The following is a 576716-nucleotide window of genomic DNA, read 5'->3' on the forward strand; positions in this document are numbered from 1 at the left end:
ATGAAGACCCGGTTGAAAGTGTAACACAGACAACGTCTGGAATACATGTATAACCGGTTATGTTATGAAGACCCGGTTGAAAGTGTAACACAGACAACGTCTGGAATACATGTATAACCGGTTATGTTATGAAGACCCGGTTGAAAGTGTAACACAGACAACGTCTGGAATACATGTATAACCGGTTATGTTATGAAGACCCGGTTGAAAGTGTAACACAGACAACGTCTGGAATACATGTATAACCGGTTATGTTATGAAGACCCGGTTGAAAGTGTAACACAGATAACGTCTGGAATACATGTTTAACCGGTTATGTTATGAAGACCCGGTTGAAAGTGTAACACAGATAACGTCTGGAATACATGTTTAACCGGTTATGTTATGAAGACCCGGGTGAAAGTGTAACACAGACAACGTCTGGAATACATGTATAACCGGTTATGTTATAAAGACCCGGGTGAAAGTGTAACACAGATAACGTCTGGAATACATGTATAACCGGTTATGTTATAAAGAGGCGGGTGAAAGTGTTACACAGATAACGTCTGGAATACATGTATAACCGGTTATGTTATAAAGAGGCGGGTGAAAGTGTAACACAGACAACGTCTGGAATACATGTATAACCGGTTATGTTATAAAGAGGCGGGTGAAAGTGTAACACGGACTATGTCTGGAATACATGTATAACCGGTTATGTTATAGAGATCCGGGTGAAAGTGTTACACAGACAACGTCTGGAATACATGTATAACCGGTTATGTTATAAAGAGGCGGGTGAAAGTGTAACACGGACAATGTCTGGAATACATGTATAACCGGTTATGTTATAAAGAGGCGGGTGAAAGTGTAACACGGACAATGTCTGGAATACATGTATAACCGGTTATGTTATAAAGAGGCGGGTGAAAGTGTAACACAGATAACGTCTGGAATACATGTATAACCGGTTATGTTATAAAGAGGCGGGTGAAAGTGTAACACAGATAACGTCTGGAATACATGTATAACCGGTTATGTTATAAAGAGGCGGGTGAAAGTGTAACACAGATAACGTCTGGAATACATGTATAACCGGTTATGTTATAAAGACCCGGTTGAAAGTTGAATACATGACATGGCAAGAAAAACACAGGCAAGAAAAAACAAAATTATTTTTTTCAAGAATGGCCTGGGACAGCCCCCGATCCCAACAATTTTCAATATCCAAAGGTCGGTCCCTTAGTTTTCTTATTGAAGACGAACTTATTGCGTTGTCAGTAGTATAGGTAATGATGGTTCTGCCGCAACTCATTTTACCCATTTTCGTACCCTCAAAATCGTTATGTCAAAACGCTGATGTGATTCAACGATAGTCATGACTCATGTTAAAAGAAACATCAATATTAATTAATAATGAATAAAATTTACTATAGCCCACGAGGATATTGGAAAGGTATAGGAGCAATAAAAAAATAGCCACCGTGGCTAAGGTATCTAAAGATGTGGCCAAGGGATTGGTTAAAGAAACAAGCGATGTGGCAAATATATTTACCGGCACCGCGTTATATAGCGAGGAAGAAGTTTGATATTTTTATAACGAATGAAGTTCATCAGGCTGACCTCTTGTTTCTTCCCCACGATAAGGTAGTCAAGCTATCGTCGAAAGATTTAACCGGACATTAGCTGAACGTTTGTTTGGCTATCAATATGGGATCGAAATGAAATCCGAGCTATTGAGATCAACCGAATAGGTGACACGATTATCAGCTGTTGTATCAGCACTGAATAATGAAGTAACGAGATTAATCGGGAAGAAACCATCCGATGTGATTAAAATGAAACCTGTGACTTCCGAATCTTCAGCACCGAGGAGACATAAAGAACAAAAACTTCCGGATAGAGTAAGCGTAAGATATTTATACCAGCCCGGTGAACTCGAAGGGGGCCTACGTCGCGCAACCGATCCGATTTGGTCTCTTAAGATATATAACCATAGTCGATTGGTTATGAAAGAAGGAGAGCCTATTCTTTATTATCTTAAAGATGGACCGGGCAGGGCATTTGTACGAGAAGAGTTGCTCATAGTTCCAGACGATACAGTATTACCACCATAACCATAAGCATAGGTAGTTACACCATCTTTATCAATCCATCCCTTTGTATCTAAGAGGGATAATGATGTCTTGTTCATTCTTAATCCATATATCCTATGATTGTAACTTCTTAAAGAGTTCATCTCGTGTTTGAACCTTCTACCTTTGAATAATGCTTCTTTATACTGTTCGTGTTTGATATGCTTTTTCACAACATACTTCTTAACATCCTTAGCTTTTCTTATCTCTCCATTATCGGACTTCTTTATAGAATACATCTTAGGTCTTAATCCTACATACTCCGCTATAGGGGTCCCAGCACATTCATCCTTCATCTTACCTAACACCTTTTTATTTACTATGCTGTGCAGTGGATTATCTTTAGGGTAATCACTCGTGTCGTATATAACCATTTTTTTATGCCATATCTTTATACACATCCTCGGTTTGTATTTCCATCAACAAAGAATCTGTGTCGGTATATAACACCTCGCATCTATCGCTGTATTGCTTCTTAAGTTCGTTGTAATAAAAGTCATACATTAAGTGTTTTGACAAGTCGAGAATACTCAAACCGACGTACACCGGTCTGTTGAATTTTATATTACTCTTCTGCATATGCAACGCGGCTAAGTCGTTATGGAATATCTTGCTTCTGTTAAAAGCCGGACTGTCTATAAGTTTCCTAAGTCTTTCTTGCTCATTAGATCTGACTAATTTAACATCAACACGCTTCCTTAGATTCTCCATAGTTTTACCAAATACTGAGTTATTCATGAGCTTATATAGATTCTTTTCAAAATTGAGGGGGTACAAATTATTAAGAGTGACAGCATTTCTCTTACTAAGATATTCTTGCCGTATAATATACATTTGATAAGGTTGATGTATACTCTCAAAACATTTAAGTAAGATCAATTAAAGACTATTATATGACCGTAATATACACTATGAATTTATATCCGGAGTTTATATCCGGAAATAGCGGCTGGAGTCTCAGGACTGGCAGGAATAACGATAAAATTCATTTCTCGTAAGTTGCAAAAGAAAGCATTAAAACACGATAATATTCGGATACTCGCCGAAGCAAAGTTTGAACAGCATTGAGGATCATATTTCAACGGCAATGGCTGATTGTAAGATATCCGAAGATGAGTTTCGTTTAGTGCTGTCGGAACTCACCAAATACAACGCAATGAAGCAGGAGATTCGATCAAAATCTCGTAAGACCAGTGGTATTAGCGAAGACGAGAAAAAAAAGTTCAGAGAACAGGGGAGGCAACAAGCGCGTCAATTATTCCGTGCCAAAACCAAAGAACTGGTTGGAGATTAAAAATAGTTTGCTTACTATCGTTAGATCACATTTAGAAGAATGCTTACATAAGCATATAATAATGGAAAATTACAAACCAACAAAGGAAGAACTCGAAAAAGCTATCGAAACATTTATGCTCAGGGACAAAATTATCAAATGGAGAGAATTACCACAAGGTATATATTATATTTGTGATGTCAAACCAAACAATTACGGTCATCAATTGTTTCTTTCCAATTACCAAGAAGAGTATATAGTCTGGTCTCCTAGTAAAATGAACGAAGAACTTAGTAAAAATGTTGAATATCACTTTGTTAAAAATAATGGTATACGTACTAGTAAAAATAATAGAGAATATTTTCATTACTATTTAGTTTAGTCTCATCAATGTTTTTATACTAATGGTATCATTGATTGACTCCAGGTGGTGGTGAGCTAGAGTCAATTTAGTTTAATCTCATGACGATCGTTGAATCGCATTGTCGTTTACACATAAAAAATGCCACCTGTAGTAGCGGTATAGGTATATACATCTGGCTCCAGTGGAGTTGCGGCAGAACCATCATTACCTATACTACTTTGTCAGATCATGAACATGGAAAATGAACACCATACAGGAACACACTATATCCAGTCTTCCCCGCACAAGCTACAACGCAACGATTTGAAAGTATTTATGAATTGTAAAAATCACTTACCACACAAAATAACAACTCCAGAAACGACCCCATTGGCCACGTTCATTTTATGGTTCCCGTCCATGGTGTTACAGTCCCACGAAACAATGGCTCTAGCGCCCCAATTGTCGTCACAAACAACTTTGACACTTAAGCTGTCGACTTGCTTATTTCGTTACACATGACTGAATGCGTACCACGAGGTGAATACGTTACCTGTAATAGGTGCGCCGCCGGTGACATGGTTTTGCAAAATCTTTAATACCATCTTGTTAACACCGTGAACAGGAACACTATACATACTATAGTAAAATACGTTTATAACGAACACACTTATGACGAACTGACAGATTCAACGAAATGTGTTTTGATCCCATCTTATTGCTGTATATTTGCTGTATATATGGTTATAACGAACTACGATTATAACGAACAAAAAATAGTGGTCCCTTTGAGTTCGTTATAACCCTAATTTGTTGTACATGTATATCGCATCATTGAGACGACTCACATGTATGTTTGTTTGTTTGTTTGATTGTTGTTTCAAGCTATATGAAGGCGGTCTGTAAATAACCGAGTCTGGGCTAGAAAATTCAGCGATTGACACCATAAGCATCAGTCCACGCAAGCGAGCCTGACCATCCGATCCCCTTAGTTGCTTCTGACGACAAGCATGGGTTGCTGAAGACCTATTCTACCCCAGCCGAGTCTTCACAAGGACAGCAACAAACAACGAATAACAATTTATTGTTCGAGCTAGCGATTGTAAACTAAATTATGAATACCCAATACTATTGCACACTGTAAGAGTCTTTCTCCTTTCCCTTTCATGGCATTTATTACAAAGGAGGGTGTTGGGTTTAACCATGCTTTGATTTTATTCTCTTGACATTGATCACCGCAGTTTTGTACCCAGATCCAATATCCAACAACTATCTGGCACCAAATAATGGAATACGGAATGTAGCCTCACCAACATGGGATGCTGCATGCCAATCCAACCTGGATCCAGACGGAGTTTGTGTGAATGTAGCACTAAATGACTTCTTAAATGTTGGGTCATTTAGTGTGTGCGTGTGTGTGTGTGTCTATGTGTGTGTGCTCTTTTAACCCCGCTCTCAATAATATTCCTGCTATATAACGGCGGCCTGTATGTTATCGAGTCTGAACCAGACAATCCAGTGATCGATATTGTGAGCAACGATCGACGCCGACGCGGTACGAAGAAACGCAATCAACCAGGTCACCAAATCACCAAATTAGTTGCTCGGGATCTATTCTAACCCGCAATCCCCACTGGGATGCCCAGATTGTGTAGAACTACGTGAAAACAGTTCACTTTATACGATTTCCCCAGGGTTGAACCTTTCGTGGTATGTCATTTTCGAACTTCAAATCGTCGACTTCCAATTGGAAATGGCAGATGGAACAAAATATCATCAACAAATAGACTACGTCCATTATGTGATACCAGAGGTATTGGTGATGAGATCCATTACCTATTAATCTGCCCGTGTCTTAAAGAACGGGGAAATATTTGTATCCCATTATATTATCGTAAATATCACAACATTCCGAATATTGTCTTGCTATTTTCCACTTAAAAACAATAAGTAATTTTTGTAAAGTTATTGTGCAAAACATTAGATAGCATTCTACCACATATCTTGTATGAACTATTATTTGATATGTTGGAACACTGCCTGTCCTCTGAATGCCATCGCATGTCGTGGACCTGAAAGTAATAAAGTTCAGTTCAGGTCTGTGGCATGGAGCATGATTGTGAAGACCATGGTGTGGAATCCCACGAGGATAGCCCACAGGTGGCTTATAACAGGCCTTAGATTTAGCTGAATCTCAAAAGGAGAGAACAATTCCTGCACTTGAATTCCCTCGAGATGAACCACGAATGGCATGTACCAAGATTGAATCGGACCACGATTGGGAAAGAACAGATGTTGTTTTAGGGTAAGTTTTATTCCATGCTGAAAGGCCTCAGGCCCATAGTACAATTCTGTTTTCGGGAGTGGTTACAGATCCGTTTAACAGGTCATATTCTAATTAACATAGCATGATAAATGAATATTGATAGATTTTTAGAGCATCTGTATCAGTTCTTGACATGATCTATATAAATGTTTGTTGAGTGGGATGTACATAACAAGGCGGATTCCATGTTTTTCATACAATATCATCATATTGTAACATTTTCTAGGTAATCTATCAACAGGCATTTTAAGAATCTTGAACCAATACTTCTAATATGTTGAAATATGTAAAGTGGTACACGTCCACATTCACCATATACCATAACACTCGATGTACAGTTTTGTACGCCAAGGAATCGTTTACAAGCATATAGATGGACCAGTTCAATAGTTCTCTATTCAGTATGCCCCCAGACCTCTGCTCCATATAAAAGAATTGGAGTAATTTCTGTATCAAATATTTTAAAAAAGGTTTGATATGAAAGATCAGTGAAAGTTTTTAAACTGTGTAAGATTCCCATTAGTATCTTCTTTGCCTGCATTGCTGCATTACTGGTGTGGTAATTCCACGATAATCTGCCTGTGAAGGTTACCCCCAGAGATTTATAAGAAGTGACAATTTGTAACGGTTGTGAGTTGAAGGACCATTTTTCCCTACTTGATAGTTTATTTCCCTTTTTAAAAACTAACACTTTCCTTTTCTCAGTGTTCACTTGGAGTTGACCAAAAAGTGAGTCTTTTATTTATAATAGAAACAAATATTTTGCTAAAAACACTCAGAAGGGTAATTCCTCGATAATTGTTTGTATCGGAACGTGATCCTGATTTATGTAGTGGAACAATCACACCGATAGTCCACTCTTTTGGGAAATAAGACGTTTCTAAAATCATATGAAACAGTAATTCAAGGTATGGGAGTAGAATATTAACAGACTGTTTAACATTTTTTACCATCTATGCCGAAACTCTTGCTGTTTTTCAAATCGTAGATATCTTTTAGAAATTTCCTCTCTTGTGATTGGCTAGTCAATAATTGTAGCAGTTATGTCATTGTCACATGTTTCCTGGTCTGATAATTCAAAGATGGTATCATCCCCAACACCATTACCACTGAACATATTTTTGAAATAAATCATACCATTTATCAATTTCAATATTATTTTTAAACTCATAATGTGGATTTAGCTTTCGGAGGGTTGTCCAAAATTCTTCCGACGACTTAATGTTATCTTTCAAATATTTTTTTTTTCTTTTCAAGAAATATAGTCTTCTTAAATATTTTTAATTCTTGTATATTCCCTTAACGACTGTACATCTTTATCTCTTCTGAATTTGTTGAGGCATGTACATCTCTCTTTTTTTAGTAACTGACATTCCCAATCAAACCACTGTTGTGTTTTCTTGTCCACGTGAACCACTTTCTTCATTTCGTTCCCAGCATAGGAGAGTGCCTCTCTCACAAACTCGATACTTTCATCAATATTTGTGAATACGGCATCAACTGCTTTTTCAACAAGTGATACAAACTTGTCTGAAGCTAAGTTACAAAGAAATATTTCTTCTTTATCAATTCTCCACTTAAATCTAAATGTACTTGATATCATCTTAACCTCGATGACTGAGTGAAGCGTACACGCACGTAAAGCCATTGTTAATGGAAAATGTTGCGACTCGTAGCGTGTGTCTGTGTCAAATGTTTTACAGATATTTACGGTGGAGATCATACATTCATTTACGCTTGCCCCTGTACTACTAATGAATGTATAGTCCCCAATACCAGCGTCACTGCCACAACGGCCATTCTTAATATGAATATTTAAGACAGAGCATAGGTTCAAAAAACATTTACCAAACTTATTCAAAATAGTATCAGAAAAGTATCTCTGCAAATCAAAATGGTCTATCAAGAAATCCCAAGACGAGTTATCACGCCCTTCAAGATAATCCAAAATGTCGTCTTCCACAAAGTCGGGTTCTGTCCCTGTTCTGGAGTTAAAATCTCCCCCCAAAATACATGAAACGTCATCGATCTGATAAAAAATATCCAGGAGCTCGTCTTGAAACATCAGTACACCATTTCTAGAAGTAGCATATTTATCATAATAGGTTGAGCCTTCTGGGTGTATATATGCACAACAGCATAGCACATCTGTTACAGTACCAAACAGTAATTTATCTAATAGAATGTAAATACCACTTTCTTTCACCCAAGTCCGCTTACTATATTTTTTCAGCTGTTTTCTAACCATAACTATGATACCACCAGAGAGTCCCTGCTTTTGCTAACTTATCACCTGGTCTATTATAATATAAATAATCAGCCAACTTGTTCTGGAAGTCTAACTTCTGAATCCACGTCTCTGTGAGGCCTACAATGTCAAATGAATATAAATATGAAACAAAGTCACAGTCATCTAATTTAGATTTCAATCCAGATATATTCCAATATAAGAGTTTTATTATAGGAGAGTCATCACTTTAAATCCTCTGAGTCTTGGTATGGGCCCCGGCAACACCCCTAGGTAGTGCGGTCCTGCTGGCTACCCCTAGAGCTGGTAGCCTGACTGCGGGTGGTGAGGCGTGAACTCCCCTCATTCCTGGGTGGACTGTTGATTCTGTCAGAGACCCCACCTCTTCTCCCATCCGAGACATTGATTGAAGCATCCGTAACCTGTTTGGGTGCTGACACCATTTTACCACCTTTATAAATATAATGTCTTCATCTTAAGATTTCTTTAATTCTTGCCTCTGTTTTAAAGTTAAATCATTGGAAATGCCATATCCCTTTGACCTAAGGGAATCTCTCAATCTTAGAGGCTTCATCTTATCCTCCCAGTGTACAAGTTTAGCGATCACATGGCGTGGTCTATCGATGTTACGTTGTCCTATTCTATGTGCCCGCTCAATGTCTCTTGGAACAAGCAGATCTATATCATAGCCTCCCTGGCATTGTTCAACACTTCCAAAGTTTTGTTTTTGCGGATTGCATGGGATTCGCTTGGTCCCTCTGGAGTACCAGTTCGGTGAATTACCTGGTGATAGACCATGGCCATAGTTTATATTGACAGTCAGTTTACAGTATAACAGGTCCCTACCCATGACAAACAGTAGTTGGTGTGGTCAAATCCTGGATGTTTACAGGTCCAAATGAATAATTGTGGATTAAAGTAGCACTATCTCACTTCTAATGTATAAATGTTCCTCCTCATGAGAACCTTCGCGGTTTGTTCACAGATGTTCCCTTGATGGGAGTCTTCCAATCTTCAATTTAGTGCCACACTGGTACCCTTTAACCTTCAGTTTGAAGAACATCCAGGCCATCATAGAAAACAGGACACTTGATCAGCGGTATATAGCATTTGTTTATTCTACAAAAATTATAAAGGGTGCACATTCAACCAATTTAAAAGACATATGCGTGTATACATACACATACATACACATGCTATCCTTCTGAGAAAGAGACAGTTAGCATAAATACAACAGACATACAAGCATAGTTTCTGGGTGATGGAAGCTCTGAATGCTTGTCCTAATCTCTGAAAATAGGGTAAATGTTCAGTTTTCGTAAAGCTAAACTTTATCACAAAGAATAGGAATTTAATCTTATTTCAGTTCAAACTATAACATCTCAAACGTTTCTAATAATTTCAAACATTACACTTAATAATGTAATATATATCTATCACTGAAGACACAGCTGGTGATTGTCTATTTTATAAAGTCTCATTAACTATACTTCCACCAAAGCAGGGGGCACACCAGGGTGGCCATCACAGTGCCCTTTGTAAAATTCAAACCCCTCCGAAGCACAACAAGTGATTTTATGAACCACTAGCCTACTCAGTTCCCCCTGATGAGGAAGTAAAACATGTATATCTGTTGTGTATATGATAACCACTCATGCCCATCTAGGTCATGCAAAAGTACCCAATAGATTTGTCACCCTCAATATTTAGAAGGCTGTGAGGAAAGGGAAGACAATATTATCATACTATTTAGCGATATAGAGAAAAAAGTATCAGTTTGGTACAAGATAAAATTTGAAAATATTATGTAAATAAACATTTATTCAAACTACATCTGTAAAGTTCTATTTTTATAAATCTTTCTATCACGTCAAAAAACACCTAATTACATTCTGAAAAATATATCAAGAATAGCTATCAGTATCTCACTGATCTGGAAAAGGCGTAAAAATAATTGGGAGTATATGCTAGGGGACGGTTAGAGGAGGACAATGATGGGTACATACTACAATCAACATTGTCTACAAGCAAAACCTACACGATTGCTGCACAGAGGACACAAGGAGGTAACACAACTGAAAGGCTGCAGGCTCTGTATGGTTATGGGCTTGTCGTCACACCTGAACAACCAACACACATACACAAGCTGGATCCGCTGGGTTACAGTGACCTGCAGCTTGATAGAGAAGTGTGGGAAATGCATCTCTGAAGAAAATTAACAAGATAAATAATAAGATTTGTTTGTTTGTTTGTTTGTTGTGTAACGCCGCACTCAGCAATATTCCAGCTATATGATGGCAAACTGTAAATAATCGAGTCTGGACCAGACAATCCAGTGATTGACGTTATGAGCATCAATCCATGCAATTTAGACACGATGACATGCATCAACCATGTCAGCGAGCCTGACCACCTGATCCCGTAAATAATAAGAATGTTTCCACCCAATAACAAGCAGGTCCAACACTGTTCCACTGGATACTACTCCGCTCTTGATAGGGATATTTCTATCTCTCCATGACACAAACTGATTCTCATGTCAAGAGTATATTGGAATAGAATGACATATCTGATTATTCCTATCAAAAGTTGATACTGATTGTAATGATTTTGAGGATGTTTTCTTGGATAGGCTGCAGGCCTACCTGCATACCAACTGGCGTATAACTCAAAGAGTTTGGTGGGAAATGTCTTGAATTTATACAAATATATAAGGGCAAATAAACATCAATATACTGTTATTAAAGGTTCTAACAAACCCACTGAGCATGACAAGTTATTCATTGATTCACCATCCCTGATATGTTTGTGTTGTTAACCCTTCCTCCAGATTTGTGACCAAATATTAAATGGAGGCCCTCAGGGCACACGTATTGCTTACAGTAGGATGCCAGCTTCTGGAGAGGGGCCTGTGTAGTGGATGAGGAGCAGTACCAGAGTTGGCAAACTGATACAGCGTAACCTCCTTGTGTCCTCCCAGTGTGCAGGAGAAGAATACCTTTACATGACCTGAGTAAAATCTGCATAATATTGAGCAAACATGCAGCTAGGATGTCCCATGAAGTGGAATTATGCATACTGTCAAATGTGTGTATATGAACTACATGAATAACACGCAAGACCAGTCTGAGATGCTGAACACTACAGTGTCACTGTGACACCATCACTGTCATTTCATTTTATTTACAGTGTAATTGTACTGTCAATATCCATTCAAAATATTTTTCAAACTGTATATCAAAACTTAATAGTCAAGACTTTCAGTGATTCAGTGTAATTTTCACAATGTTTTACGCCAAATGGAATCTGTTTCGGCAGATAATCAAGACTGTTTATTTATTATCAGGCATTGACATTTATATTTGCTTGAGGTTGTGAAATATTTTACAGGAAATGTTAATACAAGGTATGTAGAAACCGTCGGTTAAAAATATGAAAGGAGTCAAATGTGATAGACTAAAATATTTAAAAAAAATACCATTTAACAGATTTAGATAAAATTACAAGAAAAGATATCCATTTTGGGGGTGAAACAATGATTCATACATTCAATCAAGATTTGGAATTATTTACATGATACGCTTCCATGGCTTTGGAAAATACTAGATTCAAATTGGTCAATATGACAGTTTAAAGTACAATTATATCCTAACTGGTCAATACCGGAACACTGATATGTTTCACTTTCAAAGTACATGTATATCATATGGGTTTGAATCTACAGGAACTTCAGTGTGGGATGGCTCTGTGTCCAACACGGCCAGGTTCTATCACATGTTCAGTGTGTTTCACACGGATTCTCCACAGTGATGTTCTGCCTATCAGACTGGTCTGTTATGGAATGAGGTAACACAAAAGTGTAATCAATAAACATGGGTTGTGTTGAGGATGACAAGAGATCATATTGTTGGCCAACATATGTGTTTGATTAATCTCAGTCACAAACCAAGGATCCTGGTCAGAAAAAACTTTGAAGACAGAAAATATGAATTTGTTTTGGAACTGACTAAACACAAGTTATTCAATGTTTATCACTCTCTTGAAACATAAGTGCTGTCTTATATTTAGATACACTACAAATTTACCTAAGACTTGAGTTATTTATTTGAACGTAGGACTTGAGTTATATATTTGAATATTGCAAAGCATTTTCTTTCCTTAACCATAGTGACATATAACATCCCAGATATCACATGACAGATGCACTTGTTCAACAGAAATTATTAAAAATATAAAAAATTGAGTCTTTTATGATTCATTGTGAAAATAATGGCATTATGGCCTTGTATGGTTTTCTCTTCTTAAGCAAGGCACACAGACAAATGAATAATGCTGCTGATATGTGCTTTCAGTACACCATTCCCAAATCTGGATGAGAATGATTTGACAAACTGGGTGAAAAAATAACTTGGGCAGAAGTGAGAAACATGTTTTTTTATAATTATAATATCATCCTCACAGCAGCAAATGAAACAGATTTTCTTAAAATAACATTTATCAGCAAAAATACATATGGCGCGTAACTGCTCATGATGCTTTGACTTGGCAGAAATTTGTATAATTTTTAAAAATTCTCTTTTCATGTAAATTTGTATAATGATACTAATCCAATATCTTGTCTCCACAGTTGAAATATTCTGACCTGGATCCCAATATTTGTGATTCATAATGACTGGGGAATAAGTTTTGGGAACAGTGCTTGATCAGGTCCATACTGTCTACCACTGAACAATTACTTATAGCTTATCACTTAGCAGACAGCCAGCAACTCCCTGCTTATTGCATTGAAGGAGGTTAATAACAAATTAAAATCAACAGGATTCACAACAAAGTCAATACCTAGTAAATATCAATAACTGTAACATTTGTAACAAAGGGAGATAATCATATCATAAAAGTTATGATCAAGGGCTTATTGTGACTGACCAGGTAAAATCATAGCTGAAGCATCCAAATCTAAAAAAACCCTAGATTTTCGCCCATATTTTGTTTTATACGAAAAAACCCAGATCCTCGCATATAAAATGCTGATGCATATAAGTTGTGATTGATATGCATGATGAAAGTATTGCAACTGACTATGTTGCTGGAACATATGTCATTAAAAATCCTTTAAACCTCAACAAGTATACACTTATATTGATAAAATACATACCGTATGCTTATAACCATAAATACCCAAGCCCAAAAGCCCAATTTATAAATGTATCACTAGGAACCGAAATACCTACAAACCTGTTTTTCTCTATTTAAACATTAAATGTACTCACAAGGAGGCTCACCAACCACAGCCAATTCTAAACCTCACAATATTAAGTGTACAGTATGTCCAGTTCTATATGGTTCAGCACCTGAATCCTACCCACAAATAAGCTCACTTCGAATCACATCTTCTCTCTAACTGGTGTGCTTTAGCTTCTTAAACTCCAAGCCTAGCGGCAAAACTGTAACACTGGTCATTTTTTAGGATTACTTAACATTTTTACGATTACATCTAATTTACAGACACCAATAGCATGCTTAAGAAACTGTTGAGACAATGCTTGTAGCGTGTTGATTCCACTTCTGTTGGTTCCTACTAGGGGTGTAACCATAAACATGAGAAACGGTCGGATTCCTATGACAATACTGACTTTACCATACAATATGTAGTACCATACAGATTTCACAGACTTTAAACTACATACTGATGCTAATTTCTTCTACCATTCAGTTCATGTTGTCATAAACCTTACAACTGTCTACTATGTATTGTATGTCCAAGATCTGATGCTAAATCAAAGGATTTTTACTATGAATACCATACAGAAAGCATACTTCTATTTGGATGGATAATGTCACCTATCAATGGTAGGAAGAATACCATATTTGCCGTAATAAGCACTAAAGGGACTTATATAATTAGCATTGGGGACAGTTATTAAAACCATACAAAAGTGTTTAATGTCAGTGAATTATACATAATTAATCTTAGTACAAACATCGAGGAAGAAATTGATAAAAATTACTAAGCAATTATATCCCCTTTAATGCTGCTTTTTTCTGTGAAAGAATATCTATAATATACACAAGAGCATACAGACTGTCATGTACATTTTCAGCCCTTGCTGTTCAGTACATGTTGTCTGTCATCAAAATTACTTACAAGTTGGTCAGGGGGTACTTACAGGAGTAGGGCACTTAAAACAGCAAATACAATATAGAAAACACCTGAGGTGACATCTAGCACGATAAACTACACAAGAATTTTCAAATGACAAATACAGAAAAATATAGTCCTTGTACTGTGTATATTCCATGGGTATCATATAGACCATTACACCCCTAGCTCTTACATGAAACATTTCGGCAACGACACAGGCGATCATAATCTAAGGGAGCTAACTCCGGGTACAGATAATCAGAAGAAAAGTGTAAACAGTCACTGTTATTAAGTTACATCCATATTTCAAATCTATGTGCTCTGAAAAGGTTAGAAGACTGCACATTTCACTAGGTACAACTGCAAATGTTAACTGTTACAATATTTAAGTTGTGTACGGTAATACTTGAATGACAGTGTATAATGTTCACTCACTCCAATCGTGTTGCTAAGAGATAAGGTAGGAGACACCCTCTTGTAGAGAGAAAATTACTCACGGATCTGTGCAAAACATTATCAGGGACTTTCACAATACAAATCACTGATCAATATAGATATTTCTCATAAGAAAACAAACATTGATGAAATGCAACAGCTCAAATGTCATTTTCACTTAACTCTCCTTTTCAAATCAATGTCTAACAGGATTAATTCCCAAAAAATACATCTAAGCTGAAATTATTTCAAATGCCATGTTATTATGATTAAATAACCTGAACGTGATCAATAGAAATGACATTACTGAGAAAAACATCAAGAGGATTAAACATGGCCTAATTTGATAGTGAAAAAATTGTAGTGACAAGCAGATTTATTCAAGAACTGATCCAAAACAATTGTGGGATTTCACACATGGCATTACCCTGCACGGTATGAAAAATATCAACATATCTGACAGTGAATTTCTTGGTTAATAATTGTTATCTAAACCGGTTCCTGAGTCCCACATCCGTGTCACATGTGACATACAATACAAACCACTCTTACTAGAAAGCCAGCACACCATAGTAGATCTTGTATATCATAACATGCACAGGAGCAAATAGGTCAGCACTAGGTAAATATCACAAAAATAAAGGATCATTGGTTCTACTTTATAACATCACAAGTAGATATAACATATGTCATAGTAATAAATAGCTATACCTACCAGGCTTATATAAGAAAATGGTTATAGGGTAGGTGAACAGGCAATGGAATATATGTGCTTAATATTGTGAATCATCTCATATTAATCATATACAAGCATTGATAAACAGTGCTTCTGTATAGTGACTAGGTTCCATGCTTATGGTGGTTAAGCATGTGTATAGTGGAAAGTTTGAATTACAGCTACTGTCATTTGAGAGTATATATTTGACCACATTTTGGGTGAAATTTATATAACTATGGTGTCGTTCACTGTGTATGGCTACTTATACCACAGGTTCAGTAATTGAGACATTCCACATTACGAGTACATCACACATTAACCATTCCACTGTTTTTCACTAACATATCATCTTGAAGTGACAACTATTCTTCAAATGATCACTGATTTTTCCAAATAGTCAATACTAAAACTCAGATAATACAAGAAAATTGACACAAATATTGATGTAATTCAAATAACATGCGTTTATCTAAAATTATAGCAATTATGAATTCCATGAGAAAAGGCCAAAGTAGAACACCATCTTCCAGAGATAAAATATGTAACAATAAACAATTGTAATCTAAAATCTTGGCCCAATGCAGGTTAATATTTAGATGACCAAATATAGCGATGGCTAAATACCGAAAACCACAAGTTCCTCAAAACTCAAAATCTTCCTTGAAGAATCTGAAACGTGTATTCAAAACACATAGGTAATACTGACTGACTCAAAGAGCTCCCCCAAAACAGGCCTTGTCCAACACACATATATATATATAAACCTAAAACGATGACCCCCTTGGACACGCGACCTCTTGTCTATGTTGACACCATACACTGTCAGAATAAAGCTCCTAATGAGTCAACAGTGTTGAATAAATGAAATATAACCATTTCCATTGCACTCAAAGAAACATTAGATAAAAGTTGGTAGGTAAAATAATTTTATAGATATATATGAATAATATATATTTTAATTGATTATACAACAAGGTATCACAATCATATACGAGGTATAGAATAAGAATTGAATCGAAAGACATACTGATTATATATAAAACACTTTCTAACACTGTATAAGCTAGAAGATTCTTGGTTTCTTAGGAAACATGGGACACCATACTTTAATTTCACTGGGATTATGAAATATGTCCATAAGCAGAATATTGTTTATTGAATGTTTACTCCAAGATATTTGATTACACAAACTTTTAAGGAATATGTTAAGTTTACTTAAGATTTAAATCTTATTTATTTCAACATAGGTAACAGAAATTACGAGTTTCTTAAAATCGGCTAACACAGATTATTATGTTTGCATGCTTACTCCAAGATATCTGATATACAAGGACTGCATGTGAAGTGTAATTTTAGATTACAAACCTGTTTTTTCAACATGGGTAATAAACAAATAAATTGAGGTGATAAATAAAACAAATTCAAGATTGTTTGAGTTTGATTTTTTCTTTGCAAATCTGGCTTTGTAGCTTCAAAACCTGTATAATATAATGAGCAAACATTCTTTGTAGCATCCCTGCAGATGTATATATTAATGCAGATAACATTACACTATGATATATAATTCATTATATTAAACCCTAGTGTTATTCCATATTAGGCATGATTTATGAAATTAAGATGGCCCCAAAATTAAACACACATAATTTGTTATTTATACTGGAAACACAAGATACACATTGCGTTTCTTCACTCTGATTTCTAGTTTCCCGAAAAAACTAGTTTTGTAAATAGTGGCATTTTAAGTAGAATGAACAAGAACTGTCTAAAATACCTCCACCAAACACCAACATAGCAAAGTTATGGGCGCCAAGGTATGCTCAAAGCAGAAGAAAATTAACCATACTGTATGGACTATCCTAGGATCCAACGTGCTTACAGAGTCCTTCAGCTTCAGAATATTGTGTTTTAAATCATGTTCTGAAAAGAAATTTATTTGTGAACAATTTCACCAGGACTAACTGTTTCATAAGAAGTCTGAACTTTCCCAATTTCTGCTGCTCACTCCAACCTGAATGTGTAAACTTTGGCAGTGTCATGTGTTCATTGCATTGCTGCTATAGGATGAATCTGATATCTTTGGCTGTCAAGACATAGATTTGTGATGTCAAACCAGTGTGATTTCTGGTGTAAGCATTTGGATTGTATTGAGAAGGCAAGATGGAATAGTTAGAGAAATTTCTCTATTTGCTGCACTAAGCCATGCAGCTGGTAATAAACAGCTTCATTCCGCAGTTCCTTCAGGACCTGTCGACTCCTTGGCAAGGAGTCAACCGTCACTCCACCATCTCGCAAATAGTTGAGGATGTGGCGAAAATGTGTGCCGTCACGGTCAATAAACACTGTTCCATCCTGTTCCACTCGTATCTCATGGCGTCCACTGAACATGGCCGCCAGCATGGACTCAGCATCACGGGTCAAGGTCAGCAAGGATGTAGTGTAAACATGGCCGCCTACATCAAGCTTCACACGTCCCTGAAAATAAGACCGAATCATATTAGTCAAGCGCATATCATGCATCCCAATTTCAATATTCATATCTGCATAGAAAAAAAGGCACATTTGCTGTATATTATCAAACATTACCATTGTTCTACGTCTACGTCTACTGAAATTCAGACAAAATTAAGACATGCTGACATCAGCATAAAACTGAACAAAAACATTTCTACCAGAAAGTCAAAGCATGCGAGACATGTACGGACATGATTGAAAATAAGATCTGACTTTCACTTTAATCAAAAAGTAGCAAATGAAAACATACTGTTTTAACAAATTACTGTTACACCTAATTAAATTGCTGCAATATCAATCCAATAAACTCTGATGTATATTCAGTTGACAACCATATGGCATAAGGACCAGTTAATAATAAATATTCAGAGCTCAATATCCCATTGCATTCTTGCTGAGCAAAATCAATGCCTTAGAGCAGTCACAGCTGTTGAGCAGACATTGCATGTATTATTGTGCCAACACTTGTGGTTGAATGGGTACTGCATGGTAAATACTGGTACCTTTTTTACTATAAAACTTTGAAAACTTATGATTTGCTGAATTTTTTTTATTTTTTCCTTATCATATTTCAAATGTTTGAGTTGTCATGAAGTGTTTTTTTAACTAACAACAAAAATAATCATAAAATTATCTGCACTTAGCATTTCGTAACCATCACCAAGATCATGACAAAGAATCATAGTGAAGATAGATCTAGTTACTTGTAAATAAATATCTAATAAACATCACTCCAAGAATAATCTTTCCCATCAAAGGTAATATTCATCAGATGCCAAACTTAATACTTGACATATATCAACTAATAAGAAAGGTTTATTTTCATAATGACTGATATAGATATACTGCACTTATAATGTCCCTTGAAACACAGCTTTATAGTTAGCCCTCATATGTCATGATATTTAATAGTTTTCAAACAAGCAGTACATTTGTTATTTCAAAATGATTGACACATTTAAATATCAGTTTGGATATATATTAACAGGACAAAGTATGAGTAGTCTTAAAAAGACAGAAAGTAGAAGGAAATAGCAGTGATAAGTACTCATGAAACATGCTGAACTGGAAGTCAACACATTTGAATATGTATACTGGTATGAGCAGGGTCTTGTCCCAACCTACATTACACTATTCTAAACAAGACAAATTAGAATCCCATGTTTTCTTTATTAAAATATTTTCAAATGATCCATATTTCAAAAATATTATTAATGCATGAACATTTACTCCATTTCAAATGCTGAAAATTAAGACCAATGATCAATTTGTGAATTACTCATCCTTCATGCAGGATGGGTTCAAATGCCAAATGTGCCCTGAATATGTGTCTAGTTTTGTGAGCACCACACTCATACTTGTGGGTTTCACCAAAGTGGTATACATTTGAACGAAACATTCCACTAAAGTGATCAAGGTTGGTTTAACAGTATCTCAGCTACATCACTTTGCATCAGCTTGGTGTGGTAGGAAAGCAGGGATTAGACCTCTACCCCTTTGAAGAGGTATGGTGCTGTCAAAACTAGAAACACAATTAAGGTGTTCAAACCCATGATCATACTTTTCTGGCAAGCCTACGGGACACAACCCTGCACAGACAACTTGGCAAGCTATGCCCCACTTCATGACAAAGTGTATATATTTTCGGGTATTAATAGGCTACCGTGTTGACTGTGCAACAGATATTGTCACAAGATGGATTGGTTATAAGTGAAATTGTGATATATTCTAAGACAGATGTTTAAATATTTAATATTAAATTAACTTGAAAACATTCAACAAAATCGTATCTGCCCCGCCTACATTAAACATGAGCTTTAAACCTTCTGTCATAGTTTAATGGTACTGCCAAGGGATGCAACAAGGGATTGCAGCCCCTTAGACAACTTCGTCACATGTGTCTCTTTCATTAAAGAATCAACATATAACGACTGGCAATAGACAATAAACAACAGATCACGGCACATGCTGACTTGAACCTTTGGTCCAGGTGAGCTAATGACTGCTCCTAGAGTGCAAAGCAGTATTCACTCTCTCAAATAATGACTTGCCAAACAGGTCAAATCGATAAATCATCTGAATCCTTATGCCCATATTGCGTACATCAGTGGATTTGTTTGGCTGACAATGACAACTTACTTGACCTATACATAGTGAACGAACAGTTGCACAATCGGAAACATCCTATACTGGAAAAGATCGACGAATCGCTGTGCAGTGTGAACAACAAAATGGGAATAACACTATATATGTGTATCACCAATGTACTGTCCACTGTTGACGGTGGCTGAAAAATATACATCATTAACAGCATGGTATCTGAAGAAACATGAATGTGTTTAAAGTTGAAAGTTGACATTGATGTTGTCTGAAGCTGTGCAAGCATCAGTCCAAAACTGTATCTGAATGATACACACACAAATGCGATAGTCCTCTTATTATTACACAGACAAATAATAGGTGTTGTGAGGGGAAGTGGCGTCTAGTTTGAGAACAGTATTGAGCTCAACATCGTAAACATGTTTCCAACACATTACATCAACAATGATGTCTGTATTACGACAACAGCGATGTCTGCATTAAACAGACAATGCTGTAAGGTGCATAAGATCATTATTACAATGCTTCGTGGGGATTTTTATTAACCCGTTAATCTTGACTCAAAAGGATATTGAAATGTCTCTTATTAGCACATCATGTCTCATGTTCAAATCAAACTTCAGGAAATATTCAAAATGCGAGGAAGAAAATATCTAACAAAGACTACATCCTGACATGTAACCATGGTAACATGTCTTGCCAACTATGAGGACCGGAAAAGGAAATCTGTTTCCTTGTAGCAATATTTGACACTTTGTGTATTGTGTTCATATTTATATTTGTGAAACAAATAAACATGACTGACATTTGATGTGTGAAAATATTGATCATATGTTATGAATTTAGCAGTTTCATATAATAAACTTTACTAAATATTTGAAGTTGAAAATTCTTTTGACTACAGTAGTAACGGTAATGCAAGAGTTTTATATTGTAGTGGACTCAGTAACCATGGAAACTACTAACCTCTCAATACAAGAACTTACCTTAACAATTTTGCTCTTACATAATTGTTGATAGCTGATGTTCATTCCTATATACAAAAAAACATTAAGCAACTATCATAACACATGATACCACAAAGGAATATTTTCATTATTTATATTCACCAAGTTTTGGAACAGTTCAGCACAACATGTAAAATACTATGCCAAAGATATTTTCCTTTCTTATAATGGCTATTGAATTGATGACTTAACATGCTGATGTATAGGACTTTATTCTTGTTCCACACATCAGATTTACCCCAAAAATATTACTTCCGTTCTCTGCTATTGCAACAGCCATAATGATTGTACCATAAGTAAATTGTATATATTTCTACAAATTTAATTAATGTATTTTATCATTGTCTATCAAATGATTTTCAGAAAATTACCTTACCCAAGGATAACCCTGGAGTGTTCAGCAATGAGGGCTGCGAGGCAACCAGATCGTCGCCTTATGACTTGGATTCTGGGAGTGACAACCAAGATACAGGGACTCTTCCTTAGATTAGACTGATAAGGTTTTGGAATTCTTTTCTGTCAAGCACTCAACTGAGTTCTTTGTGCAACTTAGCGTGTTGGGCAGTGTGATCTGATTCCACACCTCATATCAAAAGGTAAGTTGTTAAATCCACAACAAGAAGACCATCTTCACAACAGGGGACACACTGACAGAAATTCACAAAATCAGCACATGACGATGGTTTGTTTCCTGGGGCACCACACAGGCTCCTCTTCGTCCTCGATCCTCGGGTCCTCCTAACTTCTTGAAGTTTTATCTCATTCATTGCCTCACAGTTATTAGTGGTGTAATAAAACCATTATCACATCTTTGGTATGTTTGGTATTACTCCATATATCTCAAAAAGAGATACATTCCTGGAATATTTGATTACATGTAAAGTTGCCTGGAAGCTGATATTCCGAAACATATATAATCCCTGGGATGAATGTGTAAGGCACGCAAAGGACTGATGACTGATGCAGTGAAGCTCTCCACAGAAACTATAAAACACCATTTGCACACCCATACAGCTAAATCAGTCAGGAACCCATCCTTGTCTTACCAATTTCATCTCTGTATTGTCCAATTGTTATAATCAAAACTACAAGTGTGTCAGACACTCTGCTTGTGAAATCTGTGAGGTATTTTGATACTAAGCAGTGCAAAATCCTGTAAAACCTGAAACATTAGGTTAGGTCAGAGATATTGTTGAAAAAAAAACACACAGAAGAGAATATATTCCTGTGTCACTGCGACCCACACACTGAAACATATTCATACCTTGTCCGGCATAAAGGGACATAGATAACCAGCATGTGCTTTTTCAATAATCATGATAATAACGGTACATGTGTATGTAGGTCTGCTGTAACACTTTTTATCGCACAGCTTGATATTGTGCAGCTTATGTAACACTTGGTGCTACTGTTAACAAATTGTACATGTAGTGGTTTAAGGTTAGTCATGCTATCTGTGCAGAATATTTGCATCTAAATTTAAATTTTCTGGTTGACAAGCTCTAGTTTGTCTGACTATCTGTGCTTGAAATATTCAGAATAAACTATTCAGATGTTTCTTAAGTAATGGTTATGTCAATGTTTAAATGTGCTCTATGTATTTTGTAAGATCTACTGATGTGCAAAAAAAAACTGATTTTCTTTTTGTTTCTGGATGGCATATATATATTCTTGATCACAAGGTAAACAATGAAACAATTGAAACTTAGACATGCAATACTTACACTATAAGGAAAATGAAAATGTGTCAGTGAGTGTACAGTGAGTTTGCTGAAACAATAGAGCCAAAAGGTTCTGGAGCTCACCTGAACTTGCTCTAACTTTTGCAACAATATCAATCAAACCATCTTTGAAATCAAGGTTATGCACATCACCATGATCACGGTAAGTCCAACAAACCATGTGACATGTGTCGCTACACAATAAGCATATTCACTTGGTATCAAATTACTCATTGAACCATGCCTGAGCAGCTGAGCAGCCACGTTAGATACCAGATCAAACATCTGTTGCTACAAGCTGGGAATTAGTCTCAATTTCTCCTGCATCTCTCCGGTATGAGAGAAGTGGAAATGCAATACAACTAGATTAATATTGATCGTAGATTTATCATACATACTTGCAAATACCCCATCATAAATACTGAATAACTAATTTCAAATGATACTTCAAAAGGGTTTGAGTATACACCAAAATATCTTTTTAATATCTGCAATGGCAATCATTTTTTAAATCAGATAGAAAATCTAAGAGACGATATTTTCACTAGGATCATACACACAAAATTCCACTTCCTAAATTTGAAAATGTCAGAGTGTTTGACTGCATGCTCATTATCAAATATTCTTGCTACAACTGGTTGTATTGAACAAAATGCACACTAAAAACTACACACGCAATGACAGTCAACAAAATTGTGCAACAATCGACTAAATTACTTCAGAACCTATTCCAATTTCTACACATGATCGGCCAATTGATCACTGATGACAAATTGCGGATATTTCTCACGTCATGTTGACCATATCAGCCATTTTGCCATCTTGAAGTCAATGTATTCTGATGCAATGTCACTGTGACTGACTCATACAGAGGTAGTCTTAACAGACATTGTTCATCTAATGTTGAATAATATTCAAATTCATTTGTTGTAACTACAAAGGATGTTAGTCCTGTCCATTTTGAGCATACATCCGCCCATACCATGTCTTGAGGAACCATTTTGTCGCAGTACAGTTTTTGTCTGGCAGTCAGTACAAACATGAGAGCATACACAATTTCTAAAATTGTGTACACAAACATCTTTCAGAGGACCAAATAGGGATAGAAAATATTACAAGAAATGTTTGTATCAATGTTCATGCTGTCTGGCTCTGAGTTCTAGTAAGGATCATACTCCCATGAACTCACACAAAGTAAAAGTGAATTCTTAAATATAACCAAAATTAGTAAATATCAAAACAGACACATATCTTTGTGCATACCACAATCTAACTGTACATCAATTTCAAAATGATACGTACCAATGTGGCATAGTTATTTCTAATATGGCTGCAGTGGAAGCCATCTGTCACTTCAGATCAAAATGCTTGGGCCAAAGCTTGGAACATGTAGAGAAAATTACTACACAGTGGTTTCAGAGGAGATGTACAAAATGCAGTGGTTAATGATGGTTTGTGAAGGTCACCAAGGTCAAAGGTCATAGCGGGGTAAATTCATTTGGTTTAAAATGAACATATAATTGCCTGATTTCCACACAACATATTTGCTGCACAAAATTCACAAGGATAATTGCAGAAATGTTGAGGGCAAATAATGGGCCAATATTACACTTTTGACCATGGATAAAATTGTACAGGCACTGTGTGCATTTCTAAGAGACACATTTTTCTGGAATCACAAAAGTTTTAACAGTGTAGACCTTATGAAAACAGGTCATGTCAAAAATGTAAAAAAAACATAACTGACAATGTGCCATAACATAAGCTCACATGAACCTTCAGTTCAAGTGAGCTAAACATACACTCATCTAATTACATAGTAAGGTCCTGTTTTACAATTTTCATCATAACTAAAGTTTCACAAGAACAACACTTGCTCAAAACATGTAAACTGACACATATTGTCCACCATATTTGATTGTGTTCCTTTCACAACTACACTGAAATGAAATGTTTACCTGCAAACCATAGACAATTGATCAATGGTCAATCCTCAGTGCACTCTCAGGGCTGACAATTATTCCTTCCTTTACAAAAATGAGTATAAGAATTGCTTGAATGAAAGTGCTTGGCATGCAGATGCTTACAATGGTACCAATCCAAAATAAGAAAAAAAACATTAAAAGGTGATATGAACTGTTGCAACCCACTGAGACAGACTTACCTTTCACTTGTTTACCAGCATCCTGTGGTTTTTAATGTGACCTGGTTTTACATCTTATTATTTCATATGTTTTAGCCCGGCAGATTACTGTCATGCATGTATTTATTACAGCAGCTCAAATCAGCACAACTACTAGATTCAAACTTGACACCAAGCATTGGGTTCACACATTGGACCCATGTGGAGACTTGAACCAGTTATTTGAGTGACAAGCAAACACTTTAACCTCTAGGCTACCTAGCAGCCCCTCATGTTCGTAATCTGCATTAGGTATACACTTGTGTTGAGTCGTGGATTACAAACCTTACCTGTGTCTACTACACCATGCATGGTCATAATATCTCAGAGACACGAAGGATCTAAATCAGAAATCAGGACGACTAAGTGACCTGTGGCATGGTCACTGCCATGGAGGTATAACAGCATTCAAACTTTGAAAAGATTCATTATTTTCCAGAATTTTTCACAACTCCAGAGACAAATTAACAGATGCCATTGTTTGATATCAGCTTTAAATTCCCAGCAATCTAGTATAAGTTCATCCTAAACAACTTACCTTTTTCCTATGAAAAGATGTCACTATCTTGGTCCTTGAGAATATATTCTAATATATGTTATTTACATAGAAAGCACAAATAAATATGGTGACATTAACAATGAATAAGCTGGTACAAGGAGTTAGTACATCTATCCTACTGCTGTGTATTAAATCTCAGGATGGAAGGATAAACCTTGCAGAATATACATTTTTAAAAGAAAGGTTTTGTAAGCCATGGATACCAGTGACAAAGATAACTTGCAAAACCATTAAACAGAGCCAAGGGATTCTTTAATTTAATTTTTGTTTCTCTATTATTTTATTTTCTCACCAATTACAGTCAAACTGTGATTAATAAAAAAAAAGAATTAAAACGCAAAATACTGTACTAGAACCCCATCTGAAGCTCTTTTTAAAGGTTCAACTAACATCCTACCCTGCATAGCAGATAAAACAACCAAAACTTGCACCAAAACAGACAGATCATGACAAGGAGGAGGATGACTCACTTTCTGTACATCATGCAGCTCTTCCATGCGTGTGATCTCATCCTTCAGCTGTTGCCACTGGCGAGCAATTTCCATCCTCTCCTTCTCGCTGTCCTCCACCCACCGTTGCCTTTCCTTGGTGAACTGGCTTTGGGACTCCACCAGCTTCTTCTCCTTCACTTCCAGGTCCTTGGTCCTGGCTTCCAGTTCCTGTTGTAGCTTGGTCAAAGCCTCTCTCCGGGAGCTCACCTCTCTGTGTATCGTGCTAATCTCACTGATGCGATCCGCGAGGTACTTTTCAAGTGCTTCTGATACTGTTTTGTAGTCATTTTTCAAACTGTCTTGAACATTTTGAAGAACAGTTTCTGAAGGTAAAGAGGAGGATGTTTTGAGCAAAATGTTTGGATATCGGCTTCAAACCTGTAGATTAGGGGTTTAAGACAGCTAATAGGATTGCTTTTTTCAAACTAGGTCCAGTAGTGTTCTAAGTATCAAAGAATACAGTTTCAAAAGAAAAGAAGGTGCTTGAAGTATTTAATTGTGTAGGTATCAAAGATTGGCTTCTCTCCCTTAATGTTTAATATGGATGGTTTCTGAACTTCATTAGAGGATTCAATTAATGCTTCTGAAGTTTACAAGCACAGTGATCAACCAAAGTATGACAATGACAAACATAGGACCATAATCAATCATAATCTTGGATTCAAATCCTTGATTATATGATCCGAGCACAATTCTGAACTGCAAATTCTAGTGCCTTAGACAACTGAGCCATCTTAATGCCCCCTACTCTGTCATACAGACCCTGAAACAAATATATCCAATACAGCCGTATCAAGTCTATAATATTTTTCAAGTCTAGTCTCAGGGCACTTTTTTATTATATTTGTATAACTATAATTTAACATCTGTTTTTTCTGTAAAATATGTTCATTTCAGAGACTTGATGCCAGTCTAAATGCCCCCTTTCAGGCTTTCATGTCACCTATACAAAGATATAACACTAGTTCACCCATATAACAAGTCACCTGTACAAAGACATTAAAGGTGTTCACCTGTATTACAAGTATAGTAAGAATATAGGTCTCAGCAACCTATGCTTGTCATATGGGGCAACTAACTAGATAGGGCAGTCTGGCTCGGTGACTTGGTTCATATCAGGTCATCGTATCTCAATTTCCAGGATTGTTGCTCATGATTTCCATCACTGGATTGTCTGGTCTAAACCCTGGGATCAAATAATGGTGCCTACCTCAGGTCAAAACCTAATTTCACCTACCTTACATGAAAACCAAATTTTGCCTACCAAACATCCAAACCTTAAATGGAGACTACAAATATTCTTTGATGGATTGACTTGATACCATTGATATTTAGCATGACATGGATGAATCTCAGGACTTGTTACATCATCAATCAGCGGCAGAAAGTTAGAAACCAACATTTTAGTCCACTAGCCCTTACAATGATACAAATAGCTTAACCCTTAAAAATGGCCAATTTCTTATACCACAACTATTAGGCAGTTTGGCAAGGACTAGGACTACTGCCATTTTCTATAGCTGTCAGTTTTCTAGTACATAGAATCTCCATTCTTACATGATTTAGGGGATAAACATACTGTGTTTTCAACGTGGAGCCATGTTACCTGTAGCTTTAACAGAGCTAAATTGAATTTGGAACCGAAAGAAGTGTGAGGTTTCAATGTTAAATTTAGCGTGGTGGCTACCAAGGAAAAACAAGGTTGGGGGCTATTATTTCTTTTGATATGTGAAAACTGTATTCTCTTTTTTAATAATAACTGTAGGACCTCATCAGTGTTATCAACCCATATCATGGGCAGAAATAGTATAAGCTGAACTATTTCCTCAAATCCAATTTAACTCACTGAACAGTGATTTATTGATCAAAGTTCAAAAACTAAAGGGCTTATGTGTCATGGTTTGGGTCTTAGAATTAGAAATCAAAATCACCACTCCTCTCTCTTTAGAAATTCAACATGTCCAATACCATTATCATGAGTACCCTTAAGAAGAGGAGATAGGGAGAGTTGTGTACAAGTAGTGTTCCAATTAGTTCTACACCACACTGTTCACTCACATGTTATTATTTACATTGGGTACTTAATCATTTTCTTTGGGTATTCGATATATTTTAACTCCCTTAGAATGAGTCATCTTGGTACTTTTAAATCAAGGGTAGGCATTTGTTAAAATAATTTTGCTTAAAATGTCTTTTCAGGTAATTTTTAATATGCTGCCTCAATGCCACATGTGCACAGAATAGTGACATATATGCCACAAGTAGGATGTATCCCTTTTTATGCATCGTTCACTGAAGTAGAGTTTATGAATAGGTGATGCCTCCATTTGATCAGTAAATGCAGATGTGCATTTGGGTATGCAAGCTGAAATTACGCTCAGTTCTGTCATACTAACAGTTTTTCTAAATCTTTCATGCGTGCAAGGAACCCAAAATTAAGTGGGTTATGGTGATATATTTTGCATATTTTACACAAAAATGCAGCTTCTAGTGCTCTGCCACAGGAACACTCGGAGTTTTTGTCTTTTTATCTAGGACTGGTACATACCGTAGTAGAAGGTTGTCTGTAACAGGGACCAGCTGTTGATCTTACGTGAGGTGAGGTGAGGTGAGGTGAGGTGAGGTGAGGTGAGGTGAGGTGAGGTGAAATGGGGTTTACTGCCACGTCCAAGACAAGTAATGCCGATTTCATAGTGCTAGCCCACTGAGATACCATGACACAGCTTAACATGAATACCCCACTCAGACACAGTATACTGACTCCGAGCCGAACCAGTTCTTGTTTTAGCCGCTTAATGCCGAGTGCCAGTCATCATAACAACAAGTACCATCTCTTTACGTCTTTTGGTAGGACGCGTCCATGGATCGAATACCGGACCTTATGCTCTCCGGGAGGACATTCTACCACTAGACCACAGAGGGGGTTGTTGATCTTAGGACTGATGGAACAGTTTCATAATGACATAACATGAGATGTCCATATGATGTGATCCTTGTGTATATTTTGTACTCACTCATTTATCAAGTTTAACTGATTTAATGGGACAAAACATGCTTAATGTAACCCAAGTCATTCACTGTTCGGGTATTGACAATGGACACTGATCACCATCACCGCTACTCCATTCAGTCATATATAATGAGTTACACATGTCACTAGATGTGTGTACGGGGTTTATTACCTGTATGGACGCACAAAACATTACACCATATGGTGGAGGGTGTACATTAATGTTCAACTGATACAATCCTGTCCACCTGCTAGTGACACACGTAACATATGTATCATTACAAGTAACAAGGCTTAATTGCTGTTGAATATTTGTGTGACAATTAGATCTATCTTGTGCCTGTCATCAGACTTTGAATGTGGTAACAGGAAGTGCAAATAGGGTCAGTTGTGACTGACAAGCATTGCGACGTCACATAGAACATTACATTATGACATCATGATAGTCGTACAAGCCTGCCAGCTATCTGTATGAAATATTTTAAAACCATGACAGGCTATTCAGGGAGCTAGATTCCTTAACAGTGAGTGAGTGAGTGAGTATAGTTTTATGCAGGTTTTAGCCAGCAACATAACAGCAGGAGACCCCGGAAACGTGCTTCACACATTGTACCCATGTGGTGAATGAAACCTGGGTCTTTGGCATGACGAGTGAGCACTTAAACCACGATGCTACCCTACCTAAGAAAGGATAATTGTCCATACTGGGAGTGATATACATATATGAGTGTATGGCTCTGCATTGAAGCCATTCTTACAGACTGGTTTTTGATAGTGTAGAGGCTGAAAAAATAAGCCTGTAAATATTCAAGAATGCACCAGACAATCCAGTGAAAATATGAGCAACAACAGAGAACAATGACAGACAATCAAAGTAAGGAGTCTGACCACACGACCGAACTAGTCACCTCTTACCACATACATAAGATGATAGGGACCTCTTCTGACAAGAAATCCTCAAAGAGATGAAACTTGTCATGATCTATGCTGATGAATTTATTTCCACCAAACAAATGTATTGGGATTTCCCCTTTCTTGTCTGTATATTGGGGATTTGTTTTCTCCAGTTCTAAATAGCCATTGGTGTCTTTCAAATGAATTCTCAGGCTATTTTCGAACCAGTCTGTCCCAAACACATTTTAGTCTCCACTAGCATGAGTAATTTTTTTGGTCATCATATAGCATTTATGGCAATGTCTAGGGAGCCCCTAAAACTTTGAATTTTTAATATGACAAGGAGCACTTGAAACACTGTATCGACAATTATCAGCTTAGCTTAACATTCTAGACTTATATTAATTAGTTAGCTTAAAATTCTTGACTCTGCTTTCAGACTAATGGCTAAAGTCACAGACTGTTATATTCTATATTTAATTCCAGGTGGGTTTATTCCATCCAAAAGAATGCATCTAAACTGTCTGGTTTCATGCACATGTCATATCAACAAAAAAGTGTTGATCACAAGCATATAGCAGTCTGTGCCAAAATCATTTGAGACTGCAAGCCCCAATTTGGCTCTCGGCATTATTTCAGTAGAATTTAGTGTTATTGTGTGAGCTGCATATAGGCTGTTTATCTGTAGCTCTGGATGAGCTTACTAGACTGAACAGAAGTATACTAGACTGGGGCTTCATACTAGTTGCCAAAATCGGAGACTGATATAGGCCTGTTTTCAATTATGTCAGTGAATTTGCTGAGTAAAGACAATTGACATTAGAACATTTTCATGAAATCATCAACGTTTGACATCCTTCCATATCTTTACCAAATTTGAAATATATCTTCAGGATATTGTAGATGACAACCAGTCAATGTCCTAGAAAATGATCTGAAACCCTGTCATGATACATAATTCATGTTTTTCATGATGGCATGGTTATGAAAGATTTTTATGAGGGATGCTATGTCCGCTGGCTCAAGTCAATTTGTCTGATGTTAAAGTTTTATGGAGGTCTAGTAGAATTTCAGGATTATATGGGGTATCATTAATCCTAAACAACTATCCTTATATGTATGCAAGATTGTAAATGTTTCCTAGCAATTTATAGCGATTTACCTTGACCTACAAAACTAGGGGTCCCAGGGACACCTTATAATTGATTTCAAGGGTCCTGTACAGTAATGAAATGGTGTAGTGTATCGTACTACTGTAAGATTTGAAAACTACTTCAATTACAGGACCATTTCACTTCTTGTCAAGAAATTGGTACAGTGAATATTATTGTGCATACCTCGTTTTTTCTCTGCATGTTCTATGTATTATGTGTCGTACAAACCCTAACTTACATCCCTGTTTTGATGCACAAGATTTTTAGAGTCAGTGTCCGAAATAAGCCTGCATGTAGACTCATGGGAGGTAGATTTCGTTTCGGGCCTGTAGTTTCAAATTTATATGGGTCCTTATGGTCTTCAGTAAACTTTCATGTCAATTGTTTTGTCAAAATAAGCAGCCTGAAGAGTTAAGTCAGGAACTGGAGCTTCTAAAGTCTGTGGGACCTGATGGCCGCCTGGCATTTTTTTATATTTTAAACACTGTTAAAACTAGCTATTAGTTATTAGTATATGGTCTTTGTTTGAGTTGAGTGATTAGTGAAATCTGTTTCACAGTCAACCTGTACTGCCTGCAACATTAGACACGGGTCTGGTAAAATTGCTTTCTGTCCATTAAGCTCAATGATCAACAGTCCACATATCAACACCAAAATCTATTAATAAATAATGTCATGGAAGTCAATTCAGCCCTACCGTCTCAGTCTGCAACTTTAGCCACTTGTCCGAAGCCTGAGTCTAGTAAAACTCTGTTTGGTCTGGTAAGCTCAACCAGTAATAGTCTACATAAAATGACTCACATACCCGGGTTCACGCCAGCAGACTCAAACGGGTTTTGGCACAGACTGTACTCCGTAGGAGAATTTTGAGTGAACCCTTGCATTGCATGATATTGAAGCAACGTTTTGAGCCGATAGCCAAAAGGCTCTGGCACAGGTTGCATGAGCAATATTGCTATTTGTGCACTGCAATCTGTGCACTCATTGGTCAGAAGACACGGTGGTGTCCCTGTCACGTGAAGCAGGCTATGACTTGATCCCTTGGTGAAACATAGCAACTACACCACGTATCGGCCACCACTCATATTCACAGGTGATTGAGGCATTGGGTGGTCAGACTCACTGACTTGGTTTATGCATGTCATTGTATCCCAGTTGTGTAGATTGATGCTAATGATGTCAATCACTGGATTGTCTTGTCCAGATTCGATTATTTACAGACCACCGACATATAGCTGGAATTTTGCTGAGTGTGGCATTAAACAACAAACAAACAGTAACAAGTTCTGGCAAACCACTTGAACATTATGTTTGTTGCACTCAGCAATATTCCAGCTTTATGGCAGTGGTCTGTGAATTATCTCGTCTGGGACAGACAAGCCAGTGAATGAGTTTATGAGCAATGATCCATGCAGTTGGTACACAAAGTCACTAAACCTCACCTCCTGATCTAATAACTAGCCTTTACGAAGGTTGCTGGGGACCTACTTTAACTCAGAATCCCCACAAGCTGAAACCAGTGACTGAAATAATGAGCATATTGGCTCCTATGACATGCATGAGGTACTGATCACTTATTGCTTACAAAACTTCATTTAGAATCCTGAGTATAAACATATTCATCAAACACAAGCAACACATATAATGCACATGATGATGATGATGATGATGATGATGATGATGAGGGGGAGGAGGAGGAGGAGAACAATATGTTTATCTCATTCTCACCTAACTTTGTCTTGATATTATTGTCTTTGTTAATTTCTGCCTGCCTTTGGTCTGCATCAGATGAATGTCTTGCATTTTGATTACACCTGGAAGAACTGTCCCGGTCCCGACCCCCATCACACATGTGTACACCAGGCTCATTACAGTTCTGGAGATAGTCACCACAAATAAAACACAACTCAGTGTCCTCGTCAACCCCCAGCATTGGCTGGGGAGCCTGTCTTCCACCAATCATATTTGTTCTGTAGTGAACACGATTGACAAAGTTCCTGCCAAAATGTATATTCAGATTGTTGTGAAAGGGACCGTTAAGAGGACCGTTCCATGAAATATTCACACGAAAATTCTGGAATGGAGGAGAGTTCTGTGGGCCAGCTGGTACTACTGGGCCCCGAAACCACTGTCCCTGAAATTGTCCAGTTCCAATTGCAACTTGATGATTGATACGTCTATGATCATAAAAGATGGGCCCTCCCTGGGACCAGTGAGTGCGTCCGTGGTTGTAAAGAAACACTTGACGTGGTCCCTGATTGTGTATATTCATAATGTCTGCAAAAAAAACAACACAAGAGATTGTTACTTAGGAATCAAATTTCAGAGTATCTTAAGTATTACATGAAAGATATTAACATACATATCATGCTATAACAATAAAATTGGAGACATTTCTTGACTGCCATGTATGTTACAATATATTACAACAATGTTAAGCATTAATGAGACTAAAAATGTGATTCATAAATGAAGAAATGCACATTTTGCATATTTTCAAACAAAAACAAGAAAAACGGTACAAATTATTTCTCAGGTAATAATTATAAAATGTTATTCCTTTAAAAATTTATATCTGATTTTAACTCTCATTACTTAACTGATTCACTTGGCGGATTACCATGATCACTGGCATATGATATTTTTGAAACATACACTTTGCCATTTTGGTCTCTTCAGAGACCTTTTAGAATGCTTAATGTTAAGATTCCTAAGCTCTTGATGATTGGAAAAGCAATAAAAGGATTTTCCCCAACATAAACATCATAAGCCCCAGATAATTCATAACCCTCTTTATAAAAACTCTAAAATTCAATACAAATGTCAAAGGCAACAATATCTGGTAAGACAGAACATGCACAGCTTACTCCAGGGTCCCAGCTGAAACCCAACTGCCACTGGAAGCATGCAGTGTGTGATCTAGAGGAACACTGCACTTCTATAGAAAGCAACACCTATCCCCCAAAGTCGTTTCACAAACTTAAACAATATCACTACATGAGTATGAGAATAGTTTGGCCAAGAAATTCACTTAGCTAGTAAAGATAATTTTGGTTTGTTTTGCTTCCATTGAAAAGAAATGATACAGCGAATGGGGGAGGGGTCACCAAACACTTATCACTACGATTTGGGGGTGTGTGGAACAACGACACAGGGGCAGCACAATATGACACGGTCCTAAGACCAATCCCACCGGAAGTAAGAACAAACATTGCTTTCATTAACATGATTTATGCTCTTTTAGTTTCACATGTTTAGATTAGGCCTAGTTTTGGACTATAAATAAAGTAAACATACTTCTAATGACGACCCAATATCTTACACAGACAACTACAAGATGCTGAAATCATTAACCCTGATGTTCCCAATTGGAAATATTTTTTTGTTCAAATTTTGGATTTTCTTTAAGATCACATTTTCCTAAATTCATAGGCATCTTAATCATGTATTTTAACATCTTATTCAGTGTTTTATAATGTAAACCTAAGAATAAAAGCCATGCCCTCTTTAATAATCCTGTTACCAGTGAAATATAAGTCACATGTTCGATGTCACAACATAAATCATGAATTGGGAAATGTTTACTGATATTTCCTGCAGGGTTGGGGCCAAATAGCAACCTCTTAGCACATCTAGATAAATCCCTGTGATGTGCCCAAAGAACATAACAATTTGGTTAATGCCATTGAGAAAAGACAACTTTATCCTTTACGAAGTCTCCATCTATTTCAATGCTTTGATGTTGTACCTTATTGCTAATGCTACACTGTTTGAACGAAACCTAGAATTTTAGACAAATGACTCAGCTACGATTACCAGTAATCTTCACTGAGCGAATTTATTAAATCACAAAGAAGAAAAGTGTCAATTTGGTGTCATCTGTTTTGAATCAAGTAAGATTTATTCGTCAGAACTCATGACAGGTGAATTCACAACAAAGCAGCCTTGGACAAAGGATATGAATAATCAGTTACTCATCATGGCCATGTTGGCACAACACTGCTAGCAGGCCTCTCTATTGTCAACATTATATCTTGACATTGATGTTAACTTATCAATAAATAAATTGATAACAGGTTCAAAGATCACTCACTCATGTATATACACAGGAAAAGGGTTCAATTTACTGTCAGAAACTGGTATTAATTTATATCCCCAAAAGAAATGTCAGGGCGAGTTGATTCTACTTACGGAATCAATAGATTCGACTTAAACCTTGTGTGTTATGGTTGATATATAATTTCTCTATGATTTTGCATAATCGCCGATAGTTGTGACGGTTTCACTTGTTAAAATGCAAATTCAGAATGGGTAGTGAATTCCTGGCTCCGAATCAACTTCAAGAACAATAGTGCATCATCATAATGGTTTCAAAATGGTAAATATATCCATTGAACAAGTAGAAACATGAAACTGGTTGGATTTTCAACATTATTCTCAGAAATTAAGGGGTCCTGGGGTGTTTGAAGTTTGCCTCTGTAGTATCTGAATCTCTCGTCCCCCTTCCCTGAAACATACTACCAGGAAATCTATCATTTTGACATCAATGTCATGACAAGGACCGCTTGACTTTCATGCTTAATTGCAAATATTTACAACAAACAAGGACTTGTTACCAAAATGAGTTTGTTTCTACCATTGCAATGATTTTAGGGAGCCCATATGGAATATGCAAGTTCTGTTGTACTCTGTCCCACCCCTGTCATGGAATGAAAAGTTAATATTTCAACGGGTTAGATGGGTAACTCTATGTCTCTAATATGTGATCCAAATGAGAAGATATTGCTAATTTTCAAGTAATAGGTGAAGTAATATATGACAGAAACGTGTTAATGCAGACAAATACATATGAATACACCATGGAAAAGCATCTAGAACTACAGGAGAGATTTTGTGCAAGATTTAAGATGACATGAAATTGTTTTGTAGGAATAAACCCAAGGCACTACACAGTGAAGGAGGGCAAATCCTTGAAATGACTAAATATGTTATTTGAAGGTATATGGATGTTATCTAAGTATCTTAGCAGTTTTCTGTTCACTACAAATTGCATACACAACTGCTATTTAGGTCTAAACTTTGAATTTTTCAATTATCAATCAATTTCTTGGTTATGTCTAAAAGAAATTATTATAAATCTATAAAAGCCAATGGCAGCTGAAAAACAAATTTTGACCATTAGAATGTACCTCAAATAAACCGAATTGAGTAAAAATAATACAATTTATGCATCAACATATTCCCTTAACACATCTACAACAGAACAAAAATTTAATTCAAATATTGTATTTAACACTTAATTTGGGTCAAGACATACAATTGAGGACCATATTTTTCAAGTTTATCAACATTTTACGGTGTAGCATTGCATATGTACAATCTCAGAATTAATGAAACAGCTAACTGCCAATATAAAACACAAACTGGGAGTGTGATAAACTACTAAATCATATGGCATATTTAAGCAAGATTAATAATTAAGCATTTTAGGCTAGGCCTATATCTGCAATAAATAAGTACATGCAGATTGCAGACAGACAATGGAATTTGCACCAGATTCATCTCCAAGCATGTTCACAACAGAATGATGACTGCACAACAAAATATCATACTTGCCTTCGGAAATCTATATCTATGCTTATTTCCTGGATTAATGGTGGCCTACTTATGAAAACACAGGAAATGGTCCTATCTCGGCTCGCAACAGTTAGCCATCTTGACAAACGGTTCCATATTGTGGCAACAAATGCAGTCAACTACAATCATAACAATGGCAAGCATGTCAAATCGTGTGCACTACTACCACCTGTAATCAATGCCTTTTTGTTGGCCTGTAAACCGATATGTTCACACAAAGGAAAATTTCCTACCAAATGGAGACGCATCGCTCGCACTCAATCAGCTGTTTGCTTGTTTGACAGTAAAAAATCGTCTGCTTAGTTTACAACTAAGCTGACCTTGACAATGAGATTCTACAAAGGGCTGGTGCATTTACAGATTCTTCAACAGCCTTGTAGGAATAATTATATCCAGAAATAACCGATTATAACAACAAGCAGCTGCGTAGCCCGTACACCGTCCAATCAAATGAAAACATCAACACAGCCATGCTACGGCTGGGAGCTCGCTATGACCTCTGTTCAGATGTAAACAAACCATTTTGATAGTAAATTCTAGCATTTGCGGAATATGGGCAACACTTACGAATGACCAAAAACGTAAATGATTGCCCAGGGAAGAGCAATCGTTGGTAAACGAAGCAATCCCGTGCCCGTTTTGCTGAGTTTCAGCCAAATAATGAGCGGAGGCAGGCAATGTTGACACCACAGGCATAGCTCACTACGTCACTTGATTGTGGGAATAATCAATGTTCGGCCAACATCGGTAGTTTTCGGAATCAATAAATTCAACGAAGGTAGATAACTCTATGGAAACCTGACTCGCATACTGCTAATAAAAAATGAATTGTTGAGGGATTTAACCTATTTCTGGTTGAAAGTAAAATAAAACGCATGTAGGTATTCAGTGGGAGCTAAATGTTTGTCAATTTGACAAATACATGCCATAAAATCGTGGATGCTTGTACTGTTCCTGGCAAAGTATGATATTAACAATATATACATGTCACCATGTAGCTAGGCAGTGAAAGAGTAACTCCAACATAGTGAATTTATATTTCCGAACATTCAGAACGTTTAAAATAAATTTAACTGATATTATTACAAATTCTGTATTTTGGTTTCTCATGATTACACGAGTCAATGGAAGAAACGATATGCATGAATAAGACTGACGACACCTAGTATTGTTGAGATATATACAATGTGATGATATATATGACGTCTGAGGTTGATGGTGGAAAAGATAAACAGCAAAATGGACAATTTTCTTCCTGTTAATAATACTTTATCAGCAAAAACTGACAATAACATAGAGACATTTACCAAGACAACATTGGACCAATACTCATAACGGCAGTTTATTATTGCTGTTGCTGTTGTTGTTGTTGTAGTTGTTGTTGACAGCAGGGAGACACACAGACATAAGCTAAATAGACAGCAGATCGGTGCCAGACATACTTATATACAACTGACAGATACTGCACAGACGTACCATAAACAAATAAACTAGAAGGAAACACGGACATGCTTGATACTAATCTGGCATATATCAGACATATCCACCAGACAGGCAACAGACAAACATGCGGACAGATAACAGAGAAACAAACATATATCCACCAGACAGACAACAGACAGACACGCGGACAGATAACATAACAAACACACGTATATCTACTAGACAGACAACAGACAAACATGCGGACAGATAACAGAGAGACAAACATATATCCACCAGACAGGCAACAGACAAACATGCGGACAGATAACAGAGAGACAAACATATATCCACCAGACAGACAACAGACAAACAGGCGGACAGATAACAGAACAAACACACGTATATCTACTAGACAGACAACAGACAAACATGCGGACAGATAACAGAGAGACAAACATATATCCACCAGACAGACAACAGACAAACACGCGGACAGATAACAGAACAAACACACGTATATCTACTAGACAGACAACAGACAAACATGCGGACAGATAGCAGAGAGACAAACATATATCCACCAGACAGACAACAAACACGCGGACAGATAACAGAGAGACAAACATATATCAACCATACAGACAACAGACAAACATGCGGACAGATAACAGAGAGACAAACATATATCCACCAGACAGACAACAGACAACCATGCAGACACATAACAGAGAGACAAACATATATCTACAGGACAGACAACAGACAAACACGCGGACAGATAACAGAGAGACAAACATACATCAACCATACAGACAACAGACAAACATGCGGACAGATAACAGAGAGACAAAAATATATCCACCGGACAGACAACAGACAAACACGTGGAAAGATAACAGAAAAAACACACGTATATCTACTAGACAGACGACAGACAACCCGCGGACAGATAACAGAGATAGACGGACATCCACGAGACACGCGATAGACACACAGACATCCACCAGACACACAAGAGACACAATTGCATCCACGAGACACACAACAGACACACGGACAGCTACAATATATAGACAATATATAGACAATATATAGACAACAGACAGGGTACAGTCTATATCTCTAACCCAAAATCTCTTTCGTTTCCGGTGTCAGTTGCCTGTCAATATCAGTGTGACAAGTATGACATATCAATCTTAACATACTAAAGGTAGTTTTCTATCTCTGGACTTTTCTATTTCTAATGTTCCCTATCCAGTATACAAACAGTACTCACCTGCTTTATGATTATGAAGATTACTCACACAATACATCGCGCATGTCCCGACCACAATCATTTTGTGTCATTGTAAATTTATTTTCTTCCATTTTTTCTGGAACAACTGCTTTCAAAATGTCGAATTGTCTTACCTTAAACTTTTAATAATAACTTCAACAGACGTCTTTAAATAAACACGGAATGAATTAATCCAAACCAACACTTCATCATTAAAACATTTGTTCTTTGAACTATTGCCCTTTTCGTAAAAGGGTTCCCGGATATAAAAATCTGAAAAGATAAATAATATTAATGAGAGATTGCTAAACAAGCATCTGTAGCCAGTCCCGGCGCTATACTAACAACGGGAGCCTATTGTTCGAATTCCCTGTTCTCCGCGTGAATGGGCTGTTCCCACTGAGCACGACAAGCTGTGTCGGTCAGTTCCGGCGTCAGACGTTAATATTGACTTTTTCAATTCAAACATTATACTATCATAGAAACGAATGTGGGTGGCCAAGTTATTGCGAAAATGCACCTTGAAAAAAGAGGCGATGGGTAGTATTTTATGTTTGCAGAATCATTTCAAATTGTTAGAAGTAATGTATTGATGAATTGTTGATGAATCTATATAAAATATAATTTCGTAGTTGAACACCCCCATAATGAAAGCATTGACTTGACATTCGCAGATCACATTTTAGTTGTAAAATAGTCAAATGTAAACATGGAAATAATAAGAACGTTTAGTTAAATATATTGTCAAATATGAGGGACACACCCGACCCTGACATCCTATATCATAACTTTATGTGCATTTCATAACGGAAAGTGACAGCTCAACCTTGTTGAAGAGAAATATTCATTTGCAAAGAACTCCCGGTAAATATTTCGAAGAAGCGCTTAGTTTCATGTTGACGCCTTCTACCCATGTTTGTTTCATGGTAAACTGGAATGTTAATATCTTATTCTGATGTTGATGCGATCTATTCATGCTTGTTTCATGCAATTCTAGAATGTTAATATCTTAGTTTCGTGTAATCGCCTTCTTCCCATGCTTTTTTCATGGTATACTGAAGTGTTAATGTCTTAGTTTCGCGTAGACGCATTCTTCCTATGCTTGTGTCATGGTATACTGGAGTGTTAATATCTTAGTTTAGTTTCGCGTAGACGCCTTCTTCCCATGCTTGTGTCATGGTATACTGGAGTGTTAATATCTTAGTTTCGCGTAGACGCATTCTTCCTATGCTTGTGTGATGGTATACTGGAGTGTTAATATCTTAGTTTCATGTAGACGCCTTCTTCCCATGCTTGTGTCATGGTATACTGGAGTGTTAATATCTTAGTTTCTCGTTAGACGCCTTCTACCCGCGTGTGTTATACATGATATACAAAAATCTTAATATCATACTTTCGTGTAGACGCCGACGTTTTCTATACATGTTACGTACAAATGCAAGACTAAAATTATTCTACAGTTTCTAATAAGTTATCCTCATACCATGTATCTCCTATAGCTTCGCGTTTACGCTTTCTATACGTGTACGTTATATCAAAAGCTCATGACAGCATTTATTCTAACCTTTTAGTAAAAAATAAATTTTAGTTTCCGAGCACAGCATCGTGTACAGCTGCAATGACGTCCCTCCGTCTCCATCGTCACCATGAACGTGGTGTTACACCTTAAATATCCTGATTGCAGACCCACCGAACGCCAGCCTGTTACCTTAATTGCAGCTAGGAGAGGGGTCGTATACAAAACTGAAAGTCGATTTTAAAAACTTGAACGACATGGGACCCTTAACACAAACGTGGCAAAATGTGCTGAAATATGTTGCATATACTTGAAGACAATTACAGGTTGTCGAGTCAGACTGAGTAAAAGTTGCCTTGTATTTATAATAAATTATTCAGAATAATTTGTCTGGTAACGCACGACCGACAGCTGTTGCTTGTATTTGATGTGTCAATCTGTTGCATTGCTACCGGATACAAATGCACGTGCGTTGGGGGAAATGTGTTAGCGCAGTGAATAAACACGACAGGGTGAAGTAAAAACCAATATAAAGCCCATTTCCTCCTCGCGTTCTTTTTCTGCCAACAATGAAACCCAGTTCATCACACAAGGCATCACGGGGACGGAGTAATGTCCCTTTAATTATTTATAAATAAGATGAAAGTGATCCTGTGGTATTCGACTAGCTAACCAAGCAAAACAATTAGGTCCCCATAAATAAATTGATGGAGATTCCGCGGCATTTGATTGGCTAACCGATTTATTTTACTTTAATTTTTCCAAAATTACTTAACGCCCACTAATTAACAGAGTACTGTTAAGTGATTGACAGATATGGGCGGGGCTTGTGTTGCATAGTTGTCAAGTTACACAGTGTGCACATCGCTTTTTACTTAATGCATCCATATTAGAGTTGATAAAGCGCAAAATGTAGATGAATTGTTCAAATCATGATGCACACATGAGACAGTTCACAACTATTCCCATTGATGTGTATATATTATGAAAAAAACGAGATTCTGAAAATCTAAAACGACTGCCTTTTTTAAGATGCCCGGTAATTCTGTGTTTTGGAAATAAAGAAATTCATAGAATGGTCCGATTCCGGTGATAAATAGAATCTCACCTGTAATGATATATTTGATATCAAAAGACATTCTATTTTTATGGCCCCAAACTGGATTCCACAGGCGATATCGCTCGGGTGATATGTAGCATATATTGTTCATTCATGATTACAATAGTATGTTGTTTAAAAAAATGATATTGCCCGAATTGTGGTCAATAATTGTTTTATTACATAATTTTAAAAAAACAAAACAAGAATATTTCGAGTTCAACAATAATGTAATCAGATGTCACATGACATGATGCACAACAAGCTTTGTGTTACGCTGTCTCTGATTGGCCGAACATATTTCTCTTCTTTGAGTCTACTGGCTTAATCACGCAGTGCATTACCACTTTTGTTCGCTTCACGGCAGGGTGGGTTTCGTGTTTTAAAGAAGGTCATGTGGCCCTTTCTTAAACAATGAAAATACAGCTATAATGAATAAATGTAAATGTAATAACAAACGATATCACCATGGGGATATGGCTGCAATAACATTGAATCATATTGTATTGCAGGCAATTGTTACGTCATCGGTAACCATGACGTCACAATCAAATGACATCGCTAAACTCTGCAAATAAAGCTGGTTAGCTGTACTTTTTACACTCAAGACACTTGTTACTAGTGTTTACAAATACTGAAAAGGTTGGATGAAGTTGAGCTAAATAGAATTCACCTTCGTGTCTTTTTATGTGACTTAAGTTTCATTTTGAGCCCAGAACCCCAGACATGTCGTCACGTAACGTGTTTTGTGTGTGACTTTGTTTTATTCCAAACGACTAACCAGTCTCTTCAGTGATATCATCAGCATAATTATACTCAATATTAATTTAATATCTATTAATGTGTGTGATCACAATTTTTGTTAGGTAGAATATACAGTTTAGGGGATGGTCGAACATGTCATATAATTGCGAAGGAGTCGACGATACATTTACCTTGTTACAAAGAATCTTTCCCCCATGGCTGTATGTAAATGCTGCATGGCCAAAGAATGTAATTCGAACCTTTGCCCGCAACCTGAATCCAACGTACATGACCTGATGATATGCTTACGTTATTTTTGTATAATGTGGTGGTATGCAATCGAGAGTTGCCTCCCCTGGTTGTAGCAGACGACAGGCGCGATTTCATCATACATTCCTGTGAGTATTTTTCTGTTTACCCTGTGACAACTATAAATGTACAGAATATTTATTTCCCCATTACACCTTCTGTATTACAATGTATTTATGACGTCCGGACGTAGTGTACATTCTCAATCCCGGCATTGACGTTCATGTCGGACTTTATCACCCGCGCATGTATGCTGTGAACACCACAGAGGGGGCCTCACTTTCGTCTACGGTGTTATCAAAACAATGTTTTGCACCAGCGATGGATAATAGGCTGTCTCCTTCAGAAACACAGCAGCCAAGCCCCTGTAGGATAAGATAAAGACAAATAAGAGAGTTGAATATATTTATTATACAATGATCAAAGATAAAGACGAATAAGAGAGTTGAATATATTTATTATACTATGATCAAACACAACATATAACATGATCAGTGGTTGGGAGACATACATTTCTGGCTTTGGATAATAAAGCAAACGGGGCATTTAAAGATTGCTCTCTTAACCTTTTGATGGCTTGTGTAAATGATCTGTTTTTATTGAAAGCAATTCCTAAGTATGTATAACAGTCTGTTATTTCGTTATTTCATTTCCAAATTTAAAGTCTAGTTTACCTTTTTGTGCCAGAACCAAAGATTACTGTTTAGATTAACCTTCAGTTTCCATTCTTCACAGTATTTTACGAAGACGTTTAGACTATTTTGTAAGTCAACAGAGTTTTCCGAAAATATTACAGTATCGTCTGCTACAATAACTCAAAAGAAGTTACAAGGGACGCACCTTTACAGGTGTGGGCTCTCGAAAAGGTTTCAACATCATTTGAATACATTGCAAACAGTAATGGTGACAAATTTTCACCCTGCCGAACTCCCTTTTTACAAGAAAATATCCTGATATGTCTTCATCATGAACAAGACAAGGATTTATATTTGAATACATATTGTGAACAAGATTAATATTCGTCCAGAGATACCATATGATAAGAGCTTTTGCCATAATCCGATCCGCCAAATGTTGTCAAAGGCCTTTTAGAAATCCACAAATGCACAGTACAATTTATTTTTACAAGCCCTTAATAAATCTATTACAATATAGACTACAAAAATGTGGTCAACAGTACTGTAACCTTTTCTGAAGCCAGCTTGTATTTCTGAAGTAATATAATTATCATTTGTAAAAGATGTGAAGCGATTGTTCAGTTTACCAAGACAAGATAATAAGGTAATTGGGCGATAATTTTCAGGTTTGGAGGGGTCACCTTGCTTTTTATAAATAGGTCTGATCATACCAACCAGCCATGATTTCGGGAATCTTCCACTTTCAAGAATTAAATTAAACAGTTCGTGATAAACGTTAATCATTACGTCTTTACTCGATATCAGATACTCGTTTCTATCTTATCAGTTCCAACACTTTTTCTCTTTTTAAGTGAATTGATTTCCAATAATATTTCTGCAACAGTGAATTGCCCGTTAAGTTCTTCATTATCACATTTGAAATCTGTAATTGGTGTTCACTCATTTCATTTTTAAAAACCACATAAAGTTGGTCAATTGATATATTTTTGTCAAACTCTTGATATCTCCAAAATTGTCTTGGATCTTCTTTCGCCATTTGTTTGAATTTGTATTTAGTCTTTCTCACGTAATTGTTAAATCATTTTTATAAAGCATGTGCGGCGTTAAACAACAAACAAACACACATCATATCGCATGGCTACATTCTGTAACCCTCATTCTTGCTGTCCCTGCTGTGATATTTCTACACGGCAAAAGCGGCGTCAAACCGCGTCCATTCAAAACCACGATTTCGTTGCAATCAGCATGATCAGTATACCACGCACACGTAACGCTAATCGTTCCTTATATAATCATACACTTCTACTATTGATTAATTCCTGCTAACAGCTCCCGCTCTGTTCTGTACGTTATATATCTCCATCAGAGCGTGAAAGTAGATTACAATGTCTGCCAGATCTAGAGGGTGGGTGCGACCAAATTTGGAAAAAACACACGGTAAACTGTGGCCAAAGCTTAACTACATATAGTTTGGTGTTGCCTTGTTTACTGGTCTTAGGCTCCATTGTGATGAGACAACATAGATGGGTTGGGGCGAACGAAACAATTATTCTTATTTCAACCGCTACATTACTTCTGTGTAAAAAAACTGCGTTTTCTGAAGTTGAGAAAAGTGATATTTTCATTGCACAGAACATAACTCTTGATATTTCACTGCAGTGAGCATGACACTTGATATCACTGGTGTGAACATGACACTTTGACGGAACTATTGCCATGCAAGAGCTACCTCCCCGCAAATTGTCTCCCTTTATCATAGGTTTCTGGGCCGTATAGAACCGTTGACTATTTCCTTTTCATGTTAGTTAGACACTGGCAAGGCAAAATAGTTGCCACTTATGGAGCTAATATCCCGCCTGTCTGTTTGTTATTCTTTTGAAAATATTTTGTTATAAACTGTAAATTTCTCATTTAACACTACAATCGAGACTCTCCGTTTCGCAAAGCCCCATTTCTGTTACTTGACCAGCGAGTATTCATTCGCTGCCAACAGCGTTCTCGTAGCATTCAAGAATATCTTTGACATATCACAATGTAATATTAAGAATTTTAGTGACCTCAAATAATTTTTAATATGCGTTTTCTGAAGTTGAGAAAAGTGATATTTTCATTGCACAGAACATAACTCTTGATACTGCATGGCTGCTGCGTAAAACAAATTCATTCATTCATTCATTCATTCATTTATCTCGCCTTGCGCTGATTACATCAATTCGCAATTGGTAACCAGGTCACGATTCACATTCAGAAGTTTATTGGCATAATCACAAGCGTGGTTCAGAAATATCACATGACAGCAACTTGACATAACAAATCATAGCTTACTGATGGAGCACACACAATTTTGTAATATTGGACAGTTTCACCAACAGTGACATTTTTTGAAAATTGTTTTAGATCGGAGAAACATTAACAGTCGGATATCGTTGTATATTAAGCCGGAAGAGTCTGGTTTCTTGAACTATTAGGCGTCGGACAAAGCAATAGGCTATGCATTTCGGCGCCTAATGAAACATTATAGAGAATGCATATTTAATATGTTTATTATTTTCTATAGTTAATCGATTATCAGTGGTTCTAAATTGTATTATCCACTTATTACAAACTGTCAGTGGAAGGACAAATTACGCTCTTGTTTAGGGAAGTTTTACATTTTGTAACAGAATACTTTTAAGAATGATCTAAGGACTCCAGATTTTCCTCTCATTTTTTGTGCAATAATCTTTAACGCGACGTTAAACCCCACTTCACCTCACTTTCAGCAGTCACTTTTGAGATCTATATACATCTGGGTTGATCGTACACACACCCCACACTATCGTCAGTCTCCGTGTCGTTCTCGAACACAATCCCCTCTGTCCTGGCTGCATCAGTCACGGCAGAGTGGTTCACATACGTCGCCGCGCCTTCGAAATCTCCGTCACAACTTGAGCCTACTCTCACGCTTGATCTCGGGAACAGGATCATGTCGTAAACGTTTTCTCCCTTCCCAGTGACACAGCGACACTGTCTTTTTCGGTATCTGTCGATGATACCAAAATATTGTAAACAGAAATATTATCGTTCACTGCATTATTGTTCTCACAATGCTTGACAATATAACCCAAGTTTGTGCATCGTGAAACCGCGAAAAGATAATTATAAAGACACCTATAAGTAAGGAGCTGTATTTACTACTCAATAGAAGTTGAGAACCACCCGATTCTTTCATATTATTATTGTTAAGAATAGTAATGCTCCACGGAATGACAGATTAACAAAAGTAATGTGAAAGTATCAGTTGGTCCTTAACTTTTTTTGGCTAGTATATAATAAAATACGTAAAGGCAGAGAATATAAATTCCACAAAACGCTTCCGTTTGAAATAGTTAAGGACTTATTACTATTGTAAGGCAAACATTTATAGCAAGCGTTCATATCACATCTCTACGTTTGCAAATGTTGAATACAGTTAAAACCACGTAAGTACGAACACTATTTTGAAAGCCTACATATGTCCACAGTGCGCCGGGCCTACTCAGAGGCTCTATATCCATAATTTGAAAATCCGGAAATTTGTTAATCAGAAGATCTCAATGGAAATCCTGAGTATAACTGGTTATATACGTCAGGTGTAACGTTGTCCCTGTATATATGATCCTTACCGAAAGCCAATCAGGAGAGCAGCAGAGGTAATGCAGCAGGTCAACAACACTGCCAAGATGAGCGACCATGTTGGCACTGACGATCGTGACTGCGTGGGGTTCCCCATACCTGGATATACACATGTGTAATAACGACCATTGGATATTCTGATGTTTTCTGTGATTTTTATTTTTTCTTAAAATTTGGCTCCAGAAAATGCTTGTAAAATATTTTGGGCTCAGCTTTTAAAAACAACAAAAAATTCTCAATGGACATGCATTATCGTGTTATGAAGTAGTGGCAGAAAAAAAATATTTCAACCGACTCCCATTGAATACATGAAGCACTAAGCAATACTATGAAAAAGGGTTCACATACAATATTTCAGTCTCCATTGCAAAACTCACCATTAGAGAGGGTCATATGAAATGTATAGCAGGCCATCTGGCTATAGAGGTCTCCGCTCTTGGCCGTCACACAGAGAATCTGCCTTGAGGTTGTATTTGGCCGGAGGAACATATAGCTTGTGTATGGCGTGGTGAATCTCTCTGTGGAGGATCTGGACCACAGTGACCCATTGAAGGAGTCAGTGTGTCCCTGAACGGACCAATAGACGAACAAGAACGCCAACTCCGCGTCATGGCGTAAATTGGTTGGCACTGAAGGCACTGGAGAAAAGATAGAGTACAGATTAATGACGTCAAACAACACGTGCACTTCTTAGTTCTTTGTGACAAATATGCTCCTTCTTGGGTATAAATTCCTATCCATCACATGATTATCTGGTTTGTCTGGTTTGTTTGGCGGCCGCCGATGCATGACAGGTGTACTTCTGTGCGGCGTCAGGCATGAAACAAATACTTACCTTTTTATGCAAATTGCGTGAGTGGCTGATGTTCCGGTAGCACAGGATATGCTTACCCTTTTCGGTTTCATCACTGGTTTTCAGTGATCCATTCATATGATTTTCATCGCTGGAATCTGCTTCGTAGGATAATCGAGACTGGGTATTCTCTGGTTTTGATATTTTAGGTTTACTTTCCCAATGACAGATGTGAGGTATTTCAACTCACTCACTATACATATGGCTGAAATATTGCTGATGTGACTTTGTGTTTCCTCTCAGTTACTTGCGCCAGCAAAGTCAGACAAATGGGTATTTTGAATGGCCGACTTTATTCCGCTTCAAGCGTCTAGTGTTACGCAAAGTCTTATCTCAGGTGGATGTGAATGAGTGAGTTGGATTTAACGCCGCTTTGAACAATATTTTAGTTCAGTTTATTTTAGTATACGGCGTGTCAGCTTAATGTGGCAGGAGAGCTCGAAGTGATGAGGGTCTCAGACGTTTAGCACTTTGGTGAAATCCATGAGCAGGGATATGGTGGTGACAAACCTAGAAACACAATCGGGGCAAACCGTGATTCGAACCAACGCCCATAGGTTTCTGGAGTGCCCAAGGGACGCAACTCTGCACAACGAATTGTGGCTCCCTAGACGACTGGGTCACCAGTGCCCCTTGTGTGGATGTGAAGTGAGTCGCTTCACCACAGAATGCTTCATAGTCGGTATCCTCATGCAAATATCCAAGTAGGTTTAAAGCTTTTGATCGTCAAGTCTGCCAATTCAGTGGCACAATTTGGAAGGCAAACTCCTTGGTGTCGAGTGTTCTGGTGTTCTGAGTTGCGTGCCTTTGGCGTACCAGAAACGTATGGATATGAGTTTGAATCCCCGTTCGGCTCGGTTATGTTTCTAGGCTTGCAGCACCATACCCATATTCGTGGCTTTAACCAAACTGGTAAACGTATAGGACCTGCGTCACTCGTGCGTACCTCACACATCAAGCTGACACGCTCTGATACAACTGAAATATACATACTTCTCAAAGCGGCGGTAAGCCAAACGCTCATAGTGTACCTCGCCCTGACTTTGTCTCTTGACATCACGGTGATAGATAAGCAGTTAAATAATATTGATAAGACATTTAAGTTGATGGTAATTATTTATTACAGACTCATATCAAAATACCACAAATTAATGGAAATGGAAATTACTTCTTACGTGTTCGCATGGTGGCTGTTTTTGATGGTGCTATCTTAATCATGTTGTACTCATCTACGGCGACACTGACAGTGACGTTGAAAGCCGTTCCAGGTGTCAAATCTGTCAAGTTGAGGACTTGGAGCGATTTGATAAACACTCTCTTCTTGCCGTTATACGAGACGTAATACTTCAGAGTGGATGACACAGGCCGTAGCTCTGGGGCGTTCCAAGCTACCGTAGCCGTTGTCGAGGTAGTCTTCTCCGTCCGTATGCTTCGGGGGAACAGTTGACTCACTGTAAGGGATATCCTCGAGTGTCCAGTGTTTATATCTCCATTAAATCATGGTAAATGCCCTGACCCATTCTCTTACCTAGCTTTGTTTAGGATGTGAAGCCATCATCTTAGACTGTCTTTTTTGTCGTTTCACACACTCTCTTGTTCGTGGTTGAGGTGACAGTTACATTTAGAGTTGAATGTTTCGAACCCGACTCAAAATGACCCTGTTATGACGAATGGGACCAGGATATTTATCACAATAGAAAGGAGATCAATATGACACTGGGGTAATCGAGAATATTCACCATATGAGGATATTACCCATAACATTGACAAATAAAGTTGACTATTAACGATATTTAACTATTGCGATTTTATTGCGATAGTGATACTACTATTGCAATATAAGTGAAAGTTTACCATCCGTCATTAGTGATTCCCTGGATCTATAATTGGCAGTACGGCATGTCTTAACAGGCCCTCCATTTCTTAGTTTTCATGGGAGTTTAGTGGATTCTCATTCAAACGCATGTAAGTAGGGTGTGTTTTACTTCGCTCTCCAATAAACCTAGCACATATTCTGAATGCTACACATGTACACATGTTAGTTCAAACGGACTTATAAGTAAAACTGTATAATTATATTGTTGCTTTTTGTTATCGCTATCGTCGATAGTCAGACGTGATATCACTGTCGAATATTTAATTTCGATATATGTAATTTCGTCACGGACAAGTATAAATCATGGATAGTTTGATCGGAAGTTTCCCCGCACAAAAAAAATAGCTTGACTAACGCACTGAGGGACATCAGAAAGCATATATCGAGTTTGATTTAATGTAATCGAAAATTCAAAGAACTGTTGTTAAATGGATTGTGTATTTAACCATCACTCATTCCTGCACCAGTTTGTAAAGGTAATTTTGTGTATAAATAAATTGGTTCAATGAAGACACGGAAAAGCAATGCATTTACAACCACATGACCCTTTCCATGTTTGAAATGGAAATACATGTGCCGAAAAAAACAATTGTAGTGATGTTCAAAGATAAGATGTCTAAGATACTCATTGGTTGTTTTATGCTATTTTTATTATTTTTTTAAAGTCAATACATGTTTTCAAAATTAAAACCCTGTCGAAATATTCCTTTAGTCATATATAATATCGCTAACTTTATGATATTTTCAATTGAACATCAAACAAATGATAAGATCAGCCGAGAGGTATAGATTCCCTTGCCCCTTAGTTTATAATATATGCTTGTATTGATAATAGGGGCAGGTAATCTATGCTGATGATCATACATGTTACATATGTTACGACATAAATCAACAGTTATATGAAACAACATTATTTCGTGTATGTTCTGTGTTTCCCTGTATGGCTTGGCCTACAGTTTCGTTTGCTCGCCAGTTTATATATAGTATGTGACGGTAGTTATAATAGACTTGAGGTGGGTGTTACAGAAGTACTCACGCGCCATGCAACGCTTGTTGTATGTATTGGCGTGGTAGTGGGTGTCGTCGCACTGGCAGTAGTTGGTGCGGCAGATGGCGCCGTCCACGCACTCCATATCGCTGGAACACGGCATGCTGGGGCGGTGACCTGAAACATCTCGAAATTACACGCTGAAATGTAATTCTTTCATACAAACGTACACAGTACTTTTCAGGATCGACTTTTTCGAATTCACATGTTTTGTTTTTGGTTCTGCACTTACGTCTTTGGTTGGGGGGTGGGGGGTGGGGGGGGGGGGTAGGGGTAGGGGGTAGTCTAGTGGTTAAAGCGTTCGCACGTCACGCCGAAGACCCGGGTTCGATTCACGACATGGTTACAATGTATGAAGCCCATTTCTGGTGTCCCCCGCCGTGATATTGCTGGAATATTGCTAAAAAGCGGCGTAAAACCAAACTCAGATCAGAGTTGCGTCCCTTGGACACGCAAGAAACCTTTGATCGTGGGTACGAATCCCGGTTCGCCTCGATTATGTTTCTAGGTTTGCCAGAACCATATACCCGTGCTCAAGAGTTTCACCAAACGTCCTTGACCTACATCATTTCGGGCTTCCATCCCACATCAAGTTGACACGTTGTGATAAAACTGAATATAAAGTCTGGGCCAAGCAAATCAGTTGTCAAAAGTACGATCGACGTTCCACGCCCTTCGGTCAACTATTGTATTAATAGGGGGCACGGGTGGTCCAGTCGTCTAAGGCGCCGCTGTTCGCTGTGCAGAGTTGCGTCCCTTGGGGACGCCAGAAACCTTTGATTGTGGGCTCGAATCCCGGTTCGCACCAATTATGTTTCTAGGTTTGTCAGCACCACACCCGTGCTCGTGGGTTTCACCGAAGTGGTAAACGTCTGAGATCTGCATCACTTCGGGCTTTCCTCCCACATGAAGCTGACATGCCGCGATATAACTGGAATACTGTTAAAAGCGGCGTTAACCCCAACTCTCTCACTATTGTATTAATAACCACATGATCCTTAGTTTAGACGACTTTGTGGGCTGTCCACATTATTGTGTATGGTCGTGATCCCCATGCTGTGATCAGAGAAGCTATAGCTAGGAAGAAAAATATGACAGTAAAATAAATCCCTTTGGTTGCGAATACAGAATATTTCAAAGTTATTTCCCTTTTATAAATATCCTACAGTTCAACTTCGACGAGAAATTTCCTTACGAAACTGGAAATTCGTTCACTTTCCTATCCAGAGTGGGGTGATATATATTTACGCGGGCGAATTGGTATTATTAAAACTTCATGAATCTTATAGATAGCAAATTCTTTATTATATGAAACGACGGTACTTTTGGGTTTTGCCCCCTTCATTGAGTAAAACACTTAAATTCATTTAGTATAATTAATATAGGATATCGGTTACAGATGAGAAAACACGCAAAGTACTGGCTGCCTTAACACAACCATGAGGTGCTGTGACCTATTGGCCCCGGAAACTAATGCCGTCTGAGAGATGTGTTTGGCTATAAAATGAGTCTTCTCCACCTGCATGGTAGGGCAGTGTTTGTATGAGCAAGGTCATCGTGTCGGTTTAATGACGATGCAGATGGGTATGAAGAACAACAACTGTGAAATTGTAAAAAAAAACAACTTGAAAAAGCAAATAATGTCACTTTTAGTGGGCCGCCGTCCCACACACTAACTTCCCAAGGACATCGAAACTGACATCTCCCACAAATTATTTAAGCGGCAGACTTGTCACCGCACTTGTTTGAATCCTTTATCAATTATTGATGAGCACGTAAACGAAAGGAAAGTTTCAATACTATATGAATACAAGCTCTGCTTATTAATAAATACGGGAAAAAGTTTTTACAAAACGACAACTGCGACCTACTGCTGGGAGGGTGGTTAAGCAGGGTGGTTAAAGCGTTCGATCGATCGTCACACAAAAGAACCATGTTCGATTCCCCACAGAAGTCAGTTGTTTAATGTCACCATGATAATATACCTTAGAGCGGTGTAAAACCATATTCATATATTTCCTTTAACATAGAACGGGACTTATGTATACGTGTAGCGCCTTGATTGTACTGACTGGAGAATGCGTGTATGTGTACTTACGTTGTTCACACTGTCCTTTCCAGGGGTAGTACTTAATGTTGCACTGACAGACGTTGACCCAACACTCGGCATGGCTAACACACTCCGATGTTTGTCGACACTCCTGTCCTTGTCCTTTACCTAGCATATACACACAGTGTAATAAGAAATATATAATACCAGTCAACAACAACAACAACAACAACAATAATAATAATCATAATCATCATCATCATCATCATAATGATAATTCATCATCATCACTTCAAATAACTGTGGTGAATAATGCTGATAATAACAATAATAATAATTATTCATCATCATCATCATCATCATCTATTTCTGATTACTGTGGTAAATAATTGATGATTCTCGGTGACAGGACCTTTCCTGTGACTACTCACCAGTGACGTTCAAACTTGCCATGGGGGGTATGAGCAGTACGAGCACCTGTTGACGGAGTGTAGCAGTGAGTATGTAAGTGAATGTTGTTTTACGGCAGCAATACACATGTATATCAGGACAGCCTCGGCCTCGGCCGGGGGGGGGGTGGGGTGGGGGGTGGGGTGGGGGGGTGGGGGGGGAGGGGCTGGTTGTAAATATTTAGAGCAATGATCCACATCGTCGGGATGATAAAAAAAACCCAGCTAGATCATACATTGGGACCTCCCGATGCTCATTTCTGTCTACTAAACAAGTAAAGGCAGCACACGCCCCGTCTTCTCGGAATCCAACCAGGTTTGGATTATTAGAAGCCTTATGAGAAGAAACATAATTCTGCGCTTCTCTATATACAAAGGAAGGGACGTTAGGGAAGCGGAACGGTTAAAGCGTTCGCTCGTCACGCTAGAAGTATGGTTTGGTTCCCATAATGTGTTCAAGGCGTGAAGCCCATTCTTTGCGTGCGCCACCGTGAAATGGGTGGAATAATACTAAAGGCAACGTAAAATCATGCTTGCTCGCTCACTCAATCACCCACGCGCTCACTCACTCATCCACCCACCCACTCGCTCACTCACACTTTTACCCGCCCGCTCACTCACTTACCAACCCACACATTCTCTCTCACTCACACATTTACCCACCCTCTCAGCCAACTTATTCACTCAGCCACCCACCCGCTCGCTCACTCACTCACCCACTCTCTCACTCACCCATCCACTCTCTCTCTGTATCACTCTCACATTCAACATCTCGCTCACTCACTCGCTCATCAACCCACCCACTCACTCACTCACTAACCGATCCACTCTCTTTTTCTCTCTCACTCACACATTCAACCGCCTGCCCACTCACTCACTCTCGCTCTCACTCTGTAGTAAGAAGACTCTCGCTCGTCTGACCTATATGACACAATCGGATGTATGTCATTATATAAAATATAATTCATCTATCCATTTGCAAATACTTCAAAGGCATTGTCATGTTGCAGACATCGCCTCACTACACTACTTTTAACCGTTTTTAATTTTATATCAAATTTCATTTCAAATTGTGCAAAGACCACGCAGTTATATTAGAGAAGTACACAATACTAGTGTCCGCACCTGCTGACTGACGCTGGGTATTCCCCACCAAACAGGAAGTGACTCATCCCAACCCGGTACAGACACCCGCACTGAAGTGTCACATATCTTCATTAAAATTTATGTTTTTTAGTCTTGTGTATTCTTGCTTTCCTCAATCGGAGACATTTCAGAACTATACTCTGATAAAACTATAAATCTGTGCAATGTTTGCCCATCTATATATTAATTGAAACGCTATTTTGAAAACGTGGAGAAGCTTCGACGGAGATCTTGTTTTTGACTATTGCCGGCCCTTGTGCTTATCAAGCGCAAGGCTTGAACTTTATCACTGCATATAAAAACATATAAGAAGGAAGAAACTGACGAAAACCATGTTATCTAAGGTGAAAGGTTCCATAGTATAAAAATATATTTCACAATGAGAAAATAACTCGCCTCACAAACAGTATGTATACTGTATGTGTCAGACGCGAAAACAGTTTTTACCAGTTCTTATACACTGAATCCAAACGTCTCATAGTTTTACGTAAAAATAAAATAATATTAATAGCCTATATATTTGCTTTTGTCGAAGAAAATAGTTATAATGAGAACTCTTATTCAATGCGTGAAAGTCAATATTAAGTGAATGTATACTTACCAGAATATAGTCGTCAATCATTCTTTATCTCTTCTATGTCTAAATCTACTTAATAATGGCATACAGTCATGGAAACGTTCAATGTCATGTGCATCTCAAATGAAACGACCGAACGTGAAATATTTCCGTGTGTGGAACATTATCTGGGAGTGTGTTATATTCAATTTGTTTTATTGTTAGCTAGTGTCGAAATAGCACATAAGGTAACTTGTTGCCACGTGTTAGACCTGTCCGCATAGACATGTATTACCTATACTTGTTTTTACCTCTTCAGTGCTGTGTTCAAAACGAAAACATTCTGCTGATATATGAACAGGTGCTATCGTTTTTATAATATATTCGTTCGTCGGGTAATACGGAACATCGGATGTTACGAAGGAGGAGTCTCGTGAGTGAGTGAGTGAGTATGGTTTTACGCCGCTTTTAGCAATATTGCAGCAATATCAGGGCGGGGGAACACCAGAAATGGGCTTCACACATTGTACCCATGTCGGGAATCGAACCCGGGTCTTCGGCGAAAGCTTTAACCACCAGGCTACCCGACCGCCCCAGGAGTCTCGTGAAGAAACCGGGCTAGAATAGGTTTTCACCGACCCATGCTTGCCGTAAGAGGCGATTATGTTTGTCGTAAGAGGCGACTAACGGGATTGGGTGGTCAGGCTTGCCGACGTGGTTGCTGCATGTCATCGTATCCCAAATGCGTAGATCGATGCTCATGATTTCATGCTCACTGGATTGTCTGGTTCAGACTCGATTATTTTCAGACCGCCTTCATATAGGTTGAATGTTGCTGAGTGCTGGTTGCTGAAGACCAATTCTAAGCCGGATCTTCACGGGTCCCCAGGGTAGGTAATCAACGTTATTATATTTTGGTGTTTTAAGGTACACTTGGGACATAACGACTATGAGGTTCCTTTAGTTCAGTTAACTATGCTCCAGTCGTCTGAGGCGTCTGAATTCGCCGTCAAGTGTAGGGTCCCTTCAATGTGCCTTGAACCTATGATTGTGAGTTCGAATATCAGTTTGCCCTGATTATGTTTCTAGGTTTGTCAGCATCATACCCGTGCGCAAGGGTTTCACCAAAGTGGTAAACGTCTGTGACCTGCGTTCCTCCCATGTTCAACTCGCGCGCAGTGACAGAGAGATACTGTTCAATATGGAGTTCAATCCAACTCACTCACTCCTCACCATACTGAGTAGAAGTGATATACATAATACAATAAACTTCGTTTATAACGAACACGCTTATAACGAACTGACGGATATATAACGAACTGTTTTGGTCCCGTCCGTTTGCTATATAGATGCTGTAAATGTGCATATAACGAACTACGGTTATAACGAACAAAATATAGTGGTTCGATATAACCGTAGTGTACTGTATCATAGTTCAGGTGGGAAGAAAACAACCTGACCTGGGCCCCGTTCCACAAAGCAATCTTAGCGCCAAGGTGATCGTTACTCCCATACTTTACACTGGCTTATGACAGTCGTAGCGCTAAGATCGCTTTGTGGAACGATGCCCTGAACTGTAGACGCCTTGTCAAGCCGACTTGACAGTAGTGTAACTCGTACTGATAACCTTGAATAAAGACGTTGGTATTCTACACTGTTGTCAGGCCACACTCAGTCCAGCCAGGCATCCCTATAATAAATCCCCATCTGACAGGGATGTGTAAATGCACTGCACCGAGTTTTCCTGTGTGAGTCACATTGTAAATATCCCCGTGTGGCAACTAAGGGGCCAGTCATGCACACGCTGATGAATAGAAATTTCAGCGAAGGGGAAAAGAAAGAACAACAAACAATTTCAAACCTTATCAAATCATTAAAAGACTGAAAAGTCGCCGAAACACTGTAACTTAAGGTTCAAACCACAATTGTATATGATACCCGTGTCAATTACACCACAACCGAAAATTAAGCCACTTCTTATTTGTTTCATGTTTAGCCATTGTCAAACATGGGTGTATATTTTCTTTTCGGGTGTCCGAGACCTGACGAGGCCAACGAGTGTAGTTTTCTGACTTAGCGACATGGAAAACGTTATGTGGATTTGACGATGCCATATTTTTCAACATTATACGTTGAACGTACGTATGATTCGGTAGTTTTTCGTTACATTTGAACTTTTCCTAATCAGGACTTTCTTTGCTCATAATAGGCCCATCAACATTCGCAAGAAATATTCAGGTGTTTATAAATGTGGTTGACCCAGTGTTTTCAGGCGCAGATCTAGAGTTGCGTCGCCGGTGCCCTTATCTATAAACATGGGTTCGAATCCGTGATTGGACCTGATAATGATCATTGGTTGATCAATGCCATACCCAGTTCGTGACTTTCACCAAAGTGACATCACTTCGACCTTTCCCCCTACATTAAGTTGAAATTCGACTCAACCCGTGAAGACCCGGGGTAGAACAGATCTCAGCAACCCATGCTTGCCCTGAAAGGCGACTGTGCTTGTCCGTAAGAGGCGACTAATGGAATCGGGTGGTCAGACTGGCTGACTTGGTTGATATTATGTCAAATTGCGTGGATATATGCTCGTGACATCAATCATTGGATTGTCTGGTCCAGACTCGATTATCTACAGACCGCCGTCATATAGGTGGAATATTGGTGAGTGCGGCGTTAAACAACAAACAAACAAACAATCACCCATTCAGAAATACCTACAGAAGGTGCCCAAATCGTTTATTTGGATATTATTAGTATACTCTTCATCATTGGGTAAGGGGGCAGTCGGGTAGCCTGGTGGTTAAAGCGTTCGCTCGTCACGCCGAAGACCCGGGTTCGATTCCCCAAAAGGGTACAATGTGTGAAGCCCATTTCTGGTGTCCCCCGCCGTGATATTGCTGGAATATTGCTAAAAGCTCACTCACTCATTGTGTAAGTATGCATGGTTAGAACTTGGGGGATTGTGGAGTTCCTGGTTCGTTGAAGTTCAATTTGTAGTGTCCGGCGTCTGGATGATATAGCCAAAGCTCAAGAACACCACTCATAGCCGTTTCTGAAAGTGGGTTTTAGATGGAATTAATTATATATTAATAATAACTTAGCCTACGAAGAAATAACTTCTCTTCCTGATGGGTATCACTTCTAAATGCCTTTCAAAGACTTAATAACTTAGCAGTAAAGCTACCAACCACCTTATAAAATTACGTCCATATAAATATGTGGCAGGTTCGAATTCTCCACCCGAGGACCAAGTCTTTTCTATATTCCACGAGAACCAATAGTTTTATTTGACTGTTTTTGTTTTCAGAATACCAAAAATAACGTTTACGTTCATCTGTACCGTGTTTTGTTTTGTTTGGTTGATGTTTAACACCGCACCCAGCAATATTCCAGCTATATGACGGTGGTCTGTAAATAACCCAAGTCTGGACCAGACAATCCAGTGAATGCATGATGAGCATCGATCCACGCAATGGGATACGATGACATGCATCAACCAAGTCAGCAAGCCTGACCACCCGATGTCGTTAGTCGCTTCTTACCTGTACTTTCAACGTTTTTAACATACGAGGGCCGGTCGGGTAGCCTTGGGGTTAGAGCGTTCGCTCGTCACGCCGAAAACCCGGTTTCGATTCCCGACATGGGTACAATGTGTGAAGCCCATTTCTGGTGTCCCCCGCCGTGATATTACTGGAATATTGCTAAAACCGGCGTTAAGCCACACTCACTCACTCACTCACGTTAACATACGATCTGGTGTTGCATGATCTACCTTTATATATTTCGTTCAGATTTGGAAACGATGCTAAGTTTGATAAAGTGAGTGAGTGAGTGAATTAACGCCACATCGGCAATATCATGAATATTCAGCTATTCCCGGGGAGAATTAGATCAAAGAGAGAAATTAGTGTGTTGCGTGTCAATGTTAATGTACGCCGGTTTCGATAACAAAGAAAAACATCATTATTCGGTGTGATGGTTCTTTTATTTCTTTTGCACTTAATCTTCCCTTTCATTCAGAAAATAAGGACGTTGAACACGATAGCATCTAGACAGCTAACTTGTAGAACATTCCTGCACAATTATACATCCCAAACTTTTTTGTGCAACAAGTGAAAAAGAAAAGCGTGAGTGAGTATGGTTTTACGCCGCTTTTAGCAATATTCCAGTAATATCACAGCGGGAGACACCAGAAATGGGCTTCACACATTGTACCCATGTCGGGAATCGAACCCGGATTTTAGGTGTGACGAGCGAACGCTTTAACCATGCACTAGGCTACCCGACCGCCCGAAAAAGAAAAGAACGATATGGTCATCAATTCAGTTGTTTTTCATAATTATGATCTGATAGACCAATCAAATTGCGTATGTTTTAAGACGATAGCTTTTCTTGGATATTTATATGTTCGTCCCTTTGGCACATCATATGACATCGACAACAACAAGAAGAAACAACAACAACAACAACGTCTTACATGTAAACTCATTAAACGTTATCTGAACGATAGGCAAAAATTATCGGGAATCCACGTAGGATACTGCGACGGAACTTTGTTTGTTGTTTAACGCCTCACTTAGCAACATTTCAGCTATATGACAGCGGTCTGTAAATAATCGAGTCTCAACCAGACAATCCAGTGGTTGACATCATGAGCACCGATCTACGCAATTGGGATATGATGACATGCATCTACCATGTCAGCGAGCCTGACCACTCGATCCCGTTATTCGCCTTTTACGACAAGCATGGGTTGCTGAAGACCTATTCTACCCTGGATCTACATGGGTATATTTGAATCATACATAAACGCATGATAATCAATGATCAAGGTTTTATTTGTTCTATACTGTTGTTAGTAATTATGCTTTTGTGATTATGTTACGTTAGAATGTGGGTTGGGTTGGGTTGGGTTGGTTTGTTGTTTAACGCCGCACTCAGCAATATTCCAGCTATATGACGGCGGTCTGTAAATAATCGAGTCTGGACCAGACAATCCAGTCTTTGACATCATGAGCATCGATCCATGCAATATGATACGATGGCATGCATCAACCAAGTCAGCGAGCCTGACCACCCGATCCCGTTAGTCGCCTTTTACAACACGCATAGTCACCTATCAGGGCAAGTACTGGTTGCTGAAGACCTATTCTACCCCGGAAGCTTCACGTTAGAATGTAAATTACAACAATAATATAAGTATTTATGTAGGAATGCAAATTGATTCATGTACAGTATTGTTCATCTAGTGAGTGAGTATGGTTTTACACCACTTTTAGCAATATTCCAGCAATATCACGGCGGGGATCACCAGAAATGGGCTTCACACATTGTACCCTTTGGGGGAATCGAACCCGGGTCTTCGGCGTGACGAGCGATCGCTTTAACCACTAGGCTACCTGACCGCCCCCATTGTTCATCTAACAGAAAGGGATTCGCTTCAATTAGCGGGAATACTAAGTAGACCGAACAGAACCACCTTATGCCATGACAGATAACTATATATATTAATATGAAAAACCGGGTGTTCTTTAATTCTTTTGAGTAGTATACTATATATATAATTGGAAATTACATGAACGTTTTAAACTGTTGAAGTGAAAGTCAATTATCTTTTTCTTGAACATTATCTATATCAACGTTTACTTTTATTGATATATACCCTACCAATACTTAACCATCAAAGGTAAATCACCTATATTCCTATAATATATAATTCCTATATAATTCCGTTTCATATTCTTGTCAGCACACGCCACCACACATAACGTCAGTTTGCTGACCATGCCACAGTAAAGTATCCTTCTACTGCAGATTTATGTCACTGATGTAGACACTTTTGACTGGTCTCTCACACGTGCGTGCTCGGTCGGAGTCGCGATTCGGGGTAATCTTCAACACCTCCATGGACAAGTAACCTCTGCATGGCTCGGCCTCCTTTTTGCTTGGTCGCCTTGTGGTGACGTCTTCATACACGTGGTCGTCATCAATGTCAGTATTGCCACAAGTTGTAGTCGCCCGAGAGAATCTGTTTTTCCCACTTTTCCTCCTTTTCTCACTTTTCCAAGCTTTCGGAGGATTAATATTTTTCCCAGCGTTCGAAGGATTAATATTCACGTAATCGTTTGCGACGGGGATCCTGCTCTCGTCGGAGGGTGTGTCAATGTTCTCTTGGCAGCACCAACTATTCGTACACAGTCTGGAGAAGATAATTGGTAAATAAAACGTAACAGACACATTGTAAAATATTTAAAGGTGAAATACTAAGACGTGTCTAATAAAATACAACCAATGTGAGTGAGTGTATTAGAGTTTTTTCCAGGGATATCACGGCATGTCAGCTTAAAGTGGGAGGAAAGCCTTGAGTGATGCAGGTCTCTGATGTTTACCACTTGGTGAAAACCATGAGCATAGGTATGGTGCTGACAAACCTAGAAACGTAATCGGGGTGAACCGGGATTCGAGCCCTCGCTCATACGCGTACCCAAGGGACGCAACTCTGCACCGCGAGTTGCGGCGCCTTAGACGACTTTGAGCATTTGATTTTTCTTGCCGGTGATAAAATATCAATTTTAGCACGTCACTAGATGGCCTGCGAGTGGTATTAACATTATACACCAAATAATAATCAAAACCTGGTTATGAAATACCAACATCATTCAGCGGAATAATTTTCACCGTAGAATAGTATAGCAGAAGAAATTGGACTTGCAGATTGTACCGATGTCACGTGTGGAATAGAACCCGAATCTCTATATTACTGGAATAGCCGGATATTTTCTTGACACCACTCTAGATTAGGCTTGTAAAGCCAACCGCTCGTTCGACAGTACAATCGTCAAACATATAAGCAAAATGTTACGATTTGGTTGGTTGGTTGGTTTGTTGTTTAACGCCGCACTCAGCAATATTCCAGCTATATGACGGCGGTCTGTAAATAATCGAGTCTGGACCAGACAATCCAGTGATTGAGATCATGAGCATCGATCCACGCAATTGGGATCGATGACATGTATCAACCAAGTCAGCGAGCCTGAACACCCGATCGCCTTTTACGACAAGCATAGTCACCGGAATCTTCACGGGTCCAAAATGTTACGAATGGAGAGAACTAATTGACGTACCCAGCGACGATGACGAGAACCACTCCCGTGAGGACGATGACGCTGACTACAACAGCTGCAACGTCGAAGACCTGCGTTCAACACAACTCAAATGATAAACACACGCATTGATACAAAAACTCGCTGCCGACAAATACTTATTCCAATAATAAAAAAACATAATAAAAAACGTTCTCATAACATCTGAATCAAGAGTGAGAGAGTGAGCGAAAGTTGCTGAAGTCCGCAGACAGCAATATCCTATCAGAATAACGACGGCTTAAATAACGAGGACTGGACCAGACATACAAGTGACAGAGCAAGAACATCTACCACGCCATCGAGGCACAATGACCCTCAAGAAACCGCGTGTGACCTTCCAGTATCTGTTTCAGTTGAGGTGAGGTGAGGTAAAGTGGAGTTTAGCGTCGCGTCCAAGACTATTGCAATTATATAGCCAAATGCGTGCGTGCGTGCGTATTACTCCGGACTAATGCCATCGAGGCACAATGACCCTCAAGAAACCGCGTGTGACCTTCCAACATCTGTTTCAGTTGAGGTGAGGTAAAGTGGAATTTAGCGTCGCGTCCAAGACTATTTCAATTATATAGTCGCGTGCGTGCGTGCGTGCGTGCGTGCGTGCGTGCGTGCGTATTACTCCGGACTAATGCCGTGTTTATAGTGCTTGCCCACTGAGATCCCATTTATATATGGGAGTTTATTTGTATATAGTAATAATTAAATAAGTGGAGTAAGATTGAACACAGTTTTAATTGGCTAGCACTAATTGTTAACAAAATTCGGAACAGGCTAGAATGTCAAGATTTTACACAGATCACGAACATAGTGTCGATAATGTTTGATGGGGTTTTCAAATTAGGGCAAAGCCATAAACGCCGTATGCCCACAAGCGTTAATGAGGGCGACACATCTTCAGTGCATTGAGTGCACCAGGCGGTTGATGAAGGCAATGGAGATCAGGGCCCATATGCGTAGAAAAGTTGCTCTCAGTTCCGCTGTGGTTGTCGGCACTGGTTGGAGGTCATCAACACGTCTTTGTATCTCACAAACAAGTTTGCTATAGGATTCAAATCATGGTGATCAAGGCATGGTGATGATGGTGATGATGTTATGCTGCTGTAGGATGTATCTAGTGGCTCTAGCTGTATGGGGACGAGCGTTGCCACATAGCGCTGGATATTTCACTGCAGTAAACATAACACTTTGACGGAACTATTGAACCACAAGAGTTACCTCCCCGCAAATTGCCTCCCTTTTAGTGTCGAGCTCGTACACAAACTGTTGACTTCAACTTTACGTGAGTAACACATTGACATGGCAAAGTAATGACATGTGGTCATTTATGGAGTAAATGTCACTTCTTGTAGTTTGTTTCGTTACATTTCAGTAAATTTCTTATTTAACTCGTCAATCTAGACGTCAATCTAAATTGTTTAACATCTCAGAAGCTACTGGCATGATTTAGAGACTTGTGGTAGTGTAGTCCACAAAGGCTACTGATATTACCCATCCTCTCTCAGTTGGTGTGGAAAGGTCTGTATCCGCCTCCAGACTTCGACTCCAACAGTGGCCAGCTTTAAATGCAACTCTTTTGACATGTTGGTACAAATCAGCTGATGTTGGAGGCACGGAATCAATTGTTCAAGCATCCCCAGTGAATGAGTCTTTGCGTGCCTCGTCAACTCTTCTAGAGATGCTGGCCCGATTATACATTAAACCCTCAAAACGCTGAATGACTGGCATCATGTTCATCAAAACCTGCTTGATCGGTACACCGCCAATGAGATTGAAAGCCTCTGTGGCCGTGTCATACACATGCCGTGCTTCTAACTCTGATTGAATCTTTTGCCTTTTCGCGCAAAAAGACGGATGTCTGGCCACTGCCTGTAATTGCAAGAAAAGCGGGAAGTGAATAGACTTTCCCCTGGCCCATGGAGTCTAGCAAGGACATGAACAGCCAAACATCTAAATAGTTTGCATGTTCCGAAAGCTATCCAGAAGTAAGACACATCTATTCTGGCTTCCAATGCAATGGCCAGAACATTGACATCTGTATCAACTGATTGAATCAAAATCCTGCCATGACTCTGTCTAGCAACATTAAATAAAAGAAAAAGAGTCTTGTGTCATCTTCTTCATCTGAACATGGAAGCAAATCATTGACAAAATCTGACCAATTGTTTCACATCTGACTTCTTTTCCTCTTGTGGGGGCACGGGTGGTCCAGTCGTCTAAGGCGCCGCGATTCGCTGTGCAGAATTGCGTCCCTTGGGCACGCCAGAACCCTATGATTGTGGGTTCGAATCCCGGTTCGCCCCGATTATGTTTCTAGGTTTGTCAGCACCATACCCGTGCTCGTGGGTTTCACAGAAGTGGTAAACGTCTGAGACCTGCATCACTTCGGGCTTTCCACCCACATTAAGCTGACACGCCGCGATATGACTGGAATACTGTTAAAAGCGGCGTTAAACCCAACTCACTCACTCACTCACTTTTCCTCTTGTGCTTCTTGCTGTGGATTGAGACTGTCAGAGATGTACTCATCCCAAACAATGTCAACTCTGGACGTACTCTCAATCTGTATATGTACAAATGGAACGAAAACGTCTTCTGAATTTTCGTCACAAATCATGCCTCTTCAACAAGGCCTTAGCATGATCGCCGCGACATCTATGAGTAGTATATCAAACTCTGGGCGAGTATTTGTACTACACAACGTCCTAAGCCAAACCAAGACCTTCTAAGATGTAGTTGTAACTCCGAGGGTTGGTGTGACTGTGGTGTGCCCAGTTTGATTAGCACACCACTTAGCAAATGTAATTACATTTAATTGTCACTAGACAACTAAAACATTAGCCATGTACCAGCATATTTCAATAAATACAATCTTTGGATTAAATATTCTGTTATCTATCTCATGAGTATGCAATATTGGTATAGTTTATTGGCTTTAATTATGCATGTCTTAAAGATATCCTTAAGAAGAAAGAAATACAAATTTCTTTTTACTTTTTCTCACTTGTGATTTACTTGACAGATGTAGTTTTGGGTAAGTACATTCCAAACTGTTCAATTTTCCTGATATATTTAGATTGTGGGTCATGTCCAAATAAGATATTCCAGAAGTTCGTTCCTCTACGACGGCCATTTTGGATGTTTTTGAGTGGCCCCAATATCTGAAAATATTTGGAATGTCGTAACCTACAACAAGTTTCTTGCTTTTATCACAAAGTGCACAACTGACCCTTTATCTGTCACGAAACGGTTGCACTATTTTCCCCGTCACTCAATGAGAGAAAGGTGATTTTTCACTCGGCACATAAAATAATATCTTTTTATGTAAAATACAGACATCCACGTGCAAAACAAGTACCGGGCTACAGTCAACCAAGGTTTTACGTTCGAATGGTAGCTCAGGGTGGAGACGGAAGACAAGACTCAGGGGTGAAGTTTGAGACGACAGCAGCCATGTTTATTGATGATGGGTGGAATTGGTCGAAAGGGTACTGATTGATAATAGCGTGGCAGAACGCATCCCGGGACAGAGTGGCCAATGGGTGCGGGGACCTGCTCTGTGACATACACAAAACCAGGAAGTCGGCCGGCGATTCCTTATTGTAGACGTGGTCGCTGGTGGGGCGCCGGCATTGACCGACGCCACGACAAGCCGTCCGCTTCTGTCGACGATTAGGGGCTGTCTCCCTGATTGATCATGTCAATCAGGTTTTGTAGACAGAGGAAATAAATAACGTGGTGCAAGGTCGTCACGCCGAAGACCCGGGTTCTATTGCCCTCATGGGTACAATGTGTGAAGCCCATTTGTGGTGCCTCCCCCCCCCCCCCCCCCCCCCATCCTCAGTATCGCTTTAAAAATGTAGAGTGAGTGAGTGAGGTTTTACGCTGCTTATAATAACATTTCAGCAACATCACGGCAGGGGACACCGGAAAATTGACAACGGAATGAGGATCGATACCGGAACGTCGCTCTTATAGTACATCAAAGAAGTCGTTATCCATAAATTGTCTACTTTGTATTTGTTTGGTCTGTGAAGACTGTATTGTGGTCATCATCACGTGACTATGTCCCTTCGTGTTACCCCTCAAGGTGACTATCAAGCATGACCTGCGCATGACATATCTATAGACCGCAATGACTTCAAACACCTCACTCAAGGTCAAAGTTAATGTGCGAAACCCAGTTTTATAGCAGTTTGAAATTAAGTTATGTGTACTTTCATCTCTATATGAGTTGATTGTGCTGGCTATAAACCCTTAAAGACGGCTAGATTATTTCAAGGTGAGATCTAGACGCTTTAATAATAGTGCCCTGTGCGAAATTGAGATATTATCTATCTGTAAGAAGGGTTACAATGTATATGCAGACTATTTATAGACTAAACGGGATCATTAAACCATGTTAGCAGACAGGTAAACTGTTAGTTTCATTACTTGGTGCAAATTTTCAGGACAATAGCCATTTGCAATGATTACCAAGTGACCTTAGGTCTCCCTGATATTGACAAATCTAAACCGGTTGTGGAACATGACCTGTGATTAATGATGCCACTTTTGTCTATACGTTGAATTTTGTCAAAATTCATCACTGTTTTATATCATATGGAATATAGCAGCTGAAGGATATGTGAACTATTACTTGATTTTACTGTCGGTATAAAGTAATGTTTATATATACCAGTTATTGCCAATCGATCAACCAATGGCGTTATATGATCTTAACCTACTTTCTATTCACAGATTGATTTCCTTTCGAACTTAACTTGTCTTCCTATAAAAGATCGCCACCAAGCCAATTCAGTTGTGTTAGCAGCTTGTGAGAAAGCACACATAGAAATATTTGGAAATTAGACTTAAACCTGGAAAAAAAGTTTGGATCTTCGGAAGCGGGCCGTCCAAAAACTGCCGGTTATCCTTTTTGGTTTTATATTCAGTAGAAATAGAAATTACAAGTCAATAATTACATGTTTATCATAGCGTGCATCTAAAGCCATGATCTGTCTTCTCTAAAAATGTAGAAATTATTATATTCTTTTGGACTTTTTACTTAAGGAAGAGAAGTTATGGATGTCAACTTCTTTATTATGAGGAACAACGTTTCGGAGTATATTACTCCTTCATCACTTCTGAATGCCTTACAAAAACGTGTTTACTTAAGGCTTTTGATGTAGTGATATTACCAATATTATTATAGGGCTGTGAAATGTGGTCATACGGAAATACATAATTGAAAATATTCAGTAAACATCCTTAAACTAGCCAGGGGTCTTAGAAATGCAACCCCACATGTTATGGTTGATGGAGATCTGGGTGGAATACCCTTATGGATTAACGCAGCTAAACGGGTAGTCAGTTTCTGGCATGCACTTTGTACAACCGAAATTATCGCAACTTATAAGTTTATTTGCAATTTGTATCTACCCATGAACAAAATGCCTGGATAAGAGTGAGTATGGTTTTACGCCGCTTTTAGCAAAATCCAGCAATATCACGGCGGGGGACACCAGAAATGGGATTCACACATTGTACCCATTTTGGGAATCGAACCCGGGTCTTCGGCGTGACGATCGAACGCTTTAACCACTAGGCTACCCGACCGCCCCTCCTGGATAAGAAATATTTAATTACTGTGGTCTCTCTTAAGTATATACTTAATGACCCACATAGCGTTTTAAGCCAGTGGCCAACTGTTCAGATAGAGAAGTTTTTAAAATATTAGTTCTATCAAAATTGGAGATCTGACGTCAAGAAAAGTTCAAAAGGGTGTTATCATAAATATTTCGTTTGAAAACGTCTTCGTCTTCTCCTATCTAAACAAGTTTATTATTCTATTCTTAAACAGAGAACCTGTAACCCAAATCTACCTGTCAAAGTGGGCCGCTGATTTGGTATAGGTAGAGAATTAAGGACATGTAAACTGTGAATGTCGCCGGCTAGAGAAGATGAATTCCACTATCTGTTTAAATGTGAAGCTTTCTGTGTACCCAGATCCAAATTTATCTCAAATAAATATACCGGGTACGCAGTTTTCTGATATCCTAAAATACAAATGTTAAATATGTATTATTATCACGTTATGAAACATTTGCTACTGTACCACCGTGGGTGGATCACTTTAAGAAATAAAATGATGGAAAAGATTTACGATTTAAGGGCTAAGTGAGTTGGGTGTAGGCCGTTTTGAAGCGTATTCTAGTTGTATGAAGGCGTGTCAGCGTAATGAGGGAGGAGTGTCGGAAATGATGCAGGTCGACTGTTTACCACTTTTGAGAAACTCACGCGACACAAACCGAGGAGTCGTTTGTGTATGAACAAAATATGCAAATCTCTCACACGCAAATGTTCCATGTATTCTCTGTAAATCAGATTTATTGGGATACCAGCGTGGGCAGTGTGGTGTAGATTAGGCCCCCAGTTCCCATTCCTGTCATAAGAGCGTGCTAATGAGGATCGGATGGTTACAATGCAGGTTTCGGTTTTGTAAAACGACGATGTCGATATATTGACAATAGAATGAAAATAGACTTCCCCTGTGAATACACGGGTACCGAAACGTATTCCCCACACGAGTACGGAAACGTATTTGATGTATGACGAACAGTTTGACAAGTCTTGATTGTTTGAAACACTGAACCGAACACGCCAGACCGGCATCTGGATAAAACAGAAGTGACAGAGTGAATGACAACCGTTATTTTGTGATGTGCTAGTGAAGTGTCCTCAGATTGAATATTTTTATTCGACTTACATAGGATGATAGAACTCTTTCTATGGACTGTGAAACGGGAAATCCACTTGTTCCTTTTCAGCAGGAAGTAATTAATTTGATTGAAATAGGTCATAATTAGATGTGAGTCAGTTCAAGAGGACAAGTGTATCCCGTGACTTTCTCGCCTTATTTCCTTACACATTTCTAAAAAAAGTATATCAACATATATAATATTGAGTCACGTAAGATTTTGTTTTGTCAGGGTGTTAGTGAGAAGGAGTCATTAACGTGGGAAGAATGAGTGAGGAGGTCAGATGGGGTTACCGCCAAGTGGATCAGATTGTGTACATTTAGTGTCGCTTATTAACAATAACTCAGTCACATGAGGCAAAGCATGCAGCTTAATGTGGACATAGGTCCAGGGGAGGAGCAAGAAGTCAACGTTGATCACATTGATGTCCCACAGTGTGATCAGAATGATCAAACCCAATGTGATCAGTGTGATCAACCCCAGTGTGATCAACGTCGACCCCCTGCTCCACTTCAGGATCTACTCCCACATTAAGGTGCCTGGCATGACGTGGTATGACAGAATATTCTTTATGTTGACAAACGAGCTCCTAGTGGAGGCTTGCAGATCTACACAACCCCGAAAATTTTTTTCAAGAGATTAATTTTTATTCAACTACGGATTATACGAAATCGGGTATTACAAATAAACGGATAGTACGAACCAACATAATTAAGTTTTTTTTTGTTTTGGTTTTATTATTAATGAATATATTTCAACCACCATTAATGTCTGTATAGATATTTATATAAAACTGTTTAACATGGTTCTTGATATTGGTACATTCCCAGAAAAATGGTCAGACTATGTGTTATCAAACCCCTTTATAAGGGTAAAGGTGGCCCACAAAACCCCGAAAATTACAGTCAGAATGTTAAGGTTAGTACTGTTGTAAACAACGAACTTCGTATATTGCACATTGGTCAGTGACCTTCCTTTTTGTTGTTTCTTTGTTGTTTAACGCCGTACTAAGCAAACTTCCTGCTATTTGACGATAATGAGTCAATCAGTGATTGGTATTTTTAGCAACGACTCTAACCTTGGGGTAGAGTGATATGTAATCAACCAAGTCACCGAGCCCTACCACCCATCCATAAGGCCGCCTCGTTTGACAAGCATGGGGGCTGAAATTCACTTCTAACAAAATACTGTATGACATATATGTGGCTAACTCCATATCTACTCTAACCCTGACTCCCTATGTACATATAGTAAACTGCTATTAAACACACACGCACACCTTACCCCACCCCATAACCTCACCACACCCACACCCACACAAAAACACCCCCATATCACCCCACCCCTACACCCCACCCAACCCCCCACCCCACACACTTGCGTTTGGAACAAACGGCTTTGACTGCCTCAACATGTTTACTAGCTATACGCGAGCTGAGTGTACGCTTTTACACATACCATTATGCGTAGATCCCTCGCCTAAAGATGTTACGCCATTCACGTTCCTATGTAACCCTGACGAACACGTAAAGAACACTGTTAATAGAAAAAATATAAATATATTGTATCATACATTTCAAGCATTCTTAGATTAACATTAATGATAGCAGATCTTTTCAAAAGAACATATTTCCCAAATTAAATTAGCTTGTGAGATTCAGTGTTAGTGTCTTTCAGTTAAAAAACCAATTTGTTATTTACTGTTAGAAATGCACGGATTCTCAGAATATCCTGTAAATATCCTGTAACTGGTAGCTCTGACATAGATTCATAAAAAAACGCATGGTGAAACTATCTGTCACATTTTCGATTTCCGAAATAAGTGGGTTGCCATGCGAAACCTGTAAGTGTTATACGACTGAAAGCTATTACGATTGCGAAAACAAACATAGATTCCCAGTTCCATTGACCTACCTCAATACTGGCCAGATCCCACTGTGTGGTGTATCCTGCAAGATTGCATGTGGGTTTATAGTTCAACTGTTGTCGTAGTGTTCTTTCGTCATATTCAAGACTTATCGCTGATGACAGCGCCAACGTAACTTCCCGTTATTATTTCCTTGGCAAAGTTGTGTTTGAGACAGCTGATCTGTGTATATGTCATACAACTATTTAGACCAATCAGCGTGGGGCATGTAATAAGGGTTGAACACTGATCAAAGCACTTGTGCAGACCAATCAGTGAATTGCAAGTTGTAGCACTGAAACACTTGTTAAACATGACACATGCACGTCCTAGTTTTATTCATCAAATATACTATTTGTTTGTTTGTTTGTTTAATGCCACACTCGGTAATACCCCAGCTATACGACATGTTAAGTCAGCATGTAAAGCCTGGTCGAGTCTGGAAAAAAAAATCCAGCGATTGATGCTTGCTATCAACTAAGTCACCGAGCCTGTCCATCCGATCCGTTTGGAGTGAGCCAGTGATAGTCATGGTGAGGGCTGGGATTTTGTATCGAGATTATTTTCAGCTACAGCTAGAAAACCAGATATTTCCTAATCAACTATGAGCCTATATGGCGGCGGTCTGTCCAGTGATTGATATCATGAGCATCGATTCACGCAAATGGGATACGGTGTCATGCTTCAACCAATTCAGCGTGCCTGACCACCGGACTCCGGTAGCCGCACCTCGCCTCTTACGACAAGCATAGTCGCCTCTTACGACAACCGTGGGTCTCTGAAGACTTGTTCTAACCCGGATCTTAATAATAGTAACAAACGACTAAGACCCGTAACTCTTGGAGATTTCATCCAACAGTTAGCAGTGGTGTAACTGAAATACTGTTCAATGCGGCGTTAAAACCAACTCACTCACTCTAAAAGAGAATGCCAACGAGCAGAGAACACAGGACGCTTTAAACCGAAACAACATCAGGATAAATATATCCGACTTATTTATAGAAATGACAAATAATAGATACAGCAATGATGACAAGGTAGACACAATTTATGGATAACAACTTCTTAAATACTGTAAAGGCAACGTTTCGGTATAGATCCGTATACCGTTGTCAAGCAAGACAACGATAATGAATAGGACCAAAACATGACCTGTGTTCAAAACATGACATGAGCATTGATCCAAGCATATGATTACATGCATCAATCAAGTCGGCGCGCCTGACCACCCGATCCGGTTTGTCGCCTCTTACGACAAGCATAGTCGCCTCTAACGGCAAGCATTGGTTGCTGAATACCTATTCTACCCTGTATGGCTCGATGCTCATGATGTCAATCACTGGATTGTCTGGTCCAGACTCGATTATTTACAGACCGCCGTCATATATTGTATACATTGTACCCATGTCGGGAATTTCAAATTGCACAGATATGTCTAGCCATGAACTAGTCTCATTGCTATTTATTTATTTTTTAAATGTCTATTTTCTGTGACAACAAATTGGACAAATTTGGTTTGTTTCAGGAGATACCCCAAAAACGGTCCAATAGATGTCTCGACTAAATCATCTGCACAGTCTCCCATTTTGGTGTTTAAGAATGTATAATTTTTTTCTAGTACAGATTAGGTATTTTGGAAAATGTTATTTTTCGTGTTTCTGTGACATTCTGGTTAAATGCAGGAGGAATCTGTTTTCTGAAACCGAAACTTATATGATGCAAACCGTACCTCGAACCATTACACTTTCTGGTTTTAACAACTTATAAGTAAGCGCGTGTTTTCCGAAACCGGACCTTATAAAACAAGACATAGACGTAAGAATGCTTTGTCAGCTAAAGCCATGAAGAATTTCAGTTCAGTGCTTTTGTTTTCCGTATAATCAATGATAGACCATTCAAATGGACCCTCATGTATGGAATCCTAGAAGGAACATTGTCGCGTTGTCGCAGTGTCACATTGTCGCCCTTACGAAAGCAAGCAAAATGTGTCAAAATTAACCAAAGCGCGAAAACGCAACATATGTTGACCTTGACAAATATCGCGTTGTCGCCCTTTGGTAAAATAAAAGATATTATTCAAAGCTCGACAGTGCGACAACGTGACAATGTGAGAAATGGCCAAAATGTCACGCTTGGTTAATTTTGATACTTTTTGCTTGCTTTCGTAAGGGCGACAATGTGACACTGTGACAACGCGGCAACGTCTCTTCTATAGGATTCCATATTCATGTGCGTCAAACTGCATAATCAAAGACGGAGACGTATCACATGAATCCCATTGTGGGTGCTTGTTGTTGTTGTTATTGTCAATAATGTATAATTAATGTATTCGATAGACATTTACAAGTTGGAAGAACGTGAATGCATGACACTATTTATGGGTGGCATCTGCTTTTATTCTTTATGAAACAACGTTTCCGTGCTACTTCCGACTCCTTTACATTATAATATGTTGGAAAAGGTGTCGTGTATTCATAATATATATGACCGCCTCCGTGGACAAGTGGTGGAGCACCTGTACTGAGAGCGGGAGGTCCGGTGTTCCATGCCCAGCCGCGTCATACCAAAAGACGTTAAAAGATGGTACTTGTTGTTACTCTGCCATGAGCTCGGCACTTAGGGGAGAAAACAAGGACACACACACACACACACACACACACACACACACACACACACACACACACACACACACACAATTGCATGCACGTCGCAATAATCTTGAACGCGACGTTAAACACCCATATCACCTCACCTCATAATATATATGATGAGTAATAATATTAACAGTTTAACAGACTATCATTAAAATAGTAATGGTCCAGCATTAAAACCAATAAAAATATAGACATATAACACTGCAAACACGAAAACGTCGTTTTTTTCCGTATATGGTCATTGGACGGAAAAACGACGTTATTTGGACGTTTTCAAACCATCGTTTTTCCGTCCAAATAACGTCGTTATTTGACATCGGAATTTACTGGGAGAGAACGATAGCGTTAAGCTCCTCCCTTTCTTGATTGACATTGTCAATCAAGCAACAGCGTCTACCGGTATTTCTACTTCTCAGATTTCATTGGTCAGTCCCCGCGTGTTAGATTACAGGCCCGCGTTTGACGCTGCACTCGAAGCGCTTAGCGGAAGTACTGAAATCAATCGTTCTGCGCATGCGGATTACTTAATGTCTTGACCAAATTTTCCGTTCTGTGCATGCGCGATTTCGCGTATTGTTTCCTAGATTTAATGTCACCACTATTTGACAATGGTTCATAAACACAGTCACGTGAAGGTTCGGAATCGTAACGAGTAACTCCATTTAAATTGAAGAGGATTCCCAGTGATATGGGAGATTCCAAGATGAAACTATTCTTTGGCTGTCTAGGCTGCCACCCAAACCGATCTAAACGGGACCCGATAGCTTATTGTATGCCATATAGTCATATGGAAGTGGACAAGAACTATACATTGTATTCCGGCCGATTGTTCTTGCATTTACTTATAAGTCAGGAAAATGGACTTAAAAGGGGAGTTGTTGAATGTAATTATTTTAATTATTAAATGTTGCCTATACACTAATCTGGACGAACTTCTCATTGCTCTGTTTATGTCATCCTATATACTATTAGTATGTTACCGTTCTAAAGTCAACCTCTCACATAACATTATATTGTTCATAGTATCAAAGTTTAATCAACAATATCAAGAGTAGCGATTTAAACCACTGAAACGCCCAAACACAAGGCTGTTATCGCTAGTGCAGACGTGATGCATCGTAAAAACTGTATCGTGATGTCTTCAGAAATTCAATTATACTACGAGATAGTACGGCTAACGCTGACTCACCGGTGGAACAAAGACAATATCGCTAATACAGATATAACGTATTTGAATGTTAATACTAAAGACAAACAATCATTATTTTTGCAGTGACGATATAACACGTATACACGTTTATTGTTAACTTTCATCAGTTTTGCTCTTCATTTTAATAACTTTGTTTTCACATATATATGTAGCAATACCCGACAAGCATGTCATACATAATTATGGGGCAGTTTTCAATCTTTTACTGACTTACCCTGGTGTTAATGAGCGAAGTTTATTGGCTTGTGTGTAAAACCCCGTTTTTCTGGTAATCCTATTATTACTTAGTTTATTTCTATCTAATGACACCCTGTACTCTGGATCATGGCTCCGTGACTATCCATAGCAATTAAGATGAACATTCAGTTCAAGTAAATGAATGAGTTTGTTTTGACGCTACAGTCAGTCAAAAAACCAATGCTGTGAGGTTTGATAACACACTTCTACCAGGTCGAACATCGTGGATCCTCATTTTCTACCTAAAGAGAATCATAGTTCATATGCTAATCCATCTGCAATTCCCTCCCACTCAAGATGACCTTACTTGTTGCTAAATCTGTCATCTATCCCCCTAATCTCACCCGCCCCCACCCCCCACACGCACGCACGCACACACGCACACACACACGCGCACACACACGCACGCACACGCACACACACACACACACACACACACACACACACACACACACACACACACACACACACACACACACACACACACACACACACACACACAAACAACTGACCTAAATAACCTGGACAGGAAATACTGCTGATAGCCTCTGGTCAACTCAGCCGCGCCACCGCTGAATGTTCGTCAAACTCTGCAGGGGGCATTCTCAGTGGCTTCAAACGCGCTGAAATGTTTTCGCCTTGCATCCAAGATGGTGGACAAGTGAAATCGTATGAAATTTGGCTATTTTAGGTCCTATCTCTTTTTTGATTACCCAATAAAGTCAATTCATAGTTACACGGTTGTGAAGAAGCTTACAACTTTATAAGACTTATTCATCTCATTCCAAAAAAGCTACTCGCGCTCACATAAAGTTGTAGTTATTATGTCACTCTTTTATTTCTTTAAAAATATATTACATGTTCAACAATAACAATTAAGATGAACATTCAATTTCCGATATAAGTAAATGAATAAGTGTGTTTTACGCCACAATCAGTCAAAGACCAACGTTGTCCGGTCTGATGACACACAATCTACCAGGTAGCACATTGTGTACACCCTATCCCCATTGAAGTCTCCACTGTGGGTATTCCTGGGGACGAAAAGGCCCCATGTACCTAGGAATTTCATCAATACATTCATGCGCGGCATTCTCTGCCTAAAGAAGATCATATAGTTAACATGCTAATCCAACTCGAACTACCATCCCGCTCAAGATGAATGTTTTATGTAACATCCAACAGGCCAAGCATTTACGCACGCACGCACGCACGCGCACACACATATTTGGATTTACCAATCCCTGAATTGAGAAGACGTGCGTTACGAAGCTCCTCCAAGTCATCATCAATATCCGTATATGTCTGTGATATCATTACCCATCCAAAGCCGAATATACATTTATTGTGTTTTCTTGACAACAAATGTTATAATTGGGATAACACTTTCTGAGTAAAGTACAGATTCTCGTACTTTCTTGGGTTGAGCCCTGTCCGGGATTTGAACCCACACTGTGAGTGAGGCACCCAATTGCCAGAACACAAAGTTGGCGATCTAACCCAGCCACCGAACCAAAAATGTTAGTCCAGATGACGTATACTTTCTGTACTCCTCTGACAAGAGAAAAATGGCACGGCTTCTATGACCGAAAGCTTTGAACCAACAATGCCTTTAAGTGGTCAACAGTAACACACATTATATTTGGATACCACCTTCTCAGTAAACTACATATTTTTAGGGTGGAGATAATAGACGTTGATGGTTGATTATCAATGGACAAATTAAAGCCAAAACTTAACTTATGAATGATTGGTAATGGGAAATGGACAATGGGCAAACGGGAGGCGGGGTAATCAGCGCCATGCCAGTTATCTGTTGGCTTCCCTTGTTGCGTTCCCTTCTTTGCTATCTTTTTACTTTTGTTGTTCTTACAGGTACAAATATATGTTCTCTGCCTCATAGCATTTAATAATATGCACCTGATGAAGGAGAAAGTATATATTCCGAAACGCAGTGTTCCTCCGTTGACATCCATAAATATTTTTTCATTGTGTGTATCAGTTCTTAATGCCCTTCAAAGACTCAATCTAGCTTTGTTTTTAAATGTCGTGATATTTGCGTAGAATATAATATGGTCATGCCTATATACATTTGGGTCTTTGTCTACATAAGCATTTAGACATACAATTTAGAGCTAAGGACATTGCTAATTCTGCAGGCATGAAGTACGTCATAGCAAGCTGTGATCTTTATTCATACTTTAGATATTCGTAATGGAGATCTGTAACTGAAGTTTACCGTAATCTTCGGCAACTCTCACCTCCTGACCAGTTGAACGTCTTAGTGCATTCAGATGCCATTGTAAAATTCCAGGCTGCCCCTCTTTCTGTGATGTTTTGACGGATGAAATCTATTGCGTTATAATAATCTCTGTTTGCTGATATATAATATGTACATGTAAAATATTTACGATATTTTAAACGGGTAATTCGATGCATATGCAATGCAATGTGAACATAAGTGCGGATGCACGAAGGCGGTTATAGTCATAGTTATACTGCGATGGATGTAGGGGAATGGTAGGGGGGTGTATGTATGTATGAAAGCACGAATACCGATACATGAGGGCGGATATAGTTATAGTTCGATGGATGTTGGGGAATGGTGGGAGGATGGAATATGTATGAAAGCATGCGCATGGATTCATGATGGCTGACGTAGACATAATGGTGGGGAAAGAAGAATGTGATGTGTGAGTGTGTGTGTGTGTGTGTGTGTGCGTGCGTGCATGCGTGCATGCGTTGTGATACGAGGGTTGGCGAACATGTTGTCAGATGATTGTGTGAGTAAGTTAAGTGGTTGAGGATGTGGCAGGTATGAGTATTGATACATGCAGACTTGGGGTTGGGGGACTGGGTGTGCCTGTACTGAGGTCTTTTGTTTCACTCACTTATAGTGTTTTCTTTCACTCAAATACTGTTTTAATGACTGCAACTGTAGTGACTCAAAGGTCATACTGGCCGGGCATTCAACATATCTACCCCAACTACATACATAGCCATTTTTATGGTGTACAACTCTTCTTCTGCCTCACACACACACACACACACACACACACACACACACACACACACACACACACACACACACACACACACACACACACACACACACACACATTAATTGTTTTATTAAATGTATCTTCGAGAGTCAGTAAGAAACTAGAAATAACTGCCTTTGTTCTGTAAACCTCACCAAGTTTCAGCTTTCGCCTCTTCCTTTGTGGACTGAGGTTTCACATTTGTAAAATGATCTCTCTTATCTGTCTGTACCATCAACTTAACTGCCCTCACCCCCTGCAGTTTTCCTGTCCCATATTGCCAAGCAGGTGACCCACAAGGAGGAATACCGCCCTCCCTCAGTCCAGTGATACTGTGCCTAGCACAATATGTTGGGGATACGTAGCCTTGCTGTCTATTATATGGTCTCTGCTGTGGGCAAACATTTTGTAACAATTTGGCAAACTTTGATATGTAAACAGCAAATATTATTCAGTTTTATTTCAACAAAAACGGAAAAAATCGGATCCTACTTATTTTGTGGATACCATAACAATAAATCAAGCCAATAGATCGTTTGAGCTGGCATGAATATAAAAAATAATTAGCAAGTCGATAGTCATAATTCCCTCTGTTGGTCCCACGTGAAATGTTCTTCATGAATAGAATAGATGGCTGATAGACGTTCGACCGAATAATATCATTTGCTAACTTCAACTGTTCATCTAATTTCCATGAATGTATGTTACATAGTTCATATGTTCATGGGCTTCTTCACTAAATGTATAGTGTGGAGGACTACTTCATTTGAGGATAAGTAACATAAATAATGATGATAATTATGATAGTATTGCCATTATTATTCCTTCAGATTATTAAAAAAAAGTTATTATGTTTTCATAGAGAGAAAGAGGTATGGAGATTGTGAGATTATTTTTAGCATCGGAATTGTTAACATAATTCTTAAAGATATTATGTTTTGTTTGTTTATTGTTAAATGCTGCACTCAGCAACGTAAGGATATTAAAACATTACATTTAGGTTCGGTTGTATTTTTATATTTGTATCATTTTGCAAATGTTACAGAGACCTGATAAGGGATATATAATAATGTATAGTCGCTATTCTTAAAGTAAGAATATGTTAGATTTATCAACCAGAAATATTGCACACAAGAGGATAATCATATTTCATGACACAATTTTTTAACGTCGAAGTCAACGATATTTGTGTATGCTACATGACACGGATACGTCATGATAAAGCAATTAGAAATTGGCATTTGATGATATAAGATAGCTACGCGATAAATCACAAAGAACAAAGAAGGAAGCGATATTTATTTCACGATAAAACATTGTTCTATCATGACGTCATTTATTGAGATTCGAACATGCACTCGCAACTTGAAAAGTAAAATTTGTAAATTTGACCTTATTTTTGAGAGGTATGTGTCTAGTGAGTTGTTCCCAATAAATTTTACTGGAGAATCCGAAAATGAGAGTTATATGACAATCGGTATTGGGAGAAAAAGTACAGATGATTGACGAGAAAATTGTGAGAATATGCGGGACCAAACTCAAATCCTAAAATGGATTTATCTAGCATAGCCGCTGTCGGATTCTATTCAAGGAATCATCATTATTTAAGTACGGGTAAATATTGTAAAGCGTGTATTTTTTCCTAATTTAACACCCTATAAGAGGCTGTACGTAATGTTGATATCTCATATAGAAATAAACGAGTCTCGGTCGTTGTTTATCGTACAATAAACAACTCCCACTCGTCGTTTGTTTCTTAATAACATGACCATATACACTAACATTATATCTTTTCATGTTTATCGGTCAACAAAAGCGACATAAGCATTTCCATTATCATGAGAAACCCTTGCCAAAATTAAAGTAGCGCCAACTGCACCATTGCGACAACATCAGGAGCATGTTTCATGATTCATCATAATAAATGATGACATTGGATGCTCGCAAAAACGCGAGCTCATTCCGATCCACTAGTTGCACCCGCCACAAACACATCCAAAGGCAAGCCAATCTTTCACCCGAAAAGGCAGAGAATTGCATCTGATATCATTTTTGTCATTGATACGTCAAACCTGGAAATGCCGTCTACACGTCCAACACAAAGCCCAAGCCAGGACACAAATCCTTCAAACCCGGCCAAAGTTCTGTTAATTACATACATTTCCCCCTAACCTTAAATAATCTATACTAGTTCTGAAGTAAATCGTATTTACCCGTATGAATCGTCTTATGTTATTTATTGCCGATAAACAGAATATGCACACTTTCTGAAAGTACTGTGTGATAAGTCACGCACCAAACCTATACTCTCGATATACATGCTGCTCTTACTTAAAAAAGAATATTGGGTTAACAAGATACGTATATTAAAGTACCATGCTTTCCTGGTGTGCTCTCATTCTAATTTGAAATAATGGCATAAATAGTTACCACTCATCTTTCAATATTTTTCAAATTTGGGTTAATCACGAACATATTTGAATATGTACAACATCTTTACTTACTTATCTTTATACTTAAAGGCATCAGGTTTGTCTGTCATAAGACCCCGAAACAAATATGTCCAACACAGCCCAATATTTGGCTCTTGGCTCCTTGTTCTTATATTTTATAAGTATTGTTTAAACAACTGTTTTTTTCTGTAAAATATGTTCATTTCAGAAATTAGATGTTATTCTAGCATTAGGTCTGTGGTACGTTTACTGCATCAGCATTACATTAAAACGATATTACATTATATAAATCCATACAGAGGAAATGCTTAACATTTATCTTTTAAGGAAGAGTGCAGGACGACTTGCTTTATACATGTAAATGTGGACATATATGTATGGACATTTGGATGATACAGATATACCTCCTTAAAGATAGTGTTCGTAGATGACTGTAGAAAATGGAATAATTATGTGAGTAATCGGGTTAATACCACGTTCAGCAATATTTAGCCATATTGCGATATTGGTTTCCAACATACAAGACGGACCATGAAATTATGACTTGAATTTGGACCTGACTTTCTGGTGTGATGTAACACCCCAGAATCTCCGGTAGAAAAAGGGCTCAAAGCACGAATTAAGATCACGAGATGATACTGATGTATGCATCTGGACATATATTTGCGTAGTATTACTACCTTAATTCATCAGTATATATGTATTTTGCAAAAAAAGATATTATAGGATCGACGCTGACATGCGCATATAACCTTTTCACCAGTGCTGTAATATTTCATTTCTTCTGACACATATCGACACGAGAAATTATATTTAAATTTAAAAGGAGCCCAAGTGGGATAGAATTTTGAATCTGAACCTGTTGAACAAGGCTAGTTTCAATTTGGGCTATAGCATTGCCGCAAGGCCTGGGCGGAAGGGAACACCTGTTTGCACCCATCAGATACCAATCACAACTTCTCTCTCCAAACGAAAACAAAATACGATAATACGGAAGTGTATCCTTCTAATTTTCTATTTAGATACATGTTTTAACTTTAAAGTAATTATATGTATCTCATGTATTATTGGTATCTGTGATGCTGGTACCGTTTTGTTGCCATTGTGTAGCTTTTGTGGAGTTATTATGAATATCAAATACATGCCTTGAAATATGGACTTGTGAAAGAACTCATCATTGAATCATTTGCATTTAAATTAATGCATATACCATTTACTTGGCGTGTATGGACATATTATCCATCTACTTATACACACTTATTATGGATAAAAAAAAGAATTTCATTGTACTTTATTATTTAAAAAAATACCCGTGAAGATCCGGGTCAGAATAGGCATTCAACAACCCATGCTTCTACGAAGGCGACTTGGCTCGCTGACTTGGTTGATGCATGTCATCGTATCCCAAATGCGTAGATCGGTGCTCTTGATGATAATGACTAAATGTTTGGTCCAGACTGGATTATTTACGAACCACCGTCATAGAGCTGGTATATTGCTGAGTGCGGCGTTAAACAACAAACAATCAAACAAAATCTATATAATTATTAAACACCTTCCAACAATGAGAAATTAAACTTATATTTTCTAAATATTCTGTTATTTTTATAACATAATTTGATTCATAATTAAATTATTGCGTTGCTTTCTTCCCTGTCATTCAATGTGCATGTTCAAACCCCTAAACTTTTAATATTTCATTTTTCATAAATGGCTACGTTAGTGCGTTGCCTAGATCTCTCGTTACCTACTCACAAGAATAGATTAAAATAATTTGTTTTACTATCATATTTCTGTTTATCTAATTCATAATACGAAAATGATAATTCATTTATAATAGTATAGATTATATTCGTGTATATCACTATCTGATGCTAAGGTTTTATGTCAGAAAATATAATTAATTCAAAATGTAGAAAGATACACAATTTGCCATTATTTGACTTTTAAACTGTACAAAGTATGATATAATGATCAGAATACCTGTAACGGGTAGTATTTAAGAAAGAAATATTTGTCGAGAAGTCCCATTTTTCAGATATGCCCTTCAGTAGTATTATTGCATATCTCCAGAGAGAGGTTTACATTGTAGTTCTCATTATTTGTGGATAATTCAAAAAGCAACATAGAAAATATATATGCTACCATGACGAAAGAATACAGAGTATACATAACTCGCAATTCTATATATTCAGCAAACAGCCCAAAACCGAAACTCCACAACATATCCGATTACACTGATTAAGGCTGTCCCAGTTCTCCATGCGATACTGGCGCCCGTTCGTCTCCCAGACCATACAGATTAAATTTAAAAGGAATCCAGCTCAAGTCTAGAACGATTTGGCAAGCCTAGATTGCCTTAATTCTATCCATGAAAGTAAGCATTAATATAAAAAAAATATTGTTCTTGTCTGCTTCAGATTATATTTTGTAGATACTTATTTTAACAAGGAAAATTGTACTGACACCGGCGCTGTCCCTATTGAAGCTATCCATAAGAATTTCGAATTGCCGTCCATTGTTCGATGTCAATACATCGATGACAAGTGAGGATATCATAAAGTAATCGTTGATGCCGCGCTACACTTTGATAAAAATTATAATCAAGTTGACTGGTGTGTACATTACTACAGTGAACATGTACATGATCATGCCCTAATAATCAAATGCCGTAATGTCAAATACTAATGTATTATTGTGTGATGAATTTAACTGGATCAGTGGTAACATGTGATATTAATATTCCATCAATTTCTTTCCTGGTTGGTCCATCCATGTCTACAAAATGAAAATAATACAATTAAAATGGAGCATAGAATAATTCTTAATTTCAGGCTAGAGCTGTGGAAATCTAGACTTTCCCAATCATTATAGACTTGAGTTGGTCTCTTGTTTTACATTATTCTCTTGGGTCAACGTCACAGCTCATACCATACTCTAACAAGACCAGCTTGCCCCCCGCCGGAGCGCCTGGATTTTGGTTATATCATCTAACATGGCAAACTCTGCTCTTAAGTAAACAAGAACCTAATCAGCGAGGGGTCCTTTGTCATCCCTATGTGGCTGCTTATAAAAATTTGATATCTTTTCCCAAAGACCTGGTTAATAATATATTTTCTGCTGAATATTCGAAACAAATAGAGTGAGTTGGTACTACATGTACATATGTATACGGTTCTATTTTAAATGACTGCAGCGCTCCATTATGAAAACAATTTGTTTTAACGCCGCTCTCAGCAGTATTCCAGTGATATATGACGGCGGTCTGTTGTATATGAAATATATGCAAATTGAATCTTGAATCTTGAAAGTTGTAACATGTCCGCAAATAAGTATCACATGCAGTATACAGTATATCAACTGCAATATACTGTATACATCAGTATACAGTGTGTCGCGAGGTCTGCGCTGGGCTGGAGCACACATTTCCTACACCTCTCCCTTCGGCAAACACATCACGAGGGTTGCAACGAGGTCACAGGTCAGGCGTGCACTCGTCAGTTGTCTAATACGGTCAAGAGTAAGATCTTCCGGAAGACCACTGCACTGGAGGTATGTGGATTATTGAGGAGGTACTACGTGTTTGGAACTGGGAGTTGAACACTAAGCACTTTTAGAGAAGAGCTCACAATAAAACGTTATGGACTCGCGGACGGACTTGTGTTTTCATTTCAAGACGTACATTTATCAGGTTGAACTTCCTAACTGTAACAATAACTGAACTTTACGCCTTTTATACACATTTGTGATGGGGCGACAATGCGACAACGAGATATATTTTGACCTTGAAAATGTCGCGTTACGGCATCGTCGCCCTTTTGTAAAATAAAGAAAAGGATTATCAAAGAGCGACGATGCGAACACGCGACAATGCGACAAATGGCCAATAGTCGCGCTTTTGTTAATTTTGATACGTTTTGCTTGTTTTTGTAAAGGCGTCAATGCGACAATGCGACAACGAGACAATGTCCCTTCCATAGTAATCCGTGCAAATAAAACTGAGTAATGAAATAGAAGTCTGACATGCCAGTTAAAATATAGAGTGTTGCAGCTTCTGATTTCATAGATCTGCAAGAAGGGTTATCAATAATGGGATGGGTGATGAGTTCAACTGCATACGCTGTGATTAACAATAATGCTCCGAGTCAATACATTTTGTCAAATGTATGACATGTATTACGTGAATGAACATATTGTTTATACTCGTCCATGTTTTTGACGGACAAAATAATTTACATGCTCGGTAAAACTGAGGACGGGCATCATTGTGTGTTTCCGTGCTTTGTTCAGGTGAACAATTGACTTGTCCTTGCATGTTTTGTGACGGGTGCCACTTGTGTGGCAGGATACGCTCACCTTTTCCCGAACACCCATTGGATGACCTGAACCACTTCGGATTTTTATCCCACATCAGTCTGATACACCATGATATAACTGAAATACTGAAATACTGTACAGTTGAAAATGATGTTTAATGCGATTACCGCAGTGTGTTACTGCAACTGTTCATATTTTGTGCAGTGATGTTATGTAATATGTAAAAGAAAGCATATTCAATTATCCAACTGATTTGAATAGAATATACTTGCGTCAGTGTATTTTATTAACGCCCCAAATCGTAATTTAAACACATAAAATAACAGATCACGCATGGTGCCTTGACCTACTACTAGATTTAATGGGCCACCCCGGAATAAAATAGTTCCCCCCCAAAGCGAGGAACATATGTTTTAGTAGGTTTACAAGAAATATATTCCAAACAATATCCTCATTAGATGAGAAGATCTTTTGCAGAATTACCTCAGTAAGTCAATTACAATGACAGAGCGTCGTAATACATTTACATCAAGTACAATACGTCAAAATGGCCGACACAATAAACGGGACGGGAGATATTTTCGAAGTTGTTAATCAACCTGTGGCTATTTCAAGCCTTTGGCATCACTGATCAATTGGCCGATCATTGAAAGGTGATTGTGAAGATGTGTCAAATAGATACTAAGGTAAATTCATAGATTTCTGTAAATTGTCACTGCGACAGTTTGGATTTATTTTCGTGTTTTTTCTCTCTGGGATGGGTTGCAGCGAGGGTATCCTTAAATGGGCTTGCAACCACGCTTCTGTTTGAATTCGTACCAGGGAATTCCAAGGATTTTCCCCAGGAATGTGGAAGTAGTCAGTGTTTACGCCTTTTCAAGAATACAGTCACGTGAAGAACGTCATGTGACCGACCTCGCGCCCAAGTCGTATATCTTGTAAACTTCACATTAAAAAATTAGTTATTGTTATAACCAAATGAAACACAACCCATTATCCGATAGGGGTAAATGTACATAGCCGTTACCACAATAAACTTAGTAACATTGTTTGGTTTGACTTCTTTGCGCGTGTCTGAATTCCATTAACATGTAACATATCCTAAAACTAGCTTATCAGCAAATCTCGCTGCACTGCGCGCGACAGATACTAGAGCAAGGCATGCCAGAAATACGAAACCTAAAGCTTCGGAAAGGAAGCCTTGGACATCACGTGCGTCGGGGGACCAGCGCCATCTGATTGGCCGTTAACAGTTGTACAAGGCGGAGCAAAAAGCATCGTTTTTCCGTCCATTTTACGCTTGAAAAACTCGACCCTTTTCTGGACACTTTCTAGACGCTGACCAATTAATCAATTTTAATGAATTTTTAGTCGTTTTTCCGTCCAATGACCATATACGGGGAAAAACGACGTTTTCGTGTTTGCAGTGTAAACAGGGATTACTTAGTAGTTGATTATTTCAGATTTACATATTTGAATGAAAGAAGCTGTTTCACTTCGTTTCATTCACTAGGAGGCTATATTTCGTGTTTACGAAGATTGGGTTGGTTTTAGCAGTTTTTCATGTGTTACATCTCTCTCTCTCTCTCTCTCTCTCTCTCTCTCTCTCTCTCTCTCTCTCTCTCTCTCTCTCTCCTCTCTCTCTCTCTCTCTCTCTCTCTCTCTCTCTCTCTCTCTGTGTGATAAAACAATCAGATTTGTACCCACCAACCCATATGCTCACACCGAAAACAGGGTAATGTTTACTTAAAGAAATAAAGCGTGTCATATCATTTATTTTTCCTGGTGCAACAGATACCACATTATCGCAGGGAAATCAATGAGAAGTTTTTCTTCTAATGTGTGTTAATTTATCAAAGACTTTATATCTCTGTACGTCTATGATGTGCCTAATTCGTGTACACTCGAGTCATTCCGTGAAAAGCCGAATGGACACGATGCGGAAGCAAACGAGTCATGCCGAAGCATATTTAATGTCTCTTTATTAATTAGCACATTTTTCGGATATCATTGCTCTTATAAAAAAACACATGTTACAATATCGCTATGTTAGTCAGTGTCTATATTTATTTTTATAAATGTCTTTTTTTCTAACAGATTTTGTGCGGATGCTAAATTGTGTGCGGAACTGTGTCATGGTAGCCCACACGTGAGTGGAAGAGAACCTGCAGTGATGAATTTACAACGACTTCGTTTACCGCATTTAAAATTATTGTTAGAATGTTCAAGGTACACGTAACAGAACTTCCCTCTTTACACCCTAGATTTAAATTTGTTGTTGTGATCACAATTCCCTCAGACTCTGCAGTGGCATGGTCGTTTGACATTGAACATTTTGACAGCTAAACACTGTTTACCCTGCTTGCGATGAAAGATTTGACGGAAGTATTTCTGAGGGCTTCGTTGTTGCGATTCATCAGACAAGGTTACTGTTTAAGCAGGGTCCCCACGCAGGTTTGCTTCGTGTGATTGCCTGTTATACAGGCTACACATTACTTGGAGAAACTGATAGACTGATTGAGTTGCACCCGACTCGCCTAAAAAAATCTGACCCGACTCGCCTAAAAAATATATATAATATTTTGGTATGCGTTTGGCAAATATAACTTAGGTTAGGCCTAATGATCACAATTACTAGTATATTCATACACAAGTGTGGAAATAATAAAACAAACAAACAACGTATCATCCATAGAATTTGTCTTCTGTCATATTTACACATACATTAAAAGATCACTTAAGTCTTTACATACCTCATGGGTTCGTTATATCCATCAAATAATAAATCCATAATTCATATCCTGAAGATAACACAACGTACGTTGCAGTTGCACCACCACATGTTCACTAAACTGGCATTTGTATTTTTTCCCGGAGTTTCGATGAATTCTCGCCTTTGATTGGTCAACGCAGCTATAATGATAAAGTGACAACTATTTGTTATCATAGCACAGTAATCCCGTTATGAACTCTGTTGAGTTTTCTCAGGTAATCCGCTCAACATGAAACAACAACGTTAATTGATTGGTATTTATTTTCTGTCGCCCAAACTAATCAATCAGTGATGTGATGTCACCGAGAGTGACACAGATTGTATCAAAACATCGTTCACTCAATCTAGAAATGTTCCCAAAGCAATATAAAAACGATAAAATGCATTACTTTGTATTTCTGATAGTTACATACTAATTCTAAAATACAAAAACCGACCAAATTCGCTCAAATTTTTTTAGGCGAGACGGATTTTAGGCGAGTCAGGTGTATCCCGACTGTTTCTGCCCGCTGACGCTGTGATTGACATTGCGATGCTAATCTACCACCAACAGGCTTACCAGCCCAATACAAGACGTCATGTTGCATAGATTGTAGTTATAAATACCATAGGTCTAATAAGAAATATACTGCTCGCCATACAATGCCACATTAAAAATACTTTTTATTTTTACATATTGTCTTCAGTAACTCGTGCTTGCCGTAAAAGGCGATTAATGGTATCGTGTTGTCCGACTCGCTGACTTGGTTGATGCATGTCATCGATCCCAATTGCGTGGATTGATGTTCATGATTTAACTGAAATACTGTTCAAAGATGCGTTGAACCCAACTCTGTCCCACACTCATTTGTTCATTTTCATCAATTCATGTTTGCTTCTTTTTATTCACCTTTCAAGTCTTAGATGAAACAACATTAACTGCTGACATGATTTGATTTGCAAATGCATGTTTCAGTCTGCAAATTCTGTTTGGTCTAGTACAGGTAGTAAGCTCATCTTAGATGTCTAATAATAGTCCATATTAGAAAAAATAAATCTACTGCAACAGTTGAAGAGCCAAGTTTGGGCTAGTGGACTCAAAAGTTTTGGGCATATGTGCACAGACTGATGTGTTATTCTTTCCCATGAAATGGTGGGTCTTTAGATACTGATAATATTCGGGGCGGTCGGGTAGCCTAGAGGTTAAAACGTTCGTTTGTCATGCCGAAGTCCCCGGGTTCGATTCCCGACATGGGTACAATGTGTGAAGCCAATTTCTGGTGTCCCCGCCGTGATATTGCTGGAGTATTGCTAAAAGCGGCTTTAAATCAAACTCACTCACTCACTCACTGATAATATTCATCAGTGCTTCAGATAATTTTAAGCATTTTCAGCATTTGTTCAGTGTGTGAAATAAGTGCCTGCCCAATATCACATGGCTACTTTCTTTTCTTTTTTTGTCTAGAAAAAATAAAATCTGGGTAGCCCCTTAACTTTATTTTCTATCATGTGAGCAATTATACATATACTTTCCTCAATATAAATATTGACCATATCCTGTCAAGCGTGTAACCTTCTCGCCACCTGGACTATCCCAAACAATCTCAGTCTACATATCTTTTGTCTAGTCTAGTGGTAGAGCAGTAGCTTGTCAGACTAGGTTCTTGACTTCTGGGCTTGACTGTTTGACGAACAGTCCATCCCCCTAGGTGTATTACCAAATGCTCTAAATGTGAAAAAAGAAACCTTTCATGTTGATATTGAGGTAATCATGTTGCACACTATTTAAATCATATTGACAGTAAATTTTATTATACATTTATATATATCCAAAGTCCTACCTTAAGAATTCAGGGGTCTATTCCACAAAGCTAACGTAGCGCTAAGGTTATCGTAACTCCCATACTATAACATAGACTATAGACTCGTGAATAGTTCTGGTATCTGATGAGCGGAAGTTTCATAAAATTGTTATTACACAGAAGCTTGTTCAGTATTCTATACATCATGTACTTGTGCTTTTAATGTTATTGATCCTCCTCCAAATCTTTTACTCTTGACTAATATGTTAACATCATTTTTATTCCCCCTACAAAATGTCGTGGGTATATAGTTATACCAAGATTCCGTCCGTCCGAAAACTTTGTCCGCACAATTTCTCTTAAACTATTCAGTGGATTCATCTCAAACTTAGTACATATAATCTGTGTCATATGGAAGGGTGCAGTCAAAAGAAAAGAATTGTTTTTATTAATTTTCCATTTTTTTATGAATTTTTCAAACCCTAATGTCCATCTGAAGACTTTGTCCGCGCGGTTTCTCTTAAACTATTCAGTGGATTCATCTCAAACTTAGTACCTATAATCTGTGTCATATGGAGGGGTGCAGTCAAAAGGAAAAAAATGTTTTTATTAATTTTCCATTTTTTAATGAATTTTTCAAACCCTAACGTCCGTCCGAAAACTTTGTCCTCGTGATTTCTCTTAAACTTTTCAGTGGATTCATCTCAAACTTAGTACATGTAATCTGTGTCATATGCAGGGGTGCAGTCAAAAGAAAAAAATGTTTTTATTAATTTTCCATTTTTTTATGAATTTTTCAAACCCTAAGGCTAACCCTATCCTAGCTATATAATTTGTAACTACTGACACACTAGGCGGGTCGGGGGTATTAGTGAGCCACGCTCACTTTTGCACTTGTTTTAATTGTTTTCAAGGTAAATGAACATACTCTGAATAGTCTTCTGTAACCTAACCTGAAATCAGTGAATGACCACACATGATCAATGAATAATTAACAAATTATAATTAAAACCACAGTTTAAGGTTTAGGATCATGAAAGGCGCTACAATGGGCAACAAGTAACAGGCCCTATAGAATGTATCAGTGCAGACAAGAATGTCCCAAAGTTTTCACTGTCAAATGTCTGGAAATAAGCCTGTGTCTGTTTTTGAATCTAGGATGGTAGAAGCTGGCAGACATTTAAGATAGGTATCCTGTCCACACATGGCAAGTCATCTTCCCGATGCAAGAGAGTTTACTGACTTTGAAAGTCCAGTTTCCACCCTTGCCGAAGTATGCTGGAATTCCTGGGCTCAATCGTAGCGCGACCAGTGGCTATTACGAGTTATGTCCTTTCTATGCCTCTCCTATTGACCAATCAGATTCAACCTCTCGTATCACTTGCATTTGTTTCAAACAAAACAGTCAAGACAATCTGATCGATAATCAAGATCTATATTATGATAAAACGAGTCTTACATCGCGAAGTGCATCAAACCACGTGAGCACCTTGATTAAGAACATGAAAAGATTTAGAAAATATCCGTTGACAACGAGTTAGCGGTGCACATGCTTTGCAAATCCTGCAGACCGAAATCTGCATGACACTCTACGAACCGGATTTCGATTTCGGTGCGCGATTTTGATTGGACTATGCATAGACTCGTTAGTCCAGCCAAAATCTAACTCCATAATACCAGCCTAGTTCGGCATGGGTGGAAACTAGACTTTTATAGTCAGTTAACTCACTTGCCTCGGGAAGATGGTGGCAAGTAGACAGAATACAAGTCAAGCCATGAAAGGCCTCGAATTGTCCTCGTGTTGCTCATATTTAGGCACAGCCCACCTGCCAGCAACTGTTCCTTCCCAAAACTTCGTCAAACAATCAATTAGATTATGTTTGTCAACAACCAAGGGACATAACTCTAAATCACACTTCCTTATACAATCTGGCCACTACACAATGCTACAACACACAACGTTTCACAAGCATTTCAGACCCATGAAGACCCGGCTTAGAATCGTTTTTCCGCAACCCATGCTTGTTGAGAGAGGCGACTGTGTGTCGTAACAGGCGACTAACGGGATGGGGCTTATCAGGCTTGCTGACTTTGTTGATGCATGTCATCATGTCCCAGTTGTGTAGATCGATGCTCATGATGTCAATCACTGGATTGTCTGGTCCAGACTCGATTATTTACAGACCGCCATTGTATAGCTGGAATATTGCTGAGTGCGGCGTTAAGCAAGAAAGCTACGTATAAAGTTTTTCAGTCATTTACTGCCACTGACAATCACTACAAACAAACTTACAACAGTCTCTACTGCCACATGGCAGCAAGCATGTTGACATCAGCAGCTTCAGATCATTTGTAATCATGTCTAGGTGTGAGACACTGTTGTCACTCAAGTTGTAAAATATGCATCATTTTTAAGTGCATGTTGTCAATTGGTTCTGTACGTCATGTAGACCAACTATCATAATCGTTTCTTTGTATGTTATTCATCTATTTGTTAATAATAGGTTTTTGATATCATTTTAAACTGTTGAACATTTGTTGACCACACATCCAGGGGAGCTACAGTGTCATTTCCTTATTTTTGTTTAATTATTTTTAATTCTATTTTTGTTCCCATAGGGTACAAATAAATACATAAATATACACAGTAAAGCTTTCGGCCTCCTGGCCTTCATCAGGCACACTCTGTTGATTCGTACTACATCATTCGAGATCCTTTTAACTGGATTTGTTTCCCACCTACTGTCCAGAATGTAATACAAATAATCCCATGAAAGAAAGAATATGTGGCCTTAAAGAGACTGATAAATGGATTCCCAGACTTCCTTTTCAGAGTGCTGAGTCAACAAAGTCCCTGGTTGTTGTACTGATGTTTGCCATATGTTTTCAGACAATGGATGACCAATGTCCCGGCAGGGGTTGTGGCAGGTGAGCGGCTGGGGGCAGCCCGACACATCTCCTGCACACACCAACTCACCAGGAAGAAGAAGTTTCCAGAGGAGGACACAGACATCAGGTGCCACAACACACACAGTGACACAACACACAGTGACACAACACTCGCAGTGACACAACATACAGTGACACAACACACACGGTGACACAACACACACAGTGACACAACACACAGTGACACAACACTCGCAGTGACACAACATACAGTGACACAACACACACGGTGACACAACACACACTGACACAACACACAGTGACACAGCACACAGTGACACAGCACTCATAGTGACACAAGACTCACAGTGACACAGCACACACAGTGATACAACACACACGGTGACACAACACACAGTGACACAGCACACAGTGACACAACACGCAGTGACACAACACTCACAGTGACACAGCACTCATAGTGACACAACACTCATAGTGACACAGCACTCATAGTGATACAACACACAGTGACACAACACACGGTGACACAGCACAAGGTGACACAACACTCACAGTGACACAACACTCACAGTGACACAACACTCACAGTGACACAACACAGTGACACAACACACAGTGACACAACACACAGTGACACAACACTCACAGTGACACAACACAGTGACACAACACATAGTGGCACAACACTCACAGTGACACAACACACAGTGACACAACACATAGTGACACAACACTCACAGTGACACAACACACAGTGACACAACACACAGTGACACACAACACACAGTGACACAACACTGTGACACAACACACAGTGACACAACACACAGTGACACACAACACACAGTGACACAACACACAGTGACACACAACACACACAGTGACACAACACACAGTGACACACAACACACACAGTGACACAACACTGTGACACAACACACAGTGACACAACACACAGTGACACACAACACACAGTGACACAACACACACAGTGACACACAACACACAGTGACACAACACACAGTGACACAACACACAGTGACAACACAAAGTGACACAACACACAGTGACACACAACACACAGTGACACACAACACACAGTGATACAACACACAAAGTGACACAACACACAGTGACACAACACACAGTGACACAACACACAGTGACACAACACACAGTGACACACAACACACAGTGACACAACACACAGTGACACAACACACACAGTGACAAAACACACAGTGACACAACACACAGTGACACAACACACGGTGATACACAACACACCGTGACACAACACACAGTGACACAGCACTAACAGTGACACAACACACAGTGACACAACACACAGTGACACAACACACGGTGATACAGAACACACAGTGACACAACACACAGTGACACAACACACCGTGACACAACACACCGTGACACAGCACTAACAGTGACACAACACACAGTGACACAACACACAGTGACACAACACACGGTGATACAGAACACACCGTGACACAACACACAGTGACACAGCACTAACAGTGACACACAACACACACAGTGACACAACACACAGTGACACAACACACGGTGATACAGAACACACCGTGACACAACACACCCTGACACAACACACCGTGACACAGCACTAACAGTGACACACAACACACACAGTGACACAGTGTTCAAACTAGAATGTAACCAAATAAACAGTTGTGCATAATCATCCTTTGAAAGGGCCTCCCTACACAACTCTATACCTTGATCATGTTGAGGCCTAAGATACTGGAATACAGTATTGGACTCCCGTTTGACTACCAGTGTGTGCATAATACACCTGCATACAGTTTTTATTTTACGACGCGAAGACGTTATCGTGAGCACACAACACCGGGAGTAGCATGTCAACAAGTCTGTGCGGAAGTTAGTCCTATAACTACACTCTCTGCCTATAAAAGTGTTCATCTGTGTATCTGGACTTATGTTTGCACTCCATTATTTTACTTTTATCCAAGATTTTATTCCATTTTGTTTACATTAATTTCGGCGAAGTCGTGTATGAAATGATTGTCAAATTACATCAACTCACAATGAATTTGCCTTGAAATGAACATTAGTTGTAAGAGATACTTCGAAGTCTTCGGTCTTCCTATCACTGTAATGAAATTTCTTTTCAATAATGATATTGGCCATGACAAGTATTTTTAAAACTCAACCACCCATAGATTGGGGAGAAAATGTGTGAACAGCTGGCTGCTATTTCTTATGTTATGAAACGAATAACTATGTAATCTTAATTTCTGCCTTTGAAACATTGTTCGCCATACAGTACACAAAGAAAATTGAATTTATCATTGTGTCTAGTGATGTTTTATCGTAAATTTCATTATTTCACTGATCAAATTTTCAAATGGCAAAACAACCACGCAAACCCCTCTTGCTGCCATGAGGAGATGTGCACTGTAACATAAAAGTATGTATGTTCTCTGATCTGATTCTAATTTTGATTATTTGTATTTTATAGATACGCTGTTCTGAAGACATGTCTGTTCATTAAAAATGTGCTCCAAAACGCACCCGGAGCCTATAGATCGCGCTTCACGTGCACTCGTGTTAGTTTTAAATAAAGAATATGTTCTTCAAAACACACCCGATGCATAACGATCGCATCGCCTGAACACACCAAAGTATGGCTGTGACTGCACGTGAAATGTGAGGGTTGTGAGCAAATATAAGGCGGTAGCGCGCATCAGTTAGTTAGTTGGTCATAGTTCGCTAGAGAGTTGGTCAGAGCTGGTTAGAGAGTTCGGTAGATGGTTAGTAAGATGGTTAGATGGTTAGAGAGATGGGGAGAGTTCGTTAGAATGTTCATTAGAGAGCGGATGAGTTAGATGGTGTTAGACATGGCGTTAGACAGTGTTTGACAGTGTTAAGACTTCCTTAGGAGTAGCTGTTAAGAATAAGCATTTAGTTTCTATCATTTGAGGTTTATTCATCTTTTCTTCATATTATAACAGGTAATCACGTTTAGTTCCATATAGATCTTCATAGTTTTATAACAGGTAATCACGTTTAGTTCCTTATAGATCTTCATAGTTTTATAACAGGTTATCACGTTTAGTTCCTTGTTTCATTAAAAAAAGGTAAGTCATACAAATTTTAGATTAGTTTTCATTTAAGTTAAACCACGCTCAAATATTCAGTTCCACTGCGCAACATACGCATAACTACAAATTAGAAGTAAGATGAGGAACTGTGATAAAGAATTGAATTTGTGATATTTCCTGTTGTTTGTTTATTTTCTGAGAAATGGGCTTGAACATGTGGCCACCCCTTTCGTAAAATGAACCATCATTATTGGAGTACCTCGAAACCATTGATCGGTTTCGCGGCACCCCATATCATGCATCCTTTCAAAGGTGAGCACGAGGAGACGTATTGCTAACGACAGTTTTGTTGTGTCATGCGCTCAGTAAATTAGTTCCTCCTAAATATCGATTTAATTATCGTTCATGTTACAATGTCGATAAATATTTCGTTTTGTAAGATTTGCGTGATGTTATGCTGAATGGATGTACGGAAATTTTTCATTTGGACGCTCCGCCTTATGGTAAAGCAGAGCGTATGTAAAGGGAAGTAACTGCACGCTATATTTGATCACACTGTTTTTAAGTTGTGAAACATTTCACTGACGTGTGTTCGAGATGCGGAATATTAAGAATGTCATCTTTTTTTTTTTAGAGGAAATTAAAATGAATGATGATGAAGACGTTGTGATGATGCAGCGGTGCCTAACCACCAAGAATTTTCTTTTTTTTCGCTTAAGACTTGCAACACCCAGGGCTTTTCTTCCAAATCAAGCTTAGACACTGAAATAAATTAAACTGTTCAAAGCATCAGCGTTAACAGTTTTAGTCCTCTAGTCCTTATAATAATAACAAAAAGCTAAACCCTAAAAAGGGCAAATTTCTACTAGTCCTTGTGTCACCTTAACTACTGGGCAGTTTGGCAAGGACTATGGGACTAGTGCCATTTTCTAACGCTGAAGCATGGTAACTCACTCACTCATATGCTCTTTGAAAGATATTTTTTATTGTCATTCATTTGATTTTGATTGTATAACAAATGATAATTTAAAAACAACACATGTACAATTGGAAATGCCTGTTTCTTTACTATTGCCATGGTTACAGGGAGACAGATGGATTGGACGGTGTTTTGAAGGAAGCAGCAAAAAATGTAGCCAATTCTCTACCTGGCGATGCCAAACAGACCGAATCTGACCTTCTCCAACAGCTCCACAACCAAGCCAAACTGTCTCAGGCGCGCAGGGAAGGAAGGGAGGTAACTCCAACAGGAGCTCCTCCTCAGCCAAGGTAATCTTGTTGATAGTCTGTCTCTGAAACACGAGAGAATATATTATAAAATGAGTCTAACTCAAGTCTAGAATAATTAGTTAGGATGGCCAAATAACTGGCACATTGACGATTTACAGTTTGTCAAATATGGTGCAATGAATGAAAATATTTACATTTTCACTGCTAATAAGTGTTTGTTGTAACAGTTTAAGCAAACATGTAAAACAGGAATCAATATGTTTAAATAGTGTGCGACTGTGGTTGATACGTGTAACGAGAGGGGAAAACATCACAAATTACTGGTACATTGGTTATCATCCCATTACTTATGTACAGTGATCCAGGGTAGATGTGGTCTTCAGCAACAGATGCTTGTCGTAAAAGGCGACTAATGGGATCGGGTGGTCTTCAGCAACCGATGCTTGTCGTAAAAGGCGACTAACGGGATCGGGTGGTCTTCAGCAACCCATGCTTGTCGTAAAAGGCGACTAACGGGATCGGGTGGTCTTCAGCAACCCATGCTTGTCGTAAAAGGCGACTAACGGGATCGGGTGGTCTTCAGCAACCCATGCTTGTCGTAAAAGGCGACTAACGGGATCGGGTGGTCTTCAGCAACCCATGCTTGTCGTAAAAGGCGACTAACGGGATCGGGTGGTCTTCAGCAACCCATGCTTGTCGTAAAAGGCGACTAACGGGATCGGGTGGTCTTCAGCAACCCATGCTTGTCGTAAAAGGCGACTAACGGGATCGGGTGGTCTTCAGCAACCCATGCTTGTCGTAAAAGGCGACTAACGGGATCGGGTGGTCTTCAGCAACCCATGCTTGTCGTAAAAGGCGACTAACGGGATCGGGTGGTCTTCAGCAACCCATGCTTGTCGTAAAAGGCGACTAACGGGATCGGGTGGTCTTCAGCAACCCATGCTTGTCGTAAAAGGCGACTAACGGGATCGGGTGGTCTTCAGCAACCAATGCTTGTCGTAAAAGGCGACTAATGGGATCGAGTGGTCAGGCTTGCTGACTTGGTTGGTGCATGTCGTCGTATCCCAAGATGCGCATGATGTCAATCACTGGATTGTCTGGTCGAGACTTGATGATTTACAGACTGTCATCATATATTGGAATATTTCTGAGTCTGGCGTTAAACAACAAACAAACAAACAAACAAACTAATGTCCAGTGATATCATCACAGCTTTTACTGCCCTTTTGGATGGAAACCTTTAGTAGCTCTGAGGAATGTGAACAAGATATTATGTTACTCACATGGTTGGTTGGTTGGTTGGTTGGTTGGTTGGTTGGTTTTTGTTTAACGCCGCACTCAGCAATATTCGAGCTCTATGACGGTGGTCTGTAAAATAATCGAGTCTGGACCAGACAATCCAGTGATTGTCATCATGAGCATCGATCCATTGGGATCGATGACATGTATCAACCAAGTCAGTGAGCCTGACCACCTGATCCCGTTAGTCGCCTTTTACGACAAGCATAGTCACCTTTTACGGCAGGTATGGTTTGCTGAAGACCTATTCTACCCCGGAATCTTCACGGGTCTTACTCACATGTATTACCGGTAGTTATTGGCTAGGTGAAAGCTGGAAAAGAACACTTTCTGATTTGACTTGTGACAATTTGTGTTTTTGGTTGCTTCCATGTGAACTGGTCATAAACACTGACCAGTGACAGACGATGAAAATGCCAGCATTTCATATAGCTGCAATAGTGCTGAGTGGGGCGTTAAGAACATTTAAACAAATACTCAGACCCAATATCTGTTTTCGAAAATTACTTAAATCTTGTTAATGGAATTGTCATACTCATAAACGCTGAAAATGATACATGTAACATATATTAACAGAGGTGTGGTGGGCACAAGACAGCTTCCCAGTTGAGCTTGAAAAGACTTTCAGTTTTTTTTCTTTTTGTTTTCTAGACAAAAGTCCCAGGGTGGTCGCAGACCAGAGGCAGCGTCAAAAAGTGGTGAGTGTAGCTGAAAACTAGCTTCCAGGTCATCTACTGTGGCACATACCATCTGACACTGAAAATAGTTCTAGGTTTGTCAGCAGATACCTCAGCTCGTGTGGTTCACCAAGGGGTATGAGTGACCTGAGGCCTGCATCACTTCACACTTTCATCCCACATGAAGCCGACACGCTGCTTTACATAAGGGAAATACTTAAACCAAACTCACTCACTCACTTCATCTTCTTGTGAGAGGCAATCAAAGCAGAAATAGTGTGTCCATAATCACATTTTCCAACGCATAATAATAATAATAATAATAATAATAATAATAATAATAATGATAATAATAATAATTAAAAAAAAAGATAGAATTTATTGTTACCCTGTCTGGCGCTAAGCATTAAGAGGATAAAACAAATACTGGTTGGCTATGAGTGAGTGTCTGAGTGGGGTATCCATGTTAAACTGCGGCATGGTATATCTCGTGCACTAGCACATAAAACCAGCATTAGTCGGGACTAGTACAAGAAGCCACACACACATGTGCATGCACATCACTACAAAAGTGCAGTAATCTTGAACATGACGTTTAACCCAATTTCACCTTCCCTAATTTAATATGATGTTTTTTTTCGAGGCTCGAACACTCGACACACGGGATCCAAACCTCTGGATTATTATTTCCGTGAAGAAGAAAGCAGAGTTAAAGTTGCTGCCCCCAAAGACGATTCCCCCTATGAAGAAGGCTCAGTAATTAGGGAGCTGATGGAGAGGAAGAAATCTTTATCACAAGCCAGAAGAAAGGACTCCATGCCGGGTAGAGATGCCCTGCATCGAGACAAGCCTAGGAGCAGGGATACAGGGCCCAGGCAGGAGTCTTTGCTGCGAGGTAAAGTTGCACACAGAAGCCCCACTCTGAGAGATGAGGCAAGGGGTCGAGGTGAAACAAGGGGTCAAGGTGAAGCAAGGGGTCAAGGTGAAGCAAGGGGTCGAGGTGAAGCAAGAGGTCAAGGTGAAGCAAGGGGTCGAGGTGAAGCAAGGAGTCCAGATTTGGCTGCATGGCAGGACTCTATCCTTCCAGACAGGCCTGGACAGAGAGTTCCCAGTGCCCAGGTTTCCTCAGCTAAAAAGAAGTAAGGAGAATTTGTGAACATGTGTTGTGTTTGACAAAATAGCCAAAGTACTTCAGGCGTCAATACCAGGTGTACTCCCACACTTGAACTTACGACAGTGGTAGCTAAGATTGTTTTGTGAACCCTTCTCCCTGTTAACCATAGCACTACAGGCGTCATGACACATTTTCTTGTGGATTGCACAAAGTATTAAGGGTGTTGTTGAGAGTGTGATCAGGATGATCTCTAAGGGTGTTGTTGAGAGTGTGATCAGGGTGATCTCTAAGGGTGTTGTTGTTGAGAGTGTGACAAGGATGATCTCTAAGGGTGTTGTTGTTGAGAGTGTGATCAGGATGATCTCTAAGGGTGTTGTTGAGAGTGTGATCAGGATGATCTCTAAGGGTGTTGTTGTTGAGAGTGTGATCAGGATGATCTCTAAGGGTGTTGTTGTTGAGAGTGTGATCAGGATGACCTCTAAGGGTGTTGTTGAGTGTATGATCAGGATGATCTCTAAGGGTGTTGTTGTTGAGAGTGTGACAAGGATGATCTCTAAGGGTGTTGTTGTTGAGAGTGTGATGAGGATGATCTCTAAGGGTGTTGTTGAGTGTGTGATGAGGATGATCTCTAAGGGTGTTGTTGTTGAGAGTGTGATGAGGATGATCTCTAAGGGTGTTGTTGTTGAGAGTGTGATCAGGATGATCTCTAAGGGTGTTGTTGAGAGTGTGATCAGGATGATCTCTAAGGGTGTTGTTGTTGAGAGTGTGATCAGGATGATCTTTAAGGGTGTTGTTGTTGAGAGTCTGATCAGGATGATCTCTAAGGGTGTTGTTGAGAGTGTGATCAGGATGATCTCTAAGGGTGTTGTTGTTGAGAGTGTGATCAGGATGATCTCTAAGGGTGTTGTTGTTGAGAGTGTGATCAGGATGATCTCTAAGGGTGTTGTTGTTGAGTGTGTGATCAGGATGATCTCTAAGGGTGTTGTTGTTGAGTGTGTGATCAGGATGATCTCTAAGGGTGTTGTTGTTGAGAGTGTGATCAGGATGATCTGTAAGGGTGTTGTTGAGAGTGTGATCAGGATGATCTCTAAGGGTGTTGTTGTTGAGAGTGTGATCAGGATGATCTCTAAGGGTGTTGTTGAGAGTGTGATCAGGATGATCTCTAAGGGTGTTGTTGTTGAGAGTATGATCAGGATGATCTCTAAGGGTGTTGTTGTTGAGAGTATGATCAGGATGATCTCTAAGGGTGTTGTTGAGAGTGTGATCAGGATGACCTCTAAGGGTGTTGTTGTTGAGAGTGTGATCAGGATGATCTCTAAGGGTGTTGTTGTTGAGAGTGTGATCAGGATGATCTCTAAGGGTGTTGTTGAGAGTGTGATCAGGATGATCTCTAAGGGTGTTGTTGAGAGTGTGATCAGGATGATCTCTAAGGGTGTTGTTGTTGAGAGTGTGATCAGGGTGATCTCTAAGGGTGTTGTTGAGAGTGTGATCACGATGATCTCTAAGGGTGTTGTTGTTGAGAGTGTGATGAGGATGATCTCTAAGGGTGTTGTTGTTGAGAGTGTGATCAGGATGATCTCTAAGGGTGTTGTTGAGAGTGTGATCAGGATGATCTCTAAGGGTGTTGTTGTTGAGAGTGTGATCAGGATGATCTTTAAGGGTGTTGTTGTTGAGAGTCTGATCAGGATGATCTCTAAGGGTGTTGTTGAGAGTGTGATCAGGATGATCTCTAAGGGTGTTGTTGTTGAGAGTGTGATCAGGATGATCTCTAAGGGTGTTGTTGTTGAGAGTGTGATCAGGATGATCTCTAAGGGTGTTGTTGTTGAGTGTGTGATCACGATGATCTCTAAGGGTGTTGTTGTTGAGTGTGTGATCAGGATGATCTCTAAGGGTGTTGTTGTTGAGAGTGTGATCAGGATGATCTCTAAGGGTGTTGTTGAGAGTGTGATTGTGATGATCTCTAAGGGTGTTGTTGTTGAGAGTGTGATCAGGATGATCTCTAAGGGTGTTGTTGAGAGTGTGATCAGGATGATCTCTAAGGGTGTTGTTGTTGAGAGTATGATCAGGATGATCTCTAAGGGTGTTGTTGTTGAGAGTATGATCAGGATGATCTCTAAGGGTGTTGTTGAGAGTGTGATCAGGATGACCTCTAAGGGTGTTGTTGTTGAGAGTGTGATCAGGATGATCTCTAAGGGTGTTGTTGTTGAGAGTGTGATCAGGATGATCTCTAAGGGTGTTGTTGAGAGTGTGATCAGGATGATCTCTAAGGGTGTTGTTGAGAGTGTGATCAGGATGATCTCTAAGGGTGTTGTTGTTGAGAGTGTGATCAGGGTGATCTCTAAGGGTGTTGTTGAGAGTGTGATCACGATGATCTCTAAGGGTGTTGTTGTTGAGAGTGTGATGAGGATGATCTCTAAGGGTGTTGTTGTTGAGAGTGTGATCAGGATGATCTCCAAGGGTGTTGTTGAGAGTGTGATCAGGATGATCTCTAAGGGTGTTGTTGAGAGTGTGATCACGATGATCTCTAAGGGTGTTGTTGTTGAGAGTGTGATCAGGATGATCTCTAAGGGTGTTGTTGAGAGTGTGATTGTGATGATCTCTAAGTGTGTTGTTGTTGAGAGTGTGATCAGGATGATCTCTAAGGGTGTTGTTGTTGAGAGTGTGATCAGGGTGATCTCTAAGGGTGTTGTTGTTGAGAGTGTGATCAGGATGATCTCTAAGGGTGTTGTTGAGAGTGTGATCAGGATGATCTCTATGGGTGTTGTTGAGAGTGTGATCACGATGATCTCTAAGGGTGTTGTTGTTGAGAGTGTGATCAGGATGATCTCTAAGGGTGTTGTTGAGAGTGTGATTGTGATGATCTCTAAGTGTGTTGTTGTTGAGAGTGTGATTGTGATGATCTCTAAGGGTGTTGCTGAGAGTGTGATCAGGATGATCTCTAAGGGTGTTGTTGAGAGTGTGATCACGGTGATCTCTAAGGGTGTTGTTGAGAGTGTGATCAGGATGATCTCTAAGTGTGTTGTTGAGAGTGTGATCAGGATGATCTCTAAGGGTGTTGTTGTTGAGAGTGTGAGCAGGATGATCTCTAGGGGTGTTGTTGTTGAGAGTGTGATCACGATGATCTCTAAGGGTGTTGTTGTTGAGAGTGTGATCAGGATGATCTCTAAGGGTGTTGTTGAGAGTGTGATCAGGATGATCTCTAAGGGTGTTGTTGAGTGTGATCAGGATGATCTCTAAGGGTGTTGTTGAGAGTGTGATCAGGATGATCTCTAAGGGTGTTGTTGTTGAGGGTGTGATCAGGATGATCACTAAGGGTGTTGTTGTTGAGAGTGTGATGAGGATGATCTCTAAGGGTGTTGTTGAGAGTGTGATCACGATGATCTCTAAGGGTGTTGTTGTTGAGAGTGTGATCAGGATGATCTCTAAGGGTGTTGTTGAGAGTGTGATTGTGATGATCTCTAAGTGTGTTGTTGTTGAGAGTGTGATCAGGATGATCTCTAAGGGTGTTGTTGTTGAGAGTGTGATCAGGGTGATCTCTAAGGGTGTTGTTGTTGAGAGTGTGATCAGGATGATCTCTAAGGGTGTTGTTGAGAGTGTGATCAGGATGATCTCTATGGGTGTTGTTGAGAGTGTGATCACGATGATCTCTAAGGGTGTTGTTGTTGAGAGTGTGATCAGGATGATCTCTAAGGGTGTTGTTGAGAGTGTGATTGTGATGATCTCTAAGTGTGTTGTTGTTGAGAGTGTGATTGTGATGATCTCTAAGGGTGTTGCTGAGAGTGTGATCAGGATGATCTCTAAGGGTGTTGTTGAGAGTGTGATCACGGTGATCTCTAAGGGTGTTGTTGAGAGTGTGATCAGGATGATCTCTAAGTGTGTTGTTGAGAGTGTGATCAGGATGATCTCTAAGGGTGTTGTTGTTGAGAGTGTGAGCAGGATGATCTCTAGGGGTGTTGTTGTTGAGAGTGTGATCACGATGATCTCTAAGGGTGTTGTTGTTGAGAGTGTGATCAGGATGATCTCTAAGGGTGTTGTTGAGAGTGTGATCAGGATGATCTCTAAGGGTGTTGTTGAGTGTGATCAGGATGATCTCTAAGGGTGTTGTTGAGAGTGTGATCAGGATGATCTCTAAGGGTGTTGTTGTTGAGGGTGTGATCAGGATGATCACTAAGGGTGTTGTTGAGTGTATGATCAGGATGATCTCTAAGGGTGTTGTTGAGTGTATGATCAGGATGATCTCTAAGGGTGTTGTTGTTGAGAGTGTGATCAGGATGATCTCTAAGGGTGTTGTTGAGTGTATGATCAGGATGATCTCTAGGGGTGTTGTTGAGAGTGTGATCAGGATGATCTCTAAGGGTGTTGTTGAGAGTGTGATCAGGATGATCTCTAAGGGTGTTGTTGAGTGTATGATCAGGATGATCTCTAAGGGTGTTGTTGAGAGTGTGATCAGGATGATCTCTAAGGGTGTTGTTGAGAGTGTGATCAGGATGATCTCTAAGGGTGTTGTTGAGTGTATGATCAGGATGATCTCTAAGGGTGTTGTTGTTGAGAGTGTGATCAGGATGATCTCTAAGGGTGTTGTTGTTGAGAGTGTGATCAGGATGATCTCTAAGGGTGTTGTTGAGAGTGTGATCAGGATAATCTCTAAGGGTGTTGTTGTTGAGAGTGTGACAAGGATGATCTCTAAGGGTGTTGTTGTTGAGAGTGTGATCAGGATGATCTCTAAGGGTGTTGTTGAGAGTGTGATCAGGATGATCTCTAAGGGTGTTGTTGAGTGTATGATCAGGATGATCTCTAAGGGTGTTGTTGTTGAGAGTGTGATCAGGATGATCTCTAAGGGTGTTGTTGTTGAGAGTGTGATCAGGATGATCTCTAAGGGTGTTGTTGAGAGTGTGATCAGGATAATCTCTAAGGGTGTTGTTGAGAGTGTGATTGTGATGATCTCTAAGGGTGTTGTTGTTGAGAGTGTGATCAGGATGATCTCTAAGGGTGTTGTTGAGAGTGTGATCACGATGATCTCTAAGTATGCCCCTTGGATGCACCAGAACTTGTGTTACATGCCATCATGATTTTAACAACACTGAAATACAGAGAATTTCTAACCCTGTCTTCTATCTTGTTTGTTTTGTGTAGATTTCCAAATTATTGTACGTAACCATTGATGACATAGATAAGATTAGTGTTTTGTGACTGCAATTCCTGTTTAGTCTGAGTTGAGATTATCTTGTGTGTGTATCCCAGGTCACATGTGACTGATTCCTCGTTACAGACAGATTCGAAACTTCAAGCTGTTTTCTGGAGAAGGACTTGGTCTGTTTGACAGTTTAGCCAAAGATAAATCAGGTACAGTTCATCACAGAGTAGATCTGAACCAGTATGTCTGGGTGTTGTCACACAATCAGTATTTTACATGGCTACATTTTGTTTTTATTTCCATTTTTTAAAAAATTATAAAAATCCTTATAAATGTACTTAAAAACAATGTGATCCAATATTGCACACAGTTACTTCCCTTTACATGACACTGCCTTACTGCACATCTCATTTTATGGTCATGGCGGCAATAAGAGTGTGTATGCTTGTTTATGTAGGGAGGCCCTTTCCCAGGTTGATGGTACACGACTGTTTATCTAGTTACATACTAGGTTGAACAAGGCAACAACAAAAAAACACCGCACGCCCGCCCGCCCGGACTATATTTTCAAAAGTCATTGCCTGAGAACCAATTCTTTTATTTTTTTTAACAACAAAATTTTATGTTGTCATCAGGGCTTGCTCCTTTTATAGTTCCTCACCCTTCTCCAAACTAACTGTCCAACCGTGGAACTGCCAAGTGGCCGCACTTGAGGTCATGTATCCATCCACTTTGTGGGGCTCTGAACAGTTTAGAACTCCTCATCCCTGAAACGTTTTTTCCTGCACTCTGAGATTAAATCTTGGCGACGTTGTAAGACACATTCACTCACCTAACAGTTGTTGTGTTGTTCCTGCATAGCTGCCCTGGAGACGACTGCACGGAGATCCCTGTGGGATGAAGTACAGGAAGAGACAATGGCTGCCCTCAAACAGACTCCCACCAATGCATTTGAGGAGATGATTGAATGGACCAGAGAGGGCAAACTGTGGACATTTCCTATAGACAATGAAGCTGGTTAGTACCTCTTGAAGCCAATATTCTGTCAGGATTCTAGGGACGCAGATGGCCCAGCTGAGTTACCCGTTTCTGGGAGTTGCGTACCGAGGTGTGCCTGAATCCAATGACCTTGTATTACAAATGCCAGTTTACCCGAAAATGATTCTTTGCATTTCATCCCCCCCCCGTGCTTGTGGTTTCTCCAAAGTATTAAACATTCATGCTCCCACGCCAGGATATAACAGTAAATCTGTTTAAAAAGACATTACATCCAACTCACTCTCTTATTCCTATTTTCCTGAGGCAAGGGAGCTAACTGACTGTAAAAAATCCAGTTTCCTCCCTTGCCAGACTAGGCCGCAATTTTGTTGTTCAATCATAGCACCACCAAATGGCGATTACGGGTTTTATCATCCAAAACTGGCTCCCACAGGAGATATCGCTTTGCTGACCATTGTGTCATCATTGGTTACCATCACATCACAATCAAATGACATCACTAATAGCTCGGCTTCTGAAGCTGTTAGCAGTACTTTTTACACTTAGGAAACTGCTTATAAATGTCTACAAACTGAAAAAGTCGGAAGAATTATGTTGGATGATAAATAAAATTTTTTAAAATCTTCGCTAAAAGTGGAACAACTCCTTGGCAAGCCACAGAGTTTTGCCACTTTTATCAACTCGTGTTGATATATTTGATATCAAAAGACACTCTGGTGAGATTCTCTATATATCCCTTCTTTGTCCCCCTACTGGCTAGGGGGCACGGGTGGCCCAGTCGTCTAATGCACCGCGATTCGCTGTGCAGAGTTGCATCCCTTGGGCACGCCAGAAACCTATGTTAATGTATGGACTATTATTAGCAGAGATTACTATACCAGAATGTTACTCATCTTTCCGATACAAAAGAGTCAACTTGCCTATATTGTGGGCACGGGTGGCCCAGTCATCTAAGGCGCCACGATTATCTGTGCAGAGTTGCGTCCCTTTGGCACGCCAGAAACCTATGATTGTGGGTTTGAATTCCGGTTCGCCCCGATTATGTTTCTAGGTTTGTCAGCACCATACCCGTGCTCGTTGGTTTCACCAAAGAGGTAAAAGTCTAACACCTGCATAACTGTAGGCTTTCCTCCCAAATTTCACACTCAAGACAATTCTTATTACAGTTTCAAAGAGTTTTTTCAACTTTTATCTACAAGTGTTCATTTATTTGATACATAAAGACACCCTAAAGGGGCGGTCGGGTAGCCTAGTAGTTAAAGCGTTTGTTCGTCACACTGAAGACCCGGGTTCGAATCCTGACATGGGTACAATGTGTGAAGCCCATTTCTGGTGTCCCCCGGTGTGATATTGCTGGAAAGGGGTGTTAAGACCTTTACTCACTCACTCACTCACTCACCCACCATTCCAACTCACTCACTCACTCACTCACTCACTCACCCACTAACTCACCCACCCACTCACTCACTCCAACCCACTCGCTCACTCACTCACTCACTCACTCACTCACTCACTCACCCACCCACCATTCCAACTCACTCACTCACTCACTCACGTCAATTCCTGGTATAGGTTACATTTATTTACTTGTACATTTTCAGGAATGGTTAGGGAGCAGAATGTCAACTTTAGCGAACACGTCTTCCTCGACCGACATCTAGAGGGCTTCCCAAGGCGGGGCCCTGTCCGGCATTTCATGGACCTTGTGACCACTGGCCTGTCCAAGAACCCCCACCTGACTGTGGAACAGAAGAAGGACCACATCGAGTGGTTCCGTCGGTACTTCACCGAGAAGCATGCTGTGTTGGAGGAGAATCTTGGCCCTGATGGAGTCATGAAGTCAGTTGCAGACAAGCAGCTTCAGTCCCAGCAGTAAATGTGGAGACACAATGATTGTGTGTGACATGATAAACTGTTCATGTTTGTAAATTGTTTGAGTTTGTTCAAAGAGTAAATACATATTACATTTATTCAAGCATTCTTGTTGGTGCTTTCTGTGCAGTATAACAGTTACCAATTATGATTATTGACATGCTAATAGTGTAATTTTCAACCCAGAAATGGTACCCTCTCTAACTAGCCAGGATTATCAAATTTGGTGAAGTGCTACAAACAGCCACAAAGGGGATTCAGGGTAGGAATAGGTGCCCAGCAACTATGCTGGTCATAAATGGTGATGGATTGGATGGTCAGGCCAGGTGACTTGGTTGTCACATGGTGCCCTGGCAGCGTGGATCTTTGCTCCCAATACCCTGATGGTGTATACTGTTTAGCTTAGAACAGCTAAAATGACCTATTTTAAACATAAGATGAGTCAAATCTTTATTATGAAAGATCAATGTAAAAGATTCATTAAAAAATGCTTAGCGTGAATCAAAACTTGACTTTATCGTTATGGGATAACACAAATTACAGGAATGAGACAACAGCAGAACCATCTTTCCCCATGTAGCCCTCACAGACCTGAATGATCTGCATTCACATAAACATGATTTCGCAGTATAGATTTCGGTTTGTGACTATTTTACTGATTAAATAAATATGATGTGATTGGTGCTGGCATCAAGACCCTCCTGATCAAGTCCTATTGTAGAGGGCATGGGTGGCCCTTGGGCATGTCAGAAACCTATGATTGTGGGTTCGAATCCCGGTCCGCCCTGATTATGTTTCTGGGTTTGTCAGCACCATACCCATGCTTGTGGGTTTCACCGAAGTGGTGAACATCTGAGACCTTCATCACTTCGGGCTTTCCTCCCACATTGAGCTGACATGATGCGATATAAATGGAATACTGTTAATAGCGGCATTAAACCCAACTCACTCACTCACTCATTCCACGTCAGGCACGTCTAGTTTTATGTAGACAGCTTTTGAGGTTCAGAAGACAAGACTATGACGGTCGTCACACCCGATACCTTGTTAGTTCAGTTGTTTCACCTTCTCCCTCTTTTGAGGCATGTCGTATGGGTTTTGTCAGTGGATTTGTTATGATAAAACACTGATTAGTAAAATGACCAAATATTCGGTTCTTTTCAGTTACATAACATTTACACCACATTATATGAAGCGCAGTTACTTTTTTCCGCTAGTATATATACTACTCAAAAGAAGTTAAAGAACACCCGATTCTTTCGTGTCACTATACATGTAGTCAATCTGTCATGGCTTGGAAGAATCAGGTGTCCTTTAACTTCTTTTGAGTAGTATACACACATACTTATAAGGACATCTAGTATTGATCACGCGTCTGTGCGTGCATAAGTGCAAGCTTCTGATATTACTGTTAAGAACGGCTAAAGAACCCAACATGTACCGGGCTGAATGAGCAAATCAGAGTTGATACAATATTTAATCTAATGTTGAGAGAATGACAAAATATTACTCACTCACTCACTCAACTTGGGGGGGGCACGGGTGGCCCAGTCGTCTAAGGCGCCGCGATTCGCTGTGCAGAGTTGCGTCCCTTGAACACGCCAGAAACCTATGATTGTGGGTTCGAATACCGGTTCGCCCCGATTATGTTTCTAGGTTTGTCAGCACCATACCCGTGCTCGTGGGTTTCACCGAAGTGGTAAACGTCGGAGACCTGCATCACTTCGGGCTTTCCTCCCACATTAAGCTGACACGCCGTGATATAACTGTAATACTGTTAAAAGCGGCGTTAAGCCCAACTCACTCACTCACTCACTCAACTTGGGCATATCAGAAGAAGATAGGGATTTCAATGTACCAGACGGGTTGTTTAAATTGATTGCTTAATCGATTTGGCATCCAGTATACATTGCTTCACATTGCTTGGGATACATGTTGCATTTCACATTTGTCATCAGAGTTCATTTTATAGTGAGTGAGTGAGTTAGGTTTAACGCTGCTTTTAACAGTATTCCAGTTATATCGCGGGGTGTCAGCTTAATGTGGGAGGAGAGCCCGAAGTGATGCAGGTCTCAGACGTTCACCACTTCTGTGAAACCCACGAGCACGGGTATGGTGCTGACAAACCTAGAAACATAATCGGGGTGAACCGGGATTAGAACCCACAAACAGGTTTCTGGCATGCCCAAGGGACGCAACTCTTCACAGCGAATCGCGGCGCCTTAGACGACTGGGTCACCCGTGCCCCCGTTCATTTTATGAATACACTAGAGTTGTTAACATGTTTCCTGACATGGTCATTGGCTGATATACACATCTACTGTCACTTCTGCTGTAAGGCCACACTTTAGTATTTCCTTTACTGGATTTTTTATTGGAAAATAAGTACCTGGTGGTAGGTGGGGAAACAATCATTTTTTTTAGTTTTCTGCTTGACTACAGGTCGGCTGGTATAAAAAAATATAATTGGTTTATGTGGGAGGAGAGCCTCCGACACATGTTGCTTTAAGCAATTCAGACCAGACGAACCAAGCGGGAATCCTGTTGTGCATCTGTGCATCCTGTCATTCCAGAAACAACTTACTTTATTTTGAGCGCCATTTTGGAGATATGTCAACTTCACTGGGTCATTGTTTAGAAAAGATACACAACAATCAACCCAAGTAGTAAGATTCTTGTAGGAGCGCCAATAAGCACTAGGGCTAACTCTTCCACTGTTAAACGTTAGGCAGCTATATTTAAGGCTGGGAAATCAAGCCTCGATGATGACCCTCAAATTCCATCAATGAAGATTCAATCAAGGAGATAGGAAACCTTATACTGTCAGATAGACGTTTCACCGTTGCTGAACATGAGTAAGACACAGGTCTATGCCGTGGATCCATTGAAACTATCATTTATGAACATTTACAGGGAAATAAGATATCTGCTCGTTGGGTGCAAAGTTTCTAAATTTTGATCTTAAGAAAAAAAGAACTGACATTGCCAGAGACAAATTTGAGATAAATGAGGAGAATTTCTCCAAGGTGATGAAATATGGGATGCAAAAGGTGTGACGCTTGTTGATTATTTAGAAAGTCAAAAGACGATTACCGGTGTCCTCTATGCTGATTTGCTTTATCGCCTGATATTCTATCAAAGAAAAACGTCAAGAAATGCTGACTGCAGGAGTTATACCACTTCATGACAATGCTTCTTCTCACACCCCTGGACTTGCAAAGGCTGATGTGCGACAATGTGGGTTCGAAGAGCTTCCTCACCCTCCATACTCGCCGGACCTGGCACCAACTGATTTCCACCTGTTTCCTAAACTGACAAAACACCTTCGTGGAAAGCGCTATGACGACAACGATGACCTTAAAGCTGCCGTGAATGTTTGGTTTTTTTGTGGTCTAAGAAAACGTCTACCCGACTGGAATTGAAAAGCTTCACTATCGATATGAGAAGTGTATTGAAAAGCGGCGGGATTATGTTGAATAATAAGATTTAAAACACTTTCACAATTACTGGTTTTGCTTTTAAGGCTTTGAACTTTTTTTACCAGCCCTCGTAGCAACGACAATGTAAACTAGTAATTTGTATTTTGGAATCAGAATAATAAATTTATCGTTCACACAACAATATGTACTCTTCATTCTCATATCATGTTCTAACATCACCAAATAACATATTGTTACACAATCGCTATTAATAAGAATTCACTTCATGCGTCCTTGAATGTTAAAAGATGACAGTTTTGTTATTTGTAACATCGTTAGTTTGTAAGTGAGTTAGTAGTATGGATGGTTGCCAGCTGTGACAAATACATCTGGAATGTGATCAGGGTAAGAAGTTACACTTCACTTTTGTAGTTTGAGTTTGCTTTGACAGTGATCGGATAAACTCGTTTTGAATTTCACACTAGCTTTTCATTTGCACATTCTAAAAAGATAATCGTAAAAAATTGTTTTGTTCACAAACAACCAGTAATATTACTCGATATTTTTCTTTTCACTTCAAACGTGATCCACCTTGCACTTTGTTATTTGATATTTAAACAATAAATAAATGTGCAAGTGTAGTGTTACACGTATACATGCCTGAATTCCTATAATTATCGGTATAATCTATCGTATAACGATATATTCATATCATGTAACCATTTCTACATGAACTGCATTTGGGGTAATTTTTCATTTTATTTCACATTGAAAAATGTAAAATTTAATCAGTTTGAAATCTAATGGGGTAAAAGACAATTTTCCCCACAAATAGATCTTAAAATTACCCTTTTCTTCCTGTTTATCTAGACCAGTGACGTTGTTTGTTTGCTTGTTTGTTTCTTTGTTTGTTGTTAAACGCCGCACTCAGCAATTTTCCAGCTACATTGACGGCGGTCTGTAAATAATTGAGTCTGTACCAGACAATGCAATGATTGACATGAGCATCGATCCACACAATTTGGATACGATGACATGCATCAACCAAGTCAGCGAGCCAGACCACCCGATCCCGTAAGTCGCATCTTACGGCAAGCATGGGTTGCGGAAGACCTATTCTAACCCGGATCTTCACGGTTTATCTATTATCTGAGAGCCTCGTGTCATTCTTACACACCAGAACCATCCTTCTAGAAAATGTGACACCACAAAACTTCTCGAAGGATCAAATCTGTTCTGTTTGTCAGAACTCTACATCTCACTTCCTGTTACAATCTCGCCACCAAAGCAATAAGCATTTTACGAGCGTTGCAGTCATTTACTCCCACTGGCAATCACTACAAATAATCTCACAACAATTTCTACTCCCACATAACAATATCAATACGTTCTCGTGAAAGTATGTTTGATTTTCAGTTAAGAGATATTTATAAAATAACACATTATGCAGCTTGGAATTCTACACATTTGTTTCTTTATAACTTACTATTATTGCGTTTGTTGTTGCGAGTTTGTTTTTCTGTTTTGTTGTTTGTTTGTTGTTTAACGCCGCGCTCTGCAATATTCAAGCTATTAAAGGCGTCTGGACATGACGATACAGTGATTAACATGAGCATCGATCTACGGCAATGACATTCACCAAACAAGTGTTCGGGCCTGACCACCCGTTCCCGTTAGTCGCTTTCTTACACAGTCATGGGTTGCTGAGCTACAGATGAATGGCAGTTTGATTTACATATGCATCCTTTCAAGGATTGCCTTGTTTAGCCCCTTAATGCCGAGCGCCAGGCAGGGTAACAAGAAGTACGATCGTCTCTCGTCTTTTGGTATGACTCGGTTGGGGATCTATTATAAATAAACCGAGGCTAATTTGAGGCAGGGAAACAAGTTAGGCGACATCAGGTTAAATCAGAGATGTGATTACTCCCCATAAGGCCGTGTTCAGCGGTTGTTTGATCCGGGTTACAACATTCATATTCACCAGACCGCTCACCGATAGAACATCTCTGGGATCAACTGCGTGCGTTATTGGAGGAGTGGGACCGCATACCCAATGACGTCATCAAGAGGCGTACGTCATCGATGAGGCAACGTGTACAGGTCTGTCGCCCGAGGTCACACACGACATCCATGACATTTTTTTTATGAAACGTGACATTTAGGATCCCAGATGTGTTTGAGGGCTTTTTTGTTAAGTCATCCTAAGTGCCATGAACTTGTCGTTTGGTTTGTTGTTCATAAATGACTTCCAAAGTCGAAATATACTTTCGTTTAATCAGTAGTTTGTTTGTTTGTTTGCTTGTTTATTATGTAACGCGACACTCGGCACTATTTCAGCTATATGATGGTGGTCTGTAAATAATCGAGTCTGGACCAGACAATCTAGTGACTGACATCATGAACATCGATCCACGCAATTGGGATACGATGACATGCATCATCCAAGTCAGCGAGCCTGACCACCCGATCCCGTTAGTCGCCTCTTACGACAAGCATAGTCGCATTTTACGGCAAGCATGGGTTGTTGAAGACCTATTTTATGCCGGACATTCACGGGTCGATCAGTAGTTTAATATAAGAAAGTCTAGACCTCAGAATTACATCATACGTAGAATGCTTAACGCATCTCAAGAACAACTAAAGCAAGATTGTATGACCACCAAGATAATAAACTACCAAATTGGTCCATCGCCGGCGATTATTAACGAAACTCATATTAGTTGAACCTTTATGCTCTTCAAATCCCGAGCGAAAGATCACGTGATCACCTTCAAATTGTGTTATATCAAGGGTGGCGAAAATCCTGGGCACTATTTAAAATGCCATGGCTAGATCCACGTCGTTATTCTTGCATTGGGACACACACAGCAGCCTCTTCTGTATGCCCGAATATAGCAGAAACCCTGCCCACTTCTAAATATATAAAGTAATCATTCAGGCGCGTGGACGTACACACAGTCTAACACATACGGTTTCGTGCGGCCCAGGTCCAGCAATAGAGGAAACAGGAACTGACATTTAGATAGGGCAGCACTGAAGTTCGGTGTTCAACAGTGAGTGGGAGATTGTATGTTTTGTTAAGCTGCCGTCAATAATGATAAAGTTGTATCATTGTCGCATGTAAATAATCACGCTTGGCGCAGTAAAACCAGTACGTACTGGGAGAAATAATGTAGTCACGTGACCAGCTTCGTGCCCTTAGAGTGTCATACTGTGTCTCAACTTTAGCTGTGTTTGTTTCCATATGCATCAATGTGATGTTTAGACTTCAGGAATATACATTACGACTGGCTAGGAATGGTGAGTGTATAAAGAATCATGAAAATACAGAGAGATGCGTCAATTAATTCATCAACGTCCCAGGGAGAGAACTGAAACAAAATATTTCTGAACACACACACAAACACACGCACGCACGCACGCACGCACGCACGCACGCACGCACGCACACACACACACACACACACACACACTTCCCTTCGGAGATGGTAGGTGACGACCTGTCAGGCATTGTCTTCTTGCGGTTCAGAGTTTCTGCCGATAATTCAATGAGTGGAAAAACGACTAGACGCAAAATTTCGTCAACATATCCATGGTTAAACAGATTCACAAGAACCAAATCACTTAGCCTGTCGTATGTGATATGGCCCAACACCATGACACTACCGCTCCCATACCGATCGCTGCTACGTCGCCAAGAACGTTTTCTGCCATCTGTGAATCCTTGATTCGTCTGTAAACATGGTATAACGCCATTGGCGCACACCCCGTATATGGTGTTGCTAGCCCACCCCAATCTTTGCCGCCTATTCTAAGCTGTAGGGGACGCACCCTTCACTGGATGCCTTGCTTTCAAGAGGGCTGCATTAGGCACGGTAGATGTTGAACTTCACCTTACCGAATTCCCTATGAACAACAGGAGCAGATTTGAATCTATAGTGTAGTGCTATTAAAATACTGAGACCATCTTGTCTAGGTGTTGGGCCCCGTTCCACAAAGCGAACGTAGCGCTACGACAGTTGTAAGCTAATGTTAAAGTATGGGAGTTAGGATCACCTTAGCACTACGATCGCTTTGTGGAACGGGGCCCAGGTCTCATTGCAACTCCACCCGTCTGACAGCAGTTGTCTCACAGTCGAGAAAGTACACTTTTTGATTTGCCAAACATTCGGGCAACTTGGGATATTGACGTCCGACTCCCGCTATCGTAGCCAATGAAGTGTGTACTTAGGTCAACTGCATACTTGATTGTGAGTTTCTGTCTAGGCGCGCACACTTCTCTGATTGCGAGCATGAGGTGCTGTTCATCCAAATTTCACACATCAAAATGATGTCCCAAGCAATTCCCTATTTTGACTTGTATCATGTGTTCCCTATTTTCAAGTGAAGAATTGACTTGCCTTTGGAAAAAATATTTTGACATTTTGGTCATAATACTACAGCTGTGCTGGGGACCAATTGCACGTTTAGAAAGTCACGTGCCCAAGAAGACACCACCTCTGTTGTATGTCCTTCAGTGTAGGGCAGGATCGAAGACCTAGAAACTCTAGCTGGTGTCATGCTAAGCTGTATAACGGATCGGATATAGCTACATTGACAGTACACATCGAGCAACTGTAAACCCCTTGTGGTTTATCGATGTTGTTGCAAACGACGTGGCAATTGTGGATTTACAATTGTGTGTAAGATACGATTACAATACGCCACGTGTACACTGAACTTATATTCTGCACAAAAAAAAGAAATTGTAAATATCTGACAGAGTGTTGCCGACATCAATGCACGTGCATGTCATGCTGGTGTGTTTCGGCACCAGGCTCTCACGTGGTTGTGTTTTTGCGATGTTTCGATCTTTTCACCAAATTTCTGCAGTAACTCATTTTTTCCACACGAATCAATCCCAATCCATGCAGAAATTACCAACTCAGTTTTGGTAGTTATTTAGTATGCACGTTGGCAACACTTTCAGGTTTACTACTTTTGCGTTTCTTTTTTGCAGAGTATATATGACAGTGGTCTGTAAATAATCGAATCTTGACCAGACAATCCCGTGATTGACATCATGATCATAGATCTACGAAAGCGAGTCACCGCGCCTGACCACCCGATCCCGTTAGTAGCCTCTTGAGACAAGTATGGGTTGCTGAAGATCAATTCTAACCCTGGTCTTCACGGGTTGTTGTGCTTGAAAGTCCTTGAACACAGAGAAGCCAACTCTTATCACGTTCAAACTCAAGTGCCAACACTCTTTCATCTCCTGTTGACTGTGACTAAAGATCCGATTAACATGCTGATAAATTTCAATAATGTTCCACGTCAAGAAGACATACATGGGTCGCTTAATTGATTTCGATCATGAATTATGAGCTTGAAGAGCCAGTTTTACCTCTCTGCGTATTTCTGCATTCATGTAAGCATGCTTGTGGGGAACAGTAAAGCATTCGAATGTGACTCCAAAGTTGTTCATTTAAGCCACAGTCCAGGGTTTTTTTTAAATAATTGTTTTATCAGGGTTACAACTCAGTGAAACTTTCAAAAAAAAATTCAGGTAGACACGTTGAGGTAATTTTAGCGATTCCCTTTTTGGCCGCATGAGAGACGCATTAATGTTATTGAATGTAAAACTGACCTGGACAAATATTGTATTATGTAATAAGTGTTTCGAGTTTCTTATATTTTCATATGTGATCAGTGACTACGTCTCGAGAAAACACTGTAAATATTAAACATCAGCGTCTCGATTATCCACCCAAACAGGCCAGAAGGCAAACTAAAATACTGTGTAACCAGGGTAATAAATCTCTTATACCCCGCCACGAGCAATACTGGCTAGACGTGGATTTCTGATAAGCAGAATAAATCCCTTTTACCCTGGTTCAAAACAAAACCCGCACGCTTTTTTTAGTTAAAAAGTCACGTGACATAGCACAAGGTTACCTCCGTTCAATCGAACAGCTGTTTTCAATTTGGAATGTGTCTTTATTCTATTACAATGTCACATTAAAACATGTCGGTAAGACAAATTCGTTGAAGCAGAATCACTGGGGTACATAAAACCCCATATACCCCTCGTGATCCTGCTGTAACTTATAATGTAGCTCAGATGGTTCATGGTGCCTCCCACTACCACCCCCACCCTCACTCCCAACCCCTCCCCCACCCCCACAAGTGAAGCAGATGCAAACCTAAGAAATTCAAGACAACTAAGCTTAAAGGTTTGAAGAATTGTGTGCATAATTATCAAAATGTAGTTCCTGAATTTACAAAAAAATACCGCAGTATCTTGATATTTTGGCTTCAGATATGCAACAACGACTGATAACATGTATCTACATTTTTAAATTGTGACGATAACTTAATAGCATGAACTATGATAATTTGAAATGTTGTTGCGAAGGTTTTATCTCAAAGGGTGACAGAAATAAAATAAAATAATGATATATGCTAATGTGTTTCATTTGCGTAGGCATTTGGTTCACAACAACACTATTCTTGCAGACGGTGAGAATTTGAATATCAAGAAGCCAAATTTTAATTCACAACTGCTGATATTAATCTGTAACCTGACCAAGGCTGTTAATGAGGTTGTGGTACTGGGGACAGGCGGAATTGGTCTCCCTGACAGAAGGGTCGCGAGACCTAGGAGTCAAAGGCCAAGGCCAAGACTGCCGTCAAAGGGAACCACCGTTGTCAAGAACAGCTGCTACTTTGATAAGCCGGAATGGGCAAGATGAACGACAATTGGCAACCGCTTCATGTGCAGACGCCACATGTGCATTACTGTGTCAAGGTCAAAATTATAAGGCCGCCCCGTGTAATTTTTATTGCTTATGTGCGATAAATGCTTAATTCCCTCTGGTTTTAGTTACCTTTCAGGCGATAGCTAAAAAAGAACTTGGGCCTTTACGTATATATAACATGTTAAAGTGCAAACACTGATACTAACTACCTCGTAGCATCTGATTAAAGTTCGTTGACAAACACATTTTGAAAAGACAAAATGCTTAATGCTATTGAATCACACCTCACCCACTCCTCACTCAAGTGCATAACAGGACTTCAGCTTGACTATCAGCTTGAAAAAGACAAACGTGATGGTCCAGGGAGTCCAGCGTTCTCCGTCAACAACTACGAGCTGAAGGTTCTGAACCAGTTCGTCAACCTCGGCTCAACCATCCCAACCTGACCATGGATACTGAGATCAGGCGGATTGGCAAGGCGCCTACCACCCTCGCCAGACTGACGGAGAGAGTTGGGGAGAACAGCAAGCGGACATCCCATAATAACGTTGCTGTCTACAAAGCCTCTGTCCTTGTTGTAATACGGCGATTATTGGACACTCTCCTACAGACAAGAAAGGAGATTTAACGCCTTCCACATGCACAGCCTGAAGCGGAATCAATTGGGGTGACCGAATCACAAACATTGAAGACCTCACCCGCTATCCTGAGTTGATTCACCCTTCTCCGTGAGCGTTGACTTCGCCAGCTCGTCCAATAGAGGACGGGAGGATCCTGAAGGGCCGCTTATAGGGCGAGCTTGCCTAATGCACAAGGGTACTGTATGTCTTCGCCTCAAAGGTTTCTGGAAGCGAGACTTGAGGGGGCTGAACATGGACGTTGAGCGGTGGGAGGAACTCGCTACCAAGCAAGGGCGATGGAGGCGGGCGCTGAAGAACAGCCAGAGTACGACTCCAGCAAACACCATCAGCACTGCACCAGGGACTGCCATTCCCGAGTTGGCCCATAGCACCACAACAGGCGCTGCTCTGCCAGTGCCAACCAACTTTACTTCAACGGGGGCGCAGATACATGATCTTCCGAGATTGTGGGATGCCTAAAAAATTAAAAAAACAAAAACAAATGACGCCCCCACCCTCACGATGCAGAAAACTGTATAAAGTGTCCAAAGAATACTGTTCGTTATTTAAATTGATTTCAAAATACAATGAGCACCTGGTTATGTTGGAAAGAAATAATTGAGCTACTAAACATTACGACAAAAATGCTAAACTCGAACCATAACAGACTGTGCAATAGTTTATTTATATTAATAACGAGTGTTGATATAATTGATATCAAAAGACACGAGGTGAGATTTTATTTATCATCCAACATCATTCTTCCAACTTTTTCAGTTTGTAGACGAAACAGAATCCACAGGACCAAAAAAGGCAAAATAGTAACTAGTGATGCAAATTACTATGTTATGGACGGTTCACAGAAATTTAGCGTGACACCAGGTGTTCGCGAATAGGATCAGTGTGTCTAGCTCTACTGGTAGTACCCACCACGTATACACTTTAATTTTAATAACGTAGGTGCCAGTAAGTAAGGAGACGTGAAAACTCCCTGTAAAAGTCAGAGCATTGGATAGCATCGCGCATCGTGTTGACAAGCGGCTCGTCAGATTCAGTAAATAGCTCTTACTGTCGACCATACTTAACCAGTCCTTTGATGGTTTAGTTGTACGCCACATGTGTCTTTCCGTCCAATTAGAATAAATGTACCTGCTTTATAGAACATAGGCAATGCATTGAGACATGACAACGCCATAAGCTGGAGCAGATGGGGGAACTGCGGAAAGGGAAAATCGAAATAATTCTCTTGTCGCGGTTTTGTGGATTGCTATGACCAGATCCAAATTAGACATTGAATACTTCTTTCTCATTTGTTTCCTTGGTTATAGATGACGTGAACATATTCATGTATTTTGGTAAAGAAATCTCGAAAGCTGAAACTAAGGTTGACAGTTTTGGCAACGTGTAGTTTTCACAAAAGTAGATTTTTTTATTCGTATGCAAAGAGAAACAAATGGCGAAAAGAGGGGCACAGTTAGTACTCATGGAACACCTACCTACTACAGGCCACAGATTGAAACTAGATAAACATTTTACAAATGTTTTGGAGCTACGTGTAGCCCAGTCATCTAAGGCAACGTAATTCGCTGTACCCATGATTGTGTGGCAAATACCTACCCATGCATTGTTTAGGGCTTCATTATACAATAGTGGCCCCGTGCTGCTTGTGTCTGATCAAGCAATATCTCCTTGGAATATTTGTTACGTGTCGATTCCCAAATTGAAACAATATGTTAACCCAGAAATCTGTACGTAAAAGAACATAGTGTCAAACCAACAAACCAACAACAAATTGTATACTATTAACAATGGTATTACAAAATTAACTTGGTTTACAAATCAACACAAATTACTGCTCAGCAATTACAGTCGCAGTACACAATAGAGTGGTCGTACAATGGAGATCCGTAAACACGCTATTGTTCCCTTGTAAAGTCTAACCAGATGCTGGAAAGTTCCACATAGTGCTCTCACAGCACAGAGTATTCTCCATGTTTCTATAACATACTATCACCGTCCGCGGCATACAAGACCGGACGTTTACATCCCACACTGTCCAAACACAATGGCATGGACGTCTACAGAATCCCAACAGAAACAATGTAACACAGTTACAATCATTGTTAAACACTGTCCAAACACAATGGAATGGACGTCTACAGAATCCCAACAGAAACAATGTAACACAGTTACAATCATTGTCAAACAATAAAATACACCGCCATGTAACATATTTGTAATGTTATTTGATTAGACGCTGTTGTTTCTTTTCGTACGTAAATGAGCGGTATCGTTTTTTAATCAATTAATCAAACTAGGTCAAATTTTCAGGTCGTATTGATTCAAAACGTACGTATTTGCCTCGATATATAATATCCTACTTAAGTATGACCTTCAATGATCTCCATTTGACAAGGTTAATCACCAGTTTATATCTCCTGAAATAGAATACCGTTGTACTGAAAGTGAGACCCCCTCTAGGCTTGTGTGAAAGTTGATACACTGAGACTAACTGAAAGATTTACATGTAATGTTGACTACAGTTCCCATCCTACGTATACAAGGAAGCGGCTTGGGGGATTCAGAAAGTAACTGAATACGACTGTGCACTCTATCGGGGATGTGATGCTCCTAAATTGCGGTACGACGTTTCCAGATAATGTGACGCATTCAGGATATACAACCCGATACAGTAAACTTGACACCTGTCACGTTAAAGATTCCGTCATCTAAGAGGATAGTATTTCGGAGCTCAGTCAAGTTTGCTTTGAAAATGATACAGGCGTCTACTAATTAAACTACTCTTATATACCAATATTTGAAATATGAAATAACATTTTGCAGTTCATCTTCATACACACATACGTACGTACGCACGTACAGGCAGGCAGAGAGCGAGACATTGTCAGCACCCTACCCGTGCTACTGGGTTTCATCAAAAGTGGTACACGTCTGATGCCTGCATCACTTCGCGCTTTCCTCCCACATAAAGCTGACACGCCGTGATGTAACCGGAATGCGGTTGAAAGCGGTGAAAAACCAAACTCACTCACACTGACCTACAGATATATGCATTGTCTCTCTATTGATTGTTTGTACTTCTCCTAACAACCTCCCTGTCTCAAGATTTGGCTTCATATAACTCCACCCTTATTCGGAATGTATCTGGTGAGCGAAGAGATATATCATCATTGATATTTCCATTTGTAGCTTTACGTAGAAGTTATGACCGTTTCATGTGGAAAAGAATGATTTTGCAAACGCGAAGAAAAACTAAATAGGAAAAGTCCTAAGAGAAACAGGATTCAGAAATGTGTTCGGAGGTGTTGGTTAAATGCGTGAAAAAGGCATATAAAAAAAAACAGGATTTCACACAAAAATTCGTAGGTATGGGTTAAATGCGGGAAAAATGCATATCAGAGAAACAGGATTTCAGAAATGTTTTCGGAGGTGTTGGTTAAATGCGTGAAAAATGCATATCAGAAAAAACAGGATTTCACAAAAAAATTCGTAGGTATGGGTTAAATGCGGGAAAAAGGCATATCAGAAAAACAGGATTTCAGAAATGTATTCGGTCATTCGTCAAAGGCGACACAATTCCCTTAAGCGTGCAAAGGCGTGCCAGAAACCTTTGATCAGTCTGGTTATGACTGTTCACGTCCTCGTCGTTGTCACCGACGTGGTATACGACTGAGACCTGCCTTACTACGAATGTCCGTTCCACGTCAAGTTGACAATAATAACTGTCAAAGGGGCACATACGATAGCCACAGTGTGAAGCTTATGCAACGGCAATGACATATCCGTTACAGAAAACTGACAAGATGTCAATAGTCTTCAGATTCCACACAGCCGGTTGTCCCGCTTATACAGGTGCATTTCGACACAGTTCCTGACAACGGAAAACAGTGAGATTGATCACATCGTAGTCACATATCGAGGTAATGATTTTGTTAACTTCCGATATTAACCAACAGCATCCGCCAGACGTGTAGCCAATGGTCTTTGAGAAGAAAGGTGGTTGTCTTGTCATTAGGCTCTTGGAAGCCACCAAGAGCGGAGGGTTGCAGTGATCGCTATGAACACTGGTTACACGGCACTGGCACCGGAGAGTGCTGGTGAGCTCAAGCTGCCGCTGTCTGACAATGAGACAGACATGGACTATTGGCATGAACTAATTAGAGCATACAACATAAGGCCACTGAGCAAAGAAGGATACTTCTGGACCGGCATTTATTTAGTTATTGTTGGTAAGTAGATTTGTCAAAGTAGCATTATTTACTTACGTTTGGCTTTATTCGATGGATATGAGGCTGAGGAAGGTGAGAAGAGTATAATTGTTGCAATAACCGTGTCACGGCGGGAAAATAACATGTTTCGCATCATATGTCGGACATTTGTTTTCTGTCTATATCATGTGTCAAACATGGGGTGTCTGGTCATGGCATATGTCTAACATGTGGTGTCTGGTCATAGCATGTGTCTGACATGTGGTGTCTGGTCATGGCATATGTCTAACATGTGGTGTCTGGTCATGACATATGTCTGACATGTGGTGTCTGGTCATGGCATGTGTCTAACATGTGGTGTCTGGTCATGGCATATGTCTAACATGAGGTGTCTGATCATGACATATGTCTAACATGAGGTGTCTGGTCATGGCATGTGTCTAACATGAGGTGTCTGGTCATGACATATGTCTAACATGTGGTGTCTGGTCATGACATATGTCTGACATGTGGTGTCCGATCATGGCATATGTCTAACATGTGGTGTCTGGTCATGACATATGTCTAACATGTGGTGTCTGGTCATGACATATGTCTGACATGTGGTGTCTGGTCATGACATATGTCTGACATGTGGTGTCTGGTCATGGCATATGTCTAACATGTGGTGTCCGATCATGGCATATGTCTAACATGTGGTGTCCGATCATGGCATATGTCTAACATGTGGTGTCCGATCATGGCATATGTCTAACATGTGGTGTCCGATCATGGCATATGTCTAACATGTGGTGTCCGATCATGGCATATGTCTAACATGTGGTGTCCGATCATGGCATATGTCTAATATGGGGTGTCCGATCATGCTATATGTCTAAAATGTGGTGTCCGATCATGACATATGTCTAACATGTCGTGTCCGACCATGGCATGTGTCTAACATGGGGTGTCCGATCATAGCACTGTCCAGCATAAGGTGTCCTGCTCATTGCATGTTTCTAGCACAAATTCCTATCTAGATCTCGGTGCATCAGTCAATGTCAGAGATAGCTAATTGTAGTATGTCCATTGATGTACTGATATCAACCGAGGAGAACTTGGGCCTTTGTTATCTCTGTTTGCACTTGTATAATCTTTGTCGAGCAAATCAATTTTTTGACGAGAATGATGTATAAAGCTCCTCCCGGGTGGTTCGATATGGGAGATTTGTTTTAAAACCCGATTCTGAGCAAACATTACGTCGGAATATAAACAGAATCTCACCCAAGTGTCTTTTGATATCAAATATTTCAACGATATATTTGATATCAGAAAAAACGAGGGTGAGATTTTATTTATCATTCCACATCATTCTTCAAACCTTTTCAGTTTGTATACAGTAATAAGCAGTGTTTTAAGTGTAAAAGGTACTGCTAACAGCTTAAGTAGCAGTCATTAGTGGTGTCATTTGATCGTGACGTCATGGTAACAATGACGTCACAATGGTCTGCAAATCATTGTGATGCAATTTCACCCAAGCGATATCTCGTGTGGGAGCCAGTTTTGAATGATAAATTGTTTACACAGAATCGGGTGGTAAACCAAATCTCCGATATCGAATCACTGTGAGCATCGGACATTTTACCAACCTTATTCAGGTGCTAGTACTTAGATGTTCAGGATTTAGATTTCTCTTCCTCGAGTCGTTATTTCAAGAAACTATTTTATCAAAGATATATCATAACGAGGTTTGCATGTCCTCTTTGCGCAAAACTCCCTTATGGCATCAAAATTTACAACACCCTTAATGTGCAGTGGCTTAGTCGTCTCCTGCTTTTACTGTCTGTGTATCAAAGAGTTAATCTACCCCAAGAGACTTGCCACCCTTTGTGGATGCTGTCCACACATTTCTTAAGCGGGAGCTATTTATAGCGATTTATTTCTAGGGTCAACTCCAGGTTGGCCATGACCGTCACAGTTAGCGCTTGACGTTACAATTTTACAATGGCAAGGACGTATGACAATAGATGACTTCGGATGGCTGTATGTTCACAATCATCATGTTATTTGCATCATTATAGGATTATAATGTTTGTAAGTAAGGAACTGTTTTACCTGAAAGGAAAATATATGACGTTAACGCCAGAGAATATCCGGCCTCGATTATCCGCCGAAACGGTGAGAAGTATATGAATGGATCACTGAAAACCATTGATGACACCAGGCGGTCACGATAGATAAAGGCTCTTTTGGACCACTAGAAAGGTCAACATTTACAGATGCGGATACTTTGAAATATTTATGGAAAATGTGGAAGTTATCATAATAGCTGTCAGAAGCATTCTAAATTTGCAAGTTTGGGACTTCTGACGTGATCAAATACACAAGTATATCTACAATAAGTGACAAAAGCAGTCCTTGGCCCTAAATGAATATTTAGCATGTTTGGAAAGCGTGTTCTACGTCTCCCGTGATACACAGCTTGGGTCAAAGACTTGCCCGTGTTGAAATATTAGACAAGTCTTTCATGACAAAACACTAAAATCAGATTTTTTTACACATTTTATATTTAAATATTCACTTGTCATAACACTGAAATGAAATTAACAATGTTTACATCTCATTCATATGAACTAGAAGAAGGACTTGCTGTAAAAGGCGACTGTGCTTGTCGTAAGAAGCGACAAACAGGATCGGGTGGTCAGGCTCGCTGACTCGGTTGATGCATGTCATCGTATCCAAATTGCGTGGATCGATCCTCATGATGTCAATCACTAGTCCAGACTTGATTATTTACAGATCGCCGTCATAAAGCTGGGATATTGATGAGTGCGGTGTTAAACAACAAACAAACATTCACATGTACATAGCTTACAACCCTCGGGCCAATTTCTAAACGTTTTAATAATTTCTTAAAATATGAAGATGTTGTGCGCCGAAAGTGCCCCTCGTTATATCTTATCCTATTAAACTGTGACGCTTCCATCTTACGCCATCGGTTTCAATTGAACTTTCGGGCCTTCAAAATACTCAATAACACCCTAGATCTAAAACACATGTTTATCTCCTATTTGAAACAGGTTATTGTGAGGCAGTTTAGATGATTGACGATGTCACAGCAATCAGTTCATTAAAACAATACAGAAAGGCATCACCTCATAAATATATGTATTTGCAGGGCCAAGACCCACAAATCACATGCCATACGCCACGTCTATATTCCTGCACCCAGTTTACTCAGTGATGATCGATACTTCATCACTATCAAAGTATTCAATCGACAATTGACTGTGCAAACTAGTTGTAATTTTGGCTAATGTGATAGACGTACATGACAGTGTGGGGCATTAGGAACATTTGCGCTAATTCCGTGGGAGTGGTTAGTAAACTTCGATCTTGTCAGTGCCACGCTATTATTGATATACATGCTGGTGTTGCCTTGGCAGCACGAGTGCAATCGGGGAACTGGAGCGGATAAATCAGTGACACTATACATTAAATTATACATTGTATTACCTTTCTGCGGTATAGTACGATGAGTGTTGCACAGTTTAGCCACTCTATGGCGACGCCGGGTTGTGTTTGAACCACAGTCACCTATGCAGATCTTAAGAGGCCATTTAAAGACTGATCTCTGTGACTAGGATATTACAATATGCGGCGTTAAACTGTAAACAAAGACAGATATCATGGCATCAGTCACTGGCTCGTCTATAAGGGTCACGATCACTGAGTCTTTCGAAATGACCAAAGTATTTGTAGTTGTTGAGTGGGTTGTTTAGTGGGTGGTTGAGTGAGTGGATGGATGGTTGAGTGAGTGGATGGGTGGGTGGTTGAGTGAGTGGTTGAGTGAGTGGATGAGTGGGTGGTTGAGTGAGTGGTTGAGTTAGTGGATGAGAGGGTGGTTGAGTGGATGGATGAGTGGGTGGTTGAGTGAGTGGATGAGAGGGTTGTTGAGTGAGTGGTTGAGTGGTTGGTTGAGTGGATGGTTGAGTGGGTGGTTGAGTGGATGGTTGAGTGAGTGGATGGGTGGGTGGTTGAGTGAATGGTTGAGTGAGTGGTTGAGTGGATGGTTGAGTGGATGGTTGAGTGGGTGGTTGAGTGAGTGGATGAGTGGGTGGTTGAGTGAATGGTTGAGTGAGTGGTTGAGTGGATGGTTGAGTGGATGGTTGAGTGGGTGGTTGAGTGAGTGGACGGGTGGGTGGTTGAGTGAGTAGTTGAGTGAGTGGATGAGAGGGTGGTTGAGTGGATGGTTGAGTGGGTGGTTGAGTGTGTGGTTGAGTGAGTGGATGGGTGGGTGGTTGAGTGAGTGGTTGAGTGAGTGTTTGAGTGAGTGGTTGGGTGGGTGGTTGAGTGAGTGGTTGAGTGAGTGGATGGTTGAGTGGATGGTTGAGTGGATGGTTGAGTGGGTGGTTGAGTGAGTGGACGGGTGGGTGGTTGAGTGAGTAGTTGAGTGAGTGGATGAGAGGGTGGTTGAGTGGATGGATGAGTGGGTGGTTGAGTGAGTGGTTGAGTGAGTGGATGAGAGGGTGGTTGAGTGAGTGGTTGAGTGGGTGGTTGAGTGTGTGGTTGAGTGAGTGGATGGGTGGGTGGTTGAGTGAGTGGTTGAGTGAGTGTTTGAGTGAGTGGTTGGGTGGGTGGTTGAGTGAGTGGTTGAGTGAGTGTTTGAGTGTGTGGTTGGGTGGGTGGTTGAGTGTGTGGTTGAGTGAGTGTTTGAGTGAGTGGATGAGAGGGTGGTTGAGTGAGTGGTTGAGTGAGTGTTTGAGTGAGTGGATGAGAGGGTGGTTGAGTGAGTGGTTGAGTGTGTGGTTGAGTGAGTGGATGGGTGGGTGGTTGAGTTAGTGGTTGAGTGAGTGGATGGGTGGGTGGTTGAGTGAGTGGATGAGAGGGTGGTTGAGTGAGTGGTTGAGTGAGTGGATGAGTGAGTGGTTGAGTGAGTGGTTGAGTGTGTGGTTGAGTGAGTGGATGGGTGGGTGGTTGAGTGGATGGTTGAGTGAGTGGATGAGTGAGTGGATGAGAGGGTGGTTGAGTGAGTGGTTGAGTGAGTGTTTGAGTGAGTGGTTGGGTGGGTGGTTGAGTGAGTGGTTGAGTGGGTGGTTGAGTGAGTGGATGGATGGTTTAGTATGTGGTTGAGAGAGTGAATTGGTGGTTGAATGAGTGGTTGAGTGAGTGGATAAGTGGTTGGTTTAGAGAGTGGTTGTATGAGTGGTTAAGTGCGCGGTTGAGAGAGTGAATTGGTGGTTGAGTGAGTGGTTGAGTGAGTGGATAAGTGGGTGGTTTAGAGAGTGGTTGTATGAGTGGTTAAGTGAGCGGTTGAGAGAGTGAATTGGTGGTTGAGTGAGTGATTTATTGGTTGAGTGAGTGGTTGAGAGTGGTAGAATGAATGGATGAGTGAGTGATTGAGTGAGTGGTTTAGAGAGTGGTTGAGTGAATGGATGAGAGAGTGAGTGGTTGAGAGAGTGGGCGGTTGGGTGGATGAATGGTTGAGTATGTGGTTGAGAGAGTGAATTGGTGGTTGAGGGGGTGTATGAGAGTTGAGTGAGTCGTGGAGTGAGTGTGAGTGGCTGAATTCATGGTTGAGAGAGTGAATGAGTGTTGAGTTAGTGGTTGAGTGAGTGAATCAGTGAGGTTTTACTTTGCCTTTTGCAATATTTAGTACGATAGTACTTGTGTTTGGACCCCGAGCATAACGAGTGAACGCTTAAAAAACACTAAACAGGGTCCCCATCAATGGAATTTACAATAATATACATTAATTGATTTTTTAAACATTAAACATTCATCGATAAGATATACACTATAATATAATCACATAGTCAGCTGCCGATCTCTCTTTTGGTGATGTCGGTTGCTGATGTTCCACGTTAATAAGAGTGACAGACAACAGTTCCATAATCGTATGGAATCCACTAAAGGCCTACTTTACGATTCCGACTATACCATTAGCATGCGCTTCTGAATCGCTATCAAATAGTGATGCTACCAGGTGTTCGGGAAAAGGAGTGCGTATCCTGCCCCACCGGTGGCATCTGTCACAAACACATGCAATGGCAAGTCCAGCGTTCACCTGACGGGAACACAATGGTACAACTCAGAAAAAGGAAGTGTATCGGACCTCATATATGTCAATGAAGCGTAAAATTTGACTATTTACTCAACACATCCCCCATGATAGTGTTAGAAAGCTTTGTTTAGGCCTTGAATGTCGTAACGCTGATTGCAACGGTTGAGAAAGACCCGCGTGACGTGCTTTGAACTCTTGGTGGAAAGATAATGTTGGTTTTACCCCTAAAGGTGTGACATGTAGACATCAAAGCCTGGGTTGCTGGGATAGTGCTCAACAAATGTCAGCGTTATACCGCAGAATTCTATATCTAGAGTCTATATCTAGAATTTTCCAAACCTCAAATTTGATACCACTAACACCAGAATATCATGAGCAAAATGTCAGTTATTGGCTTTAAGATCTTGTCAGTTGATTGTGGGAGATTCACGTAATATTTATTTTATGTATATTACATTTGTATATCGCACTTTCAATTTGTAATCCCCAAATGTGGTTAGACCATGATATATCTTATTGCTTCTCCGGTTACTTGATCTGTGTGCACACGATTTCATTCTCTGCTCCATGAGATCTATACAGCGTAAGCAGTATGTAAGGCGCTAGAAGGTTAACAGCCACATTACCATTTCATCCTACCGGGTACCCATTGACTGCCTTATTATATTATATTATATTATATTATATTATATTATATTATATTATATTATATTATATTATATTATATTATATTATATTATATTATATCATATCATGGTCTAAGGTGAGGCGATTCGTTTTGCAGACATTTCTTGTGAATATTGAAAGGGTTTTAATTTCACCATATCATATAGCGTCATCGCTTTGGAACTGCCTCCCACAGCGAGTTGACACCCTTTGACACAAACTGCCCGAAGAAAGAAAGTATACACTCTTGCTTGTTGGGTGGTTAGAATGAAACAAAAACGCAATGGTTATTCGATGGTGATGTATTTCATACGGGTAGCATTGACAACATTGGATCTAAAGTTTTCTGTCTTGCGGTGACTGTTTTCATCCTGATAACGTTTGCATAATGTTTGTAATGTTTTGGCCAAATCCGATTTTCAAGTGTATGTTTTCTTTGTCCGGCAGTTTAACTGAAACACTGTATAAATCAGCCTAAACCACAACTCTTGTCCATGGCACTATGCTTGCTTGTATATCATCTCTGCTCTATCATGCCCGGAGAAACCATTGTGAAAGCCATCAACGTTCCTTTCATGAAGAATTACTAAACGTAATTGATGTACCTGTTGCCTGTGTTCCGTGACAGTTCACGAACTGAGTCAACAGAGAGAGTGGATTGTATACACGAATGTAGTAATTAATTATAGATTACACCCACGACAGGCTATAGAATATATTATCGGGGCGAATACTTAATTCAAACCTGTGGGCACTGGTGGCACAGTCGTCTAAGGCGCTGCAATTCGCTGTGCAGAGTTGCGTCCCTTGGGCAGGCCAGAAACCTATGATTGTGGGTTTGAATCCCGGTTCACCCCGATTACGTTTCTAGGTTTGTCAGCACCATACCCGTGCTCGTGGGTTTCACAAAAGTGGTTAACGTCATCACTTCGGGCCTTCCACCCACATTAAGCTGACACACCGCTATATAACTGTAATACTGTTAAACCCAACTCACTCACTCACTCACTCATAGCCCACTGATGAGGTTTCCTTTTTCGTCCATTTAACCTTGAGACAGAAGCGTTAAGACTGAGAAATGACCACATGGGGAAACGATCTTGTCAAGATCCAGATAATCATTATTCATTTCCGCTCAGACACTAATTTATAACTGTAGCACCGACTGCCGTTATTTCCGTTGGTACAGAGGACTCGTGTCACAATTGAGACGCACGGTTAATATACGTGTCTTTTTCTTTGTCTATTTGCCTCGTTGCCTTCCTGATATAGCGAGACTGTGCGAGAGCTTGGCAACAGCTACTGTGCGCATCCGTCCTACTGCGCAAAGCACCATAAAACGACCTTATTGACTGTGAAACTGGTAAAACCCCCTTTAATGGACAGAGCGTCTGCCAGGGGAGCGGAAGGTCGTGGTTCGATCCCCCGTCGCGTCATGCCAAAAGACGTTAAAAGATGGTATTATTTGTTACCCTGCCTTGCACTAGGCATTCAGGGGCAATAGCAGGAATTGGTCATATGCTGTGTCTGAGTGGGGTATTCATGTTTAACTGCAGCATTGTATCTCAGTGGGATAGCACTATGAACTCGGCATTAGTCCACACACGCACGCACGCACACTCACACGCACACACACACACACACACACGCACGCACGCACGCACGCACGCACGTATGTATGTATGTAGAACATAGCTATATATGTGCAATAACGAGACGTTTAACGCCATTTCACCTCACATCGAACATGTAATTAAAAAAAAACGTACACACACACACACACGCACGCACGCACGCACGCACGTATGTATGTAGAACATAGCTATATATGTGCAATAACGAGACGTTTAACGCCATTTCACCTCACATCGAACATGTAATTAAAAAAAAACGTATCTTATGTGTACGCCGCCGTTGTATGGCTGACGTACTGTTGTCCGGCGCTATTCAACAATCAATTTTTTTGAGCGGCGAGTGTTACCAGTAGGGCAGGACATGCTTACACTTTTCACGAACACCCGGTGTCTTCACTGATTTCCGGTGATCTATTCATATAATCTTACCCACATCTTGGGTCTGCCTTTTCCACCCAATGGAAACTGTTTCGTCAGATGGGTTAGAATAGGTCTTCAGCAACCCATATTGCTTTAAAAGGCAACTATGCTTGTCGTAAGAGGCGGCTAACGGGATCGGGTGGTCAGGCTCGCTGACTTGGTTGATGCATGTCATCGTATCCCAATTGCGTGGATCAATGCTCATGATGTCAATCACTTGATTTTCTGGTCCAGACTCGAATATTTACAGACCGCCATCATATAGCTAGAATATTGCTGAGTGCGGAGTAAAACAACAAACAAATAAACAACCTTACGTAAGCTTTTCTGTTACGTAGATGTCCCAATACAATACAGCATCAGGTTGCCTTTTTAACAAAGGTGGGCATTGACATTCAACTTTAAAATGCAAAATACACTTCAAGATGATCAAATGTGCAATTTGAAGGAGATCATCAAGGGCGAAGCATTATGGCTCCGGTGTTATCTATATAATAAAAGTGAACGACTTAGATTACCCAGCTAGATTGCGTGCTCCCGTGAGTCAGAATATAAATTGATTATTTTTTCTTACGTGTCATCAGTTGCAAGGAATCGTGTTAACAGTGTTTGCTTTGTTGAACTCCACCGTGCATCTTATAAGTAGCATCAACACGATTATCCAATGCAACTGGTTGATGGTATTACCATAATCATTGAGATATTGGTTGATGGAAAGTTCTTTTTTTTTGCAGTACAATTTTACAATCATTGTTTGCTGTTCACGTTTAAGAAAACACGTGTGTGAGTATCATGCTCCCAACAGCGAGCGAGTATGGTTTTTACGCCGCTCTTAACAATATGCCAGTAATATCAGTGAACTTATGTCTGGAATACAATCCAGGACTTCGGCATGACAAGCGAAAGCTCTAACCACTAGGTTACCCTACCGCCCCTCATGCTCCCAACAAAACACGCAAACGTTGTGCAAGGTGCATGAACATGCACGTGCAAACTGAGAATCACGACCTAAATGCCCTTGGTCCACTTGCACAGAACAATCTTAGTTACAATTGATCTTAGGCGGCTACAACCAACTTTACAATCACCATACAGTTGTCCTATTCCATTTGCACACGCCAATCTTAGCGCTATTGTAAGACGGTTTGGAGTTAAGATCGCGATCTTAGCTAACATTGAAATCTTCAACGGTGGAGGTACGAATATCTTAAACTCGACTCCTGTCTACAGTTGTCTGCAAACGCGCATAGCTTGCTGCGCATACAATAAGTGGAACCGGTAACGACACACAACACGTCCCTCCCTCCATCGCACCTTGCGCAGTTTCAAGAAAGGTCCCAATTATTATTCCCAATTAAGGAAACGGTTACAAGAATGATGGCATACATTCTTGTCGGCATTAAAACTGTCGTGGTTTGGGAATTGTTTTCTATTGCTACTAGGGAAATACCTACTCATGTTTGTTTTTTTATTAAAAAGAATTGAAATACGAATAAATACATTATTTAGTGACACAATGATTATGAATTGTTTGATAGGCATTACTTAGAAGTTGGCGGATGACAAGATAGACACAATTGTATGGATAACAACTTTTTTAATACTGTGAAAAGCGACGTTTCGGTATAGATCCTTATACCGTTGTCAGGCAAGACTTGCAAGACTCAGTCTTGCCTGACAACGGTATAAGGATCTATACCGAAACGTCGCTTTTCACAGTATTAAAAAAGTTGTTATCCATAAAATTGTGTCTATCTTGACAATTATTATGAAATTAAAATAAATAATGATAATAATATTTCACAATAACATAACACGTGATGCATGATCGTCATCTATTTGGGGGAGCTTTTCGTAAAACCCTAAATATATCCTCCATGTTTTCGTTTCGTTGCTTTAACAAAGGATCTTATGACTACCTTTTCAAAATAAAGAAAGACATGAAATTTCAAAAATACGCATAGACGGGAAATGAAGAATAATGAATAATGTTTCGAGAAAGCAGTTATTTAATATGTATTCACTGGGTTTTAACTATATTTTTTAAAAAGTGTGAATTTTACTTTTGCTATTTATGGGATTCAACAACATTAATACACTGGGTAAGGTAGCTTGTACTCTACTGGCTTATACGAAGGGAAACCACTCCCATCTAGGGACGACTTAGGCTTTTATCCTTCCCTTGTTTAGTTATGTTATGTGGTAAACTATGGCAATTAACGATACTTCTGACGTTACATCTGTGGTGCGTTCTTCATGTTTTTAAAGTGTTGATTCGAATCATAAAGTTTAACAAGCGTATAGTTGACAAAGTCATCTATATATCTCCCGCCTATTTTAACATGTTATGGTCCCAAACCAGGTAACTGACCCAACATTTCTCTTAGCCCATGTCAAAATAGCTGCAATGGAAATTCTAAAATAAACATTTCTAAAACTCCTTAATATCAAATGGCACTAGTTCAGTATGCGCTTTATATATAGACATGCAATGTTTGGCAAGGAAATATTTAACAGTTTATTTGTTATACTACTTAAGTAAACCAATCCTATATTAAAACTTAAATCCAACTTGTTGTCATGGAAACATAAACAATAAAAAATTCAAAAAGTGCTATATATCAAAAGGCACCAGTTCAGTATGTGGCTGGTAGACATGCAAAGTTTTGAAAGAAAGTATTTAACGGTTTTTGAGTTACATCCTGGAAACGAACACCACCCCTGTAGAACCTAAGTCCAACTTATTGCCATGGAAACGTAAAAAATAAAAATTTCTAAAATTCCTAAATAGCAAAAGGCACCAGTTCAGCATGAGTCAGATAGACATGCAAAGTTTCGTAGAGAAATATTTAACGGTTTCTGAGTTATGCTCCGGAAACGATTTCGGGACGCACACACGCACACACACACACGCACGCACGCACGCGCACACACACACACACACACACACACACACACTCACACACACGGACGGAACCCATTTCTATATCTCCCGCCCACTTCGTTGGGGCGGGGGATAACAAAAAAAGGAGGCAATGTTTGAACGTAAAGCAAATTATTTATGTGAAACAGACCAAGTCTTGGACGCCATTTTGTCAAGTTAATTCAGGGACTACAACGATCTTAGCTACTTAAGATTGGTCCTGACCAATTGTAAGTTTCGATTGTAGCTTACAATGATCTTAGCCTTCAATCGCTTTGTGCAAGTGGATGACGATTGTAGCCGAAGCCTAAGATGGCGATCTTAAGGATTTACAATAATTGTAGCGCTAAGATCGCTTTGTGCAAGTGGACCGAAGGAGATGACTTCGTTAATATGCATTGAAAAAGTAATTTATTTTTTTTACCCTTTTATGAAGCTCAGTTTCTTTTTTCCGTTAGTAGATTGACCACGTTTGATAATTCGGCAGTGTCGTGTGTCTGATCTCGAGACATACACTATTGAGTTTATCTTAACGTGCAATTGAGACCTTCATGTGAAGTATTTGCAAAGGTCAGGCAAACGATACTTAACGATACTACCTCGCTAAGGAGACTCAGCTCAATATCCACCTCATATTTCCCTTTAATGAGAATCTGATAAAATTGTATTTCGTAATTAAAGGTCCTTGGCATTAAAGTACATGGATGAGTGCGTATAGTTTTACGCCTATTGTAGCAATATATCAGCAACGGGTTGCGTCCTTTAGTGATCGCAGGATCTGTTGTAGGTTTGAATACAGTGAGTGAGTGAGTTGTGTTTAGCGCTGCTTTTACAGTATTACAGTTATATCACGGCGAGGGGAGCATGTCTTATAGCACTTCGGTGCTGAAAAACCTAGAAACATAATCGGGGCGAACTGGGACAGCGAATTGGGGCGCCTTAGACGACTGGGCCACCCATGCTCCCAGGTTTGAATCCAAGATTCGCCCCGATAATATATTCTTCAGTCAGCAGCAGACACTGGATCACTGACTTCACTAAAGTGGCAGGTGCCCCCTGCGTTGTCTCCACAAATTACCTGAAACGCAGTTACACAACTGACAAACCTTTCAAAGCAGTGTTGAAATCAACTTACGAACTTCACACTTGGATGTCACATTAAAAGCATTGATTTTGTGAATGCTTGTTGTTATAGTGGTCTGTAAATAAACGAGTCTGGACCAGACAATCCAGTGATTTACATCATGAGCAACGATCCACCCAATTGGGATACAATGTCATGCATCAACCAAGTCAGCGAGCCCAGAGACCATATACCGGTATATGGTCTCTGGCAAGCCTGACCACCTGATCCTGGTAGTCGCCTCCTACGACAAGCACCATACATGAATAACAAATCTATGAAACATCAGCCAAAGACTTCAAAACAATTTATAAATGTCGGGATAGGTTATTAACCTCAGCGAGTGGTACGCTTATCATCGCGGTCAATAATGGAGCTTAACGACCGAATTCGCCAAGCAGATAAATCATTAGAGATACGCGGACGAACCCCGACAAGACATTTGTATTCTCGGTCTCATATGGACAGTATGGGGGATTGGGAATACCAGGATTAGATCTTCTCATTCATGTCTTGTTGGTGGATTTATTTAATTTAAAAAAATAAAAACTAAGCGGCAAAAGAAAGTATAGGTTGACAATTTGTAATTTTCCTAAAAACAGCGATAACTAGTGGAAAGTGCGTATTGGGAATATGACTGCCCACGAACAGGTACCAAAAACACCTCACCCGAACGCGCGACCTTTGACGGCGCTCGTGCGGTGACAAAAAAAATGGTGTAACAGGTTTCCCACCTATGGCATAAACTGCACGTGCATGTTAGCTGTATAAATGCGTTCGTCTGCAGGGTATAACCACATGTGAGAGACCAGTGGCAACGGATTCCAGTCCACGTCTTCAGAAAACTAACGTCATCGATGAGGCAGCCTATCACAGCATGCATTGAGGCAGCTGGAGGTCATACACGCTATTGAAGGCAACTGTGTCGACAATGAACTTGTAGTGTGTCTGACAATTGTTTGGTGACATTTCAGACAACTTTTGAAAATGAAACTTCTTACCCCACCATTGTTTACCTTGAGCTTACATTACCTGTGATTGCACAATTTCATTCAAACTGTGGTTGATCAATCATTTGTTACCCCTCCCTAGATTATATTATAATTCATAACGAAACCTCTTCTTGTTATTTTTTTAATCGATCATGGAACTTGACCTATACTTTCTTTGGCCGCCCAGTTAAAATTTTATTTTTTATTTTTTTAATATATTTTTTCTTGGAATCGACGATCCATTTTATCTCAACGGATCGGCGCTTGGCCGTGCTCTGATTTCAGCTGTTGTATCATCTGGGGTTGCAGGTCTCCAGTAGAATGCTTGCCCTGCTGAGTTGAAATTTTTAGCGACAGGTTCGTCCTTATGGTAATTGATATCGGCAGGGTGTTCTTTGAGTCGGACACAGAAGGGACGTTTTGTTTTCCCTAGATTGTTGCTTCCCACAGTTGGAGCCGTGTAGATGAGGTTTCTATTTTTGCACCTAAAGTGTGTGTGGCATTTGTATTCCTTGCCTGTCGTTGGAACTTGAAGTGTTTCTTGTCTTGATTTCCCAGGCTTGTTTTGACAATTCTGTCCAGGTTAGTGACAGGTCGGCCACTGACCTGTGGTTTAAGTGTTGGGTATGTGACGTCGCCTTCATGAGGATATCTCTAAGTGTGCGGTTCTTCCTGTATGCTGTGATGTGTGCGACTCGGAACATTTTTGTGCAGGCATCGGGCCCTGTGAGTTGATGCCAAGAGGTTTTCTGTATCCCTCGTCACGAAGTTTGGACAAATCTTCTCAAAAATTATTCAAATAGGAGAAATGAAATGATGTTACTGGTCATGATCTCAAATGAGTTCGAAAATTGGTGTCGTACATTCATTGTCTGCAGAGTTATGGCCCTTGCTCCGTCCTTTTCAACTGTGTGCACAGTGACTGCTATAGGGGCAACTCTTTTCAGAAACTTACATGAATGCAAGCTTATCTAAGAGATACTTGTCTAGACTGTTCGAAAATTGGTCCCGTCAAATATTGTTTTACCGAGTTATGGTCCTTGCACCGTGTTTTTCAACATTGTGCATACTGTGTGAAATGGGAACAACCTGTCTCACAAACTACTGACGTTACATGAATGAAACTTTGCAAGTTTATCGAAGAGATACTTGTCAAGACTGAGTTCGAAAATTGGTCCCATAAATTATTTGTTTACGGAGTTATGTCGCTTGATCCATGGTATTTTGCTTGGTGCATAGTGAGTTCAATGGAGACAAGTTTTCACAGAACTACAGAAGCGAACCTTTTGTAGGCTTCACACAATTTACCCATGTGGTGAATAGAACCAGGAGTTTCGGCGTGACGAGCGAACGCTTTAACCACTGGGCTACCTGACCGCCCCTGGATGGCAAGATGTATATAGCAGATAGAGTGTGTATTTGTAGCCTTGCCCTGCAGGTCGAATTCCAGTTACCTGTTTGTCTAAGAAAGCTTCATTATCCCTTGAAAATTCAGCTGTGATTTCTTTGACGTACAAGTTTGTTTTGTGAGTGGTTCTGACCACTTTTTAACTTTTACGTTTTACTTTTAATTCTCCCATGAATATGTTTGCTTAAGAGGGGGTGGTTTTGTCCCAATAGCTTTGTCGCCTATTTGTACATAATGTCCATTATTAAAAACAAAGTTGTTTCACGTTGGACAAGTTATAGTAGGGAAAATATACTTGTGGGGCTGATGGACCAGATTGGTTTGAAACGTTTAATTGCCTGGGTTACTGATTTGAGGCCTTCCGTATTAGGTATGTTAGTGTCTAGGGGCCCATAGTGACAAGGATGAAATTTGATATTTTCTTGTGTCTGAATGATGTGAGTAGTGTCTCTGATACTGTAAATCTTGAAATTAACGCGAGCGTGAATTAAACGCGAAAAATGCGAGTGGTCTTTGCTCGCACTAACTAAACTTCCCATTGATGTCTCCAAAATGACTATCAACAATAAGACGGCCTCAATGAGCTCTTTGGATAGGCGATATGGGTCAGCAGTCGTATTTACTTGGAGATGCAATAATTTCAAGATTTACAGTACAACTGGGCTAAGTCTTGATGAACTCCTCTCCGTGTTCATGAGCGAAGCTGCTGATAGGTCAGTGGTGGTGACATTTCCGCTGATGAGGGGGCGTCCTGGACAGTTTGCCAGGAATTAGACAAATGTGGATGTTATGCAGGAGATAAAGCCGACCGAGTCGTGGGTCCTCAGGTAAATGTTCATTTAATATTTTGTATGTGATTTCTCCTTTTGCGAAGATCTTAGTGAGGAGTTGTGTAACTTCGTTAGCGAAATGTATGGCTGGGTCATGGTTTGTTTTGTGATAGATGTTCTCATTACCTAATTGGCTTTTAGCCTCAGTTATGTAATCCGTGGTGTTTAGAGTCACACCTGCTGATCCTTTCACAGACTGTTAATGATGATGTCGGGGACTGGCAATGGCTGTCCTTTGTGCACGCGAAAGGTTGTTGCGTGTGAACGGAATGGTGTTCATTTTAAGGAACTGTTGTTTTACTTATTTGATAAATGCGTTGAGCGCATGGTCTGTACATGGGGTCCAGGTACTTCGTGGGCCAAACTTCCGGGCCAGGTGATTGGTGGGATCACTTGTACCTGTTTAGTCTTATGAAAAAAAAGAGGAATTCTCATCCTTCTAAGAAAGGCGTTTAGATCAGCGTAAATTTTACTACTATTGTTGTAAGGGCGTTGGGCTGTAAATGATGCCCTTGCTGAGAACACTAACTTCTGTCTCATTAAGTCAGTGGCCCGTGAAGATTCCGGGGTAGAATATGTCTTCAGCAACCCATGCTTGCCGTAAAAGGCGATTATGCTTGTCGTAAGAGAGGACTAACGAGATCGGGTGGTCAGGCTCGCTGACTTGGTTGATGCATGGCATCGTATCCCAATCGCATGGATTGATGCTCATGATGTCAATCACTGGATTGTCTGGTTCAGACTCCAATATTTACAGACCGCCGTCATATAGCTGGAATAAACGACAAACAAACAAACATTTAGTTGATAATCAGACAGATTGGTCACAAACACATGTGAATTTGGTTCAGAATTTTTATTGCAACAATTAGTGTTAAGATTAAGTTTGATTAGTTCTTGCTTAAGGTCAGTGTGTATTGTTCCGCTCACTTTGAGGGCATGTTCCAGTTGCCCACGGGCTTTTAATAGCTGGATGTTTCCTGACTGGCTTGTATTCCTGTGACGTTTGATGAGGGTCAAGAAGAATGAGGGTCTAGAGCTGTTGTTGTACTGTTGGTAAGAGCGGGAATTTCCTGGCTCTTGAAGGCGTGGACTTTTCGTGGGATGTTTGGAGGCTCAATGAATAGCTTCGAGTCATAGGGATTCCTGTCTGTGAACTCTAATCTGAGTTCGCTGAATGTTTTGTCCAGTTTAGTATGCCAATTAGCTGACTCTCGGGTTTAGATCGTGCGGCATGCGGCAAATATGATGTCAAGGGAATGTTTGTCAGCATCCTTTTCGAGTTTATTCTTCTCCAAGGCGGTCGAGTCTCTTGGCTCGCATGTACTGATTTATATTTGAGAAATATGTGTATCTAGGTTTCATGGCACGTGTTTTGAGACTTTCCCTGCTAGTGTTAGCCAACTCAAGACCATCAAACAATCCGTGAAGATCCAGGTTAGAATTTGTCTTCAGCAACCCATGTTTGTCGTAAGAGGCTAACGGGATCGGTTGTCAGGCTCGGTGATTTGTCATCGTATACCATTTGCGTAGAAAGATGCTCATGATATCAATTACTGAATTGTCTGGTCCAGACTCGACTATTTACAGACCGTCATATAGCTGGAATATTGTTGACATCAAACAACAAACAAAACATGAATACAAATATGGTGCTGTAAAAACGAGGAATATAATAATGGCGAACATGGGAATCGAACCCAGCATTGGGGCTAAGGGACGCAACTGACTTTGGCTTGATGATTTATTTGGTCGTGATTCCCTTATCGTATTTATACTCATCATAAATATAGATGTTATTAGTTATCGAAAAAATAGTTATATGTCTTTAAATACATGTTACACATCTTGCGTTTGAGTTCGGAATGAATTTCTCTACAGTAGTTTAACCAATAATTGTCCTTGAAACATGCAAGTATATGGCAGATGGCGACTTGCCGCTTTGCATCAGTGTCTTCTTGTCTTCCTGTCTCGACAAACTTAATAAGTCATTCCTCTGAAACTACGGAGTCTACGTGATTGTATAGTATCTCGAATGACCAGTGTATTAAATATATGGTCTGGGGTATGTAAGATGAATGACGCTAAACTAGAGCATTGTGATAGTGTTTATGTCTTTAGCTTGTGGAGGACATTTCCAAATTTGACCCATCGGTGACAAACATGATGTCTTATGCCATTCCCTATTTTGACTTCTCGTGTCTTTTTTTAGGTGAACAATTGACTTGCATTTGCATGTGTTTATGACGGTTGCCACCGATGGGCAGGATGGGCTCGCCTTTTAACGAACACCTGATACGATCACTATTTGATAGATTTATAAACAGATTCATAAACACATTTAGATTCAGATTCAGATATACATGTAGCCGGAATCGTACAAAAGACATATTTCTAATGGTTTTATCGTAATACTGCCATGTAGTGTCGTGTCGTGTCGTGTTAGGGGCGGTCGGATAGCCTAGTGGTTAAAGCGTCCGCACGTCACATTAAAGACCCGGGTTCCATTCCCGACATGGGTACAATGTGTAAAGCCCATTTCTGGTGTCCCCCGCCGTGATATTGCTGGAATATTGCTAAACGCGGCGTAAAACCATACTCACTCACTCACTCACTATGTTATGTTATGTTATATTATGTCATGTCATGTCATGTCATGTCTTGTCATGTCGTTTTATGTTTCAGGCACCACTGCAACGGTAGGAAACGCCCTCGTCATTCTCACGTTATGCCGGAACCGGAAGTTGCGCAGAAAACCTCACAACCAACTGCTATTCAACCTGGCAATATCCGACATTGGGATTTCTATTTTTGGATACCCTTTGACAACCGCCTCTAGTTTCGCAGGTCGCTATTTGTTTGGCCGTGTGGGATGTCTTATACAGGGTTTCACCTGCTTCACCTTGGCACAGGCCAACATCAATACACTGGCATTCCTCAGTGTCTATCGCTATGTGTCAGTGTGCTATCCAGAACACAGTAGGTACTTTTATTACATTTGTGTGAGAGTCAGTACAGTAGATTAACTCAGCTGACTATAGAATACCTTCACCAGCATACTTCAGAGATATAGCACGAATTCACTTAAACCGTGTTGATTGATGGCCGTTTTTGACAGATAAATTAATTTCACTCGGGTCCACTCGGCTTTTTACGCTACGTTCATCATACACCAGAACTACGAAACCCTTATGATGCCACTTGGGTAGCATTAATCCTTTTTTAAATCGTAATTTCTCGTTATTTGAATTATTTGCTCGAAATTTCTAATTTTTCGTTACTTCGATTATGTTCTCCTTATTTCAATTATTTTCTCGTTATTTCATATCTGTCATAAGAACTGGAAATTTCGAATTTATTCTTGTTATTTGAATTATTTTCTCGAAATTAGTTATTTTTCTCGTAACTTCGATTATTTTCTCGTTATTTTCAATTATTTTCTTGAAATTCAGAGTTTTTCAAATAAACTTAACATAACGAGAAAATAATCGAAGTAACGTGAAAATTCGTAATTTCGAGAAAATGATTGCAATGACGAGAACAAAATCGAAATTTCCAGTTTGTGAAATAGAGTTATAATAAGGTGAAACAAGTCGAAATTGCGAGAAAATAATCGAAGTAACGAGAAAATAATTGAAATAATGAGAGAAAAATCGAAATTTCGATTTCTTTTTTTAAATCAAGATGAAATAACGAAAAATATCGAAATTACGGGAAAATAATCTAAGTAACAAGAAAAATTGTCAAAGCAACGAGTAAATGATTGAAATAATGAGCAAATAATGGAAGTAACGAGAAAATAATCGAATTTTCGAGTTTTTAGATAAACTTGAAATAACAAGACAATAATCGAAATTGCCTGCAACCGTGCATGGAATTTAACTGACAACCGACTGACCGTCATGTTTACAAATGATGATTGTTTGTGACGCCGAATTTTCTTTCTCCAGCTATACTATTTTCTTTGTTATTTGGAATTTCGTTTCAACTATCATATAATTGGTATAGAACATAAAGGGACATGGATGCTTTTCCGTAGTCAACAATCGAGAATTATTTGGGAAATTGCAAGTCAGTTGCAAACGTTTTCCCAATTCACTGTAATGTATTTTGACAGGTTATCTTATTTCTGATGAACGCCGCAGTCAGCAATGTTCCAGTTATATGAAGTCTAGACCAGACAATCTAGTGATTGACATCATGAGCATCGATCTACGAAACTGTGATACGATGATATGCATCAACCAAGTCAGCGAGCCCGACCACCCTAACCCTGATTTCGTTCTGATAACACAGTTTGTTTGTTTGTTGTTTGACGCTGCACTCAGCAATATTCCAGCTATATGACGTCGGTCTGTAAATAATCGGACCAGACAATCCAGTGATTTAAATCGATCAACGCAATTGGGATACGATGACATACATCAACCAAGTCAGCGAGCCTGACCACCTGATCCTGTTAGTCGCCACTTAAGACAAGCATGGGTTGCTGAGGATCAATTCTAATCCGGATTTTCACGGGTACAAATATAGATGTGTTGCATTCTTGAACCAGTATATTGCTTGACATATAATTATGGAATACTGTAAGGGACATTCTCGCGATCTCGCATTCTCGCCCTTTGGAAACGAGGTAAATGTACCCAAAACACGAGAATGCGAGATCGCAAGAACGCGAGATTTGGCCATTCTCGCATTCTCGTGTTTTTGGTACATAGCACTTTTTGTCAAACGTCGACAACGCGAGAATGCGACATTTGGACATGATGCAAAATCTCGCAATCTCGCAATCTCGACTTGTCAAATTAGGCCAAAAAATAACGAAATCGCGAGAACGCGAGAGTGCGACATTTCATTTTCTCGCGATCTAATACATGTTGTTAAGGCCCAACATGAGTTGCATGGAGGACCTAGTTGTCTGTAGCTCCACAAGTGGCTGTGTGTATCTAGAGTTGCGGCCCACACATCGTGGCTTCCAATCCCAAATATATTACGAGGGCCACGATCACGGAGTCACTGGCCAAAGACGATCAAAAGTATTGGAAGTGAGTGAGTGAGGTCTACCGCTGGTTTTAACAGTATTCAGTCCGGGCACAGTGTGTCTGCTTCACAAGAAAATCCCGAAGTTATGTCGGCTATTCAGTAGAGAGTATAGATTATAGCTGAGTCTTTCACGTTATATTACGTCGGTAGTCAATAGCAGCAAGTTTCGTTGAAAGTAGACAAAATAAAATAAAATATAAATATATAAGTATGAAAGCATGATATCTAAAGGAGGATATATTATACAATAATATGTAAATATAAACATATATGTCAAAATCCGATAAGTGTCGTTACTTTACTCTACAACAGGGTACGGAGAAAAGGAAACAGACTCTAATGTCATAGTATAAAGTCATTGTCGACCAAGTAGGATTCTACCATGCATGAAGAATGCAGGATTGTGATTGGTTAAAATAACATTAAAATCGCATATTTTATTCCACCAGGTTCCTCAAAATTAACGAGCCTTTTCAACCAAAGACTCGCGTGTGAATACATCGATCTGTCGATAGCCTACGTATCGATTCGTATATAATACTTGCCTATAACTCCTACTGTAGACGTCCGATATCGTCGACCCGTGAAGATCCGGGGTAGACTAGGTATTCAGCAGCCCATGCTAGCCGACAAAGGCGACAATGCTTGTCGTAAAAGGCGACTAACGGGATAGGATGGTCAGGCTCGCTGACTTGGTTGATGCATGTCATTGATCCAAATTGCGAGGATCGATGCTCATGATATCAATCACTGGATTGTCTGGTCCAGAATCGATTATTTACAGACCGCTGTCACATAGCTAGAATATTGCGGACAACAGACCAACCAACCTACCGATATCGTCACATTATCAAATGTTTTTGTCACTCACTAACACTACACAACGCTTGTCACAACAACTTATCAAACAAGATGAAATCTGTTTCAGAACACATACGCCTAATTGAAAGTGTGAAGCCCATTTTCCTGTGTCCCCCGACGTGATATTGCTGGCATATTGCTGAAAGCGGCTAAAACCATACTCACTCACTAAATGAAACATTCACTAACCACTGTGTCACAAACACTAACAGTCTCTCATGCTGTGCAGGGTCAGCTCATCTTCAGCTCCAATGTTCGGTGATGTTTGTCACGTGTGTCACTACCTGTGACTCCTTTTCGGAATGTTCTAAGATGTCTGACCTCTTAACCCATGTGTACTGACGCCTTCCAAAAGAGTATCGATTTTAAAGTGTTCTTGTCGTCAAGATAGAAGGGAGATAAACCTACTGCGTTTTGGAATTTGAGAAGTGCAAAACTAAAACATAAGGTATCTAATCTTTATTAGGTGTATCTCCTTTCTCCACTGACGACAAGAACGCATTAACGCGGTACTCTTTTGGAAGGCGCGAGTGACAGATGTCAAATTAGGATTTCACGTGTTTCAGCACTGTGACGTAATGCAGATATTGCTTTAGTACTGTATTATGACGTCACACTAGATGGTGACGTCACAGTTTTCATTATTTACGCCAAGTTGATACTTTAATCCGCTCAACGTTGTCTCCTCATTGAAATTTAAAACGTCAACACCAGATAATTATCAGTCTAGATTATCTGCTGAAATAGATTCCACTGGACGTAAAAGACAATTTAGCGGAGCAAATTATATGAATGGGTCACTGAAAATCAGTGATGACACCAGATGTTCACGTAAAAGGTAAGTATGTCCCGCCCTACCGGCAGCACCCGCCACTCTCAAATGTTTGATTGTTGCTTGACACCGTACAAAACACTTTTTCACTACAGTTAATTCTACTGTTAGGCAACATGAGAGAAATTCGTGTAATTACAAAATTACAGTTGTGACCAAATTCACATGATATGATGTTTGTTGCAGGTTACTATTTAAACTTTGCTACCAGAAAAGTAATCGTGTGTTTGTGGGTGTACGCACTCATGTGGACGTTACCGCCCTTAATGGGGTGGAGTTCCTACACCTTTGAGCCTTTCGGTACCTCCTGCAGTGTGGACTGGGCCAGTAAAGACCAGGGATCCATAGCGTACACCTGGTGCCTCATAGTGTACTGCTACACCATACACATTGTGTTGATGGCTTTCTGTTACTACAAGATTGTGAAGAAAGCCTGGTCAGTGCGCGTCAACTTGACCACTACAGTCATAGCAGGACTGAGGCTCAGTGAAGGAGCGTTTCTTCATAAGATGAGGAGGGAGAGGAGAGTGACGCTGGTGAGTACATTGACGGGACAGTTGTTGTAGTAGTAGTAGTAGCAGTAGAAGCAGAAGTAGTAGTCTCTGTACTTGTAGTCGTAGTAGTAGCATTAGAAGTAGTCGTAGTAGTAGCAGACGCAGGAGTAAATGTAGCAATAGTAGTAATTGCCATACTAGTAGTAGTAGTTATAGTAGTAGAAGTAGCAGCAGCACTATCAGGAGTAGTTGTAGTAGAGCGAATGGTAGTAGTAGTAGTAGTAGTAGTAGTAGTAGTAAAAATTTGAAAATGGCCTCCACAAGCTTTACTTCGGCTTTTACTGACGTTACATAAAACACGGAAAACCTGAATGCTGTTACCTTTGTATGAGCACGCAAAATCTTTGTTCCTTTGAGACTTGACCATAATCCTAAATCCTCTAAGATGTTTACAGTAGCATTAATCGACTCAATAACTTGTGACTACGACTGAAGTAGCGAACGGCATGTATTGACTCAGAAAGATGTGTAAAATACAAGTATTGCCACAAAAGAAGTAATTTTTCACAGCGATAGAGCACAATGATATTCATTGAAATATAATTTGACGGCAAAAAGACACTTTACCACTTAAACAATGAAATTGCAAACATTTAAAAACACTAAGTTCAAACTAAATCAGTGTGAAACACATCGTCCAAACACAACGAAACCCTTTGCAGAAATTGATACACGATATGGTTTTTAAAGAAATGTTTCCTGTATGTTATAGAACACACTTTACACAGTTTTTTTATTATTTTAAATTTGTATTGTCGCAACATAATGTACCGTGACTCCCATTTCGTCACACTTTAATGGGAGATAAAAAACTGGATACAAATGACATGAATGAGTTAAACCAAACTCATGCGCGGTAGTCATGGTTACGCGCGTTAGTCATGATGTTAACACATGTCCCGCTTTCGACTTTACCGTTATTTTTGTTGTAATCATGTTAATTGACGTCGAGGTGAGCGTTACGTCGATGTAAGGGTTGCGTCGAGGACAGCGGTATGCCGAGGTAAGTGTTACGTCGACAACTAAATCCTTGCATAAGATGGTTTTGGTGGAGGTAGCGTTATTGTATGGGATAGCAGCAACACAGCGGACTCATTTGCAATTTTTGACATTTTCACTTTCAACTGTCACCATGTCCACATACCACACAGCTTGAGGTTTTTTTTATATTTCTTCAGTCGGTCCCGAATGTAGTACATGCGTCATGTAGTTTTCATGCGTCAGATACAGTCATTGTCTTGTATTGAGTCAAAAAGCACGCCACAACTTTCGTTCTTGAGTATATTTCTTATCAACTAAACTGCCTGGCAATAGAAAGTATACACCTATGGTTGGTGGTAGCAATATATGAAACAGACAAGAACTGGTTATTCGGTGGCGATGTATCTGGTACGGGTATCATAGTAGTGTTTTGGTACTTACTTTGCAGTGGTTCGGCGACTGTTTCAGCCATGTAACGTTTTCATAGCCTATATAATGTTTTCGTCAAATCCAATTTTCAAGTGTATACATTCTTTTGTCCAGCGGTTTATATTTCCGTCCAGATGTTACAATACAAAATGATTTTGGGGGTTCGGTCTCTTATAGTGTATGTCATCCGTTCAGTGTATGTCATGGCCCTGGGCCATGGGTGTCCCAGTCGTCTGAGGCGCCACAATTCGCTGTGCAGAGTTACGTAACTTAGGAACGTCAGAAACCTATGATCATTTGTTCGAATCCCGGTTAGCCCCAATTATGGGTTTAGGTTTGTCAATACCAAAATACCCGTTCTCGTGGGTTTTTCCAAAGCGGTAAAACCTCAGACCTGCATCACTTTCGACTTTCCTCTTACATTAAGTAGACACGCCGTCAAACTGGAAAACTTTTCAACATATCGTTAAACCAGCTAACTCACTCCTTAATTCATTTATAAAATGGGAATTCGCCTTATTGGATTGACATCCCAACACTGACGTGCAATATGCATACGAAACCAATATTCTTTGTGTTTGTGATATTAGATTGCTCTGGCCATAACCACATCGTTCATCCTGCTGTGGTCGCCCTACACCCTCGTGTCCTTGTGGTCAGTGTACAGCAACAACCTGCCCGTCTGGGTCATGACTCTGCCCACTATGTTCGCAAAAGCCTCCTGCATGATCAACCCACTTCTCTACTACTTCACCAACCCCAGCTTCAGACGCAACATCACCATCCTCTTTGCAAGGGGCAACCTTGGACCAAACATTGGGAGGAGGTAACACACGGAATGAATCATCATGGCATTATATACTGAAGATAAAAAGTTGTGGATCATGAATATTTTGGGAGATATTTTTGTCGTGAAGACGGAGTGCCTTTAAATGTGTACGGAATTTAACAATATGTCATGATCCCTAACTCTTATGTTGAGTATATTCGACGTGAAAATGTTAAATATCGCTAATTTCATAAGATATCATGTTTGGGAATCGTTTCTTTTTTTAATTTTTATTTCCAAACATTTGTTCTTGTTTACAAAGTAAATACTTATAATGAAATACTGACACTGAAATCGATTATCGATGACATGTTTTGAAACTCGTACTTCTTTATATCTATGAAATACTACTCAAAAGAAGTTAAGAAACGCCCGGTTCTTTCATATTACTATAGTTAATCTGTCTTGCCATAACATGTTAACTTTAGTAATAGGAAATAATCGGGTGTTCCTTAACTTGTTTTGAGTAGCATATTTGCGACCATCTTGAGGACATTCTTCGTCCTTGTTCCAACTGCCAAGGGGTATCGGTGATATCTTGGACAAATCTCAGTGAGATTAATGTCAAATGTAGATATGCTATTGGCGTTGAAGATATATGTAAGTTTAATAAAGAAGGGGTGCGTAATGTTACACAGGTTTATATAACAAACTAAATGAAAGATATGCAAAATGGCTCAAATATGAAAATACTATTTTTATGATCAGTTTGGATGAAGGTAGTGAATGTATAACTATAGATGCTGGCTATTCCAGGTCTAAATTTGTCCTTAGGGTCACATGACAATGTGTTTGTTTGTTTAAGGCCGCACTCAGCAATACTCCAGCTATATGAATGCGATCTGTAAATAATTTAATCTGAACCAGACAATCCATTGATTGACATCACGAGCATCGATCTACGTAATTGGGGTACGATGATTTGCATCAACCTTGTCAGTGAGCCTGTCCACCCGATTCCGTATTTGCCTCTTGCGACGAGCACGGGTTGCCGAAGACCCATTTTAACCCGGGTCGACACGGGATAGAGAATACGTTGGGGGTTAACGTTATTTAAACACTGATTAGCTACGGAGGGAACACTTAATACTCTGTAGTGGATTTTCTGCAACAAATTCAAAGAATGTCAAATGTTAGGTCAATGATATTTTGATATAATGTTTCAAACATGTTTGTATTTTTCCTGGTTTATTCCAGATCTCTGTTTGTGTATTGGGTGGACACAACCAGTCAGACTGTTTTCATTATTCCAGGCCTCTGTATATGTATCGAGTGGACACAACCAAGGATGACATCTACATCGGGCGACAGATGCTGAACAGGAGATATGAATCTATCATGTTCTGAACATTTTTAACACATTCCATGGAGATGTACAGTACTATTCATATCATACGTTCCCACTATTACAAGGCTGGAAGTACACTACTATTCAAAACAAACCTTGCTTCGGCAACATTCTTTTATTTCCCGAGTTTGTATCTTACAGGAGTTTAGTAAAATCAGTATGATACACATGCGAGTGTTAGGATTTCTTTATTGCCCAATATAAGATAGCTACGCGATAAATCGCAAAGAACAATGAAGAACGAAGCGCGGTTTATTCATGATAAAACATGGATATTCGAATATGCCCTCGCTACTTGATGACATCATAAATTGGACGACGCTATTTTTGATAGGGAAGTGTCTGGTAAGCTGTTCCCCATAGATGCAGCTGGGCAATGTAGGTAAACGCAGTGGCCGTACGATCGCATCCCAAAGAAGGCGAGATTATGTGGGAAATAGCAAAGTTACCCTCTCTCCACCCGTCGAAATTAATATGGACTTGTCCGACATTGCCGAGGTCGGATTGTATTCGGGGAGTTATCCTTATTTAAATACGGGTAAATAGTTTTGGAATCACATTTTATCAACATCCTTACAGAGGCTGTACTGAATGTTGAGCTCATATATCAAATTAACGACTCGTGGTCGTTGTTTATCATACAACAAAACACTGCAGGGAGAATACACCACTCGGGACTGCACCACCACCACCACCACCACCCCCCACCCCAACCCCCACCACCACCTGGTTTATTCTCCCTGCAATGTTTAATTGTACGATAAACAACTCCCAGTCGTCATTTATTTCTGAAATGTATGACGAGTCCCTTTGTGCTCCCCTTCAGAAAAATGGCACAATTGTCGAATGACGTCAACAATCTTCAGCTATGACGTCGTTACTAGTGTGACATCATTCCGACCTTTCGTCGCACAAATATTCAAATGACGTCACCAATGATGTCCGGGTGACGTAAACAATACACTGCTGCGCGTGTAGTGATATTTGCACTAATGCACATGCGATTTTATGAACTCGGTCATTTTAAACCCTATAGGTAATACATGGAGGATATTTCATGTTTCGATTGAACTATCATGTTTCCCTCATCCAGTGACGGGGGTGGGGGTTGGGGGTTGGGGGGAGTCATATGAAAGCGTGAGACTTAAATGTTGAGTTGGGAAGGTCAGCCCACCACTCTTACTGGATGCCATACATGATAGGCCATATATAATTCAGTTTATATTACGTCAGCATCGGTAAAATTACGTTAACTTTTAGCTTTAACTAATGGTTATACAAATGTTATAGAACCACGAAACAAGCTCTGTATTGAGTCAGTGTATTTTACTATGCGTGACCCTCCATAATTACATCTATTTTTACCTATATCCACACAAAGTACAGCAGTGTATTCGGCGATAGTGAGTTTGAATGCATGGATTTTCAAAGGCCTGATTGAGTTGATTTCAGAAGATCAGACAGCAGGCAATTCTGTTACATTAGAGGTAAGAGTGTTCTCTATCCTATATCAAAGTCTAGTTTTCACCCTTGTGAGCGTTCAGTCGTTCGAGTTAAAATTCAATAAAGTAAATATATATAAGGCACTAAGTACATGGGAGAGTTGACTGAAAACATGATTTGTCTTCACTCAATAAGTTTATTTTTTAATAATTTCAGCATAAATTCGACACGCGGTACCCGGATGTTGATTTTGTCAAATGTTCTTTGATTGGACTATATTGATATGTGTGACAGTCCAATCCAGAGCGTGTCTGTTTCAGCACATATAAGAGGGCTTCAGCTGGCAAGAATGAGACCAAGACTTTAATATAGGCTAGTGGACATTCTTCTCTCCGGAAGATGACCCTGACCTACAAACAGTACTTTTTATGTGTGCATGTAACTAATGGTACGCATCATGTATTGTTGCAGTGAATAAACCTATATACACATTCTTGCCTGCGTTTGCGTCACAAACACATGCACATGCAAGTCAGCAAGGGAACAAGCCAAAGACAAAAACACTATCACAATGCTCTAGTCTAGCGCTAGTCATATATTTAATACAATTGTCATTCGAAATACCGTTCACTTCGAAGATAAGCCTAACGCCTGATCAATCACTCAGAATACTGACACGTACCATGCGTTGGTCAGTAGGAGATCACTTATCGCACCAGGAATACAATCCCACGCACTTGAAGAACAGGGACCATTGTCATTGCATGTTATCAGTCACTTGACACAATGATAGCCAATCACGTGTACGCCAATATATACGGATTCTGACTGAACCATCAAGCTATACTGGGGTAATTGTTTCCTGGGAAATACAGTAAAGGACATTTTCACGTTCTCACGATGCTGTATCCCCGGCCTTTCACGAATAGTGAAAATATAGAAAGTCTTCGGGTTAGTATACACTACGTTCTTCCATCGTATAAAATCCAGGGCAAAATGGGAAAATATTTTGTACGAAGAAAGATCATGTTTATCTTGTAAACATGTTTGTTTAAAGTAAGTTATCAAAGATGAAGAACATTAAATTAAAGTAAAACATTTTCTGTTGATCTGTCCTTTGTATGAGAATTTGCGGAGTCAGTGTGAACGGACTATTTAATATTACAATATCATGTCCATTTGTGACAACCAACATGGACAGACATCTCAGCAGTGGATCACTCTACAGTTACTCTGTATCGACAGACATCTCAGCAGTAAAAGGATAACAAATGTACAGTTTCATTCCAAAAGACGTTAACTGTCCCTAGGAAGAAAACCACCAGATAGCTACCAAACTATGGAATATATAGTCTTTGAAAGGCATTTAAAAGTGATACACACAACGAAAAGAATTTGTGGATGTCAACTTCTTTATTATGAGGAACACAATCATCGGGTGACGAAGGAGTGAGAACATACTCCGGACCCGTGAACATCCAGGGTAGAATAGGTCTTCAGCAACCCATGCTTGCCGTAAAAGGCGACTATGCTTGTCGTAAGAGGCGACTAACGGGATCGGGTGATCAGGCTCGTTGACTTGGTTGATGCATGTCATCGATCCCAAATGCGTGGACCGATGCTCATGATGTCAATCACTGGATTGTCTGGTCCAGACTCGATTATTCACAGACTAACGTGATATAGCTGGACTATGCTGAGTGTTAACAACAACCAACAACATACATGTATACCCCGAAACGTTGTGTTCCTCATTATAAAGAAGTTGACATCCATAACTTCTATTCCTTATATGGAACATATACATACATAAAAAGAAATAGCCCTACAAATTACAAAAAAAGGACACATTTACGTTTGAATCGCAATAAGAAGAATCCGCCACATGTTCAAAGGACCTAACGCAGTAAACCCCGCAGCCCGCTCCAAATGGTCATACCCTCTGCTTGGTTCCTGGCAACTGTAATCTACAACTATACACACGCTCGGCGTGGGAAGGGATGAATCAGACTGTCACGTGTGGCGGCAGGTGCGCGATCTGTCCATCACCATGAAGACAGACCAGTCGCCAGGCCACACAGTTCTATTTTTATTTCACATGAAATTTGATAAATGTGAACACCATTAAGGGACTGGTCATTTGTTATATGGCATGGACGTGATCAGGAAAAGAATGTCACATAAAAAGATATCAGATATCAACTTTGTTATCTGCGGCAATGCATATCGCTAAATGCCTGAAAATAATTGTATATTTAATTCTGTACAATTGTTTATTTATTTATGTCGTGCAAAAAGGTTCAGTTTGTAATAACTTCCATAGGTCTGATCATAAGTATTCTTTTCTGATTGTCTATCTCTTCTTTCTGCTTCCATAGTAAAAGAGGTGAGGTGAGGTGAGCTGAGGTGTGGTGAGGTGAGGTGAAATGGGGATTAACTTCGCGTTCAAGATTATTGCACTTATAAAGGGACGTGCATGCACGTGCGCGCGCGTGTGTGTGTGTGGTTGTTTGTACTAGTCCTGACTAAAGCCCATTTTATAGTGATAGCCCACTGAGATACCGTGCCGCAGTCTAACAGGAATACCCCACTTAGACACTGTATACTGATTCCGGGCCGACCAGTCCTTGCTTTATCTCCTTAATGCCAAGAGGCAGACAGGGTAACAACAAGTACCATCTTTTAACGTCTTTTGGTATGACGCGGCTTGGGATCGAACCCCGGACCTTCCGCTCACCGCGCAGACGCTCTACCACTATACCACCCAGGCGGTAGAGACTGTAGTTCAACATAGTTTATTGCTTCAGCTCAAATATTTAACGGACATACACAAGTCACAAATATCTTTGCGACAAAACTGTCGAGACTGAATAGTAAACCATCAGAGTTACCTCCCTTACACCAGTCTCCCAGCAATAGTGTAATCGGATTTGTAATTGTTTTGGAGAGGGTGAACGACGTTCAACACACTCGGGACGTCGGCACCTGAGATATGCCGCTGACGACCGACGTGCTGTGTTTGGCGACACAGGTCTGTAGTGTGTTCTAACTGTCTCCCTGGCATCATGCAGTGCCAACCATCAGTGTTCACGTTCTTCAGATGAGACGTGTAACTAGTTTTCGTGATATAGGGACCTCATAAGGCAAATTACAGTTCAATAATTCACTTTCTGCTTGGAGAAACTTTACAAAAATGCCATGGTACTGGTTTTTGTTGAAGTAATGCTCAGAATACCAAAAAATTACACTTGTCATTTGTATTTTTTGTAAAAATATAATTTTTTTTAAATGTATGATTATTTTCTTAAAATGTGTGTACAGCAATCTTAAAACATGCCCATCCATCTTTTCGTAACTATGGCTGCATCCCTAAAGGTGTTGACCTGCTTTTGATATTACCATGTATTATTACTAAGTATATTACTATGTAATTTCAAATAAAGAGAGTCTTACTTGAATAGACATGATTAATCTTTATGACTTTTGTCAGGATTTATCCACAACCGCCGACCACGCCGCTGCATTTTGTTTTGTGAATATCTCGTCCACCTCAAGGTCAAACTGTGATCAATTATATATGAGACATATAGGTCTGGGGAATTCGTTTGACGCATGTCATGTTGAGGTCAAGGTCATTGTCTATGAAATGTCACTCACTTGCTAAAAACTTTTCGAGTAAACCGTTGGTTCAAATTTCGAGGCACGTTGGATGCTAGTATCATCTTTACACTTAAGCTGTGAGCCCAGTGACTGGCGGAAGTCGGTCCGACGCACGAGTGAGTGAGTGAGTGAGTTGGGTTTAACGCCGCTTTTAACAGTATTCCAGTTATATCGCGGCGTGTCAGCTTAATGTGGGAGGAAAGCCCGAAGTGATGCAGGTCTTAGACGTTTACCACTTCGGTGAAACCCACGAGCACGGGTATGGTGCTGACAAACCTAGAAACATAATCGGGGCGAACCGGGATTCGAACCCACAATCATAGGTTTCTGGCGTGCCCAAGGGACGCAACTCTGCACAGCGAATCGCGGCGCCTTAGACGACTGGGCCACCCGTGCCCCCTCCGACGCACGAGGTCAAGCAGAGCTTAACCATTCGGGAACAAATCGCGCATCAAATTGAAGCTTATTTCAAAATGTTTTCCATTAAATATGCATAACTCATTTTGCTTTACCATACTAAAGTAACGGCTTCATATTCATGGTACTACGACTGTGGCAATGCTTGAAAGACGCAGGGATAAAAATAATTAAAAATCGAATCCTTGAATCCTTGACAACATTTTATTTATCGGGGTAAGTCATTTCACTTTTCAAGATTTCTGCCAAGTCTATTGGAGTGCGCGAGTGAATATGGTTTTACGCCGATTTTAGCAATATTCAAGCAATATCACGACGGGGACATCAGAAATGGGTTTCACACATTGTACCCATGTGAGGAGTCGAACCCGGGTCTTCGGCGTGACGAGTGAACGCTCTAACCATTAGGCTACCCGACCGCCCCTATTCTATAAGAACTGAGCATAATGCACGAATGAAAGAAGTGAAAGATTATTTGGGACAAACGAACACTAGACGTTGCAAATGTAACCCCGAGTGTCACCATATGAACACTAGAGATAGAAGTATCATCCCACATCAATGTAAAATGAACTATAACTACCTCTCAACTATGAGATGATGTGCGTGTACGAGGGTTTGGGGGCCTGTGCTCACTGTATATATACTTTAAGCATATAATTACACGCGATTTCGTGTTTTTGTGGCCTAATTTGTCAAGTCGAGATTGCGAGATTGCGAGATTTTGCATCATGTCCAAATGTCGCATTCTCGCGTTGTCGACTTTTGACAAAAAGTGCCAAGTACCAAAAACACGAGAATGCGAGATCGCGAGAACGCGAGATTTTGGACAAATCTCGCGATCTCGTATTCTCGTGTTTTGGGCATATTTAGCTCGTTTCCAAAGGTCGAGATCGCGAGAATGCGAGGTCGCGAGAATGTCCCTTACAGTATTCCATACGCATGTGTATGTAACCGTCTCCCTTATAATAACCAACTGATATGCAGCAAATGTAAATATATAAAATGTTCAACCAGTTACAATTAAATTCAATGGCTGAGCTTTTAGAATTGTAATTGGGTCATGTCTAACAGCAATCAAGGTGTGTTGTATCCAAATCGTTAGCTGTGTGTTTAATGTCTTTCTATGTGTTTATGTACAAGAAAGAGAAACTTTATTATTCTATTAATGTATTTGCGTAAGATACATATAACTCTACTTTCAAATATCATTTTACAAGTATATCAAGTGGATAACAAAGTGTTCACAGTATGACTATTGCAAGGTTTACTTTTCTTCATTGAGACATTTGAGGTAACAATGCGGCTGCAGGTTAAACAAGTCTATCATTCTGCATTCTGAATATGACTCATCTGAATGTACAAGTTTCTAAGGATTGTATGGCATTTTTCTCACGGTTCAAATCTAAACCTTAACGAAAACTCTGTTATTCAAATCAGAAATGTTTCAATTTAGCGAGAGATTCAATTGCTGTAATAATTACAAATTACAATCAATATAATTACTACATAAACACAGAAATCACAGTCGAATGATTATTGCTCGCACAAGTGGCCTAAATTCCGCTGTGCTCTTATGTCTTATTATCCATGTTGGACACTATTCATTATGTTGCCATGTCTCAATCGTGAAACAATATTCAGTGAAATGCCCCTTAATCCCTATCGTTTCTTCCTGCACCATCCAGACTGAATCTATATCATTTATGACATCCTTCCTTAGACCCGTCAAGATCCGGGGTAGAATACGTCTTCAGCAACTCATGCTTGCCTAAAAGGTGACTATGCTTGTCGTAAGAGGTGACTAAACGGATAGATGTTCATGATGTCAATCATTGGATTATCTGGTCCAGATTCGATTATTTACATATAGCTGGAATATTGCTGAGTGTGGTGTTTTAACAAACAAATCAACAAACAACCTTCCTCATTTAAAACTAAAAAGATAGTCGTAATAGAGAATTAATTTCTGAAGTATTGTTAAAAATTGCAATACTTGTGTATTTTGATTATATGCGCACATTGAATATGTTGACGTTACATGCGTTTCCATATATGATTCGTTTATGCTGTTGAAACATTTGATTTTTTACATTATATACCACTATCTCACACGACAACTTTATGGAGGAAGTTCGTGTCGATTCGGCATTTGTTACTAAGCGTGGCCGTGGTGTCCATAGATACTGTTACATCTCTATCTTCAGAGGTACAGGACAAGTTCTCAAGACCCGTGCAGATCCGGGGTAAAATAGGTCTTCAGCAACCCATGCTTGCCGTAAAAGGCGGCTATGCTTTTCGTAAGAGGCGACTAACGGGATTGGGTGATCAGGCTCGCTGACTTGGTTGATGCATGTCATCGATCCCAATTTCATGGATCGATGCTCATACCAATCACTGGTTTGTCTGGTCCAGACTCGATTTTTCACAGACCGACGTCATATAGCTGGACTATTGCTGAGTGCGGCGTTTAACAACAACCAACAACATACATGTATACTCCGAAACGTTGTGTTTTCTCATTATAAAGAAGTTAACAATCAAACCAATTTCTCCAAAATTTCTCCGAGCAAACAATATATATGAAATGCAGGAATTCCTCACAGATACCATCTATGAGAAATCTGGCGATAGGACTTCTGGGCAAGGAGACATCCCCGGCCGTGGGCTCCAGTCATGCTCCTCTTCTTGCTGACCTGCTTCTTCATGCACATGGATTGGATAGGCTGCTCTGATTGGCAAAATCAAAACAAGGCAATTTGGCCAAGAAGTTAAACTCCCATTCTTCAACATAGGCTTACAACAGTCGTAGCGCTAAGGTGATCTACACTCCCATTCTTCAACATAGGCTTACAACAGTCGTAGCGCCAAGGTGATCTACACTCCCATTCTTCAACATAGGCTTACAACAGTCGTAGCGCCAAGGTGATCTACACTCCCATTCTTCAACATAGGCTTACAACAGTCGTAGCGCCAAGGTGATCTACACTCCCATTCTTCAACATAGGCTTACAACAGTCGTAGCGCCAAGGTGATCTACACTCCCATTCTTCAACATAGGCTTACAACAGTCGTAGCGCCAAGGTGATCTACACTCCCATTCTTCAACATAGGCTTACAACAGTCGTAGCGCCAAGGTGATCTACACTCCCATTCTTCAACATAGGCTTACAACAGTCGTAGCGCCAAGGTGATCTACACTCCCATTCTTCAACATAGGCTTACAACAGTCGTAGCGCCAAGGTGATCTACACTCCCATTCTTCAACATAGGCTTACAACAGTCGTAGCGCCAAGGTGATCTACACTCCCATTCTTCAACATAGGCTTACAACAGTCGTAGCGCCAAGGTGATCTACACTCCCATTCTTCAACATAGGCTTACAACAGTCGTAGCGCCAAGGTGATCTACACTCCCACTCTTCAACATAGGCTTACAACAGTCGTAGCGCCAAGGTGATCTACACTCCCATTCTTCAACATAGGCTTACAACAGTCGTAGCGCTAAGGTGATCTACACTCCCACTCTTCAACATAGGCTTACAACAGTCGTAGCGCCAAGGTGATCTACACTCCCATTCTTCAACATAGGCTTACAACAGTCGTAGCGCCAAGGTGATCTACACTCCCATTCTTCAACATAGGCTTACAACAGTCGTAGCGCCAAGGTGATCTACACTCCCATTCTTCAACATAGGCTTACAACAGTCATAGGCTTACAACAGTCGTAGCGCCAAGGTGATCTACACTCCCATTCTTCAACATAGGCTTACAACAGTCGTAGCGCCAAGGTGATCTACACTCCCATTCTTCAACATAGGCTTACAACAGTCGTAGCGCCAAGGTGATCTACACTCCCATTCTTCAACATAGGCTTACAACAGTCGTAGCGCCAAGGTGATCTACTCTCCCATTCTTCAACATAGGCTTACAACAGTCGTAGCGCCAAGGTGATCTACACTCCCATTCTTCAACATAGGCTTACAACAGTCGTAGCGCCAAGGTGATCTACACTCCCATTCTTCAACATAGGCTTACAACAGTCGTAGCGCCAAGGTGATCTACACTCCCATTCTTCAACATAGGCTTACAACAGTCGTAGCGCCAAGGTGATCTACACTCCCATTCTTCAACATAGGCTTACAACAGTCGTAGCGCCAAGGTGATCTACACTCCCATTCTTCAACATAGGCTTACAACAGTCGTAGCGCCAAGGTGATCTACACTCCCATTCTTCAACATAGGCTTACAACAGTCGTAGCGCCAAGGTGATCTACTCTCCCATTCTTCAACATAGGCTTACAACAGTCGTAGCGCCAAGGTGATCTACTCTCCCATTCTTCAACATAGGCTTACAACAGTCGTAGCGCCAAGGTGATCTACACTCCCATTCTTCAACATAGGCTTACAACAGTCGTAGCGCCAAGGTGATCTACACTCCCATTCTTCAACATAGGCTTACAACAGTCGTAGCGCCAAGGTGATCTACACTCCCATTCTTCAACATAGGCTTACAACAGTCGTAGCGCTAAGGTGTTCTACACTCCCATTCTTCAACATAGGCTTACAAAAGTCGTAGCGCTTCGATCGTTTACTGGAACGGGGCCCTGAACTGGAAATAAAAGAGACCAGTAAAACCGCCTTGTCTGTTTCAGAATTAGATATATGTATAAAGATTCAAATGAGAAAAGCTCTCAACAAGACAGCATTAAAAGAGGAATGGCTCACTTTCGTCAACATTCCTTTTATGTAGAGCGGTACTCCAGCAGTTCAAGTCTTTGGTGTCTACATTCCACAACTTTCAAATAGGTGTTGGGAAAAGACCATGCGGGGAACAGCGGTGTGGGGTGATGTCTGAGTGAGGAATTGTGCGCATAGGAAGATGAGGATTTAAAAGAACGCCATACAACTCTTGCTCTAAAATTGTTTGATCAGGGTCATAGCCTTCAGTGCCTTGGTAAAGCTTTCAGTGTTGAGTTGGGTAGGGCAACACATCCTTAAATTCTGTCTGCATTGCACACATGACATACATAATACTCAGTTGGCATCTAATCTATTTTCGGGGCAAAAGAAAGAAGAACAATAAGCTAATTTTGCCATTCGAGATGCTTCATACTCATAGTAAAAATCGGACCCGTGAAGATCCAGGGTAGAGTAGGTCTTCAACAACCCATGTTTGCCGTAAAAAGCGGCTATGCTTTTCGTAAGAGGCGACTAACATGATCGGGTCGTCAGGCTCGCTGACTTGGTTGATGCATGTCATCGTATCCCAATTACTTGGATCGAAGCTCATGATGTCAATCACTGGATTGTCTGGTCGAGTCGGCTATTTACAGGCCGCCGTCATATAGCTGGAACACTGCGGTATAAAACCACAAACAAACAAACAAACAGTTAAATCTTCTCACATCGGCTTACCTATTCTACCTAAAACAACACAAAGTATGTGTGTCAGATTCGTCTATTTTAATTTTGTATACATGAATATACAAAGGCTTGACAGATTCCCTTTGTTCGGCCCTTTTGTCCAGGTGATCAGACAGCAGCGAGTGTCCACGAAGTCTTAATACAATCTATCTATACCTAGAATATTAAAGTTATCTGAAACGTAAATATCAACTCAAATGCATAATGTGCACACACATTTTGTTTCAGTGAATAAACCTACATTTTAAGGTATCCGTTGTAGTTTACGTTTGTAGCCATACTAAAGAATGAGTGAATAAATCAATGAATGAAAGTAGTACCAGAAGGTCACAGTTCGCGTATCAGCCAATCAGATTCCATGCAAGTTTTATGAGTGAATAAATCAATGAATGAAAGTAGTACCAGAAGGTCACAGTTCGCGTATCAACCAATCAGATTCCATGCACGTATTATGACACGCGTGTTTCATAACGATGTGTTATGATACCTGTTTACGTGATGCCGTGGGTGTACATGTCATCTGGATATTTCAAGTGGATGGCTATTCGTTCTAAAATATCACATGGGGTGTAATATGAGTATAGTGTGGTAGTCCCCATGTTCAAAGGAGGAAATAAATTTAAAAGGGGTCCCGGTGCATATCAAGGTATATGGATCACTCTGGTTCTAGGAAATGGAAACTAGTAAATAATTTGATTCAGTTTGGCAGGACGGACAATTTATTCTCTGCTGGTACATGCTGATTTTACTAAAACACTTTGGAACATTCTTGGAACAGATCACCTATCACTGAAACAGAACAGCGTATTTCAAGAAAGAATTCAAATACCAGTCACGTGTTACAATATAAGCAAAAGAGTATATGTCCACATGAAGAAACAATTCTTTCACTTTCTAAAGCACAACAATGACATCATGTTGTGAATCATTCCATCAACTGTGTCAGTTTGTGGGTGAAAATCCTGCGATGGCTTTGCCATAGTCAAGTCCCAGAAATCTAAATAAACAATCTTGTCTTGCAATGAAGCAAATTCCTGATGCCAAATATCCGTGTACAGAAGGCCCCAGTAAGATAACAAACCATGCATCGCTCTGAAAAATGCATGCGGGCCACGAACTGCAATTGTAACATTAGGAGCGCGTGCCAAGAGGTTCTTTGCAGAGGGAACAAGTCTCCGAACATGTCGCCTAAACACATCCGGGTGGACAAGCGTGAAGTGAACGTACAAATATAACACTACAATATCCTTGGTGGTGTTCGGGAGACGGTCCATCATGATGTGCTGTGCCTGGTTTGTTGACCTGTTATAGTGTATAGCACCATGATAGAATGGTAGTTCGTGAGCATACCAGGAAATTGAAAAATTATGTATTAAATCTGTGTCAGTAACAGGCACATGTAGATGTGTATGGGAAGGAAAGCGTAAAAATGAATGAAGAGCTCCTTTAAACTGATTACTTGTCGAATCCCCATGAAGCCAGAGCGTTCTTCCTTTCAAGCATTGTCTGTAGGCATCAATGGTGCGAGGCAGTGTGTCATTACACAGAAGCGAATGCCACTTGTTCCGGTGAAAGAAACCATTCGGGGACTTCCGTTGCCATGTCATTTCCGCCGGAAGCGTATTGCAGGAAGTTGAAGGAGCCGATAGTTTTACATCGTTAGAACCTGTGAAAAGAAATAGGTTTATCAAGCAGAATTCAATATGTTGAATACGTTACCTTTAATTTCCGTTCTCCTAAGCGAAGGTATATGTTGGCAATCAAAGAGATGTATGTATCTCTGAGTGTTGTATGTCGTTTAACGCCGCACTCAGCAATATTCCAGCTATATGACGACGGTCTGTAAAAATTCGAATCTGGACCAGACAATCCAAGGATTGACATCATGAGCATCGACCCACGCAACTGGGATACGATGACACACATCATCCTAGTCACCCGCCTGACCACCCGATCTCGTTAGTCGCCTCGGATGGGTTGTTAACCGTCTGCAACCCGGATGTTCACGGGAATGCGTCCCTAAGTGAAACTACCATTGCAAGTTAATGTTTATATTAAAAACATATCATTTCTTGTGTTACACCTATTCTGCATACAGGGCGTCAGTGCTGCGTATGTTGTTTATCAAATTAACACAAGTGTCAATAAATATAAAAACTGAATAGTTTCTTTGAATCACAACAAGTGATTTACAGTGATCCCTTCATATAGCTTTCATCACTGTTTTGCCCTTTATGTACTGATCCGTGGATATCCGGGGTAGAATAGGTCTTCAGCAACCCATGCTTGTTGTAAAAGGCGACTATGCTTGTCGTAAGAGAATCGGGTGGTCAGGCTCGCTGACTTGGTTGATGCATGTAATCGTATCCCAATTGCGTAGATCGATGCTCATGATGTCAATCATTGGATTGTCTGGTCCAGACTCGATTATTTCCAGACCGTCATATAGCTGGAATATTGCTGAGTGCGGCGTTAAACATCAAACAAACAAATAAACAAACAAACAAACAAACCCTACATGTACTCCTAAAGGAATAGGCTTGGGCAGATAATGGAGATAATTAGTGTCTGTCTTTGACGTTTTAATTTTGATATCAAGAAAAGTGACGTTGGTGGGTAGGTCGCTTAAATCAGTATTTAAATTATTTATGGGGGCACTAAGAATCGTAATCGTGTAAAGTTGATCACCAAACCCAACATCAGGGATTCCTGGCATGGCAATAGGGAATAACCTCTACACCATGAGCCATGCAGCCGTAGTTCATTGAGCTTTCAGTGCCCAAGAATAAACTGAGCTCTTCTATGATGTATACGGGTATATGGTTTTTAGGACCATCTCTTGTTTTAATTAAAGAACATATTCATATGGAGTGTATGAAAATCAACACACAGACAATGCCCCATGCGGATAAAACTCTACAGAGACAACACCCCCACATAGACAATTCCCCACACGGACATGTCCCCACATAGACAATCTCATACCTGAACATTTCCATACACAAACAATTCCCCACCTGAACATTTCCACACACAAACAATTCCCCACCTGAACATTTCCACACACAAACAATTCCCCACCTAAACATTTCCACACACAAACAATTCCCCACCTGAACATTTCCACACACAAACAATTCCCCACCTGAACATTTCCACACACAAACAATTAATTCCCCACATGGACATCCACACACACAAACAATTCCCCACCTGAACATTTCCATACACAAACAATTCCCCACCTGAACATTTCCACACACAAACAATTAATTCCCCACCTGAACATTTCCACACACAAACAATTCCCCACCTGAACATTTCCACACACAAACAATTAATTCCCCACATGGACATCCACACACACAAACAATTCCCCACCTGAACATTTCCACACACAAACAATTAATTCCCCACCTGAACATTTCCACACACAAACAATTAATTCCCCACCTGAACATTTCCATACACAAACAATTCCCCACCTGAACATTTCCACACACAAACAATTCCCCACCTGAACATTTCCACACACAAACAATTTCCCACCTGAACATTTCCTCACACAACCAATTCCCCACCTGAACATTTCCACACACAAACAATTTCCCACCTAAACATTTCAACACACACACATTCCCCCACATGGACATCTACCAACACAGACAATTCCCCTTATGGACAACTCCATACACACACACATTTCCCTATACGAACATCTATACACACAGACACATTCCCCCATATGGACATCTACCCACAAACACAATTCCCCACATGGACATTTCCCCACACAGACAATTTCCCACATAGACATTTCCCCACACAGACAATTCCCCGCCAGGACATTTCCCCAAACAAACAATTCCTCACATGGACAACTCCACACACAGACAATCCCTCACCCAACAGACAACTCCAGCCAAAAGCTCAAACAACTTGGTCTCAGGGGTAGCGGGATATTCGAGTGGTTAAAGCGTTGACTTGTCATCCTGTCAACACTATCAATGGATGATTTGTCCAGTGATTGACACAATTGTATGCCTCCTGTCAACACAATGAATGGATGATTTGTCTAGTGATTGACACAATTTTATGCCTCCTGTCAACACAATGAATGGATGATTTGTCTAGTGATTGACACAATTGTATGCCTCCTGTCAACACAATGAATGAATGATTTGTCCAGTGATTGACACAGTTGTGTCCCTTTTCTAAACACTATCAATGGATGATATGTCCTGTGATTGACACAGTTGTGTCCCTTTTCTAAACACAATGAATGAATGATATGTCCAGTGATTGACACAGTTGTGTCCCTTTTCTAAACACAATGAATGAATGATTTGTCCAGTGATTGACACAGTTGTGTCCCTTTTCTAAACACTATCAATGGATGATATGTCCTGTGATTGACACAGATGTGTCCCTTTTCTAAACACAATGAATGAATGATATGTCCAGTGATTGACACAGTTGTGTCCCTTTTCTAAACACAATGAATGAATGATTTGTCCAGTGATTGACACAGTTGTTTCCCTTTTCTAAACACTATCAATGGATGATATGTCCTGTGATTGACACAGTTGTGTCCCTTTTCTAAACACTATCAATGGATGATATGTCCTGTGATTGACACTGTTGTGTCCCTTTTCTAAACACTATCAATGGACGATATGTCCAGTGATTGACACAGTTGTGTCCCTCCTGTCAACACTATCAATGGATGATTTGTCAAGTGAGGGATGTAGAAACGTCACAGATACATACCTCCTCTAACAGACACCTTCACTGAACTCTGTAAAATATCTTGTTTTGAATCTGTCACAGACCTGTGTTATGAAAAACATATTTATTAGTTCGAACCCACACTGCCAGAGTGAGACACCTAATCTAGACTACCAGTTGTCGGACTTTCATTTTTATGGAAGCCTCGGTAGCTGAGTGGGATAGGTCGCTGACTTTGTGTGCTGGCGATTGGTTGCCTTACTCTGGCAGTGTGGGTACGAATCCCCGGACGGGACTCAACACAAAAAGGTACGAGAATCTGTACTTTACTCAGAGGGCGTTATCCCAAATATAACATTTGCTACATTTGACCACTTTTTAAATGGTATTGTGTGTTAATATTCATTAGTTGGATTAAAGTTACTCTGAGCAAAGGACTGTCACAAACAGAACACTGGATACTTTTTTCATCTGCAACTGCAAAAGAAGACATTTTCTATTCTCTTCGGTGTCATCACCGGGTGTCATCATACATGTCAGGGATACATTCATATATTTTTCATTATTATTTTGGAATCTGTTTCGTCTGATGATCGAGAATGATTATTGTCTTGTTTTGGGGTTGGCGTTGGCGTTTATATCGTCACATTAAGCCGACAATCCGTGAAATATATTAACATTCCATCCAAAGCGGCTTCAAACACAACTAACACACCAAGTTATGGAAAGAGATGAAGTTCAACAATGGAAAGGATAAAATATACATACAAACCAATGATGCTTCTCTCGGTGTTATTTAGAGGAAAGCCTATTCCATTTGCACTAAATGAATGCGACCATGTGTCACATGTCAACTGGTTGATTTTGGACTTCTTACAGTACCAACTGTAGCCATTGTTCTCCTTCGTGAAATTACACCACTCGTTCGCCTTGAAGGAATCCTCTTGTCTAACTGAACATGCTGTAGCATCTGTTAGATTGTTTGCCCGGAATTCAGCCAAGGCTGTCCAGAGACTGCCATGCTGTTGGTATATCATATAGTTGAGAACTACCTCCTCCTTCCTCGTGGCAATGAATGCCTTAATTGTAGCGCCTCCTGACCATGCGGCTCTCAGTAGAGCAGTGTATCTTCCATTATTGAAGTCCTTCACCTGACCGGAAACGGAAGCTGCTGCCTCTGGGCTCTCCATCCAAACTCTCAAAAAATCACCTCCAGTTAACTGGCGGTTACCATTCAAATCATACAGATCTATTTCCACTTGAATGTCTTCTCCTAGATTATAGACCTTTTGGACGTGGTTGAGATACACACGAGATTCATTAGCAACTGCACATAATGAAGGTTCAAGGACTGTTCCATAACGCATTGCCTCTTCTGTGAGATATGTCATTCCTCTTGCCGGAAAGGGATAAAACAGGAACCTGAAACCAAACCAAATCGATATTATTACAATACTCTGCCTGTACAACCAGAGAATCGTCCTACCAATAGATATAGAAACAGAGAGAGAGCAGCCATAATAATATTATTTTGTTTTCTTGTCCACGTGGTTAGCGTGAATTGTCAAATGCAGGACATTGTGGTGTGAGAACAAATTTGTGTTCATGAGATTCTTCTTGTGTATTTTATTCAGCAATTTGTTATCGGAAGTTTATTGTGGGTTTGAAACAGAACCACTGCAGCGCACGTCTCTGGTCACAATACTGGGACCGTAGGCTCTGGTTTATTCTAGTGATAGTTAAAAGGCTTACAAAAGACCATTCAACAAACAGAAACTATCTTAATATGAATTATTTCAAGGAAGCGGAGTCACTAATTGTTATCTTGTGATATTGACCTTTTACCTCCAAATCCCATATGTCAGAAGAAGGCCTACCTTTAGAATACAGTACCACAAACTTTTCAAACACGTGATCATACCCTATGACGTAAATTGTAGTATTTTGTTGCCAGTCACACCGGCGAAACAATGCCCTGTGACGTCAGGGGTCCTCGAGTGTGCATAAGCTCCTAAGCTGGGCCCCGTCTCCAATATCACAAGTTGACGACGCGCATAGGGAGCCGGGAACCAGCTTAATAAGCCCCCACAGTGATAACTAATATTGTGATATTGGAGACGGGGCCCAGCTTATCTACCATCTCTACACGAAATGTCATTGAATACGCCAAGCGCCGTGGAGAGTTTTGAATATTTGTTTACTGAATATAGCCTGCGGCGGCGCATGTTATAGCAAGCGCTAGTTTACGAAAGCACTTTTATTTTTTTTTTATTTTTTATTTCGTTTTTCTCGTAATTGAAGTGGCTAAAAGGGTTATAAATGGGAACTAATATACATATATTATTTTTCCGGTGCATTAATTTTCATTATTATGCACAAGAATGTAGTTTGTTAGGGATATTTAGTGGTGCTGAACACATCCAAATGTCGCTAGTGTTAGGATAGGTTACCCCGAACTCTATCCTTAGCCCTTGGATCCCCTTTACGATCAATCACCCCTTTACGATCATTAGGGTTAGGGGCCAAGGTACTCGTTTAGTGGCTATTATAGCAAAAAACGTCGAGTAAAAAGGATGAAATGGTTTTGTGTCGAATATTTTGGCTACTGGAAATTGTCCTGGAACATTCACACAAGCCACTTTCACCGGCTACATTTTTCAGTACAGATTCAAAAGCGAACTCACCGTTGTGTCGTCACTAGTCATGCTTATTCCTCCATCGTTCCTTACTATTATCCACATCATCCTTACAGTGTTCCCTACCACACTTTTCTGTCACAAAAATACCGACGAATTATTAAATACCATATCATTCATGCGCACTCGCGAGTTCGACGTCTGACGTCTGACGCCTGGAGCCGTTTTCAGTTCACGGCATATCGGCTCATTCCTCACCACCCGGTATCTTGTAGATTACAGAATGGGACGAGTGTGCTAAATGGCATCGAGATCATTCGTAAGTGTCCGCAGACTAAAGTCACGAGACGCCATGCCTACCCGTAACCTTCGTAAGTGTCCGTCACCTATTCGACCCTTTTCGTTCTGTTCCGTAACGTCATAGCAATGACTAGGTAAATTTGCAGTGAGTTTAACAGTGTGGACGTAGCTCAGTCGGTTAGCTGTCAGGCTAACTATCCGAAGGTCGCGAGTTCGCGTCCGACGGATTCTCACTAAAACTGGTTGCTTGTCATGTGACATGTGACCTACGGCAGAGATCGTCCTCATGAGAAGTTGTGGTACTGTATTCTAAAGGTGCTCCACTGGAACACGTGCAGGTATGGTGTGTCCCAGGCTAGGATAGTTATAAGGGCGGTTCTGGGATTTGCTCAAGGAATGCCACCCTGCTAGGCAAATTTGAATATGTCATGGCATTTGAACATGATCAAAGAATATCATGACAGGTCTGAAAGATTACTGTTCCTGTTTGTTCCGGTTGAGTCTGTATCAGATGAGTAAAGTTCTCAATTTACAAGAGAACATTTGAAGTCTGATCGCATCTTACATAAGCATGGGTTCCTGAAGGCCAATTCCAACCCGGATCTTCTTATGGAAGAAGGTATTTATTTAAAGCAATTGCAATGAATACAATGTGGATTCTCAAATACTCAAAGGACTTGCTTGAATGTTTGCAATTTCAGAAAGGGACCAAGTCAAATTATATCAAACATTTGACTTGAACACTCAATGCCATTTAGAAGGTGGTCAAATGTAACAAATGTTTTATTTGGGGTAACACTTTCTTAGTTAAGTACAGATTGTCGTACTTAATTAGTAAATAACAAATTTGTTACATTTGACTACTTTCTAAATGGCATTGTGTGTTCATAGCTTTCGGGCCATGGGAGCCGTCCCAATTTTCACTTGTCAGAGGGGTACACAAAGTACGTGATCTAGACTACCAGTTGTCGGACTTTCATTTTTATTAAAGCCTCGGTGGCTGAGTGGGTTAGATCGCTGACTTTTTGTGCTGGCGATCAGGTGCCTCACTCTGTCTCTCCCTGTCGATTCTGTAAACAAGTTTGTTTGTTAGTTTGTTGTTTAACGCCACACTCAGCAATATTCCAGCTATATGACGGCACTTTGTAAATAATCGAGTCTGGACCACATAATCCAGTGATTCATATCATCAGCATCGACCCACGCAATTGGTATACGATGACATGCATCAACACGTCAGCGAGCCTGACCACACTATCCCGTTAGTCGCCTCTTACGACAAGCATAGTCACCTTTTACGGCTAGCACGGGTAGCTAAAGACCCCGGATCTGAACGGGTGCGTAAAGAAATCAACAGATACCGTACAGCATTTATTTGAGACGGGATGACGGGATTAATCGGAAGACATAATTATAGACACAATACTTTATATCAACTGAAAAGCCAGTCAATACTGTATTCTTTTCATGTGTTATTTATATGAGTAATCAGTGACGTTTGTGAGTAGTTGTACCGTTGTACGACACGAGTGTCAGTGCCCAATGATTCAACCATTATTTCACGACCTTCAAGAGCTCGAGAGACAATGTTACTGTCGTAGCTCTTTGTGTGTGTATTCGAGGGACAAACCAGATTCTCTGGAGATTTTCCAATCAGAATGCAATCTCCTAAAATGTCTTGGTGGACTTTTAAATAACGACGTGATATTAACGTCCGCAAGTTGTCAATGACGAATCATGTGGCCTTCAAATGTGCATGAAACACTCCTAGAATATAATTGCATATAGTGTACGATTTTGAATTTCATTAATCAATTTAAAACACAAGTTTACGAATCAATCGCTACTCTCTGATGACTGGGACAAGACCGAGGGCTATCAAGTACACTCTTCAAAAAAAGAAACGCACAGGCAGATTTTTAGTAAATTTATTGCACCTTATAAAGTCGATATATTCAATTTAATATCATCGATACTAATATGAAATTTTGGAGCTCGATATTAACATGTTTTCGTTGTACAAAGGCATTGGAAACTGTTCATTGTCGTGTCACATAAGGCCACAAGGTTGCGCTGAACTCAGTTTCTTGTGTGACCGCATCGGGCAGCAATCACGGCTCTGCATCTCCTCGGCACTAACTGGATAAGTGTACGAATTCTGCGTCATTCTGCTTGTAACACGTTGGCCAGTTGTGGGGTGTCTGCGGCGTGCTCTGACGTTGACATACACGTCGATCGAGTTCATCCCAGAGGTGTTCGATTGGATTGAGATCGGGAGATCTCGGCGGCAGGGCAAGTCGTTGATGTTGGCATTATGAGGGTAGTCTACCGTGACACGAGCTGTGTGCGGTGGAGCGTTGTCCTGTTGAAACAGGTCTCTCTGGCGGTCAATGATTGGGAGAAGGTTAGGTTGAAGAATTTGATTCATATCGCGATTTGCTGTCAAATTTCCCTTAACCACAACGAAGTCAGATATCGTGGTGTATTATATGGCCCCCACACCATGACCGAAATTGTCGAATTCAAGTACACAATGTGGGGCAAAACGCTCATTTCGACGACAATAAACACGTTGCCTTCCATCTCGCCGGTGAAGAAGGAATCGTGATTCATCGCAAAACCACACTCGTCTCCAGTTTCTCTAATTACAAGGCGGTAGGGTATGGATCTGTTGCAAAACAGGGACGATAACTGGTCTTCTGGGTCGGATTCTAGCCTCGCGAAGATGGTTCCTGACAGTCTGGTCCGGTATCCACCTCAAACCAGGGATGCGTCCTGCAGTCTCCGTAGCTCTGGCATTGCGATGACGTAGGTGGAACAGTCGAATGTAGCGATCCTGTGCAGGGGTGGTAACTCTTGGTCGGCCGGTTCTCGGACTGTTTGCAGTGGAATTGAACTGTTTGTATCGGTCACAAGGGCCGCACATCGAGTTGTGCTGGACCCGGGCTCGATTCCTCACATGGGTACCCATTTCTGGTGTCCCCCGCCGTGATATTGTTGGAATATTGCCAAAAGCGGTGTAAAACCATACTCACTCACTCGGGTTCAGTGGGTTGGAACCTCACTGCATACAAAGAGATGTACAAGTCTGCATCGTGTTTCGTTGTTTACTAGAATGGAATCCCATGGAGCATAAAGCAACAAATAGTACTTGATTGATTTAAGTTACGTTTGGTTATTCTGTTGTTGTTGTTGTTGTTTATTCTGTTGTTGTTGTTGTTGTTGTTGTTGTTGTTGGTGGTGGTTTGTTGTATAACGCCGCACTCAGCAATATTCCAGCTATATGACGGCGGTCTGTAAATAATCGAGTCTGGACCTGACAATCCAGTGATTAATATCATGATCATCGATCCACGCAATTGAGATTGATGACATGCATCAACCAAGTCAGCGAGCCTGACCACCCGATCCCGTTAGCCGCCTTTTACGACAAGCATAGTCACCTTGTATGGCAAGCATGGGTTGCTGAAGACCTATTCTACCCCGGAATCTTCACTGGTCTTTGCTTATTCTGCATGTGAGTGAGTGAATCAGTGAGGCAGTGAGTCATTGAGGTTTTACACCGCCTTTAGCTAGCAATGGACCAGCAATATCACGGCGTAAGACACAAGAAATGACCATATAGTACTCACAGGCTGTCCTGATAAAGTAAGTATATTGCTGACCACACTTTTCAACAGCATTCTCTTACTTTTCCAAACGAGACCTGACAGCCTTTTTGTGTATCCGAGCTGACCCGGATCGAATATGCCAATATGCACAAAGGAGGTAGTCACTTCGGCGTGTCCCAACAAACGCAGAGACACACGTTCTTTACAATTGGTAGTCATGGGAGTACCGTCGGGGTATTCGCTTCTTTTCAATAGGAGGGTATGCATAGTAGGGTATGCATAGTCCAACATATGCGTAGTCTAACTGAAGCCTTGTGGATGTTTTGTGTGTTTAAGAAAGAACACGTGTTAAGGCATACATAGGTTGTCTCTGCATGTCTGGCATCTGCATTGTTGAATTTGCCAATAACTTAATTTATATGAATATGACGGCAGGAGCTGAAGTATGTTTATAGCCAACAACGTAATGTGGTTTACTGTCGGTTTGGTCACGGAGTCCATATGGTTTTTGTTCGTTATGTCTACTGGGAGATTCTACGTACAGATTTGAAAATATGGTCTACCAACTGGTTTAAAATCTCTGGTTTCTAAGAAAATTTTCACAAATTGGATTTTTTTCAATAAATATAAAAGAATGATACTAGGCTTGTTTATATTGCTTAGACTGATCCTTTGAGTCAGTTCGATGAAGAAGTCAATAGATAACGGTCAGACAGACAGAAGAAATATGCTCACTTAGACTGTCAGTCCTGTGAGATAAAAAGATATGCTACTAGGATTATGATCGGAATCCAGAGACAAATGCAGTGATACTTACTGCGACAGTCTGGATGTATTCCAGTTCAAATGGAGATATAGTATTACAGTAAATCCAGTCATAACGAAACAGACAGTAGCACATATTTGGTGTTTCTTCATATCTGATTGTAACAATACACTTGTATAGTCGCAACTCCGTTACGGTGTTTGATTCAACAAGTTGAGCGATCAGAGCGTTATTGCAAGGACGTGTTTGAGCGAAAGTTCGTAGCGTTCTACCTGTTCTCTACGTTTTTCTCGCAACAGGTTCCCGACCGAGGCCATTGCAAATGTCTACATTTTCAAGCAAGCTTGGTCTATTGTCCCCATACAGTGCACTTATACGGACATAATTGTCAACTGGTTTCGATAATTCTACAAACTGTTGTCTGAAAAGATACGAAATCGTACCAAATCTATTGTGGGTGTTATGAATGTCTTTTTCGGATACGTCAGTTAATTATCCAGGAATACAACCATTCTAATAATCTGGGTATTGCAAAAGGCTGCACTGTTGGGGAGTCGTCACATTCTCCGAACAGGTATGTGTAAGTTTGACTGGGCAGCGCTTCCAGGGAAGAAGTCTCATTCGCTGTCGGGGCTGCGTGTAGAGGGGGCAAGGGCTTTGGGCTGATGATGAGTCTAACCAGCCTGACTGTGCCAGGATCACCCAAACCCTCTTTGCTGCATTTTTTATTTTAATCTGTAAATAATGATAAAAATAACAACAACAATAATACCTGTCTGAGCAGATTATTTGTGACCTTCTCCAGCGACTAAACTCATATGTGCACCGTGAATCTCGTGAGATGAATGCCAGCACTCGTCATCCACCTTTGCGCGAACCCTCAGTTCCAACACTCATAGACCCGAAATTGCAAATAAATGTTCGTATTCTTCCTAAATTACCTGATGCAGTTGTCACTGATGACCCACACATGTCCTCACAAACTGAAATCTCTGATGTCGGCCTCGAAGATTTTTATCCCATGACCACCAACTGTAAACAACGTCTGTCTCTGCGTTTGTCCGGACGCGACAAGGTGACTTTTCCTCCTTAATGCATATTAATTCGACCTGGGTTTTATTATCACGTGTGAAACCGGTTTAAAAACATGCTGATATCTGGGTGTCCGAATATTGTCACAATTTCTTAATACGTGAGTGCTTAGTGTTGAAACTCTTTCGGGAATAAGATTTAAAAAATAATTCGGGGGTAAGTTATTAATCATTTTGTCTATAGCAATGATTTAAGTATTAATTAAGCAGATAAGTATGTTTCTAACAGAGCATGTGGGTTGGTCCGTGTCAAATATATAAACAACCTAACTGTTGCTGTATAGCGTCTCGAGGCAATTATTTGAGACGGGATGTCAATAGGTTAAACGGAATACCGAATTTGACCCAATACGTTATATGAACTGACAAGCCATGTGATACTGTATTCATGCACGGGTATGGCAAACCTGAAAACATAATCGGGGCGAACCGGGATTCGAACCCACAATCATAGGTTTCTGGCGTGCCCAGGGGACGCAACTCTGCACAGCGAATGGCGGCGCCTTAGACGACTGGGCCACCCGTGCCCGTGTCCCCTCCCGGATTTAACATGAACAGTACGGGTAACGAAAATAGAGATTTCTTATGATGAAAGAGAATGTGCTATCTAATTTGTCATGCCATGGATATTTATGTGCTTACTCGGAAACAATAAGTCGAATCGATGTGCTTGACGAATGAGAATCAATTAAAATAAAAGGGTAACAGACAGGGGACTTGCTGTTCTCTCAATTGTGAACGCTGTTGTTATAAACTGTATGGGTTATGGGATGTAGGGGTTAAGGGAGGATTCCGTTTGATTCAACATCTGTTTGAAAGCGAACGATCAAAACGTATTGTTGTCAATGGCAATGGCACGTTTGAGCTAATGTTCGTTGTGTTCTATCTGTTCTCCACCTGTGTTCTCGTAACAAGTTCTCGACTTTAAAGCAGATTTTGGCCATTCTGCCCAAGCAGTGCACTTATATATGCATAGTTGTTAACTGGCGTTCAGATATTTTACAAATCGATGTCTGAAAAATCACGAAATCACATCAAATATGACTTTGGATACGTCGGTTATCCAGGTATGGCAGCAAAACATTATCTTCTGGAATAAATCGCAAAATGAAAGCAAAACATGTTTGTTTGAAAAACGTACATAATTAACCTTTGCTAAGATTGAGTTGTTTGATTGCACAGGCTAGTGAGAGACATGTATGAGATGCTATTGCACTGCTGAAACGTTGAGTCTAACTATGGTCTGCGTTGATGGAGTTTTTTGCTTATAATATTCCAGCATACTCCATTCCGAGGTCCAAGCACTTCTGCCAAACTAGTTAATATAGCTAAGTTACTACCGTCCAAAATAGTTACCTTGATATATGTTTAATTTCTTGTGGAACGTTCTTGCAGATGAACTTTTTGTTCTCACATTTTTTCTCTGGTAATCTGTATAGTGCACTCAGTTGAACAAAATACATGTGTTTTCAAATAAGATCTGATGTCACTTCGGAACATTATTGTTTCACGCTGAGATGTGAATGAAGCAAACGAAGTGTCGTAGAATCTCATTATAACGTGACTTTTATCACGTGACCATCAAAATGGCGGCGCCCACAACAATAATATTTTCATCCTTCGTCATCGGTTTGATAACACCGCTACAAGCCATTTATCCATTCAGAAACACGTCCTTGTCGATAGATGAGCGTGTTGCAGATCTCATTAACCGACTGTCACTGGATGAGATTGCCGAGCAAATGGCGGGCGCTGGGGGAGGAGGCATGCACGGTGGCGAACCCTCCCCAGCAATACCTCGCTTGGGTATTGGGAAGTTCGTGTGGTCAGTTGAATGCCTGAGGGGCGACGGCATGGCCGGAAATGCAACATCCTTCCCGCAAGCCTTAGGTCTCGCAGCTTCATTTAAGTGAGAATATTGATTTTTACATTCTGATAAAGTGTTACATATTTCAAATAAATATTAGTGAGTGAGTTGGATTTAACACCGCTTTTAACAATATTCCAATCATATCACGGCGTGTCAGCTTAATGTGGGAGGAAAGCCCGAAGGTATGCAGGTGTTTACCACTTCGGTGAAACCCATGAGCACCGGTATGGTGTTGACAAACCTAGAAAATATAATCAGGGCGAACCCACAATCATAGGTTTCTGGTGTGCCCAAGGAACGCAACTCTGCACAGCGAATCGCGACGCCTTAGAGGACTGGGCCACCCGTGCCCCCCAAATAAATATTACATAAATACTATAAAGGCCTTTTGGAGCTAAGCATGAAAATCGAGTGAACATTGAGCAGTTGTCTGGGGTACTAATGTACCACTTTGAGCATGTCGATTTGGCACATTATAAATTATCACATTATCATGATCACATATAATAGCGTCCACCAACATGTGAAGCCAACATGCAATGATGTATAAATACTTGTAAAAATGGCATTAAACACAAATCGCTCACAAGCCAGCTGGCCAAAGTCCCCGTTTAATTATATGAAATAACATTTAATTATTCTGTATTGGCAGCCGGGAGATAATCTATAAAGTAGCCACTGCCACAGCCGCTGAAGTAAGGGCTAAAAACAATGACTTTGTGAAGCGAGGAATATTTCACGACCACACTGGCCTAGGCTGCTTCAGTCCTGTTATCAACATCATGAGACATCCCTTGTGGGGCAGGAACCAGGTGTGGTAATGTAGGATTTATATTGATCATGTTGATAGATTGTTTTATTATTTTTAAGGCATTGGTGGTAAAAACATTTATTTATGCAGTTATAGAAAATGTGAACCCAATTTGTATTTTGGTTTAGACTAGGTCCAAGTTATCCTATGCTTGTAAGTATGCTTGTTGTAAGTGACAGCAAAAACAGCGCTTGATTTTGCTATATACCGGTAAGACATGCACCATTGCAACCTGTTACCGAAAAATGCAACCTAATATTAATGTCCACATGTTTTTCACTAAGCCTTTATTGCCCATACAACATTGACACTACCTGACAAATCTTGTGTTATCTGTTATTTGTTATGTATCTTGACAGTTTGGCATTGTATCTTGACAGTGTATCTTTGTATCTTGACAGTGTGTCATTGTATCTTGACAGTGTGTTGTATCTTGACAGTGTGACATTGTATCTTGACAGTGTTTCATTTTATCTTGACAGTATGTCATTGTATCTTGACAGTGTTTCATTTTATCTTGACAGTATGACATTGTATCTTGACATTGTTTCATTGTATCTTAACAGTGTGTCATTGTATCTTGACAGTGTTTCATTGTATCTTGACAGTATGACATTGTATCTTGACAGTGTTTCATTGTATCTTGACAGTATGTCATTGTATCTTGACAGTGTGTCATTGTATCTTGACAGTATGACATTGTATCTTGACAGTGTGTCATTGTATCTTGACAGTGTGTCATTGTATCTTGACAGTATGACATTGTATCTTGACAGTGTGTCATTGTATCTTGACAGTGTGTCATTGTATCTTGACCGTGTTTTATTATATCTTAACAGTAAGACATTGTATCTTGACAGTGTGTCATTGTATCTTGACAATATGACATTGTACATGTATCTTGACAGTGTGTCATTGTATCTTGACAGTATGACATTGTATCTTGACAGTGTGTCATCAGTGTGTCGTATCTTGACAGTGTGTCATTGTATCTTGACAGTATTACATTGTATCTTGACAGTGTGTCATTGTATCTTGACAGTGTGTCATTGTATCTTGCCCGTGTTTTATTATATCTTAACAGTATGACATTGTATCTTGACAGTGTCATTGTATCTTGACAGTATGAAATTGTACATGTATCTTGACAGTGTGTCATTGTATCTTGACAGTGTGTCATTGTATCTTGACAGTATGACATTGTATCTTGACAGTGTGTCATTGTATCTTGACAGTGTGTCATTGTATCTTGCCTGTGTTTTATTATATGTTAACAGTATGTCCTTGTTTCTTGACAGTGTGTTGTAACTTGACAACACATGTGGTGTCTCCTTCGGCAAGTTACTTTGTTAAAAAAAATATATGCCTCTGTTCAATTTGCAGCAAAATTGGTACTGTGATGGTAATGTGAAGGCAGCTTGGGTTTTATACTCCCCAGGGAGCTGAGAATGAAAAAATCTCTTGCAATTTGTGATTGGTTACTTACATTTGCTGCAGAATTGGGGCGGAATATGGCCCTTGGAGCAGGTCTAGGTACATCCCTGTACCCATGTTCCATCATACTAAAATATACAACATTATACATATGTATTCAGTTACAGTGTACAACCCAGGCATCAACCCCGATGTATCTACACCTGATCAGAGGCCAATGTACAGCCTCAAGTCTGCAGCAAATGTCCAAATTGTAATTAAGAGTTTGTCAGTTTGTGTTATTAAAGCCACAAGTAATGTTATGACTTTGTAGAGGTGTCTTGTGTTTCACTGATGGCAGGAATCATAAAGAGGAACAGGATTTAGTTTACATTGGTGCATTGAATGCAAAAAAAACGAGAACTGTACCAAAATTCACTTTTGAATATTAAAAAAAAAATAATCCCAAATTGCCTGCCAATTGGGATCCTAGATAAATCCTGGAATACATCATTTTTCATTTATTTACGAATGTGACGTTACAGGAAACCTATGGTGAGGACCCATATCTGACTGGTGACTTGGCAGCATGGTTTGTCCGCGGCCTGCAAGGATCACATCCCCGGTACCTGGCTGCAGCTGCCACCTGTAAACACTTCGCTGCCTATGATGGGCCTGAAGACCTCCCTGTAGGAAGAGAGAGTTTTAATGCCAAGGTATTCAGTAATGTCGCCATTACTTACTTAATTTTGACCTGTTTGCATTCAAATTTATGAAAAATCCCAATATTAAAACATCACATTTAGTAATTACCAATGTATCCGACTGCCTCCAAAGACTTGTGGTAGCTAAAGAGTGTCTGCCTGGAGCGCCCAAAACTGAGTTCACATTTTTTTACACTGCATAAAGAAAGATAATTCAACAAATGCCTTGAAATTACTTATTAATACAATAACTAAATAAGACTACATTCTCAAATCCTGGTATCCTGCCCAACAGGACCGCCTCAGTGGTCTAGTGGTAGAGCGTCCGCCCGGAGAGATGAAGGTCTGGGGTTCGATCCCCGGCTGCGTCATACCAAAAGACGTTAAAAGATGGTACTTATTGTTACCCTGCCTGGCGCTCAGCATTAAGGGGCTAAAACAAGGACTAGTTGGCTTGGAGTCGGTATGCTGTCTCTGAGTGGGGTTTTCCTGTTAAACTGCGGCATGGTATCTCAAGGATCTAGCACTAAAAATTGGCATCAGTCCGGACTAGTACAAGCAGCCACACACACACACACACACACATGCATGCATGCACGTCGCTATATAAGTGCAAAAATCTTGGACGTGACGTTAAACCCATTTTCACCTCACCTCACCATGTATCCTTTTCAACCTGCATACCTGTATTGCTTTACTTACTGATTGAATTCAGGTATCGCATGTAAATATACTTTTGTGAACTGATTTATTAATGTATAAACATGTCAGTATGTCTCAGGTATTGTTGATTAGACATGTATATCAGTGTTGTGACTTTTTGCAACATGTTACACACAGTGTCTGAAATAACTGCCTGCCCACCTGCCCGTGGCTTGTAACTTTTCTGTCGGGCTGCATGAAATTTTCCTCCACCTGCCCGACATGTCTTGCAGTTAATTTTAAGACTGTTTATGTTTTCAATCTTATTATGACTCCTTGTAGATTATCATGTAATTGTTTGCATTATTTCAACTGAATCAAGATGAGGTTTGTCTTAGTTTTTGTGATTTTTCATCATTTATAATGCATGAATGCGGGCAGGTAACTTTGAAGATGGGCAGACAAGACTTTTGTGTCACCTGCCCGACTGTCTTGTTGGGTTTAATAATTATTTCAAACACACCTGGGGAAGCACACGAACAGATTCAAGTCAAGTTACATGTCACCTGTAACAGCATATAAGAAGATATAGTTTGGAAAAAGTCAGTCTCATTAAAATCAGATCTTCGCCCTCAATACTGGTACACAATGTGTGTAACATCTTGCATGAACTCACAACACCAATACACATGTCTCATTAACAATGTGTAGTGGTAGCGACCTGTAAGATCTGATTCTGATGAGATTGTGACACTGGTTATCCTCTACTTATCAGTCATAGGTTTTACTCCTTTTACCTTTCACATCCTAACACTAAATTACTTGAATCCTAATATCCTAATAAATCTACATGATACATGCATATGTAAAGAAGCATATCTCGTTACTTATGAACAGGTTTCTGAGTTTGACTTGCGGACAACGTTCCTACCACAGTTCAAGTCTTGTGTGAAGGCGGGGGCGTCCGGCGTGATGTGCAGCTATAACAGGTAGGTCTGCTATCCTTCATATCATGCACTAGACAGCATTTAAGCAACACTTCTCTTAACTGTGATCAACAGATTTGAATAACTAGAGACAAAAGCCATCAGAAAATAAAATCATTTTTAATGATAACTAATAAAATTCATTTGGTCTCTTGTCACTGCTAACCCCTATAAGTGAGTGAGTGAGTATGGTTTTACCCCGCTTTTAGCAATATTCCAGCAATATCACAGCGGGGGACACCAGAAATTGGCTTAACTCATTGTACCCATGTCAGGGAATTGAACCCCGGTCTTCGGCATGATGGCAAAAGCTTTAACAACTAGGCTACCCGACCGCCTTACCCCACCCCCCCCCCCCCCCCCACACACACACACACAAACCTATAAGGTGAACTAGCCTTCTCTGGCTGAAGGAGACCCATGAAGATCTGATAAGAATTGATCTTCAGCACCATGTTTGTCGTGAGAGGCGACTAACCGGATCAAGTGGTCAGGCTCACTAACTTGGTTGATGCATGTCATAATATCTCATTTGTGTAGATTGATGCTCATGTTGTCAATCATTGGATTATCTGGTCACAGACTTGATTATTTACAGACCCCCATCGTATGGCTAGAATATTGCTGAGTGCGGCATTAAACAACAAACAAACAAACAAACAAAAGTCTGGAGGAGGGAGATACAAGTACATGGACCTGTAAACATGTCATTTCAACATCATCCTGACAACAGAATATACATATATTTCTTCCAGCAAGATTGACTACAAAACAGAAATGATATTGATCTAAACAACATTATTCTTTTTTCTTTTCCTCCCAATTGTAATTCATTAAATATAATCATCTCCAAGTATGGTAAGATATTGTTTGCGTGGCTTGAAATATGAAGTGTGAAATTAAACGCTGTTCAAGTGTCAACACTTAGACAACAGAAACTCCAAGAAACCTGAGTGAGTGAGTTTGGTTTTACGCCGCTTGTAGCAATATTCCAGCAATATCACGGAGGGGGACACCAGAAATGGGCTTCACACTTTGTACCCATGTCGGGAATCGAACCCGGGTCTTTGGCGTGACGAGCGAACGCTTTAACCACTAGGCTACCCGACCGCCCCCCCCAAGAAAACTGAGAATCCATTAATCAACATGTTGTTCCCTATCCTATATGTTTACAGCAGACTGTGAAACTCCTCAAAAAGGCTCTCCAGTGCCAACTTGCTGCAATGTAATGTGATTTCCTTTTTGGATGGACAAGACCCATATGTGAACACACAAAGCCATTTAGAAAGTGGTCAAATGTAACAAATGTTATATTTGGGATAACACTTTCTTAGTAAAGTACAGATTCTCGTACTTTTTGGGGTTGCGTCCTGTCCGGGATTCAAACCCACACTTGCCAGAGTGAGGCACCCAATCCCCATCACAAAAAAGTCAGTGCTCTAACCCACTCAGCCACCGAGGCTTCCACAAAAATGAAAGTCCGACAACTGGTAGTCAAGATCACATACTTTGTGTACCCCTCTGACAAGTGTAAATTGGCACAGCTCCCATGGCCGAAAGCTATGAACCAACAATGCCATTTAGTATCTGTACTTTACGAAGAAATATAACATTTGTTACACAAGACCCGTATGGATTCTATGTTATTGTTAATGAAAAGTTTATCAGTTAGCCTATCATATGACATGTAGTTTATGAGGTTGTGATCCCATACGCTGAGACATGAAAACTCCACTCCACATTAAGTTGCTTTATTCAACCATCAAACAAGAAACCCTACCTTGACATTTGCAGTAAACTTGAGATGTGTAACTTAACAATGCCTGGAGGACTGTTGTGATGATGTTGGTCTCGGGTCCAGGGCCAATCTCCTTTAGGCTAAACTAAATAATAGTCTTGGTTCTCAGTCACCACCCACATCATCATTAAGTCCTCCATGCATTTCGTTTTTATTTCCATTTTAAAAATATAAAAAAATTCTTAAAAATACATAAAAACAATACAATCCAGTATAGCACACAGTTACTTCCCTTTACATGTGCACTGCTCTACTACACATCTTGTGTTATGGTCATGGCAGTGTAGCCGGGTGGTGGTGCTAACTCTGAATGAGTTATAGCCACATAAGTACCACCCACTTATAACCCCCCTTAGATTCATTCTATACATATATACATACATGTTCATCTATTATCACCATCACTTCATTCTGTGTTCATTCTGTGTTCATTATATGTTGTCCTTGTCTGCAGTTGAATGTCAGCCAACTAACACCAACCTGATACCCTTTTGCAGCCTCTGTAATTTCTCCAGCTTCACCTGGACTTCCCCCTATCTATTTTTAGATATGTCCACCACTTCATGTGACTGAAGCATCTTGACTTCCTTTTAATACCTGTAAGATGCTACCTTTCTTCTGATTGGCCCTTTGGTCTACTTCTTTAAACTTCCTGTCTCACCTGCCCTTCTCATGCATTCTGCATGAACTCTTTATGGAGGGAGGACTCTTCTTTACAGCTTCCCTCCCACCATCTACTCCAAAGGAATAAATATCATCATCATCCAAGAACTGCCTCATGTTTTGACTAGCAGCCCAGTGGCTGGACACATCACACCACGGCAAATATTATCCTGGGGGAAGATTTACACTAGAGTATAGTATAGGATAGGATTAAACACACTGGTATGGGTTCAAATTCACATGGGAGAATCATCCTGACACTAGAGAATTTTATCCCTGGGATAATATTTACTCTTGCACAAGCAGAGACCATCTATACCGATTTGGTCTTTCATAAGCTTAATGATAATGCTATCAACCAATTCTTGCTCAGGGATCGATTTCGCTGCCCAAGCTGCACCAGCCCAGGTATTCCATCGCTAGTGCAGGAAACTTGTATTGCCAGGATGCACCCTGTGCAGGTAACGTGTCCCACCACAGCAGTTATATTGGATAAAGGTGGAAAACTGATTCTCTTTAAATTCGCTGCAAATCTTTTTGAATCCAGGAAACAAATGTTTTATGAAATTAGTGAAATACAAAGGTCTGCATGCCGTGACCTTGCAGGACTGATACCGTACAATTACCACTAGAACAGTCACTCATCAGGTTACAATCACATCAAGCACACACTTTGAAACTTCTTTTTGAGGTTGTTTACTGGATATCATGAGTGAGTGAGTAAGTGTGGTTTTACGTCGCTTTTAGCAATATTCCAGCAATATCACGGCGGGGGACACCATATATGGGCTTCACACATTGTACCCATGTCGGGAATCGAACCTGGGTTTCGGTGTGACGAGCGAACGCTTTAACCACTAGGCTACCCAACCGCCCCGGATATCATGATGTGAAAAGCCATATACAGATTTCCCCAAAATAAAATACTGGAGCACATTGTCAAGTTTAGGTTCTCTTTGAATTTTTCTAAATACTCAAAATAACTCAAAATAACTCAAAATACAGTGTTTCATTTTTTGATAAACTGGGGCAGCCAGTATTTTGGTTGTGCAACCTGATTAATTTACTTGGTTGCGCCTGGTGCAGGTGGTAAAACAGAATGAAATCGAACCCTGTTGCTTGGCCTTAATTGCTCTGTGATATAACTGAAATCTTTCTGACTTATCCTCTCATTACTCCTGGGTTGAGCTTCCATTGTAATAATAATGATAATGACAACAACAATAATAACAATAATAATAATACGTAATATTAGTATTTGCAAATCGCCTCTTATCCAGAGGTTTTCCCTTCTAAAGAGCCTTGGTCACATGCTGCTTTGAAGAGGATAGTCTTGAATGAGAATGTGATGTGTTCATTCTACGTCTGTATCTTTTGTTGGCCCGAGTCACTCCCAAATAAAACAATCCCACATTGTGTTCAGCGTGAACGGCATCCCTGCGTGTTTGAGCAAGTACCTGCTGACGGATGTGCTGAGGACTGACTGGGGTTTCCCCGGCTACGTGGTGAGTGACGCAGGGGCGCTGGAGTTCTCCATCCAGTTCCACCACTACCTCCCGACCTACGCCGACACAGCTGCAGCTGCGGTCCAGGCCGGACTCAACCTGGAGCTAGCACCGGATCACTACAACACTACAGGTATCTATAACACTGGAGCTGGCACCGGATCACTACAACACTACAGGTATCTATAACACTGGGTCAGGCCGGACTTAACCTGGAGCTGGCACCGGATCACTACAACACTACAGGTATCTGTAACACTGGGTCAGGCAGGGGCGGATCCACGATGTTTTAGAGGTGGAGGTTCACAGTAAGACTTAAAGCATTTGATGATTGTGGATTAATCTAGTAATGTGTATGTGATACTACTACTCATATGTGATTTTCACAATGTGGGTGTGGGTGTGGGTGTGGGGGTGGGGTGGGTGGGGGAGGGGGGAGATCGACCCCCGCTGACACACATTTTCAAGATAATTCTTTCAAATAATGTATTCAAGTCTGTAGTTTTTAAGAATAAACATGTATTGTAGGTGTTGAATGTTGATGAGTTGTATATTTCCCTGAATATGTATGTATGATGAAAATTCATATAACCCACAATCCACCACCCACAGTCAACACATCAGTATTCATGCCTCATAATCCACAATGCAATCCACATCTCACACCCTACAATCCACACCCACCAATCCACACCCCACAATCCACACCCTACAATCCACAACCCTCATTCCATACCCTACAATCTACACCCCACAATCCACACCCTACAATTCACACCAAAAATCTACACCCCACAATCCACACCATACAATCCACATCTCAAACCCTACAATCCACACCCACAATCCACACCCTACAATCCACACCTTACAATCCACATCTCAAACCCTACAATCCATAACCTACAATCCACATCTCACAATCCACACCCTAAAATCTGGGGGCACGGGTGGCCCAGTCGTTCAAGGCGCCGCGTTTCGCTGTGCAGAGTTGCATCCCTTGGGCACCCCAGAAACCTATGATTGTGGGTTCGAATCCCGGTTCGCCCCGATTATGTTTGTAGGTTTGTCAGCACCATACCCGTGCTCGTGGGTTTCACTGAAGTTGTAAATGTCTGAGACCTGCATCACTTCGGGCTTTCCTCCCACATTAAGCTGACACGCCGCGATATAACTGGAATACTGTTAAAAGCGGCGTTAAACCCAACTCACTCACTCACCCTACAATCCACACCCTACAATCCCCATCTCACACCCTACAATCGACACCCAACAATCCACACACCACAATTCACATCCCACAATCCACACCCCACAATCTACACCCTACAACCCCCATCTCACACCCTACAATCGACACCCAACAATCCACACACCACAATTCACATCCCACAATCCACATCCTACAACCCCCATCTCACACCCTACAATCGACACCCAACAATCCACACATCACAATCCACACCCTACAATCTACACCCTACAATCCCCATTTCACACCCTACAATCCACACCAAACAATCCACACACCACAATTCACATCCCACAATCCACAACCCTCAATCTACACCCTACAACCCCCATCTCACACACTACAATTCCCATCTCACACCCTACAATCCACACCCTACAATCCACAACCCACAATCCTCACCCCACAATGTACACCCTACAACCCACAATCCACACCCCACAATCTACACACCGACATTACACTCCCCACCCCCCCCCCCAATCCAATCCAATTAACATCCCACATGCCTCGCACTAAATGCCACACCCCTCTATTTACAGTTCATTCCCCATTATTCTCCCCCCCCCCCCCCCCCCCCTCCCCCCAATCCAATTCCAATTTGGAAACCACTTCCCTTTGGATTGCAAATTTGGTCCCTTGCACTGGCGACCTCATAGATAGCTTCCACGTCTGTGTTTTCTATATCTAGTTGTGACGCATGATGTTTGCAGTGTACAGGGCAATCCCTGCAGCAGTGGAGAGGGGTCAGTTGTCAGAGAGTCTGGTGAGGGAAAGGGTCAAGCCAGTGTTTGCCACCCGGTTGAGACTGGGGGAGTTTGACCCACCCTCTTTGAACCCCTACACCCAGTACAACTTGTCCCTCATCCAGAGCCCAGAACACCAGGACCTGTCTCTCCAAGCTGCTATACAGTCCCTAGTGTTGCTGAAGAATGATGGGATCTTACCTCTCAAGAAGAAGCTGAAGACACTGGCAGTGAGTCTTCTCAGGTCCCCAGTACAGCACGCTTGTCTCCCTTGGGGTTCGAAGAAAGACAGACTATAGAGGTCCCCAGTACAGCACGCTTGTCTCCCTTGGGGTTCGAAGACAGACAGACTATAGAGGTCCTCAGTACAGCACGCTTGTCTCCCTTGAGGTTCTACGAAAGACAGACTATATAGGTCCCTAGTACACCCTGCCTGTGAGGATTCCAGGGCAGCATATTGGTCACCAGTTCCCCCGACTTGTCCCTCATCTTGGGGATTCCAGGGCAGAGCATAGGGCCCCAATACCCAATACTTGTCTCCCCATGTGTATTATTGATACACAATGTTGCAATGTTGCAAGCTTACTGTTTGATTGGCATTCTAGAATTTGCCAAATTCCCAAGGGATACGATGACATGCATCAACCAAGTCAGCGAGCCTGACCACCCAATCCCATTAGTCGACACTAACGACAAGCATAGTCATTTTTCGCGGCAAGCATGGGTTGCTGAAGGCCTATTCTACCCCGGATCTTCACAGGTCCCTCAGACAAGTACGAACACGCTTATAATGAACTGACAGACATAACGAACTCATTTTTTTGGTCACGGCCATTTGCTGCATATATGCTTATAACGAACTAGGGTTATAACAAACTAAAATTAGTGGCCCTTTGAATGGTGCACATGACTTTACAAAAATATGCAGTTGATCAGGATCACTCTGTTTTAATGGAAAAGGATTGTAATATTTCTTGTTGACCTGTCCCAGTTAGCATTTAGACGTTGGCCCAACGTTGGCAATGGTTGGCAATGTCACAGTCGGATTTCATATGTTGGCCCAGCGTTGTTACTACGTCAGGTAGCATTTCGGAAATTATGTTCGAGGGAAGCTACTCTAAATTGACAGGTTCTGATAGAGGGGCTTTGTGTTTTTGCATCTCTCTTAGAGCAGATACCCAATGTTGGACCAACGATATTTAGCCAACGTTGGACCAACGTAAGTGATGATGTTGGCCCAACGTCTGACTGTTATTATGTTAATGTTAGTGACATTTGCATGTTTGACGGCATGTTAACTCTATAACTATTGTCTTATTAAGAAAATGATGTATTGTTTACCCCAGTTAATTGGCCCCATGGCAAACACGACAAGTCAGATAATGGGAGACTACTCTGCTGATGTGGAGGAGAGGTACATATCTACTGTGTTGGATGGCATCGCCTTGAGTGAGATGATGCGGTACTCGGCGGGATGTGACGACACGTGGTGCCGGGAGTACTGGGCAGCGGAGGTCATTCAGGCTGTGTCTTCTACTGATGCTACAGTCCTCTGTCTTGGTACAGGTGGGGTAATATTAGCACCTCTTGGAGCAAGACCTTTCTAGAGCAGATCCAAAGGGAGGGGTACAAAATATCAACTTCCTCTCTCAGATAATTTCACTGCCTACAACATACTACATTTGGTTTTCATAGCGGGGGGAGGGGTCCGGACCCCGTGGAACATGATGCTTTTTCCTCGCCAATGTCAAACAACTTTATAATATTGGCATTGGTGTGAAGTAAACTGAACTCTCATTGGCCTGACTACTCTCTGATTTCCCTCTTACTGGGATAGTGGTCGCATCTAAGCAACTACATCCAATAGTGTTTGTATGTAAGTGACTACACTCTAAAGTGGTTGTGTCTGAGAGACTACGCTCCAGAGTGGTTGTATGTAAGCGACTACACTCCAGAGTGGTTGTATGTAAGCGACTATGCTCCAGAGTGGTTGTATGTAAGTGACTACACTCCAGAGTGGTTGTATGTAAGCGACTACACTCCAGAGTGGTTGTATGTAAGCGACTACGCTCCAGAGTGGTTGTATGTAAGTGACTACGCTCCAGAGTGGTTGTATCTGAGTGACTACGCTCCAGAGTGGTTGTATGTAAGCGACTACACTCCAGAGTGGTTGTATCTGAGCGACTATGCTCCAGAGTGGTTGTATGTAAGCGACTACACTCCAGAGTGGTTGTATGTAAGCGACTACACTCCAGAGTGGTTGTATGTAAGCGACTACACTCCAAAGTGGTTGTATGTAAGCGACTACACTCCAAAGTGGTCGTATCTGAGAGACTATGCTCCAGAGTGGTTGTATGTAAGCGACTACACTCCAAAGTGGTTGTATCTGAGCGACTACACTCCAGAGTGGTTGTATGTAAGCGACTACACTCCAAAGTGGTTGTATCTGAGCGACTATGCTCCAGAGTGGTTGTATGTAGGCGACTACACTCCAAAGTGGTCGTATCTGAGCGACTACACTCCAGAGTGGTTGTATGTAAGCGACCATACACCCAACAGTGGTCATATTTCAGCCACTACACCTAATAGTGGTTTTATATATAAGCCATTTGTTTGCTTACAACCAAACCAGAGTGGCATGAGTTGTTGACGTGAGTTGTTAGTCATCTCTGGTAATCGGCATGAACATTTCCAGGCCAGGCAGTCGAGACGGAAAACTTTGATAGAGTGGATATGCTGCTCCCAGGGAAACAGAAGGACTTGTTGCAAGATGTCATCAAGTATTGTGAGTACTTAATTATCTTATTTTTCTGATATGAAAAGCAAGCCCTCAATTAGGGCTGTGACAACGTTGTTTGCAGGGGTCAAGACTTGAGGTAATTGATAGTCCTAGCAAATGCATTGGAACTTTTCTATACCTCGAAATAACGACGTGAGGCCTGGAACCTGAAAATACGTTTGCATGTATGAGGTGTCACCAAAGAAAGTGGTAATTAGAATCTGTTTTTTCAGTGGAACTGTGATCCAACAATTAAAATAATAATGGCCAGGACCCTGTTCCACAAGGTGATCCTACGCTATTACTGTCGTGAGTCTTGGTTAAAGTTTAGAAGTTACGATCACCATAGTGCTATGATGATCTTAACCTGCGTTATTCACTGTACACTTGCGTCTGTACTTTTGTGGTCTGTGTCATTATCTATCTTTGCCACTTATTTAAACTGTTCGTCATGATATGTCTGAAATATTGCTGATGTGACGTTAATGTTGAAAAGACCTTAAATTGGCATATTTTCCTTGAAAGGGCTTTGAATTGACCCGAACTATGCATCAATACAAACCATCTTACCGAAGGGCATTGACTGACTATAAAAGTCCAGTTTCAACCCTTGCCGAACTAGACTGGAATTTCCAGGCTCGATCGTAGCGCCACCAGTGACTGTTACAAGTTATGTCCCTTCTATACCCTTCCTATTGACCTATCAGATTCTACCTCTCATATCACTTGCAACTGTTTCAAACAAAATGGCGGCACAGTCAAGACGATCTGATCAATAATAAAGATCTATATTGTATTTAAATGGCCTTACCTCGAGAAGTGCATCAAATTACTTGAGCACCTTGATTAAAAACATGAACAGATTTGCAAATTATCTGTCACTGCCCAGTTGCTTTGTAAATCCTGCAGTTGACTGAAATCTGCACGTTGGAATCCATGTTGTCTACGAACCTGATGTCTAGTTACGTAACACGAATCTGATTGAACTATGCATAGACTTGTTAGTCCAGCCAAAATGTTACTCCGGAATTCCAGCCTAGTTCGGCAAGCGTGGAAACTGGACTTAGTCAGTTAACGCCCTTACCTCAGTCTTTCACACTTAAGTATATTATAAAAATATAATATATAGGGCAAGAGCCTCCTGGAATTGTCAATTTTTAAAGTAGCCATATTGGTAGCCTTCAATGGTTCTTACACCTCTAAGTTATTGACTGGCATGATCAAGTACATTTGCTGGAATGAGTGATGAAGGCGGACTTTTCAGGCTTCACGAAAAACAAGATGAGCAAGTTGATATCGCAAGATGAAAATGACCTTGTTTGTTATGAAATTTAAAAACAAATTATTCAGGGTGGTGATTCACCCGAAAAAATGAATAAATTTCAAATTATGAAATGAAAGTAAAGTATTGGATACAAATTGAATTGGACCATAGTATCGGGATCTATATCATATTGCAACCCCACCATTTTGTAACACCTCCAACATGAAGATCACTCAGCGAATGGGAATCTGGAATCCTATTAGAATAGCCATCAGATCTCCAGATCAGCTTCATTATTTCCAAAGGAAAACTTTAAGTACCCAATGTAAATATTAGCCTGTGAGTAAACTCTCAGTGGCTTTGGAAATTATTTGGAGATCTGAGCCATGCATATTGCAGCATCCCATTGCTGCATCAGTTTGTCTTATTTTGTGTCTGTCTGTCCTACTGAAAGTGTTATTGATTGATGGCTTAATGGATTGAAAATAGCCAATTATTCTTCACAGGCTGTGCTAATGTTATTTTAGGTGATTGACCAGAGAACTTAGTAACACAGAGGTGCGAGTCTTTGTCATTCTTAAGGGGTGCGGTGAAGTGGTTCAGTAATACCGCAAGGGGATTAGAGGGGGGAGCACTGTAGTGTAGTGTCATCGGCATTAGTGGCGTTGAGAATTGATTACAGTTAACAAGTGTTCGATCATGTAATTAACTGTGAAAACATCTTTGGAAGATGATCAGCTGCAGCCGATCCATCATCAATGCTTCACATGCTTGTGTATTCACATAACATGCCTCCATCACATCATGCGTATGACCAAGCCGTGACCGTGGGTCCATGGAGAGAGAAGCCACAGAGTGCTCAGACCAACACGTGCTCAGATTACACAGACAATATTTCTGATGCAACATGTGTCATGGACTTGCGTCATCAACTCGACACATAACTTCAATATCTGGCCACGGCAGCGTAGGGTTGATTTGACCTGTGGTTATTTTTGTTGCTTAATGCTGCACTCAGCACTATTAGAGCTATATGACGGCGGTCTGTAAATAATCGAGTCTGGACAAGACGATCCAGGGATTGATTTCATGAGCAACGATCCATGCAATTGGGATACAATGACATGCATCAACCAAGTCAGCAAGCCTGACCACCTGATCCCATTAGTCGCCTCTTACGACAAGCATAGTCGCCTTTTACAGCAAGCATGGGTTGCTGAAGACCTATTCTACCCCGGATCTTCACGGGTCCTGTGATTATGTACTAGGGCTTGGATGAGTCCTAATTTACGATCCGGGTTCTCGAGTTGCAAATATTAACTATATGCCTACTTGTCTCTAAAGTTGGGTACAAAAAGTCCAATTGGGAATTGTTTTACTACAGCCTGGCAAAGACTATTTTGATAGAAACATGTACACGTATACACAATCTGGCCATGCATACACTGAAGTTTATTGAAGTTATATCTTTATTCAGAAATATAAAACTCACAAGGAATGCATACATGGTTAGAAAGAAATGCAAACATGAGTGACTTGTAGTGTAACCATGGAGTTAATTTTTGTCAATCACCATTATATCACATGACTAACCATGGGTCCGGGTAGTCATGTAGGTACCCGTGTCCTCTTAGTATCCATCCGACCTGAGTACCCAAATTACCCCTATCAGCCCTATTATGCATTGCCAGAGTTTCAGATAATTTTTTGAGCAATTGAGTTTTTACTCTAGGGTTTCTATTATAATTGGGTTATTACATTTTTCATTTGGTAACCAAAAGTTTTTCACTCCTCTATTTATCAATGTATAGGGTATTTCCCCAAATTATTCAACATTTTAAGATTTGAAAAATTAAGAAATAATGTTTTGGATGTATATAACTGTTCTAAATAAATAGGCTTGACCCGGGAAGTACATTAGCACGTAATTTTGTTTTGGAAATTAGCTACGTTGTACAAATGCTGAAAAGGCTTCATTAGGAATTTACATGTGCTGTTTTTATACATTTGAGTTTTTCATTTAATGCATGCGTTTCTGTGCGCAAGTTAATTGAAAGTAATTGGGGTTTTAATATTTGGGGGGGGGGTATATTACGCAACTGATTTTTCATAGTGCTGTGTTTGTCTGGAACTCTAGAACTAACAGGTATTCTTTAATGACACTTTACACACACAAAACCCTGGTGGTCAAATGGTGCCTTTTGCTATTTAGGGATTTTTAGAATTGATATTTTTCTGTTTCCATGGCAACATGTTTCATTTTGACTCTGTCCATAGAGGTGTGTACCTGACATAAAAAAAGGTTAGTTCTGAATCCCAATTCCATGGTATATTTTTGATAGCCCAATAAATATTCTTGTATACGAAACAACAAATTACAGTCAGATGATTTTGTGGGGGCCGGGGGATTTGTCATCTTCTGATGACTCTTGTTTTAGATTTCTATGATACTCTTTTGGTATTCTAGGAATAGCTAAGTCCCCTGTTGACCATGTTTTTGATAAGAGAAGATTGTGTGTCACTGAAGCCTGACATAGACCTGGGGTGGTATTCATAAGCATTACTAAGTAATCACCAAATGATTATTATTTGTTCCTAGCAGATCTGACCTGAATAATCTGCTAGGAACGAATAATAATCATTTGGTGATTACTTCGATTTTCGCTTACTTTGATTTCAGCGAAAGGTCCAGTAATCCTGCTACTGTTCTCAGGAGGTCCTCTTGATATCCGTCTGGCCGTCAGTTCTGCTAAAGTGGCTGCCATCTTGCAATGCTTTTTCCCAGCTCAAGCTACTGGCAAAGCTCTGCAGAGTGTGTTGACTTTGAGTGACTCCTACAGCAATCCTGCAGGGAGATTACCGTTCACATGGTATGCCTCTCAACAGCAGGTATGATATGGACTCACCTTTTGGAATGAATTATTTTTTAGGGAACAATTAGCCCGTCTGCCCACCCATCCAACCACTCCATGATCCATCCATCCATCAACCCATCCATCCACCTGCCCATGCATCCATCCACCCATCCATCTAAAACCCATCCACCCACCAATAAATCCATCTAGCCACCTGTCCGTCAACCATCCAACCAACCATCCACCAGCCCACCCACCCATTCATCCACCTGCCCATCCATCCATCCATCATCCATCCATCCACCCATCCATACCCATACCCAGTGGCCAATTACCTATTGTAGCCTATTCAGCTATGGTATCAACATTATGTACTGCCTCTTTAAGGATGTTGATAAAATATACATGCTTTAAAAATTGTTACCTTATTTCTAATAATGATGATTCCCTGAATACATCTGACCTGAGCAATGTTGGACAAGTCCATTTTGTGAACAGGTGGGTTAGGTTCTTACGTTGATTATCTGTACCTTTGCTCCTAATGCTGATTGTCATATCTCTTCCACTCTTGGATGCGATCTTTCGGCCACTGTGTTTACCGGCATACCCTACATCTATGGGGAACAACTCAGCAGACATTTCCCTCTAAAAAATAACGGCGTCCCATATATGACGTCATCAAGTTGTGAGTGCATATTCGAATGTCTAGAAATGACATCATGCTAGAACAATGTTATATAAACCACACTTCATTTTTCATTGCTCTATGTGATTTGGTTTGTAGATATCTTATGTATATGCATAATGTGGGAGTGAGTTTGGTTTTTAGCTGCTTTGGACAGTATTTCAGCATGTCAGTTTTAACGAGGTGATGCAGGTCTTAGATATTTACCATTTTGGTGAAATCCAAGAGCATGCTATGGCGCTGACAAAACAAGCATCATAATTAGAGAGAATCTTTCATTTGAACTCATGATCGTTAGATTTTGATGTATCTCAGTAATGTAACTCAAGTCATTATGTTTTCTTCTAGCCATATATATATATATATATATATATATATATATATACACACAGGTGGCCAAGTTGCAGAATCTGTGAACTTGCACTTGCACTTGCACTTGCACTTGCACTTGCACTTGCACTTGCACTTGCACTCCTTGGGCATACAAAAACTTGTGGTCTTGGGTTCGAATCCCAGATTAACCTTCATTATGCTTGCATCTCCCAGGAGTAGCCCACTGGTTAAAGCGTTCAATTGTCATGCTGGAGACTGGGTTCAATTCCCCACATGGATACAATGTGTGAAGCCCCTTTCTGGTGTCCCCCGTTGTGATATTGCCGGAATATTGCTAAAAGCGGCATAAAAACATACTAGCTCCCTCCCTCCCTCCCTCCCTCAATCAATCAATCAATCAATCAATCAATCAGGCTATATTGGATGGTACAGTAAAACTAAACACAGATTGAAGTTTCATAAAATATCTCTTTTCCACCAGGTCCCCAAGATGACAGACTACTCTATGAAGAACAAAACTTATCGCTACTTCACCGGGCAGCCTTTGTACCCCTTCGGCTACGGCTTGTCCTATTCCAAGTTCAAGTACACGGACTTCCACATACAGCCAGTGAAGGTGAAGGTCGGGGAGAGCGTCACCATCACCTTCAAAGTGACGAATCTGGGACCATATGATGGGGATGAGGTAAGAAGAACTGATTGTAGTGTTGGGGTTAGATAATCAGGATGTACCTTGCAAGTCCAATCGCTAGTCACCTTTCAAATCAAGTGTGATGTCATACTTTTTAGGGAGCGGTCATTTATTATAGGTTGGATGGGTTAGTGAGAATGAAGGTCGGGTCATCAAAAAATATATATAGGAGGGTCAAAAAAATATAATACCAGGGGTCCGGAAACGGTCATATGCGCCGGACATATCCGATTGGGAATCTCAAATGTCAAACATATTTGGGGAGGGTCATGTGAAAATGGACATTTTATAATAAAATATAAAGTGTCTTTGTATTTTGTCTTTTTAGGGAAGGTCATGAAAGAAATTACAAGGCCATGGGAAGGGTCAGGCCTAAGTATGACAGCATTAGGGTATGGTCATTATTTTCAGTCCATTAGTGAATCAAAAACCTCTAGCTCACGCACCACTGTAATAAATGACTGGTCCCTAAGTATTGTATGTTAAGAATATTAATTACATTTTAGTAGCCTTTAGCGTGTCCTCCCCCCATTAGCTTGGTATTGCCGGATGAAGGTGAGTCTATGGCGGTCTGGTTGCAGTAATGGGTAGGGCTGGGACGAGTCCAAATTCACTACCATTTAGCCATCCCCCTATTACCCGACCCCACACGGGTTCTCGCTGTAGGTCTCAAGAGATAGGTACAAAATGTTCGATTGGGAAACGTTTGACCGTACTCCTATCAAAATATATTTAGGTATGCGTATAAACCGATCTGGTCATGCATACACTGAAGTTGGCTGAAGTTATATCATAATGCAAACATATAAAGAAAGAAACGTGAACATTAGTGACTTGAAGTGTAACCACAGAGCTCTAGATAATTTTTGCCGTTAAACAACATATCATGTGACTATCCACGGGTCTGGGTAGTCCTGTGGGTACCCGGGTCCTACTCAGTACCCACCCAACCCGAGTACCCGAGTTATCCGTCCCAGCCTTAGTAATGGGTCATAATGTCAAGATTGATTTAACATGACACAACAGTAATTAAGTCCTAAGTCATGATGTGGACTTGCAACATTATTTTGTGAGGGACAGATTATCATTAATTTATGAGTAGGTTGTTTTACATAATACACATTCTAGGAAAAGGTATGAAAAATATGATTTTCCTGATCTCAAGTGGAGACACTGTTCAGTTTTATTTTTGTTTGTTTGTTGTTTAATGCTGCGCTCAGCACTATTCCTACCATATGACGGCAGTCTGTAAATAATCTAGTCTCGACCAGACTATCCAGTGATTGACATCATGAGCATCGATCCACGCAATTGTGATACGATGACGTGCATCAACCATTTCAGCGAGCCTGACCACCTGATCCCATTAGTCGCCTCTTACAATGAGGCATTGTTGCCTTTTCTACAAGCATGGTCATACCGTTCCGTCAGTCACAAGATTTAATTTGAACAATTAATGACGTCACTCCCGCCAAACTTGGGAAACAATGAAAGGATGGAACATTTGGTGCCAACTAGCCAATGAGATGGAGCAAAAATTAGGATGCTCAGTTCAACCTGTGTTTATGCCATTGTGGGTAATACATTGCAGATGATGTTTTTCCCTATTGGGATACGGAGGCAGATAACCATGATATCATCCTGGGAGACCAAACATGAGGATTGGGTGTTCACAGTGTGCTATCTTGTTGATTTTGTGTTATCTTACCCAGAAAATCCATCATATCGAATGACCATATTAGTTGCTGGGTAAAGCTTGCAGCAATTTATTTTTTCCATTAATTTCTTGAGCAAATTATTTCTTTCCAATAATTTTTATGAACAATTTTTATTTCAAAACAATCTTAGGTTCCAATCGGTTCATTTTTTGTTTCACTGTAGGTGTCAGTTTGGATGTGGACATCTTCCTGAGTCAAGGGAGTTGCTTGACTGTAAAAGTCCATTTTCCGCCCTTGCCGAACTAGGCTGCGATTATGGAGTTATATTTTGGCTGGACTAATGAGTCTATACATAGTTCAATCAAAATCGCACAACGAAATCGACATCCTGATTGTAAACAACAATGGGCAGATTTCTGTACGATTAGCAAAAGATATGTACCATCAACCAGGCGTCAACCAGATATTTTTGTAAAATCTTTTCTTATTTTTGATCAAGGTGCTCATGTGATTTGATGCACTTTGCAAAGTAAGACACGTTTTATTACAATACATATCTTGAACATCAATCAGATTGTCTTGACTGGGCGCTGCAAGTTTGTTTGAAGCAAATGCAAGTGATATGAGAGGTGAAATCTGTGTGGTCAATAGGAGGTGCATAGAAGGGACATAACTCGTAATCGCCACTGGTTGCGCTATGATCAAGCCCAGAAATTCCAGCCTAGTTCGGCAAGGGTGGAAATTGGATGTTTAGAGTCAGTTAACTCCCTTGCCTCAGGAAGATGGGTTGTGGATCTGTAGCGCTCTAGTTTTCTTCACAGGTATCACATCAATTTTTCCCTTTTTCAGGTGGTGCAGGTGTATATGTCCTGGCATAACTCCTCTGTGTCCGCACCTCATATACAGCTGGTGGCATTTGATAGGATCCACTTGAGGAACAGGCAGACGGTCAGCCAGAAATACACAGTCACTCCAGAACAGATGGCTGTATGGGTGACAGAGAAGGGTTTTGTGGTTGAGCCAGGTGGGTAGATAGTAATTTCAGAACAGATGGCTGTGTGAGGATTTCAGAACAGATGGCTGTGTGAGGATTTCAGAATAGATGGCTGTGTGTGGATTTCAGAATAAATAGCTGTGAGGATTTCAGAATAGATGGCTGTGTGAGGATTTCAGAATAGATGGCTGTGTGAGGATAGTCATTTCAGAACAGATGGCTGTGTGTTTCAAAGACTGATATTGATAACACACAAACATTCCTAGATATGTCCATGGCCAATCTCCCTGTTATGTTCCAGGTGAGATGACACTGTACATGGGGCCTATACCAGCCATGCATCCGGGGCAGGGAGTCCGGTCTCCCCTGTTGGAGGGGAACTTCACAGTGTACAGATGATGCTCTGTGTGATCAGCATGATCAAGAGCTTAGGAATATATCAGGTTTACCCTTCTTTGAAAGAACAGTGAGCTCAACAACCTGGGCTTCGGAATATATCAGGTTCACCCTTCTTTGAAAAGATAGTGAGCTTAACAATCTGGGTTTAGGAATATATCTGGGTCTTCATTGGAATAATAGTGAGCTTAACAATCCGGGTTTAGGAATATATCAGGGTCTTCATTGGAATAATAGTGAGCTCAACAATCCAGGTTTAGGAATATATCAAGGTTACCCTTCATTGAAAGGGTAGTGAGTTCAACAATCCAGGTTTAGGAAAAGATCAGGGTTACCCTTCTTTGAAAACGTAGTGAGCAGAGCAATCTGGGTTTAGGAATATATCAGGGTTACTCTTCATTGAAAGGGTAGTGAGCTCAACAATCTGGGTTTAGGATTACCCTTCATAGAAATGGTATGGACTGGCTGATTCTATCTGTGATATTTAGATGAAGAGGGAGGTTACATTCTTTATTTATTTTGTAAAGCACATCTATCCCCATCAGTGTATGTAGTCAACATGATTTTCAGGATATGTCATAGTTTCTTACTCTGGGATGCTCACTTTATGTCATGCTCACACACCAGAATATTTATGCATTTATTTACCATAAACAGTAAACTGATAGTCACTTTTCTCACACTTGATGTATTGGTGCTGGTGACTTTCAGTCATAATCTACTGATGTCTATAACTATTGGTGAATAATTTTGTGTCATATATTATGTTATATTTTGGACATATTTCATCATTGTGTAAATAAACCAAGATTTTCTCATGATCCAGTGTAGATAGATTTTATGTCCACCATGATCATCCTGGAAAGGTTTTCAATTGGAAAGGTTAGCTGCTATTTCTCACTGTCATGTTTTTTGTCCTTCCATATCCTTAGAGTGAGTGAGTGATTGAGTGATTGAGTGAGTGGTTTTATGCCGCTTTAAGCAATATTTCAGCAATATCACGGCGGGGAACACCAGAAATGTCGGGAATGGAACCTGGGTCTACTACTTGACAAGCGAACACTTTAACCCCTAGGCTATCCGACCGCCCCCTATATCCTAAGAGAAGGAGTTCCAGTACTGGTTAAAAGGAGCCAATTAAGGGGCTATGTCGTTAATTTTCAGAAGCCATGACCACATAAGTTCAAATCTTTAAAACTTTAAAAAAATTACACGGGAGAATCTACTTCCCTATCAGACAAATCAGAAATTGTCTTTTGGTCAAACTGGTTCATCATATAGCTGGAATATTGCTGAGTGGGACTTAAACAACATCCAGAAGTTTCCTGGGGTATTTACTATTCATATAACACACTCTTCAAAAAAAGAAACGCATAGGTGTTTTGAGAATTCCAATTAGATTTTTTTTTGTCAGCAATCGTCATAAAGACAATTCTTATGTTTGATTCCCGTTAATCATTTCATGTTTGTTGTTCATCGCACGCAAACACATCTCAAAATGTTTTTTTGTAAACGTTTATCAGCAAAAATGCAAAGATGCACGGAAATTGCTTTCAGAAAAAGATATCAGCACATTGCACGTGCAAATTGTTAGAAACGAGTAGAGACACTGACTATAAAAGACCGTACAAAAGACATCAGTTCATTACGAATTTTCTGACGTGAACGGAGATAAAAAAAATACCAAGATTAACTGCAGCTGACTGAAATATCGCCATTGGACGTTTGGAGGCAGGGGAGTCCCAGTCTGCCGTTGCCAGACACTTCAACATTCACCAAGCACCATATTTCGACTATGGGATCGATATACCGCACTTATTCGACTCAAGATCATCCCAGAAGTGGAAGACCAAGAGTGACCACCCCTGCTCAGGATCGGTACATCCGGTTGCATCACCTTCGGAGTCGATTAGCTACAGCAACGGACACTGCAGGACAAGTGCCTGGTTTGCGAAGAATTTCCGACCAAACCATCAGAAATCGTCTGAGGGAAGTGGGAATTCGAGCGAGACGACCAGAAGTTGGACCTGTCTTGCGACGTCTACACCGTCAACAACGTGTCCGGTGTTGCAACAGAGTACAGGCATGGGATCTCAGGAACTGGCGACACGTTTGGTTCAGCGATGAGTCACGTTTTCTTCTTCAACGACGGGATGGAAGACAACGTGTATACCGACGTCGACATGAACGTTTTGCGCCGAACTGCGTTCGACAGGTGGAACGATTTGGTGGAGGGAGTGTCATGGTGTGGGGAGCCATATCCCACATGGGTAGATCACAGTTAATGGTTGTCCAGGGCAATCTTACAGCAAACCGATACATAGACCAAATTGTGAGTCCTCACCTCCTCCCAACTTTGGACCGCCAGAGGGAGCTGTTCCAACATGACAACGCTCGGCCCCACACAGCACGTGCAATAGTTAATTTCCTTGTCAATGAGAACATCAATGTCCTTCCATGGCACACTGGCACAACTCGCCAACGCCTTACAGGAGGAATGGCGAAAGATTTCTCACGAAACAATCGGACGACTTGTGCAAAGGAGGTGTCGAGCAGTGACGGCTGCAAGAGGTGGTGTGACCAGGTACTGACCATGACGCCCCCTTGTGGCTACACATGCGCAATGACTGAACTGAATTAATGCTGACGATGACGACAATGCTTTTGTCGATCACTGTGTCTAATTTCGTTTGATTGTGTTCAATATTATTTCTTTCGTTTGAGGTACGAATAAGAAAGAAATTACTTTCTCCTACCGTAGGAAAATACAACATGGTGTTGTGTAATAGTAGAGGGCGCTTATAAGGGGCTATATAAGGTTAAGCATGTATAGAGTGGTCATTCTCGCTTGCAGTGCGCCACTGAAAACTTTACTTTTGTTATGGAAGCCCAAACACCTATCAACGACAAGTTAGACGCCATTTTGAAACAGTTGAATTCATCTAAAGAAGAGATAGCGAAAAGTATAGATGAACGATTAGAACTGAGAGTTGCTGGTTTAAGAGAAGAATTCTCAAAGACAAACAAGGAGTTACAGAAACTGAAAGCAGAGAAAGATTACGTATGGTCACGCGAGGGAAATCGCATTCAATATTCTTTTAATGAAGAGACTTTAGAGACATTTAAACAAATTGAATTTGGAATTCAGTACGGTAAGAGTGATTATGTAACTGAGTTAGTCAAGAATGAGATAGCCAGGGTCGAGAACAGAAACAAACACATCAAGATTGCAGATTCGTCCGAGGGAGGCTGGGAGACCGTGAGAAACTACGTGTCCCGTGAATTGGCTGATGACTCCGATGATGACCGTCGCATCACGAGGGCCGAGAACAAGGCCATCAAGAAAATCAAGGCCAAAAACGCTCGTAATGCACGTGCGCGTCCATATAGGTATGGACCACGACCCATTCCAGCGTCAACAGCGGTCAGCGACAGCATGCACGGTCAGTCTGCTGTTGGTGGTTCTCAGCTTTTTCGTGCCCGTGGAGGTCAGAGGTCAACAGGGGCCTGCTTTCACTGCGGTGACTTCTCGCATTGGAGACGAAATTGTCCACTCGCCAACGGCCAGACCCAGCCCAAGCTCAACTCAGACAAACAATCAACGAGGTGAAGTCCATCACGAAGAAGCCGGGACAAAAGTTAAGTGTAGTTTTGAATCTTCTTCACTCAATAATGATACATTTAGATTTACAACCGATTATTATGAGTATGAGCAGGGTCAGGCTGAGATCTGCGTGAAGAATAGACTTAAAGAGAATGTTTCTTTTTGGAAGTATATCGGAGCAACAGATTTTGTGTTAGACATTATTGAAAACGGGTACAAGATTCCGTTTTACTCGACTCCTCCAATGATGGATAAGAGAAATAACAGATCTGCTATTAAAAACAGTGAATTTGTTGATTCGGCCATTCAAGATTTAGTACATAAAGGTCTCGTAGATGTTTGTGCCGTAAAACCTCATATCGTGAGCCCTCTATCAGTCGCTACACAATCGTCAGGGAGGAAAAGACTTATTCTAGACTTATCTATTATAAATAAACATATTTGGAAAACTTCAGTGAAGTATGAGGACTGGAGATCAGCTTTGATGTATATTGAAAAAGGAGATTGGTTATCAAAATTTGACATTCATTCTGCCTATCATCATATAGACATGTATCCTGCACATACTGACTTTTTAGGATTTGCGTGGGGAGAAGGTGAGAATCGCATATTCTACAAATTTCTAGTTTTGCCTTTTGGCTTAACAACCGCCCCGTATGTTTTCACGAAAGTTACAAGGCAGTTGGTTAAATACTGGCGGTTTCAAGGTCATAAGGTTGTAACATTTTTGGATGATGGAATTGTGTCTGCTAAAACGAAAGATTGTGCAATGTCTACAAGTGGTTCTATAAAGAATGACTTAATCAAATCTGGATTTGTTCCGAAAGTAGAAAAATCTTTGTGGGAGCCTCAACAATGCATTGAGTGGTTGGGCCTTATCATTGAAACTAAAAGTATGTCTTTGACAGTTCCAGCCAGAAGATTGGAAAAAGTTCTGAAAATGATAGATCGTTTGTTAGACATAGGCGTTCGAAGCAAGATTGCTGTGAGAGATATTGCATCAGTGATTGGTCAAATTATTTCTATGAAAATGGTTACAGGCTCAGTGTGTCAATTGATGACTCGGTCTATGAGTTTACAAACATTAGATGTATCATCATGGAACGAAAGTATCAGATTGAATGAAGTTAGTTTGCGCCAGTTAGAGTTTTGGAAAAGTAACATTCATAAGCATTCACAATGTTTTTTATCAGAAACACAAGGTGTGACTCGTGTTGTATATAGCGATGCAAGTGCTTCGGGATATGGTGGTTACTGTGTTCAATATGGAAATCAGAGGGCTCAAGGTCAATGGTCACGTGACGAGGCAGAACAAAGTTCTACTTGGAGAGAATTAACAGCGGTTAAGTGTGTATTACATGCTTTATCCAGATTTCTAACATCCCAGAGGGTAAAATGGTTTACCGATAACAGCAATGTGGAATCCATAGTGTCTAAAGGAAGTATGAAAGCAGATTTGCAGGAAATTGCTTTAGAGATATTTGATTTATGTGTGTCACATGCTATTCATCTGGAGATTCAATGGATACCCAGATTAGAGAATCAGAAGGCAGATTATATCAGTAGGATTGTAGATTATGATGATTGGGGTATAGCTACCCACATTTTCAATGAGCTCGAACGAAAATGGGGTAAATGTGACATCGATAGATTTGCTACGCATTACAACTGTAAAGTTGTCAGATTCTGTTCAAGGTTTTGGAATCCTGGGTGTGAATACATCGATGCGTTCACACAGAGTTGGGATAGTGTAAATAACTGGGTAGTTCCCCCTGTGTACCTTGTGAGTAGAGTGTTGAAACACATGAAATGGTCAAAAGCTACAGGTACTTTGATAGTTCCGGCGTGGTATTCTGCAAATTACTGGCCATTATTGTGTCCTAACGGTATCTTCATACCACAAGTGTTGGATTTCTGTTATCTACCTAGAGAAAGAGAGGCTTACGTGCCAGGTAGATGTCAAGGGGGAATATTTGGTATTGAGCATTTGCATTTTAACATGTTGGCGTTGAAAATGCAATTTTGATGTTTATGTTTACAGATGTGTTTACTCGTGCTTATGTTTCTGAGTTGGAGATGTTGCCTGGAACTGCCAGGGATCTAGCTGACCAGATTCCGGACTTGTTGAATTGTGCTCGAGCTGATTCTACTAGCAGGAAGTACCATTACGGATTTAAAGCGTGGCAAAGATGGGCTAATTCAAACAGCATATGTGTAGACGTGCCTGTTCAGCCTTTGCATTGTGCTATTTATCTTGTTGCTGTAATTCAGCGTAATGATTCGTTTTCATCAGTTCAGACTGCGTTTTATAGCATACGCCATATGCATAATTTGTTGGGACTGCCAAGTCCGACAGATAATTCTCTTGTTCGAAATGTTCTTGAGGCTGCTAAGAGAAAGCTTTCGAAACCCAAATGTAAAAAAGAACCAATTACTGTAGGTATTTTAGAGAAATTGGTTGATGTTAAGCAACACAGCGATTGCTTGAAGGATATTCGCATTGTTGCTATGAGTTTAGTTGCTTATGCCGGCTTTTTGAGATCTGCTGAGCTTCTCAATTTGAAGAGATGTGATATTATTTTTTACGAATCTTATATGACAGTGTTTATTGAGAAATCGAAAACTGATATGTATCGAGATGGTGCCTGGTTATTAATAAGCAGAACAAGAGGGAAGCTATGCCCGGTTTCTTGGTTAGAAACATATGTTGAAGCGGCTTGTATTGATAATGAGTCACAAGAGTATCTTTTCAGAAACTTATCAAAGTGTAAGACATCTTACGTCTTAAGAAAACAAAATTCAAGTATGTCATATACTCGTTTGAGGGAAGAGTTTATTGAAGCTTTTGCCCCCTTTGTCAGAGATATATCAAAGTATGGTTTGCATAGTTTGCGTGCAGGCGGTGCAACAGCTGCAGCTAACAATGGTGTCCCGGACAGGATGTTTAAGAGGCATGGTAGATGGAAAAGTGAGAACGCAAAAGATGGATATGTAAAGGATTCAGTGGAACATCGTTTGTCAGTATCAATGTCGTTAGGACTATAGTATTTTATATTATCAGCCCGTTCTTTGAATCTCGAGTTGTGGTGCACTGCATAGCAATCCAGAAAGAGTTCTGTTATTTGTTGTATTGGAAGGTGATATATAGGAGAAATATTATTTCTTTCGTTTGAGGTACGAATAAGAAAGAAATTACTTTCTCCTACCGTAGGAAAATACAACATGGTGTTGTGTAATAGTAGAGGGCGCTTATAAGGGGCTATATAAGGTTAAGCATGTATAGAGTGGTCATTCTCGCTTGCAGTGCGCCACTGAAAACTTTACTTTTATTAATGATTGTTTCTAAGTTGCAGTATGTGCGGTAAACGGTGTTAACCATGATGGCCTGTCGCCCACGAGGTATGTCGCAAAAGATGGAGGCTTGTCGCCCTGAGAATGTCACAAACATGGAGGCTTGTCGCACCGAGAAACTGATGCCTGTCGCATGTAAACAGCAGCTCGTTGCTCATAATATTTTATTATCACTGATTATGGCTTGTTGCCTTTTGTAGGGCTCGTTGCCACGTATATTTGAAGCTCGTCGCGTTAATGGAGACTCGTCGTCAGTATTTGTATATTATCAATTTGTTCAATGTCATATGTTAGATATTGGGTATATCATGGATGTCCAATAACTGAGATATATGTAAATGTGATATTAATGTGGAATTAAACGGTGAGTTGTGGTGCACTGCATAGCAATCCAGAAAGAGTTCTGTTATTTGTTGTATTGGAAGGTGATATATAGGAGAACGCATATTCTGTGTAGATACTTTTACGTCCGCTTAATAAATATCCGTATTTTTTAACTATGCGTTTCTTTTTTTGAAGAGTGTAGATCATATACCAAGCTGTGCTCTATGAAATAAGTCAAACCAGACATGTATATGTATATATACATCCTAGTTATCCAGTGTATTATGCTTCCATTCTATTTTGATGAATACCTTGGATCCATTCAACATGGTAGCTTAGTTGTGGAAGCGACGTCAAACCTCCACCGTTCATATTTCAAAATAGCAATTGCGATTCATTTGATTGGATGGCTATTTCAAGGTCGTGCTATTCGAATTGGGACAGAACCAGGCTGCGGTATTGAATGGACCATGCCATGACAGATTAAATATAGTAATTTGAAAGAATACCATGAAGATTTTTAAGAAGTGCATATGCAGTAAACTGGTTCATATTCTCTCATTTTGTAAATAATATCCTACCAGACGAATCTGTCTGAAACAGAACCAGGCGACAGCCGTTGATGGCAGGGGATCCTCTTTCTATGGAGCCGTCCTCAACCCTTCACACAGAAAAATATCCCTGGGTGTAAAAGATCTGATTGTAATGACATTGCGAAAATCCTACATGTGTTTAACATCACCTGTTGGTGGATCAGTTTCATTCAGTGTGTAAGACTGATTGACTGAGTATGGTTTAACGCCGCTTTCAGCAATAGTCATGCAATATCACGGCGGGGGACACCAGAAATGGGCTTCACACATTGTACCCATGTTGGGATTGAACTCGGGTCTTTGGCGTGACGAGCGAACGCTTTAACCACTAGGCTACCCGACCGCCCCCAGTGTGTAAGATGCTTCCATGTTTGGTCAATGTGTTACCAAGGTAACCAAGGGACACATCTCCCAGTAACACTCCTCGCAGCATGTTTTGGTGTAAACAGCCATCAGCTCACCTGTGAATATGCCGAGAGTCTTTCCTGACACTTACAAGTTAGATGTAAACAAGACGAGGAGTATTATTATTGATAACAACTTCTTTATTACGCATACATGTTTCAGGGCTGCCTTGTGCAGGTTCATCTAAAGACAGGTTGGGGGTACATGGCATATAAATATCAACGAAGCCAAGAGAGACGTCTGTCGTAATTAATTAAAGTAGCGAAGCAATTTTTAAGTTGGTAAAAGGCTACAAATTACTAATTTGCATTATCCACTGATATCCTTTGGGTATATGTTTAATCTACAACGCATGCCATATCCCATTTTATCATCCGAATAACAAATCCAGCCTTGTTTTTTTCTAAACGCATACGATAACCGACTTTATCATCGAAATTCAGTTGTATCGTGTTACTCAATCTCTCACAGTTCGTGCAACTGCTCATTAACGCTTTCGGACTGGCATAGGGAGCGGTGATATTGCGGTCAGGAGTTTGATATTGCAGGTGTGCACGTCTTTGAAGTGGATAGTCTTGAAACTCCCTTGATGTGTTCTGGCTGGAAATAGCCCCAAACCGACTCCTTTGCCGCACTTAGCAGTGGAAGCCAGCTTGGAAGCACGTGTGCCGTCACACAATCGATAGAAAATGAAGATATATTGTTATGGGCTGAAATGATATGGGGTAAACGTCGCGTTCAAGATGATTGAACTTGCATAGGCACGTATATGTGTGGCTGTTTGTACTAGTCCGGACTAACGCCGGTTTTATGGTGCTAGATAGCATAGATACCATTCCACAGATTAACATGAATACCCAAATCAGACAGAGTATACTGACTGCCTACCAGTCCTTATTTTAACCCCTTAAAACCGAGGACAATGCAGGGTACCATCTTTTGTTAACGTCTTAAGAACTCCAATTTCAAGTGTAAATTCAATTTCAAGGCACGATAGTTAATGTCTTTCCAACTGGGAATTTCACACGTTGAAACTAAGAAATGTAACATTCAAGAGATCGGCCCTCATAGCCTTCTGACACTTCCGATTATTGCGCAAGTGACCGATTTTCCCATGCTTGCGTGATGTTGAAAGCCGTTTACGTCCAACAGAGACTGGACTTACTTTTCTCGCCTGTAGGTGACCACGAAGTGACCGCTCAACAAGTACGTGGTACATGCATGCTCTGTGCCTTCATTATCTTGCAGAAGTGGCTATGTCGATATGACAAGCGGCAACTGGAAACTTTGCAGCTTCTCTAAGACTGTAGGTCACATACAACCATTATTTTGTTTCTCACCAACCGACTCTAAAAATCGCCACGGTCCTATAATTGTTTATACTTGTATATTTGTCTGTGTTAATATCAGCTCCAGCTCTACATTTTTTAATTATTTGTCTTTTCCATGTTTATAAACCCACCCTGACAACGAACAATGCCATTCGCAATATTACAAATCATGCAACATTGGATCCGTGAAGAACCAGGGTACAATAGGTCTTCAGCAACACAAGCTTATCGTAAAAGGTGACTATGCTTGTCGTAGAAGGAGACTAACGGGATCGGGTGGTCAGACTCACTGACTTTGTTGATGCATGTCTTTGATCCCAATTGCGTGGATCGATGTTCATCATGTCATTCACTGGATTATCTGGCCGAGACTGGACTATAGCTGGGATAATTTCTGTACACAGTATTGCCTGTTCCAGACTCGATTATTTACAGACCGCCGTCATATAGCTGGATTATAGCGTTCAACAAAAAACAGACAAACATGAAACATTGTGAGGGAGTGAGTTGGATTTACCGCCGCTTCAAACAATATTTCTGTTATATTTCGGCATGTCAGCTAAATGTGGGAGGAAAGCCCAAAGGGATGCAGATCTCAGACGTTTACCATTTTGGCGAAACCCACGAGCACTGGTATGGTGCTGACAAACCTAGAAACATATTAGGGGCGAACTGGGATTCGAAACCACGATCAGAGGTTTCTGTCGTGCCAAAGGGACGCAACTCACAGCTAATTGCGGCGCCTTAGACGACTGGACCACCCCTAAAACATTATGTTTGTTGTATTCATTTAGTAAAATTGTGAATGTAATTTGAAGTGATTTGGAAATCTATTTTTTCGATTATTTATATACCTACATGTAGCTACATATTATTAACAGTGATGGGAAACAAGAATTGTTTAGTTTGCCTTTAGTGCTCCGAGCCTCAGTCTTATGTCTGTCAATCATGTCCGTATTGACTGGTGTGGTGCCGTTTCTCATTTACGGTTCAAGCTGATTGTGTGTGTGTGTGTGTAGGGGTGATGGGCCGGTCATTAGTGAGGGGAGGTTAAATGGGGTTTAATTTCGCGTTTAAAATTATTGCACTGACATAGCGACGTGCATGCACATTCAAGTTTTATAGTCCTACCATGCCGCAGTTTAACATGAATACCCCACTCAGACACAGTGTGCTGACTTCTTGATTTTGGCCCTTAGTGTCGAGCGCCAGACAGGGTAACAACAAGTACCATAATTTAACGTCTTTTGGTATGACGCGGCCGGGGATCGAACCCCGGACCTTCATCTCTCCGGGCGGACGCTCTACCACTAGACCACGGAAGCGGCCTCGGTCATTTGATTTTCTGGAGGGGATAGGCCATGGATATTTTATTATACCCGGTTCCCGAAAATGCTAAAAACAAATAATGTTTCACCTCAGGCTTGACCTATAGATGATGAATGTCCTAGAATATGTTGTATTGGGGATAAACAAGACATGTTTGGCCCCTCCTGACAGGGGGAATGTATTTTATTGTAGCGTGTTGTAAGTCGAAGGATCGCCAGATGCCATGTTGTCCGTCGCAAAAGCTATATAAAGATTATCATGGGAGTATTTCATCATGCTGTCGACTAATGATCCTTATCCATAAGCGAGTATTTCACGGTGGCCCGATGCTGTAGGCGACAATATCCCTCGCTCTTTTCCCATTGCTGCTGGTGTCCGTTTCTTGAAGAACACAGAAAATAACCATACACTGTCTAACAGTTTATTACGCACACCGTCCACAATTGATGTTCACTATTTTCATTCGTAAGTCTTTAACAATGACTCGATGGCTTGTGTATGGCATAGGTCCGCCCACACACAAACCGTGACATTCCACAGAATGTTTACGTGACAATATGGTTAAGGACTGACCGTTCGTTATTCGGGGTTGGGTGTGTTGGGATTTTGTCTAGAGAGAAGATAATGTTTCGGTCACATCTGCGAAAACTAGATACTTTTTAATTACAACAAAGGGCCTGAATATTTTTTTCAGAAAAACACCTTCTAACAACGTAATTTTTGTGACAGACAATTTCTCGTTTTTTTCAGTCTGAACAAAGACGTATATACGTCCGTGGTCTGAAGCATCTTTTTTTCAAGAATTTTCTGGGACAATTTTCTTTTTCGATAACACCCCTCACCCCCTTAGCCCCTAATATCATATGGACGGTTCCTAACGGCATTACGACACTGCATTATATACACTCGCACATACATTGAGAGGAAGTCTCCAACCAACCTCGAACATTGAACACCTTCATTTTCGATGTACAGTAGCTTGACAGATTAACGGCTGAAGATTCATTCTGACGCACTGACAACATGGCAGCCCGCATACAGGAGCAACATAAACGAAAACGTAAATCAATAGTCCCGTGATAGATAGACATTGTCCATGTGTAATTAGATCAATTAGGACCACATGGGACTCCAAGCATCTGTACCTTGCTCTCTCAGATAGGCCACATCGTAGTTGGGTCTCTGGCTATTTACCGTGGCTTACGACTACTAGACGGCGTCTACTGATTTATCTATTTCCATGCAAGGTCACACTCCATCGATGACATCGGAAAAAAAATCTGTTTTCTGCAGTACGACATACAAAAATGTAATTGGCCAGAATATATATATATCACCGACACATGAATATACGTTTTCTTGACTTGTAACCAATGTTCCAAATCATCGCCTGCCCAGTGGTCCGTGACTGTGGGGATGGTTGTAGCCTGCGGTAATTTTACATGTCATTGTTTTAATCACGATGAGCTGCAGATTTTTAAACGAGTGCGTGAAGTGTTAAGTCCGGACTTGCAGCTTCTAAAATAGGTTGGTCTTGAGGGCCGCATGACAGTTTTTTATATATTTTAAACACTGCTTGTAACCAACAAGACTTCCGAAATATACATCTTTGGAATTCTAGAACATTGTCATTGACCAGTAATTTCGCCAGGGAGGTTATTGACAAATAATACTTTTTTGGCTAGAGGTCATTGACCTGAAATACACAGCCCTTATTCTTTAGCCAGTCCGGCTATTTGATTTATTACTGATGAAGTCACTTCACAAGGGAGGTAATACCTTATTAAAGAATTAATGCCCACAATACAATAGCAAATAATAAATACGTTATAGTATCACCTTCGCCAGGGGAGCCACTGGCCTCTGGTACTTTACCTAATTGCCCTTAACCACCTTAACAGGGGACTACGTACTTTTTTTCTCTCTTTTTTTAAACGATATTTATTTCCACTTGGTAAAGTGAAAGGAGACTGCTAAACAGACAGAACCTATATAAATATCCAACAAGCTGCAGTAGTATATGTGTTATACAGTACTATGTACTCTTAACTACTTTACAAGAGGAGTCATTTACAATTACCAATACCATTAATGCCATAACGTCCAAACAAGAGCAATAGCGGACCTTTAACACATAGCAACGCACCTCCATGGCTTCTCAGTGGCGTCATCATTAATAAGGGGCGGTCGGGTAGCTAGTGGTTAAAGCCTTCGCTCGTCACGCCAAAGACCCGGGTTCGATTCCCGACATGAGTACAAGGTGTGAAGGCCATGGATGGTGTCCCCCGCCGTGATATTGCTGGAATATTGCCAAATGCGGCGTAAAACCATACTCACTCATCCTTGATACCTTACCAGTCGCAGACTCGTAGTGCCAGACCAGGCGAGTCACCTTTGACACCTTATCCATGGGAATCCATGCACTTCAATGCAGTAGCCAGGCGATTCACTGACCTCTAATACAGGACTGTTCCTGCACAGAAATCCGAAGTTCTGATTTAATCTTGGAATTGTTTTCTTACTATAATAAAATAGTCTGCCTCCGTGGTCTAGTGGATAGAGCTTCTGCCCTGAGAGTGGAAGGTGGTTCGCGCCATACCAAAAGTCGTTAGAGATGGTACTTTATGTTACTTCTCCTGGTGCTGAACTGGATGGCTGTTTCTGAGTAGTGTATCCATGTTAAACTGTACCATGGTATATCTGACGGCTAGCACTATGAACCGGCGTTAGTCCGGACTAGTACAAGCAGCCACATACACACGTGCATGCACGCCGCAATGTAAGTCGATAATCCTCAACACAACGATAAACCCTGCCTCTTGTCAAATACCTCTCTTTACTCAATAAAACCATAGAACTTCGGATGACTACATTTCTGACAAGCAATGTAAATACTCCGTGAATCAAACAGCAAGGCGTGGCAGCCTAACGCATCCACCTTTCATCAATGACTTACAACCCTTCGTTCGATCTTCACAGCGAACTATCACGACCGACGCCGATCAATCCAACAATTCCGGGTGTCACGTACATCTCAAGAAGATGTCTAGAGGTCATATGTGACTTGATGCTGGTCCGGGTATACTGACGCCATTGTCATTAAATATACCGGCTAAAAGAGGATTCTTTTCTCGTGTCTGACCTCGACTTCAGTATCCCCGATGTAAATGCCTTCTCTTGTTCGGTCGACGATGACTCGCCTGATCGGCCTGCAAGTTTCAAATATGATAGACTTATACTACAATATAACTAATAGAGTAAGGAGACTTAAGACAGAATACGATGTCTGGTGTAAGGTAACAAATGATGTTTCCATGTGTTACAATCACTGAAGTACCTGTGGAGCATCTTAGTCCGGACTGGAGCATCGGAACGATACCTGCTCATCGTTTTTATTCGATTTCGTTAAAAAATGTTTCAAATACACTTCGAAGATCTTACAGCCAGACAACAGAGAGTATACGCCCATATTTAATGGTGGCTTAACATGAAACAAACAAGAAACGATTATTCGATGGTGATGATTTGCAATATTTCGACGACTGTTTTCATCCTAGTTTTGATAACGTTTGTAATTTTGTGCTCAAATACAATTTTCAAGTGTATGCTTGTTTTGCCCGACAGTTTAGATAGGAACCGGTTACTATATATTTCCACATAAAATATCTAATATAAAAACTCAATTCCTATGGTAATTGTGACATACCCCAATACAGAAACCAAAATATTCACATGTCATGTTCAGTTACTGCACCATTCAAACAGTGGTTTGGCAATCCTTTTCAGTGGTTACTCAGCACCTCTGCATCATATGGTCACGCCGAAGACCCAAGTGTGATTCCCCACATGGTAACAATGTGTGAAGCCCGTTTCTGGTGTCCCCAATCGTGATATTGCTAGAATATTGCTAAACGCGGCGTAAAACAATACTCACTCACTGATATGACTCAGCGTTTGCATCTGGGGAAGCGTAGGGTTTTCAGGGTTTTGTCGCTGGTATATGTATCTCCGACACTTACCACACGATCAATGTAGTGTGTAGCTTTTTGCAGAAGGGACATGGAAGTTCGGGATAAAACATTTATATTTATATGAACATGACGACGGGGTGCTACTTAGTTAGTTATCCTGGTATGCATGGCGACCACAGACTTGTGCAGAGGTGCATTATCCTGGAGGAACAACACACCTTTAGTGATTTGCCCACGACGTTTAGCCTTCATATTTTCACGCAGTTTTCTAGTGAGTGAGTGAGTGAGTATGTTTTTTTTAGCAATAATCCAGCAATATCACGGCGGGGACACCAGAAATGGGCTTCGCACATTGTACCCATGTCGGGAATCGAACCCGGACCTTCGGCTGACGAGCGAACGCTTCAACCACTAGGCTACCCGACCGCCCCCGCAGTTGTCTAAGCAGATTAGCTTAATATTGTTCATTGATGGATTCCTGTAGGATTACTTTGGAATCGCGGAAAACCGAAGCCATCACCTCGCCAACCGACTGAACAGTCTTTCGAGTCGTTACCGCTGTTGTTTAGTCTCTGGCTGATAGTGGTGAACCCAAGACTCTAAAGTTACACATCGGAGTGTTGGAGAAACTTGGCAGTGCTTGTATAAATATGCTGCCTGGTTGTGTATTTGGTTCAAAAGCATCTTGTAAGCATGGGAAGTATTGTACTTAATACATGCAAAATGTTAAGGGTGTACTATACAGGCTCAGAACAGTTCATCCAACTCTTGCATCACGGAGCTTAATGTGGAACGAAAGCCAAAAATGATGCAGGTCTTGGACGCTTATCACTTTCTTGAAATCAACGAGCATGAGTTCTGACAAACCAAGTATTATAATCAGGATGGATCAATGATTGGAACCCATAAAACAGTAACAGGGACGATTGGCCCACCCGTGCTCCAACCATGACAACAGTAACAGATTAAAATTGGTCTCGTTCAAATTATATCTCAACATGTTACATATCTCGTCTCAATATATCCTGAATACTTTATATTCCGAATATCAACTACCATCTTTAATACTTCACAGCTTCGTAAACACTATCTTCCTTTATCACATGTAAACACACTTTGAGGTGTAGTCGCTATTTTTAACAAGAGGGAAAACAGTGGGCGCTCTGACCAATGACGGCTCGGTAACATCGACAATATATCTCGAGCAACCTGCGGCCATCGGCTCTACACATTATGGGGTTCACATAAAGCACATGCAAGGAGTAGGTTCTATTTCATCAACAGCCATGTACTGACGATGGTCTATACAATGATAATACACCGCAAAAATGGTGAACGTTTACCTTGAATATCGTGGACGTAAACTTTCAAGAACTCTATCTATGATTAATACTTCTTATTTCAGAAGACACGCCAGATTATGTTTCTAGGTTTGTCAGTACCATACCTGTGCTCTTGGGTTTCACCGAAGTGGTAAACGTTTGAGACCTGCATCACTTCGGGCTTTACTTCCACATTAAGCCGACACGCCGTGATATAACTGGAATACTGTTAAAAGCCACGTTAACCCAACTCACTCACTCTTAATTCAAACAAATTACGAGTCAAAGCGACTGGGAGATGTCATTCTTCACTACTCGCCCCTTTCCGTAACCTGCAAGGAGACTCGTCCCCCTATCGATGACTGTTTGTGCGAAAATACGACAAACCAATCAGAATGGGCGTATGATTTCGAGTTCTTTGTCAAATAATCCCTCATAAATAATTTTTGATTTTACTTATGTCTTGCATCTAAAAATATACACAAGAACAGTTAAATGTGTTCGATCATACTGTATAATTCCACACGTCCCGGTATGCTTTAAATTGCATCTGAAATATATATAATATATGGGGAAATATGTGTGAACCATTACGCAACGAGTTAACAATTGTTTTAGGTATGCCCGTTTGCGCTTAGACGGAACCCAGTCACAAATATGTCCATGCGAGGGGCACGAGTCGCTATTCGGCTTGTCCCGGAATAACACGAGTTGGTCACGAATGTGGGAGATGGCTGACACAAGAAAACACTACATGTATTACTACTCACTTGCTTTTCACCGCATCACCAACTTTCCTCCGCCTCGAAAATATCCCAATAACACAGTTCCTGAAGTCCTGGTTGAACATGCAGTAGATGACGGGATTCAGCAGGCAGGAACTTTTGCAGAACATGGTCGGAATCGTGGACACCCATGGAGGAATGTTATCGACGTAGGCAAACACGTTGGACAATATGGCGTATGGTGACCATAAGATGGCGAAAGATACGACCATGGCCATAGAAATCTACAACAATGAATGAAAGGCACTTCATGAGTTGGATTTAAACCCGCTTTCACTCTTGTCACGATTGCGGGGCACGTTGCTCATGTTACTCTATTATTTACATATTGCTGTAATTTGGCCTGAAATTTGCCGACTATCGCGTTGAACGAGGCATGGATGACCAACTCGAATATGGCGCCGTAGTATGCTGTGAAGAGTTGCGTCCCTTGGGAACGCCAGAAGCCTATAACAGTGAGTTGGAATCCCTGTTCTCCCCGATTCTGTTTCTAGGTCTGTCAGCACCTGTGACATCCCACACTATCCTGACATGCTGTGATATAACTGGAATACTAATCAAAGCGGCGACTGACTCACTCACTCAATATCTCGTAGAACAAGAAACAAAACCATCACCATGACCATGACATGACAAACTGTGATATAACAGAAAAATGTTCATAGCAGTGTTATCCCCAACTCACTTGCTCTGTAAAAACATTTGGAAAGATGGCATATTTGTTTAGATGATTTGCGAAATATTGGGAAATGAAAGCTTTTGCTGATAGAAATAGGCAGCATGTTCCTGAAGTCCTGTTCACATTTAGCGCGACCCCTACCCAGGCGAGCCTTTCTCTCTTTGAGATATTAAGTTATATTTCCGAAGCCATGTTCACATCAAGACAACTTACCCAGGCGAGCCTTTCTCCCTGTGAGATATTTAGATATATTCCCGAAACCATGTTCACATCAAGACGACTTACCCAGGCGAGCCTTTCTACCTTTGAGATATTTAGATATATTCCCGAAACCATGTTCACATCAAGACGACTTACCCAGGCGAGCCTTTCTCCCTGTGAGATACTGAGATATATTCCCGAAGCCCTGTTCACATCGAGACGACTTACCCAGGCGAGCCTTTCTCCCTTTGAGATATTTAGATATATTCCCGAAGCCCTGTTCACATCAAGACGACTTACCCAGGCGAGCCTTTTTCCCCTTGAGATATTTAGATATATTCACGAAACCATGTTCACATCAAGACGACTTACCCAGGCGAGCCTTTCTCCCTTTGAGATACTGAGATATATTCCCGAAACCATCTTCACATCAAAACGACTTACCCAGGCGAGCCTTTCTCCCTTTGAGATACTGAGATATATTCCCGAAACCATCTTCACATCAAAACGACTTACCCAGGCGAGCCTTTCTCCCCTTGAGATACTGAGATATATTCCCGAAACAATGTTCACATCAACACGACTTACCCAGACGAGCCTGTGCTCCTTCGAGATATTTCTCTCTTCGAGTGCTTCGTCTATACTGACTGCAGTCCTAGTGGCCTTAAGCCGCTTCATGAGTCGTCTTGTTGCAAACACGACTTTCACGTAGCTGAACGTCATGATGCCAATATTGACAATGAAACAGAAGAAGATGAGGCACAAAGTGTAGGCTCGACCAGCGTGGCTTTTCAGTGTCCAGTCGATGCTGCAGGAAGTCCCGAAAGGTTCCAGGACGTAGCGGCTCCAGCCAAACAGTGGCATCAGTGTCCAAAACAGTGAGTACAGCCACAGACCCGCTATCACCATTCGCGTGAACTCGATTGTCAGTCGATATTCTGAAAAGTGTTAATTTCAACAATTTTAAAACGTAATTCTGCACAACCCGGCACTTTCAACGTTAGTCGTACTCTGAAATGTGGTGAATACAATGTCAGAGTGAATGGCGAATGCTACCGACAGGCAGATGTTATCACTGAATTATATTGGTCCATCCAAATTTTCACAGCTTTATTAACGGTTATTCCCGTGCTTTGACATTTTATATTATACAGCGTAATTTTTCACAACCTGGCACTATCAACGTAAGTCGCTATTCTGAAATATGTTCAGTACGACGTCTAAGAAATATAATAATTTCCGATATAGAATCCTTATATATTGTTTATATGGCAGGACGCAGCCAACCTTGCCATCTTGCATGGCTTGCGATGCTAACGGAAACGAACAGGTATCAAGGACTATGCGATATAGTTCATTAACGTACAGGTAACAGGTGGCCCTACATTCTGTGTTTAATGTTCATTAATGATCGTGCACATGAACATGAACCTTTCCATGAACTTGGAGCTTGGAATTTGCGGGTTTTAGGGGCGACCTCCCAGTACATCATTGTGTCAAACAGCACGTGTTCCTCTTTTGGCGGTTGGGTATCCTAGTGGTTAAAGGGTTCGTTCGTCAAGCCGAGAACCCGGGTTCGACTCCCCACATGGGTACAATGTGTGAAGCCCATTTCCGGTGTCCCCCGCCGAGATATTGCTGGAATATTGCTAAAAGCGGCATAAAATCATACTCACTCACTCCTTTTTGGTGCACTTCGGAACATTTTTAGGGAAGCATTAGGTTTCTGGCCTTACTGTTTTGTGCACTGTTTTTTTTTGTAAGTTGTGGGGAAGTTATTCTTCGGTCATCCTGAATAAACACACCGTCGTTCAACATATTTAAATAAGCTGTTGTTTTCGCTGAAGTACGTCTGCGTTTGATGATAAATTACAAATTATTATCATTTCTGTTTGCTTTTCTATATTTCCAACCTAAACAACATACGGTGTTCTTGTGATCGACTTATGAAAAAAATAATATAGCGTAAGCGGCCTCGAAAAGGTCGGGATGGCCTAGAATGACCGAAAGGTGATATATACAAAGAAAAAAGTTAAGCACACCCTAATATATTTCTGAATATTTGTAACAGTTATGAAAGATATAATTACGGGAAGAATTATGTTCCCTCGAGATGATGTAATCAGTCTTGCGTGACGAAAGCTCACGTGCCATGCATGGTATGCCCGTGCAGCATGCTACCCTCGAGTATCACTAAAAGCAGTATATACAAACGTTAAAATTGCTTCCTTAAGCTAGGTTTTAAACAATTATTCCATGACATTGTGTGACCATGGCACGAAGGCAATTATCAATCGCCACAAGATGATCGGCATGCATAACGCAGGAATGTCTTGTAATGCCATTAGTTGGAATTTGGGGTATCATCACACTGTCGTAACCTTCTTCCTCTCATACGGCGAGAACCCTTTTTAACAAGTACTTGTCTGAAAGCTGTGGTTGCCCAATCGTCGTTTCAGCACCAGAACCGTCAGAAACCGACTGAACGCAGCAGGACTGAGGGCTAGACGAGTCATGAAGCGTCCCTTGTTGAGAGATCACAACAAAGCTGCTCGTTTTGCATGGTGTATTGCGCGACAGAACTGGAATCTGAGAACTTGGAGACGGATCCATTGGTCAGGTGAAAGTCGCTTTCTGCCCCACGTCACTGATTGAAGAACGAGAGTTTGGAGGCACCGGAACACGGACTACACCCCCAGGAACATTAAACCGACTGTTGTATACCGCAGGGGCTCGGTAATGGTTTGGGGGTGTATCTCTCATGATTGCAGGTTGGATTTGGTCACCATAAGGGGCAACTTAACAGGGACTCAGTTCATCAGGGACGCTTTGAGGCCCGTCGTTGTTCCTCATTTTGACAACCACCCTCTTGCTACTCGACCTCAGTACATGGATGACAATGCCAGGTCTCATCGTTCACATGCAGTCGTGGATCATATGAGGGCCAATGCAATAACGACTCTACCCTGGCTAGTACTGAGCCCAGATTTGAACACCCTTGAACATGTTTGGGATATTCTTGGGCGGCGCACACAGGCAAGAGATCCTCCTGTACAAGAATTACGCAAATTGGAAGCAGCATTGCATCAGGAGTGGTTGTTGTTGTTCACCCATCAACAGATCCAACGTCTGACTGGAGGCATGAGACGTAGGGTGGAATGCGTCCTACGGGCACGTGACGGATATATCCGATACTGATCTGTTTCACGTGTCATGTCTTTTTTTAGGTATTGTCTGAGGTCAAAAACAGTACATGTGTACTTTGTCAGTAAATATCAATCACAAGTCACCAATATCTTCCTTATTTGTTGTCAAATATTTGTTCTATTCGATGACATTGGCATCGCCCAGCTCCTGTGGTCAGTCATCCCATGCCATGTTTTTTGCCATTTGTAATGGTTCAGAAATAGGGGTGTGCTTAACTTTCTTTCTTTGTGTATATGCGCACAATGTGGTAAGATCAGAGCCATGTGCACCCATATGTTTTACACCTGGGGTATTACTGCTAGCTACGACAGCCATCAAAGAAAGAATCCCAAGGGGTATTACTGCTAGCTACGACAACCATCCAAGAAAGAATCCCAAGGGGTATTACTGCTAGCTACGACAACCATCCAAGAAAGAATCCCAAGAGGTATTACTGCTAGCTACGACAGCCATCCAAGAAAGATTCCCAAGGGGTATTACTGCTAGCTACGACAACCATCCAAGAAAGAATCTCAAGGGGTATTACTGCTAGCTACGACAGCCATCAAAGAAAGAATCCCAAGGGGTATTACTGCTAGCTACGACAGTCACCCAAGAAAGAATCCCAAGGGGTATCACTGCTAGCTACGACAACAATCCAAGAAAGAATCCCAAGGGTTATTACTGCTAGCTACGACAGCCATCCAAGAAAGAATCCCAAGGGTTATTACTGCTAGCTACGACAACCATCCAAGAAAGAATCCCAAGGGGTATCACTGCTAGCTACGACAACCATCCAAGAAAGAATCCCAAGAGGTATTACTGCTAGCTACGACAGCCATCCAAGAAAGAATCCCAAGAGGTATCACTGCTAGCTACGACAACCATCAAAGAAAGAATCCCATGGGGTATCACTGCTAGCTACGACAACCATCCAAGAAAGAATCCCAAGGGGTATTACTGCTAGCTACGACAGCCATCCAAGAAAGAATCCCAAGGGGTATCACTGCTAGCTACGACAACCATCCAAGAAAGAATCCCAAGGGGTATCACTGCTAGCTACGACAACCATCCAAGAAAGAATCCCAATAGTTAGCTGCCCATTTTGCTTCTTTTTTTCCTTTTACTTTTTGTTTGTTTGTTTGTTTAACACGGCACTCAGAAATATTCCAGCTATATGTCGACGGTCTGTAAAAAAATCGAGTCTGGACCAGACAATCCAGTGATTGACATCATGAGCATCTAACCAGGCAATTGTGATACGTTGACATGCATCAACCAAGTCAGCGAGCCACCCGATCCCGTTAGTCGCTCTTTACGGCAAGCATGGGTTGCTGAAGAACTATTCTAACCCGGATCTTCACGGGTCCATTTTGCTTCTGACTGGGTTCTGTGCCCGGAGCGTCAATGTCAACTTTACGATTACAGTGCCGATAATGGTAATACCTAATTGTACATAATCCATATTTATTATTTGGTCTCCATTAGCAACTGCTTCATCTGATGTAAGTGACTTTGATTAGTATCTGTGATTAAAAATAATCGTCTTATCATAAGTCGCGATGGATTTCGTGATTTCATTTCTCATTTCGCGTGACATAAATTCCATATTGACGTCATTGCAGATAATCTCTTCCGACGCGGAATATACCGATAACTACATGATTCACTGGAGAAAACAAGTTGATATGCTGAGACCGAAAAAGAAAAGAATAAACGACGAGTGGGAGGTGTTTGTCGTACAATAAACCACTGCAGGGAGACTAATCAATGAGGTGCACAGATAAATGTAGGTATTGTACGATAAACAACATCATCCCGCGGCAACTGACTTTCTATAAAGTCACTTAACACCTTTGCCGCGGGAAGATGGATAAACGACGACCACGAGTCGTTTATTTCTCAAATGAGATTTCAACATCATGTGTAATTTAATGGCAAACAGAAAAGCAAAGGACTGAAAGAATCGCCCTGAAATATTTCTCTTCTAATAGAAATGGATTCCGAAGTCAACACCTGCCCCTGCGAATACATCTCAAGTTGAGTTGACCAGCAATTCATTAAGGACTTGAGTAAAACGAGTAGTGGCTCGGGAAGATCAATGCATTCCCCTGACTTCAAAATCAATCCCGAGGTAGAGAATCATAAGCTTTTCTGTAGTGCATACACCTCTTTGAGAGGTTGTTATCATTATTATTTACAGATTAAAATAAATAAATGCAGCAAAGAGGGTTTTGGTGATCCTGGCACAGTCAGGCCGGTTAGGCTCATGATCAGCTCAGGGCCCTTTCCCCCTCTACACGCAGCCCAGACAGCGAATGGGACTTCTCCCAGGAACCGCTGCCTAGTCAAACACACCCAGAACTTTTCGGGGAATGTGAAGACTCCCCAACACTGCAGCCTTTTGCATTGCCCAGATTGTCAGAAGGGCTGTATTCCTGGTAGCAAATCCGGGAACTCTCCCAATGTCAGTCAACAGATTGGGAGGTACCAAACCTAAGGCATCGAGAACAATGGGGAGTCGGACAACTTGGTACTTGGGATGCAAGCGTGACATTTCGAACGCGAGGTCTGCATATTTGCCATGTTTATCCTCAACCTTGTCAATCACATTAGATTTATCAAAAAGGACAAGATCAGGTTTGTTGACTGAGGCTGAATTTTGTATTGATCGTTTTCCATAACGTCCTCTACATACCTCGGGTCGTACCATGGGTACCATGGGAGCATGGCGAAGACGGAAATAAAATGATCGAGCTTCACCATCATGTCGTTTGAGATACTGTGTTTGTGCCAAAGCTGGGCATCCACTGACAATGTGTTGGACAGTCTCATTAAATTCATTACATAATCTACATTTCATATTTACATTTTGATGCAAAATCACACATTGACGGTTTCGTGTGGGAAGTGAGCAGCAAACAGAAACTACAAAACAAAATACTTACAAAATCTGTACAAATAGTATCTGTACATCTTACACCAGAACTACCGTTTAACAGGTTCGGAAATGTCTCTTTGAGATGAAATATATTGGAATCGACTTCTTATCGGCCTTTCTAAGATTTTTGTCAGTTTGGTCAACATGAACCGGACTTTGCAAGGACTTGCTAATGATTATCGTCCCGAGGCAAGGGCATTAACTGACTAGAAAAGTCCAGTTTCCACCCTTGCCGAACTAGGGTGAAGTTTCCAGGCTTGACTGTAGTGGCAATTACGAGTTATGTCCCTTATATGTCCATCCTTTTGACCAATCAGATTCAATTCTCTTATATCACTTGTATTTGATTCTTAGTGGCTCCCAGTCATGGCGATCTGATCGATAATCAAGATCTATATTGTAATAAAACGGTTCCTCCCCCGGGAAGTGCATCAGATCACTTGAGCATCTTGATTAAAAACATGAAAGTTAGTGAGTATGGTTTTACGCCGCTTTCAGCAATATTCCAGCAATATCTCGGCGGAGGACAGCAGAAATGGGCTTCACAGGTTTCGGCATTGCACACGGGACGGTTAACGTGAAATTAGCATAACAAGTTTTAGATGGACGACTGACATATATTGCGGCCACTTAAAAGCCACGTGACCCCCACGGCAGGTGTCGACGTCTCGTATATTGTTTGACGTACAACACCCTAGATGCAGCCAGATGCGATCACCATGCCAACAGTATGACACACAGTTGCATCCTGAATGGCTTTGGCGGGATGTAATCTGGCAGCTGTAGGACCAGATACGGCTTCCTGAGGCCATACCTGTGGCTCTTTATTAACACAGGGAGTCGTGTTGTAGTCTCCCTGATTAAAGCAACAATAACAAATAGCACTGTTACGTTTGTTCGCATTTATCAGCTGCTAAATAACATGATGAACTTCAACGTGAAAATGTTTATACACGTTTGGCTCATGGGTGATCCTAACATGTGCTTGATCGGGTTGTAGGTCTTGTCAAGAGCGACCGCCTCCGTGGTCTAGTGGTAGAGTGTCCGCCCGGAGAGAGGAAGGTCCGGGGTTCGATCCCCACCCGTGTCATACCAAAAGACGTTCAAAGATGGTACTTGTTGTTACCCTGTCAGGCGCTCGGCATTGAGGGTCTAAAACAAGGACTGGTCGGCTCGGAGTCAGTATACTGTGTCTGAGTGGGGTATTCATGTTAAACTGCGGCATGGTATCTCAGTGTGCTAGCACTATAAATCGACATCAGTCCGGAATAGTACAAGCACACACACACACGCATGTGCATGCACGTCTCTATATAAGTGCAATAATCATGGACGCGACGTTAAACCCCATTTCACCTCGCCTCTTGTCATAAGGAAACACAGTTACGATCTCGGGTGGATGTACCTGGTAAAACTCGACAAACCCCCCAAAGGAATTACTGAAATGAAGTTAATTGATTATGATATATGCTCTTTTTGTATCTCTGAATCTGAAAACTTATACCATGTGTATATGTAGATTGTATTTTTGTAAAGGAATGTAGGTTAGAAGTTGACGTGTACCTACACCAGAAACTTGCTTATGATATTCATATTACCTGTCTAGAGCAAATAGTTTGCTACAGCAAAAAGAACTCTCTTTTCAACCTTATAAGTCTTCTTGCAAAAAATATATTCACCTGTCAAGTATTAAGAAAACTCCTTTATACTTTCCTTTCTTCATTAAAATATTGAAAGATGTATGTACAATAGAAGAATTTATTGCAATGAAATATAGTAGTATTAATAAATTTGACAGAAAATGGAAAAGTTATCCGCCAACTCATTTTGATATATCAGTCAATACAATATATGTATATTACCCATATCTTGATCATTTTTTATGATCCTATGAGTTGCTACACTTATATACCTCATGTACCTGTTACAGATATATGTCTACTGAATTGAAATAAAAATATTTTAAACAAAAGTTTCGTCAACCCAAGACGATCCGGGCCGCAACTATATTGTATGTCATACGTCTGATGCCGTAACTTACAGTATATCTGGTGAGTATAGCGATGATGGTATCGTATCGAGAGTAAGTGAGTGAGTGAGTTGGGTTTAACGCCGCTTTCAACAGTATTTCATTGATATCACGGCGTGTCAGCTTGATGTGGGAGGAAAGCTCAAAGTGATGAAGGCCTCAGACATTTACCACTTTGGTGAAAACCACAAGTATGGGTATGGTGCTGAGAAACCTAGAAACCTAATTGTGCGAAATGGGATTCGAACCCACAATCGTAGGTTTCTGGCGTGCCCAAAGGACGCAATTCTCCACCGCGAATTGCGGCGCCGTACACGAATGGCTCCGCCCCGCCCCTCCCCACCCCGCACCACCAACCCACCCCACCCGTGAGAAAGTGTCCGTTAGTGTGTGTAGAGTATGAAGTACTTACTTAAGTGTGGCCAACACAAGTAGATGTACCGGTACACGCTTAGGGCTACCAGGGTTTTCATGTCCGCTAGGGCAAAGGTGAAGGTCGTTACGCCTTGTATGATACAGCCGAGTTCTCCGAATAAGAATCTCTGTGCAAAACAGGATGTTGTGGTCAAGGGGTACCCAAACAGAGAGATACCCAGGTCGGAGACTGTTAGATTAAAGATGAAGAGATTCTGTGGGTTCTTGAGAAGCTTCTTGTTTTTGTAGAATATGTGTAGAACAATCAGGTTACCGAACGTTGCTAGGACACCTGAATAAACAGACATATAAAACATGATATATAGTTGGTAAAACGAATTCAGGCTTACCCAAAACGCCATTCGGCCCGTGAAGATTCCGGGGTAGAATAGGTCTTCAGCAACCCATGCTTGTCGTAAAAGGCGACTAATGGGATCGGGTGGTCAGGCTCGCTGACTTGGTTGAAGCATGTCATCGATCTCAATTGCGTGGATCGAAGCTCATGATATTAATTACTGGATTGTCTGGTCCAGACTCGATTATTTACAGACCGCCGTCATATAGCTGGAATACTGCTGAGTGCGGCGTAAAACAACCAACCAACCAACCAACCAAAACGCCATTCATTTAGTTCCTACAGCAATGTGTATCTGATGACAGGACCGCCTCCGTGGTCTAGTGGTAGAGCATCTGCCCGGAAAGCGACAGGTTAGTGGTTTGATCCCCGGCCGCGTCCTACCAAAAGAGGCCAGGAGATGGTACTTGTTGTTACCCTGTCGTGCTCGGATTTAAGGGGCTAAGCAAGGACTGGTCGGCTCGGATTCAGTATGCTGTGTCTGGGTTGAGTTTCCATGTTTAACTGCGGCATAGTGTTTCAGTAGGCTAGCATTTTAAAACCGTCATCAGTCCGGACTAGTACAAGCAGCCACACGCCCACACACGTGCATGCACGTCGCGATTAAGTGAAATAATCATGAACGCGAGGTACAATCCCATTTCACCTTACTTCACCCGCTAATGGTAGAATTGTAGCCAACAAAAAGTCAACTAAACATTTTACCTGCATTTCGGGATGTTAGTGAATAATATTTTATGCCGCAATCAACTTTTTAACGACGGCCTGCTTATATGACAATGGACCAGGCACACACGTGGTTGATGGTATTGTGGAATCTGGATGGTCAAAAGAAGATTTACAGTGGTGAAGACAGCGTCTACACTGGGCGGTCAATACCGAATGTACGGTTCCGAATATGGTATGAAAAATACTAATATTCATGTATCTCTACACTCTAACTAATCCGCACCTGTCTAAACTGGACATAACAGTAAGTCTAACAAAAGTCCAGTTTAGACAGAGTCCACTGAATGAAAAATGAGTTACGTTGTAGGGAGTAATAAAACACTATGAGACAGATCCCACAATGGGATCAGCCGAACCTTATTACACTGGACACTTGTAACAAAGACCAGGTACCGGGAACGTTGTGTGAACCGGAATCAGATCTATCGGTGAATAGTGTTGGAGTACACGCTGTTTATCATAGTGTGTGTAATAACGTGTAAACTGTGAAATGGGTAAATATTAACGCGCTTTGGACATGCAACACGACCCGTGCAGATTCGGCGTAGAATAGGTCTTCAGCAACCCATGCTTGCTGTAAAAGGCGACTGTGCTTGTCGTGAGAGGCCACTAACGGGATCGGGTGTTCAGGCTCGCTGACTTGGTTGATGCATGTCATCGTATCCCAATTGCGTGAATCGATGCTCATGATTGTCTGGTCTAGACTCGATAATTTACAGACCGCCGAACATATAGCTGGAATATTGCTGAGTGCGGCGTAAAACAACAAACCAACATGCTACACACTGGCGGTACAGATGATATTAGTAAAATAATAAATTAATTCTGCAAAAGTTGAAGGGACAATTTACACTGCTAACTCTTCCGTCACATCACGGCGTCATGTATTATTTAACATCGAACAGAAAGCGACCATACTGTTTATTGAAATTTGCTTTCTTCAAATTGACGTCATATATTAAAATGAGCCTCAGAAACTGACTATGCTGTTTATTGGAATTCTGCTTTCCTGAACTTAAATCATATTAAAATTAACCTCAACTTGAAAATGACAAAAATGCTACTTTCCTAAAGTGGACGTTAGATGATATTAATTAACTTCATCTGTACACTGACCCTGACATTTTTTGGAAGCTTCTTTCGTACACGTGACTGGAATATTGCTGACAGCGGCCTTAAACAACATTCACTGACTTGCTCATAACCGCTGGAGTGGTTGTAGACATACAAACGAAATTGGTATTAAAACCATTGGGAAAATGATCCCATACATGTATGTGTGAGATTACAGACAAACACCTTTGTGTCGACGTTGAAAGGACCTACGTAAATATTTCGAGTTAACAGTAAGTTCGACACATCAAATTTCGACACAACAGTGTTTGACTGTAACAACAATACCGCGGAAGAAACGATCCGCTTGGAATGCTACTTGGAATGAATTGCAAATCTTTGTCCCGTACCCGTAGCATTCATAAACTAGAATCGTCACCTAAATGAAAGCTGTTCTCAACTTTAATTCATTTCACAATTGCGATTTGTTCGTCGGATCTGTAAAACCAGCGGTAAAGAAACAATATCAGTTACACGTTCCACAAGTAAGTTTGTTTATTTGTTTGTTGTTTAACACCCCACTCAGCAATATTCCAGCTACTTGACGGTGGTCTGTAAATTATCGAGTCTGGACCAGACAATCTGGTGATTGACATCATGAGCATCGATCTATGCAATTGGGATACAAACATGCATCAACCAAGTCAGTGATCCTGACTACCAGATCTCCTTGAGATCTTACGACAAGCGGCTCACGAGTGGTCTAAAGCTCCGCAATTCATTGTGAAGAATAGGGTCGCCTCTCACGACAAGCATGGGCTGCTAAAGACCAATTGTAACCCGGATCTTCACGGGCCCTCATATGAGAGTGACCAGTGTCACCAGCAGGTGTGGGGGAGGTTATGGTTCACGGACGCTAGACTGGTAAAATAACGTAAACCCCGTTACTCTAAACTCATGTACGATTTATCAATAAAGTTTACAAGTTACAAATATGTATACAATTCAAAAGAAGTTAAAGAACTCCCGATTCTGTCATATTACTACAGTTCATCAATACATACTAACTACAGTAATATGAAAGAATCGGGTGTTTTTATAAGTTCTTTTGAGTAGAATATATTGTTCGTTATTGGTGACATTTTGAGCCATGTGAAAACTGGTTGAGGTTTGACGTAGCAAGTGACGTCACATTAAATATTTTGACGTCATGGTGTCCCTACAGACCGGCAAGCTGACGTGTATATGTTTTACAAGACTATGACTTGCCAATCAGATTGCTAGATTGTTTTACGTGTACTAATAACACAATACCCTTACCAACTAAGAGGAGATACACGGCGCAAGCAAAGTACCCTCCGTCTGTCAGCGGCGTCACTTTGTAGATCCTCTTCAGGTATTCCCAATCGTCTTCAATATAGGTGACGTTACTGTCAATGGATGTGTTCATTTTGAGGATGTCAGGAACAGTAATGTTTTCAGTGGACCTCGGCCCCTACTCGTTCGCGTCCAATTCACCCGAGGTTTTAAGTGAATAACAACGTCAGTGTATCAACGAAACAATGCGCTTTGACTTCACCCAATATCCCATACGGTACAGTCTCTTGCACAGCTTCATGCACGTCAACATCTACAGCTTCATATATCACGGCCGGATCTACAGCTTCATATGGCACGACAGGATGTACAGCTTTGTTGGGCACGACCGGATCTACAGCTTCATACCGGGGTCTGCAGCTTCATATGGCTTTGTGCACGTCAAGATCTACAGCTTCATATGGCAAACCACGATCTACAGATTCATATGGAACGACAGGTTTAACAGCGTCTCCATAGGAAAACAGGGAATATAAGCTGGTATCTGAATTCGAAATAACTGGATATTACCCGGATGTGTCTGAAACGTTCGCAAGCGTCCACGAGGTTCACCCGTGCATGAACAAATGCCGTTTGAATGTTGCATCTACTGTCAAAGGCGATATTTCCCGCCCACAGCAAGGGATACAGTATCTTTTTACACTATGGACACCGTTCGCTGTCAGCCAATTAGCATAGAATATGCATAAACCTGGCCGTTGGTGACAACAGTAATCAGATGAAAGTGATGCATCTTCTTAGTGGGGATAACATTTTAGCACCGTTATGTTCCATTGCCACGTATCATCTAAGCGTAGAAATAAAACCCGAGTCATATTACCGGCCACGTTGTCAACAACGTGAGCATGGAACGCCGTCATGTACAGTTTCACAAAACGTGCGATGGCCAGGAACGCGACCAGCTGAGATCGCCCAGTAGGCGTTCCATGAGTACCGACGGTGATTTGTGGTTTACTGTAATTAATCAGTTGAAGAATATCGGTAGCTTGCTGTGTCTAATATAGTTAATATTTTACTTTGCATCAGCAATTTTCAGGAACATTACGTCAATCATTTGAACAAGAACGAAACGCTTGTACACCCCCAACACTTTCACGTGAAAGGTTATGATGACTGATCATTAAATTGAAACGTGTAGGAGAACAACTCGTGTCGTGTCATTATTAAACTATATAGTTCACTCAATAATGACACGACACGAGTTGTTCTCCTACACGTTTGTAATAAAGAGGGAGAGAAAGAGACAGAGTGAGTGAGAGAAAGAGAGAAAAAGAGAAAATAGAGAGAGAAAGGAAGTGGGAGAGAAAGAGACAGATAGAGTGAGAGAAAGAGGGAAAAAAGAGAGAAAGAGAAAATAGAGAGAGGAGTGACAGAAAGAGAAAATAGAAAGAGGGAGAGAGAAAGTAAGAGCGAATGAAAGAGACAGATAGAGAGAGTGAGAGAAAGAGAAAATAGAGAGAGAGAAAGAAAGAGGGAGAGAAAGAGACAGGTAGAGTGAGAGAAAGAGGGAAAAAAGAGTGAGAAAGAGAAAACAGAGAGGTGGGGGGTGGGGGGGGGGGGGGGGGGGGGCTGTGTGCGGCTATCGTCTTGGTTATAATGCATGTTTTAATGCAGGAGGTATCTACTTAATTAATGTGATGTTATATTTTGTAAACATAATTATAAAGTAAACGTTCGAGTAGTTTTACGCTTTATAAAGAAATAACCCAGCCTTCCCAGGGCAGGGAACACCGACATATAACTATAAGGGGAATAAATACCGGTCTTCAGTGTGACGAGCCGACACTTTTACCACTACCCCACCGCCCTAAATATTCGTTTGGTGTTGTTTGTGAAAAAGGGAAATTAGGAGATGTTTCCTGTTACCCAGCTACTCCGACGGGCTGTCTAGTTGATAGAGCGTCTGCTCTGAGAAAGAAGGTCAGTGGTTCGATCCTCGGCCGCGTTTTACCAAAAGAAGTTAAAGATAGTACTTGTTTTTTACCCTGCATTAAGGGGCTAAAACAAGGTCTAGTCGCCTCGGAGTCAGAATACTATGTCAGAACTTTTCGGAGAATGTGAAGACTCCCCAACACTGCAGCCTTTTGCATTACCCAGATTGTCAGAAGGGCTGTATTCCTGGCAGCAAACCCGGGAACTCTCCCAATGTCAGTCAACAAATTGGGGGGCACCACACCTAAGGCACCGAGAACAATGGGAATTCGGACAACTTGGTACTTGGGATGCAAGCGTGACATTTCGAAAGCGAGGTCCGCATATTTGTCATGTTTTTCTGAATTTTGCAAATTATTATCTCTGTTGTGAGGTCAAAAATCGCTAATTTTCTCTGAGATATAATTATCCTCACAGAAACCTAGTCTTCCGAGTATTGTGAGCATAGTACAACAATAGAAACACCAGATTATTTCAAAAGAAGCGTTTCTTGATCTTTCGTGATCTATCACATACTGCTGGGCTGGTCGCGGTACTAATCTCCTGCTTGTAGGAAATAATTGCCTCGTACAAACAGTTCGCACGGCATTGACAGTGGCAAATTGATGAGTTCAGAGTCACCATTACTTTCCCAGAGAAGCAGAGGGCTGAATTCATCATTCTTTGTATACTGCGGAAGCTTTTAGGGCCATTTGCTTTTATACTTGATTCTTGAAATTTCAAGATACTTAGTTGAAGTTTCAAGATAGTAAGTTGACCTTTCAAGATAGTAAGTTGACCTTTCAAGATAGTAAGTTGACATTTCAAGATAGTAAGTTGACCTTTCAAGATACATGAATTGAAATTCTAGGCATATGGAAGTGGGATGTGTGTATGAAGATAAAACACACCTCATTATTTTGTGTAAATAAAGTCTCCCTATGCTTGAAAAAAATATTCAGCCAGAAACACGTCTCGAAAGCACTAGACACATGCCCGTCAATACAGATAATCTTTGACGTAAAGACACGAGCATGGGAGACAGCATACCAGTGACACTTGTTATTAAGAATCATTTCGACCAATGAACATCCGGGTACCCCGGATCATCACGGGTCCCATATCGTGCATGTCCACCACGGGAACCAACGCACGTGCACACCGACCTGACGACAGGCAGACGATGTGAGACGTCTCAGGACTGGTAATCTATTATAGGAGTGGGGTGGGTTCACAAAATGTGAAAACTAGGACGTCCGCCTCTTTCCAAATTTCAAATTGATGCGTAAATGTCAGCAACTACTGCCTAGACATTAAGTAGGTCAGGCCATTCCATGTAGTGCTGGCAGGGGGTACAGTACTACGGCACAAACAAAACACTAAGCTGGTTTTGAAGTCTCTGAGGTTGGCGGTGAGGGCTTTGACTTTGTCCCACTGGTCAATATGTTTGCCTTGTTGTGTACGTAACAAGCTTCTCCACATCAGTGTATCTACATCTTGAATCTACTCTACTGTGTATACACTGCCTCCTACCTGTAAAGGGGCTCTCGGGTAGCCTTGTGGTTAAAGCGTTCGCTCGTCATGCCGCAGACCCGGGTTCGATTCCCAACTTGGGTAAAATGTGTGAAGCCCATTTCTGGTGTCCCCCGCCGTGATATTGCTGGAATATTGCTAAAAGCGGCGTTAAACCATCCTCACTCACTCCTACCTGTATAAATACTTGTCAACCATACTGTGTCCATCACTAGCTTGATAGCGAAGTTAGAACCCACACCGAAACATCGCTCCTAATTGTAATAAAGAAGTTGTTCATCCATATATCTTATCCTACCTGAGTACTCCAACTTCTAAATGCCTCTCAAAGAAGTTAATGTGATGTTGGCCAGTTTTCTGTCAGTTTCAAGAAATGTGTACACTGGGCTTTCGCTGCAAATGGTGTTGTAACACATGGTCTTAATTATATACAAATATTTTATTTTACCGCTATTTTCATTGTTCTATTTTAACATCACCTTCATCAATACAGTTATTATGTTTTAGTGAAGTGAGAATATTGTCAAATTCTTTCCACAGCTTGAATTTGAAATGTGACGTAAACAAATATCTCATCTCTATTTCATGTGGATAAAAACCTCAGCCCCGAAAAATGAAGGAAGAAAATATGATTTTACGACCCACACCCCAACCCCCTCCCCACATGTCAAATGATGTACCCCAACCCCTACCCACATCTCAAAAGTGAACCTTTGAACAACAATCTGGTAATTATGTATATTATGTAATTTCAAATAAAAAGGTGTTATCGGCATCTTGTTGAAGGGAGTCTTTCTTAAAACCTAGCCATGAGAAATGACAGCGAATGGGACTTCTCCCAGGATGCTCTTCCTACTCAAACCCACCCAGAACTTTTCGGAGAATGTGAAGACTCAGAATGTGAAGACACTGCAGCCTTTTGCATAACCCAGATTGTCAGAAGGGCTGTATTCCTGGTAGCATACCCGGGTACTCTCCCGATGTCAGTCAACAAATTGGGAGGTACCAAACCTAAGGCATCGAGAACAACGGGGGAGTCGGACAACTTGGTACTTGGGATGCCAGTGTGACATTTCAAAAGCGAGGTTCGCATATTTGTCATGTTTTTCCTCAATCTTGTCAATCACATTAGTGTCAAAAGGGACAGAAAATACAATGATATAAATGATTTCATTGGATTTATCAAAAGAGACAAGATCAGGTTTGTTGGCCTGGATACGTCTAAGGCTGTAAATGGGCCTATTCCAAAGAATTTTGTTATGTAATTTTCCATGACGCCCTCTACATATTCTGGGTCGTACCATGGATGGACCTCTTAGTCAAAACCACAAGCATTGTGAAGACGGTCATAAAATGATCGGGCTACACCATCATGTCGTTTAAGATACTGTGTTTTATGCCAAAGCTGGGCATCCACTGACAATGTGTTGGACAGTCTCATTAAATTCATTAAAAAATCTACATTTCACATTTACATTTTGATGCAAAATCAAACACTGACGGTTTCGAGTGGGAAGTGACTGGTCCTGAGTAGTAAACAGAAAGCCTTCAGTTTCACTTTTCAAGCCAGACGACTTCATACAAGCGAAGGACTCTGCAGGATTGCTGATCTTCTCAACACACTGCACATAAACTCGCTGCAGTGGTCGTTCAGAAAGCCTCTCCTTTATAAACTGAGTCTGTGCCGACTTGATATGGCACTTCGCTTGGTTGACACTCATTTCTGTACCGTCCAGGAGTACAGAACCATCAACAAAATCAACACCGATATTGAGATTATGTCCCACATCCTTCGCTCGTTTTAGAAAACTGTGGAATGCCTTGTTTTCATCATGAATCTTGACATGCTTCACAAGAGGATGAAATAAATGTGTGCAAAAGTGCACAAAACAATTCTATCACGAAGAGCCCCAACGTTAATCAAACCACGTCCTCCCATAATGATTCGTAAATATAAGCGATTGAGGGAAGAGCGAGGTTGGTGGGATCTATTGTCTGACATGATTCTTCGTGTGAGCGTGTCAATACCCTGAATTTCTTGTTTCGTACTATCAACAACACCAAAAGAATATGACAGGACGGGCACAGCATAAGTACTTGTGGCTTTAACTTTATTGCGAGCATTCAGCTCTGAACTCCAGATTTTCTTAAGTCTACAATTGTGCTTTTCCTTGATATGGGCATTCTGGAGTTTGTCCCTAATCTGCATCCCTTAGTACGTACAGCCTGACCTTCCACGAGATGGTCAATAACTCCTCCTCCAAGTACAGAGACTGATCCTCCCTCTTCTACCTTGCCACGTTTGAGATGAAGAACGTTGCATTTGTCGAGTCAAAAGGACATGCCGATATCATTAGAAAAGGACTCGACTAGCAGTATCTGTTTTTTGAGAGTGGGTCCTCCTTTGGTAATAATTTCAAGGTCATCCATGTAAAGGAGTTGAGTAAGAGGTGTTGCGGATGTGTGTTGAGGAGGTCCAGGATGATAACCTTCCTCTTTGCTAGGCAAAAAAGCTTAAAGGATTTAATGACAACAGAAAAGCAAAGGACTGAAAGAATCGCCCTGAAATTCACCACCTGCCCCTGCGAATACATCTCAAGTTGAGTTGACCAGCAATTCATTAAAGACTTGAGTAAAACAAGTAGTCACTCGGGGAGGTCAACACATTCCAGTGACTTATAAATCCATTCGTGTTGTCTATCCAACACATTGAGGGGCTTTAGCCTCTTCAAGGATCATTTTCTGAACCAGCAATTGATCCTTACAACCCCAACATCCCTTTCTGGCTCCTCTCTGCTCCATGTAGATAATGTCACTCGAAGCGCAGTTCGATGACACGAGATCTGTAAGACACCCTGTAAATAGTTTGTACTGTGTGTTCAAACAAGTAATTTGGAGGAAGTTTTTAGGGTCAGTCAGATCAACTTTCTTTGAGAGAAGTATTTTTCCCCCTTTGCAGAACCAAGGCATCCACGAGAGAATTATTATTATTTTCATTTTTATTATTTTTATTTTTATTATTTTCATTATTATTATTTTTATTATTTTTGATTTTTATTATTATCATCATCATTATTATTATCATTTGTGTTGTGTTATTACCTTGATATTAGAATGACAATGTCAGTATATTCACTGCGGACAGATTATTGTCGGGCACGAATGGTCATCTGAACATTAATCAGTATAGAGTTATAAGGAGATTATAAGCCAGGGGATATGTAAGAGGCGCGGCGGAAGCATGTCGAAAGTTGGTATATCGAGAATGAATGATGTTTCTACAACAACAGCCTTCACCCCTGAATGACCTCTATGTCCCGATTATACTAAGTCGTGATTTAGGTAACGCTGGGAGCTCTTAGACTAGTAATTACTTATTTGAAGTGCCCCAAGAACATGCATCAATATTCAGTGAACATCTGCACAGGTAGTGGGAGCGCCCTGGACAAAGCGGCAGTGGCGGGGAAGCGGTATGAACATTCGTGTGAAGGAGTCGTGCTTTAGTTTGGAGTTCGCCGTTTATGCGTTTGTAAATGGGTCTCGCCTAGTATACCTATCTTTAATCATACACAAATAGTTTGTATTATTTTGAAGTGTGGTTGATCGACCATGAGTTCCTTTGTGACATACAATACAATGGCCCACCAGAGTTAAACCTCAGGTGGGATTGCTTTTATCTTCGTTGTGATAGCCTCTTGACAGTTTAGTATTAGAATACTAATCGGCTATTGTCACACGCCCACCTCACCAACTGACTGAGAACGGTTGCCAGAACACGCCCACCTCACCAGCTGACTAAGAACGGTTGCCAGAAACACGCCCACCTCACCAGTTGACTGAGTAGGTAGGTAGGTGGGTAGGTAGGTAGATGGTAGGTATAGTCGGAATCGTACAATCGATTTCTTATGAATATGGTATTAATTTTGTCGTTTTTATTCCCCATTTGAATAGCTATGGTTTCTTGTACTTTGTTAGAACAAAAGGAAGCGTAGATATCGTAGTTAAGCTCTGTCGTTCTAAAAGAAGAAGCTGATGACGGCAGCATCAAAGGAGGAAGCATGAGGGTTCGCGTGAGGTTATCATAGACAGGTTTTTATAAGGGATCCGATCCACGACAACCGCCAGCGATATGAGAGAACGACGGAGATTTCCACTCTCACGAACGTAAACAAGTTTCCGCCTTGCAATTTCTGAACACCGAGAAAACACGATTAAAAATGAAATGACCGACTTACGAAAATAAACAGTATGGGGAATGTGCGGAAATACCAAAGATCACAGGATCTGTTGATAAACAGTTTATGAAAATCTCAGAATCATTTCCAAAAATATGAACACATTTGAACACAAATGGCCCCGGTTCATCAACACTCAAGGATTTCAAAGGCACATTTCTTTCAACCTAATTCCAGGAAACGTTTTTTGAAAGTTACGTGCACTTGTACAAATAATAATAATAATAATATATTTTGACAAAGAGATCCATCCATGGTACTACCCGGAATATGTACAGGGTGTCATGGATAAATACAACATTCTTCCGAACAGGCCCATTTACAGCCTTAGACGTATCTAGGCCAACAAACCTGATCTTGTCCTTTTTGATAAATCCAATGAAATCATTTATATCATTGCATTTTCTGTCCCTTTTGACTCTAATGTGATTGACGAGATTGAGGAAAAACATGGCAAATAAGCGGACCTCGCTTCCGAAATGTCACGCTTGCATCCCATAACCAAGTTGTCCGACTCCCCATTGTTCTCGGTGCCTTAGGTTTGGTACCTCCCAATCTGTTGACTGACATTGAGAGAGTACACGGGATTGCTACCAGGAATACAGCCCTTCTGACAATCTGGGTAATACAGAAGGCTGCAGTGTTGGGGAGTCTTCACATTCTCCGAAAAGTTCTGGGAGGGTTTGACTAGGCAGTGCTTCCTGGGAGAAGTCCCATTCGCTGTCTGGGCTGCGTGTAGAGGGGGCAAGGTCCCTGAGCTGATCATGAGCCTAACCAGCCTGACTGTGCCAGGATCACCCAAACCCTCTTTGCTGCATTTTCTATTTTAATCTGTAAATAATAATAAGATTAACAATAATGAGTCTAAGCATCCTGATCGTGTCGGGATCACCATAACCCTCTTTGTTGCATTTCTTAAAAAAAATCTGTATATAACAACAATAATTCTTGTAATAACAATAATAATATACATTTATAATTCACCAAATAGATGGTTATTGCGCTAAATTATTGCTGAACCGGTCACTGAATCAGTGTTCACTCAAATTTCATTCTCGACTCCCTCGTTATGACGAGCTAACATTCTAGGCCTCAGCTCTGATACCCTAAATGTATTTTTTTAATTGAAATTCTTTTCATTTCGAAGATACACTTGTTATGGAACCATCATGCCGATGTAGTTTGTTTTCAACCATCATATGCAGTATCACATTCTCCAAATACTTGGGGCCCATGTTGGCCCTGTCGTCTAAGGCGCCACGATTCGCTGTGCAGAGTTGCGTCCTTTGGGCACGCAAGAAACATGTGATTGTGCGTTCGAATACCGGTTCGACCCGATTGTGTTTCTAGGTATGTCAGCACCATACCCGTGCTCGTGTGTTTCACCGAAATGGTAAACGTCCGAGACCTGCATCACTTCGGTCTTTCCTCTCACATTAAGCTGGCACGCCGCGATATAACTGGAATACTGTTAAAGCGGCGTTAACCCAACTCACTCACTCAAACACTAACCTCGTCGCTATATGGCTGAAATATTGCCGATGCGACGTTAAATTTTAACTCACCCAAACACTAACACGCACATATTCGTTTTCAAATGTTAATTTCAAATGAAAGTTACTATCTCATTTATGTGGCCTTTTTATCTTTAGGTCTTAATAATTTAATTATTTTCATGATTTATCTCAAATGTTTGTCCTTTATTTCTTTGACCGACCCCGAATTGTCGAATTCGCAAAGTGCAGTGTAGCGCATTTTCCACTAATAACAAAACTTTAACACCAATTTTCAATTGGCAAATCAATTTGTTTATAACGACTCTCCCCGAATTACAGTTCCAGTGTAAAGCCCCTTACCGTTTTAAGGTATAGTGGTGCCATGCAAACGCTGGGATGCTATTTTGCCACTTTCTGAGGAGTCATCGGCGACAGGGCATCCCACAATGTATCCTTGGGGGTAAATGAACCCGGGTCTTCGACGTGACGCTTTAACAACTAGACTACCCCACCGCCCTTATTGATAGGGAAGTCAGTGATACTGATTAAGTTGTACAATGCGAATTATACGTTGTACTTAAGTACACTATTCTGCCAATATTCTGTACCATTTACGTATTTTTATTGCTGTTAATTAAGCTGTTAATAAAGTCTTTATGTCCACTGGTATATCGTCATATATGTTTATGCAATGCTGTCCTCAAATTAACGTTCGTGTAAGAATTTGTACATTTACACCCAAGCATAATGTTGATTATTTAAATAACACGCTGAGACTGAATTGAAATGAGTTTATAGGAGGAAATGGCACATGTGCACAGGAAGTCGTGATGTGGGTGCACTACCATGACAGATATTATACAATTCCCAGGGCGATATTGCATTCCTGTGTCGGGAAACCTACATGTGAACGTTGGTAAAGCTTTCAAAAAGGGTTATGGTTGGCATGTGGAATACATTAAAAAATTGAAGCATCAGAGACAAAAAATATGTCCGATGTAATTCCCTAGTTTGACTTGTACCATAAATGCTCCCGTGTTTTTTCAGGCGAACAAGAGGCGACTAACGGGATCGGGTAGTCAGGCTCGCTGACTTGGTTGATGCATGTATCCTAATTGCGTAGATCGATGCTCATGATATCAATCACTGGATTGTCTGGTCCAGACTCGATTATTTACAGACCGCCGTCATATACCTGGAATATTGCTTAGTGCGTTAAACAACAAACAAACCAAATGAGGTGAACAACTGCCATGCCTTTGCATGTGTTTGTGACGGGTGCAACCGGCAGGATACGCTCGTTTTTTCGCGAAGAATCTGTTATCTTCACTATTTGATAGTGATTCATAAACACATGCTCGTGATATAATGGATTCTGCTTTTAGCAAGGATTTCTATTGAATATGGAAAGGGATTTGTCGCTTTGACTTTTGTGTGTTATGTACCAGAGTGAACCTCCTAACTGCCAGGTGTGACGTATGTCCCCATGTTGAACTGAACTGAACCGAACTATATTTCAAACACATTTGACTGAACCTAAGTCAACTGAACTGTAAGATGTTCAGGCATCATGGTCTGACGTTACAAGTATATTTATAAAAGAAGATAAAAATAGTTCTAGTTTTTAAAACGGATTTATAAACTTGAGTAAGTGTATGTTTTTTAAAGCGTAGTCAGTACGTTCCATCACAACCACCTCTTGCAGTCCCGCTTCAGCTGGAGGAGCATTGCCCATTTTTTAAAGGTGCCGCAATTCGCTCTGCAGAGTTGCTTCCCTTAGTCGTGTGATGATCCTGATCGTGGGTTCAAGCCCAAGACTGACCTAGTAATGATCCTTGGTCATCCCCGACACGTAAACGTGTACGGTTTGCGTCCTGTTAGGTTTTTCGCCCACAATAATTTGACACGTAATTAGATAACTCGTACACTCGCCAAAACGGTGGCGTTAAACCCACAATTTCCTCACCTGCCATGGTAGTAAGGGATCCACACCATGAAGTCGGTATGGCTACGAACGCTTCCTGGCGACGTCGTCCTAATCAGAGTGACACATTTGACTGTCATTGGGCGAGAATTGCCTCACCTCATTCATTCAACTCGCAAATTTCGGTATAGATTTTATGCACGCTTTTCTCGCTTCAGCGCAACCGAGGTTAAAGTTTTGTTTGTATTTTTGTTTTTTGCAGCGAGCAATATATCAGCTCTATTACGGATGCATGTGAACAATCGAGCCTTGACCTGACAATTCAGTGATTGAGAAAGTAAAATAATATGATGTCCCTCGCGACACGTAATCAACCAGTCGCATGTCGCCCAGCCTGACCACCAGATCCAGTTATTGGCCTCAAAGGATCAGCATACGTTACTCGGGCCGTGTGGTCAAGCTCAGTAGCTTGTTTGTTTGCGTGTGATCTACGGTACGACGTGTGCCTCGATGGGCTGGATCATTGGTCATGTTTTCACTCTCTGGTTTGTCTGGCCCAGACTCATTTAACGCAATATAGTGGATTGCGGAATTTAACATCACTGAGTCACACACTCACTCATCGCTCACTCTGCATATAGTGTCCTCCATTAACACTGCGCGTGTACAGGAATGGGATCCTCCCCTCAATCCCAAATACCTTCTGAATTTCACTCTTCGTCTAATTATTATTGCTCACCCAAGACTCTCGAATAATACTTAACACAAATATAGAAAAACATTGATATAAAGCCTGCGATTTAAAGTGAATATAATGACAAAATATCAACAATAAAAATGTATGAAGGAAATCTCTATGTACATCATTATGTTATTTTTATAAAAGATGAATCTGCACGGTACCAAATGCATGTACGATTTTATTGGTGTCACACTGGTGAACACTGCTGAGTTCCGAATACCCCCAAAATTTCCCCCCGAAACCCGCGAACCAAAAAGTGATTGATAGCTTCAACAATGACATGTTCTAATACTAGTACCTGGCAAGGGAAATTCGCACAGGAGAGTGGTCCAAATCAAAGTCACTCTTTGTCGGCTGATGCCAGTATGCCGTAAATCTTGGAAAGTGAAAAAAAAATTAAATAAAGGGACATAATGAAATGGTCTCACTGTATCACGCTCCAGACGCTGACGTTCTGTCAATTTCCTCAATATTCCGATTGTTTTGGCTGCCGCATGACGTGTATGTATTCATCATACCAGTGGAGAGGAAATCACGTGACCAGACCTCCATGTTTATTTGTGGTAGGGGCATGTACACATTGGGCCCAGTAAGACCAAACAGACGGAGCCAATTAGTCGTCGCTATCCGACGTTGCGCAATCTTGAACTGATTTTAAAATGTCGCCTCAGTTCTACAGCAGAGTTTAGTGAAAAGGGGACAAGGGCCAAAACACCCTGGACGGACGGTGGTGTTTAGTGAACAACAAAACTTACCCTTTCAGACAATTCTCTCTCTCGCTCGCTTAGCATAATGCCTACCTTGGATTGTTGTGGCTTGCGTTGGATTGTTGTGGCTTGCGTTGGATTGTTGTGGCCTGTGTTGGATTGTTGTGGGATGCTTTGGATTACAGTGACTTATTTTGGATTTTTTATGTCTTGGTTAGGATTTTTATGGCTTGGTTTGGATAATTGTGGCTTGCTGTGGATTGTTGTGACTTGCTGTGGATTGTTGTGGCTTGCGTTGGATTACAGTGATTTGTTTTGGATTTTTGGGCTTGGTTTTGACATTTGTTGTTTGCTTTGGATTGTTGTGGCTTGCTTTGGACTGTTGTGGCTTGTTTTGGCTTTTTGTGGCTTGCTTTGGATTGTTGTGGCTTACTTTGGGTTTGTGTGCATGTTTGTATACAACAAAACCCTAGATGTGTGGTATTTTGGATAGGAATAATATTTGTCACATTTTCGAATTGAATAATCATACTTTCAAGAAAGTATTTTTTACTTGTTTTTTTTAAAATGATGTTTGCTGTGGATTGTTTCAGTTGGTTTTGGATTGTTGTGACTTGTTGAAGATTGTTATGGCTTGGTGTGGATTGTTGTGACTTGTTGTAGATTGTTATGGCTTGGTGTGGATTGTTGTGACTTGTTGTAGATTGTTATGGCTTGGTGTGGATTGTTGTGACTTGTAGATTGTTATGGCTTGTTTTGGATTGTTGTGACTTGTTGAAGATTGTTATGGCTTGTAGATTGTTATGGCTTGTTTTGAAATGTTGTGACTTGTTGAAGAGTGTTATGGCTTGGTGTGGGTTGATGTGACTTGTTGAAGATTGTTATGGCTTGTTTTGGATTGTTGTGACTTGTTGATTGTTATGGCTTGGTATGGATTATTGTGACTTGTAGATTGTTATGGCTTGTTTTGAAATGTTGTGACTTGTTGAAGAGTGTTATGGCTTGGTGTGGGTTGATGTGACTTGTTGAAGATTGTTATGGCTTGTTTTGGATTGTTGTGACTTGTAGATTGTTATGGCTTGGTATGGATTATTGTGACTTGTAGATTGTTATGGCTTGTTGTGGATTGTTGTGACTTGTAGATTGTTATGGCTTGTTTTGGATTGATGTGACTTGTTGTAGATTGTTATGGCTTGTTTTGGATTGATGTGACTTGTTGTAGATTGTTATGGCTTGTTTTGGATTGATGTGACTTGTAGATTGTTATGGCTTGTTTTGAAATGTTGTGACTTGTTGAAGAGTGTTATGGCTTGGTGTGGGTTGTTGTGACTTGTAGATTGTTATGGCTTGGTATGGATTGTTGTGACTTGTAGATTGGTATGGCTTGTTTTGAAATGTTGTGACTTGTTGAAGAGTGTTATGGCTTGGTGTGGGTTGATGTGACTTGTTGAAGATTGTTATGGCCTGTTTTGGATTGTTGTGACTTGTAGATTGTTATGGCTTGGTATGGATTATTGTGACTTGTAGATTGTTATGGCTTGTTGTGGATTGTTGTGACTTGTAGATTGTTATGGCTTGTTTTGGATTGATGTGACTTGTTGTAGATTGTTATGGCTTGTTTTGGATTGATGTGACTTGTAGATTGTTATGGCTTGTTTTGGATTGATGTGACTTGTTGTAGATTGTTATGGCTTGGTGTGGATTGTTGTGACTTGTTGAAGATTGTTATGGCTTGGTATGGATTATTGTGACTTGTAGATTGTTATGGCTTGTTGTGGATTGTTGTGACTTGTAGATTGTTATGGCTTGTTTTGGATTGATGTGACTTGTTGTAGATTGTTATGGCTTGTTTTGGATTGATGTGACTTGTAGATTGTTATGGCTTGTTTTGGATTGATGTGACTTGTTGTAGATTGTTATGGCTTGGTGTGGGTTGATGTGACTTGTTGAAGATTGTTATGGCTTGTTTTGGATTGTTGTGACTTGTAGATTGTTATGGCTTGGTATGGATTATTGTGACTTGTAGATTGTTATGGCTTGTTGTGGATTGTTGTGACTTGTAGATTGTTATGGCTTGTTTTGGATTGATGTGACTTGTTGTAGATTGTTATGGCTTGTTTTGGATTGATGTGACTTGTAGATTGTTATGGCTTGTTTTGGATTGATGTGACTTGTTGTAGATTGTTATGGCTTGGTGTGGATTGTTGTGACTTGTAGATTGTTATGGCTTGGTGTGGATTGTTGTGACTTGGTGTGGATTGTTATGGCTTGTTTTGGATTGTTGTAACTTGTTGTAGATTCTTATGGCTTGTAGATTGTTATGGCTTGTTTTGTATTGGTGTGACTTGTTGTAGATTCTTATGGCTTGTAGATTGTTATGGCTTGTTTTGTATTGGTGTGACTTGTTGTAGATTCTTATGGCTTGTAGATTGTTATGGCTTGTTTTGGATTGTTGTGACTTGTTATAGATTGTTAGGTCTTGCTTTGGATTGTTAAGGCTTCCTTTGGGTCTGTGTTTAAGCTTTGTATGCAGCAAAACCCTAGACGAATGGTATTTTGGACAGGAACAATAGTTTGTAATTTAATAATCATTCTTTTCAAGAAAGTATTTTTAACTTATTTGTTTTTTTTATAATTTTGAAAGTAAAGTGTTTCGTTCATATAATAACACCAGGGTTATGCTGGGCTGCACTTTCCATGAACGCTTCCCGAAACTGAAACTTCAGAAAAACAAAGTACTCTTAATATGTCGGTGACGGTGTAACTCCGTTCTAACACAGAAGACCCATTACATGATTAATACTTGTCACAGAACCACGACTACCCTTCCCAAAATATACTCATGATGTCATCGACATGATTCAGTTGAACATAACATACACCGGTGGCATTTATTCAAGTTGGAGTTGGCACCTCGACGACCTCTACGACATGTGCATCCATCATGGCGTGCCAACTCCTTGAGATCGTGATGTTTGGAAATTGACGATGAATAACGAGTGCGTGTGTTTGCGTGCTATGCCTGGATATATACATGGGAAGCTTCGTCATGAGAGATGGCAATTTATGAATATTTTACACTATATCAAAAACATCCGTTTGTTAAAGGCTATGATTATGTAGCTCTACCCTCCAGAAACGGAACATAAAATAAAACGTTCCGCAAAGAGATCGTAGCACTACAAATTATTAATAAAAGTGAGAAATCAATTCCCATGTTCATAGGAAATCTCAATTGTACGTGTCCGACTATATCATGGGCATGTGTTTATTAATCATTTTCAAATAATGATGATACCAGGTATTCGCAGAAAGATAAGCGTATCCTGCCCCACCGTCACAAACACATGTAAAGGAAAGTCAAGGTTGTTCACCTGAAACAAACACGGGAGCATTTGGTACAAGTCAAAATTGGGAATAGCATCGGACAGCAGTCTTGTCAGAGCTGCGTCAAATTTTGAAATGTCCTCAACATGTCTGCCATAAAACATTTTGAAAGCTTTAATGAGGACTTGAATGTTGTAGCCTTGATTGTATTTTTCAGCTTAGTCGACAGAACATGCTCGGTTTTACCTCAACAGTTGTGAAATGTAAACACCAATGTCTGGAGCTGCTGAAACATAAAGGGAAAATTGACAATTGAAAAGTTGAAGTCATCCCTCTTGTCATACAGTCTTATGGAGAATATTTTGTTACCCTGAAACTTTATGCATAGATCTAAATATGAAACAGATGAGGCGGTCTCACTGGTCTCCTTTATGTCTAGTTCAGGTGGGTAAATCAGTGGAAGGGAAGTGACTATTTGATGGTTACTGAATGATATCAAATCATCGGCACACCTGAAGCCTAAGTTAAACTTCTTGGACAGATCACCTTCTTTTGACTTTGTCAATCCGAGCAGAAATTCCGATTCACGTGCATAAAGAAGCAGATGAGCAAGAAGGGAGCAACATTGTGCCCATGGCGATGCCCACTTCTCGCCTAGACGCCCATGTTAAAGTATGGTAGCTGCGGTCACCTCAGCGCAAAGATCGCTTAGAGGGCCTACATATCTACAGCTGACCTTGGATGAATATCTGGATATCATACATCATATATATATATAAACAGAGACTAAGCATCAAGAACACCCTATCATACATCGTACATATCTACAGCTGACCGAGAACGTGTATCAAAGAACACCGTAACACACAGCGTACATATCTACAGCTGACCGAGAATGTGTATCAAAGAATACCCTATCATACATCGTCCATATCTACAGCTGACCGAGAACGTGTACCAAAGAACACCCTATCATACATCATACATATCTACAGCTGACCGAGCATGTGTATCAAAGAACACCCAGCATACATCGTCCATATCTACAGCTGACCTGGAATGTGCATCAAGAACACCCTATCATATATCTTACATATCAACAGAGAATAAGCATCAAGAACATCCTATCATACATCGTACATATCAAAAGCTGACCGAGAACGTGTATCAAAGAACACCCTAACACACAGCGTACATATCTACAGCTGACCGAGAACGTGTATCAAAGAACACCCTAACACACAGCGTACATATCTACAGCTGACCGAGAACGTGTATCAATGACCACCCAGCATACATCGTACATATCTACAGCTGACCGAGAATGTGTATCAAAGAACACCCTATCATACATCATACATATCTACAGCTGACCGAGAATGTGTATCAAAGAACACCCAATCACACAGCGTACATATCTACAGCTGACCAAGAATGTGTATCAAAGAACACCCAATCACACAGCGTACATATCTACAGCTGACCGAGAATGTGTACCAAAGATCACCCTATCATACATCATACATATCTACAGCTGACCAAGAATGTGTATCAAAGAACACCCAATCACACAGCGTACATATCTACAGCTGACCGAGAATGTGTATCAAAGAACACCCAGCATACATCGTCCATATCTACAACTGACCGAGAACGTGTATCAAAGAACACCCTATCATTCATCGTCCATATCTACAGCTGACCGAGAATGTGTATCAAAGAACACCCAATCACACATCATACATATCTACAGCTGACCGAGAATGTGTATAAAAAAACACCCAATCACACAGCGTACATATCTACAGCTGACCGAGAATGTGTATCAAAGAACACCCTATCATACATCATACATATCTACAGCTGACCGAGAATGTGTATCAAAGAACACCCAATCACACATCATACATATCTACAGCTGACCAAGAACGTGTATCAATGAACACCCAGCATACATCGTACATATCTACAGCTGACCGAGAACGTGTATCAAAGAACACCCAGCATACAGCGTACATATCTACAGCTGACCGAGAACGTGTATCAAAGAACACCCTATCATACAGCGTACATATCTACAGCTGACCGAGAATGTGTATCAAAGAACACCCTAACACATAGCGTTACGGTACATATCTTCAGCTGACCGAGAATGTGTATCAAAGAACACCCTATCATACATCGTACATATCTACAGCTGACCAAGAATGTGTATCAAAGAACACCCAATCACACATCATACATATCTACAGCTGACCAAGAACGTGTATCAATGAACACCCAGCATACATCGTACATATCTACAGCTGACCGAGAACGTGTATCAAAGAACACCCAGCATACAGCGTACATATCTACAGCTGACCGAGAACGTGTATCAAAGAACACCCTATCATACAGCGTACATATCTACAGCTGACCGAGAATGTGTATCAAAGAACACCCTAACACATAGCGTTACGGTACATATCTTCAGCTGACCGAGAATGTGTATCAAAGAACACCCTATCATACATCGTACATATCTACAGCTGACCAAGAATGTGTATCAAAGAACACCCTATCACACATCATACATATCTACAGCTGACCAAGAACGTGTATCAAAGAACACCCAAGCACACAGCGTACATATCTACAGCTGACCGAGAATGTGTATCAAAGAACACCCTATCATACATCGTCCATATCTACAGCTGACCGAGAACGTGTACCAAAGAACACCCTATCATACATCATACATATCTACAGCTGACCGAGCATGTGTATCAAAGAACACCCAGCATACATCGTCCATATCTACAGCTGACCGAGCATGTGTATCAAAGAACACCCTATCACACATCATACATATCTACAGCTGACCTTGGATGAATATCTGGAAGGCCCTATCATACATCATATATATAAACAGAATATATGAATCAAGAATAGGCAATCATACATCGAACAAATCTACAGTTGACCTGGAATGTGCATCAAGAACACCCTATCATATATCTTACATATCAACAGAGAATAAGCATCAAGAACATCCTATCATACATCGTACATATCTACAGCTGACCGAGAACGTGTATCAAAGAACACCCTAACACACAGCGTACATATCTACAGCTGACCGAGAACGTGTATCAATGACCACCCAGCATACATCGTACATATCTACAGCTGACCGAGAACGTGTATCAAAGAACACCCTATCATACAGCGTACATATCTACAGCTGACCAAGAATGTGTATCAAAGAACACCCAATCACACAGCATCTATATCTACAGCTGACCGTGAATGTGTATCAAAGAACACCCTATCATACATCGTACATATCTACAGCTGACCGAGAATGTGTATCAAAGAACACCCTATTATACATCGTCCATATCTATAGCTGACCGAGAATGTGTATCAAAGAACACCCTATCACACATCGTCCATATCTACAGCTGACCGAGAATGTGTATGAAAAAACACCCTATCAGACATCGTGTACACTCTTCAAAATAAGAAACGCACAGGTAGTATGTAGTTCATTGAACCTGACTACACAGAAAACGGTATATAAATTGGATATGTGTTATTGGAAAATGTTGGTTGTCTGATATTCGACAAACGGTGCGTCAAAACACAGCCATTGTCGATTTGCATTGTCTTAAACGGCATTGTTTTCACACCTGTTCAAATATGTCATGGAGGAAAACAGTAAAGCAAAATGCACTCGTAACTCGTGGTAGTGGCTATAAAAAGGCAAGCATAAGCCAATAATTTGTCATTCAATTGCCGAAGTTCGAAAATGCCGAGACTCAGCGCTGCCGATCGGAACATCGCCATAGGACGTATCCAAAGAGGGGAATCGCAGTCTTCTGTGGCATGTCAATTCAACGTCCACCACAGCACCATTTGCCGCCTTTGGGACCGATACAAACAGTTCAATTCCACTGCAGACCGTCCGAGAACCGGCCGACCAAGAGTTACCACCCCTGCACAGGATCGCTACATTCGACTGTTTCACCTACGTCATCGCAATGCCACAGCTACGCAGACTGCAGGACGCATCCCTGGTTTGAGGAGTGTATCGGGCCAGACTGTCAGGAACCATCTTCGTGAGGCTGAAATCCGACCCAGAAGACCAGTTATCGTCCCTGTTTTGCAACAGATCCATCGATAGCGACGCATGCGTTGGTGCCATACCTTACAGCCTTGGAATTTGAGAAACTGGAGACGAGTGTATCCGGTCAGTGCCGAGGAGATGCAGAGCCGTGATTGCTGCCCGGGGCGGTCACACGAGATAGCACCACCGATATGAGTTCAGCGCCACCTTGTGGCCTTATCTGAGATGACAATAAACAGTTTTCAATGCCTTTGTACAACGACAACATGTGACAATCGAGCTCCAAAATTTCATATTTGTATCTATAATATTAGATTAAATATATCTACTTTATTAGGTACAATATATTTACTAAACATATACCTGTGCGATTCTTTTTTATGGAGAGTACATATCTACAGCTGACTGAGAATGTGAATCAAGAATAGGCAATCATACATAGAACAAATCTACAGTTGACCTGGAATGTGCATCAAGAACACCCTATCATATATCTTACATATCAACAGCTGACCTACACATGGTACATATCTGCGGCATACCAGCTGACAAGGAACAGTTCCAAGACGCCATAGATCTGCAGTATATTAAAAGAACACGTGTTTGATAGCTGGGCGCACGGACAATGATCTGATGTAGGCTGCCAACAGACATTGTCTCTCTGGATGGTGTATGGCTCTACTTGATTCGGGTTTCATGTACTGCACGTGCTTCCGCATAGCTCATTAAAGAAGCACTGCTTCGTTACTGACTGTTAACGACTGAAATGGTTTGTTTGTTTGTTGTTTAACGCCGCATTCAGCAATATTCCAGCTATATGAAGGCGGTCTGGTCCAGACAATCCAGTGATTGACATCATGAGCATCGATCCACGCAATTGGGATACGATGACATGCATCAACCAAATCAGCGAGCCTGACCAGCCGACCCTGTTAGTCGCCTCTTACGACAAGCATAGTCGCCTTTTACGACAGGCATGGGTTGCTGAAGAACTATTCTACCTCGGATCTTCACGGGTCGTTAACGACTGTAATGCCACTGGTTCACGTTGTCCAGTCGCACTAATTGTAGGCTTAATATTGTAGTCTTCTAAAGTGTCTGTAATAGTATTCTTGAACTCATGTTTACCCTTCTTATTTGGGAGAAAACGGTTCTAGTGTGCGGGTGCCATTCACTGGTCGATGGTCTGGTGTTTTATTTGGAACCGACGGCGTTTAGTCGGGCAGCGAACACTCAATAACACAGGGTCACGTTTTGTTTGTTTATTTGTTGTTTAACGCCGCAGTCAGCAATATCCAAGCTATATGACGGCAGTCTGTTAATAAGCGAGTCTGGAACAGAGAATCTAGTGATTGACATCATAAGCATCAATCTCCGCAATTGGGATTAAGGAAATAATATGTCAAGCAAAGTATTCAAACGCAATAAAAAGTCGATTCAACACTCCCTTTCATTTTACAACTCATAATAATTGTACCTTGCCTACTTAAGATACCTTTGATATTGTAAGGTTCTTTGTTGTTAAAGTTAGAAGCGAAATACCCGCGAACATCCGGTTTAGAATTGGTCTTTAGCAACCCACGCTTGTGGTAAGAGTGAGTGAGTGAGTCGTGTGTAACGCCGCTTTGAACACTATTCCTGTTATATCACGGCGTTGCAGCTTAATGTGGGAGGAAAGCCCAAAGTGATGCAGGTCTCAAATGTTTACCACTTCGGTGAATCCCACGAGCATGGGTATGGTGCTGACAAACCTAGAAACATAATCGAAGGCGAACCAGGATTCGAACCCACGATAATCGGTTTACGGCATGCCCAAGGGACGCAACTCTGACAACAAATTGCGGCGCCTTAGACGACTGAGCCACCCGTGCTTGTCGTAAGACCCCAAAGAGGATCGTGTAGTCAGGTTTGCTGACCTTGTTGGTGTATATTACGCGTATCCTAATTGCGTAAATCGATGCTCACGATGTCAATCACTGGATTGTTTGACCCAGACACGATTATTTACAGACCACCGTCATATTGCTGGAATATTGTCGAATACGGCGTTAAACATCAAACAAACAAACCAAAAGCGAAATTACTATTTCCTTGTATATCTCTAGGCTTGTTTTGACATTTCCTATGTGTGTTTCTTTAAAAGAGTGCCCTTCTCAAAGCACCGAACAGTTCATTACGGGCAACGGCTTTTGAAATGGATGAACAATGTATGCCAATAAAAACAACTAAAAGAGAAAGGGCGTTGTGCTGTATCCGGAGATGGAAGTGGTGGAGTATCAAAACTGACACCAAGCGTGGGGAAGAAGCAGGAAATAGTCGCCATTCGCTAGGGTGGGGAGGAACCGTATTATTTTATATTTCTAAGATTATACCAAAACATTTTTTATATAAAACTAATGATAACACAATATGTCTAACATATAATGTTTGGTTACTTGATTTAGATTTTTGTTAACCATAACACACACGTGGTTCTTGCAATTTTAATTATTTATATTGGCTTTGAATGGCTTATCTATATGCTGCTCAAGCAAAGTTAGTTAGAGAATACTCGATTCTTTCAAATCACTTCAGTTAATCTGCAATGGGAGTTTTTTAACTTCTTTTTACTGGTATATTTATATTTTATTGTTAATATCAATAAAACAAATGTGACCTTTGTATATGTTTTAAAAAGCGTTTTGAATGTGTTTCATTAAGTATCACCTTCAGAATTTATAAGTCGTTGTAATTCAGCCTGCCAAGGTTTTAGGGATCTTCATGATGCCCAGAAAGTAGGTTTTATTCTCTCCAAACCAGAAGAATACCAGCAAAAGTAGTTTGAATGTATGTACTCTTAATTTGTAATAATATAGACATATTAATGTATGGCTTTAACTTTTTTATCTACACTTGCGAACATGTGGTAATTATTACCATATCACACATTCTTTTTAATTTTTTTTTAATTTAAAAAAAATCAATCGCTCATAGAACTGCAAGGAGTGGCCCGTTACTGTATTTAATATGTATTGTATTCTATGCATGATCTCTATTAATGTTGCGTATTGTAACGAGGTTAGACACAAATAACACACAACAGTCGCTCTATCTGCTGATCCGAGAATGCTGTTTTATTCAGTTTACCATAAATACATTCCGCGCCCTCATTACGATTTTCAATACCAGACACTCTTAATTATAGCTGGATCATGGTTTCATCGAGACCAAGGGTTTCGAGACAGGTGAGTTGAGGTGAGGTGACGTGAAATGGGGTTTAACGTCGCGTCCAAGATTATCGCGGCGTACACTCACCAGTGTGTGTGTGTGTGTGTGTGTGTGTGTGTGTGTGTGAGGCTGTACTAGTGCTAGCTCACTGAGAAACCATGCCGCAGTTCAACATAAATAGTGAGTGAGTGAGTTGGGTTTAACGCCGCTTTTAACAGTATTCCAGTTATATCAGGGCGTGTCTGCTCAATGTGGGAGGAAAGCCCCAAGTGATGCAGGTCTCAGACGTTTACCACTTCGGTGAGATCCATGAGCACGGGAATGGTGCTGACAAACCTAGAAACATAATCGGGGCGAACCGGGATTCAAACCCACAATCATAGGTTTCTGGTGTGCCTAAGGGACGCAACTCTGCCCAGCGAATCGCGGCGCCTTAGACGACTGGGCCACACGTGCCCCTTTAACATGAATACCCCACTCAGACTGACACCGAGTCGACCTGCCCAGTATCACTGGGTATACATTATCTTGTTTCTCTCTAAAACTCTTTGTCAAATATTAACACAAGAACATCAATGCAACATTAAACGAACACGCGACACGTTGAGGTTTCATCGGTTGAATGAAGCAATATTGGCTGTTTATGAATAAACCCCTTCCGGAATCTCTTTGATGAGAACCGTGACAAAATGGTCCGCCGTTATGTCTCTGATGTATCGTAACAATAAGGAAATAAATATCCACACTTTGCGTACTCCTTCAACACTTGCCTTGAATCAGAGAGACCTTAAGAAGATTTTACATTACAGATCAAATCTCGCATTGTTTATTTGACATTTTCGTCTCATTTTCCTTTAGCTGATCATGAAAGGTACATTTCGCAACGAAACATACATTAAAGAAAGGTTACAGTGGTATTTAATTTTTCCGAATTTAAAATATTTTGTTGAATAGGCATATCCTGGTGTCACGTTATGTAGAACGAGAAACAAAAACACCCAGATCTTTTCCCATTCTCTGCTTCATACTGAAGTCAGCCTGTTGACATTTTCCGCCACGAGCCATAGTCACGTGATCCCTTATTGTATCAGAACCAGGCTGATATCATTGTGTAGAACATTACAACACATCCCTTAAGCAAATACTACCACTTGCACCGTTCTCCGCCAGTTGGTCATAGGGAGCCCTAACCGACAGTGATTCTGTATATTTCAAGAAACGCTTCCAGACTATTTGGACTTAAACGCGTACAGGCGTTTTTAAGTAGATGCGTATTGCGTTTGGGAGACCAATGGCCTTTAAGGGATTCTATCGTCACTAGACTTTCAAAGGCCCGATTCGCTTGTGGCCGGTGTTTTTTGACATCGGATTGTTTGTGTAGATTGGGATTGGTGGCAATCTTTCATTGCCGTTTCCCCAATACGACCGACGCCTGTCTACCTAACATCTGGTCTATTTACAGTTTGGATATTGGCCTGGAAGAATGGAAGTGCATATACTTCGAAATTTACTGCTAATATGTGTTCTGCTTCTCATTTGCGTACAACTCAGCTTCCAGCAGAGGGATTATTATAATGAATACGACGACATCGATGACGGACTAACACCAGCTCCAAGGACAAGACCAGATCGACGTCGCACTAGCAGTCGGACCAGAGGAAGGGACAAAGAAAGGAGGGAGAGAGAGAGTGAAAGAGAGAGGGAAGTAGAGAGGAGGGAGAGGGAGAGAGAAAGAGCGAGGGTACTAGAGAGGAGAGAAAGAGAACGACAGCGGTCGAGACAGAGGGTGTTGTACACCACCCCCCAGGGACTACTACCCCCACCCACTGAAGAAACCTTCACATCCCCACCCCTAATCTCCACGGGTAGGACCGACAGTTGTGGTTGTCCCACCAACATCGAATACTCCATCAACAGCCTCAACAACTATGTTCAGACTTCTAAGTCGGACAAGGCACAAACGATGGATCGGTTGGGCAAGATTGAAAAACAGTTACAGGACTTGCAGGAACTAGTGGAGAAGGTTGATGCTGAATCTCAAAATTGGAAAAATAGTCTTCGATTCCCCGGGCTGAGTGTTCTAAATAGCCCTACCAGCATTGCCTTGTCTGATGATGCCCCAAGGTCCACGGATACCTTCAAAGGTAATCTGAAGCGTACCTATGTGTATAAGTGTAAATAACTGATTGATTGTGAACATGATTGCAACATAACACGTAGACTTTGATCTTTTAATGTTATGGGGTGCGATGATACCTATAAATATTTATCTTGGTATCTTTGCTTATTTTTAGGTACCGTATTTTAGACCATTAACAGATAAAGCGGTCAATAAATAGGTCAATATTTATTTTTCTCGCTCCTGGTACAAAATGATAACGTGGTCTGCGACCCGGTTGTTTCGGGGGATAGTGGAGACCGACTGTTCTCTGGCGTTGGCGTTTTATATAGTTAACTCCATAAAGCTCCACTGTCACAACGAAGTGTTTCAGGGTTATAACGGCATTGCTAAGAATGCTAAAAGAAAATCTCGTTGTTGTACTCGTATGTTGTAATATTTTAAAACCATCTTTATCTCATTTTCTTGTAACTGTTAGGTTCCTGAGTACCAGTCCATCGGGTGGGGTGTTGATTTTGATTAGCATTGTGCAAACATTAACACATTTGTAAATATTTACAACCCTTGCAACAATGTGAAACCACTCTGACCAAAGAGGGCAACAGATACACGGCATGTACGTTGATGTCACACTTTCACAAACGTAGAAGGTTTCATTCGATCTAAGGGGCGATCGGGTAGCCTAGAGGTTAAAGCGTCTACTCGTCACACCGGAGACCCGGGTTCGATTCCCGACATGAGTACAATATGTGAAGCCCGGCGTAAAACCCTACTCATTCACTGACTCATTGGATCTAAAGGCTTTACCAAAATCAGTATTGGTCATGTCAACAGTGTGTGTGACAGTCTCCTCCCTCGTGCTCTCGCCGGTGCTTACTATTCACTGCCACATATGCCAAGATGTATCTCGGTTTTCTATAGAAGCATCACACTTCAGGGTTGGAAGTAAGCTAGCTGATCTATTGACAGTACGTTTTAAATCGAAATATGAACGTTAACAATAAAAGTGATTGCATGGTCGCCCTACTGCACATAGACGTTTCTCTGACACTAAGATAACAAGCAGTAAGGTGCATCATTGGAGGCGTCAATGTGTTTCAATGTGTACAGAAATAACCAATTTGTGTAAAACATGTAAGTCTACCTATTTTTACATACAATGAAGTCTAAATTTGCAAATATTTACGTACCTTTTTGACTAAATTTACATTCATATCCATAATGTGCATTTTAGTGTACATTTACATATATTTACCTACATTTCTAAGTAACTTTTTTAAAGGTGGTGTTTTCTTCGAGTGGGTGTTGCACAAAAGACTCGGCGAAGGGAAGCTAAATATAAGCAGTACCATTAATAACTGATGGTGCTTGATGTATGATTGCAATGGACGTATGTACCCTTGTTAACTGTTGGTGTCTAATGGTAGTTTGTAATGGACGTCTGTACCTTTAATAACTGTTGGTGCTTGATGTATGATTGCAATGGACGCCCGTACCCTTAATAACTGTTAGTGCTTGATGTATGATTGCAATGAACGTCAGTACCCTTGATAACTGTTGGTGCTTGATGTATGATTGCAATGGACGCCCGTACCCTTAATAACTGTTGGTACTTGATCTATGATTGCAATGGACGTCAGTACCCTTGTTAACTGTTGGTGCTTGATGTATGATTGCAATGGACGCCCGTACCCTTGTTAACTGTTGGTGCTTGATGTATGATTGCAATGGACATCTGTACACTTGTTAACTGTTGGTGCTTGATGTATGATTGCAATGGACATCTGTACACTTGTTAACTGTTGGTGCTTGATGTATGATTGCAATGGACGTATGTACCCTTGTTGACTGTCGGTGCTTGATGTATGATTGCAATGAACATCTGTACACTTGTTAACTGTTGGTGCTTGATGTATGATTGCAATGGACATCTGTACACTTGTTAACTGTTGGTGCTTGATGTATGATTGCAATGGACGTATGTACCCTTGTTGACTGTCGGTGCTTGATGTATGATTGCAATGAACATCTGTACACTTGTTAACTGTTGGTGCTTGATGTATGATTGCAATGGGCGTCTGCCCACTTGTTAACTGTTGGTGCTTGATGTATGATTGCAATGGACATCTGTACCCTTGTTAACTGTTGGTGCTTGATGTATGATTGCAATGGACGCCCGTACCCTTAATAACTGTTGGTACTTGATCTATGATTGCAATGGACGTCAGTACCCTTGTTAACTGTTGGTGCTTGATGTATGATTGCAATGGCCGTCTGTACCCTTGGTGACTGTTGGTGCTTGATGTATGATTGCAATGGGCATCTGTACACTTGTTAACTGTTGGTGCTTGATGTATGATTGCAATGGGCGTCTGTCCACTTGTTAACTGTTGGTGCTTGATGTATGATTGCAATGGACGTCTGTACCCGTGTTACCTGTTGGTGCTTGATGTATGATTGAAATGGACGTCCGTACCCTTGTTAACTGTTGGTGTCTATTGGTAGTTTAATATGGACGTCTGTAGCCTTGTTAACTGTTGGTGCTTGATGTATGATTGCAATGGACGTATGTACCCTTGTTAACTGTTGGTGTCTTATGGTAGTTTGTAATGGACGTCAGTAACCTTGTTAACTGTTGGTGCTTGATGTATGATTGCAATGGACGTCCGTACACTTGTTAACTGTTGGTGTCTAATGGTAGTTTAATATGGACGTCAGTACCCTTGTTAACTGTTGGTGTCTAATGGTAGTTTGTAATGGACGTCAGTACCCTTGTTAACTGTTGGTGTCTAATGGTAGTTTGTAATGGACGTCAGTACCATTAATAACTGTTGGTGTTTGATGTAACATGACATTGGACGTCACACTGACATTTTGTACCAGAAGTAAAGTTTTAAAAAAAAAAAGCGTACCCTCAAACTAAAATAATAAAATCCAAATGGAGCCAAGAACAATGCTTAAATTTCTGAGCTGAAGCACTTAAGACTTGTTCAATCATTCTACACTTGATTCTACTCCTTTAATAATTGATTCTCAAGGGTCTGGGGAATAGACTATTTGACGTCAGGTCCCTTAATAACTGTAGGTGTTTGGTGGTTTGTTTGTTTAACGCTTCACTCAGACATATTCCAGCTATGTGACGGTTGTCTGTACATAATCGAGTCTGGACCATTCAATCCAGTGATTGACATCATGAGCATCTATCTACGCAAATGGTATACGATGACCTGCATCAACAAAGTCACCGAGCCTGACAACCGATCCAGTTAGCCTCTTACGACAAGCATGGGTGCCCGTCCCCGTAATAACTGAAGGTGTTTGATAGTTGATAACAATAGACATCCGTGCCCTTACTAACTATTGGTGCTTGATAGTAGATTACAACGGACGCCAGTGACCTTACTAATTATAAGTGTCTGATAGAAGATTACAAGGGACGTCCGTGCCCTTACTAACTATTGGTGTTTGATAGTAGATTACAATGGACGCCAGTGCCCTTACTAACTATTGGTGTTTGATAGTAGATTACAATGGACGCCAGTGCCATTACTAACTATTGGTGTTTGAAAGTAGATTACAATGGACATCCGTTCCCTTACTAACTATTGGTGTTTGATAGTAGATACAAATGGACGTCCATTCCCTTACTTCCTATTGGTGTTTGATAGAAGATTACAATGGACGTCCGTTCCCTTACTAACTATTGGTGCTTTATTACTAGATAACAATGGACGTCTGTTCCCTTACTAACTATTGGTGTTTGATAGTAGATTACAATGAACGTCCGTTCCCTTACCAACTATTGGTGCTTGATAGTAGATAACAATGGACGTCCGTTCCCTTACTAACTATTGGTGTTTGATAGTAGATTACAATGGACATCCTTGCCCTTACTAACTATTGGTGTTTGATAGTTACAATGGACGCCAGTGACCTTACTAATTATAAGTGTTTGATAGAAGATTACAAGGGACGTCCGTGCCGTTACTAACTATTGGTGTTTGATAGTAGATAACAATGGACGTCCGTTCCTTTACTAACTATTGGTGTTTGATAGTAGATTACAATGGATGTCCTTGCCCTTACTAACTATTGGTGTTTGATAGTAGATTGCAATGGACATCCGTTCCCTTACTAACTATTGGTGTTTGATAGTAGATTACAATGGACGTCTGTGCCCTTACTAACTCATGGTGTTTGATAGTAGATTACAATGGATGTCCTTGCCCTTACTAACTATCGGTGTTTGATAGTTGATAACAATGGACGCCAGTGCCCTTACTAACTATTGGTGTTTGATAGTAGATTACAATGGACGTCCTTGCCCTTACTCACTATTGGTGTTTGATAGTGGATTGCAATGGACGTCCTTGCCCTTACTAACTATTGGTGTTTGATAGTAGATTACAATGGACGTCCGTGCGCTTACTAACTATTGGTGCTTGATAGTAGATTACAATGGACGCCAGTGCCCTTACTTCCTATTGGTGTTTGATAGTAGATTACAATGGACGTCCTTGCCCTTACTAACTATTAGTGTTTGATAGTAGAATACAATGGACGCCAGTGACCTTACTAATTATTGGTGTTTGATAGAAGATTACAATGGACGTCTGTTCCCTTACTAACTATTGGTGCTTGATAGAAGATTACAAGGGACGTCCTTGCCCTTACTAACTATCGGTGTTTGATAGTAGATTGCAATGGACGTCCGTTCCCTTACTAACTATTGGTGTTTGATAGTAGATTACAATGGATGTCCTTGCCCTTACTAACTATCGGTGTTTGATAGTTGATAACAATGGACGCCAGTGCCCTTACTAACTATTGGTGTTTGATAGTAGATTACAATGGACGTCCTTGCCCTTACTAACTATTGGTGTTTGATAGTTGATAACAATGGACGCCAGTGCCCTTACTAACTATTGGTACACTACTGCCTAAAAGTTCATTCCCCTAACACGCGTTGAGAACGCGTGTAACACGCATGTGACACGGGTGCTCAACGGGTTGCACACGGGGTGAGCACCCGTTGGACACGGGTGTGCAACGGGTGTGCATCGCGTGTGCAACCCGTTGCACACGGGTGTGCCACGCGTGTAACACGGGACCGGGTTCCAGTTGAAGTTGACAAATTTATCAAATGAATAGTGAGATAAAACAAAACAGTGAGATGTGAAATTTGAGTTAATGAGCGGCCATTGAGCTGTGTTCACCAGACCGTAAATACAAGGTCGGCCCATCTTAATTAGTGTTCGGTTGCTAGACTCTTATGGCATGAACCATTCCACTAGGGTCCAGTCTAGCCATTGTGGCTAGCCGACAGTAGAACAGTAGTGAATTTAGATGCGAGTTTATTGCTAGGGGAACCCCCGTGTTGACACGATTGTCGCGGGTTGGTAAATGTTCGCCATTAATAAAATGATTGTTTGTAGATTGCGAACATATTCATTTGCCCACACGAGTCATTCCATTTGATTGCAAATATAACGTTTTTCGTTCGCCAAATTTATGCTTTAGACAGTACAATTATGATAGAGCCGTCACCACTACTAATGTCTCATTATTTCACGTAGGAATATGTCCCATTTCCCCACACCCCACTTTCTGTGTTGTATTTTGAAAGAATATATAAAAGAAGGTTTTGTGTGGGACACTTTTATACTAATTATAAGAGGATGTTGTAAATGAATATGAACAGCCATGCTGTCTGACAGTTGATAGAATTTGAAATCTTCACAATCACCGGGTGTGACCATGTAGACAGAATCTCGTTAAGGTTTGTGATTTTTACATTGCCCAATGACCATAGTGAGTATTGCTGGGGATACCAAACGTAACAGTTTATTATTAGAGGTTGTGAGTACCTATACCACGTAGATAGGATATCTTTAGGATTGTAATCCTTCTTTGGGAGGTATTTAGAAGTTTGAGTACCACGTTAGGAGAAGATTTATGGGTGACTTTAATCCTTTCTTTCTCTGTTGGTAATCCTTTCACGTTGATTGGAGGAAGTCACTCAACCAGGTCATGACAGGTCGTGCGTTTACTCACTAACTACTGTGAGCGTTTTTGGCATGACATCCTTTCTTGTATAAACATAGAAACGATGCTCACTCACTCACTGTTAATCTTCTGCAGTTTGCTGGCAAAGGGGGGATAAACCTCAGTGTCAAAGACGATCAAACTTAGTTCGAATCCTTGTTTATATGTGACATCTCCCAAATGGGGACATTTTCATAAAATTGGCAAGTGATGATGAATTTTAATATTAATATAATTATAGTTTATGAAATTGTTGATAAAACTTTAATAAAATTGTGCTTCACTCTCACGAAAAATATATTGTCTGTGAGTGAATTTATATGTCACGTTACATCGGCATTTTTCAGTGATATTGGGACTACATGAAACATGGCTGGTTTTACATTTCTGATACAGGTGCTTGACTGACTGAGTAGTTCATGATCAATAAGATATGTTTAAATCAGTCAAGTTTGCAACAATAGATGAATAAGTTGATACATTTGGACCGCAGTTACCGATTAACAACTTAAGACATAGATACAGGGAGGAGATATATAACCAAACCTATGATCCTGTTGAGACAGTTGACAGTTAGAACGTTGGATTAAATGACAGTAACTAATTTGAACATTCCCCAGTTATATCATAAAATACATCATAACTCATAACAGTCCGAGAGGCAGATTCCAGACATATACTAGTATTGAAGGGACAATCGCTTTTGACAGTTTAAAAATAAACTCACCTTAAGGTGCTTGGCAAGTCAAAACTTACCTCCCTGAGTATGTTTTTTAGGTTTGACTATGCTTGTGGATTTCAGAGATAGACATGATTGGTTAGCTAGATGTTATTACAATAAGCGAAAATGTCTTAAAAGTCCACAGTTTGTTTAAAAGTACAAAAAGTGTGTTATAGATCTATCAACGTTTTCTTTTATTGAACATAATATTTGCACTATATTGCTGTAAGCTGTAAATAATCTAGCCTCTCCATGTACGTAACTTACATATACTTATGTATGACCAGAACAGCAAACAAAGTTCTGGTAGATAGGTACCTCGGATTTCCTTTCCGACTCAAGCCTATCTCGCACACGGGGAAGCACTTATACTATGAGGGTAAAAATGCGTAATTATTAAATAAAGAAGTGCAACACACACACACACACACACACACACACACACACACACACACACACACACACACACACACACACACACACACACACACACACACCAAAAAAAAAAAAAGAAAGTTTAGTCCTTGTAGTAGTCTCTTGGTCAGCTTCTCATCCTGGGGGTCGGGATTCTGGTAGAGACTCTTGGCAAGGAGGGCGGCGGTATTGGCGACGAAGTGGTTTCAGGTCGGTACGCCACTACTCTGGAAGAAGTGGTACAAGTCTGTGTAGTTTGTGATGTCGTACTCGATGTCCTGTCCCCCCTCCTTGTGCACCATGACGAAAGGGACTCCTTGTTTGGCGTAGAGATATTCCTTTGGGGTGTTGATCTGGTCAATCTTGAGATCTGGCCGGGCCTTGTAGTGGTTGATCGGAATGTCTGATTTTTCCACTAGTAAATAAAGTTCTTTGGTATGACCTCTTTTATCCCTGCTGACGTTATCCTAATGTTCAATTTCAGTCTGCCTCACCAAGCGTAAGAAAGCATTGTACGTGTTTTGATAAACCACACTGATGCAATTAAGCAAATGAATATTTGCTGTGGGCAAATATCTATTTTCTATACATATTTGTAGATATGAAGCATTCTAGTTAATTGTGGATACACTGGGCAGACAGAATTGTGTTTATTTCCAGGCCATCCTGATCGTCGTTTACTACTATAAGGTGTATGGTTGGAGGCAAGATCAAAGGCGCCGCACAGCATTTATTAGATAACAGACGGGGTCGTCCGTTTCGCTTTGAACAACCACCCCACCTGTCTGTAGGAGTTATATAATCGGTGCGCAAATAACTGTGTCAAGTCCACTGCCGGGCTGATGCGGTGTCAGTGTCAGCGATGAACATGAATGCTCAAATCATAGACCTGTAGCACTCACAAGTTGCTTTGCCAAAATATTTTGAAAAGTGTATATTCAATTCTCTGATAACAGCAAATATAACCTTAGAAACAGATTCAACATACAAACAATCAAATGTAGAACACAGACCTATGCTTATTGTCATTTCTTCTGGAAATGATCAACCTGCGGAACCCTCTATCCGATGAAGTAACTAATGCTCGCTCATTAAAAGAAATCAAATCCTTAATTAATCGTTCTGAATTATTAATAATTTTGACGTCAAATATTTTCATAGATCATGCTAAATTGTCCACTGTCGCCTTAGGCTCGGCTGCAGTGACTTAAACGCTGATAAGTTTAGACGACATGTATCAGACATACCAGACTGCACTTGTGGATATCACCTTGAAGATGCATTTCACTTTTTCTATAACTGTTAAAAAATACGATAATATCAGAAATACTGTGTATTTCTACACACATGGGTATGGTCTAAACATGATATTACATGGCAGTAGTTAAGCAGTTCTACAAACATGACTCTTCTTAAATCAGTTCATGACATCATTGTCAAAAGCAAAAGGTTTGAGTAGCTTAATTTTATGCATGTAGTAAAGGAAAACTGCATTACCTTATTTCACTTGCTTCAGTGTATTGGCTTCGAGTATTTCATTTGTGCATTTTGTATGTTTATGTTCATCACTCTCTTATATATATATATATATATATATATATATATATATATATATATATATATATATATATATATATATATATATATATATATATATATATATCCAGCTGTTGTTAAGTTGTTACCTGGAGAGTTTTGCTTGTTTACCGATCCAGATTTCTTTTGAAATAAAAATACGTTTAAGCCAACACAGCTAACCCTAAAACACATGATTGTAAACTATTCAAAAAGGAGCACTAATCTCTGGCTTCTTCTCGGGTGTCGGACTCAAACTCAAACTCATTTATTCTTAGAATAACATGACATACAATTATCTACAATTTTTATTATGTACAATTTAAAAAAAAAAAAAATAGGATACGTGGATACTAATACAATTTACCAATTGTATTGTACACATTGTTAAGGAATTTAGATAGGCCTTTTAGATTTCTTACACTGTTAGTGGTCATAAATTTCTTAAATGTTTGGAAACTTAAGATATTGCTTATTTAAGAGTTCATATCGCCGTTGGTGTAAAGCTTCACATCGGAATGAATAATGCAATTCATCTCCCACAGCGATAGAATCACAGAGTGGACACTGGCTGTCTTCCCTGGGAATGTTCAGCCATCGACCAGTTTCAACTGGTAATCATTGGTTAGAAAGTTCTGAATTTTAGTATTGGGAGAAATATTGATTTTGAGAGCAGTAGATATTTCGCAAATGAAGGTTGATTCTTCAGGTAAAACGACCTTTGGATTTCCGCTTGGGCTTACTAGCTGCCGTGAGTCAATTTGCTCGTTAACGCAACCGAGCGTGACAAGAGACTGGGCTACCAGTCTGCAAGGACAGCTAAATAAACTTACGCATTTTTGAAAACTGATTGGTTACCCGTGATCTATGAAGATTTCAACAAAGGGCACATGGTAATTAATTTCTTCAGCCTAAACAAACAGACAAATAACGGCTAAAGCTCATCGGATGTCGTTATTTGGAAATACCCCTGATTGTTACAGTTTGATAATAAAAAAGTATCCCTGAGTGAAAGCATTTGCGGATTTCGGATTGCGTGGATGATACAATTACTACTCACATTTTCTGGTATAGCCCTACACTTCTGTATTTGTCGTAATTCACTTGCTGCTCAGTTAATGAATTTATAACATGTATACTTAGTTGTAGCACCACTCAGATTACCGGATAAAGGTTCAAATTTGGTCTTTCTTGTACCTGGGGTAAATATTTAATCTAAATCCAGGTTTGAAGTGAGGTGGAATGTGAGTTATGCACGTGGCAGCCCAGCAAGAGATGTATGATCAGTTGCTTTACTTTTTTTGTAAATCAACTGATCATTCCCAGACATCAAAGGATCAACAGGAAATGCGTTGATTGATTAATTACTGTTATCTTGCACAGTGGATATGTCAAAAGTAAGTGTTTACATGTGAAGGTAGGGTTACTAAACCTAGGGAATACACTCATATCATGGCGTGAAGTACAGATGTAAAAACAACATACTTTGTTCAAAGGGTAACCGATAATACACTGACTGGTTGTTCATTGTTATCTAACTCAATGTATGTTTTTAAGAACCGTGGACATTATAAAAATAGTTGTCACGTGGGCTTTCTCAGCTAACTTGGCACCTATGTGAAACAATTGAAACAAACTAAGTGATCAGTTAAGAAACAGTAACGGGTTATAATATTCGATACATTTAAATAACGTTTAAAAACGATATATTTAAATATTTTAATATATTTCATATATATTCCAAATATTGTTTCCAAATAATTATTATTAAAGTATTTGATTCTCACATAGACATTTGACATCGAATAAGTATATTTGTACAGCTGCAGACGCAATGGATATTGTTCCTTTGTTCCTATGTTGATATTCCCGGATACATTATAACTTTGGTAGGTTGTAATAATGATATTTGCATTTTGTTGTCATTCATTCGTTGCAGCTTTGAACAGAATCATTCTTGTTCCTTTCCGTTTGGTTGGGACGTTTTTCGATGCGCGATAGACGTTGTTTTCACAAGTATTTTCTTTTGTTAGCGTGTATATGTTACAGTCAATGTGTAAAATATGATTCACTCAGGCAATTTATTAAATATCTAAATATTTCAGTCATTTTACAAATTGACTGATTAATCCATTCATTTATTTAACCGACTGACTAAAAATGATAAAGACGACCAAAAGAGCTTAAACAAATCACAATATATTAATTATGCTAAGAAAAGAAGCCAAACAATACAGAACTGTACTTGGGGATGATATTAAACATAAACAAATATTTGGAATTCGTTATCATATTCATTATAAAGATGGACATATCTTTCAGTTAATTTGTAAAATAAACTGAATATTTAGGCGTTTAATACATTTCCTTAGTGAAATCTGTTTACATTTTGAATGAAAACATATACACACTGTAAAATAAGCAATGTTCAGATGAAATATTTACTTTGTGTTGCAAGTCAAATTAGTGTACACGAAGATCGCACAATTACCAAGCAAGTGACTTATCAAAACTGCATCACCATTACCGATGCTCCCCACAAATATACCTACATTTCAAAAACTGTATTTCATTTTTGTTGATCAGTGTGACTATACGTCCTTCTACTTTCAATAAAAATGTGCTTACGAATGGCGAGCACAGGTCGCGAACAAGTCTAGATTTCTGCTATATCATTCGGGTACTCACTGGGAAAATACAGTAATGCACAGGTAACAACTACTCCCGCGGAATTGCTTTAGATCAGTGCTCTTTTGTACGTTGAAATACTATACATTGTGAATGCCAAAATGATGTATCAAGGATCAAGTAGAAGATACATTGACCGTTGCACTGGGAGTTTATTCAACAGACCGTGAAAATAACACTGCTGTATTTTATTATTTATTTTAGATGACGCAGTCAAAGCTCACTTCTCCTGGCGGCCATTATCGAACGGCCAGCTAAAACACAACCCCGCGCTTACGTCTACAGGTCTCTTCCTGTAGTACGGTAATTAGTATTCTCTCCCTCAAGTGTATCCTCAATGATATAACCCACCCTCATTAATTACATGCTGCTCTTTTCCAGCCTCACGGCTATGGAGCTGTGATAAAGAGTCCAAGTCATCATAAAGTAATTAGGGTCCAATAAAAACAATGCGCCGCCAAACCTCATACATATTATCACTGAAAGTCGTACTACAGACGGTTAATGTCAAATCACAATAAAAGCATTTCCATTGCAATAACATGTTCCAGGACCATGTATTCTCTTAACACCATCGGATTTAGAAGCAATGGTCGTATAAAACAAAACAGATCTATTTAATCACAACAGTATTCATAAAGAAAGGAGACATTAGGAAATACATGTGTATTATCATTTTTCGTCAGGATAACAAAATATTTTCTCCTTGTTACCACCTCCAGGTTCAGCTTCAGACGGGTCCTCCTTTGGTCAAAAGTTTGTTCCCCCTCTAATGAGTGTGTCACGCGTTGCACACGAGTGGCGGACGGGGTGCACACCCGTGTGCAACGCGTTGCACACGGGTATCACACGCGTGACCAACCCGATGCACACTGGTTGCGTAACGCGTTGCCCATGCGTGTAAGGGGAATGAACTTCTAGGCAGTAGTGTATTTGATAGTAGATTACAATGGACGTCCTTGCCCTTACTAACTATTGGTGTTTGATAGTAGATTACAATGGACGTCCTTGCCCTTACTAGCTATTGGTGTTTGATAGTAGAATACAATGGACGTCCGTTCCCTTACTAACTATTGGTGCTTGATAGTAGATTACAATGGACGCCAGTGCCCTTACTAAGTATTGGTGTTTGATAGTAGATTACAATGGACGTCCTTGCCCTTACTAACTATTGGTGTTTGATAGTAGATAAAAATGGACGTCCGTTCCCTTACTAACTATTGGTGCTTGATAGTAGATTACAATGGATGTCCTTGCCCTTACTAACTATCGGTGTTTGATAGTTGATAACAATGGACGCCAGTGCCCTTACTAACTATTGGTGTTTGATAGTAGATTACAATGGACGTCCTTGCCCTTACTAACTATTGGTGTTTGATAGTTGATAACAATGGACGCCAGTGCCCTTACTAACTATTGGTGTTTGATAGTAGATTACAATGGACGTCCTTGCCCTTACTCAATATTGGTGTTTGATAGTAGATTACAATGGATGTCCTTGCCCTTACTAACTATTGGTGTTTGATAGTTGATAACAATGGACATCCGTGCCCTTACTTACTATTGGTGCTTGATAGTAGATTACAATGGACGTCCTTGCCCTTACTAACTATTGGTGTTTGAAAGTAGATTGCAATGGACGTCTTTGCCCTTACTCAATATTGGTGTTTGATAGTAGATTACAATGGACGTCCTTGCCCTTACTAACTATTGGTGTTTGATAGTTGATAACAATGGACATCCGTGCCCTTACTAAATATTGGTGTTTGATAGCAGATTACAATGGACGTCCGTGCCCTTACTAACTATTGGTGTTTGATAGTAGATTACAATGGCCGTTCTTGTCCTTACTAACTATTGGTGTTTGATAGTAGATTACAATGGGCGCCGGTGCCCTTACTAACTATTGGTGTTTGATAGTAGATTACAATGGACGCCGGTACCCTTACTAAGTATTGGTGTTTGATAGTAGATTACAATGGGCGCCGGTGCCTTTACTAACTATTGGTGTTTGATAGTAGATTACAATGGACGTCCGTGCCCTTACTAAGTATTGGTGTTTGATAGTAGATTACAATGGACGTCTGTGCCCTTACTAACTATTGGTGTTTGATAGTAGATTACAATGGACGTCCTTGCCCTTACTCACTATTGGTGTTTGATAGTGGATTGCAATGGACGTCCTTGCCCTTACTAACTATTGGTGTTTGATAGTAGATTACAATGGACGTCCGTGCGCTTACTAACTATTGGTGCTTGATAGTAGATTACAATGGACGCCAGTGCCCTTACTTCCTATTGGTGTTTGATAGTAGATTACAATGTACGTCCTTGCCCTTACTAACTATTGGTGTTTGATAGTAGAATACAATGGACGCCAGTGACCTTACTAATTATTGGTGTTTGATAGAAGATTACAATGGACGTCTGTTCCCTTACTAACTATTGGTGCTTGATAGAAGATTACAAGGGACGTCCTTGCCCTTACTAACTATCGGTGTTTGATAGTAGATTGCAATGGACGTCCGTTCCCTTACTAACTATTGGTGTTTGATAGTAGATTACAATGGATGTCCTTGCCCTTACTAACTATCGGTGTTTGATAGTTGATAACAATGGACGCCAGTGCCCTTACTAACTATTGGTGTTTGATAGTAGATTACAATGGACGTCCTTGCCCTTACTAACTATTGGTGTTTGATAGTTGATAACAATGGACGCCAGTGCCCTTACTAACTATTGGTGTTTGATAGTAGATTACAATGGACGTCCTTGCCCTTACTAACTATTGGTGTTTGATAGTAGATTACAATGGACGTCCTTGCCCTTACTAGCTATTGGTGTTTGATAGTAGAATACAATGGACGTCCGTTCCCTTACTAACTATTGGTGCTTGATAGTAGATTACAATGGACGCCAGTGCCCTTACTAAGTATTGGTGTTTGATAGTAGATTACAATGGACGTCCTTGCCCTTACTAACTATTGGTGTTTGATAGTAGATAAAAATGGACGTCCGTTCCCTTACTAACTATTGGTGCTTGATAGTAGATTACAATGGATGTCCTTGCCCTTACTAACTATCGGTGTTTGATAGTTGATAACAATGGACGCCAGTGCCCTTACTAACTATTGGTGTTTGATAGTAGATTACAATGGACGTCCTTGCCCTTACTAACTATTGGTGTTTGATAGTTGATAACAATGGACGCCAGTGCCCTTACTAACTATTGGTGTTTGATAGTAGATTACAATGGACGTCCTTGCCCTTACTCAATATTGGTGTTTGATAGTAGATTACAATGGATGTCCTTGCCCTTACTAACTATTGGTGTTTGATAGTTGATAACAATGGACATCCGTGCCCTTACTTACTATTGGTGCTTGATAGTAGATTACAATGGACGTCCTTGCCCTTACTAACTATTGGTGTTTGATAGTAGATTGCAATGGACGTCCTTGCCCTTACTAACTATTGGTGTTTGATAGTAGATAAAAATGGACGTCCGTTCCCTTACTAACTATTGGTGCTTGATAGTAGATTACAATGGATGTCCTTGCCCTTACTAACTATCGGTGTTTGATAGTTGATAACAATGGACGCCAGTGCCCTTACTAACTATTGGTGTTTGATAGTAGATTACAATGGACGTCCTTGCCCTTACTAACTATTGGTGTTTGATAGTTGATAACAATGGACGCCAGTGCCCTTACTAACTATTGGTGTTTGATAGTAGATTACAATGGACGTCCTTGCCCTTACTCAATATTGGTGTTTGATAGTAGATTACAATGGATGTCCTTGCCCTTACTAACTATTGGTGTTTGATAGTTGATAACAATGGACATCCGTGCCCTTACTTACTATTGGTGCTTGATAGTAGATTACAATGGACGTCCTTGCCCTTACTAACTATTGGTGTTTGAAAGTAGATTGCAATGGACGTCCTTGCCCTTACTCAATATTGGTGTTTGATAGTAGATTACAATGGACGACCTTGTCCTTACTAACTATTGGTGTTTGATAGTTGATAACAATGGACATCCGTGCCCTTACTAAATATTGGTGTTTGATAGCAGATTACAATGGACGTCCGTGCCCTTACTAACTATTGGTGTTTGATAGTAGAATACAATGGACGTCCGTTCCCTTACTAACTATTGGTGCTTGATAGTAGATTACAATGGACGCCAGTGCCCTTACTAAGTATTGGTGTTTGATAGTAGATTACAATGGACGTCCTTGCCCTTACTAACTATTGGTGTTTGATAGTAGATAAAAATGGACGTCCGTTCCCTTACTAACTATTGGTGCTTGATAGTAGATTACAATGGATGTCCTTGCCCTTACTAACTATCGGTGTTTGATAGTTGATAACAATGGACGCCAGTGCCCTTACTAACTATTGGTGTTTGATAGTAGATTACAATGGACGTCCTTGCCCTTACTAACTATTGGTGTTTGATAGTTGATAACAATGGACGCCAGTGCCCTTACTAACTATTGGTGTTTGATAGTAGATAGCAATGGACGTCCTTGCCCTTACTCAATATTGGTGTTTGATAGTAGATTACAATGGATGTCCTTGCCCTTACTAACTATTGGTGTTTGATAGTTGATAACAATGGACATCCGTGCCCTTACTTACTATTGGTGCTTGATAGTAGATTACAATGGACGTCCTTGCCCTTACTAACTATTGGTGTTTGAAAGTAGATTGCAATGGACGTCCTTGCCCTTACTAACTATCGGTGTTTGATAGTAGATTACAATGGACGTCCTTGCCCTTACTAACTATTGGTGTTTGATAGTTGATAACAATGGACATCCGTGCCCTTACTAAATATTGGTGTTTGATAGCAGATTACAATGGACGTCCGTGCCCTTACTAACTATTGGTGTTTGATAGTAGATTACAATGGCCGTTCTTGTCCTTACTAACTATTGGTGTTTGATAGTAGATTACAATGGGCGCCGGTGCCCTTACTAACTATTGGTGTTTGATAGTAGATTACAATGGACGCCGGTACCCTTACTAAGTATTGGTGTTTGATAGTAGATTACAATGGGCGCCGGTGCCTTTACTAACTATTGGTGTTTGATAGTAGATTACAATGGACGTTCTTGTCCTTACTAATTATTGGTGCTTGATAGAAGATTGCAATGGACGTCCGTGCCCTTACTAAGTATTGGTGTTTGATAGTAGATTACAATGGACGTCTGTGCCCTTACTAACTATTGGTGTTTGATAGTAGATTACAATGGACGTCCTTGCCCTTACTAACTATTGGTGTTTGATAGTAGATTACAATGGACGTCCTTGCCCTTACTCACTATTGGTGTTTGATAGTGGATTGCAATGGACGTCCTTGCCCTTACTAACTATTGGTGTTTGATAGTAGATTACAATGGACGTCCGTGCGCTTACTAACTATTGGTGCTTGATAGTAGATTACAATGGACGCCAGTGCCCTTACTTCCTATTGGTGTTTGATAGTAGATTACAATGGACGTCCTTGCCCTTACTAACTATTGGTGTTTGATAGTAGAATACAATGGACGCCAGTGACCTTACTAATTATTGGTGTTTGATAGAAGATTACAATGGACGTCTGTTCCCTTACTAACTATTGGTGCTTGATAGAAGATTACAAGGGACGTCCTTGCCCTTACTAACTATCGGTGTTTGATAGTAGATTGCAATGGACGTCCGTTCCCTTACTAACTATTGGTGTTTGATAGTAGATTACAATGGATGTCCTTGCCCTTACTAACTATCGGTGTTTGATAGTTGATAACAATGGACGCCAGTGCCCTTACTAACTATTGGTGTTTGATAGTAGATTACAATGGACGTCCTTGCCCTTACTAACTATTGGTGTTTGATAGTTGATAACAATGGACGCCAGTGCCCTTACTAACTATTGGTGTTTGATAGTAGATTACAATGGACGTCCTTGCCCTTACTAACTATTGGTGTTTGATAGTAGATTACAATGGACGTCCTTGCCCTTACTAGCTATTGGTGTTTGATAGTAGAATACAATGGACGTCCGTTCCCTTACTAACTATTGGTGCTTGATAGTAGATTACAATGGACGCCAGTGCCCTTACTAAGTATTGGTGTTTGATAGTAGATTACAATGGACGTCCTTGCCCTTACTAACTATTGGTGTTTGATAGTAGATAAAAATGGACGTCCGTTCCCTTACTAACTATTGGTGCTTGATAGTAGATTACAATGGATGTCCTTGCCCTTACTAACTATCGGTGTTTGATAGTTGATAACAATGGACGCCAGTGCCCTTACTAACTATTGGTGTTTGATAGTAGATTACAATGGACGTCCTTGCCCTTACTAACTATTGGTGTTTGATAGTTGATAACAATGGACGCCAGTGCCCTTACTAACTATTGGTGTTTGATAGTAGATTACAATGGACGTCCTTGCCCTTACTCAATATTGGTGTTTGATAGTAGATTACAATGGATGTCCTTGCCCTTACTAACTATTGGTGTTTGATAGTTGATAACAATGGACATCCGTGCCCTTACTTACTATTGGTGCTTGATAGTAGATAAAAATGGACGTCCTTGCCCTTACTAACTATTGGTGTTTGATAGTAGATTGCAATGGACGTCCTTGCCCTTACTAACTATTGGTGTTTGATAGTAGATAAAAATGGACGTCCGTTCCCTTACTAACTATTGGTGCTTGATAGTAGATTACAATGGATGTCCTTGCCCTTACTAACTATCGGTGTTTGATAGTTGATAACAATGGACGCCAGTGCCCTTACTAACTATTGGTGTTTGATAGTAGATTACAATGGACGTCCTTGCCCTTACTAACTATTGGTGTTTGATAGTTGATAACAATGGACGCCAGTGCCCTTACTAACTATTGGTGTTTGATAGTAGATTACAATGGACGTCCTTGCCCTTACTCAATATTGGTGTTTGATAGTAGATTACAATGGATGTCCTTGCCCTTACTAACTATTGGTGTTTGATAGTTGATAACAATGGACATCCGTGCCCTTACTTACTATTGGTGCTTGATAGTAGATTACAATGGACGTCCTTGCCCTTACTAACTATTGGTGTTTGAAAGTAGATTGCAATGGACGTCCTTGCCCTTACTAACTATCGGTGTTTGATAGTAGATTACAATGGACGTCCTTGCCCTTACTAACTATTGGTGTTTGATAGTTGATAACAATGGACATCCGTGCCCTTACTAAATATTGGTGTTTGATAGCAGATTACAATGGACGTCCGTGCCCTTACTAACTATTGGTGTTTGATAGTAGATTACAATGGCCGTTCTTGTCCTTACTAACTATTGGTGTTTGATAGTAGATTACAATGGGCGCCGGTGCCCTTACTAACTATTGGTGTTTGATAGTAGATTACAATGGACGCCGGTACCCTTACTAAGTATTGGTGTTTGATAGTAGATTACAATGGGCGCCGGTGCCTTTACTAACTATTGGTGTTTGATAGTAGATTACAATGGACGTTCTTGTCCTTACTAATTATTGGTGCTTGATAGAAGATTGCAATGGACGTCCGTGCCCTTACTAAGTATTGGTGTTTGATAGTAGATTACAATGGACGTCTGTGCCCTTACTTACTATTGGTGTTTTGTGGTTGATTAAAATTTACGTCATTGCGACCCGTTTCCAACTTTAAACAGTGGCGGTACAACGAAAGCAAGTTTTTCACGAAAATAATACTCAACTCGATGTACAAACATATTTTCTAAGCAGAAACATTTCGTAATCTATGTTTTACTTGTAACTAAAACACGTATCCGGTAACGCTATACAAGTTTTCCTGCCTGTGTCAAAATAAAATTTATTTAATGACAACGCAAAACAGACACTTTAACGTATTTCAACCTGCAATCAACTGCCCGCATATTACTTTACCACAAACCGGGTCCTAGGGCAAAATTCCAGAATTCTTTTCCGTTTGTTAACACCTTTAAATCATTATAGTCCCTGACAATAACATTTCTTACCTCATAAATGTGGAGGTTTGCTCCACGTTTAGCTGATTATATCGTATTGTTAACACACGTCACTTAGGAGAAATTGTGGAGTTGGCGAGTTCCTTTGCTAACAGGTCACGATTTGTCTGTACGTTTGTATGTTAGTATGTCTAAATATATCTGTATGAACATTCATTTCTTGTGGCTAGTATGTTTTCACACATTAATAATCATTTCTTCCCACTTCCATCCACCTTTGTATATTTCTATAATTCATTCATTCATCAGTGTGACATACTCCAATATGCATCTGTGGATTTAATTTATTTAGTTTTCTTTCTGATATTAGTCCACCTATCTATCTATCTAACATCATATACCTATAGTCACAGCCATTCCGGCATCATTCATGTGTCTATCAGGCATCCATTTATAATATGAAACATCTATCCAGGAATTCATTTATCAGACGGCTTCATTTTGCCACCAAGTTATCTACGCATCTATTCACCTATCAATTCGTTTGTCTAATTTAATTTGACATCCAATCATCCTTCATTCTGAGATCAACCAATTGGCATTTTTTCACGTTCGTTGAGCATTCAAACCAACTTCAAATTGTCTGTTTTGTAACCCCCTTTCAGTAACCAATCTATCATCAATACATATGGGTATATATCTGTTTCACTCAATCCATTAGCAGTTATGATCGGTTGTCTATCTATTCAGTGATTCATATTTCTATTTATTCTCTTCATTCCTTATGATACTATTTCTGGTTTTCCCTGCCGTGAGCTTAACGTGCGTCTAAAGTTTTTACAAAGTAATACATGCATGCGATGCTAAAACAAAGCTTAACGTGCATTTCAAGTTATTACAAAGTAATGCATGCATACAATGCTAAAACAATGCTTAACGTGCATTTAAAGTTGTAACAACGCAATAAAATGTTATAGTGCACGTGAACCGGTAACAAATAATACTTGTATGAAATGCTACAACATTGCTCGACAGTCAGTTAAAGTTGTAACAACGCCATTCAATGCTTAACATGCGTGTAAACCTGTAACACATAATATATGCATGTAATGCTACAACAATGCTTTACATGCATGTGAGCCAGTAACAAATAAGACCAGCAAGCAAGGTTGTAACAATGTTATGCATGCAAGACCATGATAACTCAATATCCGATTGTTGAAGTGCTTCCTGCCTCTGACAGTATCATGGAGTACATTACGCTATGAACAAACACGGGGCAACCCAACACCACTTTTACGACCGCTTCTGAGGCATTTCCCCTGCGTCCCCCTAAGCAGCGTCCCCCGTCCGCCTCCACGTTCCCAGCTTCACCCCCCAGAACGGAAGTACAGACTCGTGTTTTCACCCCAAGGGAAGTTCTTTGCCTGTTAAATCTCGTTTACATCCGCACAAGCATTTATGCCAGAAATAGATTCCATGAAGTCGGCATATGAATTTAGCATGGTGAATAGCGTGCCCCGTCCTAACATCCCAATGTTGCAATGATAGAAACGAGATGCCACATTGGATGATAGGAGGCTAATGAAAATAGGTTATCGTGTACAGATGTACAGAGAAAAGCCGTCTCAGCAAGACGCCAGTCAGCTGCCACCTGCTAGAACTTGATGGCTGCAATACTTTGTCTGACGTGCCTGAGAATACTAGTACTGTTTAAATGTAAAAGTCTTATGCTTAAACTTTCACTTAGTTGAAGTTATCTACTTTGTAAATCACATTAACATAGTGATAGAATTATTCTCATCATTATTAGCAGATTTAGTATGAGTATACGTATTAGTATCGCTGTTTTTATCGTTGTTTTTGACGGTTGATATGATTGCCAGTACGCGTTTAAAAACAATAATCATTAATGTTTTTCATCATAATTTCATTGAAATCGGTGTTGTCTCTGAAAGTGTTCAAATGGCAATGCGACTCCAGGCGAGCGCTACTGCCCATCACAATTACTCGGAACCGTTAAATCACCCAAGGACAATACACAAAATACACTGCCCAAAGCAAATACTATGCGGTCGTCTAATGATGTTATATTCACATGCGTGACCCTTGCACCAAGACACATCAAACACATTAAAGGTTTCGACACAATGCAACCTACTGTATGTATGACTGACTGGGCTGAACTCTTAACACATTTAGTGTAAATAGTCTTGTTGATGACGAGTATGATGATGATGCTGTTGATGTACTGGTGATGTGATAATAACCAATATTAATAATACTAATAATCGTATTCGTAATAATCATAATCACAGTATTAATAAAACACATCATATCATGATTATAATCACCTTTATCATAACCATCATCATTAGTCTTTGCTGGAGCTACATTTCTAGTTCGCCCTCTTTTCAATTATTCGTGTAATTAGAAAGTATATAATATACATATGCAAATGCATACATATTATTAAATACATTTTACCGCGAAATAAGGAGATAAAATGCAAGGGGGTCAGACAGGCAGACACCCCTCTCCTCCCCCCCCCCCCTCCACACACACACACACACACACACACACACACACACACACACACACACACACACACACACACACACACACACACACACTCACACTCACACACACACACTCACTCACTCACTCACTCACCACACACACACTCACTCACTCACTCACCACAGACACACTCACTCACTCACTCACCACACTTATACACACACACACACACACACACACACACACACACACACACACACACACACACACACACACACTATTCACTCACTGCAAATACAAATGTAGACACTACTTGCCCCATGAAGATAAAAATCCTTGCCTGTTCCCATCTGCAAGCGATTTGTTTCAGCCAAATATTTACCATTTCAGGAATTAGAATGGAAAGCATTTGGATCAATTTGGCCACACCCTTACAACGTGCACTCCAACATTATCCGTTTTAAAACAATAGATGAGGGTGATCTGCTCTTATGGCCTTATTTCATACTGAATGTCTTTCATCGGATATGAATTATTTAATATTAATAAAAGTACGTATATGTCTGTATTTTTGCAAATGTAATTCCCCATTTAGAAATCCACATTTATAAAATTGGAAGCCACATCCTGCCCCCCTAATAGAGGGCCAGGGCTATGTTATTACATACATGGTAACTACATAGAATAGAGAACTTCAGGTCATTGTGATCCTTAGGACAACATGCTCTGTACATCGACCACACAACCCCATTACCATAGCAACACGATTGTTGACGTGTTATTTGGACACTGACCAATGTATAAACGTATTTAAGATTCGACTAACTGGATCGGGTGGTCAGGATTGCTGACTTGGTGATGCATGTCATCGTATCCCAATTGCGTGGATCGATGCTCACGGTGTCAATCACTGGCTTGTCTGTTCAAGACTCGATTATTTACAGACCACCGTCATGTATCTGATATATTGTTGACAGCGCATTAAACAACAATCAAACAAACAAAGAAGTAGTAATGACTAATTTACATGAAGCAAAAGTATTCATTCTGAATGTTTTCAAGAACACAGCCATAACCCAGTGGCTTGTCTCCCGATACAAGGATGCCTGTTCGATAGTTCCGAATACATAGATTCCACTATTTAACATCTTAAACACAGGACCGTGATCATATCTTAAAAAGTTACAGGTTTAGAATATAGTACATGTATTCGAAAGATCACGTGCTGTGGACAGTGTCACAGTTACACATAAGATATATGTTTGCAAGCATCAAAAGTCGCTCTAGACATCGAAAAGAAAATGTCTCGTTTTTTATCGTATTTTGCAATTTTATTGTTCCATTCTGTTTTACCGTACTTGCATCGTGTAGACTGACACCCAAAGGAAATGCCTAACCATACACTGTACACGTGTATGCCGACGAGCTCACATGCCATGCCGTCCATGAAGCCGCGGGGTGGTTAACCTGGGATGAGGGCAAACATGTGTTGTAGTTCAGTCTCAGACACACATGACCTTATCCATTGATGTAAGCAATGTGTTTTGTAAGTCGAATATGTTTTAGCTGAATGGGAAAATACGCTGATTAAATCATGAAATGATTCTTTCATGTGGTCTTCTGTCCGGTACTCCCTGTTTGATATGCTTAACGTTAGATAGAGGAATATAACGTGTCCAAATGCTCATTTTGCTTTATCAGCAGGTTTATAAACATCGGCGCTTTGCTAAATACAAGTTGACATCAGACGGAAAGCACATGGTGACATAGCAGACCTAACCGTAATGTGGGTTCCCGTGGTTAATCCTCCCTGAATCATTCGAATCTTACATTACAAGCAAAACAAACCGCCCCCTGGCGGAATATGCTTTTCGAAATGCCAAAGGTAATCGATATATCGACATGCTGGCAAAACACACCAGACATGCCCATGTGGCAGTGACCTCTCCACCTTGTTTTCAACAGATTGTCAGGACGTTCTAGACCGAGGGAACTCACAGAGGGGTATCTACCAGATCAAACCTGAACACAGCGCCTACACCTCCCTGGTGTTCTGTCAAGATGGATGGACGCTCCTCCAGAGGCGGTACGACGGTAAAACAGACTTCCACAGGTAACCATGACGTCATCGCTAGGCGTCATCAGTTACTGCATGCGTTAATGCACACTCGGTATTTGATTGTTCTTTGCGATTTATCGCGTAGCTATCTTATGTAACTTGTATAACCATTATATTGATAGTGAGTGAGTTGGGTCTAACGCCGCTCTTAACAGTATTCCAGTTATTGGTTTCTAGCGTACCCAAGGGACGCAACTCTGCACAGCGAATCGCGGCGACTCAGACGACTGGGCCACCCGTGTCACCTGTCATATTGCACAAACAGATCCTTAATCACTAGAATCGGACTTATTAAGACTGCACTTATGTACAGAACCCTACTAATAATCGTGGATGCCATATTTGCTCAACCTTACACATGTCGGGGGGGGGGGGGGGGGGGGGGGACTCTCCATTGCGAATTGCAGCACCTTAGACGACTGTGCCACCCGTGCCCTCCTGAAGCCTCCGTTACACTTTCAAAAACTTTGATAAAGAACTTGGTCCAAGTTGGGCTGCTTACATTCATCACAGTTTTTGACAGCATGTTATACTGTCAAAACCTTGGTCAAAATGGAAGATTTTGACAGTGTAGATTGTATATTAGTAGGTACATTTACCACTACATCGTTCACAGAAATAACTATAGACAAAGGTTTCAGGTGTCAACGGACAGGAAGACGGGTATCACTTTTAACATATGCACATTTCATAAAACCGTTATTTTTAAAATTAAGGTAAGATAACCCAAAACGGACTACTACTGATTTTATGGTGCTTGCCCACTGAGATACCATCCCGCAGTTTAACATGTACATGTATACCCCACTCAGAATACACAGTATACCAACTACGGTCCGACCAGTCCTTGTTTTAGCCCCTTATGCCGAGCACCAGACAGGGTAAAAACAAGTACCTTCTTTTAAACCTCAGCTCTCCGGGCGGTGTACAGTAAACTACGGTTATAACGAACTCAAAGTACCACTAATTGTAATTCGTTACATACGTTGTTCGTTATAACCATAGGTAGAGCATATACAGACCACGGAGGAGGTCGATATAAAATAGTGATAATACCAGGTGTTCGCGAATGAAATAAAAAGCATTATTTAATTAACCATTTTACATATATTTCTGTCGTGATTCGCTGTGCAGAGTTGCGTCCCTTGGGCACGCCAGAAACCTATGATTGTGGGTTCGAATCCCGGTTCTCTCCGATTATGTTTCTAGGTTTGTCAGCACCATACCTACGCTCATGGGTTTCACCGAAGTGGTAAATATCTGAGACCTGCATCACTTCGGGATTTCCTCCCACAATAAGCTGACACGCCGTGATATAACCGGAATACTGTTAAAAGCGGCGTAAAACTCACTCACTTACCGAATAAGAATATGTTAAGCTTGTCAATGACGTCACAGACAAAGTCATTATAAAGATTCAAATAAAGCATACATCACCTCGGTAGAGTAAACATATGGACAAACACTGTAGTGTGATTTTTAAAATTATCGGTTGATATTGAGTATTGCAAGGTGACCCCCGCCGTGATAATAGGGAAATAGTGCAAAAAGCGGCTTAAAATCCAACTCACTCACTCACCTGTAGCCGACGACTTAAGCAGGAGGGTCTTCAATGTTAATATCTTCACGTATCAAATTCTAAATAACACCCGCAAAAGACACATTAGTCAACATTGTAATCACCTTCATTTCTCAATGACAATTGTGTCCATATACCACATGATGAGGGTCTAATAATTCATGCATGTATTTGCATTTATCACAAGTCTACCACCCCAAGACTTCACGGAATGCATATTCAAGTATGCTAGTCGATATGCTTTAAACGACATTATATTTCCATTAATGAAAACCCTGGATTGGTCAACAAGCACAATGCCTACTTGAAGACCTCCCCAGAACACATATAATTGATACAATTTTTAGAACCACACACCATCGACAATTAAATAATATACATATGTGAATCAGAATTATTTGGCTCGAGTCAGCTAGTAAAACATCATTTTTACAGAATTTTTTGCATGACATTTAACACTTATAAGCTGCTAAAGCGATTGCTTGAGTAAAATAATCATGGATAGATTCAATAATCTTTAATATAATGTACGTAGCGAAAATGAATTACCCAACTATATAATTGATGTACTGTATCCCTTATTGTAGAAGACCCGTGAAGATCCGGGGTAGAATAGGTCTTCAGCAACCCGTGCTCGCCGTAACAGGCGACTATGCTTGTCGTAAGCGACGACTAACAAACCCATTTGTAGAAAAACAGTTAGATCTTACATGGCTGAATTTAAACACTGCAATAAATAATGAAGACTGTCATTGCAGTAAAATCCAAAAGTACAAGTTGAAATATCACTAATGAAACGATGAATATAGTGTCCATTTAGGTCGCTACAACCGTGTCGAAGTTTACAATGAGTAATCTAGTAAACTAGTCGATATATACACGTTTAGTCTAATACTGATTAACAAAACACCAAAACATGAATGTGTGCAAGTATTGACATCAATAAAGAATATACAGACTTCACGTGGCCCCTTTTAGAGACATGATACTGAGGAAGAAGTCATGTCCTGTAAATCGATAAACTGGTCCAGAGTTTGACATTACACGAAATGTGGTGCCACTATGGTAAGTAGAACATTAGCATGAGAGGAGGTGATCGGTCTTCATCAGCCAGTGCCTCGCTCTCCGGCACCAAGTACCGTACACCCTGCAAACACGCCCCACAAATGGCACCAGTTGGCTACATTATTCCCATCTATCAAATCTGGTTGCCAAAGCACCAACATCATTCTCGATTGTCTACTGTATTATATCTACACTCTATGATGATAAATGACACAGGCCCTATAGTTCAGGCTTACGTTCATTTTACCCCTTTAGCGTCACTAACACAGCGCAGAGTATCACTCGTTCGTGAGAGCTCTTTCATTATGAGGGACTGCCCATTCTCTGATATTCTCTGCTTGTCCCAGAAAATGCTAGAAAAAAGTAAATTATACATCAGATGGGAGAAAAAATATATATTGTCTGCCACAAAAGTACATTGTTGCAAGATATATTTATTTTTAAATGTTTTAAGGGTACAAAAAAATATATAAATACGCGGTTTGCAGCTGTAGCCATAACAAATATCTTGCAAAAATAACAGTAACATGTATCTGTGACAATTAATCCCAATATATCTCTGACAAGTGATCCCAACACACATGAGTAATATATATCTGTAACAAGTAATCCCAATACATCTGTCACAAGTGATCCCAACACACAACAATAATATACATATATATACACAACAGTAATATATATCTGTAACAAGTAATCCCAACACACAACAGTAATATATATCTGTAACAAGTGATCCCAACACACAACAGTAATTTATATCTGTAACAAGTCATCCCGACACACAACAGTAATATATATCTGTAACAAGTAATCCCAACACACAACAGTAATATATATCTGTAACAAGTAATCCCAACACACAACAGTAATATATATCTGTAACAAGTGATCCCAACACACAACAGTAATATATATCTGTAACAAGTGATCCCGCCACACAGCGGTAATATATATCTGTAACAAGTGATCCTGTCACACAACAGTAATATATATCTGTAACAAGTGATCCCAACACACATGAGTAATATATATCTGTAACAAGCAATCCCAATATATCTGTAACACGTGATCCCAACACACAACAGGGATATATTTGTAACACAGTAATCCCTCAATAACTTTAATATTTTCCTGTAATAAGTAATATGAAACACGTTTGACTTTTGGAAACAAAAGCTCCATTCTGTGACGAGTTTGAGCTCATGGTCTCCCGGGACAATTCGTCTCATTCCGCCACCCGCGAAGTGGGAGACACGACGGTTAATTCACTTTGACCGCCTGATCCCAGAGACCGCTGTCTCTGTTGTTTGGGGGTTAAAATAGTTCTCAACTTTGATTTGAAGAAATACACACAGTTATTTTGACTGCTGCCTTGGTGTACTGTGTTTGTGTACACTCAGTTGGTTCCAATAAGGTCTCCTCCAAGTGTTGGTCGAGATATATTCTGTGGGATGGAGACGAGCCGAGTGAGGTCGCGACGTACGAAGGGAACTAACTCTTCCTCACTTAAGCGAAAGGGCTGAATAACCCAATTTAATGGTTCGCTTATTCTGGGCAATATACGCTCGTGTACACTATACAGGATGCGAATGGCATTTAAATAAATCTAATATGTACAATTTGTGGAAGAGGCAGCCATACGATCTCAGTAGATGATCTCAGGTTCACCCAGCAGTTAATGGGTACCGGGTAGGATCAGATGGTCATGTGATTGTTACCGTTCTGAAGCCTCATAAGGCAGCGTAGGTTATGTTCCGATCGCAAGGCATCTGAGAAAAAACAGAGTGCCTGGTCTATAGACCGGGGTTATAATGTTGCATGTTAAGCATGTGTTAGGGTGTGGATTTGGCGCATTTTAAATATATAGACTTTTATTCTGTCATTTCTGGGGGAGAAATCAAAAATCATTTCTTAACGTCCGTACATCACAGCGTGGGGTCAAACAGAGAGCTTACATGCAGGGATTTCAATAGATATAATAAATTGCATGAAAAGAAAGAAATAGTGAATACTAAACAAAACTACATGTATTTGATATTCAAAGCAGAGCGTATCAGCATGTACGACCCGCCCCACAATGGGAGTCATAATTCCTTTAGCATTCGCTATGTCGTCTGTGATACTGTTACACGGTGTTAAACCAAACTCACTCACTCACTCACTCCCTTCATCATTTCATTGAGTTTCAAAAATGTTATATATTCCTAAATTACTGCAAGTAGTATTTATAACTGAGGGAAATATCAAGAATACCTTCACGAATAGTACATGTATGGAATAATACCCGGATCTTCGGTGAACCAATTTGACCACCCACCGCACCAAATTGACATACCCGATCACAGAGTAGCTTCAATGGCGTTTTTAACATCATGTCGACTATATTAAGCATTGCTTTTTGGGAGAGAATATATCAAATATTCCTATATTTCGGTATTGTGTGGGGAATGGTTGACCAAGTCGTCTAAGGCGCTTCAATTCGCTGTGCAGGGTTGCGTCCCTTGAGCACGCCAGAAACCTATGATCGTGGGTTCGAATATCCCGGTTCGCCCCGATTATGTTTCAAGTTTTGTTAGTACCATACCGGTACTCGTGTGTTTCACCAAAGTGGTAAACGTCTGAGACCTGCATCACTTTGGGCTTCCCTCCCACACTAGGCTGACACGCCGTGATATAACGGGAATACTGTCCAAAGCGACGTTAATTCCAACTCACTCACTCACTCACTCACTTCCTCACTCTCCGTATTGATTTCCAGGAGCTACGACGACTACATTGAAGGCTTTGGCAACTTCTCAGGTGAGTTCTGGCTGGGCCTGGAGATCATGCATCAGCTGACGATGGGGGAGCCCTTTGACCTACGAATCGACCTTGAGAGTCGCTCCACCAAGTTCTACTACGCCGTCTACTCGGGCTTCGGCGTCGGCGGTGAGGAGGAAGATTACAGACTCACCTACACGAACAAGACCAGCGGAAACACCCGAGACGGACTTCGCCATAACAAAGGTCGAGGGTTCTCGGCTCGGGACCATGATCGAGACTCGTGGCGCAGTCAGAGCTGTGCCAATCATTACAGATCCGGATTCTGGCTGGATCGATGCGGATCAGACCTGAACAGGGATCCGACCAAGGGTGTATTCGGCGGTACAAAGTGGGGAGGTCGTTACGTTAAAAGTTCGCTGATGAGGATCAAGCCAGCAAGAGCAATGAGGCCCAAAGACTTCAATGCATCTCCTTGAGTTAAGCACCGAGGAGGTTGAAAATCGAAACTATTTTCTAAACACGTGGACGATTGTTGAAATTAAATGTCTGTCCTTTAGCGATCGGAAGAAGGCAAATGCACGAAGCGATTTCAGCTAAACAAAAAACATTGTCAATACCTCACGGGTTTGTGTATGCACAGAGTTTGTAAAAATAGGATGTAGTAGTGAAGTGTGTCTATTTTAAGTCAACCAATGAAATGAGGCCGTGTATAACTCATGGGCGTCAAATGAGCCCAACTCCGTACATAGTATTGTGCGAACCCTACCGTTGCCTTATATTGAGGCAATGTGCACAGTAGATTTCAGCTAGGTTGCAGAACACATTGCACCAGATATACTGCCGTCTGTGCGATGTAATCTGAACGCTCATTGGTCAGAGCACTTTCCCTCTCGCTGAAACCAGGCCGTGGCTTGATTCGTTGGTTAAAAATAGCGACAACACTGCAAAGCGGCCGTATGTATTCCTAGGTGATGCTGGAACGCGGCGTATACTGAACCGTGATGTATTGATGATGAACAGAAACCAATTTGCGTATAGTCTACCAGCTTCAGGCAATTTTGTTATGTGACCATGACAAACGTATTTGGCCGTTTAGATGTATAAATCATGGAAATGATGGTAAAGGTTCTGGTGATCCCTCCTGAAATGGAAACGTACCGTTATTTACCCTGAACAGGTGGGCGTTCTGTTATACCGCTATGTGATCTTGTGTGTACGATATATAGCAATAGCCTTATCTATTCCATATCATTCTTTGTGATAGATCTCTGAAAGAGGTTAATATTATCGAGCATTACTTTTAGTCCCATATGACAAAGCATAGGACTGTGTTATGCATTATCAACTCGAATATGCAAGTGCAATAATTAAAGTTGCTATTTATATGAAAGGTACTGTTTGTGTTTTTTCTCTTTTGCATATGTACACGTTTATGCTTCTGTTTCAGTTATATGGTATTTCAATATTACATTAGGGACGAGTGGCGCCAGTATTCGTTATGCAGAGTTGCGTCCCTTTGACGTGCCAGGATCTGATGATCTGAAACAATTCTCATGATGTTAAGTTTGTCAGCACTATACGGGTCGTATGTATACCACCCAAGTCGTTAACATATACTACTCAAAATAACGTAAGGATAACCCGATTGTTTCATATTGCTATAGACTGCATACATCTGGCATGTCATAACGGATCAACTGGACTATCCTTAACTTCTTGTGTGTAGTACCTCTTTATCACTTTATGATATATAACTGAAATACTGTTAAACTCACTCACACACTCACTCACTTTGTCACTCACTTAATAAGAGAGTGTATTCGCACTGTTTTCATTTATACCAATGAAATAACAAGAATATTCTTTTCAGTAGATTTTACAGTGTAATTTGTTTTTTTAGTTCCTCTACCCGAATCTCGGTGCATTACGTGACCCATAATGAAACGCGCGTAGAGACCTAAATGTTCATATATGCTAACGATGGTGTTATTGATACGAAGTGAAATCCTAGCCCCTCCGTTTTTGATCCGCATAAACGTGTTTGGAAAACCCATGCCATAGCTTTGTTTGGATATCGTCATGTCTAAAATATGTCTGTAAGCGTTTTCGAAATGTCGAAGTGTACGGTAGAATAGATCCCAATGACACCCAAATGAGCCTTCTAAAGCCGACTGAAATGACGATTTGGTGGTGACAATGTGTTTGAGTGGGTGTCCAAGACCCAGCGTCGTGAGCGATGATCATTGTGTCAACCAATCACTTGTCAATGTGTAAAATCCATACCATCAAATCCATCGTGACATCGCCCTGACTGTGGCGTATATATACAACGTCACCAACACAAAGTAACCAGTCTCGATTATCTGACAAATCAGATTCCATCAGGCATAAAAGGTAAATGGTGGTGAACATTTTATGAATGGATCACGGAGTGAGTGAGTATGGTTTTACGCCGCTTTTAGCAATATTCCAGCAATATCACGGAGGGGGACACCAGTAATGGGCTTCACAAATTTTGGGAATCGAATCAGGATCTTCGCCGTGATGAGCGAACGCTTTAACCACAAGGCTACCCGATCACCCCGAATGGATCACAGAAATGAGTTATCTGTTATGTGTCGATTCCCAAATTGAAACAATATGTTAACCCATAAATCTTTACGTAAACGAATTTAGTGTGAAACCAACAAAAAACCAACAAATTGTATACAATCACCAATGTGTTACAAAATTAACTAGGTTTGCAAATGAGTACAAATTACTGCACAACAATAACAATGGCAATACGAAACAGAGTGGCAGTGCAATTTTCAATGAATTTGATGACAAGGGTCAGTATCAAATGCGAAAATACAGCGGGGATAGCACAAGTCAGTGATAATGATATATTCCCCTAGCGGTGGCAGTGGTCAGAGATGGACCAAGGCAGGGAACCTAGGGTGATAAGTGAACTACAGATGGAAGCTACTATATACAGTCTAACTGGTGACGGAGCTACGCCACGAGTGAAAATATCTCCTTTCTCCGGGCACGGGATGAGTGAGTGAGTTAGATTTAACGCTGCTTTTAACAGTATCACGGCGTGTCAACTTAATATGGGAGGAAAGCCCGATGTGATACAGGTCTCAGACCACTTCGGTGAAACCCAGGAGCACGGGTATGGTGCTGACAAACCTAGAAACATAATCGGCGCGAACCAAAATCATAGGTTTCTAACGTGCCAAAGGAACGCAACCCTGCACAGCGAATCGCGGCACCTATTCATTATATAGTTGCAGTTTTGTGTAGTTGTCTACAGGATTACTTTTTTTTTAATTTCATTACAAATGTAAAACCTAGAAATGTAAATTGTCACGAAAATTTTTTGAGGACACCAAAGTTCTTCATCACACAATTAGATATGATTATATAAAAAGAAACTATTCTTGAAATCAACGAGACAAAAGTCTCGATTGACGAGTTAGATGATAAATTTGCAGTTTATAACGAAACATTTTCAAGAAAATAACTAACAGCAACAAGCGATTTTAACTCCATATATGACCATCTGTCATTATCATGCCTTGTCAATGTGAAGCTAACGTAAAAAGGAAGTCAACATTACGGCCCAGACATTATACGATAAAGGGAGACAATTTTGGGGAGGTAACTCTTGCATGACAATAGTTCTGTTAAAGTGTTATGTTCACTGTAGTGAAATATCAAGTGTCATGTTCACTGCAATGAAAATAATCACTTTTCTCAAGTTCAGAAAACTCAGTCTTTCACGCTGAAGTAGATAATAAATTATTCTATTTCATACAAGAGACAAAGATATAGGAATGAAGGGTAGCCTAGGAGTTAAAGTGTTCACTTGATGCTTCGAGAGCCCGGTTCTGTACCTTAATTTGGTATGTGTGAAGCCCCGTTATGGCATCCCCCGCGGTGATATTACTGGAAGACCTGCATCACTTCGGGTTCTCCTCCCACATCAAGCTGACACGCCGTGATATTACTGGGAGACCGGCATCACTTCGGGTTCTCCTCCCACATCAAGCTGAGACGCCGTGATATAACTGGCAGACCGGCATCACTTCGGGTTCTCCTCCCACATCAAGCTGACACGCCGTGATATAACTGGAAGACCGGCATCACTTCGGGTTCTCCTCCCACATCAAGCTGACACGCCGTGATATAACTGGAAGACCGGTATCACATCGGGTTCTCCTCCCACATCAAGCTGACACGCCGTGATATAACTGGAAGACCGGCATCACTTCGGGTTCTCCTCCCACATCAAGCTGACACGCCGTGATATTACTGGAAGACGAGCATAACTTCGGGCTCTCCTCCCACATCAAGCTGGAATACAGTTAAGCGGAATTAAACCCAACTCGTGCACTCACTATTACTGGAATATTGCTCAAAGCGGCGTAAAACAATACACAGTAACTCGCTCAAAGATAATGAACAATGGAGCACCAAAATATCAAAAATATGTCCTTGTACTCCTGAATCCGGAATAGACAAATGTCGGATTAAACATGATTATTTAAGGATATTACCACTACACTCTGCCGGAACTAAACCACAATGTCGGTTTAGACAGGGTGTCGGATTAAACAAAAGCCAGCTTAGACAGAGTTCACTGTACAATAATATTCCAAATGCTGTAATTAAATCGAATGATGATTATGTGTATTTGTCAATGTGGTCATTCACTGATCCCAAAGGGAATAAGGCATGTTGACTCAACAGCTTTTGTTTCGGAAACAACAATGAGAGTGCTAATAGGCTTCGGAATCGATTGGAGGCAGATTGATGACCTATCTTTCCCCAAAGCACCGTCGACTTCTGGAGAGAACAGTGGAGGTAAATTGCTATCCTTATCCCCAAAGCCATAACGAGCGAGAGGAAGGTTATTATTACTGGAATGTCAACTGGATGAACGCAATGATTCCTGGAGGTTAAATTGAATGAGAATTTGATACTTCTAAGACGCTGAATATTAAGACTTTTGAATACCATTTTTACTTAAAGACAATCCAACTTCAAAGGACAAAGAAACGCAAGTAGATCATTTGCTAAAGAATAAGGAGACAACTGACGGTTATTGCTTGGTAATACATTTATACAAGTCAATTAAAATTGAAAACTTCCGTGACTTTATTTCATCGAAGAGTTTTCATTGATCTAGTTTCATTCGAAGAAGGTTGGATTTTGCTTATCATCCTAATATCCCTGTATCGTTGTATAGAAAAGTGCTTTTCGATTTGTCCATGTTCATAGAGTAATGACAATGTTAGGAAACATCACCAACGTTGAAAAAAATTAAGAATGCAATTCTTTGCTTCATAGAAATCTTTGGAAAACATCTCTACTTAATCTACATGAACTGCAGGACAAAAGAAAGCACATATATTTTGTATATCGTTTACCAAATTACAAACGTTATCAAACCGAGTCATCGAGACACTGCAAAATTAAGGTGAAAACACAACTCTGTTTACCCGTTTTACGTATATCGCCACCGATAACCATCTGTTGTTTGTTTCATTTTAGCCACCATTGGAAACAGTGTATGCTTTCGTGTTCCCGTCAGTTTATAAGCAGGTGTATGTGTACGTCATAGTGGAACATTGCTCCAGTCTGGGCGAAAAGATGGAGAACGCACTGGCGTAAAGGGTAACCATTTTCTCCATTATAATGTTATGATGTTACAATGTTGACATGAAGTTAAATCAAATCTGGATTTAATTTAAACTTAGGATAGTCTCATGCGGAATCAATGTCCAAGAATTGAACATATTAGACCTCAGACTTTATTTAATCGACCAGTACGTGCTGAGAACAGCGAATTCTGTTTCTGAGATACTCTTTGATCTTATCGACATTACCAGCATACGTTTATGACACCTGAGTCCCTTCAACGTGTGTGTTGAGTGAAATGTAATTGTTTGAGAACCCCGTGGGGATACAGGCTAAGAATAGGTTCCAAACAACCTATGGGGCGCTTTTAATGGGTCGGGTGGTCGGGCTCGGTGACCTGGTTGATCGCGTGTCATCGTACCCCGACGGCGTGGACCGTTGCTCACAATATCAATCACTGGTTTGTTTGTTCCAGACTCGATTATTGCCAGGTCGCCCTCATACAGCTGGAATAGTGCCGAGAGTAGAGTGACACAACGAACACACAGTGTCCATATCGTTCTTTGTTCTGATATTCGAAATGGACGAAGGGTAGACGTTGCTACGTTGATAAAGCGTTCGTCAGAATCCATCTCAACAAAGGCCCCTGTTACATTCCTATCACATCCTGCCGTGACATACGTGATATTGCTGGATTATTGCTTAAAGCCGTGTAAGATATTAGCCAGACACTCTACTGTCGACTAAACAGGACGACTGTGGTTTTATACACAGCTGCGACCGTGCCTGGGAGCGCATCTGCAGCCCAGCAGATACATACTTACTACATTAATACTCCAGTCATCGCAATCAATTCTCTGTTCAGGTTTTTTTATCCCTTGCGAGCGAAAGGTCGGGGGTTTCATCTCATGGCCGCATCATACCAAAAGACGTTTAAAATGGCACTTGTTGTTACCCTGCCTGGCGCCCGGCATGAAGGGGCTAAAACAAGGACTGGTCGGCTCAGAGTCAGTATACCGTGTCTGATTGGGGTATCCATGTTAAACTGCAGCATGGTATTTCAGTGGGCAAAAACAACACACACACACACCTCATGTTTAACCAAATGACATCATTAAAGAAAATGCCAAACCCAACATGAATGTATTTCAAAATCTTTATCAAGGTATTCAATCCCCTCAGGGTCTGTTTGGCCCACTTGAAACGCCAAATTTGAAAGTTACTGAAAACTGACTGATCAACAAGCCCTTTTCCTTTCTAACGCCCACAAGAGCGTGGCTTCTGACAGGATCAAACACATAAGAATGGCGAAAATGAGTTAAAAGGCTTATTTTTTCAACTTCTTCAGAAAATCTGGCAAGGAGCAATTCCGTGATGAATATTGAACCGTGTGTTTGCATAACCTTTATCTCATGTCAAATCGACCCAGTGTATAGCGTGCAGGTCTCTACAGCGAGCAGGTCTCCATGGTGTGCAGGTCTCCACAGGATGCAGGTCTCCACGGCGTGCAGGTCTCCACAGCGAGCTGGTCTCCACAGCGTGCAGGTCTCCACAGCGTACAGGTCTCCACGGCGTGCAGGTCTCCACAGCGAGCTGGTCTCCACAGCGTGCAGGTCTCCACAGCGTGCAGGTCTCCACGTTGTGCAGGTCTCCACAGCGAGCAGGTCTCCACAGTGAACAGGTCTCCACAGCGTGCAGGTCTCCACAGCGTGCAGGTCTCCACTCAGGCGAAGTGAAGCAGCGCTGATCGCGGTGAGTCGAGGATGGGTGACATGTTCGACAGATGAACTCCTAAAAGATTCTACACCACACTGAAGCTCATGTCATACTTGCTGTCTCCTCAGGCAGGTGGATTTGTTCGAAATATGCCTCTAGTCTTTCAGCAGTCAATGGGTACCAGGTAGGAGACTTTCTACAGCCTCACAGGCTGCCTGGATATTACACTCCCCGGGGAATGAAGATTAGAACTCGAGTGCAGACACATAGTATATCCCCGAGGGAGCTGAGAATTGAAAAAAAACACGCACTGGGGTAATTGTGGATTCTATAACCATACGATTTTATGTGGAAAACGGTGCATTATAAATAGGCTTGTTATTATATTAGTCTCACCTATATAAGAAATGCACAAAGTCCATGTAATCCTCCAATTTATATAAAATCTTTTGATTACATCCATAACAATTTCTACACGTTTTGCTCTTTTCCTAACTTATTGAGAACCTCTGAGCCCTAAAGAATCCTTGAACCTTGTCCTGTCTTTGTCCAAACACTTTCTTCAATTCCCATTGGGATTTCTTGACAATTTCTTAAACGCCGTTATGTACTAGACGGCCATGCCCCAACAAGTCATCTTGTTAAATGAATAGAGTTGATTATAACTATTCCCATTGTTAAAGCAATGTCACATATCAGCTTCAATCGTGTTCATGGGAAGACAAAGCTGTCTTTCGACATAGGGATCTTTCCATGGAGACAGATGTTCATTACTATAACTACAGAAACCTTTCACAAAGGCGGATAATTTGAGAAAACTCAACGAGACCCCATGCTTACTTTCCAATCGATATCGGTCCCCACACAACACACACTGCGCATATGCGGAAGGGATCCCATTTTCAATTAGATCTGACTATCGCTGTGTCGTTTGTCGAGCATTCAATAACGTGAGACTGTGTGAATCTGATGTGACAGTGTCCCTTCGTGTAGGTATCGCTGGATGCAAGTGAGGAGATCTATGTGTCTGGAGAACTAAAATGGAGACCTGAGGTCTAGGGTAGATCTGTGTGACTGTCCTTATTCAGGTTTAAGGACTTGAAGCCATGATATCTATGGACATTATGGAGAGGTTGCCCTTCAGTACGGACAAGCTGAAGCAATCAGCGCCATGTGCCTTGAAAATAGCCGGGTAAGTACGCTTGTGTTTTAGTGAACGAAGCGACTGAAACGTCATTGTCATGACACACGCTAGATATTTTGCTACGCCAGTGCGCTGCTGCTTTTCGTCTGAAAACGCTACGGGTTGCAGGGTTGTCAAAACAAGAGCTGATTATTGGTGTTCAATTTATACCATTAACATCGATTGTGTTACCCCACCGACGCCGCACAAGATCAACTATTGATAGCATGTGCATGTCAAGCTCACCTGGACTGATTCATAAAATAAATGTGGGTTCAGTGTTGAACTGTTCCCTTCAATCTTCTTCAGCCGCAGCCTTAGCTATATGCTTTCCATTAGATCATAACAGAGGAGGGGACGGAGGACCAAGTCGTCTAATATGCCGCAATTATCTGTGCAGAGTTGCATCCCTTAGGCACGCCAGGAACCTATGATTGAGGGTTAGAATCCCGGTTCGCCCTGATCATGTTTCTAGGTTCGTCAGCACCATACTCGTGCTCACGGGTTTCACCAAAGTGATAAACGTCCGCATCACCCCGGGCTTTCCTCCCACATTAAGCCGACACGCTGCGATATAACTGGAATACTGTTAAAAGCAGCGTTACATGCCACTCACTCATAACAGAGTATTGATAGCGTTCTTTACCTTACACTTGTGTAATCATATATATACATGATTATTCACAATGACCTGAATATTGCCATAATACTTTATCAACCATGTCCTCATTCATAAAAGATTCCGGGGTAGAATAGGTCTTCAGCAACCCATGCTTGCCGTAAAAGGTGACTATGCTTGTCGTAAAAGGCGACTAACGGGATCGGGTGGTCAGGCTCGCTGACTTGGTTGATGCATGTGATCGATCCCAATTGCGTGGATCGATGCTCGTGACATTAATCACTGGATTGTCTGGTCCAGACTCGATTATTTACAGACCGCCGTCATATAGCTGGAATATTGCTGAGTGCAGCCTAAAACAACCAACCAACCAAATCATTCATAAAAACAAACAGCAACGTAACGCTTACTATGCAGACCATGCTAAACCAGCTACCAGAGCCCGCTTGTAAACATTTATCGTTGAATTGAAAGAGGCATCAGCGGGAATATAACCTACGAGGTACTTTATTAAGCACCAGTGGGAATCCCATGTCACCACTGAGCAATACCATTGCACGGAGAACCGGCGATCAGAGCCCGCTTGAAAACGTGTCTCGTTGAACTGAAAGAGGCATCAGCGGGAAATATTACCTCTGAGGTACTTCATTAAGCGCCAAGGGGAATCCTACGTCACCAAACAGCAATACCCCTACTTTAACGATCCCCATCAGGAGGGATGAGGTGGAGCGGAAACATCCGCGAGATTGACCATCATCCACATCTCAACATGCGAGGAGGCCAGAGGATGTCAACTCAGGGCGAGCTACAATACCAGCTCATGTCGGAAGGTCGATACGGCTGTATGGCCAATAAGTACCAAAAAAAGTCCGGAACTACTTTGTCCGGTCACGCTTTCCGCCGATTCAATCGTATGAGCGTTCATGTAAACACCAGGTTTATCACTTACTTTCACTGTTTGATTAATCCATAAATGTGAAAATCCAGACGATTTGGTTCAAACGTTAAACGTATCCCAGAAAATTAATAATACGCAAAACCGCAGCTACGAATAATAATAATGATGATGATGATGATGATGATGATGATGATGAAGATGAACATGATGATTTTCATGTGTTATAGAGGCCAGAAAACCAAAGAGCGTATATATCCATAGATTTCGGCCTGCTGGCTTGTTTATGCCTACGTCGGCTGAGGTCGCCATATACGAGCAATAATCTTGAAGGTGACATTAAACCCATGTCAGCTCTCCCTAGAGATAAGATCTACGTGTATAAGTGGCATACGCCACGACGTTGTCCGCCTTGGCGGGGTATTCCCCGTGACATATTCATATATTCCATCATCAGTTATCCAGTGCTTCCACCTAGACGTCGTGGGTGATCCTTCTGTCACGATGTTGTGCCAGTCTTCGATCAATGACTATTATGGTGCAATAGTTCCTGCTCCCACTGTCCGTCACGCTGAGAAGGAAATATTGCCATTGATATTGATGATGGGCGTCTCACGCAGTTGCTCATTCAGGACCATGATGTATCAGTCACGCTACTCTATCGCATATATAAAGATAGAGATACTTCCATCACGTTTCATGTAGGAGAAACAGGGAACGGCTGTGGCAGTTGACAGGATTTTCTGATTGTGGGTTCGAATCTCATGTTTCTTCATGATCATTTGGGGCGGTCGGGTAGCCTAGTGGTTAAAGCGTTCGCTCGTCACGCCGATGACCCGGGTTCGATTCCCGACATGGGTACAATGTGTGAAGCCCATTTCTGGTGTCCCCCGCCGTGATATTGCTGGAATATTGCTAAAAGCGGCGTAAAACCATACTCACTCACTCACTCACTCATGATCATGTGTTGCCAGAATCATATCTATGTGTTAAGGTTTCACCAACGTGGTAAACATTTTAGACCCTGAACTTCGGACTTTCCTCCCACGTTATAACGCGGTGATATAACTGAAATACTGTTGAAAATGTCATTCACTAATTTAGGATATATATAATTGGCAGTAAAAGTCATGATATATGCAGGGGCACGGGGGGCCCAGTCGTCTACGGCGCGATTCGCTGTGCAGAGTTGCGTCCCTTGGGCACGCCAGACACCTATGATTGTGGGTTCGAATCCCGGTTCGCCCCAATTATGTTTCTAGGTTTGTCAGCACCATACCCGTGCTCGTGGGTTTCACCGAAGTGGTAAACATCTGAGACCTGCATTTCTTCGGGCTTTCCTCCCACATTAAGCTGACACGCTGTGATATAACTGGAATGCTGTTAAAAGCGGCGTTAAACCTAACTCACTCACTCACTCATGATATATGCAAGAGGACTGAGAACAGTGTCTCGTGACATCTTTGTTCATTCAAATTGTTTTACAGTAAGTATTTTATTATTCGATGCATGCATGTTCGTCATTATGGTAACCTCCATTTTTATGTTTTAATAACCTCCAAATAAAGTTCTTGAACTCGATAGTGTGGATCGTTTGATTCCACTCAAACCTAGATAACTGAAACAGGGGAAAGATATGGTAGTAACTGATTGCCCTTGACCTCATATTGAACATGTACCAGAATCCCTGAGTTCATATATTCCTGTTTGATGCTTCCAGAGCTGTCGTCCTACATCATGACAAGAACGGTAATTAGTTACATAATCCCCCGTGAAGATCCATGTTAGAATTGACCCATGCTTGCAGTAAGAGGCGAAACAGAGATTGGGTTGTCAGGCTCGCTGACTTGGGTTGATGCATGAAATCGTTTCCCAATTGTGAAGATCGATACTCATGATGTCAATCACTGGCTTGTCTGGTCCAGACTCGTTTATTTACAGACAGCCATGCTATAAAGCTCTAATATTGCCGAGTGCAAACAAATAAGTTACATGAAAGAGACTCCGCAAAACAAGCAGGACAGGCACAACCGCAAAGAATCGACATCTTGAAAAAATATATCTTTGAGCAGTAATTCATCTTGACAGTAATTGAACACATGCGTCCAACAGAACCAAGGGACATCACGAACACCTATTTCGAGGAGTTGAAATAATGCCCATGTCAGTCATCAGCAAAAATCTATATATATGTTAAAGTAAGGATGTGGCCTTCGTGAGAGGCTCAAGTTGTCTCATAGTAACGTGATTCGTTACTTAAACATGAGTCTCCATCGCAACAACTGGATCCGCCATTGCTTCCTTCTCATCTGGTGATAGCGAGATGGTCACATGCACAGGCGTGTTAATAGAGACATTCGATAGCACATGTCTGAGCCGAGTTGATTGGTTCTAATGGACAATGGTCAAGAAAGGCTTCATTTGTGTTTGCGGCGTCTGTCTGTGGCATGTGCTCGTCTGACTAGAGAAGCTCTTCCTTGTTCCAAGTTTGATGGGTATTTGATGAGATAAGATATCCTACGTGTCTGCAATGGCGAAGTGCTTCCGATCCTTCGGTGGAGATATTCAGTATATTCATAAGGCTGGTTCGCGATCAATAACATATAGTGCTATTTTTCTGAACCACGTATTGGGCATGGGTGACTACGTGGCCTGTGGTTCAACAGGCATCTCCCAGGTGACACGACAGATTGCTTGTGGTGTCTAATCCTGAAATGATTCGTATGATCAGAGCTCGTGGGATTCATCTGCGTCAAGTTGCCTTGGGGTGACTGAAATACTCGTACTCAGTTCTAACCTAACTTAATGTACCATGCGGAAATACATTCGTAATTGTAAATGGTCATGTTAACAAAACATACCGATATCCAATTGAAAGTTAAGTGCCCCCTCTAAAATCCTGGGGAAACACAAACACAATGAAAGTCACGCTAATCCGAATAAAAGTAAACAGTTAGATCACACATGCAGCATCCGAAAAGTTCCCCACACACACACACACCCACACACACCCCACCCCCGCCCACCCACACTCACACTCACACACACACACACACACACACACACACACACACACACACACACACACACACACACACACACACACACACACACATTCACTCACTTACACTCCAGCTACGAACACGAAATACAGAGAGGCTTCAAGACGTTGGTAATACAGACCATATATTCATTCCAATTCCCCAAACATAGTAATCAGTCGTCACAGATATGTATCCACGATCTGGTATTAGCATGGGACGTGATTACATCCATTAACGCGATACAGGCGGACTTTCACGCATATCAACAGCTCCATCGCCTTGAGATGACATGGCCATCCCGTGCTGTACCATGTGACTATTGTCTGACAAAGGGAACTTATTTCATTACGTTATACATAACTGAAAAATTACCTCGCGAATGCACTAAGGTGAATGTCCAGCTAAATAGTGACCAGTAGCTCATGTACTAATGACAAGACTTGGTGTTACTCCTGATAAGGCATGCTAGACCCCATTTGCAACGATTCAAGAACTGATTTTGATCGCTGCCATGTTTGCATGAACAAGGTTTGGTACATACACCTACTTTTTATCTATACATTTAACTAAACTGCATGCAAAAGAGTGTGCACATGGAAATTGGATTTGGCCAAAGTATTACAAACGTTTGAAACGTTACTAGGCTAAAACAGTCGCCAAAACACTGCAAACTTAAGGTCCAAAACACAATGATGATACCCGTATCAAATACATCACCACCGAGTAACCATGTCTTGTGTGTTTGCTGTAACCACCATCACACAGGTGTATACTTTCTTTTGCCCTGCAGTTTATTATGTGACGTGATTAATATAGTGAAGGCAGAGTATCAAGACGTCTGAAACTGTAGCGCCGGGAAGGTTTGACATTGTGCACAAAGCGAGCAAGTTTATACTGCATCATTATATTCTGCACTTGTATTCATTGCATCTGAGACACATCATTACACAGTCACACATTCCATTCCCTAGTATCCAGTCGGGAATACATGTAAAATCATTTATATTGATAGACTGTTATCTTGAATCTCAGAACGCCCACACGAATACACCAAAGTAATAAAGACCAGCCCTATCCAGCTGGCGTACTTGATATAACTTAATACTGTTAGAGCGGCGTTAAACTCAACTCACCACTGCTGTAAGTTACGAGATGGTGAGGTAGCCCAGAGGTTATAGCATTCACTTGCTACGCCGTCGGCCCGGGTTCGACTACCCACATGGGTACAATGTGTGAAGGGTATACTCCCCAGGGAGTTCAGAATGATAACTGGAATGCAAACGGATCCACTGGTAGGGGAACAGATATAACCGCATATGAGCAGATACCAGTACCTGGATGAACCTCTTCTGGTGTCACCCGCCGGAGTATTGCTAGAATAGTGGCGTAGAACCATACTCACACCTCTCATTTACAATGAAGGAGCAACTATCTCAATTGGCGGGCAAAAGAAAGTATATACCGAAAACTGGATTTGACCAAAAAATTACAAACTGAAAACATTCGTTGAAGCACTGCAAACGTGCGGTCCAAAACAAAACTGTGATACCCTTAGCGGATACATTCCCATCGAACAACCGTTTTTTGTTTCTCGTTTGTTTTATTTTAGCCACGTCTATCATTGGTGTATACCTTCTTTTGTCAGGTAGTGTAGCTTGGGTTGTCTTAGTTGTTTTTAAGCAAAACGAACCCTGTAAATAATGCTAATAATTGTGTCTATAAGAACAGAGATGACTCCAGATTAATGTCCCTGTGTTCGTGCTAATGTTAGAGGTGCCAGCGTAGTTAGCACAGAACACTGCCATAATGATGAGGCATATTGATTTGCTATTCGGGGTGTCGCTCTCCCTCATTAACTGTTAATGACATGACAGGTGACGGTGTCTCCATGGATAGACACTGGCGTGTATGTTTCGCTTCTCAATCACCTTAAATTCCATTAACAACTGGAGGTGGTCCAATCATTGGAGACTCCACAATCCGCTGTGCAGAGTCGCGTCCCTAAGGATTGCCAGAAATCTATCAATGTGGGTTTGGATCCCGGATTTGCTCTGATTATGTTTCTTGGTTTGTCAGCTCCATATCTATGCTTGTTGGTTTCACCAGAGTAGTAAGACATTTTGGTTTTCCTCTTACGCCAATCTGACACACTGTCATAGGCTAAATTACAGTTCAAAGCGGAGTTAAACCCATCTTCCCGAGGCAAGAGTGCACAATAACCTATATCAAAGTCAAGTGGAAACATGAAGACTTTGATATAGTCCAGTGGACTCTTTTGCCTCGAGAAGATTTGTTAAACCATACTCACTGAGCCCTGTAGAAACACATTCGCAAGTTATATAAATAAACAGCCGACATCGAACGTAACATTCTCCCTCTAAAGTCTCACAAACACAACCAAGGGGATTTAGAGTAAACAGTTAACTTTCATCTGAAACAATACGGAAATATCAGGATTTTTTAAATAATTGAGTCTATTATACAATTATAACTGTCTTCATTCCGGAGAAAGCGATTGATTAAAAGCCGAGCTTAAATCTTATCATCAATCTGTTCCTTTTTATTTTATAAGCCGAATGAGCACACAATCAGAAACAGCAACCGTCAAATACTTGCCATTAAGGGCCATGAGCCTGCATTTTGGGATCAATCAATCTGAGAGAGCACACTTCATCAACTCCCCAAATACGCCATGCGCCGTGGCTCAGAACCAATGGACAAATATCATTAAAATTTACCTTTGAACACATGTTCTCGTCCAGTCTGATACTTTGACACAAACAAATTCATTGATTTAATGGTGTTTTATAATAAACATGGGAATATTACCACAGACTCGGGGAAATACAGAAACAATATTACCACTGATTAGAGGCATAATGCTTAACTGATGGACGGGGGATGTGATTGGTGGGGAGGGGGGGGGAGGGATTGGGGGGCAGTCGTCTGTGCTGCGCTGCGTTCCTCGATTGAATATAAAAACCTATGATTACGGTGCGCCCTGATTATGTTTCTAGGTATTTCAGTACCAAACAGCCATGCTCGTGGATTTCACCATCGTGGAATACTCCTGCATCACTTCGGGCTTTCGCCCACTTCCTGCCGTGATATAACTCAAATATTTACCAAAGCGACATAAAACCAATCTCACTCACCTGATCATTCAATGACATACGTGAAATGTGTATTCCATCAATGACATATTCGTGGCCCTTAGAAACGTAAAGTGTGTACTTGCTCCTATAGTCAATTATTCATTCCTGCATTCGTGGTCATGGACATTGCATAGTTTCTTTATTTTTTCATTAGGAAGAAAATCACGTTTAGTTCCCCACATGTCATAAAAAGATAATCACGTTTAGTTCCCCATTATGTCATGGGAAGAGAATCATGTTTAGTTCCCCATTAATCGTATAATTTCCAGTGGAGTAGAAAAGACGAAAGGTAGGCACGTGAACGTCGCCTTCCACTGCGCAACAGGTAGACATCGAGTGGTACTATCAGACTGGAAGACCTCTAAGAACACGTGGTTCAAATACGTCACAATGGAATGCATACACTACTAGAGTTATAACTGCCAATTAGGAACTACGTGGACAGTACTCCAGCACAGCTTAAAGATAGCAGGATAATGAAAGCCTCGTTGTGGGAAAGCAGTGCTTGGAATGATCGCTCGATGATTACCTTTAGATGCACACTTAAAGGGGGACTACGTTTTCAGTACAGGCCATGATGTTTTAAGCAGTTTTTGAAATTGAAAAATATCTCTATGTAATGAGTGTATTGATTTACGTCTAGAATAAATAAAATTTAAGCAGATATAAAGAGTGATATTAGGATGATAGGTATTGAACCAGCTTGGACTCCCACTCACTGTGCCCGAGCTTAGTGAACCCTTAAATACAATTTACGTAATTTATTCAGTATCTAAAAATGTTTTGTTTTATCAACATTTTCTGCATCTAATTGCATGGAATGTTTGAAATTGGAGCAAAAGTAGGTGAGTAAGGGAAGAAGTTTGAAACATCTCACGCTTAAATATACGAGGTATACAAAAAAGCGTATTATTTTCTTGTAACTTATTTGAGGAATTGTTTGACCTCGTAACCATACAATCCGTATGACACCGACGTTTTATAGAATTTAAACAAATAATTGTGTGCTTCAAACTGAATAACTAAATATTTGTATGACTTTATCCAGTTACACTTCTCGATAAGTCGACTCCTTTATGTTCCATGTTTCAGTCTAGATGTCCTATCGCCTGATTCCATGGCTTCTCGAGTAGTCATGTGAGAGACAGCAAGGGAATTAATTCTGTGTTGCTTTCGCACAGACTCAATGACGTTCGTCCTTTTATTTCGTATTTGAATTTTAGCAGCAGATAAGCAAATCAATGTTCGCTACTTCAGGGAATTCCAATAATGATTCAAACATTGTTTACTGAATTTGAGTGATGTGCGGATGCACTCATAGCGACCATCTTGTTTGAGGAAGTCATCTTTGTCAATCAAGACTTTTATCATGTATTATGAGGGCTTGCGCTTTGGGCTGCGTCTAATATTCTTTACTGCCAAAGTCAGAACTTGAAGAAAGGCTTTGATATGCCTTTTTGTGAGTTCTGAATTCTCCTTGAATGATGAAGGTGGAAGGATGGTGACTTCAGTGGTCACATGTGTCTACGGGCCATCCTTTTCCGGGCAACATTAAACATGACAACAGGACAGAAATGTGTGACTTTGATACATGACTGTGGGCGTCTTTAATAGGTTTGTGCAGTTCTGTTTCAGCATCGATGCGTTTGTTTCATACTTATCAAAGTATATAGTCCCCCATACCTAACAAGGATCTGCCGATTGAGTTCTTTCTGAAAACAATAGTTTTTGTCGGTGACAACCAGCGTTCACGTTAGCGTTCATATTACATGGTAAATACAAACGAGCCTTAAAAGTAAGGTGCGACCAATATACAATAAAATAGCATAAAATAATACTATACTATAAAGAAGTTGTTATGCATAAATTGTGTCTACTTTGTCGTCCGTCAACATCTAAGAAATGCCAAATCAGTATCACATAATTATACACAAGTTATTCGTGAAATATATTTCATAAATCTTTTATATTCAAAAGAACATTTTTTCTTTGTCACAGAATGGGTAGGTGTCTCGGCAGGAAAAAAACACCGGATAAAAACGTTATCCGTTGGGGTCAGTTTACAGAGTAGGTACTTTTAGTGTTAGCAAACATGGCCCCGACCTTGTCGGTCAGAGAACATTTTGGTTTGTTGAAACCATGTGTTACGTTATAGCATGTGTTTGTAATCATTATCTACATAATCGCTTAAGATACCGAAAACATTTTTGGATTTCTATTGTCTGCTGTCTGCTGTTACTTATCACTAACCCTGTGGCATAATATTTTACTGTCTACCTTCCAGGGACTTGCACTGTTTTGGCACCGAATGTGAGAGATGAGAATAATGTTTCGACGATAGGATTTAAGATCTCGCTGTGTATTTTCTCAAAAATCCCGAAACACACTCGCGTGATAACCTCAATGTATGTTTACTCCCAAAAATGTATAATGATAATTTCCGTTAACAACATATTGCCTTCGTGATGAAAAAGTAGCTTTTCATATGGATGTGAAATTTCGTTAGTCGAAGTCCTTGTGATCATCCAAATACTTCAAGTTCTCTTCTGTTCAAGTCAAGCGGAGTATCGATCTAAGATCATGTCACCGATAAGGGTTCTTCGTTTCATTGTCTCGGTTTCATAGACTTTACCATGTGTTCCCATGTATTTCATGTGAATTGACTTGGCATTGCATGTGTTTGTGACGGATGCCACCAGTGGGGTAGTAAACGTTCAACACGCGAACACCTGGTCCCATCAGTATTTGTTAGGAATTCATAAACACATGCACATGACGTGGAAATCGTACAATTGGCATTTAGTGGAAATGTCTTATGAAATGGTGTTTGTCGATGTTATTTAACGAGAATTCGAGTCAAAAGGGTTCGAGATAACGGAGGTTCACTGTATTTGTGTTCGTAATTTCAGTAATATAAGTGGCTTACAAAACGAATTGTGTAAGGAGGCGAGTTTCACCAAGCGGTACACAGGCCACAATACAGGATGATGAAGAATTGATGGCCGTAATCTCACAGGAGAATAGCATCTTAACTATCCTAATTGGCGTTTGACAAGCCCTTGTCTCGCTCATTTGCCGCGCACTGTACGTTGGGAAACTTCTAGATTATCCTCAATTCCACAAACAATTTGGAATAACAGCGTCAATGCCTGTGTTAGTCGCAACGAGTTGTATCGTGAGCGACGACGTCAGGCTCGTTTTTGACTTCCTAGGTATTCCAAATGTGAAGCGGTTTTACAATACTCCATTCATATTTTATATGAGTTAACTTAATAGCAACAAGAAACAAAGAAGAGAAAGAATGAAAAAAAGAAAGTGAAGTTTGACGTTTTGTGCGTAGGTTTGTTTGAATGCTTTGAGGACATGGCGGATATTAATAGGATATTACAAAACTGACATGAACCACTCACTGTTCTGGACCTGGCTGGAGGTAGCTGTAAACAGCCCTCAATCTTGTCTAGGGACGGTTCTGTCGGTCTGAACGGTTGTGCAACACGCATATTACTTCTGGTGTCATACTTACAATGCATATGGTTTTACGCCGCTTTTACCAATAATTCAGGAATATCACTGCATCAGACATCAGAAATGGGGAGTTGAACCATCGTGAATTCATCGAACGTATTAAACCACTAGGCTACCCCATCGACTCTATCGTTATAATCAAAACAATTCGTCCAGTGTCTAGACGTAATTGTTTCTTATTTGTAAATTCCATTTTCCTTTTACAGAGATACAAGTAGGAATACCCATTATTGACATTGTAAAACCAATAGCAGAGTGTGCAACTTCCTGGTTGGTTGAGAAAACGTTGTTGGATGGAAGTGGAAATAATGGTATTTCATGGACTTTTTTCAAGAAATAATTTGGGTTATTTAAAATTGAAAAACATGACATTCGCCTACGCAAAATGAATACATCATTCAGAATATACTACTCACAAGGATTAAAAGAACACCCTTTTCTTTCATACTGCTACTCATGCCATCACAGATTAACTGTAGTCAAATGAAAGAATCGGTGTTCTTTAACTTCTTTCGATTTAGTATTTATTTTGTCAGTATTTATCAGGACAACTTCGATCATGGTTCATTTGATTAACATGAAGGGGGCGGTTATTCGGTATGAAAGGCCACATGACCACGAGTACAATAAGTAAGCTTTTGCACATAAACAGGTGGGACAAATGTTATTCTATCTCAATACCAGATACATATTGCAGAAACTGGCAGATTTCATACTGTAGCATTTACTGTTGCATGTTAAAGAGGGAAAATAAGAACAGAAGATATGTATGGTATGATCTCAGTGGAGCTGTCTCAGTTGAAGATATGTTGGGTATGATCTCAGTGGAGCTGTCTCAGTTGAAGATATGTTGGGTATGATCTCAGTGAAGTTGTCTCTGTTGAAGACATGTATGGTATGATCTCAGTGGAGCTGTCTCAGTTGAAGACATGTATGGTATGATCTCAATGGAGTTGTCTCAGTTGAAGATATGTATGGTATGATCTCAGTGGAGTTGTCTCAGTTGAAGACATGTATGGTATGATCTCAGTGGAGTTGCCTCGGTTGAAGACATGTAGGGTATGATCTCAGTGAAGTTGTCTCAGTTGAAGACATGTAGGGTATGGCCTCGGTGGAGTTATCTCAGTTGAAGACATGTAGGGTATGATCTCAGTAGAGTTGTCTCAGTTGAAGACATGTAGGGTATGATCTCAGTAGAGTTGTCTCAGTTGAAGACATGTAGGGTATGACCTCAGTGGAGTTGCCTCGGTTGAAGACACGTGGAGTATGTTCTAACTGGAGGTGTCTCAGTTGAAGACATGTAGGGTATGACCTCAGTGGAGTTGTCTCGGCTAGGAGGATTCAATCATGTCGAAGCCTGTGGATACTGGTTGTTTCGGGGCTTAACGTGACGGGGATAATAAAGTGTAGGACCACGTTCCATGCCTCACGAGAGTGCTATTGATTTATTCGGAGAGGTGGCCATGCAATGTTATCAAAACTTGTCTCCCAACAAAACTTTATGTAATTAAGTTTCACTTCTTGTCTGATCGTGGCCAAATCGAATCTGAATGCCCAAACGTGATGACATTTCCTGAGGTTTCTGCAGCACAAATCAGTTTCCTCTTGACAAGTGAATGAATACCACTGCCGCGTCAGGGGCCCCGTAGTCCGCACGGACCTGGATGTGTTCAAGGAAGGACAGGCGATGACCACATGTCACACCATACAGGGAATAAGAGCGACAAAACCCTTTTCAGATTTATAAGACATCTCTTCTAAAATCAGAGTCAAGTGTACGATTCCGACTATAGCATGAGCATGTGTTTATGAATCACTTTCATATAGTGATGACACCACGTGTTCGCGAAAAGGGTGAGTATGTCCTGCTCTACCGGTAACACCCGCCACTCAAACATGTTTTGCATATGCATGTAAAAATGCTTGTTGCGTGACCGCGCAGCAGTATCCATGCCATACGACGGCGGACTGTAAAACTCGAGTCTTCACCAGACATGACGCTTTCTAACCGTCAGTACCAAAGTTCCCTTTCAAGAGTAGTGTTTCGTAGGTGTGCCAGAAACCTATAGCCGTGTGTCCGAATCCAGATTTGCCTTGATAATGTTTTTGTAGCTTCCCCACTCGAGATAACGTATGCTACGTAGCAGATACAGCCACTTCCACAATACTACTGGCGTGCATCCGTTATATATCATCACATCATATTACTTCATAATTCAATGAGTCTACAGCACGCTGTATCGTCTTTATCACCCCGAGTCATGGTACGTACAACAACATCAGATATAGTCGCTAAATGCCCTCACTAAACGCCCTCCTATGATAGTACAGAACTGGGGTTATATGTGATGGTCATGGTATTATTTGAACTAATACATCGCCAGAATTAACGTTACGTTGGCAAGGAAACCAAATATTGCTACAATTGAGAGCGCATACAGCGAGTGTTGATGGATTTGGTGTGTTATATTACATTCGTGATTGTTGGTTGTGTTGGAAGTGTGCCACACGCCCGCCAGAGCTCGTACAACACGCCCTTGTTTCCAGGTGAATTAATGATACTCTCTGACATGTTGTTTGTGTGCCAGTGGAACTAGTGATGGCGTCCAGTGCAGGCTTTGAAGGTTCGTTAGGACCGAACTCAAGGATAGTCTCAGATGTGCCTAAAGGAGTGAGTGACTTGGAGTGAGTGAGTGAGTTAATGAGTGAGTGAGTGAGTGAGTGAGTGAGTGAATGAGTGAGTGAGCATGTGAGCGAGTGAGCTAGTGAGTGAGCTAGTGAGTGAGTGAGTGAGTGAGTGAGTGAGCTAGTGAGTGAGTGAGTGAGTGCTACGAATTAAAAAGACAGTACATGTATGTGAGTGCGCGAGATGGATTTACCATCGCTTTGTACAATATTCCAGTTATATGACAACGTTTAAGCTTAATGTGAGAGATCTCAAACTCGAGTGAATCCTACGAGTACGGTTAAGGTGCTGACAAACCCAAAATCAATATCAGGACGACCACCAACATAAGTTTCAGGCACGCCTAAGGTACGCAACTCTGCACAGCGAATTGCGGCACCTTAGACGACTGGGTCACCCGTTTCACTTGTTGAAAGTCTACGTGCAGCGCAGCGAAAGTTTGGAATTTAAGCACATGATTGACGAGCGAACATAATACTATCTACTCTACATGAGCCTTTTGCCAAAAGATGTGCAAGGAGCATGTTAGTGTCTTAAGAGTCTTAATGTTGTACAGTGATAGCCATTCTGTATGGCCCACCCAGTACATATTCTACAATCTTGTCTCACTGTTTAGGTTTAATAAGTGGCCCTTCTCTTTAACATTTTCTCTTAGGATGATTCATGGCGCCCGTGCACTTTGGAGAGTCCGTTGCCAACGTTCACGATGTGAACAAAATGCAATAAAGCTACTGCTTATCTCGGTTAGTATTGATACTAGGTCATACGGCTGTTCCAGGGTCGGCGCGACCTAGACATGACTTTCCTTAAAGCAACACGCTTCGTATAATGAGCTTCACTACCAATGAACTTGATCAATGTTCCAACCATCGATCTGCTGCTCGATCTATCATCTGCACGAGGCACTTTGTTCGGCCCAAACAGTCGCGTGGTTTAGAAACTACTGCTGCATTCACTGTGTTTACAACACGAGGACAATGAGGGGTTTGTGCGGGTTTCACAGTTTGTATTGAATCAATGCAGAGTGGAGCAGAGGAGATGCTGAATTAGAGAAACAAAGAGATCCACGGAATCTGAATTGATTCAGATTAAATCTGAATGAGATCCGATTTATTTTCCAGTATCCGCAAGCCAGGATGGATTGGGTTTTGTCTAGGCTGGGCTTTACAGGAAAAATAAATAATGTGTATATATTTGCAAGTAAATGTGACCATTTCACCGGCGTGGCGATTAAATGTCCCAGGTTGTTGATCAAAGATCGGCGATGCTGAACAAATGGCCACTGACGGTGATCATTTGACCAGTGACTGTGATCATGTGACGGATGAGTGTGATCATGTGACGGATGAGTGTGATCATGTGACCGGTGAGTGTGGTCATCTGACCGGTGAGTGTGATCACGTGACCGGTGAGTGTGATCATGTGACGGATGAGTGTGATCATGTGACCGGTGAGTGTGATAAAATAACCAGTGACTGATCAAATAGCCGATGACGGTGATTGTATGTGATGCCACGTGAAACAGTTCCCCAGGCGGGTTAGTACGGTGACAGATTCAACAGCGACACCGTCGACCTTGTCCTATGCTGATCACATTCCATCTTCTACAACTCCATCGCTCCTTCCAGGTGGAACACTGTTGATGACGTCACTATGTGATAACCCAAAAGTAACCAGCCTTACTCTCATTCGAACGCAAAGGGCTGGTTCCTATAGCTATTCTAATAGGTCGAAGAAGGCAGACGAGGTACGTTTGCATTCGTCACTAACGCTGTGTTAAATGTGAAAAGTAAGTTTATAAATACAACGAGATCTCGCGAGATCGAGACTCCATTTAAAATGGCGGCGCCCAGCTAGTATTCGATGTCGCCAGGGTAACATATAACTTGTAAATGTGATAGTATATGGGACGTAAGGGAGGTAAATTGCTGGGGAACTGATGTTGGGCGTTCGTCTGGTTGAGAGTGCTGCTGTGTGCGCACGTGCATGTGCACTCAAGATATCATCGTTGTGTCATCTGGGCCATATTCTGATCTAATAGCTGATATAATTCCGCGTGGTCGGTCCGTCACATATATACACTAGCTGACAAATGTACCTGTGGTAATATTTATTTATTCTAGGCTGAAAATAACTTATGCACTTACACATGTACATAGCATTATGCCTGATTGGCATAAGTCCATGCAAACCGTTTCATTAACTCAAACCTTTTTTCACCTTGAAACTGTTTTGATGGAAATTGACAATTACCAGCACTTTAATCAATGTTTTGTACCAAAATACAACACCAGCATTGTTATGTGTAAGTGATATTCGTGGCAGTAGAAACAGTGTATTGCTTTATTTGTAGTCGGACGTTAGTGGAAGCAAATGACTGAAACACTAGTAAAATGTCGAGTGCTGGAGCTGCCCGGTTTTAACAGGAAGTGATAAGTATTACCGGTCCCTGGTTGTTGTAAATAAACATGGTAAGCTTGATTTCACCACCAGTGCTGGAGACGAACGCTTTCACCACTGTGCTACATCATCGTAAACATACCACTTGGTCGCGTTAATTGTAAGTTAGGAGAATGTGTGACAAAGTGGTTTCAGAGCATCAGCTGGTGGCACCGTCAAGACCCTCTCTGTCAACAGAGTATACCGGCCCTAAAACCATGCTCTCACATGCAGTGAGTGATCTATTTGATTGAATCTATTTCACTTGATGGGTTCTATCGCACAGCAAGGAGCATGTATGTTATTGAATGCACGCGACATGATATATGATCAAAGTGATTTTGGATGATGGTCTCCAACATCAACCTCTTCTCCATCTAGGGGAGCTTTGAAACATATGTTCCATCAGCATCATTTCTCCCTTGGCTCTTGGCGAGATGATGACTCAAGTGACGCATCTCTCTGTACTGTCACAATTCTATATACACCCATGCAACCTGTATTCCAGAAGTATTAACATTACAGTGATGTTCAAGGAAATAGACGCCGTTAAAGTTGAGACACGGTATGAAACTCCACACCTCTTAGGGCAAGTAGCTGGTCACGTGTCTAAATCATCCCTTTATCATCATTGACTGCGGCATAAACAATATGCAATCACCTGCTCAATGTTGGACACCGAACTCTGCTCTTCAATTCTGCCCTATCTGAACGACATTGCAATCTCCCGATTGCTTTATTGCTGGACCTGGGCCGCATGAAACCGTATGTGTTAGACTGTTTGTACGTCCACGCGCCTGAATGATTACTTTATATATTTAGAAGTTGATAATGGCTCCCCATGGCACGGATCCCCGTGGGCAGGGTTTCTTCTATATTCGGGCATAGTCTCACCACGCTGCGGGTCTTCTCCGTTTTTTTCTATGTCTCAATGCAAAAATAATTACGTGGATCTGGCCACGGCTGTTTAAATAGTGACCAAATTTAATTTCGCCAATATTGATGTACTAGAACCTCGGGGTGAGCACGTGCTCTTTGATCTTTCGATCGGGATTTGAAGAGCAGTCACTTCCAAAGGTTCAACTGAAATTAGTTTCGTAAATCGATGGTGGTAGACCTATTTGTCAGGTTTTCATACAGGTAATCATTCAATATTGCTGAAGTTGTTCTTGAGAGGAGTTAAGCACACTGTGTGTATAATTCTGCGGTCTAGACTTTCTTACGAGTATATCAAACTACTGATCAAAAAAGTTTAAGTCGACTTAGACTGTTAATACATCAAAGGGTGAAAATGTACACATTTCATTTGGAATGTATTTTGAAATCCAATCAATAAGGGTACAGCAAACAAACGACAATTTCCATGGCACTTCGGATGAATTAACAAAACGCCATCACACATGTGGTATCGTAACTGTCACTTTTCGCTTAAAGCACAGATGATGAAAGTTTAATAACTTATAACTAAGCTTCTGAAAGCTTCCATGGCACCTCGGTAACGTCATCGATGTCTTGTGTGACCTCCTCGGGCGTCCAGACAGACCTGGACACGACGACTCATCGATGTCTTGTGTGACCTCCTCGGGCGTCCAGACAGACCTGGACACGACTTATCATCGATGTCTTGTGTGACCTCCTCGGGCGTCCAGACAGACCTGGACACAACGACTCATCGATGTCTTGTGTGACCTCCTCGGGCGTCCAGACAGACCTGGACACAACGACTCATCGATGTTTTGTGTGACCTCCTCGGGCGTCCAGACAGACCTGGACACAACGACTCATCGATGACGTAAGCCTCCTGATGACGTCCAACATAGTACATTCCAGATACTGTACGTTCTTCAGAAGGGTTAAACGTTGTTTTATCCGTTGCCGATGATGATCCTCGAGATGTGCTATCGGTGAGCGGTCGGGTGAGTGTGATGGCCAGGGCAACACGGGTACATTATTGATATTGAAAAGTCCTGGATTATTCGAGCAGTGTTGGGCCTGGTATTGTCCTGTTGGAACAGTTCTCGGTGTGGTTGTCTGGATAGTTACAGAAAGTGATCCCATCTCTCGGTTCTGCTAATAACCTTTGCATTTTTCCACCCGCATTCTTTTTTACCCTCTTTGCATCTTCATCTCGTGCTAGTATCTTTTGTCAAAAAAACTATTTAATACAACATTCAAGAAAATTCGCTTTTCTCAAAATGTACGGACTTCTAACAGTCAGATTGATGTTTCTCCACCTTGATATAGCTTCCTTTAGCCGAGGTGTACTTTCTTTTGTTCGACAGTATATCTGGTGTCATTAAACAAGAATTAAGTGATAATGAAAACGTGGTAATATGTTCACACGTTCATTACTAACAGATAATTGTATCAATAGACGACAATATAAAAGATAAAAAAACATGCTGAGAATGATCGCTGATAACATTAATCAGAGCAAATACACAAGCGACTAAGCCAAGCAACTGTATTACAGTAATAAATTGAGAGTAGTTGAAACAAGACTTTGACAACATACAGACCAGATGCCAGACAACCAACTGAGTCGGCTGAGACTAATTAACACCTGAATTAAAAAACTCAACAATCTAATGAGTGAATACCGTCGGCAAGGTTAAATAGCGGGAAATAAACTCAGAGGTCCTATTCCTAAAATAAGTCACTTGGACAAGACATAAGATCCTGACACAGGCATATATTCCAGCGCGCGGACCTTGGAGGGGCAATCACTCCTGGTCAGCCGGGGAATACGGTAGTTTGAAGTGCTTAGCCAAAGTGTGATTCTTAGCATGGGAAAAATACGAATGGCAAACTAACTACTACATCCACAAAGAAGACGTATATGTGATAACAAACAAACAAACAATACATGGTAAGAGCGTGTCATTTTATCACAAGAGAATGGAATAATCTAGTTTTATGACCAGGTGACATCTGGAAAACGAATGTAGTTCCATGTTACTGTCTCTAGATGTGGTGAGGTCGAGGTAGACATCTAACAACGTCTTCAGATATGTTGAAGTAAGCTATAAGTTAGTATTAATGTCCTCAGATGTCGTGAAGTCGACTGTAGTTCTGTATCAAGGTATTCAGATGTCGTGAAGTCGACTGTAGTTCTGTATGAGGGTCTTCAGATGTCATGAAGTTGACTGTAGTTGTGTTTTAAGGTCCTCAGATGTCATGAAGTCGACTGTAGTTCTGTATTAAGGTCTTCAGATGTCGTGAAGTCGACTGTAGCTCTGTATTTAGGTCCTTAGTTTTGAAGTCGACTGTAGTATTTATGTTTTAGGTTGCAAGTAATGTACCAAGCCTTGTCGCATTAACGAATACCCCTATGCAGGGTACAGCCATGTCATTTAATGAAGAAAACTCTCATTATGGTTCTTTAGTCTTATATCAATCAAAACTGCAGACACTTTTTAAAAACAGATTCTTTAATATTTCGAAAACTAATGAACATGATATAGTCTTACACGACGCATTTCCAATATATCTGACATCAAGGACCCGACAACTGAATTCAACCAATGGTGTGCGGCTGTTTCTTATCAAAACATACTGTTTTATTTTATCCTTTCACCTTCCCATGCCCCTGACAGCATTCACAAACAACAGTCTTTGAAGTCGGGGGAAGAATAATACAGTGACATGGATCAAAGTGGTTAAATTTTCTTCACGTTTTGCAGCCGTCCCTGTACACATTCGTTACAGATTCTATGTTGGTCTGTGCCTGGTAAAGAAATGCCTATCGATGCTGCTGAATGGTTTTATGCCTCTTGTTCCTATGGCCACATTGAGAATGGCAATAACAATATTTTTCCCCACGCTGCACATGTAACAAACTTAAGATCCGTGCCAATTTCAATCTGTTTGAAGAGAGATGCCACGTGCACCGTGCATGCCAAGATAAGCTGAAGTAACAAATAATGACATTACTTTGCTGATGGAAAGCCTTTAAACAGTCATTTTGGAAACATAAATGTGAAAAAAAGGACAAAAGCACTTCCATAGCCATAACCACCATGACCATAATCACCATAACCATAATCGCCCTAACCATAATCGCCATGGCCATAATCACCCTAGCCATAATCACCAGAAGTCCATGTATCCCCATCAAATAGTAATAATAGCACATGGGAGTGTATCCTGGCCTACTTTTGGCACCCATCACAAACACATGCAAAGCCTCGTTTATTATTCTACTGAACAAAATACAGAAACATTGTACAATTCAAAACACGGAATTGCAGTGTTCATCATAGTGAATACTGATGCGTCACATTTGGATGTGTCCTGCACATAAACCTTTTTGAAAACTTCACTGAGATCTTGAATGTTGTAACCCTGATTAATCAACCGTTGAGCAAGATTCGTATGACGCTCTTTGAGATCATCGCAGAAAGAACATGCTCGATCGTTCTCCCAAAGTTGTGAAATGTAGTCACCAAAAGCTGCAACTGCTGAAAAACCTCCACAAAAAGGGAATGTTGGCTATTGGAAAGTCGAAGTCATCTCTTTCCTCACACTCTTGTGGAGAGTATTTTGTAGTCACATATATGATTGTAACCTGATGTTGCCTTACCTGTTCCTCAAAATAGCCTGGGGATATTGTATAATAGATTAACTTACATATCTTAATACTTTATTGGGAATAATTGCCCTAAAATTTAATACATCAAATCAAAATTAACTGGCGACCTACAGAAACATAATTAAACCCTCTTTTTGTTGGATTGGTTTCTAGGATCTGCGAAAATGTAGTTTACTAGTATTTATATAACTTCCGTTGTACTGAAATATCGTAAGTCACATACTGACAAGGCAGGAATAGCAAGCTTTACGACGACTCCTCCCAACGGAGCCAGCCCGACCTGTACCAGCTTCATGAAGACAATGAATCCTTACGGTAGTGAGGGCATTCTCCTGACATTTAGTTGGGGCCATGTATTATATATAGAGAGACTGGTCACGAACCCAAGAATAGTAGCAAATTATCTGGTAGGCTTAAATTGATATTAGGTTTCCTTTTTGTTCCTTTAGAAGAGGCTAAGATAAGGTGAAATGGGGTTCAACTTCGCGTTGCACATGTATAGCGATATGCATGCGTGCGTGCGTGCGTGCGTACGTGCGTACGTGCGTGCGTACGTGCGTGCGTGCGTGTATGTGTGTGTTTGTACCAATTCGGACTAATGCGGCTTTTTTACCGCCAGTTTCACGTAGATACCCTTCTGAGACACAGTTCTCACTCCGGGCAATTTTTGGTATGAGATCATTTTGGGGTTTGGGATCGAACCAACGACATCCCGGTCATACATGTATTCTCCATCCATGTATTTCCGTCATCAGTTGTCATGGACGGTAGCTCTGTATTAACGTCCACAGATGTCGAGAGGTCGACGGTAGCTCTGTATTAACGTCCTAAGATGTCGAGAGGTCGACAGTAGCTCTGTACTAACGTCCACAGATTTTGCCACCTTTGTTCAAAAGTCCTTCAGTGGGAATGGTTTGTTGTCGATGATAGAAGTAAGGAAAGCAATTTGTCACATTTCCCTTTTTCAGGGATTGACATATAAATTGTAAATGCACGACATGCTTGAAAGGTAGCGTGGCCTCTCCGCGTCACCTTGACATACTTAACGTTAAACGTTGAACGTCACTTCATTATTCTTTATCATCTCTACTGCTTCAATTCCCTTGATAGAAAAAAAAACATGAACCAATTACTATTGTGTAATATGCATGTGATTTAGTATTAACGCCGCCCAATATGCAGAATGCATATTCGCCACCTACCGCTACGCGGTATTATATTGAAAATAACCATATGTTACTCAATCATCGTCCAACTCATTTGGTCAATTATTCTCTTTGTTCGAACAGAATCAATATGTTGGTAAACCGGTATCAATGCTCTGTATGTTGAACTGATCTCATCTGCGCTGAACGTTTCACTTCCATCAAGACTGATTTGGCGTATTCAAGTGTTCGTCGAGAGTCTTCTCTCGGCTGTGATATTGCGTGTACCGCCTTTAGTCCAATAACCTGTAAATTTAACAGCAACCATGGAAACCTCCTCAAATAGAAAACCCCCTTTGATGAAAACCACTGTTTCACTAAAGATTCGATATATTTCATTTAAAGACTCCTTTCAAATGTTATCTTATTCAATTGAGATTTGTTTCACGTTTTTCAGTCTATGGGCCATCAATTCATTCCGGTTTTTCTATTAAAATGCTACTTCACAACGATTTGATCAAAGGCTTATTTTCATATCAGTTAAACAGTAGTTCATCTTAAATGTTGGAACAGTTTGGCGATGTGTCGTTTCCACAGACTATAGCGACATGAGATTCAAGTCACCTATTGCGCTACCAATCGGTGCAGAGTTTGCAAAGCTGCTCAACATGGAACACGATTTCACACTTTATCAAGAAGCAGTGGAGGGGAAACAGAATTGGGGGCTTTCTTCCAACACGTTAAGTTCAGCTTGCCCCTGTGACAGTGTGGGTTAATATGACGTGCAATAGAAGGGTGTGTGGCTCTGCTGTAAGGCATAATTTGGTGGTATCTCCGACGCGGTTACAGAGGTCAACACGTGCCCAACATATCCGCAGGGTCACATTATCATAGTTGGCACCTGCCATTTACAAACTTGTCTCGAAACAACAGAAACATCCTCTGGCTCCCTAGATTAGTCCTTTCTATTTTGTGCATATAGGTTTGGCGTTAAGGCCTATTATAAGTGGAGACTTCATTTGAGCTTTCTGCATCCTTTCCCTTGATAGAACATATATATTGACAGTTGCGTTCCTTAGCTGCAAGGATCTTTCTGACCAGATTCGCCTCAAGTATGATGCTTGTTCTGTCAACACAACACACATTTTAATAACGTGGTTTTACGCCGCTTTTAGCATTATTCCAGCAATATCACGGCGGGGGCACATGCTAATGTGACCAAAGTTTAAAACCACTAATTCCTGCATGATCTTTGACTGAGACGTCGTGATATATCAGACATTGGGACATTGTTTAGAAGCAGGATAATCATGCTTACCCTTTTCGTGGACACCTTGTGTCAATACTGTTTTTCACATACTTTTCACATCTGCTTTGATTTTTCCGCCCAATGGAACTGTTTCAGCAGATAATCGACATTGAATATTCTCTGGTGTTGCCGTTTTATATTTACTGCAACTTTCTTATGCATATGTGGAAATTTACATATGTGTGGGCACTGTTTACTTTCGAGATTCAGAACAATGGAATCATTCCATTAATTGGAAAAAACTGTAAATAGTGTGATGATATTGATAATGCCTGTTCTACAGATAAATCGACCCCGAAAGGAGGCATGTTGATGCGGATATAAGATTGGAAATTCCCCACAGAGATAGAACACTTGTTTCATACCTCTCAAATCCCAGTGTATATATCGACCCAATCACTCCATGCCAGTAATAAAATGGTGTTTCACAGCGAGCCTGTTGCCCAATACACTGAGTACAGTCATGACATGGATGGCAAACAATGGAAGACGGCCCAACACGCGGCAAGTGGCTCGTAAGCCTCGCAACACAAACCCCTGTCTGAAATATTGCTGACTCGTGCAAAAACACTAATTTACAATCTCACTTGAAATTGATTTTTAGGTCCATTTAATATGTCATAAAGATAAGAGAAATTCAGTTGTAATATTTAACTGTATATAATACTTAACCTAAAGACAAAATATCTATATACCCATAAAAGCGGAAGGAAAGTATTGTCCTGAAGAATGTTTGAGGAATATCCCTCAAACCTCAAATAAAACGTCATATTTCCCATCTTTAACAATCATATTCTTTCTTCACATGAGGTGCAATTACTTAACCGATGTACGTTAATACGTCAGTGTGAGTGTACACGAAAGTGTTTCTGGGTTCTGTCCATTGTCATGCAACCCAGGAGTGTAATTTCAGATTGACCCCGAATTCATCCCCACGTAAGATCAATAAGTATCCCACGAAAGAGGTTCACTTAGGATGAAGGATACTCCTCTCGTTGTTGTGATTAACGACTTCTAGCGTGGGGGCCGACCTGAATACTTATTGAGGGTTCCTTAAGAGATTAAATTTCCGTGTTAACGCCGACCCAGGAAGAAGAAAATTGGTCACTGTTTTTGAATGGATATATTTGGGTTTAACCTACCTACTTCATGCACTGATATTGTTGATACAAACGTCATTTGACTTCACTGTGTGTCATTGCTAACTGAACTACACATTTGTAGAGTTTACGAGCACACATGAAATAAGAGTTTAGTCGTAGATACCATGAAGAATGTCGTCCCTGGGTGCTAATAATATTAGCAAAAAATGGTAAGATATTGGAAGTGCTCTCAACTTCGTCAAAAATTAGTGTAGTATTGATGCCCCAAGGTAGTGTAGTCCCTTGAATCTTAAGTTTAGTGTTCCAGTACTTCCATACAGGTTTAGTAATGCGAGTAGGATTTACGTTTTGATTGATCTTGATTGAAGAAAGTTTTTTGGGAAGATCATGGACATATTTTTTAATTATCTATGACAATAAAGCTTCCATTAATTCGATTATTAAATATACCTATAGCTTACTTTCTCTGCAGTACAATGTCTTGGTAACGTAAAATATACGCAAAGGGTTTTTAGTCAATACTGACAAATCTATTTATCCCAATAACCAAATTAAACAAAAATCGCATAATCCAATAGTTCTGCTCAAGAGAACTTATGAAGGGTACAGACATGCCATTTAGTGAAGTAACCTTAGATTATATTGCTTTCGTCTTATATCAATCACAGCTGCAGACATTTCTTAAAAGCGGATTTTTAAATAAAACATAAACACGATCTGATCTGACTCGATTCATTTCCAATTCATTTGACATCCAGTACCTGACAATTTAATTAACAATGGTTCGGGTCTGTTTCATTTATAAAATTAACTGTTTTTATTTCATCTTTTCGCCTTCCAATGACCCTGCACTTACAGCAGTCACATACAAAAGCACGCTCCTTTGAAGTTGGGAGAATAATTTTACAGTAAAATAGATCAAAGTGGTTCAAACTTTCTTCACGTTTTACAACGGTCCCCGTGCTCATGTTCTCTGTTGGTCTGTACGTGGTCAAAAGAAATGCTGAATAGTTTAATGCCTCTTTTTCCCAGGGCAACATTGAGAAATGCAAAAACAATATTTCTCCCCGCATTGCACATGTAACAAACTTAAGATTCGTTTTAGTTTCAAAGAAATCTAAAAAGTTTGAAGGACGTGTCACCTTTATTAAACTGACCACACAAATCATATTATTTTGCTGATGGAAAACCCCCTTTGAATGCAATGGTGTAGATATCAATTTTATTCAAAGCGATGTAAGAAACCCAATTTCAGGTCTTTGATGGCATCTCCTTTCGTTTGAGAGTAACACGTAAATATATCTTTTCCACATTCAAAAGAAATCTCAACTGAAAGCAGAGTCGATTACACGATTCCGATCTAAACGCATGTGTTTTTAACACTATTAAGTAGTGATTATATCAAGTGTTCGCGCAAAGGTGCGTACCCTCCGCACTGATGACACCTATCACAAACACACGCAAAGGCAAGTCAACTGTTGGAACATATGGTACAAGTAAAAAAAGTGAGTAGCACCGAACGTCATTTTAATTACTGATGCGTCAAATTTAGAAATACCCTCCGCATATTTACCATATAGCATTTTGAAAGCATTACTGAGGCCTTGAATGTTGTTACCTTGATCTTTTAAGCAAGAGTCATATGACTCTTTGACATCTCGGGAGAAACAGTATGCTCGATTGTACCTCACAAATTGTGAAATGGATACAACAGAGACTGGAGCTGCTTGAGTATCGCTTGACATAATTTAAAGCGAATGTTGACTAGCAAAGTCGAAGTCATCCATCTTGTGGAGAGTGTTTTGTCCATTTCAATCTTTGTGTTTTGATCTAAATCTAAAGCAGATGACTGGTTTCCCGTATTTCTAGTTCAGGTAGGTAAATTAGTGGAAGGGAATTGGCTATAATACCTTAACTGATAAACTCCTTGGCCAGATTACTTTGTTTTGACTTTTCCAATCGAGTAGAAATTCAGATTCATTTACATAAAGCACCAGACCAGAAAGGGGAGCACATAGGGATATCTACTTCTTGCCAAAATGTCTTACCCCTTAATCTTAATAGATAGTATCTATGAGGAAGACCAGCATTTCACATAATGTTTTCTCAGATGATTTTTGCTTTCATTTTTGACAAAATGTCCTGAACCTCTGAAGACCACGTTTTATAACAAAAGCCCTATGGATCAAGGAATGAGGTTTTTTTCCATAAGTTTTTCATGTGGGATAGTGGTGTACAAAGTTGAAACATCACATGTTTTGACAGAATTGAACTTGGTTCTTTTCTGAGATTGCAAAAAGCCAAGCAGATCTCTTGAGGTTTTGAGAATCAAGATGGTATTAATTCCACTTGTCTCTCATACCTTCTGTAAACATAAAGACTCCTCCTTATGTCAGCCCTCTTGTCACATTGTATTGTGCATTTTATAGTCATATGTATGATTATAACCTGATGTCACCTAATCGTTCTGTTTCCCTGCCGCAAATTAGCCTGAGAGTATTATATAATAAATTACCTTACATATCGCATTACTTTATTGGTAATATTTGTTCAAAAGCTGTTCCATCAGATAAAAATCTGCTGGAGACAAAGGATGCACAATGATGGTATTTTCATGCTGTTTGATTAATCCCCTCTGATAGATGGACTGGATGTACTGACGAAATATACATGTGTCAGGCAAACGCTGATAAGACGGGAACAGCAGGGGCCATGATGGCTCCTCCAAACGAAGCCAGTCCGACCTATACAAGCTCCATGAAGAAGTACTAAATCCTTACGGCAGTGATAGCTCTCTCCAACAAACATAACGAGACTGCTCACGAACACGGGAATAACAAAAAAGTGTCTGGTATACTACGACACAGGGTCCATATTCTTTTACTTTCGTAGAAGGTGAGATAAGGTGAAATGGGGTTTAAAGTCGGGACGTGCATGCACGTGCATGTGTCTGGCAGTGGATGTGTCCAAACAAACGCCGTTTTTAGATACCATGACGCAAGTTAATATGGATACCCTTCTCAGACACATTATACTGACCTGTCCTTGATGCCAAGTGCACGACATGGAAATAATAAGAGCAATGTTTGGTCTGACGCGACCTGGGATTGAACCACCGACATTCCACTTTTATTGGCAGACGCTCTGCCGACTTGATGCATTACATTGCTTAGATGTTGTGAAGTCGACGGTAGATAAGTATTGACGTCTTCAGATGTCTGAGAGTCGAATGTAGTTATGTATTAACGTCTTCAGATGTCGTGAAGTCGACGGTAGATATGTATTGACGTCTACAGATGTCTTAGAGTCGAATGTAGTTATGTATTAACGTCTTCAGATGTCGTGAAGTCGACGGTAGATATGTATTTACGTCTACAGATGTCTGAGAGTCGAATGTAGTTATGTATTAACGTCTTCAGATGTCGTGAAGTCGACGGTAGATATGTATTGACGTCTACAGATGTCTGAGAGTCGAATGTAGTTATGTATTAACGTCTTCAGTTTTAGTCCAATAACCTGTAAATATAACGGCAACCATGGCAACCTCCTCAATTAAAAACACCCCTCTGTGTCTGTTTCTCTTCGAGCAAGATTCGACATATTTCATTTAAAGAGTCATTTCAAATGTTATCTTATTCAATTGAGATTAGTTTCACGTTTTTCAGTCAATGGGCCATCGACTCATTCCGTTTTTATATTAAGATGCTACTTCACAACGATTTGATCAAAGGCGTATCTTCATATCATTTAAACAGTAGTTAATCTTAAATGTTGAAACAGTTTAGCGATGTGTCATTGTTTCCACAGACTCTAGCGACATGAGATTCAAGTCAACAATGCGCTACCATTCGGTGCAGAGTTTGCAAAGCTGCTCAAGATGAAACACGATTTCAAACTTCATCAAGAAGCAGTTGAGGCGGAAACAGAATTGGGGGCTTTCTTCCAACACGTTAAGTTCAGCTTGCCCCTGTGACAGTGTGGGTTAATATGACGTGCAATAGAAGGGAGTATGGCTCTGCTGTAAGGCATAATTTGGTGAAGATTCTAAGACGCAGTTTCAGAGCTCAACACGTGCCCAACATATCCGCGGGGTCACATCATCATAGTTGGCACCTGCCATTTACAAACTTGTCTCGAAACAACAGAAACATCCTCTGGCTCCCTAGATTAGTCCTGACGCAGGGCATTTTTAATGAATGCTGAATATTCCCTTGGATTTAGCATAGATTGGTTTGGCGTTAAAGGCCCACCAGATCTGGAGATTTTATATTTCATAACCCACTTCATCTTTTCTCCGCGATTGTACATAAAGATAGGTGCGTTCTTTAGCTCCAAATATCATCTTGTCGTTTGAATACCAGATTCGCCTCAAGTACACAACACCCGTGCTAATGTGACCATTAGTTTGAAACCTCTAATCCCTGCATGACCTTTGACTGACACACCGTCATATATCCGGAATTCGTTGTTTAGGACATTGTTTAGAAGTAGGACAATCATGCTTCTCCTCTTCGCGAACACCTGGCGTGATGTTCAGTGATCCATTCAAGTAATTGTCACTACTATTTTGATTTTTCCGCCCAATGGAACTCTTTCAGTAGGTAATTCTCTGGTGTTGACGTTTTATATTTACTGCAACTCGCTCATCACTATGCGGCAATTTGCATCTGTGAGAGTAGGCCCTGTGTACGTTGAAGATTCAGAACAATGGCATCATTACTGGATTTGGAAAAACTTTAAATAGAAGCAAGGTTGCAGCTGTGTTGTAATGATATTGATAATACCTGTTCTACATGGAGAACGACACAGAAAGGATGCATGTTGATCCGGATATAGGATGGGAAATTCCCTACAGAGATAGCACATGTTCTTGCATACCTCTCGAATCCTGCTTACAGTATAGATTCATCACTCCATGCCAGTAATAAAATGATTTTTTACAGAGAGCCAGTTCCCCAATACACCGAGTGCAGTCAGTGATGGAAAACATTGAAAGACGAACTGACATGCGGCAAGTGGGTTGAAATCCTCAGACTCGATAACTCGCAACACAAGATATCTGAAATATTGCTGACTGAGGCATAAAACTAATTTCCACTTTTTATTGATTTATTCGTCTATCTTAATCTCATAAAGATAAGAGAAATTGAGTTATAGTGGTTGACCTATAGACAAAATGTCCATAAATCTTCAATAGCAACAGGGAGTATTGTACTGAAGAATGCTTAAGGACTTTCCTAAAATCCACAAATGAAACATCTTATTTCGAATTTATCACATTTTCCTTCCCGTGAAAGCATCCTCACTGCTTGTGCAATTACTTAACTGGTGTACATTAATACGTCAACGCGAGTGTTCACGGAAGTGTTTCTGAGTTCTGTCCAATTGGTGTGTTGTAAGATGAAATTGTCATGCAACCTAGAAGTATAATTTCTGATTGACTCACAGTTCCACCCCACGCCAGATCAATAAATATCCCAAGAAACAGGTTTACTTTGGATGAAGGATACACCTATCTTGGAATGAAGCATCTGACATTAACCACTTCTAGCTTCGGGGCCGACCTGATTGCTTCTTGAGGGTTCTTTCAAAGATCACGTTCCCTTGTTAACGCCGACCCAAATTGAAGAAAAGTGGTCACTGCTTTTGAATGGATATAGTTTGGTTTAACCTATCTACTTTATGCACTGATCGTGTCGGTAAGAAAGTCACTTGACTTCACACTGTGTCATTGCTAATGGCGTATTAAGGAACAGAACTGAACGCATTTGTAAAGTAACCAAGTCCACATCAGATCAGACCTTGACGAATGCTTGTGGTAGTGTCCTGGAATTGGATATTGGAAGTGGCTGTACATTAGGAGTGATCTCTAATCATATCGGCATCCCTTCTGTCAGCTCCATCAAATGGTTTTGTTGCCTGATGATGGTATAGTCACTTGAATCTGCACGTTATAGTTTCGGTAGTTCAATATTGGTTAAAACATGTGTATAATATACATGGTGATTTGTCATGATTGAAGAATAATGATTACAATAATTTAATGAAAATGAAACATCCATTTATTAGATTTTTTTAGGATTGTCTTTCCAGTACAAAGTCTCGGTACCTTTGCAAAGGTTTTCAATTAATATGACATATCTATTTGTCATAATAACCAAATCATGATCAAACAAAATCGTGGCATCAATGAATAGTTCTGCTCAAGAGACCTTATGCAGAGAACAGACATGTCATATAGTGGAGTAGACTTAAGCTATATTTCTTTAATCTTCTATCAATCACAGCTGCAGGATTCAAATGCAGATTTTAAAATAAAAAGCCTAAACACGATCCCATCATATATAAAAAAATATACTGTTTTTATTTTATCTTTTTGCCTTCCCATGCCCCTGCACTTACAGCAGTTTCTTTGAAGTCAGGAGAAGAATTTACAGTGAAATAGATCAAAGTGGTTAAAATGTTCGACATGTTTTGCAGCCGTCCCTGTGCACATTCGTTACAGATTCTGTGTTGGTCTGTGCGTGGTCGAATACATGTCCATCATTGATTCTGAATGGTTTAGCGCCTCTATTTCCCATGGCCACATTGAGAATGGCAATAACAATATTTCTCCGTGCACTGAGCAAGACTTAAGATTCCTATCAGTTTCACACAAGTCCAATCTGTTTGAAGGACGTGTCACCTTTGCATTCCAAGTTAATTTGATCTTACAAATTATGATACTATTTTGCCGATGGAAACTAGATAAAATATCTGACTGTAATGTTTGATCCTGGAGAGCCTGCCGAACATTTCTTGGAACTACAAATCACAAATTATGGGGCAGTTGAATCCCTAGAGGCAGTCAGATGCAGTATACCTACATGATGGCATGGTGGGATAGATACAATATGTGTGATAACTGTTCTATGAGTCATATAATGATGAAGGAAGATACAGTGTTATTTCAGTGGCACTGCAGGCATTTGTTGGGTTGTGGCTGCTTTGTCCACCACAGGCTGAATAACACTGTCTTTTGTCTTCCAACCATGACCATCAACAGATGGAAGATCGTGCATGGCTTGCAATGCCCTACTCGAAACATAGACTTGGCTACAGGTCTCCAGCAGCACATGCCACATCGATGGTCATGACATCAATCACTGGATTGTCTGGTCCAGACCGTCATATAGCTGGAATATTGCTGAGTTCGGCGTTAAACAAACAAACAAACAAACAACAAAACTATGACTGTTTGTATTTCTGCCTCCAATGTCCATTCTATGCAGATTTAAGAGACAGCATTTTGCCAAAGTATTATTGTATCCTTCCAAACCAGCAAAACATTAAAATGCTATTCTCAAGCTCGAATCCGCCTTTACTTAACAGTCTAGGGAAATATATTTTTTTAAGATAAGCACTTAAGATAGATATTTTAAAGATGTCATTAATTATCACTGTCCACTATTGTACATCATAAGGCAAACATTTTGGCGCTCTGTCAAATACATACGTGAGTGTGTGTATACTTGTATATGGGCCGGTGGCCTCATTGCGGAATAAACAACATCAACTGCAATAAGTACAAACCCACGTCAATCAGGGCAGGAGAACGGGACAACGTAGTAGTCCTGTAGCAGACATTGAAAACATATTTTGTTTCAACAGCTTCTACACAAAAGGTCTGTACAACTGGACATGTATAGGTACGATGTAACTCCAAAATATAGTGTAGGTAAAAGGCCGAGGCAGTCTAATGCCAGGAACATGAAAAATTGTGAAATGTGGACACCAAAGCCTGGTGCTGCTGCAGCGACTCGACATAAAAGGACAATTGACCATTGGAAGGTAATCCCTCTTGTGCAGACTTCATGTAGTAACATATATGTGTTATTTAACTTAATTTTGCCTGACCTGTTTTCATGCCTCAAATTGGGGCGGTCGGGTAGCCTAGTGGTTAAAGCGATCGCTCGTTACGCCGAAGACCCGGGTTCGATTTCCGACATGGATTCAATGTGTGAAGCCCATTTCTGGTGTGCCCTGCCGTGATATTGCTGGAATATTGCAAAAAGCGGCGAAAAGCCATCCTCACTCCCTTAGGCGTATTTAGTAATATGTACTATATTACTTGTATGATAATAAGTGTCCTTTAAATCAAAAGTAACTGACTATGTTTAGTCCAAATATCCGTTTTTAACTGAAGTATGTATATGTCAGGCAAGCCTCACGATCACACATCACAGCGAAGCCAGTTAAAGCTTCAAGAGATGTGACGTGAAATAGGGTTTCGTTCAAGTATACCAGTACTTCAAGAATACTGCACTCAGTGCAAGGCAGGGAAACAACAAGTACCTTATTTAACGTCTTTTGGCATGACGCGGTCAGGGATCGAACCATTGCCATTCCACTATCCTGTCAAACGCTCTGTCTACTAGACCACGGAGGTCCTTCCGACAATATTACCATCCCTTGGCATTAACCTCGGGCTAACTGATATGTGACATGAACTCGGGAATAACAGGAAAGTATTTGGTGTACATCTAACCGACACCAGATCCATTTCTTTTGTCCCTTTGCAGAGGCGAGGTTCAAGATATTTGTACTTAGAAGGGCGAATATGGTGGGTGTATTTGTGTGTGTTGGGGGGGGGGGGGGGGGGAATTGTGTGTGTGTGTGTGTGGGGGGGGGGGGGGGGGGGTCTTTTACTAATCCCAAACTATGGACGTTTTATTGTGCCTGTTTAACGTGGATACCCCCTTCAGACACAATACACTGCTGTATCCCCTAAGAGACCCACCATATGATATTCTTTCTGGGATTTTTATTATAAAACATATTGTCCCCGAACATTCCGAAAGAGTAATTCTGCTTCAGACTGCTGAATAAAATTTGTCTGCTTTTTGTTGTTGTTGTTTTTACTTTTCTTTTTTTCTTTTTTTTTCTTTTTTTGTTGTTGTTGTTTTTTGGGGGGTTTTGGGGGGTGATCTGGTTTTGCAGCTGTAGCTGAAAAGGTTATTATTGCACACCAAACAATCCAAGCGATTCTCCAAGTGTCATGACCAGATTTATATGCATCACTATCAAATAGTGATGATTCCAGGTGTTCGCAAATGGCGAGTGTATCCCGCCCCCTGGTGGCACTCCTCACAACCGTATAATGGTCATCGATGGTACTCTCACAAAACTGTGTCTCGTGTGCACAATTACCACTCTAGGAAAAAGCTATCCTACTTTTTCCAGAGATTTTAACAGTAATCTTGTTATTCGTCTCTTCAGAGTCTGTAACGCAACTAAAAGCCTGTTATTCTACATCCTGGTTTTGGATCATTTAATTGGATTCCTGGTAATCCAAACTCCTACATGATATTTTTCGAAGCCGTTTTGAATACAAAAATATAACCGATGTTTTCTCGGTTAATTAATAAGTTTTTTCAGCGACAGTGTTGGGCGCTATTATCATTACCTAACGCTGTAAAAACAGGAGTGAAATCTTATTAGAAAATATGGAAAGTCTTTGGAAACATGATTATACCAGGTCATGACACTTGCTACGAACTAACTCATCCTCCTTCATCAACCTTGACGACAATACCACCCCTGCGACGCCGCCTGGTGTTACGACGTCGACAATGCGATGTCAGCTAATGACGTCTCAGTGTCTCGAGCGTGTTGAGACGGACCTGGATCCTATTGGACGATATGAAATTAGCACGGCATGTAATGTAACTGTATTTTAGCAATCGTATAATGTAGGCTTCATCATAGTGGAGATATGTTGATGATGGTGGGGCGTCAAGGGGTTTTCAGTGTATCCATGTTAATGTGAAATAGGGGCAGGTATCGAAACATTCAGAAGCATGTTTGTTTATATGTTTTTATAACACTTTGCAATAGTCCAGCTATAGTCTGTAAAAATTCGACATTGAACCAGATAATTCAGTGATTGGCATGATGAGCATCGCTCTATGAACGGGGATACGATGACATGCATCAACCAAGTGAGCCTGACCACCCGATCCCGTTTGTCCCAATTAGCTGAAAACAGTGGCAATACACGACGAACCTAAGGTCCAACACACAACTATGATACCGGTAACAGATACACCATCGAATAACCATTCCTTTTTTGTTTCATTTTTAACCACCGTCAAACATGAGTGTATACTTTTTATCGCCCGTCATTATATTGCCCATAGAGACAAGGGCATAGAGGCAACCAATTCTGGTCTTTCTAAGAATTATATTTTTGTTACACACTGAGAAGAACAACTTTTTTTCGATTGGTCTGCAGTTGGAATGTTTGGGAAGCCGTTCAAACTTGGGCGCTGTTGAAAGGTCTCAAAGGGTTTATGTTACCACGTTCCATCAATAGATTGACGGACCTGACTGCTCTCTTTGATCAACAAACCAACATATTTCCAAACTATCGTAATTCTGGGTATTATATATAATAACAAAATATTGATTTATCCCTCACCACTATCCGAATCTTAAACTTTACTTGGATAAGCAGCTCATATCAGTACGCCGAATTGCCTTGGGTGTGGGTGTGGGTGTTAACGCCGCTTTCAACAGGATTTCAGGTATATAAATGTGTGTCAGGTCGATGTGGGAGGAAGGCATGAAGTGAAGCCATGTTTAGATGTTTCCCTTTTTGGAGACGTCCTTGAGCACGGACATAGCGGTTATACATTTAGAAAAATAATGAGGGCGAATCCGGGGGTGGAATGGGGTTTTAACGTCGCGTTCAAAATGCTTTCACTTTAAAACGACTTGCATCTGCATGTTCGTCTGTGTCTCTGTGTGTTTGTGCTCGTCCGGACTAATACCGACTTTATAATGATAGCCCACTGAGATACCATGCCGCAGTTTAACATGGATACTACTACTACATATTCCCGAGGCAAGGGAGTTAACTGACTATAAAAGTCCAGTTTCCACCCTTGCCGAACTAGGCTGGTATTCATTCGTGACCAACTCGTGTTATTCCGGGACAAGCCGAATAGCGACTCGTGCCCCTATCATGGCCATTTTTGCGACCGGGTTCCGTCTTTGCGCAAACGGGCATACCTAAAACAATTGTCAACTCGTTGCGTAATGGTTCACATTTATTTCCCCATATATTATATATATTTCAGATGCAATTTAAAGCACATCGGGACATGCGGAATGATACCGTATAATTGAACATATTTTTAGATGCAAGACATATGTAAAATCAAAAATTATTTCTGAAGGATTCTTTGACGAAGAACTTGAAATCATACGCGCATTCTGATTGGTTTGTCGTATTTTCGCACATAACATTCATCGATAGGGGGACGAGTCTTCTTGCAGGTTACGGAAAGGAGCGAGTGGTGACGAATGGGCTGGTATTATGGAGTTCGATTTTGGCAGGACTAACGAGTCTATGCATAGTCAAATTAAAATCGCGCACCGAAATCGAAATCCGGTTCGTAAACGTTCGTACAGATTTTGGTCGATTGCAGGATTTGCAAAGCATGTTTACCGCCAACTCGTTGTCAGCAGATATTTTCCAAATCTTTTCATGTTTTTTCATCAAGGTGCTCGCGTGATTTAATGCATTTCGCGATGTAAAACCCGTTTTATCACAATATAGATCTTGATTATCGATCAGATCGTCCTGACTCGGCGCCACCATTTTGTGTGAAGCAAACGCAAGTAATAGGAGAGGTGAAATCTGATTGGTCCATAGGAGAGGCTTAGAAAAGACATAACTGGTAATAGCCACTGGTAGCGCTACGATCGAGCCCAGTAATTCCAGCCTAGTTCGGCAAGGGTGGAAACTGGAAAGATGCTGCTACTACTACTACTACCGCTACTACTACCGCTACTACTACTACTACTACTACTACTACTACTTCTACTACCACTACTACTCTACTACTGCTGCTACTACTACACATACTACTCTACTACTACTACTACCACCACCACTACTACTACTGCTACTACTACTACTACTACCACCACTACTACTACTACTACTACTACTACGAAGAGGAAGAAGGAGAAGAAGACACGCGTGAAGATCCGGGTTAGAATAGGTCTTCAGCAACCCATGCTTGCCGTAAAAGCCAACTATGCTTGTCGAAAGAGGCATCTAACGGGATTGGTAGGTCAGGCTCGCTGACTTGGTTGATGCATGTCATCGTATCCCATTTGCGTGATGTCAATCACTGGGTTGTTCTGGTATTTACAGAACGCCGTCATGCATTGGCATATTGCTTAGTGCGACGTTAAACAACAAACAACCAAACAAACAAACGAAGAAGAAGAAGAAGAGGTTCGGACGAGTTTTTGGGGCTCTGACAAGGACTCGGTCTTGTGATCTGACCGTTGTGATGAGGAGAGTAGGGAGAGATGGTTGTGAAGATGTTGGAAGACAATACACAGAAGCTTCAAATGAAAAGGGAATTTAACTGAAAGAAACTGAGTACCGGAGTGATATGGTGTGTGGCTTAATGCCGCGCGCAGGGCAGGGTAACAACAAGTACCATCTTCTGACGTCTTTTGGTATGACGCAGCCGGGGATCGAACCCCGACCTTCCGCTCGCCGGGAAGATGCTCCACCTCAGGACCACGGAGGCGGTATCAGGATGAATCTGGAATTCGAACACACGAACATAGGTTTCCGGCATGCCTTGCCATAAACCATACTGCTGTGTTTATAGATTAATACCGCCTTTGTCTGTTTGTTCACAAACGTTTACTGAAATGGTCTATTGGATTATATAATCACAAATGCAGACACAAAGAAACAGCTGCGCCTTCAGTGTAACATTGAATGGGATCAATCAACGCCGCTTCGACAGCACTTTAGCCCATTACGAGTGTCTGGGGCGGTCGGGTAGACTGGTGGTTAAAGCGTTCGCTCGTCACGCCGAAGACCCGGGTTCGATACCCGACATGTGTGGAACCCATTTCTGGTGTCCCCCGCCTTCATATTGCCGGAATATTGCTAAAAGCGTCGTATAGCATATTTACTCACTCACTTACAATACGAGTGTCACCCAAATGGGGTAGGAACAAGCAACGTGACATAAATCATGCACATTCACTTTCGTGAATCCCATAGCTCGAGTATGGTGCAGTGTCAAGCAATCAAGCATTTTGTACCTATCTTTTCGGATCCTGGCATGATTAAGGACCGCAACTTTACGAATGTACCGCCTCAATCCACTAGGCCAACAGTGCTAACATCGAGTTCCTCTAAATAACTGTACAGATGTACAATGTATAATATCGTCTGTCCAAAAATCCAACTCAAACGAAGTTACAAATCAATGGATTGCCATGTTTCAATGATCCTGAGTTCGGATCCAAGAAGTCGCACGTCCTAACTCCAATACTGATCAAGTCGGTTTTAAACCCTAGCCCAAATCGCTCAATCCTTTTTTAACCAGAAATATGAATTACGTCCGTTTAATGCCAAAGTTGATATGTCTTCTTTGACATTATTACCATTAATCGATCATCAATAACGCGAAATGTCAAACAATGAGATTATCGGAAAAACGTGAATGTTTATGATCGATATAAATTGTGAAATATTAAAGTGGAGAAGACGTATTACCCTTGTCGGTATTAGGTCTGGGAAATGAAGAAACTACACTGATTGAACGTGATGAATCAGCGGCGACGACAGACGTCCGTGGGAATTACACAAAACAGCTGAGAAGAAACAATACTCCACAAACGTTGAAAGCTCAGGGTCTCTACATCAAGCACCATCGTGGGCTGTTTGTATGAATACGTTTTAATCACGTCGGATCGTATTCTATCATGTGAAAACAGATCGTTTTGCTCTCAGAATCTATGTTCAGAGGGTTGTTTGGTCGATTTTGTGTGTGGTTATTCTTCCAAATAAATATAAAACGCCAACACCAGATGATAACCAGTCACGATTTGCAGACGTAACAGATTCCATTGTGGGCAAAATAGCGATGATCACTGAATGGATCCTTGAAAATCAGTCAAGGCACCAAGCACCCAATTCACTTCACGGCCAATGTGAGATATATTCCAGCACAAACAATATATTTCCTTTCACATTTAAGAGCTATTTTTCCTGAAAAACAGTCATATTTATGTAGATATCCTTCGTGCAATGTATTTTGAAGTTCAAAAACAAGATCTAAATACTTTTTTTTCCGATGTATCCTTCTGATCAATGTCAAACTTACATAAAAATGACAAAACATATTTCAGGAAGGATTTTTTGTCACCCAATTACTTATTATGGTTCTTTTATTTTTTCAGTGCACTTTTCTCATTAATCGGCATCGCTGCGTCAATACGTTGGGCAACGTCTTCCACACAACCACCGCAACTCAACGACATCCCAAACAACGGATGCAGTTCTTCAACAACTGATGGTTGCCCATGGCAACACGTGATATCAGACTTAGCCAATCGTCTGCAATTACTAGAGATGGCATTCAAAGAACAGGTGGTTGCCAGGGAAACAATAATAAAAGAAGTCAGTAACCAATCAGATGTGAATTCTTCGCTGGAAAAAAAATTAACAATATTTCTTCAGCGGTTGTCTCAACTGGACTCACATATACATAGTCTAGAGGTCAGGCTTGAAGAGTTGACAAACAGATTACACTCAGATGGTAGGCAAGTTTAATTTCTTTGTTGTCATAGCAACAGACTCATCTAACTTTGACTTGAAATGGTAACCCCGTTGTTATGTATATTTACAGTGAAACCTGACACGTCATTCGTTTTATTGCACAGGGTTTTTTTTGTCTGTCTCGACACACCATTGACTTTTAGAACATCCCGTTTTATTTGTTTCATTGCTGACGTTTAGACTTAATCGTTGACATAACAACTTACAGATATCAAATCTCCAACAAATGGCATTGTTCTTGCAAGCGTAAGGTTACTAGGAACAATTTAAAGTTGAAGGCACCAAATTGATTACATGGCGTCATCTGAACAATGGGCTGGAGTCAGTGAAGTTTGTCTCTAGGGCTGGCATTTCTTGTTTCCTTTATTGTCTTTCCTTTGAGTAATATTAGAATGACACACTTGAAACTAGAACATACGGATTATCTGTCTCGTGAATGTATGCTGCAAGTTCCACGCCAAAGGTCTGCTCTCGGTATTAAAGTTGGCTTTGTCTCCAACAGTGATGCCTGCCACCGCTGAAGAGATCACAATGAGACCCCTGGGGTGTCACGTGGGCAGTCACATGCCCACACACTCAGCACAGTCATAGTGATGACATAACTGTATCCTATTTGGGATTCATCCTGTGCTGAACCGTTTTTCTTATATGAGAGAGTTAGTATGGTCTTCCGCCGCTTTTCCATCAATAAATAAAACCGACAAAATGAATCACTATCAAATAGTGATGTTGCAAGGTGTTTGCGAACAGGTGAGTATCCTGCCCCAACGGTGGCACCCGTCACAAACACATGCAAAGGCATGCCAATTTCACCTGAAAAAAACACGGAAACATATGGTTCAAGGCAAAATAGGGAATTGCATCGGAAATCATTTTTGCCACCGACGCGTCAAATATGGAAATGTACTCCTACCAAACAAAACGTTTGGAAAGCTTTACTGAGGCGTTGAATCTTGTAACCTTGATCAAACAACTTTGACATTTTCGTAGAAAGAGCAAGCCCGATTGTACCTCAAATAGTAGACACAAAGACTGGAGCTGCAGGATTATTGCTTGACATAAAGGGAAAGTTGAGTATTGGAAAGTTTGAGAGTTTTTTGAAACTCTGAATCTTTATCCACAGATATATATAAAATATATAAAACAGTCTCCTAGTCTCCTTTATATCTAGATCAGGTGGGTGAATCAGTGGAAGGCGACTGGTCACTTGATTCTTTTATAACGACATCAGACCATCGATATAACTGAAGTTTAAGATAAACGTCTTGGCCAAATTTCCTTGTTTTGACTTTGCCAATCCGAACAGAAATTCTATTCATATGAAGAAAGAAGCAGATCAGCAAGAAGAGGAGAACAATTGGTGCCCATGGGGGAGCCTACTTCATTCTTAAATGTCTTATCCCCGGGGGGCACCAAAAATGGTCTTCACATATACCCGGGAGTTCGGCGTGACGACTTGCAAATGCTTTAAACACGGGGCTACCTATACCCCAACGTCCCTATGTCACTGTAAACTAGCGCCGTCACTGTTAAACTCAGGCTGACACTGTTAAACTCAGGCTGACACTTTTAAACTAGTGCTGTCACTGTTAAACTGGTGCTGTCTCTGTTAAACTGGTTCTGCCACTGTTTAACTGGTGCTGTCACTGTTAAACTGGTGCTGACACTGTTAGACTGGTGCTGTCGCTGTAAAACTGATGCTGTCACTGTTAAACTGGTGCTGACACTGTTAAACTGGTGTTGACACAGTTAAACTGGTGCTGTCACTGTTAAACTGGTGCTGACACTGTTAAACTGGTGCTGTCGCTGTAAAACTGGCGCTGTCACTGTTAAACTGGTGCTGTCACTGTTAAACTGGTGCTGTCGCATTTAAACTGGTGCTCTGTGTGAACCACAATGGTTTTACGCGTATTTGTCCAATAATCTTTACAATCTTTGACTTTGTCCACTTTTCTTCTCCACACAGAGTCGCTTGGATTCTTAGTCATAGTGATGATAATTGTTGAAGTGATGCTTCGACTTCATCCAAAAGTTCAGAAGCTGAATCCTTTCCGAAGGTTTTCTAAAGATGGGAAAGACTGCAATCAGAAAGCCGAGAAAGATTCTTCGTCCGTTTCCAAGGTAACGGTTGCCATCATTTCATTGTGAAAATAGTTATCCTTTATATATCTCTGTCTCTCTCTCTCTCACCTTGCATGTGAGTGCACAATTCTTTCTTATTGCTTGAATTTCTTTGCTTGACTTGTTTTTATTGATATCAATACGGAATGCACAATAGTTTAGAAGCAATACCATTTGCAATTAAAATGTTTTTATCAGTATGTTTCAGACAATGCCAGTCCCTTAATGCCATCAATTCAGATTTCCCAATATTCCAATTTGGTTTCTTCAAAGCCGAAAGGAGTATTATGTACCATTCTATTGATCCGATCATAAACGACTTCCCTTTAGCATGTTTTGCAATTATACAAACCGCATTTGAACTGATTGTGGTTATAAACGACCTGAAGTCTTTTCTTATCGATTCTGCAGCCTAGACAAATTTAGACATCTTGAGGAAATGTATTTGAATTCATCAAAATGAAAAGATTGTTTTGGATGATGAGCTCTGGCTTGTGTCTTGCTAGGGGATGAAGCTGAGCCACACTTCTCTGTTTGCAGATGTCGTTGTATGTGTACAGCATGCTCAAGTGGACTCCGGTCAACCTATCTTTAAAACGATTCCCCCTACAGCGTGCTAAGTACAGGAAATCATCCCTTCAATCTACCAGTGCCTCCACCAATGGCGATCACTCCCCTAGGCACCGTGTTGCTGTAGGTTCTTTACTGTGCATCTTCGGCAGCTAAGGTGTATTTTCCGCTTTGTGTACACAGGGAGTTTATATGACCTCGCAGTTATGGCGTTTGCTCGTCGCACGGAAGATCTGAATTTTGAGCATCAATTTTCCTGGGATTTTTATATAATTTTCGTATGGGAATTACACAACTTTGATCGCCGAAGATGCACGTTTTCTAGTTATTGATATCTTGTAGCATGCACCAAGGATCTAGCCGCTTCCTGTGATGCTTTCGTTTCATATTCAACTTACTTCTATGACATTCTTTCAAAATGGTAGATAGACTTTTCCTTAACTTTTCCTTAACAACCTTTAGTCTTTAACTTGCTTTCACGGTAATACAGCAATACACGGAAACGTTTCTATTCATATTAAACAAGAAGGATTTCAGCTTTCTTCATTTTGATTTGATTGGTTTGTTATTTAACGCCGCACTCAGCAATATTCCAGCTATATGACGGCGGTCTGTAAATAATCGAGTCTGGACCAGACAATCCAGTGATGGACATCATCAGCATCAATCCACGCAATTGGGATACGATGATATGCATCAACCAAGTCATTTTACTAAGTCGATGACTTGTGATATGTGACTATGAAAGTGATATGGTGGAACTCCATTAGACCTGGCATTAATTATCTTAGTAACTTCGGTATATGATTAAAATGACATGATTGATTGATTGATTGTTATTTTTGACGCTATATTCTTCCTCATCGGTATTCATTTTTCCAGAACGGTGTAAACTTTTCTCCCAAGCACGGCGTTTCTCTGAAGAACGAGCTGTGTGTGGTGTTGTTCAAACGTGAAAACAATAACATCGTAGCGACGCTGATAGAAGCCATCTTGAAACAACTGGATGACGTCAGGTTATCGGTGAAACCTCACTACATGATAGAAGGGCCGGAACACCTCAAGTCTATACCCAGGGTCAAACTGTTTCTGGTCGTGTCAGAGATGGAAGACAAGGGAGGCCAGAGCTTTCTCCGAATGCAGGATAGCGACCTGCATACGTCAGCGGTTCGTTTCATGAAGTCGCTAGGAGGTACGTCAAATCTCATATATGCCCATATTGGGTCGACTTGAAATGTCACATGATCAAGAAAAGACTTTGTAAGATAAGTATGCAATCTATAAGACTTGTCAAATGGCTGACAGCGTGTCTCGGTCCTTCTCGCATATGCATGTGTTGGTCAAATGTGCAAATGTTCAAACGAATTTCTCAAATCAGTCTTTTCGACATATGTAAACCACTACTATACATTTAGTGTCGTTAAGGGCGTGTTGGAATATCTCATTCATATGAACATATTTCATAAAATTCTTTAATTATGCAGATCCTGTGAGCGGGCGCTATGTATACCTTGCCCTTTACGTTAACAATGTGCACATATTCATAGAGGAAAGAAAAACCAGCTATAATAACGGCACCTTTTCGACCACTGGAAAGTGTCAATTTATTGAGTTACGTGAAGATGGCAATTATGGAACATATTCATATTACTGTCAAGGAGACATGTGTGTCTTTCTTACGCGTGGGCGTTGTGCAGTTTGGCCGTGAATAGGTACAGACGCATGACTTTGATGAGTATAAAGACTAAGCCTTCTTTTTTAAACCTCAATAGAAAATCTATGTATGGGCATGTAGTTACCGAAAACTATTTGTATATCCTTAAAAACAACTAACATAAAAGATTTGTTCACCAGAAACGCTTAATGAGAACCTTCACACACACACACCGTCACACACACGTGCATGCACGTTGCTATATAAGTGCAAAAGTCTTTGATGCGACTTTAAAACCCATTTCACCTCACCTCACCTCTGAAAAAAATAAAATGACCCTGGTGGAAAAAACAAGCGAACACATAATTTGTTCTCTTGTAGCACCAACAATAACGGGATATATTGGTCTATACATAAAACTTTGTGGGTAAAAAATATTCGGATCCTCTTTTCTGAGAAATTGTTTGTATGATTTGATATCGAAGACTCAACAAGAACTCTTCCAGGGTTCAGGTTAAGGTCGAACGATATCTAATCTTTGATCCCCAGTATAAAGGTTTTTAATATCTGATCACAGAAATTACTCAACATGACAGTCTAGCTTCAAAAACAATTATTGTCGTCAAATGCAAAACATGTCTCCGCTTAAAAAGCCCTTTTTGGGGATGAAATGTTCATCAAATTATTAAAAAATTAAATTTTAACGATCATAAACAATAACGTGTCTGACATCTGTTGTTTTACCTGTTTTAGAGGCAGTGATCAATGATGGTTTACTTTTTTTATAAATCAATATCCTCTTGGAACTCTTTTAAGCTTCTAGATATCGCCTCTGTGGTCCAGAGGTAGAGCGTCTTCCCGGAGAGCGGAAGGTCGTGAGTTTGATCCCCGGCCGCAGAACACCCAAAGACGTTAAAAGATTATACTTGTTGTTGTTACCCTGCCTGGCGCTCGGCATTACGGGGCTAAAACACACACACACACACACACACACACACACACACACACACACACACACACACACACACACACACACACACACACACACACACACACACACACACACACACACACACACACACACACACACACACACGTGCATGCACACACGATGAGGCCTATAGTAGGTAGTCGGGGGTGTTACACACGCGCACACACACACACACACACACACACACGTGCATGCACACACGATGAGGCCTATAGTAGGTAGTCGGGGGTGTTACACACGCGCACAAACACACACACACACACACACACACACACACACACTCGTGCATGCACACTCGTGCATGCACACACGATGAGGCCTATAGTAGGTAGTCGGGGGTGTTACACACGCGCGCGCACACACACACACACACACACACACACACACACGTGCATGCACACACGATGAGGCCTATAGTAGGTAGTCGGGGGTGTTACACACGCGCGCACACACACACACACACACACGATGAGGCCTATAGTAGGTAGTCGGGGGGTGTTACACACACACACACACGATGAGGCCTATAGTAGGTAGTCTGGGGGTGTTACACACACACACACGATGAGGCCTATAGTAGGTAGTCGGGGGGTGTTACACACACACACACACACACACACACACACACAAACGATGAGGCCTATAGTAGGTAGTCGGGGGGTGTTACACACACACACACACACACACACACACACACACACAAACGATGAGGCCTATAGTAGGTAGTCGGGGGGTGTTACACACACACACACACACACACACACGTGCATGCACGCCGCTATAAAGGGCAACAATCTGGAACGCGATGGGAAACCCCATTCCACTACCTCACCTTGAAGATTCATGAATTCGACATTTTCCAGTAAAGAAGATGAAGATGCATGAACGATGCCAGAGTCCTGTGATATACCAAATGGAGGGATTTTACTGACGCCTGGTGTTCAAAAGAAACCATGCTTGCTTCTCTCTCAGCACTGCCACATCCAAAACGTATTCCTCGTCTGTTTGTAAACGTATCGCAAATGTCTTGGAATTATACCAAATGTGAAAAATCAAATAAAAAATTATTTGTTTTGTTTCAGCGCAAATAATTCTCATAATGGCAAACGACGAAGGTTCAAAGAAGCTGACGGCGCATAACATGTACAACACCAGTTTACGTCTCGTCCAATCACACGAGGTGTTACAAGAGTTGGCGTCTACCGGAAGAGTGTTTAGCATTTGGCGCGAGTTGACGTCACATCAACTTAGTCACCTCAGGAAAATCATACGTTCAGTATTAAATATAAAGACAAGCATACGGTGAGAGAAAATGGCCAAACTGGACGTGTCCATAACCTGAACGGCATATCGAAGTCGTGGACGGAAGGTCGTCTCTGCGATATAATGCACACAGGGCAGTCTGGAGAGAAAATACTGTGCATCCGGTGTCGCCGGAAGTGAAGACGTTTGTGAGCTGTGACAGTTTACTATAGACTTTGGGCCTGTTCCTCACTAACGATGGACTGCGACGGTTGGTCGATCCCTGAAATAAAATCTTATAGCTGGACGTTCATACTAGAGAAACATAGAATAAGCTGCATTTCTTGTCCATTTGGGGTTATTGTTAGGTATTGAGTACAAAGATGCATTAGCAGAAAGGTGATTTTTGTAGTAGCTTTCATGGAAAAACGCGATGCGTAACATGAGAAAGACATTTATACATTTCTGGGTCCCGTTCCAATAAGCGATCTTAGCGTTATGACTGTCATATGTTGGTGTTCTGAACGACTGTCGTGGAGTGATGTTAAAGCATTGGAAATAAAGGGGCGGTCGGGTAGCCTAGTGGTTAAAGCGTTTGCTCGTCACGCCGAAGACCCGGGTTCGATTCCCGACATGGGCCCATTTCTGGTGTCCCCCGCCGCGATATTGCTGGAATATTGGAATATTGCTTAAAGCGGCGTAAAAGCAAACTCACTCACTCATTGGAACTAAAAACGTCTTGTGGTGAGATCGCTTTGTGGGACGGGACCCCTGAACCATATAGTAAGCATATATTTCCGTACTACATCATGTCATCAATTCATCCCAAACGCTCAAGATATATTGTCTTCACAATGGAAGTCTTGCATCAGTCGCAATATGTGCATATGCAATCACTATCTTGATTAATTTACTCATATGTCAATTCCAAGTCAGCATTCTGTTTGTAGCTTTGTGGTTTTATTGGAATGATACAACATCCGATCGATAATTCTGTTTGAACGTTAGATGTTGATTATTGGTTTATCATCATAATTCTTGTCATTAAATTCAGAAAAAAGCTTTCATGTTTATTTTGAAACAAATATAACACTTAATCCTGAATAATTAGTTTTTACGGGACTCCAAACAGATCAAAGCCTCTCGTCCATTAACACAGGCAGAACCCATTGCATTTTCAGTGAGGTTGTGGAGCACTTTAGTGTCAACAGTACATTCATGTAGATGCTGTAAGTCAGTGCCCGGGCACGGGTGGCCCAGTCGTCTAAGGTGCCACAGTTTGCTGTGCAGAGTTGCGTCCCTAAGGCACGCCAGAAACCTATCAACGGGGATTCGAATCCCAGATTCGCCCTGATTGTTATCGTTATCAACCATACCCGTTATCGTGGGTTTTACCGAAGTGGGAAATTTCTCGGACCTGCCTGCACTTCGGGATTTCCTCCCACCTGACACGCCAAGCTATATCTGAAAGTATTTCAAAGCAGCGTTATACCAATCTCTCTCACTCATGATTCAAACGTCGACTAAGACGAAGTTGGATATATAAAAAATGTTCTGAACGAAATCCGTTCTAATCCCATAGCAGAGGTAATAAATGTTCAAGATTAATTTTGTTCATGTACATTTGAGTTAACTTTGTCTCATAACCAATTTGTACCACTGAAAGATCCATCGTGATGCATAGAGAAAATGACAAGGGTTATCTAATGATGTATTTATCTACATACGAATATATTTGTACTATAATATGAAGGCAACGCTATATTTGCCTGTGTAACACCTTGTGCAAACTACAGTATGTATGCTCAACGTGTTCCTTTGTACCAGTTTATTTTACAGTGGATGTTTTGTTACGTATCATATTGTTGTTGATTTATTATATTTGTTGGTAATTCAGTAAACTTGATGAGAGCAACTCACTGTGTTGACTTTATGGCAAGGGAAACATAATGGGGTGCGCAGTTTAAGAGAAGTGGATCTTGTGATCGTGGACTGACGTAACGGTGCGAAAACAAGATGTTTCGTGTTGTAATTTATGAACAAAAGGACACATATGAAAAGGACCCTTCTGACCCACGGGATATGCATGTTTAATTCATAGATGAAAAGACAAATATTAGGACCCTTAAACACCAAGGGACATGCATTTTTAACCCATGGATGAAAGGATAAATACTAAAAGGGCCCTTTTGTCGCACGGGACATGCATATTTAATCCATGGATGAAAGGATAAATACTAAAAAGGCCCTTTTACCACACGGGACATGCATATTTAACCCATGGACGAAAGGATAAATACCAAAAGGGGCATTTTACCACACGGGACATGCATATTTAATCCATGGATGAAAGGATAAATACCAAAAGGGGCATTTTACCACACGGGACATGCATATTTAACCCATGGATGAAAGGATAAATACCAAAAGGGCCATTTTACCACACGGGACATGCATATTTAACCCATGGATGAAAGGATAAATACCAAAAGGGCCATTTTACCACACGGGACATGCATATTTAACCCATGGATGAAAGGATAAATACCAAAAGGGCCATTTTACCACACGGGACATGCATATTTAACCCATGGATGAAAGGATAAATACCAAAAGGGCCATTGTACCACACGGGACATGCATATTTAACCCATGGATGAAAGGATAAATACCAAAAGGGCCATTTTACCACACGGGACATGCATATTTAACCCATGGATGAAAGGATAAATACTAAAAGAGCCCTTTTACCGCACGGGACATACATATTTAACCCATGGACGAAAGGATAAATACTAAAAGGGCCATTGTACCACACGGGAGATGCATATTTAACCCATGGATGAAAGGATAAATACCAAAAGGGCCCTTTTACCGCAAGGGGTATGCATATTTAACCCATGGACGAAAGGATAAACATGACAAGGGCTCTTATTGCACACGGGATATGCATATTTAATCTATGGATGGAAGGATAAACATGATAAGGGCTCTTATTGCACACGGGATATGCATATTTAATCTATGGATGGAAGGATAAACATGATAAGGGCTCTTATTGCACATGGGATATGCATATCTAATCTATGGATGAAAGGATAAACATGATAAAGGCTCTTATTGCACACGGGATATGCATATTTAATCTATGGATGGAAGGATAAACATGACAAGGGCTCTTATTGCACATGGGATATGCATATCTAATCTATGGATGAAAGGATAAACATGACAAGGGCTCTTATTGCACACGGGATATGCATATTTAATCTATGGATGGAAGGATAAACATGACAAGGGCTCTTATTTCACACGGGATATGCATACTAGTATTTCATCTATGGATGAAAGGATAAACATGATATTGGCTCTTATTTCACACGGGATATGCATACTAGTATTTCATCTATGGATGAAAGGATAAACATGATATTGGCTCTTATTTCACACGGGATATGCATACTAGTATTTAATCTATGGATGAAAGGATAAACATGATATTGGCTCTTATTTCACACGGGATATGCATACAAGTATTTAACCCATGGATGAAAGGATAAACATGATAAGGACTCTTATTGCACACGGGATATGCATACAAGTATTTAACCCATGGATGAAAGGATAAACATGATATGGGCTCTTATTGCACACGGGATATAATACTAGTATTTAATCTATGGATGAAAGGATAAACATGATATGGACTCTTACTGCACACGGGATATGTATATTTAATCTATGGATGAAAGGATAAACATGATAAAGGCTCTTACTGCACACGGAATATGTATATCTAATCTATGGATGAAAGGATAAACATGATAAAGGCTCTTACTGCACACGGGATATGCATACTAGTATTTAATCTATGGATGAAAGGATAAACATGATAAGGGCTCTTATTGAACACGGGATATGCATATCTAATCTATGGATTAAAGGATAAACATGATAAGGACTCTTACTGCACACGGGATATGTATATTTAATCTATGGATGAAAGGATAAACATGATAAAGGCTCTTACTGCACACGGAATATGTATATCTAATCTATGGATGAAAGGATAAACATGATAAAGGTTCTTACTGCACACGGGATATGCATACTAGTATTTAATCTATGGATGAAAGGATAAACATGATAAGGGCTCTTATTGAACACGGGATATGCATATCTAATCTATGGATTAAAGGATAAACATGATAAGGGCTCTTATTGCACACGGGATATGTATATCTAATCTATGGATGAAAGGATAAACAATATTGTCTCTTATTGCACACGGGATATGCATATTTAATCTATGGATGAAAGGACAACCATCAGAGATCTTATTGCACACAGTATATGCATTATATGAGTAAAGGTGCAAGTATTATAAGGGCCCCTTTGCACATTTACCATGAATGGAAGGACAAGAATGTTTAGGGCCCTTTTCCCAATGGGATATGCATATTTACTATGAATAAGAAGGACAAAAATACTTTCAGCCCACGCGACATACATATTTTAAGACACGAGGGAAACCCTTTTCAAGGCTTCCTCATGTATTCATATGAAAGAGAACTCCGCTCCGTGTCAGCGATACCATGTGAGGACCCTAACAAGACTAAAGGTATAGGTAAGGTTAATGTGTCACAAAGGAAGATTTTAGAGGTCTTCAGGACGCGTTTATAATTTCTTTGAACAGCAAATTTTCTCGGAAGATGTTCATAACAACAGTACAAAAAGCGACTTAATCATTCTCAGATGTTCCCTTCACATTACATCATGGGTCGTTTTCACTCATTATATTGTGCCATACCTATGTCAGCAGCTCAAACCTTGCATGTGAAAGAAAGAAAAAAAACCTAAATAGTCACCCACTTGAACTTGTCTTCATTTTCATACATATCTTTTACAGTTTTTTTCTTGTGGACGAAAAAGGGACCTAGTCCTGCCTCCTTCTTCAGATATTCAGAGTCTGATGTTCCAATAGAAATGGAGTTGACATTAATGAAGCATCCTTTTATCAAGTGAATATTTTATCTCCATTTTTGTATGACAAATACTCTGGACACAGTCGCTGGTAAAGTTTCATTTAGGAAGAGGCCCAATCTCTCTCTCATCACAAACCTCTCAGCAATCATAGAATTTCTCTCGTCGTGAGTGAAATTTGATTATTACTCACCCGATGAAGGAGTATGTTATATTATGTTTCTCACAATAAAGAAGTGGACATTCATAAGTTCTCTTCCTTGTGTTAAATACCTTTGAAAGACTTGGCTGCATATACGAGGATGATAACACGTCCGACAATAAGAGAAGAATTTTACATGTGTTGAATTGAATTTTAAAAGAAATGTCGATCTATCGGTAGTAAAGGTTCGTTTCACACACTTCAATGGTACAGATATTGCAGCAATAGCTTAATCAGACAACGTTCTACACACATTCACCACCAAACAATGGCCCACTTCGACATCTGATCGTAGGACATGATAACTTGGTATTCAAAGACGCGATCTTGAAACCTGGAATATATTTGTTAAAAGCATGCAAGTTACTCAAAATCGTAGCTATGTCATATTTCACCTCCTAACGCTGTTCACGTTAGAACAGGTCCCAAGTAGCCTATGCTTGCAAATGGATCAGGAAATCAGGCTCGGTTGATGGCGGGTCATAGCAGTGAGGTGAGGTGCGTGCGTGCGTGCTTGCGAGCGTGTGTGCGTGCGTGCGGTGAGGTGATGGGGTGAGGTGAGGTGAGGTTGATGGCGGGTCATAGCAGTGAGGTGAGGTGAGGTGCGTACGTGCGTGCGTGCGTGCTTGCGTGCGTTACAAGTCCGTCATGATGCCAATTTAAAGATACCACGCCGCAGTCTATCATGAATACCCAACTCAGACACAGTATACTGACTCCGAGCCGACCAGTCCTTGTTTTAGCACCTAAATGCCGAGCGCCAGACAGGGTAACAACAAGTACCATCTTTTAAAGTCTTTTGGCGTGGCTGGGAATCGAACCCCGGACCTTCCGCTCTCCGGGAGGACGCTCTACCACTAGACCACGGAGGCGGTCTCATCGTACATAAGGTACATGTGAGCGTGGGATGTTGGCCATAATATCAATCACTGGTTTGTCTCATCCAAACTCGCTTATGTATAGCAGGTCATCGTATAGCTGGAATATTACTGAGTCCAGCGTTTAAACAAGCATACAGACAAACCATACAATACGTCTTTTAAATGACTGTTCATGTGTCGATGTTTATATTATTTTGGATGCTACATTTGTGGGGTGTTTTTTAGATTGTATTTTTATCGCAATTAGCTGCACACACCCGGGTTGTTTTCGTAATCCACTTAGTTATTAGTTATATATTGTTATCTTCTTATTCCGCTTATGGCACAGATTTGGCAATTTCCTTTCAAAATGACGATACCATTAATACGTCGTTCAGCCTACCGGCTAATCCAGTTACGTTGTACGCTAATGGAACATTGATCGAGAGAGTAGTCCTGAGCGGTATCCTATCGCTAAAACTTGCACCTTACCCATACCTGACCACCAAATGCCGCTGCATAAACAACCTGATGCAGAATTATTTCAGATTAAGCTTCTTGGCGCTGGGCTTCTGACGCTTAAACAAGTAATGTTGTAGGATTTCATAACAGGTTCACACATGAGTGAGTGAGTGAGTGAGTTGGGTTTAACGCAACTTTTAACAGTATTGCAGTCATATCGCGGCGTGTGAGCTTAATGTGGGAGGAAAGCCCGAAGTGATGCAGGTCTCAGACGTTTACCACTTCGGTGAAACCCATGAGCACGGGTTTGGTGCTGACAAACCTAGAAACGTAATCAGGGCAAACCGGGATTCGAACCCACAATCATAGGTTTCTGGCTTGCCAAAAGGACGCAATTCTGCACAGCAAATCACTGCGCTTTTGACGACTGGGCCACTCGTTCCCCTTCACAGATGGAAGTCCAAAGGGAATACGCATATGTGTTTGTTCTGGTGAGTAAAAGGGTGAGAATTGTAGTAATCTTGTATCACACAACCAGGCAACGTGTGGCTAAGTTATTTGTGTGGCACTCTACTCATAACTGAAATACAGCTTGTTTGTTTGTTTGTTTTACGCAGCACACAGCAATATTCATGCTGTATGGTGGCAGTCTTTGGTTGTATAATCCCCAGGAAACTAAGAATGCAAACTGAAAGTGCAATGACCCCTTGACCAGGGTAAGCATTGTCCAGAAAGTGTTAATTATTGTTGTGTATTTGTATCGCCCATTGGGATCCCAGGTTAGACTTGATCCTATGCGACCAAAGTTTGTGGTAAAATGGAACGGGTTGTCTGGCTCAGGTTCTCCAGTTGATTGAGTGGCATCAAGCCATTATGACCCATGAGTAGATTGTTGCTAATGAGACCAACCACTGGTCTGTCAGGTCTGACAACTTACAGGCTGCCGTCATAATGCTGGAATATTGTTTTGTTTGTTGTTCAACGATGCACTCAGCAATATTCCAGCTATATGACAGCGGTCTGTAAATAATCGAGTCTGGACTAGACAATCCAGTGATTGATATCCTGGGCATCAAATTACGCAATTGGGAAACGATGACATGCAGCAACCAAATCAGCAAGCATGACCACTTGATCCGTTAGTCCGCCTCTTACTGACAAGCATACTCGCCTGTTACGGCAACCAGATCTTCACGATCAGAAAATTGGTGAGAGCTCAGCCTTTAACAACAAACAACTCAAACATCATCATTATAAGACTTGCAAAAGCAGCTGATCCTCTCTTGAACAGTTGTCAATATTACACAAACACGGATTCCATTTATCCCAGCTTTTATTCTTTCCTCGCCAAACAATCTACATGAACATAGCACCAATGATAGAAAACTAGTACTTGCACAGGTCTTGCCAATTTACTTGCATGTAAGCCCACACGCCTAGACGTTACCCTATGTGGTTCTCCACCACTGTCAACAACATGAAACACTAATGGAAGGCAGGATCTCACGCAAAACACGGGTGCTAAAATAGGTTCAGAAAATATCTGCAAATATAGATAACTCTTTATTATATACATTGGTTTCAAAACTATCATTATGAAACAAGTTAGTAGATACAAGCTGACATAATATATTGTTTACGAATGAGTAAAGGTCAACAGACCACGATCCATAAGATTTCGAGGTTACACTGCTGCTCCAATTGGAATTGTTCCTATTAATTCCATGCTACCATTTGTCAACAGCTGTCAGGAAAATAGTCAATGCAACAGGATACAAAACGATTTAAGAGCAGGTGTTGTGACCAATATTATTTGCCAATTCTATTTTGCAGGAAAAAGGACTAACATCTATCTCTCATTGTCCTTCTTCCATTGTTTTCAAGATTTCCAAAAACAAAATCCAACCAAATGCAGATATCAGTTTAGCAAATAAGACTCAGGCATCGATCTGGCAAATTCAGGTTATATTTTAGTATATTCAGGTTTCAAAATAAGCAATTTAATGTAACAAGTTCAGTATTCGACAGGTTCAGGTATCAATTTAGCATGTCCTACAACAGTAGGTCCATAACAGAGTAATTAATAATCAAAACCTTCGAGGAAAGATGTTTATCCTAGGACATGCAAATCTGAGCACAAACATGTTGAACAATGAAAAGCTCATATATTACTGGGGAAATGACCAGGAAGCTGGAGGAAAATACTCCTGGGTCTTCGGCAAACACTAAATTCTTAATAACAATTTGACAAAACTTTACACAACAGAGTGGCTTATTCTCCTTGTATGCCACACAATAATAAGATGTTCAAACAAAAATACCTCTTCTTGGTATATGCTATTAAGTACTCCAGTTGAATCTTTGACCCCAAGTAGTTTTCAACACCATTGGGAAAAGTTGAGTATCATATCAATAATATTTTTTTGCAATTGTAATGAAAAGTTTCCCCTTTCATTTATTATTCTTCAATAAGACAAAACAATAAATCTTTGTAAAATATTTGGCATGTAAAATACTCCTAAATCTGGACCAGTTTTTCCACAGGGCCAAGACGGAGACGTGGGATTAGTTTCAGTAAATATGAGGAAGCGTGGAAGCAGTGATACCTACAAATGCAGCTTTCATTAATCATGTAAACATTAACAAAATTATCATCCTAAAGAATAACATAACCATGACAACGTGTACATTAATTTGACAACAACTGTGAATATTCATATTGAATAAGCAAAATAAAAATAGTTATGCTTCTGTTGAAAAGTTCTTGGGAATATTCTGTTCCTAGGATGTCCATGGACTCATAATTTGGCAAAATAATGGCACATCGTTACTATGAAACAAAACGAAAGACCACCCAAACACTGGCAACATGCCTGTTTGTTACCATGGTTACACAACATAAAAATCACAATGATTGATGGAATGTTGATAATATTACAGAACATTTAAATCAACTGCAAGTAATAAACAATAAGTGTGTGTCTGGGAGAGTTAGCATTCAAATACTGATTATTGATGTGACAAATAGAACCAAATTTATTGCAGCCTAACAAACAAATGCTACATAATCTATCAGCTGAATAACTGTAAATATTAAATGATATTAATAAACAATCCTGATCATGAATAAACATAATGTAGAGAATGGAAAAAATGAATTGTGAAGCCTCTATTAATTATCTTTACTACGAAGATAAGTTAGGGATCATCTGAATTTTTCGTATCACAATAGTTTAAGTTAATCTGTCATGGCAAGACAAATTGGAACTAGACGAACATGCGAGAATCAAGTGATCCCTAACTTTTGTTTAGGAATATATATGTTAGGATGGTTATCAAATTCTGCTTCAAGCAAAACAATGACATAATCTTTAACACTGTGTCTCAAGTCTTCATTAGCAATTACACTTCTGAAACAGAAGATCAAAGTCAATAAATCAGTTTCGAAACCTTTAAAAAAATCTGGTCCAACTCTGTAGAAAGTAGTTTTTGAAGAGTTCTCTCCCTTGTATCAGTAAGTTTGCCGAACACTGCGATCCATATAAACTTGATCAGTGACAGAGATCTGATCAAAAGCAATTAATCATATGCATTTTCACATAAGCTTTTCTGTTACCATGGTTACAAAATGTTTCTTTCATAATCATGATAATATGCACATAAAACGTGGCTTTGATGTAGGCTGTAAGTGGTGCAAGTCTCCAAATAGCATACCACCGCCATAAGCTGAATATACAAGTATTTCCATCAATGAGCATATTTTTCCAGCCTCTCTTTCACCATGATCTCTACAATACAATGGATGTTTTTTAATGAAAATTAACAAAAAAACAAAACATGTTTTATATAAAATAATCAATGCTAAACTGTCAGTGTACTATTTGTAATAAACAAATTTGCTACAAAAATGGAAACAAACGCTAGGGCACTACAGCTCACCAGTCTCATTTATCAGCTAGAAATACAATCAACACATCAAGAACCACATGTAAAAAGCGCCAATCCTGATTCTAGTTACCATGCTTTAAACAGATCCATTTAAGGATCGACCATTTGATCTCTTAGGGGGGTGGGAGGGGCATGGATTTTGTATGGGGACTTGATCTATTTTAAGCTGCAACTACAAATCCCTAAATTTCCTTAATATGAGCCTAACTAAAACAAAAAACATCTTTGCAACAATGCATTTTTGGTAGCAGAGAGTTTCACTTTTAACAGTCAGAAGTAAAAAAATAAATTTTTCAGGCATTTACTGGGTACACATATTTTTTTGCGATAAAATCCCCCCCCCCCCCCCCCCCCCCCCAATATCAAATGGTTGGTTGCCTGGGACTATGTGGGAAGATTTTTAATTAGTAAATAAGGCAGCCATGAACAGATGTGATCTCAATGGAAGACGTACAATGACATAGGCTCTCCAAGGCCTATGGATCTGGAGAGCAAAAACTCTGTTGTTATTATGATTATATACAATGAGAGTGAACAAAATGTTTCAAAGTGCAAAATATGTTAAAGTGCTAAAAATAATGTCAACATAATAAAGCAGACTTTCTCCGAATGCCATGCTAGAATTAACTGATACTAAGGATAAACATGATCTAGAAACAAACTCTTACATAAGTCGTCCAACATATTAAGAAACGTCAAATAGGTTTGCTTTTCAGAATTACTTCTCCATACGTTATATCATCAGATCTTAGCATGGTTGTCTTGACACTGACCTACTGTTACATATATCTGATTAATGTATTCACTAAGACATTATATCACAATAGGAGAGCTGAAAAGAGTCAGGTAGTGTGTTCTTCGTTCATATGACTATGACATATATTGCACTTGATTGATAACAATACTTCAGTCCAAATTCACAGAAACTCCTTCCATAGATTCCTTTTCGGAAATATTCCTTAATTCCTGCTTAAATATTAGAGCAATACTTCTTCTAGTGCTATTTAAAACATGCAAAAATTAAGAGATCTTTGAGTTCTGATAATCAAATGGGCAAAACATACAAATCTTTTCCAATAATTTGCTCTGACCAGGATATCAAAATCTCCATCAAGTGTACATGTTCTAAACAGAACATGCAACCTCTGGGCATACTTTGTCCAGACCAGAACATTCTCCTAGATAAGTATGCTCAGCCTCTATCTATGCTCTTGGATAAGCTTGCATGATGCGACATCCTACAACACGAGAACACAACAAATGACAATGCTGCCAGCGGGAGTAGGGAACAACGTAACACGACAACAACATAATGCTGGAGGCAAACTTAAGCAAAAGCACAACCAAGCAAACGGATGTTCTAATGAAAGCAGCCATGTCTATAGATAATACACAGATGAATACATAAATAGACAACAGGGTGACAGAGCTTGAACATCAGTACAGCTGGACACCGAGACATTGGAGGCCAGGGAAGACTGCTAGAATAGGCTGGGGAAGAGTGTCGGAATAGGCCAGGGAAGAGTGTTGGAATAGGCCATGATGGCCTTGAGATTCCCAGTATTTTGTGCTCCCTTAGGTTATCGTACTAATACAGCAAAACCTGCCTGTGGATATGCAATTTGTACACCCATCACCCCCTATACATGGGGCGGTCGGGTAGCCTTGTGGTTAAAGCCTTCACTCGGCTAATGGGTATGGCTCTATAACTACAGTAGAATCCACCAGGTTGTTAACACAAGCCAGGAAGATACAGCCAGTTTTGGCCTCAGCATAGAAGCTTCACACTATACAAATATCAAAAGTCGTAGGCTCATCTGCATATTTGTACACAATGAGCATCGATATATAAAATAGACTAGATGTTATCATCAAATACCAATACTCAAGCACAGAATCGGACACCAGTGTGTGCTTCACATATACCCCTGTGGGACATCAAAACCCTTGTTCAGCCAACACACCAACCACTCGGCTACCCAACACACCAACCACTGGCCTGCCCAACACACCAACCACTGGCCTACCCAACACCCCCACCACTGGGCTACCCAACACATATCCAGTTCAGAGTCTCACAGATAGGTTTTGCTGTATCAGAATTGTTAAACACTGGAACCAATCTCCAACCAAAGAGGCCAAAGAAATGGGTTTACAAAGTTTGTAAACATGATCAGCTTTCAAAATAAAATGGTCTCTGCATTCACTACAGATTTTGGACAACATGTAATTGTTATTGCAGACCTTGAAATTGGGTCACAAAGTTCACACAAGCAGGCGACATGACCTTTGCCAATTTCCTTCCCAGCATGTGACACCTTTGTTACACTCTCAGTAACATCGCTGTCATCAGTGTGGACACAGCCATTACAAGAATCTTGAAATTTGCCCTCTTACCCCAAATGTAGTCATGTTTATATTTTTGTTTATGTCTTTGGGAATACCACCATAGCGACTTTGGAAAAGGTTTATGACTGACTGGATTTCCAAGATGAATTTAGTTTCTTGTTTATGTCAAATCATATTGGTTAGAGACTGCAAACAAATGGAAAATTAACCAACTAGGTTCAACAGGACTTGACAAGTTGAAATAAGCAGGATTGTTTAAAGAAAAGTATTTACTTTCAACCTCCCTGAGTCAAATTGGCTGTACCTCTCTTAATGTCCGGCTGGATCCACTTGACATTGTGTCCCAAGCTTACACCATGAACATGCACTCTCAGGCTGCACCAGCTGTAAGATGTTCTACATCCAGTATATAAATATTTTCTTACTTCTAGAATATTCAATCTCTAACTAAAATATAATAACATTGTCAGTTGCCCCCAAAACTATCTAGTGTTATAATACTTATATATATTCACCCATATATCTGGAAGGCATTGATAGAATGTATTCATAAACCTCTGCAAATTCGTTCAAGGAACATTCACTGACATTCCTGAAAACTCAGGGTTCAAATTTGAAAATGAGTGAAGCACAACAGAAACATCAGTTAACAATATCACCGTCCACAACAAAAATAACAATGTATCAATACTCAGACATAATGAGGCACTTGCGGCCTAAATGGTAAGATACTAATGGCGCTAAGGCAGTATCTCAGATCAAGGATTAAACGTGCATCATGGAACCCATCTTTCACCAAGGTGTCACAGTGTCAAAATGACTGTAACCATGGTTACCCCCAATATCACAGACAATGTTACTTGTGGTGTCAAGTTTGTATGTAGTTTGATAGAAGTAACCTCTACACAGGAACCTCTTCTATCTGGACCCTGTTATACAGGCACTGTCACATTCACCATAAAAAAATAGTCCCTTCCTAATAACTCTTGTTTTTACTGGAGTCTTGGTGCCTGTTTATGGCTGTCTGAGTCCACGATATAGTTCCGATGGGACTGTAAATTGATAACATAACTCGTTCTGTATCAATTGTGAATTGGTAACAAATCAACATAATCAGAGCTCATGAGATCAGATTCCTTTCTCACTCGGTAATAGCTCATTACAAACCGACCATGCCCAAATCCGTCATTATGTCTAGGTTAACTTCAGTCAAAGGGACATAACTGTAGAAAGTAATTCTACTATCAAGTACGAACGATCCCTATACCCCTCCTACAAACTACTTCTTATAATCATCACAACAAGCTATTCAAATATAATAAAGTACCTTCCCCAACACAAAACACAAATCCATCGTATGCAGCTGAAAAATATTTAGTTTCTCACTTTATCCTGCATCCTCTGTCAGAGCTGAACCAGCAAGGGCAGGTAACTCTGAACTCAACCTTGGCAAGTATTTCCTTTCCATTTACAAAACCTAACCAAATAAATGAGGACATTGACTTTTCATAAACTTAACTCTGCATCTTTTTGTCAATATCACAACACATGTCCAACCAGGCCATATTTCTTATATTTCCATAAGTGTTTTAAATTTCTACAAAGTTTTTATATTTCCACAAAGTTTTTATTTTTTTAACAAAGTTTAGACATGGCTGTACTTATGATAACTGTCTGTTTGTTGTTTAACACCACTCAGTAATATTCCACCTATATGACAGCGGCCTGTAAATAATCAAGTTTGGACCAAACAATCCAGTGATTGATATTGTGAGCAATAATCCAAGCCATCAGGTCATAGATCTTTGAGTAAAGGTCAGAAAGAATACAACTTTGATGGCACCCCATCATGTGCATGGTAGAGACACACCAAGGGTACTAATCTGTGTCAGGTGGGGATCAGAACCCACGAGCAGCCAGGAAATGGAAGAATATGCCTGTAAGCTTGAATCATGCCATAAGAATGCCAGTGTTTGGCATAAAGGGGAGGTAACCCAGGGAAGCTTTGCTGCCATAGGAATCTAGGCATCCCAACAAGCCTAAATCATAAATTCATGACATTAGAATTATAACAGAGACCAAGGTTAGAAATTAACGAATATTTTCACAAATCCGCATAAATTATTTACTACAGATAAGAGTTGCCATCTTTCTTATGTTAGAACTGGAGTGATTGAGTTTGGTTTAACGCTGCTTTTAACAGTATTCCAGTTATATCACGGCGTATGTTAGAACTGGAAGTCCACAAGGAAATGTCCCTTGTCCATTATGGATTTTACTGGTGTCAGTCAGCAGACATATGTTGATATTACACCCTGGAGACCCCTTACATTCCTTACTTCCGAACTGGTATTTATAATCAACATGATCAAGACATACATAAAATTCTGAACAGCGTAGCACTTTCGGATGAATAAATATGTAAATATTACCTCTCCAACACCTCCAGCTTGAGATTCTTTAAATAATGCTTATCTGTTACATATATTTGAAAGGCATGGAAACATCATCTCTATATCGATATCGAAAAACTAGTAAAATAGTAATTATGCCACTGTTTTTAAACATGTCAAAGAGTAGCAACTAGTATGTTCAGCTTGGGCACATATCTTTATACAGGTCATAAAATGTTCACTAAATACTAAATAGTTCATGTCCAACTACCATTTAGTTCAAAGTAGAAAAACATTGTATGAATGACAAACTCAAGTTACATCAATAAACATGATTTGTTTGTTTGTTTTTTTATGTTTAACGCCGCACTCAGCAATATTCCAGCTATATGACGGCCGTCTGTAAATAATCGAGTCTGGACCAGACAATCCAGTGATTGACAACATGAGCATCGATCCATGCAATAAGGATCGATGACATGCATCAACCAAGTCAGCGAGCCTGACCACCCGACCATGTTAGTCGCAAAAACATGAACTTAATATTCATTCAAATTCTCTTTTTGACTCCAAATGAGCTTAATATTTGAATTTGTCAATGACATTAGGAAACAATAAGTAGAAATTTACCATTGATGGAATGTGTACATGAAACTATGAACAGTGATGAAAGACAAACAATGTTGAGGAGCAACGAAGGCCTGAACTATTAACTCATATATCACAGAGAGGCCAAAAATATTTCGATGGAATTACGAGTAAAGCTTTTTTCACTTGTTTCAGTAATGGAAAATCAGAAATTCAGAACTTGTACACAGTGAGTCCTGTGAAATTTCCTTTAGTCTTGTAAAGCTAAACCAATAGTAGTCCATATGTTCTGGAACACTTTGAAACGCATATTCGAATTTTGTTAATACATGAATTTGACAATATGGCCACAGAAATCAAATTAAATTGTTCTGTGTATTTAGGCCTGTGATAATCAAACACAATGTGACAACGACACACATTCATCATTCTTTGTCACCAGAGTAAATATTTACTGCTAAATAGTCTTCTAACCTTCAAGTCGATTATATGTTTTCATTTTGTGTCAGTTTATTAGCATTCAAACCTACTGAAATGATGTCAAAATACAGTTTTGGACTTAGGGGATATTTTGTTTTTAACACACACTGATGTACGAGAAGAACATACTAGATTCTTTGGTGTTAAATATTTTTACGTTGAATTGCATACCTGTCTAGAGAAGTCTCAACCAGCTAATGTTGAAATAAACACAAAATTTTGTTTCTGAAAATATTCAGGTAGTTAATTTCCAATTGTTATGCTATCTTGTGAAGGACTGCACTAATTTCACACAGGTTGGCGTCCATGACATCTGTTAAATAATCATCCCCCCCCAACTTAAACAACGCCATACAAATGTTACTTCAAGTCCAGAAGGGCCCAGGGCTGTTGGATATTTCAAATCAACAGCAATGGACCTACCAGTGGAAACTAATTCCGCAATTCGCAGAAATAACTAAGTTTAGATGTCGAATTCTGTGGAAGATTGAACTGTTTGATTGGCACTGTCAGAGTGTCTTGCTTGACAATGGTATAAGGATTATTACCGAAACGTTGCATCATAATAGAATACAGAAGTTATCATCCATTAAATATTTTCTTTTCCGTGTAAGATTGCCTCCCTGTTTTACATGAACATTGGCGTCCAGGACCTAATCACTGCAAATAGTAATAGCTGAGGGATTTTCACATCACTCGGTAAAAATACACCATGAGGGCCCTACATATGAGATAAGATCAAACACATTCAGGTCATATTCTTGCCTTCCCATAAATATTAAGATATGTCAGAAAGGAAAAGTGGAGTTCATTCACAATTACTAGTATCAAACCTTTAATCAAAGGATCAGTATACACTGAACCATATGTGACAAAGCCACCAATCCCAAGCAATAATGGCAGACCCAAATCCTTTTGTTTCAGGCCCCAGATAGTACATTCATCCCCTTAATATCAATTTCCAATTACAAACATCCTTGGGACTGGCGACACTGACATTTACTGCCATGTGTATTAGGGCTGGGACGATACACCAGCTGTGCGATCCGATACGTCATGATACTTGCATGTGCTCTTATCTGTGGTGTGTATGCCATCTTTTTCATAGAGTGGATGGCCAAATACTTGATTTACAGTTGGCAGTGTGAAGTATGGCACAACAAATGAAAATATGTATGTTTTCACTATTAAGTGGAACAGTTGTATAAGCAAACATTTGAGGTCAGAATCAATATTTTTTACTTAGTGTACTTGTATCCAGAAGTAAAAAACGCGATCCACCAATGCATCGGTGTATCGTCCCTGCACTAATGGGAATTAGTTTCCATTACATAATCTGTTACCGTATCTGTTCAGCCAATTCATCATTATTCTGATTCAACTGTCCCTTAAGCAAAGATTACAAATTACTTGCCAAAATACCCTTGAGAAGAAATTGGTATGTTTCGAAAATAGACAAGAAACAGGCCCAGACAAGCTGACCGCACTTACATGTATTATTTGTTTTGTCACCCAGACAAGTTATTTTTCAAAACCATTCAGATTATAAAGTTATCGCTGCATTACAAAACAAATTCCTACTTATAAGGTATGATAATTTCGTTCTTGTCGGGCTTTATAAAATTTGCACCCAAAGAAAACAATGGCCATAATGCCAGCACAGAGAACGATCCCACCGATGAAGGAGGGTCCATCAAAGTGCTGAGTTGCTTGGCTGGCGGTGGTTGTAACCGTGGCTGCTGTCGAAGTGTTCGTTGGACCAGTAGGAGCCACCGATGATGATGGTGTGCTAGTTGACGTCTCTGGTGCAGCAGTTGAGGTGTTTGTTGAGTTTGTCGTGGAAGGACTTGTTACGATGGTGGTGACAGTAGGCGTAGTTGTTGGTGCCACAGTTGATGGAGATATGCCTGAAAAAAGTGAATACATTAGTTGACAATGAGTGAGTTACCATGGTCAGTGAGAGAGTTAGTTAGCATGGTCAGTGAGAGAGTGAGTTACCATAGACAGTGAGAGAGTGAGTTAGCATGGTCAGTGAGAGAGTGACTTAGCATGGTCAGTGAGAGAGTTAGTTAGCATGGTCAGTGAGAGAGTGAGTTAGCATGGTCAGTGAGAGAGTGAGTTAGCATGGTCAGTGAGAGAGTGAGTTACCATGGTCAGTGAGAGAGTGAGTTACCATAGACTGTGAGAGAGTGAGTTAGCATGGTCAGTGAGAGAGTGAGTTAGTATGGTCAGTGAGAGAGTGAGTTAGCATGGTCAATGAGAGAGTGAGTTAGCATGGTCAGTGAGAGAGTGAGTTAGCATGGTCAGTGAGAGAGTGAGTTACCATAGACAGTGAGAGTGAGTTAGTATAGTCAGTGAGAGAGTGAGTTAGCATAGACAGTGAGAGAGTGAGTTAGCATGGTCAGTGAGAGAGTGAGTTACCATAGACAGTGAGAGAGTGAGTTAGTATGGTCAGTGAGAGAGTGAGTTACCATAGACAGTGAGAGAGTGAGTTAGTATGGTCAGTGAGAGAGTGAGTTACCATAGACAGTGAGAGAGTGAGCTAGTACACTCAGTGAGAGAGTGAGTTACCATAGACAGTGAGAGAGTGAGTTAGCATGGTCAGTGAGAGAGTGAGTTACCATAGACAGTGAGAGAGTGAGTTAGTATGGTCAGTGAGAGAGTGAGTTACCATAGACAGTGAGAGAGTGAGTTAGTATGGTCAGTGAGAGAGTGAGTTACCATAGACAGTGAGAGAGTGAGTTAGTATGGTCAGTGAGAGAGTGAGTTACCATAGACAGTGAGAGAGTGAGTTAGCATGGTCAGTGAGAGAGTGAGTTACCATAGACAGTGAGAGAGTGAGTTAGTATGGTCAGTGAGAGAGTGAGTTACCATAGACAGTGAGAGAGTGAGTTAGTATGGTCAGTGAGAGAGTGAGTTAGCATGGTCAGTGAGAGAGTGAGTTAGCATGGTCAGTGAGAGAGTGAGTTACCATAGACAGTGAGAGAGTGAGTTAGTATGGTCAGTGAGAGAGTGAGTTAGTATGGTCAGTGAGAGAGTGAGTTACCATGGTCAGTGAGAGAGTGAGCTAGTATACTCAGTGAGAGAGTGAGTTAGCATGGTCAATGAGAGAGTGAGTTACCATGGTCAGTGAGAGAGTGAGTTAGCATGGTCAGTGAGAGAGTGAGTTACCATGGTCAATGAGAGAGTGAGTTAGCATGGTCAGTGAGAGAGTGAGTTAGCATGGTCAATGAGAGAGTGAGTTACCATGGTCAATGAGAGAGTGAGTTACCATAGACAGTGAGAGAGTGAGTTAGTATGGTCAATGAGAGAGTGAGTTACCATGGTCAGTGAGAGAGTGAGTTAGCATGGTCAGTGAGAGAGTGAGTTAGCATGGTCAGTGAGAGAGTGAGTTAGCATGGTCAGTGAGAGAGTGAGTTACCATGGTCAGTGAGAGAGTGAGTTAGCATGGTCAGTGAGAGAGTGAGTTAGCATGGTCAGTGAGAGAGTGAGTTAGCATGGTCAGTGAGAGAGTGAGTTACCATGGTCAGTGAGAGAGTGAGTTACCATAGACAGTGAGAGAGTGAGTTACCATAGACAGTGAGAGAGTGAGTTAGTATGGTCAGTGAGAGAGTGAGTTAGTATGGTCAGTGAGAGAGTGAGTTACCATGGTCAGTGAGAGAGTGAGTTAGTATGGTCAGTGAGAGAGTGAGTTACCATAGACAGTGAGAGAGTGAGTTAGTATGGTCAGTGAGAGAGTGAGTTACCATAGACAGTGAGAGAGTGAGTTAGTATGGTCAGTGAGAGAGTGAGTTACCATAGACAGTGAGAGAGTGAGTTAGCATGGTCAGTGAGAGAGTGAGTTACCATAGACAGTGAGAGAGTGAGTTAGTATGGTCAGTGAGAGAGTGAGTTACCATAGACAGTGAGAGAGTGAGTTAGTATGGTCAGTGAGAGAGTGAGTTACCATGGTCAGTGAGAGAGTGAGCTAGTATACTCAGTGAGAGAGTGAGTTAGCATGGTCAATGAGAGAGTGAGTTACCATAGACAGTGAGAGAGTGAGTTAGTATGGTCAATGAGAGAGTGAGTTACCATGGTCAGTGAGAGAGTGAGTTAGCATGGTCAGTGAGAGAGTGAGTTAGCATGGTCAGTGAGAGAGTGAGTTACCATGGTCAGTGAGAGAGTGAGTTACCATAGACAGTGAGAGAGTGAGTTAGTATGGTCAGTGAGAGAGTGAGTTAGTATGGTCAGTGAGAGAGTGAGTTACCATGGTCAATGAGAGAGTGAGTTACCATAGACAGTGAGAGAGTGAGTTAGTATGGTCAGTGAGAGAGTGAGTTAGCATGGTCAGTGAGAGAGTGAGTTACCATGGTCAATGAGAGAGTGAGTTACCATAGACAGTGAGAGAGTGAGTTAGTATGATCAGTGAGAGAGTGAGTTAGCATGATCAGTGAGAGAGTAAGTTACCATGGTCAGTGAGAGAGTGAGTTACCATAGACAGTGACAGTGAGTTAGTATGGTCAGTGAGAGAGTTAGTTAGCATGGTCAGTGAGAGAGTGAGTTAGCATGGTCAGTGAGAGAGTGAGTTAGTATGGTCAGTGAGAGAGTGAGTTAGCATGGTCAGTGGGAGAGTGAGTTAGCATGATCAGTGAGAGAGTGAGTTAGCATGGTCAGTGAGAGAGTGAGTTACCATAGACAGTGAGAGAGTGAGTTAGCATGGTCAGTGAGAGAGTGAGTTAGTATGGTCAGTGAGAGTGAGTTAGCATGGTCAATGAGAGAGTGAGTTACCATAGACAGTGAGAGAGTGAGTTAGCATGGTCAGTGAGAGAGTGAGTTAGCATGGTCAGTGAGAGAGTGAGTTACCATAGACAGTGAGAGAGTGAGTTAGTATGGTCAGTGAGAGTGAGTTAGCATGGTCAGTGAGAGAGTGAGTTACCATAGACAGTGAGAGAGTGAGTTAGCATGGTCAGTGAGAGAGTGAGTTAGCATGGTCAGTGAGAGAGTGAGTTACCATAGACAGTGAGAGTGAGTTAGTATAGTCAGTGAGAGAGTGAGTTAGTATGGTCAGTGAGAGAGTGAGTTACCATAGACAGTGAGAGTGAGTTAGCATGGTCAGTGAGAGAGTGAGTTAGCATGGTCAGTGAGAGAGTGAGTTAGTATGGTCAGTGAGAGAGTGAGTTAGCATGGTCAGTGAGAGAGTGAGTTAGCATGGTCAGTGAGAGAGTGAGTTACCATAGACAGTGAGAGAGTGAGTTAGCATGGTCAGTGAGAGAGTGAGTTAGCATGGTCAGTGAGAGAGTGAGTTAGCATGGTCAGTGAGAGAGTGAGTTAGCATGGTCAGTGAGAGAGTGAGTTACCATAGACAGTGAGAGAGTGAGTTAGTATGGTCAGTGAGAGTGAGTTAGCATGGTCAGTGAGAGAGTGAGTTACCATAGACAGTGAGAGAGTGAGTTAGCATGGTCAGTGAGAGAGTGAGTTAGCATGGTCAGTGAGAGAGTGAGTTACCATAGACAGTGAGAGTGAGTTAGTATAGTCAGTGAGAGAGTGAGTTAGTATGGTCAGTGAGAGAGTGAGTTACCATAGACAGTGAGAGTGAGTTAGTATAGTCAGTGAGAGAGTAAGTTAGCATGGTCAGTGAGAGAGTGAGTTAGCATGATCAGTGAGAGAGTGAGTTACCATGGTCAGTGAGAGAGTGAGTTACCATAGACAGTGAGAGAGTGAGTTAGCATGGTCAGTGAGAGAGTGACGATGAGTGAGTTAGCATGGTCAGTGAGAGAAATGAGTGAGTTAGCATGTTCAGTGAGAGAAATGAGTGAGTTAGCATGGTCAGTGAGAGAAATGAGTTAGCATGGTCAGTGAGAGAGTGACAATGAGTGAGTTAGCATGGTCAGTGAGAGAGTGAGTTAGCATGGTCATTGAGAGAGTGACAATGAGTGAGTTAGCATGGTCATTGAGAGAGTGACAATGAGTGAGTTAGCATGGTCAGTGAGTGAGTGACAATGAGTGAGACAGCAGGGTCAGTGAGAGAGTGAGTTACCATGGTTCGTGAGAGAGTGAGTTAGCATGGTCAAAGAGAGAGTGAGTTAGCATGGTCAATTGGAGAGCGACAATGAGTGAGTTAGCATGGTCAGTGAGAGAAATGAGTGAGTTAGCATGGTCAGTGAGAGAGTGACAATGAGTGAGTTAGCATGGTCAGTGAGAGAGTGAGTTAGCATGGTCATTGAGAGAGTGACAATGAGTGAGTTAGCATGGTCAGTGAGAGAAATGAGTGAGTTAGCATGGTCAGTGAGAGAGTGACAATGAGTGAGTTAGCATGGTCAGTGAGAGAGTGAGTTAGCATGGTCATTGAGAGAGTGACAATGAGTGAGTTAGCATGGTCATTGAGAGAGTGACAATGAGTGAGTTAGCATGGTCAGTGAGAGAGTGACAATGAGTGAGTTATCATGGTCAAAGAGAGAGTGAGTTAGCATGGTCATTGAGAGAGTGACAATGAGTGAGTTATCATGGTCAGTGAGAGAGTGACGATGAGTAAGTTAGCATGGTCAGTGAGAGAGTGACAATGAGTGAGTTAGCATGGTCAGTGAGAGAGTGAGTTAGCATGGTCATTGAGAGAGTGACAATGAGTGAGTTAGCATGGTCATTGAGAGAGTGACAATGAGTGAGTTAGCATGGTCAGTGAGAGAGTGACAATGAGTGAGTTATCATGGTCAAAGAGAGAGTGAGTTAGCATGGTCATTGAGAGAGTGACAATGAGTGAGTTATCATGGTCAGTGAGAGAGTGACCATGAGTAAGTTAGCATGGTCAGTGAGAGAGTGACGATGAGTGAGTTATCATGGTCAAAGAGAGAGTGAGTTAGCATGGTCAGTGAGAGAGTGACGATGAGTGAGTTAGCATGGTCAGTGAGAGAGTGACGATGAGTGAGTTATCATGGTCAAAGAGAGAGTGAGTTAGCATGGTCAGTGAGAGAGTGACCATGAGTGAGTTAGCATGGTCAAAGAGAGAGTGAGTTAGCATGGTCAGTGAGAGAGTGACCATGAGTAAGTTAGCATGGTCAGTGAGTGAGTGACGATGAGTGAGTTATCATGGTCATTGAGAGAGTGACGATGAGTGAGTTAGCATGGTCAGTGAGAGAGTGACGATGAGTGAGTTATCATGGTCAGTGAGAGAGTGACCATGAGTAAGTTAGCATGGTCATTGAGAGAGTGACGATGAGTGAGTTAGCATGGTCAGTGAGTGAGTGACGATGAGTGAGTTATCATGGTCATTGAGAGAGTGACGATGAGTGAGTTATCATGGTCAGTGAGAGAGTGACCATGAGTAAGTTAGCATGGTCATTGAGAGAGTGACGATGAGTGAGTTATCATGGTCAGTGAGAGAGTGACCATGAGTAAGTTATCATGGTCATTGAGAGAGTGACGATGAGTGAGTTAGCATGGTCAGTGAGTGAGTGACGATGAGTGAGTTATCATGGTCAGTGAGAGAGTGAGTTATCATGGTCAGTGAGTGAGAGAAATGAGTGAGTTAGCATGGTCAGTGAGAGAGTGACAATGAGTGAGTTAGCATGGTCAGTGGGAGAGTGACGATGAGTGAGTTAGCATGGTCATTGAGAGAGTGACAATAAGTGAGTTAGCATGGTCAGTGAGTGAGTGACGATGAGTGAGTTAGCATGGTCAGTGAGTGAGTGACGATGAGTGAGTTAGCATGGTCAGTGAGTGAGTGACGATGAGTGAGTTATCATGGTCAGTGAGAGAGTGACCATGAGTAAGTTAGCATGGTCAGTGAGTGAGTGACGATGAGTGAGTTAGCATGGTCATTGAGAGAGTGACGATGAGTGAATTAGCATGGTCAGTGAGAGAGTGACGATGAGTGAATTAGCATGGTCAGTGAGAGAGTGACGATGAGTGAGTTGGCATGGTCAGTGAGAGAGTGACGATGAGTGAGTTGGCATGGTCAGTGAGAGAGTGACCATGAGTAAGTTAGCATGGTCATTGAGAGGGTGATGATGAGTGAGTTAGCATGGTCAGTGAGAGAGTGAGTTATCATGGTCAAAGAGAGAGTGAGTTAGCATGGTCAGTGGGAGAGTGACGATGAGTGAGTTAGCATGGTCATTGAGAGAGTGACAATAAGTGAGTTAGCATGGTCAGTGAGTGAGTGACGATGAGTGAGTTAGCATGGTCAGTGAGTGAGTGACGATGAGTGAGTTAGCATGGTCATTGAGAGAGTGACGATGAGTGAATTAGCATGGTCAGTGAGAGAGTGACGATGAGTGAGTTGGCATGGTCAGTGAGTGAGTGACGATGAGTGAGTTGGCATGGTCAGTGAGAGTGACGATGAGTGAGTTACCATGGTCAGTGAGTGAGTGACGATGAGTGAGTTAGCATGGTCAGTGAGTGAGTGACGATGAGTGAGTTGGCATGGTCAGTGAGAGAGTGACGATGAGTGAGTTAGCATGGTCAGTGAGTGAGTGACGATGAGTGAGTTAGCATGGTCATTGAGAGAGTGACGATGAGTGAGTTAGCATGGTCATTGAGAGAGTGACGATGAGTGAATTAGCATGGTCAGTGAGAGTGACGATGAGTGAGTTAGCATGGTCAGTGAGTGAGTGACGATGAGTGAGTTAGCATGGTCAGTGAGTGAGTGACGATGAGTGAGTTAGCATGGTCATTGAGAGAGTGACGATGAGTGAATTAGCATGTTCAGTGAGAGAGTGACGATGAGTGAGTTGGCATGGTCAGTGAGTGAGTGTGTGAGAATGTGTGAAGAGTTTTACTTAATGTGGAAATGTGCATCCACTTTGTATGTATAGAATGGCCTCAGAAAGAAACAATATTGCATCCTGGGGGATGCACAGTAAAGTACCTAATACTCAGTTCTTGACAAGAAATAAAAAGGACTTGCAATTAGTGCATGCAATCAATTTCTAAAGTTCACAGGCCAGGAGGGATTGTTAACCAAAAAATGCCAGCCCTCCTATTTTACTGGCCCTACTTTATGGCATATTGAGGCCATTACGCTAAACTGCTTGGCTGACGTGTGTAATGGTCCTTAGATTTTCAAACATATGGCTACTAACACATGTACTTGTATGTCAGTCATTATCAGTGTACAGCCAAAAACCAGCTCACTAAACCGCCTGGGTTTCCAATAAACAACCGACAGGCAGCTATTTCAAACACTGCTTGTAAGTAAAGTAATTATTAAATCTTATTAACAGTACACTACACTACAAGATTTCATTAGTCTACAGGTCCCTCGTATTTCCTGAAAGGACCCTAGAAATCAATTAATGGGGGTCCCCAGACCCCTAGTTTCGTAGGTAAAGGTAACACCCAGGTGGGATGGATTCTCACTGTGAATAATATCTAGCTCATATCACAGGATAAACTGTGCACAGCCTGCAGGTTTTCTGGAGAAGAAAACCAGATTGCATATAAATGCAATGAAAATTTTGTTTTCAAAACATGAGTAAGTTTTTTCGAGATATCAAATAAATATCATCTGTGTAATTCGCCAGTTAATATTTTTCAAAATGATTTCCCTATCATGCCATTGCAAACATCCTGCATCATGTGTTTCAGCCAACACACAAGCAGACTGCAATTTGTAACATATGGTATTCCCCGGTCTATTGACAATTAGCCTTATTTACAACTTTTGAAGATATATATATATCTATAAACATGACTAAATGAATAAATGTTCATATATGATGGCGCTCCTAAGAGGAAATAAATTGCAAGAAGAAACTCAATCCTATACCCATAACTAACCAATAAACAGGATATGTTAGAGCATTTCATACCAACCTTTGCATGTCATGATCGTCTGATTGGTCTGCGCTGTTAGGGGGCAGGTTTCGTTCATGTTGATGGTCAGATTGTAACAGCCTAGTAACCAAAAAAACAACAACACATCAAGTATCAAAGCCAGGAAAAAACTATCTTATTTCACACCAGGGATTCCAAAATTATTTGGCCAATAGGACATTTGTATTTTCGCAATAACACCCTCCCCCCACTTCGCAATACCGCGAATTCAGTTTAATCAAGGCTCCCATAAATTAAAAATTTTCACCACAATCACACATCTTCAGGTTACTGGAAATAGCATACCATTAACAAATGTATGTGTACTCAAGTTAATCCTAGCAACAGGATTAAATTAGGGTGTTTTCCTGCGGATGTTAAAAAAACCATTCATTGTATTTATCTGGACTTATGTTAATAACTTATGTTAATTATCTATTTGACATTTTCATTCAATAATAATCATTTACATTTAGTTTGGCAAACTTGTGTGTTAGAAGGCATGCTTAACAACTTCCGTTTACCATGGTCAATACGGCTTGCTTTACATAGTCACAGCAATCACGCTATGAGTGAGTGAGTGAGTTGGGTTTTAACGCCGCTTTTAACATTATTCCAGTTATATCGCGGCGTGTCACCTTCATGTGGGAGGAAAGCCCGAAGTGATGCAGGTCTCAGACGTTTACCACTTCGGTGAAACCCACGAGCACGGGTATGGTGCTGACAAACCTAGAAACATAATCGGGGTGAACCGGGATTCGAACCCACAATCATAGGTTTCTGGTGTGTCCAGGGGACGCAACTCTGCACAGCGAATCGCGGCGCCTTAGACGACTGGGCCACCCGTGCCCCCAATCACGCTATGAGATAAACCTGAGTTTTATCAGTGAATGGATACAGAGCTCTATATAACTTTTTGAGCAATTGAGTTTCTCTTTTAATTGGGTTATTACATTTTTCATTGGGTAACTAATATTTTTTCACTCATCTAATTCTATTCATCACTCAGTTGGGTTTTTCCCCAAATGAGTAAACATTTTCAGATTTTAAAAAAAATGAAATAATGTTTTAGATGTATAGAACCATGATACCTGTTCTAAATTTAATGGGCTTGACTCGAATTGTGTTTCAGAAATTAGCTCCTTTGTACACATGCTGAAAAATCTTCATTGGGTATTTACACGTGCTGTTTTTATACATTTGAGTTTTTCATTTAATGCATGCGTTTCTGTACACAAGTTAATTGAAAGTAATTGGGTCTTGAATATTTTGGAGCAATATATATATATATATATAAAAAAACTATCAACATTTTGTTTTTGCAGCGTTAGAAATTGGCACTAGTCCTATAGTCCTTGCCAAACTGCCCAGTGGTAAAGGTATCATAAGGACTAGTAGAAATTTGCCCTTTTTAAGGGTTTTCCTGTATGTTATCATTATAAGGACTAGTGGACGAAAACTGTTAGTTTCTAGTGCTGTTTCGCGATGAGAATACAGTCAAACACTGTTGCGTTTAAGTTGAAGGGGCCTTCATGAATACTTACGAGTCATCCAGGGCTCCACACAACCAAACTTGATGAAAAAAGATGGAATTATCAGGGACCAAGCTTTTACTTCAACAAATTTAAGTTTGACACATCAAAGTTTGACACAACAGTGTTTGACTGTAGCTAGATCTATACCGCAGGAGACTTACCGGGAACTCATCAAACTGTTTCATACTTAAAAAGTATCCACAATGTACCAAAGCACTACACTCAATGTTATTATTTTAATTTCATATATAATGAAAGAGAACGCAATATCAAAAATTATTATTCCCAGCAAATTAATAGTTTAACTATTTGTTCCAATCAGTGCACAAAAATTCTTTGAAGTTATGTTATTGGAAATCTTGAAAAAGAATAACCGGTAGATTGGAACAAAACATATGTACACAGCTGACTGCTATTTCCGGCTTAGTTTCGATACAACTGCAGGGTAGTCTCAATCTTTGCATAGACAGGATAAAGAAACAATGCCTAGCATAACAGGAAATTCAATGACATGTTAAATCATAATGTCTATTATAGCAATTACAGTAAACTAACAAACTCAAAAGGCCACTAATTCTAGTTCGTCATAACCATAGTTATACGGATATATATATATATATTTGGTCCCGGCCATATATATATCCATAATTAAGCCCAATACTTAAAAACCTTAAACAGTTCAAACAAATTTCATATTTCATATCAATCAAATACATATACACTGTATTCACCATATTAAGCACCTTGATCAACTTTTAGACTAATCTGTTATATATCTTCACAATGTAGATTATGTTTACATGCACCCATGTACCAAACCCAAAATGTGATTATATTGTTATGTATATGACACATTATTAAAAAAGACAGTAGCTCAGAAGTGTTACATAATCATGATAATAATCCTAATTGTCAAGTGACTTATCAGAAACGTTTTAGTTTCATCGATGTTTGAACTAGTTTGTTCACTACAACTCGATCCCTGAAAACAAATACAGCTGGTGTATGGTTTCAATAAGCACCCATTCTCAGTCAATTTTCTAAAAGCTTGGGGTGCTTATTATGGTGACTGTGCTATGGGCAATGGCCAACATACATCTAAGAACTGTTTGATAGGCAAAGTGGACACAATTAGGAGATAAACATACTGTGTTTTCAATGTAGAGCGAGGCAACACAGTATAACCAGTATAAACAGTATAGATCCTTGTACTGTTGCTTGACAACGGTATAGGGATCTATACAGAAATGTCATCATTACAGTAAATTACATCCATAAATTCAATTGTATCTACTTTGTAATCATCTAAGATTTAGCTTATAAGTTATATGGCCATGACAACATGCATTGGAAGAAGGGTGAAGGGAAGTATTCAGGGTTAGAAACTAAAAGTTTTTGTCCACTAGTCCTTATAATGATAACATATAGCAAAACCCTTAAAATGGGCCAATTTCTACTAGTCCTTAGGATACCTGTACTATTGGGCAGTTTGGTAAGGACTACAGGACCAGTGCCAATTTCTAACGCTGCTATTCTGCCCTGTATCCAAACAGGCAGCGGGAGAAAACTTTTTAGTGTGTTTAGTCCACTAGTCCTTATATTGATAACAGACAGCAAAAACCCTAAAAATGGCAAATTTCTACCAGTCCTTATGATAACTAAACTATTGAGGAGTTGGACAAGGACTACAGGACTAGTGCCGATTTCTAACACTGGCAGGGGTACAGGATAGAACCATGGAATACTGACATACTGGAATGTTGCTGAGCGCGGCATTCAAAAACGAGTGAGGAAGTGAGTTGGGCTTAACGCCACTTTGAGAAGGATCCCAGTGATATCAGAGCTTGTCAACTTAATCTGGATTTGAAGCCTGCAGTGGTGCAGGGACCCGTTCCACAAAGCGATCTTAGCGCTACGATTGTCATAAGTCAGTGTTAAAGAATGGGAGATACGATCGACTTAGCGCTAATCCTAGAAACATAATGCCACCCCCCGTTCAGTAATTAACAAACACAAACAAAATATAACACGATATAACACTTTTCAAAATTAACATGGTTCCTGGGGTCCTTGAGGTTTGCCTCTAAAGTACTTGAGCCAAGCATATCAGGACCCACCAAATTTGTAACTTTTAAATTGTGTTATGACAAGGACCCCATGACCTCATTGTTAATTTTTAACATTATGTATGTGAACTCATGAACTGTTGATCAATATCCAATTTATACCTGTTGAATTATCCTCTGGGCAGTTGAGAAACATACAGGCACTAGCACAACAGTTTGCAGAGGTGTTGAGAGTCGTACAGTCAACATCTGAAACATAAACATAAAAAAATTAACAATCTAAGAAAGATGAGCAAGGCAGATAAGCCGCCAATCACTGCAAAAACTTATGCAAAACTACTAAATATTTACTCCTCACTCACTCACTCAAGGTAGATGCATATGAGTGAGGTACCTTTAACATTTTTTGTCTTAGGAATACAAACATGTCAAACCAACTTTCGGATTGTTTTAATCACATTACAGCACTTTCCTGTCTGCTCATCCGATTGATTACCTTGTTCACAACTTTCGCCAATACTTTGTAACAGACAGTAGAATATTCCAAAATTTATACCATGATTATAAGATTTAAAGAATTCGAAACAAAATTACTTTCATTTTGCTCGTTGTTCATGTTCACATCCATTTTATGTGCTCTATTTCCATGATCACTATTGACATGTTAGCCAGAGGCATGGCTGGACATCTTGTGTGTGAGTGAGTGAGTGAGTTGTGCCTAACGCCATTTTGAACAGTAACCCAGTTATATCACGGCGTGTCAGCCTAGCGCAGGAGGAAAGTGATGCAGATCTCAGACGTTTTACCACTTTGTTGAAAACCACAAGCGCGGGTATGGTGCTGACAAACCTAGAAACTTTATCATGGCGAACCGGGATTTGACCCCACAATCATAGGCTTCTGGCATGCCCAAGGGACTCAACTCTGCACAGCAAACTGTGGCGCCTTCGACTACTGGGCCACCCATACCCCAGACTTAATGTAGTCATATCTCAACTAAGGATGTATAAAGCAGCGACATAAACTAAAACTTCAAGTCCACAAGTCCTTAAAATGATAACATATAACAAAACCCTTAAAAATGGCAAATTTCTTCTTGCCCTTATGATACCTTAACTACCGGCCAATTTGGGGAAGCACTATAGGACTAGTGCAAATCTCTACTGCTGCAAAGCCTATTTGAATACATATAAATTTGCGAAAATATTCTCTCAGGATCAATATGACTATATTGTGTTACAAAGTACCACAAAATGTTTGGGGGCTATTTTCACTGTTGCAATTGTATTGTATGTAGTAGAAATGAATAAAGTATTGCCAACAATATTAAAGTGTTGACAATTTACATCCCTGTCACTACTCAAACCATAGGGAAATAACTTTAATCTGAAGGTGCTAATCAACACTCAGGCAGGTTTGAAATTTGCATAATTTATGCTTTTTTATAACTAATTGCAACTACTGAAATGTCGACAGTTCGATATGTCGTTACACTCCTAATTTCACTCTGATCATGCGGAAACAAATTCATTTTAAGAAACATTCCATATCAATACTATTCTACAATTTTTGTGTACCATGTGTACAAATCAGTAAAAAACAACATCATTTTTCATTTATAGCCTTGGTTGGAGTAAGCATGGTAAGTGTGAGATTACTTTTAACAATATTCCAGTTATATCTCGGCGTGTCAGCTTAATGTGTGAGGAAAGCCCGAAGTGATGCAGGTCTTAGACGTTTACCACTTCGGTGAAACCCATGAGCACGGGTATGGTGCTGACAAACCTAGAAACATAATCGGGGCGAACCGGGATTCGAACCCACAATTATAGGTTTCTGGCGTGCCCAAGGGACGCAACTCTGCACAGCGAATTGCGGCACCTTAGACAACTGGGCCACCCGTGCCCCCAGCCATATATAGCCATGACACCATAACCACCTAGTTCATGGGTTGCTCCTATGATCAATCGGTGATTTAAATATAAAATACCCATTACCATACATGGTACAATAAGAACATTTGGTATTTGTTTCTAAATGGCAGGGATATATCTAGGATTCTAAACATAGTGCCCATAGCAAGCAAATTATGGGGGGAAATCATTATTTCGTTCAAAATTGGGATTATTATTTTAAAAAGTACCATGAATTCAGAGGAATTTAACATTGCACTGTGCAATAATGCAAAACTAGGCACAAATGCCTCTTCCACCTTATTGGCCCTGTTGACAGTGATTTACAAGTTACCTCTACAAAGCCATAACATAGTCACTTGAACTTGTTTTTTTTTAATTTGGGATTTTTACTGACATTTGGGGCAGACTTGGGGCCGAATATGAGCCTGTTAGGCAATCTGGGCTGACCAGTAATTAGACAATGTGGGTATTAATTGGTTTAGGAAATTAGGCGACCTGGGTATACTCCATCTAGATAAATCCCTGAAGTGGGGAATACATGAAGGTAGAAATGATAAATAGAATTCACCACTCATATTTAATAATATGTGAAATATCAACCTCGTCCACTTAATTGCTATTTTACTTGCCAAAGGCTCGACAATGACCAATTATAATGTGACTAAGAGATATTTCTCATATTAAGAAACACTTGTGATGAACCTTTGTTTATATCACTCTTTCACCTTTAACAATTTATCCTTATTGTTCACACTGAATATAATTTAGTGGTTGTTTTCTCTCTGTGCATTTGACGGTTATCTCTGTACATTTTGGCTGTTTTTCTCTGACACTGTGACTGTCTTCTCTAACTCCCATTTGGCCATTTTCTATATTATGGACATTTTCATCACTGCCAATACCAGAAGACTGCCACTGTCTTTTGTCATAAATAAGGCCCAAGTCATGTCGTTATTATTGGATATGGGTAAAACATTACCTCATGATTTGATAAATGAATAACTTATTTCCAGTATCACAAATTCTGATATACGAAGTTGCCTCTGTAGTAATTGGTTATGTTGTACATCTATTTATAGGCCATGTTTTTTACTAAGTGGTGTGTTTTCTCGAAAACACTGTTAGTGGAGATATTATCCATCCTATTTAGATTGTAAAATAAGATTAATACTGCACTTACCTTTAAAAAAAACTCTGATATGGTAGGAGGTTAGATAATGTCGCAAATTAGTTGTTGTTGTTGTTACACGTTGATTAGTGTGGAGATATACTCCGACAGTGGCACAATATTAAGACTGACGTATCATATTCCGATCTGCGTGTGTGACACTAAATCCCGACGTGGTGTCAATGCCTGGTGAGGTTTCTAGCCTCAGTGAGAAGTCAGGGATCAAAACAATCACCAGAGAGATGTGAGATATGGTTACATAGCTACAAATTTCTCATAAACCTTTCGGGGTGATAAGGCCGATTTTAGTATAAGTCAAATTGTACTGCCAGATCTCGGTGATGACAGACGACCCACGATGACAGGTGTACTATTTACTGAACTTTCGGTTTCCAAATCACAGACGATCCCGCTCGAATGGAGAGATTTTCATATTTACCTTCGCCGTGACTTGTTGACAGAAAACACAAATGAAAAGCAAAGGCGATGAGCAACGTTGACAACACAGTTCGAATCATTTTCTCGGCGCTGGTCAAACAGAACGTGTAGACAGTGACCTGACGATCGGTTCTTCCTTGAAACGTGTAATGGAGTTGCACTTCCGGGACGAAATATGCAGTGAATATTCATTTTGTGCAATAAAAATAATAATGTATAGTATGTATCGATATCATTTCGTCGTGTCTTTATCAAAACAATGTAGGTTCTTTTGTATTAATATTTTCCTTCTTATTTTGCAGGAACGCAGTAAACAAGACTTACTCGGGCTCTAAATCATTTTTTCCCCAGACGATCATTTTATGAATGAAACGCGAAAAAAAATCTTTTGACTGTCTGAATGTGACGTGGATAGATGTTAAATAGCGCGTTCTAATTATAACAATTCAAAGAACAAGTATTATTGTGTTAGACATTACGAAATGCATGAGAAATAATTATTTTATTCAGCCCGAGGACGCCATCAGTCAGGCTGTCAATAAGCAACATTCATGTGATAGTGACGCACGAGGCCCAGATGTGAAATATCTCGGGTTCTTTTTCAATACCTTTTTCTCTTGTTTTGGGGAAACTAGGATCAATATTCTTTTCAACAAATCACACATATTGACTTCTGGTCACATACTAGTTGTTTGAAAAGATAATTATCCCTTTGATTAATTTTTAGGTTTTTTTTCAAAGGTACTGTTCCTGCGTCACTTGATGGAAACGATTGATTAAATCGACTATCACTCGTGTGTATTAGAGTAAGTAAACACCGGAACTGCGTGTATACTTGGAGTCTATCAATTGATTGTCCTCCCCAACACCTGGTTAAGTTTCAATGCATCGGGATATTGTATACCGCGCGCATATATATACATACATACATACATACATACATACATACATACATACATACATACATACACATATATATATATATATATATATATATATATATATATATATGACGTTATTTTAAAAACAATTAAAAAATGCCGGATCTCGTTACTCTAAACTATATCCAGGTTGAATTAAGGGGGGAATCAAAGACCAACCATAAACCATCCTCCATCCATCACAGACCATCCACCACACATTATAACCCATCCATAAACCATCCAACACCCATTATAACCCATCCATAAATCATCCTCCATCCATCACAGACCATCAACCACCCATTATAACCCATCCATAAACCATCCAACACCCATCATAACCCATCCATAAACCATCCTCCATCCATCACAGACCATCCATCACCCATTATAACCCATCCATAAACCATCCAACACCCATTATAACCCATCCATAAACCATCCTCCATCCATCACAGACCATCCATCACCCATTATAACCCATCCATAAACCATCCAACACCCATTATAACCCATCCAAACCATCCACCATCCAACATACACCATCCACCACATCTATCACCATCCATAAACCATCCACCATCCATCACAGACCACCCACCACCTATTATAACCCATCCATAAACCATCCAACACCCATTATAACCCATCCATAAACCATCCACCATCCATCACAGACCATCCAACACCCATTATAACCCATCCATAAACCATCCAACACCCTTATAACCCATCCATAAACCATGGTCTGACCCTGCCCATCGTCAGACCCGAGTCCATGGTCTGACCCTGCCCATCTTCAGACCCATCATTAGGAATAAGCAATCCTCGACTCGAAAACAGTTGAGTTGATCCAAAGGCAAATATGGTGCCTTTAAATATGGTCATATTTAAAAAACAAACTCTGTCCAGTTTATATCCCGGAAATCCACGACAGAGTTGTCGACTTGTAAATGCCAGAATGCAACTAAAACCCATTTTTATGCGATTTCCTCAAACTTGGAAGAATGTATTGGTATATTGCTACTGTGCATGTGCAGCTCCAGGAAACTCCTCGCTATAAATTATGCGCATGGGGAACCCTCACGATCGTGGCATGTCCCGCTTGACAGGAAAAAATGGCTTGAGATAAAACCGGTCATAACGGTTACTCATTTGCATAATTTATGCACAGGCAAAAGGACAAAGAACGTTGATTGTTGTCTTCTTTGAAACGTATAATGGAGTTGCACTTCCGGGACTAAATATTTTTTGTGCAATATAATAATAATGTAGCATGTATCGCTATCAAATCGTTATACAGTTATGATAAAAGTGGTTCTTTTGTATCAATACTTTACCCCTTATTTTGCAGGAACGCAATATAAATATATTTTCCGAGGCGATCATTTCATGAAAATATCGTGACAAATTTCTTTTCACTGTTTGAATGTATCGTGGTTAGATGTTATATTGTACTTTTTAACAATTGAAAGGGCAAGTATTAGCGCTTTAAATATTACAAAAGAAATAATTATTTTATTCAGCCCGAGACCACCATCAGTCAGGCTGTCAATAAGTAACATTCATGTGATAGTGACGCACGAGGCCCAGATGTGAAATATCTCGGGTTCTGTTTCCATACCTGTTTTGGGGAAACTAGGATCAATATTCTTTTCCACAAATCACACATATTGACTGCTGGTCACATATGGTTGTTTAGGGAATATATGAACCAATAATGATCCACATCGATTGTCCATCATCCGCCACTCGCTACCCATCATCAGCCACTCGATCACTACCCATCATCCGCCACTCATCATCCGCCACTCGCTACCCATCATCCGCTACCCATCATCAGCCACTCGCTACCCATCATCCGCCATCCGCTACCCATCATCCGCCACTAGCTACCCATCATCCGCCACTCGCTACCCATCATCCGCCACTCGCTACCCATCATCCGCCTTCCGCTACCCATCATTCGCCCTCCGCTACCCATCATCGCCACTCGCTACCCATCATCCGCCACTCGCTACCCATCATCCGCCACTCGCTACGCATCATCCGCCTTCCGCTACCCATCATCCGCCTTCCGCTACCCATCATTCGCCCTCCGCTACCCATCATCGCCACTCGCTACCCATCATCCGCCACTCGCTACCCATCATCCGCCACTCGCTACCCATCATCCGCCACTCGCTACCCATCATCCGCCTTCCGCTACCCATCATTCGCCCTCCGCTACCCATCATCGCCACTCGCTACCCATCATCCGCCACTAGCTACCCATCATCCGCCACTCGCTACCCATCATCCGCCACTCGCTACCCATCATCCGCCTTCCGCTACCCATCATTCGCCCTCCGCTACCCATCATCGCCACTCGCTACCCATCATCCGCCACTCGCTACCCATCATCCGCCTTCCGCTACCCATCATCCGCCTTCCGCTACCCATCATCCGCCTTCCGCTACCCATCATTCGCCCTCCGCTACCCATCATTCGCCCTCCGCTACCCATCATTCGCCCTCCGCTACCCATCATCGCCACTCGCTACCCATCATCCGCCACTCGCTACCCATCATCAGCCACTCGCTACCCATCATCCGCCTTCCGCTACCCATCATCCGCCCTCCGCTACCCATCATCAGCCACCCATCATCCGCCACTCGCTACCCATCATCCGCCTTCCGCTACCCATCATCAGCTACCCATCATCCGCCCTCCGCTACCCATCATCCACCACCCATCATCCGCCCTCCGCTACCCATCATCCACCACCCATCATCCGCCCTCCGCTACCCATCATCCGCCCTCCGCTACCCATCATCCGCCCTCCGCTACCCATCATCCGCCCTCCGCTACCCATCATCCGCCCTCCGCTACCCATCATCCGCTACCCATCATCCGCCCTCCGCTACCCATCATCCGCCCTCCGCTAACTATCATCCGCCCTCCGCTAACTATCATCCGCCACTCGCTACCCATCATCCGCCACTCGCTACCCATCATCCGCCTTCCGCTACCCATCATCCGCCCTCCGCTACCCATCATCCGCTACCCATCATCCGCTACCCATCATCCGCCTTCCGCTACCCATCATCCGCCCTCCGCTAACTATCATCCGCCACTCGCTACCCATCATCAGCCACTCCGCTACCCATCATCCGCCTTCCGCTACCCATCATCCGCCACTCGCTACCCATCATCCGCTACCCATCATCCGCCACCCGCTACCCATCATCAGCCACCCGCTACCCATCATACGCCACTCGCTACCCATCATCCGCCTTCCGCTACCCATCATCCGCCACTCATCATCCGCCACTAGCTACCCATCATCAGCCACCCGCTACCCATCATACGCCACGCGCTACCCATCATCCACCACTCGCTACCCATCATCCGCCTTCCGCTACCCATCATCCGCCACTCATCATCCGCCACTCGCTACCCATCATCCGCCACTCGCTACCGATTACCCGCTACCCATCATCCGCCACTCGCTACCCATCATCCGCCTCTCGCTACCCACCATCCGCCACTCACAACCCATCATCCGCCTTCCGCTACCCATTACCCGCTACCCACCATCCGCCACTCGCTACCCACCATCCGCCTCTCGCTACCAATCACCCGCCACTCGCTACCCATCATCCGCCACTCATCATCCGCCAATCGCTACCCATCATCCGCTACCCATCATCCGCCACTGGCTACCCATCATCCGCTACTCGCTACCCATCATCCGCTACTCGCTACCCATCATCCGCCACTCATCATCCGCCACCCGCTACCCATCATCCGCTACTCGCTACCCATCATCCGCCCTCCGCTACCCATCATCCGCCACTCGCTACCCATCATCCGCCACCCGCTACCCATCATCCACCACCCATCATCCGCCTCTCGCTACCCATCATCCACCACTCATCATCCGCCACCCGCTACCCATCATCCGCCACTCGGTACCCATCATCCGCCACCCGCTACCCATCATCCGCCACTCGCTACCCATCATCCACCCCCCGCTACCCATCATCCGCCACCCGCTACCCATCATCCGCCACCCGCTACCCATCATCCGCCACTCACTACCCATCATCCGCCACTCATCATCCGCCACTCGCTACCCATCATCCGCCACTCGCTACCCATCATCCGCCCTCCGCTACACATCATCCGCTACTCGCTACTCATCATCCGCCACCCATCATCCGCCACCCGCCACCCATCATCCGCCTTCCGCTACCCATCATCCGCCAATCTCTACCCATCATCCGCCACCCGCTGCCCATCATCCGCCACCCGCCGCCCATCATCCGCCACCCGCTACCCATCATCCACCACCAGCTACCCATCATCTGCCACCCGCTACCCATCATCCGCCACTCGCTACCCATCATCCGCCACTCGCTACCCATCATCCGCCACCCATCATCTGCCACCCATCATCCGCCACCTATCATCTGCCGCCCATCATCCGCCACTCGCTACCCATCATCCGCCTTCCGCCACCCATTATCCGCCCTCCGCTACCCATCATCATGATTGTGGGTTCGAATCGCCCCGATTATGTTTCTAGGTTTGTCAGCACCATACCCGTGCTCGTGGGTTTCACCGAAATGGTAAACGTCTGAGACCTGCATCACTTCGGGCTTTCTTCCCACATGAAGGTGACACGCCGCGATATAACTGGAATACTGTTAAAAGTTGCGTTAAACCCAACTCACTCACTCACTCACCCAGTGTAATATGTAAGTCTCAGATCATACAAGAGGGCCGGGGTGGATGACCTCAGCCCAACTATGGTGGATCGCCTTGATGGAGTTGGCTGCTAAATATTTTTTAACACAATTCCCTCTGAGGCCCACAAGGATCTGCCAACGTTGCTGGAGTGCCTGGATCCACTGGTGTAGGGGGTTCCTCCTGGTACAATGTCCCCCCGCAGAGATGATGTCATCATCATTTGCATAATGATTGCCAGAAGTAAGAGCAGGGGTGTCAGTCTGTCAAATCAGGTGGATACGGGGAGGGGTGTTTCCTGAGTTCAATGCCAGTCATGCATTGTAGCCATGGCGATGCTCGGGATTAAGGGGCTAAAACAAGGACTGGTCGGCTCGGAGTCATAGTCTGGTCATTTTGGTCGAAATAAATGGCCAACCTCAAGAAAGTCATACATAGCCAGTGACAGTCTGAGGTAACAATGAGCAAGCCTCCAAGTATCAGTAAACAGTGTCTGAGTGGGGTATTCATGTCAAGCTGCGGCATGGTATCTCAGTGAGCTAGCACTATAAAATCGGCATTAGTCCGGCCGAGTACAAGTACAATCACACACACACGCGCACGCACGCGCGCAGGCACCCACGCACGCGCGCGTGCATGAACGTCGCAATAATCTTGGACGCGACTTAACTCCATTTTACCTCACCTTTAATATCTTCAGAGTAGCTAGCATAGCTTACCATGTGGTGTACAATGGCCAAAAGAATGTTTGTTGTGACAGGGTCCGCGTTATTGATTTTAAAGATTTTCAACGTTGTCAACATTATCAAGAACTGTTTTAAACAAACACTTCTTCGCTGCACTAATTAGGGAGTAAAACAATTTCTCGAAATCTGATACATATATCCTACTTTTACATATCTGAGATCGTTTTACCTTGCACGTTATGTAATGAAACCAGCTCACGGTGCTACAATCTGTTCGTGATGGTTCAGAGAGAATCTACCGCCTCCGTGGTATAGCGTTTGTGTGGTGTTGAACGCCACACTCAGCAATATTCCAGCTATATGACGGCAGTCTGTAAATAACTGAGTCTGGATCAGACAATCCAGTGATTGACATCATGCGCATCGATCCGCGCTATTGGGATACGATGACATGCATCAACCAAGTCAGCGAGCCTGACCACCCGATCCCGTTCGTCGCCACTTATGACAAGCATGGGTTGCTGAAGACCTATTCTAACCCGGAAATAATTCAGCCTCACTTTGTGATGAGAGGGGTTTACAAATAGCACAAATGACAACTTTGAACTCTTTGTCAGACAACGGGGTATTGCTGACCTTTGGGTTTCCGGTAAAATGTCTTTGATGTGACATGTTCGTATTATTGTTTTAAAGGATCACAAAACATTGGCTAGTGTAACAGTGTGAACCGATATAGGACATTTTAGTGAGTTTGCTCAGAAAGTAGGAAGTTATGTGTGGTGAGGTGAGTTCAGAACTCTGCTTACCCAAACTGGATTGATTCAACAAAAGATATGATTGACTAAGATATTTACTCAATTTAAACATTTATTTATTAAATTTACGTGGGAGTAATATTGAAATGCTGGTGGACAGTATCATTATATCATAGCACATGCACAGTGAGACAACTCACCCATTCCCACTTCTGGCGGTAATAAAACAAGAATGGATCTCATGGAGGTGTGTGTGCAGATGGTTACATGTATAGAGTAATAAAACAAGAATGGATCTCAAGGAGGTGTGTGTGCAGGTGGTTACATGTATAGAGTAATAAAACAAGAATGGATCTCATGGAGGTGTGTGTGCAGGTGGTTACATGTATAGAGTAATAAAACAAGAATGGATCTCATGGAGGTGTGTGTGCAGATGCTTACATGTATAGAGTAATAAAACAAGAATGGATCTCATGGAGGTGTGTGTGCAGATGGTTACATGTATAGAGTAATAAAACAAGAATGGATGTCATGGAGGTGTGTGTGCAGGTGGTTACATGTATAGAGTAATAAAACAAGAATGGATCTCATGGAGGTGTGTGTGCAGATGGTTACATGTATAGAGTAATAAAACAAGAATGGATCTCATGGAGGTGTGTGTGCAGGTGGTTACATGTATAGAGTAATAAAACAAGAATGGATCTCATGGAGGTGTGTGTGCAGGTGGTTACATGTATAGAGTAATAAAACAAGAATGGATCTCATGGAGGTGTGTCACTAAAGATTCAGATTCATTGATTTACTTAAGACCACACCACGGTGGTACAATAGTGCAAAATATAATTAGATAAATACAAATAGAACAATTTAAGATATTGTATACATACGTTGCATGTTTAAATTAAAAATTTGGGTTCAAGATTTGCTTGAGATTTCTTGTCCAAATATATCTTGTAAACTGTCGCCAAATGGAATCTGACACCTAGCGAAACATAGGCAGGGAATGCGGATATCTGTAGGACAACGTATCAATTACACAAAGAATGCTACTTTCTCTCTCTATAATAAACTTGGGCTGGGGGTGTCGCATTGATACCGAGTCACACGTTTGGCTAGGGACCAGAAGTCGCATTAATTTGAAGACACATTTATGTCAAGATCAACAGTATTTGCCTGACAACTTCTCCTAGCGACCAATCACATTCAGTCCCTGCCTGGTCACTCAGAATACCCCTACCAAGAAATTAGTGAATGTCTGACAATATTTCTTGTTTTCCTTAACATTCTAGCATGTTGGATTCCGGATATCACTGTAAAATTCCCTGTCGTTCTGTCTCCAGGGGTGTTTGTTCAACAGGTGCAATCTGTGTATTTGACACGTGGCCGTACAGATATAATGATCGCATTCCTTGCTCAGGCCTAGATGTTTCCGCTTCGCTGGATGTGAGATCCTGTTTGGCAGCAGTTCAGATTAGATATTTAGACGAGAAATGTCAAGAAAATACAGAATTTTTAACAGGTGAGGTGAGATAATATGGGGTTTTAACGTCACGTTCAAGATTATTGCACTTATGTTTGCAAGTGTGTGTGTCTGCATGTACTGGTCCGGACTAATGCCGATTTTATAGTGCTAGCTCACTTATATACCATGCCACAGTTTATCAATGATACCCCACTCAGACACGGTATACTGACTACGAGCCGATCAGCCCTTGTTTTAGCCCCTCAATGTCGAGTACCAGGCAGGGAAACAACAAGTATATTTTTTAATGTCATTTGGTATGACGCGTCCGGTGTGCAAAAAAGGTAGGGACTATTTTGTTTTGAGGAAAATACATCAGTGTATGGCAACGAAAGTAAGTGATTTATGTGGCGTGAACATTTCCGAAGAAATCAAGCTCTCAAACACAACATTGTGACAGTCATGACGCACGTGAGCTTAGACAGCACGTGCAAGGGGTGGTATATCACATTTGCCATTGTCACTCTGACTCGGCTGGAGCCTAACGCGCAAAAACATTTTTTTGAACACATTTAATCATTAAGAAAGCAACAACATTGTTCATGTGACGTCTGTTACGTGCTGAACGTTTACGCGCCATGGGCATGTTGCAGGCGGGCACACGTCAGAATAGTGTTGCCCAAACACTGCATGTTTCTCTATTTGTCATCAGCAGATTGTGCGACGATACCAACAAACACATAACGTCGATAATCGATGCCGCTCTGGACGCCCAAGGGCGACAACTCCAGCCCAGGACAGATATTAGGAAAACGGTTGCAAAGTTAACGACCTAGAGCGCCACCATCTCATCACACCAACCATTAGATCTGATCGCCTACTCCCCGGGAGAAATGATGATATGAATCATAGAACATGAGATATGTCGTGATGATTCCCACAATCCCCTACTTTTTTGCATAGTATATATCGTTAAAATATAGTACTTGGCGCTCGGCATTGAGAGGATGAAAGACGGACTGTTCGGCTGGGAGTCAGGATACTATGTCTGAGGGGTCATCACTGTTAGCTCAAAGCTTAAATTCGGGAGGATTAAGGGGATTAAGGGCTGGGGGTGTTTAGTATGTTCCTGACAGGAGAACGCTAGTTAGCAAAGAAGCTGAAGCTAGCATGTGACAGTTGAATTTGAGAGAACACCTGCAGCCAAGGTCCTGCCACCACTCTCATCCAGCTTGAGGGTCAGTGGCAACTGACGACAGGGGGCGAGAACTAACTGCACTGGAACTCAAATGGGGGACTTTGAGCTCACTGGGAACTAACCATGTGTGTGGGGTGTGTTCATCACAGTGGGTAGCACTATAAAACAGGCATTAATACAGACTAGAAGACGCACAGACGCGCACACACACACGCGTGCAATATGCAATAATGTTACGCAAAATTATAGAGAAATTATATATCAACCATGACATGGTTAAAGTCAGAGAAATCACTCCAATCTGTTGATTACGGAGGAATGAACGCGCCCTTTCGGGGTTCGTTGATTCTACTTCCGTGTTCAACCGATTCTCATTATTTCTCCATTAGGATTGTTATATGGAAATAATAAAACATTTTGAAAAAAATGACACGACGAAATCATAAGAACATAGCAACTCAGTGGTGGTGAGGTTTGTGTGTATGAGTCTTTGTGACCGTGTGTCTGTGTATGTGTGCGTGCGCCGAGCGCCAGACAGGGAAACAACAAGTACCATCTTGTAACGTCTTTATGTATGATACGACCGGGGATCGAACCACCGTCCCACCTTGATCTGTAAGACGGAGACTGGCTTCACAAACACCGCATGAAGCAACAATTGCGAAATACCCTTTTAAAGAAAGAGGATCTGTTACTCACACAACATCTATGGAGGTGAGGTGAAATGGGGTTAAACGTCGCGTCCAAGATTATTGCATTTATATCGCGACGTGTGTGTGTGTGTGTGTGTGTGTGGCTGCTTGTTCTAGTCCGGACTGGTGTCGATTTGATAGTGCTAGCCCACTGAGATACCATGCCTCAGTTTAACATGAATACCCTACTCAGACACAGTATACTGACTCCGAGCCGACCAGTTCTTGTTTAAGCCCCTTAATGCCGAGCGCCAGACAGGGTAACCATCTTTCAACGTCTTTTGGTATGACGCGGTCGGGGATTGAACCCCGACCCTTCCGCCATAAGACCACGGAGGCGGTCCAACATCTATGGAACATTAAGAGCCTGGCCCAAGACAATCCTGTAAATGGTCACATTATTGATGCGTGTCACGCTCAGCTATTGTGGGCAATGAAGACCAGGAAGTGTTGTGTTTCATAACGCTGGATGATTTATGTTACCTGATACATGCACAAGTTAGTTTCTTTATAACATTACACCATGCTGTACAACACAGGCCCTTGGGCGCTCGTCAAGATCCGTGTTGGAATTTGTCTTCAGCAACCAACGCTTGTCATGAGAGGCGAATACCGGGATCGGGTGGCCAGGCTCGCTGATTTGATTAATGCATGTCATTGTATCCTACTTGCTTAGATCGATGCTCATTATGTTCATCACAGGATTTTATGGTGCAGACTTGATTAGTTACAGACCGCCGTCATATTGCTGGAATATTGCTGAGTGTTGCGTTTAACACCAAACAAACAAACGGGCAACACAAGACGCGGCATGAAGCGTTACCTTTTATTATGAAAACGTGAACAATGTCTTAACTGGTATGTACAGTTTATAACGATGGAGCACATTTACTGCGATCAATTATAGAGTATTTAAATGGAATGTGCAGGTCATAAAAATATCAAATATCCGTGCAGAGGTATTTTCAACAAAAAACATATCAGGCCTCTTATCATCGATGATAATGTGTCAGAGCATGTTTCTACATTAGCAGGCAGCAATATAATGTACATACATGAGTCAATATAAAAAAAAAGTTAGATAAAAAACAAATTAGTTTTAACCATATATATTTTCATTGAAACAAATGAATCCAGACATAGTGATAAGACAGCTTAGTCAACAGAGGCCGCTGTGACGGTTTTATTGCATTGTAGTTGTTGGGTCGCTACTATATACAATACATTCGTTCACCCATAAACTAAGGCATGATGCCATTCAGCGTTAAAGGTACAGTGAAAACTCGGTCGGTCGAACTTTATAGAGACATTTAGAGTTGGTGACTAACGGTATGTCGACATAAGATCATAGTGCCGACAAAGAAATTCCATCAAAATTGCAGTGACATCGTCCTAAGTGACATATCTATTTAAAGATAATCATCGAGTCATACTATCAGACTGGAAATGCTAAAGTACCACATGACCTAAATACATCACAATGTAATCCTTTCAAAGGATCAAAGTTATTTCGCAACACAAACTACAATCGAGTGCACGTTGTAGAGTACCATGTGGTTTTGCTACACAAAGCCCGCACTCGAGCTATTGAAAAGGCCGATCGATGACTACCTCTAATGTGGTTCGAGGTAGCGAGGTTTCACTGTAAAAGAATATGTACAAGTAATATCAAGTCATACATCGCGTTATGATTGTTCTAGTAACAAATATCGCTTGGTCAATACAGGTTATTTAGGGTGGAATATTGCAGCTATAACTCGGTTTCAAGCGTCTTGACAATTTAGTTTATGATTCTTTACAAAATGAACACTTTCCCGAATCAAAACAATCTGGCTCTAAACGATGACATAATAGAGATACCTGATTTAAATGGCAGACATGTGACAAGAAAAGACTGAAGTTTGTGATCGGCATTTAGTAATTCGAATAACGTGAAGACGCGTCACTTTTTGGGATGACGCCTTCTGTATTCTTCATAACGACGCTTTAGGTCTACTTTTTGCCCTTTCATCACGTTTTGTTTGTTTGTTTGTTGTTTAACGCCGCAGTATTCCATCTATATGACGGCGGTATGTAAATAATCGAGTCTGGACCAGACAATCCAGTGATTGACATCATGAGCATCGATCCACGCAACTGGGATACGATGACATGCATCGACCAAGTCAACGAGTCTGACCACTCGATCCTGTTAGACGCCTCTTGCAACAAGCATAGTCGCCTTTTACGGAAAGCCAGGGTTGCTGAAGGCCCAGTCTACCCTTGATCTTCACGGGTCCTTTCATCACGTGATGAAGGCACCTGATGAAGGAACAAGACGTAGCCCTGAAACGTCGTCACAGAAGTCACAGAAGCTTAAGGAGATTGAGCCGAAACAACTACAGCTATAAAAGAGGCTCAGTACTTGTTGAAAACATATTTATTGGTTATTTCAGAGGGGATTTTCTTCAATATGTTAAAGAAGCAATGATGTTAGATGATGTTAACACCCCAACATTAACACCACTGTGTGAATAGAATTAATGAGCAAGTAGTGCGTGATGTTAGGCTGTGAAAAAATATATATCCTGATGCAAATGAACATGATTAAAGGGCGAATATAACAGACATAAGCTACATCATTGCAATCATCAGTGGACATAACGTAGGCACTATCAAAATAATCTCATTTATATTCTTTCTTGGCACAGCAGTATATAGAATTCAGCTAATGATTATAAGCGCATCATGTAGAGATACTTGGAGTTTTAAAGCGTAATTACATAATGGTAATACAAAATCGACCAAAACAAGTTCAGCTTTATTCACAGAAAAAACAACCGATCTTCTGCAAAGCGCCGTGAACATAAAGGGGAGATAACTCTATTGACATCAACGATCAAATACTTATGGCTGAAGAACATTAATCGAACTCCGTGTTGAATTATTTTTAACTTTATAAGTATATTTTTGACGCGAAGTTCCTACACGGAGTCCGATGCCTGGGAATGAGGGGCTGCATGCGTTCACCATGAGCGGATCCAGAAGTATACGAAAGAGGGGAGATCTTAGCGTTTGTGAGTTGAGTTTTATATTGCTCTTAGCAATATTCCAGCAACATTACCATCAATGGATCCGCTCGTGGTCTACACAACATCTACGATTAGTACAAGGCATCACGTCTTCCTGGGTGAATTCCGTTAAACAAAGCGAGCAGATAAAATGAGTAGACAAACTGAAAGGACTGCGATGACAGCCAATACAATACCTTTGTGAACCCGCTCAATCAAAATGTTCATATGGTGGTTGTCTGTGCGGAAATAGGAAGTCAGGTATATACAGAGGGCACAGGTGATTTCCAACACCAAGTCTTAACATTACAATAATGGGAAGCTAAATCGCACAGCCATACACTGGTATGTTTGTAATATACTCAGCGCCATTACTGGGGGATCATGGAACTAATAATAGTGAGTGAGTGAGTTGGGTTTAACGCCTCTTTTAACAGTATTACAGTTATATCGCGGCGTTTTAGCTAAATGTGAGAGCCCGAAGTGATGCAGGTCTTAGACGTGTACCACTTCGGTGAAACTGACGAGCCCGGGTATGGTGCTGACAAACCTAGAAACATAAGCAGGGCGAACCGGGATTCGAACCCACAATCATAGGTTTCTGGGGTGCCCCTCCCCTATGCACAGCGAATCGCGTCGCCTTAGACGACTGCTCCCCGCACCCCAGATAACATACTTTTCAAACAGGTAATAATTCATAAGTTTATGACTGGTATGTCTTTAGTCGTATAAAGTGGGGCAGGTACAATATTACATGTTCAGGATGGGAAAAACAGGCGTGACACATGCCGCTCTTGAGAAAAAAATAAAATAAAATTAACATTGTAAATCGAAATTATTTTATACAACCTGGAATTATCAAATAGCTTCAATATTTTCACCATGATATACAGTAACATGTACTATCAAATACTATCACTCATAGCCAACACACACACCATGTTACAGCACTACCTTCGCCATGACTAGAACTGTACATATAAATGTATATACACACAAATATTTCAGACACCTTCTAATACACCACTTAGATACAAACGTAAGTTATCTTCATCTTAAGAGTAAAACCACGTCACGTAAATTGATGTATAAAATCAGAAAATAGTTATGATAAAAAATACAGCAAATTTGTTGATGTTTTAACGTATCGCTTTGATCAGTGTGACCTCAAATATATACTGAAAGTAACTGACGAAAATATTTTGGGGAATACAGTCTCAAATTGACGTCACATGATTCTCGAAACAAAATTAATACCAAATTTCCTTAATTTCAAAGCTAATATGATCCGCTTGCCTTCACAGACTTGACTCAGTCTGTTGATGTATTGCCCAACGCCAGTTAAACAAATTACAGTACAGATTAACTTTTGTCATACGAACACTCGGATGTTCTTCTTTTGAGTCGTATACGTCACTTCCTGTTCCGCAAACATAAGCCTACAAAGCTAGTCTATGTCATCTTATCATACCTATTCCCTCCCGCCTTCCGCATCACGTAACACCTGTACACCACTAAGCAAATGACGATGAGGCCGGCACCAAGAGCTATGCCGCCAACGAAAGAGCCGCCGTCGAATTTGTGGGTTGCGGGGGGAGTTGTTTTCGGGGACGGCGTCGTGCTACCTGTTGACAAAATCAGAAAGCGTTAGTTATTCTTCTTATTAAGTTGTTTTATAACTAGGAGGTATAGTACTGTGTGAGTGAGTGAGTGAGTTACATCATTGTTCCAGCTACTTCACGGCGTGTGTTTAAATGTGGGAGGAAAGCCCGGAGTTGTGTAGATCATGGCTGTTTGCCACTTGGGGAAATCCCACGAGCACGGGTATGATGCTGATAAACCGAGAAACATAATCGGGGTGAACCGGGATCCGAACCCACGATCATAGGTTTCTGGCGTGTCCAAGGGACGCAACTCTGCACAGAGAATTGCGGCGCCTAAGACGACTGGCCCACCCGTGGCCCAAGGAGACAGAACAGAAGAAGTGTGGAAGTATAAAGTACAAATGGATGTTTGGGCGTTTTCCGAATGTGCAAAACTACAAACAGAAATTTATCGGAATGAGAATTATATTTTTTTCATTTTTGGCAAATGTTCACATCAAAATACACAGTTACGATACACAATATTCAAATAATGAATTAAGAAGCTTTGAGAGAACATTTCTTTAATATTTGGACATATACATAAAGTTGTAAAACAAACAATGGGGAGGGGGGCTTGGGCAGCGAGTTTCGAATGGAAAACAGGCCTGGTGCACACGGTTTATAGGTAGAGGCCAAGCGAGCATAATGCACACACAATATACTTACTTCACATACAGCTCAACCAACATGTAAACCGGTAGCAAATAAACTTTCCAAGAAAGAATACCGTATATGCATTTCACACGAATACTTTATACATTTGTAGGCGCACGCATTTTGAATGAGCTTTAAGCGCCGTTTAGAACAGTTATACATTTCAGTTGCAAGACAGCTTGTTAGCTTAATGTGGGAGACAACTGGTTTGTTTGTTGCGTTACGCCGCACTCAGTAATATTCCAGCTATATGACGGCGGTCTGCAAATATTCGAGTCTGAACCAGACAATCCAATGATTCACTTCAAGCGCACCGGTTAACGCAATTTAGAATACGATGACATGAATGAACCAAGTCAGCGAGTCAGCGAGTCAGACAACCAGATCCCATTAGTCGCATTTTACGACAGGCATTGATGGATGAGGTGAAATGGAGTTTAACATTCGCGTCCATGATTATTGCACTTATATAGCGACGTGCTTGCACGTGTGTGTGTTTGTGTGTCTGCTTGGACTAGTTCGGACAGATGCCGATTTATAGTGCTAGCCCACTGAGATTCCATGCCGCAGTTTAACATGAATACCACCCCACTCAGACACAGTATACTGACTCCGAGCCGACCCGTCCTTGTTTTAGCCCCTTAATGCCGAGCGCCAGACAGGGTAACAACAAGTACAATCTTTTAACGTCTTTTAGCATGACGCTGCCGGGGATCGAACCCCGGACCTTCCTCTCTACCACTAGACCACGGGGGCGGTCCATGGATGGTTGAAGGGCTGAAGGGGTATGAGAAAGCCCCACAGTGAGCATATCATAGATGCTTACTGGCATGGGTATACAACTTGGAGTACGATCAAGGATCTTAATCGGGGCGAAAATAGGTACGTGCCGACGATTGCTTAGCAACTTATTACATTTGGATCAACTACGATACGCAAGTTACTGATTGGTCGGCTGGTTATTCGGTTCGTTGGTAATGGTTGATACTTACCGGTTGGCTTGATGGCGGTGGTAGTGATGTTGGGATTCATGGTAGTGGCGTTGGGATTCATGGTAGTGGCGTTGGGATTCATGGTTGTGATGTTGGGATTCATGGTAGTGACGTTGGGATTCATGGTAGTGATGTTGGGATTCATGGTGGTGACGTTGGGATTCATGGTAGTGGAGTTGGGATTCATGGTAGTGGAGTTGGGATTCATGGTGGTAGCGTTAGGATTCATGGTAGTGGAGTTGGGATTCATGGTGGTAGCGTTAGGATTCACGGTAGTGGAGTTGGGATTCACGGTGGTGACGTTGGGATTCACGGTAGTGGAGTTGGGATTCACGGTGGTGACGTTGGGATTCATGGTAGTGACGTTGGGATTCACGGTGGTGACGTTGGGATTCACGGTAGTGACGTTGGGATTCACAGTAGTGAGGTTAGGATTCACAGTGGTGTCGTTCTGCGTTGTCGGGGCTTCTGTTGTCACTGCTGTAGTTAATTGGATAGAAATCGTTTCGTTAGCTGGATTCGCTGTTTAAACAAGAGCCACTCATTGTAAACCTACATACATTACCTTTGTCGAAAGTCACCATCGACTAACTATTGTGAACAGGAGAGGTGGGAAGGGGGAAGGGGGGAGGTGGGAGGGGGTATATGCTGCGAGCGACCTGTCATTGATATTCATATTTAATGAGAAACGCCTACAGACGTAGACTCCCAGGTATGTTATATCACACTGGACGTTATCGTGGCAGTAGGTGGAAGCAGGAAATTGGTGCGATCACGCTGCAGTGCAGTGAGATAGAGGGGTGTTATTCCAAGGAGGCTTTGTTTAATCGCTTCGTTTGCCGATATGGCTTGATTGTTTGTTGTTTAATGCCTCACGGCAATGTTCCATTTATATTACGGCGGTCTGTAAATAAATAATCGAGTCTGGACCAGACAATCCGGTGATTCACATCATGAGCATCAATCTACGCCATTTGAGATGCGGTGACATGCTTCAACCAAGTCAGCGAGCCTGACCACCCGATCCTGTTCTCGCCTCTTATGACAAGCATGGTTGTTGAAGACCAATTCTAACCCGGATCATCACGGCCCTTTGCCGATATTAACAATTTCACAAAGGTTATAATTTTGAAGACAATTATTATTCCGCCAAATGCGTCACATAAGACGGGACGTAACCTTTTTATTGGTCACCAACAAAAGCAAGTTTTTCATTTGCATTCACACAATGACCCCTTTAGGCCCTCAAAAAGGCTAACCTATTTTTTGGTAATTGTGCATTCCGCCCGCGACCCTACTTTTGAAAGCCACCAGCGAACCAAGTGATTAAAAACAAGGCCTTAGTCACAAGGAAACCTTTCACAATTTGCATGATAGGACAACAGCTGGATATAAAATGACAATTTCGATGCATGGATAATTATGTCCTGACAAGTACATTTTGTTGTAGTGTGTTTACTTGCAGCACTGATAGAGCAGGCTGTATGGGGGACCAAGAAATATAATTTAACTTCCGCATTCAAGATTGTATTACCTAGGCAAACCACATGTCCCCAAGGCATCTTACTGGCTTTATCATGCAGATTTTTAAATTGAAAGCTATAAATCAAGTCACCACGACAATATTTATTATGTAGAATCAGCTGGATTTTACGATGGAAACAGGGAAATTGTCACTTCAAAAACGCATAAATAATGCACAAGCTATGCAGGCGAAGACCGTTGGGTGTTCGTTTCAGACCGACGCTATGCTACCTGAAGTTGACGGCGAGGCTGAGGGTGAACTCGCTTCTGAAGAACCTATGTAGATGATGTAATGTAACATTAGCACAGATGGAAGTATATTGAACCTCTGACTGGAAACGGTCACTGTGTCCAGTTGGTCAGTGTCAAATGAAGTTGCCGCAAATATGTAATTTAAATACATGTTCAGTATTTTCGCTGAACACTGTAATTATCCAATCACGGTCCACAACTGAATCTGAACTGATTAGGTTGCCGCCATAGCAGAACATGAAGATATGACGTTCTGACGTACACCTAGTTTGTTTGTTTGTTTGTTTGTTGCACTCAGCAATATTCCAGCTATTTGAAGGCGGTCTGTAAATAACAGTCTGGACCAGACAATCCAGTGATTGAAATCATGAGCATCGATCAACGCAATTGGGACACGATGACAAGCATCAACTAAGTCAGCAAGCCTGACCACGCGATTCCGTTAGTCGCCTCTTACGACAAGCATAGTCGCCTTTTACGGCAAGCATAGGTTGCTGAAGACCTATTCTACCCTGGATCTTCACGGGTCTTGTACACATTGAACCCATGAGAACCGGTAGAATATTCAAAGACACGCGCTGTGTAGCATGGAATGCGTTCATTTTATGACCTCATGTCATCACACAACTGTTATTGTGAACTACTCTACGCATGGCGTAACAAGGAAGTAAAAATCCACAGGTATACCCCTGTAGTTATAATAGACGCTGGGTGAATGTTAACTAGGCTTGTTTGTGTGTACCAGCTCGTCGCCTGGGGAAGGTGGGTCATAAAGAATTTCTTAAATCCGGATCCTGATTCGATATAAGAAAATCGACACCACTATACAAGGGTGGTATAAGAGATTCCAATGCTTTGACTTTTAATCACAGCGAAGTCAACATGTGATTCGAACTCGGACCGAACGCGGGACAAACAACTGCTAACTACTAAGCTACCCAAGAACCCTTTAATTTCGTTAGTACGAAGAGTAGTGAGTCATTTGGGGTTACCGCCGCATTGCACAGTATTGCATCATATCACGGCGTGTCAGCTTAAAGTGGGAGGAAATCCCGAAGTGATGCAGGGCTCAGGCGTTTACCAACTTGGTGAAACCCACGATCACGGGTATGGTGCTGACAAACGTAGAAACATAATCGGGATGAGCCGGGATTCGAACCCACAATCTTAGGTTTCTGGCGCGCCCAAGGAACGCAACTCTGCACAGCGAATTTCGACTCCTGAGACGATTGCATATAATTATTAGTGATTCAGAGAACAGTACAGGAGTCACAGAAAGAGAATATTAACAATAAGATGGAGATGTATTAGTTGTGAGCACTACAAAAAACAAAAGCAATAAAATAAAAGATAAGCTTCGTGCATAAACCTTCAACAGAGCAAGAATATAACTAATAAAATCAAGAGGTGCTAACATTTAACAGATAAACTATCATAATGTGGCGTTTCATTATATAAGATTAAACAAGAAAACATTGGATACAAGGACATGATCAGGTATTTAGCATAAATATTGTAGAATTTACATGTATCGTTTACTGTAGTTAGTGCCAGATTTCGTCCTACGGTGAGGAGTGTATGACTATACTACACCACTTTAGATAGGGATATTTCATCTCCCCATGATACACAAGTGGCTTTCATTATATGTCGATTGTATATTTAAATAGAAAGACACACCTGACTGTCCCTATCAAACGTGGAGTAGTATATATAATCTGCACGTGCACGGTATTACCAATTTACAGCTGTTGGCATGAACTACCACATAAACATGAAACGTTTACGGTAATATCATAATATCCTTGATAATCTTTCTTGAGAGAAACTTTCGAGTTTATTCCAAAGTTGTATATAGCAGGCCCCTAGATTGCCCGAAGGCTATTTGTAGCTGCCCGAATATGTCAGTATGCTGAATGTAGCTTGTCTGAAGAATGTCAGAAGATTGTAGCTAATGGCAGACTGAAACTGCATATAGTATGGCCTTAGACTGCCCGATCAATGTCTGTATACTGTAACTAATCGTAGGCTGTCTACGTCAAGTGGACTGTCGTAGGCGGTCTGAAAAAATGCCCGGATGCTGTCCGTGATCCGTTACAGTAGTTGCCAGTAGATGGTCTGTAGATGGTCTGTAGATGGTCTGTAGATGGTCAGTAGATGGTCTGTAGATGGTCTGTAGATGGTCAGGAACTGTCCGTTGGCTGTCCGCATCCTGTACGTAACTGTCCGTAAACTGTTTATAACTGTCCGTAGACTTCCGTCGACTTCATTTGTTGATGTCATTGAGTACATACTGATTCGCATCACTGCTACACCCTCCTTTAAACATGGAAATGTGATGCTGACTAACAATATGCACTAACATGAAATCCCCAAAACATATGCTGAGTGTATATTACATATGGAAATGGTATGACAACAATAAACCTCTTCTAAATTCATTATGTCAGCGACTTTTATGAAAGCTTCCAGTATATCTGATTTCGTACCGCAGGATCCTGGGAAATTATACCTAAGGGGCAGCTACGGACAGCTTCAGAAGAAACCAAGAGTGATGTATTTAGTGACCCTCCTATACACACCCAGCTCCTGACGCGAAGGACATCTATATTACCTGAGGGTGAGTGGTCTGTACTAGCGGAGGAGCCAGTACTACCGGAGGAGCCAGTACTACCGGAGTAGTCTGTGGTGCCGGAGTGGTCTGTGGTGCCGGAGTGGTCACTAGTTCCGGTGGGATCAGACTCGCCGGTTGGGTTCACGGAAGTAGAAGCCGCTGAAAATGATAGTGAAATAAACAAAGCGTTACCATTGTTCAAAATACCACTATGACGTCACTATTATATCAGCTGTAGATTCTCTGTAACGAGCTGGCAACTCACTTCAATACTTTCATTCTGTTGGAGTTTGATATTCAGTCAAAACCACTGAAATCAAAGGCACGTTGCAGTTTCGATTCAGTATATTAAATCTTTCAATCAAGATGACGAACTTAAGAACAGAACAGAACGGTATTTACACTCACGCCGGGATCCTTGGCATATGAGGTACAAATTTGCAAACAGTAAATCCATAAGATGGCGGGGTGGTTTACATGGAAGATTTTACAGTTTTCATAATGACGTTACAGAATGTACAGAGTTTTTTTAATGACACTTGTCTTTTTTACAAATAAATAGTTAGAACTGGCGCACAGTCGTCACAAAGGACTGCACCCAAATGCTTAAGGACAAGGTGGGACATCCGGCCCTCAGGATCTATACAATTGACTGAGGTTCGAACCCCCGACCTTCCGCTCTCCGGGCAGACACTCTCCCACTAGACTACAGGTGGCCCTGAGAACACCTGCTTACAAGTGGCAGTTTGCGTTTTTTGTTGGTTGTTGTTTAACGCCGCACTCAGCAATATCCAAACTTTTTGACTGCGGCCTCTAAATAATCGAGGCTGGACCAGACAATTCAGTGAATGATTGCGTGGGGCAATGCAACACGAACACTATTCCATCGACTATGGGAACTAGTATTAGAGCGATCAAAGTTTTACCAATATATTTTTTTGATTGAATCTAGCATGTCGTCTTTGAACATATGCAGGCGCCTGTATAGTGTAGCATATGCAGCATTTGAATATGTCACACAAGTCTCTCTCACTACAGTACATGCCCGTTATTTCAGAACAATATTATTTAAAGCATGCAGTTGTAGATGTGTTGTGGGATCGATCTCCATCAACTGTCCATTTCTAATGAACATGAATACCCAGAATAAAACAATGGCGAGCGAGCTGGCTGACATCAGCCGCGGCGTGCGTCACCGTTATCTCGTCACGTCCTAACCACGTGACCAGCAGGTTACGCCTGTACAACTACCGCATTTCATGTAATTAGCGATGCGGACCTATTTTCTTCCTAACCCGGAGTAATTGGAGACCCGGTGCTGAATATCTGAAGTACATTGTTGCATAAGCTAGTCTCTAATAAATTGGCATACCCTTACAACAGAGTGTGTTTGTTTGTTGTTTAATGCCGCACTCAGCAATATTCCAGCTATATGACGGCGGTCTGTAGATAATCGAGCCTGGACCAGACAATCCAGTGACATCATGAACATCGATCCACGCAATTGGGATCGATAACATGCAACCACCAAGTCAACGAGCCTGACCACCCGATCCCGTTAGTCAAGCATAGCCGCCTTTTATGGGTTGCTGAAGACCCCTTACAACAGTGATAAAACAGGACCCTGGACATGTATTTATTATTTGTGAAAGAATACGGTACGTGTATCGGCTTTTACCATTGTCCCTGGAAGGTGACGCGACAGCTGACTAAAGTCCCAAACATGTATTGATGTACACGTACATGTGTGTGGATAGACGCATAGCGATTATCAGTTCAATCCTTCGTCCATCCCAACATTCCTGTACTGCAATGTGTGATCATGTTATCAAAAGGAAAAAAACGGGAGAGTATTGACAATGCCAGATTGTGAGTGAGTTGGATTTAACGCCGCTTTTAACAGTATTCCAGTGATATCACGGCGTGTCAGCTTAATGTGGGAGGAAAGCCCGAAGTGATGCAGGACGTTTGCCACTGCGGTGAAACCCACGAGCACGGGTTTAGTGCTGACAAACCTAGAAACATAATCGGGGCGAACCGGGATTCGAACCCACAATCATAGGTTCCTGACGAGCCCGAGGGACGCAACTCTGCACAGCGAATTTCGACGCCTTAGACGACAGGGCCACCCGTGTCCCCTTGTTCAAATATAAACATTGTTTTGAGAGTTTACCAGTACAAATACATATATACGTATATAACGAACTCATTTCTCCAGACCCTGTGTTACATCCATGTTCTGCTGTATATACACGAGCTCGCCGTACCCAGCAATAGACCAGCTATATGACGGCAGTCTGTAAATAACCGAGTCTGGACCTGACAATCCAGTGATTGACATTGGCGGTGCTGAGTTAGGCGTTAAACAACGAACAAACAAACCACGTTTAGAAAAGCTCTTTCTCTATTTCGTTGTAGCTCAAATTACATTTTTATTCAAACAGACAGATATGTAGGTATTTTAAGAGAACATAGACTGTGTAGCATTTGTAAGATGGTTGTATTGACGATGAATAACACTAGTATGTGTGTGTTCAGTGTATGGTGATTTAACAGCATAATATCTAAACGACAAGTTCTACCACAATCCAAATGTGAACACATTTGGTAAATCAATGACATGCATTGTACAGAAACTACCGGAAATGCATATATGTTTATTTATCGCGCTATGAAACACAAAAGTGTATGGTTGTGTAACACCCCCAGACTACCTACTATAGGCCTCATCGTGTGTGTGTGTGTGTGTGTGTGTGTGTAAAACCCCCCGACTACCTACTATAGACCTCATCGTGTGTGTGTGTGTGTGTGTGTGTAACACCCCCCGACTACCTACTATAGACCTCATCGTGTGTGTGTGTGTGTGTAACACCCCCCGACTACCTACTATAGGCCTCATCGTGTGTGTGTGTGTGTGTGTGTCTAACACCCCCCGACTAACTACTATAGGCCTCATCGTGTGTGTGTGTGTGTGTGTAAATGTGTGTAACACCCCCCGACTTCCTACTATAGGCTTCATCGAGTGTGTGTGTGTGTGTGTCTAACACCCCCCGACTACCTACTATAGGCCTCATCGTGTGTGTGTGTGTGTGTGTGTAACACCCCCCGACTACCTACTATAGGCCTCATCGTGTGTGTGTGTGTGTGTGTGTGTGTGTGTGTAACACCCCCCGACTTCCTACTATAGACCTCATCGTGTGTGTGTGTGAGTGTGTGTAACACCCCCCGACTACCTACTATAGGCCTCATCGTGTGTGTGTGTGTGTGTGTGTGTGTGTGTGCAACACCCCCCGACTAACTACTATAGGCCTCATTGTGTGTGTGTGTGTGTGTGTGTGTAAGTGTGTGTAACACCCCCGACTACCTACTATAGACCTCATCGTGTGTGTGTGTGTGTAAGTGTGTGTAACATCCCCCGACTACCTACTATAGGCCTCATCGTGTGTGTGTGTGTGTGTGTAACACCCCCCGACTACCTACTATAGGCCTCATCGTGTGTGTGTGTGTGTGTAAGTGTGTGTAACATCCCCCGACTACCTACTATAGGCCTCATCGTGTGTGTGTGTGTGTGTGTAACACCCCCCGACTACCTACTATAGGCCTCATCGTGTGTGTGTGTGTGTGTGTAACACCCCCCGACTACCTACTATAGGCCTCATCGTGTGTGTGTGTGTGTAACACCCCCCGACTTCCTACTATAGACCTCATCGTGTGTGTGTGTGTGTGTGTGTAACACCCCCCGACTACCTACTATAGGCCTCATCGTGTGTGTGTGTGTGTGTGTGCAACACCCCCGACTACCTACTATAGACCTCATCGTGTGTGTGTGTGTGTGTGTAAGTGTGTGTAACACCCCCCGACTACCTACTATAGGCCTCATCGTGTGTGTGTGTGTGTGTGTGTGTGTGTGTAACACCCCCCGACTAACTACTATAGGCCTCATCGTGTGTGTGTGTGTGTGTGTGTGTAAATGTGTGTAACACCCCCCGACTTCCTACTATAGGCTTCATCGAGTGTGTGTGTGTGTGTGTGTCTAACACCCCCCGACTACCTACTATAGGCCTCATCGTGTGTGTGTGTGTGTGTGTAACACCCCCGACTACCTACTAGGCCTCATCGTGTGTGTGTGTGTAACACCCCCCGACTAACTACTATAGGCCTCATCGTGTGTGTGTGTGTGTGTGTGTAACACCCCCGACTACCTACTAGGCCTCATCGTGTGTGTGTGTGTAACACCCCCCGACTAACTACTATAGGCCTCATCGTGTGTGTGTGTGTGTGTGTGTGTGTGTAACACCCCCGACTACCTACTATAGACCTCATCGTGTGTGTGTGAGTGTGTGAGTGTGAGTGTGTGTGTGTGTGTGTAACACCCCCAGACTACCTACTATAGGCCTCATCGTGTGTGTGTGTGTGTGTGTGTAACACCCCCCGACTACCTACTATAGGCCTCATCGTGTGTGTGTGTGTGTGTGTGTAACACCCCCCGACTACCTACTATAGACCTCATCGTGTGTGTGTGTGTGTAAGTGTGTGTAACACCCCCCGACTTCCTACTATAGACCTCATCGTGTGTGTGTGTGTAAGTGTGTGTAACACCCCCCGACTAGCTACTATAGGCCTCATCGTGTGTGTGTGTGTGTGTGTGTGTAACACCTCCGACTACCTACTATAGGCCTCATCGTGTGTGTGTGTGTAACACCCCCCGACTAACTACTATAGGCCTCATCGTGTGTGTGTGTGTGTGTGTGTAACACCCCCGACTACCTACTATAGACCTCATCGTGTGTGTGTGTGTGTAACACCCCCCCCCCCCCCCCGACTACCTACTATAGGCCTCATCGTGTGTGTGTGTGTGCGACACACACACACACACACACACACACACACACACACACACACACACACACACACACACACACACACACACACACACACACACCGACTACCTACAATAGTCCTCATCGTGTGTGTGCCTCATGAATAAGGGATTGATGATACTGGTCCCGCAAACGTGACACAAGCAAACAGGGTTTAACACTGCAGGATAATCACATTATGCTTTTACCCTGCAGTCAAACATTATGCTGTAAGCCCGTGGAGCTAGTCCAGCTTGAATATGCATTACCGACCTGAACGTGGGTATAGAAACGTTTGTATTCGAATTTTTTATGCATGTGAGGAAGTTGTTTTCGAATGCATTAATCAATAATGAAATGAAAAACAAATGATTGTATGAAAAAAACCTTTTCAAGCTATCCGATAAGCCTGTTTCCTCGGTAAAATATCCTGGTTGATGTAAAAGATAACTTGTTTCACAGAATACTGAAGCCACATTCTTTCCGCTTGGCATGAAGATTGGAAAAAGGCTGCATGTGTTAATGCAGTGACCGATATAAATATATATGCTTTTATATCATATATGTGCTGTCACATCGATTCACATCTGTTGAAGCAAGGTGAAATGTGTGATTATTGCATTAATATAGCGTCGAGCATGCAGAGGTGTGTGTGTGTGTGTGTGTGTGTGTGTGTGTGTGTGTCTCTGTGTGTGTGTGTTGCTGCATTATAGTGCATGCCCACTGATATACCATGACGCAGTATACTGACTCCGAGCCGACCAGTCCTTGTTTTAGCCCCTTAATGCTAAGCGCCAGGCAAGGTAACAACAAGTACCATCTTTTTAACTTCCGCTCTCCGGGCGGACGCTCCACAGCTAGGCCACGTAGGAGATCTTATTTCACTGAGAAGAAGGACTATTCTCACACCTTCCCATCCTTTACAAGCAGTTTATCCAATGGTTTTGCATAGGAGTTTGGCGCAAAGGTTGTATTCTGCACTCAAATGAGCTGTGGCAGTGGCCATTTTGATTTTTTTAAAATTTATATAATATTACGTTGATGTAGCCAGGGGTATGTCGTGGAACTAGGATACTGGTGTGTTCAGTTGTCTTAAAGTTCGGAGCTAACGGACGGATTGGCGGACGGACGAATGATGATGAGACACGAACTGCAGCAAAAATGTCTTTCCATTGGAGTGTTCAGTCAAAATTATATAAACAGTAAACTACGTATATAACGAACTGACAGATATAACGAACTGTTTTTGGTCCCGTCCATTTGCTGTATATATGCTGTACTTATGGTTATAACGAACAACGTATATAACTAATTACAATTAGCGGTACTTTGAGTTCGTTATAACCGTAGTTTACTGTAATCTAAAACGAAACAACATGTCTCTTTCTCACTCGCTGCCAGATGCATAGTATTGCCTATCAGCGCTATACTGACATGACACTGGTGGAGCAGTAATTCGGCATCACAGCGTATACGGTCGACGTGCAACAGGAAAATATAAACAGGAACTAAACAAACAAGTGCACACCCGGAAGAAGATACTAATCTGCAAGCGACATGGACTTTAGAGACTGCAATTCATTAACTGCAATTCAGTAACCACGCCATGCACAAAACAAGGCATCTCAAATTTCATCATTAGATTTCATGTATTTGAAAAGAAAACGTGTGTTGTCCTACTCTATGCTACTAAAATCCACTTCAATTGTGTAACAAAAGGCCAACGAATGGCCTTAATACTGTTTTGTTCTAATGCCAAGAGCCAACATGGAACAACTATCTGTTAACTGGTTTGGTTTGACGCGGCCAGGGATCGAACCACCGACTTACGCTTTCCGGGCGTACGCTTTATCCACTACGCCACGGGGGCGGTCAAAGAACGGACTCACTTCAAAATAAAGTGAGGGACTAGTGGTCGAGCTTCTGCCCGAAGTGCTAATGGTCCGGGGTTCGATCCCCGGCCGCGTCATAACAAAAGACGTTAAAAGATGGTACTTGTTGTTACGCTGCCTGGCGCTCGGCATTAATGGGGATAAAACAAGGACTGGTCGGCTCCGAGTCAGTATACTGTGTCTGAGTGGGGAATCCATGTTAACACTGCAGCATGGTATCTCAGTGGGCTAAAACAAGGACTGGTCGGCTCCGAGTCAGTATACTGTGTCTGAGTGGGGAATCCATGTTAAAACTGCAGCATGGTATCTCAGTGGGCTAAAACAAGGACTGGTCGGCTCCGAGTCAGTATACTGTGTCTGAGTGGGGAATCCATGTTAAAACTGCAGCATGGTATCTCAGTGGGCTAAAACAAGGACTGGTCGGCTCCGAGTCAGTATACTGTGTCTGAGTGGGGAATCCATGTTAAAACTGCAGCATGGTATCTCAGTGGGCTAAAACAAGGACTGGTCGGCTCCGAGTCAGTATACTGTGTCTGAGGTGGGAATCCATGTTAAAACTGCAGCATGGTATCTCAGTGGGCTAAAACAAGGACTGGTCGCCTCCGAGTCAGTATACTGTGTCTGAGTGGGGAATCCATGTTAAAACTGCAGCATGGTATCTCAGTGGGCTAAAACAAGGACTGGTCGGCTCCGAGTCAGTATACTGTGTCTGAGTGGGGAATCCATGTTAAAACTGCAGCATGGTATCTCAGTGGGCTAAAACAAGGACTGGTCGCCTCCGAGTCAGTATACTGTGTCTGAGTGGGGAATCCATGTTAAAACTGCAGCATGGTATCTCAGTGGGCTAAAACAAGGACTGGTCGGCTCCGAGTCAGTATACTGTGTCTGAGGTGGGAATCCATGTTAAAACTGCAGCATGGTATGTCAGTGGGCTAAAACAAGGACTGGTCGGCTCCGAGTCAGTATACTGTGTCTGAGTGGGGAATCCATGTTAAAACTGCAGCATGGTATCTCAGTGGGCTAAAACAAGGACTGGTCGGCTCCGAGTCAGTATACTGTGTCTGAGGTGGGAATCCATGTTAAAACTGCAGCATGGTATCTCAGTGGGCTAAAACAAGGACTGGTCGGCTCCGAGTCAGTATACTGTGTCTGAGTGGGGAATCCATGTTAAAACTGCAGCATGGTATCTCAGTGGGCTAAAACAAGGACTGGTCGCCTCCGAGTCAGTATACTGTGTCTGAGGTGGGAATCCATGTTAACACTGCAGCATGGTATCTCAGTGGGCTAAAACAAGGACTGGTCGCCTCCGAGTCAGTATACTGTGTCTGAGGTGGGAATCCATGTTAAAACTGCAGCATGGTATCTCAGTGGGCTAAAACAAGGACTGGTCGGCTCCGAGTCAGTATACTGTGTCTGAGTGGGGAATCCATGTTAACACTGCAGCATGGTATCTCAGTGGGCTAAAACAAGGACTGGTCGCCTCCCAGTTAGTATACTGTGTCTGAGTGGGGAATCCATGTTAACACTGCAGCATGGTATCTCAGTGGGCTAAAACAAGGACTGGTCGGCTCCGAGTCAGTATACTGTGTCTGAGTGGGGAATCCATGTTAACACTGCAGCATGGTATCTCAGTGGGCTAAAACAAGGACTGGTCGGCTCCGAGTCAGTATACTGTGTCTGAGTGGGGAATCCATGTTAACACTGCAGCATGGTATCTCAGTGGGCTAAAACAAGGACTGGTCGGCTCCGAGTCAGTATACTGTGTCTGAGGTGGGAATCCATGTTAAAACTGCAGCATGGTATCTCAGTGGGCTAAAACAAGGACTGGTCGGCTCCCTGTTAGTATACTGTGTCTGAGTGGGGAATCCATGTTAACACTGCAGCATGGTATCTCAGTGGGCTAAAACAAGGACTGGTCGGCTCCGAGTCAGTATACTGTGTCTGAGGTGGGAATCCATGTTAACACTGCAGCATGGTATCTCAGTGGGCTAGCACTATAAATCGGCATTCGTCCGGACTAGTACTAGCCACAGCCACAGCATCAGTCACACACACGCAAGCACACGCACACACACACGCACACACACACGTCGCTATATAAGTGCATCAATCTTGAACGCGACGTTAAACCCCATTTCACCTCACCTCAAAACCTCGAACGATATAACGGTGTGTCCATTAATTCGTAGACGGCAGAAGACGGATGAGACAGGGGCGTGGGGCGTGTATATATGTATATGTACGTCACACACCACCTGCTAGCAACGTGAGTGCGAGTTCGTTCAGGATAACCGATCGATATTTCATCCTCAGACGCGAATCTTAGCTACATCTGTAAACACAGACACATCCAAGAACGTCCTGGAAACTGCAGGTTAGAATCAGCCAGCCACGTGGCTGCAGCTCGTCGTATTTCCCCGTGGGTGTTCTCGGGATTGACATCACCTTGCTGGACTGAGTCTGGGGGGACTTCAGGGGGACTTCAGGGCGACGTAATGGTGACATCCATATAAAAATACGTTTTTTTTATTTTCACCAACGTTGTACAAGCAGCTTGAAGGTATTAACCTTTTGTTGAGTAGCTGTGTTCATCATCGACTTCAGAAAAAAACTACGCCAATCGATTTCCTAAATCGGTTCTATTCCCGGCGACACAATCCTCAAGTTACACAGTCAGATTATCGCTAACTGTGGCAATCCCAACTTAATAAATCTAAATACGACACATCCAATTTATAACAAACATATAAATAACATTCATAGCCAAACCTCTGAATGTTCAAAACAGACTAGACTGTGTTTTAATTGTATGAACAACATTGAAGATGAAAACCAAGTCCTCTTAACATGTCCCCTTTAGACAGATCAGCGCAGGGATCGCATCAGGGTTTGCAGGGAAATGTGGCCAGATTTTGACATTTTAACAAATAGAGTAATATTTAACCGTATTTGAAGAGTTAGCCCACATACATACAACACTACAGTTACTTATCATCTCCGTCAACATCATCACTACATGTCGGTGAATCTAAGCATTATCTACATTTGTTGATAAAGGTTAGTTGACACAAGTTACAGAGTTATCTGATTCATGGAATATATCACAGTCGCTACAATATTTAATGCGACCGGGACCCGTTTCATAGAACAATTGTAGCGCTAAGACTCCCATATCTATAACACACTGAATTACGACATTCATAACGACGTGTTTTCGTGGAGGCCTATGACTGTTCCTGGGAATATAGTCACTAGGATTATCCTTGCACTGTATTGTTAATAGAACACTCAAACTCTAATACCAGACTCGGCGGAGAGGAAAAAACCCCCAAATTCTTCAAAAGTTATATGTTTCCTCATTGGTGAAATCGGTAAGATCCGTATTTGTCACGCTTCAGGCCATCTTTTGTAAATTTCTAAACAAAGCATGCCTCTTTCTACCTTTAGGTCTATGAGGCGTGCAGCTCTGCAAAGTGTCAACAATGCCTAATTTGTATGTGTATTCCAAAACAGGAAAATTATTGTTTATACCTCTTACAAAATCTTAAAATCTATATGTGAACTTTCAGAATGAAAAGGGTTTATATTCGTCCCGAAGAATCTGGTTTGTCTGAATGTGAGAGTCGCTATATGGCTGAAATCATGTCCATGCGACGTTCAATTTTCACTCACTCACTCTCCATGTAAGAAGAGTGGTGAGTGAGTGCTGTTTTATGCCGCTTGAACAATATTGAAGAAAATGGACTTCAAACATCGGTGGTTGACCCTGAGGCTACAGTAAACACTATTTATCGTAAATAACCTTTATGACTGGGTATATCTTCTAGCACATACGGCTACATCGCGTTATTTAATCAAGCCTTGATTAGGCCTATCAGTGGTGATAGCTTCATCAACGACTCACTCTATCAGGATATGGTGAAATAATCAGACACGTCACACTTTAGCCTGGGCAAGTGTGGTTTGTTTTCAGGGCGCTTTCGCAATAATTTAACCATACAGAACAATAAATGTTAGGGATCGTGACTAGTTTTAGTGATATTTTATTGTAGGGAAGACTGAACACACAATTTCATATTTCAGAAATAAAAATATTTGACGATCCCTTACTTTTTTTGTTCAGTATATTTCACGGCGCTCACCACGTGGATCAGCACGACCTGACAGGACGAAGTGATCTCTGTGTTGAGTCTAACCTTCGTCATGGTGATTGTGGGTTAGAATAGGTCCCAAGCAACGTACGCTCGTGGCATTAGGGTCTGCACAGAACGGATTGTCGGACTGGATGACTTGGTTAATTGTCTGCCACCATACACAGACTGCGCGGGACGTTTCTCATAATATTAAATACGTGCCAACGTCATACGAGATAGATGGAATATTGCCAAGTGCGGCCCTCAACAACAAACAAATATCTTCGGATTAAAGCTTGGCCATTAAAGAGGATATCCAACAATCCCATTCACAGCTGTGACGCTATTATATAAGAAATGTATGTATGTAGGTAGGTAGGTAGGTAGGTAGGTAGGTAGGTAGGTAGGTAGGTAGGTAGGTAGGTGGGTTTGTTTGTTTGTTTGTTTGTTTGTTTAACGCCGCACTCAGCAAAATTTGAGTAATATATAAGTAATCGAGTCTGGACCAGACAATCCAGTGATTGACATCATGAGCATCGATCCACGCAATTGGGATATAATGACATGCTTCAACCATGTCAGCGAGCCTGACCATCCGATCCCGTTAGTCGCCTTTTGAGACAAGCATAGTCGCCTTTTACGACAAGCAATGGTATGTATGTTTGTACGTATGTATCACCATTGTAGACTTCCAACGTGCTCATTGCCTCTACGTCATATTTAGATTTGGATAACTAGGTCCAGCCACTCCTGGATGGGATTCCGACCGACAGAGGCATTTTTTAAATGAACACAATATACAGGCATGTGATACTGTAGAACATTATTCTTTTGGTTGTTATATTGTCATCACAAATACCCGTGAGGGCCAATAACTATGTGAGTGAGTAGGCTTTTTCGCCGTTTTTATCCCCGCGAGGGCACCGGAAAGGACTCCGCATAGTGCAGTGTACACAAACAGCTTTTGTAGAATCGGGTGAATAAATCAATAAACACAGAACGAAGCGTTGTCAATCATTCATTGTGAAAGTATTGCTCAACGCTACGTAATACGTCGTCGGGCGTCATGGCCATTCAAACAAAATTGTGTTGGGGGAAAAAATGTGGAATGTCGCAGGCGAAAGAGACGAAATCTTACAACCACTTTCGACACTAAATCAAATTAGTACATAAGAAATATGAGTCAATAAAACACATAATCGATAATATTTGTGGCGTTTCAACAGCGTATTGGGGATGGCGAGGACGACAAGGAGCAGACGACTCAAACATGTGGACATTTTTCACTCACCTTTGACGAAAACGCCCCCCAAACCCAGGCACAACAGCGCTAGGGGAATGAAACACTTGGGGTTCAGCAAAGATGCCATCTTCGTTATGAGCCTGTTCACTCGAGTCAAGTCGCTTGCAAACGCTATGTCCCGGTGAAAATCCTATATCCTGTATATATATTGCCGTTTTCTGCGAAATAGCTTGTGACTGTTACTCAGACGGTACAGCGCATGGCGATTGACACAGGCTTGTCATCTAGTTCCGGGTGACCTACAAATCAGTGTCACGTTTGGACAGGTAAGAAATGTCAAGATGGGCACCTCGTTATAACGCAGCCACTCGCCTGTGGCCAGCATATCGCGTGCGTTGTGTGGGTGGCATTTAGAAGTATAATACAAGGGTGGAAACATTACAACCAATCACATGCGTCGTCTAATAAAAATGTTGTTATTGTTGTGAGGAATACATTGTTATCGTCATCGTAAGCCGCCATTGAAACAGCACTAATGTTTAAAATGATGTGTGTGAAGTGATGTGATTATTCTACAACAAAATAAGATCAGAATTACAATTTTTGTTTCAATATAAAATCCGTCAACAAACAAAAATTTGTTCTGGTGTCTTGCTCACATGTTAATGCGTTATAACTGCCACCTGCGGGTATTTGCACTTTGTCCCAATGGCCACACGACTTGCAGTGAGTGACTGAGTATGGTTTACGCCGCTTTTCGTCAATATTCAAGCTAAATCACGGCCGGGGACACCAGAAATGGGCTTCACACATTGAGCCAATGTGGGTAATCGACCCCGGGTCTTCGGCGTGACGAGCGAACGCTTTAACCACTAGACTACCCCACCACACAACATGACTTTTTTACAGACCGCGTCATATAGCTGGAATATTGCTGAGTGCAGCGTTAAACAACAAACAAACAAAACTTACTATATAATGGTATGCTTTGTGTAAATGGTCACCTGAAGCTGACCTTATGAACTCACACTGCCATAGACATACAGGGTCCAACAACGACATATCCTATAAATCATATGAAATATATGTTATTACTCTCGTTATATTTGTGTTTTTCCTTTCATAACGTTATTTCTTTGAATACATAAAAAGTAGACTAATTTTACTTTTGAATATGACTTTTTTATGGTATAATCGTGTGTGTGTTTAATGAAGACTGTCACTGTATTTTGTCCGTTCTGCTGAACTGTTATGGTGCTGTAATCATAGATCATCGATCTCCGACCGGGTCATAATTTATGTTAGGAGACAGGTACGTCGCTGTATAAGTGTAATAATCATAAACACACATAAATTTTATATATATACAAACAGCGGTATGGTATCTCAGTGGTCCAGCGCTATAGAAAAACCTGTATTTGTCCGGTCTTGTACTAGCTAGCATGCTCGCCCGCGCACACACACTCGGTGAATCCGATGTTAAACCCTATTTCATCTCACCCCGCACTCTACACACTGTCCCTTGCACATGTTATGACAAGTCAGCGAGAACGTGTGATTAATCGCTAGCTCGACTAGCTTTTACATCTATTTTTTTACTTTTTATACACCGATACATATACGTATCGGAATATAAAATATAAGAATAGCGATCAGAGGGAGAAGTGTGTTTTTATACGACAGTGTGTATATGATGACAACCTGTTGTGTAACATTATAAGAAACTATCTTCTTATCTTATTTTATCTACATGTGAACTCGGGTTACAAAACGCGGTAACACGAGAAGTGATTGTTTCGCTTTATTCACTGAAGGCATGGATAGCACGTGCAATATGATTCCATCACATGTGATATACGCACTTGTGTATTGCGAAATGTGAAACTTGCTGCAGCTGAGACCAGTCACATAAAACAAAAATGTCTCCTTTGGCTGTATAATTCTTTTGATAAAGTTTTATTTTAGTACAGATACCTTGTTATTAACTGATGTCTTCATTACTAAGCTGCATCTTGTATACACCCTGTACATTGTTAGCTCTGTGAGCGTGACAGTGTAACAGTGAGCGGTTTGCCAACCCGCCTGCGTATTATGGTGGTTGGTTGTTTAACGCCGCACTCAGCAATATTCCAGCTATATGACGGCGGTCTGTACATAATCGAGTCTGGACCAGACAATCAGTGATTGCTAACATGAGCATCGATCCACGCTATTGGGATACGATGACATGCATCAACCAAGTCAGCGAGTCTGACCACCCGATCCCGTTCTCGCCTCTTACAACAAGCATATTCGCTAGTTACGGCAAGCATGGGTTTCTGAAGACCTATTCTACCCCGGATCTTCACGGGTCGTATTATGGTGGAGAGTGGAAGGTCGTAGTTCGATCCCCGACTGTATCATACCACGAGACGTTAAGAAATGGTGCGTGTTGTTACCCTGCCTGAAGCTCGGTATGAGGGGATGAAACAAGTCGGTTCGGAGTCAGGATTTTAACTGTGCCTCAGTTTGGGTATCCATGTGAAACAGCGGCATGGTATCTCAGTGGGCTAGAACTACTATAACAATCTCATTCACACAAACAAACACACAGACACAGACACACACAGACACAGAAACACACACACACACACACACACACACACACACACATACACATATGAACATACACGTCGATATATAAGTGCAATACTCTTGAACGCGACGTTAAACTCCATTTGACCTCACCTCACATGAAAGGAAATGATTATGTATTATGTCAAGTGAAAAAGGTTTGACTTTTGGTGTTACTGTCAGGAACAAATAGGCCTATTCTACCTAGCACATCACCATTACTGAACAGCGGCTTTGTTTGTTTACAAACTTATTGTTGTTTAAGCTTTGCGAATCCAATTAATGTACTACATGGCATTGTGTATGAATGAAACAGTCACTGTTAGACTGCTCTGTAGGAGTGCCACAGAGATGTGTGGGTCGCACACCAGTCTGTGACAATCGATGTACACTGTCGAGCAAAAGAAAGTACACACCCATGGTGGCTAAAGATGAAACAAAAAGAAATGGGTATACGATGGCGATGTATTCGATACGCGTATCCCGTTGTGATTTGTACCTTGAGGTTGCAGTGTATTGGTGCTGTTTTCAACCTTGTAACGTTTTGATAACGTTTGTAATTGTTGGTTTTATCCAATTTTCAAGTGTATATTTTATTTTGCCCTGGAGTTTTCAAGGGTATCCCGCGAAGACGGATATTTTGCCAGCTGATGTCTCGTTGGCATGTTCTATTGATAGTATGTCGTTGGGCCGCGACATTAAAACTGACCCCACCCACCACCTACATTTTTACGCAAATTGTGTGAGTGGCGGGTGCTACCGGTAGGGCAGGGCTTGCTTACCCTTTTTGCGACCACCTGGTGTCATCACTGATTTTCAGTGGTCCATTCATATAATTTTCACAGCTATGTTGCCCTTTACGCCAAATCTTAATACGTTTTGGCGGATAATCTAGCCTGGTTATTCTCTTGCATTGACAAATTATATTTACTTTCAGATTCGGGTGCACGGGCGGTCAAGAAGCGTAAGGCGCCGGTATTCGCCGTGAAGAATTGTGTCCCTTAGGTGTACCAGGATCCTATGATCGTAAACTTCAAGATTAACACCACTTTGTGGTTTCCTCCCGTGACACTGAGTGGTTTGTTTGTTTGTTTGTTTGTGTGTTTGTTCGTTGGTTGGTTGGCTGGTTTAACGCCGCACTCAGCACTATTCCAGCTATATGACGGCGGTCTGTAAATAATCGAGTCAGGACCAGACAATGTAGTGATTGACATCATGAGTATCGATCTACGGATACGATGACATGCATCAACCAGGTCAACGAGCCTAACCACCCAATCCCGTTATCTCCTCTCACGACAAGTATAGTAGTGGTATTAACAAAATATTAACAAAGCGGCGTTCAACTCAACTCATTCACTCAATCGGCCAGATGTGAAGAGCGTCTCTGAAAATATGAGTATCCAACACTCACAGTTTAAAAAAAGGGAGTGATAGCATTGTGGCGTTTAGAATAACAAACTCCGCTCTACCGCAAATGTCATGGAGATATGTAATCTATGTAACTTTGTCAGCACCATACCCGTGCTCGTTGGTTTCACCAACCTGCTCGTACACGTTGCTCTTGCAGATAACAGGTCAGGGAGAATGTGTAAAGTAATGGCTAACTCGACTGTCATTCATTGCACAATGTATTTCGCAAAGCTCCGCTCAAGCCTTTAACGGTAGTGGCTTGTTCAATGTGCATATAACTTCGATGGCGACTAACGCTTCACAAGGATAACTCCCACACTATGTTCACGTGTGTTGTGCCCTTAAACCTACAATGGTCTTAAGTCTACAATATTCATGAGTGGGCGTGGCTTGTGTATGCACGTGACACTACCTTCCTCAAAGCTGTTGATGTCTAACGAACGCACCGCTGTCTCGGCTGTCATTGCGCGATACGATGTTTCCCTCACAATCTGTACATCAGGTATATAACATGTAGTTTATGTGTCTTTGAATATTGTGCTGGACTATATTTGCGAGCCTCGACTTCGGACAGATCGAAAGTTCCGAGAATTACAGAGTCAACCCAATTCGCCTCACTCCGAAACATTCGGTGGTGTACATTAGCCCTGATCGAAACATTGACATGTCTTTGCTATTACTTGCAGATCCAACACATTAAAAACCTCTTGTCATCATGCTCCATACTTATACAATATACCTTTCTCTACTTGTTATATTCAAGAGCAAAGCAATCTCTGCGTGTGGCAAAAGTTAGTCAACTACAAGATGCAACTATATATTTTTTATTTCCGAAACCCTGTAAAGATTCCAGGGAGTATATTCACACGGTGTCCCAGAAAAAGAGTTATCATGCTTGTGATATAAATATATAAAATAAAATCCAAATAGTGCCTAGAACAATGTTTATTAATCAGGCCCATGGCTCAGGCAATTAGGACTTGCCAAATCAGTCTAGACTTGAGTTGGCTCCCTTTCTCCATTTATTCTAATGTGTCTGAGAGACAGGTTCATGAATGTGCAATCTTCTTTCTGGATAGAAATAACCATATGAACAGATTCTGAACAGAAAATAAAGTAAAAAGTATGAAATTCAATTCCATGTATTAAAGTGACACAACTTTAATCTCCAAACAAAAAATATATGATATGATGCCCTATTTGTATAAAATCTGTTTGGAATTTATTTTTCAAATTCAATATACATCTATGAATAACCATTTGGCAAATAATAAAATTAGATAAAATACATGATCAGTGATGATATTTTCCATTATTCCAGATAATAATAGATGAGCATCTAATTGGATCTAATTAGATATGAGCGCATGCAGTTTAATGTTACTCAAGATGGAAGATCTGTCGAAAAGTATGAACAACATGAAATTAAAAAGCCCCAGGTAAAATAGACATAACCGCATTGATCATGATCTGACATTTTCATCAGAAATAAAAACAGATTTGTTGGTATCAATCATTGCAGAAGTCTTTACTGGAACTTTCTAAGTCTCAAGTAACTTGAAATGCTTTGACATAAGTTTAGTCCCAGTCAAGACTACTATTTTTGTAAAGGTGCAATTTTTTCATCTAAATTGTTATTATGACATTCACTCTCTCTCCCATTTCAGCAAAAAATGGTGGCTTCCTTGGCGTATCAACGGAAACCCTTGAAGCTACAGAAGGTCTAAAGTCTACAATGATGGGGTGGCCCCTTAGTGGACCCCCCAGGCAGTCATGGGCTGTTGCATAGGCCCCTCCTGATCCCTTTGACCATGCAAAACCCCATCTTGGCTGAAAAATTTCATTCACTCTCTCTCCCATTTCAGAAAAAATGGGCGGCTTCCTCGACACGTCAAGGCGACAGTCAGTGTGCACCTCAGAGGTTCTTCAAGCTTGCCAGGTGAGCTTCAAACAGCCCAAGGCACCCTAGGAAACTGGTCAAAAATCAAATCCACCTTCTTTTTCTCTCTGTCTTTTTTTAAAGAGCTTGTGTAGACTTAAGACTTTCAGCAGGTTTAAGGGCAGCTATAGGAGCCCTTAAAGCTGCTGAAAGTCTTAAGTCTACAATGATGGGGTGGTCCCTTCCTGGACCCCCCAGGCAGTCATGGGCTGTTGTATAAGGCCCCTCCTGATCCCTTTGACCATGCAAAACCCCATCTTGGCTGAAAAATTTCATTCACTCTCTCTCCCATTTCAGAAAAAATGGGCGGCTTCCTCGACGCGTCAAGGCAACAGCCAGTGTACACCTCAGAGGTTCTTCCAGCTTGCCAGGTGAGCTTCAAACAGCCCAAGGCACCCTAGGAAACTGGTCAAAAATCAAATCCACCTTCTTTTTCTCTCTGTCTTTTTTTAAAGAGCTTGTGTAGACTTAAGACTTTCAGCAGGTTTAAGGGCAGCTATAGGAGCCCTTAAAGCTGCTGAAAGTCTTAAGTCTACAATGATGGGGTGGCCCCTTCCTGGACCCCCCTGGCAGTCATGGGCTGTTGCATAGGCCCCTCCTGATCCCTTTGACCATGCAAAACCCCATCTTGGCTGAAAAATTTCATTCACTCTCTCTCCCATTTCAGAAAAAATGGGCGGCTTCCTCGACGCGTCAAGGCAACAGCCAGTGTGCACCTCAGAGGTTCTTCCAGCTTGCCAGGTGAGCTTCAAACAGCCCAAGGCAACCTAGGAAACTGGTCAAAAATCAAATCCACCTTCTTTTGCTCTCTGTCTTTTTTTAAAGAGCTTGTGTAGACTTAAGACTTTCAGCAGGTTTAAGGGCAGCTATAGGAGCCCTTAAAGCTGCTGAAAGTCTTAAGTCTACAATGATGGGGTGGTCCCTTCCTGGACCCCCCAGGCAGTCATGGGCTGTTGCATAGGCCCCTCCTGATCCCTTTGACCATGCAAAACCCCATCTAGACTGAAAAATTTCATTCACTCTCTCTCCCATTTCAGAAAAAATGGGCGGCTTCCTCGACGCGTCAAGGCGACAGTCAGTGTGCACCTCAGAGGTTCTTCCAGCTTGCCAGGTGAGCTTCAAACAGCCCAAGGCACCCTAGGAAACTGGTCAAAAATCAAATCCACCTTCTTTTTCTCTCTGTCTTTTTTTAAAGAGCTTGTGTAGACTTAAGACTTTCAGCAGGTTTAAGGGCAGCTATAGGAGCCCTTAAAGCTGCTGAAAGTCTTAAGTCTACAATGATGGGGTGGCCCCTTCCTGGACCCCCCAGGCAGTCATGGGCTGTTGTATAGGCCCCTCCTGATCCCTTTGACCATGCAAAACCCCATCTTGGCTGAAAAATTTCATTCACTCTCTCTCCCATTTCAGAAAAAATGGGCGGCTTCCTCGACGCGTCAAGGCAACAGCCAGTGTACACCTCAGAGGTTCTTCCAGCTTGCCAGGTGAGCTTCAAACAGCCCAAGGCACCCTAGGAAACTGGTCAAAAATCAAATCCACCTTCTTTTGCTCTCTGTCTTTTTTTAAAGAGCTTGTGTAGACTTAAGACTTTCAGCAGGTTTAAGGGCAGCTATAGGAGCCCTTAAAGCTGCTGAAAGTCTTAAGTCTACAATGATGGGGTGGCCCTTCCTGGACCCCCCTGGCAGTCATGGGCTGTTGCATAGGCCCCTCCTGATCCCTTTGACCATGCAAAACCCCATCTTGGCTGAAAAATTTCATTCACTCTCTCTCCCATTTCAGAAAAAATGGGCGGCTTCCTCGACGCGTCAAGGCAACAGCCAGTGTACACCTCAGAGGTTCTTCCAGCTTGCCAGGTGAGCTTCAAACAGCCCAAGGCAACCTAGGAAACTGGTCAAAAATCAAATCCACCTTCTTTTTCTCTCTGTCTTTTTTTAAAGAGCTTGTGTAGACTTAAGACTTTCAGCAGGTTTAAGGGCAGCTATAGGAGCCCTTAAAGCTGCTGAAAGTCTTAAGTCTACAATGATGGGGTGGCCCCTTCCTGGACCCCCCTGGCAGTCATGGGCTGTTGCATAGGCCCCTCCTGATCCCTTTGACCATGCAAAACCCCATCTTGGCTGAAAAATTTCATTCACTCTCTGTCCCATTTCAGAAAAAATGGGCGGCTTCCTCGACGCGTCAAGGCAACAGCCAGTGTGCACCTCAGAGGTTCTTCCAGCTTGCCAGGTGAGCTTCAAACAGCCCAAGGCACCCTAGGAAACTGGTCAAAAATCAAATCCACCTTCTTTTTCTCTCTGTCTTTTTTTAAAGAGCTTGTGTAGACTTAAGACTTTCAGCAGGTTTAAGGGCAGCTATAGGAGCCCTTAAAGCTGCTGAAAGTCTTAAGTCTACAATGATGGGGTGGCCCCTTCCTGGACCCCCCTGGCAGTCATGGGCTGTTGCATAGGCCCCTCCTGATCCCTTTGACCATGCAAAACCCCATCTTGGCTGAAAAATTTCATTCACTCTCTCTCCCATTTCAGAAAAAATGGGCGGCTTCCTCGACGCGTCAAGGCAACAGCCAGTGTGCACCTCAGAGGTTCTTCCAGCTTGCCAGGTGAGCTTCAAACAGCCCAAGGCAACCTAGGAAACTGGTCAAAAATCAAATCCACCTTCTTTTGCTCTCTGTCTTTTTTTAAAGAGCTTGTGTAGACTTAAGACTTTCAGCAGGTTTAAGGGCAGCTATAGGAGCCCTTAAAGCTGCTGAAAGTCTTAAGTCTACAATGATGGGGTGGTCCCTTCCTGGACCCCCCAGGCAGTCATGGGCTGTTGCATAGGCCCCTCCTGATCCCTTTGACCATGCAAAACCCCATCTAGACTGAAAAATTTCATTCACTCTCTCTCCCATTTCAGAAAAAATGGGCGGCTTCCTCGACGCGTCAAGGCGACAGTCAGTGTGCACCTCAGAGGTTCTTCAAGCTTGCCAGGTGAGCTTCAAACAGCCCAAGGCACCCTAGGAAACTGGTCAAAAATCAAATCCACCTTCTTTTGCTCTCTGTCTTTTTTTAAAGAGCTTGTGTAGACTTAAGACTTTCAGCAGGTTTAAGGGCAGCTATAGGAGCCCTTAAAGCTGCTGAAAGTCTTAAGTCTACAATGATGGGGTGGTCCCTTCCTGGACCCCCCTGGCAGTCATGGGCTGTTGCATAGGCCCCTCCTGATCCCTTTGACCATGCAAAACCCCATCTTGGCTGAAAAATTTCATTCACTCTCTCTCCCATTTCAGAAAAAATGGGCGGCTTCCTCGACGCGTCAAGGCAACAGCCAGTGTACACCTCAGAGGTTCTTCCAGCTTGCCAGGTGAGCTTCAAACAGCCCAAGGCACCCTAGGAAACTGGTCAAAAATCAAATCCACCTTCTTTTGCTCTCTGTCTTTTTTTAAAGAGCTTGTGTAGACTTAAGACTTTCAGCAGGTTTAAGGGCAGCTATAGGAGCCCTTAAAGCTGCTGAAAGTCTTAAGTCTACAATGATGGGGTGGCCCCTTCCTGGACCCCCCTGGCAGTCATGGGCTGTTGCATAGGCCCCTCCTGATCCCTTTGACCATGCAAAACCCCATCTTGGCTGAAAAATTTCATTCACTCTCTCTCCCATTTCAGAAAGAATGGGCGGCTTCCTCGACGCGTCAAGGCAACAGCCAGTGTACACCTCAGAGGTTCTTCCAGCTTGCCAGGTGAGCTTCAAACAGCCCAAGGCACCCTAGGAAACTGGTCAAAAATCAAATCCACCTTCTTTTTCTCTCTGTCTTTTTTTAAAGAGCTTGTGTAGACTTAAGACTTTCAGCAGGTTTAAGGGCAGCTATAGGAGCCCTTAAAGCTGCTGAAAGTCTTAAGTCTACAATGATGGGGTGGCCCCTTCCTGGACCCCCCTGGCAGTCATGGGCTGTTGCATAGGCCCCTCCTGATCCCTTTGACCATGCAAAACCCCATCTTGGCTGAAAAATTTCATTCACTCTCTCTCCCATTTCAGAAAAAATGGGCGGCTTCCTCGACGCGTCAAGGCAACAGCCAGTGTGCACCTCAGAGGTTCTTCCAGCTTGCCAGGTGAGCTTCAAACAGCCCAAGGCAACCTAGGAAACTGGTCAAAAATCAAATCCACCTTCTTTTGCTCTCTGTCTTTTTTTAAAGAGCTTGTGTAGACTTAAGACTTTCAGCAGGTTTAAGGGCAGCTATAGGAGCCCTTAAAGCTGCTGAAAGTCTTAAGTCTACAATGATGGGGTGGCCCCTTCCTGGACCCCCCTGGCAGTCATGGGCTGTTGCATAGGCCCCTCCTGATCCCTTTGACCATGCAAAACCCCATCTTGGCTGAAAAATTTCATTCACTCTCTCTCCCATTTCAGAAAGAATGGGCGGCTTCCTCGACGCGTCAAGGCAACAGCCAGTGTACACCTCAGAGGTTCTTCCAGCTTGCCAGGTGAGCTTCAAACAGCCCAAGGCACCCTAGGAAACTGGTCAAAAATCAAATCCACCTTCTTTTTCTCTCTGTCTTTTTTTAAAGAGCTTGTGTAGACTTAAGACTTTCAGCAGGTTTAAGGGCAGCTATAGGAGCCCTTAAAGCTGCTGAAAGTCTTAAGTCTACAATGATGGGGTGGCCCCTTCCTGGACCCCCCTGGCAGTCATGGGCTGTTGCATAGGCCCCTCCTGATCCCTTTGACCATGCAAAACCCCATCTAGACTGAACAATTTCATTCACTCTCTCTCCCATTTCAGAAAAAATGGGCGGCTTCCTCGACGCGTCAAGGCGACAGTCAGTGTGCACCTCAGAGGTTCTTCAAGCTTGCCAGGTGAGCTTCAAACAGCCCAAGGCACCCTAGGAAACTGGTCAAAAATCAAATCCACCTTCTTTTGCTCTCTGTCTTTTTTTAAAGAGCTTGTGTAGACTTAAGACTTTCAGCAGGTTTAAGGGCAGCTATAGGAGCCCTTAAAGCTGCTGAAAGTCTTAAGTCTACAATGATGGGGTGGTCCCTTCCTGGACCCCCCTGGCAGTCATGGGCTGTTGCATAGGCCCCTCCTGATCCCTTTGACCATGCAAAACCCCATCTTGGCTGAAAAATTTCATTCACTCTCTCTCCCATGTCAGAAAAAATGGGCGGCTTCCTCGACGCGTCAAGGCAACAGCCAGTGTGCACCTCAGAGGTTCTTCCAGCTTGCCAGGTGAGCTTCAAACAGCCCAAGGCAACCTAGGAAACTGGTCAAAAATCAAATCCATCTTCTTTTGCTCTCTGTCTTTTTTTAAAGAGCTTGTGTAGACTTAAGACTTTCAGCAGGTTTAAGGGCAGCTATAGGAGCCCTTAAAGCTGCTGAAAGTCTTAAGTCTACAATGATGGGGTGGTCCCTTCCTGGACCCCCCAGGCAGTCATGGGCTGTTGCATAGGCCCCTCCTGATCCCTTTGACCATGCAAAACCCCATCTAGACTGAAAAATTTCATTCACTCTCTCTCCCATTTCAGAAAAAATGGGCGGCTTCCTCGACGCGTCAAGGCGACAGTCAGTGTGCACCTCAGAGGTTCTTCCAGCTTGCCAGGTGAGCTTCAAACAGCCCAAGGCACCCTAGGAAACTGGTCAAAAATCAAATCCATCTTCTTTTGCTCTCTGTCTTTTTTTAAAGAGCTTGTGTAGACTTAAGACTTTCAGCAGGTTTAAGGGCAGCTATAGGAGCCCTTAAAGCTGCTGAAAGTCTTAAGTCTACAATGATGGGGTGGTCCCTTCCTGGACCCCCCAGGCAGTCATGGGCTGTTGCATAGGCCCCTCCTGATCCCTTTGACCATGCAAAACCCCATCTAGACTGAAAAATTTCATTCACTCTCTCTCCCATTTCAGAAAAAATGGGCGGCTTCCTCGACGCGTCAAGGCGACAGTCAGTGTGCACCTCAGAGGTTCTTCCAGCTTGCCAGGTGAGCTTCAAACAGCCCAAGGCACCCTAGGAAACTGGTCAAAAATCAAATCCACCTTCTTTTGCTCTCTGTCTTTTTTTAAAGAGCTTGTGTAGACTTAAGACTTTCAGCAGGTTTAAGGGCAGCTATAGGAGCCCTTAAAGCTGCTGAAAGTCTTAAGTCTACAATGATGGGGTGGTCCCTTCCTGGACCCCCCAGGCAGTCATGGGCTGTTGCATAGGCCCCTCCTGATCCCTTTGACCATGCAAAACCCCATCTAGGCTGAAAAATTTCATTCACTCTCTCTCCCATTTCAGAAAAAATGGGCGGCTTCCTCGACGCGTCAAGGCAACAGCCAGTGTGCACCTCAGAGGTTCTTCCAGCTTGCCAGGTGAGCTTCAAACAGCCCAAGGCACCCTAGGAAACTGGTCAAAAATCAAATCCACCTTCTTTTGCTCTCTGTCTTTTTTTAAAGAGCTTGTGTAGACTTAAGACTTTCAGCAGGTTTAAGGGCAGCTATAGGAGCCCTTAAAGCTGCTGAAAGTCTTAAGTCTACAATGATGGGGTGGTCCCTCCCTGGACCCCCCAGGCAGTCATGGGCTGTTGCATAGGCCCCTCCTGATCCCTTTGACCATGCAAAACCCCATCTAGGCTGAAAAATTTCATTCACTCTCTCTCCCATTTCAGAAAAAATGGGCGGCTTCCTCGACGCGTCAAGGCAACAGCCAGTGTGCACCTCAGAGGTTCTTCAAGCTTGCCAGGTGAGCTTCAAACAGCCCAAGGCAACTTAGGAAACTGGTCAAAAATCAAATCCATCTTCTTTTGCTCTCTGTCTTTTTTTAAAGAGCTTGTGTAGACTTAAGACTTTCAGCAGGTTTAAGGGCAGCTATAGGAGCCCTTAAAGCTGCTGAAAGTCTTAAGTCTACAATGATGGGGTGGTCCCTTCCTGGACCCCCCAGGCAGTCATGGGCTGTTGCATAGGCCCCTCCTGATCCCTTTGACCATGCAAAACCCCATCTAGACTGAAAAATTTCATTCACTCTCTCTCCCATTTCAGAAAAAATGGGCGGCTTCCTCGACGCGTCAAGGCAACAGCCAGTGTACACCTCAGAGGTTCTTCCAGCTTGCCAGGTGAGCTTCAAACAGCCCAAGGCACCCTAGGAAACTGGTCAAAAATCAAATCCATCTTCTTTTGCTCTCTGTCTTTTTTTAAAGAGCTTGTGTAGACTTAAGACTTTCAGCAGGTTTAAGGGCAGCTATAGGAGCCCTTAAAGCTGCTGAAAGTCTTAAGTCTACAATGATGGGGTGGTCCCTCCCTGGACCCCCCAGGCAGTCATGGGCTGTTGCATAGGCCCCTCCTGATCCCTTTGACCATGCAAAACCCCATCTAGGCTGAAAAATTTCATTCACTCTCTCTCCCATGTCAGAAAAAATGGGCGAGAGAAAAAAAATGGGCAGCATCAAGCTGGACAGTTATTGTACATGTCTATGTTTAGTTCTCCATGTGATGTGATTAATATCAAAACTAAAAGTTTTAATGTTAGTTATTTCTGTGTTTGATTATGGATTTACTGCAGACTGAATGGATATTAAACACAATTGTCCTTGTGCCTTATAATGGTTCAGGTTAAACTATACTTTATTAAACTGTATATGAGGATAGAGCAACCTTTATATCTGAAAGACATGCTCCATTTGCTTTATCTGTGTGGTTGAACCTTGGCTCTATTAATATCAAAGTTGGCAGTGTAGCAGAGGCTGACATCAACCACATATTAGAATGGATCCCCTACTCTTTTACAATCCATCCACTGGTTTAGACAGAGGGGGGGTCAATTCTCTTGTGAATGATGTTTCTTTGTCCCAATTTCTCCGACAGATTGATTTTTTATTAATTGTGCATGTACATCTTTTATGCATGTATTCTGGTGAAAAATTTTGCAGAGTATTACACCCAGAGTGAGCCACCTTATCGCAAGCACAGAGTCAGCGATGTAACCCACTGAGTCTTCCACAAAATGAAAGTCCAACAACTGGTAGTCTGATTTCGTCCTTCATGTACACCCCCCACCCTATCACTACCTGTATTTGTCAGTTGAGGTATTATTAGATCTTACCCTGATTGTAGGAAAAAATGTTACAGGAAAGACAGTTACAGAAATAAAGTTACATGACCAGCATAGCCTGCTTGATACCCAACATGGAATACCTGTTTCCTGTGCTATTATGTTCTGTCAGTATTGGATGAAACACATTGTGTAGTAGTATGCTAAGTGTGTGCACCAAGAATGACTTCCTAGAAGAGAACTTAATTGTTAGGCAGTTAACATTAAGTATAACATTACATGCTAATTACTCACTCAGAACTAGAAATTATGAAATAACTTTTTCATGTTAATTATTGTGGAAAGTATCTTTTTATCTTTACATGAATATATTATGCCTTATTTCGTGTGGTTTCTCTAAATTCTTATATTCAAAACTACAGGGTAAATGTAGAAATAGAAATAAACTTTAAATTTGAAAAATAAATAAATGCCATTATAAATGCATTTGTGAATATGACACATGAAAAAGTTACATCCTTTTCACTATTTACCAATTTTGTCAAATCCTGACAGACTTGGTTCAAATATATTTAGATTTAAAAATGTAATTAAAAACACGACTTTATATCTTGCATGCCATTGCAGAAATATTGTAGAATATCATAAGGACTGGTAATTTATATATTTATTGGGGGGTGATCATAAAGAAATTACACAGCAAATAATGGAACGGGTTGGGGAGGGCCGTTTTAATGACAACATGTAGGGGGTCACCAAACTTTATCACAAGTATATTTGGGGGAGTGTCTACGTACAACATAAATGACATTGTTCTGTATTATTTTCAATAAAAAGGTTAAATATTTCATTTGTTATATGTTATAAATGTCAATGAAAATGCAATCTGTATATATTGGGGACATAATTAATGCACATAAAATGTGTGTGTGTGGTTGGGGGTGGGTGGGGGGTGGGGGTGGGGTGGTGGGGTGGGGGGGAGGGTCTCATCTAAATATGGTCCTAACCAGGTTGATAATTAAGGTCCTCTACCTCCTTCTCACACAGATACCTGTATATTTCCACCCCTTTATGTTTGTATGGTGCTCTCACATGGGGGCAATGTGTTCTTTCATTCAATACACAACATGCTTTTGATCTCATTGATACAGAGAGCTGGCATGTTGGTGTATGTAGGATGCAATATTATGCAATCCTCAGTACCATGGTTTATGGTCACTGATCTGGTACTGTTCATTCCTCGTTTCTGTCAATCATGATGAATTAGCCAATGAAAACACTTGTTTCATTGAAAAGGCCAATGACCATCGCTTCCTGAAGTTAGTAGCTAAGAATATAAGATTGTTGTATGTGGTTGTTTATGGAATGTGAATGACTTTTCAACTGTGCCAAGTACTAGTCTGTATCAACAATCCATGTGTGTAACATTGAATCATATCTCCTTGTTATATTTCTCTGTTGGATTGGCGCTACAATTATCTGTCCTCATGACAGTTAAATATTGCAGGTTAGTAATATCATTGCTTTAGGCACATACGTTTCAGCATATCTTTAATGATTGACATATCTCAGGTAATTAGCAGTGTTAATTGCCATGTATGATACTAACTTCCTGATATCAAATAATTCTTGTTTTGGTAATAATAGATATTTTAAAAGTCTTAAAGAGAAGACCTCCAAACCTGAGTATTTGCAGCACCATGTTCATGGGATAGAAATAAAATGCGGTTTCGCAATTTGGACCTGTATTCTTCATTTGTTAAAAAAATATGAAAGTATCATATTTTCCAATGTTTCAAATTGTTTCTATTTGAAAGATTTGTAGAACAATTTAGGGGGTCACATTATGTAGAGAAATAATTGTAAAAAATTAGTAATGAAAATGAAACTGTTCAAATACTAGTCCAAATTTCTTTTCGATATGATCTGTGGATTAAGGGGTTCTTTACTTTTTATTGTTGTATCCAGCAAGTGATATCATTTGATTGATAACGGTGTTAGAACCTACACTGAAAGGTCGCTCTTAATTGTAATAAAGAAGTTGTTCATCCAAAAATTCTTAACCTTGCGACTGAAAATGCAATCTGTATATATTGGGATTATAATAAATGCACATAAAGTGTGTGTGTGTGTGTGTGGGGGGGGGGGGGGGGGGGGGTGAGGGGGGTGAGGGTCTCATCTAAATATGGTCCTAACCTCAATCCCATTTTAAATTACCCATACCTAAGGTTGATAATTAATGTCCTCTACCTCATTAATACAGAGAGCTGGCAGATTGTAAAAACCAATATTCATAAGACTTGTATACTTCATACTGATATTTCCACACTGAAGAGAGGTACTGCCAGAGACAATGGCAGGATGGGGACCCCAGAAACTGATAAATGGCGATCACATTACAAATGTTCTCCCTGGGTCTGGGCAAAAAACACAAAGCACACATATTCAACAATTGTCAACAATTTAGGAAAACTAGTTTCATGTAGTATCATTTGTTTGCAGATGAGATTCCTGAATATCTGTCAGAATGTCAGATGATTTGAGGAAACAGACACAGTCCGGTACATCCCAACCAATGGCAAGAGTAAGTACCAACACTATGATATGTATATGTTACTTTTTTTAACTCTATGTTTAGATCAAAGTTAATTTGATTAGGTACTTATGTTTACAAGTTCTACTTACATTAGATATCTAATGTTTTGGTCATTATTGTAAGATAGGATTTGTAGGTCCAGAATAAAATATATTCCTTTCCATTTTGTAAGGCCTTGTAAAGATTACTGTCAGTACATTATTTACTTCAGTTCCCACCAGTTTGTAAGTTCAATATTATTAGAACTGACATGCAATGTAACTAAAACAAGTCATGCAAAGTGCATGGTGGAACCGGGCCTTTATTTCTTAGTCTGAAGAAAAGTGATAACTTAATTGTTTCATGTAACTACTTCGCACACAGCAATATTTAAAATTCGGCAATAGCTGAACTATTGTGTCATGATGACATCTTGATATGTTTGTTAAGAATGGTATAATTTGTATGTTCAATAATCATTAGAACAGAACAGGTACTCATACATCTCATGTTCATCTATTTTTCTGAAGTAATATTGCTTAGCCTTTGTATGATGTGGTGATAACTTTCATGGTGTGACAATCTGTCCATTATACCATACTGTGAGTATGTACACCCAAAACAAGACACAAACTAAAGAGGAATCTTATAAGATAATCATTAGCTCACCCTGGGGTTAGGCTGTGTGTCTGCTACTGATCTATATAACGCATTCTGCATGTAATTAGCTACAAACCACATGGACATTTCCCCACACAGACAGTTCCCAACACTGACATTTCCCTACTCAGACATTTCCCTACTCAGACATTTCCCTGCATGACAATCTGTTCTTGTATATTGAGGGTCCTTCTACTTCTACAACATATGCTAAATAACTTGTTAATTTTTATGATTTTCCCATTACCATGAGCCTATGATGTGTACTTTTTATAGTGAGCATGACATTCCATTACAGTTCTGTATATCATAATCTAGTGTTTTAAGTATGAATACTTGACACTAAAATAGGGGCCATTTCTGCAAGTAGTAAACATTTTGAAAAGTTCTTTTCCAAGATGTGATTATGGGAAGGTTTTCCTTTCTTTCTTTACAATCATTAGGATAACCTGGTATTCTGAAAAACTGAAATACTGCATAGAATTAAGGGTTACGTGTTTACATTGCCTGATTGTCTTTGGCTTTATTTACCATATATATTACAATATGAACACATTTCAGTGAATCTTGTGATTTGAAAGGCTGATATGGCAGTCATTATGAAAACAGTTACTCTATGTGCAGTTTATTTTAAGACTAGCACCAAGTACCACATTCACAATCAATAAGAAAGAAATAGTTCTGAGTGTCTGTTTATTTAAATTTTCCTTAAATCCTAGAAATATGATTGTGGAAAATAGATTGTTAGTCATCATTCTTTTGTCAGCATCAGCAACCAAATATGAGGACATGTAGAAGAATGTTATCACAAAATTTCAATGAACACTCGAGTACTTATTGGGAATTACAGTATGTGTTTTGAACAAATCATGTACTATTTCTCTTCTCTGGCTCAGCCTAACATGTGACATGTACATTGCCCAATGAGGGTGAGTTTCTGTATCTTTGGTAATGTGTTTTTGTAGGATGACTAATGCACATAGTCAATAAATTTAGTAATATGAAAGAAAAGCCTGGTAAATATGATTATGGACATCATGTATGTCATACAGTTGAACATGATGTAATAGGTTTGCTTTTAATGCATTTCAGGTAAAATGTTCAAGAAAAAGAAGTATTGGTGTGATTTCAAAGGAGAATTACGACTGCCTTAGATTAAAACTTGAAGGAGGTGACATTCCCAAGGATAGCAAGACTGTCAAGTTTTACCATGTCTGCCAGAAAATACGGAAGTTCAATTTATCTTTGACAGAAATTCACAACCCTGTCCAAGGAGAATATAGACTGGAGATTATTGATGGGGACAGAAAAATAGTGATATCAAAGTCAGAACTTGATAATGTCATCTGCAAATTTTACAATGAGTTGCGGGGTTCTGGAGCAAAGAAAATAAGAACATTGATAAACCAGTATTATGCTGGCATTTCTCAGGAAGCCATACAAGACTTTATAGACAGGCAAGATGACAGGCAACTGTTACATCCTAAATTTGTTAATGCTGCCAAACTAAAACCGGTGATCTCAAGAACACCAATGGGGCGACATCAGGTTGACCTTGTGGAACTAACTGGAATGCCTGCAGAAAATGATGGTGAAACATTCATTTACATCTTGTCTGTTATTGATGTTTTCACAAGATTCTTGTGGCTTCGGCCTCTTTCCAACAAAAGAGCCAGTTCAGTGGCATTGGAACTCCACAAAATCTACTTTGAGTATGGATGGGGAAATCCAAGAATCTTACAGTGCGATCAAGGCTCTGAGTTTAAGGGAGCAGTCAACCAACTCTGCATTGAAATGGGAACGAAGATTGTCCGAAGTCGGGCTCACCATCCCCAATCTCAGGGAAAGGTGGGTGACAAATTTCAATCAAAACATGCACACTATAAACGTTGAGGTAATAGATGTAGATACTTAATAGTAAGAACATTAATGTTGATGTTATTTGGAACATGTCATCTTTAGGGCAGAGCCACACTTGCATGTGTGTGACAGATGACACCGGTGGGGCAGGATACACTAACCTTCGTGAACACCTTCTACTATCACTATTTTATGTTGATTCATAACACATGCTTATGATATTGATGGAATCATTCAGTGGACCCAGCTTTTAGAAGAGACTTCTTATGATTATGGAAACTGTTTTTGTTATATATTTCATATATTTCATATACATGGTATTACACTTGTGCACACTTTTTGTGCCTGCCTAATCTGTTTACTATTTAGATGTTAATTTATTTCAGAGTGAACGATCACACCGGGATTGGAAAAGCCATCTGGAATTTGATCACAGCAAACATGGTGATGGAGAAAGCTTCAACTGGGTGGAAAAGTTGCCAGCATATGCTAGAATACACAATGAAAGCATTCATTCTGCACTTGGTAAAGTTTGAATATATAGCTTTAATTTAATGCGGGCATATGTCACAAAGTGTGAAGCACATAATGTAAGCTATACTTTTCAGACTGTAAGCATGGTAAATGTGGATGTGTGACATTGAATTTATTTTACGCACTGACCAACAAATAACCATTTTGACACAGTTAAATGATGATGGCTCATTACAGAAGGTACAACAGTTTCATAGTTGACCAGGTATTGACCAAAATATAGTTGCCTGCACCCTTCAGGCTACTGCAAATTTATAGAACTCTGGAAATATCAATATTGCCACAGTGCAGTTGTGACATTTATTGTTGAAGAAGACATGAGAAACACAGGCTTGTATTTAAACGTAATTCCTATGTTAACAGGTTGTTCACCATACAAGGCCATGTTGGGCTGCCCTCCAGTACACTTCAAGAATTTGTTGAGAGCTGGGAGTACAGTTGATGCATACTCTTGCTCTGAAGAAGATGAGCTGTGCGAACTATCTGCAGAGAGTGATGAGGTATGGAGGATTTATGTCATTACGCATAACAAGAGACAAACTCATCTATATACCCCGCCCATTGTCTAGTTTTAAATACAATGATATGTGCAATCAAATGTGACATTGTAAATTATCAGTTTGTCTCACCTCCTTGTAGAAGAGGTTGAATACAAGAGCTAATATAACATCTCCATAAACTTTGTACATCTAAACAAAGGTTATAATCATCTTCAAGTTTGTGTAAGCTAAGAATATTTAGATATCATGCATGGTATTGTAGAGCATTGTTTTCAGGCAGGTATTGTTGCAGCCCTTTATAGGTACAAGTAGTTACCAGAGTAAGGTACATGGTACAGATAAGGTACAAAAGTTGTAAGCATGCTGACACCTCAAAACCTGGTGAATTTCTAATACATCTACAATGAATGCTTTTATGGATTTTGTTGCAGTGTCTACTGGTGTGTCATTTAATTAGAATAAGAAAATAAATCATATTTTGAAGTTTTTTAAAGAAAAAAGACTCTATAATAGCCATAGACTTATATTGTACAAAGTTTCATGAAGATATCTTGAACAGTTTTCGGGTTCTGCTCTGGTAAACCCCACTGCTTCCATTCAGTTCAGAGACTAAGTCAAAATTTCAAAACTTTATACAAAATAAAAAGAAAAATTTGTAGGTGCAGGGGATAATAACTGTCATCGGGTCCTGTAAACCTGTGCAATAATGACAGTAGATGTGACAAGTAGAGACATGTACATAGAACTATTTCAATTGCAAGATATTAGAAGTAATGATATGTTTAGGTAAAACTACATGTGAAGTGGAAGTGATATTATTTGACGTTTATGTTAGATATGTGGATATAAAAACATGGTAAATGTAATACTTTATTATTCTTTAGGATACTGGAGACGAACATGGCATTAATGAGAGAATAGAAGCAATCACAAACCTCAGGAAAACTGTGCTGCAGGCGTCACTGACCAAATCATCAGAAATGATAAAAAAACACCACAAAAACAAGGACACATCAGTGTACAAGATAGGGGATGAAGTTCTGGTGAGGGTTCATGGAAAAGATACCAGAGTCAAACGAGGTGGGCCCAAAAAAGGGATGAAAAAATGCAAGGAAGGAACTATTGTCGAAATAGATTCCCAGAACTCCCAATTCAAGGTTGTCTATCCGAACAAGCATGTACAGTGGGAGCAGGTGTGTGACATTACTTCTCAGACAAGAAAAGAAGAGAAGAGGAGAAGAATGAGGATATATGAAGGTACATATTTCCAGTAGTAGTTTATGAATAGTATGTAATTAGCAAGTATGTTTAATAATGTATTTTAAATGAAATAGTTCTTACAGAATAGATGACATCATCTATCTTGATGGACTGCAAAGACATGATGTTTGTAATGTATTTGCTGTTTTGATCATTTCCTCCACCCAAAGTAAGTGCAGTTCGAGATACAGAAACGAGATCAGTGTGTCCATCTGTCACATTTTGTATCAAGAGCATTCAATATTTCTTCATGGACCCTCACAATTGGTGCCTTTTCCCATGCTGGAATGTTTATAATATTTCATTTGCATTTTCATGGCAACAAGTTGGTTCAAATGAGGGTGGGGTTTGTTTCCAGAGCACAATTCATAAACCATTGCGTATTTCTTCATGAAACTTTATATACACATCAGGCAGGTTCTGTTATTCTGCTATTCAGTTTCTTTGGTAGACTTTTATATTTTGCATTTCTAAGAAAATACCAAGTTGGACAGCTAAGCAGAACAGTTATCAAAGATGATACAACTCATGTTGCTACTTCAGGTTGAAAAAGGTCTCCAGCAATACATGCTTGAGGTGACTAATTTGACCAGGTGATTGGGTAGCTTGGTTTATTCTATGACATGGTACCCAGACAGTGTGGATGTTGCTAATACTGCAGTGTTAATTAAAAGAGAAGGAACAGTATCATAATTAAAATCAGGAACATATGTCAATTAATGTTTTTGCTGTTGTGGAATTATGGTTCAGAATTTTGAAAGTATTATATGGATCATAGCAAATGTAATTACATGCCATTACTAATTCACGACTTTGCAAGGTATTGAAATAATTTGGTGTAGTCATTAATTGTTTTGTCATTTGTACTCAAATCTTAGGATTAATGTGGTATATGATACTTCCTGTGATATTATACATTACTTACAAGGGACATTCATTGGTTTGTCTTCTTGGAACGAAAGCTAACATTGACACAGGAGGTTAGGTGGTATACAAAACACAACTGATCAAGGGTCTGGAATCAAACTGCAGTCAATGGTTGAAGCATTTGTTGATTTTCAGTTCAGTTCAGTTCCTTAACCAGTTAAATTGGTCGCTCTGTGATATGTTGGTATGTGCAGAAGAAGGGATAAATGTGATAATTTTCATATATTTTTCTAACAGATGCTCTGCCAGATGCAAGAGAAGAGGGTAGAAAGCCACTCAAAAAGGGAAAAACACAGGATGAAAAAGGTATTACAATTTGAGACACCTCATAGGAATCTTCTCGAAAACATTAGGCATATGCATGAATACTTGCATGCATGCATGCACAATAAGAAGGGTAATCAATACTTGTACAAATTTTCCACCTTTCAGAGTACATTTACACATATTGAACACTTCAACGGAATAAATGTTTTCAAAATAAAATGAATGTAAAGCATTACTTTATCCTGAAGGTATATGCTTGCACTTGGTGATGTATGTTTGTACTTTTAAGGAGTGGGAGAACAACAGGCTCAAACCAAGAGGAGAGACAATGCAGTAACAAAAGGTAATATCTGAATACAGATGGGTACGATCAACAAGACTGATCAATCCTAGATGCATAATTATATCTGTTGGAAGGAGTACACAAATTCTCCATATGATGTTGTGTCAGTTGCTCATATGTCTTCTTGTATATCATGCACATCTGAAATGGCTCATTGTCTCAGCTGAAAAATACTACATCAGTACATGTATTGCAGAACATTACAGTTGTTTCCATAAAAACAATATACTAAGAGATATATTACAGGTCAATTTGTGTGACTTATATAATGTGTCTATGCAGGACACAAGAAGACTCCAACTATGAAAGAACTGGAGATGGAGGCCTCATTCTATGACCTTGACATTGTGGACAATGAAGGGGCTGGTAACTGCATGTTTATTGCATTGGCTCAACAGCTTCAAATACATGACATTGACATAATCAGCCATAAACATCTGCGAGAAAAGGTTGTGCAATATGTACAGGTAAGTAAACAATAATGCATACTTTCAATTTTCTTAGGGTAGGAATTTGATATAGTGAATAAAATGTGAAAGCCTAATTGGGCTGAAGCCATGTCCTATTTGTTTGGAATCATGTTATTCTTAGAAATCAGTGGACCAGCTGAAAATCTGGCATACAAGTTTGTTCAGATTTTTACACCTCAATGGATTAAAAAAGTTTATATTTGTTATTATGAACATTGATATGCAGTAAGAATGTTTTTTACAATAACGGCAGTACATTTGATTTGGTGAATTTCAATTTTTATCCAGTAATGAATTCCACATATCTTTTTTTGTGTTACTGAAATTTTGGCTTACAGGACGAAACCTCAAAGCTTATGCAGCAAAGGTTTGCCTGAATGGTATTAGTTATTATTGTCTCTGAAAAGTACTCACATATTTTGGATCTTATGTTAAATATGTCAATGACAATTTGCTCTCAACCTTTCCATCAAATATATTTTCATTAATTCTTCTTACGTTATGTGAGCTAGAGAGTCATGGGGCTCTGTTGGTGATGCCCTTGACATTGATTAAACTTCTTTATTTAAAACAAGATAAACGAATGGTTGTCCCAATGAAGGAAACATCCCTCAGGTCAGCCTGTTTAGTAGGGTATATTACTTTCAAATGTTTTGGATATATTATGAGACACCTCTTAATATTGAGAATTTAAGTTTCAAAATTGCATGACAGTTGTCAGATAAGGTGTGTAAAATAAGCTGAATATTCACTTTTATCTGCCACATATGTACATGTTAGCTACAGTTCTAATAGGTTTCATACTTCCGCAGCTGATTTATATTACATTATAAAATTTGTTTTACTTTTGACCTCATAAAGTGTTATCAGGACCTTAAAAGGCATTTAAAAAATGTGATGGCTGAAATTTTGTACAGAAAGGCTGTATACACATTTCTAAATGAGCAAGTCTAAAATCATTATGCAAATTGGCTCTTTTAGGTTACAGTATAAACCACTGACTTTATATTCAGTTCGGCTGTATGAATAATTTCTGATACTTTATGTTTACCCCAATGAATAGGTTCAAGTAAATTTTGAAAGGCATATAGATTGGGATGAGGTGAAATGGGACTAAACTTTGCATTTAAGGTAAATGCACTTATACAGCAAGCCAGTGAAATCTGTTTTTTCATTAGCTCATCTTGAATTTTCACTTTTTCCAGTTTTGGGCAAACATAAAAACACTTGACCAAATTCATGGAACCTGATGAATTGCACAATTTCAATTCATTATCTATGCATGTTGCATTTAACATAAAGATGCAAGTACCAATACGTCCCCATGGGGGTCATGCAAAATGGTATCTTCTGACAATGTGAGGTTTGTCACTTGTAGAGATTTTGTACCATTTTAGCTTTGAACTTAGATGACTATACAACACAACATTGAGTCATGTTTTTTTTTTTTTGTTTTTTTTTTCATTTTATGTGTATTACATGTAGTATAAGAAGAAAGAAGAACAGTAACATTTCTCAGTCTCACACTAACTGAACATGTTTTAGGGCAAGCGGCGTCTGTTTAAGGACTTCGTGGATAAAAACCATTATCCAACATTCAGAGACTATATCATCAAGATGAAGATGTTGGGGGAATGGGGAGACAACATCATTCTGCAGGCAACAGCTGACCTCTATAAGGTGACCATCAGGATCATTACAACAATTGCAAATGAGCCTACATTCATTCGTCCAGCTGAATACCGAGGAGACATGCCAGTACTAAGCATAGGCCACTTGTGGGAGCTGCATTATGTGACGCTCATACCAATGTCCACAGAAGGAGGTTTGTGCTTTATTGATGGTACAGTTCAAATAATTATGGCAGGTCACCATGTCAAAGCATTCAGAACTTGTGTAGGTTTTTGCAATATATACCTATAACATTACATATTACTCAAAACAGTTGACTCTGTCTTCACGCTGAAACAAAGCCCAATAATGCTTAGCATTGTGCAAGTGCCAGCATGTGCATGTTCTTTAAGTTAAGAACTAAATTACTCTTGGATCGTCACATTGAGACCGTGGCATGTACCTATTATCAGATATAAATTTATGACATCTCTGACCACAGAGATATCAGTATATTACTATATTGGTACTGAACATTTCATATATTCACAGACTCATTGGAAATTAAGGATAGAGAGCTAATATAATTATACTTCTGACATTAACCATTTCATACTTATCATACACAGAAAAAACATTCTTGTGTTCATTCATATGCTTGTTACTTGTACAAGGATTACGCATACTGGTTCCACATCTCACATACAATCATGTTTCATTTTAAGAGAAAGAGACGGAAGCAGCTAATGACACCAAAATGGACACAGAAGATGAATCAGATTCAGATTCAAAGTATCCAATCAACACTGCTGTATGGGAACACAAGGCATGTCTAAACCCATTGCAACACCAACAACAAGACATTTCCTTATTATTGTGTCAGTTGCTTAATGATAGATCCATTAATGTTTTCAGTATGAAATATTAACCAAAGATGATTTCAGATGTACTTTTGTTTTAATAAAAAAAATTCTAAAAATTCTATCTGAGTAAACAGTACTCTTGTATTACCTTCATAAATGTTTTTGCCATGGTGCCTTCATATTTCACAATACATTATTTGAAAGTTTAGCTTAACAATTGTAAGAGGCACATGTCAGTTGCTGCGATTAGATACCTGATAAGAAGGTATTATTCACTCTCAGTAAGATGTTTTCTTAAACTTGTGTTAATGATGTTTCTCTTTACTAAAATTTATACAGAAAGAAAATGTAGTGGCACACCTGCAGAGAATTGCTGCAAGAGATGCACCGTGAGTTTTGTTGGCAGATAACTTGGAATGACTTTCAATCCAGATATAGTAATAACTGGGTTTTTATTCCAGTTGCTTTCTCATAGTGTTTGATTTACTCCTAACCTGTGTTTGTGGGTTTTACCAAAACGAAACAAGCTAAAACAATGAATTATTGAAGTACCATTAAAACACGAAGCACTAATTGAAGTCCTGAATGGATACTGTGTTAGAACTAGTCCCTAGCAACCTATGCTTATCAAACCAGGAGACTCAATGGATACTGTGTTAGAACTAGTCCCTAGCAACCTATGCTTGTCACACTTGGAGACTTAATGGATACTGTGTTAGAACTAGTCCCTAGCAACCTATGCTTGTCACACCAGGATACTTAATGGATGCTGGGTTAGAACTAGTCCCTAGCAACCTATGCTTGTCACACCAGGATACTTAATGGATGCTGGGTTAGAACTAGTCCCTAGCAACCTATGCTTGTCACACCAGGATACATAATGGATGCTGGGTTAGAACTAGTCCCTAGCAACCTATGCTTGTCACACCAGGATACTTAATGGATGCTGGGTTAGAACTAGTCCCTAGCAACCTATGCTTGTCACACCAGGAGACTTAATGGATACTGTGTTAGAACTAGTCCCTAGCAACCTATGCTTGTCACACCAGGATACTTAATGGATATTGTGTTAGAACTAGTCCCTAGCAACCTATGCTTGTCACACCAGGAGACTTAATGGATACTGTGTTAGAACTAGTCCCTAGCAACCTATGCTTGTCACACCAGGATACTTAATGGATATTGTGTTAGAACTAGTCCCTAGCAACCTATGCTTGTCACACCAGAGACTTAATGGATCAGGTGGTAAATCTCTGTGACCCTGGATGAATTTATGACATCATACATTATGACTGTGAGAACTTTGCTCATAATATCAAAACACTATTTTGTCTTGTTGAGACACAATATAGTATTGATATTGCTGAGTGGGGCACTGAACAACAAACACTCATTTTAGATATGTTTTTCAGTGAGGAACAACTTCAAAGGCATGATGAGTTTGTCAGCGGCTTCCCAACACCAGACCGAAGAGTCAATTTTGCAGAGGGATATCTGTCTCAATATGTATGTACCTTCTCAAATGTGACAGTTGCCTCATATATTTTTAACAAACATCCTTCCAATCATTGCTCATGAAAACGTTACATGAAAATTTGTGAGCTATTTCAATGCAAGACCATGCTTTAAGGATTGTGTACATGATACATCAGTCAAGCTGTCCATTCTTTTGATGTATAAAAATGGGTTCAATCTGTCATTGTATTCTGTTGAGAACAGTGCACAGATTATTGAACAAATACCCACCTGAAGGTTTTTGGTTACACCTACTGAGAAAGCATTACTACTTCCATCACCAAATGAGACTTGGTAACCTACAATAACATGACATTTCATGTAGGTAAGAAGATACTATGACAATGCATTGAGATAACCTGTCAGATAGTTTTAAGAGTGAATAATTCATTATAGGTACTTTAGTACATTCAGGTTTGGAAACTGTGGCATAATAAGAATTGTTTTCCTATAAATAACACTGTAGACATAGAAGGAAGTAATCAACCAGTGTGAGAGCATGGAAGTCATACTGCATACTGCATTAAGTATATGTTTTGTCTGACTTCTAGTAACGTCTGTACCATTTTTATTTAGATAGTTTAGTTCATGCAATTACTAGGTTAATTGGAATAATTGGACCTTCTTGTTGGATCTGTTCCTGTAGTAGCCATGTGCTCAGGTCCTTGCCCATCTGTTTCTTTATGCATATGAATCAGAACTCCTGCTCGGATTGGCAAAATAAAAAACACAGGAATTCAGTCAAGAATTTTGACTTTAGATTCTTGTATATCAATGATCTGAAATTGTTCAATAATGTAAGTAGCCGTACCCTTCCACTGAACTGGAAATAAAAGTGACTAGTACATCTGTTTTATATTTTGGTCTATGCATAAGGATTCAGAGTGACAGTAAAGTATACACAAGACTAGAACAAATAGGATGATGTCAACTTTCTAGTACTCGACTATGCTTTTATGTCTGACAATTTTCAAACAGCTACAGCCTTTTAAGGTACAATTGAGCGTGCTCTTTCTACAAAGTTTTTCAAAGAGTGCCATACAACTCTTGCTTCAAACTTGTTTGATCAAGGCTACAATATTCAAAGCCTCAGCAAGCTTTCAAAACATTTCATGGTAGACATGTGGAAGCCATTTCCAACTTTAATGCATTAATGACCAAAATGATGTCCCATGCAATTCTTTTTTTTTGACTTGTACCATATGTTCCCATATTTATTTAGGTGTCACGAGTCTTGCATGTGTTTGTGATTGGTGTCATAAGTGGGAAACGACACCATCACCTTTCTTTGAACACCCTGTATTGACAGTTGTTCATAAAAACATGCTTGTGATATGGTGAAACTCGTAAAAAGACTTCCCTTTAAGCAGAAATTTCACATGATAATAGAAAGGGATTTGTTGCTTTTATTTTTTTATGTTTATGAAAATGTTTTTTCCACTTTTATTCCCACACACAGTATTTTTATCTGAAAGTGCATGGTGGTAAGTCATGAGGACATTGCGGTGCCCCTGTTGTCACAAGTACAATTTAAACACGTTCCAAATTAACTTGTGCTTTTAACTAAAACAAAATGTTATTAAAGTTGCTATATCTGCTTATATTTGCTTAACTACTTACTTCATTACATAACAAGACGTGTATTCCCTATATATTTTGCATACTTTTATTATTGTTTCAGATGCAGCAAAAAATGCTTCAGTACTTGATATCAGCTTTGACATTTACAAGACTGAAAGATACACGGTATTAAATATTAATATTTTGTGACACTTTGTGAAACAGGTTGTTTCAAATAATTCCTGATAACATACATTATATTTAAGTTTTGAGGTTATACCAGAGGAATGAGATAGATACCATGATTGGCTTAATGTTACATTTATTTGCATTTACTAAAAATGTATTGTAGGATTGGCTTTCGTTTTCATTAATGGAATGTCATGTAATTCCTGATGAAGTACTCTACACATGACACATATTGCCATCAAATAAGCAACAATGCAGGTAGTTAACTGCCAGACACACTGACATATAGACACTTCCACTTGACATGTAATAAACCAAGTCATCGATCCTGACCATCAGATAAATTAGGTTAGCATATGTTGTTATGGACCTATGTTCTGTCCCATTGGGTACTTACCCAACAGCTGACTATGATGAAATGATGGATTTCTTTGTTGATACAGGAGGATATACTCGGGGAGTATGCGACTGTTCAAGTGCAAGGTTGAAAAGAAGCTGGAACTTTTAACGCAAAAGCACATGATGTAAGAATACCTTTATGTTGAAAAAACACATGATTTACGCCACCGTGGTCTAGTGGATAGAGCATCCACCTGGAGAGAAGAGGGTCGTGGGTTCGACCCTCAGCCACGTCATACCAAAAGACGATAAAAGGTTGTACTTGTTCCTACCCTGTCTGGTGCTCGACAATAAGGGGCTAAAACAAGTACTAGTTGGGTCAGAGTCAGCAAACTGTATTAAAGGTTACACAATTTGCGTTAGCAATCTTTTAACGTCTTTTGGTATGACGCAGCCGGAGATCAAACCCTAATGTTCCTGCTCTCAGGGCAGACAATCTTCCTATAGTTAATGGAGGTGATCAGCTTTTTTTCTTTTACTCTCCAAAAACCTTATTAAGGTATTGATAAGGAACATAAACTGTCATAATATGTAATGTTATAATGTCTTTCAACAATACACATGAGGAAGAGAATTTATGTATGTATGTATGTATCTACCTGTTAGAACAACAAAAGTAATAAGATAACAAAAGTGGTAACGTAACAAGGGAAGCCAACTGATAATTGGTGCTGATAGGGGAAGCCAACTGATAATTGGTGCTGATAGGGGAAGCCAACTGATAATTGGTGCTGATAGGGGAAGCCAACTGATAATTGGTGCTGATAGGTGATTAGCAAAGAAAAAATGGAAGCCAACACTTAACAGTAAATTGGCACTGACAGGTAAAAGAATAGAATGTTGCTCATGGGGTACACAGTTCCAGTGACTGTCATGTTCAAATAACAAAAGTCAGTATGAAATGGTCAAATATTTTTGCCTGTCATTGTACCCAGTTAATGTCATGGACTGGTTATCTGTCATCTGAGTAAACATCTTCTCCTAGGGCAGCCTACTGGTTAAGCATTCACCCATCAAGCTGAAGACCCGGATTCGATTCCCCACATGGGTACAATGTGCGAAGCCCCTTTCTGATGTCTCTCTTCTCCTTAGAAACCACATAAACAATGACACTGAAACATCACATACTTGTTCCAATGATGTCACGTGTTAACCAAATATTTCAGTAAGGCTGCAATTTCTGGATATATTCATTGCGTTTTCTTTAAATAGTTCTATGAAAATGAATGAATGACAATGCTTACAACAAATCCTGTTAGATGACTGGCTTTGTTGATATTTCAAACTGTTGCCTACATGTGTTGATGTCTTTGTGAGCTGCAGTGCTTAGTCAATTGTTTTTACATAAACATATGTTTTTTCACACTTCAGAGCTGCCACAGATTACCTGATGTATGTTGGGGTAAAGGAAGCTATAATTCATATTCTGATGGATGTGCTGAATAAACCCTATGAAGAAGTCAACTATGAATGTAAATCAACAGAATTTGATGCCAGTCAAGTTCCAGGGAGGGGTGTCCACATCACTGTGGATGACGAATAATGATGGCTTGGTTCACAGAGGGAGGATTAAAATGCCACTGTTATACAGGATGACTGACTTGCTGGATGTGTTGTGATGATTGTGCTTGCACACTGATATCAACACCAACATATATTATCTTTACAAGAAAAGTAATTTGATGTACATGAACCACAGTGACATGTCATTTTGTAACATTAGTATTTCTTTGTATGACAATGTGTGAATTTATTAGGGCTGCAACGGGTAACTCGGGTACCTGGGTCGGGTGGGTACTGAGTAGGACCCGGGTACCCACAGGACTGCCTGGACTCATGGTTAGTCATGTGATATATTGTTTAATGACAAAAATTATCGCGAACTCTATGCTTACACTAAAAGTTCGCATTTCTTTCTGACTATGCACCCATTCCTTCTGACTTAGGCTCTTCTTTTGGCAACTGACAGTAAATCCCATTTCTAAGTTGAGAGCAGAATATGAATGCTATGGGTCAATATTTCTAATTTTAAGAGATTTTTGACTATGTTATCACTCATATCCCATCGACCATAAATGGGATAACACCTATAAACTCGACAAATAATGGAATCTGAAGATTTTGTTTTGACTACTGATAGTAAGTCCCATTTCTAAGTTGAGAGCAGAATATGAATGCTATGGGTCAATATTTCTAATTTTAAGAGATTTTTGACTATGTTATCACTCATGTCCCATCGACCATAAATGGGATAACACCTATAAACTCGACAAATAATGGAATCTGAAGATTTTGTTTTGACTACTGATAGTAAGTCCCATTTCTAAGTTGAGAGCAGAATATGAATGCTATGGGTCAATATTTCTAATTTTAAGAGATTTTTGACTATATTATTACTCATGTCCCCTCGACCAGAAATGGAATAACGCCTATAAACTTGACATATAATGGAATCTGGAGATTTTGTTTTGACTACTTATAGCATATACCATTTGTTACTTGAGAGCAGAATATGAATGCTATGGGTCAATATTTCTAATTTTAAGAGATTTTTGACTATGTTATCACTCATGTCCCCTCGACCAGAAATGGGATCACGTCTATAAACTCGACAAACAATGGAATCTTAAGATTTTGTTTTGACTACTGATAGTAAGTCCCATTTCTAAGTTGAGAACAGAATATGAATGCTATGGGTCAATATTTCTAATTTTAAGAGATTTTTGACTATGTTATCACTCAAGTCCCCTCGACCATAAATGGGATAACACCTATAAACTCGACATATAATGGAATCTTAAGATTTTTTTTTGACTACTTATAGTATATACTATTTGTTACTTGAGAGCAGAATATGAATGCTATGGGACAATATTTCTAATTTTAAGAGATTTTTGACTATGTTATCACTCATGTCCCCTCGACCAGAAATGGGATAATGCCTATAAACTCGACAAATAATGGAATCTTAAGATTTTGTTTTGACTACTGATAGTAAGTCCCATTTCTAAGTTGAGAGCAGAATATGAATGCTAAGGGTCAATATTTTTAATTTTAAGAGATTTTTGACTATGTTATCACTCATGTCCCCTCGACCAGAAATGGGATCACGTCTATAAACTTGACATATAATGGAATCTTAAGATTTTGTTTTGACTACTTATAGTATATACCATTTGTTACTTGAGAGCAGAATATGAATGCTATGGGTCAATATTTCTAATTTTAAGAGATTTTTGACTATGTTATCACTCAAGTCCCCTCGACCATAAATGGGATAACACCTATAAACTCGACAAACAATGGAATCTTAAGATTTTGTTTTGACTACTGATAGTAAGTCCCATTTCTAAGTTGAGAACAGAATATGAATGCTATGGGTCAATATTTCTAATTTTAAGAGATTTTTGACTATGTTATCACTCATGTCCCATCGACCAGAAATGGGATAACGCCTATAAACTCGACATATAATGGAATCTGAAGATTTTGTTCTGACTACTGATAGTAAATGCCATTTCTAACTTGAGAGCAGAATATGAATGCTATGGGTCAATATTTCTAATTTTAAGAGATTTTTGACTATATTATTTCTCATGTCCTCTCGACCAGAAATGGGATAACGCCTATAAACTCGACAAATAATGGAATCTGAAGATTTTGTTTTGGCTACTTATAGTAAATAACATTTCAAACCTGTCAGCAAAGCCTGAATGCCAAGGGTCAATATTTATAATGTTTAAGAGAGTTTTGACCATATCATTACTCATGTCCCCTCGACCAGAAATGGGATAACGTCTATAAACTTGACATATAATGGAATCTGAAGATTTTGTTTTGACTACTTATAGTATATACCATTTGTTACTTGAGAGCAGAATATGAATGCTATGGGGCAATATTTCTAATTTTAAGAGATTTCTGACCATATCATTACTCATGTCCCCTCGACCAGAAATGGGATAACACCTATAAACTCGACAAATAATGGAATCTTAAGATTTTGTTTTGACTACTGATAGTAAATACCATTTGTTACTTGTGAGCTGAATATGAATGCTATGGGTCAATATTTCTAATTTTAAGAGATTTTTGACTATATTATAACTCATGTCCCCTCGACCAGAAATGGGATAACGCCTATAAACTCGACAAATAATGGAATCTGAAGATTTTGTTTTGACTACTGATAGTAAGTCCCATTTCTAAGTTGAGAGCAGAATATGAATGCTATGGGTCAATATTTCTAATTTTAAGAGATTTTTGACTATGTTATCACTCATGTCCCCTCGACCATAAATGGGATAACACCTATAAACTCGACAAACAATGGAATCTTAAGATTTTGTTTTGACTACTGATAGTAAGTCCCATTTCTAAGTTGAGAACAGAATATGAATGCTATGGGTCAATATTTCTAATTTTAAGAGATTTTTTACTATGTTATCACTCATGTCCCATCGACCAGAAATGGGATAACGCCTATAAACTTGACATATAATGGAATCTGAAGATTTTCTTTTGGCTACTTATAGTATATACCATTTGTTACTTGAGAGCAGAATATGAATGCTATGGGACAATATTTATAATTTTAAGAGATTTTTGACCATATCATTACTCATGTCCCCTCGACCAGAAATGGGATAACACCTATAAACTCGACAAATAATGGAATCTGAAGATTTTGTTTTGACTACTGATAGTAAGTCCCATTTCTAAGTTGAGAGCAGAATATGAATGCTATCGGTCAATATTTCTAATTTTAAGAGATTTTTTGACTATATTATAACTCAAGTCCCCTCGACGATAAATGGGATAACGCCTATAAACTTGACAAATAATGGAATCTTAAGATTTTGTTTTGACTACTGATAGTAAGTCCCATTTCTAAGTTGAGAGCAGAATATGAATGCTATGGGTCAATATTTCTAATTTTAAGAGATTTTTGACCATATTATTACTCATGTCCCCTCGACCAGAAATGGGATAACGTCTATAAACTTGACATATAATGGAATCTTAAGATTTTGTTTTGACTACTTATAGTATATACCATTTGTTACTTGAGAGCAGAATATGAATGCTATGGGTCAGTATTTCTAATTTTAAGAGATTTTTGACTATATTATTACTCATGTCCCCTCGACCAGAAATGGGATAACGCCTATAAACTTGACATATAATGGAATCTGGAGATTTTGTTTTGACTACTGATAGTAAGTCCCATTTCTAAGTTGAGAGCAGAATATGAATGCTATGGGTCAATATTTCTAATTTTAAGAGATTTTTGACTATATTATTACTCATGTCCCCTCGACCAGAAATGGGATAACGCCTATAAACTTGACATATAATGGAATCTGGAGATTTTGTTTTGACTACTTATAGTATATACCATTTGTTACTTGAGAGCAGAATATGAATGCTATGGGACAATATTTCTAATTTTAAGAGATTTTTGACTATGTTATCACTCATGTCCCCTCGACCAGAAATGGGATAACGCCTATAAACTCGACAAATAATGGAATCTGAAGATTTTGTTTTGGCTACTTATAGTAAATAACATTTCAAACCTGTCAGCAAAGCCTGAATGCCAAGGGTCAATATTTATAATGTTTAAGAAAGTTTTGACCATATCATTACTCATGTCCCCTCGACCAGAAATGGGATAACACCTATAAACTCGACAAATAATGGAATCTGAAGATTTTGCTTTGACTACTGATAGTAAGTCCCATTTCTAAGTTGAGAGCAGAATATGAATGCTATGGGTCAATATTTCTAATTTTAAGAGATTTTTGACTATATTATTACTCAAGTCCCCTCGACCATAAATGGGATAACACCTATAAACTCGACAAATAATGGAATCTTAAGATTTTGTTTTGACTACTGATAGTAAATACCATTTGTTACTTGTGAGCTGAATATGAATGCTATGGGTCAATATTTCTAATTTTAAGAGATTTTTGACTATATTATAACTCATGTCCCCTCGACCAGAAATGGGATAACGCCTATAAACTCGACAAATAATGGAATCTGAAGATTTTGTTTTGACTACTGATAGTAAGTCCCATTTCTAAGTTGAGAGCAGAATATGAATGCTATGGGTCAATATTTCTAATTTTAAGAGATTTTTGACTATGTTATCACTCATGTCCCCTCGACCAGAAATGGGATAACGTCTATAAACTTGACATATAATGGAATCTTAAGATTTTGTTTTGACTACTTATAGTATATACCATTTGTTACTTGAGAGCAGAATATGAATGCTATGGGACAATATTTCTAATTTTAAGAGATTTTTGACTATGTTATCACTCATGTCCCATCGATCAGAAATGGGATAACGCCTATAAACTTGACATATAATGGAATCTGAAGATTTTCTTTTGGCTACTTATAGTATATACCATTTGTTACTTGAGAGCAGAAAATGATTGCTATGGGACAATATTTATAATTTTAAGAGATTTTTGACCATATTATTACTCATGTCCCATCGACCAGAAATGGGATAACGCCTATAAACTCGACATATAATGGAATCTGAAGATTTTGTTCTGACTACTGATAGTAAATGCCATTTCTAACTTGAGAGCAGAATATGAATGCTATGGGTCAATATTTCTAATTTTAAGAGATTTTTGACTATATTATTTCTCATGTCCTCTCGACCAGAAATGGGATAACGCCTATAAACTCGACAAATAATGGAATCTGAAGATTTTGTTTTGGCTACTTATAGTAAATAACATTTCAAACCTGTCAGCAAAGCCTGAATGCCAAGGGTCAATATTTATAATGTTTAAGAGAGTTTTGACCATATCATTACTCATGTCCCCTCGACCAGAAATGGGATAACGTCTATAAACTTGACATATAATGGAATCTGAAGATTTTGTTTTGACTACTTATAGTATATACCATTTGTTACTTGAGAGCAGAATATGAATGCTATGGGTCAGTATTTCTAATTTTAAGAGATTTTTGACTATATTATTACTCATGTCCCCTCGACCAGAAATGGGATAACGCCTATAAACTCGACAAACAATGGAATCTTAAGATTTTGTTTTGACTACTGATAGTAAGTCCCATTTCTAAGTTGAGAACAGAATATGAATGCTATGGGTCAATATTTCTAATTTTAAGAGATTTTTGACTATATTATTACTCATGTCCCCTCGACCAGAAATGGGATAACGTCTATAAACTTGACATATAATGGAATCTTAAGATTTTGTTTTGACTACTTATAGTATATACCATTTGTTACTTGAGAGCAGAATATGAATGCTATGGGGCAATATTTCTAATTTTAAGAGATTTTTGACTATGTTATCACTCATGTCCCCTCGACCAGAAATGGGATAACGCCTATAAACTTGACATATAATGGAATCTGGAGATTTTGTTTTGACTACTGATAGTAAATACCATTTGTTACTTGAGAGCAGAATATGAATGCTATGGGACAATATTTCTAATTTTAAGAGATTTTTGACTATGTTATCACTCATGTCCCCTCGACCAGAAATGGGATAATGCCTATAAACTCGACAAATAATGGAATCTTAAGATTTTGTTTTGACTACTGATAGTAAGTCCCATTTCTAAGTTGAGAGCAGAATATGAATGCTAAGGGTCAATATTTTTAATTTTAAGAGTTTTTTGACTATGTTATCACTCATGTCCCCTCGACCAGAAATGGGATCACGTCTATAAACTTGACATATAATGGAATCTTAAGATTTTGTTTTGACTACTTATAGTATATACCATTTGTTACTTGAGAGCAGAATATGAATGCTATGGGTCAATATTTCTAATTTTAAGAGATTTTTGACTATGTTATCACTCAAGTCCCCTCGACCATAAATGGGATAACACCTATAAACTCGACAAACAATGGAATCTTAAGATTTTGTTTTGACTACTGATAGTAAGTCCCATTTCTAAGTTGAGAACAGAATATGAATGCTATGGGTCAATATTTCTAATTTTAAGAGATTTTTGACTATGTTATCACTCATGTCCCATCGACCAGAAATGGGATAACGCCTATAAACTTGACATATAATGGAATCTGAAGATTTTCTTTTGGCTACTTATAGTATATACCATTTGTTACTTGAGAGCAGAATATGAATGCTATGGGACAATATTTATAATTTTAAGAGATTTTTGACCATATCATTACTCATGTCCCCTCGACCAGAAATGGGATAACACCTATAAACTCGACAAATAATGGAATCTGAAGATTTTGTTTTGACTACTGATAGTAAGTCCCATTTCTAAGTTGAGAGCAGAATATGAATGCTATCGGTCAATATTTCTAATTTTAAGAGATTTTTTGACTATATTATAACTCAAGTCCCCTCGACGATAAATGGGATAACGCCTATAAACTTGACAAATAATGGAATCTTAAGATTTTGTTTTGACTACTGATAGTAAGTCCCATTTCTAAGTTGAGAGCAGAATATGAATGCTATGGGTCAATATTTCTAATTTTAAGAGATTTTTGACCATATTATTACTCATGTCCCCTCGACCAGAAATGGGATAACGTCTATAAACTTGACATATAATGGAATCTTAAGATTTTGTTTTGACTACTTATAGTATATACCATTTGTTACTTGAGAGCAGAATATGAATGCTATGGGTCAGTATTTCTAATTTTAAGAGATTTTTGACTATATTATTACTCATGTCCCCTCGACCAGAAATGGGATAACGCCTATAAACTTGACATATAATGGAATCTGGAGATTTTGTTTTGACTACTGATAGTAAGTCCCATTTCTAAGTTGAGAGCAGAATATGAATGCTATGGGTCAATATTTCTAATTTTAAGAGATTTTTGACTATATTATTACTCATGTCCCCTCGACCAGAAATGGGATAACGCCTATAAACTTGACATATAATGGAATCTGGAGATTTTGTTTTGACTACTTATAGTATATACCATTTGTTACTTGAGAGCAGAATATGAATGCTATGGGACAATATTTCTAATTTTAAGAGATTTTTGACTATGTTATCACTCATGTCCCCTCGACCAGAAATGGGATAACGCCTATAAACTCGACAAATAATGGAATCTGAAGATTTTGTTTTGGCTACTTATAGTAAATAACATTTCAAACCTGTCAGCAAAGCCTGAATGCCAAGGGTCAATATTTATAATGTTTAAGAAAGTTTTGACCATATCATTACTCATGTCCCCTCGACCAGAAATGGGATAACACCTATAAACTCGACAAATAATGGAATCTGAAGATTTTGCTTTGACTACTGATAGTAAGTCCCATTTCTAAGTTGAGAGCAGAATATGAATGCTATGGGTCAATATTTCTAATTTTAAGAGATTTTTGACTATATTATTACTCAAGTCCCCTCGACCATAAATGGGATAACACCTATAAACTCGACAAATAATGGAATCTTAAGATTTTGTTTTGACTACTGATAGTAAATACCATTTGTTACTTGTGAGCTGAATATGAATGCTATGGGTCAATATTTCTAATTTTAAGAGATTTTTGACTATATTATAACTCATGTCCCCTCGACCAGAAATGGGATAACGCCTATAAACTCGACAAATAATGGAATCTGAAGATTTTGTTTTGACTACTGATAGTAAGTCCCATTTCTAAGTTGAGAGCAGAATATGAATGCTATGGGTCAATATTTCTAATTTTAAGAGATTTTTGACTATGTTATCACTCATGTCCCCTCGACCAGAAATGGGATAACGTCTATAAACTTGACATATAATGGAATCTTAAGATTTTGTTTTGACTACTTATAGTATATACCATTTGTTACTTGAGAGCAGAATATGAATGCTATGGGACAATATTTCTAATTTTAAGAGATTTTTGACTATGTTATCACTCATGTCCCATCGACCAGAAATGGGATAACGCCTATAAACTTGACATATAATGGAATCTGAAGATTTTCTTTTGGCTACTTATAGTATATACCATTTGTTACTTGAGAGCAGAAAATGATTGCTATGGGACAATATTTATAATTTTAAGAGATTTTTGACCATATTATTACTCATGTCCCATCGACCAGAAATGGGATAACGCCTATAAACTCGACATATAATGGAATCTGAAGATTTTGTTCTGACTACTGATAGTAAATGCCATTTCTAACTTGAGAGCAGAATATGAATGCTATGGGTCAATATTTCTAATTTTAAGAGATTTTTGACTATATTATTTCTCATGTCCTCTCGACCAGAAATGGGATAACGCCTATAAACTCGACAAATAATGGAATCTGAAGATTTTGTTTTGGCTACTTATAGTAAATAACATTTCAAACCTGTCAGCAAAGCCTGAATGCCAAGGGTCAATATTTATAATGTTTAAGAGAGTTTTGACCATATCATTACTCATGTCCCCTCGACCAGAAATGGGATAACGTCTATAAACTTGACATATAATGGAATCTGAAGATTTTGTTTTGACTACTTATAGTATATACCATTTGTTACTTGAGAGCAGAATATGAATGCTATGGGGCAATATTTCTAATTTTAAGAGATTTCTGACCATATCATTACTCATGTCCCCTCGACCAGAAATGGGATAACACCTATAAACTGGACAAATAATGGAATCTTAAGATTTTGTTTTGACTACTGATAGTAAGTCCCATTTCTAAGTTGAGAGCAGAATATGAATGCTATGGGTCAGTATTTCTAATTTTAAGAGATTTTTGACTATATTATTACTCATGTCCCCTCGACCAGAAATGGGATAACGCCTATAAACTTGACATATAATGGAATCTGGAGATTTTGTTTTGACTACTTATAATAAATAACATTTTAAACCTGTCAGCAAAGCCTGAATGGTATGGGTCAATATTTCTAATTTTAAGAGATTTTTGACCATATTATTTCTCATGTCCCCTCGACCAGAAATGGGATAACGCCTATAAACTTGACACATTATGGAATCTTAAGATTTTGTTTTGACTACTGATAGTAAATCCCATTTGTTACTTGAGAGCAGAATATGAATGCTATGGGACAATATTTCTAATTTTAAGAGATTTTTGACTATATTATTACTCATGTCCCCTCGACCAGAAATGGGATAACGCCTATAAACTTGACATATAATGGAATCTGGAGATTTTGTTTTGACTACTTATAGTATATGCCATTTGTTACTTGAGAGCAGAATATGAATGCTATGGGTCAATATTTCTAATTTTAAGAGATTTTTGACTATGTTATCACTCAAGTCCCCTCGACCATAAATGGGATAACACCTATAAACTCGACAAATAATGGAATCTTAAGATTTTGTTTTGACTACTGATAATAAGTCCCATTTCTAAGTAGAGAGCAGAATATGAATGCTATGGGTCAATATTTCTAATTTTAAGAGATTTCTGACCATATTATTACTCATGTCCCCTCGACCAGAAATGGGATAACGCCTATAAACTTGACATATAATGGAATCTGGAGATTTTGTTTTGACTACTGATAGTAAATACCATTTGTTACTTGAGAGCAGAATATGAATGCTATGGGACAATATTTCTAATTTTAAGAGATTTTTGACTATGTTATCACTCATGTCCCATCGACCAGAAATGGGATAACGCCTATAAACTTGACATATAATGGAATCTGAAGATTTTGTTTTGGCTACTTATAGTAAATAACATTTCAAACCTGTCAGCAAAGCCTGAATGCTATGGGTCAATATTTATAATGTTTAAGAGATTTTTGACCATATCATTACTCATGTCCCCTCGACGATAAATGGGATAACACCTATAAACTCGACAAATAATGGAATCTGAAGATTTTGTTTTGACTACTGATAGTAAATGCCATTTCTAAGTTGAGAGCAGAATATGAATGCTATGGGTCAATATTTCTAATTTTAAGAGATTTTTGACTATATTATTACTCATGTCCCCTCGACCAGAAATGGGATAACGCCTATAAACTCGACAAATAAAGGAATCTTAAGATTTTGTTTTGACTACTGATAGTAAGCCATATTTCTAAGTTGAGAGCAGAATGTGAATGCTATGGGTATTCATGCATTTATCAAAATTGTATATGCCTTCTTTATTATGTGTACTTGCTTTGTTTAGGCTTTGGTTAAAATTATTAAAGGTTAAGGTCTGTGTTCTGATATTTGCAAAACACATTTTAATTATTGTATGAGGCATGGTTTTCTCTGTAGACATGAAACTATATATGTACATCTTTACAAATACTGCCACATTAAATGTTAGTGCTATATATGTCAATGTTCAAGGTGACATTTGAGGTTATTGGGACACATGGTTGTATTAACTGTATTACTTGTGTAATGCAGAGACTGGGTTATATTTGGACGAAGAAATTGTGTGATGGTTTGGACTTGAAATACATGGTAGTTTTTTTAAGACATTTTGAGTAAATGGAAATGTTTCTGATTTTGCAAGTATTTTTAAACATTTGCTAGTTACATTGGTTTGCATTCTGAAAACATTTAATTCCCATGAAAATGATGTGTATAATGGTCTTTGTCATATTTATGTAACCTCCAGGTTTATGTTCATTTGATGTTAAGGAGCCAATGGCTATCATTATTCATCTGGCATTTCTTGTGTGTTAGAATATTTGGCTGACTTATTTCAACAGCCATAAAAATATATTTGTGTCTACCAAATTAAGCGCTTGAATACCACATATGATTATATTTAACATAATAATCATTTAGTCTACCTTGTTGCAATATGGTTTAGACCAGGACCCCAGCAATCTATTCTTGTCATAACAGGCGACTAAATAGATCTGGTTGTTAGATTTGGTGACTTTATTGATTGTGTGTCATCGTACCCCGATGGTGTGGATCGTTGCTCATAATAGGAATGACTGATTTGTCTGGTCTGAATTTGCATACAGGTGGCTGGAACATGGCTGAATATAGCAATAAACAAGAGTGAAAAAAATATCAAAAATATATGATCATGTAGTTTGCATATGTTGTTGTTAGCTAACAATTTGTTATATGTTTGTTTGTTTGTTTCTTATGTGCCTCAGATTTGTCATCAATAATATACATAGGGTGTTTTGTATTTTTGTAATAAAACACCTTCAATGAACTTCATTTCTTTTGTCATGTGAAGTGAATACACCAACAACTAACCCCAGGAGGTGATGGATGTCTACAATCTGACTTCTCACACAATGTCAACCTTGACAAATGTACCTTGAACAGCTCATCTATGTTCAGCTACATACACTTTTTTCTGGTATTAAGTTATCATTGCATGAATGTCCAATCGTGTGTAACAAACTAAAAGCCAATGTGAAGCTTACACCATCTCTAATTACACAAACATTATTTAGTTCCTACATAGGAGTATCCTCTTCTTTCTTCAGATTTGAACACACAATTTAACAGCAGACAAAATGCATGTATAAGTTGATGTAAAGAAGGTGTTCTATTCATGGTAACACACGTGCTTCACATCCTATGTATAGATGTGAGTGTAAAACTAATAATATACACAGATGTAGGGCACAGGTCCTGCTGACTGGTATGTGACTTCACCCCACCCACATGCAAATGTGTACACTTGGTGCCCTCTACAGTGATGTGACTGGCATTATGCTTATAGCAGCATTAAAACAAACTACCTCACTGCTGCCACACTTTACTTTATGTTTTCACGGGACGTCCCAAACACTTACATTAACTAATGATGTCTTATAAACCAACTGAGACATTTGTACTGTTTAATTTGCCTAACCTGTACAATGGGTAGCCTGTTACATTTGCACAAGTCTCGAAGGCAAAACGTATTAGTTTTAAATAATAATTTCTAGATTATGTAAAGAGAAAGAACATTTTGACGTTGGATTCATCTAGACTTGCCCACAATGAGTATAGAATTACAAGGAGCCATACTAGTAGCCTGTATACAATACTTCTAATGCATACCAAAAATGCAAAACTAAATTCCAGTTTATTGATTAAAAAAAATATGCTTTATCTGACCCTAACATGAACACCAATATAAACACCAGTTCCAACTGGTAAAACCTGCAAACAAAACAAAAACGAATTCAATATAATTTTTATGAATATACAATACTGATATTGATCAATCATCTTGTGTGGGGGTGACACATCACTTTCTGGTCCTCTTCAAACTATCTGATGGGGAATGAAAACCACTGACATTTAACCATATATATGTAATGAATATGAACACTACCAGCCTGGATTAGAATTTGAATTTTGAATTTAATGTTATACTGGATATTTAGAAAGTTATCGTGTCCATATTTAGCCCATCCAAATACACCACATCTGAAAACGCTGAAGGAAACAGGGAGTGCACGAGAAGTAGTTGGTATGGAACTTGATATATACGTTGCTATACGGGAGTTATGACACACTGCTAACGAGAAGGAATATTTCCTATTTTAATGCCCATTTCCCAGTGTTTATTTTCCATGAGACAATGGCAAAGTGGAAGGTGATACTGGGAAGAAAATTCCTTAAAATTCCCCACTTGCTTACAAAATACACGAACGTTTTTTACAAACAATTTGATTTATTTCCTCTTAGTTTTGCATAAAATAATGATAGTTTACAGATTGATAAAAAGGAAAGTTTCTTCAGGTTCTGCTGTACCGCAAACAATGCAGTCTCACTGCACGCTGTGTGTTGTCACAACACGGCAGAAGTTCGATGCACTTCCGGGTTCAGTTGAGAAGCAGTGCGTACGAAATAAGTGTCGTGTGCATACACAAGCCACGCCCACTCATGAATATTGTAGACTTAAGACCATTGTAGGTTTAAGGGCACAACACACGTGTATGATGTTTCTATAATTATCAAGTGACTACCCGGTGTCACGGGTGGCCCAGTCGTGTAGAGTCGCGTCCCTTGGGTACACCAGAATCCAGGTTCACATTCATTATGTTTCTAGGTTTGTAAGCATCATACCCATGCCTCCGCCTGAGACCTGCATCAATTCGGGCTATCCTCCCACATCACGCTGACAAGCCGTGATATAACTGGTATGCTGTTAAAAGCGGCGTTAAACCCAACTTACTTCCTCATTCACTTTAGCCGGAGATGAATTAACTGGAAAATGTGCAGATGTAATCTTTGTTTCGTTATCTAAAGTGATTCCATATTTTATACGTGTCATTCTTATATTTCAACAGACATTACATTTAGAAGACTTCAATACGAGTTTTCAAGTGTGTGGGTGAGTGGCTGTATGCAACCCCTAAAGATCCTGGTTAAAACTGATCACAACCCATGCTTGTCGTATGAGGCGACTAACGGGACCGTGTGGTCGGGATCAGCGACTTGGGTTGATGCATTTTATCGTATCACAATTGCGTAGATGGATGCTCATGATGTCAGTCAGTGGATTTTAGTTATAATTCTGTTCCAAAAGTACATTTAAGGATGGTCAGGGGGCACGGGAGGACCAGTCTAAGGCGCCGCAATTCGCTGTACAGAGTTGCGTCCCTTGGGCACACCAGGAACCGGTTCGCCCTGATTATGTTTCCAGCTTTGTCAGCACCATACCCGTGCTCTTGGTTTTCAGCATAGTGGTAAACGTCCGAGACCTGCATCACTTCGGGCTTTCCTCCCACATTAAGCTGACACGCCTTGTTATTACCGGAATACTGTTAAACCCAACCTACTCACACATTCGAGATGTTTGAAGGTGATATGTTGTTTTCAGGAAAGCTAAATGTGGATGATCTTGATCAACTGATGGAAAGACGAGAAGCCCAGAAGCTGCTTTCAGATCATTTCATGTCAAAAATATAAGTTGATTGGTCAATTCATTTCAGGCGATTCAACTGTGAGGGTGGCAGAGGTCTGGAGAAGCATCCAGGCCCTAATGGATTCAGGTAATTAAACCAGCAAGTAAAATAGAAGTGGTTGTTGTAAAACATATCAAACAAAGTGAGTGAGTGAGTGAGTGAGTGAGTGAGTTATACGCTGGTTTGGCACCATCAGATGGAGTACACTGCTGTCAGATCAATAATCACCTGTGACTCCAGCGCCTGGGACCACAAGGCCACCTGTGACTCCAGAGCCTGGGACCACAAGGCCACCTATGACTCCAGCGCCTGGGACCACAAGGCCACCTGTGACTCCAGAGCCTGGGACCACAAGGCCACCTGTGACTCCAGAGCCTGGGACCACAAGGCCACCTGTGACTCCAGAGCCTGAGACCACAAGGCCACCTATGACTCCAGAGCCTGGGACCACAAGGCCACCTGTGACTCCAGAGCCTGGGACCACAAGGCCACCTGTGACTCCAGAGCCTGAGACCACAAGGCCACCTATGACTCCAGAGCCTGGGACCACAAGGCCACCTGTGACTCCAGAGCCTGGGACCACAAGGCCACCTGTGACTCCAGAGCCTGAGACCACAAGGCCACCTGTGACTCCAGAGCCTGGGACCACAAGGCCACCTGTGACTCCAGAGCCTGGGACCACAAGGCCAACTGTGACTCCAGACCCTGGGACCACAAGGCCACCTGTGACTCCAGAGCCTGAGACCACAAGGCCACCTGTGACTCAAGAGCCTGGGACCACAAGGCCACCTGTGACTCCGGATGTTGGATCCTGGGAAGAAAAGGCCTCCATGGCCTAGTGGATAGAGCGTCTACCGGAGACCCCCTCCATGGTCTAGTGGATAGAGCGTCTACCGGAGACCCCCTCCATGGTCTAGTGGATAGAGAGTCTACCTGAGACCCCCTCCATGGTCTAGTTGATAGAGCGTCTACCGGAGACCGCCTCCATGGTCTAGTGGATAGAGCGTCTACCTGAGACCGCCTCCATGGTCTAGTGGATAGAGCGTCTACCTGAGACAGCCTCCATGGTCTAGTGGATAGAGAGTCTACCTGAGACCGCCTCCATGGTCTAGTGGATAGAGAGTCTACCTGAGACCGCCTCGATGGTCTAGTGGATAGAGAATCAACTGGAGACTGCCTCCATGGTCTAGTGGATAGAGCGTCTACCTGAGACAGCCTCCATGGTCTAGTGGATAAAGCACCTACCGGAAAGCGTTAGGTCAGAAGTTGGATCCTGAGTTGCGTCATACCGCAGATGTTAAAAAGACGATAGTTGTTACAATGTCTGGCGCTGGGCATAATGGTCAACTCGGAATCAGTGTATTGTGTCTGGGTAGTGGTGTATCCATGTGTTAACTGCGGCATGGTATCTCAGTGTTCTAGCAAAATAACACACACACACACACACACACACACACACACACACACACACTTTGGATGCAACTTTAAACCCTCTTTCATTTCACTTATGAAAAGAATATAAAAAACACCTGCAAGTTGATTTTTAATCCAATATGAAATATATACAATATTAAAAACTATATGACAATGCAAGAAGGCAATAAAAACATGTCGAAATGAACAACCCACTTTTCCTGTTCTCAATTAGGCTTGGTTCATGGATCTGCCAGTTTTAAAAATATACGATTCAGAGGAAAAACATCAGAATGAGAATATTTCATTAACTGAGGATGGTAAAGATCATTTTGACAATAAAACAAGCCAAGAATTTATTTGATGAAAACAAAATTCTTTTAAAAAAATAGTCATTTATCCCTAGCGATCCAAATCAAACTTTAACATGAAACAACCAGTACATTGCCTTTTATTTAATCTGTTTGGTTGACCTACCAACAAAATCTTTCCCAATATCTTTCCAAATATGTAAACCAAAAAATGGAAATGTCAAGCCTTAAAAATACATCAAGAGTAGATAGCAATGCCCAGTGACACCATGTTAACCAATCTGATCTGACCTCTCCCTTCTGTATGCATTATTCCAGTACCAAGATCAGATTTACAAGTTTTGTTGATGACCTATGTGATTCTGGAATCTACTAATGCACTCTAAACTCAAATGTTTACAGATGTTTTTTTACAAGTTCTGTTTCATTCAAAATGACCTGTCCTTGCTCACTGACGCCTACTCTGTCATGTTCTCCATGAAGACGTTATTTCATGTGTCAAATACTCCAATTAAACCCTTCTCATGGACTGGTTCCTGGTTGTATATGCATTGCATCACTTTTGTGATATGTATAGATATATTTTTGTCTGAATCTATTTTTATCAGACAGCCATGTTGGGATAGCTCTTTTATAGTGTTTCTTCTATTTTTGCATATGGTTGCTGGTATGGACATTTATTTACATCTATTTTCGAATAAAAACGTAAAACATGATCTCAATTTGGCCTTATCACATGTAACATATCTCAAGAACATATTTCAAATGATCTCAAAACTCATATTTGCAGACCCCACAATGAGTGACCTTGACCTCCTGGTTGGGTCGCTCGTTCATTGTTTCCTGCTGCTCCATCTTCCTTAACGTCTCCGTGCCCTCGATCACCTGGCTGCAACACACCAACATCACAATCATAAACACATGTGCAACACGCCAATATCACAATCATAAACACATGTGCAACACGCCAATATCACAATCATAAACACATGTGCAACACGCCAATATCACAATCATAAACACATGTGCAACACGCCAATATCACAATCATAAACACACGTGCAACACGCCAATATCACAATCATAAACACATGTGCAACACGCCAATATCACAATCATAAACACATGTGCAACACGCCAATATCACAATCATAAACACATGTGCAACACGCCAATATCACAATCATAAAAACATGTGCAACACGCCAATATCACAATCATAAACACATGTGCAACACGCCAATATCACAATCATAAACACATTTGCAACACGCCAATATCACAATCATAAACACATGTGCAACACGCCAATACCACAATCTAGACACATGTGCAACACACCAATATCACAATCATAAACACATGTGCAACACGCCAATATCACAATCATAAACACACGTGCAACACGCCAATATCACAATCATAAACACATGTGCAACACGCCAATATCACAATCATAAACACATGTGCAACATGCCAATATCACAATCATAAACAGACATGCAACACACCAATATCACAATCTAAACACACATACAACACGCCAATATCACAATCATAAACGCCGCACTCAGCAATATTCCAACTATATGGTGGCGGTCTGTAAATAATCGAGTCTAGACCAGACAATCCAGTGATTGAAATCATGAGCATCAATCCACGCAATTAGGATATGATGACATGCATCAACCAAGTCAGCGAGCCTCACCACCCGATCCCGTTAGTCGCCTCTTACGACAAGCATAGTCTCCATTTGCTGAAGACCTATTGTACCCAGGATCTTCACGGGTCCCATGCTTTAACAAATGGCTGAATAACTAATTAGATAGGTATATAATCATTCGTTTGTTGTACTGAATAACCAAACAGCACAATAAAGACGGATCATTGGGACATTACCACCATGTAGGGATTCAAACCCAGACCCAATGGTAGAGACAAGTCTATCACTGTGTCACGAAGCCAACACCAGGCATAGAAATAGATTTATTTTCAAGAGTGCCATGAATTTAAGGGAGTTAACTGACTCTAAAAGTACAGTTTCCATCCTTGCTAAACTAGGCTGGAATTTCTGTGCTCGATGGTAGCATCCCCAGTAACCATTACGAGTTTTGCCCCTCCCATGTCCCTCCTACTGACTAATCAGATTCCATCTCTCACAACAGTTGCATTTGCTTCAAACAAATTGGCGCGCCCTGAGACGATCTGATCGATAATCAAGGTCTATATTGTGATAAAACAGGTCTTACTTCACAAAGTGCATCAAATCAAGTGAGCACCTTGATTAAGAACATGAAAAGATTTGGAAAATATCTGTTGACGCCAAGTTGGCAGTACATATGCTTTACAAATCCTGCAATCAACCAAAATCTGCACAGCAGTTGACAAATCGAATGTCAAGTTTGTTACGCTATTTTGACTTGACTATGCATAGACTGGTTAGTCCAGCCAAACTATAAGTCCATAATACCAGCCCTGTTTGGCAAGGGTGGAAACTGGACTTCTATAGTCAGCTATTTCCCTTGCATTGGGAAGATGAGTCATACTGTGCAATTATCATGTTTCTCTGCTCATTTTCCATGTGTTTGCCCTATTTAATTTGTGACATTCAATTACACTGCAAACACGAAAAATATCAGGTCGGTCCTTTGGAATTTAATTCCTGAATCTCAGGCTTATCTTGTGAATCATACTGTACATTAACATGCTTATTTACCATGTATTTCCAAAGTTTAATTTGTGACAGTACATTCTTGTACATCGAAACAAGATAACATTTCTGAGCGTGCTCAGCTCCCTGGGGAGTATAAAAGTACTACACTGCTTCTACTGACCCAAATGCAACATATTTTGTATCCATCCATTTTGCTGGCTGGAGCGTGATGAAGAACTGGGAGCCGTTCGTGTGTCGATCTTTGTTGGCCATGCTGACTATCCCTCGCTTGTTGTGGGGTACTGAGAAGTTCTCATCTGTGAAAGATAAAGACCAATGTTAGGCTGCCTTAAAACTTTACCAAAGTCTGCAACCACAATAGGAAATACCACGTAGCAATGACATGTGTATATGTCTAGAATCATAAAATTGCCATGACTCTTAAGATGCTCAGCTTAAACCAGCTTTTTCCTACTCTTATGTCAATGGTGAAGGATATCGTGATTAAACAGTTACGTAATTTCTAGCGGTATCAGCATGCCATCTCACACCCAGCGCGGATAGATTTTTTTGCACAAAATAAATCACTGGATTGTCTGGTCCAGAATCCATTATTTACAGGTTGTTATCTTCCAGCTGGATTATTGCTGAGTGTGGCGTTAACCAACAAACAAAAAAGTAACTTGAAATTACAAACTGTTTACCAAAATTATCTAAAGGCTGGGAGATGTTTCTTACCTGGAGCTCATTAAGAAAAAATTACTTTGAACAAATATCAGAAAACCTGATCTCACCTCATGCAACGAATCATTGTTATTGTAGAATGACACCTCCTGTGTTTTGCGTGATAGTTTGCTTGTCTAATTAGAGTTACCTTCAAAGGCTGGCCCGTAGATAGACTCGCCTCCATTTCCTCTACCATGGTAAATATCTGGAGAAAATAAACAATTCCAACTTACAGAACATTTATCTAACTACACTAGCCCCAAAAGGAACTGCATATGATAAAACCCTATGCACAATTCCTCTGGAGCCAACTTTGCAATAGACTCTTGTTAAGTCAATGCTGAAATGACAAAAAGACATCACTAACAAAAGCAGAGCTTCCAAATACATGTACATCCACAGGTAGATGTTTCATATCGCTGACACACATACACAGGTTAGCTGTATCATATTTGAGGATCAGATTATCACAACAGAAAGATAGATGGCCTTGACAAGTAAAAGCTGAGTCCCCATCATTTGAAAAAAACTTGCTTTCAGATACAGCATATGTTAATGTTTCTTAATGTGTCTAAAATCTTGAGTTACAGGTATCAAGTAGTCTTTGACATTGTGGCTTTATACATGCAGATATGGGCTGTTGTGAGGGAACCAGGTTTAATTGACAAAGGAATGAATTTGAATATTGTGCAGTCTGATAAACTTGCCGGAGTTATCTCCCTTCATTTCCTAGTAAACTCAATAGTGCACACTTTATGTGTACCTTCTGATGTAATGTTGATCAGTTATTGATACAAACATGTACTTTTAAACACAGAAGGAACACCAGAACCATTCTGTACCACAAACGTTTGCGTCTGCTACTCCAAACATAGCACGTAGCATCATTTTCAGCAGATTTTCATGTTATTATATGGACTATTACCAGCTAAGCTAATACTAGAATGAACAGATTTGTACTAGACTCGGGCTTCGGACGAGAGGCTAAAGACGCAGACTGCAGAACTGTGGACACTGGTGTATATACCTGATCAGTATAGTCCCATGTTCCTTGAGTAAGCACATTAGCTGCAGCCAACATACCTGTGATGTCATATGGCGTGTGCACATATTGTGATGTTTACAGTTAAAAGTGTGGAGGGAGATGTGGTGAGTAGATGTGCATCGCAGAGCTACTGATGCAGGAGTGACAGACATAGGCATGCACATCAAGGATGTCACATGGACACACCCATCACGGTCACCCTGTGCTTGCATATTTCAACTTAGCCTGGGACAAGTCCAAATTTACTACCAGGTACCCGATCCCCCATTACCCAACTACCCTGGAACCTGCTGTACGTCTGAAGAGTAGGGTAATGTTCAATTGTAAATTGTTTTACCAGAGCCCTGGCAAAAATAATGTAGATAGACATAAAATGATTTGATCATGCGTACACTGAAGTAAACAAGTTCCTGCTTTACTGGAATAATATGCCTCACGTTGCACAACAGTAAATACTGGATTGAAATATCGAGAAGTCAAAATCAAATTCGCAACTGTTTTTATTCAAGTGTGACCTGACCATCCTATATAGAAGCAGAGAATGGTCTCTGATAGAAGACCATATTAAAGTGTCTAAAGAATACAGTTTGTTCTTTCCAAAGAAAAGAAATTAGCTAGTTCAAGCCTTTTGTAATTGTCTTCAAAACAGCCCTGCACATATGCTGTCATGACAGTGAATTTTTGCATTTGATTGAAGATGATGTCATCCATTGTCCAAAACATTATAGAAGATTGTATGCATCTTTGTTCTGAACACTGACAGCAAGCTAGGGGCCCTTCAGTGACCAGGCCACCCACTTCTTACAAATAAAATACTGGTAATGTGGAAATGAATCTAACTCTGAATTATGTATTATCTGTCCGTCGTGAATCAAAATATTTAGGACTTACAATATTAATTCTCTCAGGACAGATAATCCATAATTCTAGGCTATTCTTCAAGTAGTCAGGCATCAGTTACCTCCCCCTTGAATCCAACCATTGGGGACGATTCTGTGAAACAAGGAATTCTTGTAGGAGAGCTTGTAGTGTGATTCAGGTGACTCTCCCTTCTCCCCCGTGCACAAAGCCTTGAAGTTGGCACATGTTTTCGGAACATCTTTGCTGAACAGCTACAACAGGAACAGAGATTACACTTTGTCTGGAACATCTCGGTAACACCAGCAACAAAAACTCGACATATAGTTCTAAACTGAAAAAAAAAACTTGGAACCCATTAACCAGTGTAACAAATACTTCATAGAAAATAGAAGTTTTAAATGAACATAACACTATACATCAAGGTTTTTTATTGTATTTTTTAACACAGTAGCGTAAATAATTGAAATAGTTCAATAACTTAGAATCAAAAATCTTAAAAGGGAAATTGAACACGAAAATTGGAACTGTCACGTTGTGCACCCATGTTGACGTGTAACGAGAAAATCAAGTAACTTAAAGGTTATAAGGTCAAAAATGTTCTGTTGGCAAATTTTAAAATGTCCAGTCTGCACTATTTCAAATCGGACATTTAGCAGTCACAATCGGACAAGTCTGGTGCACAAACCGGTTTCCGGATCACTGCTTGTAAGCCTTTAAATGTGTCACTGAATGACAAAAACAGTGAATGAGTTTTTTTATATATGATTCACGGGTGCCAACAATCTGTGTAACAGTCACGATGCTACCTACATTATGCCAGTGACTGCTGCAACATGTAGAGTTTCTTATTACTAGAGTGAAGCTGTTGTGCCATGACACATCCTCTACCTCCAGGGCGTGCTACACCTGCACCTACCCCTGGATCCCTTCCCGTGGTATGTGCGACCTCAAATTACCCGCCCTTGATTTGTAGTATTATTTTAACAAGCAATGAAATGTCGAGATAAGGAAATGGATAATAGAGGACTTGCCACCGCCAGTTTTAATGCACAAGAAGACCACCAACAAGATTTTGGAGGATTTTTCTTTTGCGAGTAGATCAGTTTTTCAATGTTGAATTTCTTGCAAACTCTATTGTAATCAATGCAACTCAGGTAACCCTGTTGTGTTGATATCACCATCCAAATTTGAGGCTTGTTTGTAACTCGCAATCTGATTGGTCAATTAGACTGAGTAGTGTTGCAATATCCAATAATGACTGGTCCCTATCACACAATAATGATTGATCCCCCCACTCCGGTCAGTTGTACTTGATCACGTAGGTGGCTACAGAGTAAAGGAGTAGCCTTGACCTCTGTTGATTGATGGCTTGTGGCAGCCAATGTGGCAGCCAATGTGGACTGCTCCTGTTAGTTTTCATCCCATCCGCCTACTTATGATGAACCCATTAAGCAATAATCACCACACCTATATGTATATACTTATCCTCACAGTTTGATTGGCTTCATGTCCCATTGGCTTCCACCTCATGTGTGTTCTGTCCATCATATTGTGACAGTATTATCAGTATTGTCATTACCTACTCATGTTAACCCCCCTCACGTATGCAATTGTTAAAATAGTTACCGTTAATCCTCCACCTACTATATATATTCTGTGCCATGTTCATCGTTCAGTCTTGCTTGACAACAGTATAAGGATCCATACCAAAAAGCTTCCTTCACAGTAACTTAAATTAATAGCATTTAGTCATAAGAACAAAATGCCTTTATGTCAGGCTTGGCACCAATGCTAATATTATTACAGCTAAATACCTCCATTCCGTGCGGCTATGTGCTGATTTGCATGGTGCCATCGTGTCTGGCCTAGATCTGCTCTTGCCACGTCCGGTATAGGAGCGTTTGTTTATATTTTCTATGACCTCACGCAGCACTTGCACTTTCAGCCGTACAACATATATTCGCGCATTCATCTGTAGTTTGTTGCACCCACCCTCCCTGTTATCCTTAATTCCAAGTTATTCAAGCTTTGCAGTTGTCAATTTGGTGGAACTTTACTGGAGCATTATGTTTGTATATAATGATGTGGTCATGAATAAAATGTTGCGGATGGGCAGGGTGCTGGTGGACTGCATTACAAGTTACATTTGACAACTTGGGTTACATCCCAAATTATAAATTATATAGGATAGGGTTGCCGGCTTTACAGCAGGAACCAATTTATCCATTCTGCTTTACAGAAGATGACTTAGTGTCCGCTTTAAGGCGGATGGTCAGCTTGGCAACAATAGTTGCCCTCGCTCATGGTTTGGCAATGGTACTTGCCTGGCAGCGCTAGCTGCATAGCAACAAGGGTTGCTTGGCAACGGTTGTTGCAGGGCAGCGAGCACTGCATTGGTAAGCAACATGGGTTGCTTGGCAACGGTTGTTGCAGGGCAGCGGTTGCTGCAGTTGGGGTCGCTTAACAGGGGTTAAGCTCATTTCTGCAGTCCACCAGTACCTCCACATCCGGGACCATTTCATCCAAATAATATCTCTTGTCTTAATTTCAAGTTCCTCTATCATGCCTGATAGCAGAGCCTGTCATAATGGAGCCATGTCCTTATACATAAAGAAGTTGTTATCCATTAATTGTCATCCTTCAACTTCTAAGTCATGCTGATCAAACAAGTCAACTATAGGTCATCATGCAAGATTATATAAGAAATGAGAAATAATGTATTAACCATAACATGGTTCAAGTCAGAGAAATCTAAACCAAACTGCATGCATGTGAAAACATTATAGAATACTTGCCTCTATGACTAATCTCCCAGCTGGCTCGTTGCCAATCTTCACATCCATGTACACAAAGTCATGCTGAAAGAACAAAGATGATGTGAGACTAACTGACTTGCACCGGCTTCCCCATCATCACATAGTGTTGTCTACAGTGAAGCCTTCTTAGTACTGACCTTGTTAATCTGAAAACACTACTTTAGGCTTACAAAAAAAAATAAAGAATTGGTTCTCAGGCAATGACTTTTGAAAATAAAGTGCGAGCAGACAGTGTGTTATTGTGTGTGTTTTTTGTTGTTGTTTTTTTTTGGGGGGGGGGCCTTATTCAAACTAGTATGTAACCAAATAAACAGTCGTGTACCATCAACCTGAGAAAGGGCCTCCCTACATAAACAAGCATACATACTCCTATTGCCGCCATGACCATAACACAAGATGTGCAGTAAAGCAGCGCACATGTAAAGGGAAGTAACTGTGTGCTATACTGGATCGTGTTGTTTTTAAGTATTAGGATTAATTTTTTTTATAATGGAAATAACGAAATGTGCGGCAGACTTAATGATGAGAACCAAGACTATTATTTTTTCATCCGTACAGACAAAACTTATTGGCATGTCTTAATTAATACCAAGTAATTCATCTGGTAGATTTTACACCAAACGGTCCCATCCAGATTAATAAGGCATCACTGTATATCACACACTGAACAGATGATCCTTTGACTGGCACAAGCTTGCATGTCGGGAATTGTTTTGTTTATAGTTTGACGCTGCAATATTCCAGCTATAGGAGCGAGGTCTGTAAATGATACAACCTGGATCAGACAATCCAGTGATTGATATTGTGAGCACCAATCCATGCCATGGGGCATGCTGATGCTAAGTAGGGTAGTTAAAATATGCTGAATCTCCATCAACTTGAATACTTTTATATTGATTCATTACATATCAAAACATTATATTACATATCAAAACATTATATAGTCGGGGTGCCGTTGTACAAAGCGATCATAGAGCTAACGACTTACAACAGTCGTAACTTGAATAAAACATGTAACTGTCTTTAAAAGTGACAGGCCTGCATTTTGTAACTATAAATAATCACTCTCATTTTTTACAGATTTACTTTGTTCTGTGCTGTTAACATCAATCTCATTAAAATCAGATCTTAGTTCTCACTACCGCTAAACAAAGATCAGAGGACATCCCATTACGGGTCACGTCAGACCGACCTTGCGCGACCTTTGACCAATGGAATGACCAATCAGAAGGCAGCTTTCTCGTGCTTTACGGCACTAATTGCAAATTGGCGATTACGCTTCGAAACGTATTTTGACAAATTTTTGAATTACAAATTTGAAACCTAAACAAAAGAACATTCTGGAATAGGTAATAGATGGTCTAGATCTAGATTGTATGGATACAGTCGTTAAACCCGTAACTATCATTCAGAGTTAAAGATTTCGAGGCTGCATGATCAGAAATCACATTCCAATTGTCACTTTCATAATCTGGTATGCGATGCTCTGATTAGTCAGATGAAAGGTCGTTCTGAGGTGACCCGTAATGGGATGTCCTCAGATCTTTGTTTAGCGGTAGCCAGAACTGAGGTGTGATTTTAATGAGATTGTGTTAACATTCACAGCTTCATAATCACTGAGGTAGCCCCTGCTCTCAGGTAAGTGAGTCCCATGTCAATGTCTCATTCAAATTTGTCAGTATCGGGCAGGTTGGAATCAATTACACCTGTCCCGACAGACACGTTACCAGCCTCGGGAGAGCTGCAGACAGCTATGTCAGACACTGAGGAGGTTTAACAGGTTAAGAGTTTTTTTCTTGAAAAATATCACTTACCGGTACAAAAAAAGTTAAAACGAGAGGCATGAAATAAGCCTATGTATAAATGAGTAATGTCTGGCAAGTCCCACTGAAACAATACTATGATGCTAGTACTTACATCAGTTGAATTGAGGTGCTTTTTGTACCCCTCCTCTGTGAGAGTCTCATACAGAGCTTCTGGTCGGAACTCCTCAAAGCTGTAGTTTTCCTCCGCCCAGAGGAGGAAGTCCTCCGGTCCACCTATCAGCTGCCCATTCACAAAAGCTATTGCCTTGTCTTCAAATACCCACGCTTCACCCCTCAGTTCCTGAAACAAACGGTTTGCTAACTTCAGCTTTCATCAGTGTTTCGACTGGCTCCGTGGTCTAGTGGTAGAGTGTCTGCCCAGAGAGCGGAAGGTCCGGGGTTCGATCCCCAGTCACGTCATACCAAAAGACGTTAAAAGATGGTTGTTACCCTGTCTGGCGCTCAGCATTAAGGGGTTAAAACAAGGACGGGTTGGCCTGGAGTCAGTATACTTTGTCTGAGTGGGCTATTCATGTTTAACTGCGGCATGGTATCTCAGTGAGCTAGCACTATAAATCGGCATCAGTCCAGACTAGTACAAGCAGACACACACACACACACACACACGTACATGCACGTCGCTATATAAGTGCAATAATCTTGGATGCGACGTTAAACCCCATTTCAGCTCACCTCACCTCACCTCATCAGTGTTTCAGCTACATCATGACATGTCAGCCTCGTGCGGAAGCAAAGCTTTAATAAGCATGGTATGATGAGAATCAAACAATCTGACCACTTTCCTGAAGGCCAAGGTCACTGGTATGCATCCCATCATGGGATTTAAAACACTATCATGTGATAGGCAACAGTGAGTGAGTGAGTTGGGATTAGCACCACTTTTAACATTATTCTAATTGTATCACAGTGTATCAGATTAATGAGGGAGGAAAGCCCCAAGTGATGCAGGTCTCAGACGTTTACCACTTCGGTGAAATGCACGAGCACGGGTATGGTGCTGACAAACCTAGAAACATAATCAGGGCGAATTGGGATTCGAACCCACAATCATAGGTTTCTTTCGTGCCCAAGGGACGCAACTCTGCACAGCGAATTGCGGCGCCTTAGACGACTAGGCTGACAGGCAACAGACTATAGTCATTTATTTGAGGGGGAAGTTTTATCTCCTCACGAGTCTAAAATTCAAAATTCTTGCCAATTTATCAACTTCTAACACTTTGGTATTCCGTGCTCACGTTCCAACACAAAGTTGCTTTCACATTACAACCTGAGTGTGAATATTGTTCTGTAGTTTCATGTTATCATTTTTCTCTTCGGTAATAGAAATATGCTTTATTATAATATTTTAATAGTCTCACACATGAAATTGCTTTCATAGTAAAAGAATGTCTGGAACAGAACTATATTTTCACTTTACCTTTTTCTTTTCAGTAATGAAAATGTCCCAGTCGAATTCCACCATGCCATAAATAACTGGAGCCTCAACCTGTGAGTCTTTTGCGTGCAAATCCTGAAAAGTAGCAATATTGAAATAGGTTTCACACAGGATACCCAGTCCAGTGGTTAGCCATATGATATATTGTTTCAGACTGAGACAAAAACTTTTGAATCTACAGCCAAAACCTGCCACTTGACATCATTTACAGTATATCTTAGTGTTAATTTATCGAATAATATTAACAGAGCTATCTTCAGACAGCCTGAAGGTTTTCTTCTGTACATCTCTTACAAAAATATGTAACGATGATTGCATATTGCATAAACATAGGCCTACACATGCAGACACTGGTGTAATTCACAGTCTTCTGTCTTAAATGCTACTGAATATTTCGATTTCAGATGATTACAGATTTATTTTGACAGTATTCAACTTCAACTGTTAGAAAAAACAACACTGTTAGTCGGTTGTTACTGTTATGATCCTAAGTTCTGTTTCGCGATTTTTATTTTAAATTCATTTTAATGTGCAAATAATATAATTCTTATTTTATATTTAAATAAAACAAATTCACAAACCTCTGCACAACATTTTGCTCTGACAAAATTGACATCATTCAAGAGTCCAAAAACTTCGATCTTCATTGCTCCGTCGGACGCCATGATTGTTGTTGTCCATAGAAACAATGGGCGCACAACTCTAAATTTCCAACGCACACCTTGGACAACTCCCCGTGAGCCTTAGCAAAAGAAGCGCACATAAAATAACACGGTTGTTACTCTTCAAGCGGTAGTTGTGACGAAGACGCACTTTTTTCAAATACACCCAGAAGTAAGTATCCATACACCTTGTTATACCTTTGCTGTAATGGCGTACGCATATCTATACTGATCAAATGTCACTTAGTGACACTTCAGCTTTCAGTTTTAGTTCTTATTGATATTATCAGTGAATTATTCATGACGCAGCGAAAAAAAACAACTTTGGAAGACGAAGTACAAACCGCTTATATATACGTTTGTTATATACAAAAAACATCGATTATTGATTGTTCGTTTGTACCAAATGTTTGCCCCGTGCTTGTGAGTTTCACCACAGTGGAAACGTCTAAGGCCTGCATCAGTTCGTCTTTTCCCACACAGCAAAGGTACACCTATTGGTACATGTATGACTGAAATACTGGTAAATGGGCGTTAAACAACACTCACTCACTCACTCACTCAGTCACTCACTCACTCACCCACCCACCCACCCACCCTCCCACTCACCCACCCACTCACTCACTCACTCACTCACCCACCCACTCACTCACTCACTCACTCACTCACTCACTCACCCACCCACCCACTCACTCACTCACTCACTCACTCACTCACTGAACACCTGAACAGCAACACTTAACAGCCAACATTCAAAACATATTATCTGACAATTTATTTTGGAAAGTAAGACACTTGTCAACTGCGCTCTTGTATAGGTGATAGATCAAAGATCCCCTTATCAGCGATATGAGATGGTACTACCTGGATATTGTGGGGCCAACGCTCGGGGCAAACAGGGATCAACAGCGGCTCTACACGTGAATCATGGTATTGAACATTTACTCAAGTGCTTTGACCATACCAGGAGTCCCTGAGACTGTATAGCGACCACAGCGGCGGTAGTTATGATGGCGGTGATGGTGCCGAAATCGTTTTTATTCAATTGTTCCTTTCCATCTATCAATCGGTCCCCTAACCACCACCTACATACACATCAATCTTCACAACCAAACACCCAACCCTCTGGTCTAGCACGCTTCCCATCCACCTTACTATCTATGCAACCATCCACCCACCCACAAACCGACTAATCGATTCATCATCCCCCCGCCGAACTATTTAACAAAACCACTCAAACATCGACCTATCTATCCATCATCCATCCACCGACCTATCTATCCATCATCCACCCACCGACCTGTCTATCCATCATCCACCTACCGACCTGTCTATCCATCATCCATCCACCGACATATCTATCCATCATCCAACCACCGACCTATCTATCCATCATCCACCTACCGACCTGTCTAGCCATCATCCATCTACCGACCTATCTATCCATCATCCATCCACCGACCTATCTATCCATCATCCATCCACCGACCTATCTATCCATCATCCAACCATCGACCTATCTATCCATCATCCATCCACCGACCTGTCTATCCATCATCCATCCACCCACCAACCTAACAATGAAAACCACTCATCCACAAACCTGTCTATTCATCCATCCACTAATTTATCTATTCATCCATCCATCTACCAACCTATCTACATACCTATTTCTTCATTCACCCATCCATCAACACATCTATCTGTTCACCCATCCATCAGCACATCTATCTGTTCACCCATCCATTTACCGATATATATATATACTCACTCAATCAGACAGGCACGAGGCTACCTCCTGCACCGCAGTCGCTCGTGTTTCATGCCGACATGTTATATTCGTGTTACATTGTAACAATGGAGGCAATTTACAGACCACAACAATTATATTATGCCTGCCCCTTTTGTCTGCTCCCGTACCAGATTAAATACGATGTGTATTTATTTTTCTATACCACAAAAATGATTTCCCATCCATGATATATGAGTCCATGCCCGACTCCATCGGACCCCCATCCACCAGTTCACAGTAGCTCCTAATCCCTAGTCTCCTATACCCCCAGCCTCCTATACCCTGTAGCTCCTCGCCCTTGGCTCCAGCCTCCACTACCCTGTAGCCCCTCGCCCCTAGGCCCCAGCCACCTCTACCCTGTAGCCCCTCGCCCCTAGGCTCCAGCCTCCACTACCCTGTAGCTCCTCGCCCCTAGGCTCCAGCCTCCACTACCCTGTAGCTCCTCGCCCCTAGGCTCCAGCCTCCACTACCCTGTAGCTCCTCGCCCCTAGGCTCCAGCCTCCACTACCCTGTAGCTCCTCGCCCCTGGGCCCCATCCTCCACTACCCTGTAGCTCCTCGCCCCTTGGCCCCATCCTCCACTACCCTGTAGCTCCTCGCCCCTGGGCCCCAGCCTCCACTACCCTGTAGCTCCTCGCCCCTAGGCCCAAGCCTCCACTACCCTGTAGCTCCTCGCCCCTAGGCTCCAGCCTCCTGTACCCTGTAGCTTCTCGCCCCTAGGCTCCATCCTCCACTACCCTGTAGCTCCTCGCCCCTAGGCTCCAGCCTCCACTACCCTGTAGCTCCTCGGCCCTAGGCTCCAGCCTCCACTACCCTGTAGCTCCTCGCCCCTAGGCTCCAGCCTCCACTACCCTGTAGCTCCTTGTTCCTTGGCTCCAGCCTCCACTACCCTGTAGCTCCTCGCCCCTGGGCCCCAGCCTCCACTACCCTGTAGCTCCTTGCCCCTAGGCCCCAGCCTCCACTACCCTGTAGCTCCTCGCCCCTAGACCCCAAGCCTCCACTACCCTGTAGCTCCTCGCCCCTAGGCCCCAGCCTCCACTACCCTGTAGCTCCTCGCCCCTAGGCTCCAGCCTCCACTACCCTGTAGCTCCTCGCCCCTAGGCCCAAGCCTCCACTACCCTGTAGCTCCTCGCCCCTAGGCCCCAGCCTCCACTACCCTGTAGCTCCTCGCCCCTAGGCTCCAGCCTCCACTACCCTGTAGCTCCTTGCCCCTAGGCTCCAGCCTCCACTACCCTGTAGCTCCTCGCCCCTAGGCCCCAGCCTCCACTACCCTGTAGCTCCTCGCCCCTAGACCCCAGCCTCCTCTACCCTGTAGCTCCTCGCCCCTAGGCTCCAGCCTCCACTACCCTGTAGCTCCTCGCCCCTAGGCTCCAGCCTCCACTACCCTGTAGCCGCTCACTCCTAATCTCCCAGACCTCAGCTCAGTTTAAACCCCACCCTAAAGAGCTCTAACCCTTAAACACCACGAGACTTCTATCCCAAAGATCGCTGCGCCATGTGACTTCTAACTCTAGGACCCCCAACAACCCGAGAGCTCTACCACTAGGACCCCCACAACCCGAGAGCTCAACCCCTAGGATCCCCACAACCAGAGAGCTCTACCCCTAGAACCCCTACAACCCAAGAGCTCTTCCCCTAGGACCACCACAACCCGAGAGCTCTACCCCAAGGATCTCCACAACCCGAGAGCTCTACCCCTAGGATCTCCACAACCCAAGAGCTCTACCCCTAGAACCCCTACAACCCGAGAGCTCATTTTAACCAGTTTGGTATATATCAGAAATTCGCTTCAAAACTGTTTGACCTGAGTAAAACATACAAACTTACGTAGTCAGAAAGCGTGCTAGTATTCGATTTCTAACTGGTGACAACTTGTTAAAACAGAGAGAGCCTGTCAATTAAAAACTCCCAGCTAATCGCGAATATTGTATTGATTCTACACAGTTCTGATAGAGTGGTTCTTTATTTGATGCTAAGTCTATTAACCACCACCCTTAGCTCTTTTACCCACGAAAATATGAAACTCGTAAAGATAACGAACATCAATCACATAGATATTGTTCAGCGGAGCTGACCCGTTTCTCGTCGCACAATGAGCCACGTGGGGGGCACGGCAAAGATTCTCCACCCGCCGGACTCACCCCGAAGACGTGATAAGAAATAAACAAGATATCGACAACGTTTGAAGTGCGTAATGTGCTGTATGAAGCGTGGGGAGCTATATTGTCGGGGGAATGAATCAGACATGAAATATACACACCATGAATGCTCTGTTATATGTTTCGATTAAGCAAAACACAGCGTATGTCCAGGAGAAGGAGACACAATTGCGGAGTTGAAAGTATAGCACATGTGTGACGTCATTCTATTATTTGAGCACTTCAGTAAATGTTCAGGAAAGGACAGGAACCGTTGATTGTGTTCTCTGCCGCTGTTGCACGAGCGCCGTCACGAGCTAATCTTTACAATGCATGGCACACGACTTTTTAAATGTTTTGAGTGAGTGAGTATGGTTTTATGCCGCTTTTAGCAATATTCCAGCAATATCACGGCGGGGGACACCAGGAATGGACTTCACACATTGTACCCATGTCGGGAATCGAACCCAGGTCTCCGGCGTGACGTGCGAACGCTTTAACCACTAGGCTGCCCGACCGCCCCTTAGAATGTTTTGTCAGTGTACGAGTAGGGATGTGTTTTGTGAAGAATAAAGCACGACTCCGAGGTTATGGTCGAGCACAGGACCTTAAGTAACTTATAATAATAAGAAAAACTCGTAGACGAGGCCGAAGGTTCCATTTGTGAAGGCCTTGCCTGCAAATTTGTTTGTTATTATTATTAGATATTGGCCGATACTCGATTGCCGAGGTTTTACTTCCTCAACAATAACCGAGGAGGGGTGCTTCATCTCACTTATAAACCTAAATGCAAGATAAATAAGAAAACATCGAGAAATGTTATGGTGAAACAATACAGTGTGTCGCGGTATAAAGGAATGCGATCAAAGCGTGCGAGAGAAGAAACAAGTGCAGCAAAGACAAACCTAAGTCATGATATCTAAAATTGACCGCCCTTTCACCACTTTTTCCCTGTGGCTAAGTGGGAAAACAGTGGGTTAGAAAACTAAATACGATATGTGAGATTACAGGCTCGATTACTGACATCCATAATAAAGTTTCATTTCTTGTCTGCGATTTTAGAACATTGGACGTTTGAAACTCTAAGTACAAATTTCATCTACTTCTGAACTCATCAGGTCTTACTTACAAAAAGTAAAACTTCATACCTAGATTGAGGTTTTACCAGGAAAAAGTAAAACCTCCCATGAGGTGAATGCGAAATAGTGATATTCCTACAATACAACAGGTAAAAGTGGCAGTATGTTTATAAGGTGAGGTGAAATGGGTCCAAGATTTTTGCACTTATATATATGGGTCCAAGATTATTGCACTTATATAGCGACGTGCATGTACGTGTGTGTGTGTTTGTGTGGCTGCTTGTACAAGTCCGGACTGATGCCGATTTATAGTGCTAGCTCACTGAGATACCATGCCGCAGTTTAACATGAATATCCCACTCAGACACAGTATACTGACTCCGAGCAGACCAGTCCGTGTTTTAGCCCCTAAATGCCGAGCGCCAGACAGGGTAACAACAAGTACCATCTTTTAACGTCTTTTGGTATGACGCGGCCGGGGGTATGTTTATAAGAATAGGGGAAGATCCTCGTAACTTTCTACCGAGTATCCATGCAAACAAAGGATGCCATTTTAACTGAAACAAATTTCATAATAGTGTTATGACCTCGGCCAAAAGAACCCCCAAGAGAACATTAATACAATGTTTAAATCAGTGGAATGAGACAATATACCAGGCGATGTTATCTTTCTGTCAAATATTTTCAAGCCTAATGTTTATTTTTATTTCTTGTTTAAGGCCACAACACAGCGATTTTCCAGCTATATACTCGAGCCTGGACCAGAAAATCTAGAGATTGATATCACGAGCATCGATCTACGCAATTGGGGTACGATGACATGCATCGACCAAGTCAGCGAGCCTGACCACCCGATCCCGTTAGGTCAACCTTATGATACATATGTATATCTTTAAGTGTTAGTTTTCTTTGCATTCGCAGGACACAAAAATACTTTTATTTTTAGTTCTGACCCCCAACATCTAAAGCATCTCGTGAGAGCTAACTGAATCTGGGATCAGTGACCAGACTCCGTGATTTGGATGATTGTGTGTCATCGTACAGACCTGGTCGACATGGATTTCAACTTCTGTATTGTTTCAACACGACGTATCGATAAAGTAAGACAACACTGTCTTCTTTGGTGGTACAGCTTCTAAACGCCACTTTAAATGTCAATCTGGTCCGGACACGATTATTTACAGGCCGCATAGGCAAATCGACAGGGGACGACGCCATTTGCCATCGTGGTTAAAGCGTTCGCTCGTCAGGCCGAGACCTGGGTTTGATTCCCCACATGGGTACAATGTGTGAAGCCCATTTCGTGTGTCCCCCGCCATGATATTGTTGGTATATTGCTAAAAGCGGCGTAAAACCATACTCACTCACTCCAAGACAACTGACGTTATACTATATATTAAATAACTTTATATCTTACGAATACGATAGCTATGTCACAATTCTAAATGCGTTTTGAAATAAGGACTGTGACTTCGAGAAAGTATTCATTAGTAGTGAAACCACAGAAGTTGTCCGAGCTATGCAACCTAAATGATTGCCGCACACATTCCCAATCTATTGAAACATGATATTTATGACTTCTGAAAATATGTTTGGGGTGTTTGAATACTTAAATGAATCCCGTTACCCTGGTCACAGTCTTATCGAGGTGTAACGTAATTATAATAATAAACATTAAATAATAGAATGTTATTTCTTAATTTATAGCTAAAACAGTACTCAGAATCGGAACTACAGGAACTACTTTCTTTGATGCGCACAGATTTTATCACCCAATCTGTCGAAAGTTCTAAGGAATAATTGCCCCTCGAAGCTCATCTAAAGGCTGTGGTACAGAGTATTTTCGTACTCAGTTTACATGTGATTGCGGGTTAATTGCCCCACCCGAGCTCATGGTCACACCCCCCGCTGAGAATTGTGTTAACAACAAAAATCAATACCGTCTTTATCGAAGCAAATCCTGGTGAACACCGATTAGTCGTAGACAATCAAACAACCATTAGTTTACCATCAACGTTTGGAATAGGAAATAAGTCCATTACAATCATAGCATTAATACAAAACTCTTCACCCGTGCATAGAAATGATTCTAGAGAAACCGAGAACAATAATATAAAGATGTATTAGGGGAGACAAAATCACCTCTGGTGAAATTTGATGCTAATCAGATTAAAGTGAATCTATTCACACCCTGTATGGAGAGAAGCTAAAGACATCCAACACACACATTGACAAACAGTCTGCACCATGCCGTACCTGTCATTGCTGTCGAGGTTTGCATAGTACCACTGGATTCTCGTAAGTCTTTCAATCCGACCAAGATAGGCCCATGGGGTGATGTGGTGGGGGTTGGGGTTGTGGTGGGGGTTGGGGTTGTGGTGGTGGCGGAGCTGTTCCCGAAAATGCTCGAAAAATTATGTTGTCAACAAGCTTAACACACCCGTGAAGATTCGGGTTAGAAAAGGTCTTCAGCAACTCATGCTTGCAGTAAAAGGCGACTATGCTTGTAACAGACGACTAATCGGGTGGTCAGGCTTGCTGACTTGGTTGATGCATGTCATCGTATGCCAATTGCGTGGATCGATGCTCATGATTTCAAACACTGGATTTTGTGGTCCAGATTCGATTATTTACAGACAGTCGTCATATAGCTGGATAATGCTGCGTGTGGCGTCTAAAAACAACCAAACAGGCTTAAATAAAAACATAAATAGTACACTGGGCATACTGGATGTTTTGAAAAAAAGAGCCTCAGTGGTAAGTGTTTGATTTCTCCTATGAGAGAAATATGAATATTTTTTAAGCATTGACTGGAAAAAGTATTTGGTCAAAACAACGCACACGACACACCGGGGTCGGTTGGTCCGTCCCCTGCCACTGCGATGCTTTTTTCACATTTCACCGATGCCATCCCCTCTTAACTGGTTGTATGGCAAGTTGTAATTCACCGATAATACTCCCCAGTAACTGGTTGTATAACAAGTTGTATTTTATTCTGCAACGACGGCTTTATGTGTTTACAGCCGTTAAATAATTTTACATCTTATACAACCTTGGAGGTCGTTCGTACAATGTCGACGTATGGAACGCTTCTGGTTGACTCAGCTCAGACCATGAGTATTACGGGTGACACGTTGTTTACACTTGGTTTAGACGTTGTTTACACTTGGTTTACACGTTGTTTAAACTTGGTTTACACATTGTTTACACTAGGTATAGACGTTGTTTACACTTGGTTTACACGTTGTTTACACCAGGTATAGACGCTGTTTACACTTGGTTTAGACGTTGTTTACACTTGGTTTACACGTTGTCTACACTTGGTTTACACGTTGTTTACACTTGGTTTACACGTTTACACTTGGTTTACACGTTGTTTACACTTGGTTTACACGTTGTTTACACTTGGTTTACACATTGTTTACACTAGGTATAGACGTTGTTTACACTTGGTTTACACGTTGTTTACACTTGGTTTACACATTGTTTACACAAGGTATAGACGTTGTTTACACTTGGTTTACACGTTGTTTACACTTGGTTTACACATTGTTTACACTAGGTATAGACGTTGTTTACACTTGGTTTAGACATTGTTTAAACTTGGTTAAGACGTTGTTTAAACTTGGTTTACACATTGTTTACACTTGGTTTATACGTTGTTTACACTAGGTATAGACGTTGTTTACACGTTGTTTACTCTCGTTTAGACGTTGTTTACAATGGGTTTTCACGTTGTTTACACTTGGTTTAGACGTTGTTTACACTTGGTTTAGACGTTGTTTACACTTGGTTTACACGTTGTTTACACATTGTTTACACTTGGTTAATACGTTGTTTACACTTGGTTTAGACGTTGTCTACACTTGGTTTACACGTTGTTTACACTTGGTTTAGACGTTGTTTACACTTGGTTTACACGTTGTTCATACTTGGTTTAGACGTTGTTTTTACATAGTGTACCCATTGTTTACACTTGGTTTAGACGTTGTTTAAACTTGGTTAAGACGTTGTCTACACTTGGTTTACACGTTGTTTACACTTGGTTTACACGTTGTTTACACTTGGTTTACACGTTGTTTACACTTGGTTTACACATTGTTTACACTAGGTATAGACGTTGTTTACACTTGGTTTACACGTTGTTTACACTTGGTTTACATATTGTTTACACAAGGTATAGACGTTGTTTACACTTGGTTTACACTTGGTTTACACATTGTTTACACTAGGTATAGACGTTGTTTACACTTGGTTTAGACGTTGTTTAAACTTGGTTAAGACGTTGTTTAAACTTGGTTTACACATTGTTTACACTTGGTTTATACGTTGTTTACACTAGGTATAGACGTTGTTTACACGTTGTTTACTCTCGTTTAGACGTTGTTTACAATGGGTTTTCACGTTGTTTACACTTGGTTTAGACGTTGTTTACACTTGGTTTAGACGTTGTTTACACTTGGTTTACACGTTGTTTACACATTGTTTACACTTGGTTAATACGTTGTTTACACTTGGTTTAGACGTTGTCTACACTTGGTTTACACGTTGTTTACACTTGGTTTAGACGTTGTTTACACTTGGTTTACACGTTGTTCATACTTGGTTTAGACGTTGTTTTTTACATAGTGTACCCATTGTTTACACTTGGTTTAGACGTTGTTCACACTTGGTTTACACGTTGATTAAACGAACGTAAACGTTGTTTACTCTGGTTTAGGCGTTGTGTACACTTGGTTTACACTTGTTTACACGTTGATCCATCCCTATGCTATTTCATGCAACATCTACGTCATCAGTTCCAGTCATCGTCTGCTCTATCATCTCTGTGTGCCATCTCTTTAACTGAGTCATCATCTCCACCATCGTCATCGTCATCTGCGTCACTTTATCCAGTCTACATCTTCAGTTTTGTCACAATCTGCATGCGTCCATTAGTTCCCTCACAGTCTCTGTAATTTCTTCATCTGCTTCATCGACTCGTCACGATGTCCATCTCCCGTCTCCGTCTTTGCCATCAGCTCCGTCACCATATGCGTCATCAACAACGTCATATCGCCATCTCCAGTTCCACCCTCATCTGCATCAACAACGTCATATCTCCATCTCCAGTTCCACCCTCATCTGCATCAACAACGTCATATCGCCATCTTCAGTTCAGCCCTCATCTGCATCAACAACAGCTCCGTCTTTATGTGTTGGGGCGGTCGGGTAGCCTAGTGGTTAAAGCGTTGGCTCGTCACGCAGAAGACCCGGGTTCGATTCCCCACATGGGTACAATGTGTGAAGCTCATTTCTGGTGTTCCCCGCCCTGATATAGCTGGAATATTGCTAAAAGCGGCGTAAAATCAACCTCACTCACTCACTCTTTATGTGCATCAGCTCCGGCACCATCTGCATCATTAACTCCGTTTTCCTCTTCATCATCAGCTCCGTTACCATTTCCGACACCATCTCCATTTCCGGTCTCCGTCTTCATCTGCGTCATCAGCTCCATCCTTGTTTGCGTCATCTGATGTGTCATTGTCTGTATCTCCATGTGCGACTGTATGTTCTAAAGTTGAAATGTCTGTTAGACTACTCTATGCCGCTAGTATGACACACAGTGCCTTCCCTATGGTCAGGTGAACAAGGACACTGATCGCTATAATGTCGTCTTCATTCACAATGTCCATGCATCCTATTCTATGTTTTGTTCGTTCGCAGTTTAACGCTGAAACAGCAACACGGCAGCTACATGGCGGCTGTGAATAATCGAGTCTTGACCAGATAAACCAGCGATTGATATAATGAGGAACGATCTACACCGTCGATGTTTGATTACCCAATAAAGCATGCATGTTGCGCGTGCGAGTATGTGCGTGCGTGCGTGCGTGTGTGGTATGTATGTATGTATGTATGTATGGATAAAAAACAAACAAATTTAGCCCAGAACAACCCCAGTTGAAGCAATTGAGACTTGCTAAATCATTCTAGACTTGAGTTTTTTAATTTATTCTCTAGGGTCTCGGAGACAGACTAGTCTCAACATACTGTTAAATTAATTTTTAAAAATATATAACGTCGTTCATGGTATCCATGTCATCGCCACACAAGACCATTAGATGATCACGCTGTCAACCCGGGTGGTAACGTTGATTGTTGTCACTGACGCAGACTTTACAGCAAGATACATACATTGGACCAACTAGACCTACCCCTTGCTGATTTCGGAACATTTAAGTAGGCCCGCAGCGAACATTAATATCTTAGTCCCAGGTCCGTATCTGCATGAGAATAATGCTAATCCAAAACAAGCCACATTATCGATCGTATGCCTGAGGATGATTTTAGTCGGGGTCAAATCACATTAACCCGGCAGTCAAACGGAGCAGTCAAGGGTAGGCTTGTGGAATAGATTCGATTTTACGTCGCAATATCTGCACAGCAAACACATAAAATCACCTGAAGGATCTCCTGTCATATTCAATAAAACCGTCACAGTTTATACACACAAGCAGAAGCCGAACATACTCCGACCAATTAATCAGAAATCGATTTTCAGTTCCCAACCACTGCAAGGTAACACCACCGATTCATATCCATCCTAGTCGATCAGATCAATATATGAAAATTGAGAAATAAGTAACAGATATCGATATGAATGCTGATCATGCGATCTATTTATAACAATCTCGGTTAGGCCTAACCCACTCCTACTGCCTTCCTGGCTAGAAACGTTGGAGAGGGAATCTAAAGTGTTTGGGAGATCTTTCAGAGGATCGTATACTTTCTCCAGCCAGCTTAATGTTCCCGCCAGGCGAACCTTTCTGTTGCCTGTATCCCGGAGACATACCCCGTTGTTGAGTCCCTTTCAAGAGCAGATGTAGATCGCCAACAGCGGGGAGTGCACGCACGTCAATCGGCTGCCTCGCCAGTGAACGTCTGGTGACAGGAGCGCGCGCTTTGTCATGGAGCAGACGACATGTTAGGAGTTCGGAGATAGCCTGTGTGATAACGTGGTCATCTTGATAAATGCTGTACTTACATACACCAGGTAAAGGTTTTTAACACTCTTACATATTGTGAATTCCGTTTCATTTGGTTTATGTTTGTTTGTGTTAAACGGTGTAAACGGGTAGAGTTGTGTGAATGCACGGGGAGTCATGTTAGAAATTTTATCAAGACTTCTTTATCGTGACATTGAAGTGTAAGAATTAATTTCGTGTGGTGACCAAATGCTTTTGATAAAGTGAAATTATTTATGGATGAATACTTATATATGTCCCGATGGGAATTCCGTGGTAGAATAGATCCGCACTACCTCTGTTAGTCTGTATCACAGTCCCTGAATCATATTATTTTTCCTTCCGCCCTGTCCTTTGTGTAATGCAAAAGCTCTAAATTAAGTAAGTCTAGATTTTCCTCTTCTAATTTCCCATCTCACTGGGGATCTTTTTTAAATTGAAATGGAGCTGTTTGATTCTATCAAAATTATACATTTTCAGGGACTAAGCGTTAGTCTATACCTTAGTCCGGGACGTATCATGATAGGGTTGTTACATTATGGGGGCTGGTTGATTGTAGGGGATCGTGTCTTTACCGCTGTTCATGCTGTCAACCACTAGTTTGCCGTGGTATAGAGCTATGGAATAATTTCATTTACTCACTAACTGGCTCCCTCCATCACTGACTGAATTCCTCATTCATCCACTCATTCACATCCTCTATACGCCTGTCCATCTCCTGAAGCAAAACATTATTGTTTCGGTAACCAATGACAACCGTATGCGCAAATAACAAAATTGAACAGATTTAAGAGGTATTTGTAATACAAGCCATACTCTTTGTCTTCCAGGCAAATCTATCTGACGCTGTGGAAGGCTAACAGGCGGGATTGGGCAGGGTTTAGCACATAACCCTAGAGTTCCGGCCAACCTACCCGAAGGCCACAAATAGACCATCAATACATGCACGCTATAGTGTTTACACTGATTTGTCCCGCGGCAATTTTAGCCAGCACGACATAACGACCTGCACGCAAACTTAAGGGTCAATTAGTGCTCTGACCACCTGATGATAACATTTAAGACACTGAATACGACATAAGTATGTGAAGAACTATGTCCATTGAGAAACATCGGTGAACAAACTGGCCGCAATTATTTTTATGCTTCGAAATTTGAGAGCAAATCCGTTCGATTGTGGACGTCCAAGTACAAGACAAATACTTCTTCCTAGATCCAGAATGACGGACAGGTTGGGTGTGTCCAATAGGACATCCCGGCGGAGAGGTACTCTGAAGAGATTTAGTACAGTGAACAACGGGACAGTGGGCCAGACAGGAGGCCGGAGACCCCCGCAGGAGAACAGGTCAGAGACCTCGGACAACCGTCCAAAGCGGGTCAGCCTTCACGTGGAGAACACCTACAGAATGAGACCTTCATCGGAGGAGAGGTTCTCCGTGACAAAGATGGAGAAGCTCATGTCGGAAATACTCGACAACAGACTCAGAGACACTACGTACAATGGCGAAACGTGTTCAGAGTTGGCTAAAGAGCTTGTATGTACCATCATTGCCAAGACCAAGGAGTTTCAGTGGCAGAGGTATAAATTGGTTGCGCAAGTCCACGTCGGCCAGAATGACAGTCAGGCGGTTCAAGTCGCCAGCAGGTGCATATGGGACCCTAGTTTCGACAGTTATGCGTGTGTCTCCTACAAGAATACTTCTCTGTTCGTTGTTGCCTCATGCTATGGGATATACTTTGAGTAACGTGTGTCAGGAATATTTATTGCAATATACATGGTATTTGATATTATTCCAATGCTATCTCTATGATTCCACCACCTATGAATATCTGAACTGTCATCTCCTTGATTTGGTTAAGGGTTCATTAAAACGTGTTAATTGTTGCAAATTAGGAGATACGAATAAAATAATGCTCATAATCAGTGTCGTGCATCGTATTATATAACTATGTAAATGAGAGGGACAAAAGCTTTTCCATAATCATAAGAAATGTTAGCTAAAAGACGAATTCATCGTACAATTCCGACTGTATCATCAACATCTGTTTCGTGATGATCGTCCGAGAAAAGGTTATCGTATTGTGCCCCCGGTGGCACACGTCACACACACTTAAGGACACTGATTGGAAGTGTCCTCCTCACGTCTACCATAACATGTCCCGAAACGCTTCACTAACCCTGACCGAACAACCTTCGAGCAAGACTCGTGTGACGATCTTTGAAATCTTCGCAGAAATAACTTGCTCAAAAGTTGTGAATTGTAGACACCAAAGGCTGGATCTGTTGGAATATTGATGCAAGGAAAGTTGACTATTGGAAATTGGCAGTCATCCCTTTGTAGATACTGTATTGTCTGAGTCTTTATGCAGAGATCAAAATACACATAGATCAGGCGGTTTCACTTATCTCTTCTATGTCTAGTTCCTGTGGGTAAATCAGTGTAAGGTAAGATTTGACAATTATTGAACAATAAACCAGATCATCGATATACCTGAAACTTAAGGTTAACGTATTGGCCATATCCCTGTGATTTGATTTTGCCAATCCGAGAAGAAAGTCTATGGGGAAACCTACTCCTTACCAAAATGTTCTGTCCCCACAATTCACACAGATGTAATCTGTTATTTCCAGTATTTCAGATATTGTTTTCTACGTAAACTTCAGATGACATTTGCTTCCATTGTTTGATAATTGTCCTGAATCTCAATTGTCAACAAGTAAAGTAACAAATGCCCCACGGATCAAGGAATGACGTTTATTACAGAAGCTTTTCGTGTGGGAAAGTGAAGTACAAAGTTGAAAAATTAAATGTTGAAAGAATTGAACTTAGAGGCAGATAAATATTTAGATGTCAACTTCCTTTTTTATGAGGAACACAACGTTTGGGAGTATATACTTCATCAGGTGAATAAGTGCTATGAGGCGTTCTCTGCCTCCCAAACGCTGTGTTCCTCAAAATAAAGAAGTTGACATCAATAAATTTCTCTTCCTTATGTGTTTGACTTCTATCACTTTGGTTCTTTTCTGAGAGTAAATATTTAAGGTTTGATACGTTTTTTCTTTCAGCTACCCAGAATTATTTTAAATATTGGTGTGAAAAGGATCAAACATGATCAGAATGATGACTGACAACTAGCTTCTTTACCATCTTGCACTTTCGCGTTTTGGACAGCTGACATGACCATGCACATAAGAGTGACTGAGTGAGTGAGTGAGTATGGTTTTAAGCCGCTTTCAGCATTATCACGGCCTGGGACACCGGAAATGAGCTTCACATGTTGTACCAATGTGGGAAATCGAACCCGGGCCTTCGACGTGACGAGCTAAGGCTTGAACCACTGGGCTGCCCCGCCGCCCCTTGTTCATAAGAATGGCATACAAAGGGGACTCATAACACAATGTCTGTCGACAAAAGACTATGTCTCGTATCGAGCAAATGAGATTTAAACAAGTTATTGTTTATTTGGCCGAGGAAGAAATGAAGCTGCAACTATAATCCCACAATATATAAAATTGCAGATGAAAACAGGAATTGTGAACGAAACCTCCAGCCACACACTACTCTGTTGTATTCTAACAGTGACATTCAGAGATATTAAATGTACATGGTTTGCTTAAGCACTCAGTACTATTGCATAATTGAGTTGTCAAGGGACAATGGTTGTATACTCCCAAGGGAGCTGATGATAAATATCGACTGCAATTTGATCCATTTGACCGGGATAATAATGCCTAAGCCATCAGAACATGCTTATGTGTGGAGTATCATGCGATATTAATGGACAAGTATTGCTGTGAGGGACCGACCATTGAGTATTCTGTAGGGGGGAAGGTGGTGGTGGTGTGGGGGAGAGGGGGGTGGGGGGTGGGGGGATGGCTGGGATTTTGTATCCAGATTAGCTACTTGTTCAGCCTCAGCTGCAAAACCAGATATCACATTTTACAAAAAAACATCTTACAACAATGTAATTTTTGTAGCAAGTAGTGTCTTTTTTTTCAAGGGTCAAAATCAATTATTCTATTCAAGTATTTAGAACATCAGCAGAACCAACCCCCAACCCACCCCACCCGACCCCTACGCACACCCCCATCGAAATCAAAAAGGACTTTTCGGTGTGACAAGCAAACGCCTTACACTCCAAGCTACCCACCACCTCTTGTGAGAGCGCGAACAGTGGGAGGTTTCTGTAAATCACAAAAACTGTTCACTCTGACGGTTGCATTAGTTGAAAAAAATGGCGCACCACAGCTACGAAAGTATTTACTGGAACGTTGATGGTTTCGTACTTGCATAAACCTATATGGCCCCATATATCATCTTCTACACCGCCCTGAATCAATGTATAACTTAGCTGAGTGGTCTGTCGTCGGTGTACGCAGACGGTGTTGCCATGAAGCAGTGTCAGATATGAGTAATGGCCCATTTCGAGCGCGTTTTCCACAGCAAGCTATCATATTCTCTAAAATGTGTAATATTGATTGCTATTGGTTATCGGGACCCTGGTCGCTTAATGAGTCTTCAGTGTTGTTTGTTTAGGTGTAATACCAGATAGCACAGGTGTTAATGGTATTCGGGATAGAACTCAGTGGTATTTTGATATCAGGCATGCTAGAGTGTTGGTTGGACTATCGACGGTTTGATCTAATCTACTCTGATCAATGAAGTGCAATGTGTGTACGTAACTAGACGTACAACGCTGCCTTTAGAGCCGTGTGCAACATGGTGACTGACTGCAGGCTGTGTCGACCACATGTTATGGTGGCAAGGGGTCATGGTGACTGACTGCAGGCTGTGTTGACCACATGCTATTGTGGCAAGGGTCATGGTGACTGACTGCAGGCTGTGTTGACCACATGCTATGGTGGCAAAGGGTCATGGTGACTGACTGCAGGCTGTGTTGACCACATGCTATGGTGGCAAAGGGTCATGGTGACTGACTGCAGGCTGTGTTGACCACACTCTATTGTGACAAGGGTCATGGTGACATCTGTGGATTATAATATAAGGGCATGCTGTTACGAGAATGACATTACATGGGGTTAACGGCTAATTTGAGATATAATCTGAGCTATAAGGACGTCAATTCACTGTTACGGTTTTTACGGTACTACCGTTACAATGACGACATTCACGGTTATGCTATTTACTGCTCTGCCGTTACAATGACGACATTCACGATTATGGTATTAACTGCTCTGCCGTTACAATGACGAGATTCACGGTTATGGTATTTACTGCTCTGCCGTTACAATGACGAGATTCACGGTTATGATATTTACTGCTCTGCCGTTACAATGACGAGATTCACGGTTATGGTATTTACTGCTCTGCCGTTACAATGACGAGATTCACGGTTATGGTATTTACTGCTCTGCCGTTACAATGACGAGATTCACGGTTATGGTATTTACTGCTCTGCCGTTACAATGACGAGATTCACGGTTATGGTATTTACTGCTCTGCCGTTACAAGGACGAGATTCACGGTTATGTTATTTACTGTTCTGTCGCTACAATGACGACACTCACGGTTATGATATTTATTGTACTGTCGTTATAAGGACGACAATTCACGGTTATGATATTTATTGTACTGTCGTTATAAGGACGACAATTCACGGTTATGGTATTTATTGCTCTGCCGTTACAAGGACGACATTTCACGGATTCGATATTTAGTGTACTGTCGTTATAAGGACGACAATTTACAGGTACGGTATTTACGGTACCGCCGTAACAAGGACGACATTTCACAGGTACGGTATTTACGGTACTGCCGTTACAAGGACGACAATTCACGGATTCGATATTTACGGTACTGCCGTTAGAAGGAGGATAATCACGGAGACCGTGTTTACGTACTGCCGTTACAAGGACGACAATTCACAGGTACGGTATTTACGGTACTGCCGTTACAACGACGACAATTCACGGGTACGGTATTTACGGTACTGCTATTACAAGGACGACAATTCACAGGTACGGTATTAACGGTACTGCCGTTACAACGACGACAATTCATGGGTACGATATTTACAGTACTGCTGCTACAAGGAGCATAATTCACGTGGACGGTGTTTTCTTACTTGCCATTACAAGGACGACAATTCACAGGTACGGTATTTACGGTACTGCCGTAACAAAGACGACATTTCACAGGTACGGTATTTACGGTACTGCCGTTACAAGGACGACAATTCACAGGTACGGTATTTAAGGTACTACCATTACAAGGAGCACAATTCACGGGCACTGATATTTACGGTACTGCTGTTATAGGGACGACAATTCACGGATTACAGCCGTTAGAAGAAGGATAAATCACGGGGACGGTGTTTATGGTACTGCCGTTACAACGACGACAATTCAAGGGTACGATATTTACAGTACTGCCGTTACAAGGACGACAATTCATGGGTACGATATTTACAGTACTGCCGTTACAACGACGACAATTCATGGGTACGATATTTACAGTACTGCCGTTACAAGGAGCATAATTCACGGGGACGGTGTTTTCTTACTTGCCATTACAAGGACGACAATGCACAGGTACGGTATTTACGGTACTGCCATTACAAGGACGACAATTCACGGGCACTGATATTTACGGTACTGCTGTTATAGGGACGACAATTCACGGATTCGATATTTACAGTACTGCCGTTAAATGGAGGATAAATCACGGGGACGGTGTTTACTTACTTGCCATTACAAGGACGACAATTCATGGGTACGATATTTACGGTACTGCCGTAACAAGGACGACAATTCACGGATTCGATATTTTGGGTACTGCCGTTAGAAGGAGGATAATTCATGGGGACGGTGTTTTTACTGTCGCTACAAGGGGGATAATTCAGGGGTACGATATTTAGGGTAATGCTGTTACAAGGCCGACATGGTCACGATATATGCTGGCAACGGCCATGGTTGCACTGGCTCCTCTTACCATGATCAATTGGCGTGTGCAGAGTTTCGTCCCTTTATCGTGTCAGAACGTGGGTTCCTATATACCTGTTATATTACGCCATGTCAGCTTAATGTGGGAGGAAAAGCCGCAATGATGCAGGTCTCATACGTTTACCGCCTCGGTGAAACCCACAAGGGTTTGGTGCCGACTAACCTTGAAACATCATCAGATTCGAACCCACGATCATAACTTTCTAGTAAGTCTAAGTGACGCGAATCTGCATATCAAACTGCGTGCCTTAGGCGACTGGGCCACCCGTGCCCCCTCAAAACTAATATGACCGAACAACTGTTCAAAGCGGCGTTAAACAAAGGAATGCGATATTGTTCGAAGCGGCGTAAAATCTCACTGAACCTGTATCGAATAACGTGTGGCCTCAATTTTCAAAAAAATTATTTTAGTTTTAATTATGTTCTGGTTGGAATACCGTGACGCCCTGCTTCCCGACTTTGTCTTGGTGTTGAAAAAACAAATATTACCCCGTCTCGTGGTTCGTTTATCCGGGGGCGATACCGCCACCATTGAATGGGTGTGTCACTGCATCAAAAGCGTAATCACTGGTGTAGACACCGCTTCCTATCCCTCTCCACTGAGACAGGATTTTGATATTTGATCCCCCCCCCCGTCCACTCCACCCCCCTACACACACACACACACACACACACACACACTCACCTCCACAAGAAAAATATCACTAATACCAAAAGTAAACTATTTCACGAGTTGTTTACGCTAGTCAAGCATGCTGTATGTTAATGCACCGGTCATGCCGGTTGTTGCAGCTTTAAAAAGGCTGAATCCGCTTGCAGTGATATACCGTACCACATGATATGTTAACTGTAATGTGCCCTGTTCATGCAGCCAGTTATAGGCACACGCACATCGGTCTGTGGAGTACAGTCTGACACGCTGTCGACAAGCAGGTCACGCAGACACGTGGCGAGGTTTGTTCACGACACGGTTGCGTGTGGAAGTATATCGGAGACCAAATCAGGACCGAGGCGGGAAACATTATCCGTCTGAGGGTAGAGGTCAAGCTGTTGTGCTTTCTTTGCCAAAGGTCATGACCGCAGATTACCACACGTGATGAACGAATCACGGAGTCATGGGATTCAAAGAGATCTGCACGTGAACTCGAACCTGAATATACTGAGTGAGTGAGTGAGTTGGGTTTAACGCCGCTTTGAACACTATGTCGGTGACAAGACGGCGAATAGCTTAATTACTGTTAGATCAGAACTCATGAAGAGCAAGGGTTACGTTTCGCGAATCTAGACTAACATTTAGTTACTGACATAAGTGTGTATGTGTGTGTGTGTGCGTGCGTGCGTGCGTGCGTGCGTGCGTGCGTACATGCATGCGTGCGTGCGTGCGTGCGTGCGTGCGTGCGTGTTGTTACCCTGTCTGGCTCTCGGCATTAAGGGGCTAAAACAAAGACTGGTCGGCTAAATTTAATATACTGTGTCTGATTGGGGTATCCATGTTAAACCGCGGCATGATACCTCAGTGTGCTAGCATTATAAATTCGGCATTAGTCACACACACACACACACACGTGGATGCACGTTGCCATTGAAGTGTAATAATTTTGTCCACGGCTTTAAAACCTCCAGCTATCGTGACCTAGTGTAACAGATGCGGGATGAGTTGGGAAACTTGGTGTTCTCTTATCTTCAGCATCAGCAACACATGGGATATCTGCGCCATTGTGTCACGTATCCGTCTGACACAATTATGTTAGTCTTGGTTTAGGAGTTCATTGGATAGGAACATTTCTGCGCTGTGGGAGTTTTACGCCGCATTGAACAGTACGAAGCCTGGTCAAAACGTTCTAAGCCCAAACAAAACCAACAATTATGAAAGTGTTTTTAATTTTATTTTTCAACGTTATCTCCCCCCTCCTGCTTTTCAATACATTTAAAAATTGTCATATCGATAGTGAAGCTTTTCAATTGCACTCAGGAACAAGTTTTCTGAAGCCACCCTGAAAAACCCATTCACGGCAGCTTTGAGGTCATCGTTGTCGTCATAGTGCTTTCCACCAAGGTGTTCTTTCAGCTTATGAAAGAGGTGGAAATCACTTGGTGTGGATGGTCAGATTATCAGTATATTATGGAATACTACAAGAGACATTGTCGCGTTGTCGCATTGCCGCCCTTCCAAAAACAAGCAAAAAGTGTAAAATTAACCCAGGCGCGACATTGCGGTACAGAAATGAGTGTCAACCAAGTGAAGTGCCATATCATGTCGGCCCAGACTCAGTTTTTCAAGGAGAGGCTATCTGAACGACCACAGCATCGAGTTTATGTGCAGTGTGTTGAGAAGATCAGCAATTTTGCAGAGTCCTTTGCTAGGCTGAAGTCGTCTGGCTTGAAAAGTAAAACAGAAGGCTTTCTGTTTGCTGCTCAAGATCAGTCACTTCCCACTCGAAACCGTCAATGTGTGATTTTGCAAAATGTAAATATGAAAAGTAGATTATGCAATGAATTTAATGAGACTGTCCAACACATTGTCAGTGGATGCCCAGCTTTGGCACAAACACAGTATCTTGAGCGACATGATGTGGTAGCTCAATCATTTTATTACCATCTTCGCCATGCTTGAGGTTTTGACACAGATGTCCATCCATGGAAAATGATAAATACAAAATTCTTTGGAATAGGCCCATTTACAGCCTCAGACGTATCCAGGCCAACACACCTGATCTTGTCCTTTTTGATAAAACATTCATATCATTGAATTTTCTGTTCCTTTTGACACTAATGTGATTGACAAGATTTAGGAAAAACAAGCCAAATATGCGGACCTCTCTTTCGAAATGTCACGCTTGCATCCCATAACCAAGTTGTCCGACTCCCCATTGTTCTCTGTGCCTAAGGTTTGGTACCTCCCAATCTGTTGACTGACATTGGGAGAGTACCCGGGTTTTCTTCCAGGAATACAGCCCTTCTGACAATCTGCGTAATGAAGGAGGCTGCAATGTTGGGGAGTCTTCACATACTCCGAAAAGTTCTGGGAGAAGTCCCATTCGCTGTCTGGGTTGGTTGGTTGGTTGGTTGGTTTGTTGTTTAACGCCGCACTCAGCAATATTCCAGCTGTATGACCCGCAGTCTGTAAATAATCGAGTCTGGACCTGACAATCCAGTGCTTATTACCATGAGTGTCGATCCACGCAATTGGGATCGATGACATGCATCAACCAAGTCAGCGTAAAAATTATTGCAGTCCACAGTTGAAAATATAAATGAATGTTGTTTTACACCGTCATTAGCTGATGTACACTAACAAACAGAATATTGGTCCCCAGCAATAGGGGACCCCACGTGTTAGGCGGGGAATCGAACTCCAGCTCTCGACGGATGAGCGAACGCGTTATCCACCAGGCTAACCCACCGCCCAAAAAGAACAAACTATGCATGGACATGAGGCACGGATTCTTATCGTGTTGTGAGTGCATTAACGGCTGCATTTTAACTCTCCCAACATGGAATATTGCCCACTTGTAGACCAATGTACCCATGAATTTGGGGCAGAGATACCCAGCAAAGGTCAACTCAGTATTGTGTAGGTGTGCACGTTACACTTTTTACTGTTGCTTCTAATAACCTTTGCCTTTGCTGTTGAAATTACAGTATTTCTCGGCGAAAATAAATATTTCGACATCTGGGTTCCATTTCCATTTTGGTCCATTTTCTTACGGAGCCAAACACATTGATAGTTAAACTACTGGTTATATACAATATGTGACTTGTTTGATCGGGTGGTTTAAACGGGTGACTTGGCTCATCGGGTGGCTATAATATGTGATCTTGTTGATCGGATGACTGCAATATGTGATCTTCTTGATCAAGTGGTTTAAATGTGTGACCTGGTTGATCGATTGGTTACAATGTGTGACCTGATTGATCGAGTGGTTACAATGTGTGACCTGATTGATCGGGTGGTTACAATGTGTGACCTAGTTGATCGAGCGGTTACAATGTGTGACCTGATTGATCGGGTGGTTACAATGTGTGACCTGGTTGATAGAGTGGTTACAATGTGTGACCTGGTTGATCGAGTGGTTTGATGTGTGACATGATTGAGTGGTTACAATGTGTGACCTGGTTGATCGAGTGGTTACAATGTGTGACCTAGTTGATCGGGTGGTTACAATGTGTGACCTAGTTGATCGAGTGGTTACAAAGTGTGACCTGGTTGATCGAGTGGTTACAATGTGTGACCTGGTTGATCGAGTGGTTACAATGTGTAAACCTGGTTGATCGAGTGGTTACAATGTGTGACCTGGTTGATTGGGTGGTTACAATGTGTGACCTGGTTGATCGAGTGGTTACAATGTGTGACCTGGTGGATCGGGTGGTTACAACGTGTGACCTTGTTGATCGGGTGGTTACAGTGTGTGACCTGGTTGATCGGGTGGTTACAACGTGTGATTTGGTTCATCTTATGTCATCCCCTTACTTGGTTGATGAATGTCATCTTATAATTACACAGATTATAATATAATTATTCAGCAATATTTGTAATGATGAAAACAGAAAATCGAAATAACAATCCAGTTTTATTCCAATCTGAAGGTGACGAATACACACACGCATAACGCCATATATATAAACACGTACATAATACTGACTCATTCATTGTTTGTAACTTATTTACCTTTATATATTTATGTTATTTTGATATTTCTGATACATTTTATTTAAATAATAATAATATATCATTGTAATCATTCAGTCAAAGGAACTTTCGAAACAAACTCAAAATCCATGTTTTATATACAGCAGTCATCAGTATATGAACATTGTTTACTGTTATAATTTCCATCCTCAAAGACAGAACTGGATTGTCTGGTCCATACTCGATGATTTACAGACCGCAGTCATATGGCTGGAATAGTGCGGCGTTAAACAACAAACAGACAAACAAATCAAAGACAGAATGCACGCACTGACATGTTGGCTGGTATCTGTAAGCGGTAGACTGGGAATATGTCCAATACCAGGGTTGTACTTTTTCTCAAATGCGTCTGTTATATTTGATCTGTGTAACTTTAACATAACCTATAATATACTGCACTGTATTAAGATATAGGGCATGAACAAAAGGACAACAAGGATGAATGAAACAAGCAGACATTTCTACAGTAAAACTGTCGCCGCGCAAAGAGAATATCAAACCAGTCCACGAGAAGGCGCGACGTTCCTAAGGGTATCTCTGAACCAGGAAGAATTACGCGTGCACACATTTGCGAAGTCGAGAGTGTAGAAAGAATACTCCACAACCTATATGTTTCAACCAGACAAAAATAGTACAAAACATTGGTCACATAAACTGCTGGGTAAAAGAAACTATACACTCATGTTTGATGGTGGCTAAACGTGAAACAAACAAGAAAGGGTTATTCGATGGTGGTGTATTTGAAACGAGTCTCATGGTTGTGTCTTGGTCCTTGAGTTTGCAGTGTTCCGCCGACTGTTTTCAGCCTCGTAAGGGTTTGATAGCGTTTGTAATATTTTAGCCAAATCCACCTTTCTAGCGTATTCCTTCTTTTGTCCGGCAGTTAATTCATCACCTATTATATACATGCTGATATTACCCAGGGGACATTTGTAACAAAATGATGACGGGACTTACCTGGACAATGTCACGATATTACAGCACAGGTTTCATCACAATTCTTATCTCATTTTACATTGAAACACTTATATAAACGTTCGTACATTGTTACCAGTGGAAAACGTTTTGATATGTACAGAAGTCAAAGGTATAAATTAATTTAAAATGGAATCTATTTGGAATCAGTATTATTCCATCTCTGGTAATTCTTCCATCTTCCTGTTTCAATCGGTAAAGGATGCCAACAGGTTCTGAATGAGAGAAGTTTAGTTGCCAAAGACAAAGGGAGATCATTCTCAGTAAAAAATCTCTTCTTTAAGACAAGACAATATGTTATGGCTTTCAAAGGATTAGATATGTACGGTCTATGTAATTATACTTTTAGTAAACAACAAGCATGGGCGATAGAAAAAATAACCTTCTCCGTGCAAAGAATGAAAAGGTGATACGCACACATAAGCGATGTATCGAGTAGAATTTAGATGATGGACACAGCACGCGCAATCGGAGAAAAGTGGAACATTATTGATTTTACGTACTCAAGATTAAAATCTAGACATATTTTTCCTTAGAAGAAGTTTCATAGTGAGGCATCAAGGACAGATTTATCGATTTGGGATATAATATGTATTGAACAATGACATTATGTTGTAGAGAGTCGTATGCCGCGAAAGAATTCGGGTAGGGGAGGTAACTCCGGTCAGTTAACAACGTTTCAGATATCCGGAAGCTCGTTCAACATTATAATATTTTAGAAAACGGATAATCGAGGGTCAACTGTGAAAACCTGTCAACGCTCACATCAACACCAAGTGATATTAAACAAGAAACGCAACACATATATGCCAAAAAGATCATAAATAATAAATATGCACAGTATTTACAAGTTACAGGGAAACACCGGGCGTAGTGAACACAAGAAAGAGACGATTGCACGAATGAGCACCTTGTGACGTCAGGTGAACACCTCACCATCCATAATGGCCACCATCTGCAACAGAATGTTATCCTTGTATCACTGTAGTGATACAGAGAAGTGCATCGTGTGACATCAACAAGCTGCTATAACAGATGACACGTACGTTACTGATAGGTTATTCATAAGATCATTTCATTTTCAGTTGGATATTCCAGATTTTTGGTGTGGTTTGTTGCATATTTCACCCTGCACTAAAGAAGACGGCGAGCTTATGTCATTTCCGATTGCGTGCATAACACAACGTTGTTTTATATTATTTGTTGTTTAAACGCCGCACTCAGCAATATTCCAGCTATATGACGGCGGCCTGTAAATAATTGAGTCTGGACCAGACAATCGAGTGATTGATATTGGGAAGAGCGCCTAACGCCTTGGGGGTACAATGGCACGTCATCAATCAAATCACCGAGTCTGACCACCCGATTCATTTGGTCGCCTTTGATAACCGGCGTATGTTGCTGGGAAACTATTCTAACATGAATCCCACGGGGTTACACATTGAGTGAATTACATACTCACCGCCAAAAGAAACGCGACTACCATGATGATACATGTTGGTTAATATATGAAGAATTACTCATGGTCAAGAGACATTGATTGGTTGGATGTACAACCGAACATACTGGAATGTTATGTGAACCAACGCTCATGAACACATCAAATGTGACGTCACAGATCCACGACTCGAGATGCACCATTTGTCTCGTGCAGGTTTATCGTGTAAATTTTGGAAATCACGTAAGAAAAAAGACACAATGGTAACACTTGACTGATTGTTAGTTTTGTCATGACGTGGGACACATTGGCGTTCTTAACGTACATACTTCTCTATATGTTTCTGTGGTTCGCGTTTCTTTTCGCGGTGAGTATACTTATGTAAAACCACACAATGTAGAATGAGCTGAAATTTAACGGGCCAGGGATAAAGGTTTCAATTCACAGTAGTAGCATATTAATTATGTCAATCACAGGAAATCCCATGTATCAAATTGCTGTTTATCAAATAACTGCAATCAGGGATAATCCAGGTAGTCCTTGATGGCTTGTTACCTGGATCAGACAAACGTGTAGTTCAGAGCATGAGAGTGAGTGAGTGAGTATGGTTTAACGCCGCTTTTAGAAATATTCCAGCAATATCACGGCGGGGGACACCAGAAATCGGCTTCACACATTGTACCCATGTCGGGAATCGAACCCGGGTCTTCGGCGTGACGAGCGAACGCTTTAACCACTAGGCTACCCGACCGCCCCCAGAGCATGAGAAGCGGGGTGCGATGGCACACAATCAGTCAAGTCATTGATTGTCAACACAGGATCTTCATTGCATGGGGAACAGGGATCTGTTCTGTCCCAGAATCTCCACATGAATGAATAGTCGCTCCATACATCACAGTAAATACATTACGTCAACGCCAGACAATAACCAGTCTCGACTATTCACCGAAACAGATTTCAGTGGCCGTGTAAGGCGAAATAGCAGTGAAAGTTATATGAAGGATCACTGATAATCAGTGATGACCCCAGGTGTTCGAGGAAAGGGTAGGCATGTCATGTCCTCCATGTAGCCCACCCACTCACATAATTTACACAAAGTGTGTTTGTTGTCTGATGCCGCACAGCAGTACTCCTGCCATGCTGCGGCGGCCTGTAAACAAACCAGGCAATCAAGTTATGGACCACAAAGTCGTGCATGAAGGGGGCCGAACTGTAAATCCATCATTGGAGACGTCTATATAATGGTTTCTTTTTAATTAATAAATAACATACCAGCAAACAGTTGGATACGCTGTCTAAAGTGTTCCCCGATGAGTTAATTCTTACTTTCATTAAGATGTGATTGTATGAATTGTAGCTAACGCCGCTCTGAACAATAATTTAGTTTCTTGACGTGGGAGGATATCCCGAAGTGATGCAGGTCGTCGGCGACTACCACTTCGATGAATCCATGAGCGCGGGTATAGTTTCATGAGAACACACGATCAGAGGATCCTGACACGACTAGATGGCAGCAACTGTGCACAACGAATTGCCGCGCTTTAGACCAATAGGTAACTGGTGCACTTTTGTACTGACCTAAACAGCATAAACAACAAAATAGTTATCAATGGTTCTGGATAACAAATATTTGTAGTATCTCACCTTGTATCAATGACTGCAAGTCATCCCACAACAACTCCTAATACACCGGAAGCTGGAGCCATGGCGAGCTGCGCAGTAGTGGTCACTTTGGCAACCTACATGGAATCCGGAACAGTGGCAGCCAAACATCATTCTTCCCCATCTTTTCATCACTTTATGGAGCTGCTTTGTCGTCCGTGTGGATCTTGTCAAAATAGGATCTCTTAAGGCATGTGTTGACGTTTTCTCGGACAGGCGGGACACGTGATCTCTACTGGTCAGCATGGATAATTTGCCAGGTCTGTTTGGCACTGAATGAAAAATATTATACATAAAAAATGTCTGAAAAGGTATCACCTCGTATTCTTACACTCCTCGCCGTAAATGTCAACAATATCATATGTGTTAAGGAATAACTCTTGTTAAAATATGATTTCATTCTTTTGCATGTATTGCATATAAACTCTCTGGCAAATGAAAGCAAACACATACAAATTTGATTTGACCAAAGAATTACAAGCGTTATGAAAACGTTTCAAGAGGCTGAAAACAGTCGGCGAAACACTGCAAACTTAAAATCCAAAAGACAGCTATGATCCCCGTATCAAATACATCACCATCGAATAACCATTTCTTGTTTGTCTCACGTTTAGCCACCATCAAACATGGGTGTATACTGTCTCACGTCCGGCAGTTTCTTCCGGAAACATTGTCCTGCTGACTTATAAACCTACTGGCTGTTTGTGTAACTCGATATGGAGTTTTTGAAATTGTGGTAACACCTCGTAGGATGGCTTACAATCATTGTAAACGCTTGATAGAACAAAAACTACGAACAGCCTAGGAGACGCACGTGCAGATTCCGTGCAATTGGCGAGACGCACGTGCAGATTTCGCACCGTTGCGAAACCCACGTGCTGAGGTCACCGGTTTCATTGAACCGAGTTCACGACTGCAGACGATATTTTATCTCCAATACAGGTTATACATTTGAGAGTTTTTATTACAGTTATATAATTAAAAACGTTGTCTATGCCATGAGTCGGTTTATAAGTTAGACAAACCATGTCTCCTCGAGATTACTAGAGATAGTAAACCCTCATATTCGGAAACGTCCCTCATGTGAGGGTTTACAATCTCTAGTAATCCCTCGGAGACATGGTTTCTCCTACACATATAAATCGCTTGCGGAATATCACTTTCTCCCTAAAGGCACAATGTGGATTTGTGGATTTGTAGATTTAGCTAAAGACGAAACAACCTGAGTGAAATATACAACATAATTATATATCCTCTGTAAAATTCATATCTTTAATATGGGAATAGATATTAACAGGGAACTAGATTAGATATCTAAAAAGCCACAATCCCTTTATAAATCTGTCGAAACGAGATTCTATGTGAATATCGTTATATTAAGCCGTTATTTAGTGATTTACCATTATGGTAACGGTTCTGTGCTGTCACGGGCATTGTTCCTAGCAGACTTTATGGTGACAATAGGTGATAGACTGAACCAATAAAGATATATTAGTTTAATATACAGAACTAGTTCACGAACCCTGCTCAACAAAACAACCGCGTGTCCCCTGTGTGCTCTTCAAACGTTCACTCGGCTCACCTCAACCCTGTAAGTCATTTCCGCCAGGAGGAATCCATATAGTAACTAGTTACACCAGTTTCTCTAATTCACGTGACTATCACATTACGCAACCTTTATATTAGTGTTACCTTTTTACTTTATTGTTTGACGCCGCACTCAGCAATATTCGAGCTATATGACAGCGGTCTGTACATAATCGTGTCTGGACCAGACAATCAAGTGATTGACATCATGGTCATCCATCTACACTGCAATTTGGATACGATGCCATGCATTTTCTAAGTCAGGGATTTTGACCATCCGATCCCGTTAGTTGGGCGAAAAACGTGGGTTTTGCTAACCCGGATCTTTATGGGGACTGGCTCATCTCGTGTATATTTTTCTTAATAAAAGACCTACTGTTGTAATACAGATCACAGTGGTAAACCACGCGTGTATTTTGTCACTTCTGTGTCCATCCGAACAAGGGTTAACGACCCTCTTAACTGAGTTCTGACTGAAAGCGGAGTAAGTGAGTGGGTAGACTTTTACGCCGCTTTCAGCACTATTGCAGCAATATCAGGACAGGAGACACTAGAAATCGGCTTTACACATTGAACTTGGAAATCAAACCAGGTCTTTCGACTTGGCGAGCGAACGCTTTAAACATTAGGACTTCTCAGCCGCCCCTTTGGTTGGGGGAAAGACGTTTGTCACTTTGGCGAAAACCTGAGGGCTTTTGTCACAGATCTGGGACCATTACCAGGGTGTACCGTGGACAATAACAGTCCCAGGCATGGCCGGGCGATGAGTTAGCCTAGTGGTTGTCTCGGGTCTCCACACACGTGTACAATGGGTGACGCCCGTTCTTGGAAACCCCCACCGGAATATGCATATTGCTGAGATTTGCAAGAGGCGACATGAAGCCATACACACTTAATAAAATCAATTCTTTTTTTACTTCCCTTTATCAAGTTATTATCTTGGCATGTATTGTTTGTTTGTTGTTTAGCGCCGCACTCAGCAATGTTCCAGCTACCTGACGGCGTTCTTACCACGTAGACAGGTAATAGAATCAATTGGAATATGAAGTAACATTATGAGTGAGTGAGTTGGGTTTAACGCAGCTTTTAACAGTATTCCAGTTATATCGCTGCGTGTCAGCTTAATGTGGGAGGAAAGCCCGAAGTGATGCAGGAGTAACATTATGAACAAGCAATATATGACATGATTGAATCAGCTTGTTTACCACACCAGACTTAAGTCAGTGATGGTGTTACGCTGCTTTTAGCAATATTCCAGCAATCCAGGCAGGGGATACCAGAAAGGGGTTTTACACATTGTAGCCATTGGGAATTGAACCCGGGCATTCGGCGTGGCGAGCGAAAGCTTTGACCACTAGGCTACCACCTACCATTCCCCTCCCACCACACCACACCCCTCCCTTCCCTCCCCCTATCTATAATAATGGATGCATGCCATAATGAGTTGGTGAATGGGTTTAGCTTAACACCGACATAAATCGACCCTCCTTTCAACATAACGAAGCGACTTAGACAACAACAACACTAGTTTTCGCTACATCGATGTATAACCGACTTATGTAATAGTAATGTATACTGTTGATACTTACATGCTTGTGCCATCATCAGTACAGTGATGCAAAGCCAGAATGACGTCAACTGGAACATCGCTGAACTGTTAGGTGATGTTTCGTCTTGCTCGGGATAGTGGATTCTATCGTGATCCGTTCGCGGGATGTATATAGTAGGTGCGTTTGTAGTATACCCACCTACCACGACAGTGATTGGCTAGAGTTTACGCAAAAGCGAGAAACAGCCAATCAGATGCCGTCTATCGGTTTTTATGACACAGTGTTTGCCTTTCTGGCAATGACTCAGCCCTGAGCGATAAACGGAAAACACGAGGGCAGATGACAGATGTTTGGGGAAATCATGATTTCGAAAAGTGTCGAAATGTATTTACATACGAAGGAGCTTCGCACGATTTATTCATGTATATGACTTCTATGGACTCATTGTTGTGTGTGATATGGTTGTCAATAAGGAGGCACGGGTGGCCCAGTCGTCTAAGGCTGAGCAGAGCTGCGTACCTTAGGCGTGTTATCTGTTCGAATCTCATAATCTCCCTGATTATGTTTCTTTTATCCAACATCAAGTTTACAGAAATAATGCTTGAAGCGACGTTAACCCCGTGAAGATCTGGGGTAGAATAAGTCTTCAGCAACCCATGCTTGTCTCAAGAGGCGATCATGCTTGTCTTAAGAGGCGACTAACGGGATCGGGTGGTCAGGCCCGCCGACTTGGTGGATGCATGTAATCGGAATCAGTTGCGGAGATCAATGATCATGATGTCAATCACTGGATTGTCTGGTCCAGACTAGATTATTTGTAGATCGCCATGATATGGGTGGAATATTGCTGAGTGCGGCGGTAGACAACAAACAAACAAACAAATAAACTAAAACAGCGTTTATTTCAGTTCACTCAGTATTGTCATTAATCCGTCCCTGTTCAGTGAAATGTCGACCGCCTCCGTGGTCTAGTGGGAGAGTTTTCGCCCGGAGAGCGTGAGGTCCGGGCTTCGATCCCCGATCGCGTCATACGAAAAGAAGTTAAAAGATGGCATTAAGGGACTAAAACAAGGACTGGTCGGCTCGGAGTCAGTATACTGTGTTTGAGTGGGGTATTCATGTTAAACTGCAGCATGCGCTATAAATCGGCGTCAGTCCGGACCAGTACACGCAGACACACGTGCATGCACGTCGCTATCTAATTGCAATAAATCATGGACGCAACGTTAAACCCCATTTCACCTCACCTCACCTCACCTGAGTGAGTGAGTGAGTGAACGAATGGGTTTGTGAGTCAGTGAGTCAGTGGAATCACACACGCTATGAGTAGCACTTGAACAGATCACACAGCGCCCCACCTTGGTGTAACCTGTCAGAATTTATTTCATTGTATGCATCGATTTCTTCCACTGAGAGTAAACTTATGGTTTACATTTTCGAATAATATTTATGTGTTTTATTGCTTCCAGCACCAGGCACAACACGACGCGATATCACGATACACTCTCACGCGTCTCTACACCGACAGTTTATGTACAATGTAGGCGGCACGCCCTCCACGTCGACGCGTTATAAATTATACAGCGTTCACCATAGACTTGATACTCTGTTGACGGCCTGTACGTTTTAAGTGTGTTATTTTTGTGATCTGGCGTAAACACCGAAGTGCGTTCTATCACTGATGATGAACATTGTTTTGTCCATTAGCATTTGCTCTTTTTAATCAATAACAAAACACAATACCTCAGGGTAAATTCACATGACTTTTCTTGAACTTTATGTCTCAATAATGATCAAGGTTGAATAAATTAAGAAAAATAGCTCTGATTTAGGGATGATGTTTTCGGTAATAAATGGTATCAATTGCAGTCTTGCAGAGATAAAGCACAATTTCGAATTAACTCGTTAACCCATGCAACGTCAGTTGCTTCCTTCCAAAAGAAGGTGAGGTCAGGTGAAATGGGGTTAAGTGTCACGTAAGCAAGATTACTGCACTTATATAGCGACATTCATGCACATGTGTGTGCGTGCGTTGGACGCCGATTTTATTAGGCTAGCCTATTGATGTACAGTCGAACCTCGCTTATCCGGAAACTTGCGTGTTCTCAAATAGTGTCAGGATAAAACAATTTCCGGATATGTGAAAACCTTGCCAGTTACCTCCCTTACCCAAATTCTATGGAGACCATGGATGTTCTTCTCAGACAGAGTACACTGACTCCGAGCCGACCTGTCATTGTTTTAAACACTTATTACGAGCGCCAGGCAGGGTAAGGACAAGTACCATCTTTTAATGAATTTGGACATGACCCGGGTTCCAAGAGAAGTATTGTAATGGATGTGTCTATTAAGTTATCAAGTAGACCCAAACTCAACAGTCCTCCCCTGACTCGTGTGAATGGGAGAGAGAGAGTTAGTGAGTAGGGTTTTACCCGGCATTTGACGGCACCCAGCAATTGACACCATTGTACACATGACGACGTGACGAGCGAACGCTTAAACCACAAGTCCTTATCCACATCGACCTGAACGATTTGAGCTACACCACTTAATTATTGTTATATATTTAACATTTATTTATTTGTTTTTCAAATTCATACACACGGGTTAAATGGCTGGTTATTTTACATTCCTGCATTTATCAACATCAGTTTGAAGATAAAGATTCCAAAAGACATTAAAAGATGGTACTTGTTGTTACCCTGTCTGGCGCTCGGAATAAGGGGCTAAAACAAGGACTGGTCGGCTCGGAGTCAGTGTACTGTGTCTGAGTGGGGTATTCATGTTAAACTGTGGCATGGTATCTCAGTGTGCTAGCACTATAAATCGGCATCAGTCCAGACTAGTACAAGCAGCCACGCACACACACATACACGTGCATGCACGTCGCTAAATAAGTACAATAATCTTGGACGCGACGTTAAACCCCATTTCACCTCACCTCACCTTGAAGAGAAAGAATGTTGAGGGATGATTCTGTTTTTACCCTAACACCCATCAGGACTAAGGGGTGTATTTACAAGTAGCGTTGTGTCCTCTTGAGCCGGGTTTGACAATGATTGTCTGATAAAACAATTTCATCAAAATCACTATTACGTTTTATTTATTAATACTTTCACCTGAGCACTCTCAAATATCCCGCTAGTATATAATAAATGCATTGTACCTGTGAATACTCGACAGTATTTCAATGCATCTAAGTGCGTGTGCATTTGTAAATCGTTGTTTACCGTGCCAGCTTCGTGTATCCCCGCACAAAGGGCATCTGTATATCTTTGAAACAACTATCTCAAGAGCTAGTTACGACAGTCACAATTCAACAATAGACGTGTATCCATTGTTTCCAAGCTCGTCAAATCCCTGCAATGCTAAAAACCCCTGGGGATATTTGTTCAATCTACCCGCGCTTAAACGCCACCCCAACTGTCACCACAATCTTCTAGCTACAATGAAATGTCAGTGATTAAATATTGCCGATCACATCTTTATCACTAGTTGTAACGCGTGCCAAGTTGACTATTTACATGTTCCTGCTTTTAATTTTATTGACTTTGATTATATTGACAACAATACAATGTACGAATCGTGAATATCTAGTCCCCCTTAAAGCCGGTTAATAGAGTAGGGATTTGTTCGTTGTGTTCTTGGTTTAACATACATTCGAAAGATTACCCTCAACAATAGATAGTCGAATCGAGGGTTGAACTTTCCCCCGTGCTTAGTGTGACTTTGGTGATGTGTGTGCATGAATAACAGCTGCGTCAGTGTGCACTGGTTGATCACGCTCGTATTGCCTGTACAATGTATGTTACTAAAAGTAAGTAAGGGACCACCCGATTCTTTCATATGAAATATAAGACTATCGTCTCTATCATGGCATGACAGTATTTTTTGTAGAAATATGAAAAGAAATTGGGTGTTCCTTAACTTTTTTTAGTTGTATATTTTGAACTGATTGACGGAAAGTAGTGCTAGTTTCAGAGTCAGTCAACTCTATTGTCTACTATCGGTGCTTGTTTCAGAGTCAGTCAACTCTATTGTCTACTATCGGTGCTTGTTTCAGAGTCAGTCAACTCTATTGTCTACTATCGGTGCTTGTTTCAGAGTCAGTCAACACTATAGTCTACTATCGGTGCTTGTTTCAGAGTCTGTCAACACTACAGTCTACTATCGGTGCTTGTTTCAGAGTCTGTCAACACTATAGTCTACTATCGGTGCTTGTTTCAGAGTCCGTCAACACTATAGTCTACTATCAGTGCTTGTTTCAGAGTCCGTCAACACTATAGATCACTATCGGTGCTTGTTTCAGAGTCTGTCAACACTATGGTCTACTATCAATGCTTGTTTCGAAGAACGGATAACTCGACCAACATCCGATGAAAACTTTAGTTGTATACTCACTCATATTCATTTGAGTCAGTCAACTCTATTGTCTACTATAGGTGCTTATTTCAGAGTCGGTCAAAACTATAGTCTACTATCGGTGCTTGTTTCAGAGTCTGTCAACACTATGGTCTACTATCAATGCTTGTTTCGAAGAACGGATAACTCGACCAACATCCGATGAAAACTTTAGTTGTATACTCACTCATATTCATTTGAGTCAGTCAACTCTATTGTCTACTATAGGTGCTTATTTCAGAGTCGGTCAACACTATAGTCTACTATCGGTGCTTGTTTCAGAGTCAGTCAACACTATAGTCTACTATCAATGCTTGTTTCGAAGAACGGATAACTCGACCAACATCCGATGAAAACTTTAGTTGTATACTCACTCATATTCATTTGAGTCAGTCAACTCTATTGTCTACTTTCGGTGCTTATTTCAGAGTCGGTCAACACTATGGTCTACTATCGGTGCTTGTTTCAGAGTCAGTCAACACTACAGTCTACTATCGGTGCTTGTTTCAGAGTCAGTCAACACTATAGTCTACTATCGGTGCTTGTTTCAGAGTCAATCAACACTATAGTCTACTATCGGTGCTTGTTTCAGAGTCAGTCAACACTATAGTCTACTATCGGTGCTTGTTTCAGAGTCTGTCAACACTATAGTCTACTATCGGTGCTTGTTTCAGAGTCAGTCAACACTATTGTCTACTATCAGTGCTTGTTTCAGAGTCAGTCAACACTACAGTCTACTATCGGTGCTTGTTTCAGAGTCTGTCAACACTATAGTCTACTATCGGTGCTTGTTTCAGAGTCAGTCAACACTATAGTCTACTATCAGTGCTTGTTTCAGAGTCAGTCAACACTACAGTCTACTATCGGTGCTTGTTTCAGAGTCTGTCAACACTATGGTCTACTATCAATGCTTGTTTCGAAGAACGGATAACTCGACCAACATCCGATGAAAACTTTAGTTGTATACTCACTCATATTCATTTGAGTCAGTCAACTCTATTGTCTACTATAGGTGCTTATTTCAGAGTCTGTCAACACTATAGTCTACTATCGGTGCTTGTTTCAGAGTCTGTCAACACTATAGTCTACTATCAATGCTTGTTTCGAAGAACGGATAACTCGACCAACATCCGATGAAAACTTTAGTTGTATACTCACTCATATTCATTTGAGTCAGTCAACTCTATTGTCTATTATAGGTGCTTATTTCAGAGTCGGTCAACACTATGGTCTACTATCAGTGCTTGTTTCAGAGTCAGTCAACACTATAGTCTACTATCGGTGCTTGTTTCAGAGTCAGTCAACACTATAGTCTACTATCGGTGCTTGTTTCAGAGTCTGTCAACACTATAGTCTACTATCAATGCTTGTTTCGAAGAACGGATAACTCGACCAACATCCGATGAAAACTTTAGTTGTATACTCACTCATATTCATTTGAGTCAGTCAACTCTATTGTCTATTATAGGTGCTTATTTCAGAGTCGGTCAACACTATGGTCTACTATCAGTGCTTGTTTCAGAGTCAGTCAACACTATAGTCTACTATCGGTGCTTGTTTCAGAGTCAGTCAACACTATAGTCTACTATCGGTGCTTGTTTCAGAGTCTGTCAACACTACAGTCTACTATCGGTGCTTGTTTCAGAGTCAGTCAACACTACAGTCTACTATCGGTGCTTGTTTCAGAGTCTGTCAACACTATAGTCTATCATCGGTGCTTGTTTCAGAGTCCATCAACACTATAATCTACTATCGGTGCTTGTTTCAGAGTCTGTCAACACTAGGGTCTACTATCAATGCTTGTTTCGAAGAACGGATAACTCGACCAACATCCGGTGAAAACTTGAGTTGTATACTCACTCATATTCATTTGAGTTATAGCCGTAGTTTACTGTAGTTCTACTTCCCAGCTGTGTGTGGAAGCTACATAAATTTTGACTTTAGAGAAAAGTACTCCCCAAGACATTCATGACTGCATGTCACAAGTGTATGGGATACGTGTCCTAGCTATTCCGCTGTTAAACTTTGGGCATCTATGTTTAGGGCTGTGAGAACAAGCCTTTATGACGACCCTAGGTCTGGACGTCCCTCAACTTCAATGAAGATTCAATCAAGGAGACACAAAAAACTTATATTGTCAGATAGACGTATTACCATTGCTGAACTTGAGGAAGACCCAGGTCTAAGCCATGGATCTACTGAAACTATTATTCATGAACATTTACAGATGAATAAGACATCTGCTCGTTGGGTGCTAACGTTTCTAAATTCTGATCTTAAGGGAAAAAGAACTGACATTGACAGAGAAAATTTAGAGCTTTTTGAGGAAGATTTCGTCAAATTCAAAAAGAGATTAGTAAGGAGCGATGAAACATGGATCTAATATGATCCCGAGTCAAAACGTCAATCCATGATTTGGCACCATTCCACTCCTCCGGCACCAAAGAATTTCATGTCTTTATGATCAGTGAAGAAAGTTATGACCATAAAAGTCCAGTTTCCACCCTTGCCGAAATTGGCTGGTATTTTTGGAGTTACATTTTGGCTGGGCTAACGAGTCTGTGCATAGCCCAATCAAATTCGCACAACGAAATCGAAATCCGGTTCGTAAACTGCGTGCAGATTTCGGGCGTTTGCAGGATTTGCGAAGCATGTGCACCGCTAACTCGTTGTCAGCAGATATTTTCCAAACCTTTTCGTGTTTTTAATCAATGTGCTCACGTGAGTTGATGCATTTCGCGATGTAAGACCTGTTTTATCACAATATAAATCCTGATTGTCGATCAGATCGTCTCGACTGAGCGCCGCCATTTTGTTTGAAGCAAATGCAAGCGATGCGAGAGGTGGAATCTCAATGGTCCATAGGAGAGGCATAGAAGGGACATAACTGGTAATAGCCGCTGGTGGCACTAAGATCGAGCCCAGTCATTCCAGCCTAGTTCGGCAAGGGCGGAAACTGGACTTTTAAAGTCAGTTAACGCTCTTGCCTCGGGAAGATGCTTTGTGGTAAAGTGTGGGAGTTCTGATCGCCTGAAATTAGCACTAGTACTCAGAATCTCACGGGTATGTTTAACACTGATTTGATGACTGCTGGACCTGAACAGGGTGTTACAGCCCATTGGTTCCTGGGTTATTTCAGTAAAACAAAAGGAATTGTTGAATCATTTCTGCATCAAACATTAATACAAATTGACAGGGGGAGAATTTACCATTGCAAAGGTGTTTAATACAATGTCATAATATTTTTTGAAAATAGAAATGCGTAAAAAATACAATGCCTGTCTCACTACATCTCGCGTGTACATATTGGGTGTTTTCATCACAAACGGTTTTTTCGAAATAAAGGGAAATTGGCCTTTCTTTCATAACTTACATAATTAATATAATTTATATTTATTTCAGCGGCGTCACCGAATTTTAGTTTTTATCTACAGTACTCGTCATTTTTGTTATTCCATGATTTCATTCTTTGAACAGAAATGTTTCCGACGGTGTTTTTTTTACATTTAAGTAAGTGTGTATGTTTGTGCACCGCTTTTGACAGTACTTAACGTATACATACACTAAAAAATCCATTTGATTTAACATTATGTCGTTCGAATATTAGACGGCACTGTGTTTGTTTACAGTTTACATAGAGCTGTCAAATATAACATGTCGCTGCACTGTACTTTTTATTTGTGAAGCATTAAAATCGGAGAAATTTCCTTTTTTTACGCTTAACAAAATTTTGGACAACACTTGCTGTGTCTGTGTTTCACACTATTCTCTTTTTGGCAATTAATTTTACACCCTCAAATAGGAAATTTAATATTCTATCTCTGCGTCATTTTATATTTTGAAGTAGAACAGCGTTCACTTTTTCAGAAATTATAAAAATGTGCGTTAGAAAAATAACTCGTCATCCACAGGCTGACTTGTTGTGATATAAAAGAAATAATGTTTAATGTGTGAACATTCACGCACGCACGCACGCACGCACGCACGCACGCACTCACTCAACCACTCACTCACTCAACCACTCACTCACTCAACCACTCAGTCAACCACTTAACCACCCACTCACTCACTATCACAAGAATGGGGAGCCGAACACCGGTATTCGCCGTGAACACTGTACCCACTAGACTACCCTGAGTGTGACTACTGTCGGGATCTACTGAGCATGTGTTGCTTATCCCCGGCTGTGAGTGTCTCCTTGAGCTGGTACTTCATTTACATGAAGTGAAATTGACCACCCAGCAAGAGTAAGTGTCTTTTGAAGACCTTATGATAAGCACAGTACTTGACAGCTATTGACAAGATTCGTGACCTGTTCACACTACACGCGGTTAGGGTGATAGCATGACATTGATTACCAATTACAGAACGTGTTCCTGTCAAGAGTAGTAATCTGTACCCCCTCGAAGATCATGTTGGACGACGACGATACAGTACATACAGGCATCTGGCGTCAATGGCATGCGTTTTTCTGGTCATGGGGATGGCGGATCTGGGTGAGGGTGGAGGGTATACTCATCACCCCCTTAGATACTGACACTGGTGGTACATATCCAGACTTACAAAATGTGGACCACCATCGCCAAGCCCTCTCCCCAAATCATTTTATTCAGTGAAGTTGCAAATTAAGGATTGTGGACTCACCACCCCTTCCCATCCTACACCCCACTGAAGTTACAAATTAGGGAATTTTAGCCTCCCCATCCACCATCCTTCGTCTCACTGAAGTTACAAATTAGGGAATTTTAGCCTCCCCATCCTTCATTACACTGAAGTTACAAATTAGGGAATTTTAGCCTCCCCATCCACCATCCTTCGTCTCACTGAAGTTACAAATTAGGGAATTTTAGCCTCCCCATCCTTCATTACACTGAAGTTACAAATTAGGGAATTTTAGCCTCCCCATCCACCATCCTTCGTCTCACTGAAGTTACAAATTAGGGAATTTTAGCCTCCCCATCCTTCATTACACTGAAGTTACAAATTAGGGAATTTTAGCCTCCCCATCCACCATCCTTCGTCTCACTGAAGTTACAAATTAGAGAATTTTAGCCTCCCCATCCTTCATTACACTGAAGTTACAAATTAGGGAATTTTAGCCTCCCCATCCACCATCCTTCGTCTCACTGAAGTTACAAATTAGGGAATTTTAGCCTCCCCATCCTTCATTACACTGAAGTTACAAATTAGGGAATTTTAGCCTCCCCATCCACCATCCTTCGTCTCACTGAAGTTACAAATTAGAGAATTTTAGCCTCCCCATCCTTCGTCTCACTGAAGTTACAAATTAGGGAATTTTAGCCTCCCCATCCTTCATTACACTGAAGTTACAAATTAGGGAATTTTAGCCTCCCCATCCACCATCCTTCGTCTCACTGAAGTTACAAATTAGAGAATTTTAGCCTCCCCATCCTTCGTCTCACTGAAGTTACAAATTAGGGAATTTTAGCCTCCCCATCCTTCGTCTCACTGAAGTTACAAATTAGGGCATTGGGCCTCCCCATCTCCCATCCTTCGTCTCACTGAAGTTACAAATTAGGGAATTGAGCCTCTTCATCACAAATTAGGGAATTGTGCTCCCCAACCCCCTACCCTTCACTCTACTGAAGTAGGGAATTGAGCCTATATATCACTGACCACGTATTGTCGAAGACACTTGCTCGAGAGCATATTGTTACAAAAATAGTAGATTATACTTTCTTCTACGTAGATTATTATATCGTATGCGTATATGAAAGTATGTTCTACGTAGATATTATCTACACTGATGAAAGTATCATCTACGTACATGTTATTTTGTTTTAGACTGTGGCACTTATGCGCTTCCATACCAGACCTTTACACCAAACAATTGATACATATTGTGTCACCGGTGGTGCAGGATCCGCTCACTTTGGCGCGAACAACTAGTATCATGACTATTTGATAGTGATTCATAAACACATGCTCATGATATAGACGGAATCGTACAATCGACTCTGCTAAAACGTTTACGGAAAGGATTTTATGGCTTTTATTTATTAAAATATAATTGAAAGCAGAAGACTGAAGATTTGCCTGAAGTGCCTGTACTACAGAGTGACACAAACTAGTGATACGAATGTCATTATGGTATAAAGGCGGCATCAAACAATATATTCCAAAGGGATTAAATTTTTGACAATAAACTAAATAGTGTTCCAGTGTAGGACTCACTGAATTTCAAGTTACGGATTGTGAACCTATGTACGCGTTGAAGGACATTCCGGGTAGAAAACAATAGACTTGAAACGACGCCATTTCTTGTGTCCCCCGCTAGGTTTTTGACACGAAGTTCACCCCCCAGAGAGCCTGTGAAGCGCCTTGTGTATCTCTGCTCTTCACCCCGCCTGGAATGTACCCTCTCCGTATACAACATCAAAAGTTAGAGCTGAGTTTCTCTATTGATAAATCTCTTGGTAGATAATCTACTCTCACACGTTAGGAATATTATTGCTTGGGTGTTCCACAAACAGATATAGTTGACACAGTGAGCAGTTGGGTGAGCAGTGTTTACATGTAATGTGTTGGGTTTACTTGAACCAACGTACATCCGTCTTACGACAATGGTGGGAATAACACAACTGGACCGTTGGAGATTCAGCCAGCTGGAACCTTTCTTATCATCCACAATTGGCTTCCATAAGAGATATCGCTTGAGTGAGATGTCTCTAGGGGATATTGATAAAATTGCAGCACAATGCTTCCCAGACAATTGTAACGTCATCGTTACATGACGTCACAATCAAAAGACATCACTAGTTCCCTGCCACTGAATCAGGCTAGCTGTATTTTTAACACTCAAGACACTGGTAGTTATTTTCGTAAGCTGAAGAAGTTGGAAGAATCATTTTGGGTGATAAAAGGAATCTCCCCCTCGTGTCTTGTTGTCAGTGACATTGTATATCAACACTCTTTTAATTCTGTGCCCTGTGAGATTCAGTAATCTAGAACCTCGGCAAACCTCGGCAAACCTCGGAGTTTGAAACTTATATCGCCTCTCACGTAGATATGCTTGATACCAAAAGACACACGGGCGAGATTCTGTTTCTCTACAAAATGTAATATTGTCCACGAAGTGCAGTAGTCGGCACGAGTAAGTGAGTTTTCATACTCTTTGGGGGTCATTCTTTTATTGGATGTATATCCAAATCCCCAATGGCTGGTTTATTGGCTCTTTGACTTGATGTTATATCATTTATATAGCTTTTAGTTTAAGAAACCTCATATACTTGAATAATTTTTTTTCTTAAACTGTAATTCACGTCAGCTGTCCTATCATGTGAATTGTAGCTTGTTGTAAGAGGGACTTTTTAAACTACACAATACATTTTGTGTTTTACTTGCAACTTTACGAAGCATTATCTTACCATAAAAACAATTGAAATCTGTTTGGGCACATAAAACATTCATTGAAGCACAAATCTATGAGCTATACAATACACAAGCAAATGTTACATTTAACAAATGTGTATGAAAAATAGTGTTAATAAATGTTAATTGTATACATTCCCCATGGAGCGGATAGCACAATGTAATTTGATAATAATTATATCAAAAGCACAACAACACGGACACAAGGAGAGGCTATCTGAACGACCGCCGCATCAAGTCTATGTGCAGTGTGTTGAGAGGTCCAGCAACCTTGAAGAGTCCTTTGCTTGGATGAAATCGGCTGGCCTGAAAAGTGGAACAGTCGCTTCCCACTCGAAACCGCCAATATGTGATTTTGCATCAGAATGTAAATATGAAATCTAGATTATACAATCAATTTTATGAGATTGTCCAACACAAGCTCAGTGGATGACCAGCTTTGGCACAAACAGAGTATCTTAAACGACACGATAGAGGGCTCGATGCTTTTATTACTGTCTTCACCATGCTTGTGCTTTTGACGCAGAGGTCCATCCATGCTACGACTCGAAATCATAAATACAAAATTCTTTTTGATAGGACCCAGGCCAACAAACTTGATCTTGTCCTTTTCGATAAATCCAATGAAACCATTCATATCATTGTATTTTCTGTCTCTTTTTACCCCAATGTGATTGACAGGGAAACATGGCAAATATGCGGGGCTCGCTTTCGAAATGTCACGCTTGCTTCCCAGGCATCAAGTTGTCCGACTCCACATTGTTCTCGGTGCCTTAGGTTTGGTACCTCCCAGTCTGTTGACTGACATTGGGAGAGTACCCGGGTTTTCTTCCAGGAATACAGCCCTTCTGATAATCTGGGTAATGCAGAAGACTGCAGTGTTGGGGACTCTTCACATTCTTCAAAACGTTCAGGGTGGATTCAACTAGGCAGCGCGTCCTGGGAGAAGTCCCATTCGCTGTCTGGAACCGTGTAGAGAGGGGTCAAGGGTGAGTGGGTACGGTGTTACGCCTCTTTTAGCAATTATTCCAGCAATATCACGGCTGGGAACACCAGGAATGGGTTTCACACATTGTACCCATTTGGGGATTCGAAACCGGCTCTACGGCGTGACGAGCGAACGCTAAGGGCACTGAGCTGATGATGAGCCTAACCAGCCTGACTGTGCTGGATCATCCAAACCCTCTTTGCTGCATTTATTTCTCTGAATCTTTATAGATGAAGAAGAAGAAGAAGGAGAAGAAGAAGAAGAAGAAGAAGAAGAAGAAGAAAAGATTGATATTATTATTGCCGAAACACTACAAACCTAAGGTCCAAAACACAACTATCATACCCGTATCAAATACATCCCCATCGAATAACCATTTCTTGTATGTTTCATTTTTAACCACCATCAAACATTGATCTACTTTCTTTTGCCTCGCAATTAAATTCATCTTTTGGTTGCATCTAGAACTGATTTATGAGTGAGAAACATGTTTTCCCCAATATTAATCAAGAATGGTTCAATCAATGATTTACTGAATCCAAGAATTAGGTTATTCCCAAATAACAAAATATCATATTACCAAATTCCCAAACAAACTAATGGCAAGTACACAATGCCAAACCAAGGCCATGTAATGTTATCCAATGTGTGTTACAAAGGAAACAAGTGTCTCAGTCAGGCATGCAGGGTCAGCGTACAAGTGGTTCCAGACAGTAACCTGATGCTCTGGGACAGGGGTAATCCTGATTTACAGCTATTGTTTTACATCATGCAATGCTGTCTCCCCGTTACAACTGGACAGCAACCTGCATATGTCAGGGTTGACATCTTGCCTCTATGACGTTCATGGAAGACTGATTTAAAAAAAATGTTATTTCTATCAATAATTGGACTTGTGTTGCTGCCGTGCGATGTGTACTGTGGATTCTGTGAGTAGAATAATGTTGATTTTAATTTACTTAGTAAACGTGTCAGTGGGCGTGACTTGGACACGGTGATGTATCAATGAGAATGCTAATAGCTGATGGGATTACTTTATGGTTGAATGTATCTGGTGATAGGAATTATAATGATATGTAATACTGAACATTTTACACTTAACATTTAAGACTCTACTTGAGCTGGCGATCGGAAATGTAAGGACATGTAATATTTACAATTTGAAACTCTACTTAAATTGGCGATCGGAAATGTAAGCCTAGGGCATGTATACTTACAATTTGAAACTCTACTTGAGCTGGTAATAGGATATGTAAGGCCATGTAATACCTACAATTTGAAACTCTACTTCAGCTGGTAATAGGAAATGTAAGGGCATGTAATACAATTTGAAACTCTACTTCAGCTGGTAATAGGAAATGTAAGGGCATGTAATTCTTACAATTTGAAACTCTACTTGAGCTGGCGATCGGAAATGTAAGGGCATGTAATACTTACAATTTGAAACTCTACTTGAGCTGGTAATAGGATATGTAAGGGCATGTAATATTTACAATTTGAAACTCTACTTAAATTGGCGATCGGAAATGTAAGCCTAGGGCATGTATACTTACGATTTGAAACTCTACTTGAGCTGGTAATAGGATATGTAAGGCCATGTAATACTTACGATTTGAAACTCTACTTGAGCTATTGCAAATGTAAGGGCATGTAATACCTACAATTTGAAACTCTGCTTCAGCTGGTAATAGGAAATGTAAGGGCATGTAATACAATTTGAAACTCTACTTCAGCTGGTAATAGGAAATGTAAGGGCATGTAATTCTTACAATTTGAAACTCTATGAGCTGGCGATCGGAAATGTAAGGGCATGTAATACTTACAATTTGAAACTCTACTTGAGCTGGTAATAGGATATGTAAGGCCATGTAATACTTACGATTTGAAACTCTACTTGAGCTGGTAATAGGATATGTAAGGGCATGTAATATTTATAATTTGAAACTCTACTTCAGCCGGCGATCGGAAATGTAAGGGCATGTACAATTTGAAACTCTACTTGAGCTGGTGATCGGAAATATAAGGGCATGTAATACTTACAATTTGAAACTCTACTTCAGCTGGCGATCGGAAATGTAAGGGCATGTAATACTTACAATTTGAAACTCTACTTGAGCTGGTAATAGGATATGTAAGGGCATGTAATATTTACAATTTGAAACTCTACTTAAATTGGCGATCGGAAATGTAAGCCTAGGGCATGTATACTTACGATTTGAAACTCTACTTGAGCTATTGAAAATGTAAGGGCATGTAATACCTACAATTTGAAACTCTGCTTCAGCTGGTAATAGGAAATGTAAGGGCATGTAATACAATTTGAAACTCTGCTTCAGCTGGTAATAGGAAATGTAAGGGCATGTAATACAATTTGAAACTCTACTTCAGCTGGTAATAGGAAATGTAAGGGCATGTAATTCTTACAATTTGAAACTCTACTTGAGCTGGCGATCGGAAATGTAAGGGCATGTAATACTTACAATTTGAAACTCTACTTGAGCTGGTAATAGGATATGTAAGGGCATGTAATACTTACGATTTGAAACTCTACTTGAGCTGGTAATAGGATATGTAAGGGCATGTAATATTTACAATTTGAAACTCTACTTCAGCCGGCGATCGGAAATGTAAGGGCATGTACAATTTGAAACTCTACTTGAGCTGGTGATCGGAAATATAAGGGCATGTAATACTTACAATTTGAAACTCTACTTCAGCTGGCGATCGGAAATGTAAGGGCATGTAATACTGAACATGTGATCGCGTGTAGCGTTATTATATTGTGTCAGTTAGAGATCATATCACATGTTTATGTTGGGGAAATGTGCCTGTATGTAGGATAGGAGATTTTTATATTGACGTGTATATCCTCACGTGGTTATTACCAATGTATATACAGCCCAGAACGAGTATATTAACATGTGTTTAACATTTCAGTCTGTGCCCAGTTCCGACCAGGGCGTTTCCGAGCGACGGTCTCCGAGTCAGCGCCGACAGGTAGCCTTGACCTTCTATTCTTAGTCTCATATCCTCCGCAGACCTGTCTTCAAAAAAAACCTTGTAACACATATTGTAATCTGTTTCCATGTACGTGTAATCGTAAGGGAAAGTTAGTGATTGAATGTTTGTTTTTATTCAAATGGTCGAATCGTGAGGAACACCAAAATGGTACGATGACGCATAATCAATCACGTCATACACTCACAGCACTCACTCCCTCATTATCCATGTGGTTTGTTGAAATTTACTTATTTTCAACAGCTTCTTTGTAATTGTGCTAGATCGTTTTTCAGGTTAATTTATGTTTTTTTAAATTACCCAAAGTCAACCCTGAAAAGATTCATATATTTATTTTGCATCCTACATCGTTTTGTATTGCCCAGGGTAACGGTGGGTGGGTGGTATTACAAACAAATTGGTTCACCTCAAGCTATACTTGTCCTGTCCTGAGTTTACAGCCCCCGTGCCGACCCCGGGGTAGAATGGGTCCCCAGCAACCTATGCTCTTCGTCCCAGGTGACGTGATGGATCGGCTGGTCAGCCAGACTCGGGGCGGCGGCGCGGATCGTTGCTCATGATATCAATCACTGTTTCGTCTGCTTCAGACTCAATTATGTATCATCTTGATGTAGATGGAATAATGTTGAAATGTTTGTTCAACATCGAACCACACAAAGGTGCACTGTCCGATTTAATGAAATCATCTTGTGTATAACGTCTCAGTGAAGTACGTGTCATCTGTTAAAGCGGCATGCATGAATGCGGCGTCAAACAACAAACAACGACAAACAGTTTTCTGCACAGTAATATCACCTGCTTCCACAAGCTAAATCTCGACAGAACTATTTCTGAAATAATGTCCTGTGTTTTAAGGCACGGTGATCGGGACAGCCATCGCTGAATCCAACAATAACTCGTCAATGTACATCCTCGAAGGAGATACAGACGTCATCCACTACGACAATACAACGGGAAACATCGTCACTAAAAAAGCAGTGAGCGAATTCAGGGTGAGATAGACAACCAATTAGATTGTGCGAGTGACTTTGGTTTTGCGCTGCTTTGACCAGTATATGAGGCGTGTCAGCTTGACGTAGGCCTATACTCCAAAGTGATACAGAACTTAGACGATTACCACTTTGATCAATTCCAAACCCAACCGGTTATGGTACGGACAACCTTGAAACAATATCTTGGCGAAGCTGGGATTCGATCTAAAGATCACAGGCACCCTAAAGGTGCGCTTCTGGCACGCTAAAGGGAGGCTACTCTGGTTAGGTAATTGTCGCGCCCAAAGCCTTTAGAATAAAAGTAATTAATCAACTTTAATAATTGACGTAAAGTAAAATATAACTTTATGAGGCAATAAAATCGCTCCTATGTACACGAATGTTTTCTATTTGCAGGGACAGACGCTTCAATTGAAAGGAAAATGTAACGAATACATCCCAACATTGGTGGTACGTAGTTTATGTACACTACGGTAAATGGATCAGGTCATAATGTTTCGAGTCTGTAGATTAAGCAACACTTCACGGTTACTTGATTTTACTTACAGTTACTTTGTTTTACCTAACTGATACTTTGCTGTACTTTGCTACTACATTGTTTTACTTTACTGTTACTTTGTTTTACCTAATTGTTACTTTGCTGTAGTTTACTACAACATTGTTTTACTTTACTGTTACTTTGTTTTACCTGTTACTTTGCTGTACTTTGCTACTACATTGTTTTACTTTACTGTTACTTTGTTTTACCTAATTGTTAATTTGCTGTACTTTACTACAACATTGTTTTACTTTACTGTTACTTTGTTTCACTTTACTGTACTTCACATTGACTTGGTTTTACTTATTATTACTTGGTTTCGCGTCACGGTTACTTGGTTTTACTTTACTACATTGTTTTACCTTACTGTTACTTTGTTTCACGTCACGGTTACTTTGTTTTACGTCACGGTTACTTTGTTTTACGTCACAGTTACTTTGTTTCACGTCACGGTTACTTTGTTTTACGTCACGGTTACTTTGTTTTACGTCACGGTTACTTTGTTTTACTTTACTACTACATTGTTTTACCTTACTGTTACTTTGTTTCACATCACGGTTACTTTGTTTTACGTCACGGCTACTTTGTTTTACGTCACGGTTACTTTGTTTACTTTACTATAACATGTTTTACCTCACTGTTACCATTGTATGTTTCAGTATACCATCACTCTTGATGGGGTGATTCAGGTGGAAGTTGAGGACGAGAACGACCCTCCCGTGTTTCTCAATCTGCCCCACACCATCAGCGTGCCAGAGGTACGTACAGGTCCACGCTCCCGTCATCTGTCCATATACTGGCATCCAGCAACCATTGGATCTACCTATTACTCTAACCAGCCCCCCACCTATCACACATCCAGTCATCCATCTGGCTATGAATCCATCTACCAATCAATATGTCTATATATTTATTCATTCATTCATCCATGCATTAATTACCCGTACGGCATTCCATCTATCCATCACGTCAATCAGGCGAACACCTGGTGACTCACTGATTTTCAACAATCCATTCATATAATTTTCATTTTATTTTACCTGTCGCGCCCTGTTTCGGCGGATAATCGAGACTGGTTATACTCTGGCGTTAACGTTTTATATATTGAACGGTGTTGCATATGTGTTTCATGCTAATTTTCTTAGGCTGAATTAGCGTGCACAGACAAGCGCATGCGCGCACACATGTATACACACGCAAACATTCACGCGCGCGCGCGCGCACACAAACAAGTCCTCCATCCTCTATACTTTTGTATGAAATGTCTAACAACAGTTATTTTATATTTCCTAACAAGTGTCCGTGATTACAGCCACTTTGATATCATATGACGTTATAAATCACATAAAGATGATTACCGACTCCGTGGTCTAGTGGTGGAGCGTCTGCCAGGAGAGCGGAAGGTCGGGGATTCGATCTCCGGCCGCGTCATACCAAAAGACGTTAAAGGATGGTACTTGTTGTTACCCTGCCTGGCGCTCGTTATAATATGCCTGAGTGGGGTATTCATGTTACACTGCGACATTGTATCTCAGTGGGCTAGCACTATAAATCGGCATCAGTCCGGACTAGTACAAGCAGCCACACGCACGTGCATGCACGTCTCTATATGAGTGCAATAATCTTGAACGCGACGTACTACCCCATTTTACCTCATCCATGAATATAATGTGATGTAAACCTGTTGACTAGGCAACCACTGCTGGCAGCATCGTGTATGTAGTTGACGCCGCCAATCCCACGGACGTCGACCCTTTCTTCAACATCGAGATCTATAGTATAGCCGTGAGTTGCATTAATACGGCGCTATGCCACTATACGTTCAGATAAAACATTATCTATCAGAAGCATTCGTTGGAGGGATTTAAATGAAATGTCGTCAACTTCGATCAACAACATTTTTGTATTGAGATATTTATTGACACACTTTGGGAATAAATCGGGCTTTGTAAGTAAAAGCGCACTCTCAACAGCATTCTAAAATAGATTCGATGCATTGACGAAAATAATGCATCTCTCCTCATCAAAACGCTTTGACGGTACAAGAAAAGCAGACAACGAGTCTGTATGACGAGGGCTTCTCCCCGGCGCGTTACATATTCGTAACAGTCGCTGAAAACTTTTCCTAAATTCAGATATATTGCCTGCAAAATTCACACATTTTGCGCCAGGAGGTACGTTGGGCGTTATAATAATGTCATGAGGTTTCAGTTCCATGTGTTTTATTTCGTCATTATTACAAATACTGAAGATGTTGTTCGCAGTGTCTTAGACATGTAGTTTAATTGTGGTGGATGTAAGTGTATTCGTCGTTGTTATAATTGTAATCGTTGTTCATACAAGCATATCTGTTACTTAAAGTTTGTCATAATAATGCTGAATCTGTAAGAAACATGTACCAATTGTTGTAATAAGCATAACCGTTGTTGATAGAAACATATACGCTGCAGAAAGTGTCGTCATAACGGTTTTGGTTTTGTGATAGGTACAATTTATAAGTATAATCGTTGTTGTTATATACCTATACGGTTTGTACATGGTAGTTTACGTGTATCCAGTGGTTGTTATACGGAGCTTCGTTGATGCTACGATGCTGTAGTTGTTGTCATCACAGCCATCGGTTTTTGTAGAACGTCACGGCGGCAGACAGGTCAGTGACCCTCGACAATGTGGTCCTCATCGACACCCTCGGCCGTGTCCGACTGGTCAACCCGCTGGACTACGAAGAGGGACACAGAGAGCTGCACATAGCGCTGCAGGTTAAGGTAGGTTTTGTTGTTTTGCTTATTTGTTTGTTGTTTTACGCCGCAATGAGCAATATTCCAGCTATGTGACGGTGGTCTGTAATTAATCGAGTCTGGACCAGACAGTCCAGTGATACATTATGAGCATCGATCCACGCAATTGGGATTCAATGACATGCATCAACCAAGTCAGCGAGCCTGACCACACGATCCCGTTAGTCGCTTCTTATGGGTTATTGGGTTGCTGTAGACCAATTCTAACCCGGAATCTTCACAGTACTGTCAGCTGGACTACGAGGGGGGTAACAGAGAGCTGCAGGTTAAGGTAGGTAGTCGGACTACGAGGAGGGTACCAGAGAGCTGCACATAGCGCTGCAGGTGAAGGTAGGTAGTCAGACTACGAGGAGGGTAACAGAGAGCTGCATATAGCGCTGCAGGTGAAGGTAGGTAGTCGGACTACGAGGGGTGTAACAGAGAGCTGCACATAGCGCTGCAGGTGAAGGTAGATAGTCGGACTACGAGGAGGTAACAGAGAGCTGCACATAGCGCTGCAGACTAAGGTAGGTAGTCGGACTACGAGGAGGTAACAGAGAACTGCACATAGCGCTGCAGGTTAAGGTAGGTAGTCGCACTACGAGGAGGGTACCAGAGAGCTGCACACAGCGCTGCAGGTTAAGGTAGGTAGTCGGACAACGAGGAGGGTACCAGAGAGCTGCACATAGCGCTGCAGGTGAAGGTAGGTATTGTCAGCTGGTTTACGGGGAAGGCCACAGAGAGCTGCACTTACTGATGCAAGATACAGAGATTCCGTTTCTTTAATACGAAGTTGAACATTTGAGGCTTACTGATGTAGTTTTTTTTGTGTTATTTGGTGCATGTACTTGTTGATAATTCCTTCTTTAACAATCCCTTCCCATCATTCTGTACACAAAACACATAAATCACATCTGCATTCTACTCCAGCCATGGCGGTGATGGGGCCTTTCTGTTCCAGTCTTTGCACGTCCCTCTGAAAAACCGAACTCAAATTCAACATGGGTTTAATGTATGAAGTCAAGTCTGTATGTCTTAATTTTGTTTCTTAAAAGGACCATGGCAACCCTCCATTGACAGCCGAGTCATATCTCCACATCTTCGTCAACGACAGTGACGATCAGACGCCAAAGTTTCAACATAAAGTCTACACGGCGTCTGTCATTGGCGAGAAACCAGTGGTGAGATATACATGCAGTTTGTGCAAAATACCATCGTCAATATTCACGGGTACACACAACCTTTTCCCACCACCCGAGAATACATAGGGCAGCACATTTGTAATGAACAAATCATAGGGAAGAGGGAGAGGGAAGCCAGCGAGCGGTCAGATAATGCATGGAATCATTGTAAGGGATGTTGTGTAGACAATCTAGTGACTGACGTCATCCATCTACGCAATCAAGACACGATGACACGATGCCTTAAACATGTCAGCGAGTCTGACCACTCGATCCCGTTAGACGCGTCTAATTACAAGCATGGGTTGCTGTTCGAAGACCAATTCTAACCCGGATCTTTACGTCTACAGTAATATGTCTCCATGAATGATATGTAGTGTTTATAACAATGTGATGTACTGGCGCTGTCTGGATATGAATATGAAGCTCATATCATAATTTTATCACAATTATGGCCACATGTGTCCAAACCTACTGCAAATCCCTTGTTGACTATATACCTTAACAAAAGATGCTGCACTTGTTTGTTTCTCTCCCGTCAAAGAAACAAAGCGCATGTCTTACAGATGTAGCACAGAGGAGGGCGGCGCAGTTGTCTCTGGCCCTGCAGTTCGCTGTCTTTCGTCCCTTATGCGACCACTTATGTTTGTTTGTTTGTTGTTTAACGCCGCACTCAGCAATAGTCCAGCTATATGACGTCGGTCTGTAATTAATCGTGTCTGGACCAGACAATCCAGTGATACATTATGAGCATCGATCCACGCAACTGGGATACGATGACATGCATCAATCAAGTCTGCGAGCCTGACCACCCGATCGTTAGTCGCCTCTTATAAATTACGATAAGCATAGTCGCCTTGTATATTTTTGGATATACCATATATACAAAATTGTATATTTTGTATATATTGGAATTTTCCCTTGTGTTACGACAAGCATGGTCGCTTTTTACTCCCACCCCCACTGACACGCCGTGACACAACTGTAATACTGTTTTAAGCGGCGTTACAGCCAACTTATTCATGATTGTTTTCGAGTTTTAATGATTTAAACCTTGATGAACAAGCCGTTTCTATTTATCTATTTATTTATGTACCACTTGTACCACAATCTTATACCACCGACTGATCACTTGCCACTCTGGTTGTAGATTGAAGAGTGCCACCCAACTCGTCCAGCACTGTTCGCAGAAGACCAGGATCCGGTGAAGAAGTCCCTGGTTCGATACAGCATCAGAGATGGTTTGGACTAAACTACCTACTTGTTCCATACTCTGAATCCATATATCTCCATTACTATCTAAATGTTTCCTGGTCAGGGGTAGCCCAGTTGTCTAAGATACCGCAAATCGTTAGGAGGAGTCCCTTAGGAGTGCCAGAAAAATATGATCGTTGGTTCAAATCCTGGTTTGCCATCGATTATGTTTCTAGGTTTGTCTGCACCATACCCGTGCTCGTGGGTTTAACCGAAGTGGTAAACAACTGAGACCAGCATCACTTCGGGCTTGTCTCCTACAATAGGCTGATCTGCCTACGCTGTGATATAACTGGCATTTACTATTTAAAGCGGCGTTAAGTCAAGCACATTCTATGTTTCTATTAACGTAATCAGATATAACCGTTATAAAATCTCAGAATTTTTAAAGTACGTGGAAAAACTTAATAACTCGCTGATGTCCAAGCCATGCACGGGGATTTGATTCCGTCAATAAGTCCCTGATAGGGACTCCATCAAATGGTCGCCTGGTAAAACTCAGGTGTGTACGGTGGAAGTCTTGATCATACATACAGTGTTTTAGCGTCGTCGTTAGAGAGAGAGTCAGACGATCATACATACAATGTTTTGGGGTCGTCGTTAGAGAGAGTTAGACGATCATACATACAGTGTTTTAGCGTCGTCGTTAGAGGGAGTCAGACGATGATACATACAGTGTTTTAGCGTCGTCGTTAGAGAGAGAGTCAGACGATGATACATACAATGTTTTGGGGTCGTCGTTAGAGAGAGTTAGACGATGATACATACAGTGTTTTAGCGTCGTCGTTAGAGGGAGTGAGACGATGATACATACAGTGTTTTGGGGTCGTCGTTAGAGAGAGTTAGACGATCATACATACAGTGTTTTAGCGTCGTCGTTAGAGGGAGTCAGACGATGATACATACAGTGTTTTAGCGTCGTCGTTAGAGAGAGAGTCAGACGATCATACATACAATGTTTTGGGGTCGTCGTTAGAGAGAGTTAGACGATCATACATACAGTGTTTTAGCGTCGTCGTTAGAGGGAGTCAGACGATGATACATACAGTGTTTTAGCGTCGTCGTTAGAGAGAGAGTCAGACGATCATACATACAATGTTTTGGGGTCGTCGTTAGAGAGAGTTAGACGATCAAACATACAGTGTTCTAGCGTCGTCGTTAGAGGGAGTGAGACGATGATGCATACAGTGTTTTAGCGTCGTCGTTAGAGAGAGAATCAGACGATCATACACACAGTGTTTTAGCGTCGTCGTTAGAGGGAGTGAGACGATCAAACATACAGTGTTTTAGCGTCGTCGTTAGAGAGAGTGAGACGATCATACAGTGTTTAAGCGTCGTCGTTAGAGAGAGTGAGACGATCATACAGTGTTTTAGCGTCGTCGTTAGAGGGAGTGAGACGATCATTACTAGTTTATGAATATTTTCGCTTTGGGAAGAAATTTGGTGCTCTGTGAATACATAGTTACGTAGTATTTTGACCTTAGTTTGAGCTGGAATTTTGACATTAGTTGAAGTAGATCCAGGTTGTTATGATCGTAAGCGACTTTTTGAAAAACAAGCTTTGTTTCAGGAATGCCGGTTCAGCCATGGCACTGGCAGAATTTCTTCTTCCTGAACGCGGAGACTGGGGAGCTATGTCAGAGGGAGACGATCCCCCGGGCTGTCTACAAGAGAGGGGATCAAACCGTCCGGGAAGGATTTGAAGGGTTTTATAACTATACCCTTACAGTAGAGGTAAATCAGTAGTTCTGACGGGTGAGTGAGTGGGTGGATAAGTGGGTGAGTGAGTGGGTGTTTGATTGATTGATTGATAGGTGAGTGAGTGAGTGAGTGAGTGAACGAGTGAACGAGTAAGTGTTGTTTAACACCGCAGTCAAACATATAGTATTCCAGCGGTATCGAATCTTCGACTATTCAGAGTATTAACTCTCAATTCCTAAATGACAAACACCCCAGACCCAGGAGGATAGAGGTGTCAGGGATGCTTGTACCTAGTCAAGTGATGTTGTGATCATAACGTTCTTATCATCGTCAGGAATGACTGCAAAAATGCTGACACACAATTAATATCGTTCACAAGCCTTGTAAAACCAATAGCGTTATAGACTAGCATAATAATGATTGTTGTTACTAGAGCTACCAGATTGACAACAGAAGTAAGTCTGACATCGCCACCCTCTACGTCAAAGTCATCGACCAGAACATCCACCGGCCGACGTTCGTAAGACGGCGCTACAAGGCGGAGATTGATGAGTTTCCCGCTGTCAGGGCCGGCACCGTCCTCACTGCAGTCACCGCCGAGGACGAGGACTACGTATGTATATAGATGCCGTGAGGACACACGAATAATGAATGGGGTTTATTTTATTAAGTATGTTTTACATTTTACTGTCCGGTAACGTGGTATATACGTGCCGTCCATAACGAAGTATTCATAAACAAGGCCTGCAACAACGCCTTAAAATAGCGGTTAAATAAAAGACGCCCTACCGATCAAAATGATGCGTGGATTTCACACAAATGAAGTTTAACATGAACATAATAAAATACTACAATATGCATATTTACTTGAAAATTATACTCAGTCAATAAACAGCAGTCAATGCAAAAGATAATATTCTCGAAACTCGCCTCTCCTATATATAAATAACCAATTTCTACTTGTTATCTACTAAAAACGGGAAATATTGACGTGAATGTTTCTCATGTTATGTTCTAAGGGTAAGAACAGCTTGTTTGAATATGAGCTCTTGAGCAACCCGGCCGGGGCGTTCTGGATCGACTCCAGCAGCGGAGAGATAAAGGTCACCCGTCCTCGAGCGATAGACAGAGAGAAAAATGAGACCATCACGTTTAGGGTAAATATCTCCATTGATAACAAAACAATCGATGAGGGAGAGTATAACTATTGTAGGATAATGTATTGGTGTACACGTACATATAAATGAAATACTATTTTATTCATAAATGTGAAAGATTGCTTTTTAGACTAACTAAACTAAACTAAACTAAACGTTCTTTAAATGAATGCATACACTTGAAAATTCACACCCCACTCTGTGCGCCTCATGTTCCCTGGGACGTCGTTGCACGTCGCCTGTTGTGAACAACATCACCATCGAATACTAGTAAACATTTCCTGTTTGTTTCATTTCTAGCCACCATCAAACATGGGCGTATACTTTCTTTTGCCCAGCAGTTTATTGTGAATGTTTGAGAGGTATAGATAGCTCAATCTGTGAAAACTTCGGCCAAAAAGAAACACGCCCATGGTTGTTTAAAAAACCGTTTTTTGAATTGTCTCCATCAATTTGTAAGCTTTCGGTTTTTACTTTTGAACTTAACTATTGTTGGTTGTGTAATTATAGAAGCACACTAATATGATGAAAAACACATGAAACATACACTATGAACGTTATACATTGGTATCCCTGACCCATCTGGCCCCGATGTCTTAGCAAAAAGTGTTATTTCCTGTTTATAATTCAGGTATATATGCTTGAACATAAATTGTTTATGTTAGGTCTTCCTACTGTAGATGAGACAAATATGTTGTTTACGAAGGTCAGGGCCAGAGAGATCTCAACCAGCGAGAAGAGGTTCAGTGACCCGGATGCAGTCGTTGAGGTCACTGTCCTTGATGACAACGACAACAAACCTAAGTTTAGGAGACCCTCGTACAGATTTGACGTGAAGGACAGTCTGACTGTTGGAACAGCCATACATAAGGTGAGCTCTAAACCTCTGTAGAGTTATGCCCCGTGTCAGGATCCGGTGGTCGTGGGTTCGAATCCGAGCAACACGATTATGATCCTTGGTTTGTGTGCACCATATCTGTGCTCGGTGGTTTCCCCAAGGTAAAACAGTGGGTCTATTAGCTTTCCGTCCACATTAAACTGACAGGCTCGGAGAGAAAGGATCTTATTTCGAATCGATGTTCCAGCTATATGACGACGGTCTGTAAATATCTGGACCAGACAATCCAGTGTGAACATTATGAGCATCGACCCATGCAATTGAGAAACGATGACATGCATCAACCAAAACCGCGTGCCTGACCGCCCGATCAATGTGGTCCATTCATCCGATCCATCTTACCCTTCAGCATAAGGGACCAAGTCTTACCAATCCCCAAGGGGTAGGGTCAGGCAAAACTGTGCTGGTTTAAAGTAGAGGTATTACAACTGAGGACCCCAAACTGTTTTCTTATCTAATCAACTCATAATCACCAGCAGAATTTTGTTCACTATGTTTGCTTTTCGACCCTATGACGCAGTTTGAAGAGCGGGTTCGAGCCGACGACCCTGACCTTGGTGAAAACGGCACCATCCATTTCTCCATCATGGGAGTCCAGACGAAGGGGGGCTCGTTCTCCATGAAGGATCTGCAGAGATTCAAGATAGACAGAGACACGGGGGTCATGAAGCTGGCGGACAACCTCCGGGACCTGAGGCGGAAGCGGAAGTTCCCCCAGTACAACGTCATGGTGAAGGCAGAGGACCAGGCCCGCCAACCCAGAGACAGGCTGTAAGCAGGCTGCGTTCATTACTTACTTTTACTGAGAGAGAGAGAGAGAGAGAGAGAGAGAGAGAGAGAGAGAAGAGAGAGAGAGAGAGAGAGAGAGAGAGAGAGAGAGAGAGAGAGAGAGAGAGAGAGAGAGAGAGAGACTATTTATGTGTCACACCTTACATAAGCTGTTTATATACAAAAAGTGGACACATAATGTTAAGGTAACGTCCAGCCTTACACTATATAAGCCTCCAGGCTTACGATGCACAATAAGACAATATATACATAAAACATAGGAAGGGTACTCTTCGTATCCTGAACGAAACAGTATTATACATGGTAATATACAGATTTGTAAAGGTAGGATTTAATAACCTATTTATGCAAATTGTGTGGGTGGCAGGTGCTGTCGTTGGGCATGATTACCCTTCTCAGCGTACACCTCATCACTGATTTTCAGTGATCCATTTATATAGTTTTCAGTGATCCATTTATATAGTTTTCAGTGATCCATTTATATAGTTTTCAGTTATCTAGTTATATAGTTTTCAGTGATCCATTTATATAGTTTTCAGTTATCCATTTATAGAGTTTTCAGTGCTGTTTTCCCTTTTACGCCCAGGGAAATCTGTTTCGGCAGATAATCGTAACTATATGTGATACTAGTATATCATTACATAACGAAAGACAAAAGGTAACTGTCATGCCATTAATATTATTTTTAGGTTTCCTTGCGACAAAATTATATTTCGATAATATATTTATATTTATAATATATAAATCATAATATTTGTTGTTAATCAGAAGCCATAGCTCATGTGTTTCTGTTTCACTGAAATGTTTTCAAATTCACGAAAGTATACATTTGAAAATTGGATTTGTCCAATAAATTACAAACGTTATCAAAACGTTTCTAGGATGATCACAGTCGCCGAAACATTGCAAACTTAAGGTCCAAGACAGAACTATGATACCCGTATGAAATACATCACCACAGAATAACCATATCTTGTTTGTTTCATTTTTAGAAACTATCAAACATGGGTGTATACTTTCTTTTGCCCGACAGTATAGATCTTTTATTGGATGCTTCTTGACCTGATTTATGAGTAAGAAACATGATTCCCTCAACGTTAGGTCCTTTGATGTTCTCTGAAGTATGAATAGCTAGCTTGATTTTCTTGTGCTAAGGCTTAGCAGTTCAAGTCAAGTTTTCCATCCGCGTGTGGACATGATGTTTTTTTATCATATAAGGAATAGTGTTATCGATGCAATAGAACGGTCCGATAAACTTGATATCACGATCCGATAAATATGCAAATGAGGTCACCTCATCAGGAACTTCTTTTAAGCTCCACACAACGATGCAATGTCTGCTTGATGAATACTTTAATGACTGACGTTCCAATTAAGTTTTAACGGCGGTTTCCCGATGTGAGGGTATTTCAGTAGACAAACATGGCTGAAAAGTATTTGGCACTATATATCACAAATGGGGCGGTTCACTCAAACATTATATTCATACGCGGTTTCTGTAGTTACTTCATTGACTGAAAATACGCCGATTATTTCAAGAGTGACATGATGTGAAAAAGAGATTATTAGGCGAGTGTGTTTCCAACTGATGGTGTCTTCGTGTCAGGTCCTCCGTTGTCCGTGTGGTCGTCCAAGTCACGGAGGCCAATGACTTCCCTCCATTCTTTGAAAGGACCAAGCAAGTGTCTTATATCAGTGAAGCGGCCACCATAGGTTCCCTGATCACGAAGCTAAAGGTAGGTTCCAGTTACCGTGAGTTGGCTCCAAACTAAAGGTAGGTTCCAGTTGGCGTGCCAATTCCTTCATGTATGGAATGAGTGAGTGACAATGTTTTTTACGACTCTTTTAGTAATAGTCCAGCAATATCACGGCGGGGGACACCAGATATGGGTACATAAATTGTACCCATGTGGGGAACCGAACCCGGGCCTTCGGCGTGACGTAGCGAACGCTTTAACCACCAGGCTACCCCACCGTCACTTATGCATGGAGGCTTTTAATAAGGGGATGTTGTTAACGGGGGCTTCTTGTATGTCATTATACCACGCTGAAGCCTCCAGTATTCTAGCTATATCACGGCGTGTCAGTTTAAAGTGCGTGTGTATGTGTGGATGGGGGAGGGTCGGGAGGGGGGTGACCCAGAGTGACGGAGGCTTCAGCTGATTCCCCCTATGGTGTAACCCACCAGCATGGGTATGGTGTTAACAAACCTAAAAACATAATTGGGGCGAACCTGGATTCAAACCCACAATCATCTGACGTGCCCAAGGGACGAATTGCGGCGGCTTAACTGACTGGATCACCGTGCCCCCATCTTCTATATGAGCAATAATCGCCACTTTTATTAGAAGGTGCGTTTATGATGTTGGATTATATGCCTAATGCATATATACTTACTTGTTAAATTATAGGCACGAGATGAAGATGGAGACGAGGATGTTTACCTAAAATTCAGGATCATTTCAGGAAACGAACAAGGATCCTTCAGGGTGTCTGACAAGTAAGTAGCGTGTGTCACAGTATAGTTGGCTTACGTTCCTTGAATATATTGGTAGAATTAAATGTATCTGCTCGACGTGTTTGACGTATTTTGTGGCACCCAGACTTTGCGGTACACGGACATTGTTGAATTTCAGCCTTCAGTGGATTCCCTCCATCTGGAATTTAGAAGAATGTTCTTGTTCCCATGTTGGTACATTTTGAGGAGTGATATTGTTACAACTAACACAGCTGATGTGTGGTTTGTTTGTTTGTTTTCTGACAGAGGCTATTTGTTTACAAACCGCCCACTCGACAGAGAACTCCGCTCATCGTACAGACTCACACTAGAAGCATCGGATGGCAAACACGTAAGTTGGGTGGCCTCTAGGGCTGGGACGGGTCAACTGGGGTACTCGCGTCAGGTGGGTACTGAGTAGGACCCGGGTACCCACAGGACTACCCGGACTCGTGGTTAGTCACGTGATATATTGTTTAATGACAAAAAATATCTGAAACTCTATGGTTACAATACAAGTCACTAATGTTCTCATTTCTTTCTGATAATGCACCCATTCCTTCTGACTTTAATATGTTTGAATAAAGATAAAACTCCATGCAGTAAACTTGCATGACCAGATCATTTTACACATGTATCTAAATAAGTTTGTCAGGGCTACGGTCAAACTTTTCCAAATCGGACAGTTTGTACCTTTCTCTAAATATCTACAACGGGTACACGGGTAGGGTCGGGTAATAGGGTGGAGGGTACTCGGGTAGTAAATTTGGACTCGTCCCAGCCCTAGTGGACTCTTAACTCGGAATGTGGACATATATACAGTAAACTACGTTTATAACGAACACTCTTATTACAAACTAACGTATATAACGAACTTATTTTGTTGGTCCCGCTATTTGTGTATATATGCTGTTTACATGCTTATTACGTACTACGGTTATAACGAACTAAAATTCGTGGTCCCTTTGAGTTCGTTATAACCGTAGTTTACTGAACATTCCTTAATATTCTGCGTGTCGTCGCACGTATTTCTTGTGTGAATACTGATAGGTCCATCCGAATTAAATATTCCTCAGTATACAACGATAATGTGGACTGAAATTTTCTTCAGTTTACAATACCGATGAGTAAGTAAAATGTTCCATAGTAAACAAATCGTCGAGGAACAAACAAACGTTGTAAACAGACGTTGTGAACAAACATTGTGAACAAACATATTGAACAAACGTATATATATTCGTAATGAAAAAAAAGAAATTATACACCTATGTTTGATGGTGGCTAAGAATGAAACAAACAAGACCTGGTTATTCGATGAGTATGTATTTGGTAGGTATCATAGCTGTATTTTCAAGTGTATCCTATCCTATTGAGATGTTTGTTCTGTATTCTTTTATAACATATTTTGATTACGTTTTCAGACTGCTGAGGCAATATTAACTGTTCATGTGCGTGACACAAACGACCATGCCCCAGTTTTCAGCCAATCAAGTTACGACTTTACTCTATCAGAAGACGCTTCAGCCAATCAGATGATAGGGAAAGTTGTTGTGACGGATAAAGACGAAGGGCCAAACGGGAAAGTAATATTTTCGTTGTCCGGAGAACATTCTGATTTATTTGGTATTAAAAAGGTACGTTTATCGGACATATACTTTAATCATCCCTTTTTATAATGTTATTGAAATGAGTTGTAATTCCCAGATATTCGTTAAACTTCGATATATTTTCGATTCTCTCCAGATAAATGCCTTTGTTTTAATCGTATTTAAGTTTTTACAAGACAGTTTTAAATACCACAATCAGGACCTTGAAAAAATCATACATGTCCAAAATTCAAAACGTCAATGCTAGAGCAAATTTAGTCTCGAATATCTGTCGAAACATTCCATTGGGCGTAAGAAGCAAAAGTGATGAAAAATTGTGAATGGATCACAACACAATGTCACAACCAAGTTCATTTTTTAGTTAAAAGGAATAATGGAAAGTACATTTTACTATTGTTTGCGAGTAGTGGAATATGTGGTAACGTGTGGTCCACTTGGTTTAAATGTCTCCTGTACGTCCCCACGTACAAATACGGAGGCAAAAATGATCCTCAATACTCTTATTATCATTAGAGTATATAAATCCACTGTGGTGTAAAACAACATTCACTCACTCACCCTGTCTGTACCCCAGAGCGGCGAGATCTACCTGCGTCGGCGTTCTGCTGTCTTGGACCGTGAGACCACGGACCGGATCAACATCCAGGTCAGGGCGGAGGATCTCGGACAGCCCCCGGAACAGGTCAGGCTTTAAATCGATTATCGATGTATCGGGATTATTCATTGCTCGGGCTCGGAAGCAGTAAGAGGCGACTAACGGGATCGGATGGTCAGGCTCGCAGACTTGGTTGATGCATGTCATTGATCCCATTTGCGTGGATCGATGCTCATGATGTCAATCTCTGGATTGTCTGGTCCAGACTAGATTATTTACAAATCGCCGTCATATAGCTGGAATATTGCTGAGTGCGGCGTTAAACAAACAAACGAATCAATTCCAAGTGAGAATATAAATAGTTTTGACTCTAGGCAACTATCGATATCATTGACATACATACAACATGGAAAATAGATTGTAACAGTTTGGTTGAACGCCGGTTTGAACAGTGTTCACGGCGTGTCAGCATGATGTTGGAGGAAAGCCTGAAGTCATGCATGTCTCAGATGTTTACCACTTTGGTGAAATCTGCGCGCAAGGGTATGGTGCTGACAAACCTAGAAACATAATCGGTGGCGAACCTGGATTCGCAGTGAGTTGCGGCACCTTTGACGAAACACTGAAACACATTATATACTCCGAGAATGGGTACCCGGTAGAATGAGATGGTAATGGGAAAATAGCAGTAATATTGTGGTATTTCCTTATTTAAGTTAGGCACAAAATACGTTTTCATTCATATTAATTAATATCAAGTGTATTTTAAATGGGGAATTATAGACAACCCTATATATAGCTGTGAGATCAAAACGCCTAAGTAATGAGGTATTCAAAGACATAGCTGTGTCGCATGACGCGATGCCAACATGTGACCGACCTACAGTCACAAATCAATGTCTCCTTACATTCATGAAGGGGCCGCGGGGTAGCCTAGTAGATAAAGCGCTGGTTCGTCACGCCGAAGGCCCGCGCTCTATTCCCAGCATGGGTACAATACGTGAAGCCCATTTCTGGTTAATATGATGTCGACAGAATATTTTTCAAACGTAAAGCTTTGGCTTTTATACATCTTCATATACACGACAAAACCCTTTCCATAATCATAAATAATCGCTGCCAAAAGCAGAGTCCATTGTAAGATGCCGACTATATCATAAGCATGCGTTTATATTATGAACCACTATCAAATTGTGATGATACCTGGTGTTCGTTAGACGATGGACACCCGCCATGAATACATGCAAAGGCAAGTCAAATCGATAAAGAAATATCCCTTTGTGTCACTACATGTGTAGAACACAAGAAGCTATCTGACAATCACAATTCCAACTTACGTCAAACATTTTCAGGGTGACGCCACTGTACGGATACGTCTGCTTGACGTCAATGATAACAGACCAGTGTTCACAGAGACTCGGTACGTCACGGAAATAACAGAGGAATCTCCTGGTCGTAACAGACGTCGCAAACTCGTGCAGCTGGTGAGTAGACGCTATCATACACCTCGTCAAACACTGACGAGTAGACGCTATCATACACCTCGTCAAACACTGGCGAGTAGACGCTATCATACACCTCGTCAAACACTGGCGAGTAGACGCTATCACAAACCTGGTTAAACACCGGCGAGTAGACGCTATACTACACCTCGTCAAACACTGGCGAGTTGACTCTATGAGAAACCTGGTCAAACACTGGCGGGTAGACGCTATGAGAAACCTGGTCAAACACTGGTGAGTAGACACTATCATATTCCTGGTCAAACACCGCCACATTTTCTAACGCTCCAGTATCAATATCGTGACTATTCTCTACCTATATCACATGGATACGCATGGCAACTAAGCGCGTCGGTTCGATTGAGAGTAGTCTCCCCTGTAGTAAGCAGACGACCAAATCGGTCGTGGAATGTGTTTTGTATTGTGGAAAGAATCCTTAATTTGTTTAAGCTGACCTCAGTAAGTGGGCGTTTGTATATCAATATTTACTGCATGTGTATTGTAGAACATAAAATGTCCACCATTTCAGAATGTAAGCAGCATGGTAGTGACGACAGATGCATACCCACGCATTCACAATATGCTTTCAGAATTAGACATGTAGACCAATGTTTGTCCTTTAGGAAATACTTACTGCTAAAACCAGACTCAGACAGTACCCTATACTCAAAGATTAAAGTGACAGTGACAGCGATGAAATGGATTCATCCATTACTGAACATTAATACCAATCATGATAGTATGGAATAAGTAATTAGGTTTACAGATTGGTCATTCTGGTAACTGCGTAACTGTGTGAAATTACTTGTCAAAACATATCGGGGTGACTTGGCGCCGTCTTCAAACAAAGTTTCTTTCCCTTTTGAGCTGTTGTACATCTTTAAAGTGAAGTTAACATTACCATACATTTCACCATAATTTGTGTAAAGAACACAATGTCGTTTGATAGATTTCTTATATAGAATTTTTATTTGTTAATAATGCATTTTTAAAAATGCAAATCTTTACCCCGCCACCGGGGTACATGGCCAGATCAAATAAACACAAGTACACTTTATATCTTCAAAGAGAGGAGTTTTCAGGTATGTGCAAAATAAGAATATATAAATTATTATATATGTGTTTGTGATTTGAGTATAGCTTACATGTTAGACTGCAACACCCGTGCGAGGCAATGCGATAGAAGAAAGTACACCCACAAGATACATGCTTCGTTCCAACTCCACACAATCGTATCTTCCCATGATTACTTCCGCCCCCGCAGTTGTGGCCGCAGACCTATAATTATAGATAGTTTTTAAAAGTACCATCATAAGTTTATAACAACTTGGACATTTTGACGCTATCCACGCCATCTTATCACGCTAACATAACTACAGTCCCGGGCAGGGATCTTCCAACAAGCCCATCCCTTCAACGTTATATGTTGTGCCTGAAAACCTGGATCACGCCATCCCAATGTTTGGGCCGATTAGTACCCGAAACCTACATTTAATAGAGGCGACACAATCTCTGACAGGAAGACGAGCTGTTGGCTGAGGACGCTGACAAGGACGTCGGTAACCGCAACATCACCTACAGCCTACGCGGTGTTGGGACTGACGTCTTTATGATTGACAAGAGAACTGGGCGTGTGTATATCAGACAGACTCGGCTAGTTGATTGCGAAGTGAAGTGCGATTACAAACTGAAGGTGAGGCTTGCGTGGAAATTTCGTGTTTCAAATGTCAAGGACGGCAAATCCAAATTTAACTGCCAAATGAAAAGACACACTATTGGAAGTAGCAGTAGAAAATTTGCAATTATGTTCATATAGTCATCATCATCATCATCATCATCATCATCATCATCATCATCATCCACGATTGTGGGTTCGAATCCCGGTTTGCCCCGATTATGTTTCTAGGTTTGCCAACACCATACCCGTGCTCGTGGTTTTTACCGAAGTGGTAAACGTCTGAGACCTGCATCATTTCGGGTTTTCCTCCCACATTAACCTGACACGCCGTGATATAACTGTAATATTGTTAAAAGCGGCGTTAAATCCAACTCACTCACTCACTCAACTAAGTGGTAAACATGTTTGACTTAATAAGGCCACGTCGGGCTTATTACAACATGAAGCTGACACGCTGTGATGTAACTGACATACTGTTTAAAGCGGCGTTGACTAAACTAACTCACTAATAAACATATTGCGTAGCAATTAAGCAGACAAGGCCAACCCGTCCATCCTTTGCCCCAGGAAACTATCACTACAGTCAGGCACATGATGAGTGAGTGAGTGAGTTTGTGTAACGCCGTTTTGAACTGAATTCCAGTCACATCACGACGTGTCGGCTTGATGTAAGAGGAAAGCCTGAAAAGATGCAGGTATCTGACGTTTACGACTTTGGTGAAACCCACGAGCACGGGTATGGTGCTGACAAACCTAGAAATATAAGGAAAGTGAACCGGGATTCGAACCCCAAATCATAGATTTCTGGCGCCTTAGACGACTGGGCCACCCTTGCCCCCGACACAATTATGAACACATTCTTCGTGAGAAGATGATCAGGGCTGTGACATTTGATCAAAATCTTTACCAACAATCTGTCGGTGAACAGGTCGTGGCTAGAGATCGCGGTGGGGATGGTTTGGAGGGAACGGCTGATCTGGTCATCAAGATCAAAGACATTAATGACAACAAGCCCACCTTGACGAAGAACTACACGTTCCGCGCCTCACCGCGGGCCAAGGTCGGGTCCGTGATCGGGGACATCGACGCAGTGGACGAAGACGTGGACGCCCGCAACAGGCGCGTCATGTACGTGCTCAAAGACGGCGGGTACGGCAAGTTCAGCATCGACTTCGATTCAGGTATGACTTCATTTTGGCTGTGACAGTCGGCAGACGGGCTAAATCTTTCCTTTCAAGCAACGTGTTACCGTGTCATAGGTATATATGGTCTCATAGGTATGGGTTTGCGTAATGTGAGGTTTCAATACGTTTATGAAGAATATCTCTTGGGGACATAGCACCAAGTTGTTGACTGGTAACTGCATCGAGAAGTCAAGTGGACAATTTGAGTCAATGAGGGGTGAGAGAAATTGAGAAAATCGAGAAACGAGCTGTGATGAAGTAACTGCGTATGAAGGGCATGTCACCAAAGAAACTACACGAAGGCATGAAGACTGCGGATTACTTCCCCTTGCCCACCCTCGCCCGTTCTAGCATGCTCTGACTTTAATCTTATCCCTGAACTCAAACAACGCTTGTGTGGTGGAACGTCATCGTCGGAGGCAAGGAAGTTAACTGACTGACAGTAAAAGTCCAGTTTCCATTTATATCTTTATCAGTCTTTTGGTCCCAAAAACGGCCTCGACGGCGGCAATCATCTCGCCCTTACTGGTAAAACCTTCACCCATCTTTCCGAGGCAAGGGAGTTAACTGCTGACTCGGGAGGATGGGTGAAGGTTATACCAATATACATGTATAGGGCATCGCAGGACCAATTGTACTGAGGTCAAGTGAGATTATGCTGAAAATAATGCGTGAATAATTTTGATTCTGCACCATTTTCTATGTGATGCCATGAACATTTTCCAGATGGCATGACATATGAAAGAATCGTGTGCTTTTTAATTCTTTTGAGTTGTATTAAATAATCAACTCACGATTCGAATTCACTGATTATATATCATAGTTGAGGCTCTGTACTTGGAATTTAATCAATTTGACAAATGAGTCGTAGTGTTCCCGCCACTGGGTATTCTCTGAAATACCGATGTCAGACTTGACATGATATATGAAATTACAGAAAATCCCAATTATCCTTTAACAATGCCAGCATATAAAAAAATAATCCACAACATACACACCCTTGCATGGATCATGTCCCCTCTCCATTCTACTCCCCACCCCAGGCCGGCTGATCCTGGTCGACTCCCTGACCCGCGAGCCACAAATGGAGACGTACAACCTGGCGGTGGAGGTGATGGACACCGGGGAGCCACGCCTTAGCACCATGGGGGTGGTCAGGGTGCAGGTGCCCGTCAACAGGAAGCCTACACTAGGGGTGGCACAGAAGGTGGTGGTCAGCGAGGACGCGCGTGTGGGGGTGAGGATCGGCCGGGTCAACGTGACCGACTCTGATTCCCTGACATACAGACTGGAGCAGACTGATTCAGGTATGGCGTTTGTTGTGATCATGACGTCCATGATAAAATTATGATATTTTTTTTTTATCTCATAAAGAAAATCTTTCCGTTTTGTGTTGATTACAAGTTTAAGAAAATCGAAACACACACTCATACACACTCGCTCTCACACACATACACTCTCACACACATTGACTCTCTCCCTTTCACCCCTCCCAACACACTCTCACTCACACACAGATACACTCTCACTCACTCTCTCTCACACACAAACTCTCACTCACTCTCTCTCACACACAGACTCTCACACACAGATACACTCTCACTCACTCTCTCTCACACACAAACTCTCACACACAGATACACTCTCACTCACTCTCTCACACACAGACTCTCACACACAGATACACTCTCACTCACTCTCTCTCACACACAAACTCTCACACACAAACTCTCACACACAGATACACTCTCACTCACTCTCTCTCACACACAGACTCTCACACACAGATACACTCTCACTCACTCTCTCTCACACACAAACTCTCACACACAGACTCTCACACACAGATACACTCTCACTCACTCTCTCTCACACACAAACTCTCACATCCACATACACTCTCACTCACACACAGATACACTCTCACTCACTCTCTCTCACACACAAACTCTCACACACAGACTCTCACACACAAACTCTCACACACAGATACACTCTCACTCACTCACTCTCACACACACACTCTCACATCCACATACACTCTCACTCACACACAGATACGCTCTCACTCACTCACAAACTCTCACATACTCTCCCTCTCTCTCTCTCTCTCTCTCTCTCTCACACACACACACACACACACACACACACACACACACACACACACACACACACACACACACACACTGTTATTCGTCCACCAGTTCATTTTCAAGTTCAGTACCTGAAAAGTTTAAATAATACTAAATTAAGATTCAAGATAGTTTTTTGACTGAGTGAAGATTTAATGTGGAACATATTCTTTATTTGGTTCAATGTTCGTTAACTGGTATACTCAGATATGAGATGTTTTGTGAAAGACACTGTCAATCTAAGTAAATATACAGATGACCGGGAACAGACTGATGACTGATAACAAACCATCTACACGGACTGAGGCTTCTGGTTATGAACGGTTGCCGCTGATCAGCACTATGCCCTATAGGTGTTAAAACAACAGAAGGCGAAGTTTGTGAAATATAGATTCTCCCACTGAATTACTTACTTAATTCTCATTGTTTGAATGTCACGTATGCACATTTTTCAGGACTGGGTGATTTCTTATAGCACAACCCTGTTTTCATATTGTAAACTGCCGGGAATATGAAAGTATACATTTAAATTGGATTTGACCAAAACATTGCCAACGATAATAAAACGTTATTAGGTTGAAAACAGTCGCCGAAACACTGCAACCCTAAGTTCCCCAAAAACAACACAGTCTGTGTTACCCGTATCAAATGCATCACAGTGGAAGTTATTGTGCGTTTCATATTTAGCCACCATCATACATGAGTATATTCTTTCTTTTGCCCGGCAGTTTATTAAAAATCGTTGTCGAAATATTTTATATCATTAGAGGAATATTTAAATACAGTCTCTCATAGTTCAATAATGACTTTAATAGTTACACATTATTATACTGCGGTCGCCACTCTAATGACAATCACATGATGTACGTGTTTATGATTGTTGAGAATCGCCCCTTTCAGCAATATGACGAGGGTCGGTAAATAATCGAGTCTGGACCAGACAATCCAGTGATTGACTTCATGAGCAACGATCCACGCAATTGGAATATGATGACATGCATCAGCAAAGTCAGCGAGCCTGACCACCCGATCCCGTTAGTCGCCTTTTACAGCAAGCAAAGACGCCTTTTACAGCAAGCATGGGTTGCTGAAGACCTAGCGGGTTATATGGTGCATGTAAAACGATACCCAAATAAAATAACTGCATGTCCATTTGTGCTATAGTTCCATTCCGGGTGAGCTCTGACGGCACTATCAGCACTACCCGAAAACTGGATAGGGAGGATAGTGAGGCGTACACACTGGAGATAGTCGTCACAGATAGGGGCTACCCGATCAACACCGTCACCGCCACCGTCGACGTTGTTGTACAAGACGTTAATGACAACGCCCCAGTGTTCACGTTTACCAGATACTCAGGAGAGATTGTGGAAGATGACGCCAGCCCCAAGAGGAATCAAATTGTAAAAATGGTAAGAATGTTATTAAAGTGTTAAGATAAAAATCGATTTTATAGATGGACATGTACTTGTATACCTTGGCATATCAAAAAGCGATTTGAAAAATATACGATCAGTATAAAATCTCAGATTATTGCGTGAAAATACGCGGTTTTAAGATGAATTTCTTTTTTAAAATTCATCTGTCACGTCATTACACATAACGCCAAAATGCAATGTCGACAACATGTAGCTGGAATATTGCTGAGTGCGGCGATACAGAAGCAAAACAAAGTCATAAAGATGATTTTAGCTCTCATAATAATTCATGTGGATACATTGACGCTACATCATAGAATATATTTTAGCCCAACACTAATTCTTAATTTTATGCAGGATATACGTAGGCACTGACACATCTGAATTTGATGAGCAGCACCTACTCAAATTATGTTTATATTATTTTATCTTTTTTCTTCATTTCTTTGACATACTTTAGAGTTGAGGTGATGTGAAATGGGGTTTAACGTCGCGTCCAAGATTATTGCACTTATATGGAGACGTGCATGCATCTGTGTGTGTGGCTGATGTACTCGTCCGGACTGATGCCGATTTATAGTGCTAGCCCGCAGACAGGCCATGCCACAGTTTAAAATGAATACTCCACTCAGACACAGTATACTGACTCCAAGACGACCAGTTCTTGTTTTATCAATACCGAGTGCCAGCCAGGGTAACAACAAATACCATATTTGAACCCAGGTCTTCGGCGTGACGAGCGAACGCTTTAACCACTAGGTAACCCGACCGCCCCCATACTTTAGGATTTGGAAGAACATGAAGACACGGAACCGTTCATGGATAACAACTTATCTGCTATTTGTAGCGAGGTTTCTGGGCTACTTCTTAAAGTCGATTCATTAACCTCATGAAGGGTCGAGAGTGAGTGAGTGAGTACGTGTTACGCCGCTTTTAGCAATATTCCAGCAATATCACGGCGGTGGGAACCAAAATAGGCTTCACACATTGTACCCATAAAACGTGTTATGTCTTAACCCTCCTCAACATGTCAATGTTTCCGTTTTTATTGCTTTAATGACTTGTTCTTTTTCTTGTTAAAAACTGGAACTACCAAATGACTAAAAAACCTTCGAATCGTTGTTAGTCAGGGGAGATAACTGTGACGGACGGCGACGGGACCGAGGAGAACCGAGGTGTTGTCCTGTCACTGCGAGGTGAGGGGAGCGACAAGTTCACCATCGACTCCGACACCGGGATAGTGAAGGTCAAGGTCCCTGGGTCCATAGACTGTGAAGTCAAATGTTTCTACGCGTTTAAGGTAAATCATCTTAGTATTGTGTTGTAATATAGGGCTACACGAATGGTATCACAGGTGTCTGGCCGTCTTTGTACATACACTACTGTGCCATACGTTAAGGGACAGAGTCTTAATGATCAATACAATCCCATCCCTTCTTTTATGCGCACTAGTGTCTGATCATTACATACCGGCATTACTCGACAGAGAATCCATCAGGTGGAACGCTATGGTACCTTTAGGTCTCGTGGTGCCACGGGACAATATGGTCCGAGGACGTGTCCTTTTTGTTGAATACAATTTGGTAACAAAATTTGAAGAAGTAAGAATTACGTTGTAACAAAATGTATTCGTTTTTGCAACGCAACGTTTTCACAGTGCGGTAAGATGAATCACACCATGCATTGCGCTCTTGTCTAGATCTAGCAGTTGATTTATTTACCATTCTATGATATCTTTTTTTTGCTGGAGATAGTATATTCCATCATAATATTCCGAACCATCATAAAATCAGTGGCAGTAATCGTCAGAAACGGAGCAGACGACAACAAAGCATGTTGCATGCCATACTTGATGTCATCAATCTGTTCGCATCACAACATTTCATGGGTCAAAAGTTAGACATGCTAAACCAAATGTGATGGTCTTGCTGTTACCAAACTTGCAAAGTCTCAAGGCGCCGCGATCGATGTGCGTGAGTTGCGTCCCTTGGACACGCCAGAAACCTATGATTGTGAGTTTGAATCAGGTTCGCCCCGATTATGTTTCTAGGTTTGTCACCACCATACCCGTTCTTGAGGGCTTCACTGACCTGGTAAATGTCTGTGACCCGCATCACTTTGGGCTTTCCGTCGACAAGGGCAAAAAAGTTAACGGACTATAAAAGCCGAGTTTCCACACTTGCTGAACTAGGCTTGTATTATGGAGTTAGATTTTGGCTGGACTAACGAGTCTATTCATAGTCCAATCAAATTTGTGCAATGAAATTGAAATCTGGTTCTTAAACTGTCATGCAGATTTCGGTCAATTGCAGGATTTGCAAAGTATGTGCACCGCCAACTCGTTGTCAACAGGTATTTTCCAATTTTTTTCATGTTTTTAATCAAGGTGCTCACGTGGTTTGATGCACTTCGCGATGTAAGACCCATTTTGTCAACAAAATAAATCCTGCTTATCATCCGATCGCCTTGACTGGGCGCTGCCATTTTGTTTGAAGCAGATGCAAGTGATACGAGAATTGGAATCTGATTGGTCCATAGGAGAGGCATAGAAAGAACATAACTGGATGTAATAGGCACTGGTGGCGCTACAAAGGAATTGCAGCCTAATTCAGCAATGGTGGAAACTGGACTTGTTGTAAGAGGCAACTAACAGGATAGGGTGGTCAGGCCCGCTGACTTGGTTGATGCATGTCATTGTATCCAAATTGCATGGATCGATGATCATGATGTCAATCACTGGATTGCCTGGTCCAGACTCGATTATGTACAGACCGCCGTCATATAGCTTTAATATTGCTGAGTGAGACGTTACACAACAAACAAACAAACAGTGTGAAGATCTGACGACATCTCCACGGGAGGTCACATCAGGTGAACCCTGAGAGGACTGTCATAAACAACAATTAAATTATTATCATGATTATTAGAGATTGAACGACAGTGCATAAACATTGAAAATTAAACATTTTTTATATTCCTTCTACTTCTGTAAAAAGATCTGTAATATACACAAGAAAAGAGAGACTGTCACAACTTAATAGAAGATGTGTATAAGGTTTACTTACAGATTGGTCTGGATCTTGAATAGGAAGGTACTTATATATAGTGTATCAGGCCTCTTAAAACGACAAATATGGTATGTCAATGTTTCAGCTTCACGCACAAGACCAGAAGGGCCGTGGTCTGAGTGGCAAGGCTGACATCCTCATCAGTGTGCAGGACCTCAACGACAACTCCCCGACCTTCCAGCCTAATCTGACCTTCACCTTGAACTCGCTCACAAAGGTCGGTGCCCAGATTGGCAGTGTCAAGGCCACAGATGGGGACAAGAAGGGCCCCAATAATGTCGTCCTCCATGTTCTCACTGAAGGAGGAGATGGCAAGTTTGAGGTTGACCCGTATACAGGTAAGTTTGCAACATTTCATGCTCTTGGTTAAAGATGTTTTGTAGAGGTTCACAACCAAGAATGAGGTCTTGGTTGGAGTAGTAAGACCTTGGGGGAGATAGGTTTTTATTTGTTTGTTGTTTAACGCTGCACACAACAATATTCCTGCTTTATGACGGCGGTCTGTAAATAATCCAATCTAGACCAGACAATCCAGTGATTGAAATCATGAGCATCGATCTACGCAATTGGGATACAATGACATGCATCAACCAAGTCAGCGAGCCTGACCACCTGATCCTGTTAGTCGCCTTTTATGATAAGCATAGTCGCCTATTACGGCAAGCATGGGTTGCTGAAGACCTATTCTACCCTGGATCTTCAAGGGTGGGGGAGGTGAGTCAAAAGGTAAGATTGAGGGCCAATAGGGAGAATTGGGATGCAGGTGTTAATTTTTTAACAATACCCGAGGGTCTTATGACTTCCACCAAGACCTCATGGTTGTGAACCAGCTTATGAACCAACAAGCTCTTAGATTTATACAACATTAATCAAATATGTCTGCATACCCCTGGGTTCATCTAACGCTCATAGATATGCATTGCACATGCACCTGGTGGTTGATATATGCTGTCAGTGGGAAAACACTGGTTACAATATTAAACAGGATATATGTGGTTGCAGGTTTGATTCATATCAAGGAATTTCTATGTGAAAAAAATCATGGCTTTTAACGGGTCAATAATCAACTTTTGAAACAATTTAGTTGATACATTCCATAAGTAAAACCTCACAGCTGGTCTTGTTTATGATTCAAAGTAAAACCTTAGGTCGTACATGAAAGAAATAAACCTCAAAGCAGATCTTACTTGGAAGGAAAACCCCCCTATCGATATTCATATCTCAGTGCTGGCTTTTACTTGATTAGTACCCATGAAGATCCGGATAGAGTAGGTCTTCAGCAACCAATGCTTGCCGTAAGAGGCAACTAACGGGATCGGGTGATCAGGCTTGCTGACTTGGTTGATGCATGTCATCTAATCCCGCCGATGATGTCAATCACTGGATTGTCTGGTCTGGACTCAATTATTTACAGACTGCCGTCATATAGCTTTATTATTGCTGAGTTTGGCGTTAAACAACAAACAAACAAACACTAGATTGAATCAATGGGATGACGTCACTAGAAGTTTAATAGAGTAGGTCCAAGCACACCACACTTGTAAGAGGGGGACAGATGAGGGTCAGGTTGTTCAGGGTCTATGTATGGCCTGGCTCAGTGTGTACTCAAGGACTCGGGGGACTGACGGGATCGGGTTGTCAGGCTTGCTGCCAGACTTGATTATTTACAGACAGCCATCATAGAGCTGGAATATTGCTGGTGGTGTTAAACAACAAACAAACAAGCTTAGGGACGCCAGTACAGGGAGTTTTCTCAGGTTCCATGTTAAGTGCCCTTGGTAGGTAAATTGGAAAATTTCTTCATTTGTTCAAATATTTTTACAGTTCTTAATTTCAGATGTATTTTATCATGTTTAACACAGCATTCCATGCAATAATGTCATTAAGGCATCATCCTCTTTATCATCAGTGAAATACTGGTATCAGTGAAATCCAAGTCACTGCTACGTAGATATAACATTAAGTTTTTAATTACAATGTGGAAATATTTGTGGAACTTTGGGGCCACATATCGGCTGCTAGACCAGGGTGCCGTTGTACAAAACAAGCTGAGCATGCGACGACTGTCATAAGTCTATGTTAAGGTATAGGAGTTACGATCACCTCAGAGCTAGGATCGCTTTGTACAATGGCACCCTGGTCTAGATAAGTCAATGCCAGTAAGAACAGGCCCCAGTACTGTACTGTAGGTATCAACATAATATTTATTTGGATATTATACGTACCAAATTTGATATTAGATAAAAATGAATTTGGAATTTCTAACAAGATATCTAAACTTTTTGATTTTTTGAAAAATTGATTGAATTTGTGATATCTAATTGTCAGAAGTATTTTTTACTTATAACAAATTTGATTTAGTGATGTCAGGAATAGATTGATGATATATAATGATCAAATTATTATATCAATTATTCATTTGTAATATCTAAATATTCTTGTATTAAAGTGCCGATGGCATATTTCCTAATGTTAGGCTCCCACAGGGAACACTCAGAAATGGTTGTGTAATACCTCGCAAAAATGTAAAATTTGAATCAAGTGATGTATAAATGCAGAGTTAAGCTTGACAAACACATGGGAAAGGAACACTGGAACATGGTAGGGCTGGGACAGGTAACTCGGGCACTCGGGTCAGAGGGGTACTGAGACGGACACCCGGACCCCGTGGTTAGTCACGTGATATATTGCTTAATGAAAGAAATTATCTGGAACTCTTTGGTTACACTACATGTCACTAATGTTCGCATTTCTTTCTGACTATGCACCCATTCCTTCTGACTTTTATGTCTGAACATAGATTAAACGTCAGTCAACTTCAGTGTGTGCATGACCAGATCATTTTATACGTGTATCTAAATACATTCTGTCTTGGGCTACGGTCAAACTATTCCCAATCAGACAATTTGTACCTATCTCTTGAGACCTACAGTGGGTACCCGGTAGGTTCGGGTAATAGGGGTGTGGGTACCTGGGTAATAAATTTGGACTTGTCCCAACCCTTGAACATGGTCAATGAACAATGTGATAATAAACCAGAGGATTTAAAAATAGGAACCTTCAAGTGAAAACTCAATTGCTCAAAAAGTTATCTGGAGCTCTGAATAACCTATTATTATATTCTTTTGTGTTTATTCCCATAGGGGAATTCAAATAAATACATAAATATACGTCATCTCAAGTTTTCATCCTCCTTACCATCGTCAGACACACTCTTTGGTACTTCATTACTCAAGATGCTTGTTCATGACTTGTCGTCAAGTCTCAAGTACTAGCACTTGACTAACCATGGGTCCGGGTAGTCCTGTGGATACCCATGTTGTTTTCAGGACCCGCCTGTCCCAGATCTAATACATGTGTAGGAAATACACTGGGAACACAGGATGAAACAATCTGTACATTTATTCAACGTATATATTAGTCTACTGTGACACAACTGAGTATAGCCCACACACACAGATATGATCTGTTCAGCCCTCCGTAACACGCCATACATCTCAACCGTTACGCCAGAGTTAATCCCCCATACTACATCACACCATTACATCAGTTTCTGTAAGAATTTCTATACACACACAACAAAGAATGTAACGAATACAAGGACACAAACAAAACTTGAGCGTTAACGAAACCGGAAGCGATATTGTGTGGACCATGAAGGGTGATAACTCTGTCATGGGATAACATAAAAGCCACTGAAAAAAATGGTCAGAATATAAGTTTACACTTGACCTCATTTCGGCAGCTTGTTTTAGATAGGTGCATCACAGTTACTCTACTGGAGGAATATAGTTTATACAAACCTGTGAGGTACTGGCAATGTCGGGAAGCGAACCCAGAGTCTAGGCCATAACAAAGGAAGCACTGACCACAGTTCTACAACAAAGATTTCCTCTGTGTTTTCAGGAAGCATCAAGCTTCAGATGCCACTCCTGGATGAACCACGGAGAGAGAAGTACCTCCTTCACGTCAGTGCGTTTGACTTCGGCAACCCCTCCTTGTCCGCCGACACCACAGTGGCCATCAATGTCCCCCTCAACTTTGAGCCTAGGGTAGCCCCAAAGACAACATTCTCTGTTGAGGAAAATATACCTGTTGGGTCAAGTATTGGTCAAGTTGCAGCCACAGACAAGAACGTTGAACGGGGAGAAGATGACCACTTGAGATACTTCATTGATGAAGAGACTTTGGCAGGTCAAAACTAGAAATGAATCCTTTGGCTAACTAGTTTGGTTTGTTTATGTGGAAGTTATTTATGAGTTATGGGTAGTTTAATAAATTATTTGCATATCACAATCCTTTCAGTCAAATAACTGTCAGTATAGGCTATTTGCTTTATATAATATTGAGGTAGCATATGCACTGCTTGCTGTTTATTGCAAAATTGAAGTATTCATTCAAAAACCACCTTCATCAGCAGACTGAACAAATATGATACACCAGTATGTCAATGTTGCACCAAGTTCTTGCAAAATGGAGACATAAACTGGTTCGACCCGTGAAGATCCGGGGTAGAACAGGTGTTCAGCAACCCATTCTTGCTGTAAAAAAGCAACTATGCTTGTCGTAAGAGGCGACTAACGGGATCGGGTGGTCAGGCTCGCTTCATTGGTTAAGGCATGCCATTTAATCCAAATTGCGTGGATCGATGCTCAATCACTGGATTGTCTGGTCCAGACTCGATTATTTACAACCTACCGTCATATAGGTGGAATATTGCTGAGTGAGGCGTTAGGCAACAAATAAACAAACAAACAAACAAACATTAACTGGTTCAGAATTAGTACCCTCAGATGCTACTAGTCAATGAGGATTACTATTATTGGAGTTTTACTGGTCCTCAGCACAATTTAGTAGTCGCAGGCTAGCGGACTAGCAGGAATTTCGAAGACTATTCAGTACTGACTTTCTCCCAACAGGTGCTGGTTTTCCATTCAGCATAGATATTGACACCGGCATGATATCCACTAAAGCAGCTCTGGACAGGGAAACGGCCGATGGGTTCACTTTCCTTGTGTATGTGGTCGACTCCCTGGTTCCGGTGTACACATCCTCGAGTTCCGTGCAGGTGGAGGTGCGGGACCAGAACGACAGTCCCCCCGAGTTCACCTCCCCCGAGTATGTGATGAAGGTCCTGGAAGATGATGCTGGGCACGTACAACAAACGCTGCAGATTGTAAGTTAGTGTAAACATTGTAACACATGGCGTCTGAGCTGAGTGTCGCCTCAAGTCACACGGAATGTTACAGACTGACGATATCACTGGGATCGTGACTCCCCACAACAAGTGCTAGGAAATGATGAAATCTCTGAAATGCACTACTGGCTTGCGACCACTTTTCGACACATTTTTGTTTTATTTATGAAATATTCTGTGTAAAAAGTTGACTGTACCAATAACCCTGATTTTTGTGAAACTTTGAGCAAATTCGCTTATTTCTGTCCGTGGAAAAAGTTGAGTAAATTCCTTCGTAACGCGACAAGAGGGAATCAAACCAGTGGAAATAGAACTTCCCATTGACGAACTGTACTGGTTAACGCCATTGTTTAGACAACATGCACACAGCTTCAGTTATATGAATTACATTTTTATTATCTCTGGTTTTGTTCTGAATTATTTTATCCATCAAAATTAATAGCAACTGTTTTTTATCAATTTGTCGTCGACCAACTGACGTAAACCAATATTCCCAAAATTTGATCTGCACATGCTTACCCATAACACTATATCTGTACTATGGATATTTGCGATATGTACAGGTTATGCATTTTGGGGAAAAAATTAAATTAGAATTGGTGTAAAAATACCCAATAGAATCGACCCAAGGGAATAAAAGTATATTGACTACCCAAAGACAACTATCAATACGCAGTGTGAATGATGACCTGTGAATATATAGTAAATGACTCCAAATGTTATCTGATACCCAGCTGACCTGTTTGTACTTTTACAGTCTCCGTCAGTTGGCGTTACTGACATCGACACCCCCCTTGCGGACATACAGTTCAGCTTGATGGGGAACGGCAGTGACCTGTTTGTCATCGACCCGGACACAGGTCACATCGCCCTGAAACGCAGTGGTACCATGGACAGCGAGACACAGCAGCAGTATAACCTAACTGTAAGGAAACATGGAGTTATGTCCCCTTGCGAGATTCTGGGTTGCACTACAGTCCCCAGCAACCTAGGCTGGACGTAAGAAGCAAATTAATGCATCGGTTTGTCAGGCTTGGTCACTTGGTTAATACTGTCATTGTACCCACAAAGTGGTATGTTGCTCATAATAGCAGTCACTGGTTTGTCTGATCCAGTCTCGATTATTTACAGACCTTTGTCATATAGGTGGAATATTGCTGAGTGAGGCGTTGGAACAAATGTCAAGACATGATGTCCGAGTGGTTTAAATTATGCATGAACATCAAGCAGGCATGTCAGAAAGGACTGGTCTTCTTTTATAGAGGCGGTGGGACTGTAACATATTGCAAATACATTAAGATTTTGTCATGGCCTCCATCCCTATGATAAATGATCAGTCTCTAACTAATATTTAAATTTTTATTTATTAAGGTACTCTCTTGATTCAAATTCTATTGTAGGTCTTGCTCAGGGATAACTTGAAACACTTTTATTTACTTCGATATACAGGGTTTGAAAATATTTTCATTGTTGGCAATAAGGACAGGTGTCATCAGAAAAATGATTGAGCCAACATGAATTTAGTGATTAACTAAACATCGGTTTCACATAAATTTCACACCTTTTAGTGGCAATAAATTTCATCAAATTCTCTGCTGTAATTATTTTAAAGATAAGCCACACAAGGAAATTAATGTTGTTGTTTCTTTACAAGGCCATCTCAGTTTGTTATTACAAGTAATTCTGATTAATATTTAAGCTAAAAAAATATAATAGTCTTGGTTCTCAGGCACTGCCCGCATCATCATAAAGTCTGCTGCATGTTTTAATTTATTTTTTAAAATCTTTAAATATTCCGCATGTCAAACACCAATCCCATTAAAATCAGACCTTAGTTTTCGCTACTGCTAAACAAAGATCTGAAGACATCCCATTAGGGGTCACGTCAGAACGAACTTTCATCCGACCAATCAGAGCGTCGCTTACCAGATTATGAAAGTGACAGTTGGAATGTGATTTCTAATCATGCAACCCCGAAAACTTTAACATGGGGTATTCCGAATGATAGTTACCGGTTTAACGACTGAATCCTTACAATCTAGACCATCTACCCCGGTATAAGCCATTCCAGAATGTTTTTTTTGTTCAGGTTTCAAATTTGTAATCGAGAATTTGTCAAAATATGTTTCGAAGCGTACCGGGGTAGTAGCCAATTTGAAATTAGTGCCGTAAAGCACGAGAAAGCTGCCTTCTGATTGGTCATTCCATTGGTCGGTCAAAGTTCACGCAAGGTCGGTCTGACGTGACCCGTAAAGGGATGTCCTCGAATCTTAGTTCAGCGGTAGCGAGTAATAAGATGTGGTTTCAATGAGATTGGTCAAACACATGACCCCGGCAGTGAAATGCAACAATACTTAAGATCAACTTGATTTCTTCGAAAGTTTTGCTAACAAAATTTGGTTTAAAAAATCCCTGCCTGCCCGCACTATTTTTCAAAAACCATTATCTGAAAACCAATTCTTTTATGTTTTTGGCCTTACTAATATTTGTCCAGTTGAGAACTATCTTACTCATTGAAATACAATGTTGTGATGTTTTAAGAAAGTGTCAAATATATAAAGATGCACATTCTTTCCACTTTGGGTCACTGAAGTTCAGATTTTTTAAAAATCTTGGTTTACGAATCTACTGATTCCAAAACATTGAAATGTGAAAAAGTACCAAACACTGAAAAGCAGTGTGTGTTTTTACTCCAGGACCCATAGATAATTAGATGAAATGTGAGAAAACCCAACTCATGTACCTCCGCTATCAATAAAGATAAGTTATTTATAATGCTAAAATTAAAATGTTGATCTTTAGCCACAAACCAAAACAAATTACGACGAATCTCTATTCCTCCTGCCCTCACTAATTTCTTTTTTTTCCTAGTTTTTTCTTTTCATTTTTTCGACCTATCGACCTGAATATTTGGGCCCAAAATCCAAGTCAGGCCTAATGACCCAAGTGTACCAGCTGCCCCTGTTATAGTCAATCATTAAGATCACCAATTACCTGCTGCAGGTCGTGGCATCAGACGGAAGATTCTCCAGTGAAGCACCGTTAACAGTAATTGTAGAAGATGTCAACGATCACGCACCAGTATTCCAAGGGGAGATAACTCTGAATGTCAGCTCTCCGACACCTGTGGGGTCTGTGATTGGTCAAGTCAATGCTGCTGATGCTGATGTGACGGAGCAGAACAATGATGTGATGTATTACGTCATCAAAGGTGGACTGGATAAGTTTGCTGTGCACCCTGAATCAGGTACACTTTGCTCTTCTGCTTCTCCATGAGTGAGTGAGTGGGATTGAGTGAGTGAGTGAGTGACTTTATGATGATGCGGGCGGTGCCTCAGAACCAAATTATTATTTTATTGAGCCTAACATGTCAGGGACCCCGAGAATGAGATCCACACATTGTACTTATGCAGTCTGTGACTCCACTGAAGTTTGAATCTGATAAAAAATAGATTTTGTGCTACTATGATCAGCTGATACCAGCCCACCTATCAGGGTGTATACATACGGTTACTGAGAGTAACAGCTACTGATGATAACGCGAAGATACAAGTTTGGGCTGGTAGACTCAAGGTTTTAGCACAGACTGCCTTGAGGGGAATCAAACCTGAATGTGACAAGGCAATGCTGTAACCACTATCCTTCCCAATTGTCCTTGCCTACAGCTATTAGGGGTATGTATCATGGTCCAAAGTTTTATAACATGAATCCTTTATGTAAGGCTTTAACTTCAGAACAAGGTTGAGCTTCACAGGAGTTCCAGTAGTTAGGAACAACAGATTATAGAATATAGATTATGTTCCTTTGAAGAGCCAGGATCTTCTGATCATTTGCTGCAGTCCAAGATTTGCCTACACAGTGATCCTTGGTTTGTCAGGATTGTGGGTGTCGCCTAAGTAGCTTTGCTGTGACTTTGAGCAGATACATTCTACAACTGATGTTCTATACGAAGCGGTATTAACAAAATTCACTCACTCAATCACTCACATATATCTCAGTGAACTAGCTCTATGAGACGGGCAATAGTCCTGACTAGTACAGGCACATGCATGGATATCGCTATATAAAGTCAATTATCTTTAATGCAATGCTACACACCATTTCACTTCATCTCACCTGGAATGTTGTTTTCACTCACTCATTAACTTGTCTCCCATACTTGCTGTAAAAGGCGACTATGCTTGTCGTAAGAGGCGACTAACGGGATCGGGTGGTCAGGGTCGCTGACTTTGTTGATGCATGTCATCGTATCCCAATTGCTTTGATCGATGCTCATGATGTCAATCACTGGATTGTCTAGTCCAGACTCGATTATTTACAGACCTCTGTCATATAGCTTGAATATTACTGAATACGGTGTTAAACAACAAACAAACAAACAAACAAACTTGTCTCCCCGACAGGCGAGGTCCAGGTTGTGTCATCCCTGATGGAGAACCCCCTCCAGGACTCCTACTCCCTGACAGTCCGAGCTGCGGACCTGGGACGACCCCAGAAGTACAGCGATACAACCGTCACCATCCACGTCCCCATCAACTACCAGCCACAGGTGCCCCCCGTCACGGAGCTACAGGTGGGGGAGGACATCGCCCCGGGCAGTGTCGTGCACACGCTGCTTGTACTGGACCCCAATGTGGATAAAGGAGATGGGGACAAGCTCAACTTCTTCATCAGTGAACACATGTCTCAAGGTATCGACAGCTATGAGAGAACATCAGTTGATGAAATACTGATACAATTGGTAAATGATGGGGGCAATGGGTTAAGATCAATGTGGATCTATCATCTCAGTTGGGAAGGAGTGTTCAATAATAATCATAAACAGCAGGACCTGTTGCCTTTACTCTTTTGCCAAACCTCTAGGACCCCAGAGAACATCTAAATTATGGTATGTAGGTATTTTGTAAATACTGCAGGCATTGGGGGAAATACTTCAGGTATTTGGGAGAAATATTGCAGGCATTGTGGGGAAATATTACAGGCATTGGGGGAAATATTGCAGGCATTTCGGGAAATATTGGAGACATTGGGGAAATATTGCAGGCATTTGGGGAAATACTTCAGGTATTTGGGAGATATATTGCAGGCATTGGGGGAAATATTGCAGGCATTGGGGGAAATATTGCAGGCATTGGGGGAAATATTGCAGGCATTGGGAGAAATATTGCAGGCATTGGGGGAAATACTTCAGTTACTAGGGAACATACTCCACCATGCAGCCCATTCTGGGCACCTTTCCTCAACGTGATCTCAGCAACACAACTGTCTTACGTCCATGCATGACTAGTATAGGAGTTGCGGTCATTGAGCCAAGATCGCTCTGTGGAACGGTACCCTGGTTTCCCCACTGTGACATTCTATATTATTTGTTAATCTATATGTCGCTATGCTTGCAGATATCCCCTTTGAGATTGACAGATACACAGGGGCTCTGAGGACCAAGTCTGTGCTGGATCGAGAGAACACTGACAAGTACAGTTTCCTGGTTCATGTGACCGACAGCAAGCAGCCTGTGTACACGGCGTCCACAACTGTACACCTCACTGTTACTGATGTCAACGACAACGTGCCCGTATTTGCAGCCAACAGCTATAATGCTAAAGTCATTGAGGATGATGCCACACCAGGCAAAGCACAGGTGGTGTATCTGGTATGTATTGACAGTTCTTCGTGCGGCTTTGTTTATGTCATTTTTTTTTAGCTTTGACTTTTTGCCATGTCAAAAGCATGAGCAGGCTGTACTTCATCAGAGTATAATCATGAACATTCAAGGGATGTTTCAGTCCATCTTCCCGAGGCAAGGGAAATAACTGACTGTAAAAGTCCAGCTTCCACCCTTGCTGAACTAGGCTGGAGTTTCTTGGTTTGATCGTTGTGCCACCATCTCTCATATCACATGCATTTGTTTTAAACAAAATGGCGTCACCCAGTCAAGACGATCTGATAGATAATCAAGATCTATAGTGTAATACAACGGCTTTTACTTCGTGAAGCGCATCAAATCACGTGAGCACCTTGATTAGAAACATGGACGGATTTGGAAAATATCTGTTGACACCAAGTTGGCAGTACGCATGTTTTGCAAGTCCTACAATTGACTGAAATCCGCACAGCTGTTGACGAACCGGATGTCGATTTCAGTATGTGATTTTGATTGAACTATGCATAAACTTGTTAGTCCAGCCCAAAAATAACTCCATAATTCCAACCTAGTTCGGCAAGGGTGGAAATTGGACTTTTATAGTCAGTTAACTCCCTAAGATGGTTGTTGTCTAGTGCTGTACATCCCCACAAAACGGGGAATCTCATGACAATATAAACTGTTGTTTTAAGGATCATAAAAAATGCACATGTACCAAAATTGTCATGAAAGAATACACAAATATTTTAGGGTCAAGTTCTTGTGGAGTTCAGTGAATGAGGGGCCAGTCGTTTGTGTAACCATCATACATAGTAGAGTCATGGTACTGTTTGTGGATGATTGTGCTATGACTATACAATGGTAAATGTCAGGTTCCTACAGTTGCTTCTGAAGACGGGAACAGCGGCCTAGGTTTTCTTAGCCACTCTTCAACCAAGGTAGACAGAGACAGTGTGGACAGTCATAATGTACATGGACAAGGATTGTTAGATAATTGTATAGAGTTAAGTCATTATCATTTTATTATTTGTTGACATGGTACAAGGGTGGATCCAGCATTTTTAAAAGGGAGGGGTCCAAAATGTGGAAACCTCTCCCAGTGGAGGGGGGAATCTCAACAACTTGCTACATTTTGTTTTAAAGGGAGGGGTACAAAATACCAAAATCCTTGGGGGGCATTGTCTACAACATACTACATATGGTACCCCCTGGACCTCTGGATCCGCCAATGTGTTATTTCCAGTGTTACATGCTCACTGGATCACTGTATTAAGCACACTCAACTCTACACGGCAAAAAAAAAGTAATCTGATCTCACAGAGTATCCTTGCTCATGCTTCAGAGGCCTCCACTGAAGGTGACAGATGAGGACAGTTCGAGTGAGCAGTTTGTGTACAGGCTGCTAGGAACAGGGAGCAAGCTCTTCTCCATAGATGCCAGCAGTGGACAGATCACTCAGAGGGAGGCGGGGAGTCTGGATGGGGACAGCACCTCCCTCTATAATCTCACAGTCAGTAGACACACTTTGTTGTGTGATAGCACTTGTATTGAAACCTCCCAGTGTTTGACATAATTAAAACCCAACAAGACAGTCGGGCAGGTGACCCATAAATGTTGCATACCTATCTCAAAGTTACATGCCTGCATACAGACATTATAAATATTCAAAAATCACGAAAGATTTGTGACGAATTACGTCTTGCTTCAGTCAAAATAATGCAAACAAATATATGAGAATCTATGATGAGTTGTGATAAAACTGAGTATGTAAGTTGGATTAAAATTATCTGCCAGACAGTCGAGCAGGTGGAGGAATATTGCCATTAGATACCATTACACTGTTTAACATGGATGCCCCACTCAGACACAGTGTACTGGGGGCCACGGTTGGCCTAGTCGTCTAAGGCGCCGCAAAACCTATGATTGTGGGTTCGAATCCCGGTTCGCCCCGATTATGTTTCTAGGTTTGTCAGCACCATACCCGTGCTCGTGGGTTTCACCGAAGTGGTAAACTTCTGAGACATGCGTCACTTCGGGCTTTCCTCCCACATTAAGCTGACACGCCGTGATATAACTGGAATACTGTTAAAAGCAGCGTTAAACCAAACTCACTCACACTCACACTCACAGCGTACTGACTCCGATTTGACCAATCCTTGTTTTTATCCATGTGGACCCATTATTGCCGCGGAATCCCATGAGGACCACCTGTGATAACAAGAGTGGGAGAAACTGATTGATATTTTACCAAGTCATTGACATATTCCATTCTTACAGGTGTCTGTAGATGACGGTCGCTATGTCAGCAATGTCTCACTGGTGGTGTCTGTGGAGGATGTGAACGACCACGCCCCTGTGATGCTGGGGGGGAAGAGAGTGGAGGTTGACCCTCTGTCCCTCCCGGGGGATGTGGCAGCCGTGATGAAGGCAGAGGACTTGGACCAATCAGACAGGAACAAAAGAGTCTCGTACTACCTCATGGCTGGAGGCATGGACAGGTTCAGGATAGAGGAGAATACAGGTAATGATCATCTCCAGATGGGTGTGATTTGTGAAAAACATACCAAACTCTCTTTCAAAGAATTGGGACACCAGTTCGACATCTAATGTAAAAAGGTGACAAGAAAGTTCAAATAGAACCTAAATCCAATAGAATTTTGAAAAAAACATTGTTTATTCTTGAACAGTTGAACACAAATCCTGCCCTTGGAATCAGGTCTGAAAAGAAGTACAGTTGAAAGAGCTCCATGTTTCCTGCTTGTCTTGTGTTTTGTGTGAATCATCTTTCATCCATACTTTCAGGGGAGATAACTGTTGCCAGCTCTCTGACTGAGGGAACGCTACAGGACCAGTATGACCTTGAGATCCGTGTTGTTGATCACGGCTACCCCCAGCAGTCCACGGACTTCACCCTCACCTTGGATGTCCCGGTCAATTTCCCCCCCAGGCTGAGTGACGGGTACAGCTTCAGGGTGTCGGAGAATGTCCCGGTGGGGACAGCTGCTGGGCAGGTGGTGGCCACGGACAGGAATGTGGACAAAGGGGAAGACGAACGACTCAGCTACTTCATCGGTGAGACAGGTCAGTGAATGTTGTCAGAAGAAATTTGATGTACAGCGAGTTGGTTGAAGAGTTATGTCCCTTTATTTTAGCATACCTGACTGAGAAGTGAGTTCATGTTGTGGTCTGTTGTCCATTGTCTGATGTGCATGTTCCTTCGTTCATTAACATCTTCTCATAAACCAATGGACCGATGGACCACATGCATCATCACACATCAATTTGTTTTCAGAATGTTCAAATCTGATTTTTAATAATGGCACAATGTGCCTGTGTAACTGAATCTTCTGTATGTACCATTACCAGTATGGTTGGGTACAGTTTGTATAGTTTGTCTGTTTTTTACCAGTTACAGTAAAGCGGGCTGAATCTTTGTTTTAAATAACTAAAATTAAGTTATTTGCAAACACTGAGAACATTTTGAGAGTCAGTTAACCCTTAGCCTGTCTCAAAGGCCCTGAACCATATTATTTTCCCTTCCAACCAGCCCTTACAGTATATATATAGCTCTAAAATGAAGCAAGTCTAGATTGTCTTCAGGTTCTGAATCTCGCATCTCCCAGGGCTCTTTTTCAATTTAAATGTAACTGCTAGTTTCTATCAATATTACATATTTTCAATCTAGTTAACCCTTGGCAGGAAAACCTGACTGCAGGTCTCATCTTTATCCAATCTAGTCTATCACATAGATCCTGAAGCAAACAGTCTCGATTTCTTGGTAAGGAGACTAAATGTTATTGTAAGTAGAGACTATATCTATGTAAAAATGGATCTATTCTTAAAAATGTCCCCAGAATCGCCCAGCCTGCCCTTCGCCATTGAGCGAGACACAGGTCAGCTCCTGACAATGGCCACCATTGACCGAGAACAACACAGCGAGTACAAGTTCTCTGTGATCGTCACCGACAGTCGCAGCCCTGTCTACACATCTTCATCAACAGTCACCGTGGCTATAGACGATGAGAATGACAATGCTCCGGTGTTTAGTGCCCAGCAGTATGGTGTCAGCTTCCCTGAAGACAGGGTCTTTACCGATGACAGAGAGTTAATTCTGGTAGGAGTCTGCTTAAACACTTTGATGAAAATGTGAAAATTTGAAAATGTGACATTTCGTTTTGTGTCCACATTATATTTCCTGTATATATGTGGAAAAGTTAGAAGCTATTGTCCCAATGGACACAGCTGCCCACATTGGAAAAATAATGTGGACACATGTGGACACAAAACAAAATGTCACAATTCTTAGGAAACTTCTACCTCTATTACATATCTGCCATAAACTGAGAAAGCCAACATTGTTCCCGATTGTGGCCATGAAGGTCTTGCTGTGTTGTAGCTGCCCAAGATGTCTGCACAAGACCTTGATGGCGGGTCTGACCAGCTGCAGTTCAGACTGGAGGGAGCTGGCAGCGAACTGTTTCAGATGAACTCCCTGACCGGGGCCATTGCAGTCAGAAAGGAGGCTGTTTTTGATACAGAGCAGAGGCCGTACTACAACTTGACGGTGAGACCTGGTTTTATCCCATTGAGAACAAAAATAACTTTTATTCCAACCTTTACATGTGAGTGAACGCTTGTTTTAAGCATTCAGAGCCGATGGAGTTACTGTTTGTTTGTTTGTTTGTTTGTTATTTAATGCCACGCTCAGCAATATTCGAGCTATATGGCGGCAGTCTGTAAATAACTGAGTGTGGACCAGCAACGATCCATGCGGAGAGTACGAGGACGAGGACCAAGTCACTGAGTCTGACCACCTGATCGGTTTGCCTGTCTCTATGATGACCAGCATAGTTTGCTGGGGACCATTTCTGACCTGGAATCCTGGAATGAAGGGATGCTGTTTGATTGTTTAGACTGCAATAAATGCTTTGGATTGTAATATCTTGGATTGTATGCATACGGTCTGTATTTAGATATGATCAAGATTAGAAACAGTGGATTGCCTGCTGCATCCCATTAGTGACTTGCATCTGGATTTCACTCGTCACGCCGAAGACCCAGGTTTTGATTCCCCACACGGGTACAATGTTGGACTCACTCACTCACTCACTCACTCACTCACTCACACACACACACACACACACACACACACACACACACACACACACACACACTCACACACTCACACACTCACCCACCCACCCACTCGAACCAGAATTTCCCTTACACCAAAGTTCTATAAACAAGATGTATTTGACTCTAGTTGTGATGAAAGAAATTGAATAATGTTGTTTTCCAATAACCCAGGTTGTGGTGAGTGACGGGTTACACTCCTCTGCAGCAATACTGGACATCAACGTGGATGACATCAACGACAACGCCCCTGAGTTCAGCTACAACACAACAATCTACCTCGACCCCTTTGCACCACTGGGGAGTCATGCTGGGGACGCCTCTGCTGTGGACGGCGACGTCACTGACCCCAACAGTGTTGTTCACTACCATCTGCTGGGAGGAGGGCTTGACAAGTTCACTATACATGAAGAAACAGGTGGGTTGATGGCACAGAGTTATTGTAGCATGATTTAATATCTTTTAAACCCCTTACACCATGTGGAGAATGGAGGTGGATCTAAATAGGCTTTCAGTGATCGGCCAATTGATCAGTGATGACTAACACTTGTAATTAAGCCACAGGTTCTTAAAAAACTTCGGAAATCTCTCCCGTAACGTTTATCATGTCAGTTATTTTGATGTCTTGTACTTGGTGTAAATGTATAATGACGTGCTGTCATTGTGACAGACTTACTGAGGAAGTTCTTAACAGACCTTTCTCATCTAATTAGGATATTATTTGAGTAGATATCATTGTAAAAAAACAACAAAAGTTGTTCCTGTTGAGCATATCGAAAAACCAATGTGCAAACTGTATGAATCCGTGTTGCGGATTCTAACAAAAGATTGCACATCGGTTTTTCATCCAACGGAAACATGTTTTATCTACTAATGGTTTAACCAAAATAGTTTAATCAAAAACAGTTGTATATAACAAAGCAGACAAAAATGACGAGATTGATATACATACTGTGGCATGACATGAATCAGGTGATTGTTTAATTGATGCACATAACTTGACATGCCTACAAAGTCAGTAGCCAATCAACGGAGAGAATGATAAAAACAAAGTTCTGTCAACGTGCATGTGTTGACGGGAAATTAGCTCTTGGGGGAATAAAGGACAAAATCGACATCACTGTCCCGGAACGCTTTATGCACAACATGTAAACAATAAACAACAATTGTACAATGAGCGGAATACCTGCTCTGACAACACAAACACAGCAATGAGCAGACTTTCCAGCTCAGGCGTACAAGAGGTGAACGGAGCTCCAGCTCACCTCAGGGCGTTTCCTACGAGCAGCATATCCTGCTCGAGGTCGTCCCTATGCCAGCACTCGGAATACCAAGCCTGACTAACACCCTAGTAACTGTGTAATGGTAGCACATATATAGTAATGAACAACAATGGACAGACGAAGAGACAACGACGTTGCTTTGGACATATGGGCGTGATTAACAAACACAGTTCATGGGATGATCAATTAGGGCAATAAATGCCATACTATAAAAAGCAGTAGTTAAAGGGAAGTGATATGGTAGTCCAGGCTGACTGACAGTCAAAATACAATGAAATGTTGGTGAGGATTAACAACGGGGATTAGCGCCTAAAACGTAATGACAATTAAGTTATGGAGACATGGCTACAGGGTAAATTGCCCTTGAAGTCAAATGTACTGCAGACAATGGTAGTCATAAATCAGTCGCTATGACAGTTCATTGGACCTGTCAATCAAGCTAAGAGGTTAGAAGAACTGCAACAGTCAGACTGTAACGAACCGGAACAAATATGTTCGGGAGAAGGCGGTTGTTGTCAAATGACATGGTCAGTTACAACCAGATTCAAACATTAGTTCCCTGAGAAGGGGAAGACACAGTTTGAAAAATGCTACTTAGAAATGAAACCTGAAGACCTGAAAGTTGTGTAACCGAGGCGAGCGAGCCTGTATGTTTGCTGTGTTATTCCTTCTCGGACTTCGGTCTCAAAGAGTTGTTTGGACAATGAATATGCATGAATTTCACTTAATGTCCTGTGCATGACGATACACATGAACAGAAAGGGAATTCCCTCAACTATAATATTGGGATTCTCGTAGTGATAAAAGTAGTCCGCCTCGATGGGCGTGGCTTAATATTTTACATTCATTGCGAAGTGAACGCAATAACACATGACCAATTCAGCTAATCAGAATGCAGGAATTTCAATGAACACAATGAAAATTTAATTATAGTGCAATGATGTAAACCATAAGCACTAAAGCCTCCTCCTCTTTATTGGCCCTGTTATGACAGGAATACAAAGCCTTTACATAAGTTAATTATAACTAAAATAACTCTTTTGTGAACATTTTACTTTCAGTTTTTTTTTTCTGACAATTGCAGCAGATATGATGCTGAATATAAGCCTTTGAGGATGTTGAGATAAATGGCAGGACTGTGCTCTGGACTTAAGCAATGAGGTGGTCCGACTGAGTGATTTGGTTGATAGCGGGTCATTGTACCCCGACTGGGTGGATCATTGCTCATATTATCAATCACTGGATCGTCTAGTCGTAACTTGATTATTGTCAGACTGCTGTGTGATTATTGTTGTAATATTTCTGAATGCAGCATAAAACACCAAACAATTAAACCTTGCACTGTGTCGTAAACTAACACTCACTCTAGACTCACTTAATCACTAATATCCACCCGCCTACACAATTGCCCTCCCACACAAAAACCCACACACTCACTTTTTCACAAGATCACTAATAACCACCCACCCACCCATGTATAAGCTCACTCTTACTCACTCGCTCAATCACTAATACCCACCCACACTGCCACTAGTTCACTGACCCATGAAGATACAGGTAGAATAGGCCTTCAGCAACCCATGCTTGCCGTAAAAGGCGACTTTGCTTGTAAGAGGCAACTAACGGGATCGGGTGGTCAGGCTGGCTGACTTGTTTGAAGCATGTCATCGTGTCCCAATGTTGGCATTGATGCTCATGACCTAATTCACTTGATTGTCTGGTCCAGACTCGATTATTTACAGACCATCGTTAAACAGCGTTAAACAACAAACAAACAAACAGATTAATTCACTTACTCACTCGCTTATTCACTCACTTACTTACCACCAACAGGTCAGCTGACACTAGTGTCATCTCTGATGGAGGACCCAAAGCGCAGCGAGTACAACGTTAAAGTACTGGCATTTGACATGGGGACCCCCCAACGGAGGACCAATGGCGTGTTCAAGATTAGAGTTCCTGTCAACTACCAGCCTCACTTTGAATCCCTGTACAGACTCAATGTCAAGGAGAACGTCACCGTGGGGTCAGACTTCGGGCAGGTCAAGGCAACTGACAAGAACATAGAACTGGGCGAGGATGAAAGGCTGAATTATTTCATCGATGAGAAGAGTACTCAAGGTACATGTAGTCTTGCACTGCTAGCAATAGGCTTTTCCTTATGACCACCTCCGTGGTCTAGTGGTAGAGCACCTGCTTTGCGCAGAAGGTTCGGGTTTGATCCCCGGCCGCGTCATTCCTAAAGACGTAAAAACATGGCACTTGTTGTTACCCTGCCTTGCACTCAGTATTATGGAGCTAAAACAAGGACTGCTCAGGTCGGAGTCAGCATACTGTGTCTGAGAGGGGTATTCATTTTAAATTTGTGGCTAGCACTAGAAAATGGGCATTAGCCCAGGCACATGTGCATGCACATTGCTATATAAAAGCAATAATCTTGGACGTGACGGCCCAATGATAACATCACCACCTGTTTTTCCTAACAAGCTTGTGTAAACTGTATCAATAACCCATGAAGGTCATACACTTTTGCTGTAGAAATGTTTTCATCATTAATATACTGAAACACTCTGAAAACGTTTATTAGATTTTTTGTAACATTTGGCAAAATGGCCACAGAGATCAAATTAAGTTCTGTTTATTTAGACACTAGATATTCAAACACCACAAATGGTGTTGTATGGGTATGAATCTCATTCAATGTGTTTGGAGATCGACTTGACAAGAACACATAGGATTTCCAGTTAAAGGACGTTATGTGTTCTCATTGTGTGTTGGTACAGCCACTGTAGGGGTTGAGGGGTCAGAGAGAAATCTCCCAACCACCTGATCCAATTGTTTGTTTGTTTGTTTGTTTGTTGTTAATGTCATACTCAGCAATATTCAGCTATATGACAGCGGTCTGTAAATAATCAAGCCTGGACCAGACAATCTGCACAATTGGGATATGATGACATGCATCAACCACGTCAGCGAGCCAGTTGCGCAGATCGATGCTCATGATGTCAATCACTGGATTGTCTGGTCGAGACTCGATTATTTATAGATCAACATCATATAGCTGGAATATTTCTGAGTGCAGCGTTAAACAAACTAACAAACATACAAAAAACAAACAAACCTGAATTTCTTCAAGAAGAAGAATCTGATTTTCAAAATGACCACAAAGGCTGCAATATTGATCATATATGGCCATTACTCCACCATCTTTTTGTTTTAAATATATTGTTTAGTGACAGTCTTTGTTGACATTTTATAATGATGACTACATATCCAGGTGAACTACAGCCCTCTGGTGCTGTTGTTCATGGGTAATGTCATGCAATGTAATAAATGTCAATCCAGGTGTTGACTTCCCCTTCTACATGAACCGACAGTCTGGTCAGCTGGTCATGGGTAATGTCATGCAATGTAATGAATGTCAATCCAGGTGTTGACTTCCCCTTCTACATGAACCGACAGTCTGGTCAGCTGGTCATGGGTAATGTCATGCATTGTAATGAATGTCAATCCAGGTGTTGACTTCCCCTTCTACATGAACCGACAGTCTGGTCAGCTGGTCATCTCCTGTGTGCTGGACCGAGAGAAGAAAGACAAGTATGACTTCATGGTGTATGCCACGGACTCCAAGCTGCCTGTGTACACGGCATCAACGCTGGTGGAAGTCACCATTGACGACATCAACGACAATCCCCCACAGTTCGGTGCTGCAGCGTACACCGCTCTCATCCAGGAGGATGACGCCAACCCAGGAACTCAACAGACACTCTCTGTGGTAGGGTATAGTCACTCTCTGTGTTAGGGCACAATCACTCTCTGTGGTAGGGCACAGTCACTCTCTGTGGTAGGACACAGTCACTCTCTGTGGTAGGGCACAATCACTCTCTGTGGTAGGACACAATCACTCTCTCTCTGGTAGGACACAATCACTCTCTCTGGTAGGACACAATCATTCTCTGTGGTAGGACACAATCACTCTCTCTGGTAGGGCACAATCACTCTCTGTGGTAGGGCACAATCACTCTGTGATAGGGCACAATCACTCTCTGTGGTAGGGCACAATCACTCTGTGGTACGGCACAGTCACTCTCTGTGGTAGGGCACAATCACTCTCTGTGGTAGGACACAATCACTCTCTGTGGTAGGACACAATCACTCTCTGTGTTAGGGCACAATCACTCTCTGTGGTAGGACACAATCACTCTCTGTGGTAGGACACAATCACTCTCTCTGGTAGGGCACAATCACTCTGTGGTAGGGCACATTCGCTCTCTGTGGTAGGACACAATCACTCTCTCTGGTAGGGCACAATCACTCTGTGGTAGGACACAATCACTCTCTGTGGTAGGACACAATCACTCTCTCTGGTAGGGCACAATCACTCTCTGTGGTAGGGCACAATCACTCTATGATAGGGCACAATCACTCTCTCTGGTAGGGCACAATCACTCTGTGGTACGGCACAGTCACTCTCTGTGGTAGGGCACAATCACTCTCTGTGGTAGGGCACAATCACTCTCTGTGGTAGGACACAATCACTCTCTGTGTTAGGGCACAATCACTCTCTGTGGTAGGACACAATCACTCTCTGTGGTAGGACACAATCACTCTCTCTGGTAGGGCACAATCACTCTGTGGTAGGGCACATTCGCTCTCTGTGGTAGGACACAATCACTCTCTCTGGTAGGGCACAATCACTCTGTGGTAGGACACAATCACTCTCTGTGGTAGGACACAATCACTCTCTCTGGTAGGGCACAATCACTCTCTGTGGTAGGACACAGTAACTCTCTGTGGTAGGACACAATCACTCTCTCTGGTAGGACACAATCACTCTGTGGTAGGACATAATCACTCTCTGTGGTAGGACACAATCACTCTCTCTGGTAGGACACAATCACTCTCTGTGGTAGGACACAGTAACTCTCTGTGGTAGGATACAATCACTCTCTGTGGTAGGACACAATCACTCTCTGTGGTAGGACACAATCACTCTCTGTGGTAGGGCACAATCACTCTCTCTGGTAGGACACAATCACTCTCTGTGGTAGGGCACAGTCACTCTCTGTGGTAGGGCACAATCACTCTCTCTGGTAGGACACAATCATTCTCTGTGGTAGGGCACAATCACTCTCTCTGGTAGGACACAATCACTCTCTGTGGTAGGGCACAATCACTCTCTGTGGTAGGGCACAATCACTCTCTGTGGTAGGACACAATCACTCTCTGTGGTAGGGCACAATCACTCTCTGTGGTAGGGCACAATCACTCTCTGTGGTAGGGCACAATCACTCTCTGTGGTAGGGCACAATCACTCTCTGTGGTAGGACACAATCACTCTCTGTGGTAGGGCACAATCACTCTCTCTGGTAGGACACAATCACTCTCTGTGGTAGGACACAATCAGTCTCTGTGGTAGGACACAATCACTCTCTCTGGTAGGACACAATCACTCTCTGTGGTAGGACACAATCACTCTCTCTGGTAGGACACAATCACTCTCTGTGGTAGGACACAATCACTCTCTCTGGTAGGACACAATCACTCTCTCTGGTAGGACACAATCACTCTCTGTGGTAGGACACAATCACTCTCTGTGGTAGGACACAATCAGTCTCTGTGGTAGGGCACAATCACTCTCTGTGGTAGGACACAATCACTCTCTGTGGTAGGGCACAATCACTCTCTGTGGTAGGACACAATCACTCTCTCTGGTAGGGCACAATCACTCTGTGGTAGGACACAATCACTCTCTGTGGTAGGACACAATCACTCTCTCTGGTAGGGCACAATCACTCTCTGTGGTAGGGCACAATCACTCTCTCTGGTAGGACACAATCACTCTCTGTGGTAGGACACAATCAGTCTCTGTGGTAGGACACAATCACTCTCTCTGGTAGGACACAATCACTCTCTGTGGTAGGACACAATCACTCTCTCTGGTAGGACACAATCACTCTCTGTGGTAGGACACAATCACTCTCTCTGGTAGGACACAATCACTCTCTCTGGTAGGACACAATCACTCTCTGTGGTAGGACACAATCACTCTCTGTGGTAGGACACAATCAGTCTCTGTGGTAGGGCACAATCACTCTCTGTGGTAGGACACAATCACTCTCTGTGGTAGGGCACAATCACTCTCTGTGGTAGGACACAATCACTCTCTGTGGTAGGACACAATCACTCTCTCTGGTAGTGCACAATCACTCTCTGTGGTAGGACACAATCACTCTCTGTGGTAGGACACAATCACTCTCTCTGGTAGGACACAATCACTCTCTGTGGTAGGGCACAATCACTCTCTGTGGTAGGGCACAATCACTCTCTGGTAGGGCACAATCACTCTGTGATAGGCACAATCACTCTCTGTGGTAGGACACAATCACTCTCTGTGGTAGGACACAATCACTCTCTGTGGTAGGGCACAATCACTCTCTCTGGTAGGACACAATCACTCTCTGTGGTAGGACACAATCACTCTCTCTGGTAGGACACAATCACTCTGTGGTAGGACACAATCACTCTCTGTGGTAGGACACAATCACTCTCTGTGGTAGGACACAATCACTCTCTGTGGTAGGGCACAATCACTCTCTCTGGTAGGACACAATCACTCTCTGTGGTAGGACACAATCACTCTCTCTGGTAGGGCACAATCACTCTCTGTGGTAGGACACAATCACTCTCTGTGGTAGGACACAATCACTCTCTCTGGTAGGACACAATCACTCTCTGTGGTAGGGCACAATCACTCTCTGTGGTAGGGCACAATCACTCTCTGGTAGGGCACAATCACTCTGTGATAGGCACAATCACTCTCTGTGGTAGGACACAATCACTCTCTGTGGTAGGACACAATCACTCTCTGTGGTAGGGCACAATCACTCTCTCTGGTAGGACACAATCACTCTCTGTGGTAGGACACAATCACTCTCTCTGGTAGGACACAATCACTCTGTGGTAGGACACAATCACTCTCTGTGGAAGGGCACAATCACTCTCTGTGGTAGGGCACAATCACTCTGTGATAGGGCACAATCACTCTCTGTGATAGGGCACAATCACTCTCTGTGGTAGGGCACAATCACTCTCTCTGGTAGGGCACAATCACTCTCTGTGGTAGGGCACAATCACTCTCTGTGGTAGGGCACAATCACACTCTGGTAGGTAACAATCACTGTCTGTGGTAGGACACAGTCACTCTCTGTGGTAGGACACAATCACTCTCTCTGGTAGGGCACAATCACTCTCTGTGATAGGGCACAATCACTCTCTGGTCGGGCACAACCACTCTCTGGTAGGGCACAATCACTCTTTCCTGCAGGGCAAGTATCTTTCAAATATAAGACAGGGCAAGGTATATGTGATATACTAAATTTGTGTCTCTAATTGACAGATACAATTGAAAAATACAATATATGTTGCCTTAAACTTTAGTGCATGCTGTTAAAGTAGCAGGATAGTAGTAAGTGTTGTATTAATGATGGAGTGACCATGTCATTATATTCCAGACTCCACTGGTGTCGGCCACTGATGCTGACAGTATCCCGAAGGACCTGACATACAGGTTGGAGGGACCAGGGGGTGACCTGTTTGACCTAGACCCTGTGACAACACGGTTGCGTCAGAAGACAGCTGGGAGCCTTGACAGTGACACACACCAGCAGTACAACCTTACAGTATGTGCCGCTCTCTACTCCCATCTACACAATTACATGTGATTCTCTCTACTCCCAACTATACAGTTACATGTGACGCAATTTATTTGAACTCAGCAAAAAACTATTTTACACCCCTGACCTAACAGGGCGACGGTATATACACTCTTCGAAAAAAGAAACGCACAGGTAGATTTTTAGTAAATTTATTGTACCTAATAAAGTCAATATATTTAATCTTATATCATAGATATAGCACTGACTGGATAAGTGTACAAATTCTGTCCTGCAGAATTCTGCACCATTCTGCTTGTAACACATTGGCCAGTTGTGTAAGTGTCTGCAGCCTGTTCTGACCTTGACGTACACATCAATCGAGTTCGAGGTGTTCGATTGGGTTGAGATCTGGGCATCTTGACGGCCAGGGCAAGACGTTGATATTGGCATTGTGAAGGTAGTCTACCATGACACTAGCTGTATGCAGTGGAGTGTTGTCCTATCGAAACAGCTGCCTCTGGCGGTCAATGATTTGAAGAATGTGAGCTTGAAGAATTTGATTCATGTCGCGATTTGCTGTCAAATTTCCCTGAACCACAACCAAGTCAGATCTCGTGTAGGATATGGCCTCCTACGCCATAAAACTACCGCCACGGAATTTGTTGAATACACGTACACAATGTGGGGCAAAACGCTCATTTCGACGAAGATAAACACGTTGTCTTCCATCTCGCCGGTGAAGAAGAAATCATGATTCATCACTAAACCACACTCTTCTCCAGTTTCTCAAATGCCAAGGCTGTAAAGTATGGCACCAACCCAAACGTTGCTGTTGAAGGCTGTGTTGCAAAACAGGATGATAACTGGTCTTCTGGGTCGGATTCCAGCCTCGCGAAGATGGCACCTGACAGTCTGGTCCGATATCCACCTCAAACCGGGGATGCGTCCTGCAGTCTCCGTAGCTGTGGCATTGAAATGATGTAGGTGGAACAGTCAAATGTAGCGATCCTGTGCAGGGGTGGTAACTCTTGGTCGGACAGTTCTCGGACGGTCTGCAGTGGAATTGAACTGTGTGTATCAGTCACAAAGGTGGCAAATAGTGCTGTGGTGGACGTTGAAGTGGCATGCAACAGAAGACTGTGATTCCCCTCTTTGGATACGTCGTATGGTGATGTTGCGATCGGCAGCACTGAGTCTCTGATTTTCGAACTTTGCTTAACTGTTTTCATCCATGACATTTTTTAACAAATGAGAAAACAATGCCGTTTAAGACATTGCAAATAGACAATGGCTGGGTTTTGACCCACCGTTTGTCGAATATCAGCAACATTTTCAATAACATATATCCAATTCATAAACCGGATTTTTTGTGTAGTCAGGTTCAGTGAACTACATGCTACCTGTTTGTTCTTTTTTTCAAGAGTGTATAGATATGCCAAGGAATTCTGTCCGTCCAGCCGAGAATATTTTTGTATGTGACCTATAACTTGAAAACTACTACAAAGATTTTTTTTAAAACTTTGTGAACACTTTTATGCCTATAGGAGATATGCAGTGTGAAGTTTGATTTCAATATTTGGAGTTTCTGAAAAAAATATTTACCTAGCGTTTTTTTACTTCCACATTTTGTGTGACCTATAGCTTGAAATTTGCTTCATGGATTCTTTTCCAATTGGGGGTACAGTTTCTATAACAATACGAGAAGTGCAGTGCAAAGTTTGATTTCGATAAGTGGATTTTCTGAGAAAATATTGCTGTTTTCATGTTTTGAACTTAGAAATGTGTTTGAGGCGAAGACAAAAGAGGAAAAAATTACAAACTGAAAAACATCTTTTATTTCTCCAATGAAAGCAAACTTATCTGGTCAACACAAAAATGTTATGTACACAAAAGATTAAATTATCAGATCAACAAGATGCAAGATGATGTCAGCAATAACACACGTGTAGCATCTCTACCCTATTCCCCATACATAAGCATATTTAATTGCAAAAATAGATTGTTTTAGTTATAGAGGATATTCCAGTTGAGTTCACGCCACTCCTTTTTGTGTCAAACATCTCCTCATTGTCTGTTGAGGGAATGAAGATCTTTTCACGAGATGCATCCTATTTGTTATAAACTTTTTGTGTATTTGTCTCCTGGAAAATTATGTTATTTCATTACAAATGTAAAACCTTGAAACATCTCCCTACCTAACATACACCTCCACCCCTTGTAATTGCGACTTAAAAAGTAGTTTTGTGTTTACCAAATCTTCAAAAATATAATCAAAAGTAACAAAAAACATTTGAGGTATCAAACATTCTATATCATACATGTGAATATTCTTGAGAGCAACGAGACTGCTGTTTGAAGCAAAAGAACACCTGCTGGTCAAGTAATAAAAATGGCGCTTTTCGAAATGAAGACTCTCGATTGACAAGTTAAATGAGAAATATACAGTTTATAACAAGACATTTTCATGAGAATAACAAATGGGCAAGAAGCAATATTAACTCCATAAATGACCATCCATCATTATTTTGCCATGTCAATGTGGTACTAAAGTGAAAAGGAAGTCAACAGTTTGTGTAGACAATAGGGAGATAATTAACCGTAATGTTCATTGCAGTTAAATGTCAAGTGTTCACTTTTCCCAACTTTCACACTGAAGTTTATGAGAAATGATGATTCTCCACATCTCTGTACATGTATTAGATTAGTTGACAGCAAGGAACTCTGAGAAGGCACTCACTCACTCACTCACTCACTAGTACCCACCCACCCATCTACCCACCCATCTACCCACCCATCTACCCACCCACTCACTAGTTCACTGACCTGTGAAGATCTGTGGTAGAAGAGGTCTTCAGAAACCCATGCTTGTCGTAAAAGGCAACTATGTGTGTTGTATGAGGCGACTAAGGGGATTGCGTGGTCAGGCTTGCTGACTTGGTTGATGCATGCCATCATATCCCAATTGTGTGGATCGACGCTTATGATGTCAATCACTGGATTGTCTGGTTCAGACTTGATTATTTACAGACCACCATCATATAGGTGAGCGTGGCAAACTGAGTAGGATCATCTCCACCCATGGGGTTGACATTGTGTTGTCTCTGACACTCTGGCACTGATATTCTCCAGCTAGTGGTATCAGATGGTGAACATGAGACGGCTGCAGACCTGCTTGTGATGGTGGCAGACACTAACGATAATGCCCCCAGCTTCCTGCCCACGACAGAGCTACGTGTTGACCCCGAGGAGAGAGTGGGGACAGTCGTGGGGAGGGTGCAGGCTGTTGACAGGGACACCTCTCCTGGGAATGGGGACATCGCCTACTACCTCCAGGGTGGGGGCCTGGACAAGTTCTCCGTTCACGCCCACACAGGTACGTGTGTTGTTTGTGTGTTGTTTATGTGTTTGTATGTTGATTGTGTTTTGTCGCATTGTAACTTTTAGTATTATCTACCGATTTGTTTCAACTTTCGCTAGTTAGATACGTTTTGAAATGAGTATGGTATGAAATGAAATAGTATATGACAGGCATGAGTGCAGTAATCTGTTTCTTACACACCCAAAAAATGCACCATTTTGGCATCGATTCTCATAATTGCAGTAGCACATGAACCTATCGTCATGAGTGACTTCATTCGGTGAGTGAGTGAGTGAGCCTGGTTTTACGCCGCTTTTAGCAATATTCCTGCAATATCAAAGAGAGGGACACCAGACATGGGCTTCACATATTGTACCCCTGTCGGGAATTGAACCCAGGTCTTCAGCGGGATGAATGAACACTTTAACCACTGCTGCCCCTACTTCTGCCGGCTTACTGCTCACTACTCATATCCATCACCAATCACAGAGCCGGAATTCACTGATTGTGAACCAATCTCTTGTATCGTGGGTTTCCTACTGAGATACAATACTGTATTGCTGTACCACTAAATACAAACAGTCTGTGACATAACCTGTATATAAACTATCCACGTTGTCCACAGGGGAGATAACCCTTCTTGCTATCGTGGTATCGTTACACCACTAAACACCAAACGGTCTGTGACATAAGCTGTATATAAACTATCCACATTGTCCACAGGGGAGATAACCCTTGTGGCTATCGCTGTATCGTTACACCACTAAATACAAACAGTCTGTGACATAAGCTGTATATAAACAATCCACATTGTCCACAGGGGAGATAACCCTTCTTGCTATCGCTGTATGGTTACACCACTAAATACAAACAGTCTATGACATAAGCTGTATATAAACTATCCACATTGTCCACAGGGGAGATAACCCTTCTTGCTATCGCTGTATGGTTACACCACTAAATACAAACAGTCTATGACATAAGCTGTATATAAACTATCCACATTGTCCACAGGGGAGATAACCCTTGTGGCTATCGCTGTATCGTTACACCACTGAATACAAACAGGCTGTGACATAAGCTGTATATAAACTATCCACATTGCCCACAGGGGAGATAACCCTTGTGGGAGGGCTGCTGGACACCCCCTACAGAGAAGAGTATCAGCTTCAAATAAGAGCTGTGGACTTTGGTCAGCCCCAGATGTCTGACTCTACAGTTCTCACAGTGACCGTTCCCCTCAACAAGCCCCCCCAGGTGGCGGCCCAGACTGTATTCAGGGTGGATGAGGATAAGCCTGTGGGGACAGAGATCGGTGATGTGATGGCGTCCGACCCTGATGGCACATCCCACCTGGTGTATGAGATACGGGACTCAGACAGTGAGTATACGTGGTGGGGACAGAGATCGGTGATGTGATGGCGTCCGACCCTGATGGCACATCCCACCTGGTGTATGAGATACGGGACTCAGACAGTGAGTATACGTGGTGGGGACAGAGATCGGTGATGTGATGGCGTCCGACCCTGATGGCACATCCCACCTGGTGTATGAGATACGGGACTCAGACAGTGAGTATACGTGGTGGGGACAGAGATCGGTGATGTGATGGCGTCTGACCCTGATGGCACACCCCACCTGGTGTATGAGATACCTGACTCAGACAGTGAGTATACGTGGGTGAGGACAGAGATCGGTGATGTGATGGCGTCCGACCCTGATGGCACACCCCACCTGGTGTATGAGATACCCGTCTCAGGCAGTGAGTATACGTGGGTGGGGACAGAGATCGGTGATGTGATGGCCTCCGACCCTGACGGGACACCCCACCTGGTGTATGAGATACCTGACTCAGACAGTGAGTATACGTGGGTGAGGACAGAGATCGGTGATGTGATGGCGTCCAATCCTGATGGGACACCCTAGTATTGTAGCACACTTGACCCATTTGCTACCACAGTGCCGTCTTTTTCAAATGTCATAATTCTAATATTATGTGTTAAAATGACGCTGTTTGAAATCAAGTTACACGCATATGACTGAAATAAGCAGCCATGTCACAGACACAACTGGAAATTGCCATTGACTTAATACTTCGGAAAACATGAAATCTGTTGTTTCAAGCAGTGGTGATAATTATGATATGACATCTTTGTTGTGACCAATGTAAAATTGAGTAATTTCCAAATTCATGGATTCGATTTCGTTTGTCAAGGGCATAATAGTATGAGGTCGCAATTTTAAATGTAAATCTACATGTATGTCAAATTCTCATTTGGAAGATTCGTTTTGATTCGTTGATAACTTCAATCACATGGTGTTAGGGTGATGGACGAGGTGATGCTATGGGGGCAATGGGTACAGGGTATCCATCCATATACAATCAAGATCTACTACACAGTTAATATTCCATTCCAGTGCCATTCCAAATCAACCAATCTGGCACCATCTCCGTGACGATGAAGCTGGACAGTGAAAGAAGAGACGAGTACAAGTTCACTGTGCTTGTGGTGGATGCAGGCACTCCCACACACACAGCTACGACCACAGCCACCATCTACGTCGATGGCGTCAACGATGAGAAGCCGTTGTTCTCCCACACCATGTACACAGCATTGGTCGAGGAAAACCTTTCTCTGGAGGCGTCCCTCAAACCGATACCTATTGTGAGTAACTCATGTTTACACATATACATGGTATGAGTAGGGGTGTCACGATAAATTGAAATATAAATATATTGCAATTGGTAAGCACTTAAAGTCAATAAATCGATTGTTAAATCAGTTTCCGATCAATAGTGTCGATTTCAGTTAGGAATAACAATAGTTTGGATTGTATTTGGATTGAGTCACCGAAACACACTCGCGAACACAGCCGAGTGAGGATTAGAGTTAATTGCCCTTGATGCTTAGCAAACGGTCTTTCTTAAAGTAATATGGCGGAGGGTGACAGTCAAGTGGACAAACTTGGGTGGAAAATCGAGTATTTGGAAGTCTTATGGTTATCACATTCAAAGGAAAGTTCAGTTCCAAGGATTTTTTCAACTCTAAAATCCATCTAAGATGATAAACTGAAAACTATCGATATTTATCGCAATAGTTTCTTTCAATACCAATAGTTATCGCAATAGTGATTTCCAGACCAATAGTAACCCCTAGTTATGAGTGTTTCACGATCAAACCTACACCTGTTGTAATTTATGATCAAACTTATACCTGTTATGAGTGTTTCACGATCAAACTTATATCTGGTGCAAGTCATGATCAAACTCATACCTGGTGCAAGTCATGATCAAACCTATACCTGGTGCAAGTCATGATCAAACCTATACCTGGTGCAAGTCATGATCAAACCTATACCTGGTGTAAGTCATGATCACTTATACCTTTTGTAATTTATGATGAAACCTACACCTTGTGTGAGTGATTCATGATGAAACCTACACCTTGTGTGAGTGATTCATGATGAAGCCTACACCTTGTGTGAGTGATTCATGATGAAACCTACACCTTGTGTGAGTGATTCATGATGAAGCCTACACCTTGTGTGAGTGATTCATTATGAAGCCAAATTGACTCTGATGTTGCAGACACCTGAGTTGGTAGTGACTGATGGTGACTCCGTGGATGGGGGTGACGTTGTGTTGACACTGGAGGGGGAGGGAAGTGAGGTCTTCACAATCGACAGGGTCACACATGACCTGAAGATCACAGACCCAAATCTCATTGACTGTGAGAGAATGTGTGAATACAACCTGCTGGTGAGTCATAGACATTTGTACAGCAACAACTTGTTCATCAAGACTCATCCGTGTCTCTCAGTGGTACTGTATAACTCGTGGTATCAATGAAGACAGAGCTGACATGGACTTTGTTATTTCAGTGATATGTCTTCATTTTTTGTTATTATTATTGTTATTATTGTTGTTGTTGTTGTTGTTGTTATCTGTGCCAGGAAGTGAGATGAGGGATATAAGAACGGAGTTTGTCTGTCTGTCTTTCCGTCTGCTTCTCAATGTGGACAAATTTTCTCAAAAACTATTCAAATTAGAGAAATGAAATTTTACACACTGATGTTACTGAGCACGATCTCAAATGAGTTTGAAAATGGGTATTGTCCGTTCAGTTATTGCCCTTGCTTTTCAGCTTACTGCATAGTGATTGCGATGGGGACAATCTTTCTCAGAAACTACAGATTTTACATGAATTAAATTTTGCAAGCTTAACTAAGAGATACTTGTCAAGACCGACAAGGACAAGTTGTTCAGAAACTACTGGAGTTACATGAATGAAAGTTTTCATGCTTATCAAAGAGAAGGGGGCTTTTATGTATTAATTTCATTTTTAATCAATTTTTCTGATGACATGAAGTGGCCAAAGTGGCCATCTTTTTTTAAGGTTTTATAGGACTTTTTATAGTTTATATTCACTATTACAGTAAACTATGTTTATAACAAACTGATGGATATAACGAACATTTTTTTGGTCCTGACCCTTTGCTGTATATATGCCGTATATATGCTTATAAGGAACTATGGTTTTTTGATAAAGTGGTCCCTTTGAGTTCGTTATAACTGTAGTTTGCTGTATATGAAGAAACAAACTTCAACTGTGCCCCATGGTACCGTGATAACGCTGTTTTCTTGTTCTTATGATCATTAGTAATTGAACATTTAAAATGTAATTATTTAGCTGATTGCAACTGACGATGGCGGCCATGGTCTACAGAACAGTGCCAACCTGACGATCACCATCCTCGATGTCAATGACAACGCCCCCACCTTCCAGCACTCCTACAACTTCAGCGTTCCCCCTGACACACCAGTAGGCACTGTTGTGGGTGTGGTGGAAGCAACAGATATTGACGGCTTTGAAGGCAACAACAGGATCACGTATCTCCTAACCAGGGGAGGAGCAGGGAAGTTCTTTGTGGACCCTGTGTCAGGTCAGTAGATTGGTGGAATAGATTGCATGTAGCTCACCTGGTAGATGGTGCCTGTGTAGAGATATTAGAATCTCCGTAGCTAACCTGGGAGGTGCTATCTCTGGTATGTTTTTATCTATTTTTTTGGTTTCTTATTTAATGACGCACTCAGCAATAATCCAGGTATATGGTAGGTGGTGTCTCTGTAGTGATAGAAAAATCCCTGAAGCTCACCTGGTAGTTGGTGTTTATAGAGACTGAAGAATCCCTGTAGCTCAACTGGTAGGTGGAGTCAGTGGATATAGAAGAATCCCTGAAGCTCACCTGGTAGGTGGTGTCTCTGTAGAGATAGAAGAATCCCTGTAGCTCACCTGGTAGGTGGAGTCTGTGGATATGGAGAATCCCTGAAGCTCACCTGGTAGGTGGTGTGTTGTAGAAGGAGAATAGAAGCAATGTAGCTCACCTTCATACTGTTGTTTGTCTGAACATTTTATATACTATTGTGTGAGAATATGATATACACCAACCATTAGTCAATCATAGGTTGCTGACATGACATTGATGATTGCCCGTGGTTCTTTCAGACACATACCCAATTTGGATTTATCATCAAAGAAATAAATTGAATTTTCGAACTATTTTTAAAATAGTGAACTATTGATTAAAGATGACTGAAACTTGAAAGTCACATAGTGTTTTGCTATTTTTTAACTTCCTTATATGGTGAACAAAGCCATTTATTATGAATCCCAAAATTTAATCTTTATCATACAAAATACACTGTGTCAGTAATAAAATAATTAAATAGTCAGTCACCATGTTAGGGCTCTGAACTCAAGTACTTGCATCTCAAAACTGGACCCAGACTCAAGTACTCAAATTCAACTGTAATATACCATACAATTAATATGTTGTCTTTTTCCTTGACATCAGAGGCAGTAGGGTAACCCAGTGGTTAAAGCATTCGTTCATAGCGCCGAAGACTGGGTTTGATTTCCCACATGGGTACAAGGTGTGAAGCCCATTTCTGGTGTCCCCACCTGTGATGTTGCTAAAAGTTGTGTAAAACCACACCCTCTCACTCTTTGGCATCAAAGCCCAGGGTAATTCACTCAGCCAGTGAACAGCTTCTCTTCCATGTCTGCGGCACACGTTGTTGAAGTGAAGATTGGAGTTATCTCCCCTGGTCAGGTACTCCCATCCAAATAAACTCATCCTGTGCTTGTCTGTCAGGTCTGTCAGAGCCCTACTCTCTGCTCCCTTCAACGCCCTGGTGTGTTATATAGAGGGAAAACTCTCAACGACAACATGAACACACAGTCCATGAAGTAATTGTTATCAAGATTATACACACGGGAACATAAAACCCAACAGCACACCAGTACAGAATTCCTTTCTGACATGGAAAGTAGTAGAACTGGTAGCCACCTGCAAGAGAGCAAGAACTGAGGTTTTCATTTGCACCATATGACAGAGTTAAAGAATTTAGATTCGAACGATATGCAGAAAATTGTCAGGTGGGATTATGTTTTCTGAAACCACATCTTCCCAGGGTAAGAGAGTCAACTAACTGATTGGACTATGCTTAGACTCATTAGTCCAGCCAGAATATAACTTTATAATTCCAGCCTATTTGCGGTGGAAACTGGGCTTTTATAGTCAGTTCACCTTCTTTCCTTGAGAAGATGCTGCTTAAACCATGGCTCCTTTGTCTTAAACCGTACATTGATTAACGGAATTGTTAGTTAACACGACTTAGCAATGTCAGACAATCTTTTTTTCCCCTATTATTTACCTTGATGATAGAAAAAAATCACAAACAACATGTGTCGCTAGGGGTATTCGAACCTGCAAAGTCTGCACTGAAGGCTGACGAATGTAATATTCTGCCACATCGAATTGGAAAAAATTGTATGAAATTAACAATTTAGGAGATATTTGTTTTATGCAGTGGTTTTGTTCTTTACTTGCCCATGTTGCCGATTTTTCTTTATGGTATCCTCATAATAAGAACTATGACTGACAGTGCTAATCGTTGCTTATAATATCAATCACATTATTAGCCCAATATTGATTGATGCATGTCATCACATCCCAGTTGTGTAGATCAGTGCTCATGATATCAATCACTGGATTGGCCAGGGTCAGTTATTTACATTGCTGCCACATACCTGGGATATTGCTGAGTGTGGCGCCAGACAACAACAAATAAAGATATTTTGGATTTTGCGCGTGCTTACCGAAACCGCCGCAGATGATCGCAGCTGTGAGAATCATTGCGAAACAAAGGCAATATTGTGTTTCATCTTTGACTTTTTTAGAATTTAGTCCGTACATGATAGCTACGACAAGTACCAGAAGCCCTTCACAGATCATGTACCAGGCAACACTCAGGTCAGTCGGACAGTCCTTGTGATAAACCAGGCCTGTGAAGTATAATAACAGAATAGGAGAAAGACCAACACTCCACAGACGAACCACAAGTAATAACAAGTCTTTGGCTACGACCTTAATATTCATTAACGAGGGGCAGATAACCTAATTATTCGAGTAGGCGATTTAGGAGATAAACATACTGTGTTTTCAATGTAGAGCTAGGTTACCTGTAGCTTTAACTGCACTAAATTGAATTTGGAACCGACCGTGCAGCGTGAGGTTTCAAATGTTAAATTTAGCTTGGTTCTGCCCACCATTTTGTGGTGGCATAGGAAGTGGCATCCTTCCCTAGTGGTGTACCCAGTACCCATATATTCTTTGATGGCATTTGGAGTTGGGCCCTTTTTCTGCAAGTACTTGATCACAGCACAATTACAATAACAAGTCAGCAGTTGATGTTTTATTTATTATATTCAGTGAAACAATAACATCATAAATTATTTGACATTCCATATACTGCACTTATCCAGGTACTTGTATCTGCTGAAATGTGATAATGACCAGTGACCACAGTACTGTCAAATTAAATATATAAGAGTGTTGTCTTTGAAGAAATCTATGTATATGATATATATTTAGGGATATTTTAAGGGACAAGGTATGTCAATGCACATAACTGTATATTAAAACATATTCGATTCTAGTGACCAATAATAACGAATTCAATTCATGAACGGATACGGTTCGATTCACCGAATACGCAAGTGAATCGTAACAGCCCTTCTTATCACAGCGAACCAATTTGCTCCATTCATGTTCAATATTTGTGATTTTTTATCTCAAATTTCAAATTCGTACTGACAGGGTTTGTTATCACCCATTTACCTGAATATGCTGAAGGGGTACGGTGTAATTTTTTCTGCGCATGATATTAAAAAAATATGTCCAAAATACTGAATCCACTGGAAGAGGGTGCACATTATGCTCAAGAAAATATGGTATACCTCTATGACATCATGTAATTTCCTAGATTACAAAATTCTCTATAATGCAGTTGCTTCTACGTAAGGCACAGAACTCGTCAGTCAACCCTCGGAGTACAGTACATTGATAAGAAAATGTGGAAGAAGCTTTGCAAGAAAAAAATTCTAAAGTTTTGTAATGAGTGAGTGAGTGAGTTGGGTTTAACACTGCTTTTAACAGTATTCCAGTTATATCACAGCGTGTCAGCTTAATGTGGTAGGAAAGCTCGAAGTGATGCAGGTCTCAGACGTTTACCACTTTGGAGAAACCCCAAAGCATGGGTTTGGTGCTGACAAATCTAGAAACATAATCGGGGCGAACCAGGATTCAAACCCACAATCATAGGTTACTGGCGTGCCCAAGGTACACAACTCTGCACAGCAAAAATTGCGGCACCTTAGGCGACTGGGCCACTAGTACCCCCTTTTGTAATGAAGTTATTACTATAAAAAAAAATATTTAAAAAATAAGAATATCTACAACAATATATTTGATAGTATCTTCTGATTGTTGTGATAATTTAGTCTTGTGATTGAGAAGTGAAGTACAGTCCTACCTAACACCAGCATGTGACATCCAACCATGAAGGCAAACAAGGAAAATCGGCCACCTGTTTCAACAAAAATATTTCATGGAAATATTATCATATCTAACTGTCGGGCAAAAGAAAGAATTCACCCATGTTTGATGGTGACTAACAGGAAACTAACAAGAAATGGTTATTCGATGGTTATTTGATACGGGTATCTCAGTTGTGTAATGGACCATAAATTTGCCGTTTTTCAGAGGCTCTTTTCAGTTATGTTAACATTTATATTTGTTTTGGTCAAATCCAAGGTTCAAGTGTATATTTTCTTTTTACCCGGCAGTTTATGCATGTAAGGGAGTGAGTGAGTTTGATTTTACGCCAGTTTTAGCAATAGTCCAGCAATATCACGGCAGGGGACACCAGAAATGGGCTTCACAAATTGGACCCATGTCGGGAATCGAACCCAGATCTTTGGCGTGACAAGCGAACACTTTAACCACTAGGCTACCCGACCGCCCCAGATGTACGCAGAGAAGGAACACATTTAACAAATAGGTACATTCTATTTCAATAAGTATATCATGGCTGGCTTCTGAGAGAGTCTACCCGTGAAGATCTGGGGTAGAATAGGTCTAATAAGGCGACCAACGGGATCGGGTGGTCAGACTGACTTGGTTGATGCATGTCAATCCCAATTGCATAGATTGATGCTCATGTTGTCATCACTGCATTGGTCTTGTCTCGATTATTTACAGACCGCCGTCATATAGCTGGAATATTGCTGAGTGAGGTATTAAACAAAAAACAAACAAACACATTTCACAAATAGTTTCATTCTATTTCAGTATGTATATCAGGGCTGGCTTTTGAGAGAGACCCCCATTGTTAAACCATTACGATGACGTCACACTCATGTTGCCATTGATTCTAAGCCAGGAATTCACAGGCCATTCTGAACATGCTTTTAAACGAAGTATATCTGATGCAGCAATACCTCATTACAAAGATTATTGGAAATTATATTATAACTATAACCTGGTTAAGTCAGAGAAATCTCTTAAATCTGTTGATGCCCGAAGTAGAATGAATAGATCCTCTGGATGTTTTTATGTGGGATTCTGGGGCAGTGGCCTAAAGGAGGTGACGTGGCTGCTTGTGTGTCATTGTGTCCTGGCGGTGAACTGTTGATCATACTTTCAACCACTAGTTTGTCAGGCCCTTACGTTCAGGCAGCTATGATGTTTCTTGTGGGCAGAGGTGGCCCAGGCGTCTAAGGCCCCGTGATTCGCTGTGCCGAGTTGCGTCCCTTGGGCATGCCAGAAACCTATGATTGTGGGTTCAAATGCAGATTCGCCCCGATTATGTTTCTAGGTTTGTCAGCACCATACCCGTGCTCGTGGGTTTCACCGAAGTGGTAAACGTCTGAGATCTGCATCACTTCGGGCTTTCCTCCCTCATTAAGCTGACACGCTGTGATATAACTGGAATACTGTTAAAAGCGGCGTTAAACCCAACTCACTCACTCACTCACTTTCTCATTCTGATGTACAGGCCAAGATGTACAAAAATCTGGATAAAGTGTCATATTTATAAGTATAATCGACTGTTAATACTTTTGTATGTTTAACTGCAGACTATACTTTTCCATAAGAAATAAGTATATAAGTATGTCTTTTTCTTGTGTCTGGATTTGGAATAAGTATGTGGTATTGACTGCGTATGTATGGATAGAACAAAATGAAACATTACTGCAAGAACTTCACTCCATGATAACATTATTACTAAACGTATTACACTGCTCAACATTTGCTGAGGACCAAACAAGTCATCTTGAGTCCTTTGGAAATGTTGAGTGGTATATCTTGGGGTGAGAAAAATACTCGTCAGTCTGTTCCAACATTGAATGTTTCACATTTAGTTATGAAAGTTATAGAGATGTCAAGTTATTATGACTTACAAGTGACATCCTTCCGCTCCTCGACCTCTCCCATGTTGTCCATGTATTGACATGACCGTCGAAGTGAGACTGGAGTCAGTCAATACAGTGTGCCTCAAGACAGCCGTGTGCAGCAGCTGGTAGTGTATGGCAGGAACAGTTTCAGGTGTGTCCATGTTAATGCTGCTGTTATTGTCTGCCTGCTGAGACCTGTGTCTGCAGGTGTTGGCTGAACTATATTTAATAGATTGAAATCAATTTTTGTTTGTTGGTGGACCATAGCTGTAGGTACTTATCATATTGGCGAGTCAGTCAGTCAGTCAGTCAGTCAGTCAGTCAGTCAGTCAGTCAGTCAGTCAGTCAGTCAGTCAGTCAGTCAGTCAGTCAGTCAGTCAGTCAGTCAGTCTGATTGATACAGGTCTTAGACTCTTATTTCAGTGATTTCGCCATTTTGTTTTACGCAAATGCAAGTGATATGAGAGATGGAATCTGATTGGTCAATAGGAGGGACATAGAAGGGATATAACTTGTAATACCCACTGGTGGTGCTACGATCACACCTGGAAATTCCAGCCTAGTTTGGCAAGAGTGGAAACTGGACATTAATTGTCCGTCAACACCTTGCCACTGGGAGATGACCAACTCTAGGATAGAAATAGATAAAGTCCTGGTGCTTTAAACAACTGGGCCATCATGCTACACATATCATATTACTTATGTGTTATAACTGTTCACATTCAGAGGTCACATTACTGCACAACACTGTTGGATATGGGACTGGTTTTGGAACAATAGCCTTACAAACACTGATGATAAGTTTTCTGTTTTCAATTGTTCAGTCAAATGTATGTTGACATAACCTGATTATGTTAATAGAATTGCCAATAGTTTGAAGACAATAATTCAGCTGGTGGTGAGCTCAGTAGGGTATATCGAGGAGCCGTAGAGATTTCATGCATCTGAAGTCACGTTATTCAAACACAGCCTCTAGCCTCTACATCCCAGCCGAAGACCTAGGTTCAATTCCCAACATGGGTACAATGTGTGAAGCCCATTTCTTTCCTCCTACATTAAGCTGACACGCCGTGATATAACTGGAATAATGTTAAAAGCGGCGTTAAACCCAACACACTCACTCACTCACCCAGCAGGGAATGGGTACCCGATATGTAGATGGATGTAAGAACCCTCTTGTGCCCGTAGGCAGCTGGGGTTGTATACCCCCCCAGGGAGTTGAGAATGATAACTGGCATGCAAATGGATCCACTGGTTGGGGAA

The 576716-nt window shown here is 40.9% G+C and overlaps 19 protein-coding genes and 2 long non-coding RNA genes across 27 annotated transcripts in view; 12 read left to right on the plus strand and 9 right to left on the minus strand.

Annotated features, from left to right (window-relative positions):
* Nucleotides 1-15789: 15789 nt before the first annotated feature.
* Nucleotides 15790-37568, minus strand: LOC139473622 (uncharacterized). 3 transcript variants are annotated; one of them, XM_071256297.1, is made up of 5 exons: nucleotides 37439-37568; nucleotides 36851-36990; nucleotides 32963-33511; nucleotides 26156-26499; nucleotides 15790-18077 (listed from the first exon to the last, which is right to left on the minus strand). In XM_071256297.1, the coding sequence occupies exons 3-5, from the start codon at nucleotides 33504-33506 to the stop codon at nucleotides 17772-17774; spliced, it is 1194 nt and encodes a 397-aa protein (XP_071112398.1). In that variant the 5' UTR covers nucleotides 33507-33511; nucleotides 36851-36990; nucleotides 37439-37568; the 3' UTR covers nucleotides 15790-17771. The 3 variants fall into 3 exon arrangements, with proteins under 3 accessions (XP_071112398.1, XP_071112397.1, XP_071112399.1); XM_071256296.1 differs by lacking the exon at nucleotides 36851-36990; XM_071256298.1 differs by lacking the exons at nucleotides 36851-36990; nucleotides 37439-37568 and adding an exon at nucleotides 37105-37233.
* An 8755-nt stretch (nucleotides 37569-46323) lies between these two features.
* Nucleotides 46324-55629, minus strand: LOC139475839 (uncharacterized). The gene is made up of 8 exons (XM_071259042.1): nucleotides 55556-55629; nucleotides 53791-53836; nucleotides 53408-53527; nucleotides 51298-51426; nucleotides 49561-49836; nucleotides 47910-48170; nucleotides 47523-47631; nucleotides 46324-46900 (listed from the first exon to the last, which is right to left on the minus strand). The coding sequence occupies exons 1-8, from the start codon at nucleotides 55574-55576 to the stop codon at nucleotides 46657-46659; spliced, it is 1206 nt and encodes a 401-aa protein (XP_071115143.1). The 5' UTR covers nucleotides 55577-55629; the 3' UTR covers nucleotides 46324-46656.
* A 3867-nt stretch (nucleotides 55630-59496) lies between these two features.
* Nucleotides 59497-71476, minus strand: LOC139474256 (uncharacterized). Of its 2 annotated transcripts, none has more exons than XM_071257185.1 (4): nucleotides 71310-71476; nucleotides 70854-70910; nucleotides 62641-62711; nucleotides 59497-61715 (listed from the first exon to the last, which is right to left on the minus strand). In XM_071257185.1, exons 2-4 carry the CDS (start codon nucleotides 70854-70856, stop codon nucleotides 61322-61324), a joined length of 468 nt encoding a protein of 155 aa, XP_071113286.1. In that variant the 5' UTR covers nucleotides 70857-70910; nucleotides 71310-71476; the 3' UTR covers nucleotides 59497-61321. The 2 variants fall into 2 exon arrangements, with proteins under 2 accessions (XP_071113286.1, XP_071113285.1); XM_071257184.1 differs by having other exon boundaries at nucleotides 70854-70931.
* A 15866-nt stretch (nucleotides 71477-87342) lies between these two features.
* Nucleotides 87343-108215, plus strand: LOC139474191 (uncharacterized). The gene is made up of 8 exons (XM_071257087.1): nucleotides 87343-87442; nucleotides 92658-92783; nucleotides 96871-97053; nucleotides 98965-99011; nucleotides 99634-100129; nucleotides 105374-105447; nucleotides 106100-106255; nucleotides 107839-108215. The coding sequence occupies exons 1-8, from the start codon at nucleotides 87387-87389 to the stop codon at nucleotides 108111-108113; spliced, it is 1413 nt and encodes a 470-aa protein (XP_071113188.1). The 5' UTR covers nucleotides 87343-87386; the 3' UTR covers nucleotides 108114-108215.
* Nucleotides 108216-122966: 14751 nt separating this feature from the next.
* Nucleotides 122967-150032, plus strand: LOC139475874 (rhodopsin, G0-coupled-like). Its single transcript, XM_071259086.1, has 5 exons — nucleotides 122967-123138; nucleotides 141842-142135; nucleotides 146079-146428; nucleotides 148447-148682; nucleotides 149939-150032. Exons 1-5 carry the CDS (start codon nucleotides 122967-122969, stop codon nucleotides 150030-150032), a joined length of 1146 nt encoding a protein of 381 aa, XP_071115187.1.
* Nucleotides 150033-161605: 11573 nt separating this feature from the next.
* Nucleotides 161606-173237, minus strand: LOC139474575 (NXPE family member 3-like). 2 transcript variants are annotated; one of them, XM_071257643.1, is made up of 4 exons: nucleotides 173072-173237; nucleotides 166476-167129; nucleotides 165750-165811; nucleotides 161606-162645 (listed from the first exon to the last, which is right to left on the minus strand). In XM_071257643.1, exons 1-4 carry the CDS (start codon nucleotides 173170-173172, stop codon nucleotides 161867-161869), a joined length of 1596 nt encoding a protein of 531 aa, XP_071113744.1. In that variant the 5' UTR covers nucleotides 173173-173237; the 3' UTR covers nucleotides 161606-161866. The 2 variants fall into 2 exon arrangements, 1 of the variants encoding a protein (XP_071113744.1); XR_011653988.1 differs by having other exon boundaries at nucleotides 162624-162645; nucleotides 166480-167129.
* A 2460-nt stretch (nucleotides 173238-175697) lies between these two features.
* Nucleotides 175698-198895, plus strand: LOC139474574 (uncharacterized). Its single transcript, XM_071257642.1, has 12 exons — nucleotides 175698-176020; nucleotides 176634-176793; nucleotides 178751-178921; nucleotides 180449-180540; nucleotides 184422-184636; nucleotides 186469-186731; nucleotides 187848-188067; nucleotides 189197-189286; nucleotides 193225-193433; nucleotides 194899-195102; nucleotides 197616-197790; nucleotides 198062-198895. Exons 1-12 carry the CDS (start codon nucleotides 175698-175700, stop codon nucleotides 198157-198159), a joined length of 2220 nt encoding a protein of 739 aa, XP_071113743.1. The 3' UTR covers nucleotides 198160-198895.
* Nucleotides 198896-203836: 4941 nt separating this feature from the next.
* Nucleotides 203837-204805, plus strand: LOC139475775 (integrase/recombinase xerD homolog). The gene has a single exon (XM_071258982.1). It carries the CDS (start codon nucleotides 203837-203839, stop codon nucleotides 204803-204805), a length of 969 nt encoding a protein of 322 aa, XP_071115083.1.
* A 7400-nt stretch (nucleotides 204806-212205) lies between these two features.
* LOC139475879 (opsin-5-like) lies at nucleotides 212206-228208 on the minus strand. The gene is made up of 5 exons (XM_071259090.1): nucleotides 228079-228208; nucleotides 224620-224913; nucleotides 216640-216989; nucleotides 215157-215395; nucleotides 212206-212302 (listed from the first exon to the last, which is right to left on the minus strand). The coding sequence occupies exons 1-5, from the start codon at nucleotides 228206-228208 to the stop codon at nucleotides 212206-212208; spliced, it is 1110 nt and encodes a 369-aa protein (XP_071115191.1).
* Nucleotides 228209-252440: 24232 nt separating this feature from the next.
* Nucleotides 252441-284273, plus strand: LOC139475794 (angiopoietin-related protein 1-like). Its single transcript, XM_071258996.1, has 3 exons — nucleotides 252441-253472; nucleotides 277351-277498; nucleotides 282910-284273. Exons 1-3 carry the CDS (start codon nucleotides 252812-252814, stop codon nucleotides 283388-283390), a joined length of 1290 nt encoding a protein of 429 aa, XP_071115097.1. The 5' UTR covers nucleotides 252441-252811; the 3' UTR covers nucleotides 283391-284273.
* Nucleotides 284274-291184: 6911 nt separating this feature from the next.
* LOC139474306 (uncharacterized) lies at nucleotides 291185-337848 on the plus strand. 2 transcript variants are annotated; one of them, XM_071257261.1, is made up of 6 exons: nucleotides 291185-291450; nucleotides 330218-330576; nucleotides 332563-332717; nucleotides 333258-333410; nucleotides 334170-334479; nucleotides 337015-337848. In XM_071257261.1, exons 1-6 carry the CDS (start codon nucleotides 291365-291367, stop codon nucleotides 337236-337238), a joined length of 1287 nt encoding a protein of 428 aa, XP_071113362.1. In that variant the 5' UTR covers nucleotides 291185-291364; the 3' UTR covers nucleotides 337239-337848. The 2 variants fall into 2 exon arrangements, with proteins under 2 accessions (XP_071113362.1, XP_071113363.1); XM_071257262.1 differs by lacking the exon at nucleotides 333258-333410.
* A 14786-nt stretch (nucleotides 337849-352634) lies between these two features.
* LOC139474985 (sialomucin core protein 24-like) lies at nucleotides 352635-370508 on the minus strand. Its single transcript, XM_071258190.1, has 4 exons — nucleotides 370350-370508; nucleotides 366989-367075; nucleotides 363226-363306; nucleotides 352635-355346 (listed from the first exon to the last, which is right to left on the minus strand). The coding sequence occupies exons 1-4, from the start codon at nucleotides 370426-370428 to the stop codon at nucleotides 355021-355023; spliced, it is 573 nt and encodes a 190-aa protein (XP_071114291.1). The 5' UTR covers nucleotides 370429-370508; the 3' UTR covers nucleotides 352635-355020.
* Nucleotides 370509-372991: 2483 nt separating this feature from the next.
* LOC139475690 (MAGE-like protein 2) lies at nucleotides 372992-375807 on the plus strand. The gene is made up of 2 exons (XM_071258877.1): nucleotides 372992-374312; nucleotides 374405-375807. The coding sequence occupies exons 1-2, from the start codon at nucleotides 372992-372994 to the stop codon at nucleotides 375805-375807; spliced, it is 2724 nt and encodes a 907-aa protein (XP_071114978.1).
* A 5795-nt stretch (nucleotides 375808-381602) lies between these two features.
* LOC139473662 (autotransporter adhesin BpaC-like) lies at nucleotides 381603-403943 on the minus strand. Of its 2 annotated transcripts, XM_071256355.1 has the most exons (6): nucleotides 403703-403943; nucleotides 391528-391686; nucleotides 387138-387617; nucleotides 385317-385470; nucleotides 384043-384084; nucleotides 381603-382437 (listed from the first exon to the last, which is right to left on the minus strand). In XM_071256355.1, the coding sequence occupies exons 1-5, from the start codon at nucleotides 403779-403781 to the stop codon at nucleotides 384057-384059; spliced, it is 900 nt and encodes a 299-aa protein (XP_071112456.1). In that variant the 5' UTR covers nucleotides 403782-403943; the 3' UTR covers nucleotides 381603-382437; nucleotides 384043-384056. The 2 variants fall into 2 exon arrangements, with proteins under 2 accessions (XP_071112456.1, XP_071112455.1); XM_071256354.1 differs by having other exon boundaries at nucleotides 381603-384084.
* Nucleotides 403944-420111: 16168 nt separating this feature from the next.
* LOC139475691 (uncharacterized) lies at nucleotides 420112-434783 on the plus strand. Its single transcript, XM_071258878.1, has 15 exons — nucleotides 420112-420168; nucleotides 421912-422667; nucleotides 423066-423204; nucleotides 423577-423713; nucleotides 424598-424970; nucleotides 426138-426206; nucleotides 426457-426510; nucleotides 426793-426977; nucleotides 428526-428805; nucleotides 429317-429417; nucleotides 429794-429843; nucleotides 430867-430960; nucleotides 432651-432715; nucleotides 433162-433242; nucleotides 434489-434783. The coding sequence occupies exons 1-15, from the start codon at nucleotides 420112-420114 to the stop codon at nucleotides 434658-434660; spliced, it is 2613 nt and encodes an 870-aa protein (XP_071114979.1). The 3' UTR covers nucleotides 434661-434783.
* A 15772-nt stretch (nucleotides 434784-450555) lies between these two features.
* On the minus strand, nucleotides 450556-462739 carry LOC139474258 (probable inactive peptidyl-prolyl cis-trans isomerase-like 6). The gene is made up of 8 exons (XM_071257188.1): nucleotides 462653-462739; nucleotides 462054-462146; nucleotides 460728-460916; nucleotides 458790-458852; nucleotides 456095-456245; nucleotides 454237-454293; nucleotides 453544-453679; nucleotides 450556-451598 (listed from the first exon to the last, which is right to left on the minus strand). Exons 1-8 carry the CDS (start codon nucleotides 462734-462736, stop codon nucleotides 451481-451483), a joined length of 891 nt encoding a protein of 296 aa, XP_071113289.1. The 5' UTR covers nucleotides 462737-462739; the 3' UTR covers nucleotides 450556-451480.
* A 12876-nt stretch (nucleotides 462740-475615) lies between these two features.
* LOC139475818 (dynein light chain Tctex-type 5-B-like) lies at nucleotides 475616-476557 on the plus strand. The gene has a single exon (XM_071259021.1). It carries the CDS (start codon nucleotides 475891-475893, stop codon nucleotides 476491-476493), a length of 603 nt encoding a protein of 200 aa, XP_071115122.1. The 5' UTR covers nucleotides 475616-475890; the 3' UTR covers nucleotides 476494-476557.
* Nucleotides 476558-507237: 30680 nt separating this feature from the next.
* On the plus strand, nucleotides 507238-510400 carry LOC139473802 (uncharacterized). Its single transcript, XR_011653966.1, has 3 exons — nucleotides 507238-507324; nucleotides 509333-509392; nucleotides 510269-510400. It is a non-coding gene; the product is annotated as an uncharacterized lncRNA (long non-coding RNA).
* A 400-nt stretch (nucleotides 510401-510800) lies between these two features.
* Nucleotides 510801-512713, plus strand: LOC139474792 (uncharacterized). Its single transcript, XR_011653997.1, has 3 exons — nucleotides 510801-510855; nucleotides 511603-511701; nucleotides 512636-512713. It is a non-coding gene; the product is annotated as an uncharacterized lncRNA (long non-coding RNA).
* Nucleotides 512714-512951: 238 nt separating this feature from the next.
* Nucleotides 512952-576716, plus strand: part of LOC139475692 (protocadherin Fat 4-like) — a 78359-nt gene continuing 14594 nt past the window's right edge. Inside the window, exons 1-42 of the mRNA XM_071258879.1 lie at nucleotides 512952-513008; nucleotides 513574-513708; nucleotides 514776-514901; nucleotides 516052-516142; nucleotides 517726-517889; nucleotides 518290-518469; nucleotides 518876-519013; nucleotides 519720-519884; nucleotides 520432-520682; nucleotides 522307-522436; nucleotides 523112-523200; nucleotides 523465-523549; nucleotides 524619-524831; nucleotides 525379-525486; nucleotides 526752-526883; nucleotides 528421-528594; nucleotides 529508-529760; nucleotides 530807-531070; nucleotides 533060-533307; nucleotides 534440-534613; nucleotides 536467-536719; nucleotides 540288-540575; nucleotides 541301-541557; nucleotides 542336-542503; nucleotides 544582-544825; nucleotides 545982-546269; nucleotides 546975-547228; nucleotides 548562-548729; nucleotides 549497-549740; nucleotides 550022-550300; nucleotides 551074-551333; nucleotides 551616-551783; nucleotides 552527-552770; nucleotides 555469-555756; nucleotides 557151-557410; nucleotides 561150-561317; nucleotides 564423-564666; nucleotides 565763-566032; nucleotides 566151-566222; nucleotides 567070-567317; nucleotides 568241-568411; nucleotides 569343-569595. Of these exons, the coding sequence (XP_071114980.1) occupies nucleotides 512952-513008; nucleotides 513574-513708; nucleotides 514776-514901; nucleotides 516052-516142; nucleotides 517726-517889; nucleotides 518290-518469; nucleotides 518876-519013; nucleotides 519720-519884; nucleotides 520432-520682; nucleotides 522307-522436; nucleotides 523112-523200; nucleotides 523465-523549; nucleotides 524619-524831; nucleotides 525379-525486; nucleotides 526752-526883; nucleotides 528421-528594; nucleotides 529508-529760; nucleotides 530807-531070; nucleotides 533060-533307; nucleotides 534440-534613; nucleotides 536467-536719; nucleotides 540288-540575; nucleotides 541301-541557; nucleotides 542336-542503; nucleotides 544582-544825; nucleotides 545982-546269; nucleotides 546975-547228; nucleotides 548562-548729; nucleotides 549497-549740; nucleotides 550022-550300; nucleotides 551074-551333; nucleotides 551616-551783; nucleotides 552527-552770; nucleotides 555469-555756; nucleotides 557151-557410; nucleotides 561150-561317; nucleotides 564423-564666; nucleotides 565763-566032; nucleotides 566151-566222; nucleotides 567070-567317; nucleotides 568241-568411; nucleotides 569343-569595 (8266 nt within the window). The remainder of the gene's footprint in view (nucleotides 513009-513573; nucleotides 513709-514775; nucleotides 514902-516051; nucleotides 516143-517725; nucleotides 517890-518289; nucleotides 518470-518875; nucleotides 519014-519719; nucleotides 519885-520431; nucleotides 520683-522306; nucleotides 522437-523111; nucleotides 523201-523464; nucleotides 523550-524618; nucleotides 524832-525378; nucleotides 525487-526751; nucleotides 526884-528420; nucleotides 528595-529507; nucleotides 529761-530806; nucleotides 531071-533059; nucleotides 533308-534439; nucleotides 534614-536466; nucleotides 536720-540287; nucleotides 540576-541300; nucleotides 541558-542335; nucleotides 542504-544581; nucleotides 544826-545981; nucleotides 546270-546974; nucleotides 547229-548561; nucleotides 548730-549496; nucleotides 549741-550021; nucleotides 550301-551073; nucleotides 551334-551615; nucleotides 551784-552526; nucleotides 552771-555468; nucleotides 555757-557150; nucleotides 557411-561149; nucleotides 561318-564422; nucleotides 564667-565762; nucleotides 566033-566150; nucleotides 566223-567069; nucleotides 567318-568240; nucleotides 568412-569342; nucleotides 569596-576716) is intronic.
* LOC139474943 (uncharacterized) lies at nucleotides 570342-575564 on the minus strand. Its single transcript, XM_071258136.1, has 4 exons — nucleotides 575460-575564; nucleotides 573530-573583; nucleotides 571815-572000; nucleotides 570342-571002 (listed from the first exon to the last, which is right to left on the minus strand). The coding sequence occupies exons 1-4, from the start codon at nucleotides 575500-575502 to the stop codon at nucleotides 570872-570874; spliced, it is 414 nt and encodes a 137-aa protein (XP_071114237.1). The 5' UTR covers nucleotides 575503-575564; the 3' UTR covers nucleotides 570342-570871.

Source organism: Haliotis cracherodii, unplaced genomic scaffold, assembly GCF_022045235.1.
Source record: "Haliotis cracherodii isolate W230 unplaced genomic scaffold, xgHalCrac1.p SCAF_3, whole genome shotgun sequence".
Taxonomy (NCBI): domain Eukaryota; kingdom Metazoa; phylum Mollusca; class Gastropoda; order Lepetellida; family Haliotidae; genus Haliotis; species Haliotis cracherodii.

Excerpts from the sequence above, each read along its gene's own strand:
- LOC139475839 (XM_071259042.1), bottom strand. The coding sequence starts at position 55,576 with ATGATTGACGACTATATTCTG. Across the intron at positions 53,528-53,790 it reads GGCAAGTTTGAACGTCACTG|GTAAAGGACAAGGACAGGAG; the intron begins GTGAGTAGTCAC and ends TGTATATGCTAG. Across the intron at positions 46,901-47,522 it reads GCTCTCCTGATTGGCTTTCG|ATACCGAAAAAGACAGTGTC; the intron begins GTAAGGATCATA and ends TATCATCGACAG.
- LOC139475690 (XM_071258877.1), top strand. The coding sequence starts at position 372,992 with ATGATCCACATCGATTGTCCATCATCCGCCACTCGCTACCCATCATCA. Across the intron at positions 374,313-374,404 it reads CCCTCCGCTACCCATCATCC|CCACTCCGCTACCCATCATC; the intron begins GCTACCCATCAT and ends ACCCATCATCAG.
- LOC139473622 (XM_071256296.1), bottom strand. The coding sequence starts at position 33,506 with ATGAATATACACAATCAGGGACCACGTCAAGTGTTTCTTTACAACCAC. Across the intron at positions 26,500-32,962 it reads TAATATCAAGACAAAGTTAG|AAACTGTTCTTCAAAATGTT; the intron begins GTGAGAATGAGA and ends CTTTACCTTCAG. Across the intron at positions 18,078-26,155 it reads AGCTGCATGATGTACAGAAA|GGACGTGTGAAGCTTGATGT; the intron begins GTGAGTCATCCT and ends TCTTATTTTCAG.
- LOC139474574 (XM_071257642.1), top strand. The coding sequence starts at position 175,698 with ATGGCGGCGCCCACAACAATAATATTTTCATCCTTCGTCATCGGTTTG. Across the intron at positions 176,021-176,633 it reads GGTCTCGCAGCTTCATTTAA|CCGGGAGATAATCTATAAAG; the intron begins GTGAGAATATTG and ends CTGTATTGGCAG. Across the intron at positions 193,434-194,898 it reads GGTATGCCTCTCAACAGCAG|GTCCCCAAGATGACAGACTA; the intron begins GTATGATATGGA and ends CTTTTCCACCAG.
- LOC139475879 (XM_071259090.1), bottom strand. The coding sequence starts at position 228,208 with ATGAACACATCCATTGACAGTAACGTCACCTATATTGAAGACGATTGG. Across the intron at positions 224,914-228,078 it reads CGTGTATCTCCTCTTAGTTG|GTGTCCTAGCAACGTTCGGT; the intron begins GTAAGGGTATTG and ends CTGTTTATTCAG. Across the intron at positions 212,303-215,156 it reads GGTGATGCGGTGAAAAGCAA|GCCGATCAGGCGAGTCATCG; the intron begins GTGAGTAGTAAT and ends TGAAACTTGCAG.
- LOC139474256 (XM_071257185.1), bottom strand. Across the intron at positions 61,716-62,640 it reads GTTCTCGTCATCGTCGCTGG|ACTGTGTACGAATAGTTGGT; the intron begins GTACGTCAATTA and ends TATCTTCTCCAG.
- LOC139475874 (XM_071259086.1), top strand. The coding sequence starts at position 122,967 with ATGAACACTGGTTACACGGCACTGGCACCGGAGAGTGCTGGTGAGCTC. Across the intron at positions 123,139-141,841 it reads CATTTATTTAGTTATTGTTG|GCACCACTGCAACGGTAGGA; the intron begins GTAAGTAGATTT and ends TTTATGTTTCAG. Across the intron at positions 146,429-148,446 it reads GGGAGAGGAGAGTGACGCTG|ATTGCTCTGGCCATAACCAC; the intron begins GTGAGTACATTG and ends TTGTGATATTAG.
- LOC139475818 (XM_071259021.1), top strand. The coding sequence starts at position 475,891 with ATGCTTCGAAATTTGAGAGCAAATCCGTTCGATTGTGGACGTCCAAGT.
- LOC139474943 (XM_071258136.1), bottom strand. The coding sequence starts at position 575,502 with ATGGACAACATGGGAGAGGTCGAGGAGCGGAAGGATGTCACTT. Across the intron at positions 572,001-573,529 it reads ATGTCACATGCTGGTGTTAG|GCCTGGTTTATCACAAGGAC; the intron begins GTAGGACTGTAC and ends TATACTTCACAG. Across the intron at positions 571,003-571,814 it reads GATCATCTGCGGCGGTTTCG|GTGGCTACCAGTTCTACTAC; the intron begins GTAAGCACGCGC and ends GCTCTCTTGCAG.
- LOC139475794 (XM_071258996.1), top strand. The coding sequence starts at position 252,812 with ATGGAAGTGCATATACTTCGAAATTTACTGCTAATATGTGTTCTGCTT. Across the intron at positions 253,473-277,350 it reads GTCCACGGATACCTTCAAAG|ATTGTCAGGACGTTCTAGAC; the intron begins GTAATCTGAAGC and ends TGTTTTCAACAG. Across the intron at positions 277,499-282,909 it reads GGTAAAACAGACTTCCACAG|GAGCTACGACGACTACATTG; the intron begins GTAACCATGACG and ends ATTGATTTCCAG.
- LOC139473662 (XM_071256355.1), bottom strand. The coding sequence starts at position 403,781 with ATGGCATCTTTGCTGAACCCCAAGTGTTTCATTCCCCTAGCGCTGTTG. Across the intron at positions 387,618-391,527 it reads TACAGACCACTCACCCTCAG|CAGTGACAACAGAAGCCCCG; the intron begins GTAATATAGATG and ends AATTAACTACAG. Across the intron at positions 384,085-385,316 it reads CGGAAGGCGGGAGGGAATAG|ACAACCACCATATGAACATT; the intron begins GTATGATAAGAT and ends ATTTCCGCACAG.
- LOC139474985 (XM_071258190.1), bottom strand. The coding sequence starts at position 370,428 with ATGATTCGAACTGTGTTGTCAACGTTGCTCATCGCCTTTGCTTTTCAT. Across the intron at positions 367,076-370,349 it reads GTCAACAAGTCACGGCGAAG|ATGTTGACTGTACGACTCTC; the intron begins GTAAATATGAAA and ends TTTATGTTTCAG. Across the intron at positions 363,307-366,988 it reads CCCAGAGGATAATTCAACAG|GCTGTTACAATCTGACCATC; the intron begins GTATAAATTGGA and ends TTTGGTTACTAG.
- LOC139475775 (XM_071258982.1), top strand. The coding sequence starts at position 203,837 with ATGTTGCCTGGAACTGCCAGGGATCTAGCTGACCAGATTCCGGACTTG.
- LOC139474258 (XM_071257188.1), bottom strand. The coding sequence starts at position 462,736 with ATGGCGTCCGACGGAGCAATGAAGATCGAAGTTTTTGGACTCTTGAAT. Across the intron at positions 454,294-456,094 it reads TGGTTGGATTCAAGGGGGAG|ATATTTACCATGGTAGAGGA; the intron begins GTAACTGATGCC and ends TATTTTCTCCAG. Across the intron at positions 453,680-454,236 it reads CTACGGGCCAGCCTTTGAAG|ATGAGAACTTCTCAGTACCC; the intron begins GTAACTCTAATT and ends TATCTTTCACAG.
- LOC139474575 (XM_071257643.1), bottom strand. The coding sequence starts at position 173,172 with ATGAAGAAACACCAAATATGTGCTACTGTCTGTTTCGTTATGACTGGA. Across the intron at positions 167,130-173,071 it reads AATACATCCAGACTGTCGCA|GTTCCTGTTTTATCCCTTTC; the intron begins GTAAGTATCACT and ends GTTTGGTTTCAG. Across the intron at positions 162,646-165,749 it reads GAAGGTGTCTGTTAGAGGAG|GTTCTAACGATGTAAAACTA; the intron begins GTATGTATCTGT and ends TTCTTTTCACAG.
- LOC139475691 (XM_071258878.1), top strand. The coding sequence starts at position 420,112 with ATGTCAGATGATTTGAGGAAACAGACACAGTCCGGTACATCCCAACCA. Across the intron at positions 432,716-433,161 it reads ACAAGACTGAAAGATACACG|GAGGATATACTCGGGGAGTA; the intron begins GTATTAAATATT and ends TTGTTGATACAG. Across the intron at positions 433,243-434,488 it reads TTAACGCAAAAGCACATGAT|AGCTGCCACAGATTACCTGA; the intron begins GTAAGAATACCT and ends TTCACACTTCAG.
- LOC139474191 (XM_071257087.1), top strand. The coding sequence starts at position 87,387 with ATGAATTTACAACGACTTCGTTTACCGCATTTAAAATTATTGTTAGAA. Across the intron at positions 100,130-105,373 it reads GTTTCCTCAGCTAAAAAGAA|ACAGATTCGAAACTTCAAGC; the intron begins GTAAGGAGAATT and ends TCCTCGTTACAG. Across the intron at positions 105,448-106,099 it reads TTTAGCCAAAGATAAATCAG|CTGCCCTGGAGACGACTGCA; the intron begins GTACAGTTCATC and ends GTTCCTGCATAG.
- LOC139474306 (XM_071257261.1), top strand. The coding sequence starts at position 291,365 with ATGATATCTATGGACATTATGGAGAGGTTGCCCTTCAGTACGGACAAG. Across the intron at positions 291,451-330,217 it reads TGTGCCTTGAAAATAGCCGG|TGCACTTTTCTCATTAATCG; the intron begins GTAAGTACGCTT and ends TTATTTTTTCAG. Across the intron at positions 330,577-332,562 it reads AAACAGATTACACTCAGATG|AGTCGCTTGGATTCTTAGTC; the intron begins GTAGGCAAGTTT and ends TTCTCCACACAG.